Source organism: Pinus tabuliformis, chromosome 7 (genome assembly GCF_031772625.1).
Source record: "Pinus tabuliformis cultivar Carrire ecotype Pingquan chromosome 7, CPIR1, whole genome shotgun sequence".
NCBI lineage: Eukaryota > Viridiplantae > Streptophyta > Pinopsida > Pinales > Pinaceae > Pinus > Pinus tabuliformis.
In genome coordinates, this window is record NC_142293.1 from 1,038,842,730 (window position 1) to 1,039,347,883 (window position 505,154).

Consider the following 505,154-nt stretch of genomic DNA (forward strand, 5'->3'; position numbering starts at 1 on the left):
GTTCGACAACAAAGGGTATATGGGACAAACTTCATGACCTTCACTCAAAAGGAGCATTGACCATGACCATCATTCAAGAAGATGATGGAAATCAAGAAGGAAATCTAGAACCCATCACAGAATCTGAAAATGAGAATGATGATATCAAGGCTAAATAAGATCTAGAAGATGAAAAGAATGAAAAAGATTTTGTAGAATATCTCCTCGCTCAAATTATGGCTACCATGGAAGATATTATCAATTTGAAAAAGGAAAATGGGGAACTTAAGAAGAAAGCACTAGCTGGTGACCAAGACCAAACAAGGAAGAAAGTTGACCTTGTCAAGCTTCAAGTACAAGAAAGGGATGAAGAGCTTGCCAAGCTTAAGAAGGAATTTCATCAAAACAAAAGAAAGCAACATGAAGAAGTCATATCCATGACAAATCAATTGGATAAAGCAAATAAATGGGAAGATACCTTGTCAAGTCAACTTGAACAAAGGCACAAGAGCTTGAACAAACTTGAAGAAGAGATTGGTTAGTACAAGGTAGAGGTCTCCTCTCTCAAATCTCAACTACAAGAAGAAAGAAAGTTAGCACAAGGAGATGAGAAGACAATGGAAGCATTGGCAATCATAGAAGAACATGTTGATGAAGCAAAAAAGGAGAGAAACACCATGATATGTCAACTAAAAGCAAAGGATGAAGAAATTTTGAAATTAAAATCTAACATCAAACTTATCAAGGCCGAAACATGTAAAGCTACAAGGATCAAGGAAGAAATGGAGAGCGGTCTAGCAAACGAAAATGAAGTCAGATATCATCTCCCTTAAAATAGAAGCAAATGAAGTTGCTCATATCAAGGAAGAAACTGAGAAACAACTTGCTAAGAAGAATAATGAGTGTGAAAGATTGGAAGAAGAGATTGTCTTCCTCAGGAAAAAGGTTGAAGGGATGAAAAAAACCTTGAAGAGCTCTCAAGCCTTGGATGACATGCTCAACCATCAAATATTTCCATTTGATAAATTAGGTCTAGGGTATGCAGGTGAATCCTCAAACAAGAATGATAATGCTTCAAACAAAAGGGATGTGAAGAATCCAAAAATAAATGGTGATGCTCCCAGTTCCAGCAAAGGCAAGGAGAAAAATCAAGGCAACAATGGAAGAAATCTTGCTCCAAGAAGAAATGTAGATGCTAGAAGCAATGGTTATCATCTAAGGATCTCAAGACAGAAAGACTTCAGAAGTACATCAAGGAAATCTCCATCTCCCAGGTACCAAATTTTATTTCTTGGTTATTGTTATTCTTGTACAAACTTTGGTCACATGGCAAAAGATTGTAAAGCATATCATAAAGATAGATGTTATGGTCCCCAACCATATCATAAAGATAGATATTATGGTCCCCAACAATCTCCAAGGAAAAATTTTGCAGGAAGAAATCATGAATTCTTATTCATGAACAATGTATAATGCTTCAATTGTCATAACAATGGTCATATGGCATGTGATTGTAACTTAACTTGTGCTCTTACACAAGCTAGAACCATGCAAAAGAAGAAAGTTACACAAGTATGGAGAAGGAAGAAAATACAATCTGAAAGTCCCTTGAACTTTCCAGCCAACAACACATGTTGTTGCACTGATCTTCGACAATCTAAGCATTTGATAGGAAGATTCTGCCAAAAGAGATGATGCATACAGTTAGGGGGAGCCTGTGATTCTTGATCATTATTGCAGAAGCTATTAGTGAAAGGGTCCTTATGAAATCCTTGTTGAGCTATATTAACAATCATTCATTGATAAAGATCATTTCTCAAGAGCACTCCATTGAATAACTTGATCTCTTAACTATTCTTTGGACTGGTGTTGAAGATGTTTTCACTTGATCACTAAGTAGAAATTGGAACAACAGAGAATGACATCTAATACTAGTGAAATAGGGAAAATAACCATGTTGTTGTTATTATAGAAGTTTATGTCTCGACTTAGGGATTGAATGTGAGAATAGGTAAATTATGGACACAAATAAAGGCATCCTTCAAACAAACAGATAAATCTAGGAGTGAAGAATGAAGGGGGGGTAATTGGCAGCATCTAACAAAACTGAAGCATTGTTGAAGCCATGATAAAGTAGTTCTGAGACATGAAGAGGGGATAATGTGCTAGTTGCAGCAATCTTTCTATCTTGAGTAAAAGGAAGAGCATTATGACAGGGGGAGTAACAGACCCATGAAGATATACTATTCATGAAGAAGAGTAGCAGTTTGACAGGAGGAGTCCTTGTGCACTCCTTTGCCATTGATGTCAAAGCGGGAGAGAAGAAGAATATTGCCATCAATAACAAAGGGGGAGATTGTTAATCTAGGTTGTTGTTGATGTCAATATGGCAATACTCTAGACAATAAACAATGATGTGAAGCCAAGTAGAGCAGATCCATGAAGCAACAGGAGTATGTCAATATGAAAATATTCTAGGATACTAAATGATGATATGAAGCCAAGGAGAAGCAGAGCAGATCCGTGAAGAAATAGGAGCAAGAAGCCAATGAGCAAAGCCATGAGGAGAAGCCAGAGGAAAGCCAAGCCAGCCAAGCCATGAGTATTACAAAGTATGAGAGGAGTTAACAGAGGAGCCATATCAAACCAGAGAAGAGAGGAAAGTCAAGGGAGCTTAGATGATTAGGTTTTGAGTGAGAAGCTAGAGGTTGAGTGTTATAGGGGGTTTGAGACAGAGATCAATTTATTGTTGTAATTGAGCCGAGAGGGCAAGAATCATGCCTGGTGTGGACTCTCATTACTCTGTGTATCCGTGTTCAACAATTAACTGGGTATTTCTTTATATTCCCACTGAAAAACATAAATCTCAGTGCTTAACGCTTTTATTCACAAATCATGATTATCTTGTGATTAAATGTTAATCTCATGGTTAAACGATTAAGCACTTTATTTAAGTGATTGATTAATGCACGTGGTTATATTCCAAAAAGCGGGTTTGTAATAGTGGCAGTGGTTATCAGGTGGACGCTAGGCAGTAAGTGGTATTTAGAGGAGAGCACCCGATTCCATTCAATGGTTGACACGTAGCAACTAGAGGAGAGAGAAAAATCGCTCATTTCGTGCGGGTAACTCTGGTGCAAGTAGTCCACCCGAAATCGTTGTAGGCCATTGGATCTAGCATTGGTTGATCGATGGCATAGGATCAATGGACAGTTTTGGGGTGATCGGGTTAAGTTGGGACCACTAGATATGGAGAGAAGAGATCTACAGTGCAACAAGCTTCTGATGGTTTGTGTTGATTGGACCGAGTGTTGATCGTCGAATCTAATACAGATGAAATATACGGTGGAGAATGAACCCGATAAAGTTAAACCTTGGGAACTGTGTCTGAGTGGGTTACGTCATCACCATTGTAATACGCCCTAATGTAATATCGCGTCCGGGTATTGGGGAAGTCATGTAAATCATAAGGGTTGTCACTGTCGGACCGCTGATTGCGATTGAGATAGTGACATGGCATGTGGGACCTCCCTATTGGTACAAGCCTCTCCAATGAAATCTTCCATAAATAATGATTGAGTCTACTATATAAATATTAAAGAAAAAAGCGCCTCTATCATATTTTTTAATATGCAACATTTCTTTGTAATTCGGCCTCTCTTCTGAACTTATGTGTCCAAGGAGTATTGGAACACTCGAATAGAAAGAGGAAGCTATGGACCAGGAAGCCGAAGAATCAAGCGAGCGTAGATGGACGAGCGTTGAGGAAGCTAAAGCGACCGAAGGAGGGAAGCCAAAAGGTCGAGTGAGCATAGAGGAAGTGGAAGTTCAAGTGAGCGAAAGGGAAGCCAAAGGTTAGGCGTATCAGTATAAGAAAACAAAGAATTGCCTTTATGATTCGTTGTTGGTGAACTGGAAGAAAGAACGAAGCTGACGATCCAGCAGGATAGAAAGAGGTCGAAGGTCCAGCAGGATAGAAGGAAGATGAAGGTCCATCCGGACAAGAGGCAGTCGAAAGACGAGCAACTCTGTTGATTGTGTTACCCTGTGAAAGACTCAAACCTGTGATGAATTAATCAAGTACATAATGCATTCTGAAGAACAATTTTGTGATATAATAAATAAAGTTTTATCTGACATCGTTTGAAGGGAGCAGTAGCCAGCACTGGCATTGAAGCATATGTGATTTTATTTCTAGGAAGTAAGAGAACAGTGAGAAGCAGTCATGCTTGAAGCATTCACTGTGACTGGTAGAATAGAGGCTTGAAATAGAGATTTGGTTCTCATGCAGAGCTTAGTCCAGCTAATAGTAGACTCACTAAAGCTATGTGGAGACATTATCAGAGATTATGATGGCTATTTGATATCATCACGAGATAACTTTTGTAGACTCTGTGTGGACAGTATGAAGAGTTGTAAAGACTTCTTCATATGAAGACTGGTTGCCATTGATGTTGCAGTGAAGCTGTAAACAGACAGAATTCAGTAAAGAAGAGTTTTGGGAGTAGAGAATCACTATCAAACATGCCTTGACAAGATTGGGTCAGAGCCCTTGGGGTTGGAGCCTCAAAATTGGGAGGATTGGTGTCCTTGGGGTTGGTGCCTCAAAAGTGGAAGCATTGGTATCCTTGGAGTTGGTACTCCTATATCCAAGGTTGGTGCCTTGAAAGCAGAGGGTTGGTGCCTCAGAAGTTGGAAGGATTGGTGTCCTTGGAGTTGGTGCTCCTATATCCAAGGTTGGTGCCTTGATAGCAGAGTGTTGGAGCCCTTGAGGTTGGTGCCTCAGAACTAGAAGAATTGGTGTCCTGGGAGTTGGTGCTCCTAAGTCCAAGGTTGGTGTCTTGACAAAACAGAGTTGGTGCTCTGAAGGTTGGAGCCTCACAAAATTCCAAGTTGGTGCTTGGCAATAGATTGGAACCATATATATATTGTATCTATTTTATCGCAAAGATTATATTAATAAAAGCACTTATTCTTGTTGTTCATCTTGTGTTCTGAATATAAATGTTTTAACTGGTAAAATAATAGTTGAAAAGGAATACTAATTCACCACCCCCCCCCCCCCCGGTATTTCCAAGAAGATCCGGAACTATGAATACCTACTGCAACTCATCACTAGCATACAGGATTCCCATGCACGAGTATTCAAGAGCATGGATGTTATAGTGCACACTCATGCGATTCCATCACTTGGGACTCTCACACAACCGAAGACAAAGAAACAGGTTTGATAGGAGCTTGACTTGTACTTCGACAAGTTGATGCGTACCGCCACCAGCCCAGACTTTCCTATCAGTGCAGACATCATGCACAAGTATGTTTCTGGTCCGGCCACATTAAGGATAATGGTGTGCATGCTTTCAGATAAGTTGGATAGAGGAGCCCGAGTAGTGTACCCAGATGTTATGGAGGCAAGGTTTAGGTTTCAGATGGATGTCATAGCAGAACACACGGACACTTTCAAGGACTAACAATCTTGGCATCAATGTATTACTATTGATCAGCACGAGGATGTCAAGTAGTTGGACTTCTATAGTTGTCTAAGTCAGAATGATATCTAGTTTGGTTTGTTCAAGCCATTGTTCACATGGGTACATGTGCATTGTAATGTTGACTCATGTCAAGTGTAAGTCAAGTCTCAATAGTGCATGTAACAGTCATAGAGTAGGTGAAGAGTCATGAGGGTAGTTGAATGGTCACAAAGGGGAATGTCAAGGGTCACCCCACCCTTTGCTATAAATAATCCCTCATAACTCATTAGATAGGCTTTTTGGTCAACCAAGCTTCTGATAAGACTATCTTGGAGAAAGCTTGGATAGTATTGTAATGTGCCTTGGCTTCTCCACTACACGGAGCTAGTTCATCTCTTTGGAGGAGCAGGTGGATGTGGCTGCAACATTCCACTGTTGGGGCTAGCAGGTTTACATGGATGTATTGTATGACTGGGACTTACACTTCTTTATATAATAAGAGCCAACATATTTTCATGCATATGTTGTTATTGTAGTTATACTGCTCCAGTTGCTTAGCAATATATGTTGTTTAACTTACATATTTGTGTATGAACTGCTTCGTATGCGATTATATGAATCTTGTTGCAAATGTGCTATTGGTTTAACCATCACTTTGGATTGTTGATTGATCTGCTTTCCAGCTTGTGATGCATCTTCACTCATGCATTCCCTTCTCAGTTGAGTAATGCTATAGGTTTCCAAGGGGCGCACTCATCTCACCCCCCTTGTGTTAGAACCTCTCATTCAGCTTCCTTGACTCACTACAGCGGTCACACCCTTGCTACTGAGAGAGTTATCTTACTTGCCTCTATGCGACATCACGATCAAGGCATTACCTTACAACCCACTAATGGGACTCCTACACCAAACGGTCTGAGGTCTAATTGGGACTTCTTACCGGGGAGATCCTCTTGACATGTTGGCAAGTCCAGCACCGTCAACAACTTCATAGCATAATATGTTTCTCTCTATAGACTTAGGTATATAGATTCCTCTTAGATTTATGTTTAGAGAATTTTTATTCATAAGTTTTCTTAGTTTAATTTCAAAAAGAAGTGTGGTTTGATTGTAGTTACCTTATTGAACTTTCAATGTTGAAGCAAGTGTGAGTTAATATAGTTTTCATTCAGCAAGGTTGGGTTAATATAGTTTTCATTCAGCAAGTGTGAGTTAATCTAGTTTTTATTTAGCAAGTGCGAGTTAGTCTAGTTTTCATTCTGCAAGTGTGAGTTCTTTATAGTTTCATTTTTCAAGAAAGGAATATTGCTTTAGAATTCACAATCATTTTATTTTCACTAGATAGCAATGTTAATTTCATTTTTAAAATAAGAGTACAAAACTTAAAAACACATTTCCAATAATTCAATCAATTAATAAATCCAACTTAATAAATAAGACTTCTAGCATATATTGTGCACTTGCAGTTCACAAGTTTACCTACTTTGATTGATAATTTATGCAATCAATCTAGGACAATTAAATTGACAAACAGGCACGCTTGATTTCTTTGAGTTATGGGGAAAGGAGATTATCTTCTAATCAATGGAAAATAGTTAAGGATCTCAAGAAATAGTGTTCTACAAAGCTTTGTTCTATCTAAGATTTTTGACTAGAAGTATACCGTTACTACCGAAAAGGTTGGAAAGTATATGCATAGTGGGTAGGCCCTAAGTGAATTTTTTCTGGGTACTTATTATCGTACGAGGTTTTATAAAATTCAATTGCAAATACCTTGCAAGCAAGCATTAATTTGCAATGTAAAGTATTAGGTTCTCGTAGTAGAGTTGGAACTTGCACCATTAGAAATAAGGAGTCGATATCCAAGACAAATCAATGGTCCACAAGACTTGGGCATGCATGCAAGCTTAAAATATTGGAACACAAGAGTTGTTTCATAACGAAGAATTTGAGCGCAAATAATTAAAGGACCAATATATACTTTATGTATAAAATATTTTTTTTTAAATTATGTAATTTTATTTTGAAGAGTCCTTTAAATAAATAGTTTTTATAATTGTTTAGAATATGTTTTGTAACCAATTCAAGCTCCAGTTTTGTAACTGGTTAGACAGTTAGCCAACAAGCCTGGCAAAAAAAATAAAAGTTAGAAACAAATATTTTGTGGGGGTTCAGAGTCTAGTATCCATAACTGGCATAGTAATTAGAAATTCTCTTTGAAATCAAAAAATACATTGCAATTTGATTCCATCATTGGGTAATTAAATCCATGTTTCCTTTCTTGTGTTTTTTGTTTTTCCATTAATGTTTTTCCTCTGTCAACATGAGTGTAATGAAGTTGTTGGCTTATTTTTATTTATCAGATTTACAAATTTTGTCTCCTCAGCAGAGATTACCTACAAATATTATTTAAAGAAGCCTTAAATGGCACTCCACCATGTTGGAAATTCACCCATGATTCTTTCCCTTCCATTATTCTTCCTGCAAAATTTATATTCGGATTCCTAATTTCCTGAATATAAATTGTGTCCTCTTTATTTCTCCTAAAACCACCACTTAGTCTATGACCCTGCAACCCTCATAGTTTTATGGCCATTCTTTTTTGGAAGCTAAGGTTTCAGAATTAGAATTTTTGTTGCAAGCCCTCATGGCCTGTCCCTCTAGCCATTGATTTTAATGGTTCATTATCAATCTCGAGATGTCTCAGGCACTAGTTGCCTTACAGTCAATAACTGTCTCCAAGAAACAACACCCCACAAGCGATTTGGCATTGAAACTATCCTCTGAAACCCCTCCACGAAATTCCTTGTGTCACCCTCTACACAGGTAGAAATTTGTGTTTCTTGGATCTCACTCTAATCTACCCCTTCAGTCTACAACTGACTCTGGAAATGTTTCTCTCATCCTCTGTGAGTTTTTTTGTTGCCTCTGGAACTCTAAAATGGCCTACGAATCTACAAATCAAACTACCTCTTAGAGGCTTCTGTGAAACCTCTATGTGGCTATATTTTCCTCTTTACAAGCTACTCTCCGAAACTAGATCTCTTTTACCACCTGTTACTCACCCACTAGCTCGATCTCCACTATTGAATCACTCCTGCAACTGGGAATTTGACCGACCTAGGAAACTGAGTGTCTGCACTTGTGTGTTCTCCATCTACCCATCAACCTCTTCTTATAATCTCCATTTGGGACTCCAATGACTAAGATTAAAGATTAATCAATGGATGAGATTGTTTCTTAGTTGATATGTGTGAGTTTCTAGATTATTCAAACTTTTCTTAGTTAATTCCTATTAACAACCACTTTACCTAAGTTAGACTTAAGACAATTTTAATTATGGTCAGTTAATTTAATTGAACCATCTCTTGGTGGAATTTCCAAAAACGGTTTCTGGGTTTTGGATAACTCTTGCGATTTGCCTCTCCACAAATTTTTGATACTATAACACCATCTGATGCTATAAAAACTAACAGTCCCTCTTAGTGAGAAAGGTATTTTAGTGTCATATTGCTGCAACACCCTGTCTCTGTATCACCCTCTATACACAATGTTGATGTCCGGCCACTGTGACTGTATGCCACTCCCAGCAACCACTACACAACTCTGATGTTGCATCTATGTTGCTACTTACACTACTATACTACTGCCAACCCTGCATCTGCATTGCAACTCCCTCTCAACTGTTGTATTTGCTACTGCAACTAATGCAACTAAGAAGCATCAAAAATATTTATCCTTACTACTGAAACGGGTTCTCCACCATACCCATATGTTCTCTGAAATAGATGAACTTATCTCTCCCTAGAGATTTTGTGGGTATGTCTACAACTTGCTCATTTGTGGACACATATTGTCGTTAGATTTCTCCACACTGCACACAATATTTGATGAAATAACATCAACCTGTCATGAAATACTAGATTATCAGAGAGATTGATGCAACTTTGATTATCACAATAGACATTGGTCGCTTCCATCCTCTTCCTGGAAAATATTACCAACAGCTTCTGAAGCCATATAGCTTCAAACGTAGTTTTGCTTGTTTCCATATACTATGCTTCTACAGAGCTCATTGCTACTAACTTCTACTTCCTGCTGCACCAAAAAAACATCCCTGATCCAAGACTGAAACAGTACCTAGAGGTATGTTTTATGTCCACTAAACCACCTACCCAATATGCATCTATGTACCTACATACTTTGACGTCATCCCCTCAGGAATATCTCACCCCATACTCTATTGTGTCATGCACATACCTCAAAATGTTCTTTGTCGTTGTCCAATGTACCCTCTTTGATTCCACCATAAATTAATTGCGGGTATTGAAATCAAAGCAGATATCTGGCCTAGTGTTGACCATATACATGAGAGAATCGATAAGTTGTCTATATAAGGTGGGATCAACATCCTTGTCATCTGATTCATCTATTTTCTTCTAGTTGGTTATCACGGGCCTAGAAATGGGTCTACAATATTGCATTTTTTAATCTCTTCAAAATATTTGTAGTATATCTTCCTTGGCCAAGGAATATCTCCCTGTACTTCTACCACACTTCAAATCCTAGGAAATAGTGCATCAACCCCAAATCCTTCATATCAAAATATGTTTCCAAGTTCCTCTTGCAGTCCTCTATGAGCCCTGACAACCCAGTTAGGAGATCATCCACATACAATACTAAGATGAGTGGGTCATCCTCTACCAACAAATATTAAAGGTTGGGATCTACATCACTCTTAATGAATCTCATTTGTTGCAAGTAGTTTTCAATCTAAGCACACAATGCCCTGGGAGTCTGCTTGAGCTCATATATATTTCTTCAGTTTTCACACAGGATTGTGCCTCTCATGAGTCTTGAAGCCCTTTGTATGTTCTATGTAAAACTCTTCCTCTATCACTTCATTCAAGAATGGTGTCTTGACATCCATTTGGTGAATTTACCACCCCATCTAAGTTGTTAGGGATATAACTGACTGGATAGAAGTGTATCTAGAAACTAGGGTGAAGCTCTCCTCATAGTATATCCCTTATTTTTGTGCATACCCATATGACATGAATCTAGCCTTGTACTTTTCCACGTTGTCATATGCATCCTACTTGATCTTGTAAATCCACCAAGAACCTACAATTGACATGTCCTCATGCCTTGGAACCACCTCCCAAACATCATTTTCCATGATAGAGTTGTACTCCTCTACCATGGCATCTACCCACACCTAATGTTGTTTAGCTCCCTGAAAGTTGGAAGATTCTACAACCTAAGCCACCAATGCTTGGTACATGTTAGTTTGTCTCTACTCTCTCTTGTTCATTCTAGGAGCTCCAAAAAACTCCTATGCATCTCTCAATGTCTAATGAAATTATTTTGTTGGTTCGACCACTATTAGTGGGAGGTTCAACCAGCTCCTCTTCATCCTACCTCTATTGCTCTATTTCTTGTGATCTCACTAGATCCCCTTCTCCTGAGGAAATTCTATTGTTGTTCACTATACTAGATCCCTGTAACTTTCCCACTGGCGATCCCATTGGTTTCCCCTATGGATGCCCCTACTTCTGGACCAATGGAGCTTCACTTGGCTAATTCTAATCACCTGCAGGCATCTCACGAGATCTCTAGAAAGCTCGGTCCTCCATGAATTTTACGTCCTGTATCACTACAATATTCCTATTTCTAGGAACATAGATCATGTATGCCTTTGAGCTTTTTCTATACCCAATGATGAATTCCTTCTCTGTAGCCTAATCCAATTTGGTGTACTTCTCATCTGGCACATGGAAATACGCAATGTTGTCGAAGATCCTGACGTGACTAACTTCTAGTTTCTTCCCTATGAAGACTATTTTTGGAATTTTCTTTCCCAGTGCCCTATGAGGAGTCATGTTCTGAATATACACTATTGTGTTACATGCTTCTACCCATAGAAACCTAACCGAATCTTGGTCATATAACATTGATTTTGCAACCCCAATTACAGTTCTTTTTTCTATTCCGCTACCCCATTTTACTTTTTATTGTGTGCAGTTGCCCACTCCCTTTCCTGTCTTCCTTCACACCAAAATATGTGAAGTATTTATAAATATACTCTCCACCATTATCTAAGTGAATCACCTTGATCTTCTTCCTTGTCATATTCTCCATGAGAACCTTAAACTCCTTGAAACAATCGAAGACCTCATCCTTGGTCTTCAAGAAGTATATCCAGGTTTTCCTAGAATTGTCATTAATAAAGGTGATGAAGTATTCGACCCCATTGAGAGATCTAGTGGACATTGGGCCACAAATGTTTGAGTGTATAATTCCTAGCATTCCATATACTCTGTTGTCACTTTTTGCGAATACTTCCTTACCATATTTCCCAAGCACACACCCTCTACACACATCATCGTGTTTCGTGCCAAGTTTTGGAACCCCTATTAATGTCTCCCTGAGCATATTGAGTGCTCAATGGTGTAAATGTCCCATTCTCCTATGCCATAGCTCATTCAATTCCTTCTCATTGTTATTAGCATTGCATATTAGTGTCATTGGAGAATTGATTTGTAACCTATATAACTTGTTGCTTCGAACTCCAATCTACCTTACCCTCTTCTAGCTCGAGTGTTTGAAAAAACCTTCTTCCCTACAAAGTGGACATCATTTCCCTTATCATGTAGCTGGGATGTTGAAATTAGGTCCATACCTAATTCTAGCACATGCAATACATCTGTAGCACTAATACTTGCTCCTGACTCCCTGTTAAAATCGATGGTACCTCTCCCTACTGGTGTACACTTCATTTTGCTTCCCATCGTAATCTGGAATTCCATTTTTTCTTCGCTGTAGCTAGAGAAGTATTCTCTAACCCATGTCATGTGAGTTGGTGATCCACTGTCTATATACCAGACACCCTATGAAGCTGAACCTAATACAAGTAAATTTGTCCTCCAATCTGGAAGACAATTCTGAAGCTTCCCAAATATCAATTTTATCCATGAATTTGCTGAAGAAAATTTTGTGTGTTATTCCTCTTCCACTCGGCACTGATCTTGCTCTAGAAAAATGTTTTAAAACCCTTTGAGCCCAAACAAAGGAATCTACTCAACAAAAAATTTTGAGTTGTTTCCCCCTCTTCCTGTTCTAATAATTCAAATTGGCAAGCCATTTTTTTTTCCAACCTACACTGAAAAATCAAACTTCCCAGCAATTCGCACTACCTGGCTTAGGCTCTGCGCAGAACTTATAAATTTTGTCCAGTAGCTCCCACTAAACAAAGAATTTTCTTCTCTGCTTTTGAGCTTTCTCATCTGATCAAAATAGCTCTCATACCATGTGAAATTTCACATCTAAAATTCTATTGCAGCAACTGGAATTAATTCTTCTAATTGTTAATTAATTTAGCAACATATTACTATGACAACAATGAATTAATCACACTGCAATCTTCATAAATAAAATTCTGTAGAAAATAAAAGTGTTGGAAACTTAGGAATGCTAGCACACAAACACACACATAAAAATGACGTTGTTATTTTCTGAAAAAAAAAGTCCCCAGAAAAACCCAACGTGGGAAATTTTTTTCAGCAACTGAGGGTTTATATTATTATTATGCAACAAAAATTCTTAGTAAAATATGGATGCCAAAAACTGGCAATCCTACAAAGAAAAATACTAGGAAAAATATTATGAGGAAATTTTCCTCACCTCACAAATAGTCGAGCACTGAAACTAGCCTCTGAAACCCCTCCATAAAATTCCTTGCATCACCCTCTACGCATGCACAAATTTATGTTGTCTAGATCTCACTCTGAGCTGCCTCTTTAGTCTACCACTGACCCTAGAAATGTTTCTCTTGACCTTTGCAGGTTTTGTTGCTACTCCAGAACTTTGAAACAACCTCGCGAATCTACAAATCGAATTTCCTCTTAGAGGCTTTTGTACAGCCCCAACGCAACCTCTATGTGGCTATCTCTACCTCTCTGCCTCTCTGGAACTGAAAATCCTTCCTCCAAAATCTGTTGACCTCTTCTGCCACTTGCTACTTACCCACTGGCTCAATATCTATTGTTGAATAACTCTTGTTACTGGGAATTCGGCCAGCCTATGCAACTGAGTATCTACACTTGTGTCCTCCATACACCCATCGACCTCTTCTTATAATCTCTAGTTGGGACTCCAACAACCAAGATTAAATCTTAATTGATGGCTGAGATTATTTCCTAGTTGATATGTGTGAATTTCTAGATGATTTGAAACTTTCTTAATTTATTCTTATTAATTAACCACTTTTCCTAAGTAAGACTTCGAAAATTTTTAATTATCCTCAATTGCTTTTAATTGAGCCATCTCTAAGTGGAATTTCCAAAAATGAATTTCCGGTTTTGCAGAACTCCTATGATTTAGCCTCTCCACATAGTTTCGATACTATAACACCATCTGATGCTACAAAAACTAACAAATTTGACACCCAATTTTGAAGCTCCTCTTCCATTGCATCATCAATATTTCTATGACATAAATGAGCCTTTGAAACCACTAAACTTTACTTTGTTACTCTTACTCATCAAGATAAGTAAATTCCTTGATTTAATAATATAGGACAACATGATGCTTGTCCAACCAACCTGTCCCAATGAGAATGGCATATGAACTCAATGAAATTATATTAAAATTTTCAAGTGTGTCCACTCCATTCAAATTTATGGGACATTTCCTGATAATTTCATTGATCTTCCTTTTGGTTTCAATAGTTAGATAAATTAACTATGACATTTCAAGCTTAATTCTCTTAAAATAAAATATATCCACTATCTTTGTATCAACACAATTATGAGTTGCCCAAATTTGCAACAAGCTTATTTGAAATCTTACCTTCTAGATCAAGCATATGTGACTAATGCTTAAATTTATAATCTTCCAAGGATGCATCTATCCTTGAGATGTTTTTCCATGTGCCCTCAATTATATTTCCTTCCTGAAGGTTGTGGATAATCCTCATTTTGTCTTCTTTATGAGGGTAATTCTTAAACAAATAATATCCTCTACAACCCCAACATCTAGTTGGTGTTATTGACATTTTCCCTAAATATTTCTACCTCTTGGATTCACTTAATCTACTTGACTTGGCTAATGTGCATTAGGATTTCTTTTAAGAGATTATGTTGATTTGAACCCTTTTGTCCTTGCCTCGACTTTCTCCCTCTTCTTGTCCTTCCAAGACTTTTGGAACATTTCTCTACTTTTTCTCTACTCATATAAATACTTAACCTATCTTTTGATTTTATGAGACCTTATTATACACAAATAAAAATTCTAGGTGAATGGTTGTAAATTTCTCTTCAATAGTTTTCCAATGACCATTCACATGTTTGATTAGAAATTTGGGTTGAAAGTTATGGCCTTTTTTAGTTTGGCCATTTTTACTAATTCATATAATTACTACAAACATCTTTCTACTAATTCCCAAAATATTTAGATGTTTAGTTCTCAATATTGATTCCATGGTTGTATTTATTTGTCCAAGATCTTTCCATTGATCGCTCAAATACCCCATTTTAAGCTCTGAGGTAGGAGATATGCCTCCTAGAAGTGAATTGACACCAGCTCTGAGGTAGGAGATATCCCTCCTAGAAGTGAATTGACACCTTATTTTTCCTTCTACTTGTTTAGAATTCATCTTCCTCATACTAATTTTTTTCTGCAATTGTAGTATCTTGTTTAAGATCTCTCTCCAGACTCTTTCATTTGATTGACATAAACTATGTGTACCATTGATGCACATAATTCTAGACGAAATTTAGCATCTAGAAACATTGTTTAGGGCCTTAAAAAGGCTCTTGACCTTAAATTTACAAGAAATATAATAATTGTTTTGTTGATTTTACTTTATTATGTGGTACTGGCATGTCCTCTAATCTACTTGACACCCTAGACATCATCCAATCTTGCCTTGTCACCATTGGCCACTTCCTTCTTTAACTTTCCTTATCTTTGTATTCTCTCTCTCTCTCTCTCTCTCTCTCTCTCTCCCTCCCCCCTTATCTTTGGCCATTTCCTTCTTTAACTTTCCTTATCTTTGTACTCTCTCTCTCTCTCTCTCTCTCTCTCTCTCTCTCTCTCTCTCTCTACCCTCGTCTTTGGCCACTTCCTTCTTTAACTTTCCTTATCTTTGTACCCTCTCTCTCTCTCTCTCTCTCGCCCCCTCCCTCTCTCTCTCTTCCTCCCTCTCTCTCTCCCTCTCTCTCCCCCCTTATCTTTGGCCACTTCCTTCTTTAAATTTCCTTATCTTTGTACACACACACACTCTCTCTCTCTCCCCTTATCTTTGGCCACTTCCTTCTTTAACTTTCCTTATCTTTATACTCTTTCTCTCTCTTTCTCTCTCTCTCTCTCTCCCTCTCTCTCTCACTCTTTCTCCCCTTATCTTTGGCCACTTCCTTCTTTAACTTTCCTTCTCTCTCTCTCTCTCTCTCTCTCTCTCTCTCTCTCTCTCCTCTCCCCTTACCTTTGGTCACTTCCTTCTTTAACTTTCCTTATCTTTGTACACTCTCTCTCTCTCTCTCTCTCTCTCTCTCGCCCCCCCTCCCTCCCTCCCTCCCTCTCCCTCCCTCCCTCCCTCCCTCTCCCCCACTCCCTCCCTCTCTCCCTCTCTCTCTCCCCTTATCTTTGGCCACTTCCTTCTTTAACTTTCCTTCTCTCTCTCTCTCTCTCTCTCTCTCTCTCTCTCTCTCTCTCCTTATCTTTGGCCACTTCCTTCTTTAACTTTCCTTATCATTGTACTCTCTCTCTCTCTCTCTCTCTCTCTCTCTCTCTCTCTCTCTCTCTCTCTCTCTTATCTTTGGCCACTTCCTTCTTTAACTTTCCTTATCTTTGTACTCTCTCTCTCTCTCTCTCTCTCTCTCTCCCCTTATCTTTGGCCACTTCCTTCTTTAACTTTCATTATCTTTGTACTCTCTCTCTCTCTCTCTTTCTCCCCTTATATTTGGCCACTTCCTTCTTTAACTTTCCTTATCTTTGTACTCTCTCTCTCTCTCTCTCTCTCTCTCTCCCTTATCTTTGGCCACTTCCTTCTTTAACTTTCCTTATCTTTGTACTCTCTCTCTCTCTCTCTCCCCTTATCTTTGGCCACTTCCTTCTTTAGCTTTCCTTATCTTTGTACTCTCTCTCTCTCTCTCTCTCTCTCTCTCCCCTTATCTTTGGCCACTTCCTTCTTTAACTTTCCTTATATTTGTACTCTCTCTCTCTCTCTCTCTCTCTCTCTCTCTCTCTCTCTCTCTCTCTCTATTTTATTTTCTTTCATGGCCCCACATGGGTCCAACTACTACTTGGTACTCATTTTAATGCACCCCACCAATCCAATGGTCAAGATCATTCACACCTAGATGTACAACTCTAGGCCATACCAATATTTTTAGTTGTGGAGGAATTAACTCCCAAAACCGTTCCTATACAATGTTTTAGGACTAATACACGTTTTTCCACATGCTCTTTTCCTATTGGAAGTGGTATTTTTTGAACAATTCAAAACCCTTTTTGAAATTACTCAATACCACTTTTTCCCTTCAAATTCCACTTATTTATAGTGGTTGCAGACATCACCACATGGGCCCACTTGAATGCACTCTAGGAAAACCATTGTGTCATTGTGGATTGCCACTTGCCACTTTACCACTACCACATCACCTAGTATATGGCATCCATATGGCCTCCACATTATCAAGTACAAAAATTTCCCCAAATTTTGAAATTTTCAAAAGCTTCACAAATGACCAAATTTTCCATTGGCACCTGTTGTCGTTGCTACAACAACCTCAAAAATTTCACTACAGTCAAATTTTGGATCCTATTTTACCATTGTATCTAGTGTCACCTTGATCTTCAAGTGTCCTCGCATGTCATTTTATATGTTTTGAGTGTTCTTGAATGTTCACAAGTGTCGTCGCATTGATTATAACGTATTTAGTGTATTGCATGGTTAGGACATCTTTGTTGTTGTAAAACAACATCTTTTAGTCGCAATTGCACACACTTCATCTATTATACTTGGGGAATGTGTGTAAAGTGGCATTTTGATGTATACTTATCATTTTTCAATCTTGTATAAGTTCTCTCAATGAGTTGGTATGTGTCACACACGGTTTTATGTCTGAACTCATCATGCTCAACCATTGTCCTATATCCCGGACTTAAACAAATTTTGGTTAGAAAGCGAACCCATTGAGGCAAGAAGTGCATGACCTTAAGCCTCGATTGGAAATCCTTCATTTTTTAGAAGTGTGTCATGCACCCTCTAAGAGCACAGAACACACTTCGTAAGCCCTTTCCCCTTCCTTATTTCGAATTGTGCCCTTTGAGAAACCTAGTCTTCCTTTAAGAACACTTCTTCGACCTGAAGGAATGCACCCTCCTTAAGTACATGAGCACACTCTGAAGGCATTAAGCTCCACCTTTCATCCTACCACAATGTGCCATGTGCCCTCTTGACTCTTTGAGTGCATGAGCACACTCCAAAGGCACGAAGCTTCACCCTTCAGCCTTCAGACTTTCTCCATGCACCCTCTTGGGCCTCTTGAGTGAACCACGAAGGCCTAAAACCTTCATCCTTCAGTCTTTAGGAGTGTGCCATGGGCCCTCTTCCTCTCCCTTGAGTATACAACACACTTGGGAAGCCTGAAGCCTTCCCCTTCGTCCTTTTGACTTACGTCATGTTCCCTACATTTATTATCTCTTCCTCTCGAGTGTATGAGCACATGCTAAAGCCTTGAATCCCCCTCCCCTTCATCCCTTCAACCTTTCGAAGTGTGCCCTTGTGCCTAGAATCTCTCCTTGATCTTTCCAAAGTGCACTATCAAGGCATGAACAAACAACTGCATGAAACATGTTAGAATGGGATATTTTTAGTTGATGGTTGCTTATGATGAGTGATTGAAGTTACAGTAATTCAAGAACATCATGGAAAGCATGCATGAAGCATTGAAGAACAAAGGACACATTGAAATCGTGAGGATCAAATCACCCTAAAGACTCCATTAGACCAAAGACCTTTTAGAGGTTGAAAACATTAGTGATCGAAAGCTCCATGAAGAACACAGACACGAGTGGAAGCCATGTCACCATTAAAGAAAGTCCATGTCATCAATCACTATCACTCCCAGTCGTCAATGATAGTGACCTGTCACGTCTTCAACACATGATGATGTGGAAGTTATGATGTAATGATGTAATCATTTTAAAAACAAATAAGTGGAAGTCCAAGAGTCATGTATGGACAAAAGAGCCATGGAAGTCCAAAATACATGTAAAACCAAGAGTCATATGTAATTCCAAAATTCATTTGGAAATCCAAAGGTTGTAGAAGTTCAAAGGTCATTAGGAGTTGGAAAGTCAAGATTCATGGGGATTTAAAAGGTCATGCCTCAAGATATAAAAGGATCCTAATTTCTCATGTAAATTAATTTTAACCTTGGCTTCTCCCACAAGGCATTAGAGAAACAAAGTTAGTACTTTTGGGGAGCAAGTAGTGGCTCTAACTCTCCACTATTGTCGCTAGTGATGTTCATTGTATTTACGTATCTTAGAACTTTTGCTTAATACTCGAAGCCTTCCAGGCCAACACATTTTCACAGATTGATTGTGGATGTTTCTAAGACTATTCTTTAGATGTTTATGATTCATGTTTTCTTTCACATGTACTGGAGTAATTTAACTATTTCGGTGACTTCAGTGCTTAACTTACTAGAAATTTGCTATAATGTTCATAACGATCGTCGAATCTATGTGAACTATTTCTCTTGATGTTAGACAATTCTTTCTCATTCATGTGTGTCCCCATTAGGGTAGTACTATTACTTCTCTCTTAGAGTCTCACTTTATTTACTGCTTGCAGTAAGATAACCTTGATACATTTGTAATTGAACATTCACAAGGCACACTCACTTGCTCATTCAAAAGGACATTCACAAGGCATACTCACATGCTCATTCAAAAGGAAAATTACGCTTCTCTCTTGTCCTAATAACTAAATCCAAGGAATATCTTTACATGAATGAAATTCAGTTTGTATTTTGGATGGGACTCCTACACCAAATGGTGTTCGGTCTAATTGTGACATCATATTGAGGAGATCCCCTATATGTTGGCGGTATCTAGCACCGTAGCCATTCTAGCACTAGAAGGAGGGAATCTAGTTTTTTATGCTTGATAACTCAACACACCTGAACCATTCATCTTCTGGACAAGGTAGCAACATTCTGAGCACCATTCCAACTCTTATTCCTGAAGTTGGAGGGCCTTCTCAGCCTGGTCTAGCGTTGATATACGAGGTTACCTATGAATAACTCATGCCACTTCGACCTATAACCCGTTAGTTAGAAGATGCTATTGATTTTCTTCCTGTTGTACATAATCTCCCGCAACACCTGAAGAAGAATGAAACAACTCATGCCAAAGTATTAGTTTCTACTATGGAAGATTTGGTTTTTTCCACTTTTAAAGAGTTAGCAAAATCCTCGAAAGACATAGTGTAGCAAGATCCAATTAAACCCATTAATGAAGGGTACAAGGATGACCTTATTCTTTCTGATGACATTTTTTACAATTTATATGGTTAAGGAGAAGAATCATCAAATCCTGAAAAGGAGGAGGAAACAAGAGGCAAATACATGGCCAACCAGTACTTGGCTTAGATGGCCAAAGGGCCTCTTACTCTTCTAGATAATGTCCTTAAAATTCCCAGACATCCGGAAATGTCGTTATCAAAGTTCGATCCAAATAATAAGACGAAGGAAGAATATCACATTAATGATTTCGACATGCATATATGGATGTTGGAGGTACGGTACGATGATGTTTCTTACATACCATTTCCTTTCTCATTAGAAGGTAGAGCAACAGTGTGGTACCACAGTCTGCCTGTCAATTTAGTCCATAGTTGGAGGGTGTTTAAGAAGTTATTTTTAAAAAAACTTGTTGATAGCAAGACTCTCGCCATGTTATTGAAAGAACTCAAAAATAGTAAGCTGCGGGGAAAGGAGAAAGTGAAAGGATTTAATCAAAAGTTTAATCACATATTAAACAAGTTTCCCCTAGGCATAGAACCGCACAAATCAGTCACTATTGATTATTACATAGCTACCTTTCTGACTGGAATTTCCTTATTCGTTAAAAGGGTTGAAAATGAAACATTGGCACTAAACTTTGCAGAAGCCATCATTGTCAAGAGGTACTTGCATGCTATTGGATTGATTATTGATGGCGATGAATCAAAAGACTCCAAGGAAACTAGGAGGAAGTCTCATCCTTCCTCAAGTAAGGCTAAATAAAGTACTTGTCAGATATTGAAAACTTGACCAAGATAGTGAAAGCCCTTACCAATGAAATTTCAGAATTAAAGAGAAGGTCAAGCGAGGCTTCTACAAGAAGCAAGTCTCCCAAGTCTTTACCATTTCGAAGGAATAATAATATTAATAGCAACAATCAGCTCGCCAAATCTACCCAGAGTTCAAATGTTGTGTTGAATATAAAAAGTATGGGTATGGAAAACTATTTCTCTTTTCACCAAGAATATCATTAAAAAAAAACATTCCCACAGTGGAACCACAATTTGAACATTTTGTCCACACACTTTGGGGATTCCTTTCTAGTAGATGAGAAGACATAACAAACAGAAAAACCTGTAGTGGTTGAAGAAAGTTCTGGTATTGGACATGTAATGAATACTTTTGATTGTGTCCTTAATGCTAACAAGAAGAGTGCTAAATCACCACCACAAACTGAGACCCTCCATCAGAAGAAAAATGGTTGATATAGTTTAAGGAGAAAAGGTCCCATTTGTCAACAAGAGGTTGTTATGCTCCTATACCAATAGGTGTCATATTTCATGATTGACTGGTTAAAATCCCTAATATGTTCATCCTTTCCCTGCTGCAAGGGTTTTCCATATTTTAAAAAAATCAAAAAATTAAAAAATGAAAAGAGGGTATACCCTAAAAGAAATATCAAAGGGTAAAAAGAATGAAATGGTCAAAAAAGAAAGAAATGAACCCCAAATAAAGAAGACCAGGAAAGTGTGCTAGTCCAAAATGCCACTACTAGTCTATTTTTGCAAAGAATCTCATTGTGTGCAGTTGGTTGACTCTTGCCACAGTTTATGAATGGCCAAACAACTTAATCTTGGCCAGTTCATGTTTGAATTTATTGTTTTAGAGATAAAGAATAAAATCTGTCCAAACAGTTCAATCTTGACAGATAAGTAGATAGGTAGAGAAGCAAAGGACCTCAACAGTTAAATCTGAGCCCTTGGAAGAAATAAGGGTAGACTTAGTTAGGATTCCCATGAAAAAAAAAAAAAAATGTAAGGGTTTGCTAGTCCAAGTGCACCCATGGAAGAAGAAGAAAATGTTAGCTATAATAGGCTGGGTAGGCAGTTTTGGAGTTGCAGAAGCATGTTTATGATTAATTTTTGTTTTTAAAAAGATGTCCATCTTATTGATATCATAAGTGCAATGGAAATTGTTTGGCTACAAATCAAGTAAGGCATGTCTAACTTCCCTTCACACTTCCTCCTAAAAACACTTACTAACCTCCCCTTAAGGATATTAAGATCTGCTCAATACTCCTAAATTACCCCATTTCATGAAAAAATTCTGAGGAAAATAACATTTTTGCTTTAGGAAAAGAAGCCACATTTCTTGTGCAAAACTTTTGTTTTCTCCTAAGCCTAAGTTGTTGAACTTTATAACTTGGCGCTTACCCTTCATAGACTCATTTTGACCATTGAGATTATTATATAAATCCCTATATTCCTCCCCCTGCCTGTATTATGTAAATATAAGAAAAACCCCAAAATTTTATTATCCCCGCCAGCGGCTAAATTATAGCCATATGTCAGTGTTTACAGGGGATTCAAGGTTTATCCGAAACATTGTGAATAACCCTATCAGCGCGACCTTGGGATTAATTAACCACCCGGGTTAATTAATAACCTTACTAAACCCTCCTCGTGCGTAAATATTCAAAGATTAATTAACATCTGGTTAATTAACTGTTTAAACACCCCGACAACCAATAGTAATTGCCCGAGAAGTGTTAAATCATTGTTTATATTACATGGGCCCCGTGCCGTAACCTTGAGTCACCTCAGATCTCCGCCAACCATTGGATCCGAGCTCGGTGATCAGACGGCTCACGATCATATCGCTAGGCCCTCCGCTGCCGATGTTTACCGCATAGGGAGCCGACGATATTACTGTCGTACCTGGGACACGCGGCGCCCTCCCGCCATGCTTGCGGCTCCTCCCACCAAAACCGCTTGGGCCGATAAGTAGTGCGGGCCAATACCGCTTACCGCCCTCCCACTAACCCCGCCTGCTGACATCATCACCATGTCACCTCCACATCAGCATCCCGTACCCCCCGCGTCGCGACAAAACGTCACATCCCGATGACGTCATCCTACCGAAAAGCACCAAAAAGCCCCGCGAAGCTAATTTTTGTTAAAAAACTCGTGAAAGTGTCATTTTCGCCCATTTTCATTCATTTGTTTCGCGAGACTATTGCATGCAAACTACGTCCAAGCAACTGTCGAAGCTCCAGTCTGCCACCCAGCCAAGCAAAGACCAGCCTCCTGCTCCGCAACTTGTCGGTCAACCTGCAAATTACACTGGTTCACCTCCAAAACACAGGTATTCACCCTGTCCCACCTCTCGAACCTGTATTTTCGATTTTCCTCTGCAAATTATACCTATAGGAGCCAAATTCAAGCTGAAGCAGTCCATAATTGCCATACCAAGACATCCAAACTTGCTCTTTTGCCCATTTTACCCACAGAAACTTGACCTCCAGTTAAAAACACAGAAAATTAAACATGGAAGCCCCTGTGGCCCTCAGTGTAATGCCCCTCAATGCACCTCATAAAGACCATAATCATCTACCCTTGGCCGACAGAGATTTCCAAATAAAAGACCCGTCTAGTTGTCAAAATCATCTTCATACTTTCTGCCTAATCAAAAATAGTCACTTGAACAACTCTGATATCTAAGGAATATGGGAATCCATTATCCCCAAGTATTACCTTCCCTCAGTCAATGTGTTCCCAAATATTATTTGCCACTACTGTGCCAATTATGACCCTGTCAGTAAAGCAGTTATGACTCCATCACAAATTGTTCTCTTTTACATAACTGCTGAATCTATCAATGAGATGCTACACTTCCATCCAGTTCAGCCTCTTGCTCCTCTTTCCATGGGATTTTTGCTTGAGCAAGGCTCTCAACTGTCCAGTTCGGAAATAACCAGGATTGCTAGGTTATTCATGAAACTAGATTGCCAGCCCCAAGGCCCACCTCCTTATTTATATGTCTGGTTCAATGAGACTAGAAGAATTATTATTGACATGATATCAGTGATCTTGGGATTTAGGTCCAGTGAATATGTGGATGAGATTTTCCTGGTTTTGTTATCCACCTTTGCTCCAGGACAGCCCCCTGCTATTAAGTATGACTATGCCTCTTTCGTTGCTGACAAAATCCATGCTCAATTTATGAATTTGGAAAGAGAAGGAGTGTTTAAATACACAACTTTCATATACCATCTGTTGTTGTATTATCACCCAGACAGTTTTATATTTCCCATCAGGAAATTGGATTCCAAAGGAGAGAGGAGGTCTGTAATCTTTTCGACCTCGGTCTTCCACAAAATTGGTGAATCCCCTTATACCTACTGTGAATTCATTTACTTGTTTATACATCCAACCTCCACTCTATTGATAGGAGCTCCTCCTCCTAGGCTGTCTGGTGACATAAAGAAGATTTTACAGCTCTCCAAAAACTACAGGATAGGTGTTACACAGTAATTTGTCATTGTCTTCCTGTCAGTCTTCCTACTGTGTCATGAGACCAAATCATCCATGCTCATGCTCTCAAATGTTGCAAAATGACCCCCTTTGCCAAAGTTTTGCTATCATCGCGACTGTTGTAAAAATAAGCGCGCTGACGAGTGCTCCAAAACAGACCGAATGCGCTGCCAACGTGGAAGCACACGTGATTCCCGCGCTGGTCGAATTTCATGAGACAGCGTGTCTGTTACTTATATCTGATCGTGCTGATATGACTTTCTTTGTTATTTAGCAGCGATGTCAGCGCTCCAGTGCAGTTAGGCACCCGCGATGATCCAGTCTGGGCGAGTTTTTTCTAACAGTCGACCTTCCAGATGACTCCAGACATGGTTGTTGGCCTTGTAAATGTCACCCTCCCTTCTCTGGCATGTCTGTTTCGTCATTTGAGCCACCTTCCTTGGAGATAAGCTCATCCTCCCACCATTCATGGAGACTCCTTCTCCTATTTAAACCTCCACCATTGCCATGAGCTGCTAGTTTGGAATTCATAGTGTTTGGAGTGTTGCTGATAGTGTGTGAGCTTGATAGGTAGCTGGTGTGACAAGTGTGGGATTGTTAGAGAGCTTAAGGAAGGTTGTGAAGTGTTTTGATCTTGTGTAAACTTGTGTGAGAGAGAGTTTTGTCTTGGGAGATCTACCTTCAAGGGTGAATGCTTGAGGGACTTGCTGGCTGGACCCTCTTGAGAATGATTTGATGTCAGAACTATGGTTGTATTCTTCTTTGTTTATCCATAATAGACGACTATCATTATGGTTCCACTCTTCTTGTCTTTATGATGGTGTTTGAGTTATATCCTTTCTGACTGATATATAGTTGCATTTACTGGATTTTATGCTTGTGTTTGTATCGTTCTTTGCATGTGCAGGCGTCCGTGCACGAGGATCATGAGGATTGTGACCAGCCGGGGCAAAGGAACAGGAGCATCAACTCTTCTACAAGTATTAGCGTTGGAATCCAGGTAGGCCTTCATCATTGGTCTTTCATTTGCAATTAGGAACCTACGTGTTAGCGTTGTTTGATTGTTGCTAGACCCTATTTGGACTAATAGGGATCGCCTCTGTCCGCAGAGGGGATTTACCTCCACACCAATTTGGCGACCCCGCTGGGGAGTTTACCTTGTTGTTTGATTTATAAACTTTAGACGAAGCCTGAAGCACAACCAGATAGCCTTCGAAACGCTATTTCTCTGCATTAGCAAAGTAGATCAACACCACTTCAGTCAATCTCCGGTTTGGTTTATGAACTGAACAGCTTGGAGCTAGCTTTTGTCCTTTTGTTCATTTTTTCCTTGAGTTTGATTTTTGCTCTCTTTTCAAAGTTTGGGGATTAGTTCTCTGTTTTTTGGGTTTCCTGGTTCGATCTAGGAGGTGCCTTGATTGTTTAAAGATTGATTGCCTTGGTTTGGGAGTTTTTGGCTTGATTGTGGCCGTTTTTTAGCATCATCGCGGTTTATAATAAAACAGTCGCGCTGACATCGCGCAGCCCTTTCTGTGACTTCCTGATCATCGCGTTAATACACCAAACAGTCACGACGGTTCTGAAAATCGGACCATCGCGGGTAAGGCGTGTACTTCCGCGCTAACATCGCATTGTTGCTACGCGTGGTTTCTTATCAGCGCATTGTTGATGTGTACCACCCGCGCTGATTCCTGTAGAATTGAATTTCTTCAATTCTGCCTCCTGAGCCTGTTGGTCTTGCTATCCCCTGCTATTTTCACTTGGTTTATGACTTGATTTTCATTGTCTGAAGATTGAAGCACTTTCTTGTGAGTCTTGTTGAGCGAATCTTGCTTTTTGTCTTGTGACCTAGTTTTGTCATTCCAAGTTTGTTGGATCAGCCTTGCTTGGTTACTCGTTTGCAAAGGTTCGTTTACTACTTGCTTTTGGTTTGTTGAAGCCTTCCTTTTTGCTTGCTTTTGCTTGGTTGTTTAAGTGATTGTTATTGAACCAGCCTTGACATTGTTTCGATTTCTTCTCACTACCCGGACACAGATCACAGTTGTTTGGGGTCAACCGGTTCTTTTCACATTTGTTTGTCATTATTTCTCAAAGTTTGTTTAATGCACTTTGCCATCAACAAAAAGAAAAATCTCTTTTGCTTTGAATTAGTTAATGAGAACTAGAAGCTTTTCATTTTGATTAGTGATTAGTGATCTTGAAAGAAAAGTTTGTGAATTTCCATTAGCTGCATTAGGGAAGCTATTTGTTGTTTTGTGATCATTTCGTTTGTGTGAAAGCCCTCTAACCCTCTCGTAATTAGCATTCATCGAATGAAATGACATATTTTGGCATATAGTTTGCATTTAGGCAATTTTGAGAGATTTCATACGGTAAGGCCTGAAAACCGGAACCTAATACAAGATCAACCTTAAAATGAACTGAATGAACTTAAAAATGCATTGGAACATAACGCTCACTATTTAGAGTTCTAGGCTAGAGACGTGCTCCGGCGTCGTTAAACCTAGTCACTTTTGTTTCACTTAAGGTTGGGTGATTCCTCCTTCCGTGACGCAACAAGTGGTCTAGCACGGACTTGAGCTCCCACGTACCGTCGAGTATATGGGGAGACCCCACTAGGTTATCATCCTTTATCCACAGGAAGCCGTGTCTGCCACCTTACAAGTCGTAACGCACCGAACACAGCATTCGGGAAGATTGACTACCATACGGGAAGTCCTTGGTTTTCATATGACTTCCAAGGTGTATATGTAGTTTTACGGATTTGTTTGGTAAACCTTTTTGCCTAGCTCTCCAGAGTAGTCACTTTTGATCCTTTTCAGACTCCTTAAAATAAAAGGCTCATCTGAGCATTTGTCACTTCGGGCTCATTAAACATTTGAAGGAGACTAGAGTCATCTTTTTGTTTTTTTCTCGACTCTTTAAAAATGAAAAGGTCAACTTGTGTCCTTGTGTCTTAAAATTTATTTGGCCGCAATTAACATTTACCCGGTTAGATCTTGTTTGCATTAGTTTCGAGTAGGGTCCTTTCTCGTTAGTTTCCCTAGGTTTTGTTTTGAAGTTTGTCATCTTGGCTGAATCATCGATCCCGTCTCCCGTTCCAAGTGATCAAGGGTCTCCATCTTTTGTTGCTCCTGAGGTACCGGTTGTGAGTGATACTCTCTCTGTCATCCCGAGTATCCAACCGATTAACTCTCGTGCTCCAGACAACGAGGATTACGAAATTCACTGGAACCCCATTTGGGAGCCTGACGAAGACGATATTCCTTTTACCCCTCCTGGTGTTTCGACCCCAATGTCTACCTCTCACATGGATGAGACATCTCCTAGAGTGAGTGAGACACCTGTTTTGTCAAGTATCGAAACTCCTATCCCGGCCACATCTCCGGTACCCTCACACTATAAGTCCTTGAGGGATAATGCGGGTACTAGGATCCCTGCTTCCAGTACCATGTGGGACCTCCGCATCACTCCCACTACGGGATCTTTTGTTTCACAAGTTCACAGTACGCCCGTCACTTCAGTTCCAACTGTTCCGACTGTTTGTGTAGCACATTCAACACTGGTTGTTAGTGCCATTATGGCATCTTCGGCTGTGACTACTAGTGCTGGTCCGCCTCACGGCCAAGTGAGTAGTGGCCAGCCGGCACATACACCCAGAGTTGTTCATCTTGCACAAAGTGCACCACCCTCTTCTGGTCCCGTTCCGGGAGGGGGCCATATGATCAATATATGCAAGCTATCTAGGATCCGAACGCGCAAGGTCCATTTTATTACTACGATTCTACTGGTCAGTTCCTTTATCTTTCCAGACCCTTACCTACTCAACCTGTTGTTGAGGTCTCGGTACTGTTATCCGTTGCTTGGGGTGCCACCACTTACCATGGGGGCCAATCAATGCCTGCACAGCTTCAGGGACCGCCTAACCAAGGCCAGTTGTCTTACGTGCAAACCCGCCAAGGGCAACAATATTACGGCCAGTCTTACCCAGGGCAACCTGGGGGCCCATAAGGACAACCCTCTCAGGGACAACCTTCGGCCGCTGGTGGTCCATCTTTCACTTATCTTACTCAACCTTCTGGTAATCCAGGGCAGCCTGGTACCCAGCAAGGTTACCCATCTGGACAACCAGGACAACCTTACATCCAACAAGGTCAACCTGGTGTCCAGCAAGGCTATCCATCTGGACAAGCAGGACAACCTTATATCCAACAAGGACAACCTGCAGTCCAACAGGGGTACCCTTCTGGGCAGGGCGGTCAGCCTTACGTACAGCAAGGCCAACCCACTGCCCAGCCTAGTCATCCTTCTAGACAAGTTGGTCAACCTCAAGGTCAACCGGCCGTCCAGCCCGCTCAACCATCTGTTCCGCAAGGACAACCCTCGGTTGTACAAGGACAACGTAATACCCAGCAAGCTCATCCTTTTGGGCAAACGAGTCTGTCCCAAACCCAACCAGGACAACCTTCCGGCCAGATGGTCCAAGCTCAACCTGTTCAAGGACATCCTTCTAGGCCCCAGACTCAAACTGGTCTTCAAATGCAAGGTGGGTTGCAATCCCAACCTTCTTACCAAGCGCAGCCTGGTCACCAAGCTCAGTATGGAGCTCAGCAACCGTATGGTTACCAGCAACCCCAGGGGCAAACTCAGTTAGCCCCGTATCAAAATTATCAACAAATGCAGGTCACCCCTTATCAGAATTATCAGCAACAGTATGTTGCGCCTGCAAGTCAAGTTGTTAATCCATGGGGTGTTGGGGGGCAGATCCAGAGTCAACCGTCTGCTTATGGAAAGAACCCCTATAGACAGAATCCCTATGGGCAGAACCCTTATGGGCCGAGCCCGTCCGGACCAAGTCCATGGGGGAAACTGCCACCTAGTTGGAACTCTGGTACTACCTCTTTTCCACGGCCATAGATGTCCTTCAATCCTCAGTTACCTTTCTTAGCGACGTTGGAACTGCCAGATGTGTCCAAATTGACTAATGATCCCATTCTTCATAATCCATATTGGCCACCAGTTCCAACCAAGATACCCAGTGATTGCCCGAAATTCGATGGCAAAGCTGGAGAGGACCCTCAAGCCCATGTCATGACCTATCACCTTTGGTGCTCGTCAAACTCGTGGCTTGATGATTCCATCCGGCTCCGCCTCTTCCAAAGGACTCTCACCGGCTCGGCTGCTAAGTGGTATATTGAGTTGAATCGCGGATCCTTTCAAGATTTCAACTCGTTGGCAATGGCATTTCTGACTCACTTTCAGTTGCCCATTCGGTATGAGACAGGGACGCATCTCCTTACGTCTCTTAAACAGGACACGGCCACGCATATATCCGATCATATACATGAATGGAGACGGCGTCGTCGTTTGATCAAGTTCTGGATTCCTGATCAGCTCCTAACCGATTGGTTTACAACCTCCTTTGTCCCTGCAATCGCGCGAGACATTGCTATGGGAGCTTGTGTAACTGAAGAGCAAGCTATCGCGCGTGCTCAGTACCTCGACTTAGTTTATTCTCAGTCGGGTACCTTATATGATTATTTTCCAGACGCCCCGAGACCCGGAACATCCAAAGCTCTGCCAAAGCCATCTGTTGACGGTGTTATTGGCTCTGTGAATGCATCTTCAAAGAAATCATCCGTGAACCCTGGGAAGCAAAAATCGAATGCTCCTAACGAAAACACTTCTCAGGGTCAATCTAATTCTGGAAACACTTCCAAGGTTAACGTCGTCCAGTCCACCACGGCGGATAAATCCTCGAAAGGAAAGAAGAAGGGGAAAGCTAAGAATAAATCTGAGCAGCCCAGACAGGACTCCACTAAACCTCCACCCGAGGAAGGAGCCAAACGTAAACCTAAGTACCCTTGTCTTATCTGTGACGAGGATCACTATACTAAAGACTGCCCCAGCCGGTCCAAATTTAGTCAATTGTTGAAAGGTGCTCCCGGGACTCCTGCTGTGCTTAAAGAACCTTTCCCCTCACAGCAAACTCAAATGGTGGCAGATCCATCACAACCCTCTTCTTCATTTGGCTCTCAAGTATTTATGGCTGGGACTATTCCCGTCCACATCACTACTCAGGCAAAAGAATACCCGTCTGTTGTTGGGAAAAGTATCCAATACGGAATGACCCTATCCCACTCTAAGGGTGATAGTACCTCAGCAACAACTGAATGCAAAGCTATTCAAGATTACTTCTTTATGAGATGAGAGAGAGAAGAGAAGGATGATCCACTAACCGTTATCTTGCGCTAATGGTTGATCCAATCTTCACTCCTTGCTGCTTGCTCCTAGTTCCTTGCTCTTTCACCGGCCCAGCTACACAAAGATCCTGTAAAAGCACAAAGAAAGGAAACTACAAGAAGCATACATCCATAACTGATTCAAGGATTAGAATAAATCAAATATACAAGCATCAATACGCCACAAAGATACATGCATATAGAAGAACCTCAAATACTTTATTAATGGAAGAAGTAAAGTTCTGAGAGTGTTACAACCATAATAGGCCCAATCCAGCAACACCTCCCAGCAGAAAGAAATCTCCTCTTCACCTCCTTCAAAGCAATCACCCAATAGTTCTATACACAAACCAACAGCACTTCCTTACTTGCACAAAATTCCAGCCTCCTTAGACCTCATGAGAGAGCTCTATATATAGGAGATTTGGAGAAAGGATGAGTCAGCTTGAGGCTGGCATGAAGCTGACTAGTGTCCTCTCCCACTTTAGTTAATCTTCGGTTCTTGAGTCCACTTGGAGATTCTTGCTTCCACTTGGAGATCAAGACCCTCTTACTCATCACAAGGCGAATTCCTTGACCCAAGTGTCAGTTTGGAAGCTTCCTGGGCAATTGACACCTTGCAGAATGACTGTGCCACTTGGCCAATCTCGCCCAGCGCAGGTAGCCTTCATTAGTTTTGACATTCAGTGCAGGTACAGAGTGGAGCAGTTGACATTCAGCGCAGATGCTCAGTGGAGCAGCTGACATGATCCATAAATAGCCTGTTTTTTAGTGTATTCAGGTGGAGAACTGATTTTCAGTGCTGTGGTTTGCTGACCTTGTTCCTCTAAGGGTAAGAACAACATGTTTAGGGACTTTGGATCCCTCAGATTATTGACATTTCATGCTCCATGCTGTTAGGCACAAAAATGTCTATAACAGTTGCCCCCTAAAGTATGAGGTCGTTTATCGGGTGAAATGCTTTATCAGGAGGATCCGAAGTTCATTCAATCGCTGAGAGGTGCCCTGTAATAAAATACAATACAATACATTATTTTTCATTCTGCTTTCATGATCTAGCTGAGGCGGGCATTCCCATGCTCAGCCTTATAAATTAATTTTGGTACATAGAACAGACGATCGTCTGATGGTAGACTGATAATTCTCTGCTGAAATTATCATCCTTTGAGTAGGATGATCATCTGTTGCAATGATGTACATAACAAATGTCTTTATATCCTGAATATATATCGCAACCTAGATGGATGAAACTAGATCTGGGGTCTTCAATCTCGTTCGATCTTCACTCTAAGTACAAGTCGATCCATGTGAGAATTACGCTGAAGTCGAACATGGAAAGACATCGCTTGATTACCGGTCAATAATGTAAACCGTTAACAAGCGCGAGAGGAATCACCAATAATGACAATGACCCTCAAGGTACTGTAGTACAATTCACGTGGTGTGAATAAAGGACTTGGCGTCGAACACCACACAAAATCTTCTGGTCGAAGGTCATTGATGTATACCTGTCGCCGGAAGTGAGAAACTTGCCATTGAGGCATGCAAGCTTCAAAGTACTGGGGGGTTTGTTCCTAGATCAACTTCTTGGATAATGAGCTGAAGTCGACAAGAAGCGATCCGTCAAAGGAGGGCCTTAATGAATCCCACATCAGTGACACGGAACGGAGCTAATGATTTTAGTGGAGGTGAAAACAACCTGTGAAATATGATTCAGGGTGGCGATCATGGGTGGATGAAGGATAATGTATGGCAGTGGATGGGACACGGTTGACTCTTTCTGAACACATCTCTTGAACACATAACGACACTGATGTGATGGATCGGTAGCATTACCCCAAATGTGGATGGTTTGGCGAGGACCATGGTGATGAGACCGGTGAATGAAACAACCCAACCCGATGTGATACGGAAGACAAAGTGTCATGTTCAAGAGCGACTTGCTACCATTAAAGCTTTGAGGTTCTCCCAATTTTTCCCCAGTCATTTCTAACCAGTACCTCTTTATTTTTGTCAAGCTTGAGGAGGATAACATATGCTTGTTCTATAACCTGCCCTTCGGGCAAGCCCATCGCTATGTTTTAACGAGCCTAGCGATAGGGAAACTCGTTCTCGTCTAAAGACAAGTTTGTCGCTATGTAATTATTTTAACGAGTCTAACGACAAGGAAAACTCGGTCCTTTTCATTTTTAGAGAGTCTGAAAAGGTACAGAAAGTTAACTCCAAAATTCCTTTTTCGTCATCTAATCCCTTCAGTCCGAAAAAGTATAAAACAATACAGAAGGGATGAGTTTTCGATAACTTTAACGAGCCGAATAAAACAAGCGCTCGACCTTTTTTTGTAATAATCCCTCAGGTCCAAAAAGATTAAAATCTAGAGGAGGGATAGCTCTTTCGGTCAACTTTAACGAGCTGGAAGGCCAAAACTCGGCAAACTTTTCATATTTTACGAGTCAGATGAAAAGAGCTCAAAGAAGACTCGTCTTTTGAGGAACAAGTGATAAGCAGGGATAGCAGCGGATTCCAGGTACAGGTTGGAATTTTCCAATCACGGCAGTGTCACAAGGATGGCTAAGTGAAATCACTCTTCGCAACTGTTCCTCAAAATGGGTAAACAATCATATGGAGGTGAACGATTGGCCAAATGAAATGGAGGTGGCGGGTGCAAACACGACCAAGGATTTTATGGCTAATAAATTTACGATCACAATGGTTATTTACCGGAATAGGTTCATTTTTTAATGAGCTTGAACTCTAGAGGAAACTCTTGCTCAAAAGCTTATGTTTATTTTTTAACGAGCATGAACTATGACGCTAAAACTGCTCGGATCTCGCTTTTCTATTTTTTAACGAGTCATAACTTCCGCGGTAAAACTGCTCGATTATATGGTCAAATTTTGCTTTTTACCATTACTAGCTTTTCTCTTTTTCAAATATAGTACTGCATTTTCAATTGCTGCAACAAACTTTGTTAGAAATGAATAATATTTGCATGAAGATGAGATTATAACCCTAATATTTCACTTTAAACTGTGTAAAAAGCCATTAAAAGGTGTTTTTACCTCTCATTTACCATTTCATTTGCATTTGGTTTGTTGGAGCTCTGGATGTGCCTCTTCCCCCTTGATTTTCACCAGCTGATTCTGGGAGATTCTGCGGACGATTTTCGGTGCCGTCTGGACCAGGTAGGAGCTAAACCCTAGCTCTTTCTTTTCACGGTTTCCTTTTCCTGTTTTTTGCCTGTTTTCCGGTCTTTCTGAGCCCCTGGGGTTTTGTCAGGGCGCCCTATGATCAGCGCAGGTTTCCCTTTCGAAACCTGCGCTGAAGGTCAAGCTGCCTTAAGGCAGCCTGACCTCAGTGCAAGTGGGAGACTTCCTGCCTGCGCTGGGCTCAAAAGGACTGAGTTTTAAGGTTATTTTTGATGATTTTTTCGCCAGTTTCTCATCAAATCAGGAATTCACTCTTTCTCTTGTTTGCTTTGCAGGGAACTTTGAACAAAATGTCCCTTACATGGCGAGAACGAGAACATGAAGAGGAGGACATGATTGCCCTCCATGACCCGGTCACGGTGAACGCACTGCGGAACTGTGGCCTGCTGAAGTTCTTCCGTATCTCTAGCATGAGAGCACAGATTTCTTTACTGCAGTATATGCTTGATGCTTGGGATCCTGTTAACCAAGTGTTCCAGATTAGGGGGAAGACCATCCCCTTGACCATAGAGGACATGTACTTCTTGACTGGACTGTCAAGACGAGGTGCCCCCATTTCCTTATCAGGTACGGCCCGGGGGACTGATTCCACCAGAGATTATGTCCGCCAGTATTGCAGGGAAGGTTCTCAGCCGAGCAGAGACGGCAAGATTGTTATCCGAGAGATTACTGATCGGGCTCTCAGGTCCATTCTGTTCACTATTGGTAGGATGGCCGGCAGCGCAGCTCTACATGTTGCCAACAGGTCTTATATGCAGCACGCCTTGGAGTGTCTCCAACCGAAAGTATTCAACTGGTGTGATGCGGTACTTGTTCAGAAGAAAAGTCAATTGACCAAGGTAAAGGACGGGAAGCTGAAGAACTTTGGATTTGGTTCTATTCTGACTGCCTTCGCCTTGGAGAAAATCCCACTGATGCAGCCTCAGTACATCATACTTGATTTGCCTTCCCCGACCGAGCCACGCATGCAGAGGTGGGTTGACCACATGTCTAGGCATGCAGGTCAACCTCAGATTACCTTTACTGAGGCCTTCTTTAGGTGGTTCGAGCACCAGGAGATGGCGTTTTCTGAGCATCCATATGTGGGCATGGATTTCCGAGGTGATCCGAATTTGGTGTTACCGGATGGCGAGCAGTGGGGTGCCATTGGTAAACTCTTTGACCATATTACTGTTTATTGTTCTTACTCATAATGTTGTTGTGCTTTATTTTGTAAAGACTTTTAATTGTACTCTTGGGTGCATGCAGATATTGGTCCTGTTCGTCCAGCAGTTCGTCCGAGATCGCCAGCTGCTGCCCCAGCAGGGGAGCCTGCTAGGAGAGTTGTTGTTCGCGATCTTGACGACACTAAGACCCTTATAGCTGTGCAGGAGCAGGTTGAGAGCCTTACTCGTGGCCTTCCGGATGTACAGATTGACGAGTTACCTTTACAGATGCAGCGGCATACCATTGGTGTGCCTAGACGATGGACTCGTCTCTTACGCATGATTGCACAGGCCGTGACGTACTATCATGAGCACCACTAGGCTAGGGTGCCCTCTAGCATCTTTTTGAGTTCTTAGGTCATATGACCAATTTTGTCTTGGTTACAGAACATTATGTATGAACTTATATAAACAGCTTATATATTTTGATTTTTGGGTTTTATTCTGGTTGATTTATGTGATCCATATGTACAATTTTTGATGATGTGTCCTTTTTATAAATGTTGCAAATGTCTATCTAACACATAGTTTGCTAATGAGTCAGTTAATGTGTTTAAGTTTCTTGAAATATGTTGATATTGAATTGAATCAAATCGTCTTTCCAAGATCTTAACCCTTAGGAACATGCGATAAATAGCTGGATTGCGAACAGAATATATACCATTGAGTTGTAGTATTACGAGCTGTGAGTCTAGCCTGACAATTAGTCGGCGTATGCCACGTGTGATGGCATCAGAGAGTAGTTCCATCAACGCGCTATACTCAGCGATGTTATCCGTTGATTGCCCAATACATACACCTCTGAAACTTACTAACTCGCCGCTTGGATCAAAAATGGCCCAGGCTGCGGAGGACAGGTTCCGCGAACTACGACTCGCTCCGTCGGCATACCCAACACATGTCTCCAGAAAGTTCGACATCTGCAACGGAAAAAGGTGGATCACTCGACCAGCGGAGTCGCCAATTTTTTGTTGGGAAAAGTATCCAATACGGAATGAACCTATCCCACTCTAAGGGTGATAGTACCTCAGCAACAACTGAATGCAAAGCTATTCAAGATTACTTCTTTATGAGATGAGAGAGAGAAGAGAAGGATGATCCACTAACCGTTATCTTGCGCTAATGGTTGATCCAATCTTCACTCCTTGCTGCTTGCTCCTAGTTCCTTGCTCTTTCACCGGCCCAGCTACACAAAGATCCTGTAAAAGCACAAAGAAAGGAAACTACAAGAAGCATACATCCATAACTGATTCAAGGATTAGAATAAATCAAATATACAAGCATCAATACGCCACAAAGATACATGCATATAGAAGAACCTCAAATACTTTATTAATGGAAGAAGTAAAGTTCTGAGAGTGTTACAACCATAATAGGCCCAATCCAGCAACACCTCCCAGCAGAAAGAAATCTCCTCTTCACCTCCTTCAAAGCAATCACCCAATAGTTCTATACACAAACCAACAGCACTTCCTTACTTGCACAAAATTCCAGCCTCCTTAGACCTCATGAGAGAGCTCTATATATAGGAGATTTGGAGAAAGGATGAGTCAGCTTGAGGCTGGCATGAAGCTGACTAGTGTCCTCTCCCACTTTAGTTAATCTTCAGTTCTTGAGTCCACTTGGAGATTCTTGCTTCCACTTGGAGATCAAGACCCTCTGACTCATCACAAGGCGAATTCCTTGACCCAAGTGTCAGTTTGGAAGCTTCCTGGGCAATTGACACCTTGCAGAATGACTGTGCCACTTGGCCAATCTCGCCCAGCACAGGTAGCCTTCATTAGTTTTGACATTCAGCACAGGTACAGAGTGGAGCAGTTGACATTCAGCGCAGATGCTCATTGGAGCAGCTGACATGATCCAGAAATAGCCTGTTTTTGAGTGTATTCAGGTGGAGAACTGATTTTCAGTGCTGTGGTTTGCTGACCTTGTTCCTCTAAGGGTAAGAACAACATGTTTAGGGACTTTGGATCCCTCAGATTATTGACATTTCATGCTCCATGCTGTTAGGCACAAAAATGTCTATAACATCGTCCCATGCCGGGAAAGAGCCTGAGGTCCCCTCCAGCGCTCCTCCGTCCAGTTCTGGTCCACTCCACATCGAGAGACCTAGCACTGAGACGCCCATCCGACCCCCTCCAAAAGGTGTACTCTGGAAGTCTTCTTACAACCCTAATGCTCATGCTGCCCAGCATTACAACATCGTTGAGGACTTAGCTCAGGCTCTATCTGCTATGTCTGCCTTAGAAGTACTCCAGAGCTACCCCTCCCAGAGGAAGTCCCTGCTATCGGCCATCGGTGGCATAGACCCGGCTGACTTGGATCTGATTTCTTTTGACCTCAAAGGCCATACGCCGAGACTGCCTCACCAGATCGCTTTCCTCATACAGGTCATTATCAACACTAAAACGATTCATCTTACAGTCATTGATGAAGGTCCTTCAACTTGCATCATGTCTGTTGCCTATTGGAAAGCTATTGGTTCTCCGACGCTGAGCCAGTCTCCTACAACATTGGAAGCCTTTGACGGAAGAGAGTCTCGTCCTTATGGTATCCTCCAACGATTGCCCATTTCTTTGGAAGGGAATATGGTTGAAGTGGAGGTCGAAGTTGTCGATGCTAATCTTACCTACAACCTCCTCCTCGGACGTAGATGGACATACGCCATGCAAGCCATGGCTTCCTCTCTTTTCCGTGTCATTTGTTTCCCTCATCAGGGGAAGATTGTCACCCTGGACTAGCTCTCCTTCTTCGCCTCCTCTTCCGAAGGCAACGTGCCTTTCGTGGAGCATACCTCCAAATCATGTGAGAGTGTGGGAGCTGGACTCTTTAAAGATCCCGCCCTGATGGGTGTCTTTTCCCTCCCACCTCCTAATCTCGCCCCTATTAATATCATTTCCGTGCGCTCTGATCCGTGGGTCCTCCCTCCCACTAATCAGATAGAATCTTGGGGCGATATGATGTCGTTGAGTCCTGTCGAGCTCAACTACGTTGAAATCATTGCTGCATCGGCTCCCCCTCCCGAACCTGCTCCTTCGAGTGAGGTTCCCGACTCGTATGTTCATTCCCCTTGGCTTGGAGATGACGCTACTTCGGATCCGTTAAAGGAAATATTTCCTTCTGATGAAGCCATTATCGAGACCATGTCTCTCGAGGAACCTCCTTGGTCTGATCATCACCATCGTTCCTCGTTTCTCCCTGCCCATCAGGAAATGATCGCCTGTCTCGAACGGTTTGCTTCTTGTATCCCATTTCAGCCCCTTCAAACACCTATTCAATTTTATCAAGTGTCTTCTGAAGGCAATATGGGAAACATTACGTAGACCCAACCCATCGACATCTCTGCGAAACCAGGGATTGTCGAGCATATTCACATTGGATTCACTTGTACTCCAGAGGAAATTCAGCTCTACACCGATCTTTTTCGCAAATTTCATGATGTCTTCGCTTGGTCCTACGAAGAAATGCCTGGCATTGACCCTAGAATAGTGGTGCATGAGATACCTACGTATCCGGGTGCTAAGCATGTTCGTCAACGTCTACGCCCCGTGCACCCCCGAAAGGCTACAGCCATTAAAGCAGAAGTTGAAAAGCTTCTCAAGGCTGGTTTCATTTACCCCATTCCACTTACGGATTGGGTTTCTAATATTGTCCCTATGAACAAAAAGCAGGGTACCATTCGAGTCTGTGTTGATTACCGTGACATCAACCGGGCCTGTCCTAAGGATAGCTTCCCCACACCCTTCATCGATCAGCTCATTGATGAGTGTGCCGGGAGCGAAATCTATTCATTTATGGACGGTTTTTCTGGGTATAACCAGATCAATATTGCGCCCGCTAATCAGCATAAGACTGCTTTTATCTGTCCTTGCTGCACTTTTGCTTACAAAAATCTCCCTTTCGGTTTGAAGAACACCAGTGCTACCTTCCAACGTGCAATGTCCTATGCTTTTCATGACATCCGCCACATTGTACAACCGTATCTGGATGATCTACCAGCTCATTTAGTCAAACGCCAGGACCACCCTTCCCATCTTGATGAAATCTTTCTCCGTTGTCGACACTACCGCATCAGGCTCAATCCTCATAAATGTGTCTTCTGCGTTGAATCAGGCCGACTACTCGGGTTTATCGTCTCCTGAGAGGGCATCCGTCTGGATCCCCTCAAAGTCGAAACTATTCTGAATCTTCCTCCCCCTTCTTCTTTGCAGCAGTTGCAGAGCTTGCAGGGCAAAGCAAATTTCTTGAGACGATTCGTTCTGAACTATGCCGAAGTGGCTAAAGGCTTTACATGGTTATTGAAGCGAGATACCCTCTTTCATTGGGATGCTATCGCTCAGGATTCTTTCGAGCGTCTCAAGGGTCTCCTTGTCTCCGCTCCATTATTGCGACCTCCAAACTACCATCGCGATTATACTCTGTATTTGGCCGCCGCCGATACCACTATCGGCATGGTTCTCGTGCAAGACGACGATGATGACACTGAGCATGTCATATATTACCTTAGCCGCAACCTTTTAGACATGGAAACTCGATATGATTACGTCGAGAAGTTAGCATTGGCCGCCGTTTGTGCCGTCCAACGTTTTCGGCATTATATATTGTTGCGCACCACGACCGTGATTTCTGATTGTAACCCAATGACGTACATTTTGTCACGTCAGTTGCTGGGGGGCAAATACTCAAAGTGGATCATCATCCTCCAAGATTTTGACTTGGAATTCGCTGCTGCCAAGTCTAAGAAGTCCCTGGTATTTGTTGAGTTACTTTGCTCTTTGCCATCTCCTTCTGCACCCTCTCACTCAGAGGATCATATCCCGGACGAAACTCTTTTTCTTATCAGCACCCTCGATCCCTGGTATGGGGATATTATTGTATATTTGCAGACATCCTCTTTCCGTCCCTCTGTATCCAAGGATGCTCGGCAACGGATCCGTCATCAGTCTCAACCATATCGTATTATCGGGGACACCCTGTACCATCTCGGCGTTGACTCCGTCCTTCGCCAATGTCTAACTCTCGAGGAAGCTGAGCCAGTCCTGAATGACTGCCACTCTGGGGCCTGTGGTGGTCACATGTCCGGATATGCCACAGCTCAAAAAATCCTCCACGCCGGTTATTTCTGGCCCTCCATTTTTAAGGATTGCATTCTTGTCGTCCGTTCGTGTCATGTGTGCCAGATATACCAACGGAAGATGCGTGCGCCACCAGCTCCGCTGCACCCTGTTGTCACCGTTGGCCCTTTTGCAAAATGGGGCATTGATTATATGACCTGTAACCCTCGCTCAGCCGGGGGGCATGGGTTTATTATCGTTGCCGTCGATTACTTTACAAAATGGGTCGAGGCGATGCCCACATTAACTGAAGACGGTCACACAACGGCACAGTTTTTGTTCAACCATGTTATTACACGGTTCGGAGTTCCTTAGGCCATCGTCACGGATCACGGGAAGCATTTCCATAATCACATGATGACCGAACTGACAACCCAACTAGGCTTACGCCATGATAGTTCGACCCCGTACTATCCTCAATCCAATGGCCAGGTTGAAGCCGTTAATAAGATTTTGGTTACGATGCTTCAACGTACCATTGGCATGCATAAGTCTAATTGGCATCTAATGTTGTTTCCCGCCTTGTGGGCCTACCAAACCTCTGTGAAGGATGCCACCGGTTTCACTCCATTTCAACTAGTTTACGGACTAGAGGCTACCCTTCCTATCGAATGCGAAATCCCTTCTTTAAAATTAGCCGTCGAGTTGCTTCCCAACACTACTCCGGTAGAGGAACGTCTTCTTTACCTAGAATGGCTGGACGAGACTCGTCGCCTAGCCTCCCTAGCTATCGAAGCACAAAAGAAGAGAGTTAAAACTCACTTCGACCATACCATCTGTTAGACTCTGTCTTCTATCAGAGATTGATTCTTCTTCAAAACAGGGTTTTGAAGAAGAAATCATTAATGTTGCTTTTCAGATTATGTAGTTTATCTTCAGCTCTTCAAACTAGCAGCGACTTCAAAGCCCCTATCCCTGCACAAGCACAATTCAGAATATCATTAGCAATAAGAAGGCAGTCTCACAAGCAACAAATCGAAACTATTCTCTTCATGCTCCTAGACAAAAGTTACAAGACAGCAGGATCAAAGTGTAACAACTTTAAAATATCAGGTTCTGCAAGCCTTCTGCAGGTGGTGATCATGGCTATAATGGCGATGCTTCCTTTTTCTCCTTGGGGTCTCTCGGATCGGGCTTACCGTTTTACATTAGTGGGCACTGGATTCTCCTATTCTTATTCCATATATTTAATAGATGGGAGGCCAAGGGCATGGAATCTTCAAGCTATTCAATTATGGCTCCAGTCACTTATTGCTACCAAGGATTTCATCTATCTTCTGTACTGCTTTGTCTTTGTTTCTTCACCGATGGCCATTAAGTTTGCTTTGGTATCAGTGTTATGTCGGTCTCTTGAGCTAGTTACGAAATATTGAAGACGCAACTTCAGCAGTGCCAATCTTTACAGAAAATACGTGGAGGATCCCTGTCTGTGGATAGATACGAACACAGCAACACTGAACATTTTGAGTTCAAACTCTGAGATTATGCTAGGATTTTTAGTGATAATTTTGCTTATGCAAACAAACGATGTGTTTGAATATGGATCTGATCGCCCACAGGATTGGCACTGAGGTTTCATCTCGGTTTCTAGCCATATATTCTGTTCACACGCATTATTTTGTCACGATTAAACGAAAAGAGGGGCTGGCCACCACGAAGCAAAACAACGATTGATCTCTTCAAATTCATATACAAGCTGCACTACATTCTAAATTTTCTACTAGCATGTGATTGAACCGATGGAGTGCTAAGTTTGAAGAGCACAGAGCACCCGTTAATGGCCATTCCTTGCAGGACTGGATTTCTTGCTCCGTTTTCCAACTCCTATTCTTATTGCTGTACTGCATCACCAAAATGGATGAATACGAAAAACGCAAAGCTGTTGCCTTATAAGTATGGGGGTTGGTCCATTTCCAGACACAGGCAATCTCCAATGCGACTTCTGGCACAACATGAATATTATGCAAATTACAGGCTTTCCATGGGAGACAGGAGCTTTTTGCGTACATTTTTTTTTTAAGGAAACTAGAAAGGGAACAGTGAAGAATAAAGAGCTCAAAAGTGATCCATTCCAAAGATTGATTCCTTTTCTGGGAGTCAGCATTGTTCTTTCTGGGTTATTGTTTTCTGATACAGCAAAGGCAACCACTCTGTCGGATATGCATAATTTGGTGGGAGGCATCCATGGACCGATGCTTGCAGAATTGGATGCCGACTATGTTGATGTGGAGCTCCAGGTGGCAATCGATTTCATAAAAAGCATGCGTGACAAGAAATCAAGAATGTGCAAGATCATTGTTTCGAATCATAATTTTGAAAGTACTCCATCAGTTGAGGAACTTCGTCATCTTGTTGAAAGATTGCAATCTACAGGAGCTGACATTGTAAAATTTACGACAACTGCCACTAATATTACTGACGTTGCTCGGGTTTTTCAAGTGTTTCCTCACTCTCAAGTTCCCATCATTGCATCTGTGATCTCTTCCAGAGGGCTAATTAGCTCGATTCTTTGCCCAAAGTTTGGTGGATATCTTACGGTTGGCTCCTTGGGACCAGGGAAGGGATCAGCTTCGGGTCAACCAGCATTGACGGATCTAATAAACATATACAGGATAAAGAACTTGGGTAAAGATACCAAGGTTTTTGGAATCATAGGAAATCCAGTAGGTCACAGCAAAGGACCAATTCTGCACAATCGGGCATTCAGAGAGATAGGACTTGATGCAGTCTATGTACCTTTTCTTGTTGATGATCTTGCAGAGTTTCTAAGGGTTTATTCCTCCCCTGATTTTTCTGGTTTCAGTGTTACAATACCTCACAAGGAGGCTGCTGTTCAATGTTGCGACGAAGTGGAACCAATTGCTCAGTCTATTGGAGCAGTAAATACAATAGTGAGGAGGCCAAGTGATGGAAAACTTATTGGGTATAACAGAGACTATACAGGTGCCATTTCTGCAATTGAGGATGGTGATTCTAATACGCAGCAATTTGTGAGGCCATTGAAGAAATTGGTGTTATTATTATGCATATCGAAATTCAAAATCGCCAAAGGGAAGATCAACCGTTTGCATATGAATTACAGATACATGAACGTGGCAGTGGTTGCAATGTTTAAGGCAGAAAATCTGGACCGAGACCATTAATAGCATTGCAGTGATATGGTAGCGCTCATCATCCGGATTCTCTTGAGGAAGAAGACGCTGAAGAGGCATTCAACATCATGATTTGGCTAAATAAATACTTAACTCAAAACAGAATTTTCCCATTTATTTTTAGATCGTATTTTTAATACGTGAATTGTTTTTGCCCCCAAGCTCAACTGTAAAGACATCTGTCACAGCAGAAGACGGGTCAATGCGCCTACTTCTATCCTCAGTCCCGATTCAAAAGGGCCAGCGCTCCATATGTCAAGCCATCAGAGGATTTTTTCTATTATTTGAAATGGCAGTTCAAACAACGCGCTGAATTGGGGAGACCGATAAAAAACAAAATCATTTGTAAGGTAGAGAGGGAGAAGGGAGAGTTTTCTGAGCGCTGAGAGTTGCTGTAGCGTAGCAGAGCTTCATTGTACAGTTTTCTGCAGAGAATTTAATGGAATTTCACAGCTCTGTTTGCTGAGATTCATGTGGTATGTTGATTTAGCATAAGTTTTCCCTTGTTTCATATGTAATCAGTTATGTTCCATTTCATTTCATGACCATTTCAAGCTGAACAAATGAAGTGATTAGGTAGGAATTCATAGTATTATATGCTCCTCCTATAAGTTTGTTCGCGTTCAATGTTTTCTACTGTTTAAGGAGGATTCAGAGTTATTGTCTGCCCTCCTTAGCTCCTCACCAGTCTTGCCATCCCATTTGAAACCAGATTTGGTGTTAAATTGCATGCCTACCTTGCCTCAGTTGATAACCTGTGTAGTCATTATATTTCTCTGTTTGAAGCTGTGATTTTGCCCATGCAGCCCAGAAAAGCCCCGTCATTCCATTAAAAAACCCCACAAATCATCAAATCAAACCCCCTATCAATTTACTAGCCTAAAATCTTTATTCTTAATTGGTCAGCCTAATCCTATTGAAAGATCTATCAAATCTGACCCGAGAGAGCCTTCTCATACCTCGTAGGGCTAGCTACGAGGTGAAATGGTTTGATGTAGCCTTGAGAGTTTGTCTATCTCAGCCTAGGTGAATTCCAAGCGCTAACACCATCCATCCTCGTTCCTTTGTTGAGGGAGATTTATTCCTGCTATACGACCAAGCAAATGACAAGCTGGGGGCAGGCAAACTCGAGCCCATGTGGCTAGGCCCTTATATTGTAAAGAAAGTTTTGTAGAAGGGGGCATATGAGCTAGTTGACTACGAAGGTAATCCTCTCGATAAGCCCCGCAATGGGATGTACTTGAAAAATTACTATGCATGATTCCATGCACTTCAATTTGTACATGCGTGTGTTTTAGCAAGTGTGTTGTGTGTGTGTGTTTTCATGTTTTTGGCTTGGTGTGAAGGCGTGATTGCCGCTTATTGTGTATTTTGCTTCTTGTGCAGATGTCTGGTGCACCTTATGTTGGTTTTGCTGACGGTGCCTGCCGCAGCACTCGCAATTTGTCTTCTGCGGCGTGGGTGATCTACGATCCTCACGGTGAGTTGATAGATCTTCAAGGTGTGTGTTTAGGCTATACTACAAACAATGTCGCTGAATATAGTGTTGTGATTGAATTATTAGCCGAGGCAATTAATCTCAATATTCATACATTGGTTGTTAACCTGGACTCTCAACTTGTTGTCCATCAGCTCAATGGGCGGTATTCCGTCAGATACCGTCACATTTTAAGGTTGTATTTACGTGTTAAATTGTTAGAGAGGAGTTTTGATTTCATTACATATCAGCATATTCCACGACTATTAAACACATTATCTGATGCATTGGCTAATCATGTATTAGATAGACATTTGCGTAATTTATAATCAAAACATCATACAAGCAAGCACATAAAAGCACAATAATAAACCATAGGAATATGTATATATATATATATATCGTGTGGCGCACCGAGGTGCTCAAAAATAAGTGTACATGTCTAGATAGGGCCTGTGTTCTCTGTACATCTGAGACACATGTCTCTCAAAAAATCACCAGTAGGAAATAAAAGCCTAGATATCTACTGCGGCGAGTGGTGCTCCCTATAATCCACCGCCGCTCGTGCCACCCGCCTCAAAAGGTGGTGCATCCTAGGTTCTACTCCCACTGTATGGATCTGAGACGCTATGGGGACCTCCTCTATCCCCTGGTGATCTGGAATCCTTGACAACAAGCCCTCGAGGTTCCGTATCACGGTCTCCATCGTATCATCTCCCGGAGGAGCCAGGGCCAGAGCTCCAATGCCCTGTGCATCCCTCCGCGCCTCTGGGGCCAGGCCAAGGGGTCTCGTCGGTCCTACATCTGCATACCATAGCGTTCATCGTTAGGACACGTACATGAAAAAAATCAAAAACATCACAAAATCAAAAATCAAAAAATGAGATCAAGTGTCTTACCATCGTCATCCCACTGCTCTCCAGCAGGCAGCGGCATGTCTGGGTCTCCACGGAAGTCTAGGCCAGCATACGACCAATCCTCCACAAAAATAGTCTGCCTCTCCAACCACTCTCGGAAGTATACCCCCCATGCCACTGGTCGACCGCCACCTCCTCGTGGCATGACATGGCCCCATCGTGTGGCCCTCGTCTCTCGAGGGCCTCTAGGTGGGTCCACGACCATATCCTGCAGCTGCAATGTTGGCACCCGCTCCAACATGAGCGGGAGTAAGATCAACCCGTAGCCAAACTGCTTCGACTCACCACGACAGCAGTTGGTCAGTTGTCTCTTCATATTTGTCGCTATTGTCGTTGCCCAGTTAAATATGGTAGGATTCAAGCATTCGAGAGCCAATCGAAGATGGGTCTTCGAGGCCTCGTGTTGGGCCTGGGAGCCCGCTGCCCGAGTCACCATGAAGAGCACAGTTCGAAGGATGATGTCCCCCACTGTAGGAATTGCTATCTTCCCGCTCTGTGACTTGCGTGCTTGTGGGCACACCTGAGCCATCAGCATGTCTAGAGTATCACCACCAGGTCGCTGTCCCTCTAGAATAGGCATCTCACCTCGACGTGACAACCCGGTTAAAAAATAGATATTTGTGTAATCAAAATCGATGTCTCGGCCTCGGATAATGAACTTCCCATCAGTAGGATTCTAGGCTCTGATCAAGAGTTCCAGAAGGTCAGGTTGTGCTCGCAGGCGCGGAGTTAAGAAGAATTTAAGCAACCCGCACCCCCGCAATGCATTTCGGCACCCAGCATTGGCAAATGCCGCTATGTCCTTGTTATCATGAGCGCTTTCCTGCCAAACGAATGCCATTATACCCTACATGATCAAAAAAATTCATTATGGCCCAGCTCATAAAGTTTCACACGTTAATTTTATCAAAAAACTTGTTGCGCGGCGTCAGCGACTGTTTTTAAAATAGTCGCGCTGATCATGGGCGCCTTTGATATTTTTTCTGGGTCAGTGCGGAAGTACATCACTCTTCCGCGCTGATCCGAGAGTGGCCTGTGGAAGTTTTTTTCGATCAGCATGGACCCGATAGGGAAATCCACGCTGATCGAGAGCGGAATGCGTTTCAAAAAATTCGCTCAAACAGCCACTTCCCACCATTAAAATGCAGCAAAAAGACTTCAAAATGGAGCGTAAGGGAAGATGAACCTACCTGGAACTGACTGCAGGATGGGTGATGCACGTACAAGGTGGAATTTGGCTTGTCAACCTCATAGCTCCAAGTCGTTCTCCAAAGCTCCAAATGGTAACAATGGTAAAAAATTTGTTTACCCCCCTATTTATGGTAAATTTTGAAAATTAAATATTATTTTTCATAAATATGGGATTTTTACGATGGCTTTTACCATATGCTTGGTTCCGATATAGTTTTACTATGTTTTTATGCATGTGGTCTATATTCGAACAGGTTTACGCGTGCGGTGTTCCTTGTGCAGATTCTCATGCTGTTGGAATTATGACAGTTCTATACACACTTGATCCCAAAACGTCGTCTTTAAGCTCTTTTTCGATGTGAAATAAGAAAAGATAGCTGAGTCTCCCTCTCGACTCGTTAAAAGAAGCGAGAGGCAGTCTTCTTTAAGCTCTTTTTTCGACCGTTTAAACTTAAAAAGATCGTCGGTTTTTTGTCGTTTCGAACTCGTTATTGGCTCCAAAACGACATTCTTCTGACCGCTTTTCTACTTTTTCGGGTCGAAGTCACTACTTACGAAAAGTACTCCTCGATCATACTGGTCGGGCGGTTCTTTCGAGCATCATTTTATACTTTTTTGGGCTCGAGAGACACAACTTTACGAAAAAGGACCCCCCTGGAGTTCACTTTTCTGCTGTCTTTTAAGACTCTTTAAACAGGAAAAGACGTTGAGTTCTTCCTTTGTCAAACTCGTTAAAACTTAATGACATCGGATTCTGTCGAAATGACGCCTTTCAAGCATATGCTATCCCCGTCAAGCTTGTCATTGAAAAATAATCAGGGTACTCACCAGAAATGGTGGGGAAAATGGAACCATAATCATTGTCATGTCGGCAGTATGTCGCTCTTGAACATGGCACTTGTCTGCATTCGTGTCTGGGTGGGAACCTCTCATCTTGTTTTTACACTGGCCTCCGTGGGTTTGGGTTATCCTGTTTGACCTCTCATATGCTCATTGCCTTGTCGCCATGACCCCTGATCATTTAATGTCAAATACTGCCAAGTCCGTTGTTGTGCCGCGATATGTTCAAGAGAAGTTGACCTCTACAAGAATACTCAAACCTCCCTCTGATACCTCACATAAAATATCTTATCCTTCTCTGTCTCGTGTCGATGATGTGGGAAACATTATGGCCCACCTTCGATCAAGGTCACTTCCTGTCGACTTCAACTCATTATCCAGGAAGTTGACCTAGAGACTCCCTTTAGGTGCCTTGGAGCCTGCATGTCCCAATGGCAGGTTCTTCGTGTTCGATGCGAGGTTTTCATCATTGGCCTCTGATCGAATGATTCTGCGGGTGTTCGATGCCAGCTCATCGATTCACACGCCATAGATTGTACCTATAGTACCTTGAGGACCATTGTCATTATTGGTGGTACCTCTCACGTCTGTTAACAGTTTTCATCATTGACTGGTAATCAGACGATGTTCTTGCATGTTCGACTTCAACTCCTATATTCACATGCTTGAACTTGTACTTTGTTCGGGTCGAGATGGAGCGCAAGACCCTGGATTTTGTCTATTGAGATCCAGGTTGCGATTTTGTGGATCGTTATGATCATTACATGACTCATTGATGGATGGCTGCGCCCATACCTGAGTCTTCATGGATGGCTGCGACCATACCTTTACTATCATCACGGTCTCATTAGCTCGGTGGCTGCGTCCATACCACAGACCTCTTTCGTACATCTTTTGGATGGCTGCCCCCATGCCTAGACTACATGTAGTTGATTATCAGAGATATCAGTTGTACTTGCGTGCAGGTTCTTCCTGGTGGTGTTCCAGTTCAGTCAGTTTCGTAAAGCATTTCACCCCTCCCATTCTCTCGGGCTTCATGCTTTAGGGGGCATCTGTTACACAGTAATTTGCCACTGTCTTCCTGTTAGTCTTCCTACTGTGTCATGAGACCAAATCATCCATGCTCATGCTCTCTAATGTTGCCAAATGACCCACTTTGCCAAAGTTTTGCTATCATCGCGACTGTTGTAAAAATAAATGCGTTGATAAGCGCTAAAAAACAGACTGAATGCGTTGCCAGTGCGGAAGCACATGTGATTCCCGCGCTGGTCGAATTTCATGAGACAGCGCATCTCTTACTTATATCTGATCGCGTTGATATGACTTTCTTTGTTATTCAGCAGCGATGTCAGCGCTCTAGTGCAGTTAGGCACCCGCAATGATCCAGTCTGGGCGAGTTTGTTCTAACAGTCGGCCTTCCAGATGACTCCAGACCTGGTTGTTGGCCTTGTATATGTCGCCCTCCCTTCTCTGGCATGTCTGTTTCGTCATTTGAGCCACCTTCCTTGGAGATAAGCTCATCCTCCCACCATTCATGGAGACTCCTTCTCCTATTTAAACCTCCACCATTGCCATGAGTTGCTAGTTTGGAATTCATAGTGTTTGGAGTGTTGCTGATAGTGTGTGAGCTTGATAGGTAGCTGGTGTGACAAGTGTGGGATTGTTAGAGAGCTTAAGGAAGGTTGTGAAGTGTTTTGATCTTGTGTAAACTTGTGTGAGAGAGAGTTTTTTCTTGGGAGATCTACCTTCAAGGGTGAATGCTTGAGGGACTTGCTGGCTGGACCCTCTTGAGAAATATTTGACGTCAGAACTATGGTTGTATTCTTCTTTGTTTATCCATAATAGACGACTATCATTATGGTTCCACTCTTCTTGTCTTTATGATGGTGTTTGAGTTATATCCTTTCTTACTGATATATAGTTGCATCTACTGGATTTTATGCTTGTGTTTGTATCGTTCTTTGCATGTGCAGGCATCCGTGCATGAGGATCGTGAGGATTGTGACCAGCCGGGGCAAAGGAACGGGAGCATCAACTCTTCTACAAGTATTAGCGTTGGAATCTAGGTAGGCCTTCATCATTGGTCTTTCATTTGCAATTAGGAACCTGCGTGTTAGCGTTGTTTGATTGTTGCTAGACCCTATTTGGACTAGTAGGGATCGCCTCTGTCCGCAGAGGGGATTTACCTCCACAACAATAGGTGATTGGTACTTCTACTAGGATCACACTGAAATCAGGATATATGGCTATGAACTATGCCCTTATAAGCTGCCCAAATATGTGCCCATGAGATTGTTTGCACTAGAGTATTTCAGGCAACTTATCAATGCATATTTAACTCACTTTTGCAATGTAAAGAAAAAGGCTCAGCTGAGAATAAGAAACTAGTTAGGCCCTTTTATCATTAACAAGAGGGAAGCATGGGAAGATGCTGATAAGATATTAGGAGAAGACCTTAAATTGAAGAAAAGCTTCTAGTGGGTACCATATGACCCAAATAGCTTTATAAGTGATAGAAAAGTAAGAAACCGGCTGTCAAATTACACACATCATAGGATCCCTGAAGTAGAACAATATGCTAATCAGGATGAGTGGGTAGAGGGTACATTAGTAGAAGAACTTACTTAGCAAGAAAAGATGGAACAAGCTATGAAAGATTTAGAAAATACCCTTGACCTGGACTCTTTTGGACAGGTATCTTTCAAGCTGCCTCAGCAAATCAGAGTAGCTACTTCTTCTACTGGAACTTCACAGCAACCTGTACAAGAAACCATCACACCAGTTTCAGGTTCTTCTAAGGGCAGGGAAGTAGCAAGCACAGAGCAGCAAACAATGACTGATCAGCAGGGGCAAATTCCTTCGGTCCAGACCAAAGCAGCATAGATTCCTACACTATAGACTCCTCTAAATGAGGAAAAAGGCAAGAAGAGAGACAGAGAAAAGGCCACACCCATCAGTGGACCTGCAGAACAACCAGGTGCAAAAAGGAAAAGACTAAATCCTCTATCTGAAGAGGAAATCATTGAAGAAACAATAGAAAGTTTAAGAGGTGAAAGGGAAACCAGCCCATAGACCTCCCTAGTGATAGACACATCAACCAGTTCACACAGGCAGGAGCTGGAAAGGCAGCATAGTGTGGAAGTTTCATCCACTAGGCCACCAAGTAAGCAGGCCTCTGATATCAAAAGAACATTCACAGAGATAAAGGCTAGAAATGATCCATTGAGGCTGCAAATTTATAACCAATATCTTAAGATGGCCCCCACAAAACAGCAAAGATTAATGTCAGCATATGACATTAAAGAAGGGAAAATGATGATGAGTTACTTCAAGCCCAAGGTGCAGCAACCACAATCAGCAGTTGACTACATCAAGACAAATCTGGAGGTCTTGGCCAAGGACATTCATCCAATAGACCAGATTGAGCTACACAAACAAACTGGAGAGATGGTGTATTCCACACTAGTTGATAAAGCAATATTGGCTCATAAATTGCAAAACTCATTGGAGAACACCTCTGCTCAGCTAGATTTAGAGGAAGCTTCTTCCCTAGAAAAGGACAACAGGATCAAATCCTTGGAAGATATTATCATTGAACTGGGACATGATCCCAAAGATGCCAAAGGCATAAAATCACTAATAAGGAAAAAGGAAGAGGACATTGCTGCCCTCAAAAAACAGCTCAAAATGCCTCCTTCTATGCATCCACAGACGGCAGATGTTGTACAGCAGAAGTCCGAAGAGGACATGATGGACCTGCTCATGAGGTTGAATGAGAGATTGAGTGAGACAGAGTAGGCATTGGAGAAAGCACTACAAGAAAAGCAGGGAGAGTCGACCTCTCAGCCACCTGAAGTAGCTCCAACAGTCACAACTACCCCTTCCACAGTTATAACAGCAGTTCTTCCCACTGTCCCGACATCAACAGTAGAAATCATCATAGGAGCAACATCAACATCAACAGCACCAGGCAGTATTATAGCTATGACTTTAGAGCAATTAATAAAATCCATGGAGGAGTTGAAACTCCAAGTATCAGAGCTAAAGCAAGTCAAAGAAAAATTGGCAAAGGTTGAGCAAAGCTATGATAAATCCAAGATGAATGTGGCAGAGAAAACAAGGGAGGTCAAAACATTGGAAAACAAGGTAAGAGCCTTAGAAAAGGATCTCTTTTTGCATAAGCCTCTGGCAGAAATTAGAGGAATTTTGTGGACCAACATCACTCAATCCCTTAGTGATGTATGGAGGTCTATTCAGACCATTTATGAATAGATTGATTTGATAAGAGTAGCCCAAGTGGAAATTCAGAAAACCAGAGCCTTAATGGGATAGGTGCCTGAGCAAGCTAACAGGCTAATACATTTTTTGAATACCAAGACCAGTGAAAAACTGGAAGCACTGGATATTAGAGACAAAACAGGTACCATTTTGGACATCAAGAGAGTTCTAACCATGAGAACTCTAATGCAAAACTTGGACAGAAGATTCCAGGACATGCAGGTAGAGATTGATTCTTTCACAGAAAAATTTACAGTCCTGCATCAAAAAGGTTTTCCAAGTCCTTTGGGAGATAATGATCGTTTGATGAAGCACAAGGACTATGTACATAAATTGAATACATACGTTGTCAATCAAGCTACTGCATCTTCAAGTACTTCAGGAGAAAAAGCACTTCCATCTAGCCAGTCCCTTTATGACAGCCTGGAAAATCTATTCTACATAGAGCATGAGGTGAAGCATATGTTCACCATCCCACCTAATTTCTTCAGGTACACAAAGACTGATGAGACTTTAAGGAAGCTGCAGAGGCATAAAATACCAGGACCAGAGTGGTGGCAGATCATGCTAGAGATCCTGTAAATTTAGCTTTGGTCGATGCAAAATTATGCACCATCTGCTATAATGCGCAGAAAAGAAATCAATCACGGTCCTGCGGGTCAAAGCGCATCACATCAGAGTTAAGAAAGTTCGGCCAAAGCAGGAAAATCAGCACAGAGGATCAATAGAAGACAGCTAGGAACTGACTTGCAGCACCTACCTCCAGTACATCTCCTAAATATGGATCAACTAGCGTAGCATGAATTTATTGCATCTATTTATTGTCTCCCTGTTTTCGAGACTGTCTGTCTCTATCCGTGTAAAAGAAGCATTAATTGTCAGCAGATATTATTTCTATCAGATATTTTGTATAATATCTTGACATTTTTGTATAAATACCCCCCCAGATGAAGTATTTGGGGTTGGTTGGTGGTGGATGTTCATAGTTTTGACTGTAACACTGAACAATTTTGGAAATAAAAGTTGTTGGAACCATTTTTGTCGAGCTCACTGGATGAAGAATTGATACTAAGGACCATGTTGCAGAATTCTTGAATCATTTTATGGATCAATAAGTCCCTTCTAACTTGTGTTTTGCAGTTTCCGTGTTTACTATATCATCTATGTTTCATGATCTAAATAATAAAGAAAAAGAATAACTCAGAATTTGCTTGTTTGCACTCTGTGTTCAGTCTTTGTTATTATTGATGTTTTCTTCAGAATTAGCATAAATAGTGAATTCTTAATTGCTCCTGTTTCCTCTGGTTCTTTCATCTTGAATATTAACTAAGGAATTCTTAATTGCTCCTTGGTAGTAATCATTCATTTTCCCTCTGTCAACATGATGAAGGATTCTTAATTGTCCTTCACCCATTGACTCCATTCCATCTGATTCCAGCCTATAAATTGTTCCATATTTGAGTACCTTGCTCTGTGATAAATCCTTTGATAAGAAACCTAACCCAGGAAGCCATCCTTCTTTGACTCCATCATGCCTAATGGACTCAATGCTTCAGCTTTACCTCATTGTTCTATTGAGTCCCCATTCTTCCAACCAAAACTCCAAACAAAACCCTTGTACTTCATAACTAGCCTAATATACCTCAAAACAAATCTAAATTATAAAGAGAGAGCCCTCTCTGGATGCAGATTGGCTAGGATCTGTGTCTAAAACATTGGTCTATGGTTACCTTGGCCGTATTCCCTTTCTTACAACTTTAGGGAACAACCTGAGTGATAACATCATTGGCGACTCCACTGGGGACCTGAATAATTATTTGTTACTGTTGTTTATTTTATAAACTACAGATGGAGCCTAAAGTTAGCCAGGTAGCCTTTGAAACTGCTTTTGCTATGCAATTGCAGGAGTAAATAAAAGTTGCTTCAGTCTATCTCCAATCTAGTTTATACTTTGAACAGTTGTCTCAAATACTTGATTAGTTCCTTGTTTCAATAGATCTTCAGGAAAATTCAAAACTCCCATATTTTAAAACTTCCTACAAGACACTGTTAAAGTTGTATTATTGAGATACTTTAAAGAAAATCAAAAAATACATTCAGAAGCTGGCTCCAAAGAAGAAGATTTGTTACACTAGATCAATCCAGATCCAAATCCCCCACATGTGTTTCAAAATCCTAATCTGATTCCTAAGAACCTTAGAATCCAGCAGAACCTTATCCAATCTGAGCTTACTCCTGGAAAAGCACCAGTCCTTTCTGCCATTACTGTTGCTTCTCCTAGTTCACCATCACCACTTCAAACCATCTTTTTCACTCCCCCATCCACAGCACATATTTCAACTGGTATCCCTGTTCTCCCAACTGTTACACTTATCTCTGCAAATACGGCAAACCGATATGCTCCCCTGCAATTACCAGCAAATCCGGGGGCTATGCCTCAAGATTATCAAAGCAAAATCACCTATTTTGATGGTACTGGCACTTACACAGCTCAACAACACACCAAGAAAATGATGGATTATTTTGAAAACTATGATATTGATGATGATGATGTAAGAATGAAAGTCTTTGTCCAAAGCTTAACTAGAGATGTTAGAACCTGGTTTAGAGTGCTCCCTGCAAACACTATTAATGATCCTGAAACTCTTTATCAGACCTTCTTAAATAGATGGGAAAAGAAAAAAGATCCTCTCCACATCTTATCAGAATATGAAAACTTAAAGAGAGGTCCACAAGAAACTGTTCAAGATTACTGCACCAAATTTAACAATGTATACAATGCTATTCCTCATAATCTCAGGCCTCCACCAGACTTGGCCTTGATCAAATTTCCTGATGCATTTGACTCTGACTTGGCATACCAGCTTAGGGAAAGGGCTCCTCGAAGCCTAGAAGACATGCAAAGTATAGCTGTCAGTGTTGAGGCCAACCTGATTTCTAAATGAGCTCGGGCCAGAGCTGAAAGGAGGATACCCATCAAAGAAGAACCTTCTGCCTTTGAACAAAAATTAGTTGCTATTATTAAAGGAATGGATAGACTTAGTGATAGAGTAGAAATAATTGAGAGGAAGTCTCCATGGGATGGTCAACTGAACAACACTGGAAGAAACCCAAATTTTAGAAAAAATAAGAATCCCAATACTGGAAAGGTTGGCCCTGACCAAAACATTAGACCTCCATTCCAAGAAAATATGCTGAAGCTTCAACTTCTAGTGAACCAACATAAGACACTCAAATTAACTTAATGGGGCTCAGTAGTGAATAGCAAATTTTCTTAACCCAAGAATACCAAGAGGCTCACACTCTTAATCAGTTCCAGATCCAATCAGGGGAATCATTTGATTTTAGGGAGGGATATGACACAGCCATCTACGAAGTTCACAAGCAATATAATCTGAGAAGCAGGAGAATAGATGTCCCTGATGACAATAAACAGAAAGAAACCAAACAATCTAGCAAAGCTAAAATCAAGAACCCTCCTATACAAACTCCTCGAAAAGCAATTCCTAACCCAAACAGTCCAACAATTGAAGATGTTTCAGATAATCAACAACTTAATAAACAGTCTTCAGCTTCCATTCTTTCCAAAGAAATTGCGGGAGAACCTCTAGAAATTGACATAGAAGCAACTTCAGCCCATAACACTACTCCTGATAAAGGAAAAAGCATTGAAAAACACCAGAAAAAGAAAATCTCACTACCGAAAATGCAAAAATTCAAACGGAAAAACCTTTCAACCTTGAGACCAAAATAGGCAAGTTAAAGATAGCAATTCCATTATCAGAATTGGCTAAGCATGATGTCTATAGAGAACAAATCAGCAGATCACTTCAAATTTCAGAAAACAGAGATGCAGTGAATGTCCTTGATGACCAACCAGAATTAATTTTTGGCCCTGAAGTAAACGGCAAATCAGTAGACGGAGGGGTCCCTCCTTTCCATGTAAGTCTGAATATTCATGACAAAATACTGCACAATGCAATGTTTGACTCTGGAGCTTCCCATAATTTAATGCCCAAATCTGTGATGGAAAAGTTGGACCTAGATATTACCAGGCCATACAAAGACTTGTTCTCTTTTGATTCGAGCCAGGTCAGATGTCTAGGATAAATCAAAGATTTATGTGTATCATTAGCTCAATACCCTGCCAAGACAATTTTAATGGATGTAGTGGTAGCTGATATTCCACCAAAATATGGCATGTTGCTGTCTAGATCTTGGGGTGCAAAGCTCCAGGGATATTTACAGTTGGACATGTCCTATGCTACCATTTCAGTATTTGGCTAGCCAAAGATATTGTACCGAGAAACTTTGATGAAATACGTGGTTAGAAGCCAGGAGAAACCCCAGAATTTTCCCATCTATTCCATGCATTCTGATATGGACTCTTTCATCCTATACAATGTTGAAATTCACCCTTCAACTGATGTCAAGACTTTAGCTTTAGAGCAGAAAAAATTCATAAATGAGAAATCTAGTGTTCAGATTCAAGAAATTTCTATGACCAATGATATATCAGACACACAAGGGAAACCTCATGAAACTGAAGATCCAAATCTCCCTAGTAAGCAAATTTCTAAGACTCCTGATACTAGTCGTAATCATGAAATCCTATGGTATTTAGAGTTTGATGGATCAGTCAATAAACTAGGTGCAGGAGCAGGGATTTGGATACATAATATGGAAAATGATCATGCTAAAGGACATGCATACATGTTGAATCTTAGATGTGCTAATAACATGGTTGAATATGAAGCCCTCTTGTTAGGACTCAAGTTGATCAAAAGTCTAGGGACAGTTAGGGTATCAATTTTGGGAGACTCTGATTTACTTATTCAACAAATGAAAGGAAACTTCCTCACAAATTATCTCAGATTAAGGTCTTATAGAGGGGCAGCAATTGAAATACTCAATACCTTTCTTGAAACTCAGCTTGCCAAAATTCCAAGGAAACACAATTTGCATGCTCACAGTTTGGCAACATTTTCCAGCACTTGTAAACTGCCATTTGAGCCTAATCATCATTTTACAGCTGAGATTAAACACCGGCCAACTGTACCTGACAATGTAAAAAACTGGCAAGTGTTTGACAATGACACTCAGATTAATAATTTCCTGACCTTAAAAGAAGAATTTTCCAGCACTAATATAGACACATGCACTGTGGGAGAAGTTGATCAAATAGACAAAGTTGAAACACACATTTCAGCTGAAACAGCAACTCAAATACTACATCCAACAAAATTTACCAACAAAGAGTTGCAAGAGCTTAAAGAAATAGACTTTGATGAAACTATTGGAGGAGAATCTGAAGTTATTGATTTGAAGGACAATTATTTACCCACAGGATTAACTCCTCTGGAAGACATTTTTTATTCTAATGATATCTCAAAGAAGCCTAAAATGCAGCCTCTAAATGCAGAAATTCAGGACTGTAACATAGGGACTGAACAAAATCCTAAAATGATAAAGTTGTCCAAAACTTTGCCTCCTGACCAAAAGCTTAAATATGTTGAACTATTCAAAGAATTCCAGGACGTTTTTGCATGGAGTTATGAAGATCTCAAATCCTATGACACTTTTGTGATTCAACATACAATACCCCTCAAAGAAAATCAAAAACCTTTCAAGCAAAAACTCAGAAAGGTCAAACCTGTACTCCTCCCTCTAATTGAAAAAGAATTCAAAAGGATGTATGAAGTTGGGATAATTGTACCCATTAGATTTTCATAATGGGTCTCCAATTTAGTGCCCACTAGGAAAAAAACAGGAGAAATCAAACTGTGTGTTGATTTAAGAAATCTGAATAAAGTCTCTTTAAAGGACCACTACCCCTTACCTAAGATGGACCACATTTTACAAAGGGTAATAGGTGCCTCTAAAATTTCACTGCTAGATGGGTTTTCAGAATTCAACCATATTTTAGTTCACCCTGATGATCAAGAAAAAACTGCTTTTACAACTCCATGGGGAACTTTCAAATATGTGAAAATGCCATTTGGGCTCAAGAATGCAGGGGCAACCTTCCAACGTGCAATGGACATAGCTTTTGCTAAAGAAATTCATGATTTCCTAGTTATATACCTAGATGATCTCACTGTGTTTTCCAAATAAGATCAGGAACACTTAGATCATCTGAGACAAGTATTTTTAACCTGCAGAAAATATGGTATTTCACTAAATCCAAAGAAGTCATTATTTGGCCTAGAAGAGGGCAAACTGTTAGGTCACATAATCTTAAGAGATGGCATCAAAATTGACCCTGACAGAATACAAGCCATTTTACAAATACCACATCCCAGAAATGTCAAAGAACTCCAAGCTTTCCTAGGGAAAATTAATTTTTTAAGAAGATTCATACCCAACTTGGCTGAATTAATTATATTGTTGAATAATATGCTGAAAAAAGATTCCAAGGTCAAATGGAAATTAGAAGCCAAACAAGCATTTGAAGAAATCAAGATAGCTTTAACCAAAACACCAATCCTTACAAGCCCAAAATTTGACAGAGACTTCATAATATTTTCATTTGCATCAGAACACACTATTGTTGTTGTTTTGCTACAGAAAGATGATCAAGGATGTGAAAAACCCATAGCCTTCTTTAGCAAAGCACTGAAGGATGCACCTCTAAAATACCCAATCATGGAAAAACAAGCTTATGCACTTATGAAAGCCATCAAAGATTTCAGAGTCTACATACTATACTCTCATATAATAGCTTATGTGTCAAGCACTGTTGTCAAAGATATCCTAACCCAAGAGGGGATTGAAGGAAAAAGAGGTAAATGGATTGCTATTATATTAGAGTATGATATTGAAATAAGACCTACAAAGCTTATAAAAGGCCACGGATTGGCTAAACTCATGACTGAAACCAATTGTCAAGCCGTAGATATTAATGAACTGGATAATGAACAGGAGATGGCGACTCCACAAATCAGCCAGGCCTTCCTAGAATCACCTTGGTATGCTGATATATGTTATGTATTATTAAACCTGCAGGCTCCTCCAGGGTTATCCAAAACAAAGAAAAGGTTTATAAAAATGAAAGCTTCAAAGTTTTGTATTTTAGATGGTGCTCTCTTTTGAAAAAATCATGAAGGTGTTCTATTAAATTGTCTAATAAAAGATGAAACTGACAAGGTACTCAAAGAATTTCATGCAGGGGACTGTGGTGGACATTTGTACTAGAAATCAACGGCTGATAAAATCCTAAGGGCTGGATTTTACTGGCCCACCTTGTTTGCTGATGTCAAAAAAATTGTTACTGCCTGCCATAAATGTTAAATCTTTGAAGGCAAGAGGAAACTTCTGCCTCTACCCCTTAGACCAATTTCCACTAAAAGACCATTTCAACAATGGGGTTTAGATTTCATTGGGGAAATTCACCCTCCCTCTTCTGGCCAGAATAAATGGATTTTGACTACCACAGATTATTTCACCAAGTGGGTAGAGGCCATCCCTTGTAGACAAGCCAATGATTCAGTAATCATGCAATTCTTATAAACCAACATCCTGTCTAGATTTGGCTGTCCTGAAAAGATTATAACAGACAATGCTACTGCTTTTAAATCCAAGAGAATAATCAATTTCTATCACAAATACCACATTACCTTAGGCCACAGCCTATTATCCCCAAGGTAATGGTCTAGCTGAGTCATCCAACAAAAGCCTGATCAATATCATTAAGAAAGTATTGGAAGAAAACAAGAAAAATTGGCATAAGAAGCTCATAAATGCATTATGGGCAGACAGATTAACTACCAAGAGATCCATTGGAACTAGTCCCTATGAGCTTGTCTATGGTATGGAGGTTGTATTTCCCTCCTCCTTGGGAATACCTGTAATGAAATTATTGCAAGAAGTTCAAATACAGCCCAATGACATTCAAAGAAGGATAAATCAGACTATACATTTGCAACAGACTAGAGAAGAGGTATATCAAAGATCTCAAGTGCTACAAGAAAAACTCAAGAAGATATTTTAGAAGAGGACTAAGGTAGAGGATTTTTTCATAGGAGATAAAGTTCTGAAATGGGACTCCAAAAGAGAAGGTAAAGGAAAACATGAGAAGTTTGACTTCCTATGGAAGGGACCTTTTATTATTCAGGCCTCACAAGGAAACAATACCTACTTTTTGAAAAGCTTGGATGGTACAGAAGCAGAAGATGGACCAGTTAATGGTCGGATGCTGAAAATATTTTGATCCAGTTTGTTGAGATGTCAGGACTTTAACTTGTACATAACAATGCTTAGTTTCTGCAGTTTATTACAGCAATAAGAATGGGAAGGAATGTGTAGGAAATTTTGAGAAATAGTCAAGGAACTTTACCACCTTTTTGTATTACCTTTTTTTTAGTTTACTAGAAATTGTAGAAGACCTGGGAGCTGAAAATATGAAAAAAAACATTCAGACAAACTATCCAAAACATAGGTTTAATTGTTTATATCAGCTCATGAGAGATGTGTATATTTTACATGGTCCTCTGTACAGTTTGTTCACTTACAACAAAGGAAAATTGCAGAATTACAGCAAGAATTGTACATAAGGCCATCTGACCTGCTGTTCTTGACTTTCACCAGGAAAATCCATCCCCAAGTGGAGGCAATGTTATGCTCCTATACCAATAGGTGTCATATTTCATGATTGACTAGTTAAAATCCCTAATATGTTCATCATTTCCCCGCTACAAAGGTTTTCCATATTTTGAAAATATCAAAAAATTAAAAAATTAAAAGAGGGTATACCCTAAAAGAAAGATCAAAGGGTAAAAAGAATGAAATGGTCAAAAAAGAAAGAAATGAACCCCAAATAAAGAAGACCAGAAAAGTGTGCTAGTCCAAAATGCCACTACTAGTCTATTTTTGCAAAGAATCTCAATGTGTGCAATTGGTTGACTCTTGCCACAGTTGATGAATGGCCAAACAACTTAATCTTGGCCAATTCATGTTTGAATTTATTGTTTTAGAGATAGAGAATAAAATATGTCCGAACAGTTCAATCTTGGCAGATAAGTAGATAGGTAGAGAAGCAAAGGAGCTCAACAGTTAAATCCGAGCCCTTGGAAGAAATAATGGCAGACTTAGTTAGGATTCCCATGAAAAGAAAAGAAAATTTGTAAGGGTTTGCTAGTCCAAGTGCACCCATGGAAGAAGAAGAAAATGTTAGGTATAATAGGCTGGGTAGGCAGTTTTGGTGTTGCAGAAGCATGCTTATGATTAATTTTTTTTTTTTAAAAGATGTCCATCTTATTGATATCATAAGTGCAATGGAAATTGTTTGGCTACAAATCAAGTAAGGCATGTCTAACTTCCCTTCACACTTCCTCCTAAAAACACTTACTAACCTCCCCTTAAGGATATTGAGATCTGCTCAAAACTCCTAATTACCCCATTTCATGAAAAAAGTCTGAGGAAAATAACATTCTTGCTTTAGGAAAAGAAGCCACATTTCTTGTGTAAAACTTTTGTTTTCTCCTAAGCCTAAGTTGTTGAACTTTATAACTTTGTGCTTACCCTTCATAGACTCATTTTGATCGTTAACATTATTATATAAATCTCTATATTCCTCCCCCTGCCCGTATTATGTAAATATAACAAAAACCCCAAAATTTTATTATCCCCACCAGCGGCTAAATTATAGCGATATGTCAGTGTTTACAGGGGATTCAAGGTTTATCCGAAACATTGTGAATAACCCTATCAACGTGACCTCGGGATTAATTAACCACCCAGGTTAATTAATAACCTTACTAAACACTCCTCGCGCGTAAATATTCAAAGATTAATTAACATCTGGTTAATTAACTATTTAAACACCCCGACAACCAATAGTAATTGCCTCGAGAAGTGTTAAATCATTGTTTATATTACATGGGCCCTGCGCTGTAACCCTGAGTCACCTCAAATCTCCGCCAACCGTTAGATCCAGGCCCGTTGATCAAACGGCTCACGATCATATCGCGAGGCCCTCCGCTACCAATGTTTACCACCCGGGGAGCCAACGGTATTACTACCATACCTGGGACACGCGGTGCCCTCCTGCCATGCTCGCGGCCCCTCCCACCAAAACCGCTTGGGCCGATAAGTTGTGCGGGTCAATACCGCTTACCGCCCTCCCGCTGACCCTGCCCGCGACATCATCACCACGTCACCTCCACATCAGCATCCCGTACCCCCCATGTCACTACAAAACGTCACATCTCGATGACGTCATCCGACCGAAAAGCGCCAAAAAGCCCCGCGAAGCCAATTTTTGTTAAAAAACTCGTGAAAGTGTCTTTTTCGCCCATTTTCATTCATTTGTTTCGCGAGACTGCTGCATGCAAAATACGTCCAAGCAACTGCCGAAGCTCCAGTCTGCCACTCGGCCAAGAAAGGACCAGCCTCCTACTCCGCAACTGGTCAGTCAACCTGCAAATTACACTGGTTCACCTCCAAAACACAAGTATTTACCCCGTCCCACCTCCCAAACCTGTATTTTCGATTTTCCTTTGCAAATTATACCTATAGGAGCCAAATTCAAGCTAAAGTAGTCCATAATTGCCATACCAAGACATCCAAAATTGCTCTTTTGCCCGTTTTACCCACAGAAACTTGACCTCTAGTTAAAAACACAGAAAATTGAACATAGAAGCCCCTGTGGCCCTCAGTGTAACGCCCCTCAATGCACCTCATAAAGACCAGAATCATCTACCCTTGGCCGACAGAGATTTCCAAATAAAAGACCCGTCAGGTTGCCAAAATCATCTTCATACTTTCTTCCTAATCAAAAATAGTCATTTGAACAACTCTAATATCTATGGAATATGGGAATCCAATATCCCCAGGTATTACCTTCCCTCATTCAATGTGTTCCCAGATATTATTCGCCATTGCTGTGTCAATTATGAACCTGTCAGTAAAGAAATTATGACTTCATCACAAACTGTTCTCTTTTACATAACTGTTGAATCTATCAATGAGATGCTACACTTCCATCCAGTTCAGCCTCTTTCTCCTCTTTCCATGGGATTTTTTCTTGAGCAAGGCTCTCAACTGTCCAGTGCAGAAATAACCAGGATTGCTCGGTTATTCATGAAACCAGATTGCCAGCCCCAAGGCCCACCTCCTTATTTATATGTTTGGTTCAATGAGACTGGAAGAATTATTCTTGACATGATATCAGTGATCTTAGGATTTAGGTCCAGTGAATATGTGGATGAGATTGTCCTGATTCTGTTATCCACCTTTACTCCAGGACAGCCCCCTGCTATTAAGTATGACTATGCCTCTTTCATTGCTGACAAAATCCATGCTCAATTTATGAATTTGGAAAGAGAAGGAGTGTTTAAATACACAACTTTCATATACCATCTGCTGTTGTATTATCACCCAGACAATTTTATATTTCCCATCAGGAAATTGGATTCCAAAGGAGAGAGGAGGTCTATAATCTTTTGGACCTCGATCTTCCACAAAATTGGTGAATCCCCTTATACCTACTGTGAATTCATTGACTTGTTTATACATCCAGCCTCCACTCTATTGATAGGAGCTCCTCCTCCTAGGCTCTCTGGTGACATAAAGAAGATTTTACAGCTCTCCAAAAACTACAGGATAGGTGACTGGTACTTCTACCAGGATCACACTGAAATCAATATATATGGTTGTGAACTATGCCCTTATAAGCTACCCAAATATGTTCCCATGAGACTGTTTGCACTGGAGTATTTCAGGCAACTTATCAATGCAAATTTAACTCACTTTTGCAATGTAAAGAAAAAGGCTCAGCTGAGAATAAGAAACCAGTTAGGCCCTTTTATCATTAACAAGAGGGAAGCATGGGAAGATGCTGATAAGATATTAGGGGAAGACCTTAAATTGAAGAAAAGCTTCTGGTGGGTACCATATGACCCAAATAGCTTTATAAGTGACAGAAAAGTAAGAAACCGGCTGTCAACTTACACACATCATAGAATCCCTGAAGTAGAACAATATGCTAATTAGGATGAGCGGGTAGAGGGTACATTAGTAGAAGAACTTACTCAGCAAGAAAAGATGGAACAAGCTATGAAAGATTTAGAAAAGACCCTTGACCTAGACTCTTTTGGACAGGTATCTTTCAAGCTGCCTCAGTAAACCGGAGTAGGTACTTCTTCTGCTGGAACTTCACAGCAACCTGTACAAGAAACCAGCACACCAGTTTCAGGTTCTTCTAAGGGCAAGGAAGTAGCAGGCACAGAGCAACAAACAATGACTGATTAGCAGGGGAAAATTCCTTCGGTCCAGACCAAAGCAGCAGAGATTCCTGCACTACAAACTCCTCTAAATGAGAAAAAAGGCAAGAAGAGAGACAGAGAAGAGGCCACACCCATCAGTGGACCTGCAGAATAGCCAGGTGCAAAAAAGCAAAGACTGAATCCTCTATCTGAAGAGGAAATCATTGAAGAAACAATAGAAAGTTTAAGAGGTGAAAAGGCAACCAGCCCACAGACCTCCCCAGTGATAGACACATCAACCAGCTCACACAGGTAGGAGCTGGAAAGGCAGCATAGTGTGGAAGTTTCATCCACTAGACCACCAAGTAAGCAAACCTCTGACATCAAAAGAACATTCACAGAGATAAAGGCTAGAAATGATCCATTGAGGCTGAAAATTTCTAACCAATATCTTATGATGGCCCCCACAAAACAACAAAGTTTAATGTCAACATATGACATTAAAGAAGGGAAAATGATCATGAGTTACTTCAAGCCCAAGATGCAGCAACCACAATCAGCAGCTGACTACATCAGGACAAATCTAGAGGTCTTGGCCAAGGACATTCATCCAATAGACCAGATTGAGTTGCACAAACAAACTGGAGAGATGGTGTATTCCACACTAGCTGATAAAGCAATATTGGATCATAAATTGCAAAACTCATTGGAGAACACCTCTGCTCAGCTAGATTTAGAGAAAGCTTCTTCCCTAGCAAAGGACAACAGGATCAAATCCTTGGAAGATATTATCATTGAACTGGGACATGATCCCAAAGATGTCAAAGGCATAAAAGCACTAATAAGGAAAAAGGAAGAGGACATTGATGCCCTCAAAAAACATCTCAAAATGCCTCCTTCTATGCATCCAGAGACGGCAGATGTTGTACAGCAGAAGTCCGAAGAGGACATGATGGGCCTGCTCATGAGGCTGAATGAGAGATTGAGTGAGACAGAGCAGGCATTGGAGAAAGCACTACAAGAAAAGCAGGGAGAGTCGACCTCCTAGCCACCTGAAGTAGCTCCAACAGTCACAACTGCCCCTTCCATAGTTATAACAGTAGTGCCTCCCATTGTCCCGGCATCAACAGCAGAAATCATCACAGGAGCAACATCAACATCAACAGCACCAGGAAACAGTACAGCTATGACTACAGAGCAATTAATAAAAGCCATGGAGGATTTGAAACTCCAAGTATCAGAGCTAAAGCAAGTCAAAGAAAAATTGGCAAAGGTTGAGCAAAGCTATGATAAATCCAAGATGAATGTGGCAGAGAAAAAAAGGCAAGAGCCTTAGAAAAATATCTCTCTCTGCATAAGCCTCTGGCAGAAATCAGAGGAATTTTGTGGACCAACATCACTCAATACCTTAGTTATGTATGGAGGTCTATTCAGAACATTTATGAATAGATTGATTTGATAATAGTAGCCCAAGTGGAAATTCAGAAAACCAGAGCCTTATAGGGACAGATGCCTAAGCAAGCTAACAGGCTAATACATTTTTTGAATACCAAGACCAGTGAAGAACTAGAAGCACTGGATATTAGAGATAGAACAGGTACCATTTTGGACATCAAGAGAGTTCTAACCATGAGAACTCTAATGCAAAACTTGGATAGAAGATGCCAGGACATGCAGGTAGAGATTGATTCTTTCACAGAAAAATTTACAGTCCTGCATCAAAAATATTTGCCAAGTCCTTTGGGAGATAATGATCGTTTGATGAAGCACAAGGACTATGTACATATATTGAATACATATGCTTTCAATCAAGCTACTGCATCTTCAAGTACTCCAGGAGAAAAAGCACTTCCATCTGGCCAGTCCCTTTATGACAGCCTGGAAAACCTATTCTACATAGAGCATGAGGTGAAGCATCTGTTCACCATCCCACCTAATTTCTTCAGGTACACAATGACTGACAAGACTTTAAGGAAACTGTAGAGACATAAAATACCAGGACCAGAGTGGTGGCAGAGCATGCTAGAGATCCTGTAAATTTAGCTTTGATCGATGCAAAATTATGCACCATCTGCTATAATGCGCAGAACAGAAATGAATCACGGTCCTGCGGGTCAAAGCGCATCACATCAGAGTTAAGAAAGTTCGGCCAAAGCAGGAAAATCAACACAGAGGATCAGTAGAAGATAGCTGGGAACCGACTTGCAGCACCTACCTCCAGTACATCTCATAAATATGGATCAACCAGCGCAGCATGAATTTATTGCATCTATTTATTGTCTCCCTGTTTTCGAGATTGTCTGTCTCTATCTGTGTAAAAGAAGCATTAATTGTCAGCAGATATTATTTCTATCATATATTTTTTATAATATCTTGACATTTTTGTATAAATACCCCCCCAGACGAAGTATTTGGGGTTGTTTGGTGGTGGATGTTCATAGTTTTGATTGTAATACTGAACAATTTTGGAAATAAAAGCTGTTGGAACCATTTTTGTCAAGCTCACTGGATGAAAAATTGATACTAAGGACCATATTGCAGAATTCTTGAATCATTTTATGGATCAATAAGTCCCTTCTAACTTGTGTTTTACAGTTTCTGTGTTTACTATATCATCTATGTTTCATGATCTAAATAATAAAGAAAAAGAATAACTCAGAATTTGCTTGTTTACACTCTGTGTTCAGTCTTTGTTATTATTGATGTTTTCTTCAGAATTAGCATAAACAGTGAATTCTTAATTGCTCATGTTTCCCCTGGTTCTTTCATCTTGAATATTATCTAAGGAATTCTTAATTTCTCCTTGGCAGTAATCATCCATTTTCCCTCTATCAACATGATGAAGGATTATTAATTGCCCTTCACCCATTGAGTCCATTCCATCTAATTCCAGCCTATAAATTGTTCCATATTTGAGTACCTTGCTCTGTGATAAATCCTTTGATAAGAAACCTAACCAGGAAGCCATCCTTCTTTGACTCCATCATTCCCAATGGACTGAAATGCTTTAGCTTTACCTCACTGTTCTATTGAGTCCCCATTCTTCCAACCAAAATTCAAAACAAAACCCTTGTACTTCATAACTAGCCTAATATACCTCAAAAAAAAAAAAAAAATTATAAAGAGAGAGCCCTCTCTGGATGCAGATTGGCTAGGATCTATGTCTAAAATATTGGTCTATGGTTACCTCGGTCGTATTCTCTTTCTCACAACTTTAGGGAACAACCTGAGTGATAACAGAGGTGACGAGATAGAAATTGAAGGAACAATTGTTAAGAAGGATCTCACCACCGGTTAATCTTGCTCAGAATGCACAAAGTAAGTCTGTAAATGAAACTAATTCCAAGGGAACTTCCTCCAAAAACAAGAGTAATTCCATCACTCCATAAGTGTCAAACAAAGCTACTCCTCCAGACACTTCAGAATTGCCTACTAAAGGTGAGACAATTGAGTATAACATAGTTGAATATTTGAAGAGAGATCGAGCCAATATTTCTATCTTTGAGCTTGCTAAGATAGCAAGCCAATGTGAATTGCTTGTCCAAGCCTTTTCACAACCTTCAGCAGGTGATAAAGCTTCTTCATCTCAAAAAGTGTCTAGTAAGTCGTCTGGTTCCTTTGAATCTGTAGTTAATGTTATAAAATTAGATGCTAACACCCTTTGCTCTCCATTTTTATTAAATTTTGAATTTTTTAATTACAATATCCATAATTGTTTAATCAGTTCTTGTGCATCTGTAAATGTAATGCCATTATCTTTTGCCAATAAAAAAATTGCTAAATGTGACAAAACCAATGCACAAATTATTCAGCTAGACAGATCTCTTGTCCAAACTATTGGTGAACTCAATAATGTTCTTATTCAATTATCATCTAATCATCAGGTTCACCAATGTATAAATATTTTAATTGTGGACATCCCTGAAGCTTATGGCGTACTTCTCAGTAGAGACTTGTGTAGTAACTACAAGGGTATTTTGCTACAAACTGATCACATTTATGGCTTCCATACAAGGGTATGAATAACCATATTTGAGTGGAAAGTAAGACATACATGAAACACACCATGACACCACTTGAGGGCCACAATGAGCCTATTGCTTTTGCTGATCTAATTTTTGGAAATTGTTTCCTTGAAACCGATCATGGGTTTTATCAAGCACAACCATCACCCATTCCACCAAATACACAGTTGGAGCTCCTTCCTTATTCTCTAGCTTATGCAAATGAATCTTGTAATATATATGTACATAGTAATAGTAATAATAGTCCCTGAAGCAACTTAGTAGCCAATAATATTTGGACTTTATATTTTGATGGTTTAAAGATGCAGGATGGCTCTAGAGTTGATTGCATACTTATAGACCCATGTCACAAGAAGCATATTGTTTCATTTCGTTTGGAATTCGACTGTACCAATAATATTGTTGAATATGAAGAACTCGTACTTGGATTAAAGAAATTCATCGATATAAAGGTAGAGATTCTCAAGGTAATCAGTCACACATAGGTGATAACTCGTCAAGTACGGGATACTATCCACTGTGTTTCACCAAATCTTAAAAACTACCAACAGGAGGTATGGTGTTTGATTAATAATTTTAAAGTTTTATATCATTTTTATTTCTAGGCTTAGAAATGTTGCAGTAGATGCATTAGCAAATGCAGCCGCTAGGATGTCGCCATTGAAAAAAAAAATCTATTAAAATTATATATAAACCATCTATGCCTGACAACCTCACTAATTTGCGTGTTTTCAATGATCACCAACAGATACTTCACTTTATGGCTAATGTTTATGTATTCAAAGGCGCGCCCATAGAATAGGATGGGCACAAACAAGCTTTGCAGGAAGTATCTAGTGCAATGAAAGTAAACATTATGCCCAAAGGTGTGGTGTCCCTTGTTATGGGGAAATCTAGTGTCTATGCAGAACTGCTAGTCCCACTAAGGCTGGTAGCTACCTTAGAAACAAACAAACTAAAACCACTTTCGTTTTCCTTTATGAGAAGTAGATAAGAGGGGAATAAAGGAGACCAACCTCTGTCTTGCGCTTGGTTCCTTGCTTGATTCCTCTCCCTTCTGATAGATCTTTGCCACTCGCTTCCTTGTCTACCCAGCTTCAAAGAGCACCTATAGAATCAAAGCAGCATAACACTATCCAAGAACATAGATCTACTATCATAAACAATATAGGACCAGATATATATTGACCACACAAATGCATATATCATCAATCATACAAGAATGTGGAGGAAAACTTGAATAGCTTTATTAATAATCAAGAATAGCAAAGAGGATTACAACCAATTGTTCTGACCCAACATCATCCTCTCAACAAGAAAGCCCTTCTTCACCTCATGAAAAGCTTAGATCACCCAACACTATGATGTTACACCAAGAAACCAGCAACACTTCCTTACAAGATACAAAATTCCAACCTCTAGATCTCTGGGATGAGGGATCCATATATAGATGTTTGCAAAGGGGGTGAGTCAGCTTTTGAGATCTGATTAGTGTCCTCTCTCTGATAGTTCTTGATTCCACTTGGATATTGATGATATCTTACTCATCCCTGGGCGAATGCAGAGAGGCAAGTGTCACAGGAGAAGTTTCTGGAAGATTCCATGATCCTCCACCTTGCAGATTGACCCTACCATTTGTCCACTCTCGCCCATCGCACCCCATAGAAGGGATTTTCAGTATGCATTGCACATCCCGTGTGTATTTAGGTGGGATGCAGTGCACTTTGACCATGGAGCAGGTGAGATGGTCCAGTTTTGACCAGTTCTAAGTAGTTTTTCATGGAGAACTTCTGGGAGAAGATGTAATCAGTTGACCTTGTTCTTTTAGAGGTTGAAACAACACTTTTAGGGACTTAAGATCCCTTGTTTTATGGACATTTTTGATTGGGATTGCAGTGCCCAAAAATGTCTATAACAGTTTCCCCCTAAAGCATGAGGTCGTTAATCTGTTGATGTCGGGTGAAATGCTTTATCGTGAGGATCTGAAATTTTTTCGAGCTGGAAGGCGACCTGTAATAGGATACAATACAATACATTATCTTCATAATATTTTCATGATCTAGCTGAGGCGGGAATTCCCATGCTCAGCTTTATAAATTCATTCTCATGTACATAATACAAACAATCGTCTGAGTGTAGACTGATGATTCTGGTAGAGCCATCATCCCTTCGATTGGATGATTATATGTGCAGTAATGATGTACATTTGATGTCTTTATTTTCCTGAATATATCGCAGCCGGGATGGATGAAACTAGATTCGGGGTCTTCAATCTCGTTCGATCTTCACTCAAAGTACAAGTCAATCCATGTGAGAGATGTTCTGGAGTCGAACATGGAAAGACATCGCCTGATTACCAGCCAATGATGTAAGTTGTTAACAGGCGCGAGAGGAATCACCGATAATGATGATGACCCTCAAGGTACTACAGTACAATTCACGTGGTGTGAATAAGGGACTTAGCGTCCAACACCACGCAAAATCTTTCAGTCGAAGGCCATTGATGTAAACCTGTCGCCGGAAGTGAGAAACTTGCCATTGAGGCATGCAAGCTTCAAAGTACTGAAAGGGTTATTCCTAGATCCTCTTCTTGGATAATGAGCTGATGTCGACAAGAAGCGATCCGTCATAGGAGGGCCTTAGTGAATCCCACATCAATGACACAAAACGGAGCAAATGATTATAATGGAGGTGAAAACGATCTGGTGATATAAGGTTCAAGGTGGCGGTCATGAACGAATAGAGCGTAAATGTATTGCAGTGGGTGAGACACAGGTGAATTCTCTGAGCGACTTCTCTTGAACATATTGGTGACACTGACATGATGGATTGGTAGTGTTAACCCCAAATATGGATGGTGTGATGGACCCATGGTGATATGACCAGTGAACGGAACAACCCAACTCGACTCGGATGCGGAGTGAAAGTGTCATGTTCAAGAGCGACTTGCTACCAATAAAGTTTCTTCAAGTTTTCCTCCCAATTTTTCCCCAGTCATTGCTGACCAGTACCTCTTTATTTTTGTCAAGCTTGAGGAGGATAACATATGCTTGTTCTATAATTTTCCCTTCAGGCAAACCCATCGCTATGTTTTAACGAGCCTAGCGATAGTGAAACTCGTTCTTGTCTGTATGGACAAGTTTGTCACTATTCGGTTTTACCGAGTTTAACGACAAGGATAACTCGGTCCTTTTCAATTTTAGAGAGTCTGAAAAAGGGACGTAAAGAAAACTCCAATAATCCTTTTTCGTCATATAATCCCTTGAGTCCGAAAAAGTATAAAACAATACAAAAGGGATGAATTTTCGATACTTTTAATGAGCCGAACAAAACAAGCACTCGATATTTTTGTGTAATAATCCCTCAAGTCCAAAAAGATTAAAATCTAAAGGAGGGATAGCACTTTCGGTCACTTTAACGAGCTGGAGAGGCCAATTGCTCTGCAATCTTTTCATACTTTACGAGTCAGTTGAAAAGAGCTTAAAGGAGACTCGTTTTTTTAGGAACGAGTGATAAGTTCGGGTAGCAGCTAATTTCAGGTAAGGTTTGGAATCTTCCAATCACGACTATGTCACAAGGATGGCTAACAGGATCACTCTTCACATTTGTTCCTCAAAAAGGGTAAAAAATCAAATGGAGGTGAATGATCGGCCAATACAGAGTGCAAGTGATGATGAGAACACGACCGGAAAATGGTTCATTTTTTAATAAGCTTAAACTATGGGGGAACATTTGCTCATTTCTTATGTTTATTTTTTAACGAGCTTGAATTCCACGTTAAAACTGCTCGATGCGGGTTTATTTTTTAACGAGCTTGAACCCTGCGGTAACACTGCTCATGATAAGTTTGCATGCCCCCAGCATAATAACACAAATCGAGGTGCATGCCCCCCAAGCTTCATTGCATTCAACTCGGTGGTTGGAATGAAGGTTTACCTTTGAGATTTGGAAAGGGATTTGTTTTATTTTTTAATGAGGTTGACACAGTAAAAGAACTATCCTCATGACTCCTTGTTTCATTTTTTAACAAGGTCGACACGAGATAAGAACCGTCCTTGAAATCCACCATATTTACAGTATTTGATAGAAAATCAAAAACTGAAGGATGATTAAGGTTGCTGGAATAATCTTCGTGGTAATCCGGAAGACGGGAACAATGGTGGTGATTTTCTCATGGTGCCTCTCCTATCATCATTGATTGAATGATTCCTTCGTCTGTAGAATGTACATGCAACTAAGGATCTAAACACTCGATGAGCGTTGATTTGGGTTTGCCCCCCAGGGCCAAGAAAATTGATTGCTACAATATTTCTAAAATGGCAATGATCCATGCTGACAAAATGTTCAGGAATCTTCCGAATCCATTAGATATAGAAGCTTTCATATTGCAGGTTTCCACTATGGCCACTTCCGCCAGATTACTCGAAGGCGGTAGGGAAAAAGTACCCATTAAGGCAGGGTCTTTTAGGAGGCCTACTCTGATATTTTGAAGCGAATGATTGTTTCCATGGATCATTGGAATGCTTCCCGTAACTTGTGAACTCTTGGGGAGAAATGTTTGTTGGTCGATGATTGTAATTCCTCCTTGAAAGGGAAATGCAATCTTTCTGAAGTATGTCGACACAACTGCAGCCATAGCATAAATCGATGGCCTTCCCAGCAAGATGTTGTAATTGAGGTTTCCATCGATAACCTCAACATCAATTTCTACTATTTTGCCCCCCAGTTCACCTCGCAAGTTACTTAAAATCCCGTATAGAGTGTATGATCGTCCATCAAATGCTTTTAACGTCGTTGACGATCTCGACAAGGGTGGTGAGCCTAAATTTTTCCAGCAACTCATCGACATAACACATGTAGATGCCCCCTAAACAGTTTTGCTGAGGGCTTTCACTTGAATAAGGAAAGCTAGTTGAGCTGGTAACTGAGGGTCATATCCTTTATGATCAAAGGCCACAAGATTGGAATCCATTGGGTCAATCCCACCTATTGTTGATAATAAAGCTTGCTTTTGGGAGGGGCAATTTTGCAGTACCTCAAGTGTCGACATAGCGGACGGCGATTGGGCCAGGTCCTCTACTATATTATAATTCTGTGCTACTTTAGCACGAGGATTAAATGTCGATCTGTGTACTACTCCCTTTGGCGGCTTTATCGTTAGCTCAGGAATGATGGGTGGCACAACTTCGGTTGAAGTTGTTGTCGAACTACTCAATTGATCAGTAGCCTTGTTGTTCAATAGTTGTGGATTCCGGTAATCTTCATTCCTTGTCGATATCAAAGCATCATTTTGCTATTTTGAAATGGACAACATAAGCACTTGGGATCGAGAAGCACTTTGATTAGCAACCAGTTTGTTTCTGGGTTTGGAAACGAATCAGTCAATAACGCTGAGGTTTTTGAACTCTTAAAGAGTTTCTTAACTTTAGCTTTATGTGGACAATCTCTCATCTGATGATCCTCATCGCATATCTAACACCCCGTAGGGGGTTTCCTTTGCCCAGAAGGGTTTGCAGAAGGTTTTTCAGGAGACGACTCATCCTACTTCTTTTTTCTCCCTTTCTTTTTCTTCTTGCCCCCTGGTTGCTTCAGTTGTTTGTCCTTGTCGGTCGACATGGAATTTACCTCTGAGGCGAGAAGTTATTCATTTACATTTTGATCAGAAATATTACGGGCTTTCTTAGATGTAGCCTTTGTCGATTTCGTGCTTGTCGTACCTATCACGGCATCGCCGGCATGAGAGTCTTTGTTTGATTTAGGAGGGGGAGGAACGGAAAATTCTGGTCTAGGAGCATCGGGTATTTTATCGTAGAGCGTGCCAGACTAAGTATAGATCAAGTCTAGATATTGTGCACGAGCAATAACTTGCTCTTCAGTGATGACTCCTCCCTTTGCCACATCTTCTGTGATAGAAGGTAATAATGACTTAATAAACCATTCAGCTAGCAGCTGATTAGGAACATATGTTTTTACCATTCTGCGACGACGTCGCCACTCATGAATATGATCAGATATGTGAGTGGCCGTCATTTGCTTGAAATTGGTAAGAAGTTTTGTTCCCGTTTCGTACCTTATGGGTAACTGAAAATGGGTTAAAAAGGTTGTGGCTAGGGTACTGAAGTTATCAAATGAAGCTCTAGGTAATTCTATATACCATTTTGTTGCCGGACCAGTTAACGTTCACTGAAAAAGGCGAAGCCTAATCGAATCATCGTTGAAAGTGTTTGATGAACACCACAGATGAAAGGTCATCACATGATTCGACGGGTCTTCACCCGGATTTCCATTAAATTTAGGAATATCTGACGGAAGTTTATGTGGAATTATCGGCCACCAAGGGGCATAAGCAATTGGATCATTCGTCAACCGGTTTAGATCTGGTAATTCTAGAGTTGATACAAAGGGCAACTGTTGATTCAGGTTAGGCGAAGCATACCCAGGATAAGATGGAATCGCCTGAGCAGTGGGTCTTTGCATACTAGCATAATGTCTTTGATGCTGGTAACTTTGATAAGGTTGATGGGCATAACCATTATAATATGGTTTTTGATAACCGCTTTGGAAATGTGATTGCCCATTACTTACAAAGACTTGTTGCTTAGGTCCTTGATATGATTGTTGGAATGGCGGTTGTTGAGATTGAACCAGCCATGGTTGTTGGACCATTTGTTGTTGTCCAATACTGGATGATTGACCAAGATGAGGAGTCATAGTACTTGTTTGAGCCTGAGTCGCTCCAGATAAGGAGGCACTAACCTGAGGTTGTGATTGAGTCGTTGAGACAAGAGGTTGTTGTATTGCAACCTGAGAAACTTGGGGTTGACATAAAACAGGTAAGGCTTGTACTTGTGATGCAGTCACCATAGCAGGTATAGTGGGAATATTCGACACAGGGTGGACTGGTTGCATTGAATATACAACCCTTGGTTTCTGAGGTAGTATTGGTACCCAACCACTGGATGTAATTCCAGTTTGACCTGAACTTTGTTGTAACTCCCATATGGTTGTTCTCCGGGAGGGAACAATGAAAAGGCATACTGCCCTCCATATGGTTACAATCCAGTACTTAAAGGGTAGATTGACCTTTGAAGACACATTGGATCAATTTGTTGAGTTTCAACATAAGAAATACCAGATGATAATCCGGATGAAGAAATAGGAACTGACCATGTCGTCGAAACAGTCCCTGATTGGACTCCGACTTGTTGTTGATAACTTGCCGGGACAGATGGTATACCAGCGAACATCGTTGGAGTAGCAGCAGGAGGCTCTGTCGCTGCTGCGTCGGATGACACAATACTGGATGTCGACAGTTGTTCAGACATATCTAGTCTATCCAAAAGATTTTCTAGCGATTTCGATTGACTTTCTTCCACGATTTTGGATTACTCGATCAACTCAAAATAAAGGGGAAAATGATTCCGAATTAAATGAATTTTAGACGCTTTGACACAACTTGTTTTTTCAATTTTTAAGAGTCGAGAAAAAACAAAAGATGACTCTAGTCGCCTTCGATTTTAATGAGCCTGAAGTGACAAGTGCTCAGATGGAACTTTTCCTTTAAGGAGTCTGAAAAGGAAAGAAAGAGACTACTCTGGAAGTCTAGACATAGGGATTACCAAACCAATCGCAAAACTGCATAATACTTTTTACGCTACGGCAGTCAATCTTCCCGAATGTTGTATTCAGTAAATTGCGATCGATAGGGCAGCAGACACGGCTTCCTATGGATAAAGGATATAGCCTATTGTGGTCTCCCAATATATACTCAACGGTACGTGGGAGCACAAGTCCGTACTGGCACTTGTTGTCTCAAAGTGGAGGAATCACCCAACCAGTAATGAAAACAATAGTTACCAGGCTTTACGACGTTGGAATACATCTCTAGCCTAGACTTCTAAATGTTGTGCGTTAGGTTCCAAAGCATTATTAGATTAATTAAATTTATTTTACAGTTGATCTTGTTTAAGAAATTTGCCTTTCAGGTTCACCGCATGATGTAGATATACAATTCCTAAAATGCAATCTAAGATGATAAACAATCGTTTAATTTTCTTTTTGCAATGAAAATCCTAGCTACTAAAGAAAGAGAGATGATATTCTTTCAACATAGAGCAAAGAGCACACACTATATGCACTGTCCTAAATCAAACCAAAAACAGTCTAAATGCAAATGCACATGCATGTATTTGTTTTCAGCCTTCTTAATGTGTGAATGATAAAAAGAAAGCTAAGCGCAAATCTGAATTATTTTTCAAAGCGACATTACTAACAAGCTTCTTTACAAGACAAAATGAAGACAATGACGACACTTTGCGATTTGGTATGGGAAACTTGCTTTCGACACTTGAAAAAATACTAATTAAAATCAAATACAAGAGTAACAGTGTAATCGATTATCAAGAACAATCAAATTCTCTTTTATGACTGAAAACAACACTTGCGACACTTCCAAATCAAGAGACGACAGTTCAATTACGCTACTTCTTTGTAAAAGAGAACTGAAAATGGCTCACAATACATAAAAAAATTACAGTTCTTTGCACAATGGAGGTGGAATAATGGTAAGGAAGGGGGTTTCCACAGAGGTATACTGACTACAGACAGCAAAACTCCTGAATAGAGCTGAAAAGAGTGAAGAAAAACCAAAGTATGGAGGAAAAATTAGCCTTCTCTAATCAGCGCACCTGTTCCACAAGGATTCCAATATGCATCCCACCTACAACACATGGGAAGTGCGATCCACACTGATATCCTTGAAGAGAGGGTGCGATGGTACAGTGCGAGACTTTTGATCTAGTTCTTGATCACAGTTTGCAGCACAGTTCAGGGACTTAGGCCAAGCAAGTGATAATCAGTAAATAAATCACAGGGGTAGATCTAAGGAGGTTACTAGAGCCACCACAAGGGCAATTAGAGAGTTTGTAAATCGATTGTTCAGTTCATAAACAAAACCTAGAGATAGACTGAAGCAGCATTGATCTACTTTTCACTTGCATAGAAAATGCAGTTCGAAGGCTAGCTGGCTTGACTTCAGGCTCCATCTGTAAGTTTATAAAGCAAACAAATATAGACAAACAAACAATCTATTCACTCCCCATTGGAGTCGCCATTTTGTTATCGGGAAATCTAGTGTCTATGCAAAACTGCTAGTCCCACTAAGGTTGGTAGCTACCTTAGAAACAAACAAACTAAAACCACTTGCGTTTTCCTTTATGTGAAGTAGATAAGAGGGGAATAAAGGAGACCAACCTCTGTCTTGCGCTTGATTCCTTGCTTGATTCCTCTCCCTTCTGATAGATCTTTGCCACTCGCTTCCTTGTCTACCCAGCTTCAAAGAGCACCTGTAGAATCAAAGCAGCATAACACTATCCAAGAACATAGATCTACTATCATAAACAATATAGGACCAGATATATATTGACCACACAAATGCATATATCATCAATCATACAAGAATGTGGAGGAAAGCTTGAATAGCTTTATTAATAATCAAGAATAGCAAAGAGGATTACAACCAATTGTTCTGACCCAGCATCATCCTCTCAGCAAGAAAGCCCTTCTTCACCTCATGAAAAGCTTAGATCACCCAACACTATGATGTTACACCAAGAAACCAGCAGCACTTCCTTACAAGATACAAAATTCTAGCCTCTGGATCTCTGGGATGAGGGATCCATATATAGATGTTTGCAAGGGGGTGAGTCAGCTTTTGAGATCTGATTAGTGTCCTCTCTCTGATAGTTCTTGATTCCACTTGGATATTGATGATCTCTTACTCATCCCTGGGCGAATGCAGAGAGGCAAGTGTCATAGGAGAAGTTTCTGGAAGATTCCATGATCCTCCACCTTGCAGATTGACCCTGCCATTTGTCCACTCTCGCCCATCGCACCCCATAGAAGGGATTTTCAGTATGCATCGCACCTCCCGTGTGTATTTAGGTGGGATGCAGCGCACTTTGACCATGGAGCAGGTGAGATGGTCCAGTTTTGACCAGTTCTGAGTAGTTTTTCATGGAGAACTTTTGGGAGAAGATGTAATCAGTTGACCTTATTCTTTTAGAGGTTGAAACAACACTTTTAGGGACTTAAGAGCCCTTGTTTTACGGACATTTATGATTGGGGTTGTAGTGCCCAAAAATTTCTATAACATCCCTAGAGAAGTTATATGACCTGCAGAACGGATTTAGAGGACCAAACAACTCAAAGACACACAGTTCAAAATTATCATCTGAACAAGTTAATCTAAGGACTCAGGAAGATCTGAAGTATGTAAACCTTGATACTTGTTATTCTCTGCAGGAACGACAAGAATTTATCCGCTTATTCAAACATTATCATGATTTGTTTGCATGTACATACAATTATTTAAAGACATATGATACTCGTATTATCTAGAACTTCATTCCCATAAAAGAAGGGGTAAAACCTTTCCAGCAGAAACTAAGGAAATTTAATCCAACACTGGAACCCCTCATCTAAAAGAAATTGAGAAAGTTGTTGGATGCTCAGATCATTTTTAAATTCAAACACTCCACTTGGGTTTCTAAATTGGTCCCAGTCAAAAAGAAGTCTGGTGAAATAAGGTTATGTGTAGATTTCTGCAATATCAAACAGCCATCTAAAAAAAATAATTATCTAGTGCCATCCATGGAACATATCCTCCAAATAGTATCAAGGTCTGAGATGTTCTCGCAACTAGATATTTTCTCTGGTTATAATCAAGTGCTAGTAGCAGAACTTGATCGATTGAAGACTACCTTTAGGACCAAATGGGGAACATTTGCTTTCAAGAGAACGTCATTTGTACTTATCAATGTCAGTGCTAATTTTCAAAGAGCGATGGAGATCGCTTTTTATGGCCTTATTAGTCAAAGCGTAGTTATTTATTTGGATGATGTTACTATGTTTTCCGAAATGATATCAGACCACTTACGTCATCTGAAACAGATATTTGAGTAGTCTCAAAAGTATGGGATCTTCCTTAATCCCAATTAAATCATCTTTGGTGTGTTAGAAGGGACTCTCTTAGGGCACATCATTGTAAAGAGCGGAATTAAAATTGATCCCGAGAGGGTCAAAACCATTAAACAGATCTCATTCCCAGTGAGTAAGAAGTTATGTAGTCTTTCTTAGAAAGATCAACTTCCTGAGAAAATTCATCTTTGATTACACTCAAATAGTTAAGACTATACATGAGATTGTTGGCTTGAGGGGCTCAAACCCAAGTTCAGAGTTAGCTGCACTAACCAACAAAACCCTATACCACCAGCCCTTTTGGCAACGACCTGCTTGCACAGACCACAGTCTCACCTAAGGCGATATTGGTGGATGTTGGAACCAAGAACCAAGTTTCCACATCCAAAAGGATATATATTTCTGTGCTACGTGATCTTACTTAGTATTATACTGAATCTGATCTATTCATACAAAAGGACTACTCTCAGATATAAACTCTATCTACTGTACATAAATCAATGGACCTTAACTGTAATTAATTGTAATTGCATTAAACTATGAATTTTGATCTTGTCTTTATTGCACAACACAAAATTAAACAATAATCACATAAAGTAAAGTACAAAAGGTAAGCACACATATCTGCCTTCAAAATATTCTTTATTAACTTCAAATCTTCAGAGTTACAATCTTCTTTCCCTGCACACAGCTACAGGGGCCTGCGCACACAGTTGTATACTTACCAAGGTCTCCACACACAGCTGCAAGAACCTTCACCTTGGCTATAATACATAAAGATATGACAATATAGACTCAAATGATCAAAAAATGATGAATGCATTTAACTTACTAAGACGACCCTTTATATATATTTTTCCCTTACGATACCATTATCCGCAAACCGTGGGCAGACTCAAAACATACAATTTAATCCCCTTATTTTACAAAATAAGGGGCTTTGACCTGCCCTAAAGCCCCTATGACTCCTAAAACACTGCGTGAATTGAACTCCACTCCTCAAAATGTGAATTCTTTAAAAAATTTGACCTAGGGGGACCCTACCCAACAGGCCCCGAACACAATGAAGTGACGCATCTTGAGTCACTTTGTTGGTCTTTCATGAATATTTTCTTTAAGATCATTGTATGCATCCTTCAAAGGCTGGATTGTCTCTACGCACTGTGTGTCGGCCTTTTGGAATTCCTCGATCAGCTTCTCGATCATTGGCCAAATTTTCACTAGACCGATGGTCCGTTGCATCTCTCTGATGTTCTTCAGCTTGTTCTCCATTGTTTGTGGGAGTTGAATGGCTTCATCGTCCTATGGTTGCATCCATGCTAAAATTATATACTCTTTTTGCCACAACTCATCAATTTATCCCTGCAAAAATTTTCCCTCTTGGAGATGGGAAAACCGTTGTGCGGGTGCTAAGGTTCACGCCATCACATTGATTTCGTCAAACTTTTGTTGCGTGTCATGGATCTCTGCCCGTATCTTCTATACATGTGGGTCCTCCTATAGCGAGGTCCATATCTCCATAGTGTCTTCAAATATATGACTATAGTCCTTGACTGTAGTCGTGTCTTGGGAAAATTTAGTATTTCTACAAATGCCTAACCGTCTAGACCTAGTAGCTAGTCTAGAAACAACAGACAAAGTAATTCGTTGTTTTTCCTATAATCAACAGATAAGAGAAGGAGGAAAAGAAACCAACCTATAACTTTTTCTTGCTCCCTCTCTCCTTTGACCGATTCCGCCGCTCCTTTCTGTACTTAACTCTCTTGGAAAGTACCTACACACAAGCCGAGACAGAAACCCATCAAAGCATACAATAAAGATATGTTAATTAAACATATCATAGAATCCAGAATACGATATACATCATATAAGAACATGAATGGAAAAAGCTTTGAATTCTTTATTGATAAAAGGAAAGATTACAACCATGAATATTCATGCTTGATTCAGTGTCTTCCTTCCAGTTTCAATCCCTTCTCTCCTCATGAAGCAACAATTCGACATCATTACAATACTCTTACTAATCTCATTCAAATAGCATTTCGTTAGCTCAAGAAATTCCAACCCAAACTAGCCTTTGAATGCTTGGTCAATTTATAGTTGAATGGAGGAGGTTAAGCCATTAATGGCCCTCATGAATGCTCTGCCAAAATTGGGAGGTGGTTCCATGGAGGACGGGATAATGGATTTAGGTTCATTCATCCTCTTCCTCATCCAAATGCACGCTCAATCAACCTGGAAACTTCCAGAAGTATCCACTAGATGAAGAATCCAATGGATTCATTTAAAAAATTTGATGAAGTGGGTGAAACAAAGGCTAAGTGCGCTGTAGTATACCCAGTTAGTGTAATTCCTACATTGCAATGCAGCGTGATAGAAGGCTACCTGCGCTGATCTCCTTAGGGAATTTTTTGGATGAATGGTGTCATGGAAACTCTTGGGAGGCAAGCATGATGTAGGTTGACTTCATTAGGGAATGAAAACAACCGAATTAGGTATTAATGGACCCTAATAATATGGATCTAGAAGTCGGGATTGATGTGCCCAAATTGACCTATAACAGTTTCCCCCTAAAGCATGAAGTTGAAAATAAACATTTCAAGTGAGATGCTTTACCATTTGGAGAGAAGGTTTCAAAGTGGAAGGTGACCTGCATCAGTTACAATACAAATATCATGATAATTTGATTTTTTCTCACGAACTAGCTTAGGTAAGGCATACCCATGCTCAGCTTATAAACTTTCATTACATGTACAAATATAGTCGTCTACAGATATAGACCCATGAATGCATGAACATGAATGTAAGGCCATTTGTACATTTTATATAGTACTCCTGAAAATATGTCGCAGCCCGGATGGATGAAACTAGATCTGGGGTCTTCTATCTCGTTCAATCTTCATTCAATGTACAAGTCTAACCATGTGAAAGGATGATCTGAAGTCGAACATGGAGAGACATTGTCTGATTACCAGCCAATGATGTAAGTCGTTAACGAACGCGAGAGGAATCACCGATAATGATAATGACCCTCAAGGTACTGCAGTACATTTCGCAAGGTATGAATAAATGATTTGATGTCGAACACCATACGAAGTTTTTCAGTCAAAGGCCAGTGATATCAACATATCGTCGGAAGCGAGAAACCTGCCATTGACATATGCAAGCCCCAAGGTACTGAAGGGGTGTTTCTAAGTCAACTTCTTGGATGATGTGCTAATGTTGACAAGAAGCGACTCATCGCGGGAGGGCCTTGATGTATCCCACATCAACGACACAAAACGAGGTAATTGATTTTGGAGATTTTAATATCGAATAACGACACAAGGTTCAGGAATGGCGGGCATGAAAATGAAGGTTTTTTGTACTGTAAAGGATGAAGTTTTGAACTGAATGACTTCTCTTGAACACATCGACGACACTGAAGTGAATTGGTACCATTGACCCAAAACAAAGTGATGGATGGTATGATATACCAATGGTGTGATAACCATCAAGCTAAATGACCCAACCCACATAGTCACGGTGATGAGGTGAAAGTGTCATGTTCAAGAGCGACCTGCTACCATAATGTGTTTTCGGCTTTTTCCCATTTTCCCCAGTCATTTCTGACCAGTGCCTCTTTATTTTTATCAAGCTTGAGGAGGATAACATATGCTTGTTGTATAATTGCACCCTTCGGGTGAATCCATCGTTATTTGATGTTTTAACGAGTCTAGCGAAGGTGAAACTCGATCTCGTCTAGATGGACAAGTTTGTCGCTATTTAATGTTTTTAACGAGTTTAACGACAAATATAACTCGGTCCTTTTCACATTTAGAGAGTCTGAAAAGGGACTAAAAGGAAACTCCACAAGTTATTTTTCGTAAATTTGTCTCTCAAGTCCGAAAAAGCATAAAACAATACAAGAGAAAACCTATTGATCATGTTTGACCAACGAGTACCTTCTTCGTAGTTACTCTATCTCAGCCTGAAGAAGGGTTAAAACTATATTGAGTATATATTGATTCTAATCTGTTAACGAGCTAGAAATGACAAGTTCTCGACAATATTTTCATGTTTAGAGAGTCTAAAAAGAGCTTAAAGAGGACTCCATTTTGAGGAACGAGTGGTGTCTAAGGTAGCAACTAGTTCTGGTGATGTTGGAACTTCTCAAAACATGTTGATTTATGTGAAGAGGCTGACTAATAAGACCACTCATTGCAATTGTTCCTCAAAAAGGGTAAAACAACCAAGTGAAAGCGTATGATCGGCCAAAGGGATGGTGGCGATGGGATGAAAACAACCAAGGCTCATCTGACGAAAACACTGATAGAATGGAAATCACAAGGGTTAAAGTGGAAATGGGTTCATTTTTAGACAACCTTGAACCATAGGGAATTGTGCTTGAATTCAGTTTCATGTTTACACAAGCTTGAAACGAAAAAAAAACTATGCTTGGATTCAGTTTCATTTTTACACAAGCTCGAAACGAAAAACTATGCTTGGATTCAGTTTACATGCCCCCAGCATGATGAAAGGGAGTCTCCCGTAACCAAATGGAAGTCACTACGGTGAAGCAGGATGGTTATCCAACACCTTTTTGGTTTCATCCAGATAGGGACAAAGGTGAATGGGGTGATTCCCTTCACATAACCTACAAGGAAACTTAACTTTACAATTAGGTGCATGCCCCCCAAGCTTCATTACATTCACCTAAGTAGACTACTCATGGCTATCAAGTGGATGGAATGAAGGTTCTTTTACGAGATCAAGTGAAAGACTCAATTGGGATTTTACGAGATCTAATCAAAGACTCGATTTGGAACTTTGCTCCAGGGGACCGTGTTTCATTTTTTAATGAGCTTGACACAAGACAAGGAACTCTACTAAGATTCTGTGTTTCATTTTTTAACGAGCTTGACACAAGACAAGGAACTGTGCTCATAGTCCCTTGTTTCATTTTTTAACGAGGTTGACACAAGACCAAGAATTATCCTCATATTCCTTGTTTCATTTTTTAACGACGTTGACACAAGACAATGAAATATCCTCGGAATCCTTGTTTCATTTTTTAACGAGGTTGACACAAGATAACGAACTATCCTCAGACTCCTCGTTTCATTTTTTTAACAAGGTTGACACAAGGCAATGAACTACCCTCGAAATCCTTGTTTCATTTTTTAACGAGGTTGACACAAGACAATGAACTATCCTCGGTCAATCACAACTCATAAGTGGTCATGAAGGAGAGATCTGGTTCCAATGCCCCTAGTACATGATGTACAACATCACTAAATTGATCGTCAGTTGATGTAGGTATGGAACAAGTTGCTACATAATTAACTCGTGGCGGGGATGATACCATTGGTATAAATGGACCATTTAGGGATGATAGTTGACTAGGAGCTATATTTGGACAGGGAAATGAAAGCTGGTCAATGGTGACAATTCTGCCTTCATGGCGGGAAACAAATCACTCTAAAGAGTGTTGAAATAATAGCTTCCATGCCATAAACATAGTTGCACCCAATAAGTAAATTGTAATTTAGAGGGCTTGGGACTAGCATCACATTTAGATAAACGATTTTTCCTCCCAAAGTAATGGGTAACCGAGGGAGGATCCCTAATGGTTGACTGGTTCCTCTGTTAAAACCCAACAGATTCTGGGTAACAAGCACAAGCGACGATGAACCGAGCGCTTACCAAGCAGTTGAGGAAAGGATGCTCACTAATGCACCTTTGTCTATAATAGTGCCAGATACAATCATATTACAAATTTGTACTATGATTTGGAAAGGCACATAAGAAGGAAAGCGGAATCCTGCTAGTCGATTCCAATCAAAGGAAGTGACTAGACTACTTGGAGGGGGTACCATAGAAACTGGAGAATTAACCCCTTAAGTTATAAGAACGGGAGGATTTTCCTCCTATCTTGATGGAACGAGAGGATTGCCCCCAAGCTCATTAGAATCTAAAGAAACAAAAAGAACTTGAGTGGTATCATTTTCACTCTCTTTGGGAAAGGTACAATTAGTTGAAGGTGAAATCAGGTCAACTGTTACCTTGACCTGTTGATTTGGGTCGGGTATAAACTCATAGGATTCACTTTCAGAGAGATTGGGTTTGACCGACAGTTGATTTGAGTCAGTCAATTCATCAACTAGTGAGGTATTTAGGGAGAGTTTCATTTAGCCAGATGGAAGTCGCTACAGTGAAGCAGGACAGTTATCCAACACTTTTTTGGCTTTGCCTAGATAGGGACAAAGGTGAATGGGGTGATTCCCTTCACATAACCTATAGGGAAACTTAACTTTACCCTTGTTTCCATGAAATTTATTACCACTAGTTGATGGTTTCTCACCAACATGATCTCTAGAGGTTGATGACACGGGATGATGTGAATGAGAAGACCATTCTTTTAAGATCTGAGGAATATCAGGACAATTTCGAAGTAGATGGTATCCCGCACAAAGTTTGCATGGATATCAAATTTTGTGAGGCTTGACGGACGGTTTCTCATCAGATGTTGCATTCAAAGCAATGGTTGCTTGGTTTTCCCTCTACGGAACTTGCTTCTTCTTCTTCTTCTTCTTCTTCTTCTTCTTCTTCTTTTTCTTCTTCTTCTTAGCCACCTGGTTACTAGTACCAATACTTTCACCAGGTGAAGAGGAAGAAACAAACGAGGAAGAAGGCAAAGGGTCAACTTTAGCATCAACTGGAGGTTGATTTTTTCCAGTTGGATGTGTACTCAATTGCGGAGAAATCACGACATTTTGAACCAAGGAGGTTGAAAACAACCATACTGGCAAGCCAATGGTAAATCTCGGAAGGGACAATGTAGCCATATATGGAGCACCAATATTTCCAAATGGAGGAAAAGGACTAGGATCCCCATCAAAAGGAATTTCTTTATTGGTAGACTCTGGATTTGTCACCATATGTTTCAATCTAAGATCAACTAAAGAGCGAGCGTGGAGGATGTTATCCACGGTCAATTAATTTTTACAACACTGGAACACAACTTCGCTTTTTCATTTTTAAAGAGTCGAGAAAAATCAAAAGATGACTCTAGTCGCCTTCGGTGTTTAATGAGCTTGAAAGGACAAGTGCTTAGATGATGCTTTTACTTTTAAAGAGTCTAAAAGGAATGAAAGTGACTGCTCTGGAGATTCTAGACAAGAGGGTTTACCAAACAAATTGCAAAACTGCAATATACACCTTGGTGATAAATGAAAGAGAAATGACCAAGGATTTTACGTACGGCAGTCAATCTTCCTAAATGTTGTGTTCGGTGCATTGCGATTGGTAAGGCGGCAAACTCGGCTTCCTAGGGATAAATGATTTCAACCTATTGGGGTCTCCCACTATATACTCGACAGTATAGGGAGCACAAGTCCGTACTAGTACTTATCAAATCAGAGAGGAGGAATCACACAACCTCATTGAAAACGACAGCCACTAGGTTTAAAGACACTGGAACACGTCTCTAGCCTAGTCCTCTAGATGTTTTTTGTTAAGTTCCAATGCATTATTAGATTAATTGATGTAAATTTTAGGTTGATCTTACTTAAAATTTTCCTTTGAAGGTTCACCACGAGATGTTTTCCGAAATTCCTAAGAATACAACTAAAATGAGAAGCACTCTTTCCATTTAATTTCAGCAATGGAAATCCTAGCTATGAGGGATAGAGCATACAAGTACTTTTTGAACAAGCAACAAAGAGCACAGTCTAATGCAATTCATTAAACCATTCCTTTCAAGCATTCACAAACTCAAACTCTGAAATCCAAATTGCATGTATTTCTTTTCAACTTCTCTTAATGTGAATGATGCAATAAGAAAAACTAATGCACAAACAATTCAGAATTTTTTTCATAAAAAATGTCGATTCATGACAATTTTTTTTAAAAAGGGAAGGAAGATTGTACGACACTTTTGATTTTAAAGAAATGAAGATTTTAGACACTTTAAATGAAAATACAAATCAAATGCACAAATAGATCAATTGATTATTTCTGAAGGAAGACTTGACGACACTTCATTTTCGACAAAAAGATCGATCAAAACTATCTTCCGATAGTGCACTGCAAATGATAAACAAATACATAAAAAACATCCAGCAATCCATTCTAACTCGGGTCGAAATAAGGATATAAAAATTATTTTAAAAGATAAAACATCATTTACATCCAACAAGAAATTCAAACTGCTGAAAATTGACAAAAGTTTTCATTTCCTAGATGGGAAAACTGACCCTAAAGGGATCAGCGCAGGCAATAGTTAGAGACAATGCACTGAATCACATTGTTCCTATGCGAGAAGTGCACTGCAGTGCACTGTGTCAGTCACAGAAGTGCACTGATTACTGAAGGTGATTTTATGCTTAAATTTGATTCAATTTTTAGTGAATTTAGACTTGAATTCCATAAATGACAGGAAGTACAGTATGTCAAAGTGCTTTAAGAGATCGATAAGCTACTACAAGGGATAGGATCGTTCCCAGTGGATTCGCCAATTTGTTTTGGGAAAATTTAGTGTTTCTACAAACGCCTAACCCTCTAGACCTAGTAGCTAGTCTAGAAACAACAAACAAAGTAATTCGCTGCTTTTCCTATAATCAATAGATAAGAGAACGAGGAAAATAAACCAACCTGTAACTTTCGCTTGCTCCCTCTCTCCTTTGACTGATTCTGCCGCTCCTTTCCGTACTTAACTCGCTTGGAAAGTACCTGCACACAAGTCGAGACAGAAACCCATCAAAGCATACAATAAAGATCTGTTAATTAAACATATCATAGAATCCAGAATACAATATACATCATATAAGAACATGAATGGAAAAAGCTTTGAATTATTTATTGATAAAAGGAAAGATTACAACCCATGAATATTCATGCTTGATTCAGTGTCTTCCTTGTAGTTTCAATCCCTTCTCTCCTCATGAAGCAACAATTCGACATCATTACAATACTCTTACTAATCTCATTCAAACAGCATTTCCTTAGCTCAAGAAATTCCAACCCAGACCAGCCTTTGAATGCTTGGTCAATTTATAACTAAATGGAGGAGGTTAAGCCGTTAATGGCCCTCATGAATGCTCTGCCAAAATTGGGAGGTGGTTCCATGGAGGAAGGGATAATGTATTGAGGTTCATTCATCCTCTTCCTCATCCAAATGCGAACTCAGTCAACCTGGAAACTTCCAGAAGTATCCATTGGATGAAGAATCCAATGGATTCATTTAAAAAATTCAATGAATCTCGCTCAGCGCAGGTGAAACAAAGGCTAAGTGCGTTGCAATGCACCAGTCAGTGCAATTCCTGTATTGCAATGCAGCTTGATAGAAGGCTACCTACGTTGATCTCCTTGGGGGCATTTTTTGGATGAATGGTGTCATGGAAACTCTTGGGAGGCAAGCATGATGTAGGTTGACTTCATTAGGGAATGAAAACAACTGAATTAGGGATTTATGGACCCTAATAATACGGATCTGGAAGTTGGGATTGATGTGCCCAAATTGACCTATAACAAGTCACTATATCTTCCATCGCAACCTTGATGTCCACTACTGGTTGTTCGTGAACCTCTAGCAGAGTTGTTGGCTACAGCCTCATCTACAACTCTACACTCTGCATTTCCAGCTCAAATTTTACTTTGTCAACTTGCGCCTTTGAGTCTTTTACTACTGCCACAAGCTTATGAAGCTTCTCTTTTGGTGTTGTCTCTGTCTAGATCTGAAGCTCTGGTAGCTCATTGCATGCTTTGGTGCCGGCCTCTTCTAGTTGTTGCTTGTTCGCAACTGCCTCATCATGCTCCATGATGGCCTGATTCTTGGTCTCGAACATCTCTCGTTTTTCATATTTAACTTCTTCAATCACCAACTGAGTGTTTTGTTCTTGTATCTTCATTTCATCAATGACTCCCTAATGTAACTCATGCAATGTCTGAATGGGGAGGGCAGCAAGTTTGAGACTCAGATTTTTCCAATGTTGTGTGCGCTCGTGGTCTTCAGCTGTCTCAAAATGTAGAGAGCCCCATGGTAGTTGCACATCCTGGATCTCAGATGTGATTTCTGTAGTTGTACTAAATAGTTCCATGCTCGCTTGACCCATGCTTGCTTGAGTCACCCTCGCTTGAATCGTGCTCGCCTGAACTTCCAGCTTCTTGAGGCCCTATTAGACCTCTGTCAACACTGCTTTGTACTAGTCTTCAATGTTTCCCCACAAATCCTCCATCACATCTCAAATTGTGTCTCCCATATCGTTGATGTGCCCCTCAGTGAGGACCATCGATTCTGTGCCAGCAGATTTTTCAGACTTTTTCTTCTTTCGTGCACCTCCAGCACTTGATTTCTACCTTTTAACAATGTAAGGGGAATCCATCTCCTCGGTATCAACAAAAAGGTCTTCACCACCTTGATCACCGCCTCCAATGGCCTCTTCTTCCTGCTCAACTATGCACTCTGTCTCCAGTGTAGTGTCCTTCTCTAGCTCGATTGTGACTGTCTCAGTCACCTTCTTTTGGCCCTTCTTGGTGCCCTTCTTGGTTGGTTGCTTCTTGGTCCACACACCTGAAATATCTGTCAATGCTTGACTGGTGCCTGCTTTTTCTATCTTTTCTCCTTCCATTGGTGGAGTTAGCCAATCATTGGGCTAGTTTCTCACCACTTGCATGATGTCTTCATCAGTGACCAAGAATGGCACTCATACCATACTTCCTCCCAATCCTTCTTGGCATGGATGTGTACATTCTGAAAGTTCGCCTTGAAGTGTGCAATCGCTTTATATTGTTCAAAAAAAACGGGTGACAACCTTAGCTTCTGGATGATCATGGTGTGCAACTCCATTTCAACCAAGACCCAAAACATTTTGTTCTTTGTAACACAAGTCAGCTCCTTGTTAGCCCACAACGAGGTAAACCTTGCAGCCTCGTAGATATCCAAGTCCACAGTGGGGAACTATGACTCCTCGGGTGTTCTCCATGTTGTCAATCCTATCAAAAGCAACAACCACGCATAGTGGAATTGCTTTCCTTCTTCTTGTGCCTCCCGGTAGTCATCTAAAAATTCCTGGCACAAATATCCTGCCCAGTTGAACCGGATGCCCTTGTTGCATTGTGCAGCCAATGATACGACCAACGCGAGTACCTCGTCTTCCTGACACTTCCTCATTATTTTCCCGGCCAAAATGTGCACGGAAAAATGCACAGCCTAATCATTAATGGAGCTGATTAAAATTCCCCTAGACTTCCTGATCAGATCATACTCCTTCTTCATCGTCTCAACCATCTTTTTCTCCTATGATTTTCCGACGAATTCCTTGGTAGGGAAGCACAGTTATCATTCTAATCAACATATCATCAAAGGGTATTCTCAGCCCCAGCCACAGACATCCATCATATACCAATACCAACAACTCGGGCACACAAATTGTGTTGATATTGTTGCGCCCAAGTGCGGAATATAGAGCATATTCAACAGCCCAGCTCATTGAATTCTTGTTGCCCACGACAGCGGTTCGACCCTTGTTACTCCCACTTCTTCATAGTAAACTGGTTTCATATACTTATTAGGCTCAAACTAGGGATACTTGCTCCAATCATTAAGATCCCAGTCCTCCATGCGCAATTATGACACCCTTGCGAGCAAGTCTCCCTCAATCAGCACCTCATCCAGTAATAGTGGTGTAAAGACTTTGAATTTTATAGCATCTGGGTCCTTGGTAACTTTGGAGGATAGATTTCATGGTTGCATATAAGGTAGCAACCTAAATATCGGTTCTACATCTTCTACATCGACATCTTCAATCCCGCCAGCCACTTCTTCCACATCTGAGTCTTGGGGCTCCATCGACTGCTTATTCTTGTCTAACTTCTCCTTAGTCCTTTGTTCCTTAGTTATTTTTCTTGGTGTTTGCCTAACTGGAGGTTGCTTCATCTTCTGCTTCTACGCACTTGTGTCGGTACTTTTCTTCCTTGGGGACCTTGGCCTAGTGACATGCGATGGCAGTGTAGCATTCAATAGGAATCCTAGCCCTCGTCTAAGAAATTCTTGCTCAATCTCCTCCAAATTCCTGCAACAGAAAGTTTATCTCACACTGAAGTGAAAAAATGCTAGTCGAAATCTTAGTGAGAAAAGTGTTCGAATGTGGAGTGGGTTTCCATATTTATAATCTTTTGTAATTTCAAACTTCATTATCTCCTTAAAATCCACCTCATAAATGAAAATTTGGTGGAAAATTTGCCCATATATGCCCATTAAATGTGTTCCCCCCACTCCTTTTAACGGAAATTTCCATGTCAAATCAACTGTAGTAGTCCCAACGGTCATATTCTAAATGAGCTACGTCAGACCCCTCCTTGCAGCACAATTACTTCTTCTTCTTTGCAGCTTCCTCCACCTGCGCCATCCTCATGAATACGATGTAGCACTTCCTCTTCAACGAAGTCCTTCTTTGGTAGAGTAGTTTTAAGTCTTGTGCTTCTTTCCAACTTCCTGTAGCGCTAAGACTTTTCTCCAATCATATAGTCATTGTGTAGTCCCTGGGAAAAAATCGTCCCTATAGAGTTTCAACCTACTCCCATTTACTCGTCCAGGAAAGAGTTCTCCATTTATCTTCACGAGATGAAATGCGCCCCCATCCGAGGTATCTCGGACAATGTATGGTCCTAACCAATTCATTTTGAATTTTGCTAGGAACTTTGCGAACTTACTATCATATAACAAAACCAAGTCTCCATTCTTGAAATATTTCTGCTTAATGTGTCAGTCGTGCCAGGCCTTTTCCCTGGACTTCTGCACTTGTTGGTGAAATCCTGCAATAAAGTCATCTTCCTCAAGTGCGATCAGTTGTTCCAACCTCTCCTCTATAAGGTCATTGTCCTCCATGTTTGTGACTGCGGCAATTCTAAGACTTTGTACTATTTATTCCATAAGCATTATAGCTTCCTGTCCAAACCAATCTAAACAGAGCCTGTCCAGTGAAATTCTTACAGGTAGCCTTGTATGCCCATAAAATTGTTGGTATGTGCACATCCAAATCGTTTCTATTGACGTTTCATACTTTAGTCAGTTCTCCAAAATTTTGTTGAAAGCCTCAATCGTGTCATTCGCTTGAGGATGACAAGGTGTGCACTTCTAATGATGTACCTAAAACTCCTTTGTTAATGCTTCAATAGCGTTGTGTAGCAAGTGCAATCCTTGGTCGCTCATCAAGATCCTTGGACACCAAAATATTGACAAGATATATTCAAAGATGAAGTGTGTAGCAGTGTTTGCGCTACAATCCTTTACTGGTTGTGCTTCATCCCACCTAGTTAGGTAATATGTTGCGGTAATAATATATCATGCACCAATCTTCTTTCCCAGGAATTATTGGCCCAACAAATTCAGTCGCCCACTTATCAAAACCCTTCAAGGTGACTTGTGGATTCATTGGAAATTCATCCCTTCTCGACGGTCTTCTAGTTCTCTGGCAAACATCGCAAGCAGTACAATATTCTTTAGAATCCTTGTGCACTATGGGCCACCATAGTCCCACTATTAAAATATTCTGCGTGGTGGATTTCCCTACATACTGGTCTCCTGCAACACCACCATGTGCTTCTGCCAAAACACTGTGACTTTCGTGCTCAGGGACATATCTGCACAATATCTTGTCGGTGCCCATTTTATACAAATATCTGGCAATCAGAGAAAAATTCGTAGCTCTGACGACGATTTCTTCCTTTTGTTGAGTTTTATACTCCTTAGGGGCTTCTCCGGTAGACAAAAAGTAAGTAATATTAGTGAAATGATCATCAGCAACCCTTACTGCAAAGAGCTGTGCATCGGCCAATCCTTCTTCAATGTTCGTTGGTTCCTTGCCGGTCTCAATTCTGGACAAATAATCTGGCCAAACATTCAATCATCCTGGTTTGACAATTACCTCAAAACTGTTCCCTTGGAATAGCAATAGCCACCTACAGATATTTCCCCCCAACACAAGCTTGTTCACTAAGTACTTTAGCGCAGAATGGTCCATGAACATCTTAAATTGCGTGCCTAGCAAGTAATGCCTGAATTTTTGCAGTGTGTACACCATAGCTAAGCCCTCTCATTCCATTGTGGAATAATTTCTTTCTGCCTTAGATAATTTTCGACTCACAAATGCGATGGGGTGATCAAGATCCCCTTCTCTTGGTTACACTAAGACAACCCCCAAAGCTATGCATGACGCATCTACATGAACGTGGAACTCCTTCTTCCAATCTAGAAACACCATGATTGCCGCAGTGACCATTTTTTCCTTTAAGATGTTGAGGCTCTTTTGCCATTCATTGTCCCAACAAAAGGTGGCATCTTTCTTCAGTAATTTTTTCATCGACGTAGTGATCTACACATAACCCTTTATGAACTTCTGATAATAACCAGTATGCCCTAGAATCACACATAGTTGCTTCACGTTCTTCAGTTGGATCCAAATTTATAATAACAAAAAAATTTGCAAGGTCCACCATCAACCCCTGCTTGCAAACAACATGTCCCAGTAATATTCCATATAGTACACAAAAAACACACGTTTTTATGTTCAATGGGATTTGATATTTCCTACAGGTATCCAACATCAAGAGAAGGCTCGAAACATGCTTCTTTAATAGTCCAAATATTGTCCAGTCATCAAAGTAAACCTCCAGAAATTTTTGAATGAATTCTTTAAATGCCACGATGACAACTCTGGAGAATATTGCAGGTGCATTCTTCAATCCAAATGGCATGACTGTATACTGAAATGATTCTCATTTCGTAGCAACAGTGGTCTTACTCCTATCTTACTGCGTGATCTTAATTTGATGTTACCCTGAAAACCCATATGTAAAGGAGTAGGCCTCCTATCCTCCTACATTATCCAAAACTTTATCAGTGAACGGTGTTGGGAAAAGGGTCATGTATGCATGTGTTGTTCAACTTTCTTAAATCGACGCAGATCCTTATTTCTCCCTTAGTATTTTTCTCCTGCACTACCATTGGGCTTAGCCATTCGGATTCTTCCATAGGTTCAATTATTCCAACTATGAGCATCTTCTCAAGCTCCTCCTTCACCTTCTCTTTGTATTTTAGGTTTAACCTATATGGTCGTTGTTTTATGGGTTTCACATATGGCGTCAATGTGATCTTCATTACACCCAAATCACCTACAATTCCCTTTAACTTAGTGAACTTTGTTGGAAACAGCTCCTGGTACTCATGCAGTAATACAGTGACCTTGCCTATTGTATCATCATCCCAGTAATCTTTGATGCCTGTGAATTTGGGCTCCACCTCTGAGCCTATATTGACTTGCCTCATCTTAACAAGATGTGTTATGTCAAGTATCTCAACTTCTAATCATGTAACCTCATGTTGTCCTTCCTATTCAAGGATGTCAATATTGCGTGGATCTTCCTCGCCCTCTTCCGCGGTCATATTATATCATTCTATTGTGTGTTGCGACTACGCGTTCCAATCATACTGGACCCAAGTCATTGGCTCCTTTGGCATTTGGAAAAATGTTGCTATGATTTCCTGAAGGGCATCATTGATACACTGAAAACTATCTTCGAAGCTAAAGGTTAATATGAAGCTTGGCTTCAGACTGGACCAGTTGACAATGCCATGGCGCAGCTCTGATTCGAGATACCAATTCATCGGTATCACATCCAAAAGTGTCGACAAATATGTGCACCCATTCTGGTTGAGGTTCTCTGCCCCATGTCGTAGTCCAATGAGATAATTGTTCTCGGGTATCATCCTTATCGTTATATTTCTCTGCGAGCCTTGTGTTTGCATGACCGAACTTGAGCCTCATCAAATAGCGATACTCCTTCCAATCTCCTATATTATCTTTATGTGTGCCCCACCATCACGCAGGTGTAGCTCTTAAAGCTATATCCAAGGCCTGGAATCATTGTTCTTCCAGTACATCCCTTTCAAAATCATCAAGAAACAAGATGACATCACCAAGCCCATCATAGTAAGGTAAATTACGTACCTCTATTTAGATGCAGTGAAGAGATTTTGTAATTCTATTACAGCACAGAGTAGAAACTTCGTGCAACCGGTTATGCTAGTTCTCCAATTCCTCATCCAAGTCTGAGACACACGAACTATCATTTTCCCAGCTTATGCTCCCATATACAGTGGGGTTAATCCAATCCTCATCCTGCGCAATTAACTTATAGATATGGTCAATATATTCATTTCTATAGTCACCACGGATAGGTTTTGTATATTGCACTCCTTTAGAAGGGTACAAAGGAACAACGACCCTGGTACCATTCGTCTCGAATACCATACTTCTTCTTTCATGTTGATTATGGAATCCATATCAAAATCCCAATCGATTCCAAGTAAAGATGGATACGAATTGTTGTCATCCATAATATCAATGACTTCAAAGTCCGCCATCACGCTTGTTCCTTCAATGTCCACAACAACGCCATCCAATCGACCCATCAGGATGGTTTTTTGTTGATTAGCCATAAGCAACTGAATTAGTGACCATTGTAGCTTTTGTTGCCCCATTCGCTCCTAGGTCTGCTTCGGTAATACATTCACATCTGATCCTAAGTCTAGAATTACTTGATCCAATTCGAATTCTTCAATCTGCGCTGTTAACCGCATTTCTCGGAAATTCCTTTTCTTATTTTTGTTGACTTTGTTTACTACGCGTTAGTTCAGGTTGTGGCTTCTCTTTACTAGCACAGTGGTTCATTAGTTCTTGCAATCCTTCCACTACTTTTTGATCCCTAAGAAACTTCATACAGGTCAGCATAAAGGACCTCAGAATGGTCGGATCAGGGTTCTCCATCGCAGTAAACTCTTCAGGATTATTCTTCCACGGTACTAGTTGCATCTATGTCTTTCATGTAGAAGCTCCTGGGTCCATGAAACTCTTCTTCACTTCCATGAAGTTTTATTTCTCCCTCTGCATATTGAACCTGATACTCTTTTCTCTAGCCTTCCTGACCCATGTATCTGCCATAGGATTCTTTCCTTTTGTTTTATCTTCTCCTATAGTTGCACCACTTCGTGTCACTATGTTAACATTTGGATCATCTTCACATGGTTTAGCTCACATCATTTGCAAGTTCTACGCAGGCTGCTGATTCTTTTTTTCCTGCATTTTAGCTATCAAAATGGGACAATCCTCTATTACATGGTCAAATTGTCTACAATACTTACAAGAAGCGGTAGTGGGGTTCTAACAATCCCATAGAAAATGTCCAGCTTCACCGCAGTTATAACATATAAGTTGACCTCGACCTCATCCAATGCCCCCTCCTCGACCGCGCCCTTGGCCCTGAAATCCTCTGCAGGTCGTAGGTGAACCATGATCTTCCTGCACACGACCTTTAGCTTGCATTCTATACATCGTAGTTTGCTCTATCATCAAATCATAGTTGCGAAAATTTCTTTTGGCATGTCCTACTAACCAACAGAAGTTAAAAAATAACTAATTTGGCGCCTGCACATACTTCTATCAAAAATAACAGTGGTGAGTCATGCGTTGGCTTGCAACTCGGAAAATACTACACCAGACACTTCATTTGGTACTTGGTCCAGCACTAGGTTCCAGTTTCAGAGGATTAGGACCTCCAGCAGCCAAATAATTAAGATAGACAAGACACTCGTCCTTATAGTGACCTTCCACTTTACACTTGATGCACCAAATGTCTAAGTGTGTATCAGGTCAAACTTCTTTTCCCTTCTTTAAATCTTGTAGCTCTATATGAAATCTCTCTAACTGGTTTTGTATCTACTGAACTCCTATGTGAGTATCATGTATCGGCGATGCTTCTAACTTCATCACAATTTCTAATGCCTCAACTTGTGATGCGATCTTTTGTTGCAAAAGCAGTAATCTAAGATGTAGTAATAGCACAGCTATATACCACACTTTGTGATGCTCATCAAAGATATAAAAGTTGACTTGTCCCAAAAAACATTTTAATCTCTGATCTAATTCCCAGGTAGTCTCGTTTACCTCTTGCTTAATCTCTTTTATCTTTGTAATGCACTATGGTTACGACTTTGGTTTCTTGAACTTTGTGTTTAGTGCTTTCATTGTCTCAGCTAGCGAAGCAGATGGGTTTGTTGTATTGTACTTAATATACCACGACAACGCTCTGTCAAACATTATGACAAGTTGAGATTTCTCCATATCTTCATCATTGATCTATTGCGCTTTCCATACAGCTTCAACGACAAACCAAAATTGCCTACAATCCTCTGATCCCTAACCCTTAAAAATAGGCATCTTTACTGCATTAGACATATTAAATGGGCGAACTGGTGGTGGAGGTGTAGGTGTATGAGGTGGAGGTGAGGGTGGAGATGGAGTGGTTGGATGGAAATCCCAGAAGTGCCTTGATTATCGGACTGCGACGCACCTCTAAGCATGCTAGGGTTACTTCTTTCTCCTTCGCTTTCTGATTTACCCAATAACGGACTGTAAATAGCTTCAGCGAAATTATCGTAGTATATTCTGAATCTATTTTTGCTCCACGTAGATCCAATATTGTTTCATTTTAAACATCAATCTTCTTGCTGCACAGTACACCCTTTTCAAATAACAAGATCTTAATCCAGAGCTTTAAGGAATTCAAATACTTACCTCTTGGACCCTTGAAAAACCAGCGCTCAACTTCACTATAAGAACCGATGTGTCAATTTCGAATTCCATAATAAAGCCTCTGGTAACACTATCAATCCAGTAATAAAAAGCTATTTTGATCTTATTTTCAGTCTCCTTAAGTCGCTTAATCATCCTGGGGTCCACGTAATAGGCTCATCGCACTTCCAACAAGTCTTCTGTCTATCTAGTTTTAAAAGCCACTCGTGTAGCTCATTAGTGAACGATGCAAAAAGGATCTCATGTTTTTCTGTATAAATATACCTCTCCAACCATCTTTCTATTAACAGGCGAGGATTTTTATTCTCTTGTGATGCAAATTCGGGCAATTTCAGATCGACCCAATCTTGAATCTCTTTTTTGGTCGGACGCCACATCACATATCCCTCAGACAAATCCTAGTCTCAGCAATGGAACCATTTGTTGGCTAGAGGGGCTTAGACCGAAGTTCAAAGTTAGTTGCGGTAAGTAGCAAAGACCTATACCATCAGCGCTTTCAACAACGACCTGCTCGCACAGACCGCAGTCTCACCCGAGGCGATATTGGGGGATGCTGGAACCAGGTTTCTGCATCCAGAAGGATATGGAGTGTGGATCTTGGCTTAGTCTTAGATATATTTCTACGCTACGCGATCTTACTTAGTATTACTATAAATCTGATCTATTCATACAAAAATACTACTCGCAGATCTAAACTCTATCTATTGTGCATAAATCAATGGAACTTAACTGTAATTAACTATAACTACATTCAGCTATGAATTTTGATCTTACCTTTATTATGCAACACAAAAGTAAACAATAATCGCATAAAGTAAAGTACAAAAGGTAAGCACATAGATCTTCCTTCAAATTCTTTTTTATTAACTTTAGATCTTCAGAGTTACAATCTTCTTTCCCTGCACACACAATTGTAAAATTACCATGGTCTTCGCGCACACAGCTGCAAGATCCTTCCCCTTCACTCTAATATAGAAAGATATGACAATCCAGACTCAAACGATTAAAAAATGATGAACACCTTTGACTTACTAAGACAACCCTTTATATATATATATATATATATTCCCTTACAATACCATGGTCTGCAAACTGTGGGCGAACTCAAAACATACAATTTAATCCCCTTCTTTTACAAAATAAGGGGCTTTGACCTGCCCTAAAGCCCCTATGACTCCTAAAACACTGCGTGAATCAAATTTCGCTCCTCAAAATGTGGATTGTTTTACAAAACTTTGACCTAGGGGGACCCTACCTATCACGCCCCCAAGCCAGCGGTAGTCTTCCAACCGCACTTAGCGAGGTGCGGCACCACCGAACACTTTCTTTTCAACAATAATTATGTTCATGGACTACGCCTAATTCACTTCCTCTTACTTAGTTTGTGTTTCTCAACCAAGTATTATTAAGTTTAGCCTTTATACCAATGAACACCCATACTCATTCATTATCAACAGCAATTATAACAAGAACACAATTGCACAGTATAAAGGGAGGGGCAACTCCCTGAACAATGAGTCTGCCCGAAATATATGTATTAATCAATCTTTCAACAATACAAGCTTTTACAAGTATCCTTGGCAAAATCCAAGTCTATACTTAGCCAATTTACAATCATGGCAAAACTTCCTTTACACACCTTTGTGCACACCTTGCACGGTGGGCGGGTACTCACCCGAGCTACCAAGACACCCCCGTCAAGTCTCAACACAAACCGGTACTTCAATCAACCCACGGCACACCTTGCCCAAACCTTCGACTTTCACCAAGTGCGAGTTACAACCGTGCACAAGTCCAACTCAAGCGCATGAGCTATGCGCTTATACAAGTCCCTTATGCGCACTTCTCAAACCTGCACCTCTATGCGAAGTCCTTGTTCGAATGAGTGATCGAGTTGATGATGTTTGATGCTCCAAACGTGCACCAATATATACACATGGTAATGGGGTGGTGGCTCACTCGGCTGACCCCTAAAATACGGTTTACACACCCTCCAAAACGTGCTCGAACATGTCGGCCTACTCTCCATCGCAAGTTGGCCTTCAACCTCATCGTTCCACGCTCTAAGTGGTCGTATAAACTCCCATCGCAATCCTTTGTCACATAAGTGTTGCAAAGTTTCGTCGCATCTCCGTGTGCGCTAACTCGTCGCGTGTGCCCACGCGCCCGCGCCGTGTGTGCCAACTCGCCGGTTCGCCCGCGCACGCGCCTATGCCCGGCGTGCGCCCGACTCGCCTCTCGCCCGCATCGCGCCCGGCGTGCGCCCCGACTCGCCTCTCGCCCGCGCGCCCGTCGCATGACCACGCTCGCGCCCGGTTCGCCCAGCGCCCAACCGCATGTGCGCCCGAGGACCTTACATCCTCCTCCACCTAAAATCATTGTCGTCCACGTCAACATACCATCCCGGTAGCCATCCATGATGTCAACTCCTCCACATACGGCAAACATCCCTGCAACATATGTAGAACTCCATCTCCACCATGTCTCGCCTTAGTAACCAACTGTCACCAAGCTCACCATACCAAGGTATACACCTCATTGGTATATATCAGATATCATCTCAATCCATGATCATCGATCACCCTGTCACAATCTCCACATGCTGCTCTCCATCATGGAAGGTTGGTCCTTCCATCCAAGCTACATGCCCACTGCAACATCTCGTGTCAACCCCATCATCTGTCATCCCTCCATGTAGTCTGCCTGTCAAGTTTAGAACCAATACTGACACATCTCTGCACAATGGTACCCCTCATGACTCGAACTAGTCGGGTGATCAGTCCAACCATACGCCCAAATCACAAGAATGCACATCCTTATGCCACCACAAGTCTTTTCCTGACTTCTGCTACATCTCGGACTCATCAAGGATCTGCTCTCAATCCCATGCTTAGGTCCATGGAAACTCCATCTCATCTGCAACATGTCCAAACCATGGTCTTGTTGCACAAGAGTGTACAACCTCTCCACTAGCTCATACATCTCCATGTCACAACAACATCTGCACAGCATCTTTTTCTTTGGCACTCCCCATAGAATGTCCATGAATGACACCTCTACACATGCTCCTGCATAATGTCTCTGCATAACTGTCATGCTCCATGTCTCCAACCTGATGTCCATGACTCTAGTTGTCCATGATGCCCAACCCATGTAGACTCCACCCCAACATCTGGCCATCTGTATCCAAGTCTGTAATCTTGTCATAAGGAAGCCTTCTTCCAAGGCCCCCTGCAAAGTTGGTGTGGTTCCTCCCTACCAAGGCCTCCACACCAACCCTTCCCCAAGGTTGTCTATAGAGAAAGGAGGGCCAGGAAGTTTCCTCCCTGACTCTCATCCACCCATTTGTCAGATTGATGTTGTGTCCTCAAGTATCTATGCACAGCCTCAATCTCCTCACATGTACATCCAAGCTCACCTAGCTTGTCCTTTGTCAACTGAAAGTCATATATGCCCATAGCATACCTACAAAAGTCCAGTATCCCAACAGGATCTCTACCTCCATAATCCTCATCAACCACTGCCTCTGAAGTAGTACTCAGACTCCCTTCATTTGCAACTACATTGTGAAGATCATCAGTATAAGATGCTCCTATCAAGTGTCTCCATGTTCGTGAGATTGTCTTCTCACTTCCTTCATTCTTCCCATCTCTTGCAACGAAGTCAACCAACTTCCTTTCCTTCGTTGTTTGAGTCACACTCCCAAGTCCCCTTTGCTCCACATCCTCATGCTTCACATTCAGATCTTTGGGATACAAAGTCATAGAAGTCATTCTTGGCCTATACCCCAAGCAACTCCTCCTATTCATCGGAACCATCATGGTTCTTCCTTCAGCTGTGATCAAGAGAATGTCTCGGTCCACCATTGGTATGGCTTGTGCAAGCCTCATGAAATCTTGCCCCAACACCATAGAATGATCATCCATGTCCACAATCCTCAAGTCCAACTTTCCAAACCATGATCCCACTCTCACTTGAGTGTTCTCCATCACACCATCAACAGCTTTCATGATAGAGTTGACTGCTTTGAAAGCACTCCATTCCCTCTCCATCTTTGCTTCTTCCCAAAATACTTTGATGCCTTCCTGCTTAAGAAGTTATGAGTAGTCCCTGTATCCACCAAAGCTGCAAATCTCTTGCCCTTCACGGTCACCTGCACAAAACTCAGCTTCAAGGATTCACCTCCTTCTGTCGGCTTTATCTTGTGTCTCACATCAGCAACCTTCTTCAAGAATTCGACCTCAGAAGTGTCAACTGGCTCATGCTCCATCTTGACCTTTCTCCTAAGGTACTTCAATTCCTTGCTTGGCTCTTCTAAGCAATTCGATCCTGGTCCATCTTGACTTTCTTCAAGCTTGTCCTCCATCGCATCCTGCTCAAGTGCACCAACCAAGTGTCCACTAACTAAGTTCATAGAACTAAACCTTCGGATATCCTCTGGATTGTCTCGGTAGTGAGTTCCCAACCTGTCAATGTAGTCAAGCTCTTCCTGCTCAATCACAACGATCTTCTTACCAAGGAGCTTCTTTTTTATCTCTTCCTCAACTTGCTTGATTTCGGCTTCCACCCTGACACTTTCCTTCCTCAATCAGGCTCTTTCATCAAAGAGCTTTTGAAGACCAAGACCATTCTGTCCGATCTCCTCATCAAGTTCCTTGAGTTCAACATCTGTCGTACTTCCGCATTGGCTCTTGAGTTCTTCAAGTTCCCTCCTTAGTTCCGAACAGCTTTCCCGAATCTTCATGTTCTCAACCTTCATCGAAACCCAGTTAGAACTCCATCGACCCATCTGTTCCAACACTTTGTACCGGAAGACTTCAACTGCATTATGGCCAGATTCACCTATCATAGGCTCATCCACCATCTTCGCCTTCTCAGTCTCCTCCATATTCCCCAAGTATCCTGCAACCATGAACCATCTCTTGTTCCACTTGTATGTGAAATTAGCTTCCTTCACCTGCAAGTACCTGTCACGAGCAACCCTGCTCTGATACCAACTTCACTTTGGTGAAGTTGTGTAGCAGCTTCAACCTTCAATGCCCGAATTAGTTGCTCGGATACCACTTGTCACGCCCCCAAGCCGGCGGTAGTCTTCCAACCGCTCTTAGCGAGGTGCGGCACCACCGAACACTTTCTTTTCAACAACACTTATGTTCATGGACTATGCCTAATTCACTTCCTCTTACTTAGTTTGTGTTTCTCAACCAAGTATTATTAAGTTTAGCCTTTATACAATGAACACCCATACTCATTCATTATCAACAACAATTATAACAAGAACACAATTGCATAGTATAAAGGGAGGGGCAACTCCCTGAACAATGAGTCTGCCCGAAATATATGTATTAATCAATCTTTCAACAATACAAGCTTTTACAAGTATCCTTGGCAAAATCCAAGTCTATACTTAGCCAATTTACAATCATGGCAAAACTTCCTTTATACACCTTTGTGCACACCTTGCACGGTGGCCGGGTACTCACCCAAGCTACCAAGACACCCCTGTCAAGTCTCAACACAAACTGGTACTTCAATCAACCCACGGCACACCTTGCCCAAACCTTCGACTTTCACCAAGTGCGAGTTACAACCACGCACAAGTCCAACTCAAGCGCATGAGCTATGCATTTATACAAGTCCCTTATGCGCACTTCTCAAACCTGCACCTCTATGCGAAGTCCTTGTTTGAATGAGTGATCGAGTTGATGATGTTGATGCTCCAAATGTGCACCAATATATACACATGGTAATGGGGTGGTGGCTCACTCGGCCGACCCCCAAAATACAGTTTATACACCCTCAAAAATGTGCTCGAACATGTCGGCCTACTCTCCATCGCAAGTCGGCCTTCAACCTCATCGTTCCACGCTCTAAGTGGTCGTATAAACTCCCATCGCAATCCTTTTTCACATAAGTGTTGCAAAGTTTCGTCGCATCTCCGTGTGCGCTAACTCATCGCGTGTGCCCGTGCGCCCGCGCCATGTGCGCCAACTCGCCGGTTCGCCCGCGCCCACGCCCGCGTGTGCGCCAACTCGTCGGTCACCCGCGCCTACGCCCGACGTGCGCCCGACTCGCCTCTCGCCTGCATCGCGCCCGGCATGCGCCCCGACTCGCCTCTCGCCCGCGCCCGGTTCGCCCAGCGCCCAACCGCATGTGCACCCGAAGACCTTACACTACCCAACAAAGATGATTAAGAAGGATGCAATATACAAATGGGATAAATGATAAAAGGATGCTTTCACTCAAATCAAGTAGGAAATTGCTTATGCACCCGCGTTATTCAGTCTAGACTATGGCAAATTTTTCCTAGTTTATACCTTCACTTCATATTCATCAATTGCAGTCGTATTGACTCAAAAGGATACAAGAGAAAATGAGTGGCCTATATCTTTTATGAGCGCCAACCTGTAGGGGCCAGAAGTAAAGTATCCTTCCTTCGAAAAATAAGCATATGTTGTATAAAAGGCAATTAAGTATTTTAGGCACTATCTTTTAAAAGCTCACATGATCATATTTGTACCTCACCCAATGGTAAGAAATTTTTGCATGTAGCAGGAGATGGGTGAGAAGAGGGAAAATTGAATGACCTGTTTACAAGAATATGATCTGGAGTTCAAACCAGTTCATACCATAAAGGGTCATGGCCTCTACAAGCTAGCAATCGAAGCAAGAGATGCTCTTGGCCAAAATATTTCAGGTTGGGAGCAGGAGATAGAAATGTATAATGTTGAACATGTTCCTCAATCCATGTCTACAGTGCCATGGTATACTGGCATACAAAAATTTCTGGAGAATGGCACCTTTCCCACGCACTTATCAAATAAAAAAAGAGGGAAATCTATTTAAAAACTCTATCATACCATCTAGTTCATGGAGTGCTTTTCAGAAAGCACCACAACGATGTCCTACTAAGATGCCTTGAGCCAGAGGATACAAAGAAGGTGCTCAAAGACTTGCATAATGGACCAATAGGTGGTCACTATGTGAGTGACACTACAACGTATAAAGTCATTAGGGCTAGTTATTATTGGCCCACTCTATTCAAGAATGCTCACATTTATGTTCGCAAGTGCCCAACTTGTCAAAGACACATCGGTTGAGATTAGAGGTCAGCTGCCCCACTACTACTAGTAGCAGTTGAGGAACCATTACAATAGTGGGGCCTAGATGTTATTGAAGAGATATTTCCTCATTCATCAAAGCACACTGATATATTCTGACAACAACATACTATTTCATTCGGTGGTCGGAAGCAGTTCCCTTGAGATAAGTAAATGGTCAGGAAGTCATCCAACTTTTGTGACAGAACATTATAACCAGGTTTGATATTCCAATGTCACTTTTCTTTGATAATGTGACTTACTTTTCATCATTGAAACTCTACGAATTTAGAAATTGAAATTGTATTAAAGCATGCATCTAACTATTATCCACAGGGAAATGGTTTAGTTGAATCGACAAATAAAAATCGTATTCTCATAATCAAGAAAATCATATTCTCTGAGAAAAGGAACTAGCATAATTCTTTGACCAATGCATTATGGTTGACCGTGTAACTCCTAAGGCTTCCCTTAAGACCTCGCCACACTTTCCATTTTACGGTAAAGAAGTTATCTTGCCCCCAAACCAATATCTCCTAGCCTTGCAACTCTCCCAGTCCTAAGTTAGACCTTGCCTTCTGGTTCAGAGCACGATAGACACTTTACAAAAACTTGAGGAAGAAAAGTTCAAAGTCAAAGAGATATTTGTTGTCCACCAAAACTGTGTAAGCACTAGTTTGATAAAAAATCTGTTGGGGCAAAGAGTTTCGATGTAGGTGACCTAGTATTGAAGTGGGATTCCAACCTTTGTGGAATAGACCATTTAACAACCTTTGCGAAATGGACCATTTACCATGAAAAAAACTCAGTCATACTACATTCAAGCTAAAATCCTTAAATTGGAGGATTGACCCCCTTCTCGTAAATGACCATTTACTAACCTTTGTGGAATGGACCATTTACCATGAAAAAAAACTCAATCATACGACATTCAAGCTAAAATCAACTCAATCATACTACATTCAAGCTAAAATCCTTAAATCAGAGGATTGACCCCTTCTCAAGCTAAAATCCTTAAATCGGAGGATTGACCCCTTGTGGAATAGACCATTTACCAACCTTTGTGAAATGGACCATTTACCATGAAAAAAAACTCAATCATACTACATTCAAGCTAAAATCCTTAAATCGGAGGATTGACCCCCTTCTCGTAAATGAGCATTTACTAACCTTTATGGAATGGACCATTTACCATGAAAAAAAACTCAATCATACTACATCCAAGCTAAAATCCTTAACCCCCTTCTCGTAAATGGCCGTAAATGACCATTTACTAACCTTTGTGGAATAGACCATTTACCATGAAAAAAGCTCAATCATTCAAGCTAAAATCAACTCGATCATACTACATTCAAGCTAAAATCCTTAACCTCTTTCTCGTAAATGGCCGGAATTTGAAAAGAATCAACTCGATCATACTACATTCAAGCTAAAATCCTTAACCCATTTCTCGTAAATGGCCGAGATTTGAAACATTCTTTTCAATAGCAGCTCAAACCAAAGTCGCAAGCTAAGTGAAGCTCGAGATTTGAAGCAAGCTTTTTAATAGCAGCTCAAACCAAAGTAACAAGCCAAGTGAAGCTCAACATTCAAGTGCCAAGCCACGAGAAAAGGGAGGAGTTAAGAGGGACCAAGACTCCAATAACATCATATTATAATGGATATATCAAATTCTTTTAATAATATATATTTGTTACATGTGGGATAATTCCCACATATGAAGCATAAAATAAAAGGGCGTGCGGAGGCACAATGAGAATCCAGGTGTTATAACGCCAAAGACACAGTCCACCAGTTGACAGCTAAAGACCAAGCCAACACAGAAAACGCCAAGACATGGGACAGAGGGATTTGTGCGCAATTTGTCGGTTAAATATCTAAGCACTTGTATATACATTTTAAAATATTCAGTGATGTGCATATGGGATAAAGTTGCGTGGAGACCTAGGAATAATCCAGCCAATCAAACAACAACTGACTAATGACATCAATAATATAAATCATACTGGTTAGCTCTGAATGATGGATCATTATCCATTCAAAATTCAATTTTGATTTTTTCAGTACCCCTGGTAATGTCTCTCTTAGATATGGAAGGAGCCCGTTTCCATGAATTGCAAGCGTACTTCGGTAGTGGTCAATCAGTTGCAGGGACTGGTTCTGTTCCTTTACCATTATTTTCAGCTTGACAGGTTCATTGTTTTGATTTAAAACATCTGCATATTTAACAGTGGAGATGAATACTTGCAGATTAAAGGCCGCAGTTTAATTGCGAACCCCTCAGGCTATCCAGAGTTTTACGCGGGGAGGGGGGCTGGCTTTCCACAATAAGTTGTTTCTCCCAAAATTGTCGTGCCTTACATGGCACAATCTAGAGAATTGTTCAGCCTCCCTCCCCCTTCATAAAAACTGATTACCGCCAGTACCCCCTCTGTAAACAGCTTATGTTTTCCAGTCCAATGGCATTTTCCCTTCCACATCAGATTCTATTCCCGATAAAGGAGTAGTTCTACTGCAGTTTGAACCCTTGACTTCTTCCTCTTAGAGTGGAATCAAACACAAGAACCCATGGCTTATGGATGTGGATTATTAAAACATGTGGCCTTTGGCTATTGTTTTATCTCAATCTGTGGATTCAGCACTGGAACAAATAGTGAGCTATAAGATTTGCAACGATAACATCGTCACGGGGCTTTGCAATTTGGTAAATACATGCTTCCTTGTTGTCTTTCAGTGCATAATATATATGCCACCAGTTGACTGAATCCCTTCACAATTGGAGCCATAAAATCCCATGCACAATCGAGCCTCTCTGCGATTTTCGTGCCCTCCAAAAGCATTCGGAATTATTTCTGTCTTCGATGGGGGAAATCATAACACCTTCGGATTTGGTGAAAATTATTCAGAGACAATGAATTGCATGTTCATTATCGACGTTGGCTCTAGGTTCAAGATATTATAGAACACATTGAAAAGTGTTTTTTAAGATCCAAGGACGCATCAAAATTCATGTTTCACTAGGACTTTTCGTGTTCATTCAGATCTAATCAGTGGTATCATTAATTTGGCAGGAACATCGTCAGTCAAAAAGGTTTACATCAAAATGGTTACAGTTATTTTTGGACTGCTAAGTACCATAATTCTAGTATTCCGCTGGTTGAAGAACATCCTCAACTGGGTTCTAAAAGAAAAGGATGACACTGAAGTTGAGCAGATATCTAGCATACAAAGGAGATTCGCTACAAAGCAGAAATAATATGTGCACCCAAGTCCAAATCTTGCTACATATGCCATCAAAGTCCAAAGACTCAATAACACCGAGCGTCAATGAGCAGGAAATTAGTACTCTTGTTCTAGAGAAAATTTGCCAGTATTTTTATCGGTCTCTACAATTTTCCAACAGTGATCTGCTTGAATGATGTGATATCACTCTTGAAATACACCGGAACAGGGTCTTTATGTTGTGAAAAATTAAAGTTTAATGTTGGGAAGTATACAAGGTTGTGGCATCCATTGGATACTGCTGAAAACACCACAGAAGCTAAATACTTGATTCAAATATATATCTTCAAAGGTCAAGGTATTGTCGCGTGAAATAGATCAGGGCATATGTCGATCTCTTCATTGAAGTCTGAATGAAAACGAGTGAGAAACCCTCAAAAAGGAGAAGGAAAATCTGGATTTCTTAAGGGACCGAGATAAAAAGGAAGAACAACTTCAAAGTTTTTTGGAAGCGCTTAAAGTTGAGGAAAACTGAAATTCAATACCTAAAGAAGAGCAGTTTGTGCTCCAATGATTTTCTACACCTTTGTTTTTATGACCTCCCTTGTAAAAGTGAAAATGAATATCTAAGACGAATGAAAGATGTAATGTAGACTATGTCAGAGAAGCATCAAGATCTTAGGTAACTGAGAATTATGTTAACACTAGTCTAACTTTCTGGTTTGTATGTCCCTTTTATACAGTAAAGTGCCAATACATGAGGACGGTTGAAGATAAATATCTTCTCTGCCAAATTGTCAGAGGCCATTTATTTCCAAGGAAATTCTTTTCGCTCCAGGTAGTGGAGCAAACACAGCAGGGGCAGTTAATGCATCATATTCTTGGAATGCATCTTCAATTCCTCGACAACAAGATTTCTCTAAACAAGGTGACAATTTTAGGGGTGCAGAAATTATTCCATCTGAAGGAATTAATCATGAGAATTGGAATGATAACCAACAAAATCCTGCATCAAATGAAGCCTCTCAAGGAAGCAAGGGAGGCAGAGGAAGCTAGGAGGAAGGCAAAGGACTCAAGCTGTTATGAATCAAATTCTGGAAACAAAGACCATTTTTCATTTGATTTACTTACTAATATTTTCCATCAGCACAACTCCCAGGCAGATTCCTTACCCATTGTCTTGTATACACATGTTATTGTGCGTATGAAGAAATAATTCATAATCGTTGGAATGGAAACAAAGTTGGGTGTTATGTTCAAGTGAAGATTCTTTACCCGTTGTCTTGTATACACATGTTATTGTGTGTATGAAGAAATAATTCATAATCGTTGGAATGGAAACAAAGTTGGGTGTTATGTTCTAGTGAAGATATTCCTAAGGAAGCTTGTCCAAGTATAAAGAAAGGTGCAGTAATTTAGATTAATGATGGACCTAGTTTCTTCATCAGCTTTTCAAATCATGATGAATAGGAAAAAAATATACAGTTATGCTTCAGTTATTGATCGTGTGCTTTTACCATTATCCAAAAGTTTATCATATCATGAAAATTTGAAAGAATTCGACGAAGGCTTCTTGTTGTTGTTTTCAAGCACGATGGGCATTAGGAATTATTGGATTTTGGAACCTTCATATTGAAAAGGCAAGGAATTTGGCTTATAGGCGGAATTATATAACGCAAGGTCAAATTAGTCCTATATGTTTTCAGGGGATGCTCCATGGCATATGAAGATTCAGAAAAATGATTTCAATAGAAGTTATCCTTGCATCACTGTGGCAACAGAGATGGAGGTGTTTGCGAGTAATTAAAAGGATGAGTTGCAAAATGTTGATGCAGAACAGTGAGAACAACTAAATAATATTGCAGAAGAAAACACCAGAGGATCTTAAAGAGATCATTAGGAGGAAACATGACTTAATATAGGCAGTGAAGGTAGGAGTTGAATTGTCGTTTTTGGATATCGATGAACACCTAACAAAAGCTTAAAGGCTAATCCTCGTAATACTAGAAAACTCTCATTGTAATAGCCAAGCTAGACCCAGCTGAATGTTCTTTGTTAAATCAGCAACTCTTGTGGGCAAGTATATGATCCATATGCATCTCATCCATAATTCTCATGCAAGTTCCTTTTAAATGAGAAGAAAAACAAAATCAGTCTGGAGGATCTAATTTTTCCCTTTCTTCCAAAGTTTTGTCAAGTTAGAAAAGGTGGATAAAGAGGCACTACAATGGATATTGGCACCAACTTTGTTATCATGGTTGGCACTACCTACAAAAATACTATTGAAAATGATGCTCTTGAAAATATAAAATAAAAGATATCGGAGCATCAAGAGAAGGATTATAAATACAGAAAGCAGAGTTCCTCTTATTTAAAATAAAATAAAAGATATCGGAACATGAAGGGAAGGATTATAAATACAGATGGCAGAGTTCCTCTTATTTAAAGGGCAGTTAGCAAACTTTTAGGGAAAAGCTTCAACAAAATCAGATTTTCAGGACAAGAGTATTTTGCAGCTTCAAATTTTAATGAGGAAGATCAACAGTTAGTGAATAAGTTTCAAATTTAAAGGCAGACTTGAAGCAAGACTTGAGCAAACAGTTTAGAAGTAAAGACATTCAATCAAAAGATTATCTGACAAATTTGAGGGAACATCAACATAATTCTAGATTTTCAATAACTATATAAATCATCGGTCAAAACTTAGCCCAATCTCCAAGGCATAAATTGTGCAGTATGTTTCATATTCGAATGTACTTAGGGATGAGACGACAGTTTCAAATATCAAAGTCAAAAAATCAAAAAATTGGGAATTAATCGATATTTGAGAGAACCAATGAGTATTCCCAGGTAGTCATTTAACAAAGTGAAGATTTCAAGGCAGTGAATCACCCTTCGTTAAGAATAGATGACGGGGAATTTGTCAACAGAGAATAAGTATTTCTTTTATCAATCTAACATTTCCAGTGAATCATGCAACTGGTGACAGAAGTTTCCAGGCACAAAATATAGATAAAGATTCATTGATGATTTTGTAGGCAAAAGACTCTTTATCAATTTGTAATTTCTTGCATTTCCAGTAGATTGTTTACAGATTGTTTTGTTTTTAGTATATTGTTTAAATTTTTATTCCAAAAGACCAGCAATAGGTGGCAGATATATTTTCTATATATTGTATCATTAAAATGTAAAAGGGTTGTTTAAGTGTTTTTTGATACCAAAACCCTGAATTTTTTTGTAAATCTTGTAATTTCAGAATTTAATAAAACGTTTCTAACTTTAGATAATAGTAGAGATTGTTTACATGTGAGTGCTTCATATTTTCCATTACTTATTTATGGATGCATGTGGGGTGTGTAAGTCTTTGGCAAAGGATGGGTTGGGTGTCAACCCCCGTGAAATCCCATTGCGCAGTTATTTTTGTTAATGAGAAGATTAGAGTGATAGTGTGTCACTTTTGATCCTTCAACATCACAAGATTGCCGCTATTTATACATTTCCTATATGTATTTTATTTAGTTGTTGAGAGTGTCTCTCCATGCTTTCTCATCTTATTACCTAGACTAAGTATTCAGTATGAATGATTATGTTGCCTAATATCTTCTTTAGAACTTCCATTTACATCTCTTTCAAGGTATTGTATTATGCCATCGCTGAACATTGGCACTTTGATTAGATCTCTGTAGCTAGGGTTTTACTTGTTAACCAGGGATTTGTGACTCGTCAGCAACCACCTATACAACAAATCCTAGATCTGGCCATTGCGCTTCATAGGTTGTTGTTCAGTGACAATGAACAACATTAAAAATCCTTGTAATACTGAGGGAGCCCCCTCTGATTGGAGGGCCAACTTGAACCTAAAGATTGTTCGAGTTAGTTTCTCAGCACAATTTCGCAGCCAAGAACTGCCTTCAAGAAACAAATACAACATGTGTGTTGTATTAGTTGTGTCTTGTCTTACCATGTTTGTTGGTCATTGTGCATAAATAAGACCCTTGTGTAAAAGTGCATGGATCGAAAGGACTTTTTGGTGGAATAAAAGAGAAGTGTGACAACCACAACACTTGGATTTCTATTTTGATCCTTCTATGTTTGGGAAAATGCCATAGGTTGAACTAAGTCCAGATGGAAAATACGATACATCCAAAAGGATAACCTTGAGGAAACCTATCAAATCCACGCCTATGCTAGTATCTAAACTACTGAACTTGATGTAAATCTACTTGTGTATTAACACTTGTCGAATCTAGTAGAGAAGGATAATGGGAAAATCTAAGGTGAGCAAACCAATATCAGAGGTTCGAAAATACTTCTCTGAAGGGAAAACCTCCTCTACTCTCAATAATTTGGGATCCCTCTTCTGCCCATTGAAATAATAAGTGTCAATGCACAGTCATATTAAATAAATAAATAAAAGGGTGAAAGAAGAGAAAGGATTCCTGTGCAGGGAAGTGAGGCAAGCGACTTCATTGGGGTACTATCTAGGCTTGCTAGCAGTGAATCAACATTTGTGCTCTTAAAGTGACTCCATTTGGGTACTATCTAGGCCTGCTGAAAGCAGAGCAACACTAGAGATGAAAACTCATACTCTGAATATCATAGACTCACTGCACACATTACCCTTTCCTGGATTGAAACAATTGTGATATGGTGTATCTTTTGTGTGTTCAACCAAGTAGAATAAAGTGAGATAGTATATGTATAATTGGGTCGAAAGGGTAGATCAAGGAAATCTAATTGGTGAATCAATACTTCCTAAATGCCTAACCCTTTAACCAAAATCTATTCCTAGATAAAGAAGTTGAAGCTCGCCTAGTGTGTTGCCAAGTGTTGTTGCTACTTCACGCCCTCCAAAATTTCGCTACATTCAAATTTTGGAGCCTACTTTATAATTGTATTTAGTGTCACCTTGATAGTCAAGTGTTGTCTCATGTCATTTTATATGGCTCGAGTGTTCATGAATGTTCTCAAGTGTCTTCGCAATGATTAGAACATCTTTAGTGGATTACATGGTTAGGACATCTTTATTGTTTTAAAATGACACCTTTTGGTCGCAGACACACACACACTTCATCTATTGTACTTAGGGAAAGCATGTAAAGTGGCATTGTGATGTATACTTATCATTGTTCAAACTTTTCGAAGCTTTCTCGATGAGTTGGTATGTGTCACACATGGTTTTATGTCTGAACTCATCATGCTCACACATTTCCCTATATCCCATACTAGAAAAATTTTGGTTACAAAGTGAACCCATTGAAGCAAGAAGTGCATGAGCGCACTCTTAAACCTTGATCAGAAATCTTTCACTATTCGAAAGTGCACAATGTGCCCTCTAATAGCACAAAGTTCACTCCTTAAGCCCTTTCCCTTTCCTTGTTATGAACTGTGCCCATTGAGAAACCTAGTATTTCTTTAAGCGCACTTCTTCAATCTGAAGGAATGTGCCCTCCTTGATCACATGAGTGCACACTGAAGGCCTTAAGATCCACCCTTCTGCCTTCCACAATATGTCATGCACCCTCTTGACCCTTTGAGCACAGGAGCACACTCTAAAGGCACGAAGCTTCACCGTTCAGCCTTCATATTTGAGCCATGCACCCTCCTAGGTCTCTTGAGAGCAGCATGAAGGCCTGAAACCTTCATCCTTCAACCTTCAGAAGTGTGCCATGTTCTCTCTTCCTCTCCCTTGAGCACATAGCACACTTGCGAAGCCCAAACCCTTCCCCTTCATCCTTTGGACTCATGCCATGTGCCCTGCCTTGATTGTCTCTTCCTCTTGAGCGCATGTTGAAGCCTTAAAGCCCCTCCCTTTTAGCCCTGAATCCTTTTGAAGTACGCCTTTGCGCCCAGAAGCTCTCCTTAATATTTCCAAAGCACATTGTTAAGGAATGAATATAAAGTTACATGAAACATGTTAGAATAGGATATTTTCAGCTGATGGTTGCTTCTCATGAGTGATTGCAGTTTTAGGTATTTCAGGAACATTGTGGCAAGCATGCATGAAGAATAACAGATAAAGAAGGAAAACAAAGGAAGCATTGAAGAACAAAGGACACATTGAAGTCTTGTTGATCAAAGCACCCTAAATACTCTATTAGAACAAAGACCCTTTGGAGGGTGAATACATCAGTGATCAGAAATTGCATGAAGAATAGAGACACGAGTGGCAAACATGTCACCATTGAAGAAAGTCCATGTCATCAGTCACTATCACTCCCAGTCATCAAGGATAGTGACATGTCACATTTTCAACACATGATGATATGGAAGTTATTATGTAATGATGTAATCATTGTAAAAACAAATAAGTTGAAGTCCAAGAGTCATGTATGTACGAAAAAGCCATGGAATTCCAAAAGACGAAAAACCAAGAGCCATATCTAATTCCAAAATTCATTTTGAAGTCCAAAGTCAAGAGTCATGGGATGTGAAAGGTCATGCCTCAAGTTATAAAAGGATCCTCATTTCTCATATATACGAATTTTATCCTTGGCTTCTCCCACAAGGAATTAGAGAGACATAGTTAGTACTTTTGTGGAGCAAGTATTGGCTCTAACGCTCCATTATTGGAGCTAGTGATGTTCATTGTCTTTATATATCTTGGAAATTTTTCTTAATACTTGAAGCATTCCAAGCCAACACACTTTCACACATGGATTGTGGATGTTTCTAGGACTATTATTTAGATGTTTATGATTCATGTTTTCTTTCACATGTATTGGAGTAATTGAACTATTTTGGTGATTTCAGTGCTTAACTTATTAGAAATGTGTTGTAATGTTCGTAATGATTATCACATATATGTGAACTATTTCACTTGATGTTTGATGAGTCTTTCTCATTCACGTGTGTCCCCATTAGGGTAGTACTATTACTTATCTTTTAGAGGATCACTTTATTTCCCAATTGCAGTAAGAGAGCCTTGATATATCTGAAATCGAACATTCACAAGGCGCACTCACTTGCTCATTCAAAAGGACATTTGTGCTTCTCTCTTGTGATAACAACTAAAGCCAAGGAATATATTTAAGTAAACGATAGTTAGACCGTCTTCCAAATGGGACTCCTAAACCAAATTGTGCGAGGTCTAATTGTGACCTCATATAGGGGAGATCCCCTATATGTTGGCAGTATCCAGCATCGTCAACAACACCTAATTTCTTTGCCTTGGAATGCCATGGAAACATGCAATTAAGCTTCCCTTAGCAAGAATTAACCCCACACATATTGAATTCCACCTTTGTGCTCCAAAGATTCATCGTTTTGGAGCCATTTCATCTCACAATTGTGCCCAAAAATTGAGAATTTTTCAAAATTTCCCCAATTTGACCAATTCCACCATGGAAATTCTTCAATTTCTCCCAATTTGAATAAACTAACCTCTAAAATTGTTAATTGAGCTTCCTCCTTATGAATTCCTTAAGGGAATTCAACCAAAAAATTGGGTTTTACCCAATTTCCCTCCAACATCATTATGTAACCATAATTTCACCAATTACAAGACTACTCTTCCCAAATGAAAATTAAAATTGAAGATTTTTCTCCACATATCTCAATTTTCTTCAATTTCCGAAAATTTTCCCCAATTACTCATAAGGAGCTTTGTCAAATATTTTATTAGCAACCACTATGTTATTTTCTTCCTCTATAATTTTATCTATTTCGACTTGTTGGCTTAGCCCATGCAAGCCTAATGTTGTAGCATACTTTGATACCACCCTATAATGTCCACTAGTACCCACCTAAAGCACATCATTTCTCTATAATGTACTTAGGAAACCCCACGCTAGGCCACACCACCATAAACTCAACCTGAGCACTTGAATTTAAAATTCCTTCATGTAATTGGTTCTTAATTTCCATAATTATAATTATGATACCATTTCATGATAATATCCTACATATGCACCAGAATTCAGGCCTAGTAAGATATACCACTATGCATAATTATTAGAGATAAACAACGTAACATTTACATTCTAATAACGGTTTTAAATAGAAATTACACATAATTAATCACATTAGGCAATGCATAAGAGAAAATATTTACCTTTAAGAAAGCACAAATTGATTTTTGGCTAAGGACGTTCCTCCCATCCTTAAGAATTGTTATTCTAGTCCTTTCAACAATGGTCCTCGCCCAAGATGGGCTATGACACCACAAGGGAAAACTATTGTTATGATTTCAACTCAAAAACCCACTAACACTCAAGTTGCTCACTTAACCAAACATCCCTATCACCAACTCTCTTTCCACCATCAACCCACGCAATGAAAGAGGGGATCCCCCTTCTCTACCATTGTAGTCCCCCAATTGAACTCCCTCTACTAGAGCTCCAGTGCAAGCTAACCACGAAAATCTCTATGTTGGGACTAGAGTGATGCTTTTATGACAATTTTACACTAGTTTGCATGAAATTCAACTCTTTGTCATGTTTCTTGTACTTAGTCTAAAGATCCATACAAGTTTGGTAACTTCAAATGGAAGAATGGAATAAATGGAATAGCATGCAATAATTTTCATGTGCATGACTTCATCTTGACACTTGGCACTCACTTAACTACTTCATAACTACATGCAAAATTCCCAGAGAATATATTCTCTAAGGTTAAGGTGCTTCATGTTATAATATAATATTGATTAATATTGGATTTGGTCCCCGTGGACCCACTTAGCCCCCTCTCATTCCCTTATTGTGAAGTTAGATCCCCTCATTCTCTTGTATGCCCCTCTATCATGCAACCATTAGTGTATTTTATTAATAAAATGATTTACATCAATTACATTACATTCATTGGCCCTTTACCATATAATCTGGTTCACCAACCTATATAATTGATATGTACCAATACATTGCAAAGGTCATTACAGTGTCTTGCCTACTATTATATAGATTCCCCAAAAGTCATACAGATTACCTCGATATGTATGACTTGATGCAAGGATGTCTCTATATTGTTTTAACATTTGTTAGTGGAAAAATGTCCTTAGTACATATGATAAACTAGCCAAAAGTTATATCATAGTCAAAGATCAAGATTGGAGAAACTCTGTAAAAATGGGGAAAAGTGTTAGACCAAACAGGGTCTTAAAAAAATGATGTCCAAAGCCCAAGATCAAACTTGGCTCTAATGCTAATGTAATGAACCAAAATGATTCGCCCACGGGGCTTTGGATTGACTTTGAATGGGTGCGCTGTTAAGGCACTCCTTGCGATAGGTCACCGGTTCAAATCGCCCATGGGTACTTAGGTTAGTCTTAACTAGAAAATAAAATAAAATAAAATAAAAAAAATGAACCAAAATGGTTCAACCACTCATATTAATGTAATGAAATATAATTCATTTTGCAAAATATCCAACATAAGAAAAGCAAGTTCAATTCCATATAAGAAAATATTTTTTAAGTAATAAATAAAAAGATACAATATATTAGATGATCGATACATTGTATTGTGATAGTATGCTTATATGCATTGACTTTTCATGAAGGTGAAGTGGCATGTCCCTTAGCTAGGCCATGTCTCTTAGTTTCACATAATCTCTTAGTCTCTTAGTGTCTCTTAGTTTAATTTCTTGTAAACTATTGGTACCAACTACACACAATTTTCTAGTTAAAACACCACCATCATTATTATTTATTACACTTACATTCGCATTCCTCTTGCCAATGAACCCCTCTAGTGGTGGAGTTTTCAATCCTACAATAAGTCTATGTTACTTCTCTCTCGCATCTCTAGAGACCATGTTGCACCTCATGCAAGTCACAAAAAATAGAACATTTGTGACAAAAATTCCAAGCCCAATCTTAAAGGAAGCAAAGCAAACCAATTTAGGAAAAACCATATATAGTTTGGAAATGTTTTTCTTAAGGACATGTAAGGATTTGTTTGTATGGCTTTATGTCTTTTTATTATCACATATGTATGATGAGTATAGTAGGTTCTTGGATATATCAATGTTTTTGTCTTTGGCTCATTAATATAATGTAACAACCCCGGGTTAAGTTTCCATGTAAATAAAAATAAGACCAAGGTCATGGGACATGTATTCCAAGTTGAATGGTGGGGAAAACATCACATTGGGGGTCACTTGTGGTTTATTTATGGCTATGGAAATTAGCAAAGGAATTGGTGAAGGCAAAGAGGCAATAATTGGCATTTAATTATGGAAATAAAGGAAAATAGGAGAAAAGTAAGGTGAAGAGACACATATTTGCATGGTAAGGAAATTAGAAGGAAAATTAAGGAAAATGAAGAAAAATGAAACATCAATGATAAAAAGGCACTTGAGAATCAGTTCATGGATTTTTCCCATATTTGGAGCAAGTGTGGAAAAGGAAAGAGAACAAACACATGGAAAAGCAAGCAAAGGAAAGTAAAGGAAGGAAAAGGATAAGCAAAGAAAAGAAAAGGAAAATCAAGGAGAAGGTTGGATCAGTAGCTTCAGCGGTAATATTTTACAGGTAACAAGTTGTATGTGTGATTTCCTTGTTGGAATGTGAATGCATGGTACATGCATTTTTTATTGGTTCATTTACTATCATTGGCATGGGTTTTTCCTAGAGTGGCAGCGGTTTCAGCCTTGCCTTGCCATTTCTTAGATAGCCATGATGTGATGGGGTTCATTCTTAGTTGAGATTTGGATTTTCAAAAGGTTTTGGAACCGAGTGAGGCGGTCTCAGGAAAATTCCCAAGGATTGGGGGTGGATATGGTTTTCTCTGGGAAGCCCTCAACAGGTGGGTGGAGACAAGAAAATTCCTCAAGGTATGGTGAAGAAATTTTGAGGCACCCAAGCTTGGTTTGGTTTTGTGATCTTGGGACTGGTTTAGGTGAGATTTTGTTAGTTTGAGAGTGGAGGTGGTTTAACCTCTAGATTACCTTGGTTGTTTATGTCTTGATTTACCCCATGAGACCCCACATTCATGCTTGGAATATGGCACAGGGGTGATTGGTTGAAAGAAAGATTAGTTCAGATCAATCTATGGTCAGGTGGTACATGGAAGTCTCTACCTTGGTTGGATTTTTCATATGTCAATGACAGTTATTTTCCTATTGTGCTTCATGAGCACTTCTACTTGTTATTATGATGATTTAATGGTTGTTTTTTCATGATTAATATTATGGTTATATGTTGGTTATAAGCATGGTTTATGATGTGCTCCAGTTATGGCTCTTGTTATGCTTTGATAAGTTAATGAATGGTTGATGAATGCATGAGATAACAAGTGTTGTTGTAGCTACTTGAAAGGGCATTAGACCTTCTCATTCATTTCCAGATGAATGTCATATATTTAAGATCATATATACATTCATGACCTATAGCTTCTAAGTTTGTCATATGTTTGACGGAATACCTATGATGGCTAGGCATGGTTAGGTCAAGTTCTTGTTCAAGTTCTGAATGATTAGCATTGTTAGCATCTTATTTATGCTTCTGGAAAGTTACAAGTAGTTTTGGGCAATGGTTTGGAGACTAGTTTAAAAAGTGGCTCGCATATCAAAATTACAGGCACAGAACTGGAGCTATTGGGCCATAACCGCATGGAGGAAATCCTGTGAGCATGGTTATAGCCTCACAACCACATGGAAGCAGTGCCAATGGTGTGGTTGTGGTTCTAGGTCAATGAAAAAGGTTCCAGCTCAAGGATTGGTCACCTAGGGTGGTTGTTTAACTCCTGAGTGGTATGTAGCACCTGAGGAAGGTTAGAAAGGTTTCAATTTGTAGGCCCCACTTCCTTAACTAGAACTTCGAGGTTGGGCCATGTTATAGTGACAAGTCACTTCACATTTACCTAGAGGGCTTGTAAAAGTGAGTGAATCGGTGGTGGCATGTTGCAAATTGGTATCAAAGCTTTCAAGTTCAAACACTTGCACTAGATGAGCTAAATGTATATGGTTATGCATGCATAGTAGGTCATACATGCATCATAGTGGCATTATGCAGTTTGTGTCATTGTGATGTTGTTGGCATGTTATGATGATGATATGTTGGTTGAGATGGAGCAAGAGATGTAGATTATCAAAGCAAGGTTGCAACATTGGACCTAAGGGTAAGAGAAGATCATCGTACAATTTTGTATGTTGGGAATGACCAAATATGATGGTTAATGATTGTTATATGTATTATGATTATATACATGCCTATCATTATATTGTTGTTGTGGTTACATGCATGATAGATGATAGTTAATCAATGCGATTATATGGACATATGTCGGATAGTCATGCATGGTAATTAACTTGTTATATGCGTTACGGTCATATGCATGATGAATATGGCCATTGCAGCTAATATCTTGATGTTATGTGTATCGTTCTAATCTAGATCGGCATGTGCAGATGGTTAAGGTTATGATCTTCGTGTACGAGTCGATAGATATTGTGTCGTACTAATCTGGAATGACTTGTGCAAATGTGATAGCCTCCCTTAAGATGCATTGAGGTATGAGTTAGATTATGTTGTCTATTTGGTTTATCTAACATGGTATGTTTACAAGTTGTTTCAATGTTTGATTAATTGCATGATATGACTACTTTTATATAAGATTGCATGAAGGAATGATCTTGTTTTAAGTCAGTTGTACTAACACAATATGTGCTAGGACAACTAATATGCACTTGAGTGAAAGTGGGTGCTAGTTGTAGTATTATGTCTTATGATTGTAAGTTGATTATGACATGGTTGTTAGTCTTGGTAAAGGATGATTTCAAATTAATAGACATGATTCCTTGATCTCTGGAACATGTGACTGACATGTATGAATAGTTACAGGGTAACATTTGATAATATAACAATTGGTTGTTTATATAACTAATAGTTGGATGATGTGATAATACATAATAATACTCAATTGCAGTAAGGAAAAAGATAAAATAAAGGAATTGGGTGAGAATTCCTTCGATTATGTTTGGAAAGCACAATTCCAAATGAATGAGTGCTTTGCATGAATACAAGACATCTTCCTAACCTTGATTTTGTTTGACATTATGTGGATATGTGCTAGATTCATGAACATGTATTTGACAGGTATAATAGCTGGTTTTTAGTTATGGATGGATTCGTCAAGGAATTGGATTCCCTTGAGAAATGGTATGTGTATGTGTTAAGTTACAAGGCAGCGTGCTTGGCACAACAAGGTAAGGTAATTGGTATATTGTTACATATATTTATACATCGATAGTTATGTGTTTATGGCAGTATGATGCAGGGAATTGCATGGAAAAAGAGACTTCCATGAAATCTTGAAGAAGGCTCCGGTTTATCTTTCCCTTGGAAGCATTGGGAACCCATGGGGATTCGTTCATGGTGTATGTCGAAATTTTTGTGCTTTAGGTGCTTTGTGATTTGTTTGTGTTTGATTTGCAGTTCTGATTGTGCCTGGTGCATGGTCATGCAACTTTGGTTGTGGTGTCATATTGCTATTGGTTTTTCATGGTTTTCTTATTGTTTGTTTCTTGTTCTTGCCTTTTATGTTTTTAGGGTATTGGCAATTGGATGGGGAAAGAGGAAAATTAATGGAGCTCATGAATAGCTTAATGAAACCCGACAGGTAATGTAAGACCCATATGAAGCCTAGTGCATGAGTAAAGGGCAGTTGAAGGCAAAAATATGATAGTCAATTGAGTTGGTTGGGTCCATTAGGGTAAATGGACGGACCCATTAGGGTAAATGGACGGTGGTAGGACAGTCATGAGAAAGGTAAATTAAATGTATTAGAGGCATCAAATTCCTTAGTTATGTTGGGAACTATTGCTCTCAAGGTTGTGCATGATGTGCATGACTAAAGGGAGTTCTCTTAACCTTGACCTAATTTTCATATATATATACATATATATATATATATATATATAGTTGTTTGACAGGGTTGTCAGAGATTGTTCTTATGGATGAATGATTGCTTACACAAGTGAATGGCATGAAGAGGTTCCTAGTATTATGAGGAATCAAGTGGGCAAAGTAGCCCTAACAGATTTATGAAGTTAGTATCATGCAGATATGGTTTGATATTATGTGCTTACAGTTATGCCTTTGTTTATGTTATGAACAGGTTGTGCTGAGGGATATATTAGCAGTGTGATATGTGGCATGTTGGGACAAGCAGAGATAGTGGAAAGAGTCATAGACCCAAGACTTGGGTTGTGGATGCACGCATTAAGGCATGGGAGAGACAATAGAGGAAAGGTTGCCTAGTAGAGACAGTGTGGTCTCTGGATGTGCAATACTACTATTGTGTACTTGTTGTACATGTTATGTTGATTACATGTGGTACTGTGTTATGTGTATTGTGTAGTTGTTGTATTGTGAATCGTGATGTGTATTCATTGTATTGTATTGTGTACACGTATATGTGTGGTATTTTACACCAGGTGTAGGTGTAGGTGTTGTGTTGTACACTAGGTGTATGTATATGTGTTGTGTTGTACATTGTGTATGTGTATGTGTCGTACAATGTGATGGGGCAGGCATGTATGAGACTATATGGGCCCTTGTTGTTGATATTGAGGATAGAGGCGATTTAGTCTCTAGATGCCCTTATTGTTGATATTGAGGATAGAGGCGGTTTAGTCTCTGGATGCCCTTGTTGCTGTTAATGAGGGTAGAGGTGGTTTATTCTTTGTATGCCCTTGTTGTTGATATTGAGGGTAGAGGCAGTTTAGTCTCTGGATCCCTTGTTGTTGATATTGAGGGTTCAGGTGGTTTAGTCTTTGGATGCCCTTGTTGCTGATATTGAGGGTTGAAGCAGTTTAGTCTCTGGATGCCCTTGTTGTTGATATTGAGGGTTGAATTGGTTTAGTCTTTGGAAGCCCTTGTTGAGGGAGGAGGAAGTATAGTCTTTGGATTCCCTTGTTGCTTTGAAGAGAAGGCATTGGGTGCCTTCCGAGTTTGCAAACTGATCCAGTGTGTGTACGTGGTTGAAGAGAAGAGAAGGCATTAGGTGCTTGTTGGTTTTGGAAACCGATCCAATGCATATATGTGACTGAAGAGAAGGGAAGGCATTGAATGCTTGTTGGGTTTGGAAACTAATTCAGTGTGTGGACGAAAAGGACAAAGAACAAAGGTAGAACCAAATAACCATTTGAAAGATAAATATCAGTGTTTTATTTTAGTTTTTAATTATGCACATAGTTTATGATTCTAATTTGTGATAGTTGCATGTGATCTATGGTTTTGATTTATGATTTTGAGTTTTGAGCTAACCGGATGTGATATGTTTATACATGATGATTTGATCACAGAGATAGTTTGACTTATTGTGATAGGAAGTAAATAGAATTGCAAGTGTACCTTATTGACTAGCCACCAACGAGGTATTATTTGAATTTATTTCAATTCATTTTTAGTCTAATTTAAATTATGTGCTTGGTACAGGAAATTAGGGAAATACTCAGTTTGGGTGGTTGAAATTAACTACAAGAATTAGCAGCAGTAGCAAAAGGAATTGGAATATGCAGTAGTATGTTGGTAAAGAGTTCAGGAGCAAGGACTTTGGCACCCAATAGTGTCCATTAATTTCCATGAGCATGATATGACAGGTATGATGGTTTTGAGGCAGATATATGCCTTGGTTTTTGTACCTTCTAATGCGAGGAAACCTTGCCAAGGGATGGAGCACCCAAGGGACTATGTAAGCAAAGAAGGGGATGTCGAGGAACATAGAACCTGAGTGACTACATGGAAGGGGATGACCAGATTGCCCAAGGGACTGTGTAGCAAGGAAGGGAAGGTCGGGGAATGAATTTGTTTTGGTCATTAGCATTGCCATATGGAATTAGAAGCACATTGGGAGTGTGCCTTGGAACAATGAGCCGGTAACTGTTCACTAGGAGGACAAGTAGCACAAGGATCATAGTGCTAAACATTGGATGCAAGTTTGAATTTCGCAATGGATTATGGACTTCCTGGGAAGGAGGTGAATCCTAGTATTACTTTGAGAGTGGAAGTGTGAGCCTCTAGACTCCCTTGTTGCTGATGTAGGCATTGTATCCTTTTATTTGTTGGTTAAAGCAAATGTGCATATGTATGTATATGTATGTTATTGTGAATAATATATCGAGCTGGATTTTATAAAGCTCCATCAACAGTATGTTTGTTTGTTGGTTGAAGAAAATGTGAATAAGTATATGTTTTTGTTAATAAATATCATAATGAGTTGTGTTATGAAGCTCGAGTAAATGGTATGTTTGTTATGTTTTCAGCAGTGGTCATTGTAAATACTACAACGAGTTGTGTTATAAATATCTCTAGACAGTATGTTTTGTTTTCAGCAGTTTTCTAGTTATAGGTGTCATTGAGTAGCAAGGACAATGTTCCCCCAAGGAGGAGGGGTTTGTAACAACCCCTGGTTAAGTTTCCACGTAAATAAAAATAAGAACAAGGTCATGGGACACATATCCCTAGTTGAATGGTGGGGAAAACATCACATTGGAGCTCGATTTTGGTTTATTTATGGATATGAAAATTGGCAAAAGCATTGGCGAAGTAAAAGAGGCAATAATTGGCAATTAATTATGGAAATAAAGGAAAATAGGAGAAAAGGAAGTTGAAGAGACACAAATTTGCATGCTAAGGAAATTAGAATGAAAATTAAGGAAAATGAAGAAAAAGGAGACATCGATGATAAAAAGGCACCTGAGAATCAATTCTCAACGTTTTCCCATCTATGTAGTAGGTGTAGAAAAGGAAAGAGAACAACACTTAGACAAGAAAGCAAAGGAAAGTAAAGGAAGGAAAAGGACAAGAAAAGGAAAGCAAATGAAAAGTAAGGAGAAGGTTTTATCAACAACTTCAGCAGAAAGATTATGTAGGTAATAGGTTACATGTGTGATTTCCTTGTTGGGATGTGAATGCATGGTACACGCATATGTTTATTGGGTCATTTGTTGTCATTAGCATGGGTTTTTCCTGGAGTGATAGCGGTTTCAGCCTTTCCTTGTCATTTCCTAGATAGCCATGGTGTGATGGGGTTCATTCTTTGTTGAGATTTGGATTGCCCGAAGGTTTTGGGTGAGGTGGTCACATAAAAACTCCCAAGGGTTGGGGGTGGACATGGTTTTTTCTGGGAAGCCCTTAACAGGTGGGTGGAGATAGGAAAACTCCTCGAGATATGGTGAAGAGATTCGAAGGCATCCAAGCTTGGTTTTATTTTGTGATCTCAAGATCGGTTTAGGTGATATCACGATAGTTTGAGGGTGGAGGTGGTTTAACTTATGGATTCCCTTGGTTGTTTATGTCTTGTTTTATCCCATGAGATCCCACATTCATGCTTGGAATATGCCACAGGGGTGATTGGCTAAAAGAAATATTTGGTTCAGCTCAATCTATGGTCAAGTGGTACGTGGAAGTCCTTGACTTGGTTGGATTTTGCATATGTTAATGAGAGATATTTTTCTATTGTGATTCATGAGAACTTGTACTTTTTATTATGATGATTTGATGGTTGTTCTATTAAGGTTAATATTTTGGTTCTATGTTGGTTATAAGCATGGTTTATTGTGTGCTCTATATATGGCTCTTGTTATGATTTGATAAGTTAATGAATGATTTATGAATGTATGGGATAACAAGTGTTTTTGCAACAAAGTGAGAGGGAATTAAACCTTCTCGGTGATTTGCATATGAAGTTCATAGATTTATGATCATATATGCATTCATTACATGTAGCCTCTAAGTTTGTCATATGTTTGACAGAATGTTTGTCGTGGTTAGGCATGGTTAGGTCAAGTTCTTGTTCAATTTCTGAATGACTGGAATTTTTAACATCTTTTTTATGCTTTTGAAAAGTTACAGGTAGTTTTTGGAAGTGGTTTGGAGATTAGATTAAAAAGTGGCTCAAATCCTGGAAAAGCGGGCACATAACTAAACTTGTTGGGCCATAACCGTATGCAGGCAAGCATGTGAGTGTGGTTATAGCCTCATAATCGCATGGAAGTAGTGTCAAGGGTGCGGTTGTGGGTCTAGATCAGTGAAGAAAGGTTATGGCTCAGGGATTGGTCATCTGGGATGGTTTTTAATCTCTTGGGTGGTCTATAGCCCCTGAGGAAGGTCAGAAAGGTTTTATTTTGTAGGCCCCACTACCTTAATTGGAACTTGGAGGTCAGGTCATGTCATAGTGGAAATTCGCTTCACATTTACCTTGTGGCTTGTAAAAGTGGGTAAATGTGGAGTGGCATGTTACACATAAGAGCTCTATAACTAGAATATTCATAAATTCCATAGAATATTGTATAGGCATATGTATAATTACACGCTTTTATTTTATTATATATATATATATAGAGAGAGAGAGAGAGAGGACAATAATATACATCAATGATATCATTTGGTAGTTAACCAATAATTATATCAACATCATGGTATATTTTCCTATCATATGATGTGAAGTTGTCACCTATAGTGGCAGGTAGAAAAACAATAATGGGGTGTATGAACATGTTTAATTTTCTTTAAGTATGGATTTTAATGAAATTGTGAATGGCCTTACCACCAATCAATATGTTTACCTTTGTTTTCTTAAACTTTAAAAGAACCTTCAAAGTCTTGGGTTGAGAAATACCTATCATGGAAGCTACTAATATGGTCAGAGATACTTTTATATTTTGAGTTTCAACCTCTCTCCTTGGACTATTACTCTCATCTTCAAAGTGAAAGTTAGATTTCTCACCTTCATTCTCATTAATGTTTATGATATTTTAATTGCATGCACAAAGAACTTCTTGTTGTTACGAAAAAACATTTTCTAAAGCGTACACTTTTTGTAGCAAAGGTTTAAGAAAAGACTTTAATCAATGTTCAATATAATGAAAAATTACAAGTGATTAAAACTTCTAACAAAGGTGTTTTTGTGTATTTTTTTAATTATTATTTTCCTCCTAATTATGTGTTTATATCCATAAGACACCCCAGTGCAATAAGCATTAGTGCATATTATATTTTTTAAAGAAACAATGCATGTTATATTCAAAAGCACTATGTGTATTACATACTTGAACATCATAGTGCATATTACGAAGCTTGAGACCAAGCTAAGAAGATCAGAGAGATGACGCAAAACAGAGCTATGGTTTATCAATGGGAGAAAAATTTCTTGGGAACGGCCGCCAGGTCTCTTTCACAGGAAGGCTGGCAGGATGAGCCAAGAACTCCAGGTCGAAGACAGGTTTGGCTGCCTAGTAAAGATTCGGAAAAATGTTGCCTACCTAGGTTCCATATCTAAGAGGCCAGAGGTGCTGGTCTGCAACTGTTGTTGGGGTCGTTACAGGATCCCTGGGGCACTGCACTGCGGTCATGGTCAGAGTCTCTATGGTGGTGACAGCATCCCACAGTTCTGCTCATCGATCCATGATGGCCCTTTTCACTGAGTATTTGAACATTGTGGCGGCCTCTGTTCGATCGACTAACCAAAACGATGCACAGAGGGCTCTCTGTGCGTTTGCGGGTTCATGCATGGATGTCGAAATACTAGTACTATCCTCCTGGTCTCTCGTGCTCTTTGGACACGAGCTCTTTATCCTGTGTGTTTCTCTGGGCCCTCCTTTGGCTTTGTCGGCCTACGTGCCATTCTTTGTTTTCACTCTGTCGAGCTTGTTACCAGATATTACATTCACCCGCTCTATCCGGCCCCCTGTGGCTCACAGACCTCCTTTCGAAATGTATTTTCCAAGAAAGTAGGGGGAGAATGACTCCTGAAACCTGGTTTTGTCTTGCCGATTTCAATTTTTTATAAAATCCCCTGTAGGGCATTCTTTTTTAATTTGGGTAAATTCAGTAGATAAAGTGCAGCAATTGAAACTCAATATCATGCAACAGGATGGATACCCTGTCCAATTGCAAAGTCTGATATTTGAAGGCAAAGATTTACAAGACAACGGGGGTTTGAAGGATTACCACATCCAACCAGCATCCTCCATAACTCTCAACCTGGGATTAAGGGGCGGTGCGGCAACAGCGAGCAAATCTTCAAATGCGGGAAGAGGCTATGAGGGTAGTACTTCGAAAAACTTAGAAGCCACATTGAAGCAAAAGAATGGAGGTCCCTCCTTCAAGAACATCCTACAAGGGAAAATAATAACCACATAACCAAAAAAACAGGTTGGTACATCCCCTAGCCCATATATTGTGGAGCTCCTAAACTCAATCCCTAAACTCACCATAGATAATTTAGAAACAGATGAGTATTGTTCTACTTTTGAATCGCAAGCAATTATTTGTCATTTTAATTGTTTTTGGCCAAAAGTTGTGGAGTTATTTCATTGGATTTTGACCAACTGGTCCCTAGAATGTGAAATTCACCTCTGCTCAAAGGGGTTTTTCATTGTAAAATTTCCTACAACAGAGAGCAGGGACAGTATTATACAAGAGGGTGCATGGTTCTGGGGATCGATGGGTCTATTCATCACACCATGTTTTCCTGCATTTGATGCAAACACCATGGTGGTCACCAAAATGCTAGTGTGGATTCGACTGCACAACCTCCCCCTCCATTTCTGGGAGGAGCGAGTACTTTCGGGAATTGGGAACATCATTGAGAAATATAGGCACGAGAGCGAGGGGAGGAAGGGAAAGATGAGATGCCTTCAGAGGAGATGCCCAGACTAGGTTCTAGGGTTTGATCCACGAAATTTAGGGTATAAGGAGACAAAGGCTTAGCAGTGAGGTCTGGAATGGAGGGGGAAGCCTCTGAGAGAGTATCTACCGAGCACGAGGGCCCTGAGATTGAGGGAAGAGAGGAAACGGTGTCAGTTAATTTGCAACCATAATGGTAGCTATTGGCTGGGTTTACTTGGGGAGATGTCCAGATAGAGGTACCCGCTAGTGGGTCTTCTGAGTAGTCTACTAGGTGCTTAATAACCGTCGCAATATTCCCATGCCAGCTGCCTTCAGAAACCAAGGTCGCCTGTCGTTGTAGTGACCGGGTAATAGATGGGGGTTAGTCGAGGAGGAGGGTAAGGGTAAAAAATCAAAGAGGTAAGAATGGAGGAGTGACTGTAACGACGTAAACAGGGGCGGAGGGTGAGGACCGGGGCGGTGTACGGGAAGTCAGACAGTCGAAGGCACTATGCATATTGCAGGCTTCGGACGAAACCCTAACCCCATCATGTACCTTTAGCATGCATGGTTATGCATATGTGTTCTTGGTTCTCTTACAATCATGAGCATGGGTTTTCCCAGGTGTGACAATGTTCTTTAACCTTGCCTTGCTATTTTTGGATAGCCATGGTGTGATGGGGTTCTCATGTTTTGGTTGAGATGGATTGTCAGATGGATTTGAAACTGAGTGAGGTGGACTCTGAAAGAAAGAACACATGGCATAGTGATCCCTAAATCAAATCTAGCCATTTCTTGGTCAATGATAGCCATTTGTCCAGTCTGATCTAATATAGCCGTTTTTCAGTCAAACCGAGCCGTTGGAAGATCTACTCTCCTTATTTAATATGTTGTCATGATCTGATTCTTCAACTTGTCCTGACGATGAGCCACACTCATTGGTTCGAAACACGTCGATAAATGTATTATCATGTGATTTATGTCGAAAAACTTTTTCTCATAAACTCATTTCCCTTCCAGTGCGCAATGCATGCTTCCCCAATTTCCGGTATACGTGTGATTCTCCTGACCCCGCGCACCTGGAGATCAGCTCCTGTAGTCCTTTAACTACCTTTTTGTCACGCAACAGTTTCATGCATGTCCCCAAAAAGCTAGTGAGCATTGAAGGATCCATTCTTGGCTCTGGTTGATCCTTACTACTTGAAGTGGAGGCCTTCGTGAAGCTCATCTTAGCTTCCATGAATGTCTCCTTTGCGCGTTCTAAGTCAAACTCGGGTTCCTTTGCAGGAGCCTTGCAAACCCACGTACTTTCCCCTGGCTGCTTCCTTGTATGCTCTCCCATGGCCGTACCGCTTCTGAGCATCATGTTTACATTCGGGTCCTCTTCTCGTGGTTCAGACCTCATCATTTGTATATTCTAAGTCGAGGGAGGCTAGAATACCCCTTTTTCACGCATCCTTGTGATCAACGTAGGACAATATATTGTTTCATGATCAAACTGAGCACAATACGAACATGATATCCTCGTCGGGTTAGTACAATTGTGGGCATAGTGCCCTAGTCCTCTGCAATTGCAACAAATTAATTGTCCGCGACCCCTTCCTGGTCCCATTCCACCTCGTCCTTGACCTCGCCCTTGAAATCCAGTGCACGCCATCCCTGCATCTGGGTCGAGGGCTCGTGTTTCGGTTTGCATCCTATAGGCAGGGGTTGGATCCATCATTAGCTCGTAACTATGGAAAGTGAGCTCATCATGGCCTACAGACCTGCAGAAATTACAAAACAATTGCTGGAGTGTCTGTGTATACTTCTGTAATGAATGACAATTATCCGTCGTGTGTTTCCCTCCTATCTGACAGATTGTGCACCATAAAGCGGGTGCCGCACTTGGCCCTACCTGTGCCTTCGGTCTCAACGGCATTGGCCCTCCTCCTGCCAAGTAGTTCGCGAACACTGGACAATGATCCTTGTCATGGCCCTGGCCTTTGCATTTTATGCACCATACTTCCTCGTGCACCTCTGGCCGTGGTGCCCTATCTTGCTTCAAACTTTGCATTTCCAAACATAGATTCTGTAGTTGCACGTGGATTTGTTGAACTCCCAACCCAGGGTCTTGTATCAGGGTCTCATGTAATCTCATTGCCATTTCCAACGCTTCGGCCTGGGTGGAAAGTTTATGTTGTGACAGCGCCATCCTCAAGTGCGGTGTCAGAGATGCTACAAACCATGCGCGATGTTGTCCATCTATCAACGTCATATTGGCTTCGCGGATCGTACTCTTCAACCATTGATCTAGATCCTAGGGAGTCTCACCTGGGAGCATCATGATTTCTTTAAACTTGATGATTGATTGTGTTTCTGACTTTGGCCTGCTAAATTCCCTGTTCAATGCGTTCTGGATCTCCGCTATCCCTACGTTTGGGTGGTCGTTAGAGTGCTTGATATACCATGTTAATGCGTGATCCTGCAACGCGCTTACCAATGTAGCCTTCTTAATATTGTCATCCGTGACACCTTGTGCTTCCCATACTACTCTTACCATGAACCAGAATTGGTTTGGATCTTCATTCCCTACTTTGAATACTAGTAGTTTGATTGTGTTCGCCATACTGAACTATGGAGGTGATGGAGGTGGAGTGGGTGGAGGTGGTAACTGCGGAATTCGCTGCCTTATCAAGCTGACCGCGCTTCTCGGAGAGACCTTAGCAAACTCTTCCTCGCTCTCTCACGAGGGTGAAATTAAGGGACTATTTTCTAGCCGTAGCGCAACCCATGTTATTTACCCAAGTCTTCCTTAATTAGGCTCTGTTAGCTAATTACTTAGATTAATTTCATATATAAGCATTCATACAAGTATTTATCAATTGCGTGCAGTAAATAAACAGAGTAAAAGTAATGCATAACATCAAAATACGGATTCAAGAATAGATGCACAGAGTAAACTTCTCTTTATTAACTTTCAATCCCAGGTATATACTCGACTATGCCTGACACACTCAGCTGCAGGGGTCCGCGCACTCAGCTGTGGACTCTTCTAGGCCTCTGCGCACTTAGTTGTAGAGCCTCTTCCTACTACTATGACCCAGTACACTTCAGATTCAACTCTAACCCCGAACCATGCCTTCGTTATTCTATCTATCATTCCTTCTCTTTTCACTTAGAGCCTTGCTCTATTTATACAATCCCATGGTCTGCGGACCAAGGGTAGGCCGACACAACTTTACATTAAATTACAATATTTTAGGGTGAACAACCCTATGACTCATCCTAGACTTCGCGCTCCACGCCTGCGATTCGGGGAGTCTTACAATATAATTGACCAAAACTTGGCCTTTGAGCCCCAAAAACATGCTGCAGGGGATCCCATGCCTAACAAGGAACTCAATTTTATAGTTTCAGATTCTTCTTGAAATCTTGACACTTTTAGTGACCTTCTTCTTGGCCTTATGCACATGAACCAAGCTCTGATACCATTTGAGAAATCTAGGTATCAAAGGATTATTTTTTTAGGTAGATTTCTCTTAGTCTTTGACATTCTCTTGTGATTAGGTTTCTTATTAGTTATTTCATGTTTTATTCATCAAGGAAAATGCTAAATAAAGAAGATCATGAACACAAGATGTAGGCATAAGGCCAGGGAAAAACCCTTATGAAGGGGAAAACCTAGTCAACTCTTTCTCTAGTAAATTAAATCAGATTGAGACAAATTTGACCCTTTGATGACAAAATTATTCTATCGACCAAATCAGCCCCTATTATGCATATTTTCATCTTCTGAAACTTTTGCAATATTTATCCTTTTCATCTTAAGTCCTTGCAACCATCGTATTCTATTCCTTAAACACTTCGGTTTTTGCAATTAATGTTCTTGCCTCCTGCAATAGAATTCATAAAGACTTGTGTGACAGAGATTCATCATGACGGTTTGATAGATTTCCTTTTCCTCTTCACTTGGATTATCTCTCCTTCTTATAATCCTTGTATTACCTTCTTTTCTTGACTAAATTGCAGATCCAACTTCAAATCTCTCCCTTCAAATGGGTCCAGTTCATTGCTATTTATAGTTGTTGGAGTGTCCTTTAATAGGTCGACATGAACAATTTTTGGAAGCTGACTTGTCAACTATTTTGAGGCTGACTTCACCTTTTGTCAACTATTTGGAGGTCGAATTGAAGGATAGGTGGCTATCATTGTATGAGAAGGAGATGACTTGATGGAGGAGATCCTTCGACACAAAACAATTTTATTTTTTTTTACTCAATAAAAAGAATCCTAAAGCACACAGTGGGTGCTATGACCTATGAACCATTGACCCAAGCATGAAACACATGCTTTAATAAGTCAATCATTTCTTACTAATAATTTTTTTTTCTTTTTTTTTTTTTTTAGACAATTACATTACATCATGACTCAAATTCAGTTATGAAGACCGACACTAGTTATATTCTTCAACAACCCAGGTGCCATTAACCATTGTAACCTCTCCAATAGCCCAGAATTCCTCGAGCTTAGAAAGGAGGACTAACGGGTTCCAAAGCATGTAAATTGACTATAAAATTTCCACAGGAATGGCTTCACCACCATGAGAAGACTCTGATAGGCCACAAGTTCTAGAAAATCCCATATCCGATGGGGGATATTCAGGGCAATACCATATACATAGGAGAAAACCTCTATTTTGACTGAGAATGAGAATAGAAAGTTGGCGCTTCATATTGGTACTCCGTGTTAGAAGTCACACACTTCTGCATGTGGGGGATTGGCCATGCCTACCCTCTCTTATATTAATTTTGAGGAGGTAGGGTGTCAGGCTCACACCCAACACACTGCCTTTACTCATTTTCCACCCCATCAGGGAAATAAAATGACTACCTTATTTTATTATAGTCTCAAATGATTTTTTTTTAACCAATAATGAGAATTTATTATTTATATGCAAGTTTGCTCCAGATCACAACAAATACATCATGTAGTAAATATCTATATCTTCAAAAAAAATTCTGAGCCATCTTATTTAGGAAAACTACAAATATTTCCAGAGCGACTCCAAAATGGACAACAAAAAACAAGGTTTTGTAGGTATATATATTACAAAATTGACCCACCAAAAAATAAAACGTACATGTCATACTATAATAGATTGATAATGCAGTCCTTCATAACAATGTAATGCCAAAAATCAATTTAGCTCTAAGGAATAGGAGAAGGCTTGATTTTTCCATTGATGTTTAAATATCTCAGTCTTAATTTACACTCTTTATTAGCACATAAGTCCACATATTTAGAGATATCATAGAAAACATGGAAACATGCTATTGAAGAGAACCCTTCCACTGCTCTCTAGTTCTTTTCATAAGACTTTCTAATGTTTTGTCCCTCGGAGAAGAGACCTTCATGAAATGTTGAATAGGAAGGAGGAAGTCTCCCAAAACAATTAGAGAAATTACATGTTTATCTTTGGCTAATTGAATCCCCTGGTAGAAGGAATAAGCTCCAGCTTGGTTGTTTTTCATGCATCCTAATCCCCATGAATAATTTGCAACTTTAACTTCCTTGAGACTATAGAGCACCCCTCCCCCTCTTATCACCCCTATTGTATTCTTGAATGTTGTAGAAAGATATCTTCCTAATTAAATATAAAGATAATTTACATTATTATAATGAACATATGTGTAATTAGTTAGTATATTTGTTGAAACGATTGTATTTGAACATAATAATTAAATTATAAAAATCAATATTATTTTAAAGAAATAAATCATAAAAAATTAATTGGTATTTTATAAAACGAATCAATAAATTAAATTTACATATCCACAACAATTTTTTTTAGCACTAAACATATTGGTGGATTATATTAATTTGACTTAAATGGTGCAATTCATGTATATTTCCATGTTAGATGCATTTAAATGCTTTACACATGTACACATGCATTAGTGTTAATAAATTCAATAACTATACCAATGCTCCCAACAACAACAACAAAAAAACGCCATTTTCTTCATTGATAACATTATAGTTATCATCTCTATGGAAAGGCTTGATTATGTTGATGAGATATATGCATATATATATATATCCATGTTAAATGAATTTAAATGCTTTACACATGTACAATTTCATTGATGTTTTTAAAAGATTTAATATGAAAAGGGACATTCAAAACACATAGCTTTTAAATATGTAATATGCACTATGATCTTTTTTCCAAGGAAAAAGGCGTAATTTTATTAGTTAAAACAAAATTACATGTTACATTTTACTAAGAACCAAGCATCATCGAGTCAGTGATTAATGATATGCAAAAATAGGCAAAAACTAATATACAATAAGGAGATAAGCTAGGTTTTTATCCCCTTCTTTTTTTCCACCCTTCACCATTCCCCTTGGGATGGCGTATGGTGGGCTCCAGTATTGTAGCAATAATGCTACAACTCCTGGAGCTTCCTTCTCTAATTTTATCAACCCGGTAGTTCGTAACAAACTTGGAAGCGACGGTGCTGTATGCACAAGTACTAGCTCTTGCCGCAACTGTCACTTGGTCAGCTGGCACAAGTCCGCTAGGGGCTCAAGCCAACTTCTATGAGCTCTTAGAAGAATCTTTTTAACCGATGAACGAAAGCTAACTCAAAGGAAATTAACCTACTTTGCAGAAATGAACTGAAAGCCAATAAGAAATGAAAACCCTAGCAAACCCTAATTCTACCAGCTAGTCCTACCGATGCAACGGTGAGAATGCAAACTACTGAAAGTGATGCCATTACTTCTATGAAGGTGAGATGCATGTGTCTAGACTACTTTTATCTGAAGAGAACATATTTTTGTATTTTTGTTCAAGTTGTTGGAATTATTATGCATGTGCTTCTAACTGGGTCTTTACTGTGCAGGGGTAGGTCAAGGAGAGAAATGCTTGGAAGAGTTCAGGAAGGCTCAGAGAGGGTCTAAGGGGTCCCTAACATCCTTTCAGAGAGTTTCACAAAGTTTGGATGCCAAGCAACCGAGTTTATGAGCTTCTACAGGAAGTCTGCAGGGGTTCTACAGGATGTTCAGAATTTCTACAGGAAGTTCAGTAATTCCTACAGGATGTCCTATAATCGGATTTTTGGGTGATGGGTGAGTGGAAGAGGCTGCATGGATGGATAGGGAGGTAGGGGAGGAGTTTGTAGTGACTCAGTGACAGAGAGATGAGATGAAGAGGGGGTGTGCTAAGCTAGGTTGTCTTGAAGAGGGTAGAGGGAATGGAAGGCCGAAAAGGTAGAATAACGAGGGTGATAGAATGGCTGAGAGATAGGGGGTCTAATTGGGAGATGAGTAGTTGGCCTAGGCACGGTTTAGAAGGATAAGAGAGTGAGGGAGTAGTACTGCACAATGTAAACGAAACAAATCATCCACGTCCTGCACATAACCGAAATATCATGATCCTATTCTAACTGTTTAATAAAACCAAAGAACAGCAACGTTATCTCTAAGGAAAATCATGCATGGTACTGAAGTAAAGAATCATTCCACAAGATCTGAACGCATGGACACTTCTACAAACGAAAATATTGCATCAAGGATTGCATGAACATGTAAAACAATGTTTTTGGTGGGTGGCACTGTCTGCAATTCCAGCCCCTAAACAGAGGTGAAAATGAGTGTGCAATCAACCCTTTTTGGAACTCTTATTACCTCCAATCTCTTTACTCTATTCTAAAACTGTTGAAGCAACTCTGTCTCATAAAACTAACCTACTTAACCACACCAAGGAATCTAGCTCAGCAAACTACGTTTCCAAATGCATGTAAAGGAAAAGAACAAAAACACGATGTTGAAAGAAAGATAACAATACAAAGGAAGGAGGCCTTAGGCTCTCAGGTTGGGCCCAACCCCGAGAGCTATGGCTCCTTTAAGAACTCAGAACTGAACTCAAATCTGCCTGGTTTCCATTAAAAGATAATAATCATAAGTCAAATAACATGCCAAAAATGGCTTCCAAAAGAGCAAAGCAGAGCTAACAGCTCGTAATCCAGAATGTGAAACAAGGTTTCAAAAGTCCTTTTTGAAGGCTACAGCCTCATCATTTATACATTACGAGGTCCCAAGCTGGCCTCCTAAATCAGTGGGATTTGGCTGACCAAACTAGGAGTGAACTGTTGCTTCCTCAAAATCCGTTTGGTTGCCTTCTAACTCGGTGGTGGTGGCTGTTGGAGCTCGGATTTGGGGGTGAAGATCACGAGGAAGGCCATTCAATGCTGTGGACAACCTTCCTACAAAATCTCAATCCCATCTTGGCTGTCTCCTAGCCCACATCTGCGTGGTTTTGCTCCATTAATTGTCAAAAAACCTGAAATAAACACGTGTTAGCCACCTAGGAATAGTGACTGCCCTCATTCGTACAAATGACATAAATATACTAAGAAAATGATGCATCAGTCATGAAAAATGAAGGGTTGAGCAAGGGTAGTTAGGCCAAATGAGCCCAAAATGTTACCAAATTTGGGGCTCATCAGCGTATCAGAGACAAGTGCAAGTTGAAAGCCATGTCTTGCATTATCCTTGTCTGAGTCTGAGTTATCTGTTGAATGGGTACGTTTATACCCACTTGTATCCATATCTTCTGTATTGTTTGCTGTTTGTTCTTGGTTTTCCTGCATTTCATTAAGGTCCTGAGGGATTTCCCCTTGGTTTTCTGGGACCTGTGTTGTTTGGGTGTTCTTGGTGGGTATAGGTTCCTCCTCTGCTTCATCTTCCTCCTCAGCCTGGCGGGGTGGAGGGAAGTTCCATCCTTTGGGATGCTTCCCATTCTTCTTCTTTCTGTCAGTGTCTTTCTTGCCTTTCGGGCACATATTTTGTAGATGACCTGTTTGTTTGCAGATTCTACATCTGAAAGCTGTGTTCTCATAGTCTAGTGTCTGAGTCCAATTCATCTGCTTGTGTGTCAACTATATGCGGTCCAGTAATCATTTGTTGAGATCTACTTCCACACATATCCTGACATTCGTGTAGATCCTTTCTTCCAATATTTGGGCATCGGTTTTGACCTTTCAACAGTAACCACCAACGATCGTGCAGACTCAAATCCAGGGCATCTCGCACCGCCCCCATCGACCCCCCCATCTGGGAATATTACAGAATTCTCTCCCATCTTGGGGGTCTTTCCTTCTGAACCCATCGTAGACAATCCGGCATTTGAGACCGACCCTACCCAAGGTGCCCATCAGAATTCCATACCCGATGAAGGAACCCAGAAAGTGAAGAAACAAAGGGTTCTGAAACCAAAAGCATTGGAGGTATTCTTGAGCTTGGGCGAGGATTTCCAGTGGAGTGAGGCACTGGACACAGCTAAGCGAGTGCTGGTTGGAAGAGTCAGAGGACGTTTCTATAGTGAAGCAGTGGGCCACAGAGGTATGGGGGCATCATTTAGCCAAACCACCTGTGGTTCGGACCTTTGTAAAAGGATGGTTCACACTTCGTTTCGCTAGGGCAGGGCATACCAACTGGGTACTCTCAGTGGTATGCAATATCAAACAAGCACCGGTGATCCTTCAGAGGTGGACACCACTTTTCGACCCAGAAAGAGAGCAGTTGGGAGTAAGCCCTCTCTGGGTCAGACTACCTGGCCTGCCTCTACAATTCTGGTCAGAGGACATATTTAGGTATATTGGCAACTCCCTGAGAACATATCTACAGTATGATAAATCCTACCTTTCGACAGGAAGGACGGCGTATGCAAGGATACTGGTACACATTGATACTAGTGATGGGCTTCACGAATATATCACAATTCAATGGAGGAATTTCTCTCGGAGACAGAACCTGGATTATGAAGGGGTTCTAGTCAGATGCAAGAGATGCCACAAGGTTGGGCATCTCTACAAAGACTTCCCTCTCAATAAAAACAAGGATAGGGGAGAAGCTGGAAGGACAATTCCCCCAAAGGCAGATCATGAACAAGGGGATCAACCCCCCAACAAAGAAGACAGGAGCCAAGGTGACCCACCTCATGCAGACATGACGCTGTCACAGGGGACCAGGAAGAAACAAGGCAGGCCTCCGCTTCAACCTCCCTCTCCTCCTCTCACCAGGGCAAGAGCGGTTGCTCAGTTGGCGGTTTCCTCGGGTATATTCCAAACCCTCTTAATCCCTCTAATATGCATTCTTTTGATGGATTAAAAGATTTTCCGGTTGCTTGCTCATTGCATGGAATTGTGAACCCTCCCTCTCAACCCTCTTTGGCCATCTCCTCTCCCTCACCTGATCACACCTCCTCTAATGCTAGTCCATCATTCCCGAATCCCCCCCACCCCCGTCATCACTCCTATACCTATTGTTGGCCCTACTCGCCCTCAGCATCAAACTCAATCCAAGGCCAACCAGAAGTTAAAAACCCTGGATCATATCAGGCTTGATCTATCTTTATCCCTTCTTCCTCCCAAGCTTCCAAGGGGTCGACCCTCCTCCCTCTCAAAGGCTCAATTACGGGCTGGAGGAGAGATTGCCTTAGGCAGGCAATCAACCATTCACAGGGCACTTAGAGCATCGAATCCCTCATCTAACCCCCCTCGTGAAGATTGCTTCCTTCAATTGCAGAGGGTTGGCTAGCCCTGATAAAAAACTATCCCTCCGTAGACTGATACTTTCCTTTCCCGTTGATGTCATCTTCCTCCAAGAAATGCTGGGATCTACAGACACCATTACACACCTTCTCGAAGCTATGCTCCATAGATGGAGATTTGTAGGTATAGATTCTAATGGAAGATCTGGAGGCCTAGCCTTGGGTTTCAACACCCGCTCCATAAAACTCTGTAACTGTTGGGGAGGATTGGGGCATATTGGGGAAGACCTTTTTTCATCTGATTTGGGCTTAGAGGTGAGAGACGTAAATGTTTATGGGCCGTGCCAACACAAGCCTGCCTTTTGGGACCATCTCCTAAGCGCAGAAGCTTTTCAGAAAGATTGCTTAATCATGGGAGGGGATTTGAATTTCTCCATTGGACACTCTGAGTCATGGGGATATCATGCACAACTGGATCCTTTATCTTCCTATTTCAAGAATCTGCTGGACATCCATAATTTGTTGGACATCTCCTTTGTCAAGCTCTTACCTACCTGGATGAACAATAGAGTCGGCGAGGACTGTCTTGCTCGAAGACTCGATCACTTCCTTATAAAGGAAGGACTTCTGACATTCGGCTTTCTTCATAGACAATGGGTGGGATCGGGAGGGGTCTCTGATCACTTACCTATTTATATGGAAATCAGTAGGGGACCTCGGAAACCCAAGGGACCTTTCAAGCTCAGCTCCTCTTGGCTAAAAGGCCCCACATACAATCAAATGACCAAGGATTTATGGAAGGTGCATCCCCCAGGTGCTGGTGGGAATATAACAGAGGGATTCGCCCACAATCTCATCGAGTTGAAGAGACTATCCAAATCATGGGCCCACAATAAGAGAGTAAAAGATAATCAAACTCTATTGAATGCTGAGAAGGAAATCGCAGAGATTGAAGAAGACCTGGAAGGGGCCTACAAATTGATCGACAAAAAGAATAGACTTACTGAACTATATGCCAATAGAAGGAAAATCCTTAAGGAACGCGAAGAAGCATGGAGACTGAGAAGTAGGGCGATCTGGCTTCTCGAGGGAGATGACAATACAAAGTTCTATCACAAGTTTTCAAATGGCAGGAAAGCCATCAATACCATCTAGCAACTCTCAAACGATCAAGGTCACATTGTCAATACTTTCCCTCAACTGGCTTCTTTAGCGAACACTCACTTTAAACAGATCTACAGGGCCCCCCTGTTGCAAATCTTTCCGAGATCATTCAAGTAGCTCAATTATTCCCTCGCTTTGTGGATCAAGAGGCAGACAGGGAATTGACCAAGGAGATAACTATCGAAGAATTAGAAGACACAATAAAATAGTTTAAGAGGGACAAGAGCCCAGGGTCAGACGGCTGGTCGATCGAGTTCTATTCAGCTTTCTATGAAACCCTGGGGGAGGATCTTCTCAAATTCATTGAACACACCAGAACCAGTGGAAATATTCTTGAATCCTTCACCTCCACCTTCATCGCCCTGATCCCGAAATCTGACAACCCCGCTTCTATTGATGATTACTGACTATATCATTATGCAACTGCATCTATAAGATCGTGGAAAATATTATTGCAAACTGAATGCGACCCATATTATCCAAGTACATTTCGCTGGAGCAATTTTCCTTCCTACAAGATTGCCAAATCCATGAAGCAGTCGAAACTACCCAGGAGGTACTACACTCTTTTCACTCCAAGAAAATCAAAGGTATGATCCTAAAGGTAGATCTTTCAAAATCTTTTGATAGAGCAAACTGGTTGTATATTAGAATGATTTTAAACCACCTAGGGTTCCCTTTTGATTTCATTAAATGGATCATGAGCTGCATCACTAACATGCCTTTCAGCGTGCTTATCAACGGGGTAGCTTCTCCCTTCTTTTATTCTAAAAGGGGTCTCCGACAGGGCTACCCCCTATCCCCTTTGCTTTTTCTTCTGATTATGGAAGGTCTCAGCAGGCTGGTCAAAGAAGAATTCACAAGAGGCAGACTAAAGGAAATAAAAATCATAGATGACTACACTATAACTCATCTGTTATTTGTGGGCGATGTCCTTTTATTTATTAACGGAAGCATTGGAGATCTAAAAATCATGAAGAACACAATGGCTTTATTCCAAACAGCCACGGGCATGACTGTAAATTGCACCAAGTCGACCCTCACAGAGGCTGGATGTTCTCCCCATGAAATACATTATGCGCTACAAAGGTTCCAGTACACTCTCCTTAGGCTGGAAGATGGTCTCATATATCTGGGTTACAAGTTGAAACCTTTGGGATACAAGATTACAGATTGGACCTGGCTCATTTCCAAAATGGAGAAAAGACTAAACATTTGGTACTACAAATACCTCTCAAGGGAAGGCGGACTTACTCTCATTAAAGTTGTCCTAGAGGCCACCCCGGTTTACTGGATGTCACTAGCATGGATCCCCCGGATTATACTATCCAAAATCTAGGCCTTATGCTGGAAATTCCTTTGGAAGGGACAACAGTCAGGTAAAATATTCACATGGGTAAACTGGGAGGCCATAAATTTGCCCAAGAAATGGGGTGGATGGGGCAAAAAGAAATTAGAAGACTTCTCCACAGCTCTGGCAGCGAAACTGGGATGGAAACTTATTACAAAAAATAGCCTATGGACTAAGGTGGCATGGTCAAAATATATTTCCCCCTCAAACCTGATGGATTGGATAGGCCAAACGCAAAGATTACATACATGGGTTTCAATTATATGGAAGGCGGTGATAAAATCACTAGACATCATCAGGGCTGGCATCACATGGAAAATTCAGTCCAGAATGAAAGTAAGGATCGCTAGATCCATGGATTGGATGTGGGAACATATATAGGCTGCTAGACGACCTCAGATCTTTCCTCAGCAATAGCAACATCACCCATATTAGCCACATAGTAGACTTTGAGCGCTCCACCCCATTTCAACAAGCCTGGAAAACGGCCTAGAGATTAAACATTCCCTAACAATGGACACAACAATGGAATACCTTCATCAGGGCCCTCACTGAGGCACATGTCCGGATTAGGGAGGAAGAAGATGAAGTCATATGGGCACTCTCAAAAACTGGGAAATACACACCTAAGGAGGGATATCTAGTTCTTGTTGAAGACCGTCACCCACAAGTGCTAGAGTCATGGTGGAAGCATCTATGGAAGCTAAAGTCCCCCCCCCCCCCCCAGGAGTAGACTTCTCATGTGGACTATACTCAAGAACAAAATCCCCACTGGAGACAATCTACTTAAGCGAGCTCATCATGGCCCTTTCTGGTGCCACCTATGTAAATGCAACAATGAATCTGCATCACATCTTTTTATTGAATGTCTGGCTACCCGAGAGTTATGGAAATCGATCTCAGCAGTGATTTCTTCCCCGACAAGGTGGCAAGGCACTTCTGTAATGGAAGCTTGGTCGAATTGGTGGACAAGTGCTTGCCCACAAAAACTCAAAAATCTCCATTTACTTATATGTTGGGGAATGTGGATAGCTCATAATAGCCTCATATTCCAAAACACCTCGCTGCATTGGCCCTCCACCACCTCCCGAATTATCTCCACTACTCCATTATTCCGGATGACGAAGAGACAACCTGACCCCGAACCATCATCCCTATATCCATTGACCATACAAAGCCTTGGGCTTATTTTGACGGGTCTGCCTAGGAGGATGGATGCGGGGGAGGGGCCATTCTTCACCTCTCTGATACTCGCTCCCTCCATATACAGATGGGTCTAGGGGGAGGTACAAATAATTTCGCAGAACTATCCTCTGCAAAATTCCTCATACAACACGCATTGCAAATCCAATGCCGAGACCTTCAACTCTTTGGAGACTCAAAAATTCTTTGTGATTAGATTAACAAAAAATCTAGATGCAATGCATACACTCTATCAATCATTCTGGAAGAAGCTCATCTTCTTATTACTTCTTTTGACACTTTTACATGTCATCACATTTTCAGGGAGCGAAATGCAAATGCTAATAGATTATCCAAAGAAGCTGCGCACAGGCCATCCGGCACTTGGATGATCTAAGAACACAGAGAAGGAAATTTCTACCAGTACTACCACCGGCCCTTCATGGACATAGATGTTATAGCAAGCTCACAAGGAGCTTAGAACATTGATTTTTGCTCAATTACCACCTGTAAATATCCATATGTTTATTTACTTTCTCAGTCTTTCAACAAAAACTATGGACAATCTATATGTTATATTTTTTTTGGTAAAACAATATGATGAACATATCAAAAAAGGATGCCTCCTTGTGTGGATAAAATGCATCAATTTTGGTTATATTTTTTGGAACATAATTATTCTAACGGGCAATGCCTCTTACAGCATATGCTTATGCATATACATCATGTAATTTTTATATATCAATGAAAATTACGTTTTTTCCAAAGGGAAAAAAAAAACCATGCATGCTAAAACTAGCAAGGAAAATCATACATGAAACTCGATGCATACAAATAATCTCATTGTAGTTGCTTGATCCTACTCTTCCTTGCTTGCTCTTTGCTTCCTCCTGCCTTCTTTTCTTTTCTTGATCCAATGTTGAAGTGCTCCAATAAAACTCTAAGTGTCCAAGAGTGTGAGAGAGAGAGCTCTAAAATTTAACTGACAAAAAGTACCAACTGATCCTCATAAGCCTTTTTATTAATGAGGCCTTTATTTTCTTCAATTTTCCATTATTTCCTTCATTTTCCTCCTCATATGAAACCTGTGACCTTTCACTTTCCTTTTCTCCTAATTTCCATTATTTTCATAAATAAAATGTCAATTAATTCCTCATGCCTTTCCAAAGACTTTGTCATTTCCCTTGCTAATTTCCTTAGCCATAATAAACCAAATGAACACCCACACTTGGATTTTTTTCCCAACATTCAGCTTGGAATAAGTGTCCCATAACCATGGTTATTATTTTTCCTTTATTAACTTTATTACATTGAATTTTCACCATGGTTGTTACATGATTCCTAGGCCTTTGGGATTTTTCCTAAGACCACCCCACTCAGTTTCGAAACCATCCGACAATCCAACTCAACCAAGTAAAATAAACCCATCACACCACGGTTATCTGTAAATGGAAAGGCAAGGTTGAAACCATTGTCACACTTGGAAAAACCCATGCTGATGATAGCAAGACAACTAAATACATGCATCCATGTACCATGCATGCCAAAAATAGTAAGTAAATCATACATGCAACTCGATACCTGCAAGCAATCCCACTATACCCACTTGATCCAACTCTTCATTTCTTGATCTTTGCTTTCATTTGCTTCCTTTTCCTTCTTTTTCCTTCCTTCCACCATTGCTAGAGTGCTCCAAGAATTCTCTAAGTGTGCAAGAGTATGAGAGAATAGAGAGAGAGCTCTAAACTTGGACTAACTAAAGCTATGAACTGATCCTCATAAGCCTTTTTATTAATGAGGCCTTAATTTCTACAGTTTCCATTATTTTTCCTTCAATTTCCTCCTCACATGCAAGCTATGACCTTTCACCTTACTTTCTCCTAATTTCATTTATTTTCAAAAATAAAATGCCAATTAATTCCTCTTGCCTTTGCCATTTACTTTAGCTATAGTAAAACAAATAAGTACCCACTAGGACGTTTTTCCCAACATTCAGCTTGGAATAAGTGTCCCATGACCTTGGTTTTATTTTGCCTTTATTAACTTTATTACATGGATTTTTAACCTAGGGTTGTTACAAACCCTTCCCCCTTAGGGGAACACCGTCCTCGGTGTTCTATGACACCTACAACTAGAAAAACCGTCGAGAAGCCAAAACATACTGCCCATGGAGCTTTATAACTTAGCTCATTGTAGAATTTACAATGAATAACTTGCTGAAAATCAAACCAACATGAAAAACATAACAACATGACACCCATACAGCTTATTGGAGCTTTATAACACATATTGTGGCAGTTTTTAAATCCATATACATATATACATATACCAAAACTTATTTACCTTCACCAGCAAATAATTAAGGATACATAGCCCGCATCTGATCAAGCATATCCCATGTAGCTTCATCAGGCCCAAAGTGCTTCCATTGCACTTTAACTTACTCAATTTCTCAATTCCAGAGCATGAGCATCTTTCTTTGCAAAATGCACTGAGGTTCTATCTGGAATTATCCTTCTGGCTCCACCGGCAATACAAACCAATCAATACCATGATCAACATCATTTACATGTCTTTTAAGAAATGAAACATGAAAAACATCATGGATTTTCATTTTCAGAGGCAGTGCAAGTTTGTCGGCCGCTGATCCAATCTTCTCAATGATCTAAAATGGCCCGCAATACCGAGGTCCCAGCTTCGCAGATGACCCAATCCTCAAGGAGCTTTTCTTGGACTTGATTTGCAAGTACACATGCTCCCCAACCTAAAACTCCTTAAATGCCCTATGTTGCTCTGCATAACTCTTTTGCCTATCATGTGCTACCTTTATATTCTTCTTTATTACATGTATTTATTGTTCCATATCTCCCAACATATTAGGTCTTATCAACACCATTTTCACTAGATCACTCCAACTGACGAGAGTATTACAACTCTGACGATAGAGTGTCTCAAACATACTCATCCTCAGTGACTCTTAATAACCATTGTTGTAAGCAAACTCGACTAGTGGAAGATACTCCTCCCACTTCCGTTGTTGATGCATGACATACATCCTCATCATATCCTCCAGGATCCAATTGACTCTATTTGTTTGTCCATCTCTCTGCGTATGATAAGTTGTGCTGAAGGAAAACTCTGTACCCAAACCTGCAAATAACTCCTTCCAAAACTTGGAAGTGAACTTATCATCCCTATCTAGCACAATTTTCTTCTATACACCATGCAATCTCACTATATCTCTAATGAAGACTTGTGCTACATCACTAGTTGAATACATAGACTTCACTAGAATGAAGTGTGCTACCTTTGTCAACCTGTCAACCACAACCAAAATAGAATCATGTTGTCTGGATGTCCTTGGAAAACCTGTGATGAAATCCATAGAAATGACTTCCCATTTCTACTACGGAATCGTAATTCGTTTTTGTAATCCACCTGGATGCTTACACTCTGCTTTTACATGTTGACAATCCAAGCATTTAGCCACAAACTCTGCCATTTCCTTCTTCAGATTCGACCAATAATAGAACTTCCTCACCACTGTCAATGTTTTATGATATCCTAGAAGACCTAAATATGGATTAACATGAAATTCCCTCAAAATAAGCTTCTTGATCACATTGTTGTCCGACACATAGATCATGTTCCTAAACCTGATCAAACCATCTGTCGTGAGACTATCGTCCACATCCTGATCACATTTACTTTGCTGCTATAATTTGTGCCTAAGCTCCCAGTACCTGTCATCCTGTTGTCTTGCATGTAAGATTCGATCTTGTAAACCCATCCCATAAGAACTCATAGTTGCAATGTGATTTACCTGTATCTACTTGCTAAGAGCATTTGCAACCCTGTTCTCTTTTCCCTTAATGTACTTGATCTTGAAGTCAAAATCACTAATCATGGCCAACCATCTAGCTTACCTGGAATTCAGATTCGGTTGGTCAAACAAGTATCCTAATCCACTGTGGTCACTTATCAGTACAAACCTTCTACCAAGAAGGTAGTGTCTACACATCTTCAATGCATGTACGATCCCCGCCAACTCAATATTATGTGTAACATAATTCTACTCATGCTCATTCAATTTCCTTGATTCGTAAAATACCACCTTTCCCTCTTGCATCAAGACTCCACCAAGTTTTCCCTTGCAAGCATCTGTACACACTACAAACTTTTTATGTGGATTTGCAATCTTTAGAACTAGATCATTTGTCAACAATTGTTTCCACCACTCAAAACTTGCTACACATTCCTCTATGCATTCAAACCTCTTTCCCTTTCTTTGCAATGATGTAAGAGGATAGGAAATCTATGAGAATTTTTTAATGAACCTCCTGTAGTAACATGCTAACCCCATGAATGACCTTACCTCATCCACATTCCTAGGAGTTGCCCACTCCATGATAGCTCTTATCTTTTTTGGATCCACTACCATGCCTTCCTTGGAAACAACATGCCCCAAGTACTATACCTTTCTCTAAAATAAACTACATTTAATAAGCTTGGCATACAACTGATGCCCTCTTAGCAATCTCAACACTGCTGCTAAATGTTCGACATGATCTTCCTGATTATACCAATATATCATTAATGAACACAATAACAAACTTGTCCAGATAAGGGCACAACACACTATTCATCAAGCATATAAAATTATTTGGAGCATTAGTCAAACCAAAGGAACTACAACAAACTCATAATGCCCATACTTGGTCCAGAGAGCAGTCTTGTAGATGTCCTCGTCTTTAATGTGTACCTGATGGTATCCTGATCTCAAATCAATCTTCAAGAACACCGTTGCTCCCTTCAACTAGCCAAATAGATCATCAATCCTCAGCAACGAATATTTGTTCTTTATGGTCACCTTGTTCAACTACTTATAGTAAATGCCCAGTCTCAGAGTACCATCCTTCTTCACAAACAACATCAGTGCACCCCATGATGATACACTTAGACTAATATATCCTTTTTCAACCATTTCCATCAATTGCAATTTCAATTCCACTAACTCAGGTGTGATCATCCTATATGGTGCCTTTGATGCTAGTGCTACCCCTACTACTAACTCAATAGAAGATTCCACTTCCCTGTGAGACTAACTATGGAATCTATGTGGGAAATACATCCTGAAACTGTTGCATAACTGGATACCTCTTCAAAACTTTTGCATCCTCCACATCCTTACCTTTATCACTAGAAATGTGTATTGCAAATAACACACAACCTTTCCTACGACTACACTTCACCTTCATAGTTGTAACCATTCTAACCAATGTTTCCTTATTCTTACCTTGCAAGATCATTTGTTCTCCATTTTCATCCAAGCACTCAATAGCCTTGTCATAACAATCTACCTTGGTCCTATGAAGATACAACCAGTGCATACCCAACAACATATTGACATTCAAGTGTGCTAATGTAGGCATACCATTCAACTCAAATGCATAAGCTCTTACCCAATGATGAACTATTTTATTTGTACCTGTAGCCAACTGCACTAACCAAGATTATGCATGTAATTATTTATTCAAACCACACTTATCCAACAGTTCAGTATTAACGTAACTATAATTAGATCCAGGATCAATCAAAATAGAAACAACTTGATCACAAATCTTACCATCCATCTCCATAATAGATGTTTGATGATCTGCCTTCCTGTTATCCAATGCTGCATATATTCAAGGAATGCTCTATCCAACATCCCAAGTGTCAGCGCTTTCTATGCACTGTATATATAAGACCTACTTCCCTAATACAATGGACAATCATTCTTGAGATGCTCCTTGCCACATATCCAACACTACAATTGTCCCTTACCATCACCTTTATTCTGCTTCCCTCCAGGTTGTGACCCATGTCCCTATCTGAATACATTAAACCTCTTGTAAGGAACCACATTCGCTTTCTCACATGCATCCTGAGGTCTTGTTTGCTTCGATGGCCACTTGCCCTTAGCTTTATATTTCCCTTTCCGACCTTCCTAAGATTTTGTCTTACGCATTGATTGTTGATAAAAATGCTTCAACTTTCTAATGACTACCTCTAATGATGAGGCTCATCAAACTTGATCCTATCTCTGAACACTACTGACAACCCACTAATGAATCTATGAATCTTAGCTTTATCCTCCTTAAGATATGGTACATACCTCAATAACTCCAAGAATTTACGAGTATACTCCTCATCGGCCATAGACCCCATCTTCAACTCATAAAACTCCTTCGCCATGTCATCATAGTATCTCTCATATAGATACTTCTTCTTGAAAATTCTTTCAAACTCCCTCCAATTCAACTCCTCTTCATGAATGCTTCTTATATTCTTCACATATTCACACCAAATGTTTGCTTTACCTTTAAGACTGAACGTATCTATTTTGGCCTTCATGTTCTCCGAGTAATCATGCAATCTGAAGAACTTATTCATTCCAAGCAACCAAGCTTCAGCATCCTGTGACTTCTTCATTTCTCCATCAAATGTAAATGGCTTTGCTTTCTTGAAATCATTCGTTAAATATCCCATGTCACTCCTCCTGTAAAGATGATGGTGTTGATGACCATGATACATGTCTGAACCATAACTAGAATAATTCCCATGTCCACTGCCTCTCCTATCAGGTGTATCCAATAATCTTCCATCCCTGGCAATATCATCCCTGTCTAACATGTGTCCATCATGAGATCTACTACCATAGGCTTCATTAGTCTTGTCCTCCTGTGCATGACTGATCCTAAGCAGTCCCGGTCTCTACAAGTCTGACAAAATTCTTTCAAACTCCCTCCAAGTCAACTCCTCTTCCTAAATGCCTCTGATATTCTTCACGTCTTCCCACCAAATGTTTTATTTACCTTTAAGACTGAACGTAGCTATTCTGGCCTTCATGTTATATGAGTAATCATGCAATCTGAAGAACTTATTCATTCCAAGCAACCAAGCTTCTGCATCCTGTGACTTCTTCATTTCTCCATCAAATGTAGATGGCTTTGCTTTCTTGAACTCATTCGTTAAATATCCCTTGTCACTCCTCCTGTAAGGATGATGGCGATGGTGACTATGATACATGTCTGAACAATAACTAGAACAATTCCCATGTCCACTGCCTCTCCTATCAGGTGTATCCAAGAATCTACCATCCCTGATGGTATCATCCTTGTCTAACCTGTGTCCATCATGAGATCTACTACCATGGGCTCCATTAGTCTTATCCTCTTGTCCATGACTGATCCTAAGCAGTCCCTGCCTCTGCAAGTCTGAAAAAATCTGAAGGATAACTAGATTAACCTCTACTTGTTTCTCTTGTGCCTTGGCAATTCTCTCTTGTGACTAAATGATTTTGTCATTATCCGTTTTACAACTCCTTATTTCTGCCTTCAGACTTCTCAAAGTGTTTGTTGTGTGAGGGGAGTACTCATCACCATGTTGCTCATCTTATCTATAGGGAGAATCTCGTGAACTTTAGTCTACCATCTCATCTTTTCTCTTCTTCCTGCAAGTATATCATGTCAACTAAACCAAAATATAAACATAATCAAAATACCTCAATATAGTTCATGGAAGGATGTCTCATCTCCAAAATCAACCAAATTAACAAAATACATGTATAAAAATAATCATAGCAGTATATAGACATCATCTCAATCATCATCTAGTTACCATGCATGATCATACCAACTACAAACCATGACCCCATGCACAACAACTATAACCATGACTATGCATGCATACATCCACATAGACAATAGACATACACAACAAATGCATATTCAACCGACATGCATTCACGACAACACATCTCAACAACAACACCTTCAACTTATATATGACAACACAACTGCAACAATCACCATCACCATGCATACACATCAAGCACATATATAGCCTACATGCATGCATGACAACCATATTTCACCCTTCCAATCCAAGGGGTGAACCATGCTCTAATACCACTCTGTAACACCCTCCTCCCACATTTACCCAAGCTAACCGATCCACCGGGGTAAACATGTGATGAAGAGTTACTATGATATGATTCAACTACCAAAGAACAATTAAGGAAGTGGAATCAACAAACCAAAACCAAACTCGAATTCCTAAAGAGATACAAGAACCCCAAAGGCTAACCGAGCACTCTAGGTGCCCAACCCCTGAGTTAACTTTCCTTTTGACTAAAGTAGACCCCCAGTTGCTCCCATGACAAGCCCTCCAAGCAACTATAACCCTCCAGTTTCTCCCACAAAAAGGCCTCCATGCGACTACAGTGTTTTTCAGGTAGTTCTCTGCTAGTGACCCTGAATTCTGAGCCACTTTTTCAGGGCTAGGAATCAGGCGTCTGCCCAGAACTTGATGAAATTATCATAAGAGATAAATAACAAGAATACAAGGCCTATAATGCAAAACTTGAACAAGTACTTGACATGACTCATCCTAACCATGACAAGAATTTCATAAAACACATCATAAACATGTAATGTACAGGTCACATAAACACATCTAAGCATAGGGACCTCATACTTATCTGAGATTAATCAAGAAGGTCTGATGCATTCTCACCATAGCTGCATTTTCATGTATTAGGTCATACATTCATTAACATTTTATTTACTAAACAAAACATGATGAGATCCATAACCAAAGTCTACCATAAAACCATGCTTATAACCAACATAATAGCAATGATAAAAAAACCATCAAAGCCACATAATAACAAGAAAATGTACTCATGAAATACAATAGGAAAATAGTTTTTATTAACATATGGAAAATCCAACCAAGTCAGGGACTTCCTCGTACAACCCGACCCTACATTGGGTTGAACCAAATATTTATTTCAACCAATCACCCTCGTGCCATATTCTAAGCATGAATATCGGACTCACAAAAAAATCAACAGGGATTCTTAGGATTTACCGTGTTTCCCACCATTACCAATCAAGGGATTCCTAAGCTCGAAACCCTCATCTATTCCAATAGCCTTTATCGTTTATCCCACCATTTCCAGTCAAGGGATTCCTAGGCCTTAACAAACAAGCTTACACTACACACTTTATCGCAATCCCGCTATATACTAGTCAAGGGATCACTAGACCCTAAACAAGCATGGATGCCTCTAGATCTCTCCATCTAAATCGTGAGGAGTTTTCCCGTCTCCACCCTCAGGCTTTAACATGTTTCATGCCATTAACTATCAAGGTGTTGGAAATAATACTGAGAGGGGGGGGGGTGAATCAATATTATCAAATCAATAACTTTTTCATCTCCATAATCAGACTCATATACGCTACTTCAGTTAAGGGAACTCGTGTGTACACGCAACTGTGTTTAATGCAACTAGCATATATCTAGAAAACTTATGATTCAGTTAATTCATCATATGTTGATCTTTAATCAATGAATCAGAACATTATTAACCATATAAACAATAACCAGGTGCAGTAAAAATAGAACAAATCATCACACATAAGAGACACACATGAACACCATGATATAAGGTGGAAACCCAATGCGGGACAAAAACCACTTGCTGTTGTTTTCTTTATGATAAGAAAAACCTGTTTACAATCTTATACTGGCGCAGACTCATACCAGTACGCAGGCACCCACCTGTAGAAGGCTACAACCTTCTCTTGTTCTCCAGCTTCTACTAGAAGGGAGCTACAACCCCCTAGTTCTTGTACTAGCTGATATATTTACTAGTACCTAGGTGCCAGCCTATAAAAGGCTACGACATTCTCTTTTCTTCTAGGGACCACGTTTCATAAATTTTCAGACCGGATCCATCAATATAAAATCAATCACTACTGCAATACAACCGTCAACTATATCTGCATCATCAATCTCTGAATCACCCAACAACTGAATCACTAAAACCCTGTCATCAAAACACAGTCACCAGAACACAGAGTAGAACCCAGAACTCTGCAACAACCACTAGAACCAACAACAACCTCAAATATCAAATCTCATAATGTATATGCTACTTGGTTGTGTCGAACCAGTATGTATACGCCCTTCACCAAAGGGAACCGGCGTACAGATCTGAAAATAATTACTTATACCTTCGCTGCAATTTTCTACTTCAGATATACCCAGATCATTAGATATAAAGGATAAGACATGCGTCAGTATTCAGATCTGAACTATTCATGATCATACCATATAATGATAATGCATTTTAGTCTTCATGATCCCGATCCATCAACCTTCATTTGCCACATAGGTGCATCCTTAGCAAAGCATCACATACCCATAACCTGCATACCAGATCTCACACTTCATCAGATATTCATCACTTGCACACTTGCACTTTGGCCTAATGATCTTCTTCTCCTTATATAGGTTTAGGCCTCTCTCAATACCATGGTCCAAAACCACGTAGGACCGATACCTTGGACCCAATACTTGGGGTCAATACCTCGGACCAAATACCATGGACCAATACCAAAATACCATGGTCCAAATACCACGGACCAAAACTTAGGTTTCCAACATGTACGCACCTTTCCTTCTATGAAAGTGCGTGTGTACGATAAACGTGCCTTTGTATATAGTGAATCTGCGTGTATACGCAACTTCGTATATAGTGAACTTGCATATACCTTTTCATATACACGACTTTGTATACAGTGAACCTGCGTGTGTACGCTGCTTGGTCAATGGTGAACCTACATATACCTTTCTTTCTTCATTCTTATTGTGTTCCTGCTATACTGTGATCTTTTATCTAAGAGAGTTGCCATCAAGGACAACACTTGTGTCATACCTGTATCATAATGCCAACAATCTCCTACTTTGGACTTGATGGCAACAACCACACTAAGTAACTCTCCCCATTTGACATCAAGGGCAAAGGGCGGACCAAGATATTCTCTCCCTTGATATACATTCTGTTGTCCATACTCCCCCTGAGTACATGATGAAAACTCTGATTGAGCTCCCTGTTTGTACATGCTAAGATGTATCAATCCGTCCATGCTCCCCCTGAGCACATGTTGAGTCTGCAAAAATAGTTTTCAAAAGAATAACATGACTCTACAACTCAACTTAGTGAGTATGACCTTCCTATCACCAATGACTCATACACACATCAATCTCCCAACTAAGTGGGGATACACCATTTTGACTCATCCACCCAACCAAGTGGGGGTATACCAAATGTTTATACATGACTGAAAATAGAAATTATTACATCATCCTTCCCATGCATAGTGGGGGTACAAATTAGGTCTTTGCAAGACCTTTACACCAAATGATATTCATGACTTTTATAACAAAGACCAGCAATCTAAACAAGACCATGATAGTCATCAGCAACTATCGTACACCATATATGATCTGCACCATAAGCATCTGTCACCAGCATCCAGACCTGTAACCTGCAATACCATTCTCTTGGCCAACCAACAATAAGTAGCAAGATGTATCATTTAGCCACATAAGCATCATCACCAAAGACTTCTAACCATAATGCCAACAATGCATTATTCAAAGCATATGCTCCCCCTATACCTGTGCCAACCATATTAGACTTCTTTTCCTGAGTTTGTCTTGCTGCTTTTTCTTCAGAGCACCATATACGCGACTGTGCAGCCTCTAACTCACGTATATATGCGACTTCGCTTTATAATAGTTGCGTATGAAAATTGGAATACTGAAGGTTTACACTTTCAGCTTCCCCTGGGTCTGTTATGTCTGCTAACTAAGTTATGCAACATCTTTCTGACAATAATTTTGTCTTCTTCAATACCTGGGATTGGGATGATGTATGCTCCTTTTGCTGTGGTGTCCGAATTTTTCTCCTGCATTCCTTTACTTTATGTCCAAACTTGTTACATGCATAACATATTACATGTTTCATATTCCTTTTATTGCAATCAATAGCTTTGTGACCAAACATATTGCAAGCAAAACAATATCCCTTAAAGTACCTAGAACGTGATGATCTTTTTGTGTGATGGTCTTGAACCATTCTACTTCTGCATCTGGCTGCAACATGTCCAAGATTATGACATTCATAGCATTCAACATTATTCATCGGAGGAAACAACCGTCTATCACTTCCATAGTTAGGAGCAAAAGATTTTATTTGAAGAATTTCTTTCCTTGGTTGTTGTTGGGGTTGACCTCTTATCTCCTTATTGATCATTTCAGGTTTTGCATTAGAGTTCCTTGCCTCACTCTGTGAGCTAGATTCACCTTCAACAGTTTCATAAAAACCAAGACCAGTTTTGATAGCAGGGGATCTTTGACTACTAAGAATATCATCCAAAATCTTAGTACTGTCTTGAAATCGTAACAGTTTATCGTTTTCTTCTAATTTAAATTTTAATATATTTACCTCAACCTAATGTTGTTCTTCCTTTTCCAGATATTGCTTCTTTATGTTTTCTTCATATTTTCTTCCTTTTTCCACTTGTTGCCTTAATTCGAGTACTTCATGTTCTTGTTCTTCAAGAGCTTCTTCATTTTGCTTCTTTGATTCTTCAAGATCTTCTTTTAGAGAAAGGATCTTAGATTCAAGTCTCTATATTGTTATGCTTTTATCTTTTACTACATCCTGCAGCTGCTCCCTTACTCTGGTTACTGTCTCCAGCTGAACTTTTAATCTGGTAACTTCTTCTTTTTCTACATCATTATTTTCATATGCCATGAGAAGTTTAATTTCTTGATTATCTTCATCACTATTGGATAAGCCATCACTATTATCATGAGTATAATAACTTCTATTACCTTCTTCAGACATCTTTCCTTTGTTATGAGGGCATCTAGCAGCGTAATGACCAACTCTACCACAAGAAAAACATTTGAAAGGTAGCTTACCTTTGAACCTTCCAGATCCCCGTTGAAGCTTCTTGACAAAATTTACCTCATATTCTTCTTCTGAAATGTATCCTGATTCATTGAGTTTTTCTTTTCCCTTTGTTGATACTTTAAATGTGGCTTCTCTCATATCTGATGGTCCTCCTTTTCTCATTTCAAAAGCAGTTAAGATTTCGTGAAGCTGCGTCATAGTGATATTCTACAGATCCTGCTTTTCTTCTATGGCAGACACTTTGGGTTCAAATTTAGCAAACAAGGATCTCAAAACTTTCTCAACTAAGACAAGTTCCTTAATTTCTTCACCTAGATTCTTCATGCAATTGACAACCTCATCTATACGAAGGAAGTAACTAGCTATGCTTTCATCACTATGCATCTTAAGAGTTTCATACTATATTCTGAGAGTTTGAAGCTTAGCACATTTTACCTGAGAGTCTCCTTCATAGCTCAGAATAATTTTGTCCCATATTTCTTTGGTTGATTTGAGCTGCATGACCTTGACAAACTCTGATTTTGACAAACTTCCCAATAAGATAGTAACAGCTTTGGCATTGATTTCATATTTCTTTCTACCTGCCGTATCTGTAGGAATTGTTGATGGAAATGTATATCCTCCTTCCACGATTTCCCAAATATCTGTTCCAAGCAATTGTAGATAGGTTGTGGTTCTTATCTTCCAGTAAACAAAATTTCTCCCATCGAAGATTGGTGGTCTGATGGATCCCTCTCTTTCTTGATTACTCATGATGATGGATCTTCCTTCAAGCGATCAAGCTTATTCTAAAGGACCTGCTTTGACCAATTTTTGGAAATAATACTGAGAGGGGGGGTGAACCAGTATTATCAAATCAATAACTTTTTCATTTCCATAATCAGACTCATATACGCTACTTCAGTTAAGGGAACTCACGTGTACACGCAAATGTGTTTAATGCAACTAGCGTATATCCAACAAACTTATGATTAAGTTAATTCATCATATGTTGATCTTTAATCAATGCATCAAAACATCATTAACCATATAAACAGTAACCAGGTGCAGTAAAAATAGAACAGATCATCACACATAAGAGACACACATGAACACCATGATATAAGGTGGAAACCCAATGCGGGACAAAAACCACCTGCTGTTGTTTTCTTTAAGATAAGAAAAACCTGTTTACAATCTTGTACTGGCGTAGACTCATACCAATACGCAGGTACCCACCTGCAGAAGGCTACAACCTTCTCTCGTTCTCTAGCTTCTACTGGAAGGGAGCTACAACCCCCTAGCTCTTGTACTAGCCGATATATTTACTAGTACATAGGCGCCAGCCTACAGAAGGCTACGACCTTCTCTTTTCTTCCAGGGACCACGTTTCATAAATTTTCAGACTGGATCCATCAATACAAAATCAATCACCACTGCAATACAACCATCAACTATATCTGCATCATCAATCTCTGAATCACCCAACAACTGAATCACTGAAACCTTGTCATCAAAACACAGTCACCAAAACACAGAGCAGAACCCAGAACTCTGCAACAACCACTAAAGCCAACAACAACCTCAAATATCAAATCTCATAATGTCTATGCTACTTGGCTGTGTCGAACCAACGTGTATACTCCCTTTCACCAAAGGGAACCAATGTACAAATCTAAAAATAATTACTTATACCTTCGCTGCAATTTTCTACTTCAGATATACCCAGATCATCAAATATTAAGGATAAGACATGCGTTAGAATTCAAATCTGAACTATTCACCATATAATGATAATGCATTTTAGTCTTCATGATCCCGATCCATCAACCTTCATTTTCCACATAGGTGCATCCTTAGCAAAGCATCACATACCCATAACCTGCATACCAGATCTCACACTTAATCAAATATTCATCACTTGCACACTTGCACTTTGGCCTAATGATCTTCTTCTCCTTATATAGGTTTAGGCCTCTCTCAATACCATGGTCCAAAACCACATAGGACCGATACCTTGGACCCAACACCTGGGGTCAATACTTCAGACCAAATACCATGGACCAAGACCAAAATACCATGGTCCAAATAGCACGGAGCAAAACTTAGTTTTCCAACATGTATGCGCCTTTCCTTTTGTGAAATTGCGTGTGTACGATATACACGCCTTTGTATATAGTGAACCTACGTGTATATGCGACTTGGTATATAGTGAACCTGAGTATACCTTTCTGTATACACGACTTTGTATACAGTGAACCTGCGTGTATATGCTGCTTGGTCAATGGTGAACCTGCGTATACCTTTCTTTCTTCATTCTTGTTGTTTACCTGTTATACTATGATCTTTTATCTGAGAGAGTTGCCATCAAGGACAACACTTGTGTCATACCTGTATCATAATGCCAACACAAGGGATTCCTAGGCCTTTGGGAATTTTCCTAAGACCATCCCACTCAGTTTCGTAACCATCCAACAAGTCAACTTAACCAAGTAAAAGAAACCCATCACACCATGGTTATCCAGAAATGGCAAGGCAAGGTTGAAAACCACTGTCATACCTAGAATAACCCATGTCAATGATAACAAGAGAACCAAATACACACATGCATGTAGCATGCATGCCAAAACTAGCAAGGAAATCATACATGCAACTTGATACCTGTAAGTAATCCTATTGTATCCACTTGATCCAACTCTTCCTTACTTGATCTTTGCTTTCCTTTTCTTCCTTGTGCTTCCTTTTTCTTCCTTCCTCCAATGCTAGAATGCTCTAAGTGTGCAAGATTATGAGAGAATAGAGAGAATAGAGAGAGAGCTCCAAAACTAGACTCACTAAAGCTGTGAAATAATCCTCAATAACTATTTTATTAATGAGGCCTATATTTTCTTCAAATTCCATTATTTTTCCTTCAATTTCCTCCTCACATGTAACTTGTGACCTTTCACATTCCTTTTCTCCTAATTTCCTTTATTTCCATAAATAAAATTCCAATTAAAGCCTCTTGCCTTTCCAAATCCTTTTCCATTGCCTTTAGCCATACTAAACCAAATGAATGCCCACTAGGATGTTTTACCCAACATTCAACTTGGAATAAGTGTCTCATGACGTTGGTCTTATTTTTCCTTTATTAACTTTATTACATGGACTTTTAACCCAAGCTTATTAAACTAACTATGGGAATCCATATCCATGGACTAGTGTTTGGCCTCCCTTCTACCAAGCATGGTAATGATTGTGTATTTGTGGTCCTTGATCAATTTTCTAAGATGGCCATATTGGTTGCCTGTAAGAAGGGTCAGCAGAAGGCACTACCAAACTCTTCTTTGAATGAGTGTGGGTATATTCAAGATCCCGTAAACCATTATATAAAATCGGGATAACAAGTTCCTAAGTGCATTTTATTCTAGCATCTGGTCATTTTTGGACACTAATCTCACCAATTCGACTGCATTCCACCCTAGAATGATGGCTAGATAGAGGCCGTCAACAAGATGATAGTACACATACTACCCATGTACAACTCTAATGATCCACGAACATGGGATGAGAGTCTTTCCTATGTGCAACAGAGTTATAATAGAGCTCTCCATAGCTCGACTGGACAGAGCCCCTTCCAAGTGGGCCTAGGAGTTCAACCACTGTGTCCCATTGATGTTGCAATGCCTCTTGAAACTACATATGCATAATCTACACATGTTTAGTATGAAGTTTTTAAAGCCACCAAGTTTATTGAACACATTCAACACATCTTCCAACAACTTCATGATATCCTAAATAAATCCAATTCCAGGTACAAACAATGTCATGATCAACATCAGGTGCCACATAAGTTTCAAGTGGGTGACAAGGTTTGGTTGCATTTGCAGAAGGAACACCTTGTTGTATCCTATCGAAATCTTCAACCAATTTGATATGGTCCTTACACCATCATAAAGGTTGTGGGTGACAATAATTCTGAGCTAAGTACCCCCCATTCCTTGGCTTGCACCCAATATTCAATGTGAACCACCTTCGACAATACTTACCACCAATGTTGGAAGCATCCGACATTGCTGACACCAACAGAGCTCAACCCAGATTGCATTGAACATGCCACAAATAATTGGATCATGGACACATAGATTAATAACACTTGTCAACAAATGATCCATCTATATCAGGTTATCAAGGCTAGCTAGTTCTTACACCAAGGCAAGTGGTTCACCAGGAACCAAATTTAGCTGAAGTTTCCCCATCTCATGGAGGCACTCAACACAATGGGGACTATTGCTTCCTAAGGGGAGACTATTGATCCAGGTGAATATTGGTGGCTACTTGCTTATTCCACTTAGACCCCCAACATTTTTCCTTTTCAATTTCCTATTTTCCAGCACAGTTTCGTATTTCGACAGTTTTCTATTTTTTGGCAGTTTTTTGGGTCCTGAACTTCTAGAGTCGTTTTGAGGTCCTAAATGGCATTTTTTTAAATGGTAAAATGTAAGCCATATACTACATTTACATTTGAAATTTGTTGTTCTTGGATAGACCTTTTAAACAGGTTGTCATGTGCGCAAAACGAAGATCGTATACCAAAGTTACCACTCTGGGAAGTTGACGTTCCAACTAACCCCAACGGGGCCCACAATATTTTGGTGCTTCATCTCCTAGGGTTAGGTTTTTGGATTTTTAAGTTTTCTCACTATTTCTTCATGATAAAAACACCTTAGAGCCTCATTGTAATCTCAGTTCGGAAGTCATGTATCCATCACATCTCTTCTCAAAGATAAGCTACCATCACCTGAGCTAGTTTGCTTCCTTTCTCCATGTAAACAATTTTCAGCATTTGTTATATATTAATTGAAGTTATGTTTCAATGTATCTCTCTATTTTTGTTTTAATCTACATTTCATTTTGTTCCTTCATAAACATGGATCAGAGAGGTTTGGTTATTTGATGATCTTGTGGGAGCCCATACCTACAAGGGAGAATATATCACACCTTACGAGTTGGGGAAAAACTCAATCACCTACTTATGCCAATGATATTTTGTCTTGTATGCTTCTCGATGAGATATGTGATCATCTTGAGAAGGTTCAGTTCCTGATATTGGATTTATGATATTGAAGTCTAGGAAACAACTAGAGTGTTTCTCACTGGTGAAGTTAGGGGATTGGACTTGGACGTTTGGGGCTATGTACCATAATGAGTTATGGTGGGAGTTGGGCTTTCCTTTCGAGATGCCTTGGGTATGTGAGCACTAAGCTAGATGCATGCTCGAGAAGATGAAGTCTGGAGCCTTGGGGTGGTGATATTCAGCTGGCTTTAAGATTGATATTCTGAAAGTAGAGAGGTGTTAGAGTGTTACTCACACTTCTTGGGAACTTTCAATCCTTGTTTTCTAAAAATAATGAGGTGCTAAAGAATTTCTCACAGTTCTTGGGAGATTTTGATGCCTGTTTTTCAAAAGTTTTCATACTTCATGTGGACTTTCATTACCTTCCTCGTCATATGGGATGGCCTTATACTAGATCAAAATACAGTGGTGTGGAAGATACGAGGAGAAATTTTAAGGAAAAAGGGGCAATAACATAATCAAGTTAATTGTGTGATGAAGTTACTTAAAGAGGGGGAGTATATAATGATCCATATTATAGAATTAATAATAATAAATTAAATAAATAATTAAAGTGAAAATCATAATAAATAAATAAATAAGAGAAACTATTTTTTTAATAAAAAGTAAAACAAGTAAGAGTAAATTTATAGAAAAAGCCAAGTTAAGGATAAAATTAATATAAAACTAAAAATTACATCATCACGCATGGATTATGTGCATGAAGATTTCCCTTCCATATTTGGAACACGTTGTTTTATTTAATGGATGAGAAGGAGGAAGTGAAACATTATTTTCTTAGAGAGAGTTATGGGAAAGGGGTGATTCACAGGCTAAGGTAATTGATTGGGGGCTTGGGGATGGCCAAGCATAGTAATATATAGTGTGGTTGAGCCTATGGTTAAGTGGAGAATCAACCCCAACATGTTGATTGTGGTCGACTCAATCAGAGTAGCATAATAGTTCTAAAATCACAAGTAAGCTAGTTCTTCATTTTACAGGTAGTTTCTCACTACTCATCACTCTTATCGATTATGTATCGATTAATTGAAATCTTCCTTGTGCTTGATGATTAATGGCCTAAAATTTATGTAAGTAATCTTGTATTTATTTATTTTTTAAGTTTGGGTCATTACAATCATATACTCATAATCCATAGTTAATTCAATGTAAATCAAATATTTGAATGGCTTTTCTTCTTACATTAAATATTAGAAATCATCCATGCATGATTGCAAATTAATTAAAGTATAACTGTTGTGAAGGAAAATCCCCTCTGCAGATAGAGGCGATCCCTCTATCCCAATGAGTGGGTCTAGCAACAAACCAAACAATCTAACACACACTTTCCTAGCTTATGTTTGAAAAAATTAGAAAGAAGGAGAAACCTACCTCGTTCTAATGCTAATCGCTCGATCCTTAGAGATGGCTTTGAATATTTCACTCTAGGCCTCGCTCCTTAGTTGTTCTTCACATCCGGATACCTGTAAGGAAGATCAAATTACTATGCAAGATACAAGAGCATATATAACATACATCAAACATAAACTACTTAACAGATCAAAGAACATTAAGCTAATAGCATAAACATTTACACAATTATGGAAAGTGAACATTAGATGTATATATTAAGAAACTAAAAAGGGAAGCATACAACCTATGACTTGGTGTTGGAGCCCTCCTTTTGGTAGATGTCCAAGTCCAAGCAAAGACTCTTCAGGCACTCCTTATCCAAGCTAGAATGGGTAGCATGTAAGCATAATCTCAACATAGGGATGCAACAATCAATGACCAACCATTTGGAGATGGAAGGGAGTGAATTTATAGGAAGAGAGAGGGAGTTAGGGATCCACAAAAGAGGGAGTAAGGTCCACATAAGATCAAGAGGCCCAAATGAGAGAGCTCGACCATATCAATAATAACCAATATCCAACTCAATGTTCCTGAAGGTTCCAGTGTACGAAGCTTCTCCTCCAATTTGGGAAAACCTGTCAGAAGAGTTTCAGTGCGAATTTTCCTATGAAAACCCACGTTGGCAGCACAAGTGTATAACTAAGCAACCTGACATCAGCACGGGCAGGCAATGGAGCAAAACGTGTTGATGCAAAAAATTTGTTTTTTAGGCAACCTTCTTCATAATGGATCTAGAGCAATGATCCTTTGATTCTTTAGGGAGTCTTTGGTATGTATATCATGACAGATATGTTGCACGGTAGTCAATGTTTTGGCACTTCAGGATATGGAAAGGAAGTGAACAGGAGGTGTGACAAAATACTGTGTAACAATAAGCATCACAATAAATATGGAATGTGAAGGAAAAGGCAAGTACTCAATATTTGCCAGCAAAACTTTTATGCCTTGTCATCTTGTCTTATGTGTTGAATGGGTTCCACTTTCTTTTCTTTTCTACAACAAATGATAATAATAATAATAATTTTGTTATAATTAATTATTTAATTACACATAAACAAAATCAATGCTTACATACATTTGATGTATGTGGTTGTTGGGATGGTTATGCTTATGATTTAATTATTCTCATTTCATATGCAATCTCACTATACACTTTTTTGGACATCCTCGCTAGCATGTGTTTGATATCATGTCATTCATTCACCATACTTTTATTGATCTTCCTAAAAAATTAAAAGCATAATTAGAAATATATTAATGTTTATATAAAACCAAGTAGCATAAAAATATTAATTCCACAAATTTTTGGACTAGTATATATATGTCATAAAAAAATATGTTTAGAAATAATACTTTCTAAGTGATTATTTTTTGTAATTATATGTTTTTTCTATTATATGTCTCATATGTCTCATTCACCATTGCTCAAAAAAGCCTTGTTGTAGTCTAAACACAATCTTATTCTTGAACTAATTGGATTAATTTCGGTGCTATAAGTGAAAAATAACATTTATATGTTATTTCCACTATATCCCTCATAGTTTTATAAAAGTTCCCCCCCTCTCATTAGCTTTTAGAACCACATTTCATAAGACAAATTCATCATTTACAAGCTTCATAATTATGTCGAAAGGCTTTTTTCTCTACGGGGTAGGGATGTGCAAGCACTGTTCATCCCAACCGATGGCATAGCTTTATTTTTGTACTCCTCCGACTAATTAAAAACCCACACGTCACAATGTTATCCGTCACCCAAATTCGTAGTGTGGTTTTGATGGCATTCCTGATATTTCATCGTTTTGCCTATCTTTTGGTCCTTTCTCAAGTCGCTTCCCATCTAATGTGCATGCGGCTACAAGCAATCTTCGTGGACGAATCGCTTATGGCCAAAAGATTGGTCGATATCTCATAGCTCCCAAGAGCACAATGAACAATGTCACCTTGTTTGGGCACTCATGGCGACAATCCCTTGCCATGATCGAGGTCTCCAGACAAATTCCATTGGGTCACTAAATTTTGTATGGGCTTCCCCATTTCTCACCATTCACGACATGACTATATAGATTTTTTTGTGGTAAGCCTTTAGAGCAGTGACTGCAAAGGCACTTTGGTCCTATAATTTTGAAGGTTTTTGTCTGACAAACTCCTCTTATAGAAAACATGCTCCATAATATCCTGTCGATCTGCATTTTTATGCTCCTCTCCCCTACTATTACCTATCCTCCCCACCATTGACCCCTGCCCATCCAGATGTGTATCAAAATTTTCATTAGGAGAGTACACCAAGACCAGTTATGGCTCGGGAAGCCATAACCCATTACACTGGAGCCCGCCAATTAGGGAACATAAAACATTCAAGAAGCGAAGTGTCCTGTGATTGCCCCAATTGCAATGCTTTCTTGTTGTGTGCCCATCCAATCCATGTCGTATTGTATGTGTCCCTTATTATATGGTGAAAGCTTGGGGAAAAACTAATCGCAATCTCATTCCATGGTTCAATAGGGGAAATTGCTTGGTATGACAGGTAAACTAAGGTTATATCAAAGTCATTATCATGAGATGTAATCCTACTACCAACGTGTCCTCTCGTTTCATTCATTTCAACATTAGGAGACAAAGTAATGCTAGCTTATACAACTTTGAGTATATCATTATTCCCTGTACATTATTTATTGGAAGCAATTTTCCCTAATTTTTCACCCAAATGCTGCGCATATTACTTAGCTTTCAAGTTTTGTTCACTTCTAGTGATGATAGTCTTTCCAAGTTGAATAGATTGCTCATATTTGTCAATTGAAGTCCTTTGTAAAGAGATGAAAAAAAAAAACCTCAACTACATCAAGTTTCTTGTAGATAAAAATATTTTAAAACGAAGATATCACATTTAAAAATGCAAATTACAATGTTGGGTAATTTGATAACTACATTAGATAAAAATGGTCTTGAAACAAATATAAGACATGAATGAAAATGAAACCGTCAGTTGTTCTCTAATGCAAGTCAACATTTCAAACAATTTTTTGTGTATATCCTCTTGGTTAAGATCTTCTATTATTTGTATTAAAATCCTTTTACTCCTTTGATAAAAGGCTTACAAATGACAAACATACAAAAATTATTCTCTATTTTTAAAGGGGTTGTCTCGAGATTATTGGTTCATAGAGATCATTTTTCGAGGAACCATCTATCAATCCCTCGACTTGTTGGTTTTAAAAATCTGGTTTTAGAATGCACTACAAGTGTGGATCGATTACCCTTCACAGATACTAAGAAAATGATCTAAAAATCCGCTCAAAAATATGATTACTCTTCAATACTAAACCTACTAGAAATAGTGGTGTCCATTTCAATCCTATTATTTACAGTTAATTCATTTTGAACACCACCACTAAAATATTGAATCTAATAGACTGAGCAAATAAGGGAAACAAAATGTATATGCAGAGTAAAAGGGAGATTATTTTGATATACACCAACCTACACATCAGTGAGATTAACTCTGTTTTCTTCTAAAAGGTTGATAAATTCATTGAATTTCTTCGGTTGGAAGATAGTGTCCACCGTAAGACCAAATAGATTGCAGAATCCAAAAAATTGCAAGTAGAATATCAGATACTGCAGACACAAAAATACAAGAACAATGCTAAAAATATTTCATCATTAATGACAATGAGAAGAAGAAAAAACTAAGGTACAATCCCATGAAATGATATGCCTATTTTTTCAATTAATAATCATATGAATCCTTGCAAACTCAACCAACTCAGTGTCAAGGACTCTATGCCCACCACAAGTTCAGTATGATGAAGCCCATCTCAACCGCCAGACCATTTTATAAAATCTTTGATATTCCCATTAATCAGTCATAAGATAGTGCGAATTCAAAATCAGAATAATCAATTAAATCCATATTTTCATGTAATTCAGCCTAACACGAAATCCATTTGTTTTTAAACTAACAACAATGATCACTAGAGCTTACACGCTAAGACTCGTGCAGTTGGTTTCTATTTAGTTTTTATCAACTATCTTTTTTCCAAGGAACACCTCATGGTGAAACTCCCTAGCATTTCCCCACATTTGCAGATAATACCCAAAGGAAACCTATCGATACTGATTATGACCCCTAACCCAACAAGGAAATCGAATGAGGCACCCAAAAGAGGCAGCTAGTGTTTACAAATTTTTACTATAGTTCATCTCAAGATCACTATAAACCAGTTTATCGCAAGAGAATGAAGCTTTCTTCACATTCGTAAGAGACCATTTTAAACTTAATTTATTAAGAGTGTTCAAACCCTATTCACATAATTTGTTAGTTTTAACTATACTTATAAAAAGGAGGCCTATGTTTCATGAAGAATAATATGAAAAATCATTACACAAATACCTTTTCACAGTAATGAACATGTTACCTCGAGAACACCTTCCTCTACAACCAATCTTTTAGCTACAGATGTAGCTCCTCTGGCTAAGAAGCTCAAATAATATGAAAATAATATACTTATAAAAAGGAGGCCTATGTTTCATGAAGAATAATATGAAAAAACATTACACAAATACCTTTCCACAGTAATGGACATGTTACTAATGAACATGTTACCTTGAGAACACCTTCCTCTACAACCTATCTTTTAGTTGCAGATGTAGCTCCTCAGTTAAGAATCTCGAATTTTCAAATGTTCCCTTTGCTTTCTCTAAGGAAGAATTGAAGTAATTAAGAATATGGTAATATTTTCTCAAGAAAATATGGTAGATAACAACAATTGTGATCATGGCAAGTGACAATTTGAAAAAATCAAGTCAAATAGACTCATGACTCTATCTTTAGATTTATTGGTTCTAAAAATACCTAACCGACATAAAGCATTTTTGACATGCTCAATACAAATATCCACTTGCATCCTTTGGAACAATTTTATCTACATTTACATTGCAGCGGGGGAGATTTATGGCAATGGCACCATGGGAGATATGCAAAAATAATTCCCAAATGTATTTCATGATAACAATATTCACAACATCACCTCCAACAACAATAATAACAAACTCCTATTATTGCCTTCCACATTTCCCACTCCTCCTATAAGCGTTCCTTTGCACCTCTCGGTGCAATTGCTAGTTATTTTTTTCTTAGGAGGGCCTTTTGTTTCCTCATTATTGGTCCCTGCACAACATTCAACATATGTGAAAGTGAATGTTTGAAGCATGTTAGCTATTATTGTTAAGAAGTACATTTTTAGTGAAACATGAAAGAAATATTTCATGTTGATCACCTTTTGATTCACCTAACTTCGATGTTTGCATCATTTCCATAAAGCTTCTACATAGTTTTCCCACTCTAGTTGTGAACAATGTTATTTATTTTATTCCAGAATTTTCTCTACTTGACATATATCATTTAAACCTTTTATTTTTCGAGGAAAGAAATCAACACTCGTCTTAGCTCAAGGGCCAAAGTGAGGTTGTTGGTACCAAGCCAACCCACAAGTATACTCACTTAAGAGTTCACAATGCTCAAACCCATTACAATAATATTTATCAAAGCATTATAGCTCATCATGTCACTAGCTGGGATTTGAAATTAGGTGGGAAGATAATAGTTATTCTGGGTAACCACCCGAGAGAACCCTAACTGACCATACATCATTTAAACCTACAAATAATTTAAATATATTACTTTCATAATAAAATTTCCAATAAATTTTCATGTTCTCATCCTAAGATGTGTTTTCTTCACGCTTATTGCTATATGGTTTTTTTACTTAATCTTCTTTCGACCATCTTCTATCAATAAAATCCTTGTATAATGAAATATATAAATGATGAGACATGTTTTAGAAACTAAGTTAAAATTATTTTCAATTTGTGCATTTTATATAATAATACACATTGATATGTGTACTTTGTATTGAATGTGCCGCTAAGAATAATTTTTTTTTTGAAATAAGACATATCCAAGCAATATATTATACACTAAATAACATACCACTATGTGTTAATTGTATCATGTGCATTACAAAAACCAAAAACATTTTGAAAATATTACATAGCCAAATGATGTGCTATACACTAAAAAATGCAATTGTGCATGTTTACTATATAGTTCCCACTATGAAAACTAAATGCTACTATTTTTTACTTTTTTATTTTTTCGTAAATACGGAAACAACATATTTTGTGATGTAATAAGAGTGGTACAAATCCAAAACATAGCCAAATCCATACATACAAATATCGAAAAACCCAAAAGAACAAATCTCATTGTGAAAGGATATAAAGGCTAAACCCTATTTCATAAAACAAGAGAGAAGCAACAAAAAAAATAGGATTTGCAACACTAAAGGTGAGATTGAAACCCCTTTATTGCTTTAAAAATATACTATAAATATTTATAGGAATAATTTTAAAAAAAAATGCTAAGAATTTTTTAATCAATTGAGGGAAAATTTGAGACAACGAAACTAAAGTTACCGACCAAAAAATTATCCTATTCATATTTTAAGGTAAGGGATGGTGATTGTTTATAAACTCAGCTCTTCGAAAAATACTAGCTATTTAATCTCTTCATTGGTAAATTTATCTTCCACAAAGTCTCCACCTTTTGGCAATGCAACAAACTAGAGATCATGATTTTGTTTTGTCTCCTCACCTTTACAAAATGAAATTACTACTCCTTTTTTAACTTACATTATAGTGCATTGGTGAAAATGTGTGCTTTGATTTTATTTTATTTTTTAAGTTGTTTTAGTTCATGGTGCTCCCTCCAAACTTAAGTGCAACGATATTATAACAAGGAGCCACTGCCGTGGCGGTAGTCCCTGCCAGGGTCTGCAGGAACAACACAATACAATTATGAGTAGAAATTGCAAGTTAGCTAAACAGCAAATGGATTACAAGTTCTGAGGAATTTGGTGTAATAACCACATAGAGATTACAAGTTCTGAAGAACATCAATGAACAAAATTCAGAATTCAGACTATAGATGTCTGTCATTCCCTACCTGTAGTTCTTGTTTTCTTTCTTGGTCAAGCTACTTGATAGCCATCGTGAAACACTCCTTTACACACACAGCCAAAGGCGAGGTAATATTTCTTATTTGAAGTCCGAGCATTCAAGAAAAGACTTCTATGGAAATATTATGCAGACATCAGATGGCTTTGCACAGTCTGCCAGGGATAAAATACGCTCGTCCAACGCTCCAAAGATAAGAGCCTCATATGATGATTTTCAATTGTAGAATAAAGTTTCTTCATATAATGCTGAAGTGAAGAGCACGGTCAGGTCGGATTCTGATTCCACCTCGGATTCTGATTCCACCTATGTTGAGCTCTGAAAAATCATATATCAAGAGTGCAGAGATTTCTTACTCTTCTTATTCCACCTATGTTGAGCTCTGACAAATCATATATCAAGAGTGCAGAGATTTCTTACTCTTCTTATGGAGAGTCCCGAAAACCCTTTTATCAATGCTAAGTTGCAGAGTTCTATCCATTACCTGAAGATCATGCAGATTCTGATTCCACCTATGTTGAGCTCTGACAAATCATATATCAGGAGTGCAGAGATTTCTTCCTCTTCTTACCGAGAGTCCCGAAAACCCTTTTATCAATGCTAAGTTGCAGAGTTCTATCCTGCCACGAAAACCCTTTTATTAATGCTAAGTTGCAGAGTTCTATCCTGCCATTACCTGAAGATCATGTTTTCGATATAAAAAAAAAATTAAGATTCATAAACCACCAAACAAATTTCAGAAAATACTCAACAGAGAAAAAAACAGATATGTGATCAGTAATTACCGAAAAAAAATTGTCAGCTGGACAGTGGACTAGTGGTAGTTCCTCTCAATATTGATCTAGATAGAACATAGGAATAAAAATTGTCAGCTGGACAGTGGACTAGTGGTAGTTCCTCTCAATATTGATCTAGATAGAACATAGGAATAATTGGGGGAAGCATATAATAAATTATAATAATGCACAGCCCAACTGGAAAAAACACAAGCACAGACCATGCTACAGCAAAAGCACAAGAAACTGCCTCAATCTTTGAAAATGACCCAATTTGGAAAAACACAAACAGGAATCAAGCTATATCACAAGCACGAGAAACTGCCTCAATAAAATAAATTTCTAGAGTACAGTTGGAAAGATATATTAGTTTGAACATCTATAAGTAATCCAAAACTTCAAAACAAAGGTTACCGGGACATTGGCTAACTCATAAGGTCATACCTTATCCGAGAAATAATCATGATGAGATTTATAAAATTCACCTTCCTCACACCTGTGTTCATGTACTATCACTTAGATATCCGGTTATGGAACTATATAATAATAAAACGGATTGCAAAGATGAGCTGTACATAATTAACAGAAATACAATCTGCAATGATACAAAAATGGTTACATTAAAATTTAACTGCATACCGTAGAACCTGCATAAGTTCTACATTTTCTACTGGTACTTGAGAATAAACTGAAATGCGCTTCTCAATTGCCTTTCAGATAACAAACAAAATGAAATAAAATCAATCATTTGTACCAAATTGGCTAGTAAAGTTTATAACAGATTATCATGATATACAGTCACAAAGTATGTACAGCATGCTGGATATGTGCATAATGAAATTACATATATAGAATAAAGAAAATGAATAACTCATCCCAATTCAGAAAAGCAAATTGTACAGTAAACAATAAACAGAAACATAGGTAAAATAATACCAAATGCAATACAAATCTTTGTGGTGCTTCGAGGGCAATGTACTGTAGTGACAGTAGATAAAGACAAAGTTTACAGATATCATGAACAATTCAGAGTTCAGTTCGAAGTCAAACATACATTTCAGATATCAACAACAATTCAGAGTTCAGTTCGCAGTCAAACATACATTTCAAGATTGTTAAAATATTTTAGATATCATCAACAATTCAGAGTTCAGTTCGAAGTCAAACATACATTTCAAGATTGTTACACAGATTATTTTGTACACGATCTCCAACATATCTCATAACACAGTCACATTAAGTTGCAGAGAAGCAGTAAGGGTCTTACTCTCCCTAAAAACTCATGCAACATGTATCTACAACATTGAATATTGCATGTCACCAAAAGCACCATCCAAAAAGCAGCTGTCAGGCAGGATGTGGTCAAGTGATAAATCAAGTGTACTTTGTACACGAAAAAACAGAGGTTCACTTTCATAGAAGCTTGGACGCAAGTCCTGGGTAACTTTGAGCTATTCCCCCCGGTTGGCATCTTCATAGACAAATGTCATGCTATTGAAAAGCTGATATTGCTGAGGAGTTTAAACCTCTCCAATCAGAAAAAAGGATTCAACCAACCAAAAACTTTAAAGATTTGAAAGAACTGAAGAACGGCCATCCTGGATTCAGCTACAGCCCAGAATGGACTACGTGTATACAGCAGGACTTATCATGTGACCTTGCCTAACTAACATAGTGGCTACAAATTTCAAAATCCAAAATGATCTACGGAAATGCTTGAGTAACTCATAAAAATGCAGAAAATGACCACAATACTGATTATCCGAATATAACACATTAGAATACACTCCTGATGAGATTAGTGTTTATTTTATGTCACTAATATATTGTTTTATACCTGGATGATTCAGTAACCTTGACAAAGACACAATATCGTCTAATACCAAATTCACCTATTTTGAGTAAACTAACAAAAACTTCTCTCAAAAATTTCCTACTTAAGAGTGACACTTTCATAACTAATAAAAACCAGCAATTAGACGACTGACAAGAAATAATCCCCGGACTTCTCAGTATATATCACACATCAGCAAACAATAAACTAACCTAGTTTTCAACTGGTGCCTGAAAAGTCGTCCCAGGTGGAGGAAAACCTTGTGATGTAACCTGGTTTCTTAACACGCACCTGAAAAGTTGTCCCAGGTGCAGGAAAACCTTGTGATGGGTGTTATAGAGTTGAGATCTTGCCAACATATGGAAAGAAAATTATATACAACTCAATTATTAGCATCATCTGAAGGCCAGAAGCAGTCGGCAGAAAAGTGAGCGGGCAAGAAAAGGAAAGCCACCTGCCTCTCTCACCTACACAACTCCTGCATCAAACCCTAAGTGTTTTCATGAGCATATAAAGTTGATACAATTTGGCAGCTACCACATTTTGTAGGCATTTCATCTGGGGCCCTGGGTTCTCATATATTTCATGACGCCTGAGAGTTCACAAATAAGGAATAATATTGAAGGTTCCGACTCCCGAGTCTCCCACATTTGTTTATCAAAGGCGTATTTTAACAGTCATGTTCTCAACTTTGACCACGATGGGGGGGTTGGATTTTGGTTTACATCTGATATCATCCCAGTCCCATTTTTAAAGGGGATTTTAATAGCAGTCTGGTTCTGATTTCATCCCAATGTGACAAACCATCTGACAACCAATTTTTGTATCATGCTTTGTACTGCTTGGTAGACGTAAATTTCCAAAAAGGGCATCCATATCATATCTTTATTTAATCTTGACATGAATATAACAGAAGCTTACCTGAATCCGGATTGAACAGATGAGTAGTAGTTGTGGGCCTGTCTGTTAGGTGTGTGTCGTACTGTTTGCCGATGGCTGTAAGCAGCTGCATTATTAATAACCAGTATTCCGCGGTAAGAGTCTGGGTTTGGGTCCTGATCGTGAGCATAGCGAAGGTTGGAGAAATCAAACCACCATTATGGATCGGATCCTTTCCTGTTGAATGGTGTTTCTCAATCTTTCCTGTTGAATGGTGTTTCTCAATCCCGTTGGATCGGCAGGGACCTGTTCTTTCTTTTGAAGTAAAATTATTAACTATAACACCTGGCACATGCAGCGTGCAGGGCACTGCATGCAGGACACGAACAGGAACCAGGACACGGAGAACATGAACCAAAAACAACTTAGGATAAATGAACTTGTCCTCACATCGGGCAAGTGAGGCCGGCAATAAGAGGGTAAAGTGAAAACTTTGGTTAAAGATTTTTGGCGAACAAACTGCCGAGCCTAAAGTTTGGTTAAACCGTGAATAACCCGCCTAAAATGATGGTCAACGCACATTTTAATAGCCAGTCAACGGCATATCGAATGCTATAGTCCAGGCAGGGACTAAGGTTCACTTTCATAGAAGCTTGGACGCAAGTCCTGGGTAACTTTGAGCTATTCCCCCCGGTTGGCATCTTCATAGACAAATGTCATGCTATTGAAAAGATGATATTGCTGAGGAGTTTAAACCTCTCCAATCAGAAAAAAGGATTCAACCAACCAAAAACTTTAAAGATTTGAAAGAACTGAAGAACGGCCATCCTGGATTCAGCTACAGCCCAGAATGGACTACGTGTATACAGCAGGACTTATCACGTGACCTTGCCTAACTAACATAGTGGCTACAAATTTCAAAATCCAAAATGATCTACGGAAATGCTTGAGTAACTCATAAAAATGCAGAAAATGACCACAATACTGATTCTCCGAATATAACACATTAGAATACACTCCTGATGAGATTAGTGTTTATTTTATGTCACTAATATATTGTTTTATACCTGGATGATTCAGTAACCTTGACAAAGACACAATATCGTCTAATACCAAATTCACCTATTTTGAGTAAACTAACAAAAACTTCTCTCAAAAATTTCCTACTTAAGAGTGACACTTTCATAACTAATAAAAACCAGCAATTAGACGACTGACAAGAAATAATCCCCGGACTTCTCAGTATATATCACACATCAGCAAACAATAAACTAACCTAGTTTTCAACTGGTGCCTGAAAAGTCGTCCCAGGTGGAGGAAAACCTTGTGATGTAACCTGGTTTCTTAACACGCACCTGAAAAGTTGTCCCAGGTGCAGGAAAACCTTGTGATGGGTGTTATAGAGTTGATATCTTGCCAACATATGGAAATAAAATTATATACAACTAAATTATTAGCATCATCTGAAGGCCAGAAGCAGTCGACAGAAAAGTGAGCGGGCAAGAAAAGGAAAGCCACCTGCCTCTCTCACCTACACAACTCCTGCATCAAACCCTAAGTGTTTTCATGAGCATATAAAGTTGATACAATTTGGCAGCTACCACATTTTGTAGGTATTTCATCTGGGGCCCTGGGTTCTCATATATTTCATGACGCCTGAGAGTTCACAAATAAGGAATAATATTGAAGGTTCCGACTCCCGAGTCTCCCACATTTGTTTATCAAAGGCGTATTTTAACAGTCATGTTCTCAACTTTGACCACGATGGGGGTTGGATTTTGGTTTACATCTGATATCATCCCAGTTGACAGCCCATCTGCCAACCCATTTTTAAAAGGGGATTTTAATAGCAGTCTGGTTCTGATTTCATCCCAATGTGACAAACCATCTGACAACCAATTTTTGTATCATGCTTTGTACTGCTTGGTAGACGTAAATTTCCAAAAAGGGCATCCATATCATATCTTTATTTAATCTTGACATGAATATAACAGAAGCTTACCTGAATCCGGATTGAACAGACGAGCAGTAGTTGTGGGCCTGTCTGTTAGGTGTGTGTCGTACTATTTGCCGATGGCTGTAAGCAGCTGCATTATTAATAACCAGTGTTCAGCTGCATTATTAATAACCAGTGTTCCGCGGTAAGAGTCTGGGTTTGGGTGTAAGAGTCTGGGTTTGGGTCCTGATCGTGAGCATAGCGAAGCTTGGAGAAATCAAACCACCATTATGGATCGGATCCTTTCCTGTTGAATGGTGTTTCTCAATCTTTCCTGTTGAATGGTGTTTCTCAATCCCGTTGGATCGACAGGGACCTGTTCTTTCTTTTGAAGTAAAATTATTAACTATAACACCTGGCACATGCAGCGTGCAGGGCACTGCATGCAGGACACGAACAGGAACCAGGACACGGAGAACATGAACCAAAAACAACTTAGGATAAATGAACTTGTCCTCACATCGGGCAAGTGAGGCCGGCAATAAGAGGGTAAAGTGAAAACTTTGGTTAAAGATTTTTGGCGAACAAACTGCCGAGCCTAAAGTTTGGTTAAACCGTGAATAACCCGCCTAAAATGATGGTCAACGCACATTTTAATAGCCAGTCAACGGCATATCGAATGCTATAGTCCAGGCAGGGACTAATAACATAAAGGCACCGACCTAAGAGTTTACAATGAAGATAGAGGTGCAAATCTTTGTAGTCAAAGTTTTGAAGAGGTTTTTCATTACAAAGGTTTTAGCACATGTTTGCATCAAAATAAATCACAACAATGCATCCACCACAAAAATATGCACAAATATGTTAATGTAAATAAGGTGCATTGTGTACTTAAAAAAGGTCATCGAAAGTTAGGTTGAAGTCAAAATTAACATATTTTCAAAAATAAAAAAATAAAAAAGCAAGCACATAAATAATAGTGCTCCATAGGAGATAGAATGATTAGTATGGTTTAAAGTTCATGCGATGGAATGTTGTTCCCTTCATCATAATATTGTCCCTCTTAAAATCCATTTCAAAATAATGATTTCAATACACAGGTAAATTTAACTCATAAAATATAATTGTTTATATATATATATATATATATACTTATATACTTTGATATATGCATACGACATGAGTGTGAAATGTATCATTTGAAATTACACAAATGATACTTAAACTACCAAATGTGTGGGAAAAGTATCCTTTGGAACTAAACAAATGATACTTAAACCACCACATGAGTGGGAAAAGTATCCTTTGGAATTAGACAAATGCTACTTAAATTCATGCTTTCTACTTTATAAAGGCCTACAAAAGTTTGTTTGAAGTTGGAATGCTACACGCTTTCAAAACTTTCTTTTCATAATGTAACACATCTTGATTGTGGCTTTGGTTCAAATGTGGGGAGTTTGGTGGATGATAATATTAAATGGTTGATTCTTCGTATTCCTCTTACCATATCATTCCAAGTTCCCCAATTTCTCCCTTACAATTTGTGGTAAATCCAAATTCTATGTATAATTTGATTATCTAATTGAATTACATACCTTTGTAAGTGCATTTGAATAAATGCGCATTGAATTTTGCAAGATCTTGATTTAGAATTAAGTTCAAATGTGCAAGATATTCCACCAATACAAAAACCACAAGATCTGATCTAAAACAAGATATCAGAAGCAGGTGCTAGACAAAAATTGGAAGCAACTTTATCCCACAAATTGTAATATTCCATCTAACAACAACCATCCCAAGTCAACAGTACTTCACCATGAAATGGATATATTTTATGACATCCAACTAATATGTGGTTGGTCAAAATGTAAAGGGCTAAAGGTGAACCCTTAGTGAGTCTTCCCTTGGTCACTAGAGGACCTCCCTCTAACTTCAAGGTCTTCGTGTAGCTTTCCCACCATGTTAAGGAATGACTCCCTAATTTCAACCTAGCAAGCAAAATCTTTTGTTTTTCCTCGATATGGTGAACACTAAAATAATTTATAATTGTTACAATTATTGATTTAGCTTCGAAGCGTCAATCTCACCTTAATATGGCTTGATATCGACCTTCACTTCTATTTTGAAGAGGCACTATGAATAGCTCATAACACTTGAACTAGGCTAATCCTTTTAACTTTATTTCTTATATTCCCTCTTTGGTTCTTCTTGATCTGCCACATTCCCCTCCAATCTGACCTCCTACTAGATCCCCTCCAATATGACCTCCTAATAGATCCCCTATAACTCCCCACAACATACCCAAAGAAACCTACTATAATACCAATATGATCTGTAAATTATCTTGGATATTCCAATGGACAATTAATCATAACAGAACTACTAAAATATATTAGAAAATTCAAAATCTACATGATGAGGGTTTATTTATCCTTAGATTCTTAGATCTAGTAATTATTGTTTATTTTGTATGCATGAAAATTATAATTATGCAAAAAATTGAGAATAGTGAAATAAAGCTCACAAACCACAAATTAACACGGGATATAACCTAGGAAACCATTTCGAGAGAAAACCTAGTTGGCATGTGAGGTTGTTTTATTCTTTTACTCTTAATGGAAAAATGGACTCAAAAACAAAGAAGTGTGGCTCTTGGTCTATGTGCTACTACATTTCACAAATCCTCTCTATTTTCTCTCTCTTTATCTACTCATGGCTACTTTTATCATGTATGGAACAAAATGCACTATAATATAATGGAACCTCTTTTCCTTTTAGTGGCATAATTATAAAACGGCCTGATAGACTACTGGTGATTATGTTTGACTCCTTCAACCATTAACTAGAGTTAGAATATGGACTCTTCTAGAGTATTCTTCATCATGATCACATTGCTATCCCATTTTCCACGAATAATGGGAGTTGACATGGTATCCTCTCAAATTATGGTGGTAAAAACAGGAAGGTTACTTCTAAATGGCATAAATTTTGCATACCGACTCTGATTGAGTTGTTTTTTGTGCGGTTGGAAAGGTATTCATGTGTAGAATAGCATGAAAATATGTTTCACTTAAGCAACAAAAAAAAACATTGTTTTATGTCTCAAACTACTCCCGGAAGGTTTTAGACAACAATTTGCCAAACTGGGAACTGTCAGTAAAAATGGTTCCATGAGTTGATTCCTCCACCTTTTCCACTCTAAAATCTTCAAGATGGATGGAAAATAATATAATGATCCAATTTGGATTGCAATACCCCTCATAGTTGTTCAGGAAGAATAATATCTTATGTTAACTCGTATAGTCTGTAGTAGAAGACAAGTGAAGAGAATGTATATCTACATCTAACCATTGATTGTTGAATTGAAGCAATTATGGTAGGGATATAGTTATACAATGTACCAGGACGCAGACCAATGAATATTTGTTCTACATTGCATGGCATATGTGTGTGTGCACCTTGCATAATTATATAAGACTAGGATTTTACTTTAGTAACCATATTGATTGATTCATTTATATTTGTAACATTATTTGACATACTTAATTTGGTGCAATTATATTCATTGACACTAAATTGTTTTGTATATAGTAGCATCACAATCCTTATAACAAAAGGATATCATGAATGTAAATATTGTGGACAATTTATGGAGGCTAGTTGGCCCAACCACCTAGAGAGCTAGTGTACAACTACTTGAGGATATTCCTCCAAGAAGACCAACCTTATAAAAGAGTAGCATTTTCTTTAATTGTAAACAAGAGAGAGCTTAGATATCTAAAATAATGACACTAGAAAATGGGCTTAGGGCATATGACATAAAGAAGGGGAAGGAAATCACATAATTATTTGATTCAAATGGGGAGCCTATGTTTGATGATCCTAAATTTTTCAACATCTATGTTGAAAAAATGCCCATTGGGTTGAAAAGGAAATCTATTTTTTATGTTATTCCATATTGGAAACATCTTAACATTTCCCACTTACAAGATCACGTGCATATATTAAAAAATGTTTCATCTTCTTTGTGGAGGCATAGATCGTTGAAAAAAATGACACATTGGATGTTGAGAGAAATTTTATTTCTTCAAATTCTGAGAAGAAATATTGACCAAGAAAAGAAAGTAGAGGAGAGGTTGATCCCTCTTGGACTTTTAAATAAAGTTATACCCCACGGATTTTGAAGAAAAATGATCTTTCTCTGGTGAAGGGTGTTATATGAAGTGTGGATACAACTTTTTTACATAGGTCAACTCTATGGCATTGTTTCACCATAGAAGAAATTTTTTCAAGTATGTAATAACTTGACCATCTAAACTTTCTAAGGGTACATATGTTGAGTACATGCTTCTTTTCTAAAAGTGTGGGTTTTTAATCATATGTTATGCACTCATAGTTCTTTTGGCAATTATTTTTTTACATGGTTATTTTGTATTGTTATTATCCTTTGCTCATGCATGGTTTTTTGAACCATGACTCCCCCAAAGACCTATGACATGCCATATCTAAATTATCTACATTTTTTCATTGAATTACATCAAAGAAAATTCACCTGGCTAGCATTTAGTGGCTCATATTACCTCTCTCATTTGGTGACTCATCTTGATTGAATAGGACACTCTAACATCCTTAGTATCCCATCATTGTGTATGGATATTGTACCAGATCAAGAATAGGATCATCCTTACTATCCAACAATTCCAAAACCTTTAAACTTATCAATTTACATGGATACTTTGATTGGCCCTCTTAGGCAACATTTTCCGCCAAATGTACATACACAAATTAGTCATCAACCAAGGGGGAGGTTGTCAAATGTTGGTTGAGCCATTGAAAACCTCTCAAAAAATAGCTATGAAGCAAAGGGGAAGGAAAATATCCCCTTGAGCATGCTATGAAAATGATATGGAGTAATACAAAACTATTACAAAAAATAGCATACCACTTAATTTGTTTAGGCCTATGAAATAAACTATCCGCATAGTGCATGAGAGGGAAACTAATGTATAGCCTGACAGAGGTATGATGTGTCGATGTCATGACCATAAGGAACACACATTTAACCTCTTATTTGTTGAAATATTATAAACTCAATTAGCCTCCAATAACCTAGAACTCACTTATATCAATGATGTCCATAATAATATATCTATATACATATACCACTTGACTCTCTCCCGCAATTCGAGACCAAACCTCCTTTGTGGGTCGATACCATAAATCAAGACCAACCTAGAAATCCTACCTATCATGATCCCAATGATAGATCAACTACATCGACTTTTGCTTAAGGGAGATAGACTCCTCATAAAACTAGAGAGGCAAACATCCCTCAAAAGAAGATGAGTCTCAACTCTAATAAGACAAGAGTATGGATCCCTCTCCCTCTCATGAGCCTCCAACTCATGTAAAAAGGTATATGTGTCAACCTAATGTTGTCACTATTCTTATTATTATGGTCGGTGTTGATTATTATGGTCGGTGTTGATGTCCCTAATTCACATGCAAATTCTTTAGATACATATATCTGGAAAATAAAAAAATCCAATCTAAATTACCCTTTGTTATATTCATTGAATATTAAACTTAAAGTTTCTGTCAAAATAATGAGTAAAAGTTATTGATTCCCAATTTATTATAATGCATCATCAATTGTGCATTGTAATAATTTTTAGAACATTGGTGTTCTTAAGTATCATACATTCATTGGCACAATAATTTTTTTAATATTATCTCATGGTGTTTTTTTATGTCATGGAGCACCACCAGTAGTGCATCATAGAAATTAAGAGCACATCAATACGGCCATGAAATTTCTTTATTATATTTAGCTTATTAATGTACTTAAAATCTATTGGAGCATTGCTAAAGGTGCATTACTACATTTAATAATTGACCGACAATTGCAGGAAATTTTAACTCAATAGTGAGTTAAGATGTACCAAATCACCATAAATGGTATGTCCTTTCTTTCCAAGTATACTAACAAGCATAATAAAATTTAATATAAATTTAAACCAACAATATGCTCTATATATTAACCCATTGTTACATAGTGTGGCTTGTAAAAGCATCAATGATCAGTGTGAGTTGATGCACCACGTGGAATTTTTTTTGAAAATAATGAAAAGACAAACAAGTTAAAGAACAATTTTAAATTTTAAACCACTAAATACGTAGAGTGGGGGATAAGAATCAATTTACTTGTTCATTCAAATAAGTATGGTTATGGTTAGTGTTTTTCATTCAAATAAGTATGGTTATGGTTATGGTTAGTGTGTAGAGAAAAAATATAAAAAATTAGTATTGTTTGCAAAAATCCACCATCAACAACTCTAGTAATATGGTAGCACTACATAACGAGGAGGTCATAGGGAGATATTCAGCGTCGATGCTTTACAACTTGAAACACTAAAGAAGGTGACAAATAAAATTATAATTTGGTCATTTCCTTTGTTTTACCCTACAGCTATTATCCTAATGATATCTCCATACACTAGTTTATGTGTGGTTATCTAGCATACAAGTGTCATTTTTCTAAAAAGTTAAAAATTAAATGGAATTTTATTATTCTACATACAATGAAGCATTAATGCACATGCCTTTAGTGGAACAATGTGACAATTATGATTTTGTTGAAATAGCCACTTATATTTTTTACCCATCATTATTCTAAGCCAAGCATTTTTAATCACATTGATCCACCATGTATATTGATGTGCTAATGTGTATAGGTACAATACACACTAATGATAATTTATTTTTAATTGATATTTTATTACATAATAGTGTAACATGATGTTGACGAGAATATATTAATATGTAAGGGTGTGCTTGTTAAGTTAGTTGTAACTAACAAATATGGATGGAACATATTTTAAAAAAATTAACAAAATAAAAGAAGCAAAACACACACACACAAATTTTCACTAAAATTTCTAGTGTCCCATTTATGCTATAAATGTTTTCAACAAGTGTTTTCTTTGTAGTGTTCTTTCATTGGTAACCTTATTTTGAGATTTTTATGCTTTTCATGAGGAAGGATGTACTTAGATTTTTCTTTCTTGAAAAAATAACTTCTTGGTAACTCTAAAACTATCTTTCTGTAACCATGGCTTTTTTTTTCTCTCTCTTTCTAGATGATTTTGATGTTTAGGAGTTCAATATTGTCCCTTTTATTTAGTTTAAGGCCTGATATAAAGGCATATATGACCAAGTATTCATATAATTGTGCAATTTGAGTGGCTAATGCATCCCATTGTCAAGTGTAGTCTTCAACCAATCCAACTCGCAGAAGCCTAGCCAATGCAGTGAATACTTCATTTTCTTCCATATCATGGAAACTTAAACAAAAAACTAAATTTGAAATAATTATTATTATATCAACATAATAATATTAAGTCAAAGTGATAATATTAATTCAAAGTAAGTATATATATATATATATATATTTTACCAAAATTAATAGTTACTTATTATTAAAACCTTTATTATTATTATTTTTCCAAGGGAAAATCGAACTTTTTATTAAGAGTATAAAAATTTACATAGGTAGATGCAGTAAAGCATTCACCTTCATTTTATCCACTCTACTCAGTCTCTCAAAACTGGCTGCCAGTCTATATTATGAATGAATGAATGAAATTTTAACATCCATGAGACGTCTATGGGACCACTAGCTTCCGTACTTTTTGCCTTTTGCAATTCAATCCTCTTATTATTCAAATTAATGATGAGTTGACCCAACCTTTTAACATTCCCCTCATTGAAAATACCATGCCAAGGAACTGATGTTAAAATATTGTTGTAACTGTCTCTGATGTCTCTAAAAGCATCACATTCCAAAATGAAATGTTTTTTCGATTCCACTGCCCCAGAAGTGCAAAAAGTACACACTCTCTCTTCACCCACCTTTTCCACCGACCTGTTTCGCACCATAGTTTATGTGAGTTAGTTATTAATTGAGCAATAAGAATCTTTTCTCTCCATGGAATGCTAGCTCCAATGTACTCTTGTGGTTGGAGATCACACATGGGGTTGAATTATTGAACGTAGTACTTCTTCTTTCTATCCAACTCTTTTCCCCATATATGCTTACGAAACTTCTCCATAACATAACTCTTTAAATCATTGTTATTTGTGGGACATGCATTGAGGTAAATATTCCATTTTTTCATCCATTTGTTGTTTTGTCTCATCCATGAATTTTTTTATTTCATTCATTCCCTCATTGAAGATAACTTTAGGCCATCTACCTTCTCCCATTTGCTTAATTCTCTGAAGATCCCTTATGAGACGCACCATAGCAATTGCTTCGATGGAAATTGCTCCTGTTTCACTCAGCATTATCTCATAAGAAACCGAACTTTTTATTTTAAACTTGCTCATGATCAAACGTTTTTGGATTTTCTCAATTTGCTTCCATTTTGAGACAAGGATGCTTCTAGCCCGCAATTCACACCCATATAATATCACTGGATAAACTAGGAGCCCAAAAAGCACTTTAATTATTTTCCAATCCCATAACTTTGTCTCTCTACATCTGTTTTGAATAGCATATAATGCTTTCCACCCTCCTAAAATTCTCTTCTTTCTGCAATGATCCCAATTAATCTTGTTGTTGAAATCAATCATGATGTACTTGTATTCATGTACCTCTTCAAGAATGTTTCTTTCAAAAGAATGTATGTTGGCTTAACTTCTTTTTATTTAAGAAAATCATTATTTTGGTCTTCTTGATATTGACTTGCATCCCCAATGCTTTACAAAAATGTTCAAGGGCATAAAGGTGCATCTGCAATCCCTGGGTCGATTTAGAATAAATATAAGGTCATCAACATATAAAAGAAGCTTTATCACAAACTCCCCAAACCGAACACCATCCCTACCTTGCATATTTAGCCATTCTTCCCATTTATCAATATATAAACAAAAAAGAGTAGGGGATAAAGGGCAACCTTGCTTGACTCCGATGCCACTTCTAAATCTTTTTGAAATGCCTGTTGAAGTTCTAATTTCGACTTTCACCTCTTCATAAAGCATATGGACAACAACTCTATAAGAATTTCAAGTTCTTCCATTCTACTCCACAACTTATCTCTAGGGACCATGTCGTATGCCTTTTTGAAGTCAACAAAGCAGCAAATACTTCTTCTTTTCCCTCCCAAACCTTTTCAATAATGTGTCTCAACATGATACCATGATCTACTATGGAATGCTTCAGCCTAATACCTGCTTGCCCTTCTTCCCTCTTTTCTTAAACTTCCGCCCACTTACTAATTCTATTTTCCACCATGCTGCTGAAGAGCTTTGCAAACAAAGAATTGATCATAATGGTTCTATAGTTGGAAGGATTATTAATGTCTCCACTTTTAAAAAGGGGTATTGCTAGACTATTTGTCCAATCTCTTGGGAATCCTTGTTGAATGACGTTATTGAATATTTCCATGATGTGCGGTGCAAGAATGCTCATTCCCCACTTTAGATATTATGCTTGAAGTTCAACCAAGTCCTTTTCCTTTCCTATTTTCAACTACTTAATTCTTGTCTCTACTTCTTGTAATGTGAAAAACTTTGTAGTTGTGTTGATCCTGGGAGGAGGCTCCTCCTCTGATTCTTTCTCATAGAGTTGTCTTACATAGTCAAACCATTGATTGGTTGTAATATTATTTTCAATTTGCTTCTTCCTTGGTTGAAGTTCTTGCCAAAAATGCTTTGGGTGATTCTTGCCTAGACATATTAACTCTTCTCGCCTTGTTTGCATGAACTCATATTTTTTCTTTTTTAAAATCTGCTTATATAACTTTACATTCATCTTCTCCTCGCCTGTCTTTTTCAAGGTTTTTCTTGCCATTTTGCATTCCTCATCAAACCAAGCATTTATAGGAAAGCAATTTGATTCAGATTTCCTATTTTTTTCTCTTGTGCACTTCTCAAATGCACTCTAAATTATATTTGTTAACTCATGACTATTGAGGCTTTAGTAGCCACTCTTCCCCTTCTGAATTGATCTCTCCAACATTGCTTTGAAGATAGTGCAATTTTCCTGTGTTAGAAGAATTTTTCCCTTTGATATCAATTACCGAGAACATTGGGTTTTCTTCCTATGTTGTCTTTCTTCTACCCAAGATAGCTTTATATAAATTTGGTTATGGTCTGATTTTAAGTCCCACATACACTCTCCAATATTAACTTCATCTATCCTTTCTATCAAGCTTTGTGAACAAATAACATAGTCAACAACACTTGCCCCATTGTATGTGTTGCAAGTGAACTTCCTAGACTTTTTCCATTTATCTAGACCATTGTAGATCATTAAGTTGAAAGCACCACACAACGTAAGCAACTCCTCTCCAAAATGATTGTTAACTTTGTCATCTTCTGAATGTCCCAGCCATTGGGGATTCTCCTCTTCAATGAGCCAGATAGGATTGTGATCTTCTTTGCAACAGAAAAAACTAACTTGTTGATTTGTTGTTCTAGCATTGAAATCTCCCACTAAAATAACTTCTCCCTACTGAGAATATACATCAATATCTTGCTTTAAAGTTGTATATGGGTCTTTTCTATCTAGCCCCTTATTTGTAGGTTTTTGAGGCTTGAGGTGCAAAATAGCATGTTGCAATTCTTATGTGGTTCTCATTCTCTATTATTTTGAACCATAAATATTGTTTATTTGTATCTTATTTCACAAAATGTATGTGATGACCTTCTTTTTCTTTCACTAAAACCAGTATTCCTCCATACCCTTTGCCCTTTTCTGTTGCCTCGTTTCAAACTGCTAATTTCAAATAACCATCAAACATAGGAATTTTACAACCATCATGTTCATGAGTTTCTGTGAGGAAAATTATGTCTCTACCTTCTGCAATAGGCCCTATCCCAAGTCCCCTCCTCGAAGGGTAACCTCTATAGTTCCAATAGACTAGACTTAGGTAGACCAGGATAGGATTTGATTTCTTCATGGAAAGTGAAAGCACAACATACTGAGAAAACTGGAGAAAAGCATCACTTACTCATTACCAAAAAGCACAAATAAAAACTTATAAAAAGTCTGGTACCATATAACCAAGTCTCTTTGGGCATCAGAGAAAACAACCCATCCATATCAAAAATAGGTTTTCAAAGTTATCATCGCCAAATGGACATATACAATAGAAAATCTAAAAACGTTTTAACATAACATATATAAAACTGATAGATGGCCTTGTACAGCCCAAAAACACAATGGTTGCAAAAGAAAAAAGAAACCACATCCAATAGGGCCATTATACATATGGCGGTTGATCTGACTCGATGACCTACCTAATTAAAACCTTTATTATGCTTGGATTTAAGATTTTGTTTTTATATTTTTTAACTATATAATGTTCATCTTAATTATTTTATTATTCTTTCAACGCTCATTTTTTCAGCCGTTTTTCTTCCTTACAATACAGTTGTTGGTTGGATCAATACTTTCTTCCATCCTGATGATGAACCCACTTAGTGGTTAGAAACGTGTCAACAACAAAAATTGAGATGTGATTTCAAGAAGCATTCTATCTTAACATTATGAATCACAGAAGTTTGCATTCTAAAAGCCCTATCAACTTGTAAATCATTAGCTTTGTTTAACCTTGACATAAAAAATGGTTGTACATTAGATTTTTAAGAAAGATATATGCAACATGAATTCTCCCTTGTCGTCATTTATCATAGACATTTTTGAAGTACTTTTGAACCTTATTTACTTAAATGACATCATCTTAGTTTTCAATTTCATCAAAATTTTAAGATATTGATTTTTATTTTATTAGTGAATGTGACAAATGATCTCTAAAAGAGTGAGTGATGAACACTTGAACTTGAGGTGTTGGGACTTCATGTCCCTTTGCATTAGATTTATCCACTTGAATTTATATATTGTTAGTTAATTATCTTGTCACATTTGTTTCATATAGTCTTCAATTATCTCTTTGTTGCAAATTCACCTTTTCCCATTCTAGGAAAGTTTACGATTATGTACAACATTCAAATAAAAGTCTTTCAAATAAAGATGCATGGGTGGGGAGTAATTATTCTACCAAAATCACCAAAAACTTTGCACCTAGCCTAACCACTGTGCAAGTACAAACATAACAAGCATGCATGTTATTGAAGAAAACTTAAACCATGATAAAAAAAAAAAATCATAACGCCCTATTTCCATTGATTGTACAAGTCACTATAAACTTATTAACTTAATTAATCATATTTTTATGACATTTTTAAACCTGTCAACCATTTTGGGTTTATTTCAATAAAACATGATGGATTTTTTAATAAAATATAAGGACTCCATGTTTCACATTAAAAAATTGTGATCACTAAATTTTTAGTTTATGGCACAATATCCAAATTAGTTGAATCAATGTGTTTAGTGGTGTATGGAATTATTGTATGAACATACCAAAGCATTGTAATTATGTCCATAATTACACTAGCAATATGCAAAATCAATATAGCAACATACATAATCACTACAACATCATACATAATCACCATAGAAATGCATAGAAGTGTCGCGGGAGGTGTGGTGATGCTTTGAACATCTTTGAATGGTGTGTAAATATAGAGAGACAGTGAAGCATAAATTGACTCTTCAATATGAGTGACATGGTGTTTTGATCACTTTAGAACAATAAATGACAGATGTTGCATTGATATTTCGCTTCCTTCTCTATACAATGATCGATTTCAAGTCATGAGTTTTTGATAAAGAGATCCATCACTTCAATACTTTAGTAAATATATTTTAATATTTGCACCGAGAGGTGATCTATAGGCCAATATGGGGGATATGTGTAGATGTAATGTAAGAAAGATTGTATGTCAACATCTTTTAAATGTTAGGAAAAATATAATATAAAAAAATAGCTTCATATGTTTTAATTAATATTCAAATTAAAATATATATAAATATAAAATGTAATATAATGTAAAATTAAAAATGTAAATGTAAAATGTAGGGCAAAAAGCTACCAATTTGATCACAAGAAATTGGTTTGTCTATGTAAAGTTAACATACTGCAGTTTCTTTAACATATTATTATTGGTATAATAATCAATAATATCGATTATTATTATTCTAATGTGTATGTGTGTGTCCGAGAAGGGGGGGGAGAAGGAGAGAGGGAGGTAGATGGTGACATAGATGGGGTGGAGAGAGAGAGATGGAGGGGAGAGGTGGGAGAGAGGGGGCAGAGATGGGAGAGAGAGGAGGGGAGAGAGAGATGGAGAGAGGGAGGGAGGGAGGGAGGGAATTAGATGGGGGTAGAGAGATGGAGAGAGGGAGGGAGAGATGGAGTTGGAGGGGGAGAGAGAGATAGAGGTGGAGAGAGGGAGGGACTGACAAGGATGAGATGGAGAGGGTCTAGAGGAGTGAAGAGAGAGAAGGAGAGGAGGGAGAGAGGGAGATACATAGATGGAGGGGGTAGATGATACACGAGTATTAGAGCTTCCAAGTCATTAAGTCATTAATGAGAAAAAAGATTCAAAAAAGGGTCTTGATTTTTTAGAAGAATTTATATTATTCCATATAAATAAATTGTATTCCAACTTGGTATATTTTATGGGTTTTTAGAACTAGATGATTCATAGTTTTAGAAAAGTTATGGATAGGTGATATTTTGTCCATAAGGCAAAAGCAAATATACCTTAAAAATCATGAGAGGTTCTAGGGATAGATTTAGTGACCTTAGAATTTAGAAAATATGATTTATGGACTGATCTTAATTCTACTTATTGTAAGCCTATGGGCAATGAGAGAATGGTCAAATGAATGTAGAATTGGCCATAGAGAGTGAATGGAGAGAAATACATGTTTTTGAAATATTATATGTACAATTTTTGTTGAATGAAAGCATCTTTATACTCATGATTGTCTGTGAGCATGTGTGAATGAAGAATTCCAACATTTGTGTGAAACCTGGAATTGGTATAATTTCAATATTTGTGTGCATTTAAAATTGGTGTTAAATTCAAATACAATCAACTCGAAATTCATGTTATGACTTGGACTAATATTGCCATTCAGTTGAAATAAATGTGTAAGTGTTAATGGAATAGAGGAGGAGAGGTAATAATCCTTAGGTTGTTTCCTTAATTTATTGGTGATTTGAGCAGAGGTGTTTTCCATCCTTTGATACACTTTACTCCAAACTTAGTACTATATTTTGATCTAAACTAAAATTACACGGCGGAGAAGTTGAATTTGCAAGGAAAGATGAACTTTTATGCATTAGTAGAGAGAGGGGGAGAGAGAGAGAGGGATATAGTGACAAAGTTGGAGGGAAGAGAGAGAGAGAGATGGGGGGGGAGACAACTGGAGGTGGGAGAGAAAGGTTATGGGGAAGGAAGAGAGAGAGGACTTGAGAGAGGAAGGGAGAGAGAGATGGAGTTGGAGGGGGAGAGAGAGGAAAGGAAGAAAAAAGACATAGAGAGAGAAATGTGTCGAGAGAGAGAGGGAGTGACAAAGGAGAGATGGAGAGAGAGTGAGGGAGAGAGGAGAGTGGGATGGAAGAGAGAGAGAGAGAGAGTATGTTTTGGGGGTGAGATAAAGATACAAAGAAGGAGATACAAAGGGAGATAGATATCTAGATGGTGGGAGGGGAGAGGGAGGGAGGAAAAGATAGATAGATATGAAGAGAGAGAGTGTGCGTGTTTGGGAGGGTGAGATAGAGAGACAAAGCAGGAGAGATGGAGAGAGATGTGTGTGTGTGGGGGGGGGCAAGGGGAGAGAGGGGGGAGGGGAGAATGAGAGAGGGAGGGAGATAGACATAGAGATGGAGGGGGGAGAGAGAGGGAAGAAGAAAGAGGCACACATACACAAATACATATATTATATAGTATTATATAATACTAAACAATATTAACCATTGAGGAAGATGAAATAAGGCTTTTACAAAAGGTAAAAGAATTTGGATTTAGAAAGTTATGAATATTTTGGTTTTTCATTGATTCCTAATCCTATTTGATTGATAGGCATTGATTTCATTGTAGATGTTCATTCTTAATCCTATTAGATTGATTGCACCGGATGCATTGATTTCAGTGTCGTTGTTGATTTCTAATCCTATCTGATTGCTTGCACTAGATGCATTGATTTTAGTGTAGATGTTGATTTCTAATCCTATTTGATTGATTGAACTAGATGCCTTGATTTCAGTGTAGATGTTGATTTCTAATCCTATTTGATTACTTGCATTGGATGCATTCATTTTAGTGTAGATGTTGATTTCTTGTAATGCCTCCTCCCATATTTACCCAATTTCACAAGCTCGCTAGGGTAAACATGAGACAAGTGCCATTATGACATGACTCGACCTCGAAGTTCCAATTAAGGAATTAGGGCCTACAACTAAACACTTACTAACATCCTACAAGGACTATAGATCAATCAAGAGTGAAAAACCACCCAAGGTGATCAATCCCTGAGGTGGAACCCCTTTTCTTTGACCTACCACCCCAACTACACACACGACAAGGCAAGAGTGTGGCTATAGGCCTCCAAACACACACATAGGCCTGCTTCCATGCAATTATGGCCTAAATTCCCCAATTTAGTGCCAGGGGTTTCGAGATTTGAGCCACTTTTTCAGGTTAGACTCTAGACCACCACCATAACTGCCGGTAACTTTCCAGAATGCAATCAAAGTGTTGTAGCAGCTACAACCACCCTCCAAAATTTTGCCTATGCTTCAATTTAGGAGCCTTCCTTCTAAACCTTGGTAGCTCATCTCGCACTGTTCCAGGTATTTGTGCTTCGACTGAGACTTATGTTTTCAGTTTGTCTTGTGTTCGGTTACTTAGTTGATTTTTTGACTCACAAGTTGATCTCCTGACTTGGTCCCACAACAGTTTTGGGCTTGCCCCAGAAACTACACAATTCTTGAGGGGAAATGGCCTTGTTGTTGGGCATTGTGCAGTCTTGGATTCAAGTGAGCCCTGAGCTCTAGAAATGCGCAGTCATGAGGGGGAAACCCAACACTAAGCCCATAAATTACACAACCCTCATTGAGCGTTTGCACTGAGCCAGAATGTTGCCCAGTTCCCAGAACTTCATTATCTTTCCCGGCAATGTGCCTAGCAAGTTTCCCCGAAAAAAGCAAAAAATAAAAAAGCAGAAAGCAACCCTAAAAAATAAGCATATATTTTTAGCATCCCAAAGGAGGCACTTGCACTATTTTTAGAAACTTCTAACATGTGTCGCTTTTTCCTTGATCTTAGGGATGCGATTCATAACCCTAATTTGTCCAAATCTATTTAATTGGCACTGCTATAACTCATTTTCACATTCGATCTTGGAGCTTTCGTTGCATTCTCGAGGAGATCAAGGAAGCTTTGGTGTGATTGTCGTCACTTTTCTGGGTGAGTTTCACTTTTGTCGTCTTTTGGCGCTTTTTCTGTCGCTTTTTGTGGTTTGGATTGTGTGAGTGTTGTTTCACTTGTTTCTATGCATGGTTGCTGGAATTTTAACTTGTAGAAGTGTTGTTTCAAGTTATAGATTGCCTTTTCCCAAGTGTCGAATTAATTTTTCTGTTTTTGCACCAACGATCGTCGTTCCAGCGATTCTCCTCACATGCTTCGTTTTCCTTCAGTTTAGTCAATTAATGCACTTGTTCACATGCATGCATCTATACTTAATCATATCTACACTCATCTTCACACCATCTTTCAGACCTGCTTATTTTTCACATTCCCTTGGGCAGATTTGGGTTCCACTTGCCCAGATCTCATTCTGCACAGCTTGCACTACACAATCTTGAGACTTAAGCCTTTGCCTTCGCCTCTGGAATTATGCAGAGCATGGCTTGGGTTGGCTCCAACTACACACTGCATAGTTCCAAGAGCCAGTCTCTCCTAGGCCTTGCCCAGATTGAACTGCGCATTTCATAGTTCCAGTTATAAAGCTTCCACACTGACTATTGGGATTGCACAATGTGCAATTCCCACAGTTAACCAGTCAACCCTGTCAGTAAAAACTACACAATCCTCCCCACCAAGAGCTGACTTGCTTCTTGAAGTTGTTTTTCTTTAAGCTGACATTTGCTTCCCTTGAGTGTCCTCTCTGTCCCATAGGTAAAGCCGTTGTTGAGCATCTCTCTAATAGTCAAAGTTAACAGGGCATCCAACAGACTTGCATCAAAGGAAACCATCGAGAGTAGTCTTGGGGAAGAAATTGAGTAGATATATGTTGATCTACCAGTTTATTCAAATACTTAATTGTTTATTGAGAAAGGAACAAAATAAACATGGCAACAGATCAAATACATATTTGCAAAAGACTTTGAGGTAGATATGGAAGACCAATAGGTATATGTTAGTATCCAGTAGTCAAGGTTATACAAGGTTACATGCATGTATCCTTCCTTCCTTTGCTCGGATATCATCAGCTGGATTGTCTCACATACAGATGAAAAGACTATGACATTGAGCAGTGCCAGCGGGAAGAAGCTTGCCACCTTCAGGGTAGAAGACTTTCAACATATGTATCATTTTCCCAAGCTGGTGAAGCACATGGGTTCACTCTTCTATGCCACCCATATCTATGTGAACACAAGAGACATTGTCAACTGCTATGTGAAAGATCCATCAAAGTTTAAACAGACACCACCCATGTTTACAAGACGAAGTCCCTCAAGAAGGCTTACTAGTTCTTTATCATATTTTCCTGCAGAATATATGGTAAAGAGAGCACAAAAACCTTCCCTGAATGGTGGGAAGTCTTACTGGACCAGTTGGTGAGTGATGGAAGGCCATTAAACTAATTGGATCTATTGGTTCAGCAGTTGAAGTTCCATGTAGCTAAGACTATTAATCCGCCCAAGAATGAGCAAGCAAGGTTTTATATGTCTCCATACTTACTGGATGCAATCTGTGCACACCAACAGTTCCCTGGCATGGACTAGACATGGACACCACAAAAGACTGTCATGAACAACAATAATAAGAAGAAAAGCAAAAGGGGCCTCTCCATCCTAAGAATGCAGGCTAACCACACATATCAAATTCATTCCCTCAGCATAGCTAATCATTGCTTGCTAGTTTATTAGCCATGTTGTCATCCGGCTACTATTTGAAGTTTCTTTCCAACTGCAACTATTGAGGAGTGATGGTGAGGCTAATTGACCACTTTATCATCCCGTTATACAAGCTTATCTTTGAGCAGGATCCACCTTGCATGTCCTGAGAAGCGATGGAGGTGATAATAGACATTGAAAATTGGTATGCCTCACCATGTGGCACCTTCATCACAATGTTTGGCAAAGAGAAGTCTCTGCATGTGCTACCAAGGTATGCCACTGACAAACTGATCATGCAAGAAGTACCATACCACCTCGCTACAAGATTGTCAGCAGGACTGCATAGGAAGAAGAAAGCACCACGGCCTGCTCTTCCTTTGCGGGTTGGATTATATGAGATTAAAAGCTTGAAAAATGCAGATGTCAAGGCTAAGGACATAAAGAAGTTGAGTTCGACACCAAAGACTTTAATCTGTATGATCCTCACAATATTTTCAAGGACCACAGTACGTGAGTGTACTTTCGTGGATCCACGAGACATTTCATTGGCCAGAGGAGGACCCTTAGAGATACTGATACAATGCCCCAGACTCAATGAGCCAGTCAGTATAGAAAAAACTTGGAAGGCTTCTCTAAAGACAACAACAACTTTGGAAGCAACAACAACAATAGCAGAAGGCAACAATCTAGTGCAGGACAAAAGAAAGAGGAAGATTGTTGACAGTCAAGAGGGAGAGAAAATCTACAAGATGAAGGCAAATCCTATACTCGAGAAGGATTTTTTGGCAGCGGAAGAAAAGAGGGAGCAGTGGATCAAGAGAGCAAAGCGGAGGAAGAGAGAAAAGCAGAGGTTGTAGGAAGCAGAACTAAAGCTACAAGAGACAGAGAAGAAGCTGAAGGAAGAAAATGATTTAAGGAGGAGAGAACGAGAAGAGAAGCAAAAGAGGGAAGAAGAAAAAAAAGGCACGATGACGGAGGAAACATCGCCCATATAGGTTGAAGAGTTGGAACAACCAACAACAGAGGAGGAAGGTGAGCAGATGTAGGTTCGGGAGCTTACTCAACAAATTGAACAATTGATCAAAGTGATAGACATGGAGTTGGAACAGGAGCCACAAAATGAATATGTTAACCTTATGCCAAGTGCACCACAGGTCATCCCTCAATCTCCACCTCCTCCAGCAGTAGAGTCAGTCCTGAGTGAGCAAGGAGATGTTGTTCTCCTTGATTATGATCTGGTTATGGATATGTACAATCTATCATTTGACGAGTTCCAGAAGAAGATTGTACAGGCGCAAAGGAAGCAATTTCGATATTATCACGCATCACCTGCATTCATCAAGGAAAGGGTGATAGTGTCGGACACCAGGAAGCATCCAACTGCCCTTACCGAATCCAGCTTGGTCTATGCAGCAGCAACAAGATCAAATGTTAAGTATCTGATAGCCAAGAATGAGCAACTAGCAAAGAACCTGAAGGCTGCCAGGCAAGAGGAAAAACAACTTCAAGCAATAGCACAGAATGCAATTTCTGCATTGGGGGAGATGAGGAAAGTGATACTTGCTGAAGTATCATCACTTGGAGACACCATGCATAATCTCTATGATAGATTTGTCATTGTGCATAAGGCAGTTGTCTTTTTTGATGGCCTACAACAATGGAGCAAAGAGTTTGTTCAAACTCTCAAAACATACATGATGTCATCACCCATGTACAAGAATAAATAATGCGGTACATAGGGGCCTTGCTTGACTTAGAGAAGAAGATGAAGCCACAGGCAGAGCTTGAGAATGAAAAGGTTCGAATGTTGATCCAAAAAAATGATCAACTCGCCTCATTCATCGTCACCATACAGGCCTCATATGTGTGGTTGCACAGTGTTTTGGATGTCATGGTGAGAAATCACTGGATCCCATCAATCGGTTCCCTCACCGATGTTAAACCCAAGAATGAGGTCTGGTTGGAGATAGATGAGTACTTAGAGCATCTAAGACAAGAAGCCATAAGGAAGATTTGGAGCTGAACGCACATAAAATGCATAAGTACATTGGTGGTCATGTCAAGATCAAGACAATGATGCTCATGCTTCAAAATGAGTTGGATACAGGTTCCAAGATAGTGTACACCGATGCCATAGAGGTTAGAGTCTTCTTCCAGAAAGACACGGTCAAGCAATTTGGGGACACCATCACACACTACCAACCTTGGCACCAATATGTGATCGAGAAGCACCAAGTGGAGGTTGTCGAGTTGGAATTTACCCAAACTTTAAATCATAGTGTGGTGTCTTGTTAGGACGTCTCTACACTATTTTTTCTTATATGGGTACATGTGGCAAATGTAATATTATTTGTAATTATATTGTAAGTGAAATTCCAAGTGTCAATATTGGAATATGAAAGGTCACCATGTAATATAATTTGTTATCTAGTGAAGAAGTTGAAGAGTCATGAGGGTAATCCAAAGGTCACAAAGGGGAGTTGAAGAGTTATCACCCTCTTGTTATAAATAGAACCTCATAATTCATGTAATGGGTTTTCGGAGCCAAGCTTTTGGCTAGGCTTAGGCTTAGAAAAGGCTTGGGAGTATTATGAAGAGCCTTGGCTTCTCCATAGCGTAGAGCAAGTATAATTCTTTGGAGGACCAAGTGTTCTTGACTGTAATGTTCCACTATTGGGGCTAATGGTTGTCAATGGTGTATGTCTGGATGCAACTTTCACTTATAATAATAAAACCAGACCCTACACGCTTTCATGTATATGTTGTTAATATAGTAGGACTACTCTTGTTGTATTGACAATGTATGTTATTTAACTTACGCATATGCTTATGAACTACTTTGTATGCATTTGTATGAATCTTGTTGAATGCGTGTTGTTGGATTAACTCATCACTTTAACTTGTGGACTATTCTGCATTTTAGCTTGTGATGTCATTTCGCTCATGTGTTCCTTTCAACCTACGTACTATTACAGGCTTCCAAGGGGTGCAGTCTCTTTTCCCCTCTGTGTGAAAGAACCTTCATGCATCGCTCTTGACTCTCCACAAGGTGGTGCACTTGCTCTCACCCAAAGTTATCATACATATCTTTGCGTGCTACTGCGGTCAAGGCATTACACTACCACCCATTGCTAGGAATCCTACTCCAAATGGTGTGAGGTCTAGTTGGGACTTCATATCGAGGAGATCCCCTGAATGTTGGCAGATCCAGCACCGTCAACACAAAGGTAATGACAAAGCCATCCAATCAAAACTCAAGCAAGAACTTGACCCAAATATTCCTAATCCATAATATACATTTCGTCAAACATATGGAAAACATGTAAGCTACAGGTCATGAATACATATATGATCATAAACTAATAGTATCCATCCGAGAATCACCAAGAAGTCTCTAAGCCCTCTCTAGCTAGCTGCAATAATCATAAACCAATCAATTACTTACTAAATCATGTCAAGGGTCATAGATATATTACATCAAATAACCAACAAATAACTAGCATAGAAACCATGGGAAATTAGCCATAATATCACCAACATAATCACTACAAATGCTCATAAATCACAATAGGAAAATAACTCTTATTAACATATGAAAATGCCAACCAAGTCAGGGACTTCCCTGTACCACCCAACCATAGATTGGGTTGAACCAAATCTCTCTTTCAACCAATCATCCCTGCACCATATTCCAAGCATGAATGTGGGATCTCATGGAATAAACCAAACCAGTGCTTCCAAATGCCAAACCACCTCAACCGTCAACCACAGTGATTCCACCTCTACCGTCAGAAAATCACAAACATCAACCAAATCAGTCTCTAGCCAAACTATCTAGGGCTCCAGAAACTAGTAGCTCAACCCACAACCTTCCAGGGGTCCAGAAACTAGTAGCTCAACCCACAGCCTTCCAAGGCTCTAGAGCATTTATTACAACCATGACTCCAGAGACTAGTAACTCAACCCACCAAGGGCTCCACAGTGTTTGTCCCAACCTAGAGCTCTGAGAACTAGTAATTCAACCCAAGTTGTTCTAGAGCATTTTTTCCAACCGATAACCATTAGGAATCTGAGCACCAATCAAAAATCAAGTGGAAAACCCATAACACCATGGCTATCAAGGAAATTGAAAGGCAAGGCTAAAACCTCTGTCAATCCAGAAAAGTATGCATGCCAATGATAGCACATAACCAAAGAAACACGAGCATATACCATGCATCAAAAAATCAACAAGGAAACCACACATGCAACATGTTACTTTCAAAGCAATCAAAATGTAGTTGTTGATCTAACTGTTTCTTTACGCTTCCTACTTTCCTTTTTCCTTCTTTCTCCAATCCAAGTGAATGCCCAAGTGCTCCAAGGATGCTCCAATATTATTATATGTGTGCAAGAGTATGAGAGACTAAGAGAATGAAATAAGAGAGCCAAAATTGAACTTACCAAAGCTAAACCAATAAAAGCGATGAATTGTTTCTCTTAAGCCTTTTTATCATTGATGCCTCTATTTTCTTCAGTTTCCTTCATTTTCCCTCTAATTTCCCTTGCATGCAAATACATATCTCTTCACCTTCCTTCTCTCCTATTTTTCTTTATTTTCATAAATAAGCGCCATTTATTGCCTCTTTGCCTTTGCCAATGCCTTTTCCAATTTCCATAGCCATCAATTAATCACAAGCGATTCACACTAAAGTGTTTTTCCCAACATTTAGCTTGGAATACGTGTCCCATGACCTTGGTCTTATTTTTATTTACATGGAAAATCAACCAGGGGTTGTTACAAACCCCTCCCCCTTGGGTGAACACCATCCTTGGTGTTCAATGATGCTTATAACCAACAAAGCATGATGCCCATGGAGCTTTATAACACAACTCGATGCAACATTTACAACATACCAAACTGGTGAAAACATGAACACCATATTACTTATTGGAGCTCTATACCACAACTTGATGCAGTATTTACAACATACTGCTTATTGGAGCTTTATACAATAACTCATTGCAATGTATACAATACACATATGCATATATAAATATAAACCAAAGGATATACATCAAACACATCTTCTCAACTAGCAAATAAGGAAGGATACATATCTCGCATAAGATCAACCATCTCTCATGTAGCTTTATCGAGCCCAAAGTGCTTCCACTGCACTTTAAACTGCTCTTATGATTTGTTTCCACTGTGAAATGCACTGAGGTTCTTGATGAAATTCTCCCTCTGGTTCCACCTATAATACAGACCATTCAATCACATAATCAACATCCCTGACATGATTTTTAAGAAATGAAACATGGGAAACACCAAGGACTTTCAGTGTTAGAGGCAGTGTAATTTTGTAGGCCATTGGTCCAATTCTCTCAAGGATCTCAAAAGGCCCACAATATCAAGGTGCAATCTTAACACGTGATCCAACCCTAAGGGAGATCCTCTTGGGCTTGATGTGTAAGTACACATGCTCCCCAACCTGAAACTCCTTGAATTCTCTGTGTTGACCTGCATAACTCTTATGTTTGTCCTATGATTCCTTTAAATTTCTCTTGATAACTTGTATCTCATGTTCCATCTCAGCTAACATATTCGGTCCAATCAACACCCTATTCACTAGATCACTCCAGTTGATAAGAGTATTACAACTTCAGCCATATAGTGCCTCAAACAGACTCATCTTCAAGGATTCTTCATACCCATTATTGTATGCAAACTATACCAATGGAAGATACACTTCCCGCTTTCATTGTTGATACATAACATACATCCTCAACATGTCCTCAAGAATCTTGATGACCCTCTTTGTCTATCCATTTGTCTGCAGGCTAATGAAAGCCAACTATGTCCCCAAACCTACAAACAACTCCTTCCAAAACTTGGAAGTGAACTTGGCATCTCTATTTGATATAATCTTCTTAGGAACACCATGCAACCTCACTATCTCCTTGATGAAGATATGATCTACCTCACTAGCTGAATTTGTAGACTTCATTGGAATGAAGTGAATTACCTTACTTAACTTGTCAACCACAACCATGATGGAATCATGCTCCTTTGATGACCTAAGAAAACCTGTATTGAAGTCCACGAAAATCACCTCCCATTTCCATTATGGAATCAAAAGCAGTGGTAGTATAACAGCTCGATGCTTACACTCTTCCTTTACTTGCTAATAGCCCAAACATCTAGCAACAAACTAGACCACCTCTTTCTTCAAGTTCGACCAATGGTAGAACTTCTTAACTATTGTCAATGTCTTATAATAAACCGGGTGACCTGAAGATGGCTTGACATGAAATTCCCTCAAGATAAGCTTCTTAAGCTCACTGATATATAGCATATAATTCATGTTCCTGAATCTGACCAAGCCATTTGCCATGAGGTGATACTGCTCATCTCTATCACCTTCACCCTATTGCTACAATCTCTACCTTAGCTGCTGGTACTTGTCATCATGTTGTCTTGCCTGCAAGATCTGCTCTTGCAAGTCTTTCCCATAAGAACGCATTGCTGCAATGTGATTCACCTGCACTCTTCTATTTATAGCATCTGCAGCCCTATTCTCCTTACCCTTGATGTACCTTACCTCAAAGTCAAACTCACTTAGAGTAGCCAACCATCTAGTTTGCTTGGCATTCAAATTGGGTTGGTCAAACAAGTACCTCAGTCCAAGGTAAACCTCTTTCCAAGAAGGTAATGTCTCCACATCTTCAAGGCATGAATGATCGCTGCCAACTCAAGGTCATGAGTCACATAGTTCTACTCATACTCATTCAACTTCATTGACTCGTAGCATACCACCTATCCTTCTTGCATCAGAACTCCACCAAGTCCTCCCTTTCAAGAATCTGCACATACACAAACTCTTTGTCATAATATGCAATATTCAAGACTAGAGCATTTGTAAGCAAATGCTTCAACCACTCAAAACTAGTTGCACACTCCTAAGTCCATTCAAACTTCTTCGCTTTTCGTTGCAAATATGTAATAGGATAGGAAATCCGTGAGAAGTTCTCGATGAACCTCTTGTAATAATCTGCTAATCCCATGAATGATCTCACCTTATCCACATTCCTAGGAGCTGGTCACTGCATGATAGCTTTAATCTTTTCCAGATCCACTATTATACCTTCCTTGGAAACAACATGCCCCAAATAATGAACTTGAGTCTGAAAGAAACTGCACTTGCTAAGCTTGGAATACAACTAATGCTCTCTCAACAATCTTAATACTACTTCCAGGTGCTTTGCATGTTCTTCCTCATTCTTAGAATAGGTCAATAGATCATCAATGAACATTATCACAAACTTGTCTAGATATGGACACAACACATTGTTCATCAAACACATGAAAGTAGTTAGAGCCTTAGTAAGACCGAAAGGAACCACCACAAACTCTTAATGTCCATACCTGGTATGGAATGTATTCTTGTAAATATCTTCTTCTTTGATGCACACCTGATGATACCTTGATCTCAAATCAATATTTGAGAACATTGTTGCTCCATTCAACTGATCAAACGAGTCATCAATTTGTGGCAAGGTATACCTATTCTTGATTGTCACCTTGTTCAACTGCCTGTAATCAATGCACAACCTGAGAGTACCATCCGTCTTCTTTACAAACAACACTAGTGCACCCCAAGGTGACACACGCGGCCTTATGTATCCTTTATCAAGCATTTCCTTAAGTTGCAACTTCAATTCCACCAACTTCGAAGTACTTATTATGTATGGTGCCTTTGATTCTAGTGTTGCTCCTGATACCAACTCAATAGATAAATCCACTTCCATATTAGGAATCAATTCTGAAATATCTATAGGAAACACATCTTGAAACTGCTACAAAACTAGATACATCTTTAAAACTTCATCATCCTCAACATCCTTCCCTTTGTTGCTAGAAATATGAATTGCAAACAATACACATCCTTTTCTACAACTGCACTTTGCCTATATAACTGTAAACATTCTCATTGATGTAGGCTTCTTCTTACCCTGCAAAATAATTCTTTCCACATCATCATCTAGGCACTCAATAGCCTTATCATAGAAATCTACCTTATTCCTCTGAATGTACAACCAATCCATGCCCAAAAGCATATTGTATGAACCTAAAGGAAGCAAATTTAGATGCGTTGATGTAGGCATACCATTCAACTCAAATGCACAATATCTCACTAAATGATGAACTCTTCTCTTGGTTCCTCTAGCCAACTACACTAACCGAGACTTTGCATGCACTTCTTCCATCTCAATAATAGATGCCTAATGATCAACCTGCCTATTATCCATTGTTGCATATATCTGAGGAATACTTTGCTCAACATCTCCAACTATTTGTGCCTCTTGAGTACTATAAATATGAGGTTTGCCACCATGATGTTGTGGACAATCTCTCCTGCAATGCTCTCCACCACAAGTCCAACACTACAAAGGCTTCCTGCCATCGTCTTTATTCTGCTCCTCATACTAATATCCAACTCCTCTATAAACTGTGTCGAACTTCTTATAAGGACATTCTCCTTATCACCTGCATCCTGAGGTCTTATTCACTTCTTAACCCACTTTCCTTTAGTCTTACCATTACCTCTCCAATCATGCTTAGGCTCAAACTTACACTTAGACTACTCATAACAATGCTTCAATTTCCCAATGAATTCTTCCAATGACCGAGGATCATCATACTCAATTCGATATTTAAATGCTAAAGGAAATCCATTGATGAACCTTTAGATCTTTGTCTTCTCATCCTTAAGATATGGAACATACCTCAACAACTCCATAAACTTAGTCATGTACTCTTCATCTGTCATAGAACCCATCGTAAGCTCATAGAACTCCTTAGCATTTATGTCATAATATCTTTGGGACAAGTACTTCTTTATGAAGAGTCTCTTAAACTCATGCCAACTCAACTCCTTAGTATCGATGCCTATGACATGCTTCACATCTTCCCACCAGATATATAATTTTCCATTGAGATTGTAAATAGCTATCCATACCTTCATGTTCTCTATATAATCATGTAGTTGTAAGAACTTCTTCATCCCAAGTAGTCATGCTTTTGCATCTTTTAGTTTCTTCAACTCTCCATCAAATGTAGGAGGTTTGGCTTTCTTGAACTCATATAGAAAGTACCTCCTCTCACTCCTCTTGTAAGGATGATAACAAAGATCATAATGTCTCTCTGAACCAGAACTAGAATAGAACCCATAACCACTACCTCTCCTGTCAGGTGTATCCAACCATCTGCCACCTCTGACTGTATCAACCTTGTCCAACATGTGTCATAATTGAGACTTGTTGCCATACACCCCATTAGTTATTTCCACATGTCCGTGACTGATTATTAGATATCCCTATCTCTACAAAGGCGATAATCTCTAAAGGATCACTACATTAACCTCGACTTCCTTTTCCTGAGCTCTGGCAAGCTTTTCTTGTGACTGAATTATCTTGTCATTATTTACTTTGCAACTTCTTATTTCTGCGTTTAAGCTTATCAGTGTATCTGCTATATTAGGAGACTACTCTTCTCCATGTTGCTCAGTTGATCTGTAAGGAGAGTCACATGAACTATAATCCAACATTTTGTTCGATATCTCTGGTCTTTTTTTTTCTTTCAAACGTGTAATGTTAGATAAACCAAATATAGACATAATCAAAATCACAACTTAATGAAGTTCACGGGAGGTTATCTCATCTACACAATCAATCCATATTAGCACAATATATATATACACATAATGAAATCAACATATCAACATTTCAACATCATTATGATGACACAAGACTGCAATAATGACCATCATAATGCATGCAAAACAATCACATATACCCCGAGGTCCAGTGGGCAACCTCTCTCTCATACCAATTTGTAACTGCCTCCTCTCACATTTACCCAAATTCACCAATTTTCCAGGGTAAACATGAGACAAGTGTCACTATGACATGACCCGACCTCCAAGTTCTAGTTAAGGAAGTGGGGCCTACAACTGAACACTTACTAACATCCTACAAGGACTACAGATCACTCAAGAGCTGAATAACCACCACTCGTGATCAATCCCTAAGTTGAAACCAAGTTTTTCTAACTTAACACCCCAACTGCATGCACAACAAGGAAAGAGTGTGGTTATAGGCCTCCAATCACACACATAGGATTGATTCCATGCGGTTATGGCCTAAATTCCCTAGTTTAGTGCCAGCAGTTCCGGTATCTGAACGACTTTTTCAACCTAGACTCCAGACCACTGCCCAGAACTGCCTGAACTTTCCAGAATGTAATCAAAGGTAATGACAAATTCATATGATCAAAACTCAAACAATAACTTGACCCAAAGATGCCTAATCTATAACATAAATTTCGTAAAGCATATGGAAAACATGTAAGTTACAATTCATGAATGCATATTTAATCATAAACTGATAGTCTTCATCTGAGAATCACCAAGAAGGCTCTAAACCCTCTCTAGCTAACTATAATAACACTTGTCATTCCATGCATTCATCAACCAATCAATAACTTATCAAAGCATGTCAAGAGCCATAGATATATTACATCATATAATCAACAAATAACTAGCATAGAAACCATGGCAAATCAGCCATGATATCACCAGCATAATCACTATAAATGCTCATAAATCACAATAGGAAAATAACTCTTATTAACATATGAAAATGTCAACCAAGTTAGGGACTTCCACGTACCACCCAACCATAGATTGGGCTAAACCAAATCTCTCTTTTAGCTAATCACCCCCACACCATATTCAGGTCCTAGACTTTCAAGGCCATTTTGAGGGCCAAAACAACATTTTCAAGGAAAACGAAGAGACTAGAAAAGTGCCATAATGTGCTCCTAATATTATTTTATAGACCTCCTTGTGGATATCTTTGAAACGAGGTATTGTGATAGCCAAACGAAGATCATATGCCAAAGTTACGACCCCGAGAAGTTGGCAATCCAAATTATTCATTTATACAAATACTTTGTATACATAGTACATGTAGATCATGAATGCATATTTGTTCACTGATTCATTAGTTTCATCAGAAGTTCATCAGTAAGGATCAATGTCGTCTCAATCTAGCTGCATCAAACACTAGTTAACCCATGCATTCAAATAACCATTCAATAACTCGTCACACCATAAGAAATATCCACAACAAGAATACGCCATGCTCATATCCAACATTTAAACATAATGAATTCAAGACAAACCAAACATAGAATCAACATAAGTACCAATACATGTGGTCATTGATGTCAATAAGAAATAAAACATAATAGCATATGCATAAAGCCAACTAAGTCAGGGACTTTCACGTACCACCCGACCATAGATTGGGTTGAACCAAATATTTATTTCAACCAATCACCCCCATTTCATATTCCAAGCATGAATGTGGGATCACATGGGATAAACCAAAACAAAACCAACCAGGGAATCTAGAGGATAAACCACCTCTACCCTCAACCACAGTGATTTCAACTCAACCGGTCTAGAAATCACTAACACCAAAATAAGTTGGGATGCCTTCCAACTTTCTTCACCATACCTAAAGGAATTTTCCTGTCTCCACCCATCAGTCAAGGGTTCTAGGAGAAACACCATTCCCACCCTTGACCCTTGGGATTTTCCTTGAGACCACCTCAACCAAGATCTAAAATATAATGGCCATCCAAAGCTTAACCAAAACAGGGAACCCACTACATCATGGCTATCCAGGAAATGACAAAGGCAAGGTAGAAACCACTATCAACCTAGGAATATCCCATGCCAATGACAACAAGTAACCGAATAATGAAACACATGTAACACGCATTCAAATCTCAGCAAGGAAGTCACACATGCGACTGCTACTTGCAATGTTCTCTTGTTGTAGCTACTTTTCCAAACTTCTTCTTCGTTGCCCACCAATTCCTTTGCTTGCTTTCTTGCTTCTATCCAAGTGCTCTCTCTCTCCAAGTCCAAGTGAGAATACCTCAATGTCCAAGTGAATGCGAGAATGCTCCGAGAGTAACCAAGAAGTGATCAAGAGTAATTGAGAGTGACTAAGAGAGGCATATAATGTTCCGTCTCTCCTTTTTTTTCCTTTTTCATTTTCTTTTCCTTCAATTTCCTTGATTTTCTCTTGCATGCATATTCTTGTCTCTTCATCTTCCTTTTCTCCTATTTTCCTTTATTTGTTTAATTATTGCCATTTATTGCCCTTTGCCTTTTACCGATGCCAAGTTCCATATCCAATACATAATTAACCACAAGTGACTCCCAATGTAATGTTTTTCCCCTCATTCAGCTTGGAATACATGTCCCATGACCTTGGTTTAATTTATTTCCATGGAAAATCAACTAGGGGTTGTTACAAAAGGGTTGATTTTATGATGCTTTCCTCCTATGGATGATTCACCATTGGACCATGCCCCTAATGGCTCTTATTAATACTCTATTCTCAATGGGGATGCAATGATGGTCCATAGTTGGTGCTTGGTTTTAGAAACCCTTACAAGTTACTTATCTTAAATAGTTATTCTTCTAAGTCATTGATCTTAGAGACCTGTTCCTGTAGGTTGTCAATCTCAGGGACTCAATATTTAATCTAAGAGACTAATTTTCTAATTGGATCATTGTGGTATCCATGATCATCTTTATAAAGTAGTTATAGGACCCTTGGGTCCATTATAAAGGTTACTAGAAATCTATACTAATGCAATCAACGTTGCGCAAAGAATATTTTGAGACAAGTCTCCCATAATGGTTTTGGTTAAGCCCCAAACTCTTTTTTTTTTCATTCCTACTAGAGTATTATTCTTGCTTGAGTACTAATGTGTTGATAGAATTCTCAAATTTCTTATATCCAAGTTTTCTAGGAATTTCATTGCTTATGTTACGTAGGCTAATGTTTATAGGATTATAAGAGTAAAGGAGTGTCAAGAAACATAGCTATATGATATAATTGAGGGTTTCCAATAATAATATTTACCCAATATTTCATGGTGCCAACTAAGAAGGATAGACCATACCCTTAACCATATCATTTGATTCCATAGGTTGTTAAAGTGATGGCCTTGAATGTTGTTAGTGCAACTAAACTCAACTTTGATCCTTACCTTTATATTTCCTTAATTTTATCTTCACTTGTAGCATTTTTAGACTTTTTATTTTGCTTGCCAAATCTCCATTAGCTACCATGATCGATAAACAACTTTGGACACTTTTGTTAATGGGCCTCTAAAATATTGTCAATTACCACTTTTGTTAACCTGCCATTTGGCACTGGTTAAACTTCTCCCCTCCTTCTTTCTTTCATCTAATTCACTTTGGGGATTGTCAATTATTGTAACTCTAATTTCCATCGCTTTCCATAATTGCTAATCGAGCCTCTAGGAACTATAATACTTGGACCTCATTATTTAACCATTTTGGTTGAAAAACATCAAATAATGGAACCCAACACTGTCAGATTTTGTTTTATTAACCAATCCACTAGTTACTTTGGATAACCAACCACTGAGGAATTGAATAACCAATCACTAGCCCACTAGGTTTATGAGGAAGGATGCCAAGTTTGATTGGTGAACATTACTAATGGGAAATGGTAATCAATATTTGTCAAAAAAATGTTTCTGTCAATCAACCCATTAGGAGGGTTGGATCACTAGGAAAAATAAGAAACTATTATTCGGTCTAGTTAATGAACTTTACTGATAAAAACAATAATTGATCTCTATTAATTCATAGTTCTGTTTACCCAGATATAATGACACCTAGATGTAACTCCATTGAAATATTTAGATATTATGTGTATGGGTTTTGGTTGGCCCGATTAAACTGTAACCTTTGAAAATTATTCTATTTCACTAACTCTTATATGCCAAGGACCTTAAGTGAATAAATTAAGCTATTAAGTCACTATTCAATCCTCATTTTCCCTTCTTTTATGTTGTGGAAACCATCAATTCCACCTACAAAACAAAGAAACACACGATTCAACTATACAAAGACAATATTCAAATAAATTGAGCCAAGAGACAAAAATCCATTCACTTGATTTGAAAATCCATAAATCAAATATCAATAGTGCAAAATTTCTTTTAAGTCACATCCACTATCTTGTGTACTCCCACTCCTCTGGTTTCACACCTAAGGGGTTTATTTATACATAGAAAATCTCACCCTAATTATACACATTTATATCCTCTATACTTAGGAAAATTCCAAACAATTTTCCAACTCACCCTATATTTTCTAAATCCTCCAACTTCCTACTTAAAATATACTTATTTGTTAAATTACATGGAAAAACACTCTCGTCTTGAAACAAACTTGGAAATTTTATAGAACTATGACAACTTAAAGAAAATAATTAAATTACAAGATTCCAAGACTTTGAGGAAATAAAATTCCTCCCATAAATTTCTAAGAACCTCTAGAGTTTAATTACTAATTTTGACTTTGAAAGATGCTCTTGCATTAGACTCCTAAAGAAGGAAAGCTAGTTCGCTAGTTCATGGGCTTTGTCTCGTAAATTTACAATATTCTTGTCACACTTATATATTTCAATTGCTGTCATCCATGTGGGTTCCTCAAGTGGTTGATTTTTCCACTTGAGTAAGTAGTGCACGTATTCTTTATCTCTAGTCTTTCTATTACCTTTTTATCCAAAATTGCTTCAATTTTTTTCAATGTTTCTTTAGGTCGTTGATTTTCCCATTCAATGGTCTTAACCTCGTCACTTTTAGGTGTATCAATTAAAACTATCTCCTCTACCTTGTAGGGTGTTGAAGCCCCGAAAATCGGGTCGACAACAAGGGGGATACCCGCTCGGTCCGGACCTTGGTTGGCAGCTCCTTATCCGTTTGGTATAGCGAGTCCGATTGGGGATAATGGGACCAATTTCCCAATCTATGGGTGTGTGTGTGTAGAATTGGATGTTGCTGATCTAACAGTAACTATCTAAGCTATTCTAATTCAAACTTTAATATAATTCTATGCTATTGTAATCTAATAAAAACAACACATCTAATCTATGCTAACCCAGGATGTAACTTTTTTATTATGCGATCTAAAGAGATTTCATATAACAACTGGTAATAAAGATCATTCAGCGATTATAAGAAAGGAAATCAATTAAGATGAACTATTTCGCATAAAAAGTTAGGCAAAACAGTTGTGAACAACATATCGCATAATAAGCCATTCATACATTAAACATAAATAAATAGCTACCACCGTACAAAAGTGCCAAATGGTAACTCAAGCATTCATGCAATAACATATAAACAACTAAAAACTGTATATCACTTTAACATATAAGCAGAAATGGTCAAGAGATAAAAGTACCATTTATGACTGGTCCTACTCATAAGCTTCAAGCAACAATGATTTATCTCTCCTTGCTCTAACATCTACTAAGAGTACAGAAGTGCAACATCAGTAGCAGATATCAAATGCAAACATCAACAAATCTTGATCCATTCATTCACCAAAACCTCCTCTGAGGGTGCAAAAGTGCATGTTCTGAGGACAAGTTTTTGATAAATTTCTGGACCCTTCTCTAAATGCATGAGAAGGGTTTAAATACTACTTCCTAATTCTAATAATAGTTTATTTACAAAAATTCAGGATGCGGTTTTCAAATGACTGCCCTTTTTCTAAGCAAAATTTAAAGCGAAAATTAAATTCAGAACTAAACTACTTTTGTATCTGGTCTTTAAAACTGCATGTATTCAGCATTGGTTTAAGTAGAGTCGGCTGGCTGACTTCTGCTTTGAGCTGGGCTGAGAAAACGGAATCGATGAGAACTGGTACCACCTTTTCGGCCGCATTTATGATACACTTCACAGTCATCCACTGACTATGCGGCTTCACCAAGTATGTCCAGTAACATTCCCAATTTAACCTGTTTAGTGCTTGGATTGCCCTTCCCTTTTCTTGCGCTCTCTGCTTCCATTCCGCCTCTAGTTGTAGTTTGTTTGGTAGATACCTCGGGGTGGTTTCTGCGATTAAATTTGCTCTGTGCAAATTCTCATTTACACAGTCAATAAGAATGCTTGCTGTCATGGCTGTTGTTTCTGCCGCTTGTTCTGCCTCCCTGATTTGATCGTCCCACTTGTTAAAGAGCAGTTCTTTATGATTCTCATTTATCCTGGGTGCGCCTGCTCTTTTCCCCTCGTCCTCATCCTGCCAAGCCAAGTACTCAGTTACTTGTTTGTCAATCAGATCATATTCACTTCGTAATTCGACCACTTGATTAGTGATCTTATCACTCATTTCGCAATAATCATTCCACTGTGACATCTTTTGTCCCAACACTTCCTATTGCTGCAGTAGTTGTTCATTCAAAGAAATAGATTCTGAAATAAACTCTGTAAGCTTAGGGTCGTCCCTGTGCATTTCTTGTACATCCTGTAATTGTTTTCCCTTCTCGTCCAAACTTCTATGATAATTTATCTGCATTTGCTGGAAGTCTTCCTGCAACTTTTCAAGCTGTTTGTGTGCCTCATTATTAGTATTGGCTTGTTGCAATTGTCGTTGCAGTACCTGTATTTGATCTTCTCGCTCTTTCAACAATTGTTGTACTTCTGATGCTTTGTCAATAGTCGCAGAGGCATACGCTCCTGCGATCTGGGATAGTTTGGTGAGATTTTCAGACGGATTACTGGTGGGATCTTTCCATAAGATGTCTAATTGCTCAACATCCTGAGAGGGTGTATTTTCTAACTTCCTTTTCTTTCTCTGTCTTCTTACAACTGCTTTATGTTGGGGACTATAAAATATGTCAAGAAGGGGAATTTCTTCTACATTAAGTAGAAGCTCGGAAGACGGGGCGATAAGAATATGCTCTGTCTCTGAGACATTGCTGACTATGGTTGGGACCACTTCCTGTGCTACCTATGTATTGCTCACAGGTGTTTTTGGGGCTTGTCCTTCAAGATTGATCAGTTCGTTGAAGGTTTCCCATTCCTTATCTAATTCTGTCATGACGGGTGGTTCTTCAATGACGAGAGGGGGAGGATCTCTTTGCGGGGAGGTAATAACTCGTTGTGGTGGAAATTCCATTGACTGAGCGATGTCTTTAGCTGACTCCTCGCTCCTATCTTGGTCGTTCCCGGATCTTTTAGAATGTTCAGGCATTTCTTGTACAGACTTAGATTTAGATCCGTTAGTGCTTGAATTCCCACTGAGACTAATGCTTGGAGTTGGTTCTCTTGCAGACAGTCGCAGCTTTTCTAGAGGAACATTGGCTAGTCTTCTTTCCCTATATACCATGAACTTTTGAAAGTCTTCTGGAGACAATTGCAATTGGGCTTCACGCAAAATTTCTTGAAGTGAGCTTTTATTTTGGAATATATCATCAAATAAATCCTTTTTCCCAAAGAACACTTTTATCTTGACTGTAGTTGTGAAATTCTGGGCAACCTCATTTGGGTCAAATGGTCTTCCCGGGAATTTAAATAGTTGTAGACACATCATATTCTGTACTTCAGTGAACGCGTGACCTACATCAAACAGTGAAAAGGCCCCACAAGCCACAGGAAACTGTGGCCATATAGCCTTCTTTTTGTCCTTTAATTCTTTAGTTAGGCCGCCTTCTAAACAGGTTTGATATGCAATTTCTCGGGCTAGGAGCTTATCAGGGATATACAAAGGTAGAACATGAGGGGGTACAGTACTTCCAAAAACTCTAACATAAGTAAACAATTCTTCTCCGAACCATCTTGCGATGGGGAGGATATCTATTTGTGCTTTAGGTGAGCACCTCGGGGGTTCTTTATCATACAACATTCTATACAAGGGTAGCATGAGTCCGTGACAAATTTGATAGAAATATGGAGTGAACTAAGAGTCCCACAGTATCTTATGATAAGCATGGATGGGTAAGGGGTCTTGAGTTGTCCACTTCCAACCCATAACAGGGAATTTAGACACATAACATATTGAGTCCATAACATATGCGGCTAGGTAAAAAGGAGGATAAATCCTCTGAGACGTAGATCTTTTGGACCGGTAACTGACAATAGCCGTGATTAGGTTATCAGATAAAATCTTGGCCCAATCTACAATAGTGGCATTTGTGGCAGCATCTAGTAATGGTAACCATTCGGACGAAAATTTGTTGATATCTGGCATTCCAAATAATCTACAGAGCATGGCAGCAGCAAAACAATATGGGGAGGTAAGGGAACCAGTACTGTACATACCGTGTTTATCTTTCTTGAGCGGTTCATCTTTTCTGGACCAATCTTTGGTGGTCTCTGACAGGTTTGGGTTCTCCGCCACAAATTTTTCTATGAATTGCGTATTATAAGTTGCCTGCAGCTCCGGAAGATGATACATAAGCTTTAAATCCTGTGCAATGAATGACCCGATGAGCCCACTTGATCATGTCTGTGTATGGGAGAATTTTGGGCCTCGCTGCTATCCGATGTAGGAACGAGCATGCTAGCTCTTCTAGGGATGCTTCAGAAGAGCCCTGTGAGCCCGCGACAGCAGTAACCTCCATTATTCTGGGATTCTCTTCTTCGAGCAGTCTGTACATGCCTTCCCACGTTGATATTCCTGCATCTCTGTTACAGGCTGTGTCTGTGTATAAAGGTGCCATTTCCTTCTCTTCGGAGCTCTGAGCCTTGTTTTTCTTCCCCATTTCAACCTGCGTATTGCCTTGTATCATCCTTCGTTCTCCGTTCCTGCAATTCACAAGTGAAATGGAAATGAATGACCCGAGTGATGGGAGAGTTTTTAATGCCGCAGACATACCAAATACACCACCTTACGTGAAGTGATTCTTTGAAAAGCACGCGTCCATATTTTATTAATAACTGGCAACTAACTCCTGTATTAGCATTTAAAGCGTGTAATTATGTGTCAACTTATGGCAAGTAGCTTTTCTTGAATATTGTGCCCGAACGATCTGCGACGGAGCGATTTTGCGATTTGCTTCGCAACATCGCAGATCGCACCATCGTAATTACGTAAAATCGCACAAATGTAATATCGCAGCGTTGGTCTGGCTTGAGTCCGCAACCATCGCTATATCGCGATATCACAATTATTGCAGATCGCAGAAGTTTATGTATGACAAATTTAGTTAACCTTTTTCCTGCGATATGCGATCGGTGTCATCGCAAATCGGTAAATCTAGAAATTTTTTCTTATAAGTTTTACTTATTGCGACGCGATAGTTGCTTTAATACCATAATCTCGCACATGCCGGGATTGTACTTGTATGGTGGGGTTCTACTATCGTTTATACGATGCGTTTTAAAGATTTCTTCCTCATCATAAACTTTAGGTTTTAAGTATTCGAAGGAGTTTCCTAAACTTATGATGGTAACTTTATTTTGAGGAAAAGAAAACTAAGCCCTACTCTTGCTTTTCCTAAATTTTAACTAAGGGTCCCCACACATTTAGTATTTTGGATAACACTTAAATGAGAAGGGGGGGTTGTTGCTGGTCACAACATAGGGGTACAACTCTTAAACATTGAAGATTGGTGAAATTCCAATGCTGTATGGAAGTTCATCATAAGCATTTGAGGAAATTTCCTCAAAATTTTGCATGGTCCATTTTTTTTTCAATTTTAATTTGTTATATTCCCTTCCTCAAGTGGTTGATTTTTCCACTTGAGTGAGTATTGCAAGCATTCTTCATCTATAGTCTTTCTCATTACCTTTTTATCCAAAATTGCTTCAATCCCTATCTATGTTACTTTATGTAGTTAATTTTCCCATTCAATGGTCTTAACTTCATCACTTTTTAGTGTATCAGTTGAAACTATTTCCTCTTCCTTGTAGGGGCACAAATCTTTTTTTTTTCTTAATTGGTCTACTCCTATATTAATACAAAAGGATAATACAACGAGAGTTCTAGCCATGGAGTTGGCATTCTTGCAAAAACACTCTTGACAAACTGACTAGAGAACCTGCTTGTTGACTTACATCAGACTTTTTAATATCTGAAAACATTGGATTCCATGTCTGGATAGTTACCAAACCAAAAACTGACCCATACAGTAACTGAAAACTGACCCATACAGAATTACAGGACTGACTTGTGTATTGCAATCTTTGGACATATTTCGACAGAAACATAAACATGAACAGACACTAACATATGGGAGAAGGCCATCCTCAAGGTGGAGACCGACCTGTAGAAATGACAAAGACCAAAATCAACGAGCTTACAAGCAGGAAAACTGTGAATCCATAGGGAATTGAGCTTTTTCTTCAGTAGCTGACCAAAGGAACCGGAAGCGCCAACATGTTCAGTCTTCATTCGATGTCGATGGTTGTTCTTCTACGATTCGGCACCCAAATTGATCTGAGTCTTTGGAATCAGAGGGATGGGCCGCTGAGGTTGAAGGATCACCTCCCGCAGGCTCGCTTGGGCCAGCATTGACTTCTGTGTTCATTGTTGGCAGTCCTCCTGTGTTCATTGACTGGATGATGTTTTGGTTTGCCCTCCTTTGTTCCAGAGGTGCTCCCTGATGAGCCTCCCCCGAACCCACCGCGTTCTCACTCAATTCAATTATCACAGAAACTATGAAGGAAGAGTTGCCCAGAGAACAAGGAATCCGGAAACGGGCGGTGTGCAAGTGAGAATGATGCGCGCAAACATAGGCTTTGTCATGCCCCCTTCCCCTGCCCCTGCCACTACGAGTAGAATGATAACTGAAGCCGCCAAACTCCGAAGCATCCGACGAGGGGTTCGACATAGTTGAGGAGGGCTGGCGGGAGGCTCGACCACGAGAGCTGCCCCGTCTGCACCCCATTCTTGGTCTTTCTCTTGGCATATTGTGAAGAGCAGGACTAACCGACGGAGATGGAATGGCTGGGAAGCGACTGAGGAATAAACACACTGAGAGAAAAGACAATTGAGCATGCTTATAGTTGTATGCACTAGGAACCAGAGCTGGAGGGAAGCAGGGGATGGTATTAGCGGTTGAAGAACAACAAAGACTGACAAACGAAGAGGGAAAGGCTAGCAGGCGACTGAGGAGATAACACGCTGAGTGAGATGAGGACTGAACATACTTATGGCTATTAACCAGAGCCGAAGGGAGGCAGGGGATGGAGATGGCTTTCGAGGAACTGCCAGCATCTGCCACCGTAATGGGTCTGAAAGCACACAGAGAAGCAATAGGAATAAGGATGAAGCCTGGAGCCATTGTGCATAAAACGATTTCCCGGGAAGACAGAGTTAAGGCTACCATTAATAAGTTTGTGCGAAGCCAGAATGTCGTCCTGCTGCATTTACAGTTGGCGCCTGTGGGCTGCCACTTGCCCACCTTCCGCGCCTCCTTCGTACCTATGCTCCGATCATTCACCCGCATCCGGGAGAGAGTAATCCTGTTGCCCCAGAGAAGTGCATTCATTTTTGAGTTGTACATCATCTTAGTCACAAAGAGGGCCTGAGAAGTAAGGGAGCTGTTGGTTGACCCCCTGATTGGCCAATCTGTCTGCTACTTTGTTGGCAGTGCGTCTTATATGCTTGAAGGTGATGCTCCAGGAGTTCCGTAGCCGTTCCTCCATTTGTTCCATTCTACTGAGTAACCTCCAACTTGAAGCTATCTTAGCTGCCGAGGTGCCTGCTTGAATCCTGATGGCCACTGTTATTAGGATAAGAGAGTCCCCTTCTACCTCAAGAGGGTAAAAGTTTTTTTGTTCTGCTATACAAATCCCTTTCCATAATCCTTCCAATTCAGCGGCATTGTTGGTGTCTTTACCAATTGTTCCATGATAGATGTGCATAATTTTGCCCATTTCGTTCCTGAAAACACCTCCATAGCCAGCCGGCCCAAGATTGCCCTTGGCTGCCCCATCAAAATTCAATTTGAATGAGTTAGAGGTAGGGGGGGACCAATTGAGGGGAGAGGCGGAGCAAGATGGGGATCTAGAGTTGACTTGAGCCAGAAAGGTGAGGTCTAGGTTCCAAGCTTTTATGATGAGTCGTTCCTGAGGAGATTCTGGCAGGTCTGAATCATGCCAGTGTCTGATAGCCAGAGTTTCTTGGAGATTTTGCTTAAGAAGAAGCCACAGAGAGTCAATTGGCCTGCTGATATTATGGAAGACTCTGTTGTTTCTCTCCTTCCATAATATCCAGTAGAAAAAGCTTGGGATGAGGTTCCACAGCGAGTTTAGAAGATGGATTTGGAAAGGTTGCTTTGGCCATTTTCTGATGTTTTATGCAATATCTCCCCGTCGTTTTCCGGATCTTCTGTTGCATTGTTCAATTTTCTCCCATAATTGAGTAGCTAGAGGACAAGTATCCATGAGATGCAAGATGGATTCAGCGTTGAGATTACAGTTGGGGCATCTAGAAGGTCCTATGAATCCTCTTTTTTGCAAATTGTCCCAGGTTAGGATTCGCTGTTTGCTTAAAAGCCATAGGAATGTGGAAACCTTAGGCCAAATTCTTGGTTGCCAAACCTGGTCCCAGAGCTGATCCTTGTCTGCCTGCGTGGTTGAATAACGAAGTTGGTGTGCTTCCTTGGTAGTAAACATTCCTTTGGGCGTATGTCCCCATCGCAACTTGTCCTGTTGATCCGAGTGTTTGATTCTTCTTTGATTTAACTCCTGATCGATCTCTATGTAGGTTTCCCCTTGCCAGTTAGCCTGCTAGGTGCTTGCTAATTTCCAACGTTGAAAGTCGTGGGGCGTTTGCTGTTTCCAGAACTGATGAACATGGATAAGATCAGCTTGTTGCATATAAGCTTGCCAAATTGGCTTGTGAAAGAGTGAGGCTAGTTTTGGGAGTTGTTGCCATGAGTCCTCCTAGAATCTGGCTGTGGTGCTCGAATGAATTTCCCATAAACTATGCTCTTGTATGAAGGAGTTGTGAATCTTGGCCGCATTCCAAATCAAAGAGCCTGGAGTTGTGGTGCTGATTCTGATAAGGTCGTCCCATTGACTGCCTAGCGCATATTTTGCTTTCCAAAGCCGTGCCCAAGGTGTATGTGGTTTGGTAATCCAATTCCACCATATACAGGCTCCCATTGTGTTGTTGCTTTGGAGGGGATCCCTTAGTCCTAACCCACCGATTAATTTTGGCTGGCAGACCTCATTCCAATTGACAAGAGCCCATTTCCTATTGAGACCGGAGGAACCCCACAAAAATTTTCTCTGTAGATTGCGGATGCTCTTGAGAACCCATTTCGGCGCTGCTAGAATACAAAAGAGATAAAGAGGTATGGTCCGGAGAACGGATTTGATTAGGATGAGTCTGCCAGCCATATTGAGCGAGCGGAATGTCCAGGAAGAGAGTCTGGATTCCAATTTGTCTAGGAGGGTTCTCCATGAGGCGTGTTTTATGGCTGAGTCCAACAGAGGAGCTCCCAAGTATTTCGAGGGAAGCACTGCTATAGAGAATCCCAGAATCCTAGCGATGTTCCTTTGAGTTGTGGCAGGGGTATGAAAAAAGAAAAGCTGGGATTTGGAGGCATTGATGGAGGTTCTAGAGGCTTCAGAGAAGAGAGAGAGCAGGGCTTTGAAGGCGGTGGCCTCTTGAGAAGATGGGTGGTCGAAGAGCATGGTATCGTCTACAAACTGTTGGTGGGATAAAGGATGAAGACCATGAAGAGAAATGCCCTTTAGGGTGTGAGAGGAGATAGCAGAGTGAAGCAAACGACTGAGGCCTTCTGCCATTAGAACAAAAAGGAAAGGGGAAAGGGGATCCCCTTGACGGATACCACGGGAGGGACGGAAGGGCACAGAGGGTGAACCATTGAGCAGGATTGAAAAACTGGGAGAAGAGATGAGATTCATGATCCACCTTGTCCAAGTAGCATTGAAGCCAAAAGCCAATAACATTTGATGTATATAGTTCCAGCTAAGTTTATCAAAAGCTTTTGAGAGATCAAGCTTAAGAATCATACCTGGCTTTTTTAGAAGCTTCAGAGAGTGGATCACTTCATCTGAAAGAATAATTTCGTCCATTATCTGTCGCCCTTCTATGTATCCAGTCTGCTCTGGCGAGATGAGAAGAGGGAGGAGAGGTTTGAGCCTGTTCGCCAGTACTTTGGATATGAGTTTGTAGATGACGTTACATAATGCTATTGGCCTGTATTTGTCGGGCGTATTTGGTTCATCCCCTTTAGGAATTAGCGCTAAAAAAGTAGAGTTTAGAGAGGGGAGAATCCAGTGCATGGATCTTGATTCCTCCACTAATTCCCAAACTTTTGTGCTGACTAGCTCCCAAAACTCATGAAAGAAGTTGGTGGTGAAACCGTCAGGACCGGGTGCTTTGCCATCCTTGAGTTGGGCCATGGCATCTTCCACTTCCTTCATTGAGATGGATTGAAGCAGCTTATTGTTGTGGTCCTCCGTTATAATTTTAGGGATGTGTTGCATGACTTTTCGAATGGCTTGTTCTCTGCTTCCTGGTTGTTCCCTAAGCATTTCCTGAAAGTACTCTTTGAATTCCTTTTCCATTTCTTCATGCTCTTCTAGTCTCTCCCCTTGACGATTGTTGATCAAGGCAATATTATTATGCATTCTTCTTCGGATGGTAGATCTATGGAAAAATTTTGTATTTTTCTCCCCTTCCTTAAGACACCGGATTCTGGACTTCTGCCGCCACAGGATTTCTTCTTGTTGCCTGTGTGCTTCAATTTCGGTCCAGAGGGTCTGCTCCTGTTGCGCATGCTCTTCTGTTCTCCCTTCCAGGATGATGTTCTGTTGGAGAGAGCACATTTGCTGCTCCAACTTTTTTCGATGCTCAAAGATATTGCCAAACTGAGTTCGATTCCAGATTTTGAGAACTTGTTTGAGGTTTTTTAATTTTTGTTGGAACTGGAACATCTTGGCTCCTTCAGGGGGGATGAAGGTTTTCCAAGCCTCATTAACCACTGTTTTAAAGTTGGGATTTGAGAACCAAAAGGCTTCAAATCGAAAAGGTCTGTTGCATTTTGTGCCTGGGCGCGTCCATTGTAGCATAATGGGCCAGTGATCTGATCCCCCTTGAGGCATGATGGAGGCATGAAAGTCCCCACCTAGGTGTATGGCATTGTCTGAGATGAGGAAACGATCCAGCCTTGAAGCAATATGCTGAGGTCCTCTTCGTTTGTTGGTCCAGGTATATATACCATTTGAAGTCTGAATGTCCATTAATTGGTTGTTTTGAATGTATTCTCTGAAACCAATACTATCCCCTTCTAACTTCGATCTACCGCCGCTTTTCTCCTCCAAAGCCTTTATGATATTGAAATCGCCGCCACCAATCCATAGGGGAAACTACCTATTGGAATTGAGAGCTGTTAGTGTATCCAATAGATCCAGTTTTTGTTGTAAATTTTGCGGAAAGTAAACATTGGAGAGATGACCGTGAATGTTTGTTCCAATGAGATGGAAGGTGGCTTGGATGAGGAAATGAGAGGCGTGGAAGTCTTGGAGGGTGAGTACCTGCGGGTTCCACATGATAGCCAGTCCTCCGGAAGCACCTGAAGCGTCCACTGAGACTGAGCGACATCCTAACCAGATCTTATTCAGAATCCTTTCTATAACAGTGCTGTTACTTTTTGTTTCTTGAAGAAAAACTAAAGTGGGTTTTTCTTGCTGTATCAAGTTTTTTAACATTCTGTGTTTTGAGGAGCTGTTCAACCCTCTCACATTCCAGGAAATGAGCTTCATGAGGAACAATGGGGTTGAGTTTTGTAGAACTTTGTCAACTTAGGGAATCTCCCAGATTCCATTAGTATTTCTCCTAAGATAATGGTCCTTTGCAAGTCCATTTTGCGCCCTCTTTTCTTTGTTTCTTTTAAGATTTTCTTTCCATCCCATGGACTTCCGGCTTGTATACCTAGACATTTATTGTGCTGAGCTTTGGTAAGAACTCCTTCCAGCCTTTCGATTTCCCATGGGGGTATTGAATTGTATTCTTTCTGTTTGCATGCTGTTTCCAATTTGAGTATGTCCAAACCGTCCAGGCTTACACTCTCTGGATCCTCATCCATTTTTGTGGGAGTGTTCTGATCTTCCACGATAGTATTGTCATGAATACTAAGGGCTAGAGCCGCATCTAGCTCCATTGAAGAAGACTGTATGGCGATCTCTGGAGCAGTTTTCTCAGAAGAGATCGGGTTGAGAAGGCTAGAGAGAGCGGAAGCTGAGGATGGCAGAGAAGCTTTTGAAATCTGGGAGGGTGAGGGAGGTGAAGAGTTTGCCAAAGGAGTTGCAAGATGATTCTCTGTATTGTCTTGAGAGGTGAGAATAATAAATCTATTCTGGGTATCAGGTTTTTTGGAGCTCTCTGGGGCTGTGGGAGTTTTCTTTGCATGTCGTCAGCGATTGGGGACTTTAGTAAATCCTTTAGAGTCTTTGATGGTATCATTAATTGGGGTTTTGGGTTGAAGATTCAGAGGACAGTCCCTAAAAATATGGCCATGTTCATGGCATTTTTGACAACGAAAAGGAATGTGCTCGTAGTCTAATGTTTGGATCCATTCAAAATCGTCATGAAAAAGACTTACTGAGTCTGCTAGAGCTTTGGTCAGATGCATTTGGACATAGATTCGGGCGTATGAGGTGTATCTTCGAGTTTTAGTTTCCTCACCTGCTTTGATGAAGACCCCCAAGTTGTTGCCTATGTCCATTAGAGTCTCCTCTTTCCAATATTCCGCAGGAAGGGAGTACATACGTATCCATACTGGAGCCCAACTGAAGTCTTCTTTGTCTGGGTTGAACCTTTCTTTCCAATCTCGTAGGTACAGACCTGAAGAATTAAAGAAATACGGACCACCCTCAAATATGCGTGATTTGTCCTCCAAACAGTTAAAAATTGCAGTGAAGAAGCCTTTGGGGCCAAGCTGCAGAGTGACTTGTCCTTTAGGCTTCCATTTTGAAGCAATCCAGCCATGCAAGGCCTTTTCAGTTGGCCAGAATCCGAGGAACTTGCCTATGAGTGCATGGTCCCTCATAAATTGGATCTCGCTGTTGATTCGTTGACTGGGGAGATCGACTTTGATTCTTTCTACAGTTTTCGGAATGCATGTTGCCGAGGTCACCTTTGGCTGTGATGATGGGGCCTTTTGGTTCACGCCTTTGTCTTTGCCAATCGCATCACGTGCCGCTGAGTTCTCAGCTTCAACATTGGCAGGATCTATACCCTGATCTTTTCCTGGAGGTCATCTGGTATGAACATAGAATCTGCATGATTGGTATTGTTAGAGGATGGACGGGAGTGGGGGGGGGGATGATCCCGCCCCTCCCGGGAGTGCATCCATGGTTAAAACCTCAGCGGGAGTTCAGTGGCTAAAACGTTGAAGGCCGAGAAGAAGCAGGGGGTAGGGTTATTGTTCATGGAATGGCGCAGGTCGCATTGTAGGCAGCGACCGGGGGTCCGAAGTCATTACACGCCTGGATTGAACCTTTTACTAATTCGTAGGGGCACAAATCTTAAACATTGAAAATTGATTAAATTACAATGTTGTGTGGAAGTTCAATCTCATAATCATTTTAGGAAAATTTCGTCAAAGTTTTGCATGATCCAAATTTCTTTGGTTTTAATTTGTTATATTCCCCTTTGGGAAATCGTTCCTTTCTTAGACGAGCCATGACCAAATCACCAACTACAAAATTCATTTATCTTTTCTTTAAGTCCACTTTTTGTTTATATTTTTTCCTACTACCCTATAGTTTTTTATTAACTTTGTCGTGTAATTCTTGCATAACTACTACAAAGTCCTCACCATTTGCTCTCCTCATTTCTTATTTTACCAAATTTCTTAGTCCATATACCCCTCTTGGATGCATACCATACGTTATCTGAAAAAGACTAAATCCTAAAGTTTTATTAGGTGAGTCATTATATGCAAACTCTGCCTAAGCAAGCAGATTATCCCATGGCCTAGGATGTTTACTTACGAACTTCTTAAAATATTTCCAAAACTTTTGTTCACCACCTATGTTTGTCCATCAATCTAATGGTATTAAGTTGAACTAAAACTAAGAATGACCCCTAATTTCTACCATAAGGTTCTCCAAAAATGGCCCACAAATTTTGTATCTTTATTAGATACAATACTTTTTTGGCAATCCATGCAACCTAACAATCTCCTTGAAAAATATGTAGCGATATGGGTTGTATGACTTGTTTTTGTGTAGGCTATAAAATACACCATTTTGAAAATCTATCAACCACAACATAAATTTTGTATCTTTATTAGATACAATACTTTTTTAGCAATCCATGCAACCTAACAATCTCCTTGAAAAATATGTAGCGATATGGGTTGTATGACTTGTTTTTGTGTAGGCTATAAAATGCACCATTTTGAAAATCTATCAACCACAACATAAATTAAATCATTTGCCTCTTTGAGTTAGTTCACATACTTGCCCAAAAATAAAATGCATTTAACAGAGAAAAAGTTTTGTCTTATCCAAAGTGTCCTACCAATCTACCACTATGCTTTTCTTTCAATAGCACTTTGGAATACACAATTGTTTCCATTTGAATAACAATTTTTCTTGTATCATGTAATCTAATCATGGACTTTTGTCTTTACTTACTAAATCTTGACAAGCTACACAAGCCTCTTTAAAATATGCATCTTTAGTGTACATGTGTCTTAAAGTTTCAAATCCATTCACTTTAATTTCATGTAAAATTAAACTCACCTTGCTCAATGTGTTTGCCACTTTATTGGACTACCCACTTCTATAATTAAAAACAAAAGCAAAGTTTTATAAGAACTCTACCCACTTTAAATGTCTTTGTTCAACTTTGTTTGACTATTAATAAATTGCAAAGCATGGCTATTAGTATACAAAACAAACTCCATTGGCATTAAATTATGTATCCACTTCCATAAGGCTTGAGAGATAGCATAAAACTCCTTATCATATGAATTATCTTTTTGTTTGGCCTCATTTAATTTTTCACTAAATAAGCAACAACTTTTCCTTCTTGATTTACAAGATCACCTATAGTTGTCCCACTTGCATCGCATTCAACCTGAAAGGCTTTATTAAAATTTGGCAATGCTAAAACTAGTTGATTTGTAATATTCTATTTTAATAATCTAAAACTCTTATATGTTGCTTCAATCCATTGGAATGGTTGTTTTCTTACTTTAATTGTCTCCATAATTGGATCACAAATTCCACTAAAATTCCTAATGAATTTTCCATTAAAACTAGCCAAACCATGAAAAATCCTTACCTCAAAAATACTCTTCAGAGGAGGCCACCTTGTGGTAGCCCTAACCTTTTCCTAATCCATCATCAAGCCATCACTAGATATCACAAATCCCAGATATACCAAATTTGTTTACAAAAAATTACACTTTTGCAAATTTATTAACAACTTTTCTCTTTACTGCTTATGTAATACTATTCTAGGATGTCTAATATGTTTGTCTTTTGATTGACTATAAATCAAGATATCATCTAGGTACATTATAAGAGATTTACTTGTAAATTCTTTTAGCACTTCACTCATTAATCTCATAAAAGTGTTTAGGGCATTTGTTAGACCAAATTGTGTAACAAACCATTCATGTAATCCCTTATTTGTTTTCAATGCAATCTTCCACTCATCTCCTTCTCTTATTGTTATCTGATGATATCCATGTATCTTAGAAAACTATTTGGCTCCACTTAAACGATTCATCAAATCATCCATACATAGCAAAATAAACTTGCTTTTGATGGCGATTTTGTTTATAGTTCCATCATTCTCCATCCTCCATATTTCTTTAGGCTTAAAACTATAGGAGCAACAAATGGGCTCAAGCTTTCTTTGATCAATCATTTATTCAACAAATCTTGAACTTGGATTTCATTTTTCAACCATTCTAGTTGACATACATAAACTATCTGAACCCAACTCCATCAAATGTCATTTGTTAACCAACCCACCAGGGAGTTTGGATAACCAACCACCGGGGAGTAAAATAATTGGGCCATTGACCCATCAGGGTTCTTGGATTATTTGGGAAAACAGGGAAGGATGCTCGGTCTAGTTGATGGACTCTACTAATGGGAAACATTAATCAATCTTCATTAAAAAACATTTTTAATAACCAATCCAATGGGGGGTTGGATCATTGGGGAAAATAAGAAGATATTATCTGATATGGTTAATGGATTCTACTGACAGAAACAACAATTAATCCCTACCAATTCATAGTTATGTTAACCAGGATATAATGACACCATGATGTAACTCCATGAGGATATTTAGAAATTGTCTATATGGGTTTAGGTTAGTCCGGTTGAATTGTAACCTTCGGAAAAAACTTTGATTTCACAAAGTATAATTCGCAACGGGACTTAAATGAATAAATTACACTATTAAGACATAATTCAAATCCTCATCTAGCCTTCGTCAACTCCGCCTAAAAACCAAAATAACATAACATTCGACTATACAAAGACCATATTTAGGGAAATTGAGCTAGGAGGCAAAACTGCATTTACTTGATCTACAAAGTCATAAATCAAATATAAATAGTACACAAATTCTTCTAAATCACATTTATTGCATTGTTTACCCCCATTGTTTCATTCTCATGCTTAGGGGTTTTATTTATACATTGAATTTCTCACCCTAAACAAATACATTCATATCCTCTATACCTAGGGAAAATCTAAACAAATTTATAGGTCACCCTATATTGTCTATATCCTCCATATTCCAACTTAAACTACACATATTTGTTACATTACATGGCAAAACATTGTCTTCTCGAAACACACTTGAAATTTTCTGAAACTATGACAACTTAAATAAATAATCAAAATTACAAGATTTCATGATTTTGAGGAAAATAACTTCTTCCCATAAAATTCTAAGAGTCTATAGAGGTCAACTATTGATTTTGACATTGGAAGATGTTCTTGCATTAGTTGTGCTCAATGTACAATAGCAACAAAATCATAATATGCTTATGTATGGAGGGTTTTAGGTGTGCCTAGAAGCCTTTCTATATTCCTGAAGACACATGGAAGATCAAATCTATTTATATTCTATGTCTAATGTGATACTGCTTACAAAGGTGTACAAGGGTATCCAACTGGGTGACATCACTTGTATTCCTTGCATGTACGCTTTCTAAATGCCAATTTACACACTGAATGCTTGATCATTGTAAGGATATCCCATCTCCAAATAGAAATATTGAATAAGGATATCCCTTTAGCCATATAACTAATAATAATCAAATGGGGATTTCAATGGGAAATTGCATTTCAAGTGTTATGGCAAACTCAAGAGGTTGGTGAACATCTTGAAGTCACACATCACTGCGAGCAACCAAAAAATATTGTTTGTTTAAAGATTATAAAACACATCTCTACTCTATGAAAATTTCTCTAGAAATTGGTATTTTGTTGGCACAAGAAAGAGCTTTGATATCACATATAATATGCCTAGTCAACGAAAATAACAAATTATAAGAAATATTGAAAAAAATATAAATTGCATAAAGTGAATTAGGATAAATATGAATATTGAATCAACTTGACATAAACTCTTATATTCATAATCTAGAAAATAAAATAATATTCACAAATCTCTTTTAGGGGCCAACCTCTAAATGAACATAGTACCAATATAGTGAAAAGTATTCAACAAAATATTACATAACCTTCTACATCCATAAATAGTTTCTTACTAACACAACACTAACTACTTGTAGTTCCATCGTCAATGAGTACCAATAAGCTATTGGACGTTATATAATAATCACGACCCTTTTACATCAAGTAACCACACACCAACTAATGAATGACCCTTATTCATAGAATATGGCTTCATGCATTGATTGATTAACTCCTAGGCACCCCAAAGTAGGGAGGCTAAGTTAGGGTCCTAATAGTCTCAAGGGTTAAATGAGCTATTAACACATACACCACATGGGTCATATGCATTATTAAAAAAAGACCACAAGGGCTATTACACAAGGATTATAACTGTTATAATTGTTATATAGGTTCTTCTTCTCCTTTACAACTCTAAACTCCCATCTAGTGCTTAGAGTGTTTATAATGTTGTTTAAATCTAATTTTTGTTTATATAATGTTTACATGTTTATAATGTATTTACATTGTTATATTTGAACCAATTTGTTTATTTTTATTTTTAAAATTCTATTATTATTACTTTTAATTTTATTATATAGGTACATATTCATCGTTTTCAAGGTGAATGTAGTAACATCTAAATTAACATTCATAATTTGATTGATATTTTGAAAGCTAAAGATATTTTTAGAGAAGCCATCTAAAATTTCATAAATATTGGAAACTAAAACTATCACGTAAAATGTTGATTGCACTTTATATCCAAAGATTAATATGAAACCACCCAACCCAACTTAATGACTATACCACCTTTGGCCATCCTTACACCGGTGAATTAAACAATTTTGTGAATTTTAAATCTTAATGAGTTTAAAAAGACACCTCACTTTTACTAAATTGAATTCTCATAAATGTATATTAAATATTAAAATTAATAAAATATTATAATAACTTTAACAACCCCTTCAATATTGTTAGATTGTAGCATCCCAAAACCACATAACCAACACTATTCAATATTACTTAGAATGGAATTATTATTTAAATTTTCAAGTTGAATATTACAGTTTTTAGAGTTTGTTTAAACATATTTATGACACCATTTTATGATTTTATATTTAAGAAATATGTCTTTGTGTGAATTTGGTTATTAGTTTTAAATAGTAAGAATACATAGTTTAATTAAGAATATTTATCAATAAGGTTTATAAATCAATCCATCATAGTTTTTATTTTTATTTTTATTATAAGTTATTTAAAAGTTTATGATTTTGTTATTTCAATCTTAATTATGTGAAATATGATTTTGTTATTTCAATCTTAACGATATCTTTTAAAACATTGTTTTTTTCATATATTATTTAAATTAAAAAACATTTTTTTTTTGGGATATTTCTGGAAGAGCATTGTGTAATGGATTTTTGATGCGTCCAAAGTTTATGGTTACTCCATCCATCATTAGCTCTTTGCCCCTTAGGATGGATGGAGTAACCATCCGAAAAGTTGTACGAATAAAAAAATCTATTACAGAGTTCTCTTCTAGAAATATCCAACAACATGAATCACCATTTCCTGAAGAGCACTGTGCAATAGACTTTTGATTCGTCCCAACATTTCTGATGGTTACTCCATCCATCATTAGCTCTTTACCCCTCATGATGGATGGAGTAACCATCCGAAAAGTTGTATAGATAAAAAAAATTATTACAAAATTCTCTTCTAGAAATATTTAATCGTATGAATAATTGTAAAAACCTCTAATCACTTATATCTATTTTGTTTTGTTTTAAAAAATCTAAAACATATTTATTTTATTAAAAAATAATTTTTTATAAGATATGAAAAATGAATGAATAATCTAAAACTTAAAAACAACTGAAACTTCAAAACAACTAGAATTCTATCCCTATCAAAATAACTAAAATGAAAGTTCCTCCATTATTTCACTATAATACTTATTATTAATAATTTTTTTTTCAATATAATTTTTTTCCCAATAATATTAAGAAATAAACCTATATTTAAAAATAATAATAATTAAAAACCATAATTAAACAATTAAATTATAATATTTTTTTACCTCCTTCCCTATCGTATTCTCTTTTCAAAAATGAAGAGCCTTTCTCTCTCTTAATTTCTTTTTAAAAATAAAGAGAATTGTTTAACACTCTCCAACTTCACCGACGAAAATAAGCGGATAATCATTTCATTTTACTTTACCCTAAATTATTTAGAGATGTAAACGGTGTGCCGAAAAAATAAAACAATCCTGTGCAGGGAGACTAAGGGAAGACTGGGCAAAACAAAGAATAATCGAAACTAAAACCTTCGTAGTTCTTTCTTACGCTGTAAACCCTTCCTTGACTTTGCACCTTGATTATGGAGGGGTAGTAGAGAAGCAGGAAATAAAGCAGAGCAGAACAGAGCGGGAATTTTTTCTTATTCTGCCAAATCATTCTCTCCGAGGCCATGGCTGCCTCTGATAAATCGAGAGTTGGTGTTAGAGATGCATTCGGCTCCGTGTTATCGACGATCATCCTCATTTTAGTGGCCATTCTCGCGTTTTCCATCCGGCTTTTTTCGGTAAGCTCTTCTGACTCCCTAACATTTTTTTTCTCAAACCTCTTTTGCTGGCTTCATGCTGCAGATTGCATTGCTGATCCGGCTTTGAGTTTCATTTCTTCCGCCTTACAGTCAATTCTAGTTTGTTTTTTTGTCCAGTTTTCTAGCAGACAAGTTTGAAGATTTCCGATTAAATTGATTTATAGATTGCGGATCCCAAATCTTAGACGTGAATTCATGTTAGTATCAGATCTGTCATTTATTATTTTCTGTTGGACAGGATAAAAAGTATTTGGTAAATATCATTTTAATTAGCTTTTGAACCTTGTGTCAGGTTATCAAGTATGAGAGCGTCATTCATGAGTTCGATCCTTACTTCAATTACAGAGTTACAAAGGTACTTATCATTTGCTATGGTTTCTGATTTTTTTTTTGCTTAATTATCCAGCTAAATTGCCCAAAAACTAGCATGAGTGCCCATAATCTGAAAGCCTCAGCTGCGAGCGAATATCATATCAACATCTCCGAATGGAATACTGGCTTCTTGCATAATGCAGATTTCCAGACCAACATATCTAATATTTCAAAAGTCAACGACCAGTGTGGACATCCCGAACCATCGTGAGAACGTGGTTTCTTAATAAACACTAGTTATGTCCAATCCCTGAGTTATCGTCATCTTAAATTAAAAAATTAAGAATCATTGTCAATGCATATTATTTCCTTTTCAGCTAATATCCTAGGATGAGCCATGCAATCAGCCTAGCAGATTGCATGCCTCTTACATTTCATAAGACCTAAAGATTAGTATCTAGGATATGCTAAGCCCGGATGTTTGCAAATGTCACTGTGCTAAATAGCACAATAATAAAAATTATACTTCAGCAATACCTCCACAACCTTACCATTTTTAATCTGGTCTTGTAATAATCAAAGTTGCCATTGTCAACTCGGTTTGGGATGTATTTTGATCCACTAGTCAAACTTGAATTAGGGATAAGCAAAGATTCGGTAGTCGATCCAATACACAGAAAAATACAAAAAAATACAGATTTTCATGGAAAATATAAATCTGCTGGATTGAATTTAGATTAGACATGGGACATAACATCTAACACAGAAAATGTAATGCAAAAATAACATATCTAATGCACGATCATTATAATATGATCGTGCCAACATACATCAAAATTGCCATGGAACATGGCATAAAGTTATGAACTAAAATGGACAAACTTTGATCCATCCAATTTCAAGAGTCAAATCTGAAATCATATTATAAAATATGAGTCAGATCTGAAATCATATTACAAAATATGATAAATCATAGTACATAATAGATATAACAACCTTTGAATGATTGCCAACAAAAGGCTCTCCTTCCTCGGCAGTTTGTTCTGACGATATTAATTCATCCTCTGAAAACAATGGCTGTTGGCCTCTTGGCCTTGCTCAGCAATCCACTCAGAGGTCACATCAGCGTCAGCATCAACATCGTCGATTTTAATTGCAGTAAAATTTGTGCCACTCGATATGTGAAACAAGCTACGAAATATCTGGAATATAAGCTAAAATGATTTTAAAATACTTTGAAAACTTGAATTGAATCCCAAAACATTGACTAAGTTTGTAACCGTTTACCTTCCTAAATTTCAACCACGTCATTTGGTGTTCGAGATTATAATTCTCAAACACCAAATCATCAATGCATTTATGGGTCAATCAATTGTGTCTTTTGGAGTCTACATGCTCAAAGATACTCTAATTTCTTTCACAACCAGACATAAAGCAAGCTTGGCTTGATACTTGAATAATAAATAGTTGTAAGCTTGTAGCTCATGAGTGTAGCCCAAAATATTGCTCAATACAAATGTAGAGCCCCATTTGCACCTACCTATCTGTGTGGAAGTGTGGTTCATACTAAATGATGGGTTTAGAAAGTAGCCATCATCACGTAAAGGCTCTTTGAGTTGATTGTTTCGCCTGCTGTCGATGATTTCCCATAATGGCATATAGTTCTTATTTCTTGTATAGGTGGCTCTAATGGCCTCCTTGGCCGTATCCATGGTCTCATAAGGATAAACCATTTTGGATTTCTCGCAATCCACCATTCCAAGGACTCTCACAAGTGGTTTCAAAAATTTGATCACTTCTTAACATCCATCCAAAATGAATATAATGAAGGGTTGCAATTTGCATATCCTCAGTGGTCTTTGAATGCTTGGATTCTGTCCAGTCATGAGCCGCAAACATCCTCTTTAAAGCCAATTTTTGTTTAACAATACATTGCAAGGCTATGAACTTTGTTCAAATCTAGTGATGGCAGGGCAAACAAGCTCATTGCCTTCACACTGAATCCTCATCATGCTAAGTACCTTGGTACGGATATAAGTATATTTTGTGATGGACTTAGCCTTCTTTACAATCTCTTCGAACCATAAAAGTTTGCATATATCCTCTAAATAAGGCCTGTGAAATGGATATAAGTATATAAGTATATTTTGTGATGGACTTAGCCTTCTCTACAACCTCTTCGAACCATAAAAGTTTGCATATATCCTCTAAATAAGGTCTGTGAAATGGACAGCACATGGAGTCTAAAAAATGGTGGGGTGTCACTCCGTTAACAATCATCCAACATCCGCATAATTTGTTGTGTTGTCAAACTTATCCAGTGTACACCTAAAATAACTGAATCAATCAAATCAACAAGAAGCTAAATATTTTATACCTAGTCCAATGCATCAATAGACTTGATAAATTAGACATGTCATGTTTCTCCTGTCAGTCCACCCATCTGACATGAGAGTGCAACTGTTTTTTCTCTATGAATGCCGAACACATTGTACAATCTCCTACGTATCTTAAACTTATTTGAGCAACATTTTGGTTCTTAGGGCCTCACATGAAGGATCTTTGAAGTTTGGGCCAGCAATGGCAATATGATCTATCATGGCTTTCCAATAGGGGCTCCTTCCCACATGGAAGGGAATTGCTGAATAGTACCAAAAAATCGCTATTGCTTTACTAGCTTTATTATGAACAATTTTCTTCCACTCTGTACCATCTAAGGTAGGTTGGGAGTCTGGTCTGGCACATGCTGCAAAGAAGGCACACACATTGCCTTCATCGGTGTTGGGAGTGTGAATGGGTTTAGATTGGGTTGGGCCCGGATCACAAATATCACACCTTATGGATCTAGCTGTACTTCTTGTCAAGCTCCCTTAGGTCTCCTGTTCTATAGCTTCTTTTTGACTCTGATTCTTCCTTTTCAAATTCATCGAAATATGAGCCATGATTTTCATTTTCTCTCGACGGTGTATTGGAAGACCCACCCCTATTATCCAAAATTCTGGACTCTTTACTTTTCCCTGCCCGATAGCTTCTAGTGCTATGGCTACTTGATGTCTTACTTCTGGTTCAACTTTTGGAGCAAATGTTATTTCCAGTGTTACATAGGGACATGTGTCATGTTAAGGGTAGTGGATGCACTCCCCATGCTCCTGGGAGGTACTCCGAGGGGGAAGTTTCCACACATCCCCCTGGTTCGACTTTTGGACCGAATGTTATTTCCAGTGTTACATAGGAACATGTGTCATGTTTGCAAGGGTAGTGGATGCACTTCCCATGCTCCTGGGAGATACTCCGAGGGGGAAGTTTCCACATCCCCTTTTGGCGGGATGCAGTAGGGAACACACCCTTTAAAAAATGAGATGCTCCCACGCTCCCTTTTGACTAAAGTTCTTGTTTTTTAAAGGAAAAAAAGTCAAAAAGCAAAGTAAAAAGTGAGATGAACGTAAACCTAATACACAATTTGGGCTGGTTGGTGTATTATTGAGTATGCTGGAGAATGCAAACGATTCTAATTCAGATAGCGATATTGCCATGGTTGGTCCTTATTCGTTTGTCAGTAGCTAGATGCAGAGACTAGTGGGATCAGTTATCTCAGGACATAGATCTCTATCTTCTGAATTTTCTAAATATAATGAGAAATAGAATGGTGATACATGATTTGTGAATTGTGATTATTAAGTTGTTACATCATTATATTTGTTATTGATGATTTATTATATTGCATGTAATGATATAAGCAACTGGCAATATATATATATATATATATATATATGTGTATATATCCACTGATTTATGTTTCAGTTTCATATTTTTTAATTTTTAATTTTTAATTTTTAGTATTCTGGTGGGGTTTCCTATGTTGGAGACCCTTGTAGTTGTGCTTCTATACACCCCTGGATGCGTTTCCCTACTCCTGCATCCCCACATTCTGGAAACCTAGTGGAACATTGGTGATTTCATCTTTGGGGACATATCCAAGTTGATATTGGAACCCATTTAAGCCTCATGCATTCCTTACTACATTAACTGCATCTACCGATACGTCTTTTCACTGGTGTGCAGTAGTTTACCATTTAGTTTGTCAAAAAGAATGAATAACAGGTGTGCAAATTGCTGCAACGGTGCTGTTACACGGGTGAAAATAACAATTACAAGCTAAAATTGACTGTTGCAGCACTGGTACAGGGCTGAAAATGGTGGTCACAGGCCAAAAATCACTGTTTAAGGTTCTGAAAGTGGCTGTCAGAGGCCTGTGAATGACTGTTTTGGGGTTGAATGGCAGTGACATGAGGTTGTAGCAGGTTTAAAAAAGACTATTTCAGGTCTGAGTCTCTGGAAGAGGTCCCTCTGCTGCGATAAAAACAGTCGTGTAAATAAGGCTCTAAGCTCCAACTATGCATAAACAACTCTGAAAAATAAAAACAATGTCATAGAAAGTTGAAATAAACTCTATAATAAGCCATAAAACATTTATCACTGGAACTGAAAACCAGTTGAACATGTGTGCCCGGACTGTGAAAATTGTGCCCTATGGCCCTGTCTTAGTGTTTTTCAAAAACCCTAGATGCTAGAGGAAAGCTTTCTCAAAGCTATCAAGGAGAAACAGTGAAAAATGAGCTCCAAATGAACAAAAATTGAACAGTGAATCCATAAACTCCTTTTTCCAGTGAAACAAGCCAAATGACTGAGTTGCATGAGTTGCCTTAGTCTTGGCGGGTCAACCAGCTCTTGGTTGGGTCTAATGGCCATTTGCCTGATCTCACAGTTCATGATCAAGTCAGTTGAGTCAAACTGGTGACCCAAATTTCATCAGTCAAAGACTGGGTTGAGTGGGTCCGTGTTGAACCAACCTAGTTTCAGTGCTAGGTCAGGAAGGACTGCTAGATCCAGGTAGAACAGTTGGGGCTGGTTTCAACTGCTGGGTCTAGGAACAACCAATCAGGTCTGGACCTTGGTAGCTATTTATAATCCTCCTGTACCCTAACTTTTGTCATTTCTTATATGCGACACAGTAGTTTGAGTAAAGTTGCACGAAGCAGGGATGAAGCATGCGTGTTTTTGAGAAGCGAAGCATCAAAAGTGTTAGTTTCCAAAAATATTTGGAGGCGTCTATTATATATATATATTATATTTCATTAATATTAAATAAAAACATGTAGAATGCCAACTTAGTTGCATAATATATGAAAACATGTATATTTGTACATAAATCAAGATAGAAATGGCATCCATAATACATTAACGATTAATCATTTGAACACCAACCAATGTTGCTTGGGAGCGGGAGCGACCATTTTCAGAAGCTCCAGGTTTGGGAGCGAATCCGGGAGCGATTTTTTAAAAATATATATATATTTTTATATGTTTTAATTTTTGATACATATATGTCAACAAAAACATGTAGAATGATGAATTAGACATAAAATACATAAAAAAACATAAAAAAACATAGATTGATCATTGAACCATATCACATCAATCATCTAGAAATTATAATCGTCATCAACCATGTCCACAAGTTAGTAAAATACATATTACAACTGCAACATATTGAGTCTCGTGAATCATGATTCATCAAATTCAATCTTAAAGTTTCAACTTCATTTGAACACCAACCAATGTTGCTTGGGAGCAGGAGCGACCATTTTCAGAAGCTCCCGGTTTGGGAGCGAATCCGGGAGCGATTTTAAATATATATATATATATATATATATATATATATTTTTATTTATTTTAATTTTTGATACATATATGTCAACAAAAACATGTAGAATGATGAATTAGACATAAAAAACATAAAAAAACATAGATTGATCATTGAATCATATCACATCAATCATCTAGAAACTATAATCGTCATCAACCATGTCCACAAGTTAGTAAAATACATATTACAACTGCAACATATTGAGTCTCGTGAATCGTGATTCATCAAATTCAATCTTAAAGTTTCAACTTCAAGCTTTCAAAATTGAAAATTCAATAACATTTATCATCATTGATCACCAAAGTTGTACTTGTAAGCTAAGTAACTAAGTTTAACCATTACAAGAAGTAATATCTTAGATATTTCTAAGTCCTAACTTCTAACTGTTAACATGATATGAAATGTTATAAATTTATAAAATGAAACACGAATAATGAAATGAAATGAAACAACTTTAGTCTTTCACGAAGCATCATATTCATAATTCACAATCATTACCAATGAGTTATAATTGCCAAGGCCCAACTTCAAACTTCTTCATTGTCACAGTGATATATTATTTACAAAAAATATCATTATGATATGAAAGAGTCAAGAGTCAAGAGTCAAGGACTCAAAACTCAACAGTTATGAAAACTAAAGTCTAATAGAAACTAAAAAAGACAAGTAAACTGTAAATCTACATGTGGCCCTTGCCACGGAGTCTCCAGGAGTATGAGCAGGTTGTGGTGGTCTTCTAGGAGTCTCCCGCATAGATCGACGACCAAAACTAGAACCTCCACGTGAGGGTGTAGATGGAGGTGCGACAGCAAAGGAACAAGACTCAGACCTCGAGCATTGCTACTGGATGGTGGAGGTGGAGGTGGCATGGCTGTTGTAGCTGCTTCATCTTCATCCCTTACAAGTTCCTCTTCTAGTTCTTCAAGATGTACAATGCCATCCTCCAAATTGTCATCCTCTGGGTGATTGTCCCAAATTTTATATGTGGGATCCTCATAAGCCCGATCATAGTAATGACTCAACAACCTCAAGTTGTAGTGCACATAAACCAAGCTTTCTGCTCGGTTTTCATTGAGTCTGTTTCTTTTCACATTATGTATGTAGCTGTAGGTGCTCCAACACCTCTCTGCAGAAGAAGTATTTACAACTTGTGAAAAAACCTTTTTTGCCAATTTTGGCAAAAGTCCCTCGCCGCCATATGTTTCCCACCATGTGAGAGTATCAAATCTATCTCTGTCGTCCATTGCATGGAAGTTACCATACAAACCAGTGCCACTGAAGTATCTGCCTATTTCAAGGCGCACAGCTGCACATTCCTCCCTGTCAGGTACCAATTTTTCTAATGCTTCCAGATATTCTCTAGTTACCTCTGCATCTAAATGGGGTTTGGTCCTAACCCCACCACCTGGTGCAGGTTGGCCCAACCAAGATGTAGAGTAGTATTTTGGCATAAGGATATACGCCAAGCATTGTAGTGGATTGTAGTGGAAGATTAAGTCTATTCCACCGTTCACACACAAAATCATGAATCAGATTGTACAAGTCGGGATCTCTGATATGAACAATATCTTTTATTTCCCCCAACATTGTATCCATCTGCTCATACACTTCGCCAATCACTGGTTTGTCTATATCTGCAAACCGAATCATGTGATAAATGAGCTTGGTGAAATCCAATACTTGCCTCGCACTTGTCCAAAACTGACCATCAAGAGCGACCTCCTCCACCAGTTTAAAACCTCGCCTGTCAGTTGCATTTGTAGCCCTTTCCTTTAATACCTGTCAATGTGGACTTGATACCATGCTAGCCAATGACTCTCTTACCTTCAAAAGGCGCCTGAAGGTGAGGTAATAGCTACCAAATCTGGTCTTCGCAATCTTTAACAACTCCAATCTCGAGTGATTGCGGAAAAGGCCATGGGTATTGGTATGATTTGTAATAAATTTTATTATTTGTTTGCCTTTCTTATACAAATCACCAATCCATTGGTATTGTGCATTTTTGTTTTTGACAACATCATGCATCAGAAGGTTCAATGTGTGAACCAAACATGCAGACCAAAGTATGTTGGGTTATTTATCCTCAATAATTGCTCCCACTGCCTTACAATTAGGAGCATTATCAATGATGACTTGGATGACATTATATGGCCCAATACGGTCAATTGTTTCAAGTAATGCTTCTGCAATGTTGATGGCGGTCCTGAACTTGTCTGAGTAATCATGTGCAGTTAGAAAGATGGGACCACTAACAAACACAGCAAGAACACTTATCAATGGCTTGCCTTTTACATTTGTCCATCCATAAGATACAATGGACACCCCATGGTCAGTCCAAGAACTTGTCATTCTATTCAAAGAATGTGATTTTTTGCTTTTTCATGATCAAGGCCAACGGTTCTTGCCTTGTCATACCCAGGGCTCTTGTATCCTTTAGGGGCATCATTTATGGCAGAAACCATTTCGTGCCAATAAGGTGAGCGAAGAACATTGAATGGTATCCCACATGCATAGAGAAACCTGTAAACCTTTGAATCCACATCATTCCTACACCACTCATCAAGGAAATCTGATATGGTTCTACGCCTTAAAGATGATGACCCTGTGCCTCCATATCCACTGCTTTGGGAGGATGTTGAAGGAGTTCTTTGTGATTGTGAGCTTGGTTCAAAGATACCCCTTGATTTTTTTGATATGTATTGGGCTTCCTCCTCTTCCCTTATGTATTTGGCTCTATCCGCTGCTGACACCGCTGGACAAGTTTTGATTCCTATTTGTTTGTCTCCATCCCAAGGCCTTTTCCCGCAGAGGTGTCTTCTAGCACGGGTGTATGAACCTGTGTAATCATTGTTGCAATGGGGGCAATGAAATTTAGTGGTTCCACCCTCTCTCCCTGTTTCAGCCCTGTTAACATATTTCCACAATGGGGTTTGGTCTTGTTTAGTTTTTTGAGGGTCATGTTCACCCTCCTCTAGCTCCTCCTCACCGGGGTTTTCATCAATTCGACTTTCTCCAGCTTCTTCATCTCCCTCTTCAGTTTGGCCCCTCTGTTTCCTACTCTCCAACACCATAATAACCATAAAAGGGACCAAGAAGAGGAAAATGCCAAGAAATATAGCCAGGTCCATGGTGTTTGATGTTTGTAGGGTTTTGAATCTGCAAATCAATTTAATTTATTGGGATTAAATTGATTAATTAATTTAATTTATTAATTTAATTTAAATTCATGATTTTAAAACTAAATAAACTAAATTAAATTAACTAAATTACTACCTAACTAAATTAAACTAACTAAACTAACTAAATTACTAAGTTACTTACCTCTTTGCAAGCTTGCTCCTCGCTTTTCCTTGCTCCTTTGCTCTTGCTCTCCAAGAAACTCAACTCAATGAAGTGATAATGAATTTTTTTAAGGCCCATTGGGCTTTTAAAACATTTTATTTTATTTTTTATTTTTTATTATTATTTTTTGTTTGTTTGTTAAATTTATTTTTTTTTTCGGGTCGCGGAATTTTTTTCCGTCGGATCGCTTCCGGCGCTGCCCGAAACGCTCCCGGAGCGATTTTTTAATGTTCGGGAGCGATGGAGCAATCGCTCCCGGGCTTAAAATTTCGCTCCGGGAGCGACGGAGCGATCGCTCCCTACAACGATCCCGAAAATGGCAGGGAGCGGAATTTTTTTTCGTCCGGGAGCGATTTCGGAAGCGCGCTCCCGAGGTGCTCCGGAGCCGCTCCAGCCCGGAGCGCGATTCAGGAGCGTCCCCGCAACTTTGGACTGCATCCATGATTATATTTAACTGCCTTAGTTGTTTCTTCACTTTCTCATTGTCCAGCGACAAAGATTGGCTTCCGTTATCCTTTAATAATTTGGGAAATTTACAATGGTGCATTTTCAAGAAACACTAATGAAATGCAATAATGAAAAATGTATTCAACACGATTCTGAAAATTTTGGAGTTACATGCTCTGATATATGTTTGAAAGTATATATTTTCTGTAACTCTATTTCACAGCATTTTATGTTTATATATCTAAACTCTTGATTGGAAACGTTTTAATATGTATATATATCTAAACTCTTGATTGGAACTTTGTTTATTAATGTTTATATATCTATTTTTATTCAGTATCTCACAAAGAGTGGAGTCTACGACTTTTGGAACTGGTTCGATGACCGAACCTGGTAAGTGATTTCTGATTTTTATGAATATTAAGTGTATGTCGTCATAGCAACAAAACGGCCTGTTTTGTTTCCAAGGATAGATTTTGGCAACAACTTCAGATCTAATAGTGGCATACTTCACACTCCAGGTACCCACTGGGACGTGTCATTGGAGGAACAGTGTATCCTGGTCTCACTTTGACAGCAGGGACAATGTGGTGGTAGGTAAAACTGCATGAATTACATTTGCTAATGGTTTAAGCCTAGTTCTCTAGAATTTTGTTGTTGGGATTCTTATAACAGTGATGATAAAAGGTCTTAAATCCATGCCAAACACAGGTGGCATTGAGTCTCCATATGTTTTCTGCAGGTTGGTCACGTCTGTTGAAAGATACTGTATGGTGTGAAATAAACTGCATTTGTTAACACATAGTTTACTTGTTTGAGGCAGGGTATTTAATTCTCTCAACATACCGCTTTCAGTAGAAACCGTTTGTGTCTTCACTGCTCCCATCTTCTCAGCAAATGCGGCTTGGGCAACATATCTTTTGACAAAGGTTGTTTGGTTCTACTTCAATAACTCGTGTTTTTTGGGATCTTGTGCTTCTTTTTGTTTAGTGCTTAACTTGTTGCTCATTGCTGTTCATAATAACATGTATTTATTAAATGAGGCATGTTTGGTTGTGTTGCAGGAAGTTAAAGGTGTTGGTGCAGGCCTCACTGCAGCAGCCATTCTAGCAATGGTATATCTTGTTTTGGATTTTAGAAACTATAATGATTTATTTTTGCATCTATGCACTTCAGGAGTAAAATGTAAGAATAGCTTACAAAGAGATATTATGATTTGTTCTTTCATTAAGAATGGGTCTTCTACTTGGATTGGCATACAATAACTAACAAACTTTTGTTCTCTTACCTAGTGGAAAGTACCTTTTTGATTCCTTTATATTGTATACAAGTATGCTATGATATTACTCTAGAGTTTTGGGCTTGGTGTGTGTCTTTACATGTCTAGATTATGATCTTTAATATGTATATAGGTGTTTTCTCAACTAATACAAAGGTTCATCCTTAATAGCTAATATTTGATGACTTTACTACATGATGGTTGACATCCACGGAAAACAAACTGATTTGAGCCATTTTGGGCAACTATAGACTTGTACAACAGGATTCTTCAATGGTAACTGTCATAGTCACTGAGTAGAACCTCCATAATCAAAATCTGGGGTTTAATTTGGTTAACATATTCTTTGCTTAGGACAGTTACTTCAATGTTCCATATTAGCCCATTTATGAATCCATTTCTTTTCCATTAGCAGTCACACAAGTCATCATCACATTGACAGTAACTGAAGAAAGAACATAAACTTTAGATGCAGAGGACAAGCCAAGACAAGAAACACAAGAATATGGCTCAAGCTAGGGAAAAACCCCAAGATGGGGAAACCCTTGATCAATTCTTCTTCTTATTAATATCAAATGCTCAGCAGAGGGAGTACACTAATTCAAAGTCAAAATTGGCTTGACAATTTGAAGATAAATAGATGGCCCAAAAATGCAATTCTGTAGTAGACAAATTTTGCCCTCTTAATCTGGTGTCAAACTGCTGTAGAAGCTTCATCTGGTTAGGGTTACTTACAGTCCACTGCTGTCTCACTTAACAGCTCCAAAACTTCTCCTTTCAGCTGTGGTTATTCCAGGCAAACAAGATGCTGCCCTTTGCTGGCCCTTAGGGCTGGTCTGTACCCAAATTAGGCCTCTCGTCCCCCTTATATAGGCTTGTACAGACCTGCGGCCGATCCTGAAGCAACTGCTCTGAAGTTCAGCCTCTCAAAGAGAGACTTTCTTCCCCAGATTGTCCACAAGCCAGCCCAGAAAAAATACACAAATTCGGCCTACCCTTCCGCTCTTGAATTCTGTTAAAATTGGCAACTAGGGCCAAACACCATGTGGATCATCTTATTAATGGCAGTTGATATTTTTCTTGGATCCCTCTCATTGAGAGGTGTAGGATTGATTTAAAGATCATCCGATTCCGATAAGTATTTATGCAGATATGAATTTATTTGTCTTATGGGACAATTCGTCAAGGTCGGCCAACAACCAAATAAACCCCACTTGTGGTCAACGTTTTGGTATAAATAGAGGTGCCTTGAAAGTCATTTGTACACACATCCTCTTGGTGATCTCTTCCTCTCCACTTGTCTTTGGGTTTTGGTGGGAGAAGAGATTTAAAGAGGATACGCTGCCCTAGAGGATGCCCTAGATCCTAATGCTATATGTTGATAATAGTACTTTCACTTGGATGGAGAAAACAGTGATGATACATTGAAGCAGCGTGATGTTGCAAGCAACAGATATATTGCAGCAGCATGTTGATGAATGCTACAGCATTATGGGTACAACGATGAAGTGTATCATAGCATAATGAGGCGCAGCACAATGGTGAGGTACAACAGTATGATATAGCAAGTTCATAGTGCTGCTAGTATAACACATTGGGACAGCAACATGATACTTAGTGCAGCAAGTACATCTAGCATGCAAGGGACAACAAGCATGCTAGGGACAACAAGCATGCTCGGGACAACAAGAAAGCAAGGGACAACAAGCTAGCTAGGTGCAACAAACACATAGGTCAGTATGGCAACATGGTGCAACAATGGCACATGATGCAGTACAGTGATGGGTACCGTCATGATTGATGAAGCATGATGAGATACAACATTGTGATGATCGGTGCAGCACAATGAGGCGCAGTATGATGACAAGATGCAACACGATGATAGGTGGAGTCACCTCGGAGGATTAGTTGAAGCAACATGTCTTCAACTGATCTCTTGTATCATCTTCTTAGAGATGATCTATGCTCTCATCTAAATAAGTCAAAGTGTTGACTTCAGTTGTAAATGTACTATCTCTCTCTCTCTCTCTCTGTTGAACTATTGAAGAACATATAAGAAGTATTGATCAAAGGGTTTCCCCACATTGGGGTCTGTCCCTGGCTAGCGCCACATCTTGTGTCCTCTTCGTCTTGGCTTGTCTTTTGCGATTTATGTTTATGTTCTATCCGCAGTTTACGTTAATGCTGATGTGATTGCTAATATGGAAAAGACATTGAGCTAACTATGAAAATTGAAATAAATTGCTCTAAGCATAGAACACACCTAAACTTAACATGGTATTAGAGCTGAGGTGAAGACAAAGCCCAAGCAAGAGTGAAAGAGCAGTCACCTAAGACAGTTGGAAAAGGATCATTGGATTCGTTATCCCTCTTCAAATTCCCCAAGGGTGAAATCGAAGTAGAGAATATTATCAGAATAGCACAGCGGAAGCTTTTGATGGCCTACCTAAAGATCACTTCATTGGGAAGTTTGGATCTAAGGGTGGAAGGAAAGGCAGATGCCTTGGTTGCAATAAGTTCGACCATTATGTGAAGGAGTGTCGGAATGGTAGGGACACATCACTTGATGATAACAATCATTCCAGGGACATCTTCAATGATCAAAGGAATGACAGGTAATGCAGGGCATCAAGGAAACGATCGACTCTTTAGAGAAAGCAAGGAACCCTAGGTATGAAGAATCAAATGTTGTTTCTGATAAGATAAAGAAGCGTTATCTTGTATTGGCCCTCTCCTTTAGATTCTTTGGGAATTTGGCTTATTGATTGTAGTGCTTCAAGGCACCTCATCGGATAGAAGGGTGCTCTCTCGAATTTGGTAGAGATGGAAACAACAATGGGATTATACTTCAAGTCGATGCCACCTATCCCGGAAAGGGTTTAGGGAATGTTACCCCCCAATTGAATGTGGGTTACTCGATTCATTTACAAGAATCTTTTTTATGTACCTGATCGCAAGAAGAACCTGGTGTCCATTTCGGCAATGGAAGTCAAAAGGTTTCAGGGTGGCATTCATCGATGGAAAGGTATGTGTTTGGAAATAGAATTTTCAAAGATGCTTTTATCTTTGAGTTTAGGGTTGGCAGGAAGTCCACTGGGGACTATGTCAGTTGACACATAGCATCGGAGGTCTATATGTCAAATGATGACAGGGATGCCTGAATTCAAAAGGAGCATGAAGGTACATGTCTGAGATGTACCGAAGGGAAAATCTTACAAGGGGACCATTCCCCTCATGTAGTAGGTCCACAGGTTTGGAACAACCCAAGGGGTTTGAGATTCATGATCGGGAATCTCATGTGTGCCTATGGAAGAAAGCCCTCTATGGCTTGAAGCAGATCACCCCGGGTTTGATATGAGAGGATTGATAACTGTCAGATGAAGTTGAGATTCACTAAGAGTGAAGTCGATCCAAACCATTGTTTGAAGGTTGTGGATGATAGACCTCTCATACCAACACCTTCTGAGGACGACCTATTTCAGATAGGTGCAGACCCTCTCACTTGCAGAAGTAAGAGGGAGTTGGATTCTGGATGTGGAATGGTAAACTGCAAGCTCGTGACTACCTCGAGGATCTTAACTTTCAGAAGTTATATGGTGATGATGCCAGACTAGATTTGGGAAATGCCTCTGAGTTTCATAAACTCATTTGCATTGATGTTCTTGGTGAACTTCCATCTGGACATATGTTTTGCAGTTAGCATGGTGAGCTCATATTTGGTTGAGCCTCACTAGATAGGTGCCAAGAATCTTCTGAAATATCTTTGGGGTACAATCTCTCATGGATTGAGATACACTGCAGGAAATATGAAGCTGCATGATTATTTGAATGTTCTCCGGGCAGGCAGTGTGGAGGATCACTAGAGCACTTCTCAGTGCTGGTTCTCTTTGGGTTTTGCTTTGATATCATGGATGAGCAGGAAGCAGAAGTCGGTTGCTATAAGCACCACCGAGACTGAATACATAGCTACGAGTATGATCTCGTATGAAGCTGCCTGGTTGTGGAAGCTCTTCAGTGAGCTGTTTGTACATATGATGAATACCACCGTGATCCTCTGTGACAACTAGGGGGGATTCGATTGTTGAGGAATCTCGTATTCGATGATTGCTCCAACAGATAGACATCAAATACTACCTTATTTGGGATATGGTAAGTCGATGAGCGAGGAGGCTCCATCGCATTGAGACTGATGTACAGGTCACAGACATTTTGTCAAAGCCCTGGGGAAAAGTCAAATCTGTGACTTTCCCGAATGACTTGGAGTCATTGGGAGACCTTCTTATAAGAGTCCTGCATGTTGCATGCATTGAGCTCTGGGAGCTATGGGGGGCTTGGGGTACTTACTGGAGCGACATACGACCATAGGGTGACTCACCCTCCCTTGGTGGTGTGCTATGTATAGGGTGAAAGGTTTAACCTTCCCCTGTGATACCCCATGACGACTTTGGGACAGGATGATTAGTTCTCCTGTGGGTCAGGATGATTAGTTCTCCTGTGGCGACTGTTGGATAGGATGATTCGTTCTCCTGTGGGACAGGATGATTAGTTCTCCTGTCGAGGCATCCTACCCATGCAGTTTGGGACTCATGGGAAGTACCCCTCATCTGATCAATGAGCAGGGAAATGGGATTAGGGACCATTAGTAGTACTATCGATGGACGCATCGTTGTATCTACCGTACTCCCTATGCTAGGACGACCTCCATTGATCTCGAATCAATGAAACTGATCTGGGATCAGTATGAGTGGTTTGAGACACTCTCTTGTGATATTGATCTGGGATCAATAAAACTGACTTCGAGTCAGTAAGAGTGATATGACACTCTCTTTAGATGAAACTGACTTCAGGTCAATAGAGAATGGTATGAGACATTCTCGATCAAATCGTCTTCTTCATGGTTCAGCAGAGCAAAGCACATCAGAGCTTAGCGGAGCAGAGCAGAGCAAGTGCGGGGCACTGATGGCAGAGATAGTACAGTTGGACATATGGATCAGCGGATGGAGTTCTCCCTAGTTGAGAGGGAGTGTTAAAATTGGCAACTAGGGCCAAACTCCATGTGGGTCATCTTATTAGTGGCAACTGATATTTTTCTTGGATACCTCTGTAGGATTGATCTAAAGATCATCTGATTTCGATAAGTATTCTTGGAGATATGAATTAATTTGTGTTATGGGACAATTTGTCAAGGTCGGCCAACAACCAAATAAACCTCACTTGTGCTCAACGTTTTGGTATAAATAGAGGTGCCTTGAAACTTGAAAGTCATTTGTACACACATCCTCTTGATGATATCTTCCTCTCCACTTGTCTTTGGGTTTTGGTGGGAGGAGAGATCTAAAGAGGATGCGCTGCCCTAGAGGATGCCCTAGATCCTAACACTATCAGGGAGGAGATTTTAACGCAGTAAAGGAAGCCTACATAACACAACAAGGAGAGATCTAATTGCTACTCTAAAAGAGAAGCCCTACGTTGCCCTATACATAGCTCTATTGGAGAGCCCTACGCTGCCCTATACACAACTCTATTAGAGAGCCCTACGCTGCCCTATACACAGCTCTATTAGAGAGCCCTACTCTGCCCTATACACAACTCTATGGTGAGCCCTACGCTGCCCTATACACAACTCTATTGGAGAGCTCTACGCTGCCCCATACGCAGCTCTATGGAGAGCCCTACACTGCCCTATGGAGAAGCTCTATGCTGCCCTAACTGCAGTCCTCTAGGTGATATAAAGGAATACTATTCAAGCATGCCCCAGTCACAACCATGGAGGAAGGAAGGTTTGAAAGCGGCTTGCATGACATGGAGAAGAGTGCTGAAGGATATACGTTTAAGTTTGTCTAGCAAGGTAGCATATGTTAGGACTGTGTTGATAATAGTACAGTCACTTGGATGGAGAAAACAATGATGATACATTGAAGCAACATGATGTTGCAAGCAGCAAATATATTGCAGTAGCATGTTGATGAATGCTGCAGCATGATGGGTACAACGATGAAGTGTATCATAGCATAATGAGAGGCAGCACAATGGTGAGGTACAACAGTATGATATAGCAAGTTCATAGTGCTGCTAGTATAACACATTGGGACAACAACATGATACTTAGTGCAACAAGTACATCTAGCATGCAAGGGACAACAAGCTAGCTAGGTGTAGCAAACACATAGGTCAGTATGGCAACATGGTGCAACAATGGCACATGATGCAGTACAATGATGGGTACCGTCATGATTGATGAAGCATGATGAGATTCAGCATTGTGATGATGGTTGCAACATGGTGTAGCACGGTGAGGCGCAACATGATGATGAGATGCAACACGATAATAGGTGAAGGAGTCACCTTGGAGAATTAGTTGAAGCAGCATGTCTTCAACTGATCTCATGTATCATCTTCTTAGAGATGATATATGCTCTCATCTAAATAAGTTGAAGTGTTGACTTCAGTTGTAAATGTACTAGCTCTCTCTCTGTAACATATAAGAAGAATTGATCAAGGGTTTCCCCACATTGGGGTTTGTCCCTGGCTAGCGCCACATCTTGTGTCCTCTTGTCTTGGCTTGTCTTCTGCGATTTATGTGTATGTTTTATCTACAGTTTACTTTAATGTTGATGTGCTTGCTAATCTGGAAAAGATATTGAGCTAACTATGAAAATTGAAATAAATTTCTCTAAGCATAGAACATACTTGAACTTAACAAATTCAGACCTGCAATGAAAAATTTACCCATACAAACTGCCAAGAATTTTCCTCAAGGTCTGTGGCTGTCCATTTGAAGTATCTTGGCCTTGTTGTAGAAGTAAAACCCAAAACAAACAACCCTTCGTCCGCCTCCTAGAGCTCGGCTACGTCAGACAAATATTGCTATATAATGAAGCACTTGGATGTGACAAATGAGTTTGGACTTTGGAGGTCACCTCTATTTATACAAATCGGTGAGGGTCAAGAGACATGTCGTTTGGGCTTCATAAGCCTACATGGAGGTGAGGCCGACCTTGATGATTTGCATATTTGTGGGCTTCACTTCAAAAACATATTTCTCCTTGTCCAAATTTAGTGATCTTTAGGTCAATTTTAGTCCGCTCGAAAAGAGGAATATGCAATAGTTATCTCCATCAAGTGAGCTGTCAAATGTGGAATTTGCCCTTAGTTGCCAATTTTAACAATACCTGATTATGTTTTTATTACAAATGTACTCAACATGAAAACTTGTCATTTCACGCATTTAGATCTCTGTAGCCTGGGAATGCATTCCCTCAGGATGTGTACCCTGAAGCAGGAACATCTATTGCATACATACACTTAAATATGTAGGTACGAGATGCTCTTGGGATGTCTGAAACATCCTTAGATGTCCCTTGTCGATTTGAGGATATTATTCATGGATTAGAGGACACCCCATAAAAGATGGTTACCAATGTCCCCCCAAAAGTTGAAAAGTAAAAAGAAAAGAAAAGACTAAAAGGGTTCTAAATTCGAACCTTCCCCCCAACAACATTTTTTTTTAAAACAAAAATGAGTATTTTTTTCATTAAGTTCGCACCCGTTTGCGGGAAATACTCGGGAGAGTTACATTACTGTTTTTCTCTTGTGCATTTGGAATTTCAAATTGCATCTATCTACCCGAATCCCAAATTACAGCAAAATCCCCAAATTGACTAAGTACTCTTATTGTTCTAGAAGTATACACGCGGCAAAATTGGAACAACATCCAAGTACATTTGACTTCGACCATTACAGTTAAGTCGGATCAAAATCCTCAGCAGGCCAATTGAGGTCAAAGCCCCGAGGAGGTCGCCTGGAGGGCTCAGAGCTCGATTGAGCTGGAAGAGCAAGTCCATGATAATGCTGCGCAGAGCCTCCATCTCATCCTCCAACTGACTAATTCTTTTTTGCTAGATCCATTATTTCTGCGTTGGCTTTATCCGAATCCCGCTATTGATAGATTAGGACCTGCAATTCATATATCTTTTCATTTATTTCTTCATGGACCTTTCGGTAGTGGTCACATATAGTTGAAGCAATAGAATCAGACTCATTGCTAGAATCCATCGGCAATAGATGTTGAGACACAAACCAAATGAAGACAGAATAGTTCAGAATTGGGTTGACTACAACCAAATGAAGACAAAATAGTTCAAAGTTGTCGAGACACAAACCAAATGAAGACAAAATAGTTCAAAATTGATGTCAGCAGTGTACATAAACTCTGAGAGTCTGAAGTTTTAGGAAATTACTTGAGTAATGCAATCTTGATAAAATAATATTTGCACACACTTCGCAGGATTTGTAAATAATTAGGATAAGGTATTAAAAACGATGAGCACTAAAGATACTTTATTTTTAATCTTTATATTATCCATAGTGTTATTAGAATTGGACTAGAACTAGCAAAGTTGGTTAGTCCAACCAGTTTTGGGGCTGTACCAGTCCAATTCAGGGTATTGAACAAGAAATGGCCATTATGGTACATAACTGGTCTTAATGTGTTGAGCTCGCAGGTTTCATGTGGTGTTATGACGTGGCTAGGGAACACCAAAACTCAAATTAAAGTGAAGCACAAAACCTAATCCCAGTAAATAGTCAATGAGTGATATTTAAATTCTTTAAGTAAAAGGATAGAAAAGGAAAGACAAAGGAGAATGCAAAACAATGTATGTGAAGTTGTTCCTAGAGCTCAAGGAAAATCTGTTGTGACTTCAAAGTGGCTGTTCAAAATATAACATGTCATGGATGGCAATATTGAAAAATATGAAGCAAGTTTCCTGGCTCGAGGATTCTTTCAGAAAGAGGGAATTGATTGTGAAGACATCTTTGCTCCTGTTGCTCGCTATACCACCATTCACTCTATTATTGCTTTTGCTACCAGTCAAGGGTGGATTCTCCATCAAATGGATGTTAAGACAACTTTTCTTCATAGCGCTCTCCAGGAGGAAGCATATGTTGAACAACCTCAAGGCTTTGAGGTACATGACAGAAGAACCCATGTATGCAGATTGAAGAAAGCATTCTATGGCTTAAAGCAAGCCCCCAAGGCTTGGTATTCTTGCATTGACAATTACTTAGTAAAGTTGGGATTCACGAGGAACAATGCTGATCCAAACCTCTACTTCTTGATTTTGGTATTATATGTTGATGATCTGTTTTTGACAGGTAATGAACTTCTGATGATTCAGTGTAAAAGGGAGTTTGCCACTGAATTTGAAATGAAATACCTTGGGATGATGCACTTCTTTTTGGGCCTGGAGGTTTGGTAGAGACCTAACGAAATTATTCTCTCCCTAGGGAAGTATGTTGTAAATCTATTGGAAAGGTTTGGAATGGTAGAGTGCAAATACATGAGCACTCCCATGGAGATGAGCTTCAAGAAACTCTGTGGTGATGAAGCTGGACCTGATTTATTTGATCCATCTAAGTATCGTCAATTGATTGGAGCATTGATGTTCCTAATGAACTCTCGTCTTGATATTTTCTATGCTGTAAACACCTTGAGTCAATTGACCAAGCCTTTACATAATCATTGGGTTGCTGTTAAGAATGTGCTTAGATATTTGCATGGGACAATTAATTTTGGTCTTCGATATACCATTGGCAACATAAAGTTGCATGGTTATATTGATGTTGATTGGGCAGGCAACACTGTGGACCAAAAAAACACTTTAGGATGTTGTTCCAGTTTGGGATCTGCCATGATCTCTTGGATGAGAAGGAAACAAAAATTAGTTGCTCTCAGTTCCGCAAAAGCTGACTATAATGCTACTAGCTTAGCTAGTTGTGAAGTTGTTTGGTTAAGAAAACTCTTTGGAGAGTTATCTAAGCAAGTCTTGGATACTACAGTGATATTCTGTGCAGGGTTGCGGGGGAGTGCCCCCCCCCATGCCCCCGCTCCCAATTCGCGCTTCAATTGGGAGCGGCTTGGGAGTGCGCTCCCGAAAATGCTCCCGAGGAGGAGGGAGCGTTTTTGGGATAAAAAAAAAAACGCTCCCTGGTTTTTCGGGAGCCTTTAGTCTTTTTTGCAAATTTCTTTTTTTTTGCAATAATATTCCAAATGCAATTTTTGTTTTCAAAGAAACAAATAAGTTTTGGATGGGGCAACCTAATGATCAAGCCTATGGCCCTAGTATTGATATGCGATTCATGGTAATGTTAAATTCTTAAAGTAAAAGTGACATTCTCCTTAATCTTCATTTTCATCCTTTTACCTAAATTTTTAACATTACCATGAATCAATATTTTATAAATACTAGCTCCTAGAGTGATCCTTAAAAATATTTTATTAAGCAATTAGACATGTGCAAAATAAAATCACTTAAGTTATCTAATTCGAATGGATCACTCTAGGAGCTTCCAAAACACTTAATGGAAGGAATTTTGCCTCAGATTTCTATATATTGAAGAGAAGCCTTTGTTTGCAACACATCGAGTTCTCTCTCTCTCTTGCTTTGGTGATCTAGCTCTCGCATTGATGATCAAGCCCTCACATTAGTAATTTATCTCTCTTATTATCAATTGTAGATCTCTTATTATCAGTAGCAGATCTATTGCAAATTTGCAGATCTCTTACCATCATTGGCAGATCTATTGTTTGGCAAATCTATTATCTGGCAGATTTATTGTTTGGAAGATCTATTATCTGGTAGATCTATTGTTTGGCAGATCTATTATCTGGCAGATCTATTGTTTGGCAGATCTATTGACAGATCTCAGAACTCTCGTTCAACTCTCGCACTAGTGCTTTTTCTTTTGTTATTTGCTGTTGTTAATGCTCTTGCTCCAGAGAAGTATTATTGCAGTTGGTATTGCTCTCACGCTAGAAGTATTTAGCTCTTGTATTGATCTTGTTCTAGAGATATTCTATTCTTGATATTTCTTTTGCACCAGAGCTTGATTACTGGTATATTGCCCTCGCTTCATTAGCATTATGATCTTGCATTTGGAGAATATTTTTTCAATATTTAGCTCTCATACTTGTGCACTTTGTTCATGCACTTGTGTCTACTGCTCTTGTTTTGGAAGCCTTTGGAGGCTTTTGGTGTTATTTTGAAGCTATCATATTAAAAAGGGTTGTTACTACTGTTATTTGTAAAAGGGGTTTAGTACTCTGATTATGTATCTCTATTGAACATTTGAAGACGATCTAATGGAAGAGCATTTTAAAAAGGGTTTTCCCCATAGTGTGGTTTTTCCCTAGTCTTGGACCAAATCCTATGTCTTGTTGTTCATTCATTGTCTTCTATGGTTTATGATCTCAGAAATTAAATTTTAAACTTGCAAAATTTAACATTATCCACATACATAAATGTATCTAACTTGAAGATACTCTTAAAGAAACCTAAGTCACATGGTTAGAGTTTGAGTTTGGGTTCAACAATCATTAGGTTCGGTTCGAGTTTGAAATTTTTTATGAGGTTCATATGAGGTTTGCCATTAGGTTTATCTATATACATTTTCTATATATATATATATATATATATATATTAAGTTTAAAATGAAATATAGAATAAAATAGTAAGATATCAACATCAATAAACATAAAAATGCTATCACGAACATGGAAATTGCAAGGATTGATTACAAGCTTGAGTTGTGACATAAGGTTACGACTTTTGATTTATGGACTTGGTCAATGGCTATGAGGTTCGATGAGGTTCACCGAACCTCAATTTTTTTTAAGGTTCACCAAAATTCGAACGTCAAGGTTGAAGTTCGATGAACCTTGTGACATAGAAAGAAACCAATAGCCCCTGGGAACTCCAACAATTGATCTCTGCACCTATTTAGAATTGCATATGAAGATATCATATGCTTGGTATTCAGAAGGGGATAACAAGCAACATCGCGCCCTTCTGGGAAGAAACATGCAAATTTATCAAGGTACTTTTCCTTGTATCTATAAGCTTGTCACTCATGCTAGTATAACCTGTGTCAACAGATAATATACAAGAATTTGGGTTAGATCCTCAACTGCCTGAGCAAAAAATGATCAAACGTAAGATTTTCATATGTTGGACTTTGAACCAACAACCAACAATGGCAATTGTATCCACCATTGATTGGCAATAAAGGCATGTAGCACCAACCGAAAGGAATGCCAGAAATATATAATAAGTTGGAAATAACTTTCCTTGCTTGGAGTGTTCAAGGGAGGTGCAGAACCAGGTTGTGTGTTGGGAGCAAAATGTTGAAGCTAGTGGTAGATTCAGAAGGTCTTCTACATGGGCTTGGTGTTTAAGCATATGGAAGATGATGTATTGCCTCTTCTAGGTGCTTGCTTGGTAAGTGACTTATATCTTCTTTCCTAAGTGTATATTCCCACGGAAAAGAGGACTGAGTTGGAGCCCTTGTCAGAAAGGGGGGTATTTGTGGGCTACAGTGAGGTCTCAAAGGCCTACCGAGTCTACATTCTAGGATAGAGGAAAATGATTTTGAGTAGGGATGTCAGATTTGATGAGGGCAAGACCACTATGAAATCTCATGAGAAAGAGTTAACAATGTTAGAGAGCGGGAGCGAGATGCTCCTAAGGATGAACAACGACCAACAACACTAGCGACAAGGACATAATCATTATATGAGGTGAATGAGCTGGATATTCCTTCGATCTCTACTAGGACGAGGTCGAGATGGGCCGAGCATACCTTGAGGGATGTTGAGGCCCTTAGCAACACCTTTAGGAATATCAGACCTCCTACTGGATTTTCCAGCTATTTGGCACTGTTGACCAACATTAGCGAGTCTGAGCCTTCCACTTTTAAGGGGGTTACAGATGAGCAGGTCTGGAGGGATACCATCGTAGAGGAGTACAGCTCTATCCTGATCAATGACGAGACAAAGTGCCAAGACCGGAGAGAAAGTATGCAGTCACTTCTCGATGGATCTATAAGATCAAACATGTAGGTAATGGCAATGTTGAGAAGTACAAAGCAAGGTTCATGGCGAGAGGGTTTTCCTAGACAGAGGGAGTGGATTATGTGGATACATTCACACCTGTCGCCGGATATGCATCCATTAAAGTATTATATCCATTGCTTCAGAGATGGGGTGGAGGATACTTTTGATGGATGTGAAGACTGCTTTCCTCAACAGAGTAATTGCAAAGGAGGTGTATATTGAGTAGCCTCAGGGCTTTGAGGTATATGGGAGAGATTCCCATGTATGTAGGTTGAAGAAGGCTCTTTATGGGTTGAAGCAAGCACCATGCGCATGGTATGCTAAGATTGATGGATATCTTTATGCTTTGGGCTTCACCAAAAGTGAGGCAGACTCCAACTTGTACTATGTACTTGTTAGGGGTGAGCCACTCATCTTGGTGCTTTTGCCATGTCGCTTGCACACCTAAGTCAATGTGGGAAAAATCCTCAACCCCACTAGGCGTGGCCTTGGTGGCAAAGCTCAGAGAAGGGGATATCACCTAATCCCAACTCTCTTTGTCTAGGCTCTCTCATAGCTAAAGTCAAAGGGGGTGGACCCTAAGGAAGGTTTCTAAAAGAAGGACTTGTTGAAAAGCAACAAGTTCTAGGAGACTAAAGGCAAGACCTCCAAATGCAACTTGATCTAGATTCTAAAATTAGAAAGTACAAGAGTTTATGAGCAATGTAAAGATAAATTCAATTAAGATCAATATGGCATTCAACAAAAGTAAAGATGAGAAATCAATGCCTTGTAAAACAATGCTCAAGTAAAGATTATATACTTGCAAAATGGAAATAACACTTCACGTTACATTGATAAACAATGCTGCAAGACAAATGTTAGTACAAGAGATATTGAAATATGAACAATAAAATACAACTTGCAAAAAATGAAACTTGTACTTTAAAAGAAATGCTCAAATAAGACAGGACAACATCAAATGGCCATGAACAAATAATTTAGATTAACAAGTACAAGAGAGATACAATATAATGTTGCAAGTAAGATAGAATGTTCACAAATCAACATGATGGAAAATAAGATTATGCCAATTTAAACTACGTGAGATGCAAGCTATCTTGGTTAATTTTAATTGAATGCCTAATCTATGGTGATAAAAATTCCGTCAATTTCTTACAAGGAGGTAAAGATTGGGGTGAGTTGCAAGGAAGATGGGCTAAAGAGGCACAAGTCCTTCGTTAACAACCCTTTCCAAGATCCTTGCAGTCCACATGCATTCGTTCCTACAAGGGCTCAACCACAAGAGAATTGCAAGGTCACGTGTTTTAACCTTATTCTGTACACAAGTGAAAGAAAAATTAGAAAATATTTATCCTAAAGTGTCTATTCAACCAAGGTTATGCTTGGAGGTAGATTTTAAAAATGCAAGCATAAGTTTAATATGCAAGTGAAATGCCTAAGTGTTAATGAAATGCCTTCAAAGAGATATATTGATAACAGTGTGCTTCAATTAGAGAGATAACAAACCAAATTTGCAATCTAGATTGCATTAAGCACAATATGACTTAAGCTTGTAATGATGCTCAATAGAACTTGTATCAATAACTCAATGGAAACAATGAATTAAAAATTAGCTCAATGTTTAAAATACCAACGCAAGTGCCTTGAAATGAAAAATGTATTTTCACTTCAACATATTATGATAAATATCCAAGTGAAAGTTGCATTGTAAAGCAAGAGAGCATAGGCTAATGAGTTGCTCCAATATGTAAATGGAATATACCTTGAGCTAATGAACCAATAAACTATTCAAGCTAGATAGCAAATAAATGGAACTTGCTCCAAGTGTATATATGTGTTCAAAGTAAATCTCCCAATGAAACAAGTTGCAAGTAAACTAGACCAAATTGAGCATGAAACTATGAAGTGAATGAATTGAAACTAGATGGCATGAAATGAAAAAAAGAACAATTAGCAAGCGACCATGAAATATTAGTTTGCCAAATGAAATAAAGAGAGCATTAACAATACTAAAACTAAATTCCAAAAAAGAGAAATGAAAGGCTAATGAAACAATACACAAGAAGAGGGTCTTCTCCCAAAAGAGAGAAGGGGATGGATGCCAAGGGGATGGTATCCCAAGCTCCCAAGAAAATGTCACTTTATTATGATGATGTTACAAAGTGAAGGCCTAAAGCCTTAAATGAGTAGAATGAAAGTGGAATGGTTACAATCCCTCAATCCTATGAGGCTTTAGAAGAAGGGGTGAAGTGATAAGGAGGCACTTGGTCTTGAAGTTCAAAATGGAAAGGGTACCTTGGCTTATGCTTTATCTCCCTTTCTTCAAACTTGAATTGCCTCAAAGAACACCTTTAAGACAACAATCAATAGAGATACCATGCTAGAGAAATAGTGTTGAAATATGTGAGAGGAAATCACATGCATAAGAAGGAAGTAATTAGAAGCCCAATGCAAGGATAAAATACCCTTTATATTACAAATTCCCTCACTAAGATCAACTTGAAAGCGCTGATTTAGTGAGTGAGAGTTGGGATTTAAACCCAATAACTTAGCCTCAAATGCTAGATAAATTCAATATGTTCACAAATGAGAGAAGAAAATATCTGGTTTTTAGAGATGGAAAAGAAGCATAGGGCTCATGAAACCCCCTTTTAAATCGATCTCTTGATGTCTTATGATATTGTTGGCTTGAAAAATTTGTGGGATCTTTGATACCCTTGGAGGTGACTATTCCAACCGAAGAATTCCTCACACTCCAGTAGACTTAGCAAACTGTCCTTTGAATACACAAATGCTTGTAAACCAATTGTTAGTGCAAGAGAGACTTAACATATAGAGGCCAAGTTGAGCTTGTCATTCAACCGACAATAACAAGCTACAACAATAGCACAAAATATATGAAGCCCAAAGGAGGTTGTAGATAGCTATAAATCTCCCATCCATAGACAAGAATGCCCTTAGGCAAATGCACAAAAACCAACTAGATAGCAATTTCAAATCAATGGAAGATAATCATATAAATGAAAAACAACATCAAATGAAACAATTATACCTCGTCAATCAAAGAATGCACCACAAGAGAAGTTAGTAATGCCAAATATTTTCAGTTTATTGAGTTCAATAACAATTTCGGCATAGTAACAATAAGCACAAGCTTCAAAACCATGCTCAACAACGATAGGGGTTACGTTTATACGAACCTAGGAGAAAATCCCAATGTATTAGAGAAATGCCAAGTGCCCAAGAAGCAAATCGAACCCTCCAAGTGTCTTGCAAGACTGATATAGATGGCATCAAAGAAAATCGAACTGTTGGTAGGTGTCTTCAATTAGTTGTGCATTCTTCCTCCCCTGGCTTGCGTATTACCTTTCGTCATGTGCATTTTTTATTTTGTGGCTGCTAAGTGTGAAATGTGAGGGATTCAAGTGGAGACAAATTCCTCCTCAACTTGCAGCTCACTACAAGTGTAAATAGGCCCAAATCATATGTCAAAATCCTTGCTACTTGGAGCTCCAAATCTGTCATTTGTTGAGTCTAACTACTAGTGCATTCCTTGCTTTGTGGATGAGTCAAGCTAGTGTGGAGGGAAAGCTAGGATTTAACTCCCAAAAAATCTGCTGCTAAGTGAACTTTAGAGTTTAGACTATCGTAAAATTTGTGATCAAGGTAAGTTTTATGTTGCGTGGAGCCATTGGATGGAACCTTCTTCAGCTAGAATACGTGGAGCAAGGAGGAGGGAGTGATGTTGGGTCCATTTCCCACTCATTGCATTGAAACTTTAACTTTAGACTTTCAATAATCTTCACCCAAATAATTTGAGGACCCAATTTACCTATGCATCGATCCATTGGAGAAATTTGACTTGCCTAATGAATAATTCGAACCCCCTTAGCTGGCCCGCCAATTGATTTTTCCATGGGCATTAATTCCTTTGATGAGTTGGTGCCAAATCACCCCTTGATTTGTCCCTTTGACTTGCCCGCCAATTGATTTTTCCGTGGGCATTAATTCCTTTGATGAGTTGGTGCCAAATCACCCCTTGATTTGTCCCTTTGACTTGCCATGTCACATGTTGACTTATTTGACTTTGGTAAAAATAATGATTTTTTTGAATTTGTTCTCATTTTTGCCACTAACATTACGAAAATTGGCTTTTGAGGGACTATAGGTCGTTTTTTCACCCTCAAAGTGGGTCCTAGGATAATGTTGGGGCTCTGAGAATGAATTTCGAGTAGTCACCAAGTAAAAAAATACTCCAAGGTGTACTCTCTTGCTGATCGAGTCTCAACATCCTAGGTCTGTTACATTTATTCATCATGCTAGTGACATTTATACAATATCCTCGTAGAGCTGCGAAATATGAGGACTGAATGAAGAAAGAGAGAAGGAAAGAGGCTTAGAAGCACTAATGAAATCTGGAAACCTATAAGTGCAGGAATGCACTGACATATCCTTGGGCATGGAGTCTTAAAAAAAATTTTCGGGTGCAACTTTAGTGGTCAAGAGGTACTCTTTATGTGGATGATCTCTTGTCGATAGAATTGGAGAAGCGCATAGGGATGTGCAAAGAGGATCTTGCTTTGAAGTTCGAGATGGAGGACATCGACCTGATGCACTACTTTTTGGGATTGGAGGTGTGGCAGTAGCCAGGAGAGATTTTCCTTGGACAAGGCAAGTATACAGTTGAGATCTCGAGGAGGTTCATGATGGAGGAGTGTAGGCCTATGCCTACACCAATGAACACTCACTTGAAGACGATAAGTGCTTCTTAAGGCAAGTTGGTGGATCCCACACAGTATAGGCAATTGATAGGTTCTTTGATGTAGCTGGTTAACACTAAGCCGAATATATGTTTTGCTGTGAAAATACTTAGCTAGTTCATGGTGGAGTTGAGACAGGTTCATTGGGTGGTAGTGAAGCATGTGCTGAGATACCTATGTGGTATGATAGAATTTGGCTTGAGATATGTCAGAGTTGGAGGATTGGTGCTACAGGGATACACAAAATTCTAATTGGGTAGGGAGTGTAGTGGACAAAAAATCCACATCTAGATGTTGTTTAAGCTTGGGATTAGCCATGAACTCATGGTCTAGCAAGAAGCAACAGTTGGTGGCACTTAGTTTATTGGAGACATAGTACATGGCAATGAGTATGGCGAGTTGTGAGGTAGTGTGGTTTTGCAAGATGCTTGCAAGACTATTTGATCTACAGATGGGGCCAACAGTGATTCACTGTGATAATTAGAGTTGCATCAAGCTCTTTGAGAATCTCGTGTTTCATTATAGGTCCAAGGCTCCAAGCATATTGAGATGAAATATTGCTTCATCAGAGACAAGGTCTAGAGAGGTGTTACGAGATTGTAGTACATTTCTATAGAGGAGCAAGTGTTAGATGTTTTCACTAAGCCTCTAGTGAAAGGGATGTTTGTGAAGTATCGAGATAAGTAGGGGGTGGTGGAGAATCCCTTCCTTGCTAGGAGGGAGTGTTGAATCTAGTGGTAGCTTCAGAAGGTTTTCTACATGGGCTTGGTGTCTTAGCATGTGGAAGATGATGTATTGCTTCTTCTAGGCAATGTTTTAAAACTCCGACTTGGGCGAGGGTCGACTTCGACTCCGACTTCGACTTCGACTCGGTATCGACTCGGCCGGCTTGATTTCAATGACTCCGTCGTTGTAAAAGATACATTAAATATTTATTTTTTATAAAAACACATAATTTTAAAGATTTTCATTTATGTTTCCAAACACACAGCATTAGAATATAGATAGAAGACAACATATGATCAAAGTAGGCTCATGAATATATCCATTATATCAAAATGGCACCTAGTGCACTGTCCAATACATACACGATGATGATATAGAGATCAAAACAAAAACACATAACCAAGGAGGCTAGAAATGGTCTCTACAACAAAAGTCTGTGACCAGTACTACTGGCTACTGCTAGAGTTGCCAACATCATCTGGCTCAGTGTTACTTGGGAGTGGGAGCGGGAGCGACATTTTCAGAAGCTCCCGGTTTGGGAGTGAATCCCGGAGGAGTTTGAAAACCAATGTCACTAACATCAAGGTACATAGAGGGATTGGTGCTCTTGATTAAATACGAGTTCCATACCCTAATACATGACAAAATTCAATGGAAACATTGCAATCCCCCAATCCTAAAATCCTGAAAAATTGATAAGTCTGCTGGATTTTGAATGAAATCTAAACTTATACTTTCTCCATATGAAATCCAATGAGGTCGGGACTCGGAACCACTCTCAAACATCCTGAGTCATTTCATGGTAATGTTAAAAATTTAAGTAAAAGGATGAAAATGAAGATTAAGGAGAATTCTTAAACGTTACCATGAATAGCATATCAATACTAGGGATCATAGTCAGACAGTGAAACCCATGAGTCAGACAGGGAAGCCCAACGAGTCCCCAAAAATAAAAAAAAGCCTTTTTTTTGGGTTCACTGGCTGCTGTATGTAACCCGGCTGGGATGATATGGACTTGGCCGAGTCGGTTCCGAGCCGGCCGGGTTTAAAAACACTGCTTCTAGGTCCTTGCTTGATGGAGTACGTGACTTATATCTTCTTTCCTAAGCCTAACCTACGAAAAGTACAATAATGAAAGTCAATTAATTATCATGGACTATTAAGTCATTTTCTAAGTATAATTAATTTAATTATTTAAGTGACTTAGAAATAATCTCAATCGCTGATCTCCAAAATGATTCTAGAAGGGAGATTAGGGTTAGGGATTTGGGAAACAAATTCTACACACAATACAAATCACATAACAGATGGGAGAAATTTGAAGAAATCTGTTCATTTGAACAATTCAGATTACAAATTGTGAAAAGAAAATCTGATCTCACCTTCTTTATATATATCACTTTTAATGAGATCAAATTTTTACATCTTTAATTAATCCCGATGATTAACAACATAAGATGGTTCGAAACGTTGATATATCAACCATTGTCAATGCAATGGATCCGGAAACAAATTCTACACACAATACAAATCGCAGAAGGGAGGTCGAAATTTGAAGAAATCTGTTCATTTGAACAATTCAGATTACAAATTGCAAAAAGAAAGTCTGATCTCACCTTCTTTATATATAGCACTTTTAAAGCGATTAGATTTTCACATCTTTAGTTAATCCTGATGATGAACCACATAAGATGGTTTGAAATGTCGATATATTAACTAATGTCAATCCAATAGATCTGGAAACAAATTCTACACACAATACAAATTGTAGAAACCTTAGATGTATAATTTTTGCCCTATATGGGTGAGAAATTTGAAGAAACCTATAAGATTCCCAGCTAGGAAATATCCCAAAATGTCACTGAGTTTTCTGAGTTTAGTATGTTTTTGCTGTGTGATATTTCGTCAAACACTTAAATGGCATACTGCTGTAGGTGTAAATTTTTGTTTGTTCAATTTATACATCAGCATATTGAGATAAGAATGTATAATCAGATTGTAACCAGCAACTAGAATGGCACCTTATGCTCAGAAATAACACAGACTGTTGATATAAATTCCCACTCGAAAGTGACCCCAAGTTTTCACTGTAATCTCTGAGATTTGCTTGTGTTTTCAGTGAGGCATTTCTTCAAACAGTTTGATCACTATTAGCTGTAAGTGCACTTTTCCCCAATCTATCCTCAAATAAACTAACTCAGGACTAAATAAATAAGCTCAGACAACCATATATCATTCATAAAACATTCCACAAGAAATATACCACTGATATGAACCATATGACAAGAGATTGAGTGTTTTTCATTAAAGGAAATGACCCAGAATTATAACAGCAATGAATTTATTAGTACACATGCATGTTAACAATTGCTACGAGGAGGCAATGAAAAGACATGGACCTTGGAGGAGGAGTCGACTTGGTCATGCTTGCTCATGTCGGCTAGCCTAAAAAATAAATTATTCTAACTTGTAAATTCATTTTCTCTCAATCTAGAAGGAGTTAGAGGGCGAGTAATAGCTCATTGGAAAGGGGAAAATGTCTTCTACATGCTGGTGCCATTTTTATCCTTGAATGAGGTCATTTTTCCATTAATAAAATATATTTTGTGAAATTGTCATCATTATTTCATTTAAGGCAGTCTTTAGGATTTTATGTCTAGGGCTCCTTCATAGATTTTAGGACTTCATTCTAGGGCAAACCATGTAGCTAAGAAATATCACTTCATAGGAGGGTTTCATGCATACATGGAAAAGGCTCCTTCATTCATCAACAATCTAGGGTTTTCCTGAGGTTAGGGCAACATCACAAAAGAGTTATTCATGCATCACAAGAATATTTTCCATCTCCAATAATTCCATATTGACATCAATGACAATGGTGAAATTGGGGAGATTCCCAACACAATGGTGAAATTTGGGTGATCTCACTCCTTAAACCAGTTAGAGTATATAGTTTCAAAACTGAAACCAACTATAGCGGCTAGGGTTTCCCAAACCCTAAACTCCTCCCTAAAACTCGCCAATAGCTCGTTTCTCAAAAACACAAGTGAATGAATGAGGAGAGACCCCCTCGTTTACCTTTTTATAACTCACTTACCTTTTCCCTCCAATTAAATATTTAAAAGGACTTTTCCTTGCTTTATTTAATAAAGTGATTTTTATAATCTAACTAAAGTTGCTTTTAATGCCATAAAATGCTTAATTTGTCTCTATGGTCACACTGGCCACCCAAAGCCCCATTTTATCATCTTTCCTTGTAGATCTTTTCGCCCCGATTCCAACGAGCTATTACACTAAGGTGTTTCTCCAAGTAATCATCCCGAAACAACACCTTAAGCATAAATAATCAACATATCACTGTTAATAACGTCGTTTTATGAAAACCATCGGAATGCAACGAAACCAAGAGCAACCATGCAGAATTGATCTCGATGATGAAATATGGTCAGCAATCCCAGTTGGACCCATAAAAGTCCCTTAAAACCCTCCGGGCCCACCAATGGAGTAATCCCGCTCCTATGACCAGGCTGACACAAGCTTTGGAAAACGCTCCTGACCACCTCATCAGGTAATCCAAAATTTGGGGACATTACAAAATCTATTCATAATTCAGATTACAGATTGCAAAATGAAAGGCTGGTCTCACCTTCTTTATATATATCACTTTTAATGAGATCAGACTTTCATATATTTAATTAAACCTGATGATGAACTGCATAAGATGGTTTGAAATGTTGATATATTAACCAATGTCAATGCGATGTATCCGGAAACAAATTCTACACACAATACAAATTGCAGAACGAGAGGGAGAAATTTGAAGAAATCAGATGATTTGAATAATTCAGATTACAGATTGCAAAAATAAAGTTTGATCTCACCATCTTTAAGTAATCTTGATGATGAACCACATAAGATAGTTTGAAATGTTGATACATTAACCAGTGTCAATGCGATGGATCCGGAAACAAATTTTACACACAATACAAATCGCAGAACGAAAGGGAGAAATTTGAAGAAATCCGTTCATTTGAACAATTTGGAATTCCAGATTGCAAATAGAAAGTCTGATCTCACATTCTTTATATATATCACTTTTAATGATATCAAACTTTCACATATTTAATTAATCCTGATGATGAAACACATAAGATGGTTCAAAATGTCGATATATTAACCAATGTCAATGCGATGGATCCAGAAACAAATTCTACACACAATACAAATTGCAGAAGCCTTAGATCTATATTTTTGCCCCTTTATGGAAGGGAGAATTTTGAAGAAATCCGTGCATTTGAACAATTCAGATTACAGATTGCAAAAAGAAAGTCTGATCTCACCTTATTTATATATATCACCTTTAATGAGATCAAACTTTCCCATTTTTAATTAATCCTAATGGTGAACCACATAAGATGGTTCGAAACGTCGATATATTAACCAATGTCAATACGATGGATCCAGAAACAAATTCTACACATAGTACAAATTGTAGAACCTTAGATCTATAATTTTTGCCGTATATGAAAGGGAGAAATTTAAAGATTGAGACTAGAAGGAGTTAATGATGTAATCTCATTTGAACAATTCAGATTACAGATTACAAAAAACAATGTCTGGTCTCACCTTATTTATATATATAATTTTTAATGAGATCAGACTTTCACATCATTAATTAATCCTGATGATGAACCGCATAAGATGGTTTGAAACATTGATATATTAACCTATGTCAATGCGATGGATCCAGAAACAAATTCTACACAAAATACAAATCGCAGAAGTCTTAGATCTATAATTTTTGCCCTATAAGGAAGGGAGAAATTTGAAGAAATCCGTTCATTTGAACAATTCAGATTACATATTGCAAAAAGAAAGTCTAGTCTCACCCTTTTTATAAATATCACTTTTAATGAAATCAGACTTTCACATCTTTAATTAATCCTGATGATGAACCACATAAGATGGTTCGAAACATCGATATAGTAACAAATGTCAATGTGATGGATCCATAAACATGTTCTACACACAATACAAATCGCAGTAGCCTTAGATCTATGATTTGGGCATAATGAATAGTATAAAGGAAGCCTAGCAAAGAGGTGAAGACTCACCGAACTGAAGAGAATGAGTCATCATGGAGAGGGATTTTTTCTAGTGTGTGGGTAAGTGGTTGGAGGATAGAGGAGGAAAAGCGCGAATGTATAATCCAGGAGGCTGGGTTGAGGAGATTGCATGGCTGAGTTGCTAGAGGAAGATTGATTTGATTTGTAGAAAACCGAATCTCTGGAGGGTCGACTTTTCCTAGGGTGCAGTGGTGGCATGTAAGGAGGGTGGAAGTCGATTTTGTTGACTGATTTTTTGGGCCAATTTCTCCAGGCCGATTTCTTCTGGAGGCTGAATACCTTGGGCTGAGTTAAGTTTGAGGGAGCCAAGTTACAGATTCCGGATATTGTATTTTTCCTTGTATCATTGTGGGTCGAAAACCCAGATTTTTCAGATTAATAGATGGTAGAGAATTGTTGTGGGTGAATTATTGTTGCAATGTGTTATTGATCTCTCTAATTGAAATTCTGCTGCGTATATATTTTTCTACAAGTTAAAAATAGCAGTGATTTATTTTTCGGTAATTCAGTATTTGTTTGCCGTGAAAATAAATCTGGTTGGTATTCGAAATTTAGCACAAAAAAGTGTGCATGTTACTACCCTCAGTGACACAATGAGTGGGTATTGGAGGAGGATTGATAGGATTAAGGTTTGGGCTCTGCTGATGCACAAAACTTAAGTTTGCTGTTGTGGACAGACTTTGAGATTCTACAGGAGGGTGTTTGTATTTAACATGACTCCCCCATGGCTGCTGCTTCAATTCAGTTTCTATTTGGCTTTCTTATATTTAGCCTCATTGTAGGCATCCAAGGCAAAGTCTTCTTGGTGTCTAACATCTGAGGTGGCACTTGGCTAGTAAGCTACATCATGGTCAGCTATTCTGACAGGGAGATATTGAAAGCAGTTTATGCCCCATGATAATTCTTTCCCACACAGGCGACATTTTACTTTCCTTGCTGCACCTGACTTCTCACAATAGTTGCAAGCAAAGTCTCTTTTTGTTGACATTATGGGGTTTTCAATTCTTTTGATGATTGTCCTAGGGTTTTATGGTGAAAAAAACAGAAAAAATGTCTAAAAAATTTGCTTTGTGGGAAAGTTTCTTTGGGAGCTTAGGGTGAGTTGAAAACTTGGAGAAAAGAGAGTTTAGCAGTGTCTAAATGAGTGAAATCACTTGTGAGAACTCTGAAATAGATTGCTGCTACAGTTCTGAATGCCCAAAACATGGTGATTTGGATGCAGAATTTTTTTTCCTTTGGCCTCACTGAATACTGGAAACCCCTAGCTGTTGTAAAATCCCTTAGGTAAAAATTATCTTTAGGTTTGAAAAGAGTACATGGAAAGATCTATATTCCTACTAGTATCACAGTATTCTTTCAATTTTTGCAACCAGAGACAATATTGAATGCAATAAAACAGTGTTACCAGTATTCAACAAGTCATACACATAAAGCCAATCCAGCAATACATAATGGGTTATAAATCGATGTTCCTTACAATTTCACATGACAATTTAGATTTACAACAATTGCTATTACATCAGTAAACCCTAATACCTAATGCTCTAGGTCTGACCAGTCACCATACAACCACCCTCAGTAATTGCCGTCTCTTTGCTGTCCCTTGTTTGTTACTTCTGTTGAAACTCTGTGCACCACTTAGATGAATTACTGAAAAACAAGGCAACTGAACACTGAAGCGAAATTTACTTTCAGCAAGATACAAAGTTTTTTAACTTTCAACATGCAAGGAAAATAATCGAGATAAAAAACACATGCACACAAAATTGACACACTTGTTTTACTCAGGAATCCCAAAAGGGAAAACCTGCTTTCTTTGTTGTGATATTTTATTGATTGTTCTTTGAGCAAATAGATCTGTGACAATTCACACTGCTACTGCAGCCAATGATCTGTCCTTGAGAAAGCGCTAGGCTTCTCCTCACTATTCTCAGCTCTACAACTGTTCTCTGCTGAAGATAGTTTCGAATTGCCCTGAAAATCCTTATCCTTGCTCCACAATCCTTGCACACTCTTGGCTCTTAAATCCTTGCGGTTTGCACACTTTCTCCTAAATCCTTTGTGCACTTAGGCTCCTAAATCCTTGCGTACTAGCTCCTAAATCTATGCGCACAATTGCTCAACTGATGAACATTCCAAAATAAAGAATTATCTGTGATCTTGTGCCTTCTTCCTTCTGTTTATATATAGAAATCGATGCATGCAGGAGGCCTAGTCAAATTTCAGTTCAGACTAGTGTCATGAGTTTCCTTTGCTAGTTAACTGGAGCAAGTCCCAGTTACACTTGAACTAGCTCTCAGTTAACTAGTTTGAGTTCCTACTTGATTTACTCTAGTTCAAGCCCTAGATGTGATGCATTGCTACAGATTTCTTCAGAAAAAGGTTACAAAGGTGAGCCGCCACTGCCTAAACAGTACTTCGCTGTCCCAAACATGCCTTCGCTGACCAAACCAGACTTCAGAAGGGTTTGCTGCCACACTTGTTACCTCAAACAGATCTGCTGCCCTCAACCTAACTTCGGAAATGATTTGATGTCTCAGATTTTCCCTCCAGGCTGAGCTACTGCCACAAAAGAATCTCCTCAGGGGTAGCCGCAGCCTCAGTAGGGTCTATTAAACGCTTGCTGTCACAGTGGGATCCCTTCATGGGTAATCTGCTGTCACAATTGAAGCCCTCGCTGCCCAAGAGACTTCACCATCCAGATGTAGCCACAGAAAATTAACGCTCTGTCACAAGAGCCTGCCCACAAGATGGGCCACTGCCTCAGGTAGGGTCAAAGAAACCCTTGCTGCCTCAAATTTAATATTGGAATTTGGAACACTTCTCTGTTTCAGTCCTGGCCTCAGGGAAGCCTTTGCTGGTTCAGTCCTAGCCTCAGACCCTTCACTGTCTCAATATGGATGAATTCTGCCTCAGAAAATTACTCTAAACAGAGTAGCAAGAAGGGATCGGCTAGGGTGGAATCTTTCACCACTGAAACTAATTAAGTGTATTATGGGATCCAGATTTGATAAAGTATATGCATGGCAGTTGGGCGTTGGGAGTTGATACTCAGCTGGCGGATTATAGCCTCATTTATAAACATAGAATGTACATTCTGTTGTTACCAAATGCTTATATTAGGCTGGCTGTTGTCAACAAAATAAAAGAAAACATGCCTGCATGAATAGTATAAGGTGGCAAATAATACCCTGAACTTTTAGTTTCAGTGCTAGTACAAGTATCCAACTAAGAAAAGAATCAGTTTTTTGAGGAAGCATTCTTCTATCTTGCATATTTTCTTCAATCATTCTATTTATTATTTTAGTCTCTTTGTCAATTGGTCAAGTTGATAGCATGTTTCTGATTTTACAAGTGATTGTTTGGTTGCAGGTGCCTTCATACATCTCACGATCCGTGGCTGGCAGTTATGATAATGAGGCTGTAGCTATATTTGCTTTGATCTTTACATTCTATCTATATATCAAGGTTCATACATGTGCAAACCTTATTTAGATTTAAGTATAGCTGAAATCTGAAAATAATGGTATCCATATTTTGTAAATCTTAGTACCTAAGTCATGTCCATTCAAAAAGATTTGCACACACTGTCTTACAATATGGAGTTACATTGCTGAGGAAATTGACTAGAGTCCGCGATGAAATTAATCTCATTATCGAATGATTTTTTTTAAAATTGCTGGAGCTTTCTGTTTTATTAACGTGATTGTTGTATTGAATTTTTGCAGACATTGAACACTGGATCTCTCTTTTATGCTACTTTAAATGCCTTAGCTTACTTTTATATGGTAAGCAGGCCACTGGAATAACAATTGATATCCATGCATGGCAGATTTGTTGCTATCGATATTATGAGATAATTTAATACAGGTTCTCCTTTGTAGGTCTGTTCCTGGGGAGGTTACACTTTCATAATAAATCTTATTCCAATGCATGTTCTTCTATGTATTGTGACTGGCCGGTACTCATCTCGTCTTTACATTGCTTATTCGCCTCTGGTAAGTGCACGTGCAAATGGTGATAGTTACAGTAGCTCACCTTGGTATCCATGTATGGTCTTTTCAATCTTTTTAACTGAAAATTTGTTTGGCTAACAAACAATGCATATTTAATCATGATAGGGATGTAGCTCAAATTGACTCAGTTTCATGCAGATGTAAAATTGTTTGCAGAAGATTGATAGGGAAACTTAAACACAGATGAATAGAGAAAAGATAGAAGATTCTGAAGGAATTACTAGTAAAAATCAGAACTGGCTGCACCCATTGAAATGCAAATATGTTAGTTGGAGGCATTATAAGTGCCCTTTGTAGAGAGAAAGAAAGAAATGAAGAAATTATGTAACATGTGTTGGTGGCCAAAGTGGACGAACAACATGGAATATATATAGCAAAGTCATGGCAGACTTGAAGTGTATAACTTATTGAAACATGAAATTCTCTGGCCAAATCTGCTGAAAAAATTTTCCCCCTCGATCCTGCTGTGTGGATTGATTTTTGTTGCAGATTGTTCTAGAATCAATGCTCTATACATACCTTTTTGCATCACCTAGACTTTGTCCCAGGGTAAGTACTCAATTTGGAGTGTGCTGAAATATTCTGACACAGGCATATGGCACAACAATACTGGTTTAGCCATGATATATACTGGGGGAAGGTGTTCAAGGCCATAATCGTATTTGTATTAATGATGACCCTCAAGTGTATATTGTCAACAAATGATGCCATTGCCCAGTAGTTAAGTTGCCTCAAGAGTTATTCCAGAGTCGAGGAAAGAATGACATCCTGAAATCAGACTAGAGATTTAAGGCATTATACGGAAGGCATCTATCCTCCATTTGTTTGGCTTCAGTGATATGTGGATTCACATAATCAGATACATTATATAGTGGGGGTTAGAGGAGAAAACTTTATCTGAAGATGATGTACTTACGAATCTCTGTGGGTATGAAGATGATCCAGCACCGTACTGTAGAGCTTCCAAATATATTTCCCCTTTCATCCAGAGATGATAGAATTAAAACAAGTCAGGCAGAAAAGTTGATAAAGCTTGCAATAGAGCACTTATTGCTCTTGTCAGTGAATTTTGAAAGAATCCCCGTGGAACACTGAGTGAAGTCAGGGCTACATTCCCTTCTTTGGTATTATGTAGCAGATTTCTCTCAGGATTGTCAGAATTAATCAAAGTTTGTTAAATAGCAGGCAGAATTTGTTCTAAAACTGTCTGATTTACTAATTATTTGGGGGACTTAACCCCATTTTCCTCCCTAAATTAACTAAAATTGGTATGCTTATCAAGATGAAGACAGACTTCTTAAATGGCCTGAAAATTTGAAAAATTATCAAACATCTAATTCCCTTCATTGTTCCTGTGGAGACCTGGACTTCACTGGGCATGTTGTTTCTAGAATAAGCAAAAGGAAGAACCTAAAGTTCTAAACTGTCATTGAAGCAATGATTTTTGCTTGCTCCATGCTCAAAAACCTTCAAACATCCTTAAATTTTTTTGGCAAAAAACACCAGATTGAAAGGTCGAACCCTTGTATTTTCACCCAACAACGTTCATTTATATTCTTCTTGTCTGTTAAATCAATATCCATCAACAAGGGCACAACTTTAAAAAGGTTACACCAACCCTACCATAATTTCTTTTGAAGAACCCTAGAAGCCATCTCAATTACTTCAAAGAAAAGTAGGAAGGAACCATGACCCAGGTAATAAAACATTTCTTGTAAGTGATTATTCATTTAAAATTTTCCAATGTAAACCAGCTGATGTGTGCACAAAATGACAATGTGAATATTAACAATGAATGTACGAGAGTAGAAAACCGTAGTGGATCAAGCATGCAAGTAGAAAGAAGAGATTGCTTCACTGTTCACGTATGGTACACTCTTCACTGTATTATCTCTTTATATAGGTCGAACCCTTATATTTCCACCCAACAACGTTCATTTATATTCTTATTGTCTGTTAAATCAATATCCATCAACAAGGGCACAAATTTAAAAAGGGTACACCAACCCTACCATAATTTCTTTTGAAGAACCCTAGAAGCCATCTCAACTACTTCAAAGAAAAGTAGGAAGGAACCATGACCCAGGTAATAAAACATGTCTTGTAAGTCATTATTCATTTAAAATTTTCCAATGTAAACCAACTGATGTGTGCACAAAATGACAATGTGAATATTAACAGTGAATGTATGAGAGTAGAAAACTGTAGTGGATCAAGCATGCAAGTAGAAAGAAGAGATTGCTTCACTGTTCACATATGGTACACTCTTCACTGTATTATCTCTTTATATAGGTATGGAATAGCCGTAGAGTGATCATGTTTGTCCAAATCGCCTAAGGCTCCAATCAATATATATATATATATATATATATATAGTTGGGTGATCAGGTGTGACTAAGCCTCCTATGAATTATGTACAATGAGAAATGAAGTTGCAAATTCAAATTATAATATGTAGTCTAACTATGCCCAGCCTGGAATAGGGACTAGGTTTCATGTATTCATCTCTGTTGAGAGGAAATTGTCCTCGATTTTTGATGGTGGCATCATGGTCTAGTGAAGAACAACATGAGTTGTAGGGCCAATGAATACTTGAGGATAAATCTTGGTCAAATGTGAGCTTGTGCAACCACTATTGTTTGGATGGAAGAATAAATGGCCATGTTGAAGAGTTATGCTTACCATGGGCCCTTGCAGTGTAGGTGCTGTTGAGAAATCTAGGGGCATCTAGATAAGATAATTTCTTTTACTTTGATAACTGCTTGTGATGTATTTTAAACTTAACTTGATTAGCTTCTTTGTTCCACTTATTATTATTATGTTCTTATCATCAAACAACTACCAAACCATAAAGAACAATGAGACAAGAGGACACAAGATATAGGCTATCATTTAGGGCCAAAACCTCTCCTCTTGAGAGGAAAACCCCCAAGAACTCTACTCTTCTTATAGAACTTCAAATGACGAATTCCAAGACTTATGACCCTTGACCAAGACCCCTCTAAGACCAAGTCAAAACTCCTCTTTTAAGGACTTATCTCTCGTGGAGTCAATCCAAGTCAAACTTGTCTTATGACACCAAAAACTTCTCCCTTGACCAAGATTTCAGACCTGGAACTGACTGCAATTTTTGGCCCTTGCTGTAGAAACCCTAGGTGGCACACGTGAGAGAATTATGGTAACTTTTGCTTCTTTTCTTCTTCGCTAGGGCAGTCTTCTCTTCCTTGATTGCTTAGCTTGCAAAATTGACTTCTCGTCACACTAGATTTGGCTTCTTCTGCAACTCGTCTTTGCTGCAGCAAAAATGATGCCCTAGATCTCGTACGTGTGAGGAGATGTAGCCCAAAACCAAATCATAAATTTTGTTTTTCTTATGTTTGTTCCCCCTCTTTCATGCTCTTCTTTAGGTCTCCTTCTTGCATTCATCGAACTTCTTGTTGATGAATTGATGTCCCTTTGAATGAGGCTGAATGCTCCTATATATAGGCTTCCTTGAGTGCCCTAATAGGTCGACTTGTCCCTCTAGGTAGGCCGATTTGCTCCTTTTGAAGGCCTACTTGATTGTAGCACTATGACAAGGTCTTGGAGGGTCTTTGACTCAATTTTAACTCAAATAAAATTTTCCTTACAATATTTAACATGCCCAAAAGGGTCTTCCATACATGATAATGACTCAATTGACTTGTAGACTCAATGACAAGCCCTAGAAGAACTCAATGGGTGCTTGACCTATAAATAAATTTCCCTTGAGCATGAAACACATGCTTGAAGAATGACAATAATAAATTTATTTATCTCTTTACATCAAATACATAAAATCATGATTACATATGTCATTATGAAGATCAAACCTAGTTACATATTTCAATAGGTGCAACAATTATAAAATGTAGATTTTGTGCAGAGAGGCAAACAATGAATAGGGGTTCTTGGAAATGATGCAATGTCACCTTTGTTAGAATTGAAGTTAGGGCATTATTAGTTGAGTGAGGATGAGGAGTGGGATGTGGAATTGATGCTTGGAATGGCACCTCCCTATTGAAGTCTAAAGCCATAGGGGAGGTTACAATAGGTTAGGAAGAATGATCATTAGGGCACAATGAGTTCTAAACATGTAGAGGTCAACTTGCTTAAGAACTTGTCCCCATTGTTTTAAAAAATGGCCGAGTCGACTCTGACTCGGTGGCAGAAATGGAACGGTTGGCTGTGTTGTTACCGAGCCAGTCATTTACTCGGTCGACTCGGTAACAACTGGGCCGACTCGGTAATGACTCGGCCGACTCAGTAACAACTCGGCTGGCTCGTCTCTTTGACAAAAATCCTGAAGCACATTTGTCAGAAGTTGTTTTGCCTCCTACATATCAATGGTTGGGTTGTTGTTTATTCCATATTTATAGCCCTAAAGTAATCTATCATTGTGAGAAAGTTTTGAAAATTACAAGGCCGAACTATGGTTATCCTAGTGGCATGAATTAGAAAACTGAAACAATGCATTGAGTCATACAATGTTTTTAAAAAGGCAAATGTTTTGGCAATGGACTAATAAATACATATTTACCTCTGATTGTTTTGGAGCTTGACCATAACTAAATCAAGGGTTTTGAGACTTCATTAGGGGCAAAGAATTGGTAGTATTGTTGTTGTAGTCTAGTGATTGTCCTTAGGCTGAGGCAGAAAAGAATCCTGGCATTGGTGGCTAAGTATGAACTTTGTATTGGACAATGCACTGGGTGCCATTTTGATATAATGGATATATTCATGAGCCTATTTTGATCATATGTTGTCTTCTCTCTATATTCTAAAGCTGTGTTTGGAAACATGAATGAGAATTTTTAAAATTATGTTTTATATGAAAAAATAAATATTTAATGTATTTTTTACAACGACCGAGTCATTGAAATCAGACTGGGGGAGTCGATACCGAGTCAGAGTCGGAGTCGGAGCTGACCCCCGGTTGTTTCCGAACCAGAGTCGGAGTTTTAAAACATTGCTCTTCCCCTACATTAAGTTGGAGAAGATGTGATCTAATAACTTTTTAATATCCTTGTGAATAATATAGGTGTTGAAAAATCCATAATACTAGGCCCTTCTATCAAACAATAATGCTTGCCAAGAAGCATGTAACAACAATCTAGTAGTGTGACATGCAATCTCATATAGCAATAAAAATTTTAATGGAAAAGGTGGTAGAAAACCTTTTTGATTGGTGTGGATGAACGTGCTCCCTTTATGCATCCAATATGATGTGGTTATGGGTGTAGCACATAAGGGGAATAGCGTGAGTTGACCAATCGCTAAGAAACCAACCATTGTTGGGGAGAAAATGTGATCTGATAGTCTTTCTTGCCCTCATGAAGTCTACAGATGTCGAAAAATCTGACGTACTTTGCCCTTTTGTCAAACTTGTAGGGCTTGCCAAGAAACATACAGTGGAAAAGGTGATAGAAAACCTATGTGTCACAAGTGTGGAAAAACTTGCTCCCTTTAACTTGCTTCCTCATGTACTTCCCTTTCTCACTCATCTAAACATTTTTGGTGCATTGTCTTCCCTTGCCACTATCCCCTCCCATCTGACCTTAACCCAAGATCCTAAGTTGCATGGTACAAGGAAATGGAAATGCTTATCTGAAATGTAAACACATTGAAAGCATGACCCCCAAAAATCAAGAAATGGGGAAATGTGATATATTAAGTTTTAAGGTTTAACATTATAATTTAGAGTTCATATATATTCATGAATAAATGAGCAAGTGCCTAGGGTCAATAAAATCATGCTGTAAAAAATACCTACATATCATCAGAATCATTGCCTATATTGGGATCCTCATCAAGAATATCACCCACTAAGCATTAAAACAAAATATAAAAAGCTTAACCTATCAAATCTAGAGTTTTTTGAGTGATGGGTACACTTTTACTAAGGTCATGATAGAGGATTTCAACAATAGATGCCACAAACATCAAGGTACATAGGGGGCTTGGTGCTTTTGATTAAATGCTAGTTCCATTCCCTCGTACACGACATAATCCAATGGAAACATTGCAATCCCACCAATCCTAAAATCCTAAATAGTAAAAACTGTTAATTCTGCAATATTTTGAGCAGGATCTAGAATTCTACTTTCTCCATATGAGATAAAATGAGGTTGGAATCACTCTCAAACATGTTGAACTTATTAATGGCAAAGTATCTTTCATTTACATACTTTTACTAGGAATTTAAAATGATCATTAATTACATAACATATTCTTAACATTACCATTAACTACATAGCATTAGTAGGGCTCTACAGTTGAATATTAGACTGCCTCACTCATAAATTATTATATTTTAAAAAATAATTTGTGTTCAACCCACACACACCACATTTGTGTTATACGACTTGGAATGCGTTGTATGAGTGCGGAAGAACGTTGTATAGTGCCTTAAACACGTTTTGGAGTTCTTGTACCGAAACATGCCTGGTAGGTGAGGTGTGTTTCTTGCAACATAGCCTAGATCCATGTTCTCTCACATATTCACTCTCCAGATTTAGGTTACCTCACCACCCTCTTCCCGCTTCTTATTCTTTGAAAATTACATTAGAGAGGCTACGTGGGTGATGCATAGGAGCAATGCAACATACACGGGTGGTTTCTAGGCAAATTTATTTATGCACGGTCTTTGTGCTTTGGTTCCTTCTTTCACTGATCTCTTCAACCATGTGGTCTGTATCAATTTCTTATCGACATGATCACAAAACATCATTCACTTGATACACAAATCGATCCCTAGCTCAGATCCCAATAATTACATGATGATAATGGTGGGCGACACATTCTTGAAGCTCTATGCTACACCCCTTGACATGTAGATCTCTAGGGAGCTTGAGTGGAGGCAATTTAGGGCAGGATGACAAGCTAGATTCCAACCTGAGCACCAAACTATTGATCACATCTTTACACTCAGAGCCATCATTGAGGAAGCTTAACATTGCTCTTCGAAAGTTTGTTATTGTTTTGTAGACTTTTAGAAAGCTTTTGACTTTGTCTTAAGGGAGGCTTTATTCTAGATATCAGAGATATTGGCATCTCAGAGACTATTTTGTCAGCCATCATACATTTATACGAGTTAGTCCTTGGTTTTCTATGCAAAAAGCATGGACTATAAGAGTTTATTTAGATTACTATTGGGGTAAAATGGGGTTTCCCCTTGTACCCTACACTATGGGATCTACTTTGATGAGTTGGAGTCCTTGCATGAGCACAGCCAGGATAGTAATGGTTTCTTTCTACACCATGTATTGTTTTCTATCTAGAGGCTTGTGGATCATGTGGTCCTTCTCGCCTCATTCGCGAATGGATTGCATAGATAGTTGGATGCCATGGCACTTTCATGTTATCTTTGTTAGTTGATGGTCAACCTAGGTAAGACCAAGGGCATGATCTTCAATGTGTTGAAGAAAATCCTTTCTAATCACCAATTTTTTTCAAAGTAGAGGAGATCGAGATCATTGGCTAATTTACTTATCTAAGGGTACTATTCAACTACCTTGCTTTAGTTTGCAACATGCACTTTAGCCCCAAATCAATAAGGGCTATGGGTCCTTGGCCCTGCCTGAGAGGTAGTATTTTCAGAATCATTTTTAGGACTTATCAGTCAAGATGGTCCTCATGAACACTCTTGTTTGGCCCAAAGTTCTATATGGTTTTGAGGTTTGGGGACATGGTTTACTAGGGTTTGATTGGTCTTCAAAAGAGAGAGTATAAGTCATCCTTCTTTGCCACATCATTCGGTGCAAGCAAATAGTTCCTAAGCCTATCATTGTTGTAGAGTTTGGAGTTTGCTCCTACTGACTTGAGATAATGTTTGGTCTCGTTTTTCTTCCACACCGTGTTCATAGCATTGTTGATACAACAAAGGGGCATGGCCAGTCTTCATACTTGGCCTATTATTCATCAGAGTCCATTGCAGCAGCTAGTCCTTGAACCCTCACATGGTGTTGGTATTGATTTTTGAAAATCAATGCCTAGGTAAATAGATCAGATCTAAATTTACTAGATTTTTTAACCAAATAAAGAAACAAACAAAAGTTAGAAAAGTAGGAAGAGAAAGAAAAAGCAGGGAAAAAAGCAAATCTCATGCATGCACAATTTTTCTGCACTCCAACATCAGTTCATCTTTCAAATGACTTTCGAACTTATAAGAGCTCCCATATTGGGAAAATGGCTTTGAGAAAAAATACAAACGAAACCCAACAGACTTGAATTTCCAGCTCTTGGGAATCTATGCCGGATCACCTCTATGCTTAACCGTTTGGTATGTACGGCTTGCAAATTAATGTCTTCCCTCTCCTTTACTACTGCTGCAATTCTTCTCCTTGCTTGGAAAATCAAAAAGTCCTTTTGGTTTTCTCTCTTTCTCAAAGTCCTTGAGAAAATAATTGATTTTGTCCTCTCTTTCACTTGGCTTCCTTTTATAGTTTTGAGTTGGGTTGAAGTCCTAATCTCAAGAGTCTAGAGTCAATATTAAATCTAATCTTGAGTTGAGACGAGTGGTCCAAAATTCAACTTAAATCACTAGTACCCGAACTTAGGCACTTTATTAAATTAAACTCATTTTATACAAAGATATTCACTTTGTTAATTAATTAATAAGGTGAACCCCTAATTTTAAAAGTCATTTAATGATGATTTCCACGACTTGGACAATTTGCTTTTGCAGAAATACTTGTCAGAGCTACAATTATCGACAATTGGTACATCAGAGTCTTGGATCTTACTTCGGTTGGTATTGTGATGGATCAACTTTCACCATTCAGATATTCCTTGTTTGCACCCACCCACCTCTTACCAGCGAAACAGGAGATGAATAAAATCGTCTAAGACGATATATGTAGGTAATATGTACATGCTACTTGGATAAATCCCTAGAGTGGGTTACATTTGAAGATGACTTTCTATTCTGAGCACTTCATGGTGATTAGGGAATGACTGATTGTTTGACCCCTTTACACACTCTGCCATTGGATGCACGCCCTTCGAATCCCCTTGGGATAGTTTAGAGCTAGCTCTCATATAATCTAGATTGAAATTGGTCACTTGATTGACCAATCAAATAGGATATGTTAGTTGTGTCATCTTTGAGAGATTGAGATTGAGGAGCATTTCATTTTTCGTTGCCCTATTTATTATGAGATCTGTGGGAGATTTCATTCCTTTATTAGGGGGATCTAGAGGCTCTTTAGTTTCTTCCGACATTCAAACTAGATATGTCTAGTTGTTTACCTGCATGAGACTCTTAGACTTACTGACAACAACATTACCTTAGCCTCCATGTTGGTGTGGACCTGATAGACCATTCCCCTTCTCGAAAGACCTAAGAGATGTCACTAGACTAGATCTCTTACCAACATACAATCGAGGTCGCGTAGACACTAGCGTGTAAGGTACCCTCCTGGAAGTATCTCAAATTTCTCCTTAAATTTCTGAGTTTTATGGAGTTTGTCTATGAGGAATTTTGTCAAACAGTTGGTGTGTCTATGCCTATTTGTTATGAATATAATTCATATAAAAATAACAAATATAAATATAATAATAATAAATAATAATTAATTATCTAATGGTTAGTTAGTTAGTAATGAAGAGGCTTGTCTTAGAGACACGACCTTTCATGAAAGGGCATCTGCCTAGGGTATATAAGTAGGCTTTCATTCTCATTTGTAATCATCTTATATTTTATATAAACTCTTATACAATATTCAAGTACCCTCCTGGAAGTATCTCAAATTTCTCCCTAAATTTATGAGTTTTATGGAGTTTGTCTATGAGGAATTTTGTCAAACAGTGGGCGTGTCTATGGCTGTTTGTTATGAATATAATTCCTATAAAAATAATAAATATAAATATAAATATAATAATAATAAATAATAATTAATTAACTAATGGTTAGTTAGTTAGTAATGAAGAGGCATGTCTTAGAGACATGACCATTCATGAAAAGGCACTTGCCTAGGGTATATAAACAAACCTTCATTCTCATTTGTAATCATCTCATATCTTTTTCCCATGGAAAAAAGTCATAATTTCTATTGATATATAAGAAATTATATTTTGTAGATGCCGAGGCATATGCATGTGGAGGCAAGATTGCCTGTCAAGATACATAAGACTATCCAAAAAAGATATAAAAAATAACAGTTGTATCTCCACGCAGGGAGTCTGTTATCAGCTATATTGTGTCTATGCCTTCTCTCTAACAGATAGAGAGAATCAGTCCATAATTGTAATGTCTTTGCGCCGAGAGAGAAAACTATATACCAAAATCCAAAACAGTATGTCCAAAGTCATATATATGAACCACTAAAGTAGATACAAGAAACATAATTTATACAATATGAGCAGAAAGTAATAGGGCTTATAACCCATTTTCTCCAAGTTCCACTAAAGGTCTGTGATAGTATTGATGGAAGGACCCATCAATTTCCTCCTGAATCAACCAGTCATTGCCCTGTCTATGCGCTGCCTCTTTTGAAAGGTGATCTGCCCCGTATTTTGCTCCCTCTAAATGTGGCAAGAGACAAAGGAGTCAAATGAGGATATCAATCTTTGAACTTCTCCTAGTATATGCCTCAAAGAAAATGCATTACAGTGGGATGCATTATTAAGCCAATTACAAACGATTTTGGAGTCACCAAACAACTGTAGATGTCTGCAGTGCTGTTCCAAAGCAAAGTGGATGAGATGTTTAGCAGTACTGAGTTCAGCATAATTATTAGTTCCCCTGCCTAGATTAATTTGGATCTTAAAACAATGAGAATCATTTAGGTAAAGAATGGCTCCTCCACCACATCCTGCCTCCTGCGCGGATCCATCAAAATATGCCCACGGTTTCGATTTGTCTATGGTTTCAGGAATGATGGTGCGGGGAGGGGTATTGGTGTCCTCCTCGGGAAGAAGATCAAAATCAGCAATAGTATGGAGTAGTATAGTTGGCCAATGTGGGGCTTTGAGGTTGAAAATAGAATGGTTTCTAGCAATCCATATAGACTAGCAGACTAGAAGGGGCATGTTCTTGGCTTTTCCATTATGGTTTTGACACCAAGTACTCAAGGCATCCAGAATGTTATGCCCTTGCCAGGCTTTTAGGAATGGATAGTGTGCAATGATGCAATTCCAATATTCCTTAGAGGATGGGCAATTTAGGAAGAGATGTTCAGTACTCTCTTCATCATTGCAACACAGTTGACACCAAAAAGGGCCATGAAAGGACCTTTTCATCAGATTAGACCCTGTAGGGATCTTGTCAAACAGTATGTTCCACAGCAGTAGACGGGTACGGGGGGCCGCCTTAAGCTTCCAGAGTAATCTCCAAGTCGGGTTTATGTTCTGAGGCTTGTAAGGTTCCATAAGTCTAATGTAGCCCTCTTTTGGAGAGTATGTTCCATGTTTGGCAAAAGCCCAAATAACCTCGTCCGGTTCTTCAGTCAGACGGATATGTGCTTGTGTAAGCGCTTCCGTTTATTCCTGCCAATCAAGTTGCCATTGTTCGGGGATGTCCAAGTCATGAGCCGATTTCCATGCCTGCTGTAGAAAGGTGGAATTATTTCCGTCACTGATGTGTTTAATGTGGGTGATACCCCTGCTGTTTAGGTATCTAATCAAGTCTGTTGGCAGTTTGTGTGCATTGCCACAGCCAACCCATGGATCTGTGCCAATACGAACAACATTGCCCTCGTTTTTTCTCCATGTGATACCTTCTCGTAGAATTGGTAATGCATTCATAACTGCCTAGAATTGGTAATGCATTCATAACCGCCTTCCAAATATTGGAGATGTTATTACTTGTTCCATGAAGTTGTCTGAACCAGTCCATCAGGTTCCTGGGCCAGATGTATTTCACTTGTGCAACCCGGGACCAGAGAATGTTGGTGGTGATAAGGTGCCAACCAAGCTTTGCTGCCAGGGCTTTTGAAAAAAGATCAAGCCTTTTGATGCCCCATCCTCCGCACCTCTTTGGTATTGCAATTCTGTCCCATTTGACCCAAGCGAAGATTCTACCCGGTAGGTTGCCCTTCCATAAGAATCTGCAGCATATGCTTTGGAGCCTGTTCAAAATACTTTTCGGTATCCATGCTAGGGTCATCCAGAAAACGGGTGTGGCCTCAATCACAGCTTTAATAAGGTCTAATCTACCAGCACGGGATAGGTATTTATGGTACCAAATCTGTAGGTGCTTTTCCACTTTAGCAATGAGCCACATCCAGTCTGCAATCCTGTATCCTAGGGGCTTGAGCCTGAAGCCCAAATATTTTAGACCGTCTTCCAGATTCAGAGAGGTGAAGGGAAGCGCTGTGTGGTGAATATGATCTCATGTTGTGAGCATTCGAAAGTAGTAATTGTGGATTTCTCGTCATTTACTATCATCCCGGTTGCCTGTTGAAAGAGTTTGAATATATTCTGGAGGACGGTGGTGTCTCCAATACTGCCATTTAAGAAAATGAGAACGTCATCAACAAACAATAGATGGGTCAGATAAAAATTCTCCGAAATCTTGATGCCAACCAATTGATTTCTATTGCGGGCAGCGATGATTGTTCTACTTAATCCTTCCATGATAAGTAAAAATAGTAGGGGGGAGAGAGGACATCCCTGCCTGAGTCCTCTCTCCGAAAAGAAGAAAGATGTGGCTTCCCCATTTAATAAAACACTGTAAGATACATCCTTGATGCAACTCATGATCCACTTGATATATGCATAAGGAAAACCCAAGTGGGTCAATAATAATCTAATGTAGAGCCAATTTGCTCTATCGAAGGCCTTCGAGAGGTCCACCTTCAAAATCATGCCTTTCTGCTTCTTCGTCTGCATAGTGTGTAGGAGTTCCTGAGCTGTGGCAATCACCTCATGTATCTGTCTGTGTTGAAGAAAAGCAAACTGCTCTGAGGATATATGTCTAGACAGGATTGGCTTCAGGCGATTTGCGATGATCTTTGCAATAATCTTGTACAGACAGTTGCAAAGGGAGATGGGTCGGAAGTCATTGAAAGAGGAAGGGAAGTCAGATTTCGGGATAAGGGCAATGAAGGTGGATTTGATGGCCGGGGATATTTTGCCACTTCTTCTACAATCCTCCACAATCTTGAGTAAATCATCCCCCAGGATATCAAAAAAAGCGATATAGAATTCGATGGTCCACCCGTCAGGTCCAGGGCTCTTGTCTTTCTTGAACCATTTTATAGTTGCTTCAAGTTCTTCCTTTGTCACTTCCATCATCAGATTCTTCGAGTCTTCCTGCTGCACAAACCTGGGAAAATGTTTAGCAACCCGCATGATTTCCAAAATATTCACATCTCGAGGCGCCTTGTAGATGCTTTTAAAGTGCTCAATGGCTAATCTAGCCAAATCCCGCTGTGTTGTTACCGATTGACCCTGTTCATTGTGAAGTTCCCAAATAGTATTTATAGCTTTGCTACCATTGGCAAATTTATGAAATAACTTAGTATTGTTATCTCCTTTAGTAGCCAAATTGCCCTGCTTCTCATTCTCCAACTCTCCTCCCTTTCTTTCAGGATTTGGGAATGCTTCGTGAAGAGGGAGGTATATAGGTCTTTGCTTTTCTGTGATAAGAAGGTGCCATTAGATGTGTCCTCATATGTGGCAATGGCCCGTTCTGCCTCCCTCAGAAAGTTGTCATTATTTTTTCGGTTCTGGTGTGCCCAATTTCTAGAGATCCTCTTAAGTTCTGTCAATTTTCTGATAAAGCCATCAGTATGATCCTAGCGTTCCATAATAGGGTTTGTTTGCCAATAATTGGAAACCAACTGAATATAAGAGGGATCCTTGAGCCAAGAGGCGTTGAACTTGAAGGGGCTTTTAATCCTCAGGTTTGTATTCGCCAACTCCAAAAATATTGGCCGATGATGAGAAATACCTCCGGTACCAACCCACTGTCTAATACGAGGATGAGAACTTAAGAAAGCTTCTTTGATGAGAAATCTGTCTAATCTCCTTGCAAGGCTGTGGTCACCACTGCGGTTGTTAGACCAAGTATACTGTATCCTGGTAGATGGAATGTCTACCCACTGATGCTCCTCGAGTAAGGTAGAGATAGTGTCAGTAAGGCCATCAACTTGGGCCGAGTGACCCCAGGATTCACTGTATCCCAATGAAAAATTCAAATCCCCTCCTAGTATGATATTGTCTGCCTGCAAGAGTTCAGAGTTGAGGAGGGACCTCCAAAATATCGCCCTGTCCACGCATGGATCATATACATTCATAATATGGACTTCTGATTCAAGTGTGTGGGCAAATATGTCCATGCCTATGAAACCTCTGCCTCCCCATAAGTTCCTGAGTTCCATAGACTTATTGCAAAAACCAATAGCAGTACCTCCAGATCTCCCAGACGCGTCCATGGCATGGAAGGTCCAATTCGGCAGCCAAGAATTAAGTGTAGAAATAAGAGAAACAGCTGAGCATAGGGTTTCTTGTAAGAATATAATGTCCAATTGGGTCAATGTAAGCAGTCTTCTGAGTGCTAGTTTTTTGGGAGGGCTAGCAAACCCTCTACAGTTGAAGGATAATAATTTCATGGAGGGTGAGGTTGAGGGCCATTCCTAGCTCTAAGGGCCTTGACAATGGTTTGCTGTCGCCCGAGGGCAACTTCACCTGCAGTGTGTTTGGCTTTAGTTAGCTGTGATGGGCGTCCCCTGGACGATTTAAGGGAGGTTGGGGGAATCACAGGGTCCAGACCAATCGCATCAAATCCCCTATCCTTCGATCTGGAGCGGAGTGGGTACTGGGGGGATACAGGGGGGGAGAGGGAGGGGAGAGTAGGAAGGGAGGATGATGTCAGAGATGGGATGCTGGGGGCAGTGATGGGAGGGGGAAGGGGAAGGGAGCAATAGAGAGAGGGGGGGGGGGACAAAACCCTGGGATCTCAAGAAAGACGAAGAGACCGAGGATGAAAAAATAGGGGGAGAAGTACCCATACATGAATGAGATGCAATATCTTTCGAAATGCCAGATACAGGAGAAGTGAGAGGGGAAGATGAAGATAACATACCCGATGTCGAGATGATCTCCTTCGCTGGACCGGAGCATGTTGGAGGAGGAGGCGAGGGAGGGATTGTATCAGCGAGACGCTTGTCAGATGCCTCTTTATCAGGTGTTCCCCGGGAGTCCCCTGCATCTTTGTCAATATTTTCTGGTTCAGTGTCTACAACCTGCCGAGTAGGGTTTCCACTGGGCTGCTCAGTCTCCATTCTCTGATCAGTACCCCTGTTCTTATGCAAGAGAGGGCAATCCTTGTACAAGTGCCCTACTTTGTGGCATCTGCGGCAGCGATACGGGATGCCTTCGTAATCAATGATCTGCTTGCGGGATGTGTCCCTCCACTGTATAGTGATGTACTCCTGTAAGCCTCCTCGAGTGTCGAGGTTTATTAGGATACGAGCATATGCCATCATACCCGTGTGTTGATAGGACTTATCGTATTCCATGTAGGTGCCGATAGCGTTGCCAATCCGCCTGAAGATGTCTTTAGACCAATATTGTAGTGGGGGACCCGGGAGCCGAATCCACACTGGTCCTATGCCAATTTGCTCAGTCTCTGGATCAAAAAGAGGCGTCCAACGTTTCAGAAGAATCGGGGCGTGTTCGAAATGCCAATAGGAGGATAAGACCCAATTTGTGTGATCGGCACGAGCGAATCTCAATGCGAACCATCCCCTCACAAAAGTCTGCACGAAGGGATGTCCACCAGATGGTGACCCCAAACCTCCGATGCCTAGGTCTTCAAACGGGCGGCCGTGTAGTTTCGTCCCTTGATGCGACCGACCAAGACTCTGTCAGCGAAATCCATAGTCTCTCCACACTGAATGTCCTCTTCTATTCTCAGGAAGATGTCGTCCGCCTTTGATTTATAGCACTTGTACTTCTTCTTAGTCCCCTGAAGAGGAGGCTGATGCTATACCCAACCCGGAAGAGGGTTCGAAGAAACAAGGGGAGGGTTAGGGTTTGACGAGGAGGGGGTGACGCTGCCGACAGAGGTAAAGTACTGGCGAGAGGCGAGACAGCGGTAAAACTGCCAGAAGGAGGTGCAAAAGAGGCATGAGGGTTTAAACCGGCAATACCCACGGTCACCGGTGGAGGAGTAATCAGCCGGGCCTGTGCTCCTGATACAAGGAGGTCTAACCCAGGGTTAGGGTTTAGGCAGTCGGAGACGAAACCAAGGGTAGCCGGGGAAACCGGGGGGGTAGAAAGCGATGGCCAGGTAGGTGGGTCATCCGGCAGGACCACAGGATGCGTCCGTGACGGTTCCGCCAAAGAGTAACCAGAGCTATACAGTCCAACAGACGCGGGAAATGAGGAACGCCAGATGGATACCCCCTCCAGCGGGTCTTCAGAATAGTCCACGACATCAATGTCATCCATGTCGACAGCTGCTCCTTGGAACGGAGGACACCTCGAAACTGCAGGAAAAAAAACAGAGAAATGCCAAGACTCGGACCGGACTGCCAGGAAACAGGAGCAGACCGTAGACAGAAACGGTCGGTAACGGAACAACAATAACCCCCCGAAATCCCGGCAGGTCAAAACCCCAGGTAAGAGAAGCGCAGCAGAGAGATGGTGGTAAACAAAAACGCGGCAGTAAAAATGTCAAGCAGGTTACCGGTGGCCTTCCATGGTTAACTTCTGTAACCTGTAGTGACCAGAAACCCTATCCGTAACCTTCGCGAGCCATCTCTCCCCTTAGCTGACTTCTTTATGCTCTCCAAATCATCTCATATCTTATATCAATTCTTATTCAATATACAATTACATGTCTTACAATTTCCCCTGCGTCTTTACATTGGTATCAAAGTATTCCTTCGAGTATACAAACCTTGGTCGTTACATTGATATTAGAGCCACGTTGGCAGATACCGGCCTTTGGCCATTAATCCTTCGTCAACCTTGTTGTCGTAAAAATTGAAGCGCTTCTTTACACAGTTTTTTTTTGACAAGATCGGGGACTGATATATTATAAAACAATAGGGGGACTAGGTCCCAGTACATGTGAAGAGGGAAAAACTGTGAGGGAGGTGCAAAATGGGAATGCAGTCCCTTCCTCCATGTCACTGATTGTGCTTCTTAGAATTTGAAAAACATAGCAACTATATTGTAGAATGAACTGCCCTAACAGTAAACAAAATTTGCATAGCATAGGAAATTAACAGAGAGGTCACAAAAACTGATTAACAGAATCCTCTGGAGGCTTGTCTTTCTTGTTATTGAGCTTGGTCGAGGCTTCGCCTTGCTCGCTTTGGTTCAGTGTCTTGATGAAGCTCACCGCATCTTCCAGATGTTGACATTTTTCTTTTAGCCCTTCGATCTTTGCTCTTTGCTTCTTGAACTTTTTCTTTTTGGATTTATTTTCAGAGTCCATTTCAGCCCTGAACTCATTGAGCGTTTTGATGAAGCGCCCGATCATGAAGCAGTTTGCTCTGCATAGCGCACAACGATTGTTGTTCTTAATATGCTCCAACGGATTACCAGACATATTTAAAACAGTGGAGGAACACTTCTTATCCTTAATGCAGTGCTGAGTTTGAGGACTTCTGGGCGTGGATGGGCAGGAGGCAGCAATTCTCAATTTCTTGGCCGAATTATTCCCCTTGTTCGAAATTCTGAAGTTGCCCGAGGTATGCTTGGAATGCTGACCTTCGCTAATGACTAACTGGAGCTGAAGCCTGATGGTGAGGGTGCTTGAGAGAGAAAGGATGAGGCAGTGGGGATGAGCTAGACAGATGGGGAGAGCAAGAAATATGGAGTCCAAAGGGCCGTTGATAGATGAGGGAGAGGAGTGACTGGGCGAATGAATGAAGCTCTGAGGGCGAGAGGATGGATTGAACGGAGGAGAAATATAGAGCGCCTTTGAAGGAGCTAGATAAACCCTTTGCACTGAATTGATCGAAACCACAGGGACAGACAAGTTGTTAGCTGAAAATAAGCAAAACCAAAAAACAAAAGCAAAGATACCTTTGCCGACGCATAGAAGGGAATAGAGGAAGCTTATAAAACTCCCATGAAACCTCCTGTTACAGACACTGCCACCTGAAGAAATTCTGCAAATGCTGCTGAGATACTTCTTCTTCTGAGGAAACCTGGTCTCGGGCTGCTTCTTATAACAATTGATATGAGGTTCCTCGTGATCCCTCCTGACAGTTGAATCCTTGCTAATCGTGACAAATCGAGATCCCCTGTACTTGAAGGGACTTTTACCAACTTCAGTTGTGTCTTTAGGACGAGATATTTTAAACTTAAGGATACTCTGCTTACTACTCTGAACGGGGGAGATTTTCCGCGCTGCTCTAGGCGGATTTTCTCTGTTTTTTATGTCAGTCATTTGCTGGATAATCGTGCTCTGGGTCTGCCTTGTACTGAGTTCCTCTTTTTTCATATGTGTGATGATTTTATTTAGGCCTTGTATTATGGTCCAGATCACCATTGAAGATTGGTTATGGTATTGATTTTTCGTAGACATCATTATTTTCTCTTGCTGTCCCAACCCCTCTGTCCACCGCCTTGTTGGCTAAGGCATCCGCTGCTTGGTTGTGAGCTCTTAACACATGTTTATATACAACTTTCCCTAACAGGTTGACATTGTCAATAATTCTTTGCTTTATCTTGTTCAAGGCTTGATTTTTAAATTCTCTTCCAGAATCCATAGCTGCTATAATAATAGCAGAGTCTCCAATAATAATTGGATCTTTTGCTTGGAGCTTTGTGAGGATGTTGGTTCCCATTAGCAAACCATAAGCCTCTGCTCTATTGTTTGATAGAGTCCCAAGCCCCCACTCGAACGTTATGATTGTTTCACCTTGCTGATCCAGAATTAGCCCGCCCGCCCCAGCTCTTCCGGGGTTATTCTTTGAGGCTCCATAAAAGAAGAGTATGTAGTTTTTTTATTTTTGATCCATCCCTCTATTTCCCTTTCATTGCCCCGAAGCTTCCAGTTTTCTTGCTTGTTTCCAACATTCTTTGAAATATAGTTCTTGGCTAGGCCATCCAAGGGGATCTTCTTGTACCAATCCTTTTCTGCTTGTGTCCAGCTGGTTTGATCGGGGGGTGGCATACCTTTAGAGCTGATCATTTCCGCAATTTGGGCCCATGTTTTGGAAAGAATAGTCCTTGAGCTTGGTTTTTTGCCCTTGAAGATGCACTTATTTCTTGCCAACCAGATGTGCCAACAAAGTGTGGAGGGGAGACACTTCCAAACACTTATAATGACAGCCTTGTTTCGCTTATCATAGGGGTAGCTGTGAGCCCAGTTTTTGTATAAAGGAGACAATTGCACAATTAGCTCAATATTCAACTCGAGGGGGTCGATAACTTGCTTCCAACACTGTCTAGCTATGGGGCAGTTCAAGAAGAGGTGTTGTGAACTCTCTTCTTCTGATTGGCAAAGGACACATATTGACGGCCCATGAATGCCCTTTTTCCTCAAATTCTCAGCAGTAAGAATCCTCCCTTTTAGCAGAGTCCAGACGAAAAACTTGATTTTAGGAAGACAGGTGTTCTTCCATACAGTAGGCCAGAGGGTCCAATTAATATAGTTGCTATAATTTCGCAAAAAATTGTAACCAGATTTGACGGTGTAAGTTCCTCCGCTAGAGTCCCAAATATAAGTGTCTTTATTTTGTTTGTTTATCAGAGCTGAGCCATACAAAAGTGCCTTCAATTCTTCCCACTGATCTGAGAGGTGGTTTGGTAAAGGTGGCATTTTCCAAGCGGTCCAGATGTTTTGATCCCACTCCGAAATTGAGGATAAGGTAGTTATTCCCTTCCCCTCCAACTAGTCATGGAGATCATTCAGATTGTGATGTCCTTTTAACGGTGCTGCTCCCATAATTCTATCATGCCAAATGGAAGTGTTTTCTCCATTTCCAGGATTTCTTGAGAATTGGTCTTTGATGTGGGGAATGGTTTTTTTAATAAGCTTCCAGATTTGGGTGCAAGGATGGTCCGGGATCAGCCCATTAATCAGCGAAGGCCTCTGCTCGTTGAGGTATTTCCTGGCCAGGGCTTCTCCCCACCACTGATTCTGCCCAATTAGCATGTGCCAGACTAATTTTGTGCCAAGAGCTTTGTTTGTTATGTTTGGGAGACGGATGGAGATACCTCCATATTCAAATGGAAGAGTCACTTGATCCCACCGAACCAAACTGAACTTTTTGGAGTCTTGTCTCCCCCCCGCCAAAGGAAGCCTCTGATTATAAGCTCCATTTGCTTATGAATGCTAACTGGAGCCAAGGTTAGAGCGAACTGATAGATTGGCAAAGCCAAGAGGAGCGCTTTGATTAAGATGGTTCTACTAGCCAAGTTTAACCACATCATCCCCCAGCTTTGGATTTTCCTCTAACTTTCTCTATTTGTTTATTCCAGGTCTCTGTCTTAATTCCTTCTTTGGCCAATGGTAACCCCAAATATATGAAATGGCTCCACTTTTGCTGAATTGGGATTTCCAGTATTTGGGATATCCTTTGCTTGATGTTATTTGGCACATTCCAGGTGTATATTCTGCTTTTTTTTATTGTTCAAAAGACCTCTAGAGGCAGCTAGGAAGTCATCTAACACTTTTTTGAACCTTCTAGCAATTATGCTAGATGCACCTGCAATCAAGAGGGTGTCATCAGCGAAGAGAGAATTCTTAATTTCTTTAATGCCTCGAGCAATTCTTATGCTTGGAATCTCCCTTCTCAATCGCTGATTCTCTAGATGTATGCTAAGCGTTTCTGCCATTATGATGTAAAGAAAATGGGAGAGCGGGCATCCCTGCCTCAGTCCTCTGGTACTTCGAAAGTATCTACTGGGCCTTCCATTAATCAGAGGTGCAATCCAGGGGTTGGAGATGCAAGCTTCTATAATCCTAATAAACTTATTTGAAATGCCAAACTTTTGGAGAGCTGCAACAAGAAAGCGATGGCAAACACGGTCAAAAGCATTAGCCATATCCAACTTTATAACCATTCCTCTTTCGTTGTTTTGGATGCTACTATGGATGGCTTCTTGAATGAGGACTACATTGTCGGTTATTTGCCTTTTTGGGATGAAGCCCCCTTGGTTTTCCGAAATAATACAAGGAAGAATTTTTTTTAGACGGTTTGCCAAAATCTTGGTGATGATTTTATATGAGGAGTTACATAGAGAAATTGGCCTGAATCTATCAAAGGAGATAGGATTTGGCTCTTTGGGAATGAGGGCGAGGTGAGAGGTTTTCGTATTTTCCCCCACTTTGTATTTTTTGAAGACATTCTTGATCATACGAACCATATTTTTTTTAATAGTTTCCCAATGGCACTTGTAGAAAGCGATGGTGAATCCATCGGGGCCTGGGGCTTTTTCCGGGGGCATGCTCTAAACAGCTTCCCTTATTTCCTCCGTTGTTACCTCTTTCTCGAGCTCACTGTTTTGCTGTTCACTGACTTTGCTGCCAATTTGTTGAAGAAAATCTGCGTTATCCACTTGCTGCTCCCCAGTTGTGAGGATATTTTTGAAGTGATTAAACGCTGCTTCTTTTATTTCTTCTCTCCCCTTGATTTCCTGCCCTTCCACTTGGATTTTGTCAATTTGGTTGCCTGCTCGGCGAAGCTTGAGGTTGTTGTGGAAAAAGGTTGTGTTCTTGTCCCCTACTTGGATCCAAAGACATCTGGACTTTTGTCTAATTTCCTCCTCTTCGTTTCTATTTTGCTGGTAGAGGGCTGCAAACATTTCAGTTTCGTGAGCTTTGTCTTGTTCTGTGACTTGCTGACTCTCTTTTTCTTTGTTCCACTTTTCCAGCTTGTCTTGTAACTCTGATTTTCGTTTCTTGTCCCTTAAAGCTTCTTCTCTGGCCCACGTTTTTATTTTTTCTCACATTTTTGAGCTTAGTCTCCCAGACATAATGAGGGGAGCCCAACACCTCTGTGTCCTAGCTTTCTTTTATTAAGTTCCTAAAGCTATCCTTGCTGTCCCAAATTTTGCTATACTTGAATGGGATCGGACCCTGATTTTCCCACTTGTCTAGGATGAGTACAACCGGCTTGTGGTCGGATGCTGAGGCATGCACAATTTTGCTCTTGATGGACGAAAAACTTGCTGCAATATCCTCCTGAATCAAGATTCTGTCGATCCTTTCTTTTATGTTATGAACGCCCATTTTTTTGTTGCTCCATGTGAATTTTCCGTTGCTGGGATGGATATCAAGCAACTTACGATCAACAATAATATCCTCCAAGACAGCTCTTGAAGGGTCTCCTATGAATCTGCGTCCCAGCTTTTCCTCTATATTCCGAATCAAGTTTAGATCCCCTCCCATTACTAGATTTTCAATTTGAGCATCTTGTACCTCTTCTTTGAGAGACTTCCAACATAAGGCTTTGTCTCTATAGTGTTTTGGTGAGTAGATGTTTATGACCGTATATCTGATGTTTGTGTTCTTCTTTATTAGATTTGTCTTGACCCAGCTGCTGTTGAGTTTTTGGCTGATAATTATCCGGTTCCTTTTATTCCACAACGTACCAATACCTCCTGAGGCCCCGTTTGAATCTGTTGCTATTCCTTCATAATTTTTTTGAGTTGCTATCACATTTTGAAACTCTCGGTTATTTATTTTGGTCTCTTGGATCATTAATATATCCGGCAATTCTTGCTTTATTAAATCTCTTGTTGCGTTGAGTTTTAAGGCAGAACCCAACCCCCTGCTGTTCCAAGAGACCAAGATCATTATTTACTTGATTTATGGTGGTTCCCAGCCTTATCCTTTGGCTGTGTTTTCTCCACACTCCCTTTCTATTTGCCTAAGCAAGTATCCATTGGTTGTTGAGTTCTGATAGCCATATCCCTTGCTGCGGCTTCATCTCAAAGTTCCTTGTTGGATTTCCTCCCAGCTTTTTTTGGCTGTTCCTAAGCATTGGATGTCTCTTTGACTTTGTTTCTAGTGAGGATTCTATCAATTGAGGGTGGGGAGGCGAGAAACTGGGTGGTGGGGAGGAAGCACTGGCAGTAACGATGAACTTGGGAGGGGAGCGAGGAGATGGAGGATCTTCATCTAGGAGTTCGAAGGGATTAGATGACGGTACGACCGGAGGAGCAAGGTTGATGAGGGGGTTAGAGGAAGTAGCGGTATTTTCATGAGCTTGAGGAGGGTTCTGGGGAGTTTGTTTATTGCTGGTTTTCTTCCTTTTCACTTGTTCCCAGTGGTTTCGTGGGTTTCTGCCATCTCAACCGTCTCCACATCCTTAAGTTTACTACATCTATTTGCAAAATGACTATACTCGTGACATACCTTGCATTTGAAGGGTATTTGCTCATAGTCCAGCTGCTGGATGTGCGTCCATTGATCCACCCTTAGTTTGATTGCCTCTGGAAGCCCTTTTCCCAGATCTACTTCCACGCAGATCCTGGCACAAGCGTGCATGTTGTCTTTTGGTTCGCATCTATCAATATACTTGTCCATCGCGTTCCCTGTAGCTTTGACTGATTTGTGCCCCCAGCAATGAAGAGGGAGATGCGACAGCCTAACCCAAACCAGCACTGCATTTGGGATGTCCATCTCAGGATCAAAGTCCGGAGACCACTTGTTCAAGTATAGGCCTCTCGAGTCCATGAAATATGGTCCATTCTTGAAAATAAGGTTCCTATCTTCTTTGGATTCAAATAAAAATGTGTAGTAGCCCCTTCCACAGAACCTGATTGCGATTTTCCCTTGTATATTGGCGCTCCAGTTTCTCTCCACCCATTTTTGAACTGCTCTGGGGGAGGGCCATAGACCTGTGAACTGCCCAACCAGTCCCTGTTCGGCCAGAGAAATGGCTGCTTTTCGAGGTAGAGTTGGAGGTAAGGATATTTCAGGAATGTCATCTAGTTTTTTGACAAATTTACTTGCAACTGGCCTGGCTTTTGGAGCTCCATGATCAACTATTAAGGAGGCGAAAGCTGCTTCGTGATTGGGTTCATCATTCGGGGAAGGAGAGTCCCCCGACTGGTGAGGCATTGGACAGAGGAAAGCTAAGCAGCAGGAGGTTGCTAAGCCCGGAGCAAGAAGCAGGGATCAGTGCAATAGGAACCAACCACAAGGAAGCCAGGGGGAGGGAGGCAGCCTGACAGTAGCAGGTTGCCAGGCAGGGCTGCTGCAGGAGGTAGCGTGAAAGGCAGAGGCGCAGGCTAGGTCACGGGCGCGCAACAACAAAATTTTTCACCCCTGAACAAAAGGTTTCACACAAAGTTGGAGTTTCTTTGTTTTGCCAGTTTCGTCATTCAGGGCTTTGACCATTAAAAAATAAAAGAGAGAAAAAAAGAAGATAGTCACAGAAAAAAAAGAAAAAGAAAGAAGTACATATAAAGTTAAAAAAAAAATTTAAAGAAAAAAATCATATAAATAATATTCTATTAAATTTTGAAGGAGAACATTTTTTTATATAAAAAAGTTCTACATTATTGATAAAAAGTGCATGTTAAAGTTAAAATGGAATCTTTCCAAATATCTTTAAAACTATACTAAGAGAAAGAAGAGTAGATAAGATTATCTTGATTCTTCATTAAGTGGTTTACAAGCTCGTGGTTTTAGCAACCTATGGTAATTGCCCATGATATTTTCAAGGTAAAAGAAAAACAAAAGGAATACAAAATGTCTTTATGTGAATGGCAAGTTTTATTTTTTACATGGAGAAAATTAATCGAGTCAAAGGCACATAAGTGGACAAATATTTTATATTATACCCCAAAGGGGTGAATAGCCACGTTTCACTAGGGTTGCAACTTTTCAAAAAGAAAAAAGGGATATTATCTATCTATCTATATATATAAAGTTTATACAAAAAAAAAATCAAAATAAAGTAAAAAAAAGTTTAAAAAAATTATAAAAAAAAGAAGAGAGTTTAAGAAAAAATAATTGCTAAGAATATATATATATATATATATCTTATAAATTAAAAAAATTAAAGTTAAATTACCAAGGAAGGCTCTCAAGTCAAGATAAATGGAGCCTAATTCGAAAATAATGAAGGAAGTAGTCAAGTCCCAAACAACAATCATTATTTTGGACCAAATGTCCAAGTTGTTTAGACGAAATTGGATATATTAAAAAAAAGTGCAATTTACGTTGTCCAAGGTGTGAAAGATTATTTAGTACAGAAGAAGAACATCAAGACAATGACCAGATGCAAATAAAGCGATTAAAGGAAGAACTCACAAAATTTCAACAAAACAACGAAGCATCAGAGAAGAAATATGAAGATCTCGAAGATCGGTTTCATGAAAAATCAATAGAAAGCAACGAAGAAATTTGACATCTAAGGGACCACAATGAGAAATTACTTTCACAAATAAAAAAGTCCAAGGTTAAGAAACAAAGACTAAAACAAGAAAATGAAAGTTTTGATAAGGAACTAAAGGAGAATTTATCAGAAAAAGAAAAAAAAAAGTGAAAGAAAATTTGTGCCGAAAAACCCTTAATAAAAAATTATTAGAGCAAATAAAAAGTTTAAAAGATAAAGAGAAAGATACCAAGAAAAAAGTCAACGATTTAGAAAATGGCGAACTTTCATGTTTAAGGAATCATAACCAAGCCTGCCTTGCGCAAATAAAGAAGCTTAAATGTGAGAAGAAATCACTAAATGACAAAGTTAGAACAACTTCAAGATGTAGTATTGGAGTCTCCAGTCGTTTTAGTCCAAGTTGAAGATAAAAAAACAAATACCGATCCAGTGAAAATCGTAACTCAAGCAGAGGATAAACCTATTGAAGTGAAGACACATGCAGAAGTTACAATTCAAAAGTTGGGCATTCTAAATGATGATGCAGTAGCCAGCTCAACAACAACAACATTTGAAGGAAATCAGGAAACAACTACTAACATGATAAGGGAAAGTCCAACCAGAAGAACTATTGCCATCTAAATCACAAGAGCAAACTTTCTAATCAATCTACGTATCAATATCACTCAGAACATAAACAACAAATTTATGTTCCCAAGAATATTGAAGTTTGTAGAACTAGTCCTACAATAACTATTCATCACAAATTTTCAGAGATCAGAAGATTCCATAAAAGATCAATCTAGGATGGTCCGATCCATTCTCAGTACGACAATTTTTTTTATCACTCAGAGCATCATATCTTCTTGTATCAACAAAGATGAAAGTTTAGAGACAAGAAGATATTTAAGTATGGGGGATTTACGCAGTGCATTATATTAGATATCATTTTTGGGATTCAACTGCGTTAAATCCCAAAAACTTACTAAGAAGATATTCTTAGTAAGCTTTGAGGACAAAACTTGGTTGGTTAGTTACTAATGAAAAGGCATGACCATTCATGAAAGGGCTCCTGCCTAGGGTATATAAGCATACCCTCATTCTCATTTGTAATAATATCATATCTTATATTAATTCTTATACAATATTCAATATGCAATTACATGTCTTACAATGGACATTTACGTCTTTGAAGTATTTTAAATATTTCCGTTGCGTATATGACTTTTGGTCGTTACATTGGTATTAGAGCATTCCTTTGAGTATATGAACCTTGGTCGTTACACTGGTGATGCACTTCTGCTTAGTTTAATTTAAAATGACAAATACACAGTACCACACAAGTGTTCTAGAGACTTCCTAATAGCAATATGTGAAAGATATTTAACCGAGAAATAATCAGACCACCATGGATAGCTTGGACAACAACATATGTTTAATTTTCCCCTTCACGGTGTATGATTTAAAGAGATAAAGAAACGTGCAACTTGTATTACTTCAAGAATGAGAAAACACACCGATATTTAAATACAAGCTTTGGCAATAACAAACTCAAGGAAACTAGCTATGCTGACCACAAAATACATATGATGATAGCTCTGTAAATAAAAGATAGGAACCTAGTGTGTAGACTCAAATATATATAGGATAACTTTGTCTTAGGTACAATGATATTCCCAGGATAATCCCACACTCAGAGTTAATCTCAACCTCAGGGATGACAAGGAATCTCATGCTCCTTTCACTGTATATCTCAGCGACCACTCCGAGATGGTACTTGAGCTTCTTTGCTGCACAAACTCGGCCCAAAATGAGGAACAAACTCTTCTCAATGAAGCCACACAACTTGGTCAACAAGGGAACAACTCGACCAATAGTTTGGATGAAGCAAAATTGTCACTTTCTCCCCAGAACTGCGTCTAGCTGCTTCAGAGATGATTTGGCTCACAACTCTGATATAAACGTCCTTCTATTGGCTGTAAACTCAGCCCCTTTAACACAGACTTTGACCAAGGAAGTGAGAATGGTGATTCAACCCTCTTGGGAAAGGAAACATGTGCTACAGGGGTTGCAGAACTCGTCCCTCCTTTCTCTTTTAAACTCAACCTTTATTTTAGTGGACTCATCCAACAAAATGAGGGAGAAACTTGACCTCTCTTCTACAATAACCTTGGCTCCAGATTTGGCTTGGAACTTGCACTTGTAAGAAGATATATAGAACACACAAAATCAGAAGGTAAAATCAACTGGTAACACCTTTACCTCCATTATCTCTTGCAATCTTCTTCTTCAGTTAAGCACAATGGTGAAATCTAATTGATGCCGTTCTCCAACTAGCTAGAGTGTACGGTCTCAACACTGAAACTAACAATATGCAAATAGGGTTTCCAAAACCCTAGGGTCTATTCCAAGAGCTCTCCAAAATCCCTTTTTCTCAAATGGAAAAAGACTAGAATGAGGAGAAGCTCCTCATTTTTTTTTTTATAACTTGTCAGCCACTTTTGCCAACTTTTTTTTTTAATAACTTGTCCACCACTTTTGCCACCTTTTTACCTTTGTATTTTTATAAAATCACTTTAGTGGTTTTTTCACTCTATAAATTGAACGTGACTCTTCATTAGCTCAAGACATGGACCCCTTTTGGTCACTTTAGAATTTATTAATGTTTTTCCTAGGGGAATCATGTTCTCTTAGTTAATTTTTCTCGCGTTATTCTATTGGAACTATATTAGGCTAGCGGAGAATCCCCATATGCCTCCTAATCAGTTAGGGACATTACATAGTGGTGGGCTACTTCTTCCTGGTAGCAACGCAATAGAGGGTCTATATTTTCCCCTAGCTCTCCCTCAGGAAACCATTATATTTAAGTTTTCTTTGTTTGACCTCGAGTGTTAGGAGAGATAGATCCAAATCTAGTGCATCATGACCTAGACCTTGGCTCATTTTTATGGCCACCCACAATTGGAGTCGAAGGTTTGTGATGCTTTAATAGACATAATGGTTCTACTTTATTTCTTGTTCTTTATATAAGAGACTTTTTGGTGCTCCTGCTTATGTTGATATCATTGTACTCAGTAGTCCCATTGACATACTTTTGTGGCCATTTGTTGGACATTAATATAATTATCTTATCTTATGAAGTGTCCACCAGTCCAAATTTTGTGTACTTTCAGATTTGAATTTCAGCTTATGTTGGGTAGATTCCCACATCGGTTATGCATGCTGATTTCACATAACATTGAGTCGAATTTGTGAAGTGGTTTATGATCTATTTAGAAGATAAAGGAGCATATTTACTGCTAGTATAATTTTCTATATTAAGTATTTGCAGATCTTTTTTATGCTTGGAAACTGTGCCTTAGGGGTTGAAACTTTGTGGTATTGAAGTACACTTATTCGGTATTTTTCTAATTGGGCTGCTGAGTGAATCAGGTTGGATAGAAGTGAATATTTACTGCTGTATATTTTATATTCATCCCTAAGGTTGAAGTTTCACAGGAAATGGATCTTAGAAACCTAAAGGTCAAGGCTGAGGTGAAATTTTGTAATTTGTAATAAAAATCAGATTTTCAGAAATTTCAACATTATGTAGGTGAATGAGGATACCCTTGCTTCACCCCAATGGTGATCCCAATAAAATTTGACACTCCTAGTACAATGCAAAGTCAACCAAGCACAAACTCATAGAGATGCATAAAGTTGTGATAAGGGCCTTTGAGATTCCCATGTCCCTAAGGAATTGGAATAGGGCCTCCCATGGGGTTTGGTCAAACACCTCTTAAAGTCAACAAATCAACAAAAGGCTTTTAAGAGTGACATCAAGCCTCCTTAGTGATGGCTCAGAGGGTGAGGATATGATCAATGCATTTGTGCTTAATTCAGAAATCCGCTTGTCTCTTGACTTGAAGATGTCTCCTCTTGGACTCCCCTAATAATTGAAGGTGAAGTGCAGTAACATACAACTAAGAAAATGTCTGTGGCCTACCATGATTGTTTTGTAATTGTTCGAGTTTTTGGTGAATTGTATGGTGGGCCATGTTTAAGTAAATCTCGAGCAAACAATATGGTTAAATAAATCAACAATATAATCTAGGAGAGATTGTATACTTCATCCGAAGAACTTGGCATAAAACCCTTCCTCATTTGTCATTCTGTTGGCGTTCATCTCTCAAATTTCTTGCCAAATATTAGTATAGTAGAACTTGTGACATGATGATGGTAGAACATGTAACTAGAACAACATACTTCCTAGGTGTATCTTAAATGGTGGTCATATGGGTGAACATGTATTGCAGATCAAGATTGATAGGGGCTTGGAATAGTAGGGGAAGGTGGTCTATTAGAAGGTTATGGGGGGGGGGATCGTGAAAGGGCACACAATTCATGTCTCATTTATGAGAAAAGATAATTATATTAATGTCTGACAAATGACTACAAAAGTAGGTTAATGGGACTAAAGAGTACAAACAATATGAATATAATGTGGGAGTGCAAGCGCAACTCCTAGAAATGTCGAAAATAATATAAGGAAAGAAACCTACATAAGTATAACATCATAACAAATGTATAACCTATTAACGAGAAAGAAAGATAAGACGATGAGGTCGATGATGTCAAGGACTCCAGAGTTTGATGGCTAAGTGCGAGGGGGTGAACAGGGAATTGGCTTGTTGCAAGAGTCCTTTGGAACCATCGAGGGGTTTGATTGTATAATCCTAGGGGGGATCTACGAGCAAGGGAAACTCCTAGCATTTGAGGTCAAGAGAAGGAAACTTCGAATGGATCTCTAGTTGCTCCTCTAGGTTTGGGAAGGAATTTGCATAGTAGGAGTTTCTCTTCTCTAAATCTATTTCGAGTTGATCTCTTTAACTTGATGCATAGGTTGGTATTGTTGAATTGGTCTCGATAGTATTGGTTGGCCTCCTAGAGGGGGGTCACCATTTTGTTGTTTGCTACACTTTGGAACTAACCTTGCTGTTTGTTGCTTCGGTCTGACAAATCAATAGTGAAATAGGAGGTGATTGGTTTGGTCATCCTATGGTGGGGCATGGCATGCAAAAGTTGAGATTTGTTGCATAAGATCGCCATGATGAAGTGGGGTAAAGCATCTCTGGTCCTGGTACTTAAAGAAAGCAGAGAGGGATTTCCCTGAAACCTTATAGATGTAGTGATAACATTCTCTAATCTCATAGTACATGAGACACCAAAGGTTAAGGTGAATCTACGTCTTTGGCTCCTAAAGATGACACACTTGGTAGATCGTATAAGATTATGGTATATGGTGATCTGTCTACATCCAGAGTTTATGGGAGCCAACCTGAAGTTGTCCCAAAGGGATCCTAAGCGCGTACATCCAATGTTTGTGCATATAAGGGGGGTGGACAATAATGCTATCTTACAACTCCAAAAAGTGCTCTAGATAGGAGGACATCCTTGAGCCCAATCTCGTCTGACTTGAGGTCTAGGAGACTTGAATGTACAATTTGTAGATATCTTCTTTAGTAGCTTGATTCAGTACTTCCCTAGTCGACAAGAGATGTCTCAACGTATCAAAGGAGAATCCGGATTGGGGAAGGCACTTTAGGGAGATAGTAATCGAATGGACAAGTTGAGACACCTTTTAGAACCAACCTCATGCTCAACCCATGGGGGGATGTGAAGCGAGATTCTCCAAGGAGCAAGGTACAAGGCAAAGTTGCCTCTCTTTCTTGGTGGTAGAGCATTTGAGAGATCAAACTCTATGAAGGAATGAAACCAAATGAAGAAAGGCGAAAAGGGTGGATGCCAATCTTTGCCTGGATGATAATAGATCAAGAACCTCCTATTCCTGGCAGAAGGGAAGTGGTTGTTGGGCAGCACTCCAAGAACTAGGGTGAAGGCCGTAATCAAGTCGAGGGTAATAAGGTGATCCGGTCCTGAGAAGATAAGGTCTAAGCCCTTTTGCAGAATTTGTGCACTATATATTGTAGTTGCCTACACACACAAATTCAAATTCTGGGATATCCTTTAGTGTTTCGACTCTCCGTTCAATGGATGAGATGGCTATGCTCCCCCATATTCTAAGTAGGTTGAAGCGGTAAGTAAAAGTAAGGTCTAACAGGTGGATGCACGTAAAATGGCGGCGACTACGCTAGTTCTCCTTTTCTATATCTATTTACCCACCCACCCAGCGAAATCCTATTCGGCGAAGACCCAGGCATAGGTCAAGACGGCCTCAGAGAGGCCAGAGGGAATAGAAGCAAGTAGACCTTCCCCACCCGAACGATCCTTTCCATTGGTTGGTTCATCCAACTATAAATGTAATTAAGCTGGATCAACTATAAAGGACAGTCACAAAGAAAATTAATTTTGTCCACCTTAGAGGCAAAATCTCACCATGAGACCTAAACCATATTGAAGAGCATAATTTTAGCTTTCCAACAAGCTATTATTCAGCCCAAATCTCCAAGTGGTTTGAAAGTTATTAATTTTTTAAGTTAAAATCAACTTTCTGCCAGTAAGCCGACCTATGCCTAAACAAAATTCATGTAGGCTTAAACTAAAAGACGTGTCTATTCATTTCATGCATAAAAACTATGTATATAGGAGGTCCTCGTTGGCTTTAGAAGGTAGAACATTTCGGATAAATAAAGGAAGACAAGGTACAGAAAGTTCACACCTCGTGAACTGAGCAGCAGAAGGAAAAAACTCTTGTACAAAGTGCGGAATATCTCTGTGGAGCATGCAGACTTCTGTGGATAGCTTAGGGCTTCTCCAATTCAGAATTATTGCTGACTGTTTATAATTTCCGCAGTCCCTTTCCTTATCATTATATGACTGCGGATTAGGGCTTGTGGATTGGGTTATAACTTAATTTTAAAGATCTTTCTTTCTGCTGCACTGCGGGTCTGTTTTATACCAATTTCGGAGGAGTTAAAAACTGCGGATTGGGGCTTGGTCTGTGTGAAGTGTGTTGGAGCGTTAAAGCTTTGGACTGTGTTGAAGTATTGGATATGGAGAGAATCAGCCCTCGGACTGTGTTGGATTGCAGATTGTGTATAATATTTTTGATGCTGACTGTGTGTTAGATCAGTGTGGAAAAAGTCCGCAAAAAATCCCGATTTAATCCTAAAAACGTGATTTTTTGAACTAAACGATTTAATCCCCCGACTTTTTGGCGACTTTTTTACAAACGAAAAAATCGTGATTTTTTCCTTATACTCCCGATTTAATCGAGAGTCTACCCAAAAAGTCTTCCTCCCTTCCCAGGCCGCGGATAAAGAGGCTGCAAAGGTGAAAAAACTGTAAATTGAAGCTTTCATCCATGCATTCTCAAGTTATTGCATTGTATTGTTTGTCATACTTCTTGCGAGCATAGCAGTCTCATTTGTAATCTGTTAGTTTTGAGGTTAAGATATGTTTTTGTTTTCCAAGGAAAAAAAATCTTTATACTTCATATTTCTAGTTAGAAAGCAAAGTATACATTGGCTAAGTCTCCAGGCTTTCAGTGATCCAGACTCTAACAGCCACTGCCCCTTCAAAAGATTACAAAAGTACCAAAAGGACAGGCATACAACAGTCTTCCGTAGAAAGAACCCCACACCATCAAAAACATTGTTACAGTTGTTGAATGCTTCTAGATGAAACAACAAAGAGGAGGTAATGAAGATCAAATAGCAACAACCAGTCCAAAAAAAACAAAATCAATGCCTCAAAAAAGAACCCATTTTTCAGGCAAGAACAAAGTACCTGCGAAATCTCGTGACAGCAAAGATCCTTCCTGCAATGAGAGCATGTTTTGAAAGGGAATCTTCTTTAGTGGTGAATTCCCTATAAATGTGGGGAAAGGTTATGTATCAGAAGTGGATTTTACCTCCAAGAGTTTTTGAATAATAGATGCCAAGGCTAGGTTAATAATCTGACATCTACTGTTTTCTCAGAAAATAAGCATCTTGGATTCACCAAGTGTTAACTTTCACATCTACTGTGACACTCATTGTTAATTTTCATTGGACCTACCACCTGACACCTCATTACCCAAGCAGATTACAATCTACTGAATAAATGCATGACTTATTTCTTAAGACAATTAGCGGAAACAAAAATTAAAAGGGGAAGAGGATCTTAGTGACTGATTACTTGATGACTTTTAGATGATTCATGATATACATTTATTATATTTTTTTGTTGATATTTTGACTTTTGAGAGTTGAGACTCGAATAAGACTCAAAATTCAGGAGTTGATTCACTATTTTGATATGTGATGTAGCATTAGATTTCATATACATATTATATATTAGCTTTCTCTACATGTTTATGTGGAAATGCATTTATTTGATGTTGTGGATACTCTAGATGTTAGAAAAATTTAAAAAAATGAATAATTTTGTGTTTTTAAAATTTTGCCTACTTTTTCAAAAACTCCCGACTTTGACGAGTTTTTCAACTTTTGCATCCTTGCCGAATTAATCCCGACTTCGCCTTTTTCCACATTGTGTTAGATACACTTGGAAATGAAACCTTGAAGATTGAGATCTCCCCATGACAACAACAACAAACATCGTAATACACAGTGAAGTCAAGCAACCCTGAACTGAAGATAGCACAGTGGAGTATAGTGAAACATTGAGCAGTGGCATATTAATTCGGACCTGAGGTATCATATTTGGGCCTGTAGCAGCAAATCAAAATCTGGATTAGTAAATTGGTGCAACATGGTGACAAAATATTATTGCTGAAGTTTTGGTGCAGTAAGGACATTGGTCAAGCTGTGGTGCAAAAGTCTTTGTAAAGTACTGGTGCAACATGATGCAAGAATATTGTTGCTGAATAAATGGTGCAGTATTGGTGAGCTGTTGTGAAGAAGTGTTGGTGAAGTACTGGTGCAGCATGGTGCAAGAATATTGTTGCTGAATAGATGGTGCAGAATTGGTGAGCTATGGTGAAGAAGTGTTGGTGAAGTACTGGTGCAGCATGGTGCAAGAATATTGTTGCTGAATAGATGGTGCAGAATTGGTGAGCTGTGGTGAAGAAGTGTTGGTGAAGTACTGGTGACATGTGGTGCAAAAACATTGATGCAGAATTGATGAAGAAGTATGGTGCAAAATAGATGGTGCAGTATGGTGTAGAGTTGATGGTGCAGATTGGGTGATGAAGAATGGTGCAGTGGAGTAGGCTTAGTGCAGCATAGTGAAGAGACCTTGAAGACATCTTGAAGCACCCATTGAAGAGCTTGTGGAGAAATCTCTTGTTGGGCAAAACACTGTGAAGACTCCCTTGAAAAGTTCTTGAAGAAGCTTAGAGCAGGTGCAGAACTTGGACTGCCTTTTGTAGACACCTTGAAGATCTTGAAGATAATGTTGAAGACCATGATGCATTAGCCATCATGGGGTACCTTGGAGATCTTTGGTTGGGTATAATGAAGAGCAGTGGTGACACCTTCTACGAGACAAGGTTGTCATTGATGATATGACATGACGACTAAGTGAAGGGATTGCCGAAGATTGACAGGGCTTGTTGAAGAAGACTTTGGGAGCTGTGAAGAACAACCTAACATATCTTGACAAAGCAAAGCTAAAGGATTGGTGTCCTTGGAGTTGGTGCTCCTAAACTCAAGGTTGGTGCCTTGGATATGATAGGGTCGAAGCCTCACTAAAGTCCAAGTAGGTGCTTGGCACATCCCAGGTTGGAGCCCGAGTGTCTTCATCAAGGGTTGGAGCCCTACCTATATTGTACTTTATTCATTGTAAAGAGTATATTAATAAAAATAGTTATTCTTATTGTTCATTTTGTGTTCTAAATATAAGTGATCTAACTGGTAAAAGTAACAATTGAAAAGAAATACTAATTCAACCCCCAAGTATTTCCAACAATTGGTATTAGAGCCAATACTTCACAAAAAGCCTAACAACTTGAAGGTTGATCATTAGAACACAAATGGTGAAACTAAGGAAGAAAGTCTCCAATCCTCCTAAAGATGTGTCTCTTTCAACCACTGAAATTGAAGTCAATCAATTTGTGAAGGCTCCATTTTCAATGGAAACTTTGATATATGGGAGGCAAGAATGATGAATTTCTTAAAGGTTCAATGCATTGAAGTATGGAAATCGATGATTGTTGATAGCATGATGGATGGATAATCCAAGGAACATAATACAAGAGCAATGAAAGCAATCTTGAATGGGCTACCTAATTCTATGAAGGCCAATTTTGAAAATGTTCGTCAACAAAAGGCATATGGGATAAACTTCATGATCTCCACTCAAAAGGGGTGTTGACAATGATCTCTAGTCAAGAAAATGATGGAAAACAAGAAGGAACTTTAGAGCCCATCAAGGAAGGTGAAGATAAAGAGTGATAACATCAAGGCTAAAGAAGACCTAGAAGATGAAGAGAATGAAAAAGATTTTGAAGAAGATCAACTCACTAAACTTATGGCTACCATGGAAGAGATTAACAATTTGAAAAAGGAAAATGAGGAACTTAAGAAAAAAGCGCAAGTTGGTGACCATGAGAAGACAAGGAAGGAAGTTGACCTTGTCAAGCTTCAAGTACAAGAAAGAGATGAGGAACTCGCCAAAATTAAGGAAGAATTTCATCAAAACAAGAGAAAGCATCATGAAGAAGTCTTATTCATGACAAATCAATTGGATAAGGCAAAGAAACGGGAAGATACTTTGTCAAGCCACCTTGAACAAAGGCATAAGAGCTTGAACAAACATGAAGCAAAGATTGGTCAATACAAGGAAGAGGACTCCTCCCTTAGGTCTCAACTAGAAGAAGCAAGGAAACAAGCACAAGGAGCCGAGAAGGTGATGGAATATTTGACATTCATGGAAGGACAAGTTGATGAAGTAGAAAAGGAGAGAAACACCATGATATGCCAACTAGAAGAAAAGGACGATGACATCCCCAAGTTAAAATAAAAAATCACTTCTCTTAAGGCCCAATTGTGAGAAGTAACCAAGATGAAGGAAGAAATGGAGATCCTTCTATCAAAGAAGGATGAAGAATCCAAGAAAATGAAGGGAGAAATTGTCTTTCTTAAAAAGGAAGTTGACTTGCTGAATAAAAACTTGAAAAGTTCTCAAACCCTAGATGACATCCTAAGTCATTCAAGGTCTCCCCTCGATAAATCAGGTCTTGGCTATGTAGGTGAGTCCTTAAGGAAGAATGATGCAAACCCTAATGCTTCAAACAACAAGGATGTGAAGAAGCCTGGAAGAAACGTTGCTGCTCTTAGTTCCAGCAAAGGAAAGGAGAAGAGTCAAGACAACTATGGAAGAAACCCTTCTCCAAGAAGAAATGTAGATGGTGTCAAGGATGCAAGAAGCAATGGTTATCATCAAAGGATCCCAAGGCAAAAGGACTTAAGAAGTACATCAAGGAAACCTTCTCCTCCCAGGTACCAGAGTATATTTCTTGGTTATTGCTACTCTTGCACAAACTTTGGGCACATGGCAAAAGATTGTAGGGCATACATATGACAAAGATAAATATAATGGTCCCCGTCAATATTCGAGAAGCAATTTTGTAAGAAGAAGTCATGAATTCTTGTTCATGAACAACATAGAGTGCTTCAAGTGTCATGACATTGGACATATGTCACGTGATTGTAACTTGACTTGGGCCCCTACACAAGGAAGAACCATGCCAGAGAAGAAAGTTATACAAGTATGGAGAAGGAAGCAAATTGAATCCAGAAGTCCCTTGAACACTCTAGCCAACAACACATGTTGTTGACTTGATGAACTCATCCTTGATAGTCCAAGTATTTGATGGGGAGACTCTGCCAAAAAGAAGACTATGCATATAGTTAGGGGGAGCTTATGATGATTAAGCACTCTTGCAGAAGCTATCCATGAATGGGCCCTATGAAATCCTTGATGAGCCACTTGGACATTCATTCTTTGATAGATCATCTCTCGGGAACACTCCATTGAAGAACATACTCCTTATTCATCTGATGGACTTTTAGCAAGTAATCCTTCTTGAGCTAGAAGAGGTTGTGTAGACAGGGGGAGTTGGTTCATCACATGAAGGAATTTAAGCACATCTATCATGGACCACATTGCCAGAAAGAAGAGCACCATGATAGGGGGAGTAACATACCTATGAAAAACTACTATTCATAAATAAAAGAAGTAGCTTGACAGGGGGAGTACTTGGGCACCCCGTTTTCCATTGATGTCAAAGGGGAGAGAATGTTGAAAGGGAAAGAATATTGCCATCAATGACAAAGGGGGAGATTGTTAATTTAGGTTGTCATTGATGTCAATATGGCACTAACCGAGATGGCAAATATTCTTGAGATGCTTGGTTCCAAATGATGATGTCATAATTCTTGTTTGAAGAAGATGTGAAGCCACGAAGATGTCGAACAACTAATGAAGAAGTCTTGCCCGAACAAGTCCTTGAACTAACTATAATGTTGCTGAGTGCTAAAAATGTGCCTTGATTGGTGATCTAGACCTTAGGTGCCAATATACAAGCCTTTGAAGTGGAGGACTATAAATGATGAAATCATACACTTGATAATGTCATACTCTTTAAAGAATGACCACACTTTGACATAATTGGAAGACTACTTTGGTGTCTTTGACAGCGTAATGAAGGCTGCCGTATGACATATTACTGCACTATCATTGAATACATGATGCTATACCTTCATCATGATGTTGGATGCTATCATGATGACATTATTGGTGCAAAACAATGGAGAAGCCACGTTGTCCCAAAACATCCCTCATACTGTTCCAAATATTTTATGCACAGAAATTTAAGGATAGTCATAGAAAATTAATTTTCTCCACCTTAGAGGCAGAATATCACCATGAGACCGAAAACATCCCTCACACTGTTCCAAATATTTTATGCACAAAAATTTAAGGACAATCACAAAGAAAATTAATTTTGTCCACCTTAGAGGCAAAATCTCACCATGAGACCTAAACCATCTTGAAGAGCATAATTTTAGCTTTCCAACGAGATATTATTCAGCCCAAATCTTCAAGTGGTTTGAAATTTATTAATTGTTTAAGTTAAAATTAACTTTCTGCCAATAAGCCAACCTATGCCTAAACAAAATTCATTTAGGCCTAAGCTAAAAGACGCGTTTGTTCATTTCATGCATAAAAACTATATATATATATATATATATATATATATATATATAGATAGGAGGTCCTTGTTGGCTTTAGAAGGTAGAACTGTTCAAATAAACAAAGGAAGATAATACTGCACCAACCCCTCACCTGATGCATCGCACTCTAAGGTGAACGACTGAGTGAAATCCAGGAGTGCCAAAACTAGGCAACTACTCATCACCTCCTTGAGGCGATCAAATGCTGCTTGTGCTCTGTCCGTCCATGCAAAAGCCCCCTTCATCGTCAGATCTGTGAGGGGAGCTGCTATCTATAAGAACTTAGAAGCCTTTTACAAACTTCCTATAGTAGGTTCATATGCCTATAAATCCCCTCAACTCGATCACATTTTGGGGCATTGGCCAATCTTGGATGGCCCTGATCTTATCCTCATGCACCCTCACTCCATTTGCGCCAATGATGTGTCCCAAGTAGAGCATCTCTGTCAGTTGAAACTCACATTTGGACAACTTAGCGTAAAACTGTTGCTCCTCTAAGATGCGCAACACCATCTCCAGGTGCTGCAAATGCTCCTCCCACATCATGGCTGTAAATCAAAATATCGTCGGAGAACACCAATACAAGCTTGCACAACTGCCCACGGATTACATGATTCATGGATGACTGAAAAGTGGCAAGTGTGTTGGTCAACCCAAAGGGCATGACCAAAAACTCAAAATGCCCATAGTGGCACCTAAAAGCCATCTTGGCGATGTTTTGATCCCTCACCCTGATCCTGTGGTACGCCGAGCGCAAATCTATCTTAGAGAAGTACTTGGCTCCTCTAAGCTCATCCATCAATTTATCAATCTTCAAGCGTGGAATGGGGTAGCGGTTCTTCAAAGTATTCTTGTTGAGCGCCCTATAACCAATGCACATGCGCAAAGTCCCATCCTTCTTCACCAGAACAATTGATGAAGTGAAGTGACTAGAGCTTTGCCTAATGTGACCCAATGCCAACAACTCCTTAATGGCACACTCAATCTTGTCCTTGCAGGCCTTGGGATGCCTATAAGGAGTGGTGATAATTGCCTGCACCCTAGGCTCTTGCTCAATCGTGTGCGCAAATCCCTTGTCAGGTGGCTGCCCTGGTGGTATGTCCCCAAACACTACCAAGTACCTGTCCAAGATGGCTTGTATGTTTGGGTGTGGTGTCTTGGGCTGTCCCCTAACCTCCGAGATCCTTAGCTTCACTGCCCATGCTATGTCCCCATGCCTCAAGTCAACCTCCATCCTGTGTGCTGAAACTGTTTGTAGAGGGTATGAATGCATGCCCCGAAGAACCACCAGCTTGCCATTCGGCCCGGTGAACTCCATCTCTAGTTTCCTCCAATCAGTGGTGACCCAGCCAAGTGAGTAGAGCCATTGGACACCCATCACCACGTTGGTGTCTGACTTATCCACAACAAAGAAATGATTTGTCATTGAGTAGTTCCCCATGGTCACTATCAAAGCGGGGACATATTAGGTGACTGCATAGTCTTGTCACACGACACCAGAACTGAGAACCCCTCAAACTCCTCTGTAGTGATACCCTGTCTCTGAACCATCTTGGCATCAATGAAATTGTGGGTGGCCTCACTATCTACCAAAACTGAGACACGCTATCCCTGCACTATGCCTTAGATCCTCAAGGTAAAAAAATTGGGAATTCCACACAAAGAAGTGAGGAATCGCCTGGATGGTGCGAAAGGTGCTCCCCCATGTGGTGGTCCCCTCTCTGCCTGACCCTCGCTGTCTCATCTGCCAATTTCCAACTCCACATCATCCTTTTGGTCACTATTTGAGAAGACCTCGATGTAGTGGGCCTTGCTCGCTTTGCACCGGTGGCCTGGTGCCCATGGCTCCGGACAAGTAAAACATAGTTTCCTCCTTTGGAGGTCTCTCTTTGCCTCGTCATCTAATTGCCCATGCCCTTGGGCTGCTTGTTGTGGTGGGGGCCTAGCGTCATTCCGTTTTGTGGGTAGGGAGTCTGTGATGGAATAGGTAATCTAGTCTTGGGGATTGCCCCTTAAAAATATCTGGCACAAGTCACAACCTCCTGTAAGGTAGAGGGTTTGCGATACTTCACCAGTCCACACAATGGCTCAAGTAACCCGTCTATAAATGTGTACACTCTCCTAGAATTGGACAAGTTTGGCACCATAACTGAAACCCTCAAAAACTCTGATATATAGTGCTATGGGTGGCCAATCTGCCTAAGTTGGGTCAACTCCCTGAAGTGAGCCTCTAGGTCCCTCCTATCAAAACGCTCCACCACTCTCCGTGTGAATTACTCATAGGAGCTCACGTTGGTATGCCCTAGTGTGAACAAGCTATGAAACCACCAATCGTGTGCCTCCCCTTCCAAGTGCAAGGTAGCCATTTTGATGGCTTCCACCTCCGTCATCCGATTAAGCTGGAAATAGGTATCCAACTTCTCCACCCAAGATCGAGTTGTTCACTTGGTAGAGCCATCATATGTGGGGGAGTACATCCTCCCAATAGTACGCTACAACTCTGAACTCTGTGTGCTTGGTCCTCCATTGTACTTGCGCTTCTCATTCTGTTTGAGTTGGCAGTGATCTCTGAAGGACAAGGTTGCTTTGAAATCTTCCCCCATGGATTGCGACTCCCTGAAGTAATCGCCCATAGGCATTTGGTCATCTGGCCCACCTTGCTCAATAGGTGTTGATTGTAAAAAGTAGGCAGCGTGGTCTTGGTTAGCTCATTGAAAGCTGGTGGGTGAGTGGCTGGTGAAGGGTGGTCGTATTGTTGTGAGGCCCTTGAAGTCTCTCCAAACAGGAACTCACGATGGATGCTCTTGTCCCTATTCTATTGATTGATCTTCTCCAACATCTCCTTCTGCCTCTTAGCTAAATCATTTAAGGCCTTCAAGAGGTTATCAAATGCTGCTTCTTCCTTACTCTTTGGCTCCCCCATATTTTCTACTACCACTGCCTTCCCATGTGCCTCAGTATCAGGTGTAATCTCCAACTCCCTCTCCCTACTCCAGTACCTCTGTCTTCGTTTAGTCACGTTCTGCCTATCCTCGTTGTTCATAGGAAATTTTCCCCACGACTGAGCCAAGATCAGAGCTCTGATACCATTGTAATGTTCCTAATTAGGAAAAATAATGATATACAAAGCAAAACAATACATGCAACACAAAATTTCAAAACATTCAGTGAACACCCATAAAAACTCCAGAAATGTCAACCAGCTAAGCCATTTTATTAAGTAATTGGAGCAATAGTACAATGGTGTGGAATGAGTGCACCTGGGCTTGCCTCAATGGAAAGCTTGACAAGACCCAGGTGATAAAATAACAAGCCCATATGAAAGAACAAGTTGCTCCAATGATGCCTTACGCTGCTCGAGACAACTATAGTCTGCTAGAAAGATACTGCTGGAAATCCCACTTCCGGTGCTCAAAAAATTCTATATAATTAGCTCCAAGCTCCTCACAAATAACCCACTAAAACCCAGAAAGGGTTTGGTCTGGTTCTGACCCTTGAAATTTAGCTCCAATTACCACGTCCTCCTCCAACAGTTGGGAAATACGCCTGGCTTGCCAACTCCTAGAAAAAACCCTCCAATTGCTTCCAAAACGCCGAGTCTCAGTGCCGCAAAGTTCTCCTTATTTCTCTTGGCGAAACCCAACTCCAAAACTCTTCCCACAAACTTCCACGTGTGCCCAGAAAAATTAAAATAGCTTTTGCGCTAGCTCTGGCTGCACCAATTCGTGTTGCCTTCAATCAATAGTCTCCTGCTCCAAAACTCCTCAATTACGCTGATCTCTACCTGAAGCTCCTATGCCAAATTTCTCTCGGCAATCACTACTTGGAAGATAGCTGAAATGAACCAAGCATATCCCCTCCTGTGTCCCCCTCGAATATGCACTAGTTGAGTGAGTGGTTGAGTGTTTAGCTCTGAATCCCTCTAAACTCCTCTCCAAATTGGTACGATTTGACCCAAGGGTGGCACTCGAAGTCCCCCCAAGAAAGGGTGAGTTCTCCGCTTGGAAAACTTGGTGCTGAACAACAATGTGACTCAGCTAAGCAACTCGAGCAACAATAGAAAGTTCAATTGGGAAAAGACCCAAAATGAGGCTGAGCTTCTCCTATTTATAATTTGTGATTTCTGTTTCCCACATGGGTCCCTCCAACAAGCTCTTCGACCTTTTTTCCTTGGCTATTCGAATTCCTTCCTTGGCAAGTGCATTTTCCCCTATGTGTGTGGCCCCCACGCTCCACTAGCAAAATATTTTGGCCTCCCTTTTCTCCCAAGTCTTCCTCCAAAAATTCGTGGGTCCCATGGTCACCAAAAATGCCAAAATTGTGGAAATAAATTTGAGACAAATTAAGGAAGGGACATTACAGATCCCTTTTTATGGAAGATTAACTTGTTAAAAAATGTTCCCATGAAAAAGCATAGTCTCCGAGTTGTGCATGAGAAGTCTTCTTATTATTTTGAGGGAGGGATTAAAGCTAGTCTTTGAAAGGAAAATTATATAAGGCTAGTCTGAAGCATAAAAACTATGGCTGAAGCAAGAAAATTGATAGCTTGGAAACTTGAATGTAAAAATACACACAGGTATTTGTAATAATAATTTATTATTATATATATATAATTGTATAAGATGATATATGATTATTTGAATGTTACAATGAGGCCCTGCTTTTATACCTCGACAGGTGACCTTTCGTGAATGGGCATGTCTTTTAGACATGCATTTTCACCTAACTTAATGACTATTTAACCTAATTAATATTTAATTATTTAATATTTATATTTATTTTATTTATTTAATTGTTATGAACTATATCCATAAGATAGCCTCTTCCTTCAAAAGCTTTGTCCTCAAAGCTATATTGCTGGCAATTGTCTTTGCGGTGGTTGTCATCTCGACATATGGGAGGCGGAAGCTCTCTGGTGGCTCAGCGTCTATAATTCACTAATAACTCTATTTTTGAGTCCAAGGTTGCCTTCTTTTGTTCCCGTCTCTCTCTTCTTCTTTTATATATATATATATATATATTTATTTTTTTTTTTAAATATATATATATATATATTTTTTTCGTAACTCTAATTATATATATATTATATATATATATATATATATATATATAATTTTTTTTTAACTCTAATATTTTTTTAAAATATATATATATATATATATATATATATATATATATATATAATTTTTTTTTTTAATGACTACTGATATTTCTTATACACCGTCTTACATTTTATTTGTTAAAAAAATGATGACTAACCCACGAGCAATTGTTAAGTTAATTTAACAAACAAATCCTTGCAATTGTTAAGTTAATTTAACAAATAAATCTTTGTGTGGGCGCGATTTTTGGGAACTAGATACGATCTTTGGAAACCCGTTCGTACTAGTGATAAAAAAAATTGTTCGTATCAATGATTAATTGAGGTTGATATATGGTGAAATAACAATAGTGTTTGTGCGGTCTGGTGTGGCTGCAAGCGATGGTAGAAAGGCAGATTGACGACAGAGGATTGCGGACTGTGTACAAAGATTGACAGCATAAATGGCGGCTGTGCGATAGAATGTTGTATGGTGTAGCAGGAAAAAGGGTTAACGGAATAAGTTGCAGCGAGTATGGATAGCCGGGAATGATCAAGGCCGACCACGATGGATGTGGATGAGCAGGGACAACCCATGGTGGATGGCTGAGGTTGATTTTCTGTTGGCGGCGTTGCTTTCACGGACATAGGAGCAGTTGTTGGGTTGTTGAACAGTGCCGTCAACAACTGTATGAATTGTGGATAGGAAAGGCCGGAAGTGCGATCGACACGTTGACAGAGTTCGGTGGACAGGGTCAGAAGACAGTCCCGTAAGAAAGATCGCCAGAGGGCGCCCAGCCTCAGTGTTGGCTCCATATTTCACGCAGAGACGACACAAAACTTTCATAACATTTTCCAGGGCCACGCATTGATAAGCGATATTCTTCATTAACCATATTATTCTCACCGTCGTTACAAATCCGAGAGACCAGTGTGCCTAGTGTTTTACAAAGAGGATATATGGTCCATGGTGGATTATTGATACTTGCCAACATTAACCGATTCGTAACATTGGCGCAAAGGGAGAGCTCAATACTGAGCGTTAATGGATTCTGTAAGTGGTGATAGATGAAGTCGTAGTAGTTATCGAATGAAGGTAACATCACGTCATAAAGCATAGCGTGCATGAGGGGCATGACACTGGCTAGGTCTTTCATGTCTTGGCTCTCAAAGTAAACAATGTGCATGATGCTGCACAAGGTCTCGGAAAGGGACGGTGTGTCTGTGCCAAACCCTAAAATCTCCAGGAGCTTAACTACCTCTTGGCACAATTTAGGGTTTCCTTCATTTCAACTCTACCGGACCCATGCCCTAATCCATTTCTGAGCCTTGTCACGTCAAAATGTTTGGTCAGAGCTCCGATTAGCGTGTCGAATCCATTCACAGAACGCAACAGGCATGTGTTGAGGCGAAGAATATTTATACTCTCCTGAAGGGTTTTCAAATTCGGAGGGATATTGTCATATACGATCCAACGAACAAGTGAATTCAAATAGTCTCGCATATGGTCAACCTGTATGATCTGGAATTGGAACTTTTCTTGGCCGAGTTGAATATCATGTATGTCGAACTGTACTTTGCCATTGTCGAGGTTTTGAGAGTCGGCTTGCTCATTGTCGGATAGGTTTTTAAGGCCGACTTGATTGAATGAACTTCGTCCTGGATTAGACCAATCTGGCTCATACATGTCTCCATGCCCTACTTTATCGTCTCCCATTTTGATAAAACGGGATCTGAGAAAATACGTATAGTAGCTCCAAGGTCTGACTGGCTTATTCATGACGATGTAGGAGCAGAAAGACATGGAGGGCTTTTCTAGATTTAAATCGAGCACAACCAGTTGTGGTTGTTGCCTAATATGCACCTCACCATATTGAGTTATGAAATAGTTTGACGAAATCAAGTCGTTCCATTGCTTGCACACAATTTGATAACTATACACCAATTCAATTGGCCGCGAAGAGAATATCTCTGTTTGAAGATCCAGAGGCAATTCGTTCCACCATGTGGTGGCAACTAGAGCCGTTGTTTCCTTTTCCAAATTTTTCTCTTCATTATCAGAATTAGCCATTTTCACTTCACTTTTATCATCAAAATCAGAAGTAGTAATCATCATATCTTCAAAAAACTTGTTTTTTCTCAAGAGCCACCAACGGTAGATTTTCATCGACATATTTTTTCAACAAGGATAAATCTAATATCCTTTCATTGTCAATATCTACAACAATTTGCTCTTTCTCCGAAGTCACGAATGGTAGTTTTTCATTGACGACTTCTTCTTCAGTGTTATGATATTGTAAATCTCCTTGTTTCTCAAGATAGTCCTTATCTTGATCTTGTTTCGTTTCTTCACTGTTGCTATCAACTCCCCTCTTATCGATTTCCTTTAGACATGCTTTAATTTCTACAAATGATTTTTCTAAACGCTAAAATGCTACTTGAATACTAAACTGTTCAACGTAATCAAGATGTGAACGTAATGGCACATTGTGCGGTGAACTATGTTCAAAGGCCTGCATGATTATATCGTGTGCCATGGCTCTAATACCACTGAAGCATAAAAACTATGGCTGAAGCAAGAAAACTGATAGCTTGGAAACTTGAATGTAAAAATACACACAGGTATTTGTAATAATAATTTATTATTATATATATAATTGTATAAGTTGATATATGATTATTTGAATGTTACAATGAGGCCCTGCTTTTATACCTCAGCAGGTGACCTTTCGTGAATGGGCATGTCTTTTAGACATGCGTTTACACCTAACTTAATGACTATTTAACCTAATTAATATTTAATTATTTAATATTTATATTTATTTTATTTATTTAATTGTTATGAATTATATTCATAACATAGTCCCTCACCTCATATAGCCCCTCACCTCATTTGTGCTTTGTGAAATAATGAGATCATTATGCCATAATAAGAACTTCATTTGGTGCAAACAACTTGTCTTGTGGATTCACTATTCTATTCTTTCTCCTTTTGGTTTTATAATTGGATATTGCGCTTCTATAAGAATTTTGTAGGTTATTCCAAGTTACACAAAGCTATTGGATCAATCCATTGAGGGGCTAATTAGTCACACGGAGGAAGAAGGCTATGTCGTCGGGCTTCACTTTATCCTTGTTGTGGTTATTGTTTTCAAAGTCTCATTGTTCCCTTATAGGGTGTTTCCCCTTTAAGGACAAGAGCTCTCTTAATCTCATAGTTGGTCTGTTTGGCTGGAGGTATTTCCCAAAGAAATCACTCCCAGCAGGATTTAGGCACCGATGAAAATATTTGACAAGGGTGGGGTGACAAGGCCAATTAGAAGGGCAAGCTAAGCCTCTCCCGTTATTTTCAAAAATTCAAAATCTTTTTCCAAAATTCTGTTTATGGTATTTCAAAAAAAGATTAGAAAATAAAACAACCAAAAATATTTCAGTAGCTTGAGGTTTATTTAATTGGCCCAAAGAAGGTATAATTGCCTGTATTTTGAAGGAAAGATTGATTTTGAGCAAAACAAGTGTCAGTACAAGGGTTTTGCAGGTCTATAACAACGATTTACAGCGAGAATTTCACATGGTAAGTGAATCCCTTTAAAGGGGCTTTTGAGCCTAAATGTATATTTCTTCAAATCCTTTCATTTTCTTCGTTTCTGAGTTGTAATTAATGATTTTTGGAAGTGAGAAATCAAATTCCAGCATGTTGAAAACAAAAATCTGCAATAATAAAAATATGGGTTTTGAGTCATGAACCTAGTGGGGACGTGCCCCCTCAAACTGACTAGTAAATTCCAGATTTGAGTATCTCTCTTGTTACTCAGTGTTTTGAGGTGCTTGGAGGTTCATTTGGTTCATAATTCAATACACAAATACTTCCAATCCATAGCCACGTCTTTCTTGATCATTGTAGGACTTGTGGGTGGGCCCAAAGTGGGCTATAGCTTGCTCGCTTATGTGTTTTTATGCAAATTTGGAGGTCTGGTCTCTGAAGGTTCATAATAAAAAGCAATATCTTCGTTTCCAGCCACATACCAAGGGTAATATCAAGGTATTTTTTCCTAAGATTGGTAAGGTCTCTTCACACTCAATTCTTGTGTTTTTGCAAGGGTTATTCTTTTACTCATTGAGTATTTTTTTTTGCTGATACACATTTTTCTGTAGTAAGAAATCATTTTTAGATTGGCAAATTTCCTAAACTAAATCCTAGACTGCATCACCTAATAAGAATTATAAGGCACTGATCTATTATCTTGTGGTGGAGGGTTTTGCTATAATATGGAAGCCTCTTGTGGCTTTATATGAGTTGGCTTAGAGTGTGGACACTGGTGTTGACATTGGGCACTTGTATTTTCTGCTGCCACTCTAGCATCTTGTTGAACCTTAAGAAGATTGATAATTTGGTCAGTAAGAAGAACTAAGGGCCATTTCCCAAACAGCAGAAGAAAGATTACTGCATTTGGCGGAGGCCAACTTACCGGATGAGAATTGGGAAAAAGTAGTGAGAAACCAATGTTGCATGACTCGTACTCGACAAATACTCGGCTGGCATTTCACTCGTCTACTTGGGAAGACTCATGGAGAAACTTGGGAAAGATTCGGGAAATACTTGGCAAATAGCAAAAAACTAAAAAACATCTCTTTTTTTTTCACATAAAAGAGATTACTGGCATTTCCAACACATGCAATTTATAAAACCATGGTTTACACAAGAGTTCATAACATCATCTCATAAAATAAGATCATATAACATAGCACAATTGGTATTTGAATTCAAAATTTTTAAAAGAAAACTGAAAAGTGATTTCATAAACAAAATCACATATGGTAGCAACTTGCAAGTTCTCCATGAGTCATAACATAATTAGAAAACCAAAAATAGACAATGTCTCCATGTGCAATGTCATGTCTCATGCATCAGCACAAGGATGCCTAGAATAAGCCCTTGAGGAGCTAGTGCCAACATTAGTGGGCTGAAACAACAACTGTGAGGTAGGTGTGTTTGGAGTTTCCATTTGAGAAAATGGCAGACTAGAGGGATCCCGTGTCTCCTTATCAAGTGAACTCAAATCATTAGTAGGCAACTCCTCCACAACCCATTCAGACTCTAGATCAATGTCATCCAATACAATTGGATCTAAATCCTTTGGACACATTTGTTTAGTGAGTAGCCGAAGGTTGTAATAGATGTAGACCAACTTCTGCAACTGCTCATGCTCCAACCTGTTATGATTTTTGCTATGGATGTGCTCAAACACTGCCCAATTGTGCTCACGTCCTGAAGCACTGCAAGGTTGGCTTGGAACTCTTATTGCAAATTCTTGCAATCTGGTGCCTCAATGCCACAATCTATCAACCAGTTGGCTATAAAAAACTTAAAAGAGTTTATGGAATTTAAAAATTAATTCTTACATGGTATTTTCTTGTCCCTGAGCCGTATGGTTGAGCTAAATCCAAACATGCCATATGCTTCCTTGTACATGTTTCATTTCAAAATGATTTTGTCTTGAATTTCTAGTCTTGGGAACATCCTTTCAATGCATCTTATGGCACCTCTCATCACCTTGGGATCTTTTTGAATATTAGACCCCTCATTATAGAATATACTTGGATTTAGATCCCACCTGAAATCAATAATTTCCCATATAGGGAGATATTTAGATGAATCTCCCCTATAAAAAGTCTTGATGGCCTCTTTGGCCTTGTCCATGCCCTCATAAATGTAGCCCATTAGAGGCTTGTCTCCATCCATGATCCTCAAGACTTTCACAAGGGGCTTAGTTAAGCTAACAATCTAAGTGATTTTCTCCCACATGTCCTCTTTGAAGAGAGACACCTTCACAACCATAGAATCTGATTTTGTGCTATCTTTCCTAAATAACAGTTTTTGTCTACAAAGCATCCATCTCAAAGCTTGGTACTCACTCAAAAGGCTTTGCAGGGAGAGGAAATTGGTGGTAAACCGTGTGATAGTGGGTTGACTGAGCTCACCCTTTGTGAATTCTCTCATAAGACTCAACGCCCAAGCATGGTTATAAATGTACTTGGTTATTTGTTTGCACTCTGCAACAACATCTTGCACCCACAACAACTTCCTGATGTCCTCCAAAATCAATTCTATGCAATGGGCAACACATGGGCTCCAAAAAATGGTAGGATATTTTTTGGTTAGCATTATTCCAACTACCATGTAATTTGCAGCATTGTCTGTGATTACTTGGACAACATTTTTTTATCTCAACTTCTTCCACAACCTTTGACAACATTGAAAAAGTCATATTTGCATCTTTTACATGTGAAGATGCATCAATGGACTTTAGGAACATGGTTCCTTTAGTGCAAGAAAGAACAAAGTTGATGATTGTTCTACCCCTTTGACTTGTCCACCCATCTGACACAATTGTGCACCCAGTGGTCTTCCATGAGTTTTCAACGCTTTCCAACTATGCCTTGACACATTCAAACTACTCATTAACGTCTTTTCCCTAAGTGAACTATAAGAAGGTGCTTTGTAGCTAGGGCTAGCACATGCAATTACATCTACCATGCATTGAAAGAAAGGTGACTTTGCATATGGGAGGCTATCATGATACCAAAACCTCCTCACTGCCATATCTGCCTCTTTTATTTTTTTGTTAAAACTTTCTAAGCTTGGCTGAGAACCCTGACCAATGTGAGGAAGGAAGAAATAAGAGGTTATATGAGATGCATTTCCTACAACATTTGATCATTGCTGCAGTTTCATGCTTCATCCTTGCTCTCTTAGCATTTTGTTCCTGAATGGCATCCAAATTAGCTCGTAATTTGGCTTGTGACTTTTGGAGGGAAATGATCACAAATTGGCACATATTTACATATTATTCTAGCCAGGTGGTATTTTAATCTATTTATGCCCCCAGACACCACAATGGGACAAAAATTGCATTTGGCTCGTTAGACCGGGAAATTCATGGGAACCATATTTCTGGGCTTCATTAAGAGGCTTACTAGACTTGGATTTAGGAGCCATGGAATTTATGGATTAGGATGACAATTTGATTTCATAAAGAAAACATATATAAAAAATGTTAATTTTTTAAGCGCTAAGGCATGCAACAAAAAAAGGCCCCACAGAGGTCTGTAATAGCCATAGTGTGTTTGCTGTTGTAGTAACCACACTGTGGCTATTGCAGGCTTTTGTTGCATGTCTCAGGGTTGTAGAGGCCTACAATGGGCCCCTTGTTTGGACAAGGGACTTGTTGTAGCTCTCTGTGGCCTGGAGACAAGCCTGAGGGGGCTTGTAATAGCCATAGCATGATTGTAACTGTGGTTGTTACCAGTGCCCATGGGCCTGTCTCAGGGCCACAAAAAATTGCAACAAGCAACCACACGCTGGCTGTTAGAGGCACTTGCTGGCTTGTCTCAGAACTACAGAAGCCCGCAATAGGCTTCTGCAAGGGCCTCCATTAACAATTTTTTTTTTTAAAGAAATTTCAAAATGAAACGAAATACTAAGTGAGTGGCGAGTTTGTGGGTTGAGTATAGCTGAGTCACTTGTTTCATAGCAGACTCAACCATTCTTGGCCCACTCGATGAGTCATGCTACATTGGGAGAAACTAATGGAATTAAAGGTTGCTTCGTATTTGGAGTAAGTTGACTTGGGGGATGCGAATTGGGAAAGGGAAGGGAGCTGATAGTGAAGGTGACCAAAGAAGGCATCTAGGCATCCATTGTCGAATAAAATAGTTGATTTAGGGGGCCATGACTAGGTGGGTTGGTGTAGTAGGATTAAATTAGGGAGAAAAGGAGGTGACATAGTTAGCTAGAGGGATTGGGATAGCTGAAAGTTGATAATTATAAGAGAGTTAATTATTGTTGGCCTACAGATTGCCAACCCTACTAATCACCCCACTGTGAGGGAATTATGTGAACTTGCTAGAATTTGGGAAGGGAAGAAGGCCATTTAGGAACGACAATTCACTTGTCTCACGAAGGTGCAAAAGGTGCCTATCATAGGTTGTGAAAGATCCCAATGCATCCTTCAGATACCTTGTATACCCTATGAAGATCTACTGAAGTTGGGTTTGTTGTAACATGCTTTATTTTTGAAAAAATAAAGAAGAAATGGAAATATGAAAAAATAGAAAATACAAAAAAGAGATGAAATAAACCCCATCAAAAGAAAACAATTTTTTTTATATGTGTGCCTGTTTAAATGCCACTTCTTGAAATAAATTGTACTTGTAATAAATGAAGGTTTGTGTGCAACTTGTTTATATGCCACAACCTTAAGTTTTGATTTTGATCAAACTGTTTAACCTTGATCAGATCATTTAAATTTTTGTATTAGATTAGAGAATAAGTTCAACCAAACAGTTTAATCTTGGTTGAACATTAATAGATAGGATAGAATAGGATAAATAAATTGCCTAACATGCTCAAAATTTGGCCAAGTTGTATTAGATTAGGCTTGATTAGTCAAATAGTTAAATAGGGGCAACTAGTCTAAATGCGCCCAAGATAGATTACTTTTTAATTAGCGCTTAATTACCTTTTAAAGGGTGATTAATTTATTTTGTAAATAATTTTTTTATGTTTTATTATCAAAGTCAAATACAACAAAGGTTTTTGTCGACAAGCGATAAAGTGCATGCGAAAATTGATGGCGATCCGCCTCCCCGCCCAGATCAACAACGGGGAAGCCACTTCACACACCCTTGCCGTGATACGAGATAATGGTAGGGGGGTGGGAAAAGTTGTTTTGCCTGAGCGGACCCCCCGCTAACGTGTCATCACCTCAGCGCTTCGCACCCCCCTAGCTCCTTACCACTTACCAGTACACCCCCCCTGAAATCCGCCTTCCTACCTTCCCCCGCTTCCCGATACTGCGCCAACGGTAACATCTCCCGTGCCATTCGCCTCCAACCGCTCCACGCCACGTGTCCTCACTCGTTGCCGCTTATCTGTTGCTGCCATTTATTGCCTCCCGATGCTGATTCTCCCGCATTAAATTCCCAATTAGCCGATCAACAACGAATTTCCTGTAACGGTAGCCTAATCCGATGATAAATATCCTTTTGCCCCGTTACATCCATTTTCCTAAATTTATTTTTCACTGTTGAATTCACTATTCCTGTTTACAGATTCATGCCATTGCTGAGCCTGCAACAGTAAGCATCCTCTAAAGGTATCTCTGCGACTTTTTTGCCATCCACCATTTCAGTTCTGATATCATGGCTCCAAAGAAGAAAGACAAGCCATCTGCCAGCTCCTCTGCAACGTAGGAAACCTCAAAGGCCTTTGATGCCTTAGACCTAGACCATATCCCATTAGCTGACCAATATTTTAAGATTGTAGACACAGAGTGTGAATTTGACATGTTCGAATTGCACAATTGGCTAAAACAAACATACTTTGACTCTGAAGATGAAATAAACCTATGGGAATCCCTGCTATCTCTATATATGTTTCCTCAGACCTATTCCTTTCCTGATTTAGTCATCTGGTGCCAAGCCAAGTATAATCCTTTACAAAGAACTGTGGTAGCTCAGAATGGAGACATTTTGATATCTATCACCCTATAAACCATTAATAAAATGCTTATGATCCTTGAAAACGACCCCCTTAGCTTTTTCTCCACTGCAACCTTAATTGACCTATATGATAAGCTTACCTTCCCTAAAAGAGCTCAAATTTTTGAGATCTTTCTCCCTGAAAATGTTTGAGCTCCCCAAAAGGAATCCTCCTTATCGAGTATCTATTTTCCCTGAGAGAGCTAAGCACTTACTTTCCCTAATTTCTTGCTTGTTAGGCTACCAATCAGATCAATGGGTAGATGAAGCTATCTTAGACTATCTGTCAATTTTTTCTAAAGAAAACAAACCTGTCGTCATGTATAACTACAGTCAATTCTTGGCTGAGGCTATGCATGAACAATTGATGAATATCACTACTGAAGGAGTGTTCGAATACTCCTCTATGTTAGTTCATATGTTTATTTTTCAGTAGGGAGACAGGTTACCTATTGTTTTGCACAAGCAAGATGATCAACAAGAGAATCAAGCAGTCACACAGTGGACCTCATTGATTAGGAAGAACTCAACTGAGTTCAAATTTTCAGACTTCATTGTTTGTTTCATTCACCTAGTTGCACAACTTCTCAGTAGTCAGAGTGAACCTAGGATCGGTACAAAAATCAAAAGGATCCTGTATCTCAGTGATCGTGAAGCATAAAAACTGATAGCTTGTAGGCTTGAATGTAAAAATACACGAGAGGTATTTGTAATAATAATTTATTAATATATATAAATGTACAAGTGATGAATGTTACAATAAGAACTCGCATATATATACCTAAGCAGGTGTCCTTTCGTGACTGGATAAGTCTCTTAGACATGCCTTTTCACTTAACTTAATGACTATTTAACATAATCAATATTTGGTTATTTAATATTTACAAATTTTTTTATTTACTTGTTATGAATTATATTCATAACATAGTCCTTTCCTTCAGAAGCTTTATCCTCAAAGCTTTAATGCTGTCGATTTTCTTCACTTAGTGTCTGTCGTCTCGATGTATATAATCTGTTCATCATTTCGTCATGTAACTCATCCGTAATATTCCCTTGGAATATATATATAGATATATATATAATTTTTTTTTTTTTTTTTAAACTTTTTTTTTGATTTTTTATGGAATTTTTCTTTTTCTTTTTTTAACTTTTTTTTTAATAATTTTTTTTAAATGCTGATTTTTTTTTAAACATTGAATTTTATTATTTTTAAAACTGTTTTTTTTTAAATAATAATATTTTATTTATTATATATAAATTAATTAATTAATTAATTTTTCGCAAGAAACTTTATAAAATTATAAAGTAACTTTATAAGTTTATAAAGTAACTTTAATAACTTTTATAAAGAAACTTTATTATTAGAATTTTGTCTTATGTTCTTGCGCTTTCACGCGATGATTTCTTAAAACCATGCTCCAAATTTATTAGGTTTTCCATCACAGCTTGTGTATCAGCATAAAGTGATATGACCTCGTCCTCTTCGTCAACTTCCTTGACAGTTAGAGCTAGACTCTCGGCACTGTCCTCGTCAACATGGTAAAACAATAGCAACCTCATGTGATGCCAAAAGGTGGAGACCATATCTCTGACGACCTCCTCTTGCAACTCTGTGGTTCTGAGCACCTGTTTTGATAAAAAAAACGAGGTTGTAGCCTGCCAACCGGAATAGCAGACTAGGCCGTATTTGTACCCTGCCAACCGGAATAGCAGACTAGGCCGTATTTGTACCCTGCCAACTGGAACAAAAGCCCAACAAGGACCACCGTGAGATCCCAGTCCTTCTGCATGAAGTGCAAATGCAAGAACGCCATCAATGCCTCCACGCCCTGCTCTAGTAAAATTTGATATGCCATGGTCGATGGGTAAGTAGTGGACCACGTTAGACTGAGTTTAGGAATTATTGCTGATGGTTGGGGATGGCACACCGAGATAGAGTCAGGAATATAGTGAATCAAACCGGTGTATTTGCAATCGAACGGTGACCCAACGTTTGACAAGAGGTGCGAATAGAGCAGTGACCACAACGTTTGACTGGAGGTGCATTTATTCTTAGCCACGACTGACAGATAGGTAGCAGACAACATCACACTGAGTTTAAGAATTAGCGCAGATGGTTGGGTACGACACGCCGAGACACAGTTTCCCAAAACAATTCTACTATATGAAAGAGACTGTTGGCATTATGATTCTGATATGGCTCTATGTTACAGGTGTTGTACTTGATGGCAACTCACTCAAGTGGCAATGCTCTGTTCAGGCTCTCAAAATGATGGAAATTAAGAGGTACACAGGTGAATGGTTCAAAAGGTGCGGACCCGCAGGTATGCCGGCTAGGAAGTGCGTTCATACCCGCAGGTTACCCGTTCATGAGGTGCGTACACCTAGTTCACTCACTTCAAGGCAGAGAAGCGCGCTCACGTGGGGTTTCTTATTTTTGGCCCGTGGTATTTAGCCTGCCGTTATTGATTCTATGGTTTTGGCCCATGGTATAGGATCTAATTTAGCCCCGGTTTGGATCCCTTGTTTTGGCTATTTGATGGTTTTGTCCCATGGTGTGAATGTGGGCTTGACTATAAATAGGGAAGGAGATCACTTGGCCAAGGTATCTTTTGCAAATTGAATATCCTAAGATCTGAAATATTGGGTTATCGGTTTAAAAGCTTGATCTATATAAAAGTGAAGTTGAAAGTGAATCTATGAAGTGTGATCTCTCGGGCGCATGATCAGATCTGGGCATCTGACTATCTGTGGCACACTGGTGGACTGCCAATTTTGGCCCTAATCAGAGGTTCGCAGGTGATTAACGGTGCAAGTGCGAGAGTACGCACAACAGAAGAAGGCGCAGTGCGTGGGTACGCACAGCAGAAGAAGGCGCAGTGCGTGGGTACGCAGCGCAATAGAGGTTCAGGTGCGGAAGAACAGTAAAGGTACGCGACGTGGCAGAGGTTCAGGTGCGGAGGCACAGTGAAAGTACGCGGCGCTTCAGAAGCCGCGGGTGCGTAGATACGCGGCGCGATAGCATATGAGGGTGCGTGGCCACAGTAGTAGTACGCGACGTGATTGAAGAAATAGTGCGTGGGTATGCGGTGCAATGGAAGGCTCTCTGCGGGGATACACAGAGACGCAGAAGGTGAAGTGCGAAGCCACGCAGTCCAGATAAAGAAAAATTGCGTATCTGTCCTAAAACATTTGTTGATCATCTTCTATTTATTGTTGCAGAGTTCTGGGTTTATATTTCTGGTACTATCTTTCTGTTTACAGCATTTTGAGAAGTTGGGTAATTCTTGGTTGATTGTATAAGGAGTTTGGGTAATTTGCATGTACTTGATGTTTATTTGACATTCTTGGATCCAGTTTGAAAATTTATGAAAAGTGGTCCTTGAAAGAAAAGTAGGGGGTTGTAGCTCCCTTTCAGGAGAGATTGGAAAACGAGAGTTGTAGCTCTCTGCAGGTTGCAGCCTGCGTACTGGTAAAGGACTGCACCAGTACAAAATCATTGTAAAGGGAGTTTCTAATTGAAAGAAGATAGAGACATATTGCAGCAGGTGGTTTTCACCCACATTGGGTTTCCACCTTATTTCTGGTGTTCTTTGGTGTGACTATCTGTTTTTCTTGTTCATGCTCATTGTTTTAAGGTACTGACATACAAGAATAATTCAAAGTATAAATAAGGAAGATTTATTAAAAAGAACTTGATAATATTGATTCACCCCCCCTCTCAGTATTATTTCCAACAATTGGTATCAGAGCAGGTCCTTCAGAGAAGCTTGATCGCTTGAAGGAAGATCATTCATCATGAGCAACTACGAGAGGGAAGCATCAATCAGGCCACCAATTTTTGATGGGACAAACTTCAATTATTGGAAGGTAAGAGTTACTGCCTATCTTCAATCTCTTGGTACAGAAGTTTGGGATATCATAGATACAGGCTACACTTTTCCTTCAGCTATTCCTACAGATCCGGCCGAGAAGAAGAAATATGAAACAAATGCTAAAGCAGTCAATACTCTGCTGGGATGCTTATCTCAAACAGAATTCGTGAAGGTTATGCAATATAAATCCGCAAAGGAAATATGGGACAAGATTGTCTTGAGCTACGAAGGAGATGAACAGGTAAAGCGTGCTAAACTTCAAACCCTCAGGATTCAGTATGAGAATCTCAGAATGTATAATGATGAAAGTGTGGCTAACTATTTCCTTCAGGTAGACGAGATTGTTAATTGCATGAAAATTTGGGTGAAGAAATAAAAGAGGCTATTGTGGTTGAAAAAGTTTTAAGATCATTGTCCCCCAAGTTTGAATCTAAAGTGTCTGCAATAGAAGAAAAGGAAAATCTACGAACTCTTACTATGTCTCAGCTACACGGAATTCTAACTGCTTATGAAATGAGAAAAGGAGGTCCATCAGACAGGAGAGAAGCTGCTTTCAAGGCTTCAGGCAAAGGAGACTACTATGAAGCAAGTCACGCGCCAGAAGAAGAAGAAGAATCAAATTTTGTTAGAAATCTTCAACGGGGTACTGGAAGGTTCAGAGGTAAGTTACCTTTTAAATGTTTTGCTTGTGGAAGAGTAGGTCATTATGCTGCGAAATGTCCTCACAAGGATAAGATTGACAAAGGAAAGGAACCTGCTAGATGGAACAAGAAACATAATGCAAATAATAAAAGCTACTACACTCATGAAGATAGTGATGGTCTATCAAATAGTGATGAAGATGAACGAGGTAATGACTATAAACTTTTAATGGCATTTGAAGATGATGATTACATGGATGCTATAGATATGGATAGCCTTTATGAAGAAACTTCTAGACTCAAGAGATGTATAGAAGAAAAGAATATGATCATTGATACTCTACAATTTCAAATTGATGAAAAGGAAAAATATCTTGAAAAATTAGAAGGTGAAATTGTTGGTCTTAGAAAAGAGATTGAGAAAACAAAGGCTATTAATCTTAAGTTTGTCAAAGGATCTGAAACTCTGGATGAGATCATCAATGTACAACGTTCTCCACTAAACAAGACAGGTCTGGGGTATAATGGAGAAACTTCTCAAGCATCCCACCTCAAAGAGTTATCTTGATGCAGCAAGAAGGAATGAGCAAAAGCACAATGGAGATCACCAGGTAAAGTAGGGACGAATTACATCAAGAACCAACAAAGATTATTAGGTAAAGCAGGGGCAATCCGTCTTAAGGATGAACAAAAGCTACAACCAGCCACAGGTAAAATCCTCTCAATTTGCTTCAAGAATGGATGACAATAGAAATTACAATCATTTGGCCGGAAGATTTGATAACCGTAGAAGTTTCTTCAATGGACAATGCTTCTCTTGCCATAACTTTGGTCACAAAGTAGCTCAATGTGTTGCATATAAAACAATCATGACTAGAGAAGCTCAAAAACAAAGAAGTATGACCGGGATTACAAAAAGGACCTATAACAACTTTTTGGCTCTTGAAAATGAAGTTGAATGTTCTATTTGCAATAACTTTGGTCATGAAGATTCTGAATGCAGGAGCAGGTTTCAGCAGACAAAGGAACAAGCCTCAAGCACCAAAACATGGAGAATAAAGGAACCACAAACAGAAAGATGTGGGATAGCATTTTATGCAGAGGGACAGGAAAATCTATGGTACATTGACAGTGGATGTTCGAAGCATATGACAGGTGATAAAGAAAAACTTGAATCATATTCTGCTTTAGAAAAGGGAAAGAAAGTTTCTTTTGGAAATGATACTCCTGCAGCTATAAAAGGAAAAGGCATTGCTCAGTTGAAGGAAAAGGTCAAAGCTGGAAATGTTTTGTATGTCGATGGATTGAAGCATAATCTTCTGAGTGTCAACCAAATGTGTGATCAAGGAACTGAGGTAATATTTAGATCAAATGAATGTCGTGTTCGTGATCTTGATACAGGTGAAACAGTGATCAAAGGTAGAAGAACTCCAAATAATCTATACATATTTGAAGAAGGACAACAACAATGCTACTTGAGCAAGGATGATGAACACTGGTTATGGCACCGGAGGTTGGGGCATCTAAGCTTTTCACAAATAAGGAAAGCATGCAAATACCACGCAGTTCGTGGTCTTCCAGATATCAAAATTCCAGACAACACCATATGCAAATCATGTCAGTTTGGAAAGCAAACAAGAACTAACTTTTCTGAAAAGGAAGGATCAGCTAGCATGCCTCTTGAGCTAGTCCATACAGATGTATGTGGTCCATTTAGGAAAAGGACACCTCGAGGAGAAGAATACTTGATATTATTCATTGACGATTTCTCCAGGTTTGTTTGGCTAGGACTTATGAAGCGCAAAGACGAAGCATTCGAAAAATTCAAATCCTTCAAAGCCTTAGTTGAAAATGAATCAGGTTACAAAATTAAGTGCCTCAGGTCCGACAGAGGTGGGGAGTTTACCTCAAATGAATTTTTCGATTTCTGTGAAGAACATGGGATAAGAAGAGAATTCTCTACAGCTAGAACCCCTCGGCAAAATGGAGTGGTGGAAAGAATGAACAGAACAGTCCAACAAATGGCTCGTGCTATGCTTGATGAGTCTGGAACTCCCGCAACTTTCTGGGGTGAAGCTGCATATGCTGCATCTCAACAAAACAAATGTCCGAGTGAACAGCACTCAAACCCCTCATGAGCTCTGGTATGGTGAGACTCCTTCGGTAAAGCACTTCAAAATCTTTGGGAGCAAATGCTATATAAAGAATACTGATGAGCAACTTGGCAAACTTGAACCTAGAGCAGATGAAGGCATTCTTCTTGGTTATTCTCCATACAGCAAAGCATACAAGTGCTACAATAAAAGACTTGGAAGAATTGTTGACAGCATTGATGTAGTGGTTGATGAGAAGGGATACATTCCTAGGCAAGTAAATCATGAAAATATCGAAGAAGATGAAGACTACCCTCAAGGACAGAATGATGAAGAAGAAGAACCTCAAGAAGAACCAGAGGAGCAGATAAGGATAGAAGAGAAGACTCCATCCAGGTATGTTCAGAAGAATCATCCAGAATCTCAGATTTTGGGGCAGAAAGAAGCAGGTGTACAAACAAGAAGAACAATTGCAGAAGCTTCAAGCTATTTGGCATTACTCTCTTCCACTGAACCACAAAATGTGAAAGAGGCATGCAAAGATGAATGTTGGGTCAAAGCAATGGATGAAGAACTTGAGCAGATCGAAAAGAACAACACTTGGGAGTTGGTTCCTAGACCAAAGGATAAGAATGTTATAGGGACAAAATGGGTCTTCAAAAATAAATTGAATGAAAATGAGAAGTAATTAGAAACAAGGCCAGACTTGTTTGTAAAGGCTATGCGCAACAAGAAGGAATAGATTTTGAAGAGACTTTTGCTCCTGTTGCAAGACTTGAGGCCATCCGAATGTTCCTTGCTCTCTCAAGCTTTCAAAACTTCAAAGTATTTCAAATGGACGTGAAATCAACGTTTCTGAATGGAGACTTGGAAGAAGAAGTATACATTGAGCAGCCAGATGGTTTCATTCTTGGAAATGATCCAAATCTTGTATGCAGATTGAAAAAGGCTCTCTATGGTCTCAAACAAGCTCCAAGGGCTTGGTATTATCGTTTGGACAAATATCTTCATCAGCAAGGCTTTTCAAAAGGATCAGCAGATAGCAATCTTTATATAAAAGTTGAAAATGACAAATTGCTAATACTTGTTGTGTATGTAGATGACATTATCTTTGGCAGCAATGAAGAAGCTATGAGTCAAAGCTTTGCCTTGGTGATGCAGAAAGAATTCAAAATGTCCTTGCTGGGAGAACTGACATATTTTCTTGGTTTGCAAATCCAACAAAAAGAAGGAGTGATCTTTTTGTCTCAAACCAAGTATCTCAAGCAGATCTTGAAAAAATATGGCATGGAAGATGCAAAACCAGTATGTACACCCATGGTCACAGGATGTAGCCTCAGTGCAAATGATGAATCAGCAGCAGTGCATCAACCAACCTACAGATCTATGATTGGAAGTCTACTTTATTTGACAGGTACCCGACCAGACATCATGCATGCAGTGGGAATAGTTGGAAGATTTCAAGCAAATCCAAAGGAAACTCATCTTCAGGCAGTGAAGAGAATCTTCAAATATCTTCAGGGAACTCAAAACTATGGCTTATGGTATCCTAGAGATACAGATCTCACACTTCATGCTTATACAGATGCAGATTGGGCCGGAAGCATGGAGGACAGGAAGAGCACAAGTGGTGGTGCATTCTTTATGGGTTCCAGATTAGTATCTTGGTTCAGCAAGAAACAGAGTTCGATTGCCTTGTCTACAGCTGAAGCGGAATATGTTGCTGCTGCATCTTGCTGCACTCAACTCCTTTGGATGATGCAGACCTTGCAGGATTTTCAAATCACTTGTACACCACCTATCTCCATCTTATGTGATAATACAAGTGCAATCAGCATTTCAAAGAACCCAGTCATGCATTCAAAGACCAAGCACATACCAATCAAGTATCACTTTCTCTGGGAACAAGTGCTTGAACAAAAGGTCAAGTTGGAGTATGTTCCTTCTAAAGAACAGGTTGCTGATATACTCACCAAACCATTGCCCAGGGAGGCCTTTGAATATCTCAGGCAAAAGCTGGGGGTTGTTGATGCATCATCTTGTTGTTGAATCTCATCTGTTGTTGTATGTGAGGATCATATGGGGTATACATTTGATGGCACAGGTTCAGGGGGAGCATATAATGCATTGTTGGCATTATGGAGGAAGTACAGGAGGAGATCATGGATGCTGGTATGAATATTGCTGCAATATGGTCACTTATGGTGTTTGGTGGATCTGGTTTATAGTCAGGGGGAGCATGTTCTTAGGGGGAGCTTAACCCTTTGCCCTTGATGTCAAAGGGGGAGAATGACGTTGAGGATCTTGAGGTTGCCATCAAGTCCAAAGGGGGAGATTGTTGGCATTATGATTCTGATATGGCTCTATGTTACAGGTGTTGTACTTGATGGCAACTCACTCAAGTGGCAATGCTCTGTTCAGGCTCTCAAAATGATGGAAATTAAGAGGTACGCAGGTGAATGGTTCAAAAGGTGCAGACCCGCAGGTACGTCGGCCAGGAAGTGCGTTCATACCCGCAGGTTACCCGTTCATGAGGTGGGTAACCCCAGTTCACTCACTTCAAGGCAGAGAAGCGCGCTCACGTGGGGTTTCTTATTTTTGGCCCGTGGTATTTAGCCCGCCGTTCTTGATTCTATGGTTTTGGCCCGTGGTATAGGATCTAATTTAGCCCCGGTTTGGATCCCTTGTTTTGGCTATTTGATGGTTTTGTCCCATGGTGTGAATGTGGGCTTGACTATAAATAGGGAAGGAGATCACTTGGCCAAGGTATCTTTTGCAAATTGAATATCCTAAGATCTGAAATATTGGGTTATCGGCTTAAAAGCTTGATCTATATAAAAGTGAAGTTGAAAGTGAATCTATGAAGTGTGATCTCTCGGGCGCATGATCAGATTTGGGCATCTGACTATCTGTGGCACACTGGTGGACTGCCAATTTTGGCCCTAATCAGAGGTTCGCAGGTGATTAATGGTGCAAGTGCGAGAGTACACACAACAGAAGAAGGCGCAATGCGTGGGTACGCACAGCAGAAGAAGGCGCAGTGCGTGGGTACGCAGCGCAATAGAGGTTTAGGTGCGGAAGAACAGTAAAGGTACGCGACGTGGCAGAGGTTCAGGTGCGGAGGCACAGTGAAAGTACGCGGCGCTTCAGAAGCCGCAGGTGCGTAGATACGCGGCGTGATAGCATATGAGGGTGCGTGGCCACAGTAGTAGTACACGACGTGATTGAAGAAACAGTGCGTGGGTACGCGGTGCAATGGAAGGCTCTCTGCGGGGATACACAGAGACGCAGAAGGTGAAGTGCGAAGCCACGCAGTCCAGATAAAGAAAAATTGCGTATCTGTCCTAAAACATTTGTTGATCATCTTCTATTTATTGGTGCAGAGTTCTGGGTTTATATTTCTGGTACTATCTTTCTGTTTACAGAATTCTGAGAAGTTGGGTAATTCTTGGTTGATTGTGTAAGGAGTTTGGGTAATTTGCATGTACTTGATGTTTATTTGACATTCTTGGATCCAGTTTGAAAATTTATGAAAAGTGGTCCTTGAAAGAAAAGAAGTAGGGGGTTGTAGCTCCCGTCCAGGAGAGACTGGAAAACGAGAGAGAGTTGTAGCTCTCTGCAGGTTGCAGCCTGCGTACTGGTAAAGGACTGCACCAGTACAAAATCATTGTAAAGGGAGTTTCTAATTGAAAGAAGATAGAGACATATTGCAGCAGGTGGTTTTCACCCACATTGGGTTTCCACCTTATTTCTGGTGTTCTTTGGTGTGACTCTGTTTTTCTTGTTCATGCTCATTGTTTTAAGGTACTGACATACAAGAATAATTCAAAGTATAAATAAGGAAGATTTATTAAAAAGAACTTGATAATACTGATTCACCCCCCCTTCTCAGTATTATTTCCAACAGAGACAATTCTCTTGCATGCTTTACAATTTCTTCCTTTTTTGAGATTAATGCTTTATCCTTCATTGAAGGCAATCGCCGCAGCTCTTCTTGTGCTCTTCTATAGCATTGGACTAGATACTAGAAAGGGGGCTCAAGGCCAAGAGTGGATAACCTGTCTATCAAAACACTCTCCATTATGTCCATGGACAAAAGTAAGGGTCTACCTTCACTCAGTAATTCAGCTACTGTCTGCTCCAAATATACCACTGGGGAAATTTGGTTTTTTCCAATTTCTAATGTTACATGAAATATACGATGTAGTATAATATCTTTCCCTTCACCATAAATGGCATTGTTTCTTCCACTTTTAAACTTTTCTTCACCTTTGGGTTGAGCTTGCTGGACCTTTTTAACTGGTGGAGTAGGTTTAGGAGGAACATATTTTGCCACATTCATAGTTGTCGGTGTTGAAGTAGGCACAAATGTTGTTTTGGATGTTGACACAACTACACGTTTGGAGACTTTCTTAGCTACAGGACTTTCTTCTTTTTCAACAAAATTATTTTTAGTAGACAAAGCAACATCCTTTTCATCCCAACTTTTTGCATCCCAATGATCTTCCTCGACTTTTGAAGTTCCTGATAACATTAACTTGCTTTCTGATAAATTCAGATTCAGAAACCATAGCAACAACCCCCAGTCTTCTCTTCTTTAGATTATTGGGTGATGAAGAAGAAGCCAAATTGGAAGAAGATGGTGCCTCATGGATATGGAAAGAGTATGGTCTCACATTCATAACTTTTCTTGGCCTACCATCACTGAACTCATTCATACCTTTAATTTCATAAAAAACAACAAGATCCCCATCCTTGAACTCGAGCCTCTCATTATCATCCACATATGGTAGCAGAGTAGGATTGTCAATAGTATAAGAGTAACAATACCTGTGTGTGGTTCCCCACCATTCACATCAAACACAATAAATTCTGGCCCAAGGTCGCAGAACACCCTTACACATAGTCCCTTAATATCTATTTTGATGAAAGCGATTGCTGAACTATGATTATGGTAGAAATCATTGTCTTCAATTGCTTTTTCCACACTTGAGTTTGTGAACACCACCATTTGGAAGAAAGACAGGTGTTGTGGTGATATGAGAGCAACACTTCTTTTGTCCCGCCTCTTGCAAATAATATTTTCTTCTAATAAATTTTGATTCTTTTCAAGTTGTGTGAGTGGACTGGGACCAATATCGCCTATACGTGCAACTCCTTTTATTGGTGTTGTCTTCATATGTTCTTGAACAAGAGTTTTAGAATTTCTAACCTTTCTTTTATAGACATAGTTGTTCTGTTTCAATGATATAATCTCTTCTGAAATTTTGGTTCAAAAACCTCCTGTAGGTTCCTTCTCTTGCTTACAATTAGGGTAGGGCTCAGTTTATCAAACATATAAACATTGTCATCAATCAGACTATTATCTAAGTGACTGTCTCTTTGAAAGGGAGGCTCTGTTGCCAAAAGGAAATCTGATGGTTTCTTTATCAAGTGTCTAGCATCTCGGGTATCAACACAAGAAATGTTAGTAACTGATTCACAGGCTCCTCCTGAAGACGCATTGGACAGATTTAGTTCCCTTTCAGCTACAAATTCCTCTGACAGTAAAACACTCTTATTGATATATGCATAGTTCATTTTACTCTGGTTGAGAATGGCATTTGGCTGAAGACTAAGAGAAGTATCAAGTTCAAAATCATTTTCAAGAGCCACTGATGGTAGTTTTTCATTGTCAACATCTTCTTCATTGTTATGATATCGTAAATCTCCTTATTTCTCAAGGTAATCCTCATCCACATCATCTTCATTTGGATCATCATCTTGATATATGTCATTCTTATCCATATCAAGATCAATTTTATCAAAATCATCATCTTGATCTACATTAGCTTCATCTTGAACATTATAATTATCTAATGTTTCACCTTGTTTCGTTCCTTCACTGTCGCTATCGTCTTCCTCTACATAACTTTTCTTTAGACATGTTGAAACTTTTGCACATGATTTTTCTAATCGCTGAAATGCTTCTTGAATTTTACTAAATTGCTCAATGCATTCAGAACTTGAACGTAATGGCACATTGTGCTGTGAACAATGTTCAAAGACTCGCATGATTATATTGTGCGCCATGGCTCTGATACCACTGAAGCGTAAAAATTGATAGCTTGTAGGCTTGAATGTAAAAATACACGAGAGGTATTTGTAATAATAATTTATTAATATATAAAATTGTACAAGTGATGATTGTTACAATGAGGACCCGTATATATATACCTAAGAAGGTGTCCTTTTGTGACTGGGCATGTCTTTTAGACATGCCTTTTCACTTAACTCAATGACTATTTAACATAATCAATATTTCATTATTTAATATTTACTTGTTATGAATTATATTTATAACAGATCAAGTTAGAACAAGAGACTGATATCTTTACCAGAACTACACAAAGATCAGAGTATATGGTTGTGAATTGGCTCCATATAAACTGCCCAAATATGTTCCAATGAGAATTTTCTCTCTGAAATATATTAGGCAAATGATGAATATGGATGAGCTTTATTTCATTTTAGGGAAGAGGAGACCCCAGTTCAGGATAAAGGCACAGGTAGGATCATTTATTTGTAATACTAGATCAACAGGTTTAGAAGCAGATGCCATACTAAAACAGATGGGTTTCCAACCAAGCTTCACCTAGTCTTATGACCCATTCAGTATTATCTCAGACTTAAGGGTGGAACTCAAAACCACACCTTACAATCATACACCAAGACCAGAGATTGAGAAGTTTAGAAACCAAGAATAGTGGGAAGAAAATACTCTTCAAGAAGTAGAAGAACAGGTTTTACCTCCTTCTACTCTTCAAGCTCCTATTTCTCAAACCAAGCATGACAAGAGGCCCAACGAAATATCTTCATCATCAACAGTTGGAGAAAAGGAATTCATTCACTATCAGAAGAAATCAAGGGCTGAATCCAAAGGCACTACTACTACTCAGGGTCAGAAGGAACCTATCATCATCAATTTGGATGATTCACATGTTTTGATAGGGACAAAAGAACCTTTAATCACTACTCCATCTTATTCTTTTGCTACACAGAATTTGCTAGAAATCACTCAATCTACAGGATCAAGTGAAACAGAGGAGTCAAATGTCTTCACTAATTTCCTTGAAATGAAGTGGAAGAAGGAAGCTTTAAAAGAAAATGTTTATGCACAGTTTTGGAAGCAGACTTCTACTTCATAGCACAGGTTGTTGAAAACTTTTAACAACGAAAAGGGAAGAATGCAAATGGATTTTCTGCAGGCTCAAGTGCCTTTTCCTAAGGGTTCTTCTGATTAAAAGAAAACTGTATTTTGTTTTGATGCTAAGCAGATACACCTAATTGATCAAATGGACATGCATAGGCAGTCTGGTGAGATGCTTTTCTCAACCATGACCAATATTGCTATGGCATTGTCAAAACTCAAAACTACTCTGTCAAATGTGCAGTCACAATTGAAGATTGAGAAAATATCATCTTTAGCAAAGGATAACAGGGTCAAGTCATTAGAAGACATAGTGATTAAAATAGGATATGACCATACTGATGTTAAAGCTGCTGAAGGTATTATCAAGAAGAAAAACACAAATAATGCAACATTGAGGAAGCAGCTGAAACTGCTTTCTACAGAGGACCCCCAGACCAAGGAGATAGTAGAAAGTGAACAACACAAGGAAGAAATGCTCAAACTGATCATTGAGCAGAATGTACAGATAAAGACCATGGAGGAGCAAATTGAGAAATTGCTTAAGGAAAAAGAGCAATTTACTCAGTTAGATATAGCTCCCATCACAACTATTCCTATTACAGTGTTCAAAACAACAGGGGAATCTACATCAGCCATAGCAGAATCTACATCAACAACAGGGCATTTGAACAAACTCTTACAGGAGTTGACTCATCAGAAACAAGAAAATGAAAGGCTTCATAAGAAATTCAAGAATCTAGAAGCTCAAAGGATAAAGAATGACACTCTGTATGTTGAAGAAATGTAGAAAACGCACAGGTTGAACAGAAGAATAGAAGAGTTGCAAAGTGAGTCATTGATGGCTCAAACCTTGGCCCAAGCCAAGGAAAGCATTTGGGCAAATATCAGTCAGGCCATAACTGAAGTATGGCCCTCCATTCAGAGCGTTTTTGAGTAGGAGGAACTCATAACAAATGTCAAGTAGCCATTGATGAAGTGAAGCAACTTCTTAAAGACAAACCAAGTGTAGCTTCAGACTTGATCAGTGATCCAGATTTAAACAGGAACACAACAAATTACAGAGATAACCATAAATACAGAGATGCAATGGAAATAATACTTCATTTCATTAATGTAAAATACTGAAATATGCTTACAAACAGAAATGGAAATAAACCAGCTAGGGCGATGGTAGCTTATCTCTGAGAAGAGATGTGGCAGCGACATGCCTTTGAACTATGTTACAATGAGGCTTGAAGGCCTATTTATTATTGAGAAACAATGGAAAACCCTAAACATCCAAAAACCTAACCCTAGAAGATGAAACACCAAACTGTGGGCCCCATTTGGGTAAATTGGTAGATCAACTTCCTGGGGTCGTAGCTTTGGCATACAATCTCTGTTTGAAGCGCACAATATCTCATTAGAAAGATCTATTCAAGAACTACAACTTTGGGAAGAGCAACATCGGTCCACAGACCCATGTTGCTCCCAAATTTCCCAAAAAACGTCGTTTAGGGCTTCAAAACGGCTTTGGAAGTTCAGGACCCGAAAAACTGCTAAAATTAGTAAATTGTGCTACAAATAAGGAAACTGAAAAACTCAAAGAGAATTGTGGGGGTCCAAGTGGGATAGGTGGGTGGCCACCAATATCCACGTGGATCAATCAGAGTTCATAATTCAAAAACCAGGGCCGAGTTGGAGCAGATTGAGATTCTGGACATAACATAAACCATTTTGGAGATCAAGAAGGTGTTGCAGAAAAAGAACCCGATGACTCAGTTAGAGACTAAGTGCCAAACCTTGAAGACTTCTGTCCAAAGGTTTCATTTTAAGTTTAATTTACTTAATCAGAGAGGACTGTCAGGATTAGTGGCCCCAAATGACAGGTTGATCAGTTTAGAAGAATACTGCCAAAAGCTGTATACTATAGCAACTGATAAAGAAAACTTTGCAGCCATAAAGGGTCATATTATAGGAAAACAAATGTTAGAAGCTTTAGATTTTGACTTGACTATTAAGCATGAGATTAAACATCTTTTTGTAAATAAGCCCACTTTTGATAAGTACACTAAGGTTGATGAAGTTTACAAGAAATTGGTAAATCTTGTTATACCAAGTGAAGGTTGATGGGATCACTTGTGTGAAGTTATTGAGTAACTTTCATCAACAACTGAAGGACAACTGGGCAACACTTTTTGGGGACGACATCATCAACAGATTCCTAAAGAATAGTGCCAACACTTAGCAATTTTTGAAATTCCTATAGTTTTGTACTATTTTGTATTTTTGTTTTGAAAATATCTAGAAGAAATTTTGTATAAATAACTCCTCCTTCGAGTTATTAAGGGTTGAACCCTTGGATGAGCTTTGAGAACATAATTGTAACCGAGCTGGAGATTTTCCAAGTTAATGAAAGGATTCTGAATTTGCCTTCTATAGTTTTGTCTCCTAGTAAGTTTTTCATATGTGCTTATTTCATTATGTCTTTCTTCATATATTTAAGTCTTTATGCAGAGATCTAGGTAAGATCATACTAAGTATGAGTCAGTCTTAAATCCCCTGTGAAGTTATCAACAATAACTAGGGACTAGTTTATAAGACTATCTGTTATTATAGACTCCTCTATATCAATTAATTGTCACACAAATTTGCATTCGTTTAAATATATTTTGTTCTACAGGAAACATTGTTTGCCTGTATTCTTTTCTTATAACCAATCAAATATTCTATCTGAATATTTAGCAAGTTATATTTCATTAAGATTCTGCTATTCATTCACTTGAAACCAATTAACTATAGCTAGACAAGTAGCATCCCCTTCATTCAATTTAGTATCTGTTAAGGCTTAAGCACTTGTTTTCAATAATTCATAACATTAGTCATCCATAAACCTTAAAAACAAACAAAACATTTTAGATGCTCTGGCCTGACTAACTGACCTTGAGTCATCTCAGAGGACAATAGGGTCTATCACATGGAGACAAAGAGCATTATCAGGGTACTTGTGAAATGAAATTTTATGGGCTTTGATATTGGCATTAAAATCCTCTAGGAGGACGACAAGCACAAAACTGTAGTACTTAAACAAGATGGGCATGCAAGTTCTAGTATGGATCCATATCTAATTTTTGATGGAAAGTAAAACTTCAGGAAGAATCTAGCAAGTTGTTCAAACCAATCAAGATAACTTGGCTTTGAGAGAGATTTAGAACCAAAGAAGCAACACTTCTTAAACCTTGAAAATTGGCACAACTTTGAATCTCTTGTTTACATATTTTTAACTAATGTTGCCTTGGATATTCTGATAGAGGCCTAGTAGGACTCATGTGTGTCTTGGTCAAGAAGAGGATATCCAATGATTTGAGTGCGTATTAAAGCAAGCTTGGGAAGGGTAGAATGTTTTGTTACATTATGATTTGCTAACGAAATCCTATATACATTGCTTTCTCCTCGACTTGGTTGTTATTTGGGAAGTCTACGAGGGGTGGGAGTGCAGGTCAGCGGGTCCAGGATGGGTCTACCTCAAGGCGGGGTCCACAATGGGTATCATCTAGTAGAGAGATACAAAGCTAGGAACCACAAAGAAGAAAGAGTCTCCGTTAAGAGCTCAAGAACTTGGAATAATGTCACTACCTTGGATACCTAGGGAAACTGCTCAAGGTCTATTAATGCCATTGTTGACTCATGAGGAGGAGAAGTTGCTAATATCTAGGCTTGTATTCTTAGCAAGTGGATCTCTCCTACCATTTGAGGTGAAACCAAGGTAACTGAATGAGGCTGTTTGAGTATGATTTTTCAACTTGGGGTGGGAATGGCATTTATAGTAGAGAGATTTGATCATTTTTAGCTTGGGAAAGACTTACAACATGGATTTTATGACTTCATCTCAACGAAGAAATCTTCTATGTAATTTCTCTTCTATGTCACATTTAGTTACGAAAACGCATTTGTTTCTTTTCTTTATCCATTTCAAAGATAAATCTTTCCATAAACTGTATTAGGGCAAAGATAAAAAATATAAAGAGGGCATGAAGTTAGAGGAAACTCAATCTTCAAAAGGGAAAAGATTGCTACAAATTGAATGACTTGCAAATGTTGACCCCCAAGAAAATTCTATCTGAATTTGTGGCAGAAATCATAAAAGATAAAGAAAGATAACATTGTCAATTTAGAAAACACGGACTCCAAAATCTTCTTGAGTTATAGAGAGCCTAATGTTGACACCACTTATTAAGGAGAAACTAATATAAAACTTAACTATAATTGATATTTGTGGAATTATAATAGCTATTTGACAAAAATATATAGAAATCTAACTTTGTCATAGAAATGAATACAGTTAGATCCAAATCTCAAGCGAGGGTGCTTGTAGATCTAGGGTTAGAATGCACAAGGTATCTAAGAGTAGGAGCAATACTTCGTTAAGGGAAAGATTGAATGATATGAATGTGATGATTGATTGGTTACAAAGAAGTGACGAAATAATTGTATATAACATGAGGATGGGCTATACTCTTACATGGGCTTCAAGCTATCATTAAGCTATTGTTTACCTTATTAATCATCTTTATAAATCCCATAATCTACTTGGCCATATTTTCCTATAGTTTTGTTTTATATAACATTACATGCAAAGTGAAAATTATAATATGTAACATGATGTACAAAATTATTCTTGTGATTAGGCACAAAACAAAACCGTTACAAAAAATGTAGTGTTTTTTGTAAAAGGAAAATTTTGATCAGGAACTAGCAACCTCCCCATACATATGCTACAGCCCGCAAGCCACATATATTCGAAGTTACCAGGATTCGGATACGGATATGGATCTGGATCCGGATCCGGATTTGCTAGTTTTTTGAAAATCCAGGATCCAGATACGGCAAGGATATGTCAAGCACAAAAAATATACTAATATTAAAAATATAATAATATTAATAATAGACACAAAATATATACTTCTTAATATATTTTTGTCTTGACATATCAAAATGTTAAAATGCATACCTCAATTACTTCTCTATAACCTTTTTTTGGTCTTAATCATTTAAAAAAATTATATTATGCACTAGTATAGAGTGAGACCTACAAATTGTTTGATAACTTTAAGAACCTTTTACTAATAGAAGTCCAAGCAATTTCAAAGATATAATGGCTATCATAATTTTATAAAATATATAAAGTTGAAATTATAAATTTGAAAAATGTGATTGAGGTATTCTCTACAATTCTAAAAGTTTTGTAGCAGAATTCCTTTGCTTACGTACTCAAAGTTAGCATCGATGGGAATATAATATATATGCATTATATTTGCATGAAAAAACAAATACTATAAGTAAAATTCAAATTTCTCATAGTTACACTCAATTTTTGTAAATAAAATTATATATTGATACATTTTTATATATATTAAAGCTAAATCATTTTCATACATTTTGTGCTTTTACCATATATTCAAGTTCATCTTTAATTATCTCTTCAAATTAACAAATTGTTGTTTTTTAAGTTTGCATTCATAAAACACCATCATTAGTTTACACCCACACACCTATATTTTAAGATTATTAAGACAAAACTATATATATATATATATATATATATATATATATTGGAAATTTGTATAAATTTTATATATCATTTTAAACTTTAAATTAATTAATAAAAATTTGAAAAAAATTATATATGTTAAAATAAAAAATGTATGTTAAAATTCCAATCTATAAGTCAAAACTAATTTAAAAATAATAAGCAATATAATTTAAAAAATACATACCTATATTTTAAGATTATTAAGACAACTAAATTAAAATTATATATATATATATATATATACATATTTGAAATTTGTATAAAATTAATTAATAAAAATTAGAAAAAAAATATATGTTAAAATTCCAATCTATAAGTCAAAACTAAATCTAGGTCTATTTTGATTACATTTTGTTCGAAAATGGCCGCCAACGTCGCGGCTTCCCCCCTGGCTTCCCTCCATTCGAATCTTGATGCCACTAGCCGTCTTTCAAGTTTTAACTCAACAGCCATTTCATGTCGGACTGACTTGTCTCCGAAACTTAGCTTTTCTGCATCGTTTCCATCAACCGATGGATTTTGCAGCGTGGTGAAAGTCTGTAATTTTGGACGGAAAACTGATGTTATCTAAATTAAAAATAATAAGCAATAGAATTTTAAAAATACATATAAGAGCACAAAAATGCCAATATTCGGGAGGTTACTCTATCAATGAATCACTCGGTTTTTTTGTCTGCTGTCGTTCGCTCTCTGCAGTGTCAAGGAAGAAAATAAAAAACTCTGCGGAACTATCTACTCTACGTCTACATGAGACCCAAATGTGATTCCCGCAGACACCACGAATGTCTACAAAGTAAAAACGACATGGCAAAAAACTTAGAAATCCGCAAAAGTGACACGAGATCTGTTTCCAGATTTCAACATCCATTTCTAGCGAACATAAATATGCCACGTGCCGGTTCTTGGATGTATTTAGGCGGATCCAGATCCGAATCCGGATCAGATCTGTGGATCCGTGGATCCTGTACCCGGAGGGCCGGATCTGGTAACTTAGCATAAATTGGAAACTCATAGTTCAGCCTAGGACCAAGACGTCTGGAGACCACTGGAAACTGGAGCTGGGATCTCAGACTTCAACGGGACACATCCTTCCAGCCTTACGATGATGGGATATGGGTGCCATTTTTGGGGATTCGAACACATGTGGAGAGGGAGTTAACAACCCGTCTTAACTACTCAGTCTACCCTTACTTGACTACAAAAAATGTAATGTTACGCAAGGATGTCCTTCTCTTGATGGGTTGCTTTCCCTTTTTTTGGGACAGGGAAACTTAATATGGGACAATTCCTGTTGATTTTCTAGTGCAAGCGAGACTAGAATAGTTTTTCAAAATTGATAACTACTTCTGATGATATAATCAGTCTTCTTTTGCATTCGAGTCATTAAGTAGCTATACATGAAAAACATCAACCATTCATTTCATCAATAGAGCAATATAGAGATCGCAGTAAACAGTAAGTGAGAGACGAGACACCAAAATTAGGCTCACAGCCAGGGCGAAACCCACACGAGGAAAACCCAATCAATCTTTCCTTAGGAGAGAGAAATTCTGTCCAATTCCAATTTGTACAATAACCAGTCAAAGGTCAATCATTGACCATCCAAAATATCCAAGTCAAACAGAGTCAAATGAGAGAGAAACCATACTGATATTTTCCATAGTCAAAGTCAAGTCAACAGGCTGAATTTTGTTATGTAGAAGTTTGGTCAAATTGCAGGTCAACACAGGAAGTCAATGCCGAAAGTCAATGCAGATCACAGAGTCAACAGTTCTAATCTTGGTCAACCACAGTCAAAGATGCCACAGAATATTCGGCCTCCAAAACAGTTCGGTCAAACAGAAGGAGGACGAGTAAACGCTGGTCAATTAGGTCAAAAGCATAAAGTTAACGCTGGTCAGAGATGCTCCTGTCTTCCTTTGCATGTGTGAGAGATACCTGTAATTTCAGATGGAATTTGTTGTGTGATGAGATGCCAAAATAAATTCCAACGATGCCTTATTTATATGTGTTTGAGGAAGTACCTTTTCACACATGTGAGCCAACTGATCCTTCTTGAGGTTGACTTGGTCAAAGTAAAAAAAATGAATTACCTCTATTTTTTGTCCATGAAAATACCGACTGTAGCTACCCAATTTTTCAACAATTCCCCATATCACCCTTGTGGGGAAACAAAGCATTCAGGTATGCATCAATGCCTTATAGGCTATAGCTATCAATAGTGAGTTATAGTTATCTATGCCCACCCGTGACACGTCAATTTGTCCCTCTCTCTCGAAGTATGGATCAATATTGAACTGTCTATAGTGCAGATAAATAGGGACTTCCATTCCTTAGCCTTCTCAGGCAAGGAAAATGAGTGATACGTTTGGATTTAGTTCCCAAATCCTCTAGGCACTCCCTAGGCCAATCTCCACTTGTATGATTACTTCCTTTCTTACAGTGCTCTCATCTGCCATAGGGACCAAGCTATTGAACAATAGCTATCATTCTTCTAGTATTAAATCAATCAGGAGGTGTGAGGCCATCCATACTTCCTAGAGACTTTGGCAATGGTGTGATTCCAAAACTCACACTTGCACCTAATAATCTCCACTGCTCATTTCAATGACAATATCGGGTAATTCCACTGTTACAGTAAGGAGTCAGGGTGGGACATTGCCTTGGCACTTTCCCTTGGAAAGGGGAACACTAGGACATCTCCACATGAATTTCGCTCAACAACTGCAGAAAAAGAACAGACAAAAATTAAACCTCCAAAGGGACGAAGACCAAACACATTATAAAAACCCTAAATTGACTACGAGCAAACACATTATAAAAACCCTAAAGCAGATGACCATTGATTTTGGTTGAGGTTCCTTATGTCGGGGAAGTTGATGTTTTCTAAAGTTTGAGGATATCTCCACATGTCCCTCATATGTATTCTCCATTTCCACATCCCTGTCTCCTGTAAACCCAGGGGAACATTGAAAGATGCCTTGAGAAGTCATATTCATGATTAAAATATTAAGAAATTGATATGCATAGAAGAGAGAAAGTTCAAACTATTATTCTTACTAAGGTTTCCAAATATAGAATTGATCATAGAAAGAACCCTCTTTTCTAATTCGAGAGTCAATATCACATGGAGGCATTTTCTAGATGGTAAAGGAATATGATTCCACTTAGCTGGTTAGTATTAAGGCATACTCGTAAGAATATAATATTTTACATCTTTTGAATGGCACTAATCGAACTATCAGTGAGATATGAATTGTTTCTTAGTATTTTACTGAATACAATCTTAGATGTGTTAATTCATCTATGTGTAATCAAGAGAATACATACTGCTAGCCAAGTTAGTATATCTGTGGCCCGAGAATTCAACAAGCCTAAATTATAGTTTCTATCCATCTGCCAAGCCACTGATTTGTATATTTATATGGGCAGGCATTATATTTAGAGGAATGAATTGGAAATAAACAAATATTTTTTGCTAAGTGATAGTGTATGTTGATATTTTGCACGTGGAAGCGCTGGTGTTCTGTTCTCTAAATATGTTAATTTTCCAGGTAGTTTTGGGTACTTTGCTGGCTGCTCTTGTTCCTGTTGTTGGTTTCAACGCAGTCATGACATCTGAGCATTTTGCATCATTCCTGGTTTGTTCAACTTATTTATCAATGAAGTCATCATTTTTCTTGATAGTTGAACCTTCTATTTGTCATTTTTATGTAGATTGAAATGATTGATGGTTGTCCCATGTTTTATTTCTTTATATATAGTTGTATGAAATGCTTTATTCAATGGAAAAACCGTGTTTTTACATTCCTAGGCCCAGATTGTATTTTCTTTCTCGAAAAACATGTTTGGCATGGTGGCCATTGAAGGTAAATTTTTGATATATGATCTGCATTTCCTTGTTTTTGTGTGCTTGATAAATGGCTACAACCCCTAGTGTTTCCCATATGTTCATAGACTAAAGTCTTCTTTTGTTACTTTGTAGTTCAGTCAAGAGGCTATAAAGTATTCAACATGAATTATTATAATATGTTGGCAAATATTTTATGTCTGGCAACTTTTATTTTCTTTCCAAGAAAAATATTTGCATATTGGCTATATCAAGAAGAAATAAAAAATATATAGAGGTACATAAGAAGCTCACTGTGAGGCTTCAAAATTCGAAAAAGGTAATGTGTAGTTGATGTCTCAATGCCTATCAACCCTGACAGAAAAAATCCTTAATTATTACTACTCAATAGAAAAGCCATCTAGGCTCTAGAATATACAATATCCAGTATTTAACTATCCCCAAATCACTTGAGGATTCCACTTCGGAACTGCAACATTCACCATCTGAACACACTCTCATCAACTGAGAGGCTAAATATATATGGATCTGGAGATATAGCTGGGAACAACAACCCCACCTTATTCTCTTCCAGTCTGATATAACATAATTTTTTTTAGAGAGATCATCTGTTTTTAACATTTAGTTCTCTGTAAATATGCATAAAAGTTCCTTTTATCTCCTGATTTTTTTCCATAATTGGGGCCAAAATCAGGTTCTGAAGATTGTGTTTACTGTTTATCCAATCAATAACTACCTTGGAATCTCCCCAGATTTGAATCTTGTTCAGTTATTAACAACAGCCATAATATATTAAGTTCTGCTCAGTTATTAGAACCTTCACCTAAGGCTTCTTTGAAGCTGACTGAAATTTGAATAGCTTCTTTTAAGAAAAGGACGACTCCTGCCCTTCCTTTCCTTGGGTTCCCTTGGCTTGCACCATTGAAGAACCCCCATGGTATAACTTTATCTCTTTTCAGGCATACTGTTATCCTTGGAGCTTCTATCTTTTCTGGCATCTGCACACCCTCATAGGCAAATCTGATCTGACAGTATACCCGTATAGGTAGAATTTCCTTACTTTGGAAATTGGAATAGCGTCTTATTTCTGTCTAACCAAAATGCCCAACAGACTGTACAGGGCAGAGACTTGTGTTGATTTACAGCTATTTCTTTCACCATAGCTCCAAACAACTTTCCAGATTTCAACATACCTTTTTTTCCTGTTAGGTTCATAGTTTCTTGCCAAACGTCCTTAATGAAGGAACAGTCTATTAAGAAATGAGATACAGATACATCTCATTTTTACAAAGAGTACATCTACCTGGATGACTCCAAATGCTAATCATAGAAATATCCTTGTCTTCAATAGATCTTTCGTTTTCCAGATAATCTTCGAACACCAGCTTTGCTTCCCTCTTCCTCCACAAAATTGACCATGTAACAAATTTTGGCTGTGTATCTCCCAGAAGCACTGTTTTTAGACAATGCTAAAGCATCCTCCTCATCCCTGATACTGATTGAGCACTGTTTTAGGTTTTGCGCATACTTTGACCATTTTTCTGATTCCTCACCATGGAACATCAAGAAGTCTGAACCCTGCCACCCTTGATTCCAGATGATTGTGTTATCGGGATCTGTACCTCATTCAGATACTGATAACCGATCAACTAACAAGAGTTATTAGGGGATCACAAAGTCCATAGAGGCCGGCAACCACTGAAAGATCTATTCCTAATCTTACTTTGACTCCATCTCCCACCCTCCATGCTAACCGTCTCCCCACCAAGGTAAATGCCTTCACTAAAGCTTTGCAGTTTGTAGATGTTGCTAGAACTGATTTCACTGGTAATATTATACATTCCTGAAGGTTGAGAGTCTCAAAATACTTTCAACATAATTTGCTTCTTGAGACTCTTAGCTTCTATTATAATGGTTATATTAATAATCATTCTTTTAAGTTCATGGTCTAGCTAGACACCAACTTGATCATTGAGACCCCCTTGTTTGTGGCTCAAGGGACCCCTTCTGCACAGCGATTCAACTTCTTAGTCAATGGAGGTGTACACTGTAATCCCCTTGTTATTTTTGTGAGGGCTATATTATTCTTTGCGTAGATAATTGCATTTCTTCATTAACACATTAAGTTCACCCCATATCATCATTATATTATTCAGATTTACATCAGTGTTCATCATCATATGCAACTATGTAGAAAGAAGAACATCATTATCATCAATGCAATGGGACATAAAGGAACAATAGAAGAAAAGCATGCACACATAGAGACACCAAGATTGGTCCAAGACCAGGGCAAAACTCACTATGGGGAAAACCCTTTCAAATTCTTCTTCTTCTTAGATTGTCATCAAATGATGCAGCAAACGAGAGTACAATGATCCATATCTTCGTCTATTCAACTAACTAGTAAAACAACTATGACATCCATGAAATATACATAGTCATGCTTATACTCAAAACCCTGATTCCACAGGGTTTGTCTTCCAAGAAATTGTCATACAGGAAATCCTAGAGGCTTCGGATTTGTTAAGTATGCAAATCCTAATGATGCTGTAGAAGCCAAACACCATATGAACCATCAAGTAATTGATGGGCGTAAGATCTCTATTGTCTTTGCTGAAGAGAACAAGGAAAAAACCTTCAGAGAGGCGTAGAAAACCTCAAGGAAGTAGATATGGTGGACTACACCGGTCCCCGCTCACCAGATGAAGGGCACCGACACCCCTCTGTCCACGCTGTGCCGCCAAGACATTTGACCTGCCACGGTGTTGTTCGCTACACTGACCCCCGCTCACTAGACGAAGGGTACCGATGCCCTTCTGTCCACGTTATGCCGCTAAGACATTTGACCTTATGCCACGGTGTTGACTACAGGTTCTTATGCCACAGTGTTGTCTGTAGGGTCTTATGCCACAGTGTCGTCCGCAGGTAACGTTGACTGTCACACTTTGCCCTCCTGCTGTTCCAACATCAATACCAGTTTAAACGCAACGTCGTTGTTCGTCGAAGCCACTGTCAAACAACAACTCCATGGTCAAACGATGACCCGGTTTGATTTTTCACTGTCACTCTGCCAAACATACGACTGGTCTTCATTGGAACTTTAAACATTGCAGAAGGCGGGTCGAGCCGTCGTGATTTTTCGTGGGGAATTGACTACGTCCTCCTCCACAATTACAATTAGCTAAAAATCTGATTTAATATATACACTATATTTTTTATTTAATAAAAAAGAATAATAATAATTAAAAATAAAAAATAACTAACTTTTTTTTATCGATACCCTTGGATTCAAAACAGTGTTACCATGCGAATTATTCAAATTAAGGTACCAGTGACATCAGGTTCCATACACTGAGATGACAACCGCAAGATGAAGACAATTGCCAACAATATAGCTTTGAGGACAAAGCTTTTGAACGAAGTGGCAATGTTACAAATATAAATTACCTAAAATAAAATGAATATAAATAATGTAAAAATAATAAATAATCAAATATTGATTATGTTAAATAGTCATAAAGTTAACTGCAAATGCATGTCTAAAGGACATGCCTAATCATGAAAGGACACTTGCCTAGGTATATAAGCAGGGCCTCATTGTAACATTTATCACTTGTACATTATATATATAATAAATTATTATTACAAATACCTATTGTGTATTTTTACATTAAAGTCAACAAGCTATGAGCTTTGTTGCTTCAGCTACATGCAATTCTCTTTGCAAACATAATGCCTTACTAAGTCAACATAATTAGCCTTACATAAATCAATGTTGTATCATCGCATCAACAAAGTCAACTCATCAAGGTTTAGAAGCGAGATCAAAACTAATATCAAAGTCATCAATATCATAGTATCAATTCTTTCAACCAGGTGACAAGTAGAGCTCATATCAAGTCTTGACTTCATTTATTATCATGCCAACAAGTTTGTCATCTATCATGCAATACCAATCCAAACTTCATCAAGTCATTCTCATAATCATAATACAAGTCATTTCTGTCACTAGATACAAAGACATATGCAAGTTCCTTCTTCATACTGAATCACAACTGTCAATTGTGCAAGGAACAAGGAGGCCAATACCAAACCATTTTCGAATACCCATATAAGTCATTGGAAGTCATTATGCTCATATATCATTGTCATCAAGGAGAATCATCAATCTTCAAATCGAATCATTAATCATCAGATCAAAACCAAATTTGTTATCGTAGAGAGATTTGTAGTCCAAAACATATCTTAATCATCAAGTCCAAGTTCTAAGTCATTGTCAAGCATCATGTTAGAACTCCAAACATTGCTCATCTATATCAGTCAACCAAATCTAGTCAAACTCTTGTAAAACAAACTATAATGACATATTTGTATCCCAGTCACCTGCAAACACAAGTTCAATCTACATATTCATATTATAGCAAACATTCAAGCTTTTCCCACTTTCAAATCTTTCTGTTATATGTAACACATCTGTAGTACTGACATCCTCCAGGTGAACATCTGATGTAATGCACATGACTTCATTTTTCTGCGTTCTGCAGGAATAGACGCACCCATAGGCCTTCCTCTGAGCAATTGGGACCCACAATCGCACTCTTCAAGATGCTATGCGAGCGATTGTGGTCGAATGAGCCCAACACTTATCTCAGGGCCTTGGACGCACCCTTGAGTGTGTATCTGTGCGACTGGGAGGCTGTAGGCACACTTGTAAACCTACTTCTGTGCGACTGAGGTTTAGAGCAAGGGAAAACTCTCTTTCTATAGATCAAAACTTTGCTGCAGATCATCAATGTCAGATATCTATCCATTCATGCCCATAAACCATATTTCAGCAGCACAAAATATACATATAATGCAAATGACAATAGAAGAAGGGATTTGAATGGGAATCCACAACAATCATCTTCATTCATGCCATCAACTTGTCTAAAATGCATCAACAGATTTATTGGATCATAAAGTCAAACATATACCCATGATGGTCATAACATCCTCACATCAACTACTGAATCACATCATGGCATCATTCTTTCATCAAGGGTTAGAGTCACATGATAGGGGCAACTGACAGGTGTGACATCACATTTCAAAGATCATGAACACAATATCACTTCTATCAAGTCAATCTATCAAGTTAGGGCATTCAGTTTCATAGTTAGTCATCATATCAAGACATGATGTAGAGTATCAACCTCATAGTTATACCTCTATCATCAAGGTTACCATGCTTTTCATTACCAATAGTATCAAGTAATGTCATTCAATAGAACTTTATCAACACAAGAGTTTCAACTCTTTCTTTTTTTCCCATAGTTTCATCATGTTCATCACAAGCATTGTAAAGAGTCAATGAACTATCCTTATGTATGAAATCCATCATGAATTATGCATGACAAGCATCAAGAGTATCACCTACTAGAGTCAAGGTGCTAGCCTTCTTTATAGGATCAAGATACCCAACAGATAGATGTTAGCCAAACATCAAGTATATCAATCTACCAACATTAGGTAGCCTCATAGAATTCAAGAAGATCAAAATGTTCAATACTAGGTGCACCATTTCATCATAGGAAACGTAAATCCAAGTCACTTTCATAAGCATGGAGCATTAAAGAAAGAGACATTCTCATCATACCTTAGGGCTTACCTAGCCATCCAATGTTACAGCTGAAATACAACATACCATGCATACCTTGTGGTATTCAAATACCTGTGCACCTTCTCATTAGACATAGGCAACTTGTGTCATCTGTTCATATAGTGCCTCTTTACCTTTTCCAACTCTATCCATCTTTCTTGCATTTCAAATGATCCTCAAGAACGATCCACTTATCACATCTTATCACAGAGGTTAGAAACATCCATATACTCAAATACATATGCAGGAAGTATAAACAATAAACATAACAATCAGATCCATATGTCTAAACAAAAGTAAGAAGCATCATAAGTCAAGGAAACCCTTGCAAATTCTTTTTCTTCTTAGACCGTCATTAAATGATGCAGCAAAAGAGAGTACAATGATCCATATCTTCATCTATGCAACTAACCGTAAAACAACTATGACATCCATGAAATGTACCTAGTCATGCTTATACTCAAAACCTTGATTCTGAGGATTGAAATGTATTGTCACTGTTTGTAGTCAACTGCTGAACATTGTTGTCAATGAGCGGAGGCTTCAAAATATTGAAATTTCATCTTTTAGTCCTGGACGCATGGAGGAGGCGCTGTGCGAGTGTCTATGGCTGTCTTGGATGCTCCCTGGTGAATTGTATGCATGCGTTTGGGGACAAATACACTCAGATCTGCCTCAAACCCGATACACACTCTTCGAACGTCTGAGGCTTCCCAAACCAATGTTTTAAGACTCCGACTCCGACTCCGACTCGGCCGAGGATCGACTCCGACTCCGACTCCGAAACGGTAATGACTCGGCCAGCTCGATTTCAATGACTCGGTCGTTGTAAAAAATACATTAAATATTTATTTTTTTTATAAAAAAACATAATTTTAAAGATTTTAAACATAATTTTAAAGATTTTCATTCATGTTTCCAAACACACAGCATTATAATATAGATGGAAGACAACATATGATCAAAGTAGGCTCATGAACCAATCCATTATATCAAAATGGTACCCAATGGCAATACATAGTCAACTGTCATACATGATCGAAGACTCAAAACAAAAAACACATAACCAAGGAGGCTAGAAATGGCCTCTACAACAAAAGTAAACTGTGACGGTGACCAGACTCCAGTACTAGTACGACAGTACTACTGGGCCACTGGCTAGTAGCTACTGTCAGAGGAGCCAAGATCACATCGATCAATCTCTGGATCATCATCATCAGAGTCAGACAGGGGGCCCCATGGCTCCTCCTCATCATCATCATCCCCAACTGCAACTGTAGAAGTGGTACCACTAGCAGGCTGTGCAACTGCAGCAGATGCAAGCTGAGATGGAGTAGATATGCGGCTGCACTTTTGTCGTGGCTGAGCAGAGGAAGCACCTACAACTGGAGTCCCTGCTGGCTGTGAGACTGAGGCTGGTGGATTGGGATCTGCATTCAACTGAATAGGCTGAAGTTGAACAGCCTGTTCAAGTTCAACTGATGTCTCCAGATTTAAATCTAAATCAAGATCCTCATCAGGATCAAACTTTGCTGGACAACTCTCCACTACCCAATCTGATGTTGAATCAATGTTTTCCAACACAATGGGATCTGAATCCGGTCTTTTGTTCAGCAAATGGTTTCGTCTGAGCCGGAGGTTGTATTGGACAAAAACTAGATCATTTAACCGTTTTTGATCCAAATGGTTTCTCTTCTTTGTGTGAATCCTCTCAAAGACAACCCAATTGCGCTCACACCCAGATGCACTGCAAGTTTGACTCAAAATACGAATTGCAAACCTTTGCAATTCAGGACAATGGCCACCAAAGGCCTCCCACCATTGTGCTGCAAAAAACATAGGAGTGTAATGAGTTAGCTCAACAAAATTACAAATTATATCTAACTTTCAAATTATAAACAATTTAACAAACTTTAAAAAAAAGTAAAACTATTAAGAATTTGAAAATTGAAATTTTTGTTTACCTGGCTCATCTGCTTCTCTTGCAATCTTTGCTAGGTTCTTCCCAAAGGTACTTGCTGCCTGTCGGTGTATCTCCAGCTGATCAGACTCCAATGGGATCATGCGTTCAATGCAATCAACCAGTCCATCTCTGACCTCCCCCGTCAAAGCTCCTGACTCCTTAGCTTTATAATGATACCGTGGGTTCAAAAAATACCCAGCTGCATGTATAGGGCGATGGAGTTGATTGTTCCATCTTTCATCAGTGATTGCCCAAATGGGCCCATACTTTGCCACTCTATCCTTCTATACCGTCTTTATTTGCTCATTTGCTTGATCCATAGCCTCATAAATGAAGCCCATAGCCAACCTTTCCCCATCCACCAACCGCAACACCTTAACTAGTGGCTCAGCAAGCTTCACAATCTCTGCTGCCTTTCTCCAAAAAGTTTCTTCATGGACTTTCCTTTTCAATTCTTTGCCTTCTGGTTTGTTAGACCAATTGCTTTGATTCCATTCATCATTGGAAAACATCTTTTGCAAGTTTCTATGTTGGGAAAGCATAGATTGCAATGTCAAAAAATGTGTAGCAAATCTAGTGATGGCAGGCCTAATAATATCCTTGCCCCCAGTGTGTTTCCTCATGAGGCTCAAAACCAATGTATGATTGTAGATAAATTTTGTTATGCTTTTGGCATGATCTATAGTGTTTTTGACCCAATCTAATTTTCCAATATCCTCAAGCATGAGGTCTATGCAATGTGCAGCGCATGGGGTCCAAAATATGGTCTTGTGTTTTTCCTCTAACAGTTTACCAGCAAGAACATAGTTAGAGGCATTATCTGTGATGATTTGAACAACATTAGCCACCCCCACCTCCTCAACAACCTGATCCAATAGCTGAAACAACAAGTGGCCATCTTTTATCTTATTAGATGCATCAACTGATTTTAAAAACATGGTTCCCTGTGGGCAGAAGACAAGAAAGTTTATGATGGTACGGTTTCTTTGATCAGTCCATCCATCTGACATGATGGTACACCCTGTTCTTGCCCATGAGTCCCTGAACTCTTGCAAATACTCATTAATGGATTGAATTTCTTTCTGCAAACGAAACCCCCTTAGCTCATGCATAGTAGGGCCTTTGAAGCCTTTTCCAGCAGCATGTATGGCATCAAACATAGGCTCATAATATGGTGAACGAGCAGCATTAAAGGGGATATCAGCATCATACCACCATCTAGCTATGTAATCACAAGAAGTCTCCCTCAATTCTTTCTTCCAATGGTCATCTAAAGTGGGCTGCATTTGAGTTTTACTAACTTCAAGACCATGTGCATCTGATGGAGAGGAGGGAGTGAAATAACTTTTGATAGTCACATCACCCTTTTTCAAATTCATTCTACCCTTTCCCTTATCTTGAACAGAAGCAAAAGAGGGAGGAACATATCGGAAAGGGTTGGATGCCTCAGTTTGAGGGATAGAGGAAGAACCCTCAAAATCATAGTGGGGGTTGGTAGCCATCATTTTTTGTATCTCCCTCTTCCTCCCAATTTCAGCCTGTATGTCTTTTTGCCTAGCCTTATCTTCTTTAAATTTCTCAAAGCTGGCCAACAAATTCTTTCTAATCTCCCCAATTTCTGGTGAGGTACATGGGGTAATTTGGCCTCTAATCCCTGCCAACTGTTGTTTCAGCCTATTAATGCCCCCAGGACCTTCCTTAATTTTCCTATGGCAAAATTTGCATTGCATTTGACTATCAACCATTTCAACATATGCCCAAGCAGGATCTCTTGCTCTAGGTGCCATTTTTTGACTAGGAAATGAAAGCAAACAATCTGAAAATGACAAAAAAAAAAATATTGATTCAATGTTCATTTATTTGACAAAAAACACTCTCTAAGCTTTCTAGATATGCACCTAAAATTTACTAAGCAAAAACAGATTTATAGAGGTGGAAAAAAATACCTCCAGGCACAAACTGCCTCCTCAAGCTTGCTCCAAGAATCAGCTCCTCAATGCTGCTCCAAATGGCTGCCCACGAAGCTCCTCACTCCAGCTACAATGCTCCTCCAAGACTCCTCACTGCTGCTCCAAAACAAGCTCAAGAACTGCTCACTAACTCTCAAAGAAGACTCACTCAAATGCATAAGACTGCTGTGAGTGAATGAGAGCACTTGGGTGTGTTAAATAGGGTTTGGGAGGGGGAAATGGACCCCAAAAATCATTTAGCATATTGGTATAACAGTTTGACATCCAAAACACACATTATACATTTTAAAAATCCCAAAAAAATCATTTTTTTTTATTGCTGTTTACGTGTGGAGGGCTGTCCCTTTGTGACTCGGCCGAGTCAAATCGGAAACGGCCAGTTTGGCCGAGTCACCCATGACTCGGCCAACCGGACCGTTTCCTAGGCCGGGTCACTCTGCCAGCTTTCAACTCGGATCAAGCTGGCCGTTTCGGTTTCGAAACGGCCGTTTCTTAAAACAGGGTCCCAAACGCACCCTTGACCACTTTGTGTGTGCGTCTGGGGACCAGACTGCCCGATCTGTTTTAAAAACCCTAGACGCTCCCTTCAGGCTACTCTGTGAGCATCTAAGGCTTCACAGAGGCATTGTTGACCATTTTGTGCATGCGTCTGGCGTCGAAAAAACTCTGTTACGTGCTTGCAACCGAGAAACATAAACCCTAGATCTGTGTGAGCTTCAACCCTTTAGTTTCGGACATTTGTACAAACTTTCTCTGTTAGAATTGTGTGAACCAAGACAATAGAAGAGGAGAGAATATGGCTTGATCAATGTGTCTAAATAAGCTTGAGGTCTCTTCTATTTATAGGTTTACATGAGGGTCCACTTGATGTTGAGGCCGACCTGTCCAATTGTACATATGCATAGGGCCGACCTGATCCAATATACATGAGTGGGAACATAAATTCAAAAACCAACTTCTGCTTGTCCAAATGAGGTGATCTTTAGGTCGATTTTGGTCCTCTCGAAAAGAGGAATTCAATGCAATCATTATCTCCATCATGTGAGCTGTCCAAAGTGGAATTTGACTGCAGATGCATAATTTTAACACCCCTCTGACTTGAACTTGTGACCTCCAAGGAGGAAACACCTGTTCTTAACTGTTAGGCCCACTCAGGCTGATTTCCATAAACTTCTTGCAGCCTGTTCTTGGCCAAAGAAATGAATGGTCTCTAATCCCCATCCACCTACCTCTTTTCGTTTTGCAATCCTGGACCATTTCACCAAACAAATCCCCTCCTTTCTTTTGCATGTCCATAAAAAATTGAAACATTTCTTTCTGATTTTTCCGTCATATCTTCAGAGATGTAGGTGAAGTAATTCCACTAGTCTGGAATTGCTTCTAGGACAGATTTTACTGGTGTTAACTTACCTCCTCTTGAAAGCTACCTATAACACCAAATAGAGACTCTATTTTCAAGAAGTTTCGGACTTGCTGTAGTAGTGATACCAGCAAGAAAAATGGCCTCGACCTAGATAGGATTACCTGCAAACTCAACCTAGATAATTTGATGTAATACATTTTTCTTGCACTGGACGATGCAACTTGAACCTAAATTTCACGAAAAGTGGAAATGTTTGGAAGTTTACAAGACGGGAATACCTGGAAGTGTGAGCCCCCAAAATAGAAACATTGGAGAAACGTCTATCTACCTATCTATTTTTTTTTCAATGAAAAATTCTGTACCTTTTCTATTCAAAGTAAAGGTTACATACAACATAATTACATGGGAAGCAGAGCTTCAACAATGGTCTGCATAGGAAGAAAACCAAGTAATCTTTCCAATTATTAAAAAAAAATACCAATGCCTATACAAAGAGATTCTGAATCAGACATATCACTGGATAAAATATATAAACTCAGAAAGAGTTATGATGAGGAAAGCTGAAGTAAGTCTGCTTACAATCCCAGCAGAAATAAAAAAATGCTATCACTGTACCAAATTTCTCTCAGCAAATTGAGAGATCATTTTCAAAGACAAAATATAGACTGTTTAAGCAGATTTTCATAAGGAAAGGTATGCTGAATACCTGGTCCTGTCGATGACAAACTAATTCCTAAGATAATAGGAAGTCTTCCTCTTTTCGACAAAAGTGTACCCTGCCATTCTTCAAAAGATATATGTCCTTCTAAGTTCTTCCATGGAAAGAGCCCTTTACTGTAAGATGTTCGCCTGAGTATTCCATTCCCTATTTATGAGCTGAAAAGAGAGGTATTGAAATTTTTTCTTCATGTTGTTTCCTCTCCATCCAACAAGACAAATTTATTACCTGTAAGTTTGTAGAGCCTGATAACATCCCGATTTTATTTCGAAATCATGATTTTTTGGCCTAGCTGATGTTTGCTGATTTTTAAAGATATTTTTATGGTATCTTAATTTTGTCAATTTTTACTGATATTTTCCCGATTTTAAAGTTTTTTTGGTTTTTTGGACCCTTGTCAATTTTATCCCGATGCCGATGTTCGCAACATTGATTTAGAGTCACCACAAACTTGCAAAAAAGAAAACTTTTTGAAGGAAGAAATATATAGGAGTGCCCAACAAGCAATGATTTCAGCCTTAGTGTTTGTTCTGGATTCAATGTTCAGCCAAATACGGAAATAAAAGGTTCCAGGGTGCATGATAAAGGCACCCCCGCCACATAGACTTGCTTGTGATGCATCATCAATAAAATCAACAGTGCAGAACTGCGATCTATCTATCTATACATAATTTTTTCAGGAATAACATACTATCTCACAAGAAAAAATGAATGATACACATAAATGACATTCTATAAAGAAAACTGTCTATATTAACCCTCATCGATGATTACATGATGCAAAATCCAAATTTAACCTTCCTAGATGAGGCTCTACATCCAAGATTCCAAAATCAGCCTTTATTGATGAGGCTATACATCCATAATCAGCCTTTATACATGACACTATATGTGTTGAAAATGAAATAAAACATGAGCTAAAGACAAGTACAATTACATATCCTAATAATCCTTAACCTCATCATCAAAAATAGAACAAAATGTTTGTTCAGAAGAATCAGAGTGTGGATTGGAAGAAGATGCAGCTCCACTTCTGGTTGCATCACCACCATTATCAAGAGAAGCACCAACAATATTGAGTTAATTAGTTTGAGGAGTGATTAAAGATAAATTTTAGTGGTATATTAAGTTTTTTTGGCCATAGAAGGGCCCCATACCCTTCTTGGGTACTTGAGTGGGCCTGCACAAGCAAAAATAGCGGCAGAAATAGGGCGGATTTGTGTTGAAACACTGCCCTTTGTACCATATGGCTGTATGGTATGCTGGGTTTCTAAGTCACATGGCATGAGGACACGAGACATGGAGGACACGTAAATACGAGTATTCGACACGAGACATAGTGACCCCGGAAAAGGGACATGATATATATATATATATTAAAAAAACACTAAAATATAGTGCCTGATCCATATTTTTAAGAAATTAGGACATTTACAGATATGAATCATGATGATATCTATTTCATATTTAGTGCAAAGATATGCATTCATCTAGAAGAAAACATATTTTCTGGTTGACAAGCTCTAACAATTAGTAGCTTATTCTTCCCATAGACAACTATCAATAATCTACTCTCTTGAGTTTGTTGTCTTATGGTGACATCATATTGGTTGAGATTCTTTTCCGTTGTTCTTTTCATATATCATTTTACTTGTTTTTGCTGAAAACAATAATAATGGGACACTAAATAGTGCTCCCAGTTTTACAAGTAGCAAAATCTAGAAAAATACTAGCATCTCTTTGTTTCAGGTAAGAGAGTGAAAACAATTTCATGAAAATGAGTAGATAGAAGTACATCAATACTAAATAGCATAATGGATAGAGAGTAGAATGGTGAATTTGTTAGATACAAGTAGATTCATCACATGATGTATGGTGATTTTTTTGAAATTGATCTCTTGCTATTCTAGGGGTTTCTTCTGATGCAGCGATTTGAAATTAGAGATGCAATTTTTGTGAGGATATACAAATCACAGATAGACAATATTCTGAACAATTATCACTCCTATGGAGTCCAGATGGATCTTCCATAGAGTCACTACGGAGAAACCACTGATTTATCCCACTTTTCAATTTCTGAAAAATTCAGAAGTGCTTTACATCTACAAACACATATGTAGATACACATTCAGACAAATGCCTATGCATATGTATTCAAATATGAATGCAAAATCTATATGCATGCTACAATATTAGTAAAATAAAGAGAAATGATGACATCGATAAATCATGTACATTGAACCTTAATATTAAAATAAATTTTAAAAAATAATAAAGTAAATACCAGTCCATCTAGGGGTCGAGTTTCCTAGCTCCCTCACGATTCGGGGACGATTGGGGTCGTTTCCTCACGCTCCCAAAAAGCAAGGTACGATCGGAAACTCGGGAGGGGTCATTTCCTCTAAATTCGGGGTCAAATCCTCAAAAGGGGGCCGCACGGGGTCATCTAGGGTCGTTTCCTTGGACAAAATTTGACTTTTTTCTTTCTAAAATCATAAATTTATAATAATTTATTTTTAACGTCGGAGGGTTTTAACTTTTATTTCATCATGCAACCTTAAGGCTTAAGCCTTATTTCACAAACCTTATGCCATTCGTCGTCGCCATCAATGCCATCGATTGCTGAACTGCTGCTGGATGAGTTCCATTGTGCCAACGTCGGATGAGTTCCGTTGTGCCGACTCCATTATTCCATTGTGCCATCCATTTGCGCTGACACCCATCCATTGTCCATCACACCTCTGGAGTCTTCGACTGTGCTAAGTTCCCATTGCCATCGTGACCACACTGCCCATTGTTGTCGTGACCATAGTGCACATTGCACCTCTGAAGTCTGCCGCCGTGACCACAGTGCTCACTGTGACGACACAGTAAGTAACGCAACACACTAGCCTGCCACTGATTTTATTTTATTTATTTTTTTTTTTGTAAATTTTAAATTTTTTATTTTTATTTTTTAATTTTTGTGTTGTTGATTGTATATTAATTTTTTTCGTAAATTTTGAACTTTTTAAATTTTCTGACTTTCAGTGTTGACTGTGTATAGTGTTAGTAAGCCTTGTAATTTTTTTAAAATTTTATTTAATTTTTTATTTTTATTTTCACTGTGTATCAGTATGCATATGCCATAAAACTTTTATTAAAAATAAAATTTAAATTTAAACAGTAAACCCTTGTTGTAGGCTGCAACCTACAAGTTACATTGAACTTACAACTATGAGTTATTCTGGGAACAATGACAACAACTACAGTGGTAGTGAGGCTCATGATGCACAAGAAGAAATAGAAATTGAAAGCAGTCACAGGAGGGCAGGAAATTAGAATAGGCCTTTGCATGGTGTAGATTTTGAAGGCCCACCAAGAGATCTGGCAAAATTTGCAAAGGGGACATTTAATCCTCTAAAACCACTTCTAATCTATGTAACCAGACTTTCGGAAAAAGATCCAAAAGTTGGTGGTGGCTCATGTGATTGGGTTTGCAATATTTGTGGGCATCACTTTGTTGACACTATACTAGGGTGAACCAACATATTTTGGCTATTACAGGTAAAGGAGTCAATACGTGTCCTTCAAAGAACTTGAATTCAGCTCAAAGAGAGCAACTTTGGAGGCTAGAAAGGGTAGCCACTAGAAAATGGCTGCTTTCTAGTAGAAATGTTGATCCATGCACAAATATGCCTCCATCCAGTACTTCATCAAAAAAGACAAAGAGTTCTACTAGTGCTTCTCGTTCTTGTGCAATGGTTGCTACAATGTCCAGATGTACAATGTTCTAGATCGAGATGACACAGATGATGCAATTGGCAAATTTATTTTTACAAATGGAATTCCCTTCCATGTTGTTCGTTCTCCTTATTACAAGGAAATGGTCCAAGCAATTGCAAGAATAGGACCTTCATATGTAGCACCTGGAGAACATAAGCTAAGAAAAACAATTTTAGATAGACAAGTGTTCAAAATTAATGTGAAAAAAGAGAGAATGAGACAAGCATGGTTGAGGTTTGGTTGCTCTATTGTTATATATGGATGGACTGATATCTGAAAACGCCCACTAATCAACATCATAGTGACATCTGCAGAAGGTCCATTCTTTCTTAAAGCTGTTGATTGTTTTGGAAAGCGCAAGGATGCATCTTTCCAATTTGAGCTTCTTTGAGAAGCTATAAAGGATGTATGGGCTGATAGTGTGGTGCAGGTTGTGACAGATGCAACAGGAGTTTGTAGATCATCTGGGTTGCTCTATTGTTATGGATGGATGGATTGATATCCGAAAACGCCCACTAGTCAACATCATAGTGACATTTGTAGAAGGTCCATTCTTTCTTAAAGCTGTTGATTGTTTTGGAAAGCGCAAGGATGCATCTTTCCAATTTGAGCTTCTTCAAGAAGCTATAGAGGATGTATGGGCTGATAGTGTGGTGCAGGTTGTGACAGATGCAACAGGAGTTTGTAGATCATTTGGGTTATTGATTCAAAGCAGGTATCAACATATTTTTTGGACTCCTTGTTGTGTGCATGCACTCAATAATGCACTAAAGGACATTGGCAAAATTCAGTGGATATCAGACTTGGCGACAATTGCTAGAGATGTGCAGATGTTTACTTGCAACCACCACACTTCCTTGGCCATGTACAGGGCTCACATGAGGAAGGAATTCCTCAAGCCCACCTATACTAGATTTGCTAGCTATTTTCTCTTATAGGAGAGTATGCTAGAGGTACAAGCACCTCTACAATCCTTGGTAATGAGTTCAGAGTGGGGAAGGTGTTTAGAATCAAAGACAGACACAGGGAAGAAGGTCAGGCTTCAGGTGTTGGACAATGATTGGTGCCCAGATTGTTCTTATTTGGTGTCATTCTTGGGCTCTATTGTGGAGGTCATTCATTACAATGATTCAGATGCTCCTAGTCTTGGTGAAATCTATGAGACCTTTGATAGCATGTTGGGTTGTGTGAAGGCAACCATTTAGCAGAGGGAGCTCTCATTAGAGTTATATACATCCTAGATTCGACCCATCATTCAACGTAGGTGGGATCGCATGAACACACCTTTGCACATGGCAACATATGCATCAAACCCAAAATGGTATGTTGAAAAACCTAGGAGGGTGCCTCCTATTGATGATCTTAAAGTAAAGAATTGCTTCCTAGATGCAATTGCAAAGATGTACAATGAAGAGGAGGGGGCAAAATTTCGAAGACAATTTGTTCAATTTGCATCTCTTAGTGGTCCCTTCAACACACGTGGTGCTCGGGCATATCGCATAGATCTAGGCCAAGATGACCCAATTGGTTGGTGGAGGATGCATGGGGATGGTGCTCTAGAGGTCAAACATATAGCTATGCGTTTGTTATCTCAGATTGCTAGTTCCTCTGCAGCAGAGAGGAATTGGTCCACATATAGCTTCATCCACTCTATCAAGAGGAACAAGTTTACCTCTAAAAGAGCTGAGAAGTTAGTTGCTGTGCATAGTGCCCTACGTCTTGAGCATAGGAAGACACCCGAGTATTTGAAGGGACCAACAACATGATGGGATGTTGATCCAGAGGATGATGCACAGGTAGATATGTAGGAGAGACTTGATGAGACACAAATGGGGTTGGTTGGTGTGCCACTTAGCATGTTTGAGAATGCAAGTGATACTGATTTAGATGGTGATATGGTTGATCCTGATTTATTCATGCAACAACTGGATGCAGAGACTAGCTGGGCATTACCTTGAGCACTTATGCTCATTTATCTTTTGATATGTTCTTATGTTATTAACTTATTTGCTTTTCCCGTTTTAGACTTCAGTTGTAGACTTCAGTTTATTTTGAATCTTGATATATGAATCATGGTATATGACTTATTAGACTTGAGTCTTGACTCTATAAAATTTTGACCCTTGATATATCATACTTGATTTTTATAATTTTATTTCAATATTCAGTATTCAATGTTCATAGTTGGAATATCAATATGGTTTAAACTTTAAAACTTTAAACATTTATAATTTTATTTTCATTGTGCATTGTTAGTAACTTAGTAGTTACACTGTACAGTTACAAACTTACACGTATGATGTATGATTATGATTTATATGATAATGATAATGATCATGCTTTTCGTTTTAAATTTGTTTCAGTTATATGATTCATCAATTTCTCATTTATCCTTCATGATGTAAGTTCTATATAAATTATAATATATTATATAATATATAATGATAAAGATAATTACATTATAAATATTAAAATTTCAATGATATATATTTTATATTTATAAGTTTTTAAGACCCTGACGCCCACCCCCCCCCCCATGTTTCCTAAAAAATGGTGGGAAGCTTTTGCATAGGCTGCTCTTGTGTATCCCCGCTCCCTCGCCTCCTCGTCTTGGAAACTCGGTGGAACATTGGTAAATACAAAATCCTATCAAATTCTATTACAAAATAATGATCCAAGACATGACAGCAAGCAACTCAGTGAGGCTGGAAAGTAAGAGTATGACGTGGACTTGACAAGAAGTCGACAAAAACAGGGTTGATCTCATTAGTCATTCAGTGGAATTCCTCACACCGCACAACAAATACGATTTCGGCGGCGAACAATGACAAAAAAAACCCCCAAAATAAATCAGGTCGTGGTTTTAAATGTCACTTTTCTTGGGACATGTGTCCTAAGAGCCAAAAACGTTAGGGTATGTTTTCACCATGTCCAAAACACATGTTTCGATTGGAGGACACAAAAAAACGTTTTCGACACGTTTTAGGGCACGTTTGGTGTCCGACATGTGAAATACGGGACATGAGACCCTGAGGGACGTGTTCTGTGACTTAGCTGGGTAGTGTTTTGGCGTTTTTGGGTGTTTTTGGTGTGGGTGTGCTGGGTTTGGGGTCATTTCTTTCAACATAGACCTGAACCCTCTCCATCCTAGCTCAGTCATCCTCTAACATACCTGGTCCCCAAACCTTTGAACTGTACAAAACCAGGGTCTGGTAATGCTGTGTAAGAGATTTATCTTGGATGGATTGTCCTGAAAATGGTGCCGAAAATAATATTGCTCCAGTATGGCTAGGGAGCCATATTCCTTTATAACTTTTCCTGGCTTCTTGAACCCTTACCTCGTGTCAACTTTTGTTATGCCAAGCATGTTATTGTACATTATATTGGCCAACAAATTTCACCATGTTCTGAGTTCTAGTATTTTCCACAAAAAAATTAGTGGTAACTATGTTTACAATGCAAATTTCTGAAACAGTTATGTTTGTTAAATTGTCATTGAAAAATACCTGACTTCTCTTTGTTGTCAATGAAATTTGAATGAGTTCCTCGATCAGATTCTTTTCCATGAATATCTACATTTATTGCCTTTCAATGTCTAAGGAAATTGCCAGCTGAAAAGAATCAAGTTGTTTTATTATTATTGAAAATGTCCGATATTTACAAAAATCAGTACAAAAGCTGAAAACAATTAACTTATCATAAACTCTTTGTGAAAGTGGCTTGGTTCACCAGGCGGGAGATTAGACAAGTTCTAGTGAACTTTGGGGAAGCTAGCTGATCTCTAATTTCTGTGATCTCCATCATATAGCTGGTTATTATATCAGTCTTGCTCATGTGGGTACTGGACAGTTTGTTATTCAGGCACATTCTCTCAGAAATGTTCTCACTTTGGTGATGTGAGGGATTAGATGATCCTTCATTTTTTCCAGATGATATCTTTTGCTTTGATTGATTTCCTATTGTGCTTAATTCATAGGAACAAGATTGGAAGTGCCATTCAACATGTGACAAACTCGGCCACTGTTACTGACCATGACTCCAATTCTTCAGCAAACACAAAAATAAATCAGCACTGTCACTGACCCTTCAACCCTTCTCAACTCTGGATCTGCTTAACTTACTGATGCCCAAGCTTCCCACCCTTGAACCCTTCAACAACTCTTTCTCACAGTTTGCTTTTCTATCCATACATGGATTTCTGGAAAATTTCAGCAAATGTGCTCTGATACCATGGGAAGCAGATTCTGTACTCGAAGAATAATCCTAAAACCTTAGGTAACTTTAAAACTTGAAACCTATCAAAAAAACAATTTTCAGATACTAGAATCTAAAACACATACTACATCTATCTTCTATTGGAAACAGAAAGAAGAAAATACACTGCATTAGCTCAAACCAAAAACTGGCTAATCAACACAGTGGGTTGTCCGGCATCTTGTTTATAGAATAGGAAAATGAAGGAAGATATGATGTATCTGGTCAAATGCATGAAGCTCTCAAAATGACTCATTCAAACCCTAGCCCTAGTCTAATAACTTAGTCCACCCTAGCTGCTTGGATAAGTGTGCCTCAACTGGAAGATGAAGTGTGAATCACTTTCTTCCAGAACTGTGACCTCTATCCAAACTAGAATCTTACCCATGCAAGCACCTTAGCCAAGCTAGTGATCCAGGCCCTGTCTAAGAATAGCTCATGCATTTGTTCTAAAACTGAGCTGATCTGAAGCAGGCTGGAAAATGCTAAATCTGGAACATAGTAAAATGGATTCAACTGAAGGGTGAAAAGCTGGATGTATACTAATGATGGTGCATGCATGCACCCTCTACTCTCCTACAGAACTGTGCCTCCCCCACAGTTTACTGCAAACCGTAACAAACACAAACTTTGGTGATACTGCTGCTGTATTGATCTGCAATAAATGTGCCCTTACTGCTGCTGTACCTGCCGATTGAGTGCACCATGATATTGTTGTGAAGACTGTGGGAGCTAAACAAGGTAAAACTCTAACAGTTGGCAACGACTTCATCTGTAAGCCACTTCTGAAATTCAACATCATTGTTTTTCCTTGCTTTCATAGTCCAAGGCGAAATAGATATTTAATTGATTGACAACAACTTGAAAATTCCTTTTTATGCTGCAATTTGGTTTCACAAGGTGAAAATTGAAATAGGGCCTGAAATATCCAACACTTTTGTTTATATCAAATAACAAAGTTGTTCAGTTTTCTCCAGATTCTTACAGTCAACAATCAATTGCTCTAGTAATTAATTATTTCATTCCTTTTTAAATCTCCACCAAATTCCCATCAGTAGGCAGATGTTGAGCTCTGCTTTTGGAGTTCTCTATGGTAGCAGCAAGTAACACATAGGCCTGAATTGAATTAATCTTAAAGGTGTTTTTTCCGTGTAGAAATGATACAAGTCCCTCTGATCATGATGATATCTTTACATAGTCTTAACGATTTATCTTTAAGAGTCCATGACCTTCCCAACAGGTTTTCCTTTGTTTTTTCATTGCTGAAAATAGATCTCCTTGTGCTCTTGAGTGTTGTTGTACCAAACATGGTCTTGACATGTGAATTTCTGCTGGAAGAAGGTTTACAGGCTCAAGGGGAGGCATGAGAAGTAAGGATAACATATAAATGGTGTGATCATGAAACACTTATATACTTTTACTCAGCATCCTTGATCCTAATTTCATCTCTCAGTTATTTGACCAGAAAGTCATATTCTATTTCCTTCGATCTAAGTTCCTGACTGCCTCCGTAATAGCATTTGCGGATTAAAGCAGCACTTACATTCATTTTGGAGACATCTGTCACCATAGATTATTTTTCAGTCTTTCATTTTGCTCTTCCTTTCTGTGTGATACTCTCCACAGAAAATTTCTTGCCTTTTTTGTCAGATTGGAAATTCTTAAAACTAACATAATTGTCATCAAACATGCGCAAAGGGGCAGTCTTGGCTACATTAACTATATTCCTGATCTTCCATCTCAAGAAGATTCCAGTCAGACAATCTGTCAATATCCATTATCAAACTAGCATTTGATCATGTGAAGCAGAAACCATAGCACCTGGTTTAGCAAAGTGAGATTGAGTAGACGATGCATCTTGTCCATCAGGGTTCATTTACTTAATCTTCCCAGCTTAGTTTCCTCTGGTGCAATCTCATGTTCACTCAATCTCTTGGAACCATGCCTGTCTTCATCTCCATTTCCATCTCCATTGGCATCTCCATATAACTGGTTAATAGTCCTCAAGGCCTCCTGTTCTGCAGTGCTTTTATACCCAGTATCGGTGGAGGTCTTGGCGGATTTCCCAGTCTTCTCTTCAGGGTAAGTTTTATCCACAACTTTTCCAGGCTATTGCATCAATATCATGCCAGAATCCTAGCAGTTCCAAGACCATAATCACTTGAATTTCCTTCAATGTTTAATTTCTTATCTTTTTCATCATGTGTCTTGGAAGCGCCAACATATTAGAATAAACAATGAAATTTCACATGCTTGTGGTATAACTTCTCAGGGTGATAGCACTCCAATGTAATCACAGCACCCAAGGCAAAATCATTGAAACCCTCAATGAATTTGTTTATTGAAGTACTATTTGTGTAATACATAATTTTCGAATATTGTAGGTAATGTCTATTTCAGCTAGCACTAAGGGTTGCACCTGTAACTTGTTCCCCAGTCAAAAATCTAATATATGAACCTTGGACTGGATTATGAACCTTTGTTTCCTTCTTGAATATGTTTGGAAAGATGCAACAAGGCTTTAAACTGTCTCACATAGTGACTAGTTTGAAATGTTATTATATCCACACTCTATCAAATATAACAGCTACAAATGGATATAAACCTGTGATACTGGGTATTTTTGCACATTGATCTCCATTATCTAGTTTTGAACTTGTCTCGTGAAGAAAGGAAAAATATGGTACAGCTAGTGGTAATGATATTTTATTTCTTGCACATTTTTGGCAATGGATTTACTCTCTCTATTTATGTACAGGTGTTTATCATAGTTCAGGTTGTCGCGTTGGGGCATTATATAAAGCGTACTGTGTCGGCTAAGATGTTCAAAGTGGCAATAACTCTTGTAATTTCTGTTGGAATGTATGTATTTTTCCCCCTTTTCATTTCCAATTATTTAATTGTGTTATGTCTTACTTTGTACATTCAGCAGAGAACATTACAATACATGGTATTGCATTTACAACTCCTTTGGGCGGTGAGTACTTGGCCACATTGTTTAGCAGTGGAAGAGATGTTTTTCTATCCTTTTGCCACATGTTATTGATTCTTCGCAATTTTTTAACTTTGACTTGAAGATAATTTTATGTTAAAATACCATCTAGAGTAATTTTTACCTACTCAATTTTAACTCTCTGGATAAAGATGAGGCTTTCTATCTGGAACATAGCAAATATTCAGTAGCGGAGAAATGATGAGCTAAAATATACAGTTGTAATTGCTTATTTATATATTTGGTTCTTGTAATGAATAACTCCTGCCCCACTAGAAATGAAATGAAATTTTGTTGATGTCCTTAAATGACCCAAAATAGGTCAGTGGAATTCAAAGGAACAGCAAGCAATGACTGATAGGAGTGCCTAATGCAACTCCTAACAAAGCAACCTAAACTATGCGGTATACACTAGAGGACATAAGAAGGGGATGCAAAAAGGTAGCACTAAAAACAAGAAGGCTGAGAGGAAACAGGTAGCATAAGAGGGACCTTCAAGAGGGAAACACCAAACAAGAGAGTTCAAAACAGTCCTGAAGAGATTGCAAGAGAATTGAAATTTGTATTGATGTTCATTAAACACCAAAATAAGCCAAAGGGACTAGTACTACAATTAACAATAAAAGCCCAACAAAAACGGGGTTCAAAAAGAACTCCAAAATGAACTGAGAAATGAGTACAAGAGAAACATGGAATACAATGACATAAGCATCTGCATACAATGGAGAAATTTAGCTTGAACTAAGATGCAATTGCTAGAAGTGGAGGAGCGTGCTAACCTTTCTCACTATCTAAGTCAGTAGTGCTGAATAATGTCCTCTAGAGAATGACCTGCATTGAGAAATCTCTGGGAGTAATCGTAGGCAACCCCAAGACAGTCCAGATGATGTTTGAGGTAGAGGATGAAGAAGTACAACCAATACTAATACAACCAATACTAATATCTAGGATCAAACTACTTGTTATCAGAGCAGTTCGATCCTTTGGCTGCTCCACCGCTGCACAAAGCCACACTCTCCGATCCAAGCCCTTGGCCATCAAGGTTTCGTCAACATTGTTGCTGTCAAGATTGAAGCGTTTCACTACATTTTTGGAGTTTCTCCGTAATTGAGTTCGTCAGAGGTCCTTGGCCATTTAAAAAGAAAAGTAAAAAGAGACTATATCATAATAAAAAAAAGAGAAAAGAAAAGAAAACTAAAAAAATAAAAAACCATATAAAAATATACTATTAAAATAGATATATATAGTCCGACGTAAATTTGAAGGAGAACATTTATATATATGAAAAGGTTCTACATTATAGATAAAAAGTGCATGATAAAGTTAAAAGGGAATCTTTCCAAATATCTTTAGCACTACGTAAGAGAAGGAAGAGTAGATAATATTATCTCGATTCTTCATTAAGTGGTTTACAAGCTCGTGGTTTTAGCAACTCATGGTAATTGCCCATGGTATTTTAAAGGCAAAAGAAAAACAAAAGGAATACAAAATCTTTTTATGTGAATGGTAAGTTTTAATTTTTACGTGGACAAAATTAACTGAGTGAAAAACACATAAGTGGACATATATTTTATATTATACCTCAAAGATGTGAATAGCCACGTTTCACTAGGGTTGTAACTTTTCAAAAAGAAAAAAAGAAAAGAAAAAAGATTATAAATAAAAGATATATAAAGAGAAGTATTATATTATAAAGGGGTATTTAAAGAAAAGTTTAAGTCATAAAATTATTGAAAATATATGTAAGTACAAAGCAGGTATTGATTATAAAAGGGTACTTGAAAGATCCATATATTAAAGTTTATAAAGGGTTAAATCTAGAATTATAAAGAGACACAAGGATAACAAGTTATAACAAAGGAATAATATTTTTTAAAAGTATTATAATAAATATAAGGTGCAGTGTATTTAAATAGTGGAGCTATATTAACTTTTTTTAAAAGTAGGAAAAAATTTATAAGTGAGGGAAATAAAAGTTAAAGGATTTTATAAAGGTTTTCAAGTTTATCAAATAAAATGACACTTATTTTAAAGAAGAAGTCCATTTTTGAAGAAAAAAGCGAATGAAGCCTAATTCAAAAATGATGAAGGAAGGACGATTTTCCTATAAAGGTTTTTCAATTATGGATCACAAAGATTACATTAAAAGGAAGTATCCAAGGAAGAGAAATTAATATCGCTATCAGCACAAAAAATGATAAAAATTGCATCAACGTTAACTTGGCAAATCATCGATTAATTCTAAAGCTAAGCATTGGTGTAAGGAAAAATATTTTTGACCAAAAAGAGTATAACATTAGTGATTTACAAGTGACAGTAGGTCATTATGAGTACATATCTCAATTTCATGTTGTAAAGATGGATATTGACATCATATTTGGTCAACCTTGGTTTAAGAATTTGTGTACATTCATGTTAAACATAGAGAAACAAGTTTTGACATTTCCTTATAAGGGGAAGATGGTCACATTTCAAGACATAACAAGTAAATCAAAATCAATAACATCTTCAGTAGAAGACTTCAAGGATGTCTCAGACTTGATGTTTCAAGATAACAAAAAAAGAAGCAAAAAGAGCTTGAAGAAGCCATCTGCAGTAAAGACAAAGAAATTTCGCGCCTTAGAGATCACAATGAAAAACTACTCGAACAAGTCAAGAAAGCCAAAGCCACAAAGAAGGAACTCAAGAAGCATTTATTAGAACAAGAAGAAGAAAATTTACATTTTAGGAGCCTTAACCAGACACTATTAGAACAAATCAAAAGTTTAAAAGATGATGAAGCTACTAAGAATAAAGTCAAGAATTTAGAAAAGGATGAACTTGTACGTTTAAGGAATCATAACCAAAATCTGCTCAAACAGATTAAAAAGCTTAAGGACGATAAGAAATCATTGACGAATAGGTTCGAAGAAATTGTCGCAAAAGAAGCATCAAAATCGCTAGATGTAGTACTCCAAGTTGGGGAAGAAGAAGCAAACATTGGTCCCACTAATCTCACAGTTCAGGCAAATCCAAGTCTTACTGAAGTAAAGACGTAATCAGAGGTTTCCGTTCAAACGACGAACACTCCAAATGTGGATTCAATAATCATTTCAACAACAACAATGCTTGAAGGAAATTAGGAAACTGTCATAACAACGTTAAAGGAAGTTCAAACAAGAAAAACTCCTTATCTACATCCAAATCACAAGAGTAGACACCTTAATCAATCTACAAATCTGTATCACTCAGAACATAAATGAAAAACTTATGTTATGAAGAATACTGAAGTGAGTTCAATTCAGTCTATTGATAACAATTCGATACAAAGTTTTGGTGATCAGAAGATTCCACAGAAGGTTAATCTAGGATGGTCTGATCCATTCTCAGTATGACAATTTTATATATCACTCCAAGGATCATATCAACTTGTATTGACAAAGATGACTGTTCTGAGACGAGAAGACATTTGTAGCAGAAAAGAGATCAAGCCCTTTCATCAACAAGCTCTGAGGACAAAGCTTTTTGAAGGGGAAGGTAATGCTATGAACATCAATTATGTAAAAATAGATAATAAATAATAACTATAATATTATAAATATAATCATGAGATACGAGCACGCCTGAGCTGCTGCCGCGCGACTGATCTAGGCGATTACTGCGCAGGAGTTTGAGCTTTGGCCTCCCTTCATGGCCCCTCTGGAAGCTCCATTGGAGGTATCGATCCTCAGTAGGCCTTCTCAACATTGATTAAATCATTGCCCCCATAGCGCCCCGACCAACAGTTTCGAAATTCATCAAAAAGCTGGATGTTCTTCAAGAAGTCAGCCTGCCTCCAGTTCTTCCACGCATGGCTGCTTTGTCCCTGGCAGAAAGAGGACTTATAGGTCAATTCACAGGCCTTTGGCCTTCTCCAAAAACTGTTCAAAGATGGGTTGAAAGGAACTGGTCCGACAAAATACAAGGGAAAATCTCCATCAGATTCTGCGGGAAAGGGTACTTCACCTTCCACTTTGAAACCAAAGAAGATAAGGATCTAATTTTCAGAAACGGGCCCTATTTCATGGACTCAAGGGGCCTGTACCTCAACAAATGGACCCTAGACTTCGATCCAGAGCTAGATGTTCCCAGTGCGGTACCGGTCTGGGTTCGGCTCCCTCACCTCCCTCTCCATTGTTGGGGAGATGAATTGGTTCGCGCCATCGGGAATGCAGTCGGAAAATATATTGATCGCAGTGAACCAAAAGAAAATATGCAAGCTTGTGCGCGGATCTGTGTTGAAGTGGACCTTGGCAAAGGCCTCCCGGAAGCCATCAAGCTCAAAGTGGACGACTGGAGCCATATACAGCAACTGGATTACGAGCAGATCCCATTTAAGTGTAAGGTATGTCACGAATATGGCCACTTTGCCAATAGATGCACTAAGCTTATTGATGTAGAAAATGGACCACAAGAAGAACAATGGGAAATGGTAAAAAAAAAATAAAACGATCTCTTCAGCAAAAGCTCCCCTTGATGCAGGCCCTTCGGCCTCCCTTGCAGCTCATCCCACCCCTTCCTCCCCTGCTCCCTCCAAGCCACCTCCCCTCTCCCGTCCTCAGACCCTCCCCTCTTCTAACCCCTTCTCAGTTCTCTCCCCCCCTGATCCCCAGGAGTCCCCTCTCCCTGAAAGCCAACACCAGGACACTACCGAATCCTCATTGCCTCTTATTATCTCCTCTCAGCCTCTTCTTGAACCTCCCCTCAACAGAATTACTAGGAGCTCCTCCAAAGATCACGGGGGCTCTAGTGAATCCTTCAAGAAACTTGGCCCGGGCAGGAAATCTGCCAAGCAGCATCGGGATGAGAACGCACAAAAAGACATAGCAATGGGAACACAGACACCCATAGAAACTTACATTCTGGGGCAGCAAGACAAAGGAGCAATCAACAAGGACCAAGGGGGGCGAGCACCTCCCCGTACTCTGCATATCCAATGATGAAAATACTATCTTGGAACATCAGGGGACTTGGGCACCCCTCTAAGGTAGCAGCCCTAAGGGATCTTATCCTTTCTGAGAAGCCAGGAATCATTCTGTTACAAGAAACAAAACAAAGCCACAAGGAAATGAGTAAAGTTATTGAGCAGCAGAGACAGTATAAAGGCAACATTAGTGAGGCAAGAGGAGCCTCAGGAGGAGTAGCAACAATTTGGAATCAAGGTATATGGAATTGTATTTCGGAAACAGTAAATCAACACTGGATCAAAACAATTTTGGAAAATAAAGCAGATCAACAAACCATTATCATCTACAACATCTATGTGCCGAATCACTGCAGAGATAAGGAGAGCTGTTGGCATGATCTAAAAGACAGTTTGGACGCAGAATAAAACACTAACATTATTTTGGGAGGTGACTTCAATATAATCCTCCACGCCAATGAGAAAAGGGGAGGCAACTTTACACTTGATCCATACAGAATACAGTTGGAAAATATCATGCAAGAACATGATCTTTTGGATGTCCCTCCAAAAAACCGTAGATACACATGGAATAACTGCAGGATGGGTGCAGGTAACATCATGGAGTGGTTGGACAAAATTCTCATTAATGTTTCGCTTCTCTCTGCTTTCTCTGTTGGATATGCCAACATTCCAACGTGCTCTACCTCCGACCACTTCCCTATAACGCTGGAGAATCACAGGCCCCTTGGGCCCATCCCATTCAGATATAGTTCCCTCTGGAATGATATACCAGCAGTTGCAGGAATTGTTTACAGTTCTTGGATCCAACACGTGGAGGGATCTCCCAGTTTCATTTGGGAAACAAAATTACGAAAAACAAAACAAGCCATAAAAGAATGGGCTAAAACTAGATACCAAGAACCAGAGAAGGTGAAAAAAGAAATCAAGAATAATCTGGAGAGTATACAAAGAGCAATAGAGGAAAATGGCCTTTCCCAAGAGAACAAACAACAGGAAAATGACCTCTACTTACAACTATACCGAGTTAACAGAGAAGAGGAATCAAAATGGAGGCTCAAATCGAGGCAACTATGGTTGCAAGGGGGAGACAAGAACTCAACCTTTTTTTCACAAACAAACAACAGCCAGAAAGATAAGGAATAATGTAAGCTCCATCCTAGATGCTGAAGGTGATAGACAAAGCACTCAGGAGGACATTCGAAGAGCTGCTACAGATCACTATCGAGACTTGCTAACTGAAACAAAGGAGGAAGAGGATTACACAGATCTATTGCAGCACCTTCCAACAGGGATAAGCAGGGAAATGAACGATAGCTTAAACAAGGAGATCGATGAGGAGGAAATCAGGAGATCGATCTGGACTCTTCAACCTGATAAAGCCCCAGGACCAGATGGCTTTCCCATTTGCTTTTATCGAGCATTCTGGGGAATTATAAAAAAGGACTTGACAAAAATGCTCAATTGGATCCAACGAAAGGGCAAAATAGGAGGATATACCAATGCCACTCATCTAGCTCTCATCCCCAAAGAAAACAGGCCATCTTCCTTTGCTCGTTTCAGGCCCATATCACTTTGTAACTCCTATAAAATCCTAACAAAAATCATTGCTACTCGCCTAAAGCCTTTGCTTCCCTCTCTCATTTCTGAAAATCAAGGGGGATTCTTGGCCAACAGACAAATAACTGACTCCATTTTGCTTGTGCAAGAAGCCATCCATTCGAGTCAAACCAGAAATGAGAAAGGGTTTATTCTCAAGATTGATCTGGCCAATGCATTTGACAGAGTAAGACACTCCTTCCTCTTGGCTGCTTTGAAGAAGATGGGATTTGATGATCGCTTTCTCAACCTCATTCGAACCTGCATTTCGGGGCCATGGATCTCCCCTCTAGTAAATGGCAGACCAGGAGAAGCATTCCAATCCTCTAGAGGCCTCTGACAAGGTTGCCCTCTTTCTCCTTATCTCTTTATTTTAATGGCTGAATCCTTTAGTAGGGCGTTGGATTACAATCGGAGGGTTGGCTTAATCACAGGAATAAAATTTGGGGATGGGGTCAAGAACATAAACCATTCACAATTTGCCGATGACACCCTGTTGATTGGAGGGGCCTCCACTACAATAGCCAAGCGCTTCAAGTCTCTCCTTGACAAATACATGAGTTACTCTGGCGGAGTGGTAAATTAGCTGAAAAGCTGTATATATGGCTGGAACACAGCAGTACAGGTGCTACACAATATTGCCAACATTTTTGGAGTCACTTGTAAGTATGATTGGACCCACTTTTCTTACTTGGGCATGCCTGTAAGTGTTGGACCTTTGAGGGCAGAAGTCTGGGACACTGTAGTTGACAAGATGAAAAGAAAAGTGCAGTAGTGGGGGTCCATTTGGCTCAACCCAGCCGGTCACCTCATTCTTCTTAAGTCAGGTATCTCTTCTCTCCCCCTATATCATTTTTCTCTTCTTCAAGCTCCGGCCTCCTTCCACTACAAAATGGAAATCATCCTCTGCCAATTCCTATGGCAAGGGGGGAAAAACGATAAAAAGAAATTCAACTTGATTAATTGGAAGCAGGTTATCCAGTCCCAAGACCGAGGAGGCCTTGGAATTAGATCTCCTAAATTTCTCAATTTAGCCTTTGGAGGCAAAATTGTTTGGAGACTCATTACTGGACTCCCAGCTTGGTGGAAAAAGGTACTGGAAATTAAATATCTAAATTTTTCTAGACAGCAGCTTCTTGATCGAGATATACCCAATAGAGACTCCTCCAAAATTTGGCAATTATGCAAGAGAGCAATTCCCTTAATCGCTCAAAATACTTCAAAAATCCCCAAGGGAGGTGCAAGCATCAACATTGGAGCTGATAGAATCATGGGTCAGCAGCCAATAAATAGACATGGGGGAGTCAACCCTATCCTTTCCTTTTTTGAAAGAACAGGCATACATTTCCTGGACTAGATCTCCCAATGGGATCCACACACTCTTATTTGGTTAGGTTGGTCCTTCCCAGCCATTCCCACTGGCCTTAATGCAAGTCTTTCTGTCCTCCAATCCCATCTGCACAGTATAGCTCCAGTAAAAAAGAACGATCTTGATGGGTTTTGTTGGGACCCATCTGGATCCCTTTACACCATCCAAGCTGCTCACCACTACATTTGCAGCATCGGCTACCCAATGCCAAGCTGGAATCACTTGAAGGTGGTTTGGAAATCCGAGGCAATTCCAAAAATCAAATTTTTTCTTTGGACCCTTCTCAAAGGGAAAATCCTCACGACCGAAAATCTGTAAAAGAGGAGAATCAATGGTCCCTCTCGCTGTCCTAACTGCTTAGCTACAGAAGAATCAATGCATCATCTCTTTATTGAATGCCCTTTTGCCATCGATTGCTAGAGGAACTTATCTCATAACAATCAAATCCCATGGAACACCCAAAACACCATAGGAGAAATACTTTACAATTGGAAAAAAAACTACCCCTGGCAGCACAGGAAGAATAACACAGTGAAGAGAGTCTGGGATATTCTTCCCTACAATATGATATGGAACATTTGGCTGGCACGAAATCGAAAGGTTTTTAAGGACAAGGATTCGACTGTTAGAAGTCTTTGCAACAAGGCAAGGAGTCTTGCCCTCGAAACCATCTCAGTTAAGAGTCAGAGAAGTATAAACGTCAGTGATCTCAGCACAGAAGAACGAAGCTTTATTGGATACCTATTAGAAAAAAACACCAGCAATCAGATGGGCAGCGCTGCTAGTAACAGAAACCACAATGTTCCCCCTAACTGGAAGATTAGGCTAAAAGAAGAAGAATTCGTAGTCTGGATTAAAAACAACAATAGGCATTATCTTTGCTTCGATGGGGCCTCAAAGTCGAATCCCGGGGTAGCAGGGGCGGGAGGAGTTATATTTAATGCTAATGGGGATAACATCCTGTCTTATGAGTGGGGTCTTGGCCACACTTCCAATAACAGAGCAGAAGCCTTGGCCCTTTACCAAGGTCTTATACAACTTAGGAAGCTTGGTATAGACACAGTCACGATATTGGGAGACTCAGCGATTATCGTCAGTGCAATGGTTCAGAACAGGGATCTTCCCAATGCTCTTCTACAACAGATTATAAGACGGTGTCAAATCTTAGGACATTCCATAAAAGATTTGCGCTATTACCATATTTTGCGTTCTCTCAATAAAATTGCTGACAGTCAAGCCAACAAAGCTTGTGCCAGGCCATTGGGCTGCCTAGTCTGCAACGGCATGGAATCATTTCAGTACTTACCATGATGAAGACTCCTGTCACCGATCAGTTCTTCAGCACACCTGATATGATGGTTTGGTCAAAGATCGGCCTTATTCCCCCTGTGACAAAGATCCGCATAGGGATCTGGCAACTTATTGAAATCATTATTTCCTCACCTCTCGTCAGTAGATCGGCCGTCCTTCTACCTCCCGGCCATCCCTCCCCTGCTCCTCCGAATCGCTCCCCTGATTCTCCTTGTCCCCTTTCGGTTCTCCCCTCACGCTCTGCGATCTTCCTCTCGACTTCTATTTATGCCTTTATACTCATCTCTCTCCGCATCCTTTCAGCTCCCTGTTTCGCATTTCTGCCTTCACACACCGCTTGCTTGCCTTTGAGCTCTCTGCGGCCCCTCCTTCTTTTGTCTCAGGCAACTTACCTCTGTCTGGATCGAGATCAGATAGCAACTCTGTCGCCCAGCAACATCTTTTGTGCGTGCAATCAAGAGCAGCATTACAAGCCCTCTCTTTGGTCTGCTCTTCTCTACCAAGTCTACCACTGCTCTTTAAAGTTTTTGGAGTTCTATCAAAAGCAGCGCTTCAAGCCCGCCCTTTTCTCTCAAGCACAACACCCACCTATGGCGAGAAGTGAAGATTTCCTTCACTGTGTTGACCTCCAAGCAGAGCTCGAACAGTTAAGAGCCCAGCAAAGGATTTTGGACAACAAGATGGATAGTCAGCAGATGATCATGGAGGCAAAGATTGAAAATCAAAGCAGGCTTATAAAAGAAAAATACGAGGCTGATATAAATCTGTTCCTGCACAGGGTTTCATCTTTACATGAGCAGTTCAGACATCTCTCCAACAGATGTGCTCATGCTGAGGAGTCCATAGAGATACTGAAATACATGATGGAAAAGAAGAACACCCAGCCCTCAAGCTCTTCAAGTATCAAGCGTGATGATGAAGCGGATAAGCCTGAACAATCGACAACGAGGCAAATCAGTCATATAAGCATAGATTGAAGATGTTTTGTAAATGTTGTTTCCTTTTGTTTCAGTTTGTAAGGATTTATTTCTGTTTAACTTTCACCTCAAAGCCTAGAAGGCAGGAGCAAGGAGGATTTTGTAACTGTAACTCCTACTCTCCTCGCACCTCATGGCATCTCACTATGTATCTCAGGGGAACAACCTTCTCCACTTTTTTTGAAATATAATATAGCAACCGATGATGTTAAAAAAAAATATAAATATAATAATAAATAATAAGTAAATTAGCTAATGGTTAGTTAGTTAATAATGAAAAGGCATGTCCTAGAGACATGCTTGTTCGTGAAAGGGTACTTACCTAGCTCTATATACATGACCTTCATTCTCATATGTACTCATCCTATATCAATTTTGATACAATATACAATTTACAATCACTGTCCTACGATGGATATCTTTGCCTACGAAGTATTTAATATTTCCATTGCGTATACGACTTTTCGTTACAAAACTCCATTGGAATGAAAGAAACTAGTAATGCATCTTTGAGAATGTGACCTAAAGTGGGGACTCTCTTGAATGATTTTGATCCTCCTAGAAGCCATTGATATTGCATGGTCAGAAGCTTGGGTGCCATAGATCATGGAGAAATGACAAATGGTCCTAGTGCTTTCTAATTGAGTCGCTGTGGGGCACTTCACTCCCCTACTGTATTAGAGTGGATGAAAGGAGATGGTAATTTGAGTTGTTGTCATGGAGGAGTAATATCCCTTTTTAGTGAATCTCAATGGATTTTGAGACACTGTAATATCCCTCTTAAGAATATTGACCCTTCCATAAATTTTGATTGAAAAGATTTCACAAGACAGTTAGGAAAAAAGTTTTTCTTCATATGTAGAGAAAATAAGCAACTAAAACCATGGCAGTTTGCATACAGAAAGAGAACAGAAAACATAATACTTATAAAAAAGTCAGCCTTATTTTTATTAAATGGAATACGAGATTACATGCCGATGCTTTAGTTCCCGAACGTGGAACAAATCTGTAAATAACCCTTGCTATATGGCATGCTTGGCTGGACAACGAGCTGATGTTGTGGTCTCTAAAGAGGAAAGCAACAATCACTGAAATTGGCCTTCTAAATCTTGCTTTCAAGTGTTAACTATAAGAGATTTGATGGACCTCTCCTCATAATCTCCATGTTAAGCTCTGGTGAGTGATATGACTTGATCCCTCTTTTTTTAGTGGCTAGGGTATATGGAATCGATGCCAAAGTCCCTTGGCTAGATTAGCTTAGGTGGATCACTCTCCATCGAAACTAATCCTCTTTCATATTGGTTCTCACCAAGACAAGCTCAAAGAGCTCAACTCAATAGCAAGATAGTAATCCAAATGCATACCTACGGAGTGAGTTCTCATCTCTTTTAATAGTCATGGACTATTGAAATTACCTTGGGTTATCCGAATTCCATGGGTCAATACCATGGGTCATCCAAATACAATGAGTTGTTTTCCTCTTTTAATAAAGTGACTTACAATATTCATTAGTGTTGCACGACTTGTATAAGACTCGTCTGACTATTGACTAGATGACTCATATAAGACTTGAGAATGACTTGTATAAAACTCGACAAAATACAAAAAACACTTTAAATATGATAAATTTTAAGCACAAAAAAGAAACTGATGACATTTCCAATCCTTATAAGTTATCTTTATTTACTGTTGTTATTGAAGAACTGCATGGTTGAAGTTTTTCATGGATAGCTACTTGTTGATTAAAGTATAAAGAAGGAATTGATGACATCAATAGAAGTAGTTATCAATTGTGAAAAGCTATTCTAGTCCTAGCTACATTAGAATTTCATCACTTTTTAATGCATATACACCTCTCATCATCTCGAGATCTTTTTGAATGTTAGATCCGCCATCATAGAATAAGCTCAGATTGAGATATGCTCTTGATGCATGCAATGATGAATGTAGCTGCTTGTCCCACTTGGAATCAATAATTTGCAATAAAGGAAGATATTTAGATTCATCTTCGTTGTAGAAAGTCTTGACGGCCTCTTTGGCCTTGTCCATGCCCAAATAAATATATCCCATTGTAGGTTTATCTCCATCCATCAGTCTCAAGACTTTCACAAGGGGCTCAATGAAGCTAACAATCTTAGTGACTTTCTCCCACAAACTATCACCAAAGGCTAGATGATTTCACAGTCAATGCTTTTGGTTTTGTGCTATCTTTCCAAAATATCCATTGTTGGCTACAAAACATTCTTCTCAAAGCTTGGTACTCATACAAACGACATTGGAGGGAAAGAAAGTTTGTAGCGAATTTTGTGATAGCTGGGTGGCTACGCTTACCCTATGTGAATCCCCTCATAAGGTTCAAAACCCAGGCATGGTTATAAATATACTTGGTAATTTGTTTGCACTCGTGCACAACATCTTGCACCACTCCAACCTCCCAATGTCCTCAAATATCAAGTTTATGCAATGACTAGCACATGGAGTCCAAAAAATGGTTGGATATTTGGCACAAAGCAACCTTCTAGCCGCCACATAGTTTGCTGTGTTGTCCGTGATTACTTGGACAACATTTGCAACCCCAACTTCCTCCACAACCTCAACCAACAATGTAAAAATCAAATGTGCATCCTTTACATGTGCAGATGCATCAATGGATCTTAGGAACATGGTTCCTTTAGGGCAAGCTACAACAAAATTTATTATTGTTCTACCCCTTTGATTTGTCCACCCATCAGACATAATTGTGCAACTTGTAAACTTCCATGAGCTTTTAATGCTCTCCAATTGTGCCTTGACACACTCGAGCTCCTCATCTAGCTCTTTCCCCCTAAGTGCATTATAAGATGGGGCTTTGTATCTAGGGCCAACACTTGTAATGGCATCCACCATGGGCTGATAAAAATAAGACTGTTATGGTACCAAAACCTCCTCATTGCCATATCTGCGTCCTTTCTCTTCATTTCATTAAAACTCTCCAAGGTTCGCTGAGATCCTGGAGTTGTACGAGGAGCGAAGAAAGAAGAGGTTATACTCTTGTTTTCCACGACACTTGAAGAGGAGTTACCTGCACTTTGATTATGTGGTTGACTATGAGATCTACCTGTCCCAAAAACCTCAACCTTCCTTCTTGCCCTCTTAGAACTTTCTTCTTTAATGGCTTCCAAAGCAGCGACCATTTTGGTAGTGACTTCTTTAGGGAAACATTCAAAACATTCCACGCCATTATTAGGAATTATAGGTAGGTGCTATTTTAGCCTGTTTATGCCCACATGCATTGTGGCAATGAGATAATTGCGCTTGACATGCTGGTCATTACTGAGAGTGAGTCCTTGACCATGTGCCCATGCTGGATCACGAGACTTTGACTTTCTACTACCCTTCAATGGCATGGTGATAAAATATGGAAGAAAAAAAAAATTAAATTTTTAAATTTTATTGAGATTCGAGAATTTAAATTTAATTTTTATTTTTTCAATTTATTTATTTATTTTATTTTATTTTTCTTTTTTCTGCCCTGTGGTCAAGTTTCTCAGCGACGCACAAGCCTTGTGTGTGGCTGAGAAACTTAGCCACAGGGCCTGTGAAACTCAGCCACATGGCCTACAGGTTGAGATTTCTTAGGCCCGCAGGCCCTATGGCTGAGTTTCTCAACCACACACGAGGCTCGTGTGTGGTTGAGAAACTCAACCATAGGGCCCAATTTTTTAAAAAAATATTTCAAATATTTTTTTTTTACATGAAAACAAAAAAAATTCAAATAAGCAATCATGTTTCATGAAGCCTAGCTAGTTGTGATGAAGTTGGGTCTGATGAAGCCTCCTTTAGCCTCCTGCAAGAGCTCGTTCACTGTGCAATGGAGTACTCAACTCCTTTAGTCAAGACAAGACTCAACACTCATAGAAATGATTCAATCACTCAAATGACAAGTGAATGACATGTAAATGAGAAATGGGAGGGAGGGAGGGAGGTGCTTATAAAGCATTTTCTTCATTCCATTTTCCCTTTCCCTCCACGTGATCTCCAAAGAAAAAAGAAAAATAAAAAAATTCGAATTTTGAGGGTCTTCACGGGTCTTGTGGGTTTAATGCAACCATGAGTACTATGCGAGTGACCCATTTCGCATAAGACCGGTAAATACCCATGGGTCTTATAAGGGTCGTGCTTCATGGGTATTCATTTTTCTTAGTCACTTTTGATTAGTTAATTCCCTAATATTTCATCGCTACCTTTTAATTTTTAGCCTATCAGAATGGCTAGGCTACTGAGTTAGTCTTTGTTCCGAATACTCAAAAAAAGGGACATTACAGTCCTCCCTATTCCAACCGCAATACTAGGATCCCAATTGAATCTGAAGAATTCTTGCAACATGAATAAGATGGAATCCAAAACTTTTATGCCAGGACCGATTCTTGGATCCCAAATGAACCCGAAGATGGCTCAAGTAAACTCCTGTTGCATCAATAGGGTACTCTCAATCCTAGTACCTCCTGCCAACTCTCTCCTATGGTGCAACAAATTACCGATCATAAAAATCCCTGTACCCCAAACAAGTATGTGGAAAGATTTAGCACATTTCTGTTGCATCATCTCAGTGTTGCTCAACTCCTCATCGCGATCATGCACCCTCAGTAAGCCTGCTAACAAAACCATACTTCCTTGAAGCATCCGTTGCCCCAATTTGATAGTAGACTAGAAATCTACTATCCAAGAATTAGGTTCTCCAACTACTGCATTCATTTCCCAAACCTGCTACTACTTGTAGAAGATCTAACCTCTAGTGCTCCTAAAAACCCGCTCTTGGAGTATTCCCCAACGAATGTGATATCCAACCAACAAGGAAGTATGTTGCTAGTTCTATAAAAAGGGGTTCTGCCATTTTGTCGACTTCTTCCTCCAAGTTGTGCTCCTCTGCTTGTTCAAGTTTGGCTGTATGGGGAGACAATTCACCTAGATCCCATTACCAAATAAGGTGATCAAGCTTGGCTGTATGATGGAATGACCCACCTAGGTTCCATTGCCAAATAGGGAGTCTATTATTCCCAACATTCTAGGGTTCCTGCTGTGACGTACCCTTGGCTAGAAGTGTCACCCATTCAGTATAATACCAATTCATAACCGTTCTCCAATCCAACTAACATAGGCTTTTGTAATAGGGTATATCAACTGTAACCATAACTCCTCCGTAGTTATTGACCTCCCATAGAATGTTTCTCCCACTAAGAATCAACAAGCCCTGAAAAATACCACCATGCTGATGTTGCGCTATTCTGATTATAGCTAGGATGCCAATATGCCAAAGTTCTGTCTACTGATCCTGCATCCTAATACGCTTGCCATCCTGTAAAAGAAACTTGCATGTTTGATACCATCCATCCATCCTACTCCTATGAGTCCTCAAATCATCTATGTGCGGCTTAAAAATATGCTCATGTGGACTCATGGTGTTGCAAGCCTGGTCTATGTATGTCTGAAGAGAGCTACTCCACAACTCAAGATTGGATTTCTGTCACTTCCTTCTTAGCATTCCCAACTGTGTCTTAATATCGGTGGGGTTAGTAGCTGCCCTTGCATTCCTAGCTCTTAATGCCTTAAGTTGCACATGCTTGTTGTAATATTTTGTCCTTCAGTGCCCCGATTTTCTCCTTTATTGCAAGGCCCTTCTTAATCTCTATTAGCATATAATCCTAGTGAAGCAGTACTCCAACCCATGCTACTATTGTCATCCTCCTGTGTGATGGTATTTGTAGATGACACAAAGACTACATCCACATGAATCTTCTCAACCTTTTCTTCTTTTACCAACTTCTCCTCAAACATGTGAGGTTTTAGCTTCCCTTCACATTGTTTGACCACACTATGTACCAAGTTGTAAGCAATTGTTGAAGTAACTTGTTTTTCTTCCAAAGCAACCAACATCAAGGATACAATAGGTTGGAAAATAACATCACTTTCATCAATAATGATGATTATGACGACTTTCATGTGATCCTCGATAGTTGTTCTATGATCCTTATTGATGGCATTGAGGAAATTATGAAACATCTGTAGGGCAATATCATTTTAGTCTAAATCAAGCATGATAACACATGATATCACCTTTTCCATTAATTCTAGGATCTTAGCCCTTCTGCTGAGAGAATGAATTTTGATCTCACATAACTTGCCAAAACTTTCAATGATCAATTGCAAGACTTCTCGCATGGTATCCTCCTTATATGTAAGGTTAGGAGATGTAAGCCTTGGAATCTCACTTAAACAGTGTGCAACAATAAGACTTACCTCCTTATCCTCATGCCTCAGTAACCGATGCTCACGCAAGTGAGTCACTACTCGGACCATAGCTACTTGCATTAGTTGGGAAGGTGTCTCATCCACCTTGTCTAAACATTTTACCACTTCCTCCAATGTGCTAGGAAGGGTATCTTTTGATGGAGACCAACCACCCAACTTTTTTCTTGCAATTAAAAGATTTTCCTCTAGCGCTTTCCCAGTGAGTTCACCAACATACTGCTGCCTAACTAATTGCAACAATTTGTTTAGATTTAAGTTATGAGTAATCAAAAGACCCTTGGGGATGTTTTGTGAAATAAACGACAATCATAATATTCCTCTAAACCCTGACACATGGCTAGTGAACTTTTGCAAGCAATTAATATTCCTCAAAACTCTTGTATGCAATGTATTACAGTATTGGCAAGACCCAACTAGCTACTTAGTAATATTAATGAACCCATGATTTGTTTCATTTATGAGAAGGAAGAAAATACAAACAAATGTGGAACCTGGCATTTACTTGTCACATGACTCCAACAATGAATCAACCCTTTTCTTGGCAATGCAATTATTCACCAGGTGCACAAGGGTTCCTACTTCTTGCTAGCTACCAAGAGTGTGTTGTCTGTGTCCAACAAGTGACAATTTGGCCTCTCCGTTATTAAAAAATCCTACACTGATTCAAGGAGGAGATCTCAATTGGTTTTAGCCTTGTAACAACAACTCAAGCTTCTGGCTGCAATAATTTGTCTCCTAGCAAATGGTAACACCGAACTAACCCCGTTTAACGCAGAACGCTGGCTCCCAACAACTAATTCAAATAGGTAACTCTGCCTAACAAACCACTATATTTCGAACAGGTATTTCAACCCTCAACTAACTCGACCCTTAGCTAATTCGAATAGGTAACTCAGCCCAACAAACCATTGTAATTCGAATAGGTAATTCGAAACCCCACTAATTCGAACTGGTAACTTGGCCCAACAAACCACTATAATTCGAACTAGTAATTCAACCCTCAACTAGCTCGGTCCGTTGCTAATTTGAACATGTAACTCAACCCAACAAGCCATTGTAATTTGAATAGGTAATTTGGTCCTCAACTTACTCTACCTTTAGCTAATTCAAATATGTAACTTGGCCCAACAAACCATTGTAATTCAAATAGGTAATTAGGCCCTCAGTAACTTGGCCCTCATCTAATTTGAATAGATGAGTCGATCCAACGTTTATAAGCCTTCGTTCGAACTCATTCCATAGATCTCTTCAATGTGCACAAGTTACCTGAGTTCTAGGGGTCTCTCGGCCTCCAACAATTATGTTCACTTTGCCCTATGCCATGGATGGACCTTGTGTGGATCTTGGTGGCATCCTTCGACATTTATGTGATCCCTAGTTGCTTGTGTGCTACTGCCATTAATTACTCACTTCGTTCTTGCTTCTGCTCCAACAATGACTGCAATCAACTGTAGGATGACATGACCCTAATCTTCTTGAATGCGAATGAAGATAAATATGAACTTTGCAAGTGAATTCGGCCCTTGAATCCATGATACAACTTGGCCCTTCAAGGGTAGCCTCGCTCCAACATTCTTGCCCTGTAGGAATTTACAGGGTAAGTTCTTTAGATAGAACACCAAAGGACACTGCTCACAAACAGATCATAGATCAATACACCAATATTCTTGACGTGGTGAAAAACCTCATAGAGGGAAACAATCCACGACTTGAGCCAACACAGCCACTTCAGGCAATTTATTAATGTAAAAGGAAGAAAATTTACATAAGCTTCTCTCATAAATGGTTACCTAACAAATGACCCTTCGTGCTCTTTAAATAGAGATCATGGACCAATCAGGTGTTAAGCCACAGATCAAGTGTTGGTAATATTGAGGAGAGAATGAATTGTTAGATCACTTCATGTTTAGAACATATCGTGACCGTTAGATTGCAAGCTACGAAAAGTACATACTAAAGAAACACACTTTACCTACCTATACACTAGACCAAGTTATACTTAATTATTTCTTGTGTGTCGAAATATCCTAACATCCCCCTTAAGAACAACTTGGGATAGGATTGAAGGATGTACAAAGATGACACAATAGGAGAAGGAAGGAGGCATTAGAGCCTATCCCCTGTTAGTGAAAACTTCCTGAACTCCAACCATAAATCGAAGTTTAGTAAACTTCTCAACAAAGGCCTTAAAGGCCAAGAACATCTTAAAGACTTCACTCTTGCGTTTTACGAAGTATACCTAAGTGCGTTTGGAGAAATCATCAATGAAAGTTAAGAAATACTTGTAGCCAGAGAATGAAATGACTGGAAGTGGACCACATAAATCACTATGCACAAGTTGTAAAGGGGTTGAGGCGTGCCAAGAGGCATGTTTTTCAAAACTATCCTGATGATGTTTTCCGAGTATACATGCGGAACAAATACCATCTTTGCAAGATACCATAGGAAGACTTGTCACCATATTTTCTTTACATAGATTTTGAAGGGAGCGATAGTTTAAGTGACCAAATCGCTCATGCCAAAGTTTGCTCACTGCATCATTATGAGCAACAAATACCGAGGGAAGAGTTGATGACCCTTTACCTCAATGAGTTATTTGATATACAGATAGAAGGTTGCAGGAAAAGGTAGGATTCTAGGAACACATAATACATCATTAAATTGACCATTGTCTAGATGAATAGTTCCAGTCCCTACAACACTAAGAGATCTATCATCACCAGCATATATATTTTTGGTGTTACAATCATTTAAAGAAGAAAACACACCTTTGTTTTTGGCCATGTGATAAGAAGCTCCAGAATCAATGAGCCACTCATGAGAATGAGAAGAAGAAGATACATTTAGTGCATAACCAGAACGAGATGCTTGACAACCACTTGCAGAAAGTGCTATTCCTGAAGATGAAGTTGAAGAGTGCTCCAAATGGCTGTTATGCTTCTTCATCGTTGCTTCCAAGGCTTCCATCTTCTTAAAGCATTTAGATTCTAAGTGGCCATCATGATTATAAAAGTGGCAATGTCTATCAGTTTTCTTCCCTTTGTTTTTAGTTGCCTTATCATTTTGTTGAGTTGATTTTTCATTGCGAGATTGAAATTGCTTAGGAGCCTTGTTTGGTTTAGGACCATTCTTTTTAGGATGTTGCTTCTTAGGATTTTTTGAACTTGGTTGCTACTGGGCTACTAAGGCTTTCTTAGAAGAGTTTCCAGTATTAAGAAGACCAATATGTAAGAGTTTTTCTTGTTCTCTTATTAGAGAATCACAAAAGGCGTCAAAAGAGGGGGGACTTGTAGTCTTGTCCTTGAGAAATAAAGACTTTTCTAGTAGAATGGAAGGTGGAAACAAACATAGAGTAGGCTGGTCCTAACTTAGTAAGAATGGAATAGATAAGGCTACCATTTTCTTTCTTAACCTTAACACCTTCCAAGGGAAGTCAAAGGGTCTTGAACTTAGACAAAAAATCTTCCATGGAAGAAAAATTATTGGGGTCCAACGTAACCAACTCATTTTCGAGTTGATGGGCTCTAATTTCATTTTTAATTCCAAAAACTTTATTGAGCATTTTCATTGCTTCATCGAGGGTATCAATTTCTATGATATGGAATCTAAGTTCTGGAGAAATAAACATCCCTATCAACGCATGTGATTGATCTTGCTTATTTACCCATTTGGCTTGCTTATCTTCATCTTGAGGTTTAGACTTTTGGCCTGAGACTATTCTATAAAGACCTTTACTTCTAAGTAAATCCACCATGTAGGATAGCCATTGGAAGTAGTTGGTGCTGTCAAGAATAACTAGGCATGGAATTTCCATTTTAAAAGAAACTGAATTTGTATATGCTAAAACTAAGTGTTCCAATGGAAAGATCTCGAAAAATTAGGCCGATTAAAAAAAAAACGGCTCTGAAAACAACTTCCGAATGAAAAAGTTATGGATTTTTGAAGAAAAGTTGTTGAAGATGCCAACGAACCACGTGAATGTTGGGAAGTTGATGATAATGTTATATTTAAAAAAAATCCCGCCCCCGCCCCCGCCCCCACCCCCCCTCCAAATTTAATCTAATTATCTCACTTTATAAAAAAGATTACTTTATGTGACCCACTTTAATAAATAAGTGAAAACCACTTTTACAATGGTACTTTATGAATTATCCACTAAATTGTAACTTGAATAAAAGATAAAGTGACTTTAGATTTATAAGTGACTCAATTTTTATAATGGGTGAGAACACTTTTACATAAAGTAACTTTAAAACATAAGTTACATGTGCTTTTTGAAAAAGTAACTCAACAAAAAGAAAGACTTGAACCCAAGACCTCTATTCTCATAAAGTAACTTTAGACCAAGTAAGCTAGTTTAAAAGGTTAGTAATTGTTGGAAAGGAGGAAGGGTTTTTTTTGGTCATTGAAGCTTTAGGGTGCATGCTTACTTGGAAAATCCCTTTTTTGCCTACGAAACAAAAAAAACAACCACACAAACCAAACGCACAAGCAAAAGTATCCAAGCCTTATGGCTTAAAGTTAGATTTGGCCAGAAACTAGATATTTTCCTTAATGTTTTTGATTTTTCGAAGATCACAGTAAAGCGTGGCAGAAAAGAGCATATGCATGAGAAAAATCATTTCTTTCTGTTTTTGGTTTGCCCATATCGCAAAGAGTTGCGGGGCAAAGAGAATACGCAGAAATGAAAGGTATAGATCTGGTAATAATTTTTTTTTTATAGAGGACTATAAACCGAAATAAATAGAGAGATAAATAACTATAATTGCAAATAAACACTGTATACCTCAAGATCTTAAAAATGACGTAGCTAGGGCTATCAGAAACCTTTTCGCGTGAAACGAAAGGGGTTCCTCACTGGAACAGATGCTCTTAACACAATAGAGAAGTCCTCTCGGCTTGAAAGCGATAAAAAATAGTAGATCTAGGAAACGACAGCTGGATGCAGTTGTATCGACTTCGGATTTGGATCACCAACGGATGCGAACCTCGAATAACTCTGATGCCATGTAGGAATTTACAGGGTAAGTTCCTTAGATAGAACACCAAAGGACACCGCTCACAAATAGATCACAGATCAGGGCACCAGTATTCTTGACGTGGTTAAAACCCTCAAAGAGGGAAATAGTCCACGGTCTGAGCCAACACGACCACTTCAGGCAATTTATTAATGTAAAAGGAAGAAAATGTACATAAGCTTATCTCATGAACGATCACTTAACAAATGACCCTCCATGCTCTTTAAATAGAGATCATGGACCAATCGAGTGTTAAGCCACGAATCAAGTGTCGGTAATATCGAGGAGAGAATGAACCGTCGGATCACTTCATGTCTAGAACATATCGTGGCCATCAGATTGCAAGTTACAAAAAGTACATACTAAAGAAACACACTTTACCTAACTATACAATAGACCAAGTTATACTTAATTATTTCCTATGTGTCGGAATATCCTAACATGCCTCAAGATATTTTGACCTACTAGGAAAGATTCGTGATATGGTTTCTAACAGTGTTGTGAACATCTCGATAACATCTTGATTTTATCTTGAAATCATGATTTTTTGGCCTAGCTGATGTTTGCCGATTTTTATCGATATTTTGATGGTATCTTGATTTTGCCGACGTTTGCCGATTTTTACCGATATTTTCCCGATTTTTACAATTTTTTGGTTTTCTGGACCCTTGCCAATTTTTACCAATATTTTCCCGATTTTTACAATTTTTTGGTTTTTTGGACCCTTGCCGATTTTATCCCGATCACTTGACTTGCCATGAGCATTTTGCGCTGTTTTTGACCTATAAAATTAAATTTGGTGTTTAGGAATGTAAACCCTCGACCACACTGAAAATTTCAGCCTTTATAACTTTAATCAGCTACTGCCGCAGAAATTCGACCTTCAACAATAACTCGCTTGCTCCATGCAATTCAGCCCTAGTGAATCAATTTTGCCCTGCAAATATTTTTGTATGCTTGACTTAATCTTTGGCACGATCTTGTTGCAACATTTATCAAATAAAACCCTTCAAGATGGCAGGACAACCAACTCTGATACCACTGTAATATCCCTTTTTAGTGAATTTCAATGGATTTTGGGGCACTGTAATATCCCTCTTAAGAATATGCCTATTTTATTAACCCTTCTATAAATTTTGATTAATTGATTTTTTCAAACAATTAGGACAACAATTTTTCTTCGTATGCAGAGAAAATAGGCAACAAAAACCATGGCACTTTGTAGACAGAAAGAGAACACAAAGCATAATACTTATCAAAAAATCAACCTTATTTTTATTAAATGGAATATGAGATTACATGCCAATGTGTTCTTGAGCCTAGAATAGATTTGTAAATAACCCTTGCTATATGACATGCTTGGCTGGATAATGAGCTGATGTAGTGGCCTCTAAAGAGGAATGCAACAAACAATGAATTTTGCCTCCTAAATCCTACTTCTTCAAGCCTTACGCACTTGTGAGAGATTTGATTGACCTCTCCTCGTAATCTCCACATTAAGTCCTAGTGAGTGGATCTGATTTGATCCCTCCTTTTTGAGTGGCTAGAGTATAAGTTTCAATATCGAAACCCCTTGACTAGATTAGCTAGGGTGGATCACTCTCCATTGAAACTAACCCTCTTTCATACATGTTCTCACTAGACAAGCTCCAAGAGCTCAACTCAAGAACAAGACAATAATCCAAATGCATACCTAAGGAGTGAGTTCTCGTCACTTTTTATAGTCATGGACTATCGGAATACCATGGGTGATTACCATGGCTTATCTGAATACAATGGGTCAATACCATGGGTTGTCCGAATGCCATGGGTTGTTTTCTTCTTTTACTAAAGTGACTTATAGTTTTCCTTTTTCTTAGTCACTTTTAATTAACTAATTGCTTGATATTTCATCACTACCATTTAATTTGTAGCCTATAGGAATGACTAAACTACTGAGTTTGTTATTGTTCCTAATATGTGGAAAAAGAGACAGTACAAAAGAGTTCTAAAGTACATGTTTTTTGAGAGAAAATGTCTCTCTATTGTGAAGGCAGGGCACCGTTGATCGGAGTATTTGAAGAATGTTGATAAAGATTTGCTCCAGTATCTAGAGGCAATGGAACTTCTCTCTAATCCCTTAATAGACTGGTTATTTGAAGATAAAGCGACCTTCAATTTCTACCTTGACTAAATCCCAAAGCTTGTAGATTTGATTTACTATGGGAAGATGGTGATCTCTCTCAACCCTCAATTGATGCGAGCATACCCATAGTTGGTTGAGAGGAAAATAGAACCCATGTAATAGATGGAGCTGATGACATCATGGATGGGAAATAAGCTTATTAGAAATCTAGATGAAGTGCTTGAATTAAAAGTCCAACATCAAACTGAAATTCTTGAATGCTTCAATCTGGATGATTATAATTGGTGTTGTTATTGTGAACTACCTCATAATGTTGATGATTTCCCTTGCAATCCAGAAACTAGTGAGGAAGATCCCGAGCATTTAAACTTGATCAATGATTCATACCATCCCATAGTGTTACCTGAGAAAGAGTATCATCTTACAAAGAAACAACCTGAGGATTTGGTCAAAGGGTTTGTCAAAATTCCTAATATGAACGTGAATGCAATTGAAACATGGGATAAATTTAGTAAAGAGTTAGACAATACAAGAAGAAACAAGCAAACCACAAATCCTCCAACAAATAGTGATATTGGCCCTTACAATTGATGGACTAGAACTCCATTACCTTCAAATTCCAATCCTAGTCCTCCTTCAACTCAAAAGAATGATGACTATGCTTTGAAGGTTAATTTGGGTAATGTCCTTGGTAAGGTATATGTATTAGTGCCCATCCTTGGGTTGATTAAACTTACATGTGAAAGAGATTGAGTCAAGAGTTTCTTAAACCTTGACAAGGAGCCTGAAGACCCTCTTGTTATATTACAAAACATGCTTTATGAATGAAGAAATGGAGGGCATCCATGTTTCTTCCTTACATTAGTAGTTAACAATTTGTTACTTCATAATTGAATGCTTGATTTTGGTACTTTTGCCAATGTGATGCCAGTAAAAGTCATGAATCAACTTCAATTGCAAATTGCTAGACCTTTTAAAAATGTTTATCGTTTTGATTCTATATCTATCATGGTTGATGCCCTTATTAAGGATTTAAGGGTTACTTTTGTTGCTTGTCTTGACATATCTATGCCCATGGATGTTGTTGTGATAGATATCCCTAAGGCATGTGGCATGCTCCTGCGTCAGAAGTAGTACGCCACATTGGGGGCGGGGGGGGGACTTACCACTGGGCTTATCATATGACACTATTCCCACTATTGATGATAATCCATTTATCACTAACATCAAGGTACATAGAGGGATTGGTGCTCCTGATTAAATACGAGTTCCATATCGTAGTACATCACAAAATCCAATGGAACATTTCAATCCCCCCAATCCTAAAAAAATGATAAGGCTGTTGGATTTTGGGTGAGATCTAAAATTCTACTTTCTCCATATGAAATCCATTAACGTCGGAACCACTCTCAATCATCCCGAGTCATTTCATGGTAATGTTAAAAATTTAAGTAAAAGGATGAAGATGAAAGATAAAGGGTAATGCCACTTTTATTTTAAGAATTTAACATTACCATGAATTGCATATCAATAGTAGGGCCATAGGCTTGATCATTACGCTGCCCCACTCAAAACTACTTTTTTCTTTGAATTTTTTCTTGTGTTTGGAACATGTTTGCAAAGAAAGCTAGGTAGTGAATTTTTTTAAAGGGAGCACGCTTTGGGAGCGGGTTCGGGGGGGATGGCATCCCTCGCAACCCTGATTTGGAATAAAAGGGTAGCATAGGTAATGACATATGCCATTTGAAATATGATATAACCTTGAAGAATTGTCGTCTCCTACTATTCAAACATCTACAACACCTCCATAGGATTAGAGGGAAGAAAAGAAAAAGGAGACATAGGGCCAAGAGGAACCCTAATCTTATTGTTAGGAGACATAGGGCCAATTACCCTCTAGTGATTGTAATTGATGATCCTTGCCCATACAAGGTTCATGAAATTATTGGAGTTGGTTCATTTTAGCTGATTGACCATGATGGGGTGAAGTTGCCATTGCCAGTTAGTGGTCAACTTCTTAAACCTTATGCTAGTGCTTGATTGATTTTGATATGATAGAGTAGATTAGGGTGGTCCTTCTTTGCTTTTATCATGCTAATTTCATCACATAGTTATTTACTTAATTATTCCAAAATATATAGAAATGATAGTTTAGTTATATTTTGGTATGTAGCTTTTACAATTTTTCCTATTTGAGGCTGACAAAATTACACTGGTTCTATGCTACTAATAGTTTTGTTTGTAGGATCTAGCAAATGTTACAGTGATGTAGGTTATAGATTTGTGAGCACTAGGCACTGTGGGGATTCTCTTGTGCTCTTCACTCGAGCACATGGATCATGTGCTCTATGGTGAGCACATGTCACCAAGTTGAAGCTAGATGTTACCCATCCATATACATGGGTAACCCTAGGAGAAACTTTTCCTCCAATGATGGAATAATATGGGGATTCCTGTATCCGACATGGTACATGTAGACCCTTGAAATACGACATGGTCGAATACAGTGTACACACACACAAATATACATAAAGAAGTATATTTTTTTGAATATTTAGAAAATTTTCGAACTTAAATGACATTCATGAATCATCAATGATGAAAGACAAATGTCAAGAATTCAATGTACACCATAGATTCAAAAGTAACCATAAAATTGTAATTTTTTTTCTTTTGATGTCATCAAAATTTATTACATTATTATGATATTTGGGAATACTACTAGCAAAATTTAGAATTTGGTAAGATGAGAGTGTAGAAGAACATTGTTGTTCCAAAGTGATGGCAAAATAATGGCACCTTATTCATTGAAATCCTTCTTTGCTTGGGTTTCTACTCTTTGAAATTCCTCCCTACTAAGGCTTTTACAATTTTTTTGAGACTAGGAAAAAATGCCCGTTTTAATCAACTTGGGTGCTATTATTTTCAAACATTTGAGTTCAACTTGTTATGACTCTCATTCTAGTGAGTTGGACTAACATGGGATGTTTTCCCTATATGGGACACATTTTCTATTGAGTCCAATTCTCTAGAAGGACAAGTTTGTGAGGTTTGTTTGTTTAATTTGTAGTACATTGAGGGGGTTGGGGGATGTATTATGTAAGGGAAGGATCAATTGATCCTTGAATAAAGGTGCTCTGAAGATCTGTTGCAAACAACTAGTTCAATCTTTAACTCTGAGAATGAAAATTTGCCACCATGTTGATAACTTTTCCTAAAGCACTCTCGAAATCTTGATGTTGAATTAATCAAGATGTATATATGAATTGTCAATGTTGAATAAACGCTAATATATCCACTACATGTCGATGTCGAATCAAACAAGATGAACTTTAGGAAGTTCTTTCCAAGTTATAGTAGTGGGACACTCTATATGCAAGACAACTTTGTATTATCAAGGTTGGGACTTCAAAGCTTGGTGAGTGCATCAAATAACTTCATCTTAGATGGTATGTCTTGGAAATATTGAAGGATCATCTCTCAAACATGTTAATGAGCAAACCTTTTACATACTTGTGTTTTGGAGGTAGGTTTTATATTGAAGGTGGGACATGTGAATTGGACCCCTAAGCATAAGAGGTGGTAAGCATGTGAATTGGACCCCTTGAAAGGAAATATCATATTTAGAGAGGAATTTTTTGGTTGTATTAAAAATCACAATCTTGGTTGTCTCAAGGTTTGATACTGGTTATCGAAAATCACAAAGCCAACCCAAAGTATGAAGTTGCCTTTTCAATTCTTTGTACTGGAGGCAATAAGGGTTACACCTAAGCCAAAATAGGCAGAAGGAAAGAGCAATAGACTGGACCAACGCACAATAATAGTAGTGAAATAGGACATAGTGAAGTAGATAAACATCCTCTCTTTGAGTAAAACACTTTGTGAATTATTCTAGACCATTAATGTAGGTCCCAGAGAGGGTGTGAATGACAGGACATCCTTGTTTTACACTAGTAGTACTACCATTATTCTCGGGAAGCCAACAAGATGTGTTGAAGCTACTTGCCATAGTGTTTTAAAGCTACACTACAATAAATACAAGAAGATCAAGTATTTGTGCTAACCTCTTAAGGAGTAAATGAATGAATCGAGTGTTAAAGGCTTTTTGAATGAAGCAAGAATACTCCTTTGAGAACTACTTAGCCTTCTAAATAATAGGACAAAGAGTGGATATGAGATTCATCATTTGGTATTCCCCCTTAAAGCTGACATAACCTGAAGTGCTCCAACAACGCCTCTCAAACCAGTCAATATGTTTAAGAGTAAAGCATTGCAATATGAAGATTAACAAATGTATGACCCATCATGGTAGGTTCCTAGTTAGTGCAAACCAAATCTATTGCCTATATGTAACACTTCCATCCCCTTGTATGATTTTGGGTTGTGGAAGGTGTTACCAATGTCTTAATTTGACCACCATTATTTGTTATGAAGATGGGGTTCACGAAAATGCTCCAGGTTCCAAAACTTGTGGAATTACAATCTGTCACCGCCATCACGTCTAGCGCGGTGAGAGCTTACAGTAAGCTAAGGTGGCTAGAATTAATGTATTATGTGATTTATAGAATTTGGGGTAATTCAGTTGGCTCTGATATGAGTATTTTACTTATATAGCGGATTACTCAAATTGTTCATGCATAAACATGTAGTCTGTCCTCAATATACTACTCTTACTATAACTACAATTTACTTTGCTAAAATAAGTGAGTAGAATTAGATTAATAGATATACTCGACCGCTATATATATATATATATGAAACGATTAGGTTTTTTCAATTGATTTCAATCTGGTTTCAAGGCAAGAACCTTTTACATCTGCAACATGATCTTCTTCAACTGAGATCAAAATTGCCAAAAAAAGAGTTGAGTTTTCTCTACATTGTCTACATACTACACCTCTAAGTTGTCTATAAATGTGTGAAAAGACACCTAAAACTAATACATATTTGCATAACATGATTTAAGACAAAAAGCAGACTAGCATGCACTCTTCAGACCGGGATCAGGATTGACTTCTTCATTTTCCTCGACAAACTGCCTTGGCTGCAAAGGAGTAGCAACCAGAACCTATTTTTCCACCTTAGTGCTCTCTGTCAGCAGATCTGAGACCATGACCTGACGTGCCTCCATTGCCACTTTCCTACCATTTTCTGCACTGACTACTGTTGCACCATTCTCATTCAATGATTCTATTCGAGCCAAACGGAGGTCCACAAGATCATTTTTCAACTGCAATTTGCCCAACTTGCTCTGTAAGAGGCCAATTTTCTGATTTAGAAGTGCTAATTAGGCTTGATATTCTACAACCCCCATTTCCCCCTGCCTAGATAACAAAGATAATATATATTCCATTATGGCCGTGAGATAGTCTAAATGCTGAAATCTTCCTTCTTAGTGCAAGACGACTGCTCCATGTGGACACCAAAACAACAATCCTCTTTCCTTGCAAAATTATTGAAGAGACATACCCAAACTTTTGTTGAAATGTTGAAGAGTGACCTTGCCCACTGTTGTATCTATATTACGCACTATTTCAAAGTATTTTAATGTCTCAATGTAGTAACCTAGTAAACTATTAAAACCTAGTAAAGTACCATTAATACTTTATTTACTATTAGCTATAATTGGCTAACAAATCCATTTTTATATAATTTTTCTAAAATACAACTCAGGACTTTTCTATCAGTGATCACGCTGCATACAACACGTAGTCATCATCATTAAAGTACAAGAATATCTATAACACCTCACCTAAGTCACCTGACATGGGGATTCAGGATCATAGGATTCGGGATTCGTAGTATCGGATTCGGACACGTTGACCCCCTGGAATAGGACACGTAGGATTCGTTATATATTATTTTATATATATATATATATATATATATATAATATTAAAATTAGATATTTCTTACACAAATTTTAATTAATGATTCAAATTTATTGATTTCAAACATAGATCTTCATCTATAGCATGCATAGCACATACAAAATTCAAATACATGTCAGTGGTCATGTAAATCATGATTCATAATTCATAACTGAAAGACAAATTACAACTACAAGATAGTAAGATAAACACAGTGACAACTGTAGTTTTCTCATTAAGTCATCAAATCAAAATGTGTTACATAGGTAGTGCCGGTGCAATGCCAATGGCAAATATAAATAGAAAATATAAAACAACTACAGGTATACAAGCCTCAAGGCATTAATCCTCATCATTAGCATCAGAATCAACATCAATGTCCTCATCATCATGGTCCCCACTGCTCTCCTCTGCATCCTCCTCCTCCCCTGTATCCATAGTCGCCTTTGCATCTGCTGCTGTGGAGGATGACCTTACTTGGTGCTTGAATCTCCTTGCCGAACGCTCTACTCCCTTAGCTCCTTGCTCCAAACCCTTCTCCACTTGCAAACAGCTCAAACAATGCAAGCCAAATGATAAACAACATGACTGAAATGAGGAAATGCGACCTTTTTTAACCCACGGGAGTCGCTTTTCGGCGAAACGAATCCTGGAAATCGGGACATGCAGGTAAAAATCGAGACACGCTGGCAAAATTCGGGACACGTTTGGGATTCGAAGAATCCTGATAGGATTCGACGATCCTATTTTGGGACACGTTTTTTGGCCGAATCTTATCTGACACGCCGGATTCCGGTTGGCCAGGCCATTTGGACGAATCCGGTTACTTAGGTGTTCTTTTATTTGATAAACTTGAACACCTTTATAAATTCTTCTAACTTTTATTTTCCTTAATTATATATTTTCTTCCTACTTAAAAAAAGTTAATATATCTCCACTGTTTAAATAAACTACACCTTATATTTATTATAATGCTTTTAAAAAATACTCTTCCTTTGTTATAACTTGTTATCCTTATGTCTCTTTATAGTTCTAGATTTAACCCTTTATAAACTTCTGTATATGGATCTTTCAAGTAACCATTTATAGTAATACCCGCTTTGTACTTGTATATATTTTCAATAATTTTATGACTTGAACATTTCTTTAAAATCGCCTTTTATAATATAATACTTCTCTTTATATATCTTTTATTTATAATCTTTTTTTGTTTTGTTTTGTTTTGAAAAGTTACAACCCTAGTGAAACGTGGTTATTCACCTCTTTGGGGTATAATATAAAATATATGTCCACTTATGTGCTTTTCACTCGGTTAATTTCTCCACGTAAAAATTAAAACTTACCATTCACATAAAGAGATTTTGTATTCCTTTTGTTTTTCTTTTACCTTGAAAATACCATGGGCAATTACCATGGGTTGCAAAAGCCACGAGCATGTAAAGCACTTAATGAAGAATCAAGATAATATTATCTACTTTTCCTTCTCTTACGTATAGTTTTAAAGATATTTGGAAAGCTTCCCTTTTGACTTGATCATGCACTTTTTATCAATAATGTAGAACCTTTTTATATATATGAATGTTCTCCTTCAAAATTTACATCGGACTATATATATCTTTTTTTATAGTGTATATATATATATATATATGATGATGATGATGATGATGATGATGGTTAACGTCCGCTGAGACCAAATAATGGTCTATCGGACCTAAAAATAAATAAATAAATAAATAAATAAATATATATATATATATATATATATATATATTTATTTATTTATTTTTATCGTTTGTCTTTATATATATATTTGTTGGTTTTTTTTATTTAATATGGCCAAAGGCCTAGTAGTGAAATTGGCAGAATGGAGAACCCCTGATTTTGTAGCGAAACGCTTGAATTTTGACGACAACAATGTTAATGAATGCTAATGGCCAAAATCCGGGATCAGATGTGGCTCTGATATCAATGTAATGACCAAAAGTTGTATACGCAACGAAAATATTAAAAATACTTCGTAAACAAAGACATCCATCGTAGGACAGTGATTGTAAATTGTATAAAGAATTGATATAGGATGATTAGAAATGAGAATGAGGGTCCTGTATATATAGCCATGTAAGTGATGATTAGAAATGAGAATGAGGGTCCTGTATATATAGCCATGTAAGTACCCTTTCACGAGTAGGGATGTCTCTAAGACATGCCTTTTCATTATTAACTAACTAACCCTTAGTTAATTTATTTATTATTTATTATTATATTTATATTATTATGATTATTATTTATTATCTATTTTCATTTATTTTTACATAATTTATGTTCATAACAGTCTGTAACCAAGAACGAGAAAACCCCTATGTTGAATTCCAAGCTATTCCAAAGTCATCCTTTGACCCATGAATTCCCATACCAAAGGCATTCCTGCTAGATCAAGAATTTAGTTCATGCCCATGTCTTCCTCGACCACCAAGGAAACCCACTCCCCATCTCTTTACCACCTTCCACTACTTCTTTCGCTTCACCTACTTCATCCTTATATCTTCTTGAAGATTCTATAGTTCCAAATGCCGACTTGTAAAACTACCATCTCTCACCTCTGAAACTCTATTCATTTCATCAACTAGCTTAGGAAATAAGAATTTAGTGTACAGAGTGTTGTTAGTAGATTAAAGGATTACTGTTTTCCTAGTAGCATTCTTCTCTCCTTCCAAAGAAATCTGTTGATTGTCTTCCAAAGGATGATCTAAATTCTGACAGCAGGTTTTCAAAAAGGCATCACATAATAGAACCACAAATCCTCCCACTAACATGTCAATTGAACCACTTACCCTGAGTGTGGATTCTGCACTACAATGTTCCTACCCTCCAAGGCCCTAGGAGCCTTTCCATCAACGTAGCGATACTAGGGTGATTAGCAAAAAAATCTTCTTCGTATAAAGAGTCTTTGAAATATTTCCTGATCTAAATATGTTCCTTCATCCTTGAATCTTAGCTCCCTCAAGATGTTAAGCAAAGGTCTAGGCAATATGGTTACCCAACTTGTGGAGACAGACTCACTCAGTCCATAACACTAGCATTTACACAAAAATGTGGCCGATGATGTTGAAACTCCCTTTTTCTTAGCCTGTTGCTTGTTCACTCATGTCGCTACACACTCCAACACTACACAAGGATGCCCTTGTTCAACATTAATGGTCACTCGCTTCCATCATAAAAATTAATTGGAACATGGAATGAAATATTAAATAGTGGGCTAATACACCTAATCAGGTCATCACATACTCATCATGTAGTTTAGCCTTCATTGCCCATCTCAAATGGTGTCAAACTCCACGATTCAAATTTCTATAATAATCACCTCAACAACTTTCTTATTAGAAGTGGCAAGAAGCTTGTTGATATCCTTTGTTTCCTCCAAGAGATTACAATAAAATATAAGGGAAAACAAACACAATGAAGATCTCATCCAACTAACTCGAATAGACAAGTCAACAAATAGTAGAATAGTGGAGTTATTTACAATAATATCCAAAAATAGATCCCAGTAGTTGGGTGACTTCTTTCATTGAGGGATTGACCATGTTTGGGATCCAAAAAAAGAAAGATGCCTTTCCATATTTGTTTTGCCTTAGTATAAATTAATGGTTTAATAACTTCCATATGTGGACAAACCAAATCGATCCATGAGTAGATGTGCAAATAGCCAACCTCATCTACATATGTGGTTTCTAAGAAGTTTCCCACTTTTGAGTCTATGAATATATCATATAGAATAACAACTTCATTGCAGGCGTTTCCATTGTAGGCGTGGATTTTTAGACTAGGTAGCCTCATGAAGTGTGATAAACGATGACTTGATAAGGCTTCATGTATCCATTTGTCATGATCCCTATCTAGAATTAATGGTAGAACATCAAATAGGTGTCCCATGAATGTTGATGTCCTCAACAAATGATGCATAACATGTGCAAAATAATGTCATCATCAATTTGCATGTACAATTGTGCAATCAATCTCCTTAAGTGGACATCCTCAACAAATGGCATGGAGAAATGTGCAAATAACCTTTGTAGATCCTCATCATAGAAATAGATTCCTTAATAAAGGAAGTGCTAAAGTGAGGTGGACCATAAATGCTCAAGCTCCAATTTATAACTAACTCCAAGAAATATGCAACAAAACCCTCTAAGTATGGCCAAGGCTGTGGGGGAGCAGACCCCCCTCACCGTCAAACTACTCCTGAAGCGCACTCTGCTCGGGAGCGGATTGAGAGTGCGCTCCCTAAAAAAATTTGTGCTCCTTGGTCTTTAGGGAGCGAACGAGGGAGTGTTCATTCCCTGACCGCTCTCGTTCCTTCCTGAAGCGATTTTTTTAAGGCTCCTGCCTTAATAAAATCGCTCCTGTGGGCGAAAAAGGCGCGCAGTGGATGGGCAAGGGAGGGGAGGGAAAAAATGAGATAAAAGGCCCTCCTTCTTTCCCATCATTCACCATTTGCACATTGAGAGAGCAAGAGAGGGCTTTTGGAATTGGAGCTTGAGTTGCGGAGGAAGATTGAGAGAAAGACTGAGAGGATTGCTTGAGAGTATGGGGAGCTTGCAAGGGAGCTTGGAGCTTGGGATTAAAGGCCAAAGAGGTTCGATCTAGACTCTGATCTAGCATTTGTGGTTTTTATATGTTTATTGCTAAATGAAAATGCTCTCTTCTCTCTTTCCCATTCCCATTCCTCCATTTTTTTGCAGTCTAGAAACTATAACTCCACCAAAAAACATCATGGATATATGGCTTGGCATTCTCTGGATGTTGGCTCCTTTTTTAGTTATTATGGTGTTGGAGAGTAGAAGGATAAGGATTGATCATGATGAAGAGGACGAGGAAGTGGGTTTTGGTGGATTTGAAAAACTTGGAGAGGAGGAGTACCGTGGTGAGGAGTAGGAGTACCGTGGTGAGGAGTAGGAAGAGGAGAGTGGAGGTGATGAGGGAACAAAAATGAAAGCAGACCAAACCCCATTGTGAAAATATGTTTCTAGGTTTGAAGCAGGGAAAGGGGGTGGAACCACTAAATTTACATGCCTCCATTGCAAAAAAACTTACATAGGTTCATACACCCGTGCTAGAAAGCACCTCTGTGGGAAAATGCCATGGGATGGAGATAAACAAGTAGGAATCAAAACTTGTGTAAGTGTGCCAGCACCACAAAGAGCCAAATACATAAGGGAAGAGGAGGAAGCCCAATACAGAGCTAAAAGATCAAAGGGTTTTGAACATGATAGCCCACAATCACTTAGACAAAGAACTCCATCAACATCCTCCCAAGCCAGTGGATATGGAGGCATGGGAACAAACATCCCTTTAAGGCATAGAACCATATTAGATTTCCTTGACGAAGGGTGTAGGAATGACGTGGATGCAAAAATGTACTGGTTTCTCTATGCATGTGGGATACCATTCAATTTTCTTTGCTCACCTTATTGGAATGAAATGGTTTTTGCCATTAATGATGCCCCCAAAGGACACAAGAGCCTTGGGTATTACAAGGCTAAAACCGTGGGACTTGATCATGAAAAAGAAAAAATAAAAATTTCTTTGGATAACATGAGAAATTTTTAGAATGAGCATGGGGTATCCATTGTATCTGATGGATGAACAAATGTAAATGGCAAGCCATTGATAAATGTTCTTGTTGTGTCTAATAGTGGTGCAATCTACCTTTCAACATATGATTACTCAGAAAAGCTCAAGACCATCATCAACATTGCAGAACCATTACTTCAAACAATTGAAAGTATTGGGCCATACAGTGTCGTCCAAGTCATCACTAATTATGCTTCTAATCGTAAGGCAACGAGAGCAATTATTGAGGATAGATACCCCAACATATTTTGGTCTCGGTGTTTGGTTCACACCATGAATCTTTTGTTGCATGATATTATTAAAAACAAACAACATTAATACATATGGATTGGTGTTTTGTACAAGAGAGGCAAGAGATTGATAAAATTTATTACCAACCATAGCAATACCCATGGGCTTTTTCGCAGTCACTCAAGTTTGAACCTATTGAAGATTGCGAAAACTACATTTACTAGCTATTACCTCGCCTTCAGGCGCCTTTTGAAGGTAAGAGATCATTGACTAGCATGGTATCAAGTCAACTTTGGCAGGTATTAAAGGATAGGGCTCTAATTATAGTTGACAGACAAGGTTTTGAATAGGTGGAGGAAACTGCTCTTGATGGTCTATTTTGGGCATGTGTGAGGGAAGTTTTGCAATTCGCCAACCCCATTTATACCATGATTCATTTTGTATATCAAATAAACCAGTGATTAGGGAGGTGTATGAGTAGATGGATAACATGTCGGGGCAAATAAAAGATATTGTTCAAGAAAAAGATCCCAACTTGTATGATATAATTCACGATTTTGTGGGTGCACGGTGGAATAAACTTAATGTTCCACTACATGCATTGGCGTATATCCTTATGCCAAAATACTACTCTCCATCTTGGTTGGGTAAACCTGCACTTGGGGGTGAGGTTAGGGCCAAACCTCATATAGACCTAAAAGTACAAAAAGGATATATGAAAGCATTAGACAACTTGTTCCCTAATAAGAAGTATGCTAATCTGCATCTTGAATTAGGCAGATACTTGTTGATTTGGGGTATCATCGGATGTGATCTACCCATGAAAATTGGTGGAGAGGCTAAAGCACATGAGATCTCCAAGACCTAGAAATGGTTTGGACAGATTGTACCCGGTTTGGGGGATATTAAAATAATTAATATTTTTAATGGAATCCTAAGTCTAAACTTAGGAAAAATAAAATATTAATGGGTATTAATATAAAACTGGGTTGGAAGGTTCCAAAAGTCATGGATCAAGTCAAATCCAATCTTAACCATTGATTAGAGATTTAATCTCGCCTGTTGATGGACCAATGAGAAAAGTATAGGAAGAGGCTTGAGGGTCAGTTGGAGAACACACCAAAGTGATCAATGATTCATTTTGCTGGAGTGGGGTTGCAAAGCAAGGGTGAATTAATGATCAATAGCGAGGGGCAGTGAGTATGAGACATAGAGGCAGGGACAATACTGGGAGACCAACACAGAAGCAGAGAGAGCGAGAGCAACAGTTAGTCCAGGCTACGTAGAGCCCAGCAGAGGCAACAGAGAGCCCAGAGAGACTGCGTCATCGACACAGAGGGGAGAGGGAGTGATGTAGAGGCTCCTAGAGGTTGCACAGTGCCTCGAGGGCTGACGCAGAGGGTCCTGGGGCTGACGCAGGTTAGCAGGAGGTTGATGCAGAGGCCAGAAGGGCCAGCACTGAGCTTCAATTGTGCTAGAGAGGGTTTCGTGGGGTAGGTTTTCTGAATGCCTGTTTTTGGATATAGAGGTATTGTTGTCGTGTATTTTTCTCTGTTGGGTGAGCCAGTTAGGCACCCAGTTGTAGTCAGAAAGACTGCATAATAATATAGCCCAATGTTGCGAAAATCGTTATCAGGATTAAATCAGCGAGGGGAAAAAATCGGAAAAAACGGGAAAAAATCGGTAAAATTCAGGAAAAAATCATAAAATACAAAAATATTCCCTTTTTTTTTTCAAAATTTTTAATATCTAAAGCATTTACAACATAAAATAAATACATTGACACATAAATATGATAAAAGGACAAATATATAAGATGTGTAATATCTTTTTTTTTGTTGACTAGCGGAATCAACAATCGCAGTGGTATCGTACCCGCGTTACACGGGGTCGAATCCCACCGGATGCCACTATAACCTCTAATAGGAACCGCCCAGCCCGCAAGAACGACCCTCGGTTAAGACGAGACTCGAACTCGTGATCTGCAGAGTGGCATAGACGACTTAGCAGATCATCCGCTGGCAACGAGACCAAACCTCTGCGGGCTTATAAGATGTATAATATCATTTCTAGTGCTACATCACACATAAAAATGAATCATGTTTTCAGTAGTAAGTCCTGACTCCTGAGTCCCAACTCAACCTCAAAATATCAACAAAAATTATAATAATGTTCTCATATCATGAGTCATAATGTCATATACAATGAAATGAACCAAATAACTATTACTACTGATTTTCTCCGCCCCTCTTGCGAGAAAATGCAATAGCTTTCCCTTTCGCTTTAGATGTAGATGCCGATGGAGTTGGTAGTGGGCTCTGCTGTGCTCTAGAAGCTGAAGAAATAGGAGCTAGAGGAGGTGGGCCACGTCCTCTACTGGTGGCAGGGGTAGCCTGGGTAGGTGGTGTCACCTCCTCCTCCTGTTGGCCCTCTTCCTCCTCCTCCTCCTCCTCCCCCTCTACGCCTTCCACTACCTCCTACTCTAACCAATTATCGACAGACTCCATGAGAGGCCTCTCGGCCTCAACCCTCCATGCAGCAGTGGTGTCAATCCCATACAATGAGATGGCCTCCATATCTGGTATCCTCTCAAGTTGTCTCACCCACAATCGAAGATTGTAGTAGACGTAGACCATGTCATTAAGTCGTTGGGACTCCAACCAGTACAAAGATTATATGATAATAATTATAAAAAAATATTATTTAATGACTTCAAAAAATTAATTGGAAATTTGGAATATTTTAAGTTTTAAGTTTTACCTGTTGCGCTTCTTGTTGTGTATTTTTTCAAATACACTCCAGTTGCGCTCGCATCTTGAGGAGCTACATGTTTGACTGAGGATTCGAATGGCAAGCTTTTGCAGATGGGGTACTCTGGCACCATAGTTAGTCCACCATGCATCTACAACAAAATTACAAATAAGATAAACATAAAACAAAAATGAAATTTGAAAGTTGAAGCAAAGTGTGAAGTTATGAACTTGAAGAGACAATGAAATTTGAAACAAACTAAAAAATACTTGGCATTTGAGTCTTCCTATCAACCACAACCATCTCAAAGCCAAATGTGCCAACTGCCATCTTGTATATCTCCATTTCTTTGGAGATTTTTGCATGTTCTATTGGAGATCGCACCATCTTCTGAACACAGGTTAAGAATCCATGCATGATCTCAACATCAAATAAGAACCCACATGGGTAAGAAAATGTGGGGTTCAGGTAGATCCCTGCAGCATGAATGGGACGATGGAGTGTGTTGTTCCATCGTTCATCAATCACTTCCCATAGGAGTTGTTTCTGAAACCCCTCATCTCCCTTATCATTATAGTAGGCCCGAATGGATTCTTTGGCCCTGTCCATGGCCTCATACAAATAGTTCATTGCGGGTTTCTCATCATCAACTAATCGAAGAACCTTTACCAAAGTTCAATAATGGTGCACACCTCCTGCATTCCTGCCTAGAAGTTTTCCTGGTATGAAACTAATCTGCATATGGCCTCTCCTTTTGTTTTGCGGCTAAATGTTAAAGCACGCCACTCCTCTAAAAGAAACATTCTCTTCACATCCCACATAGAATTCGAGAGGGATTTAAAAGATATGAAACTGGTGGAAAACCGTGTAATGGCGGGGCGCACCAACTCTTTGTTGTTGGTGAATTTTCTCATCAAGCTAAGAACAAATGCATGATTATATATAAATTTTGTAATGTTTTTTGACGAGTCAACAATATATTTGACAAAGGAAATTTTTCCTATGTCCTCCAACATCAAATCAATACAATGTGCAACACAAGGTGTCCAAAATAAAGTAGGATGCCTCTCCATAAGCATCTTGCCAACAACAACATAATTTGCAGCATTGTCCGTTATGACTTGGACAACATGTTTTGCATCCACATCCAAAATAAACACATCTAGCAAATCACATAATAATTTTACATCTTTGATATGTGAAGATGCATCAACAGATTTCATAAACATTGTCCCCTTGGGACAACTAACCAAGAAATTTATAAGGGTTCTTCCCTTTTGGTAGGTCCAACCATCTAACATCAGGGTGCATTTTGTTCGTGCCCATGATGCCCTAAACTCCTCCAATCTTTTGGTGCAGTCAACCTTTTCATCTTGAAGAATGCGGCCTCTAAAGTCATCATAAGAAGGGATTTTGTACCCTGGGCCAACAACTGCAATAACATCAACAACAGGCTGGAAAAATGGATTATTCCTTGCAACACTGAAAGGAATATCACTCCAAAGGACAAACTTGCCCAACAACTTGTCAGCTTGTTCTTTCTCATTTTTTTAAAGCATTGAAGTGATAGATGGTTGTGAACTAGGCGTGGTTTTAGGAACAAAAAATGATGAGGTAGCTATAGGGTTGGTTGTAGACATTGATGCTGAAGTAGAATCAGTGCTACTTCCATATTCACCTCTTAACACTCTCCCTGCTAGTTGCTTCTTCAGATCTGTTTTAGTCACTTTGTCTTGCTTTAATTCTTCCAATGATCTCATGGCTCTTCGGATGATTTCCGCATTTGTATTGGTGCAAGGCCCTACATCACGTCTAGGGATTTGTGCAAGGTGATACTTCAATCTATAAACCCCCTCTGACATATGCGGCGCACACAACTTGCAAGACAAGTTCATTCTATCAAACCCTTCATTAGGTTTACCAAATTCCCACAGAGGGTCCAATTTCCTTGGCATGTTTGTAACTTGGTTGAACTCTTGAGTTTTAATGTAAGATGAAGTTTGAAGTTGAACCTATGGCACAATAAGAATTGCAAGTTAAAAAAATAAAAAAAAATTACATACATGACACAACACATTGAATTTTTGACAAACAAAAAAAAAACCTCAACTCAATCCAACAATAATAGGAAAAATGCACATTCAAACCCAATAAAAAATGATGAAAAAAATAGAGCACAAGAAAAAATTAAACTAATAAATTTAACAATCAAGTATTTGCATTTTTGACCAAAATGAACCCTCTCCACTCTATGCAACAAAAATGAAAAAAAAACATCATCAAATCCACTCAAAAATCATTGATAATCAATGGGTTATAGAAACTCAAGAAAAAACAAGGAAAAAAACAAAACAAAATGGCCAAATTTGGTGCCCATACCTGGAAACCACGGTTTGTCGAAGAAATTTGGTCCAAACACGAAGTTCTCTTTCTTGGGATGATAAAATCTCCCATTTTTCTCCTCTTTTGCCCTAGTATACGCCTTCCTCTTCTCCTCAGCTCTCAAACAAGTCCGCTGTCTGCTAAAAATGACAAATAAAGCTCATAATTTTGCTTATAAAATGCATTGCCCTGGTGCCCTGTGATTTTTTCTGATCGTATCGCGATTTTTCGGGAAAAAAAACTTGTAAAAATCGCACGATATTATCGTCTAAACCAAAAAACCCTGATTTTTTCAAATAATCGCGATAATACCGCGATTTTCACAATACTGATATAACCCTCAAAATAGCTGCACCGGTTTTCCCCCATTGGGTTTTTCCGAGGACGTTTGTCCAAAAATAATGGTGTCACTTGTGTGTTTGTTTTCTTTCAGCTGATGATCTGTAGATGTTGAGACTGTACTTGTGTTTATTTTCAGTATTTATATGGTTAAATAACTTGTTAAGTAATTAAACAAGTAGGTGAAATAAACCAGATAGTGCAAGAACAATTTCTAATGGGTTAGAATTAGAAATTCCAACATTACTCCACTAGCACTGGAGTGTTTGGTTCTTTGCATGCAATGGAAGATAGGGACAAATTTGATGCTATCACATGGTGGGATGCATATGGCGGCCAGGGACTTTTGCCAAAATTGGCAAAAAAGTGCTCTCAATGTTGTAAATACTTCTGCAGAGAGGTGTTGGAGCACCTACAACTTCATCTGGAATGTGAGAAGAAACAAACTCAATGAAAACCAGACAGAAAGCTTGGTTTATGTGCACTACAACTTGAGGTTGTTGAGCCATTATTGTGATTGGGTTCGTGAGGATACATCATATTGTACAACTTGGGACAACAACCCAAAGGAAGATAATTTGGAGGATGGCGCTCTACATCTAGAAGAATTGGAAACAAAACTTCTGAAGGATGATGATGAAGCAACAACAACCATGCCACCCCCACCATCCAGTAGCAGTGCTCGAGTTCCAACAACTTTGCCTTTGCTGCCGCCACCTCCATCTACATCCTCACGTGGAGGGCATGTGCCTTTTGGTTTTGGTCGTCCGACTATGCCTCCTCCCGAGACTCCCAGAAGACCACCACGACCTTCTCAGAAATTAGACATTTCTCGTGGCGGCAAGAGGCCCAAGCATTAGCAATAGATAATAGATTTACTTGTCTTTTCTAGTTTCTAGTAATTTTTATAGCTGTTGACTTTTTCATATTTATTATGATATATTTTGTAAACAATATATGACAATTAAAGTTTGAAGTTGGCAATTTTAACTCATTGGTAATGAATTATGAATATGATGCTTCGTGAAAGTTGGAAGTTGAAACATTTCATTTCATGTTAGATATTTTTTGTTGGCATGGTTACAAGTACAACCTTAGCGATCAATGATGATAAATGTTATATATTGAATTATGAAAACTTGAAACTTTAAGGTTGATGAATCATGAGACTTGATATGCTGTATTTTACTAACTTGTGGACGTGGTTGGTGAAGATTATAACTTCTAGATGATTGATGTTTATGGTTCAATGCATGTTTTTATGCTTTTTATGGCTAATTCATCATTCTACATGCTTTTGTTGACATATATGCATCAAAATATATAGAAATATATATTATATAAAAATTCACTCCCGATTCGCTCCCAAACCGGGAGCTTTTGAAAATGTCGTGGCCTGCTCCCACTTCCAAGTAACCTTGAGTATGGCACATGTGATCAAGGTAGATGGAGTGGATCTCAAGGAAGTAATGGTAGAACAACAAATAGGTGTTCCATGAATGTTAATGCCCTCAACAAATGAAGCATATTGACATGTGCAATATAATGTCCTCATCAATGTGCATGTACAAGTGTGTAATCAATTTCCTCAAGTGGACATCTTTAACAAATGGCATCAAGAAATGTGCAAATAACCTCTTTAAGCCCTCATCATGGAAATAAATGCCTTAATAAGTGGACCGTTGAAGTGAGGTGGACATAAATACTCAAGCTCCAAGCTATAATTAACTCCAAGAAATATGCAATAGAATCCTCCAAGTACTGCACATGTGTCTTCAAATTTTCCATAGATCAAGGTAGATGGAATGGATCTCAAGATGGGAAGTTGACTAGAATAGAATAGACAACATAAACCAAAGGCCAAATCAACCAGGACCCCAACAACCTCCATAGATGTGCAACCACCATTATAAATAGTAAATGGCCTGGATTCATGAGAAGTTTGTGCAAGCAATGGACCGCTCCAATAAAGTGAGGTGTATAGTCATAAAAAAGTGCAGTCTCAACCTTAAAGCAAGGTATGTTGAGGAGCATGTGGAGGATCTTAGTAGCACCTTTAGGTAGAGTAGACCATCTACCATATTTTCCAGTTATGTGGGATTGGCGAGCATCGTCAATGAATCTCAACCTTCCACTTTTGAGGAGGTTATATGTAAGGAGGTCTGGAGAGATGCCATGATAGAGGAGTATAGCTCCATCATGATCATGATGTATGGGATATAGTGCTGAGATCAGAGGGAAAGTTTGTGGTCACGTCTCGATGGATCTATAAGACCAAACATGCAACTAATGGTAATATCTAGAAATATAAATCAAGGTTTGTGGCCAGAGGGTTCTCCCAGAAGGAGCGAGTGAATTATGTGGAGACATTCATACTCGTAGCTAGATATGCATCCATTAGAGCATTTATGTCTCTTGCTTGAGCATTTATGTCTCTTGCTTTAGGGATGGGGTTGAGGATATATCAGGTGGATGTGAAGATTGCTTTCCTCAACGAAGTGATTGAGGGGCAGGTGTATATTGAGCAACCTCAGGGTTTTGACATATATGGGAATATTCCCATGTATGCAAGTTGAAGAGGCCCTGTACGGGCTAAAGTAGGCTCCACACTCATGGTATGCCAGGAGTAATGCATATCCTCTTTGTTTGGGCTTCACCAAGAGTGAAGCGAATTCCAACTTGTACTTTGTGCTTGTTGAGGGTGAATCGCTTATCTTGGTATTGTATGTAGATGATCGCTTTTTGAAAGGATCATAGAAGGTCATAGAGATGTTCAAGGAGGATCTTTCCTCGGAGTTTGACATGAAAGACATAGGCTTGATGCACTATTTTTTGGGATTGGAGGCGTGGCAACAACGGGAGATTTTCCTTGGGCAGGGCAAGTATGAAGTTGAGATCTTGAGGAGGTTCAAGATGGAGGATCATAGGTCTATGTCTAAACTGATGATCACTAACCTGAAGAAACTGAGCGTTTCTGAAGGTGAATTAGTGGATCCCACATTGTATAGGCAACTAATAGGTTATTTGATGTATTTGGTCAACACTAGGCTGGATATTTGTTTGACTGTGAGCACACTCAGCTATTTCATGGTGGAGTTGAGACAGGTTCATTGGGTGACAACGAAGCATGTGCTGAGATACCTACATGGCACAATAAACTTTGGACTGAGGTATGTCAGAGCTGGAGGAGTAAGCTGTGGGGATGCACAGATTCTGATTGAGTAGGGAGTGTGGTGGACAGAAAGTCCACATCTGAATGTTGTTTCAGCTTGTAATCAGCCATGATCTTATGGTTCAACAGGAAGTAGCAGTCGGTGACACTCAGTTCAGCAGAGCTAGAGTACATGGCAGCGAGTATGGTGAGTTGTGAGGCAGTATGGCTTTGCAAGATGCTTGCAGGGTTATTTGATTTGTAGATGGGGCCAATGATAATCCATTGTGATAATCACAGTTGCATTAATCTATCTAAGAATCCTGTATTTCATGACCAGTACAAGAATATCGAGATCATACATCACTTATTGTAGAAAATTATTGAAAGCTAGCAGCTCATCACAGTTTCAAATTTTTGCATACTTTTGTTACCCACAGTCCCATATTAGGTCTGATATAGAACTTTTGAAATGCAATTTATGTGAAACATTTGAGTTGTCCCTACATTAACTTTTCCAGCAGATATGACAGAATTAAATGGCAAGCACACACACAAATTTAGACACTTTTTTTTGGTCTAAGACCCTGGAAAAGCCCACAAGGGGAAACCCAATCTTCAAGGATGACTGCTTTTAAGGAGATTATTTACAACAGAGGTAAAGTCAGCTTATCTCCCTTTTGAGTTGATAAAGTCACTGCTAGGTTACTAGGAAATTTGAGCCCCCCCAGTTCACATCACAAACTGATATATGCATCAAATTCTGTGCCTCCACACAGTCATATATGCTGATTGACATTGCCTAGTTTCCAAGGTTTAAAAAAACACTCAGCAGTGGTGGAAACTCAAGCCAGGGTGAGCTGATACATGGCAGAAATTTTCTGCCTCCTCACAGTCTCAAAAAATATATGCTGGAACAGTCCAAAAATTAGAGTTGACTATCACTTAGAAACTCTGCCCAGATGATTGTTCAAATAGAGGTTTAAGTTGGTATTTTAATACAAGAAGTATGCTGAGAAAACCAGTCGGCCAGCCTCCAAACCACCTCTGATTACAAGCATAAAACACAGCCTGAAATCACTGAAACTCGACCTGGAAAAAACACTACAAACACAGCTTGGAAACAGTCTTTAACTCGGGTTGGTTCCTCCACTGTTTTGGCCTGAAATCAGCCGGTTTTCCAGCAGAAGTTTCAGCCTAAGCTCACCTTGAAAATACTTGCCAACTTGGCCTAAACTTGGCCTGGATCTCACTCAGAAAGTTTCACTGAAAAAACACTACAAAACTGCTTGGAAACAAGCACTTGAAAATTTTGGGATTTAAGTCTAGAATCCTGGGATTCAGGCTAGGGCTTGTCTTCTGTCCTCTTTTTGCAGTAGCTACTCCCACCTCGGCTCTGCAATCACAAACTCTTTGATCTCCTTGATCTCCTTTCTCTCTAACTCTCCTTTGCTAGCTTGAGTTCTTCTTTTTCTCCTACACTCTCCTCTTTTCCTTATGAGAAGAATGAATGAGAATAACTCTTCCTTTTCCCTTTTGTCTTTCATCTGTGAGGAAAACCTAACCCTCGTGATCTAATGGCTGAGATTAAATCTCAGCTCACTAGATCAAGGGTAGAGATCAAGTCCCCCACTTGACCCCTTTTTAATGCTAACCCCCCTCACTTAAAACACTCCTAGGCACCTTTTTAGTTGTTTTGTACAATGTGCACTTTTTCTCTTCTAAAGTGACTTTTAAAACATAAAAGTCACTTTAATATTATAAAGTGCACATTAGTACTTTTCACATAAAGTCACTTTATAACCCGTGTGACTTTAATAAATTAAAATACATTGTACATATCTTATAAAAAGGTGATTTGCTCCAAGATATTAATAAACTCATACTGTTCTTATACAAAAGGATATTAAGGTGTCGCCCTAGGCCGAAAAGATAAATGCCTAGGAAACTCTTCCTTGGTACCATTTTTCTAAACACTCCCTCTTAACAAGGAAGTTTTTTCCCACCACTCCATATTTATCTTTGAAGTGGATATGCTCACCCCTTGGTATCATCTTTTCACTTGCTACTCTCGCCACATCACCACCCAACCTCTCTGGTGGTCTGCTCCCCCTCACTGACTCATGTGCTTCCTTCAAGGTACCATAAAGCCTTCTTGGCTTCCTCCTCCCTGAAGAAGTCTCCTGCACAAGTGTGGGAGCCTCATCTCCATCCCTTGACACCTGTGGCCCTAATGAAGATGCCCTTGTGGCCTGTAGTGATCTTGTACTCATGGTTCTTGCACTTTGAGATCCTGCACATAGAGATCTTATACTTTTTGAAGGAAGTAATCCTCCTTACCTCTGTGAACGTGTATCGGTAGACCCTGAAACCTGTAGTGCTCTCCCCTGCCTAGGAGCTTGCTGCTCTATATGATCACCCTCTTATGAGCTCCCCACAGTCTTGGAAGGCTGAAACATGAACCTATAAAGTCTTCCGTCATGGACACTAATCACTCTAGCAGATGCTATGCTAGATCCCACGGGATACATCAATACCTGTCCATCCCAGAACACCACAACGTATGCCTGTTCTCAATACAGGAAACTGATATCAAGTTCCTCAACCCAGGTACATAAAAACCTTTGTCACATTTAGAGGTGGCAATGACTCCCTCTAAAAGGATGCAATCCCTACTCCAAGCGCTCTGACCTTGTTGTCATCTCCAATCATCACCTCCAAGTCTATACCCTCTGTAAGACTCGTAAAGTGCTCCCTCACTTCGGTTGTATGGCTAGATACTTCACTGTCTATAAGCCAAACACTCGTGGATATAACACTAGTGGGTAAACTCACCACCAGTAGACAAACAAGTGATGTTGAATGTTACAATGAGGACCCGCATGTCTTTTAGACATGCCTTTTCACTTAACTTAATGACTATTTAACATAATCATCATTTCATTTTTTATTATATTTATTTATTTATGTTTATCTTATTTTATACAATTTATGTTTGTAACAACGAACTCCTCAATCTCGACTGATGTTGCCACATCGTTCTTCTTCTTCCTCTTCTTCTCGGGACTCTTGGAAGCATAGTGACCCATCTCCCCACAAGCAAAGCATTTCACTTTGCTCATGTCATTCTCAGACTTCTCTTCTTCCATCTGTTGCTTGGCCCCAATGGTGGACCCCTGTTCCTTTTTCTTTCTCTTAGTCGCAAGGGCGACATTCTCCTCACCTCCCCCACCACTGTAGCTGCCCACCTTGGCACTCCTCTTGGATGAAATCGGCACACATGCTCCTCCAGTCTGGAAAGTGCTCTCTGGCCACAATGCCATGTATGAATCCGTCCCATTTCTCGGTGAACCCATCTAATGCAATCCTAAACAACTGGTCCTTTGGGATAGCCTCTCCCACAACAACCAACTCATCCTGCACCTATGAGATCTTGGTGAGGTGTGAGGTCACATTGTCGGTCTTGGTCATCTCGGTGTTTTTTAGCTTTTGCCTAAACGCCATTTTCCTCATTGGAACTCTGGTGTAATGTGACCAAGGACTCCCACATCTCATAGGCAAACCTCATCCCGGTCACATGAGGGAATAGGTTGTCTCTGATGGCATCAAGAATGATTCTCTTCACTTTTACATTCTTCTTGTTGAACTCAGTCAACTGAACAGGATCTATAGGAGGTTGCACGACCTTCTCCACAATGTTCATACCACCAATACCCAAACAAAAGTGTCATCCTCTCCTTCCAAGGGCCAAAATTTTTTGCCCCTACTAGTCTGTCCTCCACCCTTGTACTAGTTGCTATGACCCTCCAACCAATACGATAATTTCAGATCTGTTACAGATCTATCATTAGGCAGCCTTCCTCCCTCTCAATGAACAGTCCTTTGGGTTTCTTAAGTTAGGCTGTCTTGTCACTGTTCTAGCAGAAGGTTGCTTGCTGCACTGAAATATCAGCTAATGTTCCACAGATTTGAAGGCTCATTTCTCAGATCTAGAGTTTTCCAAGCTCTGATACCGTGTAGAAAATTATTGAAAGCCAGCAGCTCATCACAGTTTCAAGTTTTTGCACACTTTTGTTACTCACAGTCCCAAATTAGGTGGTCTGATACAAAACTTTTAAAATGCAATTTATTTGAAACATTTGAGCTGTCCATACATTAACTTTTCCAGCGGATATGACAGACTTAAATTGGCAACCTTTTCCAGCGGATATGACAGACTTAAATGGCAAGCACCCACACACACAAATTTAGACACTTATCTTTGGTGTAAGACCCTGGAAAAACCCACAAGGGGAAAACCAGTGTTCAAGGAGTATTTGATTGCTTTTAAGGAGATTATTTACAACAGAGATAAAGTCAACTTATCTTCTTTTGAGTTGTTGAAGTCACTGCCAGGTTACTAGGAAATTTGAGCCCCGACAGTTCACATCACAAATTGATATATGCATCGAATTCTGTGCCTCCACACAGTCATATACGCTGACTGACATTGCCTAGTTTTATGAGTATGAAAACCACCCTATAGTGGTGGAAACTCAAGTCAGGGTAAGCTGATATATGGGAAAATTTTTCTGCCTCCACACAGTCTCAAAAATTATATGTTGGAACAGTCCAAAAAATAGAGTTTACTATCACCTAGAAACTCGGCCCAGATGATTGCTCAAACAGAGGTTTAAGTTGGTATTTGTATACAAGAAGTATGTCGAGTTTCCCACTCAGCCACCCTCCAAACCAACTTTGATTACAAGCATAAAACACCAGTGTTCCATGGGGACACGTCCCCTAGGGGTGGGGTGCACGCACCCCTCGCACCCCACGTACCCAGGATGGGGAGTCTACTAGTGGTGCGTTTCCCCACACACCCTTTTTGGGGAGTTTTGGGGTGTGTTTCCCTAGTGTGGGGGATGAGACTCACCAAAAGGGGTGCGTCTGGGCGTCCCCCCACAAAACTTCAGTATCTAGTATATAGTAATATACTAGTACGTTTTGCTTTCAATTTAGATTCTGGAATGATGAATGATGAATTTAATTTTTAAATCAATGTAGATTGTAGAATGATGAATGATATGGATCAATGTATTTGAAGATTTCATTATTGAATCTCATAATGTGGATGAATAATGAGTATGTCATATGAATGATGTATGTATCAAAATGAATGATGAAGATGGATCAATTTATGTCATTCTTTAATTCAATTATGAATTTAAATTTTATGTGGATCAAATTTCAATTTTCAATGTATTGGTATCCTTATTATTATTAGTCTATTTAATATTGAACAATGAATATGAACTTGAATATATATATATATATATATATATATAGACTAATAGTAATAAGGATACCGATAATATATATATATATATATATATATATACCCCCCGACGTACCCCCGCACCCCCGAAATTTCCCTAAAATTTGAGGGTACTCCCACACGTCCCCCTTGGTGGAAAATCACTTTTCCTCGTGTTATCATTTCATATATTGCGGACCCCTCTATCTATATATTTCCTATATATTGTTTCATTTTCATCGTAAAAGGTTTGGCTTTTGATACCAGAACCCTGCCATTTTTGTAAAGACTTTTATTGCAGGAATTCTAATTAAAGTATTATGGCTTTAATTTCATGATAGAAATTGTTTTTCATGTATGTCTTTTCTTGTTATTCCATATTTTGTTTCTGCATATGTTCAAGGTAACATAGGAGTTAGGGCAAGGCTAGGTTTGAGTATCAACCTCCCTGACAACTCGCTGCAAAGTTATCGTTTACACTAAGATTAGCTAATTGAATAGTGTGTTTAAATCAATTCCTCTACATCATTTAATTGTGATGTTATGTCATCTCTTGAATGTACATTTGTTTGGGTGTAGAATTTTTCTACACACATCTACTATATTTGGTTGATGAAGTCTTCAGTTTGAGTACTTAATCATCTCATTTCTCTTCTATTCCTCTGCCAAACTCTTTAAGCTATGTTTTTCTGTCAGAACTAGATGTTGGCAGTTTGATTAAGTTTCAACAAGAGAGGGCTTTGTTTTTGAGCGAATATTGGATAATCCTCAGCAACTATTTATAACAAATAATAGATCTAGCCATTGTGCTTCAAAGGCTGCTGTCCAGTGATAGTGAACAACGTTAAAAAAAGTCTCGTAACACTTGAAGGAGCCCGCTCTGGTTTGAGGGCTAGCTTGAACCTAAAGTTTGGTCGAGTTGGTTTCTCAGTGCATTTTCACAATCAAGAACTGCCTTCGAGAAACAAGTACAACATTTGGCGTCATTTTCATGGATCGAAGTAACGAAGATATCTTTCCCTCGAGAATGATCAAGACTAGATCTATTCCTTGCTGGTGAAGGAGTAGGCATTTGATATTGGATGCAATCCCTTCACTCGGCGGCTCCACTTTGTTTATATGGTGATTCCATTGGGTTTCAGATTCTGTTGCTTCAAAATGATAGTTGCATCTCTGGCTATGATAATGGCATGCAACTCCATGTTTTTCTTCCTATCTTTAAAAAGGATGCAATCTTCAGAATTCAGTGTAAGTATCAATTTCCTATAGAATTTGAGTTTCAAATTGTAAATATTTTTCAAGTTTTCAGCTGCATACAAGGTGGTCTGCTACTCAATCCAATCCTCACATGGTTACACTGGAAATTTGACTACACCTAACAGTGCAGTTTTTCAGCTCAGTTAGATAGAGGTGTGTGGGATTGAATCAATAGATCATTCAATTTCAGCGTGCAGTAGATAATTCAATTTTGGTGTGCAGTTTATGAATGTGTTTTATTTTCAGCAGTTTATAGATTGATTCAGTTTAGATCAACAATTATTTCGGTTTGGATTCAGTTGCAGTATGTAGTTTTGTTTTCTTGAAGTACAATAAGTTGCAGGAGATGGGAAGAAGAACTGTTGTTGACTATTGACTCCACTAGCACAATGGATTAGGCATTGTTGTGCTTGTTTTCATTTGCAATAACTGGTTGTTTGCTTATGAACAAAAATTATTTTAGAACACAGCAGGTTATAGGTTTTAGATTGAAGCTGCAGATTGCAGTATTTTGATTTATATCAAATTGGGCAAAGCAGGTTGCAGTATTTTGATTTATATCAAATTGGGCAAAGCAGGTTTCAGGTTTGCAGGTTATTGATGGTTTCATGGCAGGAATCCATGCCCAATAGAATCAAGGCTGCTGATCTACTTGTTCTCTGCATCCCACAGGGGGAAGAAGTCCCCATTTGCAGCCTGATGTTGTAACTTATTTTGAGACCTTTGAAAGTTGCATTGTTTTTTGAAAATTTCCAAAATTCGCCATGCCTTCCTTCAATCTTATCCTTACCTTGGAAAATGCCTTCCTTTAAATATCATTCCATTTAACCCTTTCGATTGCTAAAGGCTGAATTGTCTCTGAGGTTTTTATAAATGTTTTTGAGTTATTTTTAGTAGTTTTCATTTTAAATAAAATTTAATTTTATAAAATATATATAATTATATTTTTTGTTAAATTATTTATTTATTTAAAATATTAAACTTACATTAAAAATATCGAGTCATCCCAATCTCTAAGTACTAGAAACACATTTGTTATCATGTATTACCGGTGATCAAAAGTCAAAGTCAATGAATCAAATAAAACCTATGACCCCACCTTGCATTTTAAACATTTAAAAACCATTATATAAATTGCCTTGAGATTTGTGAAATGTTAAATCAATGGTTTGCAGGGAGTCATCCCCATCTCTAAGTACTAGAAACACATTTGTTATCATGTATTACCGGTGATCAAAAGTCAAAGTCAATGAGTCAAATAAAACCTATGACCCCACCTTGCATTTCAAACATTAAAAAACCATTATATAAATTGCCTTGAGATTTGTGAAATGTTAAATAAATGGTTTGCAGGGGGGCGGCCTTTTCGACTTTTAACCTACCCCTCGCCCCCCTCTCCCCCTCCACAAAGTTGTTTCACTTTCACTACCTTTTACATGTGTTATCATTTCATATATTGCGGACTCCCCCTACCTAAACTATTTACCGTCTACTCCCCCCCCAACACGCAAGGGTGTTGTAAAACTACTTTTTACATTGATTTGAATTTATACATATTAGTAGGGAATGTCTATGAGGTATGCAAACAAATTTATATACTATAAAGTCTGCACGAAAGGAGATAATGGTGGTGGGAAGACTCCGCAAATTTGTTTCACTTTTACTACCTTTTACACGTGTTATCATTTCATATATTGCGGGTCCCCCCCACCTAAACCATTTACCATCTACTACCCCCCCACGCAATGCCGTTGTAAGGCTACTTTTTACATTGATTTGAATTTATACATATCAGGTGGGAATGTCTATGAGGTATGCAAACAAATTTATATATTATAAAGTCCGCACGAAAGGAGATAATGGTGGGAATACTTTTACAGTCATATTTTTTTGAAATGAGTTTATGGGTGAAAGATTGAAGGAAGAGGAGGCTAGGTAAACAATCAAAATATATCCTCATGCAGGTAAAAATGAAAATACATGTTTCAAAAGTACATTTAAAAACAAATCATTCCAATGTTATAAAGAGATTTCCTCCCTGTGAAATAATTTTACAGAGGTGAAAATGAAATTTTATAGAGCAGACAAATGAATTTTTGTTTTTTCTATGGTATAAGGAGGAAAATAATTATAAAGAGGAAAAATGTACGTGAAGAGAGAATTTGGATAAATTCTTATCCAAAGATTTTATAGAAGTAAAAAGGGAAACTAGAAGGTATTTTACCAATCATGGCAAAAGAAAACATGGTTTTCAAAACCATGGGAAGCAAGAGAATTTGGATAAATTCTTATCCAAAGGTTTTACAGAAGTAAAAAGGGAAACTAAAAGATATTTTACCAATCATGGCAAAACAAAACATGGTTTTCAAAACCATGGGAAGCAAAACAGTAGATGGTTTCCAGAGAAAAATGAGAATTATTTATGAAGTTTCATTCATTCATAAGTGTACCAAAAGTGGCCAAAACTAAATATGAAAACAATGGATGGTTTTGGGTAAATGTTTGTAAATTTCATTTATGAAATTCATAAACAAATAAATGCTACAATGGAGAAGTATTACAGGACATGGTTTTCAAAACCATGGATGGGTTTATAGAGCAATATTTTGGGATTTGATTTATGAAATTCATGAGGAAAGGAACAACAAAACAAGACATGGATTTCAAACAATGAATGGTTTTACGAGATAAAATCATTTGAGGTTTCATTTATGGGATTCATAGAAATATGGAAATATGATTTTATAACTTTTTGGGAAATATTTTTATCTAAATATCTTATTCCCAAAAATTTAAGATTTACATTTTTGGAAATTAAAGAGTGACAAATAATCAATGATTTCCAAATCGTATTCAAATTTATCGAGAATGGTTGAGCACCTGAAGTATAATTAAAATAACTGAATTATCAAAGGACAGAGGATTAATCAATTCTATAAAAAGGGATCAGTCAACCAGATTATGGGCATATTAACTGAGTTTTAGGGAGCAACTTCAACAACCTCCAAATTCTGAGGTAAAAGATCAACAGGCAGAAGATTAAGGCAAATTTGTGACAAAAAATGGGCAACCAGTTTCAAGAATAAAGGCAATCAATCAACAATCAGTGAGCCAATTTCCAGATTTGAGGGAACAAAATCAATAGTCAAGCAATCATTTCCAAATTTACAAGGCAAAATCTTAAACAACTTCATATTTCTTAGCAGAAGAATCAGAAACTAAAGGATCACTCCCAGATTTAAAGGCAGAAGACTTTATGCCATTTCCAGATTTTCTGCAGCATATTGTATTTTTAGTTTATTTGATAGGATTTGTTTCCTATAGACTAGTGATAGTTTGAGGAAGATGTTTTCCTATATATTGTTTCATTTTCATTGTAAAAGGGTTGGCTTTTGATACCAGAACTTTGCCATTTTCATAAAGACTTTATTAGAGGAATTTTAATTAAAATATTATGGCTTTAGTTTCATGATAGAAATTGTTTTTCATGTATGTATTTCCCTGTTATTCCATAATCTGTTTCTGCATATGTTCAAGGTAACATAGGAGTTAGGGAAAGGCTAGGTTTGAGTATCAACCTCCCTGACAGCCCACTGCAAATTTATCATCTACAATGAGATTAGCTAATTGAACAGTCTGTTTAAATCATCTCCTTTGCATCATTTAATTGTTGCCTTCTGTCATCTCTTGAATGCCCATTTGTTTGGCTGTAGAATTCTTCTACGTGCATCTACTATATTTGGTTGATGAAGTATTCAGTATGAATACTTAATCATCTGATTTCTCTTCTATTCCTCCACCAAACTCTTTAAGCTATGTTTTTCTGTCGGAACTAGATGTTGGCACTTTGATTAAGTTTCAGCAAGAGAGGACTTTATTTTTGAGCAAAGATTGGATAATCATCAACAACCACCTACAACAAATAATAGATCTAGCCATTGTGCTTCAAAGGCTGCTGTACAGTGATAGTGAACAATGTTAAAAAAAACCTTGTAACACTTGAGGGAGACCCCTCTGGTTTGAGGGCCAGCGTGAACCTAAAGTTTGGTCGAGTTGGTTTCTCGGCGCAGTTTTGCAGCCAAGAACTGCGTTCGAGAAACAAGCACAACAAAGAGCATTCTTATGTATTCAGACTAAATGGAATGCAATCAAACACAGTTGCAATTAGAATACAGATAACAATATTCTATGCTTATTGGTCATATGTGCACACTTTTCCTGAAGCACATGTATTTTTTCCTACCTTTATCCATGTGCTGTTTTTAGTCTAGAGTGTGCTGGTCAGACAATCAATTTCCACATGAATTTCACGTGTGTCCAAGTGAGATTCAAGATAGTCTTTATATATCATAAAGTAAGCTTTCACCAGCAATTCCTCTAAGAGTCGACACGATTTGAATATGCAAGAGAAGATGGACCTCTGTTTCTTCTTATTTTCCTGGTTATAATTATATTCTTAGTAAATATTGATGTAATAAAATGGGTTCACTTGGAGGCCAGTCCATCAGTATCATTTCAGGGAACTATGTTGATATGAAAAGAACAGACCAAGGCCGCAGGAATTTTCTTGTTGCATCATAGTGGCTATGTAAAACTGATTATGTTCCTAATGCTAGTTTTGTCACTGTTGTATTCAGCAGTCCTTAAGAGACATGCATATTTTTCCATTGGTTTTGCAGTACTTACAATATTACTTCAGTATTAAAAATGAGAATGAGGGGAAATTATTTAGAGCAAGGACGAGGAAATTGTAATTTGTAATGATACATCAGGAAACAGTTGGATGGTTTTGTATATTGGGGAAATTTACTCCTGTTTTACATGAATGGCCCGTGGAATTGTATATTATAGTGAAATGCTAAAAGAATGATATTTAGTGCAATATTACTATTGTCAGGAGTTTGATAGGGGGTATTAAGTATTTCTATTAATATTCTCTTTACTTTCAGGTGATAGGAAGTAAATGCAATAGGGGATGTTGAGTACTTATCTTTGTATTCTTTCGAATGCCTTCATGTCAAATATGTCATGCATAGGAAATTTCAAGATCTCTATCTGCTGAAGTATTCTTGAATTAAAATGAAGTAACAATGACATGCTGATAAACACAAATACTTCCAGACCACTTAGTATTCTTTACTTTGGATGTCTGTGCAGGTTTGTGTCTATTGCATTGGTAGCAATATTGGTTGCATTAGTGGCAGCAAGTCCCACAAAGGGATGGAGTGGACGAAGTCTAAGTCTTCTTGATCCGTAAGTTTCAACATCTTGTTCTTCTTTGCTCAAGTGTGCCTAAATGTTAAACACTTAGCTAAACTCTGATTTCTGACTCCAATAAATATTTAGCACTAATGTATTAAATTCTCACACATTCAACAGTTATTTATGAGCATAAATACAAATAACTAAGAAAATCATTTTCAATGGAAATGAACAGCAGACAGTGTCACCATTTGACACTATATTTTTGGACATTGCTCCTGGAAAAACTCCAAAGGGAAAACCAGTGAGAGAGAGGGAGAAATTTTATTTCTTATCAGAGACTTTTACAGCATTAAATAAAACAATACAGCCTCAACAAAAAGTGCTCAGCCACCCTTGAACAGCCTCAGATTTCGTGCTTCCTCTCTGCAATAAATGCAGCCCAGCTGCCTCGAAAATCACACTGTACTGTCTGTTCTCTGCCTTGGAATTTTTGCTGTCTGGCTGTTGTCTTTACTGCTGTACCTGCTGTACTTTGCCCTTCTCTGCCAAACTTCTCCCTTGGCTTTCGTCCTCTTCTCCAGACCTCATGAATAAGTATTGCCTCTTCACTCCCCCTTCTCCTTTTATAAACTGATTAATTACTAAAACCACTAAATCTTGCCACCTCAAGATTAACGGTTGTGACCTAATCTCTCATTGAGATGACCTAAGTCACTCAAAAGAAACATTTTCTAAAATCACTTAAGTCACTCAAACTTCATAAAATCTCTTTTAGAAAAAACCGCTTTCTAAAATCACTTAACTCACTTTTAGTAATTAAATATAGAAGGTACTTTATAAAATCACTTTTCAAAGTTTAACATCTAGAGAGGCAATCTTCCACATGTTAAGGCACCAAGCCAATGTGGAAGTCCTAGCAAGCTACACATTCCAACAATTGGATTATTGCTAAGGTTGAAAAATTGTCTTTCAATAGTAGTTCTTACAATATTAATATATAACTATAGAAAATGAGGAAGTGTCAGAAAGTATAGATTCCAAATAGTGTAGCAAACAAAGGGCATGAGATACCTTCCTATTCACCATAGGTTGGGGTATGACTGAGCTTACCCACATAAGAACTTAATGAAGGAAAGTGGTAAAAACATCTTTCCAACCCTATGATTATGGATGGTAACTTACATATATAGATTCCATTAATTTACTTCATCAATTTTTTTAAGGGTGGTCACAAAAACTGAGTGGCTGCTACATCCACAGGAAAATCCAGGTAGATCAACCCAAAGGGATCTATTTGTCAACCAAACTAGCAAGGCCTAACCCCAAGGGTGTCAAGGAGATTTGATCCTGTGATCTCTCAATAAGCGAGGTACTTAGCAACATGAACTTGACCAACTGAACTATCTCTTATACCCTTATATATCCTTCATCAAATATATGGACATAAAAAAGTCTTATATAGTAGTCCTTTCAGGTATTTCTCATGAATAAGATTGACTGTAAGCCTTTCTTATAGTGTGTTGTCCTTCTTGGGTTTGAGATCATCCTTGGGATTAATTATTGATCATTTTAACTGAGAGATGCATATTGCATACAGATTTTCATTCATGGGGAATTTTGTTGTAATAGTATATGGGTGCTGGTATCAGTTTTTGCCTCTTAAATTGGCATGCTTCCATAAGTATTACTGAACCAACCCTAAGATAATGATTGGTAACTTACGTAAATAGATGCCATTAATGTACTTTATATCAAATAGATGGACATAAAAAAGGTCTGATATATAGTAGTCATTTCAGGTATTTTTCATGAACAAGTCTGACTGTAATTGTTGATTATAATGTGTTGTCCTCCTTGGGCTTGAGATAGTCCTTGGGATTAATTATTGAGCAGTTTAACTGAAAGATGCACATTGTATACATATTTTCATTCATGGGGAATTTTGTTGTAATAATATAAGGGAGCTGGCAGTAATTTCCTGTTAAATTAGAATGCTTCTATGACTCTTACTGAATTAAGCAACGTCTTTGCTTCTCATCATTGAAATTGAAAGGTGATGCCTTAAGGAGAGAACTACTGTGAATATTGAGATCTTCTAATTTTGATTTTGCTGAAGTACTTTTAGTATTTTGTTTTGTATTTTTATTACGTAATGCATTGTTATACATAAAAATATTTTCCCATTATGTATGTATTTTATGTGTACTATCATCCATACCCCTGTTTTGGCCTAACCAATTTTTGGACTTATGGTCATTGTACTCCAAACCTATACCTGGGGTGCCCTGTATCCTCCTATCCTCGCAACTTTGATTTCGAACTTCTTGACTGATTATTACCATTAGATATACCCAAGTTACTATGCCAAGATTACAAACCTAGGGATCCATCACAACCATCCCAGAGCAAATTGTATATACTAGTATCCTCATTGAAAAACTAAATGTCTGTCAGATGGGGTGAAGGACAAAACTCCAGAGCCATGGAAAAGGATGATTAGATAACCCTCCAGAAATTATTTATGCTTTATTAGTAGTTGTTTGGATTTCAATTTTTAGTTTATTCATAGATGTTTGTTAGAGTATAATTTACCTAGGTCCAGTTATCTCATGACACCCAAATCTGCGCATAATATAATCTAGGTTGTTTGCATTTGTATTTTTAGTTTATTCATAGATGTTTGTTAAGTGCAATTTACATAGGTCCATTTGTCTCATGACAATGAAATCTGTGTATGGTATAATCGACACTATTGCACTAGCGCAAAAATATTTTTCATTCAGTTTTAAACCTAAAAGACATTAAAGCCAATAATAAGTGAACATATGGATCACCTTATATGATCTTCTGTACACAATCTACGCTCATCTAAATTTTATTGTGGTCTTGATGTCTTTTAATTTGTTTCTTCCTAAATCAATTATTATTATTTATATTATGACTGGTTTTGTCCGTTCAAATGATGGTTTTTTTAGTCCTGTTTGATTTCACATGCATTCGTTATGTCTCCTGAAATACAACTTGTATGGTGGAAGAAATTTAGTATGGGGTGGTTGGTTTGCCTAAAATATTTGGGAATGACATGGTTTCATTTTGTTGCAATGAGACAGGACCTATGCGAGCAAGTATATTCCTATTATTGCGAGTGTCAGTGAACATCAACCGCCTACTTGGCCTTCATATTTTATGGATATAAATGTACTAGCATTTCTAGTCCCTGCAGGCATCATTGTAAGTATCTTGATTTTCCAGTTCTTTTGAATGCTTTATATACTGTTGAAAGAAAATTTTCGACATGGGACTTGTGGTTCTCTTTTTCTATTTTTTTCTCCAATTCAGATAGATTTAGCTCTCTTCCCTCAGTATTGAGGAAATACATTTTTTTAGTCATCACCATTTCACAAAGACTTGATTCTAATAAGCTCGCTTTGCTTAAAGTATCCCAATACTTCAGAAAGCTTTATTGAATGCACATTGCAAATATAAGAGATGTCGTTTTAGCAAAGGAAGGCAAGTGCTTGATTGTATGTGGAAGGATTGATAACATATATTCTTATGCAATTAAACACTTAAGAAAACATATTCTCTCATATCATATTGGTTACTGTGGCCACCTCATCCTACTGATTCACCCACCCAGCATAAAGAGGCTTCTTCCCTTTATCGTTCTCAGTGCAGATCTCATTGACATATGCACATCATCAGATTTCTCCTGTCCTTGAGATATGTTTCCTCCCTCCTGAGTCCTAGGATAGCACATCAGGGTCCTATTACTATTTGCCACACTCCAAGGGACATTATTAGGTCCAACATAGGCATTCTAATTGTGGTTGAGTCGGATGTGGCTCCTCTTTGGACTCTGATGCCAACTAAGGTGTTGCTTACCATCAACATTCTTTCTACTGGCCTTCTCCAACGACAGTATCAGGCTCAACATTAGCACATTTATGGTTGTTGACAGGGATTCTGGCTTCTCCTCTGACTTGGGTGTTGCTTTCCTGGTCACTCTATGAATCTACTCATGAGTCAGTCAGTTTCTGTTGCTGCAGGAGTGTTTTATTCTTATATATTACATATTACACATTTAGCGCTAATCTCGTTGGGTTGCACCCCCCAACTTTCTTGTTGTTTACTCTTTATCTAATGCAGGTCTTAGAGTTTGATTTCTTGTTTTTGGAGCTGTTCTAGGCACTCCTTATTGCTGTTGTTAATCACTGTTGTTTCAAGTCCTGTTTATCTCTTATCATCATTTATGGGCATCAGGATATTTTCTTTCTTGCTTCTTGAGTTGCATTTCAATAAAGGAAACCATAAAATTAAAAAATAGAACGGAAGGAAACAATAAAGAAACACTGCACATTATGATGTGACTGCAATTTACTTTTTGATATTGCTACATTCAATATTATTGATTACTTTTCAGTCTTGAATGGATTTGAATTCATTAAATTCACTCTTTAACATGCGTAGTGTGGGGGGACTGTTTCTTCTCTCAATCGTCTATAGACCCTGTTTCTCATTCCTTTGCTGTTTACCATTTCATTTTCTGTCTCTTGATTCAAATAACATAAATACCTGTCATGGTAATTGGAGTCTCCAGCGAAATCAGCTTCACTCATCACATACATGTCAAACATTGTGATACAGATAATAAGATAAGATAATTTTATTAATGTCCAATGAAGCGAACATAGTTCCTTCTACAAATTAATTACTCCAGAAAACTTGGAATAAAAAGATATCCATGAGGATACAAATATTATATATTAAAAATATAAGAATGTGAATGATATTACAATGAGAACAAGAGGCTTGCTTATATATCAAGCGTCTTTTCATGGAGAGTCATGTCCTATTTAGACATGCCTTTTCAACCTAATTACTAATCATTATTAACTAATCATTATTACAATTATCCTCATTACTTATATTTATATTATTTATATATATTTTATTTGTAACATTGCCTTCTTTCTCAAAAAGCTTTGTCCTCAAAGCTTGTTAATGAAAAAGGCTTGATTTCTTTTTCGGCTTCGAATGTCTTTTTCTCTCGAAACAAACATCTTTGTCGATACAATCTGATATGATCTTCTAAGTGACAAACAAATTGTCGCACTGAGAAGGGATTAGACCATCCTAGATTAATCTTCTGTGTAGTATTCTGATCACTGGAATTTTGTAACGAATTGTCATCATAAGACGAGATTGATGTTACGTCATTATTCTCTGTGACATCAGTTTGTTGTTTCTGGTCTGAATGGTCCCGATACGTAGCTTGATTGAGTTGTCTACTCTCATGATTTGGATGTCGATAGGGAACTTTTTTGGTTTTACTTTCCTTTATTAAGTGTGTGGAATTTTTTTGATTTACTTCAGGTGACGATGTTGTTGAGCTGGTTACAAAACCTTCACTTGGGTGTTTATCATTTGAACTGCAACATCTAAGTGCGTCTTTTCTTTAACTAGTTTGAATTCTTCTTGAGTTATGATATTCAATGGATTGGTATTCATTGTTTTGTCATCAACTTGAATTCTTACATTTGATGCTTCTTTCTCGATAAGTTGTTATACCTTGTTTTCTAATGACTTCTTATCCTTCTTAAGTTTCAAAAAATGCTTAAGTAATTTTTCACTATGGTTTTTAAGTCGAGAAACTTCTTCATTTTTGTCAACAATGATTTTGTCAATTTCATTTTGCATATTTTGTAATAACTTTTTGCCTTCTTGAGACATTACTTTTGAAATATTTGATATATCTTCTAGTGTTACTGAATTTGGTTTCAGTGTAACATCTTGGAGTGTTATTTTCTTCTTCTTGTGGGAAAATGTCAAAAACTTCTTTTTTGTATTTAAATTAAAGGACCTTCAAGTTTCCGTCTAGGGTGAGCCCAAAACAATTTCACTGTCGTCAAAAAATAAGGTTTTCACGGTGAATTGCGAGGTAAAAGTATAATCTCCAATACTTAGGTGTAAATTGGTTATGTCGTATTGTTTGTCACATGTGTCAACAAAAATTGTTTCAACTATATTTGATTCAGGAATCACCAATTGGTTAGCACATTTAGGACTAACATAATTACTTCTTTCAATAGGATTGATAGAGATTATGATATCTCTTCTTGCGAGTCATCCTTTGAGTTCAATAGTGTGTCAACATATTTACTAAAGGTTTTAGGAAATCTTCCCTCACTAGTTTCCATTTTGCGTTGATGTTTTTACGTAAACAATATGTCAACTTCAGCATTTTTTTTCTTTTATTTTTAAGTATAAAACTTCTCTTTATATTTTTTTATTTTATTCTTTATCTATAATTTTCTCACTTTTCAATATATTTTTATTTGATCAGGCCTCTTAAAACAATACTCTTTTTTTATTTTATTTTAAAGTTTCTTTATATAATCTCCTTTTAATTTTTTTTTTTTTTCATTTTCTTATCTATTAAAACTCCTCAAAAGTTTTGAGTGAATATATATAGACTTATCTAATATATATGTATCATTTTTTCTTCAATATATCTTTTTATTTTCTCTCCATATATATATATATATATAATTTATTATTATTATTATTGAATGGCCAAATGCTTGATAGCGAAATGGAGAAACTCCAAATTCTTGTAGCGAAATGCTTCAACGACAACAATGTTGATTAATTTGACGGTCAAAGACCTGGATCGGAAAACACGACACTGTGCATGGATGGCCCACAAAAGTAGGTCAATGGACTGAAAAAACGGTAGGTCGATGGGACTAAAGAATGGGACAAAAGGCCTTGGGAGTATGATTAACTGTGTATGCAACACCAAAAGCTAAAATGATTTTGGACTATCCTAAAATTGGCTAACTAAAAGTTGATGATAGCATTGTTGAAAATCAATTGAGAGAATTTGATTGAAGCCATGCTTGAGCCTCACAGATTGTGTGAATGGTTATGAATTGAAAGATAACAAATCTAGTCCAAACTAAGAAATTGACAAATATTATTTTGGGTGGGAGTTGAAGTTAATATCAATATTGAAGGGTCTGTAATTGTAAGTAGTATGGAATCTTATTATTTGGCCATTGATTTTTTGTCTTGCCAAATGATAGTTGTCTAGCATTGAGTTCAGCTTGCATTGATTTTGTTTGGCATGTATCAGATACCCCCCTTGGAATATCTTGAGATTCCCATTTAAATTTCCGAGTTTTGATTACGTTTAGTCTCAGAGGTATTTTGTCAAACAGTTTGCATAGAAACTACTATGGGTGCTGTTGACCACACTTTGTCAATAGTCCAAGGAAGCAGAATGCAAGGATGCAAAGAAATTTTTTAAAAGTTCAAAGTCATCAGCCAACACATTGTATCATTGCAAAACCAATGTCTACAAGTTATATTGTAAATGATGCTAGTATGACCATTTAATTATGTAACAACAGCTCGGTAAGCCTCTGATTTTGGTGACGGATTTCATCCTAAGAAGTTTTTAACCTCACTAAATTATGTGTGTTTCTAAATACGGATAAACGACAAAGATTTTCTTCCAGCTTAAACCGCAAAGCGAGGGTGGAAATCATTTACAAGGTCTTAGGCAAGTGCTAGTGTTATATCGAGTCTTTGTAAAAGTGTGTTTGGGAATAATTTAAGGACATCTGTCTAAATTATTTTATTGCGAACCACTCAGTCTGTACTAGATCATATTGTATCACAGAATTGGGTAATATCATGAGGGTCTGAGTCTAAATGTGTATTCCCCCTTCGAGGGTTGAATTAATTATAATATCTTGATGTAAAAAACATCTTAGTGCATGGTCCTTCATACTTAGACACCATGACTAAAATATTTGAGGGTGGAAAAAATATTAATCCATATTAATCCTTTCTAGTGTCAATAAATTAATTTTTCTAGCTAAATTAAATAAAATTCTTAATTTAGAAAATTAATTAATTTTGAGTCAAAAATAATTATAGAGAAATCAATTTCTCTCCAAGTGGAAAATTTGTGGGTTAAAGAGAAGTCAATTTTTGGAGGTCCCCCACCAAGGGAAAATGGATATTTTAAGAAACTTTGAGCCCTTGGTGGTTAATTCAAAGTCAAATATTTGAGGAAATCAATCCAAAATATTAATTTTAGGATTAATTAAAAGTGGGTTTTAAGAAAAAATTGAATTTTTCCTCAAAATTAAAAATTCGACAGTGGAGATTAAAAGATCATCAAAGCAATTTTCGACAGTCGATATTATTTTTGCGGGGATCAAACCAACTAACCATTATTTTCCACTTGGAGAGATTTCTTTTTAAATAGAAGACATTTAGCTTCTATTTGATATTTCTAGATGATATAAAAAAATTGTAAAGTTGGTATTGAGCTATTGCTCTGTTGGGAACATTTCTGTATCATAATAGACAGACTTTGGGGTTCAGTTCATGGTGTTCATCTTCCATTGATCTGTGGTATGTGCAAGTTATGTTATTTCATTTGTCGATGATAAGAGCATTATATTGGTAAAATTTTATTTTATGTTAGGTGATTTGATTCACCATATGATCTAATGATTCTACTTGAGAAAAAATTATAGAGATTTGCAGGTACACTGGTTCTTGGGCTCCAAGTTCACGGACTGTGGAGAAGAACCGATTGCGTTTGGGCTCTAATATTTCTACATGGTATTTTAATTTTACAGGAGGGTTTTTGGCCAATATTCAATTTTTTTCGGAAAATACATTCATCCACTGCCATTACTCAAAAAACATTTCTCCAATTTTTTTGTTGTTGCTACCATTGTATATTTGTAAATAAATTTGTAAATTATTTGTAAAACAATTTGTAAATTATTTCTAATTTTTGTTTTGCAATGGCTGGGGTTTTATATTTTTGGGGTTTTATTTTTGTATATATATTTGGGGTTTGGGCATTTTTTGATTCATTTGTGTAGCTGATTTTCAAATTGGATCAAAGGATTTTCTGAGGTTTTGAGGTAGGTCTAGGCCGAGGAAGGCAAGATCTAGCCTCCAAGCTAGATGTCCAACCTAAAGAAGAAGCCATCCAACAATTTCACAACAAATTTGTGGAGAATTTGTCATTTGCAGGGTCAGAAATTTTTGAGGCCCTAAGGCCTAGCCGTGCAGCCCTTCCAACCCTAGTCGTCTTCCTTTCTGCCCTTCTAGGGCCCTCGACCTCCCATTAAGGGAGTCGTCCAACACTTTGGAGGCCCCGATCCCCTCTTTTTGCCCCTGCCACAGTTCTTTTGGGGCTTATCCCTCTAGCGACAACCCTTTAGGGCTTGGTCGCAGCCCCTAAGGGGCTCTTCCTCCTAGCCGCAACCCTATTTGGGCTAGCAGCTGCCCTTCTAGGGATTTTTAGCCCTAGCCGTAGGCCTTAGTGGCATTTTCCTTCCTTCTTTGGGGTTTTTGTAGTCATTTCAGCCAAGTTGTGGGGTTTTGCAGTTATTCTTCAGCTAATTTTTGTGGTTGCAGGCTTGGAACATCATTGAAAATTATTTGGCATTGATTTATGGTAATTTGCACCAAGAAATTTGAGTTTATTTGGCTAACACTTGGTTTTGCAGCTTAAATAGCCTCTTGGGCTAGGGTTTCAAGGGCCAAAGTTTCCAAGCAAGGCCTCAACCAGCCATTAGTGCCCTAGTTGCAGACATAAGAGGGCTGATCTATTTGTTTTAAGCTGACAATTTGTGTTTCAAGTTATTGGTCCAAGTCTCAAGTCATTTGAAGGACAACTAGTCACCAAACTAGGCCATTAGGCCAAAGGGTTTGCCTCTTTCTCTCTTGTTTTTCCTTTCTGTTTTGCTACAACCATTTAATGCAGTCATTTAACTCAAATTAAATCATTGAAATTGACTGAAGATCATACAATAATCAGAAAATCTAATTAGCTAATCATTGGAGCTATTGTGGCATTAATAATTTTGCACCTTGTGGGTTTATTGAGGGCTGAATCACTGATTTTCTGAGTTGTTCTAGGTCTGATATACATCATTTTAAGGTCTCATCTGAACATAACAAATCTGATCAATAGCTTCTAGGCAGTCTAATAATCATTGGAAAGTTGAATGCACAAATTTTCCAGCTTATTTTTAGCGTTGAACGTTGTCTCTTGACTGCTGATATAAAATTGCAGACCTCTGAATACAAGGTTGCAGCAGTGATACAACACTTATATAAGTCTCTAAAATTGGCTAATAAGCTCTCATAATTCATAGTTAATAATAGTTGATGTATTTAGGCTTAATTTGAGTCATTGGCATCTAGTTTCACTCTTGCATCTTCACACACAAGTGCTCTAACCAAGTTAGTAAGTGTTTGATTTAATTAGCTAAATTACTTAAAGTGACATTGTGGATTAATGTTCTAAATCTCTTACCATTGGTTAAGTGGATTCATTGCTCATTAAATTGGATATCTCTTGTGGATCTCATAATCAAGTTTAATCATGAGTGTGATAAGAGAATCTAATTTTGTATGAAATTGGCATATTGGTTGTTCATTGATTTTAGTCTTGAAGTTGCTAATCGTATCGAAATGACATTGATCTTGTCTATTAGTATTACTTGTCACATTTTTTGGCACTGTTAATCTTAAGCACTTACTGTTGTGGTTGATATTGTTTATTGTTCAAGTATTTCATTGTTCATAATTAAAAGATCATTGTAATTGTACTTAAATAATTAAGTAATCTCACTTAAGAGCATTCATCCATCTCTTGCACTCACATAATAGGATTAATGTCTTGCACTAATTAATTTACTTCCAAGCATAAGCTTGGTCGATAGAAATATAGGCCCACCTCTCTCATCTAGCTTGAGGAGTCTAGAAACTCTTTAGTGGTTAACACAGTTACTTTGCAGTCGTCAGAGCCACAGTCTCTGCAGCGCTAGAGGCATCGAGTGGTTAGAACCTAAGGGGAGGTATCGTTAACTAGGCCCTAGCCTGGTTCCCCTTGGCTTCTCTCCCACAACCTACTCCAGAGACTAGCTTCAAAACAATTAAGGGAGAGGACACTTAGAATAGGCATATAACCTAAAATTAACCAAGATTCTACATTTCACTTAGTTTGTAGGATTTGCATATCATATAGGATAGCAAAGTATCGCCAATCAACAATTGTTCATCCAATCATTTGGTATATAATTGATAAAATGCAAGTAATTGACTCCATAAGACATTGGTCTCACATAAGAATCTAATCTAATCTTTAAAACTTGCTAAATCAACCGAGTCGCTAGGGCATTCAGTTGTGTCTCACGGACTTAGTGGTTGCCAACAAGTCTTGCATTCTCATATTCCATAAGGACTACTCCCCATAGCCTGCTGTTGGGAGAAAGCTAGAACGGAGAGGGCAAAGATTAGAGTGACAACCCCCCGCCCTAAGCATTGTCGTTGTGGTCAAAGGGCTTGCGGTCAATGCAGGTCAAACTATTGCAATTTCCCTTTTTGTGCCAAGAGATGCGGATTCAAGAGATCGGGTTTTCTGCTTGAAAAACACAATCAAAGGAGAAGGGTTGACCCTCAGTCAGCGTTGGTCAACGTCCCTACAATTAGCCCAAAATAGATTTGCGATTTTCTGCCTATAATTCCAGTAAACCCAAGTCAATGCATGAAGAAGAGAGATGCTCCTGTTTGCTGTACGAACCACTGAGAAGAAGAGAGAGAAAGATGAGTTGATGGTGTGTCCAAATGAGTAAAAGGCCTCTCCTATTTATACACAACATTGAGGGTGAAGAGACACATCCGTTGGGCTTTATGAGCCTACATTTGACTGGAGCCGACCTTGACAATTTGTACATAGAAGAAATAAATTCATAATTCCATTTCTGCTTGTCATAATGAGATGATCTTTAGATCAATCTTGCACCTCTCAGAAAGAGGAATCCAATAAAAATATCATCTCCATCTTATGAGCTGTCCAAGGTGGAGTTTGGCCCTAGTTACCAATTTTAACACTCCCTCTCAACTAGGGAGAAATCCACCTGCCAAACCATCTGTCAATCTGTACCATCTCTGTCATCTCTACTGAACCATGAATAAATAATGAAGAAGTAATGATCGAGAGTGAGTCACTCTCCACTGACCCGAAGTCAGTCTCCATTGATCCCAAATCAATATCCAACATCATAGCATAGGGAGTACAGTAGTGCACAATGCGTCCATCGGTAGTACTATGGTCCCTATCCTCATTTCCCAACTCATTGGCCAGATGAGAAGTACTTTCCATGAGTCCCGCACTGCATGGGTAGGATGTATTGACAGGAGAAGGTGAACCACTCATCCTGCTCATATGCCATAGGAGAAGGTGAACCACTCATCCTATGCATATATCAACCATCATGGGGTATCACAGGGGAAGGTGAAACACTCACCCTGTACATAGCGCGCCACTAGGGGAAGGTGAACCACTCACCCTATGGTCGCTCATAGCTCCAAGAAGTACCCCAAGCACCCCAAAGCTCCCAGAGCTCAATATCCAACTCAAACAGGACCCTCATAGGAGGGTCTTTCCACGACTCGAAGTCGTTCACGAAAGGTTAAGGATTTGACCTTCCCTAGGGACTTCGTAAGAATATCGACGACCTGTTCATCATTCCCAATGTGATGGAGCCTTATTGCTCCTTGTTGTACCATATCTCGGATAAAGTGGTACCTGATACAATATGCTTGGAGCAGTCATGAAACACGGGATTCTCAGAAAGACGAATCCCACTTTGGTTGTTGTAGTAGATCACGGTGGTGGTATCCAACACATGCCCAAACAGCTCACTAAAGAGCTTCCTCAACCAAACAGATTCACAAGAGGCCATACTAACAACAATATATTCGACCTCAGCGGTGCTCAAAGCAACCGATTTCTGCGTCCTGCTCATCCAGGGTATCGAAGAAGAACCTAGTCAGAAAAAACATCCTGATGTGCTCTTACGATCCACCACACTGCCAGCTTAGTTAGCATTAGAATAACCATGGAGCCTAAAATTCTTGACAGTGTATCTTAGTCCATTGGTGATTCTGCCCCGAAGATATTTCAAGAGATTCTTGGCAACAATCCAATGTATGTGATGAGGCTCAACCATAAATTGACTCAATGTATTCACTGCAAAGCATATGTCTGGAACGAAGTTCACTAAGAACATCAGGGCCCCCACGAGTTGACGATACTCAGAAGGATTTCCCAAATCGGGCCCAACAACACTTCCGCATAAATTCTTGAAGTTGAGTTCCATCGGAGTAGTCATAGACTTACAATCCAACATCCCAAATCTTCCAAGTAGCTTCACAATGTATTTTCCTTGGGAAAGGAAAATATCACCTAGCTTTTGCCAGACTTCTAAGCCTAGGAAGTAGTGCATCAATCCTAGGTCCTTCATCTTGAATTCGGAAGCCAACTCCCTCTTGCATTGATGAATGAGAGGGTCTGCACCTGCCAGAAAGAGATCGTCCACATAAAGTACCAAGATGAGAGGTTTATCATTTTCAACCTTGAAGTAAAGGTTCAGATCAACTTCATTTTTTGTAAAACCCAGCTTCATCAGATAGTTGTCGATCCTCTCATACCAAGCCCGAAGAGCACTTCAACCCATGGAGGGCTTTCTTCAACATGCATACATGTGTCTCTCGATCTTGAACTTCAAATCCCTCAGGTTGTTCAACATAGACTTCCTCCTTCAGTGACCCATGCAAGAAGGTGGTCTTGACATCCATTTGATGTAAATTCCATCCTTGAGAGGCAACAAGGGCAATGATCGAATGAATGGTGGTATATCGGGCAACATGTGCAAATATCTCATCATAGTCCACACCTTCCTTTTGAGAGAAGCCTCGAGCAACAAACCTATCCTTGAACTTTTCAACACTTCCATCAACTGCATGCTTGATCTTGTAGAGCCATTTCGAGGTGACAACAAATTTGTGCTTGGGTCTAGGGACCACATCCCAGACATCATTTTTCATAATCGACTCATACTCTTCGTTCATAGCATCCTTCCAAACTTGGTGCTTCACATCGTCTTCGAATGTGAAAGGCTCAGTTTGATCCAATGTTACCAGACTCGGAATCGGCAATAAATCGGCGAGGCAAAAGAGCGAAGAGTTTTAATCGGATCGGGAAAAAATTGGCAAAAAATCGTTGAATTCATTAAATAAAAATATACACATATATTGAATTAAAAAAACCATTTTTCATTAATATTGGGTAAAGGTATGTCCAAACAATGCATAATATCAATAGATGTCCAAAATATCATGAATAAATAAGCATCTCATATATGTTATGAGTCCACACATGATCCAAAGCACTGAGTCTTGAGTCCTTAGAAGCATATGCTTCTAAAAGTTTACAAAAAAGTTAAAAACTGCATACTAATCAGAAAAAAATCAGCAACTAAGAGTCTAAGACTCTTAAGAGTGAGAACTAGAAGCGATTCCTTCCACTCCTTCGCTTGCTTGACTCTCAAAGTTCTCCAAGTCATGAAGGCTGAAAAGAGGAGGCTCATCTAATTGAACCCATTCTGCCGCATTTGTAGCTTGCAAATCTATCTCTTCAAGGTCGATTGGTGAATGATCCATACCTGTCATTATCATGAGACATTGAAATGTGAATTAAAATTTCACTTTGAAGTTTGAAGTTTGAACTTTGAACTTTAAAGTACGAACTAGATTATGAAACCTTCAAATTCAAGCTCTCGAATCTCACCTTGTATTTGTTTGTTGCGAAGTCGTAGATTGTAATGGACAAATATAAGGTCATTCAAGCGTTTTTGTGTCAATCGGTTGCGCTTCTTAGAATGTATTTTCTCAAACATGCTCTAGTTGCGTTCACAACCTGAAGCACTGCATGCTTGGTTTAAGATTCGAATGGCAAATCTCTTCAAATCTGGCGTATCACTACCAAAGTTTTGCCACCAAAGACCTAGCAAGTGGTAAGGGTTTGTGAGTAGAAGACTAGAAGTACTAAATTAGTAAATAGTAAAAACTTAAAAAGAAAAGAAAATTTAATAAAACATTTAACATACAAAATAAAGTTTAAACAAATTTAATGAATTGATGAAGCCTTCAAGCTGGGTACCTGGCAACATCTTAGACCTTTGTCTTATAGCACTAGTATAGGCAAACAATTTAGATGGTGCCCTATAATCTTGTTGTTCTGGATTAGGGAAGCACCTTTCCATGCATGTCATAAGTCCTCTGCCAACCTTCCCATCCTCATTAAATTTGCTCTTATCATAAAAATATTGTGGGTTTAAGAAGTACCCAGCAGCATGTAAGGGGGAATGCAATTGCCTATCCCAACGTGCATCTATAATGTCCCAAAGAGGCATATACTTTGTCTCATCATCCCCATATCTTCTTTTGATGGCCTCCTTTGCGAGATCCATTGCCTCATAAATGTAACCCATTGCGGGTTTGTCACCATCAACCATCCTGAAAGTTCAAGCATTCAAATTTAAAGAAATATGAAACATTGTAAATAAAAAGAAGCTTGAAATGAAATTTAAAAAATGAAAAAGTTAAAAGACTTGAAGTACCTGAGAACTCTAACAAGGGACTCCGTCACAGCAATAATCTCTTTGGCATCTTTCCAGAAGCCATCATTAAACACAAGTGCAGCAATTTCGATGCCTTCAGGGGTCTTGGAATGTTTAGATCCCATCCACTCAGGTCCCAAGAACATCCTCTTCAGATTTATCTTTTGCTCAACCACAGATTGCAAAGATATGAAATTTGTTGCAAATCTAGTCACTGCAGGTCGAACAATTTCTTTACCTTCAGTGTATATTCTCATAGTGTTTAGGACAATAGTGTGGTTGTATAGGTATTTGGTTATGGATTTTGCCTTCTCCACAACCTCATGTATCCAATGAAGCTTACCAATGTCCTCAAGCATTAAATCTATGCAATGGGCAGCACAAGAGGTCCAAAAAATAGTGGGGTGCCTCATCTCAAAAAGTCTACCAGCAGCCATATAATTCGCTGCATTATCGGTGACAATTTGTACAACATGTTCTTCTCCCACTTCTTGAACGACTTCCTCCATCATTTCACAGATAAGTTGGGCAGTCTTAACCTTGTCTGAAGCATCCACTGATTTGAGAAACATTGTGCCTGCGGGACAAGATACAAGGAAATTTATTAAAGTTCTATTCCTCTGATCTGTCCATCCATCACTCATGATGGTGCACCCTATTTCTACCCATGATGAACGAAACTTAGCTAGCACAAGCATGACATCTTCAACACTCTCTAACAACATATCTGTCCTAAGGCTCTTTGATGTAGGGGCTTTGAACCCTGGACCTGCAGCAGCAATTGAATCAATCATAGCTTGCCAATAAGGACTTCTGGCACAGTGGAAAGGTATGTCAGAATAGTACCAAAAGTTAGCAATGGCCTTCCTTGCCTGACTATAGATATTTTTTTTCCAACCAGTGCCATCCAAGGTAGGTTGGGAACCGGGTTTTGTGCGGGGAGCAAAAAAGGTGTTTATGTTTCCACCTCCAGTGTTGAAGGAAGGAGTTGAAGGACTGGCATGGCTTTGAGTTTGACTTGGCCTTGGAGGCATGGGTGAAAAACTTGGGAACGACGTTGAGGATTCAACAGATTGAGGTGACATGGGGCTAGTGGCAGAAAAAGTATCAACTCCAACAGTTCCTATTTCAGCATTTTGCTTTGCTTTCTTGGCATTATGCTGCTCTAACATATCAAGGGCCAAAGCTGCTTGGTATTTGACATTGTCGTCAACCTTGCCGCAAAGACCTATATCACGGCCAGGTATTTGTGCAAGTTGGAACTTGAATCTATAAATGCCTCCACTTCATTCCTTTTTGCAAAATTTAGAAAAGAGCATGGATTTTCCGGGAATCTTGTCACAATAAGCCCAAGCAAAGTCCCGCTCTCTCGGCATTGTTGTTGCTTTGAACTTGTGTTTAATTTGTGGCTTCTGTTAAGATTTGGAGTCTGGCTTCTATTTAATTTGTGGCTCCTGTGAAAGACAACAAAAAATCAAATTTAAAAATGATCCAAAAATTTAAAATATGCTAGAAATTTAAAAAATTAAATGAAGACAGATGTCAGTAAAGTTGTAAACATATAGAAATGTTGCCTTTCAATAAAAGCAGAACCCTGTGCTTGGAATCTGGATTATTTCTCTCTCTCTAGTGTACTTGTGTTGGGGTTTATTTTTCTCTGTAGGGCTGCACCTCTTTTGGCTGCCCTACTGTTGTTTAACAGTTAACTCTTTCTTCGGTCATGGATGAGAGCATTAGAATTTAGTAGTTCAAGTATAAGGCAGATTCAAGAAGACATGGTCAACATAAGGGCCAGACCATGATTTATGTGAAGATGAAGGGACTTCTGCTGAACATACTGAGTTCCAACTTCCAACTGTCAACCTGAACAGAGAGTGTTTACCTAGGAAAGTAGGGCACCTCCAATCCAGAGAAGGAATTTTGATAATATTAAGTTCTCAGCTCTGAGATCCAATTTCTGTTGTTTTGAACTTTTGATAGTTTTTTATTAAGGAGGATGGGAAGGTTGTTGAGGAGTGCAAGGCTGCAAGCTCAGGGTGGTTTATGCTCCTCCACCCCAACCTCCTCCAGTTCCTGAAGGATCAGAAGAGGGCCTATCTCCAAGGGCATCTGACAGTGGAAAACAGAATATTGGCTTGTTTGAAGCGGTGAGTGTTATGTTTAAAGTTTAAACTTTATACAATCTTGTTTCTAGTTAGTCACGCTTCTATCAGTATGTACAGATGTGGGTGTCTGCTTAGTTGTCTAAACATTGTGGTTTCTCCTTATAAGAAATAACATGCTGTTCAATATGGTCAAGACTCAAGATTGACTTTATCGTAAAGGTGGCCTTCTTATGTAACATACGCTCATTTTTTTACATTCACATATCAACAGGCGCCCAAAGAACTTGGTGAATTGAAGGCAAAACTTACTGAGGTCAGCAAAACCCTGCTTTTTATTATCAGTAGTGCAATTAATATATGGTGAATGTTTGGTTATTTTGTTATAACTGGTTCAATGATGAAAACTTTGAACTTGGGCATGTATACAGTATGCTGTAAGGTGTACAAGAATGCAGCCCACTTACTTTGTAGTAACTCGACCCCCTGTTCTGATCAAAGGCTTAGCAACAAATGTAAGGAATCGGCCTGCTATCCAATGCACCAAATGTGAAATAAATCTTAAATATTATCCTGATTCCTGAGCGAATGGCATTGCAAAACCCAACTCGGCCTATAAAAAAGACATCGTGGCAAAAAAGGTCAGATTTGGTGCATGATTGGAATGTGATTTTTTTTCACATAGGCACGTCTTCCACGTCTTTCAGATGCAGCTTTATAATATATATGTTACAGTTAAAAGTTAAAACGTAAAACTTAATATGTCAAGTCACTGTCAATAAACTTCACGCAGTCATGCAGGTTACCTCGTCCTCAAGGCTGAAGGCGGCTCGGGCTCACGCAGGTTCAGCAATCCGGCTCTGCGGAATACGTAACCATTCAACAATCAAACTTCATGCAGGTTACGTCGGTCCTCAAGGCTGAAGGCGGCTCACGCAGGTACTCAGCAATCCGGCGGCGTCGAATGCAGCTTTGCGGACTCAGCGCCAATCGATAGTGAGAAAGTTCTAAACGCCTCGATACTAATAAACGCCTTACCGCCATAATCCGAAACCCGATAAAAAAAACTGGCGGGACTCGCCAAAAAAACGCAGAATCGGCGATTTAGCCAGACTCGCGAGTCAAACTCGCGTTGACCACGAGTCAAAATCGGTCAACGTGAGTTGACTCGCAGAGTTTCCAGTCGGATCGTTTAGCCGCCGAGCCGAGTATAACTCGCGATTAATCGCCAAAGTCGGCGATTCCTGTTTCACTGGTTTGAACAATGGTGCTCATGGCAGCTAAGTACCCTTGGTACCTATTCAACTTCTTACTTTCACGAAATGTCCCCCTTGGTGCAATATATCTCTCAGCATATTCGAGAGTGTCCCTAAGCCATGTGGGTCTCCTTTTTGAGGAGGAGGGCTCGTGGGGAGGTGGATCAATGGGATCCATCGGTCCTTCAACATCGGGCATCGGCTCATCTTGCGGTTCTCCTTGCTTTCCTGTATCTTCTTCTTTGTCCTTCCTTGGAATAGGAGGGTCCCTAATCTTTCCAAGGGCAACATCTTCATCGAAGGTGACATCATGACTTATTTCCACTTCTCTTTGACCAGGCACATAGATTCTATATGCCTTTGAAGTTTCACTGTAGCCCACAAATGTTCCTTTCTGCATCCAATTTGCTTATCTCTTCTTTCGACACATGAGAATATACAAGGTTACCAAAAATTCTAGAATGCAAAACATCATGTTTCTTACTGGTGAAAACTTCTTCAGGAGTTTTGGAGTCCAATGCTTGATGAGGGCATCTATTTTGAACATATACGACAGTTTTGGCAACTTCTCCCCATAAGAAATTCAGAAGGCCTTGATCACGAAGCATGGCACGAGTGGCTTCTATAATGGAACGATTCTTTCTTTCAACAACTCCATTTTGCTCAGGAGTATATGCAGTAGTAGTCTCCCTCTTAATGCCATCTTCTCTACAATAGTCATTGAACTCATTTGATTCATATTCGATTCCATTATTGGTCCTCAATATTTTGATCTTCTTCCTTGTTTGCTTTTCAACCGAGGCTTTGAAAGAGTGGAACCATTGGAATGTTTCATCCTTTTTCTTCAAGAAATAAATCCAAGTTTTGTGAGAGAAGTCATCCACAAAGATAGCATAATATAAATATCCTCCGAAAGATGTCACGGGCAACATACCAGAGAGATCAGAATGAACCAATTGCAAAATGTCGGTAGTCTTGCTATCACTTGAGGGGAATGGTCCCTTTCTATGTTTTCCTTCGGCACAACTTTGACAAACACCTTCATGTTCTACTTTAAATTCGAGCATACTTGTCACCATCTTTCTTGCATCGGGTAGAGCCTTATAATGAAGATGAGAAAACCTCTGGTGCCATAATTCGGATTGAAGAGATGTGTCACAAGACATAACTCTCAATGGAATTCCTCCAACTTGATATAGGCTGTCAACCCTGAATCCAAGAGTAAATGCTTCTTCGTTTTTTTTTTTTCCAAACACGTAACTTTCCATCAATGAATGCCACCTTGAATCCTTTGTCCTCCATCGCCAAGATAGATACTAGGTTCTTCTTTAGATTGGGTACATATAGGACATCTTGTAGATGAATGATGTTACCTTGATTCAATTGAAGAGTAACATTCCCAGTCCCTTTCACGGGATAAGTGGCATTGTCTCCAAGAATGATTTCCAGATTTATATCCTTTTTTATCAAATTTGAAAGAGCTTCTTTATATCCAGTGAAGTTCCTTGAGGTACCACTATCAATCAATCAATTACCCAAGGTATTCGACGGAGAGGCACTAGAGAGGGTAGATATAAGATAAGATTCTTTTTGCTTGTTATATACAACATTAGACTCATCATACCTAGAGTTTCTTGAACTTTTGGGAGGTCGACCATTTCCATATTGAGTAGCGGGATCATTCTTTTTCCTTTGTTGTTGAACCTGCCATTCTTTTGATTGTTGTTTCCCTTGAAATTGTTACAGTTGTTGTTGTTATCATCATCCCAAGGTGTATCCCTTTTATTAGGACACTCCCTAGCATAGTGGCCAAACCTGTTACAAATGAAGCATCTTCCCTTTCTTCCATCTTTGAATCCGTGTCTTCCTTGTCCCTGTTTCTTTGAACCAACATTGTTTTTCTTTTTAGCATGAGCGAAGAATGCAATAGGATCATTCCTATTTGTAGGCATGTCTCTGTCTATAATCATTGTCTCTTATTGAGTACACCTAGTCAATAATTCATCAAAACCTAGAATCTAGTCATTGTTGAGGATAGTAGTATTGAACACATCCCATTCATGAGGGAGACCTCCAAGGGCAATGAGAGTGATTTCCTTGTCAGCAATAACTTCTCCAATTGATAGAAGGTCATTTTTGATTTTGGTAATCCTCATGAAGTAGGATTGGATATCTTCTCCTCTTCCCTTATTTATGTTCTTCAATTTGTTGTTGAGAAAGAGGTCTTGTTTTGCATTGCTAGCTTTAAACATGCTGACCAACTTGTCATACATCTCCTTATATGTACCCAAATTGGAGATGTAAGCAACTAAATGCTTATGAATAGAATCCCTGATGATCTACTTGGCTTTGACCATACCTTTCTTGTACTTTGTCTTAGTGGCAACCGATGCATTTGAAGGAGGTTCAACAATATTTCGCTGCACATAGTCCATAGCATCATGCTCTTCAAAAGTCATGTCAAGAGATATCTTCTATGCATGATAATCAGAGTTATCATTGAGCTTCTCATTAGATTTGAAGTAAGAAGAGTGTGCCATTGAATCTTGTCCTTGTCCAACAAATTTCAATGATTTCTTTTCTCACTCTTGCTTGGGCTTTGTCTTCACCTCAACTCTAATACCATGCTAATTTTAGATAACAATGGTATGTTCTATGCTTTGGAGTAGTTTACATCAATTTTTCTTATTAGCCCAATATCAATTTCCGGATTAGCAATCGCATGAACATTGATAGCGAATGCATATAGAACATAAACAATAAGCAAAAGACAAGCCAAGACAAGAGGACACAATATTTGGCGGATGCCAGGGAAAAACTCCAATGTGGGGAAAACCCTTTGATCAAATCTTCTTATTATCCTTCAAAAGTTCAGCGAGAGAGAGTATATCATACAAAATTTACTTGCCCAAACATTGTCAAAACAGTCCAGTCAAATTGCACTCAACAGTGCGCCCTAACAAGAAAGTCAATGTTGGTCAAACCAACAGAGAAACTCCTCCAAATGAGCTTGGTCAAACCCAATCAACTCGGTCTGCAAAGACAGTTGGAATCAGCCCAAAATAGTCCTGAAATATTCGGTCAAACTCAGTCAACGATGGGTCAAAGTGCCTGTGGTCAATGTAGGTCAAACTATTGCAATTTCCTCAATTTTTGTGCCAGGATATGCAGCCTTAAGAGATCAAATTTTTCTGCCTGAAAAACATAGTCAAAGGAGAAGGTTTGACCCTTGGTCAACGCTGGTGAACATCCCTGCAATTGGCCCAAAACAAATCCATAATTTTTTGCCTGTAAGAGTCAATCCAAATCCACGTATGAAGAAGAGGGATGCTCCTGATTGCTGTATGAACCAATGAGAAGAAGAGAGAGAAAGATGAGTTGATGGTGTGTCCAAATGACTAAAAGGCCTTTCTTATATATACACAACGTTGAGGGTGAAGAGACACATTCGTTGGGCTTTATGAGCCTACATTTGACTGGAGCCTACCTTGACAATTTGTCCATAGAATAAATAAATTCATAATTCAATTTCTGCTTGTCAGAATGAGATGATCTTTAGAGCAATCTTGCACCTCTTGGAAAGAGGAATCCAATAAAAATATCATCTCCATCATATGAGTTATCCAAGGTGGAGTTTGGCCCTACTTTCCAATTTTAACAAGGATAGATCAACTAAGATGGGTGTGAAGTGATCTCGGGGGCCTTTTCCTAGGGCTAGGTTTAAGGAGTGTGAATTGTAAAGGAGCTTCCAAAACCTAAAATCCTTGTTGAACTTGGTTTCCCAAGTGGTTTTTGAAGAGTTTACTTTTCAAAGGTATGGGACCACATGGGACCAAGTGGACCCAGGTTAGGTAAAGAGGCAAAAGTCTAACAACCAATGATAGATTTGACCTAAACAAGGAGGAGAATGGGATCAAAGAAGTGATTTTCATTCAAAGGTACAAAATGATTCCTATGAGGAACTAGCCTTGGGAAACATGGGGAAAAAACCAATCTCGAGGCTAGGGCTTGGGATATCTCACAACGACACCGTCAGAATTCCTTCAAATTTAGAGAACGCCTAGGAGAGACAACAACACAGTAGAGGCCAAGAGATCAAAGTTTTTCTATGGGTGGGTTATTGTGAAAATGATGCCCTACGAGCCCTAATGTGGCTTGACCTAGAATAAAGATAGAGAGGTGAAGAAAAATAATTCTTTAAGTGATCACCTTATGGTAGACCAATGCCTAATCCTTTGGGGAGATTGGAGTCAAGACGAATATGAAAATGGACTTCGTTTCTAGGTCAAGGTGTTGGGAACCACGATTACCATTAGACCAAAACTGGTAGGTGTTAGTAAATGATCACATCGCCAAAGATAAAGATCCACGAGAGGCGGTTAGTCCATGTTGCGAAACACGCAGGGAGCGTTGGCTTATCCAATGTCCAACAATCTCCCCTCCAACGCGAGCTGAGTGTGTATCGAACTCGTGACCTATGCTTTGATACCAGTTGTTGGGAATCACGATTGCTGTTAGACCAAAACCTGAGGTTTCAAAGCAAGAATGTTGCCATCAATGACAAAGGGGGAGATTGTTGGTCAATGTTGTCATTGATATCAATATGGCATTGTTGGAGATGGCAAATATTCTTGTGATACATGAATAACCCTTTTGTGATGTTGCCCTAGCCTCATGCAAACCCTAGGAGAAAACCCTAAGCATGAAGATGATGCATATAACAAATTTCCTAGCTACATATATATCCATGTCTATATGATGACAAGACCTAGATTATTGATGCATGATCTAATGATAAATGAAGAAATCCTTATCATGAAACCCTTCTAGGCATAATAATACACAATGATGAATCCCTAGCCCTTATCCTTATGTAATGATGCATGAATAAATGTTTATAGGAAAATAGGATGCCCTAAGCCCTAAATGCCTTGTTGAATGATGCTCATGATGCCCAATCCTAGTAGGTCTATTCCATTAATGTCAGGCCCTAAATGTCTTGTCCTAATCCTAATAAACTTGAAGGCCTAGTCTATGAAGAAGGAACCCGAGCATTGTCCAAAAGATAAAATCCTAAAAGTTGCAGTGGATAAAATAATGATCACAGTTTCACAAATATAATTTTCTTGATTGTTAAATGACCCTAATTGAAGATGAAACTGACATAAGCTCGTAGAGGACATCTTCCCCTTTCCAACGAGCTATTACACACCTTCTAACTCCTCCTAGGCTAAGAGAAAATGATTTTACAAGTGAAAGAAATATATTTTTATTGCTGGGCGACATGAGGCTACATGTGCAAGTCTGCTCCTGCACCCAACAAACGTGTCTATTCATTAAAGATCAAAACCAGTATAAATATGAGTTCGAACTCCTCATCCCAACCATCAATTTTTGATGAAGATTTTAGAGATAAAGCACATAGTACAAAAGGAGAATAGAGGCTGTGGAGAATAAAAGAGATTTATGTTTGGGCATACTTCTGTGATTGGGTATCTTTTGTAAGCTCAGAAACTCGGTCTATATAGCAGTATACACTTGTGTGAAGGCACAGTCTTGTGTGAAGGCTAATGAAAGCTCGAACTTGTGATGGACTGTCACGTCTAGAAGCTCTAACAACAAACATTCACTTGGAAGCTCCTACACTTGTGCACCTGTAGTTTCACTTTCTCAGAACTGTGATAAAAGGCTGAATTTGCAGACCCCGGACCAGTGAACAAACAATTTTTTGAGGCTCAGATTGCAGCCCTTGTTGGAGATTAGAGTCTCGGACTTGTTGAAGAAGTGTTGGCTTCAGACCTGGTTGTGGAGAAGTATTTAAAGAATTCAATTGCAGAAGGACAGTTCTATGGAGAAAATAAGAGGCTCGGGTTTAGGATTCAGACCTGTTGGATATTCTTTGCTACCTTACCTTAGAGCTAACCATAGATATCTCGTACTTAGCACCTATACATCAAATCCCCATCTGTGGAGACGTTGCAACCTTAAGGACAGTCACTTTAACGAGCTCAGACCTGTAGCATTGCAGAGGCTTAGTTATCTGTTATATTGGAAAGTGATTACCATTGTCAGCACTCTGCTAAGTGTACCCTAGAACAATCATTTTGAAGAATGTTAAGGGATTATGTACTACGTTGCCAGAAGGAGGAGCACCATGACAGGGGGGGGTAACATATCTATCATGGAGAACTATCATTAATGAAGAAAATACGATGGAGCAACATATCAAGAAGCAACTTGATAAGGAGAGTACTTGGGCACCCCATTTGCCATTGATGTCAAATATTGCCATCAATGACAAAGGGCGAGATTGTTGGTCAAAGTTGTCATTGATGTCAATATGGCATTGTTGGAGATGGAAAATATTCTTGTGATGCATGAATAACCCTTTTGTGATGTTGCCCAAACCTCATGCAAACCCTAGGAGAAAACCTTAAGCATGAAGATGATGCATATACCAAATTCCTTAGCTACATTTATATCCCTATTTATATGATGACAAGCCCTAGATTTTGATGCATGATCTAATGATGAATGAAGAAATCATTACCATGAAATCCCTCTAGGCATAATAATACACATTGATGAATTCCTAGCCCTTATCCTTATGTAATGATGCATGAATAAATGTTGATTGGCAAATAGGATGCCCTAAGCCCTAAATACCTTGTTGAATGATGCTCATGATGCCCAATCCTAATAGGTCCATTCCATTAATGTCAAGCCCTAAATGTCTTGTCTTAATCCTAATAAACTTGAAGGCCTAGTCTATGAAGAAGGAGCCCTAGCATTGTCCAAAGGATAACATCCTAAAAGCTGCCATGGATAAAATAATGATGATAGTTTCACAAATATAATTTTCTTGATGGTAAAATGACCCTAATTGAAGATGACACTGGCATAAGCTCGTAGAGGACATCTTTCCCTTTCCAACGAGCTATTACACACCTTCTAACAAATCATAGGCTAAGAGAAAATGATTTTACAAGTGAAAGAAATATGTTTTTAATGCTGGCCGACATGAGCCTAGATGTGCAAGTCGGCTACTTCACCCAACAGACGTGTCTATTCGTTAAAGATCAAAACTAGTATATACTATAAATATGAGTCCGAACTCTTCATTCCAACCATCAATTTTCGGGGAAGATTTAAGAGGTAAAGCATAAAGTACAGAAGTAGAATAGAGGCCGAGGAGAACAAAAGAGATTTATGTTTGGGCATTCTTTTGTGATTGGGTATCTTTTGTGAGCTCAAAAAGTCGATTTGTATAGCAGTATACACTTTTGTGAAGGCACAGTCTTGTGTGAAGGCTAGTGAAGCTCAGACTTGTGATGGACTCTCACCTCTAGAAGCTCGGACAACATACACTCACCTCAAAGCTCCTACACATGTGCATCTGTAGTTTCACTTTCTCAGACCTGTGATAAAACGCTAAATTTGCAGACCCTGGACCAGTGAACAAACAATTTTTTGAGGCTTAGATTGTAGCCCTTGTTGAAGATTAGAATCTCAGACTTGTTGAAGAAGTGTTGGCTTCAGACCTGGTTGTGGAGAAGTATTTAAAGAACTCAGATTGCAGAAGGACAGTTCTATGGAGAAAATAAGATGCTCAGGTTTAGGATTTAGACCTGTTGGATGTTCTTTGCCACCTTACCGTGGACCTAACCACAAATATCTCGGACGTAGCACCTATACATCAGAGCCCCACTTGTGGAGAAGCTGCAACCTTAAGGATAGTCACTTTAACGAGCTCAAACCTGTAGCATTGCAGAGGCTCAATTATCTGTGATATTGGAGAGTGAATACGTTAAGGGACTATGTGAAGGACTTGGTGGAGGAGAATTGTTGTGTAAATGGAATATTATTGAAGTGTTCCTAGAAGATTTCTGGAACAGTCTTGAAGTTCTTTTTTTAAAGCAGAGATTGGACTAGACATAGAAGTGTCTTTAAAGAGATTTTGAACCATCTTCAGAAGTTTTCTCTTGGAGCACCGTTGAAGACACTTTGTGAAGATATCCTTGAGCATACCTTGGAGAGTACTTTGGAGTAGACATCTGAAGACAATCTGGGCTTTTCTTGACACATCAACAAAGCATTATTGAAGGGTCTTTGAAGTCTTGGTAAGGCAGCTCATTGAAGGACATTGTATGCAAACCTATTGAATCCCCTTGGAAACATTAATTGGAGACCATGATGCATTACTGAAGTCATCATGAGGTGGCCTTGGAGAATTTGTTTGGGTGAAATGAAGAGTTCTGGTGACAACTTCTGAGAAGATAAAGTTGTCATTGATGAAGTGATTTCGAGATTAAGTGAAGACATTGTTGAAGGTGAAGATTTTGTCAGGGTTTGTTGCAGAAGATATTGGGAGCCATGAAGAACCATTAAACTTATCTTGACAAATTGAAGGAGTGGGTTGGATCCCTAGATTATAGGAGTCCTCAAGAGGACCAGGTTGGAGCCTGTACCAAAGATAGGGTTGGAGCCTCATAGAGACAAGGTTGGTGCCTTGGGAAGATAGGGTTGGAGTCTCGTGTAGTCCAAGTTGGTGCTTGGAAAAATATAGGTTGGAGCCTATTGGATTGGAGATTGGTGTCTTCATCTAGGGTATGAGCCCTAATTTTTATTGAACTTGATTTATTGTAAAGAAGAGGATTGAAGTCCTCGTTATTTTAGATTAATAAAATGATTGATTCTAGATTGTTCATATTGTGTTCTGGTTATAGGTGATCTAAAAACTGGTAAAATAACAATTGCAAAAAGAAACACTGATTCACCCCTCCTCTCAGTATTTCCAACACAGGCAGGCTCTAAGATCAACTTCGCTTGTCATTAGGGCAAAGGAGAGTGACCTTAAAAGCTTTTATACTTCGTTTTGCGAGGTAATGTCGCTTGTCAAGATAAATTCAACCATGGAATTATACCTAGGAGAATTCGTTCTACATACATGGCCCGTACATAGAGATATGCTATAAAGAAACATAATTCCACAATGTTGCAGTAAATGCATGTAGCAACTAGCCCTAGTATAGCGAAAATCTCATCATCAATGCATTGGACAAAGTAAAACAATAAATAGCATTAAATTTGTACTTACATGTAAGAGAATATATCCAAACACCAATAAACTTGCCAATCATGAAGCTCCAAGATAAGAAAAGACAATCCATACTTCAAAATTCATCCATGCTCTAAAATTTTGTCCACCAAGAAGGAATAGCGAAAATCTCAAGAGAGATACAAGTCCAAACCAAGTGATGATGAAAAATGAACTCTCGTCATTTGTATTTATACACTCTTAATGAGTTCGATTTAGCTATTTGAGCCTACATTAGCCCCTAAAATAAAAGTAATGTGCAAATAACTAACTTTTGGTGATAAACCTACCAAACTAACTCATAAACAAAATAACAAGCCTCTCAAGAGGTCGAATGATCAATAATACACGTCATTGGGCTCTGTAAGAAGCTTGATGAAGTCCATAAGTGCCATAATGATGAATAGGACTTCTAAAAGTGATGGACAAGGGTTGGCCCCTTGTTCTCCACATAATAAACATGTGGTGCTCCCAATGGGTGTTAGGGCACACAAGTGACCTCATGAGTCTCCAAGTAAGTTGAAGACCATATGTAAGGGCTCAAATGATGGTGTAAGTGATACCACATCAGTGTAAAAGTTCTAGGCCATCTGCCAAGTGCGTGGTACAACTGTGGGGTTGTCTGGGCAAAGGTGAATCAGGTGCATCTTCCTCATCCAATAAGTGAATCTTGAGCAACCTCTGAACATCTCTGGGGATCCACGGAGTGCTGTCTATTGTTGTGGAGGCCCATGACTCTCAAGACACACCCTACATATGCCAATGTAGCCCTCGGGAGGGTTAGGACCCCATATAGGGAGACCAAACCCAAGATGGAGACCACCTATAATCCTGCGTAAGATCCAATGCGTCCCCTAGCCTTACAATACAACAAGTCATCAAGGAAATCGAGTAAAAGATCTTACAAAACATGGACAACAGGGGGGATTTCATAATGGTATGCCCTTCCATAATAGGCTTTGGCATGTGCTAATGTGTCGAAGCTCCAAATGGAGTTAACCAACTATCCTATTAGGTGGTTTCTACTTCTAAAGGGGATAGTATGTCCAAGGTACATCCTTTAAAAGGTGGTGGCATGTGATAAAGAGATGAATGCAATATGAATGAAAAGGGGCAACCCTGGGCCACATGCTGGGGTACAAGGGTAGCTAGTAAAAGGGAAGCCCACACTCTGGTATATAATGTATAGGAGGGAGTAATCGTGGTACATGAGGTGCCATGGCCTTGATTTTTCCACCCTTTTTTATAAGCCTTTTGCCTTTCATGATTTTTCTTTAATTGACTGCTCGGGGCTCAAGGGGAAAAAGCATGATGTGTGAGATATAATAGTGGATATCCCCTTTAAGGTAGGGCGGTTCATTGCCCACCAGGGGTTGGGACAATCATGGGTTCCTAATTGATAAAGGAGGTTGATCTAGGGCCTATAGGAACCTGGGTGATGGCCATGATGATGGGGTAATGCTCATGTATTGGCTTTTGCCCAGGTGCTAAATGTGTTTGTTCTGACCATCTTTTGCATTTTGTGGTACATTTTCTAGTTGAATGTGGCCAATTATGCTTTTATTTTTCTTTTCAGCTGCATCAACCTCCGGGGCATCATTGCAGGTCCGACCCAAGGTGTGGACAAGGGGAGGAGGGAAGGCTAACCCTATGTGGACCCAGTGGAGGAATGTGGACCTAGGTGGGAGAAATGATGAATGGGGTTATAATGAGTGGTAGGGGAGTAATATATATGGATGAGGGAGCAGGACAACGGAACCAAAATTGAGGTTTCACATGTAATACCATCCCTAAATCCCAAGGGTCAGTAAAAGAGATCCCACAGATCTAGGGTCCCAAGTTAACACCAAAGAGAGGTGTAGGGGACAAGGGCACAGACCTAGCCCATTTTTTTTGCCGAATCCCCCCATTAGCACATGCCCTAAAGTGTCCATGATAAGCAAATTACAATACTCAATTACCAAATGACAAGGCATACCTTTAGGTTCGTGAGCCCCACCTTCAAACATACGATCATGGCAGATGGGTGAGGGACCACATGGATGGCTCAGGTGGCGGAGAAATGGCCCAACGAGCTAGTTGGTGGTTGCAAGGGGCTGCAAGTTGCCGACTGAGGACCATCTTTGAGAAATTTTTTCTCCTAGGGATATCACCCACAAAATGGTGGGTAACATATGGCTCCAACTGGGAAGTGACCTCTTGAAGAAGTGGACGAAGCTATTCGAACGGTAGGTCGCGAAAACTCCAACAATCCCTCAGTTACCTAGGCTTGTTACCTGCACATATAATAGATGAAAAAATGGGGAGACTCGTGGCGTCTCATGATCACACATGCTTGGATTAGGCCCATAAAATTAACAGATAAAAGTAAAATGCAGTTTTAAATCAAAACACAACTAATCTATCATGAGAAATATCATATGACATTAGTTCTAATGCAAATTCAACATGCAATGCATCCGACTCTACCATGCATATGATACAATATCAAGTCTCAAGGAAAAGGGTGATACGACCTAATTTGACTGGCTCAGGCCAAAGTTCGTCGTTGAATTTAGCAATGTAATAATAGCCTTCCCCAACTTTTTTATGAATCTTGACAGGCATTGTGTCTCTATGAACCAAGACTACTTCTTGAACTTATATTCCTTTTTAGGCTTTCAATTTCTGCTTGTTTTGGGATTTGATCGTGTGAGGATGCAAACTTCTTGTGACGGGAGAATAGGAGAAGGTTTCTCAATTTCATGTGTTTCATAGTATGGGATTGGTCCAGGCTTGATCACATGAGAAAAGTAGGTAGGCGCTCTGTAGAGGACAAAAGGGGTACCATCAGTTTGCAGGATAGTTGTATATGACAAGTCCATTTGGAGATGGCCTCCAACCGTGGCTCCCCACTTCTTAGATAAGAGCATCCCCCACTCATCAGGGACATCTATGACCACAACATCCATGAGAAGCGATATATTAGGTTTCCTACCCAAAAGGACCTTTTGGTCTTTTATGAGACCTTCCACTTCTATAGGGTTGGAGTTAAAAGCACATACCTTTTTGTATGGGCGAGTGATGTTAAGACTCAATTGCTTGATAACTTTTAGGGGCATGATGTTTGTGGAAGCCCCTAAGTCTAACATATAATTGTGTAAGAAGAGGTTATTGATAGCCAAACTGAACAGAAATGGTTCATACCCAGGGTTTCAGTTAGGAATATGAATGTTTTGTAAGTCTTCGGGTAATTCTTCTTCCGGGATACCTAGGGACTTTTTGATTTGTTGTTGTTGCTCGGGAAGTTTTGCAATTTCTTTCAAAGGGACAGGTATGGTTATTTTCCCTATGACAACCCCTATGTCAATGTCAAGCTTAGCCTCTTTTTCGTTCTCTTTCTTCTTGATGTTTTCCTTTCTTGGAGGATCCTTTTTTGAATTGGCTTTGGTTTGGGGATCCTTTTTGGGAGAAATTTCAAGGGGAGATTCCTTGGGAGGGGCTTGCTTGGGTAATCAGTCTTGTTTAGATGGTTCCTTAGAGGTTGTAAAGTCATTGTTGTTTTCTTTTCATGAATATTGGACCCCTTTGAATCTTCCCTTGCTATCAGAGTTAAGAATGGATTCTTCCTTTTCTTCCTTAAGGGTGACCTCACTCATGGGAGGGTGTGTGTACGAGCCTCCCAGCAAAATGTTGAAGATGTCGGATTCCACAAGGTTAACTTGCTCATTAATTTCTTCATCCTCACTTTCTCCCTCTTCACTTCCCTCATCCTCAGAAGATGAGTCTGGCCCAACAATGTTAGTTGGGGCCAAAGTGTTTGGGAATTGAGATGAGCTTGGCTTATCTTCTTCATTTTTCTTTTTGGGAAAGGGTTTTCCTTTTGGAATATAAGTAGATTTTGGGCCCTTTTCAAGGCAGTTTGTTTATAACCCTGTCACTTGAGTTGGCTTCGTCAAAAACTTCTCCATTTTCTTAAGGATGGCTAGGAGGGTTTCTTCATGTTGATCTTTGGATTTCTCCTTCTTGACCTCGGCTTTTGGTCTAGGGTGATCCGTGACATCTACCTTCAATATTTGTAAGTTTTCATCAACTTACATTGCTATCTCTTCGGCTTCAGCCAATGTGGAAGGTTCTTGTTCCTTAATGCATAGGTTAAGTGGCCACCGACAACTTTTATGAATTTATCAAGGATATTAGCTTCAAACGATTTCAAATAGTCGGGGATATCCTTGAATACCTCTCAAATTTTTGAATGAATTCCTGTATGTCTTCCCTTCCCTTAGTTATTTGATAGAATTTTTCAGTGTTGATGGTTCCTTGGGCATTGCATGACCATCTCTTCATGAATAGGTCTTCAAAGTCATCAAAGTCTTTTATGCATGGTGGGGGAAGGCTAAGGTACCACTCTCTTTCTTGTCCTTCAAGCGATAGAGAAAAAAACATCATCCTCTACTTATAGAATTCCTCAACAAAGTCATGGGCAGTCCACGTAGCATCCCCTTTGAACATGGGTAACCATTGGTTATACTTTTCAGGTAATGGTTTAGGATCATCACTTAATTTCAAAGGGGTAAAGACACTAACCAAGTGTCTTTCACTTATGGTCATCTTGGATTGGTCTGGTTTTGGGTCAATGTTAGAACTAGATGCCATCTTTGGGGAAGGATTACTGATTTCTTAAATTCAGGGAGAAGGGAGGTTCTAAAAGGTGATGGAGTTCACTATTCCCTTCTTGCAACAACCCTAGTTAAAGGAGGAATGTTGTCTCCTTCAAGTAAACTAGGGGCTTGGACAATGAATGGAGTCACTTGAGGAATGCTTATAGATGTCGTTAATGAATCAATTCCTCAATGATTCACTAGGGAGGTAGACCTTCTTCCTCCCCGGCAATGACGCCAAAATGTTACCGCTCAAACTAGCAGGGGGTCCTAGAGGAGCACTTACTAGGTAAAGAGAAACAATGAAGCTAAAGGCGACTGTTACTAAAAGTAAAGCTTGCTACTCTTTACAGACTTTCACTAATGGGAGGATACCCGATATATAGATAATCACTTATGAAGGATAGATCAACTATGATGGGTGTGAAGTGATCTCGGGGACCCTTTCCTAAGGGAGGCTCAAGAATGGGACTTGCTTGCTTCTTTAAGCAAGGTACAAGGCTTTCTAGGAGAAGGGGATGAGGATTTTGAGGGCTAGGTTTATGGAGTGTGAATTGTTAAGGAGCTTCCAAAACCCTAAAATCCTTGTTGAACATGGTTTCCCAAGTGGTGTTTAAAGAGTTGACTTTTCAAAGGTATGGGACCACAGTGAAAATTTCTAAATAGAAATGCAATTGTAGTGATTAATATTATTTCTTCTACTTATTTTTCTTTTACTTATTAACTCAGAAATAAGTTATTCACAGTGTTCTTACGACAAATATCGAAATAAATTCTACTGCGACCTTCACAATTAAAATAATGTGGAAAGTAAATGCAAAGAAAAATACTTTCACAAATACAACCACGATGACACAGTAATTTTTGGACAATCGTCTCGAGAAAAACCCAATGTGGGAAAATCGGTGTAGCAGATGAAGGTTTTTTTATTATTCTTGAACAAAAATCTCATGTACAAGTTACAACCATCATAATAGAAGAGGATTCTTTGTGAGAAAATTTACAGACACTTCCTAACAAGTTTTTGATCCAGGAGAAGTACTTCTCTTCCCTTTGCGTCTCACTGCATCCCAGTGTCAACCTTCCCACATTGTCCTAGTGTTAAATTGCTCATGCAGTCCCAGCGTCAAACTTCCCCTGCCTTGGCTCTCCCTGTGTCACAACTTCTGCGCTGTCCTCCCTTTGCTCTGTGTCTTCTTCCCTTGCACTCTCGACTGATGCTGATTACCGTCACTCTCTTCTCCACCTGCAACTCTTCCATTGATTCGACTTTATTTTGCTGAACTTCTACCAATGAGAAAATCGATCTTACTTGGGTAACTTAGTATCTGCCTTTGGTGTGTTCTCCAAGTGCCCATCAAGCCTCCTCTTATAATCTTCTCGTTGATCAATCAATGGTCTAGATTAGATTCTAATCAATGGCTAGGATCATATTGATTTGATGTCTGCCTTCTTCTAGAAGTTTCACCCATAGTTTAGATTAACACCCATTAATTATTTTAATTTCCAAAGTTTAGACTTAGGGACCCATTAAAAATAATTAATTATTTTAATAAAACTGTCTCTGGGTGGAATTTCCCAAAATGATTTATGGGTATTGCAGAATGCATGTGTCGAAGCTCCCTGCAAAATTTGAGACTTAGAGCACATCCGATGCTACTAGAAATCAACACTCCATCTTAGCGAGGAATGTGCTCTAGTAATGCAACCTGTTGAAGCATCATCTTGTTTTGTAACATCTCCCTTTGCACTTGCTGGTGTCTGACATCCCACCCACCAACTATTGTGCAAATGCTACATCTGTATTGCTGTTGATCCAACCACTTGTCAACATTGCATCTGTATTAAAACTCCCTCTGCCACTGTAACTGAGAAATCACCTGTTTCTACTATTGAAACGAATTCTCTACCATACCCATCTACTCTCTAAATTGAATGAACTTAGCTCTTCCTAGAGCCTTTGTGAGTATGTCTGCTACCTAATCTCCTATGGGGACATACTGCAGCTGTACTGGCCCACGTTGAACACAATCTCTGATAAAGTGACATCTGATATCAATGTGTTTCGACCAATCATGAAATACTGGATTCTCAGAGAGTTTGATACAAATTTGATTATCACAGTAAACCCTAGTCGCTTCCATCCTTTTTTTGAATAATGTAGCTGTGTTGGATGCTATATGTTTTGCTTTTGCTGAGCTCAGAGCTACTGTCTTGTGCTTCCTGCTGCACCAAGATATCATCCTTGATCCAACATTGAAGTAGTTCCCATAGGAACTTTTTCGGTCTATTGAATTACTTGCGTAATCTGCATCTGTGAAGCCATTCAATCTGACATCCTCCTATTGGGAGTATTTCAACCCATATCCCACTGTTCCACATACATACCTAAGAATGTGTCTAACTGCTGCCCAATGCACCCTTTTTGGTTCCACCATGAACTGACTAAGAGTGTTGACTAGATACATGAGTGACCTAATGAGCTGTTTGTACAAGGTGGGGCCCACTTCCTTGTCTCATGATGCATCGATTTATTCCAGTTGGTGATCATGGGAGTAGCCATGGGTTGACAATCCTGCATTCTGAATCTCTTCAGAATCTTTGTAGCATATCTTCCTTGCCTAAGGAAGATCTCCCCATTCTTCTGCCGAACTTCCATCTCTAGAAAATAATGCATCAACCCCACCTTCATGTCGAATTCAACTTCAAGATTCTTCTTGCAATCCTGTATGAGCCTGGATGACCCTGTTATAAACAATCCATCCACATATAATACTAGAATAAGTGGCTCATTCTCTACCATCAAATAGTAGAGGTTGGGATCAACATCACTTTTGATAAATCCCAATTGCTGCGAGTAACTATCAATTCGACCATACCATGCTCTGGGTGCTTGCCTGAGCCCATACAGGGCTTTCTTTAATCTGCATACATGAGTTCTCTTCTCATGAGTTTCGAAGCCTTCAAACTATTCTATATACACCTCCTCTTCTATCACCCTGTTTAAGAATGTTGTCTTGACATCCATCTGGTGAATCTCCCATCCCATTTGAGCTGTTAGGGATATAACGGATCTGATAGAGGTATAATGAGCAATTAGGGGGAAGGTATCTTCATAGTCTATTCCTTCTTTCTATGCGTACCCCGTTTGCCACGAACCTAGCCTTGTATTTCTCTATACTGCCATCTGCAACTTACTTGATCTTGTAGATCCATCTTGATCCTATAACTGATCTATCCTCTGGTCAAGGTATTAGTCATGATAGAGTTGTGCTCTTCTACCATGGCATCCACCCAAACTTGATGTTGAACAACTTCCTGAAATCTAGAAGGTTCTTCAACGTGAGCTACCGATGCATGGTATCTGTCAGGTTGTCTACATTGCCTTTTCTCGGTTCTAAGAGCTCTAATAAACTCCTCTGCGTCCCTTAGTGTCTGTCGTACTTCTTTGTTGGCTCTACCACTGGTGGTGGGAGGCGAGGGAGGCTCAATCAACTCCTCCTGATCCTGTCGTTCCATTTGTTGAGAACTATTTGGATTTCCTTTTTTTTGAGGAAATACTTGTACTGGTCACTATACTCGATCTAGGTTTCTGTCCTCCTGCCTGTCCTCCTGCCTGTCCTCCTTGCTGCCCTTGCTGTTGCTGGACTAATGTAACATCTATTGATTGACCTTCTGCTGGCATCTCTTGAGATTTCCTAAAAGCTATATCCTTCGTGAACTTTGCATCCCGTCTCACAACAATCTTCCTGCTGCTAGGAATATAGATTCTGTATGCCTTTGAGGTCTCGCTATATCCTATGAGATACCACTTTTCTGTAGTCTGATCCAATTTACTGCGCTTCTCGTCTGGAATGTGACAATATGCCACACTTCCAAATATCCTGAGATGATTGACTTCTGGCTTCTTCCCTGTGAAGACTCCTTTAGGCATTTTCTTCCCCAATGCTCTATGAGGGGTTCTATTCTGGATATACACCACCGTGTTGCAAGCTTCTGCCCATAAGAACTTAGGTAGATCCTGTTCATACAACATAGCTTTGGCTACCCCAACAATAGTTCTATTTTTTTGCTTTGCTACTCCATTTTGCTCCGGATTATATGGAGCTGTCCACTCTCTTTTGATTCCCTCCTTTGCACAAAAATCTGTGAAGTCTCTGTCCGTATATTCTCCACCATTATCTGAACGCAATAACTTTATCTTTTTCCCGGTCATATTTTCAATGAGAGCCTTAAACTCTCTGAATTGATCAAAGACCTCATCCTTGGTATTTAAGAAATAGATCCAGGTTTTCTTAGAGTGATCATCAATAAAGGTGACGAAATATTCGCCACCACTAAGAGCTCTTGTGGACATAGGACCACAGATATTTGAGTGTATCAATCCCATTACACATTCTGCTCTATTGTTTCTTCTGGAAAAAGCCTTTAACGTACTTCCCTAGCACACATCCTTGGCATAAGTCACCATGCTCACTACTAAGCACTGATACTCCTGTAATAGTCTCTCTGAGCATCCTCAGTGCTCCATGGTGTAAGTGTTCCATTTGCCTGTGCCATAATTCATTTCGTTCCTTTTCACCATTGTTGTTGCTGCCTATGAGTGCCATTGGAGACTCAAGCTGCAATCTATACAATTTGTTGCTTTGAATCCCAATTTCGCTTCTTCTTCCAGCTTGGATGCTTGACGTATACTTTCTTTCCTATGAAGTATACATCATATCCTTTGTCCTGTAACTGGGACAATGAAATCAGATTCATTCCTAATCTTGGCACATGCACAACGTTGGTTGCTCGGATGCTGGTCCCTGCTTCTGTCTGAAATGTTATGGTTCCTCTCCCTACTAGAGTACATTTCGTTTTCTTTTCCCATAGTAATCTGGAAGTCCATTTGTTCTTCTTGATAGCTCGAAAAATGTTCTTGTACTCCAGTATATGAGCTGAAGCCGCGCTATCAATGTACCAAACATCTGCTAACGCTGAATTTCCTAAGCATGCGAATTCTTCTTCTAATCTGGTAGATAATTTTGAGACACTTTGAATATCCATATTTGTGCTATTTTTCAAATGATTTCTGACGCTACCCTGCTCCAGCAACTGCTGCAAGAAAAATTGCGTCTCACCAGAGACCCCTCTTCGCTGAATCTTCCGCTGCGCTGTTCCTTCTGCCGCTGACAGATTTCGATATGGAAATCTTACCTCTCTGTCGACTCACTCAGAGAGAGCTTTACCACGAAAATCTAGCCCTCCTAGCCTGAACTGCGCAAACCCCCCCTGGAGATTCAAATTACTGCCTCTGTAGGAATTTCAAATTCCTTTCTTCCTTCAACGTTGGGTCTTCCGACTCTTTTCTTCTTGCTTCACCTCAACTCTAATACCATGTGAAAATTTCTAAATAGAAATCCAACTGCAGTGATTAATATTATTTCTTCTACTTATTAACTCAGAAATAAGTTATTCACAGTGTTCTTACGACAAATATCGAAATAAATTCTACTACAACCTTCACAATTAAAATACTACGGAAAGTAAATGCAAAGAAAAATATTGGCACAAATACAACCACGATGACACATTTATTTTTGGACAATCATCCCTGAAAAACCCAATGTGGGAAAACCGTTGCAGTAGATAAGGGTTTCTTTATTATTCTTCAGCAAAAATCTCATGTACAAGTTACAACCAACAGAATAGAAGAGGATTCTTTGTGAGAAAATTTACAGATGCTTCCTTACAAGTTTCTGATCCGGGAGAAGTACTTCTCTTCCCTTTGCGTCTCACTGCATCCCAGTGTCAACCTTTCCACGCAGTCCCAGCCTCAAACTGCCCCTGTGCTGTCTCTCCTTGTGTCACAGCTTCTGCGTTGTCCTCCCTCTGCTCCGCGTCTTATTCCCTTGAACTCCTGACTGATGCTGATTACCCTCACTCTCTTTTCCAAATGCAACTGTCCCTCTGATTTGATTTTCTCTTGCTGAACTTCGACCAGTGAGAAAATCGATCTTGCTCGGGTAAATGCGTATCTGCCTCTGGTGTGTTCTCCAAGTGCCCATCAAGCCTCCTCATATAATCCTCTCATTGATCAATCAACGACCCAGATTAGATCCTAATCAATGGCTAAGATCATATAGACTTGATCTTCGCCTTCTTCTAGAAGTTTCACCTACAGTTTAGATTAATACCCATTAATTATTTTAATTTCCTAAGTTTAGACTTAGGGACCCATTAAAAATAATTAATTATTTTACTAAAATTGTCTTCGAGTGGAATTTCCCAAAACGATTTCTGGGTATTGGAGAATGCATGTGTCCAAGCCCTCCTGCAAAATTTAAGACTTAGAGCATATCCGATGCTACCAGAAATCAACAACCAGACGGGACAAAATCGACCCAGGCTAGGTCAAGAGGAAAAAGTCTAGCAACCAATGATAGATTTGATCTAAACAAGGAGGAGAAGGGGATCAAAGAAGTGATAGTCACTCAAAGGTGCAAAATGATCCTTATGAGGAACTAGCCTAGGCAAACTTAGGGAAAAAACCAATCTTGAGGCTAGGGCTTGGGATATGTCATAACCCCACTGTCGAAATTCCTTCAAATTTGGAGAAGGCTTAGGAGAGACACCAACACAGTAGAGGCCAAGAGATTGAAGTTTTTCTATGGGTGGTTTGTCAGGAAAATGATGCGCTAGAAGCCCTAATGTGGCTAGACCTAAAATAAAGAAAGAGAGGTGAAGAAAAATAATTCTTTAAGTGATCACTTTATGGTAGACCAATGTCTAATCATTTGGGGAGATTAGAGTCAAGAAGAATATGAAAATGGACTTCGTTTCTAGGTCAAGGAGGCTCTAAGATCAACTTTTCTTGTCATTAGGGCAAAGGAGAGTGACCTTAAAAGGTTTTATACTTCGTTTTGCAAGGCAAGGTGGCTTGTCAAGATAAATTCAACCATGGAATTATCCCTAAGAGAATTCGTTTAACATACATGGCCCATATATAGAGATATGCTATATAGAAACATAATTCCACAATTTTGTAGTAAATGCTTGCAAGAACTAACCCTAGTATAGCGAAAATATCATCATCAATGCATGTGACAAAGTAAAGGAATAAATAGCATTACATTTGTACTTACATGTAAGATAATATATCCAACCATCAATAAACTTGCCAATCTTGAAGCTCCAAGATAACAAAAGACACTCCATACATCAGAATTCATCTATGCTCCAAAATTTCGTCCACCAAAAAGGAATAACGAAAATCTCAAGAGAGATACAAGTCCAAACCAAGTGATGATGAAAAATGAACTCTTATCATTTGTATTTATACACTCCTAATGAGTTCGATTTAGCTATTTGAGCCTACATTAGCCCCTAAAATAAAAATAATGTGCAAATAACTAACTTTTGGTGACAAGCCCACCAAACTAGCTCATAAACAAAATAACGAGCCTTTCAAGAGGTCGAATGGTCAATAATACATGTCGTTGGGCTCTCTAAGAAGCATGATGAAGTCCATAAGTGCCATAATGATGAATAGGACTTCCAAAAGTGATGGACAAGGTGTTGGCCCCTTGTTCTCCACATAAAAACCCCATGGTGCTCCCAATGGGTGTGAGGGCACACAAGTGACCTCGTGAGTCTCCATGTAAGTCGAAGTTGCCTGTAGACCATCTGTAAGGGCTCAAATAATGGTGTAAGTGATGCCACATCAACATACAAGTCTTGGGTCACCTGCCAAGTGCATGGTACAATTGTGGGGCTGTCCAAAGGTGAACCGAGTGAATCTTCCTCGTCCAATAGGTGAATCTCGAGCAACCTATGAACACCTATGGGGATCCATGGAGTGTTTTCTACTACTGTGGAGGCCCATGGATCTCAACACACAACATACATGTGCCAATGTAGCCCTCTGGAGGGTTAAGACCCCGTATAGAGAGACCGAACCCAAGATGGAGACCACTTGCAATCCTGCATAAGATCCAATGCGTCCCTTAGCTTTCTAGTATAACAAGTCATCATGGAAATCAAGTAAAAGAGCTTACAAACCATGGGAAACAGGTGGGGACTTCATAATGGCATACCCTTCCATAATGGGCTTTGGCATGTGCTAATGTCTCCAAGCTTTAAATGGGGTTAACCAAGTATCCTATTAGGTGGTTTCTACTTCTAAAGGGGATAGTATGTTCAAGGTACACCCTTTAAAAGGTGGTGGCATGTGATAAAGAGATGAATGGAGTAGGAATGAAAAGAGGTAGCCCTAGGCCACATGCTGGGGTACAAGCATAGCTAGTAAAAGGGAAGCCCACACTTGGGTATATAATATATAGGAGGGCGCAATCGTGGTACATGAGGTTCCCCGACCTTGATTTTTCCACCCTTTTCTATATGCCTTTTGCCTTTCATGATTTTTCTTTAATTGACTGCTCGAGGCTCAAGGGTAAAGAGCATGATGTGTGAGATATAAGAGTGGATACCCCCTTTAAGGTAGGGCGATTCATGTCCCACCCAAGGTTGGGACAGTCATGGGTTCTTAAATGATAAAGGAGGCTCATCTAGGGCTTGTAGGAACCAAGGTGATGGCCACGATGATGGGGTAGAGCTCATGTATTGGCTTTTGCCCACATGCTAAATGTGTTTGTCCCAACGATCTTTTGCATTTGTGGTAGATTTTCCTCTTGAATGTGGTCAATTATGCATTTACTTTTCTTTTCAATTGCATCAACCTTCGGGGCATCGTTGCAGGCTCGACCCAAGGTGTGGACAAGGGGAAGGGGGAAGGCTAACCCTATGTGGACCCAGTGGAGGAATGTGGATCCAAGTGGGAGAAATGAAGAATGGGGTTATAATGAGTGGAAGGGGAGTAATACATATGGATGAGGGAGTGGGACCACACAACGAAAATCGAGGTTTCCCATGTAATACCATCCCTAAAGCTCAAGGGTCAATAAAAGAGATCCAACGGGACTAGGGTCCCAGGTTAACACCCAAAAGAGGTCTAGGGGAAAAGAGCACAAACCTAGCCCATTCTTTTTGCCAAATCTCCCCATTAATCCATGCACAAAAGTTCCCATGATAAGCAAACTACAATACTCAATTATCAAATGACAAGGCATACCTTTAGGTTCGGGAAGCCTACCTTCAAACATACGATCATAGCAGATGCATGAGGGACGACATGGCTGGCTCATGTGGCGCAGAAATGGCACAACGAGCTAGTTGGTGGCTGTAAAGGGCTGCTAACTTAGGACCAACTTGGATAAATTTTTTCTCCTAGGGAAATCACCCACAAAATGGTGGGTAAGAAGCCTCATCTTGCTCTCTTTGATATGTCCTCACCATTAGGTCTGTTGTTTTTGCGCAACTTGCAATCCCTTGTCCTCTTCCATTCAAAAGATGTGCCTTCACTCTTGGGTAGGAGCCCTTGTACGAATTACTGCAAAGATTACATCGTCATTCAATTGAGCAACCACCTGCACATCTTTGAAGCTTCTGAACATGCCTCCAAAGAGGCTAATAGTCAGCCCTCGGGTTGGGCTTGGGGTTTGGTGTTGCACCTTGGTTGGAAGCCATTGCTGCCAAAAAAAAAAAAACAATTATGTAAAGAAAAAATCTTTTTCACATTTTTGGAAGTATAAACCCTCGAAGAATAGAAGAAATAGTGGGAAATAACTAAGAAAATGAATGCTTCTTACCCCATTTTTTTTGTAGCTGAAGTTACCCCAAAAATGGCACAAAACATGAGAAAGATGGCTGTAGCTGAGCCAAAAACCAAGAATGTCATAGCTGGAAACTCCCCACTTTGAATCTGTTTGCGAAATCTCTTTTTCTTGCTGTTGAAATATCCTTTGCTCACTGTTGAAAATGCCCTAGATGAAATCACTGCTCTCTTTCTGTTTTCTCCTCGCTAAAATTGTCCCTCCAAGTGAAACGACTTGCTCAATTCGTGTGATGAGGGAATGAGGTGAGAGTCTTTTTATAATTTGTGAGTCATCTAGAAACATCCAAAAAATATTTTAATCGCCCAAAACAAGACGGAAAAGAAGTCAAATTTTAGCTGAAATGAGGCCGTACGACCTTCAAACATTCAGGATGTATTGGGCAACGTTTCAGCCTCGTGAAATGTGCCAATACGGCCTGAAATACTTTTCAAGGCCGCACCAAACGCGTTTCAGCGTTTCAGTATTGTTTTTTGGCCGAAATGCCCTCTTGCCTAAAGTTTCCTGCAACATAGGAATGAACCTGTGTGGCATCTTTGGATTTTGGGGCCATGGTGGATGATGACATTTCACATTTGAAGGGCTAAAGATCTGCAAATAGAAAAAAATAATGTTACTAATTAAAATGCAAAACCTATGATAAATTTGAAAACAAAAAAGAGGCAGATTTAGCCTAGAAAAAGGGGTTGTTTTTTACTTGAAAAAGGAGAAAAAAAAATTAAAAAACAGGGGTACCAATAAACTCTGGAATTTTTAGAGAAATCAAACCTGAAACTAGCTGCCAAAGTCTTATCCCAAAGATGCCAACTCCAGTAGACAGCTCCAAACCAACTCCAAGATGACAAAGAACCTCCAAACTTGCTGCTGTTGCTGCAAAACTCAGTGCTGTTGCAGAACTCTCCAAGCTCTCATATGCTCACAAAAACTTGAAATGAGAAGTGTGAGGCAATTAGAAGATCAAGGCTGCTTTTATAAGTTGAGTTAAAAAAATGGAGAGAAACTGCCCATGGTTTCCTTAGAAACCACCTTAAACATCAATTTGTGGTCCCACATCCTCACCGTGTGCATATTAGTTGACCTGGGCCGGTTTATGATGGAGCCTTCCGATTTGGAGTGATTGGTACCAGTTAGGCAGCAACCTAGCTGGTTTGGTACCTAACTGGTACCGGTTGATTCTCAAACCAGTTTGATTGGCTGGTTTGATCTCCAAAATTGGTTAACCGGCTGTTTGATCTCCAAAATTTGCTAACCGGCCGGTTTGAGTGGTTTCCAATTCCGACTGGCCAGGGTTTAAAACTATGGTCTTGATGCTACTATAGGCTCAGATTTCCTAGGTTGTATTCAACACATTATGACCATTCTATAGCAATTGATAAAGCTAAACTCTAATGGATGAAGTCTTTGCAATCTAATAAAATATGAATGTTGATCATTGGCCTATTCTAGTAAGCTCCTGATTGGGATCTGTTATGATTGTGAATGGCGTGAATTCCAAGCTGGTTGTTGCCCACAGTGTTTGTGTTTCTCCCACGTTGTGATAGACAACTATGTTTTAGAAATTTTAAATCAGTCTCATTGTGATGGTATTTAGAAAATAATAATAATAATAAATATAATATTAATGTAATTTAAGGTCACAGCCTAACTAGATGCCAAATTGATGTGTACGATCCCCTTGTTTGTGGGATAAGGTTCCACAAGGCACCCCTTTTATGCAGCAATTTGGCAGCTTAAATATACAGAGGTATACCCAACTCTGGATTTAAACCTGTGAGATCCAAGAAAGAAATACACGTCCTTATCTGTTAGGCTCAGGTGGTCAACTTAAGTCACAGTTAGCTATGTGGTTAACAATTCTCCCTTGTTCATGTTGTTGATGCAGATTACCAAACAGTTGACAGAACTGATGCTTTTAGAAATGACTTATTGACTTATCCGTTAACAAAGAATGGTGTCATTATTCAAAGTTTCATCTTTTGCTTGTTAAAAATTTATCAAACATTTCGCGATTCTTCTTAAATAGACAAAAGTAAATTGCTTTGATTACATTTCCAAGTGAATGTTTTTTTTGAATTATAAAGTAAGACTGAATTAGAATGGTTACAGTTCCAACCCTGTTCTAATTTCACTTTCCTGCTTGTTCAGGCATGTTTCTTGCCATTGTCCGATGCAAGCTCCTTTTTGGTTCTCTACATTGTGACATCTGTGTACTTTTCTGGTGTAATGGTAAATGTTCTTCTTCTTAGGAGATACATCCTCTTATATTTATCTATTAATATTTTGCAATATAGTATATTTTTGTAAGATATGTTGTTTCCCAGTAAAGTATGTTGTTTTTGGTCTTCACAGGTTCGGCTTATGCTAGTGCTGGCTCCAGCAGCTTGTATTTTATCTGGCATTGCTCTTTCTGAAGCTTTTACAGTACTAACACGATCAGTCAAATTTCAGCTCTCTCTCTCATTTGAAGTAAGAGGGTTTTCATGATAGCTGTGAAATGTTTTTACTAAGCATTTTCAGTTACAAATGTCTCAAAAGGATAACTAGTTACTTCAGCTCAAGCTGTGTTTTATGCATGTTCTGTTCTGACATTTGGCATTCCTTCAGAAGGATGCTTCAACAGTCAAATCAGAAACAGTTCCAAATGAATTGAAGGACGAGTCCAAACCAACACTCCTTGAGAAAGATAAAGAACCTTTAAGAGAGAGACCCTCTAAAAAGAACAGGAAAAAAGAAAAAGAGAACGTGGAAAAGGTTTTGGATAAAAAGGAACAGAAGAAGCGGCCATTGCTTCTTCCTTTAGAAGCATCTGCTGTTGGTATTTTGCTACTTGTTGTATTGGGAAGCTTTTATGTGGTATGCTAAATAATTCTCTTCTACCTTTAGTTTCTATGTATCCGCAGCTTGTAATCTTTTTCATTCCATCTTATATTGTTAATCAGATTTTGTTTACCTTGAGTACTTCTTTTGTGCTTTTCTGTTAATAATCTTCTTATGCGGTTATCACTGGGAATAGCTTTAGGCATATTTTGAAGTTACTACAACTGCAAGATAATATTGATTTCCTGTCGTAACTTTTGATTTGATCTAGGGCAGTCTGACTGTTCACTTGTCTAGAATGGTGATTTCTGAAGCTTTTGTTTGCAGATTCATTGTGTCTGGGCTGCAGCAGAAGCTTATTCAGCTCCATCGATTGTGCTTTCATCTCATACACCTGATGGAGTTCATGTTTTTGATGATTTTCGAGAAGCATATGCATGGCTAAGCCACAATACTGATGAGAATGACAAGGTGCATGTTCTTTGTTAGCTATATTCATACTGAAGTTTGTTGCTGGTTGCCCCAAAAGACAAACTGTACCATAACTTACTGAGAAGCCAATATAAAATCCAATGGAATAAAAAAGTGATAAAATATTTAAATTTTAATGAAAATGTTTATGTACATCAATGTAAATCCATACCATTGGACACCAAATATGCAACGTGTTGAAAATTGGCAGCTGAGGGATGAATTTCTAAATTTTCTAAATATAGAAAGTCTCAAGTATGAATTTCCAAAAATAGTAAATCACCTTGCATCAATTGATAATCAAGTATTGTTAATGGAAAATCCCTTCTGATCATCAATCTATCCTAATAGTTCAATTTCAACTTAATCATCAATATTATTATTATTATTATTCTTATAATACTATATTATTATTATTATTAAAAGGAAATTCAAGTATCTCAATCATGTCATATGTAACTCCCCTCAATTAATGCATATGTTACTCTCTCTCTCTTTATGGATTCATTCCTCTCTTTCTTTAATGCTCTTACCTACCTCTTACACTCTCTTACACACTTTAATGACTCGTCATGAAAAGATTCCTGTTACACTTGTTTAATGCTTAAGTTACACTTCTCTCCTTTATGGCATAAGTTACATTCCTATTTTGGCATATGTAACTCCTTCTCAAGGCATAGGAGTTACTCCCTTATGATTTCAACCCTCTTGCTCTTCCTATATATTTGTGCCTCTCATCCTCACTTGACACACTTACTTGTGCATTGTGAATTCGAACTTGAAAAATAGTTGGAGAGACTTGAAGGAGATTGTGGGAGAGAGAGACTTGGAGAGTTAGAGTAGAACTTTGTGAACCAAGGTTGATTATATGTTTGCTTCAGTGGCTGTTATCAATTATCTTCATGCTAGAACTTGTTCAAATTTGGGTGAATTTTCTCATTCTCTTGATCTCTCATTGTACTTTGTATCTCTACTTAACTATTTTTATCTAATAGAAGAAGAATCTAGTTGGGTTTTCTCCTTGTGGGTTTTTCTTTGGTCATTGGACCTAAAATTTTTGTGTCTCATTGTGTTCTTGACTGCCTTCTATTGTGCATATGGTCTATATGGTTTATGTTTTATCTACAATTTCTTAACTAATATTGCACCATAAAGAAGTTTTGTAATAAGTGATTGTTACAACATTGAACATCATAATTTCAACACAATGTTTGATCATTATATTTCATGTAAGAGTGCAAAGAGTGTTGGAAATATTGAGAGGGGGAGGGGGTTGTGAATCATTGTTTCGTTACTTTTAACAAATTTTCACTTAGTTAATCTTGAAACTGAATTCACATCACATAATTAGTGACGCACAATGTATGAACCCAAAAATCAAAGTGCAAGTGAAAACTTGACACTTGAAAACAATCTTCAATTTATTACAATCATTTGTGAGGACACCATTCCTCTGTGAGCACCGACTTACAAATGTAGCAGGCTTCAACCTATCAATGAGATGAGGACACCAATCCTTTTGTAAGCACCGACTTAAAAATATAGCAGTCTCCAACCTGTCAAGGAGATGAGGACACCAATCCTTAGTGAGCCCCAACTTCTAGCTTATTTACTTGTTTAGGAATCAATTATTAGTCAAAGAAAGCCCGTCTTCTTGGCATCTGCTCCTCTCTCCTTCACACAAGACTGTTGTTAACACATTGAGCTTGGCCTTGGCCTTCAAACTAGGCCTAAACTGGATCTTCAAACAACAGAACCTGACCCTGTAAAAAAATAGATATCGACCCTCAAACTTCGATCTCCACAAAGACAGAACTCAACTTCTATTCTAGAACATAGCCTTCAAGACATGCCTGTAACTCGACTTAGAATAGGTATGAGCTCTCCCTTAGAAAATCGAATATTCTTCTCTTAAACCAGACCTCAAGCAAACCAGAACCCTTCCCAAGAACAATGCCAAAAACCCTTCAAAAGATGTGCCAACACCCTTCCATAGAAAGACTCCAATTTGACTTCCCTTCACTTCGAGTTCATGACGTATGAACCTTAGAACTTCTTCCCTTCACTTGCTTAGATAGATCCAAGTTTGCTTGAGCGAGTGGCTAGAAATGCTCCTTATGCTTATTTATAGTGCATTTGGGGGCTAGAATCGACTAACTTCTCAACTAGTTGGGTTGACTTGTGCAACTGGTAGAATGTATTATGAATATTCAAAAAATTACTTCTCCTCGACTGTGAGGAATAGAGGGAGTGCCATATAATGTTGGAAAGGTCTTGGAATAAGCTTTTCAACCATATATATTATGCTTAAGCTAGGTAATTGGACTGAAAATGCATTCAAAGATAGGGTATCCAACTGGGGAATAAAAGTCCAAATATGGTATTTCCTGGAGGCTTGAAATATGCTATTTGACTATGTAAATTTCTCTTTCATTTGGACAACCTTTGACATTAGTGACAATCATTTTCAACAAAGAGCTACATTGATATGTAAGTTTTGAGATACATTAAATTATAGTTCTAATTATAAATGGTCTCTAGCGTCTAAAACTCATAATACTATAATCAAATAAGTACATATCTGATTTGAAGATTGACTTATTGTGAAGTTTGCTTTCTCTTAGGTGAATGGCTCCAATAGTTCCTGCCAATTGATGATTTTCACAACAACAAATAAGTTTTAATTAATTGGCACCTTTAAGCACCATATTCCCCTTTTAGGGTTCAATCATAGAACCCCACATTTCTGGCTTAGGAGGTGTAGGGGAAAGTGGTGCAAGGTCATGTTTTACATATATGATGTTGAAATGATGAAACATAGTTAAGTGCATGGAATGGTGAAACATCCCAATCTCTATCTTCTTCATGAGATGTTGATGTTTGTAGCTTGGGCGAATACTTTTGCATAGGCCTAAGTGTCTAGGTGTGTAGAAGTCGCCCATAAGATCTCCCTAGGATACTTGCTCTAGGTTGAGAAAGTTGCATTGTACCTTAGGAAAAGCACGTAAGTGTTATATTGGTTCATTGAGCTAAAGTAAATCTAGGAAAAGTAAAGTAATTTACTTGAATGGTTTTGTTTTAATTTGAGCCATTAATCTCAAGTGAGGCAAGATAATCTCAACCATCAATCACTTTAGATATTAGGGTTAGGGATTTAGCTCAATGTAAAGTTATAAAAGCAAGGCTAGGGAGAGGGAGAAGACATACCATACAACAACACTAGCCTCAGGAGGAGTGTGAGTGTTCTGGGTCCGAGGAAGTACAAGAGGGAACCTGGAAATGTAGATCTGCCAAGGAGATCGAGCACCGATCTAGGGAAGAACTGTTGGATGAGATCAAATGCATTTGTATTTTCTCAGTTGGGCTACTTTCTCAGGATGGGAGCCCAAGTAAGTTCCAAGGTTATTTTAATGAAGAATTGCAATTGGGTAGAAATTTGTGTCATTGTGATTGAGATTGGTTGTGGATCTGCTGAAGTTTTAATGTGTTAATGAACATAACTGTGCATTTAATCAATAGATCTGTTAACTCTGCTAGGAATTAAGTGCCTGGTGCAAGGTTTGTAGAAACATTCTATCAACAAACATCATGAAATGGGGGTCCATTTTAACTTTTAGTGTAAAATGTAAGTAAATGAAATTAAAATATAAATAAAGACAAATGCCAACTTTAAAAGTTAAATGCATTTCCAAATAGGAGGTTTCCTGGTGTACATAACTAGGCTGAAGCCTGAAGGTGGTCAACTGGATGATGAATAGGATTAGGTTTCTTCAATGAATGTTAATGGAGATTATTTTGGTCCTTTAACCATCCAGTTGGACTGGTTCTAACATAATTTGGCCTATTTGGAGCTCAAACCTCAAATGGCTGGTTCTAATATCTTTGCTATTTATAGTCTTTTCCCAATTTATATATTTATAGGAAAAATGATATCAGTTGTTAACAAAAGTTCAGTGTCAATAATGCTTCTCATTTACACTAGTTCAATAATTTTTCATTTGTTGATGGTTAGTTAGAGGACAATGCACCTTAATTTTAATTGCATGTTTGTCCTAAGAGAACTCTATTGTTAGGATTATTTTTAGGGGTGGATTATTGAAGTGAGGAGGAAATCTCTACCTTTATTATAGATTCATTGGCTAAAGTAATGGAGAATACAAGCTTGCTAATTCTTCTGAATGGACAAAAAATAATGTTTTAGTTGAGAGAACTAAGGAGATAATTATGTTTCCAGTATATGAGTGTAGATCAATGTAGCACGACTCTTATAGAATCTGTGAGTACCCGCGGGACTTGACGGGTCAATCACATAGAACCCGTAGTTTCTACCTGTACCTACCAAAACTTGCATAAAACTCGACTACCCACATTCAACTCGTGAAGACCCTCATAGGACCCACATAGGACCTATGGGGACCATCAAAATTCAATTTTTTCTTTTTTCTTTCTTTGTGCTTAAAATTTACCATATTTTAAGTTTTTTTTGTGTATTTTTGCGAGTCTTATACGAGTCCTATACGGGTGGTTCCCAAGTCTTATATGTGTCGCTGAGTCAATAGCCAGACAAGTCTTATGCGAGTACGATTCATGCAACATTGATGTAGATAATAACTGACATAGATAGCTAAAAACATACTACAATCAAAGAGAGTACAAGCCAGTTGGTTTCCATATGTGGGCAATACATCTTATGATGGGGCATGTGGGCTACTATAACCATTTTGACTCAATGCATTTATCTACTCTAACTGTTGTCTTGTAAAATCTAGGCTTGAAGAAGGCAGGAAAGGTAATGAGCAAGACACCTACAAAGGTCTAGAGTTTGTCTCGAGGAAGGGAGAGCCAACAACCTGGCATGCCTCTAAGATGGTGCAAGAAAAGTCCATATGTTTCCTGGATGGATGTTTAAAAATAGAGTAGAAGTGAAGTCATATTCATAACCACATGTTCTCATTTATTCTTAAATTTGAAATTTCCCATGGTTAACTACACTTGTACTCATTCATGAGGTCACCTTTATGAGGTTGTTCAACATTTTTCTAAGTTACCAAGAAACAGAAATGGAAAGCGAAATGGTTATGGATTTGGATTTGGATTCGGATATCGATCCACAAGATTTTTGAAAAGCAATGGAGAATACAAGCATGCTAATTCTTCTGAATGGACAAAAATTAATGTTTTAGTTGAGAGAACTAAGGAGATAATTATGTCGCTGGTATATGAGTGTAGATAGTACCTGAGCTATATAGCTAACAATGTACTGCAGTCAAAGAGAGTGCAAGCCAATTGGTGTCCATATGTGGGCAATACATCTTATGATGGGGCATGTGGGCTACTATAACCATCCTGATTCAATGCATTTATCTACTCTGACTTTTACTGTATAGTGTAGGCTTGAAAAAGGCAGGAAAGGTGATGAGCAAGACACCTACAAAGGTCTACAGTTTGTGTTGAGGAAGGGTGAGCCAACAACCTGACATGCCTCTAAGATGGTGCAAGAAAAATCCATCTGTTTTCTGGATGGATGTTTAAAAATAGAGTGGAAGTGAAGTCATTCATAACCACATGTTCTCATTTATTCTTAAATTTCCCATGGTTGACTACGACTATGCTTATGCATGAGGTCACCTTTATGAGGTTGTTCAACATTTTTCTAAGCTACCAAGAAAAAGAAATGGAAATGGATACGGATCTCGATTCGGATATGGATCCACCAGATTTTTGAAAAGCTAGAATCTGTATACAGTAGGGAAATGGCATGGACAAAAAATACAAATATATATATATATATATATATATTTATTTTTTTTTTTTTTTTTTTTTTTTTTTTTTTTTTTTTTTTATAAATTTAAAAAAACATATTCAACATTACAAACCTAAAATTTTTATTTTTTTATAAATTTAAAAAAACATATTCACCATTACAAACCTAAACCTTTCATGAATCACAACATTAGAACTAAAATCATTAGATAATTTATAAATTTGAAGAGTGAAATCATGATGCATCGTTATTTATACCGAAAGGATAATTGTAAATACAAAATATACTATCTCGTCAATGATCACTCTATTGATATGATGTTGTAAAGTAGGTCTAACTACATGTCTAAAAATGGGTCAAAAGTTATTAATGGCATAGCCATCCTTTGTACACTATACATTATTATCTATGTATTGTCTCAAAGCTTTCCTGTTAGCATTATCAAAACATGAAAATTAAAATTTTGATGTGTTAGACCTTTCTTGCTAGAATTATCATGGGCTATATAGCCTGTAGGCAATTAATAACTTATACAACTATACAGCATACAGATTAATAAATATGCAATCAAACTAAATATAAATAGAATATTTGGTTTTTAGGTTTGAAACAGATGGAAAATTATCTTAAAAAATAAAAAATAAGCCAAAAACTCTCATGTTATTTGCTTAGGATTTGGCATGTGAGGGCTAGCTGACACATAATCTGTTTCAGTAGCATAGGATCGTTTCCAGGTTTTAAGGATCCATTTACATGGTGGATCCTGTGTGGATCTGCGTGGATCCATTTCCATGTACACACCTGATGAATGACTGTTTCAGCCCTCCAAAATGCCAAGGATTTACCTCTCTAGAAATCTCCTCAAATCCCCAACTCCGATCTGCTCCCAATGATCACCTCCCCAGCTCCCACGTGTGCCTAGAAAAGCCTCCTGTGCAGGCCCACACAGTCACTCAGATGGCTGTTTTGCTACAGCAGAATTCCTCAGGGATTTGGCTGACTTCTAACCCAAAAACTCCAGCAATTGATGATGCAAAAATCCCCTGGAAATCTCAGGAATACCTCTAATCTGTGCTGGCCTTCCAAGCAAATCTAACTCCTCCACTACGCCCTGGAAACTGCCATGAAACCCCCACAAATTGGCTGAAGACTGATGCTGAAGATGCTCACATGGAAATTAACTTCCCTCCTTGGGCTGGCATGCGAGGTCCACCGAAGTATGGGGTGAGAAACTCGCTTGAGAATCTCGGTGCAGACTCGGCTAAACAACTCAATCGTGCTAGGTACGAGTGAATGTTAAATTGTCAAAAGCCCCAAACTGAAGTGAGCCCTTTTCCTCCTCTTGTGGGTCCCATCATCGAACTCCCTTCCTCCCCAAGTAGCTCGAACTGCCCAAGTGGAGCATATTTCCTTCTCGGTGGCCCCCACATCCCACTAAGAGTTCGATTTTGCCTTTTTCCATAGTGTGGGTGCCTCCATCAATTAAAATTGGAAGTGGGGTCCTCCAATCCACTTCTCCTAAGTTAGAACCCAAAATTGTCAAATTTGTACAAAATATATATTCTCACTTAGCAATTATTGCTAAGTGGGAATATCACAGAAATGACTCAGAAAACCTACCCATGAGAGTTAACTTAACATATCGACCAAGTCTGGGAACAACTTGGCACTATTCAAAATGCATTAATTCTTCAATTTTCTCCAATAAAATATCAGGATTTTCTTGCATGATAAATCCATATAATTAGATTTTACAACATGGTCGTAAGTTATCATAAATACTAAATAACTTCAATTTTTATAATAGACATTAGATATGAATGTAAAGTTTCAAAATGTGAACTTGGAAGTAGATTCTAAAAAGGTACCTTGTAAGTATGTCTTCCTTGACTTAATCACCATATTAAAACCAAATAGCCCCTCAGGATTCTTGTACCATTGTGATTTGTGATGGATGACATCTTAAGATGGCTAACCAAGGAACAACCTTTGTATACAATTGAAAAGACCTCCCATCGCTTCACCATTGGTCATATTTATTATTTATCAGAACTGTACCTGCTTTTATCCCATTGACTTGCTTCCATCACTTATTGTCATCGAGATAATATAATTTTATTTCATTTCATTTTTTGCTTAGTCAAGATTAATTTGTATCATGATATAGAATAGGGCTACAAACCATTTATGGAAAATCTGACTAGTTAGCCATCTTGGGGACAGTAGGTTGCTTGAAAGACCAAAGAGGATCATGCTTTTGCTCATTTCATGAGGTTATTTGCATCATTATTCAGAAGATTCAACATGCAGAATTTTAAATCTTATGTTTTCAAGATTACCTCCATTTTTAAATCTTATTGGATTCCAGAAATATTGGTGGTGAGAAGCTTTTTCCTTGTATGTGAAACTTATGCTTCAATAATGGACAGGTTGCATCTTGGTGGGACTATGGATACCAAACAACTGCAATGGCTAATCGAACTGTGATAGTTGACAACAACACATGGAATAATACACATATTGCAACTGTTGGGACAGCTATGTCATCTCCAGAGAGACAGGCCTGGGAAATTTTTGAGTCATTGGATGTCAAATATGTTTTAGTGGTATTTGGAGGTTTGTTTCTTACTTTTAGTGTTAACCTGATAAAATTAAGTAACGTTAGTTGTCCTTCTGAAGTTAGAAAAGTTAGTTATTCCATTTACTTTATAAAAGTGTTCTTTCTTCCTGAATGGAAATTTGATTAAACAGTAGTACAATATGCAGGTTTGGTTGGATATCCAAGTGATGATATCAATAAATTTCTCTGGATGGTTCGCATTGGAGGAGGTGTTTTTCCACATATAAAGGAACCTGATTATCTTGTAAGTGGGTATCATGTTTTCATGTAATACCTAACTCATATTTGTGCTTGCATGCAATGTACTGCAGTTAGCTCCTGTTGCCTATGAATGGAAATTACACGACATTATCATATCATGCAGCTATCTAATTTCTTGGTTTTGATGATTTTGTTGCAGAGAGATGGTCAGTATCGCATAGATTCCCAGGCAACTCAAACAATGCTGAATTCCCTAATGTATAGGCTCTCATATTATCGGTAAGAAGCTTCAGTTAATTAGGAAAAGTTTGTCATGCTATTTCAGTTGTTACTTCTTTTTGGAACTTAATAAATTCCAACAGCATACATACATCACTTGGGTGTGGCATACTTAATCGTTGTCAATCTTTTTTGATATAGCTTTGTCTGGCTGGTCAACGTCACACAGCTTAGCCTTTAAAATTGTTTTATGCATTGTTTTCCTAAGATTGATATATAGTGGATAAAATTGACAATTTTATATGAATAGGCATTCTTTTTAATGTAACCCAACCCAATTTGATCAATTGGGATCTTTGAGATGCGAATTCACCCTTATGTTTCTCGGTCCACACAAAGGGTCTCTTTTAGTTGGAACAAATAATTGGCATTATTTACTATGCACAATTGAAAACAATAAAATATTACTAAAACCACCTTAAATTGTACACCAGGTTGTGCATAATACTATTCTATGAATTTCATGCTAAAGTAACTAGAATTATAAAGACATTATAATTGAAAGAATCCTAAAAGTTTTCGGTGTGCTTTAGGAGCAAAGCATTCCCAAGAGTAAGGATATGTGCCCAAACAAGCTCAACACACATTATTGATTATAACAATATTAATTACTATTCTTGAACTATATTAATTTTATTTTATTTTCCTAAGGGTCATGATCAATGGTCATGAATTTTGATAAAGGGGAATCAATAGGATTCACCATTCAATCTTCAATTATATGAAAATATTTTTGAAGATTCATGTATGTGTTTCTTGGTGGATGCCTTGAATTTGTCTGTAGTCTATTGTGGTCACTTGACTAATAAATAAAGAGTTATAAAGCCTTAATTTCATGCCTATATATTTAGCCTCCCTAAAAGTGGATTTAGTAAATAGGATTTTATTTCCTCAGTCTGTTATTTGACCTCAGCCTTATATGTATGTGAGCCTATCTTTGAGTTGATTAGGGAGTAATTAAGAGGTCTAGAAGAACACCCCCAAGAACTTTAAAAGTGAACCCTTTTTTTCATAGTTCAATTAAGTACTTGTATGAAATACTATTCATCAATTACGGTAGTTACAAGGGCTTGACAGTAGTTGGGACAGGGTGCTGCCATGCAAATAGCCCATGTTCAAACTCCAATGGGTGTAAATCCATTGTGTATGTGTGAGGGAAAGGTTTGACCTCTCAGAGTTGGTTTCCCTCCACGATGAAAGGGGCTTGACACATGTCCGACAAACCAAGTTGGCCTTTGTAACGAATAGAGTTCATATACTCAACAGAATATTCAAAATATTTGAAATATGTAAGTATCCATTTATAGGACAAATAATGTTTATTAAGAATGTTGAATATACAAGAGATATGATATGTTTACAAATGAGGGCCTTTCTTATATTATGATAATTATTTATTTACTATTTTTATATATTGTATTCATAACATTGACTTCCTCTTCAAAAAAGCTTTGTCCTCGAAGCTTATTGTTTTTTCCTGGGGAAAAGTATCATAATTTTCATTATCAAAGAAAATTACATGTTGTAAATGCCATAGGCATATGCATAAAAATGACCGTGGTCATCTGTGAACTGTTTTGTAACTGTAAGGAACCTATACAAAAAACCCTGAGAAGGGTATACTGATAGTATCTGATCATATACAATATTATTTACATATTCAAAATTTCACCCATGGTGATTACTGATCTGTAGGCAAAAATATTAACACAAAAATATAGATAAGTTAGGGCCTGTTAGCCCTCTGTAGATCCTGGTCCATGTATGGTTTGTGGTAATACTGATAGATCTGCTCAGGTGTATGCTCCCTGATTAGCCATTCCCCTCTAGGATGATTCGTTGCCGCTTTTGAAAGCCGGTCCGCGGATTCATTGCGCTCCTTGTAGATATGAGCACATGAAACATGATCAAAATGTGTTTTTAAAAATAAAACATCATCCAATATGGTTCTGAGTGTATATGCATGGCATGTAGATATGCAGTTGAACCAATTAATAACAATCTTGGAATCCCCATAAACTTGTAACTATCTGCAATTTTTGTTAATAGCAAAATATAAGAGATGACGAAGTGTAAGGAGCTTCGCAAAGTTATTTGTGTCATCTCCCAACCCCAAACATATATGAAAATAATGTGTTTCAGATATATGGAGAATAATGCCGCCACCACAACCCTGTTCTTGTGCTAATCCGTTGAAGTAGGCCCAAGGGTGCTCTTTGTCAATGACTTCCGGAATAATATTCCGAGTTCGGACAAGCTGTTCATCTACTGGGATTTCCAAATAGCTATTACAGATCTTGGGAATAATCGGTGGCCAGACAATATTCTTCCCCCAAAAGATGTCACTGTTCCAGCACATCCAAATGTACCAGCATACCATTAGAGGAAGATTTCAGGATATCGGGTTTGTTGCTTCAACCCACCACCTGTTCTAGGCATTAAGTATACCATCGCCAGTCCATATGAGTGATAAATTTAGAGTATGTAAGACCTGCGCCCAGACCTGTTGTGTAGTAGAACATGAGAGGAAGAGATGTTGTCCCTGAAATGATCGTTTTTTGAGATTTGGGTTTTATTGTTCCACATCAGTAAACGAGTGCGCGATGGGCCATTTAGCTTCCAGATACTACTCCACCAACTTTCCAGGTTTTCGGGCTTATGGCTGGCATGGATGATAGGGTATCCATCCTTTGGGGTATAGTTCCCTTTCTGGGCTAATCCCAAGATCAGTTCATCATCCTCATCTCTCAATCCCACATGGGATTCAATTAATGCCGCCAAGTAAGTCCTCCACTCCATGTGCCATTGAGCTGGTATATCCAAAACCTCCCTAGATAGCCACGCTCGCTGATATATAGTTGTATTGTGTGGGTCCCCGAGGTGAGCTATGTTTTCCACTCCATTATGATTTAGGAAGGCAAGCAGGTCAGGAGGGAGATGGTAGGAGTTGCCACAACCAATCCATGGATCGATCCCAATGCAGACAGACACACCATTATCGATCCTCCAGGTAAGACCCCTTCTTATGGTGGGAAGGGTATTTATAACAGCCCTCCAAATCACTTATATGCCCTTCCCGTTCCAAGCAGGTAACCTTAACCAATCCAAGACTGTGTGTGGCCAGATGTATTTGTAGGTAACCACCTCCGACCAAAGGCTCTTTTGCTTCAAGAGCAACCAACCTAATTTTTCCGCAAGTGCTTGAGCAAAAGCAGAGAGGTTTTTTAGGCCCCAGCCTCCCCATTTTTTGGGAGTAGTCCATTTGACCCATGCATAGGGTTTTCCTTCCTTGTGACCCTTCCATAAGAAATGACAACAGACTCGTTGAATCCTTTGTAGTATGCCTTGGGGGATCCAGGCCAGGGACATCCAAAAGATCGGTGTGGCTTCCAGAACCGATTTAATGAGCACCAGTCTACTAGCTCTGGAGAGTAGACGGTGGCTCCAAATGTTTAATCTTCTTTCCACCTTGGCAATCAACCATGTCCAATCTGCAATTTTGTATCCATCTGCTTTTATCCTAAAGCCCAAGTACTTCAAACCATCCTCCAATGTCAGGTTTTGGAAGGGGAAATTTTGGAGTGCAAGATAGGTCTCCTGTTGAGTATAGACTGAGAAGGATATAGTGGATTTGGCCCCATTTATTTCCATCCCAGTTGCGGTGCTAAATAGTTTCAGTACTTCAGAGAGTGTGATGATGTCCTGAATTCCCCGTCTATAAAAATGATAATGTCATCAACAAAGAGCAGGTGTGATAGTGTGCATTGATCCGTGATCTTGAGGCCCCTGATCCGCCCTGCACACTTCTCTGACGCAATCAACCTACTTAGGCCTTCCATTTCCAAAAGAAATAGCAGTGGGGAGCACTGTTGATAATATCGACGGTATTCGAAAATATCGCGATATTTGTGGCAAAACGATATATCGCCGAGAAAATATCGGCAAATATCGCAATATTTTGAAAATATCGGCAAAATATCGGCTATGTTTAAAAATTTGAAAAAATTATTTTTTATGCTTGCTGATATTTGTCGATATTTTGCCGATATTTTCGCCGATATTGCCGATAAGATGTTTTCTGGACCCTCGCCGATATTTTGCGGATACTGATATTTTCAACACTAGTGGGGAGAGTGGGCACCCCTGCCTGATTCCTCGCTCCGCCTGGAAAGAGTGGGAGGTTGATCCATTGATTAAGATTCCGAACGATACAGATGTGATGCAGCACATAATCCATCTGATAAAAACCAGTGGGAACCCCAGATGAGTAAGTATCATCCTAAGGAATAACCAACTGACCCTGTCAAAGGCCTTTGAGAGGTCAATCTTAAGCATCACCCCTTTAAGCTTCTTCAGTTTGATGGAGTGAAGGGCCTCTTGTGCCGTGCCGATGGCCTCATGGATTTGTCGGTTTTGTAGGAAGGCAAATTGTTCCGGGGAGATGTGGTCTGACAGGATCGACTTGATGCGGTTTGCAATAATCTTCGCAATAATTTTGTATAGGCAGTTACATAGGGATATAGGCCTGAAGTCATTAAAAGATAGCGGGGAGTCCGTCTTGGGAATGAGGGCTATATAGGTGGAATTGATAGGTTCATACATTCTACCTGATAAACGACATTCTTCGATCACATCAAGTAGGTCCGGTCCAATAATGTCAAAAAATGTAAGGTAGAATTCCACAGACCAACCATCCGACCCTAGACTTTTGTCTGTCTTGAACCACTTCAGGGTGCCCTCCAGTTCCCCCATAGTAACAGGTTTTATGAGATCCTCCATCAGGTCAGGTTCCACAAATCTGGGGAAATTCCTCGAAGCTTATTATTGATAAGACGTGCCATCTATTTCTTTGTTTTGTAATCTATTTGCATTTTTTTGAAATTTCGAGTTTTCATTTTTGATGATACAAGATGATAGGATCCTCTAAGTGAAACAAAATTGTCGAATTGAGAAGGGATCTAACCATCCTAAATCAATATTTTGTGGAATCTTGCGGTTATTGGATACTTTTGGATGCATTTTTATGATAATACTGAATTGTGCTGACATCAATATTCTTGGGAGCATATGTTAGTTGTTTCTGGTCTGAGTGATATGGATTTGCAAATTGGTTGAGATCAATGTTGCGCGAAGCGGGGACGCGGAGGCGTCATTTCGCAAAAATCTAGGAAGCGAAGCGCCTTGGAAGCGTCTATTATATATATACATATTTTATATTTTTTGCATCATATTAAAAAAAACATCCAAAATACCAAAATAGTTGTTGAATTGAGGCTTCTGTGATCCATATCAAGATTATGAGAGATTTTTTGGCGTAAATCACATGATATTTCGTTTGTCGACGCGTTTCAAACCAACCAGTGTGGTTCATCGTTAGGATAAGTTGAAGAATCAGATCCAACTTTGCATGTTAAATAGTCAGAGCAGAACATCCAACGGCTATAATTTTTGACCAGGCAACGACTAAATAGACTAACGGCTAAATTTGACTAGGAAATGGTTAGTTGGACAGGAACCAGGGCATAACTATATTTAATTCAAAAATTAAAATAAGTTAATTTAAATGATTATTTAAATTAATAGTTAAAGGGACATATGAATTTACATAAAGGTTTTAACTGTTTTATAATTGTTTTAATATATATATATATTAATATTAGTTTAAATGATTATTAAATTAATATATAGTTATACCTAAAAGGTATTATATATATTAAATTAGTTTAAATGATTATTAAATTAATAGTTAGTTATACCTAAAAGGTATTATATATATAAATATTAAAATAAAATAAATTAATTTAAATATTATATGAAAGAATAAAACTATACTAATTTTAAATTTTTAGATTTATTTAAATGTTTATTTAATTGTTAAAATAAATTAATAAAAACATATTATCATAGATCTATTTCAATATTAAAGTAAGTTATTTTTCTAATAGCATAAACTAAATGCTATTAAAATATCTCATACTATATAAACAACTCATCAAAGAACAAAGGCCAAAGAGAGAAGGATACTAGATAACAAGGGGAAACTGACTTAAAGAAAACAAGAACAAGCTATAACAAGAGGGAGGGGAGGAAGGGAAGAAAACGACTAGGAAGAGAGGGTTGGGACCCAATAACTACTGATCTTCTAGCCGTCCTCTCTATTGAGATTGCTCGACCTTTTTTCAATCTCAAGGGCCTCCCTAAATTTACGGTGATAGGAACTGCGAAACTCTAGAAATAACACTAGCCTCCTCGATACAAACATGAGGCCAGTGTTATTGCTAGAGTTTCGCAATTCCATGACCGTAAATTTAGGGAGGCCCTTGAGATTGAAAAAAGGCCGAGCAATCTCAATAGAGAGGACGACTGGAAGATCAGTAGTTGTTGGGTCCCAGCCCTCTCTTCCTAGTCATTTTCTTCCCTTCCTCCCCGCCCTCTTTTTATAGCTTGTTCTTGTTTTCTTTAAGTCAGTTTCCCCTTGTTATCCAATATCCTTCTCTCTTTGGCCTTTGTTCTTTGATGAGTTGTTTATATTGTATGAGATATTTTAATAGCATTTAGTTTATGCTATTAGAAAAATAACTTACTTTAATATTGAAATTGATCTATGATAATATGTTTTTATTAATTTATTTTAACAATTAAATAAACATTTAAATAAATCGAAAAATTTAAAATTAGTATAGTTTTATTCTTTCTATATAATAATACTTAAATTAATATATAGTTATACCTAAAAGGTATTATATATATTAAATTAGTTTAAATGATTATTAAATTAATAGTTAGTTATACCTAAAAGGTATTATATATATATAAATATTAAAATAAAATAAATTAATTTAAATATTATATGAAAGAATAAAACTATACTAATTTTAAATTTTTAGATTTATTTAAATGTTTATTTAATTGTTAAAATAAATTAATAAAAACATATTATCATAGATCTATTTCAATATTAAAGTAAGTTATTTTTCTAATAGCATAAACTAAATGCTATTAAAATATCTCATACTATATAAACAACTCATCAAAGAACAAATGCCAAAGAGAGAAGGATACTGGATAACAAGGGGAAACTGACTTAAAGAAAACAAGAACAAGCTATAACAAGAGGGAGGGGAGGAAGGGAAGAAAACGACTAGGAAGAGAGGGTTGGGACCCAACAACTACTGATCTTCCAGCCGTCCTCTCTATTGAGATTGCTCGGCCTTTTTTCAATCTCAAGGGCCTCCCTAAATTTACGGTGATAGGAACTGCGAAACTCTAGAAATAACACTGGCCTCCTCGATACAAACATGAGGCCAGTGTTATTGCTAGAGTTTCGCAGTTCCTATCACCGTAAATTTAGGGAGGCCCTTGAGATTGAAAAAAGGCCGAGCAATCTCAATAGAGAGGACGACTGGAAGATCAGTAGTTGTTGGGTCCCAACCCTCTCTTCCTAGTCATTTTCTTCCCTTCCTCCCCGCCCTCTTTTTATAGCTTGTTCTTGTTTTCTTTAAGTCAGTTTCCCCTTGTTATCCAGTATCCTTCTCTCTTTGGCCTTTGTTCTTTGATGAGTTGTTTATATTGTATGAGATATTTTAATAGCATTTAGTTTATGCTATTAGAAAAATAACTTACTTTAATATTGAAATTGATCTATGATAATATGTTTTTATTAATTTATTTTAACAATTAAATAAACATTTAAATAAATCGAAAAATTTAAAATTAGTATAGTTTTATTCTTTCTATATAATAATACTTAAATTAATTTATTTTATTTTAATATATATATCTATATATATATATATATATATATATATATATATATATAATACCTTTTAGGTATAACTAACTATTAATTTAATAATCATTTAAACTAATTTATTTTAATATATATATCAATGTTACCAGACTCGGAATCGGCAATAAATCGGTGAGGCAAAAGAGCGAAGAGTTTTAATCGGATCGGGGAAAAAACAGGAAAAAAATCGGTGAATTCAATAAATAGATATACACATATTGAATTTAAAAAATATATTTTTCATTGATATTCAATAAAGCCATGATCAAACAATGCATAATATCAATAGATGTCCAAAATATCATGAATGAATAAGTATCTCGTATATGTTACGAGTCCAAACATGATTCGAGGACCTAAGTCCTAACTCCTAACCAATGACTACATAGAACCAGAAGCATTTGCTTCTAAAAGTTTATAAAATACTGCATTATAATCAGTAAAAAAGTAGTAACTGAAATCTCTTGATTGCTGTTGAAATGATACGATAATGGTTTGCTACTGAAATCTCTGACAAAGCACACGCTTAAGCTACACTAGAGCACACTGCACACTACGCCTCTATTACACTGCAACTCTATTACGCAGAGTAAACTAAAACTGAAACCATGCCTCTATTACCTCTCGGTGTATGAGTTGCGGGCCTGAGCTGTGAGAAGTTAGTTACAGACCAACGTAACCTAACTAAACCACACAACGAAAAATGCGAGAACCCTAAAATTTAAAACCCATGCTCGCCAAGTTGAGGGCTGAAAATCACCTCAGTTGCCTAAATCGCAATTAATCAGTGAGTCGCAAGTCAAACTCACGTTGACCAAGAGTCAAACTCAGTCAACATGAGTTTGACTCGCCCAGAGTTGAATCGGATCGTTTGAGGGAAGAGCAGAGTTTGACTCGTGATTAATCGCGAGTAATCGGAGATTCATGTTTCACTGATATATATATTTATATATATATAATATATCTATAGTAAAATATTAAAATAACTATAAAACAGTTAAAACCTTTATGTAAATTCATATGTCCCTTTAACTATTAATTTAAATAATCATTTAAATTAACTTATTCTAATTTTTGAATTAAATATAGTTATGCCTCGGGCCCTGTCCAACTAACTGTTTCCCAGTCAAATTTATTTGTTGCCTGGTAAAAAATTATAGCCGTTGGATGTTCTGCTTTGACTATTTAACATGCAAAGCTGGATCTGATTCTTCAACTTGTCCTGACGATGAACTACACTGGTTGGTTTGAAACGCGTCGACATATGAAATATCATGTGATTTACGCTGAAAAATCTCTCATAAACCAAAATAGTTGTAGAAGATATGGAAGCATGCATATTTGTACTTAAATCAAGATAGATATTGCATCCATTGTACATTAATGATTAATTATTTGAGCACCAACCATCTAGAATGTAGATTCTTCGCCTCTTCTCTAGCCTTTGCCTCTACCTCGATTGTCTAGGGATATTAGTCACATTGCCCAATTTTGATCAAACTACCTAATCCAAGCCTTAAAATATGGTAGAAAATGCTTAACATGCTTGATCGATGATTTTGACTTGATAAAAAGGTAATTTTTTGCTAAGGGCATGACAAAGGAGTTCAACAATTAACACGACCAACACTAGGGTACATATGGGGCTTGGTGCTCTTGATTAAATGCTAATCAGATACCCTCATACATGATATAATCTAATGAAAGGCCACAATCCCATTGATATTGAATTCCTAAAAACTGTTAAGTCTGCTGAATTTTGAATAGCACATGAAATTCTATTTTCCCCATATGAAGTCTGATGAGGCTGGAACCACTCCCAAACATCCTAAGTCATTTCATGGTAATGTTAAAAATTTAAGTAAAAGGATGAAAATGAAAAATAAAGGAGAATGTCACTTTTACTTTAAGAATTTAACATCACCTTGAGGGAGCATCTAAGGAGAATCAAGGGAGCACCTTGGGAGTGTCCAAGAAGCCCCAACCCAACGTAAGTCAAAGAAAAAATAAAAAAATATTTAGAACCTTGTGGAATCACCTATCTCCCTTCGGATTCGTGGCCGATTCGGGGAGGATCCATTGTTGGATCCGCAGTTCGGAAATTCAGAACTGCGGATTGCGCCAACACAGTTCCAAATTTTCAGGAACCGTCTTTGTCGCCCCGATCCGCAATTCTGAAATTCCGAATTGTGGATCTGATGACGGATCCCCCACAGATCTGTCCAATACATGATTCCTGGTTTGGATCCGTGGGGGGGGGGGTTTCGTGCAACACTGGTTGAGATGTATCCTTTAATATTTGGGTGTCAATAACGAGTTCTTGTGATTTGATTTACACTTATCTTGTTTCAAAACTAGATTCGTCCTCCCCCTGTCCCGAATCCCATGAATTGGAGATGGTTTTCTAGGACGCGTGTCCGATTCACGTGTCTAGCGCATAGTTTTTAAAACCGGAACCGGTCCACCTAATGAACCGGTCTAACCAGAACTGGTTTGGTTTAAACGAACTGGTTTTAGAAAAATACATTAAATAATTAAGTTTTAATGAAACAAAACTATTTTTAAGATTTAAAACCATGATTCCAAGCCAATAGAGACAAAATATGCAAATTTTGCTCATTTATATACCATGTAAAGGTGAATATATCAAAATGGCACTGAGTGCAATACATATCATCAACAAAATAGCAAAATACATAAGCAATGAGGCTCTAAATGGCCTATAAAGTCCAAAAACAATGCTACAAGCTATGAGGCCATTGGCCTACTACAAGTCTATAGTGTACACATGATCAATCATCAAGTTCATCACCACTACTAGCCACAAGATCATCATTAGGGGCTACATAGACATCATCTGGTTCAGAGTCTAAGGATGCCTCAGCCTGATCTGCAACCTCAGTATCAATGCCACCAATAACAATAGAAGTGGACCTATTGGAAGCACGAGTTTGTCAACCTGCATGATTAGTGCCTTTCATTGGTTCTTTGCCTTTCATTGATGCCGCTACTGATCCTGGTTCTGATGCCACCACATACTGTGCTTCATCCCCTGCTAAAGCCATGTCGATATCAAAATCAGCGTCAAACACAGGTTCTTCAGTCTCCTCCACCCATTTTGATGTTGGATCAATATCGTCCAACACAATGGGATCTATATCAGGGGTTTTGCTCATCATTTGGAGCTCTGATTGCATTTATTGTTTACCCCCAAACCATGAAATCCTGAAAACCATTAATTCTGCTGAATTTTGTGTGAAATCTAAAATTCTAGTTTCTCCGTATGAAATCTAATGAGGTCAAAACCACTCTCAAACATCTTGAGTCATTTCATGGTAATGTTAAAAGTTTAAGTAAATGGATGAAAATGAAAATTAAAAGAAATGTCACTTTTACTTTAAGAATTTAACATTACCATTAATTGCCAACATTGTTAGGGTTGAAATGTGTCAGGAAAATGAGAGGGTAGGCATGTTTTTCTTGGAGGGACTATTTTTGGAGGAAAACAACCCCAAATTTCCCTCAAAATAGCTTCAAAACTCACAAAAATGCATTTTGTGGGGGTTATACTTGCCCTGGCAATAAACCGGCTGGTTTAGGACAAAACCGGCCGGTTTGACCACAAACTGGCCGGTTCCGTCCTAAACCGGCTGGTTAGGACTGGTTAGCTCCAATTTTTGGCCAAACAGGGTGTCTGACCGAGTTTTTTGACTGGTTCCAACCGGTGGGCCTTGCTAACCGGCTGGTTAGATCGTTAACTAGTTAGCTGGGCTGGTTTTGAATACTATACTCTAGCGTGCCTTGGCACGTGGGATGCAATGGGCATGTGGGTCGGATTCGAAGGGCATGCAGTCCCGATTTCGGGACACCTCTTCCTCTGAAAAGTGTGTCACGCGACTTTTAAAGCCCAATTTGGGCCCATTTCCCACTCATTCTTGAGTGTCTCTCTTGCTGTGGGTGTGTGGGAGCGACTGGCAAAGGGTTTGGGAGCATTTTGGAGGTGATTCAAGCAATATGTAAGTGCATTTTGCTTCTATTTTTTTTTTTTTGCATTTTTTGCTACAACAATTTGCATGTCCATTTTTTGACAAGTTTGTGCATTTTTTCTTTATTTCTTTACAACATTCATGTTTCAATCAAGGGCAGCAGGGAAGGGGCAAATGAAGGGGAAGAATGTCCACATTAGTGATTCCCCTCTTGTTCCAATTTCATCAAGGTTTGCAAATGTTCCCTCTATTGGAAGTGTGGCTGCAACAACGACTTCAAATGTTGAGGGAAAAATAAATTTAGAAAGACAACAAGCTCGAGAAAGCAAATATTCCTTGTGGAACTACGTCACAAGAGATCAAGGGTCAGACAACAAGTTGAAGGGAGGAGGCAATGTTGCTTGGAAATGCAACTATTGCAACAATCATTTCAAGAGCACTTATTACCGTGTGAAAGCTCATTTGTTGGCCTTACTAGGTTGTGGAATTGAAGCGTGTACACGTGTCTTTATCTAAGAGGAAATAAATGGAAAAGGAGGCATGTTGTCACCCAAACTGTATAGGCAAGATGCGACAACGCTCAAGATGGGGGTTGTCACTCTGATCCCCGCTCTCTCTGTTCTAGCTGTCTCCCTACAACAAGCTATGGGGGTAGTCCCTATGAAATGTGAAGATGGAAGATTCGTTGGCAATCAACAAATCCGGGAGACACAACTGAATGGATTAACACCACCAACACTAGGGTACATATGGGGCTTGGTGCTCTTGATTAAATGCTAATCAGATACCCTCATACATGATATAATCTAATGAAAAGCCACAATCCCATTGATCTTGAATTCCTAAAAATTGTTAAGTCTGCTGAATTTTGAATAGGACATGAAATTCTATTTTCCCCATATGAACTCTGATGAGGCTGGAACCACTCTCAAACATCCTAAGTCATTTCATGGTAATGTTAAAAATTTAAGTAAAGGATGAAAATGAAAAATAAAGGAGAATGTCACTTTTACTTTAAGAATTTAGCATCACCTTGAGAGAGCATCTAGGAAGCATCTAAGGAGCATCAAGGGAGCACCTTGGGAGTGTCCGAAAAGTCCCAACCCAACTTAAGTCAAAGAAAAAATAAAAAAATATTTAGAACCTTGTGGAACCGCCTATCTCCCTTCGAATTTGTGCCTGATCTGGGGAGAATCTGTTGTTGGATCCGCAGTTCAGAAATTCAGAACCGTGAATCGCGCCAACATAATTTCGAATTTCTAGGAACCGTCTTTGTGACCTTGATTCGCAATTCCGAAATTCTGAATTGCGGATCTGACGACAGATCCCCCACAGATTTGTCCAGTACGTGATTCTTGGTTTGGATCCTTTAGGGGGGCGGAGGGTTCGTGCAACACTGGTTGATATGTATGCTTTAATATTTGGGTGTCGATAACGAGTTCTTGTGATTTGATTTCTGCTTATCTTGTTAAAAAACTCGATTCGTCCTCCCCCTGCCCCGAATCCCATGAATTGGACATGATTTTCTAGGACACGTGTCCAATTCACGTGTCTAGCGCATAGTTTTTAAAACCGGAACCGGTGACCGGACTGGTCCACCTAATGAACTGGTTTACCGACCGGAACCGGTCTAATCGAGACTGGTTTGGTCTAAACGAACCAGTTTTAGAAAAATACATTAAATAATTAAGTTTTAATGAAACAAAACTATTTTTAAGATTTAAAACCATGATTCCAAGCCAATAGAGACAAAACATGCAAAGTTTGCTCATTTATATACCATGTAAAGGTGAATATATCAAAATGGCACCGCGTGCAATACATATCATCAACAAAATAGCAAAATACATAAGCAAAGAGGCTCTAAATGGCCTATAAAGTCCAAAAACAATGCTGCAAGCTATGAGGCCATTGACTTACTACAAGTCTATAGTGTACACATGATCAATCATCAAGTTCATCACCACTAGAAGCCACAAGATCATCATCAGGGGCTACATAGACATCATCTGGTTCAGAGTCTGAGGATGCCTCACCCTGATCTACAACCTCAGTATCAATGCCACCAATAACAATAGAAGTGGACCTATTGGAAGAACGAGTTTGTCGCCTTGCATGACTAGTGCCTTTCATTGGTTCTTTGCCTTTCCTTGATGCCGCTACTGATCCTGGTTCTGATGCCATCACATACTGTGCTTCATCCCTCGCTAAAGCCATGTCGATATTGAAATCAACCTCAAACATAGGTTCTTCAGTCTCCTCCAGCCATTTTGATGTTGGATCAATATCGTCCAACACAATGGGAACTAGATTAGGGGTTTTGCTCATCATTTGGAGCTCTGATTGCATTTATTGTTTACCCCCAAACCATGAAATCCTGAAAACCATTAATTTTGCTGAATTTTGAGTGAAATCTAAAATTCTAGTTTCTCCATATTTAATCCAATGAGGTCGAAACCACTCTCAAACGTCCTGATTTATTTCATGGTAATGTTAAAAATTTAAGTAAAAGGATGAAAATGAAAATTAAATGAAATGTCACTTTTACTTTAAGAATTTAACATTACCATTAATTGCCAACATTGTTAGGGTTGAAATGTGTCAGGAAAATGAGAGGGTTGGCATGTTTTTCTTGGAGGGACTATTTTTGGAGGAAAACAACCCCAAATTTCCCTCAAAACAGCTTCAAAACTCACAAAAATGCATTTTGTGGGGGTTATACTTGCCCTGGCAATAAACCGGCTGGTTTAGGACAAAACAGGCCAGTTTAGGACAAAACTAGCCAGTTTGACCACAAACCGGCTAGTTCCGTCCTAAACCGGCCAGTTAGCTACAATTTTTGGCCAAACAGGGTGTCTGACCAAGTTTTTTGACCGGTTCCAACCGGTGAGCCTGCTAACCAGCCGGTTAGACCGGTAACTGGTTAGCTGGGCCGGTTTTGAATACTATACTCTAGCGTGCCCTGGCACGTGGGATTCAATGGGCATGTGGGTCGGATTCGAAGGGCATGCGAGTCCTGATTTCGGGACACCTCTCCTTTGAAAAGTGTGTCACGCGACTTTTAAAGCCCGATTTGGGCCCACTTCCCACTCATTCTTGAGTGTCTCTCTCGCTGTGGGCGTGTGGGAGCGACTAGCAAAGGGCTTGGGAGCATTTTGGAGGTGATTCAAGCAACATGTAAGTGCATTTTGCTTCTATTTTTTTTTATTTTTTGCTACAACAATTTGCATGTCCATTTTTTGACATGTTTGTGCATTTTTTCTTTATTTCTTTACAACATTCATGTCTCAATCAAGGGCAGCAGGGAACGGGCAAAGGAAGGGGAAGAATGTCCACATTAGTGATGCCCCTCCTGTTCCAATTTCATCAAGGTTTGCAAATGTTCCCTCTATTGGAAGTGGGGCTGCAACAACGACTTCAAATGTTGAGGGAAAAATAAATTTAGAAAGACAACAAGCTCGAGAAAGCAAATATCCCTTGTGGAACTATGTCACAAGAGATCAAGGGTCAGACAACAAGTCGAAGGGAGGAGGCAATGTTGCTTGGAAATGCAACTATTGCAACAACCATTTCAAGAGCACTTATTACCGTGTGAAAGCTCTTTTGTTGGCCTTACTAGGTTGTGAATTGAAGCATGTACGCATGTGTCTTTATCTAAGAGGAAATAAATGGAAAAGGAGGCATGTTGTCACCCAAAATGTATAGGCAAGATGCGACAACGCTCAAGATGGGGGTTGTCACTCTGATCCCCGCTCTCTCCGTTCTAGCTGTTTCCCTACAACAGGCTATGGGGGTAGTCCCTATGAAATGTGAAGATGGAAGATTCGATGGCAACCAACAAATCCGGGAGACACAACTAAATGGCTTAACAACATGGTTGAGTTAACAAGTGTAATGATTTGATTAGATTTATTATTAAGATTGGTGCTTTCTTAAATGAAGTTAATTACTTGCTTAAGAGAAATGATTTACCAAGTTACTAGATGAAAAATTGTTGCTTAAGGATGCTTCACTATCCTAAATGAGATGCAAGTCCTACAATCTAGTTGAGATGCAGAATCTTGGTTTATTTTAAGTTATATGCCTATTCCAAGTGTATCCTTTCTCTTAAATATTTTGAAGTTAGTCTCTAGAGTAGGTTGTGAAAGAAAAGCCAAGGGGAAGCAAGCTAAGGTTTGATTAACGATACATCCCCATAGGTTCTAACCATCCAATGCCTCGGGCGCTGCATATATTGTGGCTCTGACTACTGCAAGGTCACCGTGTTAACCACTAAAGAGGTGCTAGACTCCTCAAGCTAGATGAGAAAGGTGGTCCTATCTCTCTATCGACCAAGCTTATGCTTGGAAGTTATTTAAATAATGCAAGAGACTAATCCTAAGATGCAAATAAAACATATGAGGTGCTCTTAAGGTGAGATTATCAAAATTTGTTAATTACTTTGTTATGATGATTTCAAATATGAACAATAGAGTACTTAAATAGATAAGTGAATGACAATCTCAACCATAAGAAGAAGTGCTCAAAACTTAACATTGCTAGAAAATGTTGCTAATAGACAATTGCTCAAGTGATAAACAATACAAGATCAATGCTTGTTAAGACAATTAGCAATCTTCAAGATTATAATCAACAAATCACCAATATGCCAATTAGATATACAAGAGAGAAAATTAGATGCCTTAAAAATAGCGTTTACAAGAGATATCCAATTTAACAATGAGCAGCGAATCCACTTGTCCAATGACAATAATGACAATGAGAATTTAAGAGCATTAATACACAATGTCACTAATAATCTTATTAATAATTACCAATCCAAGTAGGGCACTTATGTTTGTGTGAATGCAAGAGTCAATTAGATGCCATTGACCAAAATTAAATCCAAATCACTTCAACCATGAATGATTATGAATTATAAAAGTTCTTTAGGCAATTTTAGAAACTTATATGCAACTTATCACTACTAGAACTTCGTTTTCAGAGGCCTGCAATTTTATATCTGTAGTCAAAAAATGATGCAAGATACTAAAGATAAGCTAGAAAATCAATGCTTTCAACTTCCAATGATATCCAATTCATTATAAGGTTGTGTGGAAACTATAGATCAAACTTTTAATATTCAGATCAGACCTCAAAAGAACATATATCAAACTTGAAATAACTCAGAAAATTAGTGATTCAGTCTTTTATAATCCAAAAAGGTGCCAAATTATCAATGCCAAAGTAGCTCCAATGATTAGCTAATCAAATTGAGTGATTATTAGACGATCTTAGGTCAATATTAGTTGATTTCATTTGAGTTATATGACTACATAAAATAGATGTAGCAAAACAGAGAAAATGATGAAGGGAAGAGAGACAAACCAAGAGGCCTAAAGGCCTAGTTGAAGGCTGGTTTGACTTCCAATGAGTTTGGCTACCTGCAACCACCAAGTTAGCTCTAATATTGCTGCAAAACCACAATGTTAGTCACTCAAATAATATAAAAATCAAAGATGATGAATAAAAAGTTAAGGAAAGGCTTTAAGGCTAGGAAAATCCCAAGACTAAATCTAGAAGAGGCACAAGACAAGGCTAGAGGCCAAAGAAGGGAAAAGATAGGGAAAATGAGGTCGGAAAAGAGGTGGACGAGGAGAGATGAGCCTGCAAGGGCTGATGTCAAGTGGTTAGAGGCTGATGTAGGGCTAAGAAAGGACCTAGAATGGCCAACGACTAGGGTTAGAGGCCTTCTAGGGCTGTGGCAAGGGGAAAGAGGAGGGCCGAGGGCCCTAGGAGGCTCCTAGGCCTCGCGACTAGGCCGAAATTGGAGGACTGCTAAGCCCTAGGCCTTAAAAAAAAATTCAAACCCTGCAAATGCCAAAATTTACCACAAATCACTGCAAAAATGTTGGACGACTTCTTCTTCAGGCTGGACATTGAGCTTGGAGGCTAGATCATGCCTTCCTAAACCTAAATCTGCCTCAAAACCCCAACAAAATCTTTTGATTAACTTGAAATCCACCTGCACAAATGAATCAAAGAATGCCAAAACCCCAAATATATATACAAAAATATAAAACCCCAAAAATAATAAAACCCCAAGTGTTGCAAAACAAATGGGTTAGAAATAATTTACAAATATACAATATTTACAAAATTAACTTTTTTTGGAGAAATAATATTTAGATAAATAACAATGGATGAGTATATTTCGAAAAATAGATATTGGCCAAACCCTCCTGCAAAATCAAATACCATAAAGAAATCTCAGAGCCTAAACATAGTCAGCTCTTCCCCATAGTCTATGAACTTGGAGCCCAAGGGCTAGCGTACTTGTAAATCTCTATAATATTCTCAAGAAAATTGTTAGATCATATGGTGAATCAAATCACCTAAGAGAGCATGTATCTATAGAATATTCTTATCACCAACAAATTAAATAGCAATCATTTAGCAATGTTGAGCACAATATAGGATCACACATAACTAACACATACCACAGATCAACGAAAGAAAAACACCATGAGTTGAGCCCCAAAGTCTTTCTATTATGATACAAAATGTTCCCAGTAGAGCAACAACTCAATACCAGCGTTCAATAATTACATTGTCCAAAGGTATTCAGTAGAATCAAAATGACCTCTCTATAACGAGAAACCCCTCAAAGTGGAAAATAATAGCTTGTTGGCTTGATCTCCATCAAAATAAACTTGACCGTCGAAAATAACTTGATCATCGTTTAATCTCCACTGTTGAATTTTTAATTTTGAGGAAAAATTCGAATTTTTCGTAAAACCCACTTTTAATTAATCCAAAAATTAATATTTTGGATTAATTTCTTCAAAAAATTGACTTTGAGTTAACCACCAAGGGCCAAGGGCTCAAATTTTCGTAAAATATCCATTTTTCCCTTGGTGGGGTATCTTCAAAAATTGACTTCTCTTTGACCCACGATTTTTTTTATTATTTTCCATTTGTAGAGAAATTATTTTTTTTTATAAGTATTTTTGACTCAAAATTAATTAATTTTCTGGCTTAGGATTTTTATTTAATTTAGCCAAGAACATTAATTAATTGACACTCGAGAGGATTAATAATTTTTTCCACCTTCAAATATTCTAGCAATGGTTTCTAAATATGAGGGGAAGAGAGGCAAACCAAGAGGCTTAAAGAAGAAGAATGGAAGGGGATCACCATTCTTGTTTTTTTTAGATGATACAACGACCCTTGCCACACCGACATTGGCCTTGTTGACCACACCTTGTCAATAGTCCAAGGAAGCAGAATACAAAGACATGAAGAATTTTTTTCAAAGGTCAAAGTCATCAGTCAACACCATTATATCATTGTAAACCCAATTTCTGCAAATTTTATTGTAAATGATGCTAGTATGACCGTTTAATTATGTAACAACAATTAGGTAAGCCTTTGATGTTGGTGACGAATTTCATCCTAGGAAGTTTTTTAACCTCACCGAATTATGTGTGTTTCTAAACATGGATAATCGACATAGTTTTTCTTCTAACTTAAAACCCCAAAGCTAGGGTGGAGTTCCTTGACCAAGGTCTTAGGTGAGTCCTAGTGTTATATCGAGTCTTTTGTAAAATTGTGTTTGGGAATAATTTATGCACATTTGGTTGAATTATTTTATTACAAACACACTTGGTTTAAATTATCAATTGGATATCATTGCAAGTTGAAGGTATTGATTTTTTAGCTTATCTTTGGCATATTGCATCATTTCTTGACTGCTGATTTAAAGTTGCAGACCTCTGAAAACGAGGTTGCTGCAGTGATAAGTTGCATATAAGTCTCTAAAATTGCCTAAGTAACTTTTATAATTTATAATCATTCATGGTTGAAGTGATTTGGATTTAATTTTGGTCATTGTCATCTAATTGCACTCTTGCATTCACACGCACATAAGTGCTTTACTTGAACTGGTAATTATTAATGAGATTTGCTCTAAGTGACATTGTGCATTAATGCTCTTAAATTTAAGTGTATTCATTGCTCATTGTTAAATTGGATATCTCTTGTGAATGCTATTTTAAAGACATCTAATTTTCTCTCTTGTATATCTAATTGGTATATTGGTGATTTGTTGATTATAATCTTAAAGATTGTTAATTGTCTTAATAAGCATTGATCTTGTATTGTTTATCACTTGAGCAATTTTCTATTAGCAACATTTTCTGGCATTTTCTATTTTTTGAGCACTTCTTCTTGTGGTTGAGATTGGCATTCACTAATTTGTTTAAGTACCTTATTGTTCTTTGGCTAATAAGAGGGCCTCTTAGTCGACATTAGCAATAGAATTAAGGCTTTATGGACAACTTGGATAGAGAATTCTTAGAAGCCCCTGATTACATTTGTAACCCTCTCCTTATATGGTTTTAGCTTTTCGTGCATGGTGTTGAAATATCCCTTGACTTGAGAAATAATCAGGTCAGAATCACCTATAATGATCAATCGTTGAATTTGTTTAGATTGAGCAACATCAAGTCCTAATAAGAGGGCCTCATATTCGGCTATATTTTTAGTGCACTTGAAGTCAAGCGTGAGAGAAAACAACTATAGTCTTCGGATGGGGAAATAAGAACCACACCAGCCCCAAAACCAACTTTTGAGCAAGCTCCATCAACATATATAGTCCAAATCCCAGGAGGCATAGGGGTTATGGCAGGTTCATTCTTAAATAGCCTCTATTCACCGAACTCGTATTCTTCCTCCCTCAAATCTTCATCAGACTCCCATGAGGAAGCCATCATGGACCTAGTGAAGTCATGTCTAGGTATGATTGCACAAGAATTTTCTCCCAATAACAGACCTATCCTTGCTTGTGATAACCTTTAAGTCTTCTATGAATTGCTTAGGTAAGAGCATTCCCCGTTGTTGAAAAATGTAACTAGGTTCGGTCTTCATAATGACATGTAATTATGATTTTATGTAATGAGATGTAAAGAAGAAAAATGAAATTATTGTATTGCTTGCTTCATGGGTTTCATGAGCAAGAGATTTTATTTTTGAGTCAAGACTTCCATTAAGAGTCTTTAGGAATTATTTGTCATCTAGTCATGAAAGGATAGAGTCATTGTCATGTAATGAAGTCATGTTACACTTTGTAAAAGGTCAAAATTGTCTATGTAAAGTATCCTCCAAGACCTTGTCACTTATCCTCTTCAAGTCGGCCTACAACGATGGAAGACCTTGCTAGAAGAAGTCGGCCTAACTACTTGTGATCATGTCGACCTAAAGCACATGAGGAAGGGTGTATATATAGCCACACTCATCCTCACTTAGAGGCAAGCCACATGACAAGCTATCCGATCAAGAAGAAGTTTGAAGGAGAGCCCAACAACATAAGTGCGAAGAAGGATAGCGAAGGAGGTTTCTTCTAGGTATAGCGAAGGAGACTTTCTTCTGGGGTCAACGAAGGAGAGTTACTTCTGGGGATTGCGAAGGAAGGATTCTTTTGGGGTTAGCGAAGAAAGGGTTCTTCTAGAATACTTGTTCTGGGTGACTAAGATAGAGATCAAGACTAGAGACCGAGATTCTCTAGAGGAAGTCAATAAGATCATAGAGACCGATATTCTCTAAAGGAAGTTAGTAAGATCATAGAGACCGAGATTCTCTAGGAGAAGCCGAGAAGAAGCAATGTGAAGGATAGAGACCGAGTTTCTCTAGAAGGAGCCGAGGAGAGCAGTTCAAGATCAAGAAGAAAGTCGAGAAAGGGAAGAGGTAGAGCATAAAGGTTAGTGACAAGGTTCTTGGGAGGATACTAGAGTCAAGGGTCTTTGTCATGGTCTTAGTACTCATCAATTGAAGATCTAGAAGAAGAATTTTGATCGGGTTTTCCTCTCAAGAGGTGAGAGGTTTTGGCCCTGGCTGACAAGCGTATATGCAATGTCACTTGTCTTTTATTGTGCATATTGGTAATTGTATCACATGGTATCAGAGCTAAGGTGATGAAGTCAAGAAGGGGCATTCAAGCAAGTAGACACACGAGAATCGAGTTTCAAGAAAGGCATCTAAGCAAGTCAAACGTTATCAAAGCTAAAAATCAAGATCTACATTATAGAATAAAATATCCGTGAGAGAGGGATATGTATCAAAAATATGTGCATGATAATTTATTTTTGTGGGTAGCCTTGCAAATATATCCTTTTCCATTTTATCACACCATGGCCTTCAATTTCATTAGAGTCAATTATACATTTACACATTTTCTAGATATGGTTAGCCGTAGGTCCTGCATTATTCTCAGAGGCATAATGTTGGTCGGAGACCCAAAATCAAGGACGTAATGCCTTAGGAAACGTTCATCAATATTTGAAGTGATATAGAAAGGATTACTCTTGTTCAAGTTCACCGCAATTAGAGGATCAATGCTTGCAAGTTCAAGGGTCTTTTCTTTGCGCTTCTTTTTCTTCACATTACTAATCTTTGGCACTATGAGGTCCATACTAGGGGATGGGTCACGCTTGCTTGTAGGGTTAGTTTGATCATCCAAATGCACAATGTTTTTTTTTCATAGCTTGATTGAGTTCAAAGGTCATGTTTTGGGCTTGAAGGAGGCTAGTGGGTTTCTTGTTCCCCACGTCAAATGCTATTTTTCCAGTAAATGCCAAAAGGTAGGCAGCAAGGATGACCTCGTTTGGTGGCTTAAGATCTTCTGGGATGAGGTATATGAGGGTGTTGAATCTTTGGTTAAACTCTCTTAACATGTTCCCTTCCTCTCTTTTGTTAGAGAGGATGTCCTTACATAGTTCAATGACATCTTGCTCCTTAAACCATCTCTTTTTGAACTTAGTCATGAAATCATCCCAAGGGGAGATAGAGGCAGGATCTAAGGATTGGAAAAATGTATTAACATCACCTTGAATAGAATTTCATTTACGACCTTTCTAAAGTGACTCTAAAAATAGAAAGTCATGTCTACCTTTGCAACCATGACTTTCCAAAACTAGTAAATCACCTTTCATCAATTCGTAATCATATATACATGATGGAAACTCACTTAGTTTGTCCTTAATCAATCTCAATTGTTTAATTTTTAACTTGATCATCAATATTAGTATTACTATTATCCTCTTTATGATATTATTATATTATTATATGATTATTATAAAAAATTTCAAGTTTGTCAATAATGTCATATGTAACTCTCCTCAGTGAATGCATATGCTACTCTCTCTCTCTCTCTCTCTTTAATGCTCTTATGCACCTCTTACACACTTTAACGACTTGTCATAAAAAAGATTCCTCTTACTCCTCTTTAATGCATAAGTTACACTCCTCTCCTAAATGCATAAGTTACACTCCTCTCCTTATGGCATAAGCAACATTTCACTCTTAAATGCATAAGGTACACTCCTCTCCTTTATCGCATAAGTTACACTTCTATTTTGGCATATGTAACTCCTCCTCAAGGCATAGGTGTTACTCCCTCATGAATTCGACCTCCTTGCTCTTCCTATATATTTGTGCCTCATCCTCACTTGACACACTTACTTGTGCTTGTAAAAGGAGAATTCAAACTTAACAAAGAGAGAGTTGGAGAGTCTAGAAGAAGATTGAGAAAGAGAGAAAGAGAGTCTTGAAGAGCAAGAGCAAATCTTGGAGAGGCAAAGTGATTCAGTGTTTGCATCAGCTATTGCTATCAGAGATCTTCGTCAGATTTGGGTGAACTTCTTCATTCTCTCGTTGTAGTTTGTATCTCTGCTGAACAATTGATTTCTAATAGAAGAAGAATCTGGTTGGGTTTTTCCCTTGTGGGTTTTTCCTTGGTCATTGACCTAACTTCTCTGTGTCTCATTGAGTTCTTGGTTGTCTTCCATTGTGTATATGGTTTATATGGTTTATGTTCTATCTACACTTACTAAACTTATTTTGCAACATAAAGAAGTTCTTGATTTAAATGACTGTAACGACATAGAATATCAAAATTTGAACATGGTGTTAGAGCTTTGGTGAATACAAGCTCAAGAAAACAAGCAACATTTCCAGATCTCTTTTTGCTGAAATATAGCTTGCTTTCTGCTCCATTTGCAACTTTCTTTCTGCTAAAATATAGCTTGTTGTCAGTTCCATTTGCAACTATCTTTCTGCTGAAATATATCTTGTTGTTTGCTCTATTTGCAACTTTATTTTTACTGAAATATCTCTTCTTGTTGCTCATTTTCTGCTGAAATTTCTCTTCACTTTTGTTGTTGAAATATCTCATTTACAACTGAAATATCTCTTGTTGTCTCTTTCTATTTGTTGCTGAAATTTTGAGCAGATCAAAATGTCTTCCTGCTACTTTAAGAATGAAGAGAAGCTAGTTGATGCTTCAAACTTTTTCCATTGGAAGGCCAGATTGGATATTACTCTTGAGGAACATAGCTAGATTGGATATTACTCTTGAAAGAGAGGTAGCAGAGCTAACTGAAAACTCCAATGCTGCTATCAAGGTTAGATACAAGAAAGGAGAAGTCAAGGCTAAAAAGATTATCCTTGACTCTCTTGGAGACCACCTCATCACTTATGTCTCCAATTTGAAGAAAGCCAAAGAAATGTATGACAAGCTGATTGGAATGTATCAAGTGAACAACTTGAGTCAAATTCTTGCTCTGAAGAATCAACTCAAGGATGTTAAGATGAACAAAGGAGAAACCATTCAAGCATACTTCATGAGGATATCAAAAATCAAAGATCAATTGTCAACTTCTGGTGAAGTTGTTTTCGATAAAGAACTGGTATTGATTACGCTTGGAGGTCTTCCTTCTTCTTGGGAAACTTTTATTACTACCATTAGTAATAATGACAAGTTTCCTACATTTGATGAGCTCCTGGGAAAGTGCAGTCAAGAAGAAGCCAAAATGATTTCCAGAGAGAGAAATGTTGGGAATAACAATTATCGTTAGAGGAAAACTCGTAGGTGCTAGTCAACAATCGCATCACCAGAGATAACGATCCCGAGAGGCAGTTAGTCCATGTCGTGAAACACACAGGGAGCGTTGGTTTATCCAATGGACAACAATCTCCCCTCCAACACGAGCCAGGTGTGTATCGAACTCGTGACCTATGCTTTGATACCACTTGTTGGGAATCACGATTATCGTTAGACCAAAACCCGCAGGTGTTAGTCAATGATCACATCGCCAAAAATAGGATCCACGATAGGTGGTTAGTCCATGTCACAAAACACATGGGTAGTGTTGGTTTATCCAATGTCCAATAAGAATTTCCAAGCATGAGGAGGGAGAACCTATTGCCTTTGTTGTACAAGGCAAAATAAGAAAGGAAGAAGAGGAATGCACTATACGAGAAAGTCTTCTCTCAACAACTCCTCTCTATGGACCAAAGACTTATAAAAAGTCCAATGCTACAATTGGCGCAAGCATGGCCACTATGCTTGTGACTGTTCAGAAAACAAAAGAACATCAAAATCCAACTTCAATAATCGCTCCAATCTGATTATAGAAGAAGAAGAGAAGCTCCTTTTGCTTGCAGAGGAAACAATCGTTCTTCAGGGAACCAAAGGTATGATAATGCTGTAGTTGAGACACAATCAAAGTACTTTCTTGTTTCTACTCTTTCTTGTTCATCTCCTGCAGATTCTTGTGATGGTTGGTTGATAACGCTGCTTCAAGGCACTTTATTAGTTAAAAAAAGTACTTTCTAATCTGGTTGAGAAGGAGACAAATTTGGATATCATTCTTGGAGATAACTCTACATATCCCATTAAGGTACCTGGTTCCATTTCTTTCCATCTGGATCAAGGTGAAACTTTGAATCTTCAAGAATTTTTATATGTAGTTGGTTTAAAGAAGAATCTTGTGTCCATATCAGCTTTGGAAGATAAAGGAATGAAAGTTTCTTTCATAAATGGTAAAGTTCTCAATTGGCCATCGAGATCCAACATGAGAGATGCCCTCACTCTGGGATCTAGATGTGAAGGTCTTTACAAAATCAATGGAAGACCTATTCATGCACTAATCCATGACATCAATCATCAAAGTGAACTTTGGCATCAAAGGTTCACTCGCACTACAAAGCATCACGCCATGTGAGAAAGATGGATTTCGAACTGCCAGAAATCAAATCTGATCATGATGATGTTTGCCAAGGATGTGCAAACGGAAAGCAAGTGAAGGGACCATTTCCTTCAAGCAAAAGTAGAACTAGTCAGATATTGCATCTTGTACATTCTGATTTATTTGGACCAATTCCAATAACTTCCCTTAGTGGCTACTTGTATTATATTATCTTTGTGGATAATTTTTCTTACAAAACATGGATTTATTTTCTGAAAGATAAAAGTCTAGCTTTTAACATGTTCAAAGATTACAAAGCTCTAGTAGAAAAACAAACTGGAAAGCAGATCAAAATTTTCAGATCTAACAATGGAGGAGAGTTCACTTCTAGTGATTTCATTAACTTTTGCAAAGAAGATAGAATCAGAAAAGAGACCACTATACCATATAGCCCAGAACAAAATGGTGTGGCTAAGAGAAAGAATAGAACTATCAGGGAAGTGGTCAAAGCTATGTTGCATGATCAGAAATTGCCACAATTCCTATGGAGAGAAGTTGTGGATAAGTTGGAAGCTTTAGGTAAGAAAGGTACATTTGTTGGTTATTGCGAGAATTCTAAAGCTTACAAAAATATAGAATTTAGTAGGGATGTAACATTTGATGAAGAATGCAACTCTTTGAAAAGCAAGAAACACTCCTCTTCCTGTTGCTAATGTTAATAATCAAGATGATGTATTTGAAATACAGGAAGATCTTGAATCTAAAACTAATCATGCTGATGAATCCATGGAGTCCATCGATCCTTTGGATCCTCCATGTGATCCTCCTCCTAAAAGGAATCTTTATGACTTCGTGACATTCTACAAGGTGTTGATAAACATGCTGCCTCGTAGAGGAACTTTTAGAGAAAGCAAGAAACCTTGTTAGTTCCAAGGATATGTTGTAGCCATGAGCAACATTATTCAAGCTGAACTGTGCACTTTTGAAGAAGCTGTAAATACCCAAATGTGGAAAGATGCAATGGCTGAAGAATATGAATACATCATTCATAATGATGTATGTTAAGTCGTTCCAAGACCCCAAGGTAAATCTGTTGTATCTTCTAAATGGTTGTATAAAATTAAACATGGTGTTGATTGCAATATTAAAAAATATAAAGCTAGATTTGCGGCTAGAGGTTTCCCTCATAAAGAGCGAATAGACTATGATGAAATTTTTGCACATGTTGCTTGTTACACCACCATCTGATCTATTGTATCTCTAGCTGCTAATCAAGGATGGTCTCTTCACCAAATGGATGTGAAGACTTCTTTTCTGCATTACTTCCTTAGAAGTATTTGTGGAGCAACCACAAGGCTTTGAAGTACATGATCCAAAAACTCATGTGTGTAAGCTGAAGAAAGCCCTCTATGGTTTGAAGCAAGCTCCAAGAGCTTGGTAGGTCGCATAGATAGCTTCTTGATGAAGCTTGGTTTTACCAAAAGAAATGCAGATCCAAATCTTTACTTTAAGACAGTCCAAGGTATGCTTTTGATTTTGGTATTGTATGTTGATGATTTATTTCTAACCAATAGTGAACCTCTTATTCTTTAGTGTAAGAGGGAGTTAGCTTCTGAATTTGAAATGAAATATCTTGGTTTGATGCACTACTTTCTGGGCGTGGAAGTATGGCAAAAATCTGGTGAGATTTTCCTTTCTTAAGGAGAATATGTTGTCAAACTACTAGAAAGGTTTGGCATGATTTAGTGTAAGTCCATGAATACTCCAATGGAAATGAATTTTAAGAAGCTTTGTGGTAAAGTTGCAAGACTTGATTTGGCTAATCCTTCTGAGTATCGTCAACGGATTGTGGCAATGATGTTCATAGTGAACACTAGACCAGATATATGCTTTGCAGTCAATACTCTGAGTCAATACATGATTAAGCCTGCTCATGCACACTTGGTTTCTGGAAAGCATGTGTTGAGGTACCTGTATGGGACCATCAATCTTGGATTGAGGTATACTGTCAAAGATGTAAGGCTACATGGATACCCTAACGCTGATTGGGCTGGTAACTCTATTGACAGAAAGAGCACAACAAGGTGCTGTTTCAACTTAGGATCTGGCATGATATCTAGGATGAGCAGAAAGCAAAAGTCTATTGCCGTTACCACGACTGAAGAAAAATACATTGCTACTAACATGCCTCTAGCTGTGAGGTAGTATGACTAAGGAAACTCTTTGGAGAGTTCTTTGAGCAAGTATTGGATACTACAGTAATTTACTGTGACAATAAGAGTGGGATTCAACTTGCTAAAAGTCTCGTTTTCCATGACAAGTCCAAAAACATTCAGATCAAATATCACTATATCCGAGATATGGTGCAAAGAGGAGCAGTAAGACTTCATCATATAGTGACTAATGATCAGATCACTGACATTCTTACTAAGCCTTTGCTGAAAGGAAAGTTCTTGGTTTTTAGAGAGAAACTTGGACTAACAAATGTGACCCTTCCTAAAGAGGGTGGTCATGGATGATAAGCCTTGGATGTGCAAGATCTTTGTCATGTGTTGACAAGTGGATCCTCCCAAGCAGTGATGAACTTTGGATGTGCGAGATCCTCATCATGTCTTCACAAGTGGATCCCCCAACTTGTGATAGGCCTTGGATTTGCGAGATCCTTGTGATGTGTTGACAAGGCAATCCCCCCAAGTAGTGATGAGCCTTGGATGTGCGAGATCCTTGTCATGTGTTGACAAGTGGATCCCCCCCAAGTATGTATAGGGTGATGGATGTATCTCCCCTATGATGATTCTTCTTCATTAGATTGTAACATCATTGTTCCAAAACAAAGATCATTGTATCAGAAAGAAATTCCTCCCTAGCTGAGAGGGAGTGTTGAAAATTGACAGCTATGGGATGAATTTCCTTGAATAGAATTTTATTTATGAGCTTTCTAAAGTGACTTTCTAAAAATAGAAAGTCATGTCGCTCTTTGCAACCATGACTTTCCAAAAATAGTGATTCACCTTCCATCAATTCGTAATCATATATGTAAAACAGTGCGAAACACGCATGTAAAAGAATATTGAATGAATTGATTAACCTGGAGCAAACAGCTCAATGATAATACAAAGATATTTACATAATAGAAACATCAGGTTTCTATGTAGAATATAGAACAAACAGTTTCATCTAAGAAACTGCTAAAAGAATAAAAATAGAAAAGAAACAGCTAAAAGACTGAGCATTACTAAATAGAGATATATTCTAATACCCTCCCTTAATGCTCAATCTATTTACAACACCAATAGACCCGCGAAATTTTACAAATTTATCAGGACCAAGAGGCTTGGTGAAAATATCGGCGGGCTGCTCTGTTGTGGGAACATAGTGCAACTGAACTGAGCCGTCTTCAACCAGCTGTCGAATGTAGTGGCAGTGAGTTTCCACATGCTTTGTTCGTTCATGAAAGACTGGATTCTTGGCAAGTTTGAGCACTCCCTGATTATCACAAAACAAAGAAGTAGGCCCTGTCTGAAAAAACATGCATATCTGCAAGCATACGACGAAGCCAAACTGCCTCACAGCTGCCTTAACTGCTCCCCGATACTCTGCTTCTGTTGAGGAGAGAGCCACTGCCTGTTGCTTCTTACTAGTCCAAGTAACAGCACCAGATCCTAGACTAAACACATACCCAACTGTAGATTTACGGTCATCAACCGAACCGGCCCCAGTCAGAGTCAGTGTAGCCACTGAGAATAGGATTGGAGCTGCGAGTATATAAGAGGCCATAATCAGAAATACCACGCACATATCGTAGCACCCGCTTTGCTGCTATCCAATGATCAGCTTTAGGAGCTGACATAAAGCGAGAAATGTAGCTTACTGCAAAACTGATGTCAGGTCTGGTAGCAGTAAGATAGATGAGACTGCCCACTAATTGCCTGAATAAAGTTTCATCCACAAGAGGAGAGGATGACTGTGCTGAAAGTTTGAGCCCTGGTTCCATAGGAGTCGTGGCCGGTTTGCAATCCTGCATTCTGAACCTTTCCACAAGATTTTTGGCATACTTGGACTGAGAAAGAAAGATCTGATTTTCAGTCTGCCACACTTCAACCCCCAGACAGTAATGAAGAAGTCCCAAGTCTGTCATCTCAAAAGTTCTGCATAGATCTTGTTTGATCCCATGGATCAAATGTGCAGAGCTGCCAGTAATGATAAGATCATCCACATAGACAACTACAAACAAGATATCATCACCAGTATGCTTGATATACAGGTTTGCATCAGATGGACTCCGCTGAAAACCCTGATCTGTCAGGTACTGATCATTTTCATGTACCAAGCCCGAGGAGCTTGTTTCATCCATAGATTGCTTTAACTAAAGACACACTTTCTGTTCTTGACAGCAACCTTGAATCCTGGAGGCTGTGTCATGTAGACTTCTTCTTGGAGATCACCATTTAGGAAGACACTCTTTACATCCATCTGATGAACTTTCCAATTGAATGAGCTGCTAGGGCAAGCACAAGCCTTATGGTACTCATCTTGGCTGTAGGAGCAAAAGTCTCCTCATAGTCAATGCCTTCCTTCTGTGAGAACCCTCGAGCCACAAGACGAGCTTTATACTTATCTATGGTTCCATCAGCTTTGTATTTCACTTTATACACCCATTTGCAGCTATGGGTTTTTTCTCTGCAGGAAGATCAGAAAGTGTCCATGTATGATTCTTCTGAAGACTTTGGAATTCGGCTTCCATAGCCTGTTCCACTCAGATGTACCCTTAGCCTCTGAATAGGTTTGAGGCTCAAAAATACTGTGTATGTTAGCCATAAGAGCAAAATTGACTGTAGACTGGTCTGTTCTTATGTCTAGAAGTTCTACTTCAAGGAGCTCATC

General features: G+C 38.8%; 2 protein-coding genes and 1 long non-coding RNA gene across 4 annotated transcripts; 1 reads left to right on the forward strand and 2 right to left on the reverse strand.

Moving 5' to 3' along the window:
* Nucleotides 1-169,216: 169,216 nt before the first annotated feature.
* Nucleotides 169,217-169,840, reverse strand: LOC149251236 (uncharacterized). The gene is made up of 2 exons (XR_016265975.1): nt 169,654-169,840; nt 169,217-169,487 (listed from the first exon to the last, which is right to left on the reverse strand). It is a non-coding gene; the product is annotated as an uncharacterized LOC149251236 (long non-coding RNA).
* Nucleotides 169,841-170,411: 571 nt separating this feature from the next.
* LOC149251237 (uncharacterized) lies at nt 170,412-212,723 on the reverse strand. Its single transcript, XM_089453827.1, has 3 exons — nt 212,643-212,723; nt 172,701-173,217; nt 170,412-170,655 (listed from the first exon to the last, which is right to left on the reverse strand). The coding sequence occupies exons 1-3, from the start codon at nt 212,721-212,723 to the stop codon at nt 170,648-170,650; spliced, it is 606 nt and encodes a 201-aa protein (XP_089309953.1). The 3' UTR covers nt 170,412-170,647.
* Nucleotides 212,724-226,383: 13,660 nt separating this feature from the next.
* On the forward strand, nt 226,384-474,496 carry STT3A (staurosporin and temperature sensitive 3-like A). 2 transcript variants are annotated; one of them, XM_089459309.1, is made up of 20 exons: nt 226,384-226,752; nt 227,066-227,128; nt 236,919-236,974; nt 237,103-237,174; nt 237,405-237,510; nt 237,646-237,696; nt 264,740-264,835; nt 265,096-265,155; nt 265,252-265,365; nt 341,314-341,400; nt 364,045-364,148; nt 419,976-420,071; nt 423,134-423,254; nt 464,486-464,566; nt 464,690-464,806; nt 464,948-465,193; nt 465,485-465,628; nt 473,822-474,008; nt 474,159-474,256; nt 474,413-474,496. In XM_089459309.1, exons 1-20 carry the CDS (start codon nt 226,639-226,641, stop codon nt 474,494-474,496), a joined length of 2,097 nt encoding a protein of 698 aa, XP_089315435.1. In that variant the 5' UTR covers nt 226,384-226,638. The 2 variants fall into 2 exon arrangements, with proteins under 2 accessions (XP_089315435.1, XP_089315434.1); XM_089459308.1 differs by having other exon boundaries at nt 226,388-226,752; nt 464,945-465,193.
* The last annotated feature ends 30,658 nt before the right edge of the window (nt 474,497-505,154 follow it).

Excerpts from the sequence above, each read along its gene's own strand:
- LOC149251237 (XM_089453827.1), bottom strand. The coding sequence starts at position 212,723 with ATGTCCAAAGATTGCAATACACAAGTCAGTCCTGTAATTCTGTATGGG. Across the intron at positions 173,218-212,642 it reads ACTGTATGGGTCAGTTTTTG|GCGGGTTATTCACGGTTTAA; the intron begins GTTTGGTAACTA and ends CCATCATTTTAG.
- STT3A (XM_089459308.1), top strand. The coding sequence starts at position 226,639 with ATGGCTGCCTCTGATAAATCGAGAGTTGGTGTTAGAGATGCATTCGGC. Across the intron at positions 227,129-236,918 it reads TCAATTACAGAGTTACAAAG|TATCTCACAAAGAGTGGAGT; the intron begins GTACTTATCATT and ends ATTTTTATTCAG. Across the intron at positions 464,807-464,944 it reads AGCTCTCTCTCTCATTTGAA|AAGGATGCTTCAACAGTCAA; the intron begins GTAAGAGGGTTT and ends GCATTCCTTCAG.